The following is a 531,770-nucleotide window of genomic DNA, read 5'->3' as shown; positions in this document are numbered from 1 at the left end:
TACAACTTTCTATATCCGTATTTTTTTGCCCCTTATTTTTTCCTTCTATTCAGAAGCAACCAGCTTTAGGACAAAGTCACTGTGTTTCCATCAACAAAATATAATTTCATTTCTTATACCTTTTTTTACACATTCATCTTACTTTCTTAGTATACTGAGATGTTTTCCTTAATAGTAGAGAATATTTCAGGGTGGCACCAAATATATATTAATATTATAAAATACCTTTCGTTTCTTTGTAAGAGGAAGTCAATGTTTAAGAATTAGTGTTTTAATCTTATTTTATCTGAAAATGGCATAGCTATTTAATACATTTCCATCATTTAACTTGATTTAGCATAACTCTGGAATTTTAAGATATCAAATATTTGCAGAGATTATTTTAAGCATACATTTAAAAATATACTTATTTTAAAGCATTTATTTAAAAGTCCTTATTGTATTTGTTTAATTTATTTATAAGAATTTTATCACATCAAATTACTATTATTATTATTTTTTGACGAATTTGTGATAGATATAACAAGATTTTATTTGACCATTATTAAACCTAGGTAAAGGCATCGTACTTAATATTGACCTTTCTTAAAACATTGTAGTACGGCAGACGGTTTGTTCCCATATTTTTAAATTTATTGTTCCATGATCAGGAAACCATTAACAAAATTCACGCACGATTCGAAGCAGCTTTATCAATTGATCTTTAGACCGTGCAATGAGCTGCCTTTAGCAGCTGCTGTAATGTTCTCAAATAAAGAAGCTGTTCCGTAGTCATTTGTTAACCAGGATGTAGTTTGCTTCAGAAGCCTGGCCAGGCGATGGATGTCTGGAAGTTCTCTCCTCCTGGGACGCGTCGGTTCTTGCCGCTGCTAAAAGTCAAGTCGGTGTGAGCGGTCCTCACACAAGGCACCAGTTGTGGGTTCTGTTCATCGTGGGTTTTGTCCAGCAGAAGTCCCACCGTGGAAGAACGAAATTACTTAAGACTTTATCAGGTCAAGCGAGTGGGAGGGAGCCGGAGACTGACTCCCCGAGCTCCTCCAAAGCGCTTGTATTTATTGAGAATAGTCCAACAAAGAGTCAAAGTGAAATACATCCTAGGAATGAGTAAGGGGCATGGTGTACGTGCAGGGATGCAGGTCAGCAGTTTCAGTTTGTCAAAAACAGAAACATTGTAATCTTAATTTAAATTTAGACAGAAGGTTACAATATTGATAGTACAAACAATTATTTTCAGCCTCAGATAATCATGAACAAGTTTACACTGTTCCGATCAAGTGATACTGAAAACCCAGACCAGCACAGAGTCTCCATACAAGGATCAGAAATCGTCTAAGCACGCGAAAGCGGCCCAGCTGTCCCCGGCTAAGGGCTGAGTCACAGTCTTCTGTGAGCAGTCTTCTGTCCGCCTGCGCCTGGTAAGCGAAGCATGTCCTGCCGGTTAGGGCAGGGGATGAGCTATGGTTTTCCATGAACACAAGCAGCCCTGAATCTCCGACCTCGAACTAAGCAAAGAGAGGAAAGCACGTCTCTGCTTTTTATGTTGTGGAGACAGTTTGTAGTAGATTCCTGCTGGCAAAGCAGCCTCAAGGCAACTGAGCCAAGTTCCACAGAGAAGGCGGTGACTAGCATTGAGAGTTTACTCTTCTGTGCCTTGGACATTTTGCTTTGAAGTAGCAGTAAAATGGCAAATACAGAAAGCCTGGGTTTTGATTGTACATTTCTTGTGTGTTTACATAAAGGTGAGAATACACAAAGGTGAGAATATGATTTGGTAAAAGCAGTTATTACAATATCAAAGTGTGTTGAGCCACGCTTGGGCTCCCACCCTCCCCTGAGCTCTGAGCGCTGAGGGACAGAGCCTGAGTCTCCCAGCCTCTGGCATGGATCTCAGTGCCAGTTTGCTGAGTGAGTTTTTAAAAAAAAATCTTAAAGGGCTTCATGCTGCATGATTCCACTTATAAAATATTCCCAAAACACCAAACTTGTAGGGATGGAGACAAGCTCAGTGACTTCCAGGAGCTAGGGAGATCACAGCAAGGTATGACCCGAAAGGGTTAGCACAGGGATTCCTCTGTGGTGACAGAACAGTCTGTACGTTGATTGTCCTGATGGCCAAATGAATCTGCACAAGTGATAAAATGCCATAGGACTGTCACAAAGACATGAAAATGAGTGTATGCAGAAACTGGTGAAGAAACAGACTCCCAGACATAGGAAAAAAATGACGGTTACCAGTAGGGAAGGGAGGTGGGAAGGAATAAAGTGGGAGTTCGAGATTTGCAGATACTAACTACTAACTATAAAATAGCTAAGGAACAAACTTCTACTGTTTAGCACAGAGAACTATATACAGTATCCTGTCACTTATAAGGAGAAACAATATGAAAAGGAATATACGTATGTATGTGTAGGACTGAAACGTTATGCTGTACCCCGGAAATTGACACAAAATTATAAACTGACTGTACTTCACTTAAAAAAAATCCAAACAGGTGAAATTCGAGTAAGCTCTGTAGTTGGTTGTTGTTTGGTACCAAGGTCAGTTTCCTGGTTTTCATAATGACTGTAGTTACACAAGAAAGCATCATCGTAGGAAAACTGGGTGAAGGGGACACGGAATCTCTCTGTACTATTTTTTTTTCAACTGTGCTATTTTGCCCTAGTGAGATTATAATTATTATTTTTTAAAGTCTCTCATTCAAGAATGGTGTTGGCAAGGGTCAGTGGGTAAAAGAAGGGGAGATGTGGCCAGTGGATGACCTTGGGAAAGCAACTGAAGTCTCTAAGGCTGCTTTCTCATCCTTACAAGGGAATATTCAGGACAGAGGACAACTCCTTGGGGCTTGGAAAGATGGAAGGATACCTGACTGCCCAGAAACGCAGACACCTGAGTGGCAGAAAATAACGTTCTTGTTTGCTGAGCACCTGCTATGTGCCTACTTAGTCTCACGCATTCTCTCCGTAACATTTGCTACAAGCAGGAAAGTGAGTCACAACAAAAACCTGGGCGAGGCGAATTCAAGGAGGGCTGGTGATGCCAAGTTCTCTCCCCAGCTCATGGAAGAGAGGGAGACGTGGACACAGCAGAACGGGGCCCACAGCCCTCTGTGCAGGAAGATCTCAGGCAGTCTTCCTTGGAGGTGGGAGCAGTTTCAGGAGCAAGCTGACCCTTGGTCCCAGTTGCAGTGGGTCCCGGGGACTCGGCCAGACCTGGCTCCCGGTGGCCACTAGGGACTCACAGGCCAAGTGGAATTTGGGGAACAAATTCTAGTGGTATATGAAGCTTTGTGACTCATCTCAGGCTGACAGGGAGAACTTCGAGAAGAGAATTCCACTTTTTGAATACTTGAGGGTTTCAGGACTTTTCTCCCTCTGGGAAACGGCATAGTCCACACAACTGACGAAAGCGAGAGTCAGACACACCAGCCCAGCTTCCCTACTTCTGGGGCAGGTCTGAGTCTTTCATATCTTTTGGGTCTCAACTTAGAAGAGGAATTGCTGGATCACATGGCAGTTCTGTATTTAATTGTTTGAGGCACTGTCATGCTGTTTGCCACAGAGGCTGGATGCTGTTATTTTTAAGGCCATATTTTAGCACAACAGTGACGCCAGTCAAGGATCTCCTCGGTCTCCTAACTGCCAGGAGGGTAGACGTTGGTGGCGCCCCTGACACACGTCCCAGAGATGCCTGGAGGTGCGGCTGTCACAGCCCCCTCTCTACCCACCCCCACCCCTCGCCCTCCTGGTTTGGGATCTGCTGACCTTGAGGCTGCTGCTCTCTGGGAAAAGCTTATTTGCAGCATCCTGGTACTAAGCAGAGTACTTTTCAGCATAAAGTCACTCATCCAGATCAATTACTCAGTTACCTGTTGTAAGTTAGAATCTGAAATCTGTTGTTAACTCTGAGAATGTGCCCAGTTCTCTTCAACATTACCCTTACATGAAAATTAAACATGCATTTGTCTTGATTTCAACATAATACTATTGAAATGATGGGTTTGATTTTATCTGTCATCTTTATCCTTAGTTCTGAACCTTCCTGAGGTTGACAACTGTTAACTGAATTAGCGCCCGATTTTCCCACATGAGAAGAGACCAGTAGGACTGTCCAGTGGGTGATGCTGGCAGCCTGGCAACGAGGGGCCGAGACCAGTTCCCGTGAGGTCACCAGGTGCAGTCAGCGTGGAGGGCCGTTCCCCTGTGCTCTTCCGCCCGAGATGCCTGTCTTTGCTAGCTGCTGGGATGACCTCTAATGTCCCCACTGTCACATGCTCAGTTGGAAGCTTCCTACCTACTCCCACTGTCCCTATAAAAAGGGACAACAGGCAGGTGGAGGTGGGTCCCTGTTCTGGAACACACAACTCCTAATGTGCAGCATGTCGGAGCCACACACACCTCCCTATGTGATGGAGAGACGGGGTGGGCAGGGGTCAGTGTGACAGTGGCCCTGTGCCTCTTCCTGCTGACCCTTCCAGTCTCCATTGGGTGATGCTGGTGGCATTTGCCAGACACATTCGTGAGCAATTTTCATGTGACTTTCCCACTGAGTTGGCATTGCTTTCACCATGGCTGAAATTGCTGTGGACCAAAGAGTTTGGCCAAGACCCTGACACTGGAGCTGTTGCCATCCTGGGTGACGTCTCTTGCGATCTTAAGAGTCAGGCTGAGCCTAGTTGTATAGTTACTAGATCTTTGGGGTCTCCAAAGGGGGTGGTCTCAGCTCATGTGCCTGGAGACAAGAGTTGCTTGATTCTCACCTTCATTTGAGTCTAGGCCCCCATCGGGTTGCTCTACCACATGACCCTGTTTATCGAGTCCATGGACGTCTATAGTCCAACCTGCATGCTTATCAGAGGCCCCTTGTGATAACCAGGCCATGGCTTGTAAGGCTATTTAACTGAGTTTCGCATCGCTCAGTGGTTTTGTTTGGCTGTCAAGATAAAGTGGTGCTAGTGAAAGGGAGAAGAATCAGGAGGAATAGAGTTTACGAGAAAAAAAATAATGACAAAAAAGAATTTTAAACGAGGAGAGGTATTTGGAAGTGTCAGATATCAAATGTCACACTTGGATTGAATCTTTGCTCTTCCCCTGAGTTGCTGGCAGAAAGCCCCATCTCTCTCCTCCCCTCAGCTTCCTTATCAGCAAACTCAGGTCATAGTCCTGGTCTACGTCCTGGGATGATTGTAAGACCAGGCTGTAGTCTTCTGTCCCTCCCTCAAGTGCTAGGGGAGGTGGCCATGAGGCCCCAGGGACATGGCCTGGGATGAAGCTGCCCTGATGATGTGGCGGGTCCACATGGACTTCAGCCCCTTCTCCTTGGGCCGAGTCTGATAGCGATACAGCTTCATGACCTACAGGCTTGTCTTCTCAGTTCCTTCATCTGTAAAATGGAGCCAGCAGGTCCTAGAGCTGATGTGAAGGTTACACAGGAAATGTGTGGATGGTGCCAGCACAGCACCTGGCACCCGCTGAGCCCTCTGTCCACAGTGGCTCTTTGCTCCAGAACCAAAGAGGAATGGGTTCTGGCTTTCTGTTTTAGACTTTTCTGAGTTGTCAGCACACTGGTCTTCTGGTAAAGATCCTCCACTTGGAGAGCAAAAGATCTGTTGTTCAGTGGAGACAAGCCAGGGAAGAAAAGAGCAGCGTGCTCTCAGCACTTCCCCCTGCCGCCATCCAAATGGCAGTGACCACCAAGGACAGGCCTCCTTGGGTGGGTCACTGGGACCCAAGGGCTCTGGTGCTGTCCCTGCCAGTAGGACCAGGTCTACAGGGACCTGATCAAGAGGGACTGCAGGGCATGCACACAGTGGCTGAGGTGGACTTAGGCCCCTCTCCCAGGTACCATGGGAGCAGAGCAGGGGACCATGGTCTCTGCAGGAGAGGTCCTGGAGGGCTTCTCAGAGGAAGTGATGCCAGATTTGTGCTTTGGAGGATGAGACTGACTTTTCCGGGTGGTAGGAGCAGGTGTTCTGGCAGAAAGACCTAACTGAGCAAATGCCTAGAACCTGTATGAGTTTGAGTTCAGCAGCACCAATATGACAGATATGCAGTGAGCAGCTGGTATGTTCCAGGACTGTCCACACCTGGTGGCACAAAAGTGAGTAAGCAGATGGACTGGGGGGCGGGGGGGGCGGGGTTGAGAGGCTGATGGGGGCTGGGAGGAAGCCTGTGGTTGGGGGAGTGATTTCCCCAGGGCTTTCGAGTCTGTAGGTGGCAGGTGGTCCTTTGCAGAGACTGAGGCAGGATGGGCTGAGTCTAGAAGGTCCTGGAATGTCAGGTGCGGGATTGTTTCTCGAAGGGGTCAGCAGGAAGGGTGCTGAGGGTGCGGCCTGCTGGGCAGAGTCTGTGCTGTGAGCAACTCAGGATCCAGTGCTTTCACTTTCCCTTTTGATTTGGGGGGTGTATCTGGGCCCAGAGGACGCTGTGTCTGGTTATTATGCAGGCGCAGAGCAGGTGACTGGATCCACGCAGCTGAGAACGCCTGGGTCTGGTTCACACTCAGCCAGAGCGAGACTCCTGGGTAAGCAGACCCCCATCTCCCCATCCTCACCATGTGTCTCTGAGAAGAGGGTGCTGGTCACTACTTGATTGTCACTATTTTGGAGAAGAAGGAAATGGAAGCTCAGGGAGAGGAGGTGAGGGGCCCAGGGCCACAGGTAAAGCAGTGGCAGAGCCTGGATTTGGAGGCAGGTGGGTCTGACTGCTTCCTCCCGCCCCCTGTACCCGAAACAGAGCAGAGGGAGCGCAAAAACTCCTCAGGTGGCTGAGACATGAGTGGTGACTCTAGAAGGAAGGTAATTGATGGTGGGGTCTGGTTCTTTGAGAAATTTGGGGAATCAGAGGAGGTGGAGGAAGGGGGAGTCAGAGCCTTGTGGCCTTGAGGCCACACCCGAGGGTCTGTGCAGAGGCTGAAGAGGGCAAAGGGTTTTTTCAGATACAAGGAATTAAAATTTCACAGGCCCAACCCCCCACCCCCATCTCTGAGTGCCTGCTCAGTGCCTTGGGGGGGAAACTGAGGCCTGAGAGGGGAGGACAGGGGACCAAGCAGGCAGTCAGTGGGGCTTTGGCATCCCGGGCTCCCCGGGTGCTCCCTCAGGACTGTGTGAGGTGGGAGATGCAGGAGGTGGGCTGTGAGGGAAGGAGGCCCAGAGGGAGGCAGGGAGCCGGGCCCCCTGCACACGGTGGCAGCAGGTATCCTGTTTTGCAGTCTCAGGGGTAAATGGCTATATATAGACATGCGTCAATGACAATGATTTTTCATTACAATTTTTTTTTTCTAGTTCTGGCCTTTTCTTTTCTGCCTAGAGATGTTCCTTTAACATTTGTTGTAAAGCTGCTTTGGTGGTGCTGAATTCTTTTAGCTTTTGTCTGTGAAGCTTTGGAGTCCTGCATCGGACCTGAACAAGAGCCTTGCTAGCTTGAGTCTTCTTGCTTGTAGCTTTTCTCTTTCATCACTTTAAATAAATCGTGCCACTCCCTTCTCCTCTGCAGAGTTTCTGCTGAAAAATCAGCTGGCAGTCTTCTGGGAGCTCCCTTGGATGTTACTTGTTGCTCTTCCATTGTTGCTCTTAACAGTCTCTCTTCATCTGTAATTTTTGTCATTTTAATTACAGGGTGTCTTGGTGTGTCACTCTTAGGGCTAATGCTGTGTGCAACTCTCTGCATTTCCTGGATTTGGGTGACTCTTTCCTTTCCCAGATTAGGGAAGTCTTTGTTACTATCTCTTGAAATATTTTTCTCAGGCTCTTTCTCTCGCTCTTCTCCTTCTGGGACCAGTATACTGTGAATACTGTGCACTTGACATTGTCCCAGAGGTCTCTTAAACTGTCCTCATTTCTTTTCATCCTTTTTTCTTGTTTTCTGTTCTATGGCAGTGATTTTCACTGTTTTCCAGCTCACTGGTCCATTCTTCTGTCTCATTTAGTCTACTGTTGATTCTTTCTACTCTATTTATCATTTCAGTTATCTTCAACTCTGCATCAATGTTTTCTATATTTTTATTCTCTTTGTTAAAAAACCTCTGACTTCTCATTCTGGTCACCCATTCTCCTCCTGAGGTCTTTGATCATCTTTACGATCATTACCCTGGACTCTTTCCCAGGGAGATTGCCTGTCTCCACTTCACCTAGTTCCTCTATTGGGATTTTACCTTTTTCCTTTGTGTGGAACCCATTCCTCTGCCCCTTCATTTTGTCTACGTTTCTATTTTTATGTGATGTTGTAGGCTGGTTCCATTTCTCAACCTTGGAGAAGAGGCGCTCTTAGGAGACGTCTTGTGCCTCCCAGCAGTGCACTCTCCTGTCATCACCCAAGGGCCAGGTGACAGCTGGTCCCAGGGTGCGATGTGGCCTGCATTTCTGGACACATTCCACAGGCTGTGGGATGGTGGTTTTCTTGCTTCTGGTGTCTGCCCCCTGGTGGCTGGGGCTGGTCTGGAGGCTTGTGCAGGCTTCCTGGTGGGAGTGGCCAGTGCCTGCCCACTGGTGGGTGGAGCTGGGTCCTGGCCCTCTGGTGGGCAGGGCTGTGTCTAGCGGTGTGTCTAGAGGTGAGCGTGTGCTCAGGAAGTCATTAAGCAGCCTGTCTGCTGATGGTGCAGCTATGTTCCTGCCCAGGTAGTTGTTTGGCCTGAGGTGAGCCCCACTGGATCCTACAGGCAGTGGGTGGAGCCTGGTCTTAGTATATGACTCAAGCAAGATGTCAGCCTCCAGGAGAGTTTGAACACATGAATATGCCTCGATATGTCCGCCACTGAGTCTTTGTCCCCAGAGTGAGCCCCAGTCATTCCACAGCTTCCCAGGAGAGGTCGAAGCCCAGAAGTTAGGTCTGGCCCGGGGTCCCATGATATGGCTGCTTAATCCCTTGGTCCTGGTCTGCATGAGGTTTTGTGCCTTTTGAGAGGGACGTCTCTATTTCCCCCAGTCCTGTGGGCCTCCTGCAGTTAAGCCCCCCCCCCCTGGCCTTCAAAGCCACATACTCTGGGGGCTTCTCTTCCTAATGCCGGACTCCTAAGCCGAGAAGCCTGACTTTGGGCTCAGAACTGTGACTCTGTGGGAGAATCTCTTCAACATACTTATTCTCCAGTTTGGGGGTTGCCCACCCAGGGGTAAGGGATTTGATTATATCACAAGTCTGCTCCTCCTGAGACAGGAGGGAAAGGGGCAGGGCCCAACCATTCAAGGGATGACAGCAATTAACACCGAAATGGTGGAAAATTCAACTCCCAGTAGGCCCTGAGGATTAAGATGGCAAGAGGTTTGCCTTCCAGTAGGACGTGAGCTTCATTATACTCCCATGGTAATATATTAGCACTGAGAAATAATATGCCCCAAGTGCCGGGACAGTCCCAAGGCTAAGCATAGAAGGCCAAAGAGTGGGCTGTGGCCCAATTCCTGGCAATCCCATCCCCTTCCCCAGGGTAGCTGGAAGAGTCCTCCCACCTGAAGGCGTGTGAAGCTACTGAACCCATGAAAACTGGCAACACCACGCCTCCTAGCCGCCTCTGTCTCTCCCTTCACTTGGGAGACAGCCCACACTGTCTCTATGGAGTGTGTGCCTACTTGTACTTTAACCTGAGCACCCTACGCCCACACCTCGTGGCCTTTCTCGTGCCTTTTGTCACAGCCTACACTCTATACAGTATGTATCTCTCTAAATAAATCTATGCTTACTCAACTGTGGCTCACTGTTGAAATCTTTCCTGGGGGAAGCCAAGGACCCACACCCGGCGGGGCACGTCCCAGGGGCTCCACCGAAACCTAGGACACGGCTCTCCTTACACCCCACATCCATTTTTCCTGCATCACTCCTACCATCTTGTTGTGGTTCCTTCTTTATGTCTTTAGTTATGGAAGCCCACTTTCGGTACATTCCAGTCTTTGTCACTGATGGTTGTTCTGCAGTTGGTTGTGATTTGGGTGTGTTTGTGAAAGGAGGTGAGAGCTGGCTCCTTCTACTCTGCCAGCTTGGCTGCCAGCTCCGTGTAAATGAGTTTTAATTCAACGGATTTTATTTCAGGACAGAAATCCTAGCTCTGGGGTGAGGTGGCAGGGAAATGTCTCCATCTAGTACAGGAGTAGAAGGCCGCTGAGGTGTTTCCATTCACCAGATGCGTGGAGACAACACTATGCTTTTGCCCTTGGTGCTCAGTCTAGTTTTATTTGCTCACCGGGGCCACACGCTCACTCCCAGCACTTCAGACTTGAGTTTCTAGTGCCAAACGGCTTCTCTGACACCACAGCTCTGCTGGAAGTGTGCCTAGCTGTTTTATTTTTTTCCATAAAAGCCAGCTTTTTTAAAGATTTATTTTTTGAAAAATGCTTGTGATAAAATACACATAACATAAAATTTCCCATCGTAGCCACATTTAAGTGTCCAGTTCAGTGGCATCAAGGACATTCCCAGTGTTGGGCACCCAGCACCACCATCCAATCCCAGAACACTTTACATCTTGCAAAACTGAAACTCTGTCCCCATGAACCACTAAGTCTCCATTCCCCCTTCCCTCCCCTCCACCCCTGGGAGCACCACTGTCCTCCCTGCCTTCATGAATCTAACTGCCCTAAGCACTTCATATGAGTGGAATCTGACAGTATTTTTCCTTTTCTGATTGGCTTTTTTAAAAATTCTTTTATTGTTGAAAAATAGACATAACATAAACTTTACCAGCGTAGCCATTTTAAAGTGCAGAGCTGAGCGGTGTTAAACACCTTCAGAATGTTGTGCGACCGTCACCGCTGTCCATCTCCGTAGCTCTTTCGCTTTGTGAAACCAAAGCTTTGCCCTGTAAACGCTAACTCCGCTCTCCCCTACTCACAGCCCTGGCGCCCACCACTCTGCTTTCTGTCTCTATGAATCCGACTGCTCTACGTACCTCATATAAGCAGCATCCTATGGATTCATCTTTCTGTCACAGGCTTATTTCACTGAGTATACTGTCCTTGAGTTCCATCCTTAGTGTAGCACATGTCAGAACTGCCTTATTTTGAAAGGTAAATATTAGCCCACTGTACGTGAAGACCACATTGTTCTTATCCATTCATCCACTGATGGAAGCTTGCGTTGCTTCTCCTTTTTGGCTGCTGTGAATAATGATGTGATGAACACAAGTGTTTCAATATCTCTTTGAGTCTCTGCTTTTGCTTCATGTTGGTCTGAAGGAAGAATGGAATTACTAGATCACATGGTAATTCTATAGTTAGTTCTTTGAGGCACTGTCGTTCTGTTTGCCACAGTGGCAAGATGCTTCTTTTTTAAGATCAGAATTGAGGCATTCACCAATAAACATACATCCATGAATAAATATTTCTGTATAGAAAAGGCAACAGAGCACAGTCATCACAAATGTGGCACCTGGATCTGAAAGACTTGGGTTCAAGTCCAGGCTGCAGCACCAGGGTGAGAACCTGGGCTAAGCTAAGTGCAGGGGAGTTTCTGGAGCGCTGCACACCACACACCCTGCAGCAATGCGAGCGGCCTTCAGCTAGTGAACACAGCTGCCCCCACCCTCACGTAATTTGCAGAGTATTCCCTTCCGTTCTTTTCTTCTGTGTTTGGTTTTATTGCTTCTAGAACTTTCCAGGTGGCCACGTGTTGTCTGAATATCTTCTCCTTCTGTCCCAACAGGACAACAGGACTCTGACTTTGCTGGGAGGGAGCTACAGTGATGGGAAGGGCTTTCTCTGAATAGCCACCAGCAGAGCCCAGTAGACAGAGAAAGTCATTGTTTTGAGTCCACTGTGGCGCTGGTGGCCATCCCAGGGGAAATGGCCAGAGACCTGTCCCCTCGCTGCTCCCTGTTGCCTGGAGCTCACTCATGTTCCAGTCTACCATCTGTTTTCTCTTCCCCAGGGGTGAGGCCACAACTCCTTCCAGCCTGACGCAGACTGGTGAGCTGAAGTAAGACGCTGACATCCCTCTGCTGGCACCATGACGTCAGAAACCAGCCGGGACTACCCAGGTAGTCGCTCCTTCTCTGACTGCTTCCTACTTGTGCCCTAGAATGAGGGCAGTGTCTCCAGGCTGAGTTAACCTAGAGGAATTAAAACCCAAGAAGAGGTTGACAAACATCCCTGAGCCCCCATGAGGGGCTGAGGGGAGGCCCCCTGCTATGGGATTTGTGCCCACAGGCTCCTTCAATGCCCTCTGCTCAAGGGGCCAAGGCCAAGGTGCTCATTCCTTCCCTCCCCCACCACACAGCAGATGTTATGGGTCAGGCAGCAGAAGCCCTGGGAAGGGGGTGACCGTAGTGTGGGGCGTCCCAAAGCAGGCTGGGCGCAGAGAGGAGGTTGACCAGCAACCCTGGAGGCTTCTCTGCCCTCTCCCTTTGTCCAGGCTCCTCTTGCTCCCAGATGCTGGACTGTTACCAGTTTAACCTCTTTTCTCCACTGTCGCCCTGCTGCCAGCCCCAACACTCTGCCAGGGTCATCGGACCCCTGAACGAAACCACAGTCTGGCATTTGCCACCTGCCAACTGTGTGACCTGGAGCGCCGTCCCTGACCTCCCACGTAAAATGGGAATGATATTCCCTCATGTTGTTCTGAGGATCAAATATAACGTAGGTCTGTGGCTGGGCCAGTGCCTGCCCCGGAGCAGGTCCTCCTGGTGGTTGCTGTCACTGTGTGTCCCAAGTGGGGCCTCACTGCACCCCAGAATTCTCACCTCCCACCCCGAATTTTCCCTCAGGGCACCTGTTAACCAGGCGGGACTGCCTCCGGCAGGTAGTGATTCCTTTGCCCTCAGATCCCCCTGCAGACACCCAGGTGCTCAGGCATTTCCCCCACCCCCCTCACCCCAATCAATCAACCCACAGATTCAGTGCTGGGAGCTCCCCCTATGGAAGCCCTGGTTTCTTTTCCACCTTATTCGACGCAGGAAAGAGAAAAAACTGAGTAACTCTCCACGCACCAAAATCATCACTGTTTCCTTGACTCCTGTTTTCTAAGAACTACATTTCCCCCATCACTAAGCAGCCGATTCACACCTTGTCCAGGGCTTCCCAGGGGAGTAAAATAACCAAGTGGAAACATAAGGGAGGGGGCGCAGAGTAGAAGCCGGGAGCCCCCAGCCGGCTCTGGGGCCCGTGAGGGAGGCCGGGCTGCGGGAGCCCTGAGGATCAGCTCTCCTCAGAAACAAGACCGTCTCCTGTGTATAAAAGGGCCAGCTGGGCTCAGTGGAGCCAGTGGGAGCTGTGGCCCCTGGGAGCAGCCTGGGGGAGAGAGAGGTGACAGGGACGGACCACAGGCTCAGAGCTGAGGTCCCGCCCCTCACGCCCCTGAGGAAGCCCCTCCCCGCCCGGCCTGGCGTCTGTGACTCGAGGGAGGAGTCTCTCACCTGGTACTTTGACTCAACGCTCTGAATTCTGAGACTTTTTTTTACATTGAAGTAACATCGGTTTATAAGATTATTTAAGTTTTATGTGCACAACATATCTCTACCTCTGTATCCACTGCAGTGTGCTTACCACCGAAAACGAGTTGCAAGATGACCCCACAGATACGCTGTAGGGGAGAATGCAGACATCACAGGGGGGTTTAAAACGTAAGGAGGCTTCAAAGTAATGTCATAAGAATCCCCGTGACTTTCAACCTCTGGGCTGTCTGCGTGCTGGCCTCGGGTGCTCACTGCCCTGTCTAGTCTCACTTTCTTCTTCTGCGAAGTAGGGATAATGACTCTTTGTGGGAATGTGACTCGAAGCGCATTTTCCATCCTGTCCCAGGCCACATGTAAACACATACTAGTCCCCAGTCTGTTATCAGCAATTTCATAGCCACCAGGTTGCAGAAAACCACACATGTTTTTGGTAACTCACGTGGGCAGCAATCTTGCCCTGTGCTGACCTGAGGCAGTTTACAGTCATTACGTTCTGTGTCCCTTAATGTGAATATTCATTTGTTTCACTGTCGAAACATGAATGCATTTCTTTATAGGCTGCTGCCCAGACTCTGCTGTAAATGGTGACTAATATGTCTTATGCGCCCTGTATTTATTTTCTTTCGAAAGGATTAAATTTTTTCATTTCTGAACCACACCTAAATGCCAGGAATTCCTTAAATGGTTCTGGAGTCTGAAAGTGCAAGGCTGAGGAAGTGGCGGGTGGGTTTCTGGTGGGACCTCATTCCCGGGTGTCAGTGCCTGCGGCCGGCTGGTCCTGTTCTCACACGGTCTTTTCTCAGTGTGCAGAGAGAGACAGACAGACTGGCTTCACTTCCTCTTCTAATAAGGACACCATCTTATTGGATTAGGGCCCCACACTTATGAGCTCATTTAACCATAATTCCCTCCTTAAAGGTCCTATCTTTAAATACAATCACTTAGGGGGTCAGGGTTTGCACATATGAATTTGGGGGGACCCACTTCTGCCCATAGCGCTGGGTGATTACACCAACAGCTCCCCAGGGGAGCACTGCTCAGGAAGATGAACTGTAACCACTTTATATTCAATACCATTTATGTTCCATCACAATTTCTTCTAATCTTCTGTTGCTCTCTTCCCATCTAGATCCTGAGAGCTTCTTTGAGGCTGTTGTCGAATCTCTGCGGGACATACTGAGCAGAGAGGAACTGTCACACCTGCTGACTGAAGTCCTAAACAGATTTGTGGCTGAGGGCAACTTGTCCAGGTGACCTGCACGGGTGCCCCAGGGATGTCACCCAAACCCCCCTCCCTGGACTAGTTTCCTCCTGGCAGGCACACCTCCTCCAGGCAGTATCCGATGGTTGGGGTAAAAGATGTTCCTTCTCAAGAATGCACGAGGAATTTTTCCTCCATGTCATTTGCTGGCAGTGAACGGCCTCAGGTTGAGAAGAGATGAAAGTGCAAGGAAGGGGCAGGTTATTGACCCTGGACAACTTACTTAACTTCTGTCTGCCTTGGTTTCTTCATTGTTCAAGTTTACTGTGAGGAAACTGAGATAATACATGCCAAGTGCTTAGCATAATAGCTGTTATGTAGTAGGTGCTCAGTTCGTGTTAACTTTGCAAAAGCTTGTTGGTAAGAGACCAAGGCCAAGGGTCTTGTTCCTGGAGATGAGAACCAAGCAGGACTTCCTTTGGGATGAGTCTGCTTGTGTCCTGGGGGTTCTTTCTGACTGGAGCCCTGGCATCCCCATCTTAGGAATTGTGCAGACACTGCAGGACCCGGGGCCCCTAGGGCAGAGAGGCTGGGGTGGAATTGGACGGAGCTGGGTTGGGTCCTGGCTCTATCCTGGCCCGGCAATGGGGCTCTGGGCTTATGTCCTGGATCTCAGATTTGTCATCTGTACAAAGGGAGAAGCAGTTCAATCTGATGGACTGTGGCGATGGCCTTAGAGCGGGGTCACAGGTGGGGAACCAAGTGCAGGCATCACATGCAAAGGTTGAGGGAGCCTGGACCAGGGTCTAACTGAGTGCGGAGGATGGAGCAGAGGGGTTCCGGCTGAAGGACTAGCTGGAAGGCGCTGAAAGTGGGTCAGGACAAGACTGGGGGGAGGGACACAGAATTGAAGGGCTGTGATGCTGGCAGAGGTGCCGTGAGTGGGAGAGGGGACACTTCTTCCCTCCCAGACTTGATCCCCTGGTGCTGGGCATAGAGGACCCAGGGTGACTCTGTCCTCCATACCCTGCCTGGGGGCCAGGGGGTCTCAACTGCTATCTGGGACCCTCCTCTATTCTATATAGAGTAGCGTGACCTGTCTGAATGCAGTGTGGCTTAGTGGTGACTCCACTGCCACAATGAGTGGCTGCCAATTTTGTGTAGTTTACAGATTTCTGAGGCGACTGTCAAGTCCCCACCAAACAGGAATGTACTTCCTCCACCAGCTCATCCAAATGCATACAGAACTTTTCAGGCTTAGCAATTCATACAGTTGTTCCCTAAGGTCCCTTGAATCTTTTGGAGGGTTCATCAACAATCGAGTTGCACATGGCCTTGGTGTGCAGGTATGTGAAGCTGTCACAGCTAAGGTGTGAGTTAGGCTGGTGACACTTGAGAAGTCTGAGGTGCTGGGTGATGGGTTGGGAGTCAGTGAGGTGGGCTGTAGAGTCCAAGATGAACCAGAGTTAATAACCTCTCTCCTGCTTCCCAGTCAGTTGGGGAAGTGAATGGACCCAGCGACCTTCAACTGGGAAGGTCAAGGGCATAAGGCTTGGAAGAGAGCATAGGTCAGGGACAGTGATCATTAACATCCCTTCTAGCTGTGAGTTTAGTGTTTCTTAAACAAATTCTAAGTACTCAGAGTTAGCAAAACTACAAAGTCTCAGTGCACAGTCCCCAGATTGTTCTTACACCTGACAGCAGTGACAAATTTGGAGGATGCCCCAAACCACCCGCCAGTTGGAGAATTCGTTAGAAGGATGCACAGAGCTCCCTGACAGCTGGCACACTCCCAGGTCCAGTTTACTACAGAGAAGGATGCAGGTTTCAAGCAACCACAGGGCAGAGTCTGGGAGGGTTTCAAACATGAAGCTTCTCGTCCTCAGGACGCATTACTGTCCTGTGTTCAGTGCACACGGGTCAGTGCCAACCAGGGGTGCCCACTGTGTTTAACAAAATGCTCCTGACAGTCCTTGACACGATAAGGAAGGCTGCACTCAGGACTGTGGTGACAGGTGTGAAGCCCATTGCTGTAGAGGAGACAGACTAGGCTCAAGCCTGAATACAGCACAGACACTGGGGGTTTATAGCCAAGGAGCAGAGTGAGGGGTGGTGGAGGGAAAATTACTGAGAGGAGACACCAAGGGGAGGGGATTCCTGTTTATCGTTCCTAACAGGATTCTCACTAAAGGCAGGTCAAGGACAGGCTGCCTCAAAGGTGGGAGATGAGGAATTTGATCAGGTATCAAATGCAATCAGAACTCAGAGTGGGGGAGTCTCTCTACGTGGATTTAGCAGGGTTCTTGCTGAGACTGAGTGATAGGGGCCATCAGGGGACAGAACAGGGAAGGGGAAGGTGGAGGCCTGGTTGAGGAGAGGACTCAGAAGAGCCTGACTAATGTTTGGTCAAGGAGAGTGTCACAGGTACCCTGAGCCTCAGTGCAAAGGGTCCTCCTAAGGCTCAATCCCATGCTGCCCGCCCAGCTGACCTGTGTCTCCAGCCTCTCCCAGAGGTCAGACGAATACCCTCGTGTCCAGTTCCTCCAGAGGTCAGGACTCACACCACATGACCCAGAGGCCCATCACGCATCACCCTGGCAGACTGTCCAGTGGCCAGAAGCGCAGGCAAAGCAGGGCGTGCCTACCATCCAGAACATTCTAGGGGCTTAGGGATCACTTCCCTTAGCCAAGGGCAAAAGCAGGTTGATTCCTCACTGCACCCTAAGCTTCTCTGAATGAGGGTTTCTCTGCTCCAATCCCACCTCTGTGTGTTTACCTGCGGAGCTCCCGCTCTACAAGCACCTTGGAGGCGACGGTGCTGACCTGCCTGAGTCAGAAGGTGTCTTACCAAACACCTACCGTGAAAAGTGTCCTAAGATGGCTTGTGCTTGTTTATTCCGCGTTTGAACAAGTATACGGAGCCTCTCCAACGTACAAGATACGTGTGTAATGTCGATAGAAAATCTCTTTGCTTTATAGAAAAATCTCTGTGAAGTATCCAGGTTAAATCTTGTTGAGCCTATTTTACAGAGACCCCGAAACTGCCTTCTTAACCCCTTGACCTTCTCTGTTACAGGGAAGAGGCAGATGCACTGCGTGAATACCTGAACGAGCTGAAAGCAGACTTGGCCCTGAGCGACCGAGACATGCTGCTAAGGGAGCAGCTGAGTAAGAAGAGGTTTTTGAAGAGGTTTCCTCGGGTGAAACGGAAGCTTGAGGAAAGCATAAGAAAGCTGCACGCACTTGCAGACAAGGTGGACAAGGATCACAGGGACTGCACCATCTATAAGGTGGCGGCCACCTCTGCTGGTGCAGCGTCTGGCCTCCTGACCATTGCTGGCCTGGCTCTGGCACCCGCGACAGCAGGGGTCAGTCTGGCACTCTCGGCAACTGCGTTAGGGCTGGGGGCCACAGCTGCTGTGACCAGTGTGGCCACCAGTGTGAAGGAACACAAGAGCATGTCGTTAGCAGAAATCATGGCCCACCCTTTGATGTCATCTGCCATCCACAAATGGAAAGTGGTCAAGGAGATTCTACTGCACAACATGCCACAAATTGTTTCCACAGAAGAGAAACTCACAGAAGCCGTGCAACGCATTGAAATGAATATCTGTGCCATCAAGCTGGTCAATGCCAACCCTGGCTTCGGTGAAGATCTGTTTCGCTTCCTGACCACGGGGCAGATCTCATACCAAAGTGGCAAGCGGTTGCAGGAAGTTCTTAAAGGCACAGGTCTGGCAATGGCCAAAGGAGCCCGGGTCCTGGCTGTGGCCTCTGCAGGCTCCCTCCTTGTGATGGATGTGGGCTACCTGGTGAAAGAGGCAATGCACCTGCATGAGGGGGCAAAGGCAGAGTTTTCCGAACAGCTAAGGCAGCGGGCCCGGGAGCTGGAGAAGAGGTTGGAGGAGCTCACTGGGAGCTATGAGAGTCTGCAGCAGGGCCTGTGTTCCACCCCCGCCCCACACAGCGGACCAGGGAGCAGGGGCCCGTGCGGGGCCAAGAAGCAGAGGTAGCTTTATAGAGGGAAAAAGAGAGCCAAATAAAACGTACGGACCTGGGTGTGAAGGAATTTGGCATTTCTGGGTCTGAGCGCAGCTGGGCAGGGATTCAAGCAGGTGGCAGATGGTGAAAGACACGGGAGCTTGGAGTCTGGAATAATGGTGGAGGGGGGACGAGAGAGTGATGGGAAAAGGGGGAAAACCGTGTATCATGAACTAAAAAAGACACTGGGGGCCTGAAGAAAGAGAGAGGCTGGAGGAACAAGAAATGAGAAGACTGTGAATGCAAAAGAGTTGCAAATGGGAGAAAGTCAAAGAGTTGGGACTGTTGGATTGTGGGAGAGGCGGCAGTGGCTCCTCTGTCGCCCCTCCCCGGGGTGTGATGTCCCCGCCAGAAAAGAATCTTCCCAGGTGGGGTCTCCAGCCCTCTTTTTCCACTGTCAAGACACCTTTTCCTCCCAGCACGTTTATCTGAATTAGGCAGTGACGTATTGATTATGGTGATGATGATGGTGGTGGTGGTGGTGGTGGTGGTAATGGTTGTGATGACATCCATCTAATGGATGGAATATTTGTCAAGTTGCCTGGGGCCCTTTGGGACCAGGGTGCACTGAGAGACCAAGGCAGTTCTTGTGAAACCTCAAATGCTCTGTTGGAATAGAGGTTGATTTGGGAAAAAGAGAAAGAAAGGAAGGAAGGCAGAAGGGAATTGAGGGTTTCTCCTTGCAGCAGCAGCTGGAGAGCAGAGTCTGAATTGCGGCAGCTGGAGTCATGACAGGACAGGCATTTAGAAAGTTTCTTCCCCTCTTTGATCATGTGTTAGTTGAAAGGACTGCAGCCAAAACTGTAAGCAGAGGAGGCATTAGGCTTCCAGAAAAATCTCATGGAAAAGTATTACAGGCAGCCATAATAGCTGCTGGATCGGGCTCTAAAGGAAGGGTGGAGAGATACAACCAGTTAGCCTGGAAGTTGGAGATAAAGTTCTTCTCCCAGAATACAGAGGCAGCAATGTAGTTATAGATGAAAAGGATGATTCCTTATTTTGAGATGGTGACATTCTTGGAAAATATGTGGACTGAAATGTCACTATTGAAATGGCATCACACAAAGCTGCCCGTTCCTGAAGTGCTGACACATTTTTATCATGGAAATAATTTCCACATCTCCTTTATAATAAACTAATGACATGCAAGGAAAGAAAGGAAGAAAGGAAGAAAGGAAGGAAGGAAGAAAGGAAGGAAGGAAGGAAGGAAGGAAGGAGGGAAGGAGGAAGGAAGGAAGGAAGGAAGGAAGGAAGGAAGGAAGGAAACCAGATGCCATCAGCAGGACATGGTACTTTGTGGTGTGTGAAGGATTTCAACAAGCATGGGGCCAAGAAATGCAGCCTCTCTGAGTTTCAGTTTCTTCATCAGCTGGGGGTGGTGCGGGACAAGATATTTCAGATCCCTCTGGCTCTCCCCACCTTCTGGTCTATAGCCTTGGGTTCAATAAATATGTACTGATTCATTGTGCCATTCTTTGTTGATGTGCTCACCTGGGCTCTGGGTGCCTGACTGCCCTTCCCCAGGAACTTCCTTCCCAGGATCTAAGGGAAAATGTTTTCCATCACTCCTCCTGCTTGCTCGCTGGGCTCCTGCCCTCCCATCCAGTCATTTCCCTCAGACCCTGTTTCCCACAGGTCACATGGGGACCCCTGGGGGAAGCCCATGCATGTCTGGCTTGGGCTGAGCTCAGATATGTTCCCCGTCCAGCGTGTGGGGCCCAGGACTGAGATTTGGTACTCAGGCTGATTTAGATCAGAAGGGCTTCTTTGCAGGTTGAAGACAGTGTCAGCCCTGAACAGAGGGGTAGAGAGAGATCAGCGGGCACACAGCCAACCTCAAGGTACCTTCACATCTCACGCAGACACTTGCTGAGGTGGGAAGCGCCATGAAAAAGACCTGCAGGACCCTCAGGCAGGACCGCTACTCTCATATCAGCACCATCCGTTTCCCTGGCCCAGCAGCATTATCTCACTTTTTGCTTCTGAAACAGCTTACATCTAGGAAAGTGGAACTTACCCCTAGTATTCTATTGGTTCCCTGAGCTAACTCCTGATTGGTCCATTTCTACCACTCCTGATTGGTCCGTTACTACCACTCCTGATTGGTCCATTTCTATCACTCCTGATTGGTCCATTTCTACAAAGCTCATTCCTAATTAGTCAACTTTTGTTATACCTTATTTGCATATGATGTTGCAAAGTGTAGATTAGCAGCCTATAAAAGCCTGTGTAAACCTACAGTTGGGGTCCAGAGCAGGGAGTGTTAACTCCTCTGGGCCCACTGGGGTAAAAAACCTGAGTTCTCCGGCCCTCTGAGTGCTGCTTGGTCTCTCGCCTGGATCCAGGTTGCTGTCACAACTGAGCTGTAAAACTGAGCTGTAATACTGAGCTGTAACACACTTTGCTGCAACATTGCAAGAGCTTCCAGAAATAGTCTTGCTGTGTTTACCCAGGTGGACTTGCCCTTACCCCCATTTATTGCCCACACTGGGCTTGAACGACCTTCTAAAGATAGATCTTAGCAAGCACCTGTTTCCAACTCTTCATTCCTTTACTCTCAGCACAGAAACCAAAAGCCTGTGTGCAGCCCAGAGTCACATGCTGTAGCCTGGGGTCACATGAGGGCAGAGCTGGAGGCCAGGCTCAAGGATACCTGGGAGCAGGACGTGGAGGGTCTGGGACAGTGAAACAGGGGAGGAGGGAAAGTCAGCACAAGGCCCACTTCTTGATTTTGTCACTCATGTTGGGGATGGATTCTGCCAGGACCTTCTGAGGAGCCTGCATGGAGTGGCCTCAGATTCACCTTCTCCAGGGAGGAAAGAGGGAAGCATCTGAGCGTTGCTCTCCCCCAGCCCCCAGGCCTGCACTACTGGGCACGGACTCTCTGTGTTTCCACGGTGGAGCGTGGGAGGGCCACACAGGCTCCCACGCCTGGAGCCCAGGGCAGGGAGCCAGACACACATGAGAATGATCTGGGATATCTCCTATGTCAGCCACCTCGTGCTCCACTGCCTTCCGTGTCCTTTTGTAAAAACCACCTTGCAGAAGACTTTTCTCAGTCCCTCTGCCTCCCCATCAGCCAGTGTTTCCCTGGGGCCTCCATCAAACCTTCCATTCCTTCCTGAAGAGGTCAGCAGTCACGGCCCCCCATTTGCCTGACCACTAGAATCATGAGTTTCTTTGCTTCGTCAATTCTTCATCAGCCCTTGGAGAACTCACAGTCTCTCATGGACTTGACTTGGGCTGTGTATAAAGCACTGAGTCTTTGAGCCATTCAGGATCTATCCCTGTTCTCCCTGAAGCCTGACAGCTCAATTCCATTTTGCTCCCTGTGCATCTGATGCAGTTCTCAGGTCACAGCTCTGTCAGCTGAGAGTCCTCCAGTTACAACCAGGAGAGTCTGGCCAAGCAATCGCAGAAGAGGGTCCGCTGGAAGGGGCCTGGGGCAGGTCAGAGACCAGAAAGAAGCAAGAGGCCTTCCCAGTTCTGAGAGCGGAGGAAACGGACAAGTGGTTCTCCAGGAGCTTCTGTTCTGCCACGGGAGGCTGGGCCAGAGCTTGGCTTAGGCCCAAACCCAGGGAACTCCCAGGAGACACAACAGCCTGGTTGGGAGACTGTATTCTTAGACCAATTAGTCAGGCAAAGTGATGAGGAAGAAGAATGAGTGATAGGGATGCAAACCCTGGGGGGAAGTCTCAGATGAAGAGGCACCAGACTTGTGCTGTCTGTATACACATGTGCACTGCCTCAAACAGAATGTCTCTCCTTACTGGTCCTGGTTCCAAACATCCCTTATACAACAGTGGGTCCAACCCCTACTTCCGCAGTCGGAGAGAAATACAGATAATCTCCACCCACTGCATCTTGAAGCTCTGTGTGGAGCTGAGGGTCTCAGCACGATGCCTGAACTCCTCCTGCTCCACTGGGCTGGTTTCTCAGTCTTAACAGCCCTATGTCTCTATCTGCACGTGTATCTAGGAACCTCTGACGTACAGGTGGGGCCACGACCACCACTCACCATTGCTCCCACGGATACTAGCCTTTCCCTGCTGATTCCACTCAGTGTTCCTCTGAGCGATGGGAGCATTCAGTCCTGTGGAGCTGGGCTGGGCCCTCACCGTGTTAGGCACTGTCACCTGGGTTTCTGCAGCCGGTACTCACAGCATCTTGGCGAGCTGGGTGGTGTCACCCCTGAGAACACAAGGAGGTGGCCTCAGGTTCCAGGAACATGGCCAAAGCCGCCAGCCTGGGAAGGGCCGTCCTTGGGTAACGTGTCTAGTGCCCTGTGCTCCGAGGCAGGAGGCGGTCCTCGAGCGCCAAGCAGCTCCTGTGGGAATCAGGGCCCCTCTGCTGCAGGACAGCGGGCCAGGAACTGGCACACGTGTCCCCTGAGCCCCTCTGTGTCTGTGCTCCAGGACGCCCAATCCAGCCTGGGCTCCCAGAACCTGGGGATGGAGTGTGAGTCTGTGGAGTTCGGACAAATGGACCTTTGCTGGACATCAGCTGCTGCCATTCTCCCGCCAAACAGAAGCCCCTGAGTCACTGGCAGAAAGCCCCTGCCTCTCCCCTCCCCACCGGCTTCCTTATGTGCAAAATCTGATCAGATTCCTGGCCTGGGTTCTGGGCTGATTTAAGACCAAACTGTAGTGTGTGGTCCTCGTGGACTCATGCCCGTCACTCTTCTGCCCCTCCCTGAAGTGCTGGGGCAGGTGGCCACGAGGCCCCAGGGACATTTCCTGGGATGAAGCAGCCCTGATGGAAGGCCAGGCTCTCTGTGGGGTCCAGGCCCCCTCAGGCCCTGCTCTGCGGACCAAATTAGAAAAGTGAGACCACAGCCCAGCTGTACGACTTACAAGCTGTGGGCGCCTTTACTTCTTACTTTATTTATCAGGGAGGAGGGGCTGACAGTTCTTAAGTTAGACAGGGAATTGATGGACCTGTCAAGCCAGCAACAAGCACACCCTCAGCCCTCTGTCCATGGTGGATCTTTGCTTGGGAACCAAACAGGAAACAAAGCTTGCCTTGTGTTTTAGACTTTTCCGAGTTGCCAGCACACTGACCTTCTGGTAAGCATCTTCCATTTGGAGAGAAAAAGATCTATTGTCCAGTGGAAACAAGACAGGAAAGAAAAGAGCAGTGTGCTCTCAGCCCTTCCCACAAACTTCTACAGTCATCCAAATGGCAATGACCAACAAGGACGGGCCTCCTCAGACAGGTCAATGGGACCCAAAGACACCAGTGCTGTCCCTGCCAGCAGGACCAGGTCTACAGCAAGCTGGTCAAGAGGTGGGGGGCATGCACACAGTAGATGTGGGGTGGGCTTAGGCCCCTCTCCCATGTACCTTGGGAGCAGAGCAGGGGACTCTGCAGGGGAAGGTCCTGGAGGACATCTAAGAGGAAGTGATGCCAGATTTGTGCTGTGGAGCAGGAGCCGGACTTTTCTAGGTGTAGGAGCAGGCATTCTGGCAGAAAGACCTGAGTGAGCAAATGCTTAGAACCTGCTTGATGGAGGCATTCGGCAGCAGCAATATGACAGGTGCGCAGTGAGCCTCTGGTATGTTCAGGACTGTGCCAAGTGCTGGTGGCACAAAGGTGCATAAAGCAGGTGGACTGCAGAGTGTAGGGGCTGGAGAGGGCAGAGGGGGCTGGGAGGCAGCCCATGGGGTGGGGGATTGATTTGCCAAGGGCTTCATAGTTTGTTGGTGGCAGGTGGTCCTTTGCAGAGACTGAGGCAGGATGGACTGAGCCTAGAAGGACCTGGAATGTCAGATCTTAGGTTGTTTCTACAAGATGTCAGGAGGGAGGGAGGGAAGAGCCAAGGGTGGAGCCTGCTGGGCAGTCTGTGCTGTGAGCAACTCAGGATCCAGTGCTTTCACTTTCCCTTTTGATTTTGGGGGGTATATCTGGGCCCAGAGGAGGCTGTGTCTGGTTATTCCCCAGACCCACAGCTGCTGACTGGATCTACCCAGCTGAGAACGTCTGGGTCAGTTCACCCTCAGCCAGAGGGAGACTCCTGGGTAAGCAGACCCCCATCTCCCCATCCTCACCATGTGTCTCTGAGAAGAGGGTGCTGGTCACTACTTGATTTTCACTGTTTTGGGGAAGAAGGGAATGGAAACTCAGGGAGAGGAGGTGAGGGGCCCAGGACCACAGGTCAAGCAGTGGCAGAGCCTGGATGTGGAGGCAGGTGGGTCTGACTGCTTCCTCCCGCCCCCGTACCCCAAACAGAGCAGAGGGAGGGTGAAAACTGCTCAGGTGGCTGAGATGTGAGCAGTGACCCCAGAAGGAAGGTAACTGATGTTGGGTCCTGGTCCTTTGAGAAATTTGGAGGAAGCAGAGGAGGTGGAGGAAGGGGCAGTCACAGCCCCTTGTCCTTGTGGCCTTGAGGCCGGCCCCGAGGTGCTGTGCTGAGGGTGAGGAGGACAAAGGGTTTTTTCAGACACAAGGAATCAAAGTTTCATGGGCCTAAGCCCCTACCCTGTCACTGAGTGCCTGCTCAGTGCCCTGGGGGGAATCTGAGGCCTGAGAGCTGAGGACAGGGGACCCAAGCAGGCAGTCAGCGGGGCTTTGCCTTCCTGGGCTTCCTAAGTGCTCCCTCAGGACTGTGTGAGGTGGGAGATGCAGGAGGTGGGCTGTGAGGGAAGGAGGCCCAGAGGGAGGAAGGGAGCCGGGCCCCCTGCACATTCTCACAGCTCATATCCTGTTCTGCAGTCTTATGACAAAATGGCCTCATACAGACACATGTCAGTGAAAATAATGATCAAACGACTTTTAATAGGAACAGAAAAGAGATTTCTTTGAGCCAAACTGAGAACTGTACCACAGACGACAGCCTCTCAGGGAACTCTGAGGAAGCGCTCTGCAGAAGCGTGGTTTTGACCCGTTTTATATCAAAACAAAGATCGTTAAGCAAGTAAGGGGTACATTTCTTCAAGGTTTCAAATAAATAAAACAGAGCAGCCCGTCCACAGCGAGTCAGCATTCCCTTGGCACCTGGGAAGGGAGGCCCATCACCCAAGGAGGACCAGCATGGGCATCCTGCGAGAGGGGCATTTAATCTTTACTTTTAACGTGGACATTCATGCTTCCGGTCAGTGTGCCCTTTTCTTTAATAATTAGCTAACAGGGAGCTTTAGGGAAGATAATTATGCTTTGAATACTCAAGAGTTTCAGGGTTTCTCTCCTTCTGGAGAAATGGCAAAGTCCAGACAACAGAACAGAATAAGAATCAGAGACCAGCCCAGCTTCTCGAGGTTTGGGGCAGGTCTGAACCTTAGTTTTCTCTGGTGAAGCAGAGGACAGTAAATGTTCTCATCACAGGGCTGCTGTAGCAAATGTGATCCTGTGTGTGAAGATGCTTTCAGATGGTAAAGGGTTCAGGTGCTGTTATTTAAAAAAAATTTTTTTTGAAGTACAGTTGATTTACAATGTTATGTTAGTTTCAAGTGTACAGCACTGTGACTCACTTATATATGTGTATGTACATTTTCTTTTCCAGATGCAATTCTAATATAGGTTATTAGGAGAAATTTAATAAAGTTCACTGTGCTATACAGTAGGTTCTCATTGTTTATGTGTTTTATATCTAGAACAATGTATAAATTACTCCCAAACTCCTATTTTTTCCATCCCCACCCCCTTTCCCTTTGGTAAACATCAATTTGTTTTCTATGCCTGTGAGTCTTTCTGTCTGGTTTATAAATAAGTTCATTTGTATCATTTTTTTCAGATTCCACATATCAGTGATATCATATAACATTTGTCTTTATCTGTCTGACAGTTCACTTAATATGATAATCTCTAGGTCCATCCATGTTGTTGTAAATGGCAGTATTTCATTTTTTATAGCTAATTCATGTCCCATTTTATATGTATATGTATTTGTATACCACCTCCTTATCCATTCAGCTGGCAATGGACATCTAGGTCACTTTTCTGTCTTGGCCATTGCAGTGTAAATAGCACTGCTCTGAACACTGGGGTGTGTGTTTCCTTTTCAAATTACAGTTTTCTCTAGATTTATGTCCCAGAGTGAGATTGCTAGATCATATGATAAGTCTATTTTCAGTTTTTTAAGGAATCTCCATACTGTTTTCCATAGTGGCTGCACCAATTTACATGCCCACCAAAAGAGTTCCTTTTTTCCCACACCTTCTCGGCATTTGTTATTTGTAGAATTTTTGATGATGGCCATTCTGACCAGTGTTGGGTGCTACCGCATTACAGTGTTGATTTGCATTTCTCTAATAATTAGCGATGCTGAGCATGTTTTCCTGTGCCTGTTGGCCATCAATAGGTGTTTTTAGAGAAATATCTATTTAGGTCTTCTGCATATTTTTTGGTTGGTTTGTTTGCTGTTTTGAAATTGAGGTGTATGGGCTGTTGGTGTGTCTTGGAAATGAATCCCTTGTCGGTTGCATCATTTGCAAATATTTTATCCCATTTTGTAGCTTTTCTTTTCATTTTGTTTATGGTTTTATTCCCCCCCACCCCCCTATTTTTCTTTTTTTGTCTTCTCTTGTTTTTGGTGACTTTATTTAGTGTTATGTTTATGTTTCCTTTTCTTTTTGTCTGTACATCTGTTGTAGATTTTTGGTGTGCATTAACCATGAGGTTTTGGTATAGCAGTCTCTATATATGTGTGTGTTTGTTTTAAGTTGCTGATCTCTTCATTTCTAATCCATTTAAAATACCGTGCATTTGTATATTCCTCCTCTCATCATTTCTCTTTCTGACATCATATCTTACATCGAACTCTTTCGTGTATCCCCGTAACTGCTCATTGTGGATACAGCTGATGTTACTACCTTTGTCTCTTAACCTCCCTACTAGTCTGTGTGTGGGTGATTTCCCACCTTTACTGTATGTTCACTTTTACTGGTGTGATTTTTCATTACAATTTTTTTTTTTTTCTAGTTGTGGCCTTTTCTTGTCTGCCTAGAGACGTTCCTTTAACATTTGTTGTAAAGCTGCTTTGGTGGTGCTGAATTCTTTTAGCTTTTGTCTGTGAAGCTTTGGAGTCCTGCATCGGACCTGAACAAGAGCCTTGCTAGCTTGAGTCTTCTTGCTTGTAGCTTTTCTCTTTCATCACTTAAAATAAATCGTGCCACTCCCTTCTCCTCTGCAGAGTTTCTGCTGAAAAATCAGCTGGCAGTCTTCTGGGAGCTCCCTTGGATGTTACTTGTTGCTCTTCCATTGTTGCTCTTAACAGTCTCTCTTCATCTGTAATTTTTGTCATTTTAATTACAGGGTGTCTTGGTGTGTCACTCTTAGGGCTAATGCTGTGTGCAACTCTCTGCATTTCCTGGATTTGGGTGACTCTTTCCTTTCCCAGATTAGGGAAGTCTTCATTACTATCTCTTGAAATATCTTTCTCAGGCTCTTTCTCTCGCTCTTCTCCTTCTGGGACCAGTATACTGTGAATACTGTGCACTTGACATTGTCCCAGAGGTCTCTTAAACTGTCCTCATTTCTTTTCATCCTTTTTTCTTGTTTTCTGTTCTATGGCAGTGATTTTCACTGTTTTCCAGCTCACTGGTCCATTCTTCTGTCTCATTTAGTCTACTGTTGATTCTTTCTACTCTATTTATCATTTCAGTTATCTTCAACTCTGCATCAATGTTTTCTATATTTTTAATCTCTTTGTTAAAAAACCTCTGACTTCTCATTCTGGTCACCCATTCTCCTCCTGAGGTCTTTGATCATCTTTACGATCATTACCCTGGACTCTTTCCCAGGGAGATTGCCTGTCTCCACTTCACCTAGTTCCTCTATTGGGATTTTACCTTTTTCCTTTGTGTGGAACCCATTCCTCTGCCCCTTCATTTTGTCTACGTTTCTATTTTTATGTGATGTTGTAGGTTGGTTCCATTTCTCAACCTTGGAGAAGAGGCGCTCTTAGGAGACGTCTTGTGCCTCCCAGCAGTGCCCTCTCCTGTCATCACCCAAGGGCCAGGTGACAGCTGGTCCCAGGGTGCGGTGTGGCCTGCATTTCTGGACACATTCCACAGGCTGTGGGATGGTGGTTTTCTTGCTTCTGGTGTCTGCCCCCTGGTGGCTGGGGCTGGTCTGGAGGCTTGTGCAGGCTTCTTGGTGGGAGTGGCCAGTGCCTGCCCACTGGTGGGTGGAGCTGGGTCCTGGCCCTCTGGTGGGCAGGGCTGTGTCTAGCGGTGTGTCTAGAGGTGAGTGTGTGCTCAGGAAGTCATTAAGCAGCCTGTCTGCTGATGGTGCAGCTATGTTCCTGCCCAGGTAGTTGTTTGGCCTGAGGTGAGCCCCACTGGATCCTACAGGCAGTGGGTGGAGCCTGGTCTTAGTATATGACTCAAGCAAGATGTCAGCCTCCAGGAGAGTTTGAGCAGATGAATGTGCCCCGATATGTCCACAACTCAGTCTTTGTCCCCAGAGTGAGCCGCAGCCATTCCCACACCTCCCCAGGAGAGGCTCCAAGCCCAGCAGTTAGGTCTGGCCCGGGGTCCCATGATATGGCTGCTTAATCCCTTGGTCCTGGTTTGTGTGAGATTTTGTGTGTGTCTTTTAAGACGGAAGTCTCTATTTCCCCCAGTCCTGTGGGCCTTCTGCAGTTAAGCCCCCCCCCGGCCTTCAAAGCCACATACTCTGGGGGCTTCTCTTCCTAATGCCGGACTCCTAAGCCGAGAAGCCTGACTTTGGGCTCAGAACTGTGACTCTGTGGGAGAATCTCTTCAACACACTTATTCTCCAGTTTGGGGGTTGCCCACCCAGGGGTAAGGGATTTGATTTTATCACAAGTCTGCTCCTCCTGAGACAGGAGGGAAAGGGGCAGGGCCCAACCATTCAAGGGATGACAGCAATTAACACCGAAATGGTGGAAAATTCAACTCCCAGTAGGCCCTGAGGATTAAGATGGCAAGAGGTTTGCCTTCCAGTAGAACGTGAGCTTCATTATACTCCCGTGGTAATATATTAGCATGAGAAATAATATGCCCCAAAGTGCCGGGACAGTCCCAAGGCTAAGCATAGAAGGCCAAAGAGTGGGCTGTGGCCCAATTCCTGGCAATCCCATCCCCTTCCCCAGGGTAGCTGGAAGAGTCCTCCCACCTGAAGGCGTGTGAAGCTACTGAACCCATGAAAACTGGCAACACCACGCCTCCTAGCCGCCTCCGTCTCTCCCTTCACTTGGGAGACAGCCCACACTGTCTGTATGGAGTGTGTGCCTACTTGTACTTTAACCTGAGCACCCAACGCCCACACCTCGTGGCCTTTCTCGTGCCTTTTGTCACAGCCTACACTCTATACAGTATGTATCTCTCTAAATAAATCTATGTTTCCTCAACTGTGGCTCACTGTTGAAATCTTTCCTGGGGGAAGCCAAGGACCCACACCCGGCAGGGCACGTCCCAGGGGCTCCACCGAAACCTAGGACACGGCTCTCCTTACACCCCACATGCATTTTTCCTGCATCACTCCTACCATCTTGTTGTGGTTCCTTCTTTATGTCTTTAGTTATGGAAGCCCACTTTCGGTACATTCCAGTCTTTGTCACTGATGGTTGTTCTGCAGTTGGTTGTGATTTGGGTGTGTTTGAGAAAGGAGTTGAGAGCTGGCTCCTTCTACTCTGCCACTTGGCTGCCAGCTCCGTGTAAATGAGTTTTAATTCAAGGGATTTTATTTCAGAACACAAATCCTAGCTCTGGGGTGAGGTGGCAGGGAACTGTCTCTGTCTAGTACACGAGTAGAAGGGCACTGAGATGTTTCCATCCACTAGACCCGTGGAGGCAATGCTACATTTTTGCCCTTTGTGTTCAGTCTAGTTTTATTTGCTCACAGGGAGCCACATGCTCACTCCCAGCACTTCAGACTAGAGTTTCTAGTGCAAAACTGCTTCTCTGAGACCACAGCTCTGCTGGACGTGTGCCTAAGTGTTTTATCTTTTTCATAAAAGCTGGCTTTTTAAAAGATTTATATTTTTGCAAAATGTTTTTGATAAGATACACATAACATAAAATTTCCCATTGTAGCCATATTTAAGTGTCCAGTTCAGTGGCATAAGGATATTCCCATTATTGGGCACCCAGCACCATCATCTAATCACAGAACATTTTACATCTTGCAAAACTGAAACTCTATCCCCATGAAACCGTAACTCCCCATTCCCACTCCCCTCCCCTCCACTCCCCGAAGCACCACTCACCTACCTGCCTTCATGAATCTGACTGCCCTAAGCAGTTCATATAAGTGGAGTCAAACAGAATTTTTCCTTTTGTGACTGACGTTTACTTATTAAAATTCTTTTATTGTTGAAAAATATACATAACATAAACTTTAGCATCTTAGCCATTTTAAAGTGTAGAGCTGAGTCGTGTTAAATGCATTCAGAGTGTTGTACAATCATTGTTACAGAAATGACAGGCCAGCCAGGAAACAAGCAGCACTCGGAGGGTTGGAGTACTCAGATTTATTACACCAGTGGGCTCAGAGGGGCTTCTGCTCCGAAACTCTGAGCACCTCCAAGACGTGCGCATGAGGTTTATGGGGTTAATTACAAGCTTGGGGTATTGGGCCAATAGGCATGGAACAGCTTTAACAGCATCATTATCACATAGTAGAGGCAGGGAGGCAGCAAACAGACATTCCAAGGCCACATATGTCTCTCTGAAAGTCCAGCTGGCTAGCAAAAAATACATGAGCAGGGAATCAGCAAACCGACCCTTATTAACTTAGATTTACGACTTAGCCCAGCAGAATTCAGATCAGTAATCTGACACTTATTAAATTTAGATTTATGTCTTAGGCCCCGCCCAGCTTTTCCTTCTCATTCTACCCTCTTGATGCTTTCACAGCCCTTGTTGGAGTGGGCCTCATGACTCAGCTCTTGTAGGGGCTCATAGTTGGAGGGTAACATCTGGAGTTTCATAGCCTCTAACCACTCACTGACAAAGTGGTCAGGAAGTTTAGGATACAGGGCCCAACCAGCAGAGCTGCAAAAATCAGGAGCAAGGGACTTATGAACGGTGCCAGCCAGGAGGTCCAGCCCCAGGGGCCTGTCCATGGGCCCTTGTCTAAAATATGTTTTTTCTTTTTCACTCGGTCTTGTAATTCTTGGACCATCCTTCTGGCAATTCCTGATTGATTGGCATAAAAACAGCACTCTTCAGTAAGGAAGAGGCACAGTCTTCTCTCTCTGGCTGTGAGCAGGCCCAGACCCCTCCTGTTTGTGAGACCACCTCAGCCAGAGAGTCAGTCTGATTTTGCAGAGCTCCCAGGGTTTCTGCTATTCATTGGAGATCCTGGCCTAACTCACCTGTAAGCTGGTAATAGGAATAAGAGGATGAGGCTATGCCACCGATGCCTGTGCCCACCCCTGCTGCCACTCCGAGCCGCACTGGCAAGGGGAGTGAGGGCGTTAGTGTCAGTAACATCAGCCTTAGGATCATCTTAGGCATGATGCTGCGGTGATGGCACCAGTTATGACAAGGTATAAAATAGCTATCAGGCTCCTATGGCCTATAACCCAGTCAGGAGGGGCGGTGCTGGCCAGCCCCACTGCTAATACACAGGCTACAAGGAAAAGAGGCACACAAGGAGAGAGGCAAAGGAGCACAAGGGAAATACATTTAACTGTTTCATTGAGCTTTCCTCAAGCTTCGGCTGTGCGTTGACTAGCCAGCCTCTGGGTGTGGCTAGAGCAGGGCTCGAGGATCTTTCTCTGGTCCCTCTTGACCTTGATCTTGATCTTGAGCGGGTCTCCCGGGTCACTCTCAATTTTCCAGGGGTCCTTTGTCTTAGGTCAAGTCACTCTCTTAACCCTGGAGTGGTGGATCCAAAGGATGAGTCCTACATCTTTAAAAGCTCCCCTGAGCTTTGAGGCCGGGATGCTGTGTGCAGGTTGCAGCCGATGCTCAGTGTCTTTGCCACTTGCTGTACAATCTCTGCCATGAAGGTGGGTCTGTTGTTGGACCAGGTGGAGGTAGGCATTTCAAACCGAGCGATGACACCCCTGAGGAGAGCCTTTGCTACCTGTCTTGCTTTCTCTGTCCTGGTCGGGATAGGCTTCTACCCACCCGTGAAGGTGCAGATGAAAACCAGCAGGTACTTATGTCCCTTACTGGGCCCAAGTTCAGTAAAGTCCACTTCTAAATCTTCGAAGGGAGCCCATCTGCATCGTTGTACTCCCATTAGCCCAGTGGGCCCTTGTATTGGATTGTTTTGAGCACAGAGCAAGTAGTGTTGGGAGACCGATGCACACAGAGTAGGGAGACAAGAAATCAGGAAATATCATTTTAGGAGGGCCTCCAAAGCCATTTTTCCCACGTGTGTGGCTTCAGGTTGTTGTTGGGCTATGTGATAAGCTAGTCATTCCGGGATGAAAACCCTTCCATCCATCGTGATCCACCATCTGTCCTTTCCTTCCTTCCCTTGTTCGGCCTGTGCCCACGTGTTTTCATCGTGGCTGTATTCTGGGGCAGTGGGGAGCTCTGGTGCTGCCATAATTTTACTTACTGGGTGTTCCCAGGTGGCTGCCTCTTTTGCCTTTTGATCAGCCAGACTGTTCCCCTGGCTCACAGGGTCATTTCCTTTTTGGTGTCCCTTACGGTGAATAACGGCCACTTCCTTTGGATCCCATAATGCCTCCAGTAACTAGAATTTCTTCTTTGTTCTTGACTTTCTTTCCCCCAGCAGTTAAGAGTCCTGTCTCCTTATAGATGGCTCCATGTACATGCAACTTTGTAAATGTGTATTTGGAATCAGTGTATATATTGATTCATTTTCCTTTCCCTTCCCTTAGTGCCTGGACCAGTGCCCAGATCTCCGCTCGCTGAGCAGACCATCCTGGGGGAAGGGACTCTGCTTTTATTACCTCTCAGGTTGTTGTTACAGTGTAACCTGCTCACCGTTGTCCATCCTGCACGTAACTGCTGCCGTCTGTGAAGAATTCCAGGTCTGGGTTTTGCAGGGGCTTGTTGCTTAGATCAGGCCTGCTCGCGTGCACTTCTTCTATGATTTTCTCACAGCCGTGGTCAGGCTGCGTGTCCCCCTCAGGCAAATATGTGTCTGGATTTAAGGTTCGCACAGTCTCTAGATGGACTCTTGGATTTTTACATAGGAGCCCCTGGTAGTGGGTCATCCTTGTGTTAGTTATCCATTTGTAACCTGAGTTGTTCATCAGGGCCACCAAGGAGTGGGGCACTTTTACATTTAAAGTCTGTCCCAGTGTGAGTTTGTCTGCCTTGTTGACCAGGAGGGCTGTGGCAGCGAGGGCCCGTAGACAGGGTGGCCATCCTGATGCCACAGAGTCCAGTCTTTTAGACACATAGGCCACAGGGCACAACCATGGCCCCACATTCTGAGCCAGGACTCTGAGAGAAAGTCCCAGTCTGGTCCGGTGTCAGGGGCCCGTGTCACGGCCCACCCCTCAACATCCAGTGTGTCCCTGGGGGCTCGGCCCTGCAGCCATGTTCGTGCTTTAGTGTGAATGTGTCTCTTCTCCTCCGTATTGAAGAGTCAGAAGCAGCTGGGGAACATCTCCCCAGGTGGGCCAGTGAGAATGAGAGACAGACTACCAGGTCAGTCAGAGCCTGCGGTTTGACAGCCTGATTACAGTCATCACAGACCACCAAGCAGAAATCATCGTGGGCTGGACAGATACCAAGTATCGGCATGTCTTCGCAACAGAGTTCCATGACTGTCCCAGCATCGCTTTGGGACTGGGCAGCGGCCCGCTCTCCCCTTCAGTTGTCATGGCAGCGGTGGCGGCGGCGGCGGCGGCAGCGGCTGGCAGCAGCTGAGGTAGGGGCGGTGCCTGGGCTGCGGGGGCTGCTGCTGCTGCCGCCGGGCGGCCATGGCCCCTGCTCTGCCTGCCACCGTCACTCTGCGCGGCTCCCCCTGATGTCATCCGCGGCGCGCTCCGGCACTTTCTGCTCCTTTTCTCTGGAGGGCAGGCCAAAACTCCTGATCAGTTTACCAGTGCCTCTTCATCTGCTATTATTATGGAAGCTCTTATTCTCAATTCTCTTCAGACCATAATGTGATTGAAATGCCTGTGGCTTTTCAGAGCAGGAAGGAGTATGATGGCGCCAACTGAGGAGGTCTGTAGAGCTAAAAGGTTGGTAGCAGAGTACGGGGTGCCCAGGCTGGACAGTCCCGTCCTCCCCAGCTTGCTGTGGCCTTTGTATCTCCTGCAGCGGCATTTGGAGGGCTGGGGGTTCTGGCCTCCCGGCTTATGCTGAGCGAAGTCTCCTTCCTACCGGCTCAGGCTGGGGGCTGGGCTCTGCCTCTGGGTCCTCAGGTTGGGGAGGTGGTGACACAGGGTGGTGGTGTCTCCAGTGGGACTGGAGGTGTCAGTGCCCTGGGGGCATACAAAGTGGCAGGCACATCTCGTCTTTTGTGTCTCCCTGGAAAATAGGCTTTTCTCTGTCTGTCTTTTTGGGACCAGCTGAGCTGCTAATATCTTGCATTGTCCAGGTCCATTTGAGCAGAACCGAATCCATGCGGATGGAGTCTGGGCGATATTCCACCAGGAGTGAATGTCAGGAAATTGATCTGGGTGGCCTGGGGTTTCAGTGATTATTTGATAGACTGCTCACACTGTTGCTAGGTCCAGAGTTCCTCCTGAGGGCCACCAAACTCCAAAGGCCGGCCATTCAAGCTCACACAAAGTGCGGAGCCTGCCAGGGGTCATGTGAACTCCATAGTCTCCTGAGAACCCCTTTTTGAAAGTTTTAATCATGCAGTGCAGAACTGTCAGCTTTGATTTTGAGGCTCCCATTATTATTAGTTGATAGATTTTATCACCTATAGGTGTGGATCTGCTCCTGGCACCAAAGACTGTGACCCCAGTATCTCTGGGGTTTTTTTTTCCACTCCTCAAAACAGTGCAGTTCTCAAAAACTCTGCTGCCTTGCTGGGCCTAATATCTATCTTCTTGGCTGTAAGTGCTGCCAGCGAGTTAAGGTTCCACAATAGGCAGGTGTCCCTGAGGCTCTCCTGGGCCTGGATGAACTCTAGGGGTCCCTGCACAAAGCCTTTTCTATAGCCTAAGTTGACAAAATATGAGGCCAGGATGGCCGGCTGGTGGCAGAATAAATGGACCTAAAAGGGGACCTCAAAAGAGGGTTCCAGCCAGTCCCTTTGGCTCAGTTCTTGCTGGCTTTATTTTAGACAGAGGGGTAGTATTGAGGCTGGTTTATTAATCACAACAGGATATTCTGGGGGAATGGTGACAAAGTCGCATCTGAAAAATTTTAAAGTAGTCTCGTTTTAGTCCCCAAGTGCACAGGGGTCATTTACTTATATGCTGTTCTATGTCCCTTTCCCTCCCTGTGTAGCCACCCTGTGCCAGTGTCGCAGACAAGACAAGGGAGGGTTTTCGCTGTGTCTGCCTGGCCGCTCCCCTCATGGGGATGACGGCGCCTCTTAGCTTTGGCGGGTCAGTATAAACCATGACTCCAATCGATACCCGACTCCGTAGTGGAATGCTGTGGAGCTACAAAACTGAGCCTGATCGCATGCTTCACAGGCCACACATTCACTCACAAAAATGTACAGAGGCTATTTGCACATTCCCCTCCCTATCACTGGGGCGTCCCTAATCTAACCTGATCTCCCTGTCTGGAATACCACCAGACGGGGAGCCTATAGGAGGGGATCAGCCTCCTCTTCTGTCCACTAGGGACAGGACCTGATTTACTCCCTGGGGGTTCCTACCTTGTCCGGACGGCCACCTGGTGAGTCTGTCCATACCTCCACTGAGTCTGGCTCTGGTTGTAGCCCACAAACCTGGGGGTGCCAAGTCGCCATCACAAAAGAGAACCCAGAATACCGTCGGGCAGCGCCACCTCATTCTTTACTGGAGTTATTGTCCCCCGGTCGGCCGGAACCACCAGTCCAGCTGCTCAAGGGGCTGGCGTCATTGAATCTCCCTGGGGCCTCTGGAAATATGGAAACAACAGGCCAGCCAAGAAACAAGCACCACTCAGAGGACTGGAGCACTCAGATTTATTACACCGGCGGGCTCAACGGGACTTCTGCTCTGAAGCTCTGAGCACCTCCAAAACGTGTGCATGAGGTTTTATAGGGTTAATTACAAGCTTGGGGTATTGGGCCAATAGGCATGGAACAGCTTTAGCAGCATCATTATCACAAAGCAGAGGCAGGGAGGCAGCAAACCAACATTCCAAGGCCACATATGTCTCTCTGAAAGTCCAGCTGGCTAGCAAAAAATACATGAGCAGGGAATCAGCAAACTGACACTTATTAACTTAGATTTATGAGTTAGTCCAGCAGAACTCAGATCAGTAACCCAGCACTTGTTAAACATAGATTTACCAGTTAGGTCCAGCCCGGCTTTTCCTTCACAGCATCACCAGTGTCCATCTCCAAAGCTCTTTCGCTTTGTGAATCTTAAACACTAACTCCGCACTCCCCTACTCACAGCCCTGGCGCCCACCACTCTGCTTTCTGCCTCTAAAATCTGACTGTTCTACATACCTCATATAAGCAGAATAATTTGGTATTCATCTTTCTGTGATGGGTTTATTTCATGTAGTATAATGTCCTTGAGACCCATCCTGTGTAGCACATGTCAGAATTGCCTTATTTTTTAAGGTAAATATTAGCCCATTGTACGTGAAGACCACATTGTTCTTATCCATTCATCCACTGATGGAAGCTTGCATTTCTTCTCCTTTTTGGCAGTTGTGAATAATGATGTGATGAACACAAGTGTTCAAACATCTCTTTGAGTCTCTGCTTTTGCTTCATGTCGGTCTGAAGCCAGAGTGGAATTGCTGGATCACATGGTAATTCTATAGTTAGTTCTCTGAGGTACTGTCTGTTTGCCACAGTGGCAAGATGCCTCTTTTTTAAGGTCATATTTGAGCACAAGAGTGATGCTGGACAAGCATCTCCTTGGTCTTCCAACTGCCAGGAGGGTAGAGGTTGGTGGCACCCCTGACACAGGCCCCAGAGATGCCTGGAGGAGCTGCTCTCACAGCCCCCTCTCCACCCTCCCCCAGTCCTCCCACCTCCTCTTATAGGATCTGTTGAACTTGAGGCTGCTTCCTGTCTCTGGGAAAAGCTCATTTGCAACATCCTAGTATTTAGCAAATTGACTTTCAACTTAAAATCATTCATTCAAATCAATTACTCAATTTCTCTTTAAATTAAAATCCAATATCTGTTGTTAACTCTGAGAATGTGTCCAATTTTCTTAAACATTATACAGACATTAAAATTAAACACATATTAGTCTTGACATCAGCATAAAAATGTTTGAACTGTGGGTTGTCATTTTAATTTATCAGCTTTATACTTAGTTCTAACGCTACTGAAGTTGACAACTATTAACTCACTCAGGGCCTGGTTTTCCAACCTGAGGAGAGACCAGTAGGACTGTCCAGAGTGTGATGGTGGCAGCCTGGCAACAAGGGGCCGAGACCCATTCCCGTGAGGTCACCAGGTGTGGTCAGCGTGGAAGGCATTTCCCCTGTGCTCTGCTGCCTGAGATGTCTGTCCCTGCTGGCCACTGCGATGACTGCAAAAGACCCCATTGTCACATGCTCAGTTGGAAGCTTTCTACTCACTCCCACAGTCTCTATAAAAAGGGACAACAGGCAGGTGGAGGTGGGTCCCTGTTCTGGAACACACAACTCCTAAGGTAGCATGTCGGAGCCACACACACCTCCCCACGGGATGGAGAGATGGGGTGGGGCAGGGGTCAGTGGGAACAGTGGCCCTGTGCCTCTTTTGGCTGACAGTTCCAGTCCCAACCAGGTGATGCTGGTGGCATCTGCCAGACACCTTCCTGAGCAACTTTCATGTGATTTCCCACCAAGTTGGCATTGCCTTCAAAGTGGCCGAAATTGCTCTGGACCAAAGATTTTGGCCAAGACCCTGACACTGGGGCTGTAGTCGTCCTGGGTGACGTCTCTTGTCATCCTGGGGGTCAAGCTCAGCTGAATTGTATAGTCACTAGCTCTTCGGGGTCTCCAAAGCAGGTGGTCTCAGCTCATGTCCCTGGAGTCAAGAGATGCTTAATCCTCACCTCGATTTGAGTCTAGGCCCCCATCCGGTTGCTCTACCATATGACCCTGTTTATCGAGTCCATAGACGCCCAGCGTACAACCTACATTATTATCAGGGGACCGTGTGATAACTGGGCCACAGCTCATAAGGATATTTAATTGGGTTCCATATCTCTCAGTGGTTTGATTTGGCTGTGACGCTAAAGTCATGCTAGAGCAAGGGAGAAGAATCAGGAAGAAGGGAGTTTTCAGGAAAAAAGAACTTTAAACAAGGAGGGGTGTTTGCAAATGTCCAATGTCAAATGTTGAACTTGGTTTGAATCTTGGCTCCTCTCCTGTGTTGCTGGCATAAAGCCCTGCCTCTCCCCTCCCCTCAGCGTCCTTGTCTGCACCGTCAGATTGTACTCCTGGCCTAACTTGTGGGGTGATTGTAAGAACAAACTGTAGTGTATGGTTCTCTCGGACTAACACTCAGCAGTCTTCTGTCCCTCCTGAAAAGCTGGGGGGGAGGTGGCCATGAGGCCCCAGGGATGCTTCCTGGGATGAAGCAGGCCCAGAAGGAAGAGTCAGGTTGACTTACAGGCTATGGGACCATTTCTTCTCAGTTTCTTTATCTGTGAAGTGGAGCCAGCAGTTCCTAGAGCTGATGTGGGAGTCAAACGGGGAATGTGTGGGCAGTGCCAGCACAGCGCCTGGTAGACGCTCCGCCCTCTGTCTACACTGGCTGCTTTGTCAGGCATTCAGCTCCACTTCTGCGGTCATCTTCCCTTTAATTTTCTGGAACTTTCTTGAACTCTTTCCCACACTTTCTTCAGAGTCATTTTGGAAACACTTTTTCATTCCCAAGATGTCTTTTTTTTGTTTGTCTATTTCATTATTTCCTCTCTGTTCAGTGCCTCTTGTTCTCATTTTATGAATAAAATATTCTTTTAGCCTCCCTGAGGTCACGTGTTTGAGATTTTCAAAGTTATTTCTACTTTCAAAATTATCCATTTCTCCTGGTGTCATATTTCATCTGTTTATCTTAGTCACCCTTTTCCACATTTTCATCTTTCTCACAAATCTGATCCTGGATTGCCCATTCATATTTACGAGGTGGGGAGGTTGACTGGAAAGCTTCCCTGTAAAGTGGCTGGATGAGGGCCCCTAAGCGCCAGAATACAGAAATATTCTTTCTCTGCCATCTGTCAATCACGATTCCCCCCCGGCTGGTGTGGCCGTATGTGACCATGGGCTACGTGGGGCGGGATGTGGGCTTGGTGACCTGCTTCCCTGCTTCTCCCTCGGCCTCGCTGGCCCCTCGCTGCTCCCTATTCTGGGGTCTGCCAAGCAGACCATGCTTCTGACTTGTAGGCTCTCTCCCTGTTTCTCTTCCTCCTCTCCTCTTTATTTAGGTATCACGTCTCCATCCAGTCCGTCTTCAAATATTTGTTGAAATCTCTGGTGTCCTGTTGCTCCCATTCTTGTTTTTCAGTCACACTGGAGTGAGGACAGGCAGGGTACCTGATCTTGAGCCCAGAGAGTGGGTTGGAACCCAGGCAGCCATGGACAAGACGTCTGGCCTTGGACAGTCACATAGCATCTGTGCTTCTCCTCCCCACCGTATAAATGAGGATCCAATGGGACAAGCTGAAAGGTTATTGGAATAACATGAGTTATGTGTAAAGTCTTAGAGCAACTACTGGTCCAGAGAAAAAATCAAAAACACAAGCTGCCCTTATCATTAGCTTTTTGTATACCTCTAAGTACGTTTACTATCATTTCTGTCAGGTCTCAGGGGCGGTACTTGATGAGCGCCTTTTAAAAACAGTGCCTAAGTGTTGTAAATATTTGCTTTCTTCCCTCACCTCCCAAGGCAAGAGAGTCACAAGCAGAACCAAAAGAAATTCTCTCTATATAAAGGTCTGTTTTTGTTTTTGTTTTTGTTTTGTAAGACTGCTGAGAACTGGCAAGACTGCAAGGATGGACACTCTCCTAGATTCGAGTATGAATGTAAATTGGTATCATTGGTTTGCATAACAGTGGGGCTCTAAGTGTGAACACATTGTAGCTGTTGATAACTTCTGACCCAATCATTCTAATTCTAGAAATAGCTGAAGGAAACAATCTCAAATACAGGCAATGTTTTATACAAGAAAGATGTTCTTTGCATTATTATTTACATAAGGAATGACAAACAACTTAAGGTCCAAGAGTTACCGGAGGAGAGCAGAGAGGACTGGGCACCACCGGGGGCTCTGGCAGCCCAGGGTAGGGCTGCAGGGACTTGGCCAGGGCCTGGGGAAATGAAGCTCATGCACAGGAAAGGAGGGCATGGGCTCTGGGAAGCTGTAACACCAAGAAATTTGTCAAGGCAGAGACTCGAGCACAGGGTGCAAGACATCATATCAATATAAGAACAGCCATTTACCAATAAACATACATCCATGATTAAATACTTCTGTATGAAAAAGGCAACAGAGCACAGTCATCACAAATGTGGCACCTGGATCTGAAAGACTTGGGTTCAAGTCCAGGCTGCAGCACCAGGGTGAGAACCTGGGCTAAGCTAAGTGCAGGGGAGTTTCTGGAGCGCTGCACACCACACACCCTGCAGCAATGCGAGCGGCCTTCAGCTAGTGAACACAGCTGCCCCCACCCTCACGTAATTTGCAGAGTATTCTCTTCCGTTCTTTTCTTCTGTGTTTGGTTTTATTGCTTCTACAGCTTTCCAGGTGGCCATGTGTTGTCTGAATAGCTTCTCCTTCTGCCCCAAGAGGACAACAGGACTCTGACTTTGCTGGGAGGGAGCTGCAGTGATGGAAGGAACTTTCCCTGAATAGCCACCAGCAGAGCCCAATAGGCAGAGAAAGTCACTAGGTTGAGTCCACTGTGGTGCTGGTGGCCATCTCGGGGGAAAAAGCCAGGCACCTGTCCCCTCACTGCTCCCTGTTGCCAGAGCTCACTCATGTTCTAGTCCACAATCTGTTTTCTCTTCCCCAAGGGTGAAGCCACACCTCCTTCAGTAGCCTGACACAGACTGGTGAGCTGAAGTGACGACACTGACACCCCCAGCTGGCATCATGACGTCAGTAGGCATCCTTTACTGCCCAGGTAGTTAGCTGTCCTATCTCTAGCTGCTTCCTACTTGTGCCCTAGAATGAGGGCAGTGTCTCCAGGCTGTTTACCTAACAGAGGAATCAAGACCTAAGAAGTGGCTCACAAGTTTCCTCAAGCCCCCAATAGGGGCTGATGGGAGTCCCCACACTAGGGTGTTTGTCTCCACAGGCTCCTTCATGGCCTTCTCCTCTGGGGGCCACGGCCAAAGTGCTCACTCCCTCCCTCCCCCACCACACAGCAGATGCTCAGGAGTAGGGCAGGGGAAGCCGTGGGAAGTGGGTGATAGTAGCAAGGTGCATCCTGAGGTCAGGCAAGGCAGAGAGAGGAGGTAGGCCAGCAACCCAGGAGCCATCTCCACCCTCCCCCTTTGTCCATGCTCCTCCTGTTCCCAGACCCTGGGCTGTTACCAATCGAAACCCTTTCCTCAAGCTCTGCTGCCTCCCCCACCCCTCTGCCAGGGTCAGCAGATGCCTGAACGGAACCCCAGTCTGGCCTTTGCCACCTGCCACCTGAGCGACCTGGAGCGCCTTCCCTGACCTCCCCTGTAAAGTGAGAATGATATTCCCTCATGTTGTCCTGAGGATCAAATATAACGTAGGTCTGTGGCTGGGCCAGTGCCTGCCCCGGAGCAGGTCCTCCTGGTTGTTGCTGTCCCTGTGTGTCCCAGGTGGGGCCTCGCTGCACCCCAGAAATCTGAACCCCCACCCCCAAGGTTCCCTTAGGGCACCTGTTCACCAGGCGGGACTGCCTCAGGCAGGTAGTGATTCTATTGCCCTCAGATCCCCCTGCAGACACCCAGGTGCTCAGGCATTTCCCAACCCTCCTCACCCCAATCAATCAACACTCAGATTCAGTGCTGGGAGCTCCCCCCATGGAAGCCCTGGTTTCCTTTCACCCTTAGTGACGCAGGAGAGAGAAAAAACTGAGCAACTCTTCAAAGCATCCAAATCAACACTGTTTCCTTAACTCCTGTTTTTTAGGAACCACTTTGCCTCCATGACTGCATTGCTAAGCAACCAGTTGACATCCTCCCAGGGGCTGCAAAGGACAGCAAAATAGTCAATTGGAAACAAAATGCAGGGGGCAGAGACTAGAAGCCAGGGGCCCCCAGCCGGCTCTGGGGCCCGTGAGGGAGGCCGGGCTGCAGGAGCCCTGAGGATCAGCTCTCCTCAGAAACAAGACCGTCTCCTGTGTATAAACGGGGCAGCTGGGCTCAGTGGAGCCAGTGGGAGCTGTGGCCCCTGGGAGCAGCCTGGGGGAGAGAGAGGTGACAGGGACGGACCACAGGCTCAGAGCTGAGGTCCCGCCCCTCACGCCCCTGAGAAAGCCCCTCCCCGCCCGGCCTGGCGTCTGTGACTCGAGGGAGGAGTCTCTCACCTGGTATTTTTACTCAACGCTCTGGATTCTGAGACTTTTTAAAAACTGAAGTAACATGGATTTATAAGATTACATAAGGTTCGTGTGTACAACATATTTCTACCTCTGTATCCCCTACACTGTGCTCACCGCCACAAACGGGTTGCAAAGAGTCCCCACAGATACGCTGTAGGAGAGAATGCAGACATCACAGGGGGGTTTAAAATATAAGAAGGCTTCAAAGTAATGTCATAAAAATCCCCGAGAGTTTCAACCTCTCAGCTTTGGGCGGCTGGCCAAAGCTGGCCTTGGGCGGTCACTGCCCTGTCTAGTTTCACTTTCTTCTTCTGCGAAGTAGGGATAATGACTCTTTGTGGGAACGTGACACGAAGCGCATTTTCCATCCTGTCGCAGGCCACATGTAAATACGTACCAGTCCCCAGTCTCTTATTAGCAATTTCATAAACTCCAAATCCCTGAAACCACACATGGTTTTGGTAACTCACGTGGGCAGCAATCTTGCCCTGTGCTGACCTGAGGCAGTTTATAGTCATTACGTTCTGTGTCCCTTAATGTGAATATTCATTTGTTTCACTGTCGAAACATGAATGCATTTCTTTATAGGTTGCTGCCCAGACTCTGCTGTAAATGGTGACTAATATGTCTTATGTGTCCTGTATTTATTCTTTCTAAAGGATTAAATTTTTCGTTTCCTAAACACACCTAAATGCCAGGAATTCTATAAATAGTTCTGGAGCCTGAAAGTGCAAGGCTGAGGAAGTGGCGGGTCGGTTTCTGGTGAGACCTCATTCCCGGGTGTCAGTGCCTGCGGCCGGCTGGTCCTGTTCTCACACGGTCCTTTCTCAGTGTGCAGAGAGAGAGGGATGGGGACACGTATCCCTTCTTCATCCCATATGGACACCATCATTTTGGATTAAGACTCATACTTACAACCTCATTTAACCATAATTACCACCACTTTAAAGTTCCTATCTGTAATACAATCACTTAGGCGGGTCAGGGTTTCAACATACGAATTTGGGGGGGACCAAGATCTGCCCATATCACTGGTGACCCCATCAACAGTTTTCCAGGGGAGCACTGCTCAGGAAGATGAAGTGTAATCCCTTTATACTCAATACCATTTAAGTTCCACCACAATTTCTCCTAATCTTCTGCTCCTTTCTTCCCATCTAGATACTGAGAGCTTCTTTGAGGCTGTTGTCGAATCTCTGCGGGACATACTGAGCAGAGAGGAACTGGTACGCCTGCTGACTGAAGTCCTAAATAGATTTGTGGCTGAGGACAACTTGTCCAGGTGACCTGCATGGGGGCCCCAGGGATGTCACCCAAACACCCCTCCCTGGGCCAGGTTTCTTCTAGCAGGCACACCTCCTCCAGGAAGTATCCTGTGGTTGGGGTCGAAGTTGATCCTTCTTAAGAATTCATGAGGAATTTTTCCTCTGTGTCATTTGCTGGCAGTGAATGGCCTCGGGTTGAGAAGAGATGAAACTGCAAGGAAGGGGCAGGTTATTGACCTTGGACAAGTTACTTAACTTCTCTCTGCCTTGGTTTCTTCATTGTTCAACTCTTTTGTGAGGAAACTGAGATAATACATGCCAAGTGCTTAGCATAATGGCTGACACATAGTAGGTGCTCAGTTAATGTTAACCTTGAAAAAGCTTGTTGGGAAGAGACTGGGGTCAAAGGTCTTGTTCCTGGAAATGAGGACCAAGCAGGACTCCCTTTGGGATGAGTCAGAACATTCCTGACACAATCAGGAATGTGCCCTAGGGGTTCTGACTGGAGCCCTGGTATCCCCATCTTAGGAACTAGCCAGACACTGCAGGACCCGGGGCCCCTAGGGCATAGAGGCCGGGGTGGAATTGAATGGAGCTGAGTTGGGTCCTGGCTCTATCCTGGCCCAGCTCTAGGGCTCTGGGCTTCCATCCTGGATCTCAGATTTGTCATCTGTACAAAAGGAGACTCAGTTCAATCTGATGGACTGTGGTGATGGCCTTAGGGTGAACTTTGGGGTCTCAGGTGGGAACCAAGTGCAAACATCTTATGCAAAGGTCCAGGGAGGCCTAGATCTGGGTCAGACTAAGGGTTCAGGATGGAGCAGAGAGGTCCAGGTTGGGGGGCTAGTAGGAAAGCATGGGCAGCGGGGCCAGGAACAGAGTGAGGGGAGTGACCCTTGGACACAAAACTGAAGGGGCTGTGACCCTAGCAGAGGTGCCGTGAGTGGGAGAGGGGACATTTCTTCCCTCCCGGACTTGATACCCTGGTGCTGGGCATAGAGGGCCTGGAGGGTGACTCTGTCCTCCATACCCTGCCTGGGGGCCAGGGGGTCTTAACTGCTATCTGGGACCCTCCTCTATTCTATATACAGTAGCATGACCTGTCTGAATGCAGTGTGGCTTAGTGGTGACTCCACTGCCACAATGAGTGGCTGCCAATTTTGTGTAGTTTACAGATTTCTGAGGAGACTGTCAAGTCCCCACCAAACAGGAATGTACTTCGTCCACCAGCTCATCCAAATGCATGTAGGACTTCTCAGGCTTAGCAACTGATACAGATGTTTCCTAAGGTCCCTTGAGTCTTTTGGAGGGTCCATTGAGTTGCACATGGCCTTGGTGTGCAGGTATGTGAAGCTGTCACAGCTAAGGTGTGTTAGGCTGGTGACACCTGAGAGGTGAGGTGCTGGGTGGTGGGTTGGGAGTCAGTGAGGTGGGCTGGAGAGTCCAAGGTGACCCAGAGTTCATAGACTCTCTCCTGCTTCCCAGTCAGTTGGGGAAGTGGATGGACCTAGTGACCTTCAACTGGGAAGGCCAGAGGCATAAGTCTTGGAAAGGAGCATAGGTCAGGGACAGTGATCACTAAGGTCCCTTCTAGCTGTGAGTCCTAGGTCTTAAAACAAATACTAAGTACTCAGAATTAGCAAAAATACAAAGTCTCAGTGCACAGTCCCCCGACTGACCTAACTCTTGACAGCAATGACAAATTTGGAGGAAGCCCCAAACCACCCTCCGGTTGGAGAATTCCTGAGAAGGATGCACAGAGCTCCCTGACAGCTGGCACACTCCCAGGTCCGATTACCACAGGGAAGGATGCGGGTCCCCAGCAGCCACAGGGCATTGTCTGGGAGGGTTTCAAACATGAAGCTTCTCGTCCTCAGGAGGCATTACTGTCCTGTATTCAGTGTGTTCAGGGCACATGGGTCAGTGCCAACCAGGGGTGCCCAGTGAGTTTTTTAAAAAGTGCTCCTGACAGTCCTTGACACGATAAGGAAGACTGCATTCAGGACTGTGGTGACAGGTGTGAAGCCCATTGCTGTAGAGCAGACACACTGGGCTCAAGACCGAATACAGCACAGACACTGGGGACTTATAGCCAAGGAGCAGAGTGAGGGGTGGTGGAGGGAAAATTACTGAGATGAGACACCAATGGGAGGGGATTCCTGTTTATCTTTCCTAACAGGATTCTCGCTAAAGGCAGGTCAAGGGCGGCTGCATCAAAGGTGGGAGATGAGGAATTTGATCAGGTATCAAAGGCAATCAGACCTCAGAGTTGGGGAGTCTTACTACGTGGATTTAGCAGGGTTCTTGCTGAGACTGGGTGATAGGGGCCATCGGGGACAGGACAGGGAAGGGAAGGGTGGAGGCCTGGTTGAGAAGAGGACTCAGAAGAGCCTGACTAATGTTTGGTCAAGGAGAGAGTCTCAGGCACCCCGAGCCTCAGTGCACAGGGTCCTCCTGGGGCTCAATCACAGGCTGCCCGCCCGGCTGACCTGTGTCTCCAACCCCTCCTGGAGGTCAGACCAGCACCCTGTTGTCCAGTTCCCCCAGAAGTCAGGACTGACACAACATGATCCAGAGACCCATCACACATCACGCTGGCAGACTGTCCAATGGCTAGAGACCCAGGCAAAGCAGGGCACTCCCCTATCAGCCAGAAAATTCTAGGGGCTTAGGAATCACTTCCCTTAGAGAAGGGCAAAAGCAGGTTGATTCTCACCACACACTAATCTTCTCTGAATGAAGGTTTCTCTGCTCCAGTCCCATTTCTCTGTGTTTACCTGCAGAGCTCCCGCTCTACAAGCACCTTGGAGGTGATGGTGTTGCACTATCTGAGTCAGAACGTGTCTTACCAAACACCTACCACTTAAGAGTGTCCTAAGATGGCTTGTGCTTGTTTATTCCCTGTTTCAACAAGTATAATGGAGCCTCTATAATGTACAAAGTATGTGCATAATGGCAGTAGAATATCTCTTTGGTTACAGTACAATCTTTGTGATTTATGCAAGATGAATCTTGTTAAGCCTACTTTACAGAGAATCCCAAACTAACTTCTTAACCCCCTGGCCTTCACTGTTACAGGGAAGAGGCAGATGCACTGCGTGAATACCTGAACGAGCTGAATGCAGACTTGGCCCTGAGTGACCGAGACATGCTGCTAAGGGAGCAGCTGAGTAAGAAGAGGTTTTTGAAGAGGTTTCCTCGGGTGAAACGGAAGCTTGAGGAAAGCATAAGAAAGCTGCACGCACTTGCAGACAAGGTGGACAAGGATCACAGGGACTGCACCATCTATAAGGTGGCGGCCACCTCTGCTGGTGCAGCGTCTGGCCTCCTGAACATCCTTGGCCTGACTCTGGCACCTCCGACATCGGGGGTCAGTCTGGCACTCTTGGCAACTGGATTAGGGCTGGGGGCCACAGCTGCTGTGACCAGTGTGGCCACCAGTGTCAAGGAACACAAGAGCGTGTCATTAGCAGAAAATGTAGCCTGTCACCTGATGTCACCTTCTATCAAAAAATGGACAGTGGTCAAGGAGATTCTACAGCAGAGCAGGCCCCGAATTGTTTCCTCAAGAGAAAAACTCACAGAAGCCGTGCAACGCATTGAAATGAATATCCGTGCCATCAAGCTGGTCAGAGCCAACCCTGGCTTATTGGAAGAGGTTATGCGCTTTCTGACCACGGGGCAAATCTCATACCAATGTAGCAAACAGTTGCAGGAAGTTCTCAAAGGCACAGGTCTGGCAATGGCCAAAGGAGCCCGAATCCTGGCTGTGGCCTCTGCAAGTTCCGTCCTTGTGATGGATGTGGGCTACCTTGTGAAAGAGGCAATGCACCTGCGTGAGGGGGCAAAGGCAGAGTTTTCTGAACAGCTAAGGCAGCGGGCCCGGGAGCTGGAGAGCAGGTTGGAGGAGCTCACCCGGACCTACGAGAGTCTGCAGTAAGGCCTGTCTCCCCCCGCCACCCCCACCGCCAGAGCAGTGCAAGGAGCAGGGGCCCGCGCGGAGCCAATATGCAGAGGCAGCTTTTTAGAGGGAAAAAGAGAGCCAAATAAAACTTATGGAGCTGAGTGTGAAGGAATTTGGCATTTCTGGGTCTGAGCACAGCCAGGCAGGGATTCAAGCAGGTGGCAGATGGGGAAAGACAAGGAAGGAGCCTGGAGCCCAGAATAAGGGCAGAGGGGGGACGAGAGAGTGAGGGGAAGGAGGGAAACCATGTCTCATGAACAAAGAAGACATTGGGAGCCTGAAGAAAGAGAGAGGCTGGAGGAACAAGCAAGAAGAAGACTAGGAACGCAAAAGAGTTGCAAATAGGAGAAAGTCAAAGAGTTGGGACTGTTGGATCGTGCGAGAGGTGGCAGTGGCTCCTCCATCACCCCTCCCTGGGGTGTGATGTCCCTGCAGAAGAGAATCTTCCCTGGTGGGGTCTCCAGCCCTCCTTTTCCACTATCAAGATGCCTTTTCCTCCCAGCACGTTTATCGGAATTAGGCAGTGATGTCTTGAGGATGATGACGGTGGTGTTGGTGTTGATGGTGGTGATGACAACACAGTGGGTCAAATATTTGTCAAATTGCCAAGTGCCCTTTGGGACCAGGATGAACTGAGAGACCACATAAGTTCCTGTGAAACACCGAATGCTGTGTGGGAACAGAGGTTGATTTGGAAAAAAGAAAGAAGGAAGGAAGGAAGGAAGGAGATAAAGGAAGAAAGAAACCCAGATGCAAACAGCGGGACAAGGAAATTTGTGGTGTGTGAAGCAGTTCAACAAGCATGGGGCCAAGACATGCAGCCTCTCTGAGTTTCAGTTTCTTCATCAGATTGGGGGTGGTGCGGGACAAGATATTCCAGATCCCTCTGGCTGTCCCCACCTTCTGTTCTATAGCTCTTGGGTCAATAAATACACACTGATTCACTCAGCCTTTCTTTGTTGATTCTCAGGCTCACCTGGGCTCCAGGTGCCTGACCACCCTTCCCCAGGGGCCTGTCTTCCAGGATCTCGGGGAGTAAGTCATCAATCACTCCTCCTGCTTGCCCTCTGGGCTCCCGCCCTCCCATCCATTCATTTCACTCAGACCCTGGTGCCTGCAGGCCCCACGGGGACCACTGGGGGAAGCCCATACACCTCTGGCTTGGGCTGAGCTCAGGTACATTCCCCCTCCAGCACCTGGGGCCCAGGACTGACACGTGGCACGCAGGCTGCTTTGGATCAGAAGGGCTTCTTTGCAGGTAGGAGACAGCATCAGCCCTGAACAGAGGGGCAGAGAGAGACAGCCAGACAGCACACAGCCTCCCCCAAGCTACCTTCCCGTTTCACCCAGACTCCTGCAAGAGCTTCCAGTAAGGGTCTCGCTGTGTTTACCCAGGTGGCCCTGCCCCTGCTCCCTGTCTACTCCCCACAGTGGGCTCCAATGAACTTCTTAAGAGAGATCTTAGGAAACAGCTGCTTCCGACTTTCCAACAGCTTCCTGTTACTCTCAGCACAGAAGCCCAAAGCCTCTGTGCAGCCCAGAGTCACATGCTGTAGCCGAAGTTTCCCTGAGGGCAGAGCTGGAGGCCCGGCTCACGGGATCTCTGGGAGCAGGACGTGGAGGGTCTGGGGAAGTGAAACAGGGGAGGAGGGAAAGTAGACACAAGTCCGAGTTCATGACTTCATCATTCATGTGGGGGATGGAGTCTGCCAGGACCTTCGGAGGAGCCTGCGTGGAGTGGCCTCAGATTCACCCTGTCTAGGGAGGAAAGAAGGAAGCATCTGAATGCTGCTCTCCCCCAGCCCCTGGGCCTGCTTTACTGGGCACGGACTCTCTGTGTTTCCAAGGGTGGAGCATGTGAGGGCCACAAAGGCTCCCACACCTGGAACCCAGAGCAGGGAGCCAGAGACATATGAGAATGATCTGGGACATCTCCTCAGTCACCTACCACATGATCCACTCCCTTCTGTGTCCTTTTGTAAAAACCACCTCACAGAGAACTTTTCTAGGTCCACTTGCACCCCCCCCCCCCCCAATCAGCCAGTGTTTCCTTGGGGCCTCCATCAAACCTTCTATTCCTTCCTGAAAAGATCAGCAGTCACGGCCACCCGCTTGCCTGACCCCTGGAATCATCAGTTTCATTGCTTCATCAATTCTTCTCCAGCCCTTGGAGAATTCACAGTCTCTCCCGGACATCACTTGAGTCGTGTTTCAGGCACTGGGGCTTTGAGCCATTCAGGATCCGTCCCCTTCCCCCTGAACCCCGACAGCTCAGTCCCACTGCACTCCCTGTGCATCTGATGCAGTTCCCGGGTCACAGCTGTGTCAGCTGAGAGTCCTCGGGTTACAACCAACAGAAACGGAGTCTGGCAAAGGAAGCGCAGAAGAGGGTCCATTGGAAAGGGCCTGGGGCAGGTCACAGACCGGGAGGAAGCAGGAGACCTTTCCTGTTCTGGGAGCACAGAACTCAGGCAGGTCCGTCGCCAGGAGTTTCTGTTCTGCCCCCTGAGGCCCTGCCAGCCCTTAGCTTAGGTGCATCCTCGGCAATTCCCAGGAGGCAGCATGGCCTGGTCAGGGGACTGTATTCTTGGACCAATTTTTCAGGCAAAGCAATGAGGGGAAAAATGAGTAATAAGGATGCAAACCTTGGGGGAAGTTTCAGATGAAGAGGCACCAGATTTGGGGCTGCCTGTATACACACGTGCACAACTAGGCAAACAAGAAGACTCTCCTTACTGGTGCTGGTTCCAACCATCCCTTATACAACGGTGAGTCCAACAGCCCACTCCACAGTTGGAGGAAAATACAGATAATCTCCACCCACTGCATCTTGAAGCTCTGTGTGGAGCGGAGGGCCTCAGCACGGTGCCTGAACTCCTCCTGCTCCACTGGGCTGCTTTCTCAATCTTGACAGCCCTATGTCTCTATCTGCACGTCTATCTAGGAACCTCTGAGGTACAGGTGGGGCCACCACCACCACTCACCATGGCTCCCACAGATACTAGTATTTCCCTGCTGATTCCACTCAGTGTTCCTCTGAGCAATGGGAGCATTCAGTCCTGTGGGGCCAGGCTAGGTCCTCACCATGTTAGGCACTGTCACCTGGGTTCCTGCAGTCGGTCCTCACAGCAGCTCTGCGACTTGAGTGCTGTCACCCCCTGAGAACATGAGGAGGTGGCCCTAGGGCCAGGAAAATGGCCAAGGCCACCAGCCTGGGAAGGGCAATCCTTGGGTGGGGTCTCTAGTGCCCTGTGCTCCGGGGGAGGAGGCCATCCTCGAGCCCCGAGCAGCTCCCGTGGGAGTCAGGGGCCCCTCTGCTGCAGGACAGCGGGCCAGGTCCCGGCACATGTGTCCCCTGAGCCCCTCCGTGTCTGTGCTCTGGGACGCCTGATCCAGCCTGGGCTGTGAGCACTGGGGGATGGAGTGTGAGTCTGTGGAGTTTGGACAAATGGACCCTTGCCGAACATCAGCTACTACCATTCTCCTGCCAAACAGAAGCCCCTGAGTTGCTGGCAGACAGCCCCTGCCTTTCCCCTCCCCACCGGCTTCCTTATGTGCAAAATTCGATCAGATTCCTGGCCTGTGTTCCGGCCTGATTAAAGACCAAACTGTAGTGTGTGGTCCTCGTGGACTCAACCCATCACTCTTCTGTCCCTCCCTCAAGTGCTGGGGCGGGTGGCCGCGAGGCCCCAGGGACGTTTCCTGGGATGAAACGGCCCTGATGGAAGGCCAGGCTCTCTGTGGGGTCCAGGCCCCCTCAGGCCCTGCTCCGGGCACCAAAGCAGAAAAGTGAGACCACAGCACAGCTGTACGACTTACAAGCTGTGGGGCCTTTACTTCTCACTCTGTTTATGAGGGAGGAGGGGCTGACAGTTCCTAAGTTAGACAGGGATATGGATGTACGTGCCAGCACAGCACCCGACACAGTTTCAGGGCTCCATCGACGGTGGCTCTTTGCTTGGGAACCAAACAGGAAACAGGACTTGCTTCCTGTTTTAGACTTTTCTGAGTTGCCAGCACACTGACCCTCTGGTAAGCATCCTCCCGTTGTAGATAAAAACGTCTGTTGTCCAGTGGAAACAAGCCTGGGAAGAAAAGACCAATGTGCTCTCAGCCCTTCCCTCAAACGTCTGCAGCCATCCAAATGGCTGTGACAGCCAAGGATGGGCCTCCTCGGGCAAGTCACTGGGACCGAAAGTCACCAGTGCTGTCCCTTCCAGCAGGGCCAGGTCTACAGGGACCTGATTAAGAGGTGGGGTCATGGACACACTGGCTGAGGGGTGGGCTCAGGCCCCTCTCCCAGGTACCATGGGAGCAGACCAGGGGACTCTGCAGGGGAAGGTCCCGGAGGACATCTAAGAGGCAGTGATGCCCGATTTGTGCTCTGGAGCAAGAGCCTGACTTTTCCAGGTGTAGGAGCAGGTGTTCTGGCAGAAAGACCTGAGTGAACCAATGCCCAGAACCCGCATGAGGGAGGCATTCAGCAGCAGCAACATGACAGGTGCGCAGTGAGCCTCTGGTATGTTCGGGGACTGTGCCAAGTGCCGGTGGCAAGAAGGTGCATAAAGAAGGGGGGCTGGGGATTGTGAGGGGCAGAGTGGGCAGAAGAGGCTGGGAGGAAGGCCATGGGGATGGGGTGTAATTTGCCCAGGGCCTCGTGGTCTGTTGGTGGCAAGTGTTCCTTTCCAGAGACTGAGCAAGATGGGCTGAGCCTAGAAGGACGTGGAATGTCAGGTCTGCAGTTGTTTGTCTAAGGGGTCAGTCAGCAGAGAGGGAGGCAGTAGCCGAGGGTGGAGTCTGGTGGGCAGAGTCTGTGCTGTGAGCAACTCAGGATCCAGGCTTGCAATTTCTCTTTTGATTTGGGGGGTGGATCTGGGCCCCAAGGAGGCTGTGGCTGGTTATTACACAGAAGCACAGCTCGTGACTGGATCCGCGTAACTGAGGACATCTGGGTCTGGTTCACACTCAGCCAGAGCGAGACTCCTGGGTAAGAAGGCCCCCGTCTCCCCATCCTCAGCACGACTCTCTGAGAAGAGGGTGCTGGTCACTCGCTGATTGTCAGTGTTTTGAGAGAAGAAGGAAATGGAAGCTCAGGGAGAGGAGGTGAGGGGCCCAGGACCACCGGGTAAGCAGTGCAGAGCCTGGATGTGGAGGCAGGTGGGTCTGACGTCTTCCTCCCGCCCCCTCGTACCAAAAACAGAGCACAGTGAGGGCAAAAACTGCTCAGGTGGGTGAGACATGAGTGGTGACCCCAGAAGGAAAGTGTATGTTGAGGGCTCAGTCCTTGGAGAAATTTGGAGGAAGCAGAAAAAGTAGAGAAGGGGGAGTCAGAGCCCCTTGTCCTTGTGGCCAGGCCACCTTGAGGCCTCCCTGGGGTTCTGCGTTGAGGCTTAGGGGGCCAAAGATTAATTCTGAGATACAAGAAATTAAGGTCTTTCCCCCAATCCTGTCTCTGAGTGCCTGCTCAGTGCCCTGGGGGGAAACTGAGGCCTGAGAGGGGAGGACAGGGGACCAAGCAGGCAGTCAGCGGGGCTTTGCCTTCCTGGGCTCCCCGGGCGCTCTCTCAGGACTGTGTGAGGTGGGAGATGCAGGAGGTGGGCTGTGAGGAAGGAGGCCCGGAGGGAGGAAGGTCGAGGGCCCCCTGCACATTCCCACAGCACGTTTCCTGTTTTGCATCTTAGGACAAAACGCCCATCTGTAGACTTGTGCCAATGAAAATAATCAGTAAAGGACGTATAATAGGAATAGAAAAGCGTTTTCTTTGAGCCTAACTTAGGACTACACCACAGACGACAGCCTCTCAGGGAACTCTGAGGAAGTGCTCTGCCAGAAGCGCGGTTTTCAGCAGTTTTATATCAGAACAAAGATCGTTAAGCAAGTAAGGGGTACATTTCTTCAAGGTTTCAAAAAAAAAGAAAGCAGCCCGTCCACAGCGAGTCAGCGTGCCCTTGGCACCTGGGAAGGGAGGCCCATCACCTAAGGAGGACCAGCACGGGCGTCCCGGGGAGGGGGGGCGTTTAATCTTTATGTTTAACGTGGACATTCATGCTTCTGGCCAGTGTGCTCTCTTCTTTAATATGTAGCGAAAAGGGAGGCTTGTGGGAAGATAATTACCTTTTGAAAAACCTGAGGGTTTCAGGATTTCTCTCCCTCTGGAGAAATGGCAAAGTCCAGACAACAGAATAGAACAAGAATCAGAGCCCAGCCCAGCTTCCCAGGTCTGGGGCAGGTCTGAATCTGAGTTTCCCCTCATGAAGCAGAGGACAGTAACTGTTCCCGTCACAGGGCCGCTGCAGCAAGTGCGGTCCTGGGTGTGAAGATGGTTTCCGATGGTAAACGGTTCAGGTGCTGTTGTGGTTTTCCCCAAAGTTTGGGTTTTAAGGATTTATTTTTTATAAATGTAATTGAGATAAAATGTACATAACAAAATTCCACATTTCGTCTTTTTAAAGTATCCAGTTCAGTGGCATTAAGGGCATTCACATTGTTGGGTACCCAGCACCACCATCCAGTCACAGAACATTTTACATCTTTCAAACCTGAACTCTGTCCCCATGAAACTCTAACTCCACATCCCTCTGCCCTCCATCCCTGGGAAGCACCACTGTCCTCCCCGTCCTCAGGAATCTGTCACTGTCGGTACCTTGTGTGAGTGGAATCATACAGTATTTGTCCTTGTATGACAGGCTTCTTTTTCCACATTCACTGGTTAATGTGGTAAGATGTACACGACCTATCACTTACCACCTTGGCCGTTTCAAAGTGTGCAGCTGCGGGGTAAATACATTCAGCATGTTGTGCCACCATCACCGCCATCCACAGCTCCACGGTCCTTTCATCCTGTAAAACTGAGACTTTGTACCTATAAACACACACTCCCCCCCCACAACCCCTGGGAACCACCATTCTACTTTTTGTCCTACCTTTTATCTCTAGGAATATTTTTAATCTGGGTACCTCATATAAGGAGAAACATATGGTCTTTGTCCTTTAGTGACTGTTCTCTTTCACTGAGCATAATGTCTTCCAATTTCATCCATGTTGTAGCACATGTCCAGATTCCCACCTCCTTTTTAAAATGTGAATAATATTCCATTGTATGTATAGACCACATTTTTTTTTCTTGTTCATCCATTGATGGAAGCTTGGGTTGCTCTGACCTTTTGGCCTTTGCCAATAATGCTGCCAGGAACACGAGTTTCAAGCATCTGTTGAAGACTCTGGTTTCAGAGGGGAGGGTACAGCTCAGTGATGGAGAGCGTGCTTGGTATGGGTGAGGTCCTGGGTTCAATTCTCTGTACCTCCACTAACTAAAGAAACCTAATTACCTCCTAGCCAAAAAAGAAAATGCCTTTAAAAAAAAAAAAAAGCTCTGCTTTTATATCTCTGGGGTCTAAACCCAGAAGTGGAATTGCTGGATCACATGAGAGTTCTGTATTTAATTGTTTAAGGCACTGTCATACTGTTTGCCACAGAGACTGGATGCTGTTATTTTTAAGGCCATATTTTAACACAACTGGGCCATCAGACAAGGATCTCCTCGATCTCCTAACAACCAGGAGGATAGAGGTTGGGCACCCCTGGAACATGTCCCAGAGATGCCCGGGGGTGTGGCTGTCACAGCCCCCTCTCTACCCAGCCCCACCCCTCGCACCCGTGGTTTGGGATCTGCTGACCTTGAGGCTCTTCTTCTCTCTGGGAGAACCTTTTTTACAACATCCTAGTAACTAGCTGAGTGTGTTTCAGTTTAAAGTCACTCATCAAAGTCAATTACTCCATTACCTGTTTTAATGAGAATGTGTCCAGTTGTCTTCAACATTACCCTACATGAAAATTAAACACGTATTTATCTTGACTTCAACATAAAAATATTAAAACAATGGGCTGATTTTATTTGTCATCTTTATATGTAGTTCTGAAACTTACTGAGTTGACAGCTGATAACTCACTCAGGGCCTGATTTTCCCACCTGAGGAGACACCAGTAGGACTGTCCAGTGAGTGATGCTGGCAGCCTGGCAACAAGGGGCTGAGACCAGATCCCGTGTGGTCACCAGGTGCGGTCAGCGTGGAGGCAATTCCCCTGTGCTGTGCCGCATGAGGTGCCTGTGTCTGCTAGCCACTGGGATGACCTCTAAAGTCCCCATTGTCACATGCTTAGTTGGAACCTCCTTACCCACTCTCACTGTCCTATAAAAATGGACAACCACAGGCAGGAGGTGGGTCCCTGTTCTGGAACACACAACTACTAATGTCCAGCATGTTGGAGACACTGACAAATCCACAGGAGATGGAGAGATGGGGTGGGACAGGGGTCAGTGGGGCAGTGCTATGTGCCCCTGCCTTTTGACGCTTCCAGTCCCCACTAGGTGATGCTGGTGGCATCTGCCAGACACTTTTGTGAGCAATTTGCAGGTGACTTTCCCACCAAGCTGGCATTGCCTTCACCATGGCTGAACTTGATCTGGACCAAAGATTTTGGCCAAGACCCTGACTCTGGAGCTGTAGCCATCTTGGTGATTGGTCTTGTAATGCTGGGGGGCAGGTTGAGCCCAATTTTATAGTCACTGGACCATTGGAGTCTCTAAGGGAGTGACCTCAGCTCATGTCCCTGGAGTCAAGAGGCGCTTAATCCCCACCTCAGTTTGAGTCTAGACCCCCATCTGCTTGCTATCCCATTTGACCGTGTTTATCTAGGCCATGGACACCCCTCATCCATCTGCACACTTATCAGGGGTCCCTCATGATAACCAGGCCTCAGCTCATAAGGGTATTTAATTGAGTTCTGCGTCTCTCGTGGTTTTGTTTGGAGGTCAAGATAAAGTCGTGCTAGTGAAAGGCCATTTCCGGTAGCCGGCGCACTTCTCCATGAGACAAACATAGCCGCAATGAACAAAGTCTGTTTTCTGCAGAACAAAAACAAAACAATTTCCTCAACTTTCTCAAAGGGTCTCATTTTAAAAACCTGTTTAAAGTTTTCAGGCTTTCATGTGGATTCGTAGGCTCTCAGTGTGGTGTGGAGGTTCCCCTCCATCGACTGTAAGCATTGTGAACAGCGTCTCCTGGTCTCTCATCGTATTCTGACCTGCTTCACGGTGTCTTTTAAAATTTTTAATGTTCAATGTCAAATAGCTTGGACTTTCCTTTATGGGTTCCGGGATTTGTCTCTTGATTAGAAAGGTTTCCTCAAAAAAATATGATTTTTGACATTTCTTCCAAAATGTTGGTAGGTTTTTTTTTTTCTACTTTATTTACATTTAGATCCCTTTGGGATAGATTGTTGATTGGTTAGAAGTATTTTACTTCTTCCTCTTCCTCCTCCTGCCTCCCCCTCCCTCCGCTTCCTCCTCCACCCCCTCCCCCTCCTCCCTTTCCCAGCTTCCTCTCCTGCCTCTCCTTCAAGCAGGGTATATTTAACAGTAACCCACCACAGTCAAAATGCAACACACCCTTTTTTGTGCCTTCAATGGAGCCTCCAGTGCAGACAGGAAATGACCCCACCCTCCTCCCCACAAAGTCCCTGGCATAAGTTAGGGGACCCAGTGGCAAGGGGCTGGAGGGAGCCTGGTCGGACACCCAGACCAGGCCCGGCCACCCTGGGGGAGCAGAGCTTTGGGAATGCCCTGCTCAAGACCTGGGCATTATTCAGACTTTAGCTGGAACCCATGTTTTTTCCAGAATTCTCACTTCTTCTTTCTCCTCCTATAAAAATTTCGTGGCAGGAGTAAGGAGACATGAGGAAATACAGGTGCTTCCTGCTACCTGACATTGGACAGACTGAAATTGGAAACCATTTGTAACCCTAGTTGGCTTAGAGCTAAGGGCTGTAGGGCTTTCAGTTTAGGGATCTTTTGAAAGCGGGAGATGCCTGTAAATGGAAAGACTCAGGAGTAAGTTAGAGCTCCCAGAAGCCTATTCTGACAGGCAATTTGTGTGACATCTGTACCAGACTCATCTGTTCTCTACCAGAAAGAGATTTTCATCAAGACACACGAGGAAAACAAAGGGAATTACTTGACCACACGTGAGACAGGGCATGTGCTGTGTCATGGAGGAGCTGGTTGCTTCCTGTCTAATTACTGGGTCCCACCACCCATATTTTAGCCACGCTGCACCCCAGCAGGTGCGCCTGAGGCCCTGGAGCAGGAGGTGCAGTGGAGAAACTCAACACAAACAGAACCACAACTAGGAAAGCCCAACCTGCAAGGGGAGAAGGGAGAGTCCCTGGAGCAGCAGCCGGGGGTGGGGCCTGGGGCGGGGCCTCCAGGACAGGTAACCTGTCAGGTGGTGAGGAGGGGGAGGCCTTCCAGGGGGAGGGAGCGGAGCAGAGCAAAGACCACAAACACAGCCAGCCTTATCCTGGGCTCTTATTACACCTGTGAGGACCTTTACTCTCATTTCAGTCAGGGCTCAGGAGGGGTAGTTGAGAACTGCCCTTTTGCCATCTTAAAAATTGCCAAAATGTCACCAACATTTGCTTTCTTTCCTCACCTCCCATGGCAAGGTAGTCACAAACAGAAACAAAAACTTCTCTGTTTATAAAGCTCTGCCTTAAAAAAAAATTGAACTGGCGAGACACAGGATGGACAATATCATATACTTTGAATGTGAATAAGAATTCGCACAATTTGTTTCTGTAACAGGGTGTCAAAATGAAAAATATTTAGATGTTCATACCTTCTGGCCCAGTCATTCTATTTCCAGAAATAGCTTAAAGAAACAATCTCAAATAGAGGCAAAGTTTTACACAAGAAGACTGTCCTTTGCACTATTATTTACATAAAGAACTAGAAATCTAGGCTCCAGCAGTTAGGGGAGGACAATAGAGATGACCAGGCACCATCAGGGGCGCTGAGCAGCCCAGGGCGGGCCTGCAAGGATTGCACCTGGTCCAGTGGGACCCCAGGCCCTTGTGATATGAACGACCTTGCAAAGCAAGGAGAGCATGGGCTTTGGGAAACTGTAGCACCAGGAAACTTATCCAGGCAGAAACTGGAGCACAGTGTGCAAGATATCATTTGGGATTCATTTCAATTATGACTTCTTACAAAAAATTGAATACAGTTCCCTCTGTTGTACAGAAGCTCCTTGTTGTTTATCTATTAGGTACACAGTAATGTGTTTTTATTAATCTGAAACTCCTAAGGTATAATGGGAAACAATCTGGAAACATGGACATACATGTATGTGCGTGTGTAACAGAGTCGCTTTGCTGTACTCGGGAAGCTAACATTGTAAATCGACTACACATCAATTTAACAAAAGCAAGCTGTAAAAATAAGATTCCTAACCCCCTCTCCCCACCATGCTGTATGAATGCATTTCAATTTTTTCTTATATGTACTATAAATATTGAAGTATAGCTCTAATCTATGTATTGATCATATACGAACCTCTGCTCAAGGAGCTCCAGGGGAACTGGGATACAGACACATGAGAACTAAGACCCAGCGTAACTGTGGGAATAGCTCAGAGATGCAGAAAGCAGTAAGTACAACCGCTTTCGAAAACTGTTTACCAGTGCGAGCTCCAGTGTTGTAGGCACCTTGTGAGATAGCAAATCCACTTCGGGGAAATACCCACCAGAAACAGGGCATAAGTCCACACAAAAGATCCGTACAAGCATTTCCATGGCAGCTTTATTTATAATAGCTATGAAATTGAAGTACCTCAAATATCTATTCAGAGAATAGATCAATGCAATGTGGTACATTCATCAAATAGAATACACTGTGTGATCCTATTTCTATAAAATTTAAAAAGAGGCAACTTAATCCAGTGTGGTAGAGGTGAGCGTGGTGGTTACCTTCTGGTGGCACAATACTGACTGGGAAGAGGGAACAGGAGAATTTGGAGGAGCTGCTGGGATGTTTGATTTCTTGATGTGGCTGCTGGTTACAGAATTAACATAGATAAAAACTAAGCCTCCTATACCCTGAAGACTTGTGCCCTTGGCTGTATGTAATTTATATCTCAATATAATAATTTTATATAAAAAGACAATTTTAGAATGAGAAGACCCATTTACAAATAAACATATATCCACTAATAAAAGTGATTAGTCATTAAAGGGAGTAAAGAAGAATCATCATACACAGGGGATTTCGATCTGAAGGCCTTGGGTTCAAGTCCGGGCTGCAGCAGCAGTGGGAAAACTTGGACTAACCTAAGTTTACGTGAGTTTCTAGAGCCCTGCACATCATAGACCCTGGAAGAATATTAATGATCAGCAGTTAGTTAACACAGATACTCCCACACTCACATAATTTGCAGAGAATTATCTTCCTATCTTTTCTTCTGTTGTTTGGTTTGATTGCTTCTATAACTTTCCACAACTTCTATTGTCTGAATATCTTCTCCTTGTGCCCCAACAGGACAACAGGACTCTGACTTGGCTGGGAGGGAGGTGCAGTGAAGGGAAGAGCTTTCCCTGAATAGCCACCAGCAGAGACCAGTAGACAGACGAAGTCATTGCATTGAGTTCTCTGTGGGCTGGTGGCCATCCCAGTGGAAAACAGCCAGAGACCTGTCCCTTCGGTGCTCCCTGTTGCCAGAGCTCACTCATGTTCCAGTCCACAATCTGTTTTCTCTTGCCCAAGGGTGAAGACACACCTCCTTCCAGCCTGACACAGACTGGTGAGCTGAAGTGACGACGCTGACATCCACTGCTGGCATCATGATGGCACTATGCCACATTTACAGCCCAGGTACTCAGCTGCCCCTTCCCTGGCTGCTTCCAACTTGTGCCCTAAATGAGGGCAGTGTCTCCAGGCTGAGTTAACCTACAGAGGAATCAAGACCCAAGAAGGGGTTCACAAGCATCCTTGAGGCCCGAAGAGGGGCCAAGGGGAGTCCACCCCACCAAAGGAGTCTGTCCCCACAGACTCCTCGGCCTTCTCTTCAGGAGGCCATGGCCAAGGTGCTCACTCCTTCCCTCACCCATGGCACAACATATGCTATGAGTGGGGCAGGGAAGCCCTGGGAAGGGGGTGACACTAGCCAGGAGCATCTCAAGGCTAGGATGGGTGGAGAGGAGGTAGACCCACAACCCTGAAGGCTTCTCCGCCCTCTCCCTTTGTCCAGAATCCTCCTGCTCCCAGACCCTGGACTCTTACCAATTGAAACTCCTTCCTCCAGCTCTGCTGCCAGCCTCACCGCTCTTCCAGGGTCAGCAGAATCCTGAATGGAACCTAAGTCTGGCATTTGCCACCTGCCACCTGTGTGACCTGGAGCACCTTCCCTGACCTCCCCCATAAAATGGGAATGATATTCCCTCCTGTTGTTCTGAGGATCAAATACAACGTAGGTCTGTGGCTGGGCCAGTGCCTGCCCCCGAGCAGGTCCTCCTGGTGGTTGCTGTCACTGTGTGTCCCAGGTGGGGCCTCGCTGCACCCCAGAATTCTCACCCCCCACCCTCAAGGTTCCCTCAGGGCACCTGTTCACCAGGTGGGACTGCCTCAGGCAGCTACTGATCCCATTGCCCTCAGATACCCCTGCAGACACCCAGGTGCTCAGGCATTTCCCCACCCGCCTCACCCCAATCAATCAACACACAGATTCAGTGCTGTGAGTTCCCTCCATGAAAGCCCTGGTTTCCTTTCACCCTTAGTGACGCAGGAGAGAGAAAAAACTGAGTAACTCTCCACGCACCGAATTCAACACTGTGTTTCCTTAACTCCTATTTTCTAATGACCACTTTGCCCCCATCACTGGATTACTAAGCAACTAAATCACTCTGTCCCAGGGGCTGCCCAGGACAGCAAAGTGCCAAGTGGAAACATAAGCGGGGGGAGCAGAGTAGAAGCCAGGGGCCCCCCAGCCGGCTCTGGGGTCCTTGAGGGAGGACGGGCTGCGGGAGCCCTGAGGATCAGCTCTCTTCAGAAACAAGACGGTCCCCTGTGTATAAACGGGCCAGCTGGGCTGAATGGAGCCAGTGGGAGCTGGGCCCCTGGGAGCAGCCTGGGGGAGAGAGAGGTGACAGGGATGGACCACAGGCTCAGAGCTGAGGTCCTGCCCCTCACGCCCCTGAAGAAGCCCCTCCCCGCCTGGCCTGGAGTCTGTGACTTTTTAAAAATTAAAGTAACATTGCTTTATGTAAGTTTTGGGTGCAGATCCTTATATTTCTACTTCTGTATGCACTGCGGCACTCACTAGCAAGAGCAGGTAGGCTTGGTTCCTGGTGAGACCTCTTGTCCTGGGTGTCAGTGCCTGCTGCCTTCTGGTCCTGTTCTCACACAGTCCTTTCTCAGCGTGGAGAGAGAGCTGGACTGGCACCACTTCCTCTTCCAATAAGGACACCGCCTTACTGGCTTCGGGCCCCACACTTATGACCTCATTTAACCATAATTATTTCCTGAAATGTCCTAATTTTAAATTCAGTCACGTGCAGGGTCAGGGTTTGCACATATGAATTTGTGGAGGGCCCAGTCCTGCCCAAAGCACTGGGTGACTCCATCAACAGTACCCAGGGGAACAGTGCTCAGGAAGATGAACTGTAACCACTTTGTGCTGAAGACAAATCATGTTGCACTGCAATTTTGTCTAATTTGATTCTTTTTTCTTTCCATCTAGATAAGGAGTGGTTTTTTGAGGCTGTCATTGAGTGCCTCTGGGACATATTGAACAGAGAGGAACTCCTGCGCCTGCTGACTGCAGTCCTAGATAGAATTGAGGATGAGGAAAATTTATCAAGGTGACTTGTGTGGGTGCCCCAGGAATGTCATCTAAAGCCCCACCATGGCTAGGTTCCTCCTGGCAGGCACACCTCCTCCAGGCAGTATCCTAGGGTTGGGATCGAGGATTTCCTTCTCAATAATCCATGAGCAATTTTTCCTCCATGTCATCTGCTGGCGGTGAACGGCCTCAGGTTGAGAAGAGATGAAACTGCAAGGAAGGGGCAGGTTATTGACCTCGGACAAGCTACTTAACTACTCTCTGCCTTGGTTTCTTATTGTTCAATTTTATTGTGAGGAAACCGAGATAATACACGCCAAGTGCTTAGCATAATGGCTGACTTGTAGTAGGTGCTCCGTTCATGTTAACTTTGAAGAAGCTTTTTGGGAAGAGATCAGGGCCAAGGTTCTTGTTCCTGGACATGAGAATTGAGCAGGACTTCCTTTGGGATGAGTCAGAAAATTGCTGACACCGTCAGTTTGTGTCCTGGGGGTTCTTTCTGACTGGAGCCCTGGTATCCCCATCTTAGGAATTGTGCAGACACCGCAGGACCCGGGGCCTCTAGGGCATAGAGGCTGGGGTGGAATTGAACGGAGCTGGGTTGGGTCCTGGCTCTATCCTGGCCCAACTCTAGGACTCTGAGCTTATGTCCTGGATCTCAGATTTGTCATCTGTACAAAGGGAGAAGCAGTTCAATCTGATGGACTGTGGCGACGGCCTTAGAGTGAACCACAGGGTCACAGGTGTGGAACCAAATGCAGGCATGTCGGGCAAAGGTCCAGGGAGGCCTGGACCAGGGTCAGACCCAAGGCTCAGGATGGAGAGAGAGAGGTTCAGGTGGGGGAACTAGTAGAATGTGTTGGCAAAGGGCCAGGACCAGAGTGAGGGGAGTGACCCCTAGAACACAAAGCTGAAGGGGCTGTGAACCCAGCAGAGGTGCCGTGAGTGGGAGAGGGGACATTTCTTCCCTCCCTGGTGCTGGGCATAGAGGGCCCAGGGTGACTGTGTCCTCCACACCCTGCCTGGGGGCCCAGGAGTCTTGAATGCCATGTGGGACCCTCTTCTATTCCACATAGAGTAGCCTGACAAGTCTGAATGCAGTGTGGCTTAGTCATGACTCCATTGTCGGAATCAGGGGCTGCCAGTTTTGTGCGATTTGTGTGATTCTGAGGAGACTGTCAAGTCCCCACCAAACAGGATTATATTTCCTCTACCAGCTCATCCAAATGCAGGCCATTCAGGATTAGCAATTTATATGGATGTTTCATAAAGTCTTTTGAATCTTTTAGAGGGTCCATCGAGTTGCACATGGCCTTGGGGTACACACAAATGAAGCTGTCCCAGCTGAGGTGTGAGTTAGGCTGGTGACACCTGAGAGCTCGGGGGTACAGGGTGGTGGGTTGGGAGTCGGTGAGGTGGGCTGGAGAGTCCAGGGGGACCCAGGGTTAATAGCCTCTCTCCTGATTCCCAGTCAGTTGGGGAAGTGGTTGGACCCAGTGACCTTCACCTGGATGGATACAGGGCATCAGGCTGGGCAGAGGGCATAGGTCAGGGAAGTGATCACTAAGGACCCCTCTAGCTGTGAGTTTTGGTCTTCAAACAAATTCTATGTACGCGGTGCAGACAAACTGCAAAGCCTGAGTGCACAGTCCCCAGATTGTCCTACCTCTTGACAGCAGTGACAAATTTGGAGGATGCCACAAACCGCCCTAACGTTGGAGAATTCCTGAAAAGGATGCACAGAACTCCCTGATAGCAGGCAGACTCCCAGGTCCTGTTTACTACAGGGAATGATGCGGGTTCCCAGCAGCCACAGAACAGAGTCTGGGAGCGTTTCAAACATGAAGCTTCTCTTGTCCTCAGGACGCATTACTGTCCTGAGTTCAGTATGTCAGTGCACGTGGGGCTCTTTCAACCAGGGATGCATACTGTGCTTAAAAAATGGTCCTGATAGACTTTAATATGATGAGGCAGGCAGCATTCACGACTGTGGTGACAGGTGTGAAGCCCATTGCTGTAGAAGAGAGAGACTGGGCTCAAGCCCAAATACAGCACAGACAACTGGGGATTTACAGCCAAGGAGCAGAGTGAGGCAGGAGTGGAGGGAAAATTACTGAGAGGAGACACCAAGGGGAGGGGATTCCTGTTAAACTTTCCTAACAGGATTCTCGCTAAAGGCAGGTCAAAGACGGATGCCTCAAAGGTGGGAGATGAGGAATTGGATCAGGTATCAAAGTGATCAGACCTCAGAGTGGGGGAGTCTCACTACGTGGATTTAGCAGGGTTCTTGCTGAGACTAGGGGATAGGGGCCATCGGGGACAGGACAGGGAAGGGGAAGGTGGAGGTCTGGTTGAGAAGAGGACTCAGAAGAGCCTGAACAAAATTTGGTCAAGGAGAGAGTCTCAGGCACCCTGAGCCTCAGTGCACAGGGTCCTCCTGGGGCTCAATCACATGCTGCCCGCCCGGCTGACCTGCGTCTCAGGCCCCTTTCAGAGTTAAGACCAATGCCCTCGTGTCCAGTTCCTCCAGAGGTCAGGACTGACACCGCATGACCCAGAGGCCCATCACGCATCACCCTGGCAGACTGTCAGCGGCCAGGGGCCCAGGCAAACCAGGGCACTCCTATCAGCCAGAACATTCTAGGGGCTTAGGGATCACTTCCCTTAGCCAAGGGCAAAAGCAGGTTGATTCCTCACTGCACCCTAAGCTTCTCTGAATGAGGGCTTCTCTTCTGCAGTCCCACCTCTGTGTGTTTACCTGCGGAGCTCCCGCTCTACAAGCACCTTGGAGGTGATGGTGTTGACCTGCCTCTGAGTCAGAATGTGTCTTACCAAATATCTACCACTTAATAGTATCCTAAGATGACTTGTGCTTTTTTATGCTGTGTTTGAACAAATACCATGGAGCCACTGCAATATACAAAATATGTGCATAATGTTGATCCAAAAAAACTTATATTTGTAAAAGTCTTTTCTCTTTGGTTTATAGTAAAATGTCTGTGATTTATGCAGGATGAATCTTGTTGTGCCTATTTTACGGAGAACTCCAAAGTTCCTTTCTGAATCCCTTGACCTTCACGGTTACAGGGGAGAGTCAGCAGCACTACGCGAATACCTGGATGATGTGAAGACACTCTTGGCCCTCAAGGTCAAATACAGCCTGCTAAAGGAGCAGCTGAATAGGAAGAGGTTTTTAAAGATATTTCCTCAGGTGAAACAGGAGATTGAGGAATGCATAGGAAAGCTCCGTGCACTTGCAGACAAGGTGGACAAGGTTCACAGGGACTGCACCATCTCCAAGGTGGCAGCTGCCTCTGCTGGTGTTGTGTCTGGCATCCTGACCATCGCTGGCCTGGCTCTGGCACCTGTGACAGCGGGGGTCAGTCTGGCACTCTCGGCAACTGGGTTAGGGCTGGGGGCTGCATCTGCCGTGACCAGTGTGGCCACGAGTGTCGTGGAACGTGTTGTCATGTCATCAGCAGAAACTGAAGACAATGACCTAATGTCAACTGCCATCAACAGATGGAAAATGGTCAAGGAGGTTCTACTGCAGAGTGGGCACAAAATTGTTTCTGCAGCACAGAAACTCGTAGAAGCCGTGCAACAGATTGAAAAGAATATCCATGCCATCGAGCTGCTCAGAGCCAACACTGGCTTAGCAGGAGATGTGCAGCGCTTCCTGACCACTGGGCAAATCTCAGTCCAAAGCAGCAGGAAGGTGCAGGAAGTTTTTAAAGGCACAGCTCTGGCAATGAGCACAGGAGCCCGGGCCTTTGGTATGGCCACTGCAGGTTTCTCCCTTCTCTGGAACGTGGGCTCCGTGGTGAATGAGTCAGCGAACCTGCTTGTGGGGGCAAAGGCGGAGTCTGCTGTGCGGCTAAGGCAGAGGGCCCTGGAGCTGGAGAGGATGTTGGAGGAGCTCACCCAGACCTACGAGAATCTGCTGTAGGGTCTGACTCCCCTCCAGCCCCCCGACCCAGAGCAGTGCAGGGAGCAGAGGCATGTGAGTGGCGAAGACGCAGAGGTAGCTTTCAAGAGGGGGAAAGGGGACAAATAAAACTTATGGACTTAGGTGTGAAGGAATGTGGCATTTACCGGTCTGAGCACAGCTGGGCATCGATTCATGAAGGTGGCAGCTGGTGAAAGAGAAGGAAGGAGCCTAGAGCCTGGAATAAGGGCACAGGGGGAACGAGAGAGGGAGGGGAAAGGGGAAACCATGTATCATGGACAAAGAAGACCCTGGGGGCCTGAATAAAGAGAGAGGATGGAGGATCAAGGAACAAGAAGGCTGCAAACAGAAAAGAATAGCAAATGGAGAAATCAAAGTGTTGGGACTGTTGGATGGTGGGAGAGGGGGCAGTGGCTCCTCTATCGCCCCTCCCCGGGGTCTGATGTCCCTACCAGAAGAGAGTCTTCCTGGTGGGGGTCCCCAGCCCTCCTTTTCCAGCATCAGTTCAGCTTTGACTTCCAGCAGGTTTATCTGAATTGGGCAGTGACGTCTTCAGTATGATGATGATGGTGGTGGTGATGACACCCCAGGGGGTGGGATATTTGTCAAGTTGCCAGGTGCCCTGTGGGACCAGGGTGCACTGAGAGACCAATGAAGTTCCTGTGAAACATCAAATACTGTGTTGGAATAGAGGTTGATATGAAAAACCAAACCAAACCAAACCAAACCAAACAAAATAAAAGAAAGAAGGAAAGAAAACTGAATCCAGATGCCAGTAACAGGACAAGGAGCTTTGTGAAGTGTCCAGGAGATGAACTAGCTTGGGGCCAGGAGGCTGAAACTCCCTGAGCTGCAGTTTCTTCATCAGCTGGGGATAGTGCAGGACAAGATACGTGAGATGCTGTCCCCACCTTCTCTTCTATAGCTCTTGGGTCAATAAATACACGCTGATTCACTCAGCCTTTCTTGGTTGATTCTCAGGCTCAGCTGGTCTCTGGGTGTCTGACTGTCCTTCCTCAGGAGCCTGTCTTCCAGGACCTGAGGGAGCAAGCCCTCCATCACTCCTTATGCTGGCCCTCTGGACTCTTGCCCTCCCATCCTGTCATTTCCCTCAGACCCTGGTAGCACAGGCCCCACAAGGACCCCTGGGGGAAGCCCATACTTGTCTGGCTTGGGCTGAGCTCAGGTACATTCCCCCTCCAGCACCTGGGGCCCAGGACTGACACGTGGCACGCAGGCTGATTTGGATCCGAAGGGCTTCTTTGCAGGTAGGAGACAATGTCAGCCTGAACAGAGGGGCAGAGAGAGACATTCAGCACACAGCCTCCCCCAGGCTACCTTCCCGTTTCACCCAGACTCCTGCAAGAGCTTCTACAAAGGGTCTCGCTGTGTTTACCCAGGTGGCCCTGGCCCTGCCCTCCATCTACTCTCCACAGTGGGCTCCGATGACACTTAAGAAGAGAGATCATAGCAAGCAGCTGCTTCCAACTCTTAAGCGGCTTCCCGTTACTCTCAGCACAGAAGCCCAAAGCCTCTGAGCAGCCCACAGTCACCTCTGTAGCCTGGGGTCCCCTGAGGGCAGAGCTGGAGGCCAGGCTCAGGGATCCCTGGGAGCAGGACGTGGAGGGGCTGGGGAAGTGAAACAGGGGAGGAGGGAAAGTCAACACAAGGCCGTGTTCTAGACTTTGTCACCCATGTGGGGGATGGAGTCTGTCAGGACCTTCTGAGGAGCCTGCGTGGAGTGGCCTCAGAGTCACCCTGTCCAGGGAGGAAGGAGGGAAGCATCTGAGCGCTGCTCTCCCTCAGCCCCCGGGCCTGCTCTTGGGCACGGACTCTCTGTGTTCCCACGGGTGGAGCGTGTGAGGCCACACAGGTTCCCACGCCTTGAGCCCCGGGCAGGGGGCCAGAGACACATGAGAAAGATCCGGGACATCTCCTCAGTCACCCACCTCGTGCTCCACTGCCTTCTGTGTCCTTTTGTAAAAACCACCTCGCAGAAGACTTTTCTCAGTCCCTCTGCCTCCCCATGAGCCAGTGTTCCCCTGGGACTTCCATCAAACCTTCCATTCCTTCCTGAAGAGGTCAGCAGTCACGGCCACCCGCTTCCCTGACCACTGGAATCGTGAGTTTCATTGCTTCATCGATTCTTCACCAGCCCTTGGAGAAGTCAGTCTCTCACGGACATCACTTGGGCCGTCTTTAGGGCACTGCAGCTTTGAGCCATTCAGGATCCGTCCCCTTCCCCCTGAACCCAGACAGCTCAGTCCCACTGCACTCCCTGTGCATCTGATGCAGTTCCCGGGTCACAGCTGTGTCAGCTGAGAGTCCTCGGGTTACAACCAACAGAAACGGAGTCTGGCAAAGGAAGCGCAGAAGAGGGTCCATTGGAAGGGGCCTGGGGCAGGTCGGAGACCGGGAAGAAGCAGGAGACCTTCCCTGTTCTGGGAGCACAGGACTCAGGCCGGTCCTTCTCCAGAAGTTTCTGTTCTGCCCCCTGAGGCCCTGCCAGCACTCGGCTTAGGTCCATCCTCGGCAACTCCCGGGAGACAGAATGGCCTGGTCGGGTGGCTGTACTCTTGGACCAATTTGTCAGGCAAAGTGATGAGGGCTAAAATGAGTAATAAGGACTCAAACCCTGGGGGAAAGTTTCAGATGAAGAGGCACCAGATTTGGGGCTGCCTGTGTACACACATGCACTGCCTAGACACACAAGAAGACTCTCCTTGCTGGTCTTGGTTCCACACATCCCTTATACAACGGTGGATCCAACACCCACTTCCGCAGTCGGAGGAAAATACAGATAATCTCCACCCACTGCATCCTGAAGCTCTGTGCTGGAGCAGAGGGCCTCAGCACGGTGCCTGAACTCCTCCTGCTCCACTGGGCTGCTTTCTCAATCTTGACAGCCCTATGTCTCTATCTGCACGTGTATCTAGGAACCTCTGACGTACAGGTGGGGCCACCACCACCACTCACCATGGCTCCCACGGATACTAGCATTTCCCTGCTGATTCCACTCAGTGTTCCTCTGAGCAATGGGAGCATTCAGTCCTGTGGGGCTGGGCTGGGCCCTCACGGTGTTATGCACTGTCACCTGGGTTCCCGCAGTGGGTCCTCACAGCACCTCTGCGAGTTTAGTGCTGTCACCCGCTGAGAACACGAGGAGGTGGCCCTAGGGACAGGAAAATGGCCAAGGCCACCAGCCTGGGAAGGGCCGTCCTTGGGTGGGGTCTCTAGTGCCCTGTGCTCCAGGACAGGAGGCGGTCCTCGAGCCCCGAGCAGCTCCCATGGGAGTCAGGGGCCCCCTGCTGCAGGACAGCAGGCCAGGTCCCGGCACACGTGTCCCCTGAGCCCCTCCGTGTCTGTGCTCAGGGACGCCCGATCCAGCCTGGGCTCTGAGCACTGGGGGATGGACTGTGAGTCTGTGCAGTTTGGACAAACGGACCTTTGCCGAACATCAGCTGCTGCCGTTCTCCCACCAAACAGAAGCCCCTGACTTGCTGGCAGACAGCCCCTGCCTCTCCCCTCCCCAGCCCCCAGCTTCCTTATGTGGAAAATCTGATCAGATACCTGGCCTGGGTTCTGGGCTGATTTAAGACCAAACTGTAGTGTGGGGTCCTCGTGGGCGCAACCCATCACTCTTCTGCCCCTCCCTCAAGTGCTGGGGCAGGTGGCACGAGGCCCCATGGATGTTTCCTGGGATGAAGCGGCCCTGAGGGAAGGCCAGGCTCTCTGTGGGGTCCAGGCCCCCTCAGGCCCTGCTCCAGGGACCAAAGCAGAAAAGTGAGACCACAGCCAGCTGTACCACTTACAAGCTGTGGGGCCTTAACTTTGCACTTTGGTTATCAGGGAGGAGGGGCTGAATGTTCTTACAGTTATACAGAAAACTGTATGTACGTGCGAGGACAGCACCTGGCACACCCTTAGCCCTCCATCCCCAATGGCTCTTTGCTGGGAACCAAACAGGAAACGGCTGTATTTCTGTTTTAGACTTTTCTGAGTTGCCAGGACACTGGCCTCTCGTAAGCATCCTCCATTTGGAGAGAAAAAGGTTTGTTACCTAGTAAAAATGAGCTCAGGGTAAAAGACCAGTGTGCCCTCAGCCCTTCCCCCAACCCTCTGCAGCCATCCAAATGGCAATGACCACCAAGGATGGGGCGCCTCGGGTGGGTCAGTGGGGCCCAAGGCACCGGTGCTGTCCCTGCCAGCAGGGCCAGGTCTAGAGGGACCTGATCAAGAAGTGGGGGGCATGCAAACACTGGCTTAGGGTTAGGGTTAGGCCCTGCTCCCAGGAACGATGAGAGCAGAGCCGGGGACTCTGCAAGGGAAGGTCCTGGAGGACTTCTCAGAGGAAGTGATGCCAGATTTGTGCTTTGGAGCAGGAGCCTGACTTTTCCAGGTATAGGAGCAGGTGTTCTGGCAGAAAGACCTGAGTGAGCAAATGCTTAGAACCCACATGAGTGTGGTATTCAGCAGCAGAAGTATGACAGGTGCACAGGGAGCTTCTGGTATGTTTGGGGACTGTGACGAGTCCTCGTGGCACGAAGGTGCATAAAGCAGGTGGGCTGGGGAGTGTGGGGGCTGGAGCGGGCAGAGGGGACTGGGAGGAAGCCCGTGGGGTCAAGGAGTGATTTGCCCTGGGCTTCCCCGTCTGTTGGTGGCAGGTGGTCCTTTACAGAGACTGAGGCAGGATGGACTGAAGCGAGAAGGATCTGGAATGTCAGGTCTGGTGTGTTTTTCTAAGAAGTCAGCAGGGAGGGAGGCAGTAGCAGAGGGTGGGGCCTGGTCGGCCAAGTGTATCCTGTAAGCAAATCAGGTACCAGTGCTTTCACTTTCCCTTTTGATTTTGGGGGTATATCTGGGCCCAGAGGAGGCTGGTTATTCTGCAGACGCACAGCTGGTGACTGGATCCGCGCAGCTGAGAACATCTGGGTCTGGTTCACACTCAGCCAGAGGGAGACTCCTGGGTAAGCAGACCCCCATCTCCCCATCCTCACCATGTGTCTCTGAGAAGAGGGTGCTGCTCACTACTTAATTGTGACTGTTTTGGAGAAGAAGGAAATGGAAGCTCAGGGAGATGAGGTGAGGGGCCTGGGACCACAGGGTAAGCAGGGCAGAGCCTGAATGTGGAGGCAGGTGGGTCTGACCTCTTCCTCCTGCCCCCTCGGCCCCAAACAGAGCAGAGGGAGGGCAAAAACTGCTCAGGTGGCTGATACGTGAGTGGTGACAATAGAAGGAAGGTGGATGTTGGGGGCTCAGTACTTTGAGAAATTTGGGCAAAGCAGAGAAGGTGGAGGAGGGGGAGTCAGAGTCCCTTGTCTTTGTGGCCAGGCCACAGCGAGGCCATCCCCGGGGTTGTGCATAGAGGCTCAGGGGGCCAAGGATTATTTCTGAGATACAAGGAATCAAGGTCTTTCCCCCCACCCTGTCTCTGAGTGCCTGCTCAGTGCCCTGGAGGGAAACTGAGGCCTGAGATGGGAGGACAGGGGACCAAGCAGGCAGGCAGCAGGGAGTTTCATTCCCAGGTGCTCCGGGCGCTCCCTCAGGACTGTGTGAGGTGGGAGCTGTAGGAGGTGGGCTGTGAGGAAGGAGGCCCGGAGGGAGGAAAGGAGCCAGGCCCCCTGCACAATCCCACAGCATGATTCCTGTGGGCAATTCCCTGTGCTCTGCAGTGTTAGCACAGAATTCCCGGCTGTAGACTTGTGTCAATGAAAATAATCATTAAATGACATAAAATAGGAAGAGAAAAGAGTTTTCTTTAAGCCAAAATGAGAACTATACCACAGAAGCCAGCCTCTCAGGGAACTTTAAGGAAGCGCTCTGGAGAAGCATGATTTTCAGTGCAGTTTTATGTCTTGTCCAAACAAAGAATATCAACCAACTCAGAGAAGCATTCTTTCAAGGTTTCACAAAGCAGATCAGAGCAGCCCGTCCACAGTGAGTCAGCGTGGCCTTGGCACCTGGGAAGGGAGGCCCATCTCCCAGGGAGGACCAGCACAGGTGTCCCAGGGAGGGGAGCGTTTAATCTTTATTTTTAACATGGACATTCATGGTCTGGTCAGTGTGACTTTTTCCTTAATAACTAGCTAACAGGGAGGATTTAGGGAATACTCTTGGGTTTCAGGATTTCTCTCCCTCTGGAGAAATGGCAAAGTCCACACAACAGAGCAGAACAAGAATCAGAGCCCAGCCCAGCATCCCAGGGTTGGGGCAGGTCTGAATCTGAGTTTCCCCTCATGAAGCAGAGGACAGTAACTGTTCCCATCACAGGGCCGCTGCAGCAAATGCGGTCCTGGGTGTGAAGATGGTTTCCGATGGTAAAGGGTTGAGGTGCAGTTGTGTTTTTCCCCAAAGGCTGGGTTTTAAGGATTTATGTTTTACAAATGTACTTGTGATAAAATATACATAACAAAATTTAACATTTCACCTCTTTTAAGTGTCCGGTTCAGTGACATTTAGGGCATTCGCATTCAGCAGCACCATGCAGTCACTGAATGTTTACAGCTTGCAAACCTGAACCTCTGTCCCCATGAAACAATAACTCCACATCCCTCTGCCCTCCATCCCTGGGAAGCACCACTGTCCTCCCCAACCTCAGGAATCTGGTACTGTACGGACCGCGTTTGAGAGGAATCAGTGTTTGTCCTTGTATGGGCGGCTTCTTTTTTGTTGTTGTTGTTGAGTTATAGTGAGTTTACAAAGTTGTGTCAGTTTCCAGTGTAGAGCACAATTTTTCAGTTATACATGAACGTACATATATTCATTGTCACATTCTTTTTCCCTGTGAGCTATGACCGGCTTCTTTTTCCAAATTCATTGGTTAATGTAGTAAGATATGCGTGACCTCTCATTTACCACCTTAGCAGTTTCAAAGTGTGCAGCTGCGGGGTAAATACATCCAGAATGTTGTGCCACCGCCACCACCATCCACAGCTCCACGGCCCTTTCATCTTGTAAAACTGAGACTTTGTCCCCAAAACACTGACCCTCCCCCCTCCCACAGACCCTGGGAACTCCCATTTTACTTTTTGTTTTTTCCTACCTTTAGTCTCTAGGAATTGGTTTAACCTGGGTGCCTCATACATGGAGAATCCTATGGTCTTTGTCCCTTAGTGACTGTGTCCTTTCACGGAGCATAATGTTCTTCAGTATCCTCCACGTTGTAACACATGTGCGGATTCCCTTTATTTTTCATGTGAATTACATTTCACTGTATGTATAGACCACATAGTTTTTCTTGTTCATCCATTGACAGAAATTTGGGTTGCTTCTAACTTTTGACCTTTGTGAACAATGCTGCCAGGAACATGAGTTACAAGTGTCTGTTGAAGACTCTGGTTTCAGAGGGGAGGGTACAGCTCAGTGAGAGAGCGCGTGCGTGGCATGGGTGAGGTCCTGGGTTCAGTCCTCTCTGCCCCCATTAAGTGAATAAATAAACCTAATTACCTCCTAACCAAAACAGGAAAATGCCTCTCAAAAAGAAAAAAAGGCTCTGCTTTCATATCTCTGGAGTTTAAACCCGGAAGTGGAATTGCTGGATCATATAGAAGCTCTGTATTGAATTGTTTGAGGCACTGTCATACTGTTTGCCCCAGAGACTGGATGCTGTTATTTTTAAGGCCATATTTAGGCACAACTGGGAAATCAGACAAGGATCTCTTCGGTCTCCTAACTGCTAGGAGGATGGAGGTTGGTGCCCACCCCCCCCCTGCCCCGCATACGTCCTGGAGATGCCCCGGGGTGCGGCTGTCACCACCCCGTCTCCACCCACCCCCACCCCTCGCCTTCCTGGTTTGGGGTCTGATGACCTTGGTTCTTCTCTCTGGGAAAAGCTCATTTACAACATCCTAGTAACTAGCTGAGTGCCTTTCAGTTTAAAGTCACTCATCCAAATCAATTACTCCATTCCCTGTTGTAAGTTAGAATCCGAAATCTGTTGTTATCACTTAGGATGTGTCCAGTTCTCTTCAACATTAGCAGTACATGGAAATTGAACACATATTTGTCTTGACTTCAACATAAAAATATTAACATGATGGGCTGATTTTATTTGTCATTTTTAGCCTTACCTCTGAACCTTCCTGAGATTGCAACAGATAACTCACTCAGGGCCTGATTTTCCACCTGAGGAGAGACCAATAGGACTGTCCAGTGAGTGATGCTGGCAGCCTGGCAATGAGGGGCCGAAACCCGTTCCCGTGAGGTCACCAGTGAGGTCAGTGTGGAGGGCAATTCCCTGTGCTCTGATGCCTGAAGTCCCTGTCTCTGCTAGCCAATGGGATGATCTCTAAAGTCCCCATTGTCAGCCTGCTCAGTTGGAAGCTTCCTACCAACTCCCACTGTCCTTCTACAAAGGGACAACAGGCAGGTGGAGGTGGGTCCCTGTTCTGGAACACACAACTCTTAATGTCCAGGATGTTGGAGCCACACACACCTCCCCACGGGATGGAGAGACGGGGAGGGGCAGGGGTCAGTGGGGTCGGTGGCCCTGTGCCTCTTCCTCCTGACCCTTCCAGTCCCCACCAGGTGATGCTGGTGGCATCTGCCACACACTTTCCTGAGCAATTTTCAGGTGACTATCCCACCGGAGTTGGCATTGCCTTCACAGTGGCTGAAATTGCTGTGGACCAGATTTTGGCCTCGACCCTGACACTGGAGTTGTAGCCGTCCTGGGTGACATCTCTTGTCATCCTGGGGGTCAAGCTGAGTCTGATTGTATAGTCACTAGATCTTTGGGGTCTCCAAAGGGGGTGATCTCACCTCATGTCTCTGAGTGAAGACCTGCTTAATCCTCACATCGATTCGAGTCTATGCCCCCATCCAGTTGTGCGACTGTGAGACTGTGTTTATCCAGTCCATGCACCCTTGGGCTCCAATCTGCATGCTTATCAGGGGCCACTTATGATAACCAGGCCACGGCTCATAAGGATATTTAATTAAGTTCTGCAACCCACAGTCAACAGAAAGTCATGCCGCTGCAAGGGGATTTCTGGTAGCCGGCACACTTGTACATAAGACCGACTGCAAACATATCCTCAACGGACAAAGTCTATTTTCTGCAGGGCAAAAACAAAATGGTGAAGCCCAACAATTTCCTCCACTTTCTCAAAGGTCCCCATATTTTAAAAACTGGTTTCAGTCTTCCATGTGGATTTATTGGCTCTCCGTGCGGTGTGGAGCTTTCCCTCCATCTACTGCAAGTATTGTGAACAGTACCTCCTGGTCCCGCATCATATTGGGACCCGGTTCATGGCATCTTTTGCAATTGTTCATTTTTAATGTCAAATAGCTTGGACTTTCTTCTATGGGTTCTGGTATTTGTCTCTTGAGTAGAAAGATTTCCTCAAAGGAATGTCATTATTATTATTATTTCGTTATTTCTTAATTGTTTTAAAGGAATGTTATTTTTGATATTTCTTCCAGTATGTTGGTAGTTTTTTTCTTTCTCGTTTACATTTCGATCCCTTTAGGACGGACTGTTGATTGCTTAGAAGCATGTTGCTCCCTCTTCCTCCCCTCCTCCCTTTGTCTAGCTTCCTCTTCTTCCTCTCCTTCAAGCAGGGTTTATGTAACAGGAAACTACCACAGTCACAAAGCAACACACCCTTTTTTGTGCCTTCAGTGGAGCCTCCAGTGCAGACAGGAAATGACCCCAACCTCCTCTCCACAAAGTCCCTGGCATAAGTAGGGGACCCAGTGGCAAGGGGCTGGAGGGAGCCTGGTTGGACACCCAGACCAGGCCCCGGCCACCCTGGGGGAGCAGAGCTTTGGGAATGCCCTGCTCAAGACCTGGGCATTATTCAGACTTTAGCTGGAACCCATGTTTTTTTCCAGAATTCTCACTTCTTCTTTCTCCTCCTATAAAAATATCGTGGCAGGAGTAAGGAGACATGAGGAAATACAGGTGCTTCCTGCTACCTGACATTGGACAGACTGAAATTGGAAACCATTTGTAAACCTAGTTATCTTAGAACCCAGAGCATTAAGGTCTTACAAAGTTCAGTGATCCTTTGGAAAGTGGGAGGTGCCTGCAAATGCAAACACTCAGAAGTAGGATAGAGCTCCCAGAAGTCTATTCTGTGAGGCAGCTTGGGTGACATCTGTGCCAGACTCATCTGTTCTCTGCCAGAAACAGCTTTTCATCAAGACACACGAGGAAAACAAAGGGAATTACTTGACCACACGTGAGACAGGGCATGTGCTGTGTCATGGAGGAGCTGGTTGCTTCCTGTCTAATTACTGGGTCCCACCACCCATATTTTAGCCACGCTGCACCCCAGCAGGTGCGCCTGAGGCCCTGGAGCAGGAGGTGCAGTGGAGAAACTCAACACAAACAGAACCACAACTAGGAAAGCCCAACCTGCAAGGGGAGAAGGGAGAGTCCCTGGAGCAGCAGCCGGGGGCGGGGCCTGGGGCGGGGCCTCCAGGACAGGTAACCTGTCAGGTGGTGAGGAGGGGGAGGCCTTCCAGGGGGAGGGAGCGGAGCAGAGCAAAGACCACAAACACAGCCAGCCTTATCCTGGGCTCTTATTATACCTGTGAGGACCTTTACTCTCATTTCAGTCAGGGCTCAGGAGGGGTAGTTGAGAACTGCCCTTTTGCCATCTTAAAAATTGCCGAAATGTCACCAACATTTGCTTGCTTTCCTCACCTCCCAAGGCAAGGTAGTCACAAACAGAAACAAAGACTTCTGTCGTATGTAAAGATCTGCCTTACAAAAAAATAATGAACTGGCAAGACACAGGATGGACAATATCATATATTTTGAATGTGAATAAAAATTGGCACAATTTTTTTTTGCATAAGTGTCTTAAAATGAAAAATCGTTAGATGTCCAACCCTCTGACCCAGTCATTCTATTTCTAGAAATAGCTTAAAGAAATAATCTCAAATGCAGGCAAAGTTTTATACAAGAAGAGTGTCCTTTGCACTATTATTTACCTATAGAATAAGAAACCGAAGCTCCAACAGTTAGGAGAGGACAGCAGATAGCACCGGGCACCCTCAGCGGAGCTCAGCAGCTCAGGGCGGGACCTCAGGAATTGCACCTGGGCCCAGTGGGACCCCAGGCCCTTGCGATATGAAGGACCTTGCAAAGCAAGGAGAGCATGGGCGTTGGAAAACTGTAGCACCAGGAAATTTATCCAGGCAGAAACTTGAGCACAGTGTGCAAGACATAATTTTGGATTCTTTTCACTAATAGCTTCTTACAAAAAATTGAATACAGTTCCCTCTGCTGTAGAGAAGGTCCTTGTTGTTTATCTATTACATACTTAGTAATGTGTTTCTATTAATCCCAAACTCCTAAGGTATAACTGATGCAGAAAATCAGATGTGGGACGTGAGGAGGGCCGAGTCCCAGGTCACCGTTGAGCCCCTGGGACGTGTCCCGCCACGTGTGGGTCCTTGGCTTCGTGCAGGAAAGAATTCAAGTGCGAGCCACCGCTGAGTAAAGGTAGAGTTGTTTAGAGAGCTATGCACTGCATGGAGTGTAAGGCAAGAGAAAGGCAAGGAAAGAGGTGTGGGAATCGGGTGCTCAGGTTAAAGTAAAAGTAGGCACACACTCCCTAGACAGAGTGCGGCCCGTCTCCAAAGGGGAGAGAGAGCGCAAAGGGCCACTAGGCTGGGTGGTGTCACTTTTCGTGGTCTCAGTAGCTTCACAAGCCTACAGGTGGGATCAATCCAACTGCCCTGGGGAAGAGGCTGGGACTCCCAGGGGTTGGGCCACTGCCCATTGCTTGGCCTTTTGCAGTCAGCCTTGGGGCTGTCATGGCGCCTGCGGGCATGTTGTTTGATCATGCTGTTACAATGAGCACATAATGAAGATCAAAGTCAAGTAGAAGTGAAACCTCCTAATCCTCAAGGCCAACTAGAAGGTGAATCTTCCACCATTTTTGTTGCTGTCATTCCTTGAGTGGCTGTGCCCTGCCCTATTCTCTCCTGTCTCATAATGGAAAAGAATCTGAAAATATGGACATATATGTATGTGTATGTATAACAGAACCGCTTTGCTGTACTCCTGAAATGAATATTGTAAATCGACTACACATCAATTTAACAGAAGCAAGTTGTAAAAACGAGTTTCCTAACCCCCCTCCCCCACCATGCTGTATGAATGCATTTCATTTTTTTCTCATATGTACTATAAATATTTAATTATAACTCGAATCTATGTATTGATCATATACGAACCTCTGCTCAAGGAGCTCCAGGGGAACTGGGATACAGACACATGAAAACTAACACCCAGCATAACTGTGGGAGTAGCTCAGAGATGCAGAAAGCAGTAAGTACAACCGCTTTGGAAAACTGTCTACCAGTGCGAGCTCCAGTGTTGTAGGTACCTTGGGAGCTAGCAGGCCCACTTCCAGGGAAATATCCAGCAGAAACAGTGCACAAGTCCACACAAAAGATCGGCACCAGCATTTCCATGGCAGGTTTATTTATAATAGCCCCCAAATTGAAGCACCTCAAATATGTATTTGGAGCATAGATCAATAAAATGTGGTACATTCATCAAATAGAATACCTCGGAGAAGAGTGTACACTGTGTGACCCCATTTCTATAAAAGTTAAAAACAGGCAAGTTAATGCAGTGTGGTAGAGGGGAGCATTGCGGTTACCTTTGGGTGGCACAATATTGACTGGGAAGAAGGAACAGGAGAATTTGGAGGAGCTGCTGGGATGTTTGATTTCTTGATGTGGCTGCTGGTTACAGAATTAACATCGGTAAAAACTAATCCAGTTGTACCCTGAAGACTTGTGCCCTTTGCTGTAGGTAATTTATATCTCAGTAAAGTAAGTTTACATAAAAAAGACAATTTTGGAATGAGAAGAGTCATTTACAAATAAGCATATATCCATGAATAAATGTTATTGGTCATTAAAGGGAGTAGAGCACAGTCATCATAACTGGGGGATCTGGATCAGAAAGACTTGGGTTCAAGTTTGGGCTGCAGCACCAGTGGGAAAACTTGGGCTAAGCTAAGTTAAGGTGAGTTTCCGCAGTTCTGCGCATCATAGACCCTGGAGCAATATTAACTATTACCAAGTAGTTAACACAGCTGCTCCCACCCTCACGTAATTTGCAGAGTATTCCCTTCCTATCTTTTCTTCTGTGTTTGGTTTTATTGCTTCTACAACTTCCCAGGTGCCCATCTATTGTCTGAATAACCTCTCCTTGGGCCCCAACAGGACAACAGGGCTCTGACTTGGCTGGGAGGGAGCTGCATGATGTGAGGAACTTTCCCTGAATAGCCACCAGCAGAGCCCAGTAGACAGAGAAAGACGTTGGGTTGAGTCCACTGGCGCTGGTGGCCATCCCTGGGGAAATGGCCAGACCTGGCCCTTGGCTGCCCCATGTTACCAGGGCTCACTCATGTTCCGGTCCACAATCTGACTTCTCTTCCCCAAGGATGAAGCCACTCCTCCTTCGAGCCTGACGCAGACTGGTGAGCTGAAGTGACGACGCTGACACCCCGCTGCTGGCAGCATGACGTCAATAGGCCTCCTTTACTGCCTAGGTATTCAGCTGCCCCTTCTCTGGCTGCTTCCTCCTTGTGCCCGAGAATGAGGGTGGTGTCTCCAGGCTGAGTTAACCTACAGAGGAATCAAGACCCAAGAAGGGGTTCACAAGCATCCTTGAAGCCCCATCCCTCACACCAAAGGGATCTTTCCTCACAGCCTCTTTCTGGGCCTTCTCCTCAGGGGGCCTCAGCTAAGGTGCTCTCTCCCTCCCTCCCCCGCCACACAGCAGATACTATGGGTGGGACAGGGGAAGCCCTGGGAAGGAGGTGAGAGTAGCGTGGGGCATCCTGAAGCCAGGCAGGTGCAGAGAGAGGAGGTAGACCAGCAACCCTGGAGGCTTCTCCACCTTCCCCCTTTGTCCTGGGTCCTCCTGTTCCCAAACCCTGGGCAGTTACCAATCAAAACCCTTTCCTCCAGCTCTGCTGCCAGCCCAACCACTCTGCCAGGGTGAGCGGACCCCTGAATGGAACCCCAGTCTGGCCTTTGCCGCCTGCCACCTGTGTGACCTGGAGCACCTTCCCTGACCTCCCCTGTAAAATGAGAATGGTATTCCCACATGTTGTTCTGAGGATCAAATATAACGTAGGTCTGTGGCTGGGCCAGTGCCTGCCCCGGAGCAGGTCCTTCTGAGTGTTTTTGCTGTCCCTATGTAGTGGAATCTCGCTGCACCCCAGAGTTCTCACCCCCCACCCCCATGGTTTCCTTAGGGCACCTGTTCAACAGGTGGGACTGCCTCAGGCAGGTACTGATTCCTTTGCCCTCAGATACCCCTGCAGACACCCAGGCGCTCAGGCATTTCCCCCACCCGCCTCACCCCAATCAATCAACACTCAGATTCAGTGCTGTGAGTTCCCCCCACGGAAGCCCTGCTTTCCTTTCACCCTTAGTGACGCAGGAGAGAGAAAACACTGAGGAACTCTCCAAGCACCGAGATCATCACTGTGTTTCCTTGACTCCTGTTTTCTAAGGACCACCTTGCCCCCATCACTGCATTGCTAAGCAACTAAATCACTCTGTCCCAGAGGCTGCCAGGAGAGCAAAGTGGCCCAGTGGAAACATAAGGGGGAGGGGGCGCAGAGTTGAAGCCAGGGGCCCCTGAGGAAGCCCCTCCCCGCCCGGCCTGGCTTCTGGGACTCGCAGGAGGAGTCTCTCACCTGGTACTTTGACTCAACGCTCTGGATTCTGAGACATTTTAAAAATTAAAGTAACATTGGTTTATGTAAGTTTCGGGTGCAGATCCTTATATTTCTGCTTCTGTATACACCTCTCTGTGCTCAGTACCAAGAGCAGGTAGGCTTGGTTCCTGGTGAGACCTCTTGTCCTGGGTGTCAGTGCCTGCTGCCTTCTGGTCCTGTTCTCACACAGTCCTTTCTCAGCGTGGAGAGAGAGCTGGACTGGCACCACTTCCTCTTCTAATAAGGACACCGCCTTACTGGCTTTGGGCCCCACACTTATGACCTCATTTAACCATAATTATTTCCTGAAATGTCCTAATTTTAAATTCAGTCACGTGCAGGGTCAGGGTTTGCACATATGAATTTGTGGAGGGCCCAGTCCTGCCCAAAGCACTGGGTGACTCCATCAACAGTACCCAGGGGAACAGTGCTCAGGAAGATGAACTGTAACCACTTTGTGCTGAAGACAAATCATGTTGCACTGCAATTTTGTCTAATTTGATTCTTTTTTCTTTCCATCTAGATAAGGAGTGGTTTTTTGAGGCTGTCATTGAGTGCCTCTGGGACATATTGAACAGAGAGGAACTCCTGCGCCTGCTGACTGCAGTCCTAGATAGAATTGAGGATGAGGAAAATTTATCAAGGTGACTTGTGTGGGTGCCCCAGGAATGTCATCTAAAGCCCCACCATGGCTAGGTTCCTCCTGGCAGGCACACCTCCTCCAGGCAGTATCCTAGGGTTGGGATCGAGGATTTCCTTCTCAATAATCCATGAGCAATTTTGCCTCCATGTCATTTGCTGGCGGTGAACGACCTCAGGTTGAGAAGAGATGAAACTGCAAGGAAGGGGCAGGTTATTGACCACGGACAAGTTACTTAACTTCTCTCTGCCTTGGTTTCTTATTGTTCAATTTTATTGTGAGGAAACTGAGATAATACACGCCAAGTGCTTAGCATAATGGCTGACTTGTAGTAGGTGCTCCGTTCATGTTAACTTTGAAGAAGCTTTTTGGGAAGAGATCAGGGCCAAGGTTCTTGTTCCTGGACATGAGAATTGAGCAGGACTTCCTTTGGGATGAGTCAGAAAATTGCTGACACCGTCAGTTTGTGTCCTGGGGGTTCTTTCTGACTGGAGCCCTGGTATCCCCATCTTAGGATTTGTGCAGACACCGCAGGACCCGGGGCCTCTAGGGCATAGAGGCTGGGGTGGAATTGAACGGAGCTGGGTTGGGTCCTGGCTCTATCCTGGCCCAACTCTAGGACTCTGAGCTTATGTCCTGGATCTCAGATTTATCATCTGTACAAAGGGAGAAGCAGTTCAATCTGATGGACTGTGGCGACGGCCTTAGAGTGAACCACAGGGTCACAGGTGTGGAACCAAATGCAGGCATGTCGGGCAAAGGTCCAGGGAGGCCTGGACCAGGGTCAGACCCAAGGCTCAGGATGGAGAGAGAGAGGTTCAGGTGGGGGAACTAGTAGAATGTGTTGGCAAAGGGCCAGGACCAGAGTGAGGGGAGTGACCCCTAGAACACAAAGCTGAAGGGGCTGTGAACCCAGCAGAGGTGCTGTGAGTGGGAGAGGGGACATTTCTTCCCTCCCTGGTGCTGGGCATAGAGGGCCCAGGGTGACTGTGTCCTCCACACCCTGCCTGGGGGCCCAGGAGTCTTCAATGCCATGTGGGACCCTCTTCTATTCCACATAGAGTAGCCTGACAAGTCTGAATGCAGTGTGGCTTAGTCATGACTCCACTGTCAGAATGAGGGGCTGCCAGTTTTGTGCAATTTGTGTGATTCTGAGGAGACTGTCAAGTCCCCACCAAACAGGATTATATTTCCTCTACCAGCTCATCCAAATGCAGGCCATTCAGGATTAGCAATTTATATGGATGTTTCATAAAGTCTTTTGAATCTTTTAGAGAGTCCATCGAGTTGCACATCGCCTTGGGGTACACGCAAATGAAGCTGTCCCAGCTGAGGTGTGAGTTAGGCTGGTGACACCTGAGAGCTCGGGGGTACAGGGTGGTGGGTTGGGAGTCGGTGAGGTGGGCTGGAGAGTCCAGGGGGACCCAGGGTTAATAGCCTCTCTCCTGATTCCCAGTCAGTTAGGGAAGTGGATGGACCCAGTGACCTTCACCTGGATGGATACAGGGCATCAGGCTGGGCAGAGGGCATAGGTCAGGGAAGTGATCACTATGGACCCCTCTAGCTGTGAGTTTTGGTCTTCAAACAAATTCTATGTACGTGGTGCAGACAAACTGCAAAGCCTGAGTGCACAGTCCCCAGATTGTCCTACCTCTTGACAGCAGTGACAAATTTGGAGGATGCCACAAACCGCCCTAACGTTGGAGAATTCCTGAAAAGGCTGCACAGAACTCCCTGATAGCAGGCAGACTCCCAGGTCCTGTTTACTACAGGGAATGATGCGGGTTCCCAGCAGCCACAGAGCAGAGTCTGGGAGCGTTTCAAACATGAAGCTTCTCTTGTCCTCAGGACGCATTACTGTCCTGAGTTCAGTGTGTCAGTGCACGTGGGGCTCTTTCAACCAGGGATGCATACTGTGCTTAAAAAATGGTCCTGATAGACTTTAATATGATGAGGCAGGCAGCATTCACGACTGTGGTGACAGGTGTGAAGCCCATTGCTGTAGAAGAGAGAGACTGGGCTCAAGCCCAAATACAGCACAGACAACTGGGGATTTACAGCCAAGGAGCAGAGTGAGGCAGGAGTGGAGGGAAAATTACTGAGAGGAGACACCAAGGGGAGGGGATTCCTGTTAAACTTTCCTAACAGGATTCTTGCTAAAGGCAGGTCAAGGGCGGCTGCATCAAGGGTGGGAGATGAGGAATTGGATCAGGTATCAAAGTGATCAGACCTCAGAGTCGGGGAGTCTCACTACGTGGATTTAGCAGGGTTCTTGCTGAGACTAGGGGATAGGGGCCATCGGGGACAGGACAGGGAAGGGGAAGGTGGAGGCCTGGTTGAGAAGAGGACTCAGAAGAGCCTGACTAACGTTTGGTGAAGAAGAGAGTCTCAGGCACCCCGAGCCTCAGTGCACAGGGTCCTCCTGGGGCTCAATCACATGCTGCCCGCCCGGCTGACCTGTGTCTCCAGCCTCTCCCACAGGTCAGACCAACACCCTCGTGTCTACTTCCCCCAGAGGTCAGGACTGACATCACATGACCCAGAGGCCCATCACGCATCACCCTGGCAGACTGTCAGCGGCCAGGGGCCCAGGCAAACCAGGGCACTCCTATCAGCCAGAACATTCTGGGGGCTTAGGGATCACTTCCCTTAGCCAAGGGCAAAAGCAGGTTGATTCCTCACTGCACCCTAAGCTTCTCTGAATGAAGGTTTCTCTGCTCCAGTCCCACTTCTCTGTGTTTATCTGCGGAGCTGCCGCTCTACAAGCACCTTGGAGGTGACGGTGTTGACCTGCCTCTGAGTCAGAATGTGTCTTACCAAATATCTACCACTTAAAAGTATCCTAAAATGACTTATGCTTTTTTCTGCTGTGTTTGAACAAATACAATGGAGCCTCTACAATGTACGAAACATGTGCATAGTGTTGATCCAAAAAAACTTATATTTGTAGAAGTCTTTTCTCTTTGGTTTATAGTAAAATGTCTGTGATTTATGCAGGATGAATCTTGTTGAGGGTATTTTACGGAGAACTCCAAAGTTCCTTTCTTAATCCCTTGACCTTCACTGTTACAGGGGAGAGTCAGCTGCACTACGCGAATGCCTGGATGACCTGAAGACACTCTTGGCCCTCAAGGTCAAATACAGCCTGCTAAAGGAGCAGCTGAATAGGAAGAGGTTTTTAAAGAAGTTTCCTCATATGAAACGGGAACTTGAGGAAAGCATAGGAAAGCTCCGTGCACTTGCAGACAAGGTGGACAAGGTTCACAGGGACTGCACTATCTCCCAGGTGGCAGCCGCCTCTGCTGGTGTTGCGTCTGGCATCCTGACCATCCTTGGCCTGGCTCTGGCACCTGTGACAGCGGGGGTCAGTCTGGCACTCTCGGCAACTGGGTTAGGGCTGGGGGCTGCATCTGCCGTGACCAGTGTGGCCACAAGTGTCGTGGAACGTGTTGTCATGTCATCAGCAGAAACTGAAGCCAATGACCTAATGTTAACTGCCATCAACAGATGGAAAATGGTCAAGGAGGTTCTACTGCAGAGTGGGCACAAAATTGTTTCTGCAGCACAGAAACTCGTAGAAGCCGTGCAACAGATTGAAAAGAATATCCGTGCCATCGAGGTGCTCAGAGCCAACCCTGGCTTAGCAGGAGATGTGCAGCGCTTCCTGACCACTGGGCAAATCTCAGTCCAAAGCGGCAAGCAGGTGCAGGAAGTTCTTAAAGGCACAGCTCTGGCGATGAGCACAGGAGCCCGGGCCTTTGGTATGGCCACTGCAGGTTTCTCCCTTCTCTGGAACGTGGGCTTCCTCATGAAAGACTCACTGCACCTGCATGAGGGGGCAAAGGCGGAGTCGGCTGAGTGGCTAAGGCAGCGGGCCCGGGAGCTGGAGAGCAGGTTGGAGGAGCTCACCCGGACCTACGAGAATCTGCTGTAGGGTCCAAGTCTCCCTCAGTCCCCCGGACCCAGAGCAGTGCAGGGAGCAGAGGCATGTGAGTGGCTAAGATGCAGAGGTAGCTTTCAAGAGGGGGAAAGGGGACAAATAAAACTTATGGACTTAGGTGTGAAGGAATGTGGCATTTCTTGGTCTGAGTACAGCCGGGCAGCGGTTCATGCATGTGGTCAAAGAAAAGAAAGGGGCCTAAAGCCTGGAATAAGGGCGGAGGGGGAACGAGAGAGTAAGGGGCAGAGAGAAACCATGTATCGTGGACAAAGAAGACCCTGGGGGCCTGAATAAAGAGAGAGGATGGAGGATCAAGGAACAAGAAGGCTGCAAACAGAAAAGAATAGCAAATGGAGAAATCAAAGAGTTGGGACTGTTGGATGGTGGGAGAGGGGGCAGTGGCTCCTCTATCGCCCCTCCCCGGGGTCTGATGTCCCTACCAGAAGAGAGTCTTCCTGGTGGGGGTCCCCAGCCCTCCTTTTCCAGCATCAGTTCAGCTTTGACTTCCAGCAGGTTTATCTGAATTGGGCAGTGATGTCTTCAGTATGATGATGATGATGGTGGTGATGACACCCCAGGGGGTGGGATATTTGTCAAGTTGCCAGGTGCCCTGTGGGACCAGGGTGCACTGAGAGACCAATGAAGTTCCTGTGAAACATCAAATGCTGTGTTGGAATAGAGGTTGATATGAAAAACAAAATAAAAGAAAGAAAAATGAATCCAGATGCCAGCAACAGGACAAGGAATATTGTGATGTGTCCAGGAGATGAACTAGCTTGGGACCAAGAGATTCAGCCTCACTGAGCTTCAGCTTCTTCATCAGTTGAGGGTGGTGTGGGACCAGATATTTCAGATCCCCCTGGCTCTCCCCACCTTGTGTTCTATAACCCTTGGTTCAATACATATGCACTGATTCACTCAACCTTTCTTTGTTGATTGTCAGGCTCTCCTGGGCACTGTACGTGACTGCCCTTCCCTAGGAGCCTGTCTTCCAGGATCACAGGGAGCAAGTCCTCCGTCACTCCTCCTGCTTGCCTGCTGGGCTCCCACGCTCCCATCCAGTCAACCTTGATGATGGACAGTCCATCTTGTATGGGTAAATGTAACTTCCCTACCAGTCAATTTGTTTATAGAGCCAATTTTGAAAGTGCTAGGCTGCCTGGAAAAGGGAGGAGATTTGCAGCCACAAAGGGTATCATCATTGACTATTATTTCTCTTTGATTTGGAGATCTTCTGGTGAGCATTCTACAAGATGGTCCCTGTTGTTTTGGGGGAATACCCTTAAGAGATGTTCCCCAGCAATCCCACTCCTGGGCATATATCCAGAAGGAATTCTAATTCAAAAAGACACCTGAACCCCAATGTTCATAGCAGCACTATTTACAGTAGCCAAGACATGGAAACAACTTAAATGTCCATCAACAGATGACTGGATAAGGAAATTGTGGTATATTTATATAATGGAATGTTATTCAGCCATAAAAAAATGACAACATAGTGCCATTTACAGCAACATGGATGTCCCTGGAGAATGTCATTCTAAGTGAAATTAGCCAGAAAGAGAAAGAAAAATACCATATCATATCACTCATATGTGGTATTTAAAACAAAAAAAGAAGAAGATAAATGTACTTAAATATAACAGAAACAGACTCATAGACATAGAATACAAACTTGTGGTTGTTCGGGGAGTGGGAGGGACAGGCTGGGAGTTTGATATTTATAGATACTGACAGGTATATATAGAATAGATAAAGAAATTTATACTGTATAGCACAGGGGAGTATAGTCAAGATCTTATAGTAGCTCACGGTGAAAAAGAATATGAAAGTAAATAATGTATACTCGTGCGTGACTGAAAAATTGTTCTGTACAGCAGAAATTGACACAACATTGTAAACTGACTATAACTCAATTTAAGAAAAAAAAAAGAGGTATTCCACAGCAGTCCAGCTTTGGCTGGAGCCACTGTGCTAGGCAGAAAGCCCAGCAAAATTTGAGAGAGTCTGAGTACTGATAATTCGGTTTAAGCACCAGGACTTGGCCTTTCTGGATTTTTCAGTGATGTCGCTCATTTTTGCAATTTGGAGTTAGGTTTCTACCTCCTACAATGAAAGAGGTCAACTTTTGAGGCCCCTGGAGGTAATGGACTTGTTTCACGGGGAACAATTCTCTTCTCCCCATTCAGCATCTACTGTCTTCTTCCTAGTTGGGGGGTTTTCCGCCATATGTGGTCACAACACCCTCTCTATGTGGAAGCCAGAGAGACCAGATTCCCCTTTTCTCTCCTGCCCCCTAGCGTCCAGGGCTCATACTCAAGACCTAGGTTTGACTGACTAGCTGCTTCCTCATGGGGTCCAGAATACGGAGCAAGCGAGGCAAAGACCTAGGGCGCTTAGAGCCAATTCTCAGTGTCATCAGCAAGACTGCTCAGGAGGGAATGGGAGCAGGAACGGGAGTGCCCACCACTAGCACCGCTGGGGGTGGTACCTGAAGGCTGCAGAGGCAGAGGCAGTGCCTTGACCCTGCTGTTCTTGACAGAAGATGACTCTCTTGCTCTCTACCTTTAACGCCATCATGGTGCCTTGATTTACAGTGTTTTCCAAGTCTGGACTCCAGCCTCCTACTGATTAGGGGTAATATTCCAATAAATTTCCTTTTTTTTTTTAAATTGAGAAAGCAGAATTGGTATCTCTGTTTGCATCTAAGAAGACTGATACATCCAAGAATTGGAGCCTGTATTTATGTCCTTTATTAACATTAACAGAACATCTTAGGAATGTCCACTTCCATTAGGGTTTCCACCTAATTAGGTTTATGAACTCCCACCATTGTTTCCCAAGACACATCACTGGTTGGCACTGGACAAACTGGAGAGGTGAATGAATATGTGTGTCAGTGGAATCACTACTCTTGCTTCCTTTAAGCCTTGATGATGGCGACTATCTCTGTAATTCCTCCAAGAATTTGGTGTGGATTTTGATTTAAGTATTTTGATAGAGATGTAAAAACCCAATGGCTTGCATTGGTTTATCTCACTGTAATAGCCCTCATTCATGGGTTTGGATAAACAATCCCTAGCTTCCAAGAGTACCCATTCCAATTATATACTCAGGAGCTTAGAAAATGGTGACCAGGTGAGAAGAGGGTCCCCGTGGACCTATTGTGGGGTGAATTCATATCAGACATGCATTTATTACCAACCACTGTAAGCATCCCCTCTGTCCAAAAGACCATGGTCTGGGTCATTCTGGGTTGTTCTGGGTCCCAGAAGTTAGCGTGAAGTTGGAGCCAGTACCAACAGTCCAGGTTGGTTGTGTTTCTTTTAACCAGCACTGTTCCCTAAGGGGATGCTCCCAGGCCATGGCGAGCAGGTAGGAGGAGTGATCACACGGTGTATGACAGGCCCTTTCTGACTCCTGGCCACCCTTTCCTTCAAGGTCTCTGGTCCATCCTATGACTTGGGTCTGAGAATTCGGTGATAAGCAGAGCCCATCCAGCACACTGACCCATGTCTGCTCTTGGCTCACCAGATTTTGGGTCTTACAAAGAAAGTGGACCATCCCTCAGTTCTATTGCTGGGAAGCTCTGCATGTCTCACCTGAGCCCTGATCACCTGCCCTCCTGGCTGCCTGACACAACACCCACGCTCTCTCTTCTTCTGCTGTGAATTGTCTCCCTCAGGGTTGACCTCTTGGAATTTCTTGATCTACAGAGATCAGGGTCCCAGCTCCACCCCACCCCCATCTAGAGAGCTCCTAAATCATCCATTTCTTCCTGGGGTCAGAGGAGAGGGGGTCTCCTGGGCCCTGGCAGGAAACACAGTGCACGTGGGAAATCCACGAGAGATCAACTCTAATCCTCCAGTTCCTGCACTCTTGGATTCCTCCTTCTTCTCAATGCCAAGTGCTTCCTGACTTTCAGTATCACCAAGAGGTGCTCAGCATATGGTTAAGGTAGATCAGCCCTAGGTGTGGTTAGGATCACAGCCCTCTGCAGGGGTACCCAGGGTCAGCGGGGGACCGACATGGTAACGAAGACAGAATTCCATTCCGCCTTCCTCTGGGAACTCATTTGACTCCACCCTACACATTCTCTCCAGACCTGTAGAGCTTTCATAGTTCATTCGTTCTCTGACTTTGGTGTCTCTTTTCTTTCCTATTCTGCCTTTCACCCTTGGGGGCCAGGCTGACTTCAAGTGTTGGCTGCCCTACACCAGAGAATGGGGTCCAGGCAAATGGGTGTCAAAGTGCCCTTAGATATGGATTGTACCTGGGATCCTTGAAGTCCCTTCAGGTGTCCCTATGGCAATTTTCTGGATGCAACTAGGGGTAGGCTGAATAGTTTCCCCTCCCCCACCAAAGATGCCTGTGTCCTAATCCTTGGAACCTAGGAATATGTTCATTTACCTAATAAAAGGGACTTTGAATATGAGATTCAGGTAAGGATCTTGAGACAGGGAAATTATCTGGGATAATTGGGGTGGATCCAATATAATCACGAATGTCCTGATAAGAGGGATGTGAGAGGGTCAGAAGAAAGAAAGGGAGACGTGATGATAGAAAGAGATCGGAAGATGCTATGCTGCTGGCTTTGAAGATGGAGGAAGGGGCCGGGAGCCAAGGAATGTAAGTAGCTCTGGAAGCTGGAAGAGGTAAGGAAATGCATTCTCTCTCAGAGCTTCCAAAAGGAATGCAGCCTCCTACGCTTCGATTTTAAGACATCTGCGCTTCTTAACTGTAAGAGAATAAACCTGGGTTGTTTTAAGCCATTGAATGTGTGGTTATTTGTTACAGCAGCCACAGGAAATTAGCATGCAGCTCATCCCCATCTGTGCCTTAATTATCACTGCAAAGATCTAGTGAGGATTGAATTCATCACGTGAATCAGAAACCTCCAGAATCCATCTCTGAGTTTAGTTCTTATAGGACAGTTTTCCAGCTGAAAACATAAACAGCTAGAATTTATTTGATGCCTTGAGGAGAAGCTTCAAGATGTCATCCGAGTGTTTGAAGCATCAGAAGCGACTGTCCTCCTCCAGATCCCAGCCTTTCTGGTCCCTTCCACACTGACAGCGGCTGCCTCCCAGAATACAGACGGGAGGGGCTTCCCCATGTCCTGGTCCCCCAACCCCTCTCAGCCAGAAAACCAATTCCAAACATGCCAGCCCTCCTGAGGGTCTGTGGGCTGCCACCAACTCTTGGGTACCCATTTATGTGTCAGCCAAGATTCTTTGGTTGCAAGCAAAACAATAGCAACCAAGTAAAATAAAGACAAAGTCAAATGCAAGAACAAAAACAAAGTAACTTCTGGCTAACTCAAGAACAGAGGTATTTACTGGAATGATCCAGAATGTTCACAGAATTAAAGAAATTCACAGACACAGACATACATAGTTTCAGACACACATAGACACACATACACAACTTCAGAAGCAGGCTTTGGGAAGAGCAGGAGCCCAGAAAGCCTTAGTGATCCCAGCAGAAGAGATGTGGTTCCCTCCCGGCCTCAGCTCCGCAGCTTCTGTCTCTGAGGATTTTCGTCCAGGTTTTCTGATTTCCTGGGGAGAGATTCTGATTGGCTCAAGGGGGCCTTAGAGCCACCCTCCATGGCTACGGGACAGAGAGGTAAATGTCCAGAGAGGCAGGAGGCATTGTCCTGAGCAGGTGGGCACCCCAATTAGGCCTTTGCAGAAGCTCCCGTCTCACCCTGCGGGGCAGTAGGGGAGCAGAACCTCCACCTTCTGCCCTCCTCCCTCACAAGTAAGTATCCCCTTAAGGGAGTAGGGCAGGCCCCTGAAGTGACGGATGGCTGTGTTACTAGTGGGCAGGGGTGCTGAGCCTTAAAAGCGTCAGGCTTCCTCCTCACTCCCCACCTCATGGAGGCACCCACAGATCAAGGCTCTCCCCTTCCCCACCAGCGATTCATGTGATTCCCTCTTCCTTCTTTCTTCCCTAGACCCCACCAGATTTCCCTTCCTCCCAGTTCCTCTCTGGCTCCCATTCATCCTTCCCTGTTTCAGTTCTCTGCTGGCATCTGGCAGTGGTGGGGTGGGGATCTCGTTGGCCATCACTGTCATGCAGCTGGTGGGATAAGTGATTGTCATATGGCTCCCCTGGCCCAGCCATTAGCTCCAGGAGAAGGAGAAGAGTTCCACCTGCTTCCAGGCCTGGTTCTCACTCCAAGAATAATTACCAGAGAATTTCTGCACTGGGATTGGAAGACAAGAATTGGTTGGATATTAGTAACCATGAATAATTCCCCTTAATTTCTTTCCATGAGCCCACTGCTCTTGTGTGCTTGATGACCACAACAGGAAATCAAGGAAGGAAGGAGGGGTGCCTGGAAGAATTCAAGGAACAAGCTGTACCCAGAACCCCACCCCTACCCTGCAGATTGGAGCACACCTGAGGCTGAGAAGATGCCCACCATGGGCTGGGACCAAGGGACAATGTGGGAATTCCAGGGCTCACAGGGAAGCTGCGTGGCTGGGACTGAGGCCAAGGCAGGTATCTGATTATAGCAAAAGGAGATTTGTCCATTCTATTTAAGGATCTATTCAATACCACAAAACAAGTAGCATTGTTATTCAGGCTGTTTCTCTGTGGAAAGTGGAACAATTCTTGGCTCTATGCCTTGCTTTTCTTGTCTCCACCCTTTATCCACCCTGTTACAGACCACGACTGTGACCAGCAAAACTTCTGCTGTGTTCCCCAAGAGCTGGCGGGCACTCAGATGAGGTTTGGGGCCTTCAGGTGGTTTGTGTTGCAATAGTCCAGCCACCCCGACTCTGTTCTTTGTCTTGTTTGAAGATCCTCTTCCATTAAGGAAGGGACAGGGGTGGGGCCAGCCTTGTAGATTGAAGACCGAGGGACCCTGGAGTCTCCCCTCCCCCACCACACAGGTGGACATGGATCTGGGTAGTCCCTGCTGTTGGCCTCTGTCACAGTGGACTGCAGGGACAGGTGGGTGGTATCAGGAAACAGACCAGAGGGATGAGGGCCCTAGTCGTTCAGACTCTGTGCCAGCCCCATCATCCTTCAGGGAGAGAAAAATCTCAGTGGGATTATTAAAAAGCCAGCAGCTAAGAAGGATGTAAAACGCCCATATCTAGGAATGTGGTTGCTCAGAATATCAGGAAGGAATGGGACTGGTTTAAGAGATAGGGTTTGGATTTGCTATCAGAACAGGAAGGTTGGGAGTACATAAAAATGGCATGTGTTGATTGAACTGGAGAAACAGGAAATTCCCTCAGAAAAAAAGTCTGAGGCATGCAGATTTCAATGGATAGATGTCCTGGGCAAAACTTGAGCCATCCTCCTCCTACTGCCCTGGAGCTGGGATCTGGAAAGACAGGGGTGTTGTATTGCTGTCAGTCTTGGGAGGGGCAGGGCTCAAAGAGAATGAAGGATACACTTAACCCTCACTAAATGGTTGCAGGGCTGGAGGAAATGATCAAAGGTCATTTTCTGAAGGTCATAGATAGGCTTTGGCAGGAACCACAGAGGGAGAGCTAAGCTCTGAGCAGATTTGAGTAGGGAGAGTTGAAGGGAGTCTTTCAGAAGTTAATCCATGAATTTCCTGGTGGAAAAGATTCAAACAGGGATGTAAGACTGGCCTTTACCTTGAGATGCACATGCAGGAGGACACTAGGAGGGGACTTGGAGGGAAAAAGGTCCAAGAAGATGGGATGCACTCAAGGGGCCCGGGCATGGGAATCAGGGGTGGCATTTGGGTTAAAGTTAGATGTTAGGCTGGTGGGAGAAGGCCTCCCCGATGGAAACACCCCACTCCAGGCAGTGAGGAGGGCTGGAGGAGTTTCCACAATGGAAGCCTCTGGCAGACCCAGAACTTTGTGCCTTTCTTTCTCTCAGTATGGTGGGCCCTGCAAGATGGGCTCCAGGGCTGGATATCCGGAAGCTGATGGCTATACCAAAAAGTAGAAATAAAAGGCAAAGAAGGAAGGTGCTCTGATCCAGAAAACAGTGTTAACCCCATGCAAGCTCTAGAAGGAGCAGAAGCAGGACCTGCATGAAATGAGGTGGGGAGAGACCAAGGCAGACAGCCATCAGAGGCTAATCTCCCCGCCGCATAGATGGGCTGAGGAAGGAATGTTCCTCCTGCCACAGATGCCACACAAGTTCCCCCGAGGCCTGAATGCTCAAAGGCCTGGGTAAATATGGCTTTGGGAAAGAGCAGCCAAAGGGACGCATTGGTCTCCTGGCTGGGGGTGCAGCCTGCCCCATTTCGGTTTGTTCTAGCTAGAGTTTGAATGCGACAAGTCCATTGCTTCAGTCTTTTCTGAATTCTCTCCATGTTCGTCCAGCCTGCCAGAACCTCCACTCTAAGGAATATTTAAATGATGTCCCACTGGACTCTAGCTCTCCCACAGCCACATCTGTCCCTAAGATGTGAGTGGAAGTCTAGCAAGTGACAGAACTAGGAGAAGCATTGCCCCTAAAAGAACTTAAGGAAGGGTGAGCTTTAGAGTCAGTGTTGGCAGGAGACCACAGAATGGGGGTGGAGAAATGGATCTGGAAGGGAGCTCCTTCATCCATCCAACTATCCATCCATCCATCCATCCATCCATCCATCCATCCATCCATTACACCTTTCACTCATCAAACGCTCATTGACACCCCCTCCCCTCCTCTGTGTCTAGCACTTGTGAGATTCTGGAGACATAAAGATGAGACAGGGTTCTGTCCTGCCTGGAGTTCAGAGTTCAGATACAGAGCACACGTGGGATGAAGACTACCAGCCATGGCCTCTCCATGTTCAATGAACTCTTTTAGCTTTCCTTTTCTAGAAATGCCTGCATTTTGCTTTCATTTTTTGAAAGATATCTTTTCTGGGTATAGAATTCTAGGTTCACAGCCTTTTCTTTCAGCCCTTTAAAGGTGTGGTTCCAGCATCTCTTGATCTCCACAGTGTCTGATACAAAGTTCTCTGCTGTTTGAATCATTGTTCCTTGTACTGAAATATGTTATTTTATTTATCTACTTTCAAGATTTTCTCTTTGTCTTTGGTTTTCAGCAGTTCTACTACCTCAGGCTTAAGTAGAATTGTCTTGTAGTCTGTTTGGGGTTCACAAAACTTCTTGAACATGTAAATTTATCTTTTTTTTTTTTTTTACCAAATTTGAGAAGTTTTCAGCCATTATTTCTTCAAATATTTCTTTCCCACTCTGTTATCTCTTCTCTCTTCCTGGGATCTCAATTCTCCAACTACCCATTACCTTCAGACTTTTTGATATTTTCCCACAGGCCCTTGAGACTGTCTATTTTTACAATGTTTTTTCTCTTGTTTCCTTAGATTGGATAATTTCTAAATATCTATCTAGAACTGTGTATTTCAGTTCTAAAATTTTTGCTTTTTTTTTTTTGTATTTCCTGTTCCTCTGCTTAGATTCCTATCTTTTCACACATGTGATATTTTTCCTTATCTCATCAAGCATGGTTATAATAATTGTCTCTAAATTTTTGCCTATTAGTTCCCACATCTGGATCATTGAGGACTGACCTCTTTTGGTTGTCTTTCCTTTTGAGAATTGGATACATCTTCTTTGTTCTATGTCAAGTAAATTTTTATCATGTCCTGGACATTATGAGTGTTATGTTGAAGAGACTGTGGATTCTTTTCTATTCCTCCAAAAAGGTTGATTTTTCCCCCCTCTGGCAGGCAATTCACTTGGTTAGACTTAAATTGCAAATCTGTCTTGTCTGTGATGGGAAGCAGGTAACATCTCATTTCAGACTTCTTTTAGTCTGTTTAATGCATGTACGGTTAGGATCCATCAGACACTGCGCTAGAGATTATGCATGGAATTTGGAGCGTCCCTTCTTTGACTCTCTCCTTTAACCCTTTCTCTTCCCTCTCCCTGGCTGCCCTCAGCTCTGTCCTCTGGTTTTTTCAGGCCAGAAAGATGGCAGGGTTTCCATCAGAGTTTCAGTCACTTCAAGCTGTGCTATGACTGCGGCTGCCTTCCAGAGAAAGCTGCAAAATATGGTGAACTCATTCTCTGCCCATCACTGAATCCATATTTTGACTTCTCTCAGCATCTTCCTGCTTCTGTTCCTTCTTCTGAGCCCAGAAGTGGTTGTTTTGTACATTGTCTAGAGTGTGTGGTTGTCATCTGCAGGAGAGCCTGTTGTTAGGAGCTTAACTGAAAAAAATTGGGTGGGTATAATTAGATTTAATTAATTAATTAATTAATTAATTAATTAATTAATTATTAATGGAAGTATTCAGGATTGAACCTAGGGCCTCATGCATGCTAAACATGTACTCTACCACTAAGCTATACCTTTCCCCCATAACTGAAATTATTTTTGAGCCTTAGTTCATTTGCTGACTTGCTGTGTGATATTGAACAAGCCATTGTCCCCACCTTTGCCTCCATTTCCCTACCTACATGATGAAATAACAATTCTGTGCCTCAGAAGAACCAGCACATGAGGAAAAAGTAAATGAATTGCCAATTGGAGAGTGCCTGTCTGGTAGAATCATACCCATCCCTCCGTCTGTCCCTCCACAGGCTCTAAGAGTCCAGGATGCCCCATGACGTTTATCCCAGGGAATCAGGCCCTTAGAGGAAGGGTGAACCAGGACCTGTGTGTTCCTGCCCCACTCCCATCTGCTTCCCCTTGGAGGTAAATCAGAATGCTTAAGATCTTCAGCTTTGGAGTCAGACCTGGGCTTCTATTTTTCTTTCTATCCCTGAGATCTCAGGTAAGTTGTTTTCCTCTCTGAACCTTGACTTCTTGGTCTATAAAAGATGTACCTCCCTCCTGGAATGGATGTGAGAATTAAGTCTGTAACTGCTTGTAAAGACCTCAGCATAACAAGCCTTCAATAGTGGATCGCTGTTCTCCACAGCCACCAGGCAGGAAACAGAATTTACTTTCCTCCCTCGGTCCCGTCTGAGTTTAATACTTGCCACTCCCTCAGCTTCCTCTGTTTCCAGAGAGAGGATGTGTAGTCAAGCAGAGATAAACTGCTACAGAAAAATCCAGGTTTCCTGAAAACAGGCTCCCAGAGCCTTCTGTGTCCATCCAAGCATCTCTGTCCACCAACCCCTGCTTTTTCATGTCTACTTTTATTCAAAAAGCAATTTGCCTCTGTCCACTCAAGCCTGGGTCATGTACAAGACACTGGGGACATAGATGCACTTGGGAAAGCCACAGTCTAGTTATCAGAGTCCAGTAGAAGGAGACAGACCAAGAAAGAGGGCGTGTGGCTAGGTTTAAGCACCCTTGGGTACCATCGAAGCACGGAGCTGGTAACAGTCAACCCTGCCAGGGAGGACTCTGGAAGATTTCTTTAAGGAGGTTTGGCCTGCTTTGGGCTTTGGAGGATGCCTAAATCTTGCCAGATGATGGAATCAAGTGTTCCTGGTGGTGGGAACGGGAAGAGCAAACACCGGGAGGCGGTCAGGTAGGTAAAGGTCGTTCAACACAACAATCAGCACAGCTGTCTCTGATCTGACTCCCAGTGTGCGCTCCTGAAGCCTTCTGCTCTGCTGCTCCTGCACCACAACCAACAGGGCGTATGAGAAAGCTGGGCTGGGCAAGGCCCCTCCAAACCTGTGAAACTTTGCAACTAGAACCTTAACCAGAGCCATCATGATCCTGATAGAAATTCCTCCCCAGTTAAACCTCCACCAACCCATCAACGCTTTGCAGCCTTATGCCCCTGAGGTTCCTGATCTTAACTTCAGAATGTAAGTACTGGTGAATTTGCTTTTACTGGAGACTACTTCTGTCAAAATTAACATCAGATCCTGGGTGTAGCCTTCTCAATTAACCCATTATTTGAATATAGCGAGGAATGACTTCGCAGCTTCCTGATATGAGGTTCTGGAGCCATTCAATCAGCCGTGACTTGCCCAGAAGTGGGCAGCCGGAAGCGATCAGGTCTTCGGGGTGACAGGAGGAGAAGGTGTTTCTGTGTGTCCTGAGGGTCAGCAGCTTTTGCCAAGTCTTTCTGCTTGTCTGTGCGAACACTTGCCCCAGATTTGCTTCAAAACTTGAATGTGCTGGGAAAACCGAATTATACTGACATCATTCTACTAGAGGTATTTGCATAAAAACAAACAAACAAACAAATAAACAAAACAACCCAAACAACAAAAGTCACATTCTGTATCACTGGGCATCTCTTACATCTGTGTGATCTCAGTTTTCCTTCTGGGTGTATTTTGGATACTAGAGGGAGGGCATGGTTATAACTCGGGTCCTGGGACTGGGGATTGGCATCTACAAAGCTGAGATCAGCCGGGCCTCATTCGTCAGTGATCTGGAGGTTGGGGCGGGCGGGTAGTGAGAGGAGGAGCATGGCCTTCCTTTCACCTCATCCTCAAAATAACACTTTGAAAAGAGGATTATTGTCCCCATTTGACAAATGGGGACACTGAGGCACAGGATGTACAGGTAACTGGTCCAAGGTAGCAGAGCCTGGATTCAAACCTCGTCTGACTGCTTTTTCTGTATCCCCATGCCCATGAAGCGGGACGAGGAAGATAGAGTTCTCCAGGCTCCACATGGGTTCCTGGACCACTTGGGCCGTGGCCAGGTGACCCCAGAAGGCAGCAGCTGTGGCATATGTGCTTTTCCCCCAAACACCAGTATTTCCTGGTAAGGACAGATCCTAATTTACCTACCTATGCCTGAATGCGCGTACTGTTACTGAGTTTCTTCAATTTTTAAAACTAGGTTAAGAGCAATGCTGGATTGACAATCAACTTTGTGGGGACCATGGGCATCGGGAAAATGCCCCGGCCAGAGCATTGGGATTGCCTTCCCTGGCCTCCAGCGAGGACCAGATCCCCACTGGCAAGGAAACATCTGCTCTCCTTGACAAGGAAGATGTGAGTCACCCGGGGCAAACGGAGAGCAAAGAAGTTTCCTTTTCCAGCCACTCAAGTCAACATGTTCATTTACCTACATCAGCGTGTTGGGGCAAACTCGAAACCCACAGTAGCATCTCACCAAGGCCAAGGCATCTGACAAAACTGCATCTCTTCCCTGAAGATCACAAAGGATGTGTGAGCAGCCTGTCACCGGTGCAGTGTCAAGTCTCATAAGGAGTATGAAGAATGTATTTGCTGTTTGGAAATGCTTTTGACCAGCGATGTCTCTTCTTCTGGAACCTCTGTCATTACTGGCCAATCCAACATCAAAGGGAGAGATCTTATACAAACTACCATGTACAGAATAGATAAACAAGGACCACAGGAACTATATTCAATGGCTTGTAGTAACCTGTAATGAAAAAGAATATGAAAAGGAATATGTGTATATTTATATGTATAACTGAATCACTATGCTGACCACCAGAAACTAATACAATATTATAAATCAACTATACTGCAATGTTTTAAAAAATGGAAACAAATAAAAATTTTTTAATGAATTAAAAAAAAGGAGAGATCTTACATTGGGGGACTTCACTTAGTTTGAGGAATCAAGGAAGGCTTCCTTGAAGAAGTGGCATTTGAGCTCATCTATGAAGGATGAACAAGGGATGAGGAGGACGGAAAGGAAAGTGGTGGTAAGAGGTTTCCAGGCAGAGGCCCTGCAACTTCTAAGGTGGGAGGAAGGTCAAAAGTAGACCTGAAATCCAGAATCTGGAAGACGGCCAGCGTGGGTCAGAAAGGAAACTAATGGGTCTGCAGTGCTGGCCACTCAAGCGTCCCTGTGCCAGGTCTCACGCTGAACCTTCTGTAAGGGCTGCAGCGTGAGATGGGGCACTGTGAGCACTGGACATTGCCAGCAGTCTCCGAAGGGACAGGAGGTGGCACTGTTGGCACAGACACTGCTGCTGTTGGAGCCTCGTGTCTGCAGCCCCAGGGGACCTCGGAGGACAAAGTCGGCAGAGGCTACTTTTGCCGCGTCAGCAGTAACCGGAGAGGCACCAGGGTGGGAGCACGTCAGAAACACTGCCTGGGGGCTCCCCAAACTTTTAGAAGCATCAAATAAGTCCTGGAATCCAGCAAAGCAGGAGGGATGGAGCCAGAGAAATACTGCTTTGTGACTCTGTGTTGCCCACCAACTGGAGGGCTAGGGAGACAGGTTATATACGTGGAGCTCGAGAGCGTGGGACGCACATCTCCTGGCAGGGCTGGCTTGTTGGCTGCCAGAATAGAAGGGCCAGGTTCTGTTTGGGTCCAGTCCAGATGAGGAAGGCACCCAGAGCTCCTCTGGCCTCAGCCTTGCACATAGACCTGGGCACACACTCCATATGGGGCCCCTCTCTGTATTCCTCCTTCCCCTACCCCTCCCATCCCCTGCCTCCCTCCCACTGTCCAGCCATCCCTCTGGGCAGGGCAGGGGTTCTCAAAAGCACTGGTTATCAGTAGGGCCATTCACTACATTTTTGTGACTTTTTCCCCATGCCTTCCAGACACAGGGTAGATTTATACTTCCTGTCCTCTTTATGGTGATGCAGGAATGTGTAACCAGTTCTGATCAATGAGTTTTGAATGGAAATGATATGTGTCATTTCAAAGCCATAGCATTTAGTGCTAATTAAAAGACCCTTTTTCTCTACCATGACAACCAACCAGCAGTGTTCCAACCACCAACTGCTCCCTTCTCCTGGGTCCAGGAGGGAAGACTGCAGGAGCGGAATTCCACGTGACCCACAGTGGATATGTAGCATGAGCAAGAAGTAAACTTTGTTTTTGAAAACCACTGAGATTTGGGGGCTGTTTGTTACTGCAGCATAACCGTAACTATCCTGGCTGACACGAGCAAAACTGGAAATCACAGTACTGGACTCAGTACTGGATACATAGTACATAGTTCTGGATTCATAGTGCTGTTGAAGGTAGACACCTTTAATTTCTTACATAAACTCAAATTATTGTTAGCAATAATGAGGATCATTTACTGAGTGCTTACTGTATACCAGGCCTTATACTAGGTTCTTTGGCAACTGTTTCCTCATAAACCCCCTATGGATTCAGTACTGCTGGCCTGTTTAATATAATGAGTCTCATTGTAGAGATCGGGGGACGGAGACTCTGGGAGAATGAAGGTCAAGACCACAGCTAGTAAGTGGTAGAATTGAGTTTCAAATGCAGGGTCCTCTGACCCCCAAATCCTCACTCTTTCCACCACTGAGTTGCTATTATATATAAGGCAGGACTAGGCCTATCAAGGAAAAAAAAATCCATGCGTTTAAAAAAGAAATGATCTCTTAACTAGAAAAACATTACCATCTGCCTTTTTACTAAATTGAACGTGAAGGATGATCCTGACAGGCTGAACAAAGACGCTCGCTCTCTAGTGCGATGTTTGACAAGGGAACCTTCGTTTCCACCTGTGACTGAGGTCTCTCCAAATAAGCAGCAGCAGGCACCAAAGGTTGAAGGAAAAATTTAAGGTGATAACTTCTCCGTCCCTTAAAATGTATATGTACCAGGTGGGAAAGAGCCCGGATGATGTGTTTTTGCAATGGGATGGTTTGAGATCTTGGGGGCCCAGAGGTAACTCTGGGGAAAGAAGACCCTGGCACCCCACTTGTTCAGACTGCCCTACCTGCCTCTGACCCCCACCTCCTCTCACCTCTGACCTGCTGAGATCTGAGGACTCAGCTCCACCGTCGCTGCCTTGGAAGCCTCCCTGATCCATCACAACTGTCACCCCACCAGGATGTGCAGAAGTGACCTGGCCACCTGGGGCAGGGTCTCACTCCCTGCACAGGAGCTCCTTGCAGGCAGGAACACTCATTCTCTTTTTGAAATTAAACTCTTTATCTTGCCTCTGTGCAACATAATTGAGAGAGAGCCTGTGTACCCTTTACCCAATATCCCTCAATGGTAACATCTTACAAAATTTTTAAACGTTGGCAAGTAAACATTTAAATGCTATACATGCAAACACACACACACAGGTTTAGCTCACACACAAGCCAGTTCTCTACTTTGCGGCTCTGGGCTGCTAGCTGTATTTTACTGTAGCAAATGCTGCTTCTTTTGCCTCCTCTTCAATATCACAACCAGGATATTGACATTGATGGAGTCAGGATAACAGAGTATTTCCATCACCCCAAGGATTCCTCATGTTACCTTTTTATAACCACGCCTTCTTCCCTCGCACCTCACCCCTCTGTAGTTTTCCGTGTTACTACTCTATTCTCCCTTTCTATAATTTTATCCTTTTGAGAATGCTATATAAATGGAATCATGCAGTATGAGAATTTGGGGGGCTTGCCTTTTTACACTCAGCATAATTCTTGGAGGGTCATAAGTCTGCTGCGTGTACCAACCACCCCTTCCCTGTCATTGCTGAATAGTCCACCATGTGGATGTACCAGTCTCACTTGCTGGAGGCCTCATTCATTGTTAAATCGCCAGCGCCTCGTAGACAGATGCTTGCATGCAGAGAAAGTCCCGAAGAGCAGCAGTAGCTGTGATTAGAAGTGTGGGCTCTGGAGTTTGATTCCTGGCTCCGGAACTCACAACTCTCGTGAGTTTGAGCAAATTACTTGACCACTGTCTGCCTCAGTTTTCTCATCTATAAAATGGGAATAATTGTAGTGCCCATCTTACCCAGTCGTTATGGAAAGTAAACAAATCAATCCTTGTCTTGTGCTTAGCCCAAAGCCTGGCTGATGGTATGAACTCAAAAAAAATTAATAATGTAACATAATAATGAATAATAGACACTGAACTGAGTTGAAAAACCTTTCATAAGAAAATGCAAATTTGCAAAATGTTCAAATTCGGGGGTGGTGGCACACTGTGAAAGGATTTATTCTTTTTTCCTAGAGCTGTCATATAGTTTTTCTCTAAACACCAAGCTTTAAGGAGAGGGTATAGCTCAAATGGTAGAGCTCATGCTCAGCATGCATGAGGTCCTGGGTTCAATCCTCAGCACCACCTCTAAAAAGATAAATAAATAAATAAACACCAAGCTTCTATAGACTCTTTGAGACAGAAATATTTGAAAATAAATCAAATAGAACTCATTGGTGATACTGTGTCCTTTCAAAGGCAGTCCATCGCCTCTCCCTGGATAAAAGTGAGTTGGTTCACTCAAATGATATTTATTCTGCTCCTACTGTATGCATGCCAGGCACTGATCTAGGTGCCAGGAATGCAGCATTGAACAAAACAGGCAACCCTTGCCCTTGTGATAGGTAATAACGTAGAAGAGGAAGCCGTTCTCTACTTCACCCCGAATTAGGAGACCTGGATGTGACTCATACAGAAGGAAGGAGAAGGCACACAGTGGGGGACCTGGGAGGATGTGGACATGCTCCCTTGCTTTAGCTTGAAAGAAGTAGAACTGCTTTTCATCTTCCTGGCTTTGCCAGAGTGGGTCTGCTTGCAGGCGCGGGGATGTACCTTTGAAACCATCTGTTCCTCTCCCCACTCCCTGCATACTCCCCTCTTGTCATGTGACTGGGGGACACGCTGTGCTGCAGTCACAGAGGGTAACTGGGACCTGGGCTATGAGGCCAGCTTTGCCCTCATCACCTCCCCTGTGCCCGAGCCTGGGGACTGGCGGGAGAGCTGCAGTCCAGCTGCAGAGCCACAGGTTCCTCCAAGAGCCGCTAGCTGGCCCATGACCTTGGCCTCATTAGCTTGGCACTCTCCACCTGAGCTGCCTGGACCAGGGCCAGCCAGGGAAATTAGCTCAGGCCCACAGGCCCCTGGGAGAGGTGTCAGGCAAAAATAGACCAGAGAAAGCCAGAGAATCCTTGAGCAGGAGGGTCCGTGGAGGTCATGGGCTCCAGCATCACCCCAGCACTACAGAGGGATGCTGACGGCAGGGGGTGGGAAGGGGCCCAGCCAAGGTCATCCTGAAGTTCATGAGGAGCTGGGGTGAGAATGGGCATCACCTGACCCCCAAAGTCATGTTCTTCCCTCACCTGTGCCTCCAATCAGCCTGTAGCCAGGGAGGGATGGAAGGAACCAATGGACAATAAGAATTACAGATATTGGAACAATTCATCAGAGGCCATTTGTTGTTTCTGGTGGGGGGTTGGCAGGATGGGAAGCATATAAAGAAAAAAGTGGCCTGTAACATAGAAAACTGAATTTTTGAAATCAATAAAAAAAAAAATACTACATTGAGAGACAACGTCACCTAGGAGGTGAATGTGGGGACTCTGGAACCTCACCGCCTGAGTTGGAATCCCAGCTCCACTCCTTGCCTGCCGTATCTTTAAGCAAGTTACGGGACCTCTTTGTGCCTCGATTCCATCACCTTTAACACAAGGGTGATGGTGGAGCCTGCTGCGTGGCGGGGCGTGAGGTGGAGATTCTCCACAAGAAGCTCTGTGACCCAGGGCCGCCCCAGAACTGCGCTGAATCCGTGTTGGTAGGGAATGCCAATTGCACAGAACAAATAAGAAGAAAACCAAACACCTGCCTGCTCCACTGGGCCCTTTCCCAAAAAGGAATCTGTGTTAACACTTCCTCATGCATCCTTACAGGAGATAACACATGCATATACCAGCACACACGTGCGTGTGTACGTGTCTGGGGGGGCGTATGTGTGTGCATGTGTGTTGAGCAATATCCTTGCAAATATGGCATCAGAGCATCCTACTTTGCAAAGGTTCTGCACCTTGTCTCATCCCATTAGTAACATATCTGGACATCTTTTTTATCAGCTGGTTCCAATGTACACCCTTCTGTTTAAGGGTGACACGGTATTCCATCCTATGGATGGGCCAGAATGTATCTAACCAGACCCAAGAGTAGATGGTTGCAGCACACAGCGGTAGTGGTCCAGTGCAGCTGAAATGAAGAAAGTTACAGGAAATAAGGTCACAAAAAAAGTTATGGACAAATTGCCACAGGTTTGATTATCAGCTCTGCAGCTTCATGCAAATGATAGATTTCACTCATGTATTAAGTATCAACTGTTTGCCTCATTATCTGTAGGCCTTACAATGACATTGCTTGGGTAGGTTGCCATTAGAATCCCATTGACAGTGAAGCCCCGAGATGAAGTTGGTTCCCCCGGGTCATACCACTAGTAGGTCCAAGGAGTGTGGCCCAGGGCTCACATTCCGTGCCACTTGCAGTGGGAGGTCTGGGCTTCCTTCTGCGCCAAGTGATGAGCCCCCTCCCATCTTTTCCGATGGCCCCTTCTCAGTAATCAGATCCTTCTCTCCCAGCTGCACTGCTCCAGGACTGGGGGGCTCCAAGCAGCGTAGGTGAGCTCAGACTCAGAGCAATATGGGGGTTCTTGTTAAGACCACGGACCTGTTAGTCCAGGCAGTGCTAAACTAGGACAGGAACAGACAGGAGAGGGCTGTGGTCTTTGCTCAGACCCCAGTCACTGTCCAGCCTGACTCCTGGCCACCTTTGGAAAACAGCTCAATTCACTACCTTGAGTGTCTAAGAGGCTACTGTAGGGTCACCATGGTTACTGAAACCATACTTCTTCCTGTGTGGACCTTCCATCCTTCACCAAGGTCCTCCTTCCTCCCTGCAGCCTCACCTAAGGACCACTTCTGGCTTAGTCAAACCTACTGTTTTTGTATTGGGGTGGGGGAAAGATGCCTACATTAGCCTTTACATCAGGACCTCTTCTTATGTCTTATTCCTCTCCTTCACAGCTCGTTGCTGGAGCCCTGTGTCTCAGCCTGCTCTGGGTTGGTTTCTCCAGCGTGAGTCTATTTCCCAACAGGTCTGCAAACAAGGGGTAAGTACTCAAAGAAAAAAACACGAAAATAAATCCCTACCTCACACTGTAACAAAATCAATGCCAGATGTAATGTGAAAGGCAAAACTTTAAGACTTTTAGAAGAAAACTACAGAAAACTATCTCTATGATTTTGGGGCAGGGAAGGATTTCTTAAGACATAAAACCACAAATCATTCAAGAAGAAAGATCAATAAATTTAACTACATAAAAGATGTAAAAGATCAAAAGATGAACTTCTGTCATAAACGGAGGGGAAAAAACAAACTAATCACAGACTACATGAGTATTTTTTTCAACATGTAAGTAATACAGGATTTATGTCTGGAATATATAAAGCATTCTTCAAATCATTAAGAAAAAGACAAACAACCTGATAGAAAGACAAACAAAAGGCATGAACAGGCATTAAGAGATAATGGCCAATAAACATCATTAGAAAGTGGGAAATATTCATTAAAACCACTGTATGACTCAGTACAGCCTGGGACTTGTCTCTCACTGCTGCCCCCTGGCTACTGTCCGGGATCTAGAGATGGATTTACTGAAAAAGGTTTCCACGCTTGGCTGGCTTACGTTCTAGCTGGTCCACACCCCATGCCCTTCCTGGTCCATTAAGATGAGCAGCAGAGATGCCTGCTCTGAGCAATTGTCCAAACCCTCAGGCTTTTCTTCCTTTATTTCACTCCTGGTCTTTGCTGCCTGCACTTAGCTTTCCTGGCTTCCTAAATCAGCTCTTGCTTTCCCCTCAAGTTTTCATTTGGAAAAACTGTCAAGTTTGCAGAAAACTTCAAAGAATGTACACTGCGTTACAATCATCATTGGTTAACATTTTGTTATGAATTTTTATTAATTTTATTATTAGCTTTAATATTTTTGCTAAATCATTTGAGAGTAGATCACAAGCATTTTGACCTTTTACCCCTAAATGTTTCCATGTGTGTTTCCTAGGAAGGTGGATGTTCTCTTGGGTAATTCCTGTGCTATTATCAAATTCAGGAGGTTTTGCATAATGTAATAATATTACAGGGTAGCTTGATTTAGTAAATTACATACAAGACACCAAATTAAATGTGGATTTCATATAAACAACAAATAATTTTAAGTATAAGTATGCCCTGAAATATTACATAAAATATACTTATACTAAAAAGTTATGTGTTGATACAGATGAACTTATTTACAAAACAGAAACAGACTCACAGACAAAGAAAACAAACTTATGGTTACCAAAGGGGAAAGGGATGGGGGAGGGATAATTAGGAGTTTGGGATTAGCAGATACAAACTACTGTATATAAAATAGATAAACAATAAGGTCCTTCTGTATAGCGCAGGGAGCTATGTTCAATACCTTGTAATAACCTATAATGAGAAAGAATACAATGTATATGTATAGCTGAGTCACTATGCTACACATCAGAAACTAACACAACATTATAAATCAACTATACTTCAATAAAAATTATTTGTTATTTGTCTGAGATTTACATGTAACTAGGCATCCTGTATTTCATCTGGAAGCCTTATACTATTATCTAATGTGCAGTCCCTGTTTGAATTTTGCTATTTGTCCCAATAGCGTCATTTAGAGTAACTTTTTCTCCAATCCAGGATCACACATTGTGTCTAACTGTTGTGTTGCTCCTAAGCCAGGTTTTGATACCTGGTATTGATTCTTTTGCTTTGGCTCTCCCACCAGTCCCCTATGTCTAGGATAATGGAGACCCAACTATAGCTGTCTGCGATAATCTTGCCCAGGGACAGATAATCAGGAACCACTGCATGATGAGGTCTAAGCGTCGGGGTAGAGTAAGGGGGTGGGGAAGGGTAGGGTGGGTGGCACCATTAGCTGTTGAGGGTTTGTCTCCAGGGAAGCACTGCCCACAGTGAATGTGAGGTCCGACTTCCACACCAGGGAGGACTTCAAGCTGAGCACCTCCTCACCCAAAGTGGGCTAAACCACCAGTCTGTCCTCAACTGACAGCAGCTACAAAAAGCAGTAAGCAAACTTTTGCCCAGCCTGAGCACTGAAAGGGAAACTGACCATTAGCCAAGAGAGATGCCCTCAAAGGGCAGAGGGCCGTCATGCCAGGTGGGGTGCTGGGTGGGGTGACCGTGGTACTAGGGGCGTGGAGCAGCCCCGCTCTGAGCCATGCTGGACGGGAGAGGGAAGAGGTGCTCTGTCTGGCAGCTCACAGGCTCCCTCTAACGTTCGGCTGTAGTTCTTACCAGCAGTGATGGTGGCTGCAGGGGAGTGAGCAGGGCCATCTTCCAAGGCACTATCAGAGGGACAGCAGGGAAACAGCCCCTTCCAAGTGAGTAAACACCCCCTCTGAATCCCCAAGGCAGCCAGTTTCAGTACAGTACAGCGAACAGAACATCTTCCTGGAGTCTGTGTTTAATAAAAGCTGATGTCCCTCAAACACCACCACCAACAGCATCAAGACACACACAGGATGAAAGCAGCTCACCCAGACTGGCAAAAATCCAGCAATCTAACAACGCCTGGCATTGGCCCCAATGTGGACTGACAGGAACTCCCCTAGCTCATGGCAGGCTTGTAAGACATTACAGTCATTCTGCAAAACAATTTGGCATTACCTTGTAAAGTTAGTGGGGGCATACTCTCTGACCCATCAGTCCTAGTCCTAAACATTTGCCCTGGAAAATGCTTTCCTAGCTACGTAAGGGAACACTTATAAGTTTTGTAGTATAGTTGTTTATAAGAAAAATTAGAAACAATACAAATACTCACCAACAATTGAATGGATAAATAGACTCAAAGGCATATTCAAAAAATAGAATCGTGGACAGCTGGGTAAAAGAACAGACATCAACAGACGATGAACCTAAAAATCATGACATTGAGCCAAAACCCACGGAAAAGTGTATTCAGTGTGATTCCATTACATAAAGATGAAAATAGGTAAAACTGAACACATATTTAGGGACTCCTATGCATAAATGGCAATACAACAAAGAAAGGCAAGGAATAATCTACGTAAGATTTAGAGTAGTTGTTACCTCTGGTGGGGAGAAAGGGAGGGCATCACGGAGAGACACAGGGTGATACTTAAAGATATTGAAGTGTTTTCTTTATTAAATTAGTGGGGTGAATATAGGAGTATATTGCATTATTCTTTTAGCTATTTTATATATTATATATACATTTTTGTCTGCAATTTCTAAAAATTGTTTTAAAAAGAAAGCTTGTACTGGGGGTTAGGTATAGCTCAGTGGTAGAGCACATGCTTAGCATACATGACATCCTGGGCTCAATCCCCAGCATCTCCATTAAAAAATTTTTAAAAAAAATTTTTAAAGCTCATATGGACATAGAAAACAAACTTATGGTTACCAAAGGGGAGATGAAAGTCGGGAAGGACAAATTAGGAGTGTGGGATTAACAAACTACTATACATAAAGTAGATAAGCAACAAGGGTTTACTATATAGCACAGGGAATTATACCCAATATCTTGAAATAACCTATAATAGAATATAATCTGCAAAAAAACCCACAAAAAACCCAAGACTGAATCACTATGCCAGACACCTGAAATTAACACAATATTGTAAACCAACTATACTTCAGTAAAAAAAAAATTTAAAAAAAAAGGAAATAGGTAAAATAAAAAAAAAACAAAGCTCATATTAGTAATCCTTACTAAGAAGAAACACTTAATATCTTTGTTTCTGTAAAAAGAATCTCCCAAAGCCCCTCCCACACACACACACACACACACACACGCACACACGCACGCACAAGCACACACACACAAGCACACACTCTCCAGGGAGGAAATCATGTGAGGGATGCTTCTAGTTCCCGTGCACTCCCTCGCTCCCTGGAAATCCTTCTAGTCAGCTTTGCCCCTTAGCAGGTCAGCACAGGGTGAAGGTTATCTGTCTATCCCTGAGCCCATCACCCCAGCTGGGAGCTGAGGGTGGAGAGGGGATGAAACATGCAGATGGGCTAGACCTGGGTCTTGTGTCAAACCACGGACTGTGCCAGGGACATTTAATGCTCTGATTGGCCAGGCTTAGTTCAAGAGCCTAGGGTCAGGAATTGAACCAGATTGAGTGAGAGTAGGGGAAGGGTGATTCCCCACTGAAAATATAGGTTATTTTAGCAGAAGAAGAAATGGATGCTGGGCTGCAAAAAACAATAGCAAGTATGAATGTGTGTATATAAAAATGCCCTCCAGGAGGGGAGGGTATAGCTCAGTGGTACAGTGCATGCTTAGCACGCACAAGGTCCTGGGGTCAATCCCCAGTACCTCCATTTAAAAATAAATAAACCTAATTATCTCCTTTCCCCCTCCAACCCCCCCCCAAAAAAAACAAAACAAACCTAATTACACCCCCTCCAAATGTCTTCCAATACCAAGTGACAGGAACCTCAGTTCAACTGGTTTAATCAATTATGGGATTTATTATCTCATAAAAGGAGGTTTGAGGTAGGGCAGCTCCAGGCTGGTAAATTCAGCAGCACCAGGACATCAGCAGGGACCCAAGCCCCTTCTTTTTGCCCTGCCCACCTTGCCATCTTCCTTGTCAGCTATTCCCCTCATGGTTACAGGATGGATGCAGATATTTCACTAGTTGTCAGCCTCACAGACGGATGTCCAGGGGAAGAAAAGTGGTACTCTTCCTTGACTTTTCTCTAAAAATTAAGAAAAAAGGCAAGAAACCCATTCCAGAAGCACCTCTCATAGCAGTCTCCTGTCTCAGTATAATTTGGTCACATGTCCCTTCATTGGCATCATTGGAAAGATCATTATCGATCATCAGGAAAAGCATTATCCTAATAGTTTAATCAGTTTTCATGCCCTGGGGCTGGATTTGGGGCCAATCATCTCTGAATCACCCAGTCCCTAAAAGGAGCACGACTTTCTGAACAAAAATGGGGTTCTTCTAGGGGAAAGAGGAGTTGGCAACCAGATTAGCTCAAAATGAAGCTTTGAAATTTCTTTTCCTTTAACTTGTCTCCACCCAAATTTGTAGCAGAACAGCTATCAAGGTTAGCATAGCTGTGTGTCTCCCATAGAAAATTGTGTATCAGTTATCGACTGCTGCGTAACAAACCACCTCAAAACCTCATGGCTTAAGACAACAATGATTTATACTTTCTCATGATTTCATGGATAGGAATGGAGCAGAGCCCTGCTGGGGTCCCTTATGCAGTTGCATTCAACTGGATGTTGGGTTGGGCTGGGCTGGAAGTTTCCAGAAGGCATCTCTCAACATGTCTGGGACATTGATGCCATCATTTGCTGGAATGTCTGGCTTCTTCTCCATATGGCCTCCCTCCCCATGTGATGTCTCATCCTCCAGGGGTCTCCCTCTGTTCTTCATGTGGTTTCCCTCTCCATCAGGACAGCCGGGACTTCCTTAGTGCAGGGCAGTTTTGTTCAAGAAGACAAAAAGAAGTTTTAAGGGCTAGGACTGGAACTGTCACAGACACTTGGGCTGTATTCAATTGGCCAAATCAAGTCACATGACCAGACTCAGAAATAGACTCTGCCTTCTGGGGGAAGCATGCACATACAGGGAGGAGGCAGGTTGTTGGTGGGCGTCTTTGGAGACCCCATTACCCTTTCCTTCCCAGCCACTCCAAGAAGCAGAAGGTAAGGAGGAGCAACAAAATATAGACCCAAGGGGTTACAATGTTTCTTTCTTCCCACTACACATGAAACCCAAATGTTCACTGGGTCTCCTTCATTCAAATAACTTTGTCCTTCATCTTACAAATGAACACACAATACTTAATACTCATTGAGCACCTGTGTAAGACACTAGAAATTGATAAGGTATTGATTGTCTCTGGGAAGGGAAACTGGGGGGCTAGGGAGCAAGGCTGGGAGAGAGATTTATTTTTAATTTTATACACTTTTGAATTTTGCAACATGGACTTTTATAACTTGGTCAAGAATATATATTGCAATTGACCTAACCAAGGTCACTTAGTAGCAAGAAGCAAAGACAGGACTCAAACCCAGATCTGCAACTGTGAGCCTGAGCTCATTTCCCAGCATCACAAGAGGTTATGTAAGTCCGTGGTTTTAACCTTAATTGATCCACTGGGGCACGGCTGGGCCACAAAAGAAATCCAAGAGAAGACATAGACGCCTGCACTTGCAGCCCCGAAGGGACATCCTCAGGGGCCTGCTGGGATCTGAGCTGCTTTCAAAAAGCGGCAAAATCTCTAAGGCTGGAGCACGGTGACATTCCTCCAAGAGACTCCCTGAGCTGGACACAGTGCCTGGGGCAAAACAGTCTGGGTCTCCGTAAACCACAGCTGTAACTTGGAGAGGTCACCGGGCCTCTCTGATTCCTTCACTGGAAAAATGAGGAAGATAATATTCCCTGCCCTGAGGGCCGGCCTTGTTGTGAGTCTAGCAAACTCCCCAAAGGTTACATGTCAGATCACAGGAACCTCTCTCGGGTTCTCCAGCCAGCTTGCTAATGAGATCTGCGCTGGGTGGGGACCCTCCAGCCTGGTGGAGAGATGACCTCGTGTGATCCTTTCTCTCTTCCTCACCTGTAAAGTGAGTGGGCCAATCAGGATGCAGGTCCCAACCCTGGTCTTTTTGATTCAGGGCATTTCTGGGTGACATTCACACGTGAGCACCTCTTTTAGACCCTAGCATTTCCCTCACCTGTGTGCCCGTGAGAGGAGATGCGGTGACCTTGACCACAGAGGAGGGCCCCCGGGATTGCCCCAGAGCTGGGAAGGGGTGTCTGGCACAGCTATCTGCTCCGCCCCTCCTTGATCTCCTCCTTCCCCCACTCCCCAACCCGGCCCAACACTGTGTAATCCGTCTCCACCTCCTCTGGGTCTGTCTCAGGAATGTTGGTAACTAGAGATTTTGAACCTGTCCCGGGAGCAGAAAAATTCCACAAGGCAATTTCCCAACCTGGCAGGAAGTTGCTTGCCTGGGCAGAGGTGGGAGGGCAGTTTGGACTCCGAGCAGGGTCCACGGGTTCCCCAACACACGTGGGGCCCTGACCCTAATCCCTCCGCCCTCTGGGCCTATCCTGCTACCCTCCCTTCGGAATCTTTCTTTCCGGCTCAAGCCCCTGGGGGAGGGGCACTTCTGCTGGCTTAACCCTTCCCTCCCCAGGCTCTTGCTTTCCGCTCTGGGTAGTGAACAGCTGCACTGTCCCTCCAGGTGCCGCTTCTCCCCTCAACAACCCTGCAGGGTGAGTATTATTACGTTTCCCATTTCACAGCACGGGGAGACAAGACTAAACAAGTCATCATTTGCCGGGTCACATCGCTAGGAAGCTGGCCAGCCAGGATTCCAGCACCGGAGACAGCAGAAGTCGTCCTGCAGGGGGCACAGCCCCATCGGCCCCTGCCAGCGGAGCCGCTGCTTCACCCACGTGGCCAGATTAGAGGCATGCGATGCACACGTGCCTCCTTCATGGATAGCACCGGCCTGGAGAACAAGGACCAGGTGTTACTCATCTTTGCCTTCCCAGGACCATGCAAGGACCCACACCCAGAAAACCCTAGCTGACGGGACCTTCCCGTGTGGTCAGAAGGGACATGGGGCCGGGAGGCTGCTTGGCCCACTGAGGCCTGGCTCAGGCTGCATTGGGGCCTGGCCTCCCAGCTGCCACCCTTTATGGGATCCTGTCCCACAGCCAAGAGGAAACAAAGGGCCAAGGTGAGCTCTCGGTGCTGGCTTTCTGGCTCAGGGGCTGCAGGTTACGATTTCTTTTTCCAGCAACATGGCTGTGAAAACACAAGCCTCCTGTAGTGTGTTTAAGATGTCAAGGTGAATCCTTGCCCTGGTCTCCACCAGGGCAGCTCCTACCTCCCCTCCCAGCTACCCTAACCGCCAGGTACTTGGGAAAAGATGTAGTGTCTTTTTTTCCCCCCAATTTTAATCTTATTACTTAATCTTACATCCTTTTTTGGAGGAGGGGTGGTAATTAGCTTGATATATTTTTTATGGAGGTACTGGGGAGTGAACCTAGTACCTTGTGCATGCTGGGCACACACTCTACCACTGAGCTATACCCTCCCCCTAGAGCATCTTACAAATATCTGATGAGATGGAGTGGAAGTCACTCCTGCATCGTGGAAACAGAAGTCCTCCAAAGACTGTCTCCTGGTCTCCCGCTCCCCTTCCTTCTCCCCCTTCCTCTGCCTGGTCTCTGTTTGAAACTTGAATTGTTTGGAGATGGGTGGGCAGCTGCGTGAGCAGTAGTGATTTATCTCAAACAAGTGGAGGAGGAAATCCTTCCCTGGTGGAACCCTAACCAAAAATACTACTGGGTTTTTTTCCAGAAGACAAACAGTAGGTATATTAATAGAAACAGTATGTTTTGTAACTGCAGAAAACCAGTTAAATATTGCATAAGCTCTGACTGGCATTTTGTACCTCCACTCAGCACCTTATGCTCCAGTTATTCATGCCTGGAGTCAGGAAGCTTGAGTGTTCAAGTGCCTGCTCTGCCATTTCTTGGCTGTGTGACCTTGAACAAGTCACTTAACCTCTCTGAGCAGCAGACTTTTATCTATGAAATGTCAAGAGCAATGATTCTCTTGAATTCTCTCTCCAAGTATTGTTATCAGGATCAAGTGAAATGTGAAGTAAGCATGTGTATGTGCTTTGTAAATTCTGTAACTGTAGACACATCACATGTCACATATTCCTACTCTTGTTGTGTACCCCACCTTCCAAACTAACTTTCCCTTGTTGTCTCCCGTTAGTGCCAATCCTGATTCTCTATTTCTGCTCTGCCTGTTGTTCTGCCCTGTCCTCTGAATAGATCCTACTTTTTTTTAATTTTTACAAATTTTACTGAACTATAGTTGTTTTATAATGTGTTAGTTTCTGGTGGACAGCCAAGTGACTCAGATATATATATCTGAGTGAATATATATATATATATATATATATATATATATACTTTTCCATTATGCTTTATTGCAGGATATTGAATGTATTTCCCTGTGCTATACAGTAGGACCTTGTTGTTTATCTATTTTATATATAGCAGTTTGTATCTGCTAATCCCAAACTCCTAATTTATCCCTTCCCCCTGGCTTTGGTAACGATAAGTTTGTTTCCTATATCTGTGAGTCTATTTCTGTTTTGTAAATAAGTTCATTTGTATCATTTTTTTTTTTTTTAGATTCCACATATAAGTGATATATGTTTGTTTTTCTCTGACTTACTTCACTTAGTATGGTAATCTAGGTTCATCCATGTTGCTGCAAATGGCAGTTGTTTCATTCTTTTTATTGATTGAGTAGTATTCCATAGTATATATATATACCACACCTTCTTTATCCAGTCATCTGTCAATGGACATTTAGGTTGCTTCCACGTCATAGCTACTATAAATAGCGCTGCTGTAAACACTGGGGTGCATGTGTCTTTTCGAATTAGTTTTCTCTGTATCCTACTTGCTTTTAAATCTCTGGATCTTTACCGGTTGACAAGAGATGAAACCTAGCCATGTCTCTGAAATTCATTGTAGTTAAGAGCAAGAACAAGACTGCCTGAGTTAGAATCCCAGCTCCATCTATCAACTGCTGTGAATCCTCAAGGAAGTTGCCTTCCCTCTCTGTGCCTTGGTTTTCCCATCTGAAATATGAGATGAATAAAAGTCCTTATCCCATTGGACAGCTGGGAGAGGGGAATTCATTAATCCACATGAAGGGCTTAGAACACTGCCTGGCACATGGCGGGCTCTTGATAAACCCTTCATCTCCTTGGCATTTGGCCTTGATGACATTAATCAGGAGAACAAATACAGAAGAACGCCCAGGAGAGCACAGAGACCGTGTGCAGCGGTATGAAGTCAGGCTTGAGGGGTGGAAAAGAAAAGTGGAGCTGGAGAGAGTGCGTAAGGGGAGGAGAGGGAAAAAGTCAGCAGACTGAGTTTTGAGAAGGTGTTTAGAGCAATTTAGCTGGGAAAAAGAGGCTCGGGCAGCAGGATGCTATACTCTGAGAAATGAAAGAGAGATTGATTTGTTAAAGCTCAGTGAATATTTATTGATTATGTACAAGATACAGTCCTCGTTATTGGAAGTTTGTAATCCAAACTGGATGGCCAAGCGAACAAGTGAATAGTGAAGCAGCGATGCCGAAGGGGAAAGGTTTGCTGTAGCCCTACACACCGTCTCTCAAGGTAGCACTTGATTAAATGTCAGGTTGGTGATACAGGAAACTAAAAAGGAACACTGAGAGGAAGGCACGACTTCTGGGGCCCAGTAGGGACCACCAGCACATGCAGACATGAGTGGAGCAGAGTCCAGGGAGTGGGGAGGTCTCAGCTGCTTGCTTCTGCACCATAAACATTGCTCTCAGATTTACTTTTCATTTTGATTGAAAGTGCCTCTGGATCTAGGCTCTGGCATGCTTATAAATGTCTTTATTTTCCCCTCTCTTATAAATGGTTTTTGGCTAGGCAGAGGATTCTAAGTTTCGAACACTTTCCCGCAGAACTTTGAAGGGATGGTGCCATGGTCTTTTAGCATTCAGTAGTACTGGTGCAGTTTCTAGCCTCATCAAAACTCATTTCTTTGTCAGTAACCTGCTTTATATCTTTAAAAGATTGTAGGACTTTCTTACTCTTGGGGTTTGTAAATTTCATCAGGATGAGTTATTCTTCATTCATAGTCTGTTCAGTGTGAAGATTTGTGGGTTTTTTCAGCCTAGGGGGAAATTTTTCTTTTATTGTTTCCTGGATTATTTTTTCCTTTGATTTATTTCTGTTCTTTTAGACAGGTGTTAGAATCTCTGAATCTGTCATCCATGTCACTTAACTTTTCTTTCCTATTCTCCATATTCTGCTAATTCTTTATCCATCTATGCTCATTATGGAGATCTAGTCCATCTATCCACTTTCTTTTGCATAACTGCCTGTTTCTTGGGCTTAGTTTGGGTTCCTTTAAAAAATGATTTGAGTTTAAGTGGCTTACTTGGGAGATGATACCACGAACTACCAGTAGGGAAAGTAGGGAAATGTAATGGGGAAGGGAAGGCAGCCAACAGAGGGTGCATTATCGAGCCAGTTACCACCGTTAATCACTCTGTTGTACAGGTGTGGTACAGGTGGCCAATGTGGTACAGGAGCCCAGAGTTATTCAATCCCAAGGAGTAAGGGAGCTGGAGTATTTATACCACTCCCATTGGTCATTTGCTGAGGGCTTCTTCCAGGAGAGGGCATGTTAATTCCTCAGCACTTCAAGCATGCCACCCAGTTAGCAAAGAGGATTTTGGAGGTAAGTAGAGGGAAAAAAAAACAAAAACAAAAAGACAAAAAAAAAAGCTCAGGCAAAGAAATGCAGGTGCTGGCAGTTGGGGCAAGTTCACTGTGAACCAAAGTGGGAAAGGTGAGGGGACATGGGCAGGGCATATGTTACATCTTGTTTCATGGGTGCATTATTCACCTCATATTCCTCTGAGGACATTAAATACCTTCTATTAAACTTCCGCCTATTTCCTTAAGTGCTGCTCCATCTTCTCTAGTACGTGGTGTTTTTCTTTGTTGGTTTTTCTTTGATTGATTTCAGGGCAATGTATTGCATGACTGGAGCCAATGGTGAGGAAGAGAAAAAATGTGAGAAGCTGTCTTTTGGGAATAGGGGACCTCAGATTACTCCTGAGGTGCTTTTCCCACTCAAGTCCTGAGCACATTGCTCTGGTCTGGGGTCAAGTATCTCTGCTACCTGGTGCTTAGCAAAATGGGAAAGGGAAAAGGTCAACTTGCCTGCTGACCTAGATGCTAAATAAAATGGTTGTTTCACACTTCTACACTTCAAGGTAAAGCAACCCAAAATAGTAAATGGAACAGGAGCCATAGAGGGTTCAACTTCATAAAGACCATTCTCATACTGTTCTGCCTCCCTTTATTTCCTTCTTTACCTGGATAGTTTTTTTTCCTCTTTGTTCAAGAATTATCTCAAGCTCTATCTCCACAAAGACTTCCTTGAAAGTCCAGCTCATAGGAATCTCATCCTCCCTTGGACTCTGGCAAACATCATTCTAGTTCTTCAGAGAGAGGCAGCATGGTATAATGGAAATAGATATAAAAATCTAGTTTTGACGTCAGAAATATTTGGGGTCTACTCCCAGCTCTACCACTTACCAGCTGTATGATGTTGGGTAAGTTGCCTCATCAACAACATTATTGAAAAGGTTAAATGAGATAATGTACGTTACCCCTCTTAACAATTAATAACAGATTGTCAACAATCATAGGCAGTTGACAAATATTTACTGAATGTTGGTGTGACTATCCAGTGCTGTGTAACACTCCACCCCAAAACTCAGAGGCTTGAAATAACAATAATTACTTATTTAACTCTTGAAATTTCAAGTTGGGTAGGGCTCAGTGGGACAACCCATCTCTACTCATGCAATATCAGCTGGGGTGACTCAGCCAGGGCTGGAGGACCCACTTCCAAGATGGCTCCCTCACATAGCTGGCGAGTTGACGTAGACTGTTGTGTTGGCCGGGGCTATCCACTAGGGTCCTTAGCTCCTCTACATATGGGCCTCCCCTCAGGGCTGCATGGGCTTCCTTCTGGCCTGAAAGCTGGGTTTCAAGAGTGAGTATTCCAAGAAAGCAAAAATGGAAACTGATGGCCTCTTACAAAGCTTGGGTCCAGAAACAACCACAGTGTCACGTTGGTTGTATTCTATTGGTCAAAGCAGTTACAATTTCCATTCAATCCAAAGAGAAAGAATATAGACCCCATCTTTCAACAGAATGAGTATAAAAGAGATTGTGGCCATGCCAATATGCCACAAATATCTTTGTGACATCAAGTACTCTTCTAACGCTCTGCATGTAAGTGCAGTATAAGACAGATGGAGGGCCCACCCTCATGGAACTTACACTCCATATTGTTATTTGTTTTGTTATATGCACTTGTATTTTGTGTCTCCAACCAGCCTGAAAATACCTTCCAGAGCAAGGCTCTGTCTTAATTTATCTTTCTATCCTTGACGCTTGATACACTGACTGGCCTGTAATTAATGATCAGGAAATATTGCTGAATTAAATTACACTACATAGAATGAGATCATGAGAAAGGACTCTGTAAATTACAAACCACAATTCAAATGAAAGATTTGTAGTTATTCATTTAAAATGTTAATGACTACTTACTGTGCACCAGCCACTATTTCAGACCTTATTAATACAGAGATAATCGGATAAAGACCCTGACTTCAAGCCACTAGAGAATAGATATTAGTATTACCTATTTCCTTGATTATTACTCTTAGGAAATTAGCTTAATGACAACCAATTGGTTTCATGTATTTAAAATGCATAGCCTAAGATGCACTTCCAGAATGGCCGGAATAATGACCTCTGAAAATAAATGCAGTGAGAACACTGGCAAAAATTGTCAAATATCAACATTTTTTAGAACTCTGGAAATTAATCAAAGGCTTGTAACAATCTGATGATTTTATTTTATTCAAGAAAAACAGCTGAATTGCACTAAGAACAATGAACTTTGTACTGTTTTAACTTGTTCCATTCCTGTCTGCCTCCCTCAGTTTGATGATAGCCTTGAAACTAGCAGCTCGTAACCACAATAGTTGTGAAAACCAGCAGCCTAACAGCCACTGGAGGGGGCAGAATGTGTTTGGAACTACCCAGAAGATTGTCACTCTTCCTGTCTGACAGCTCCTGGGAAAAGCCCTATCCAGATTTTGTCTTTATTGACTTGGCTCAGCGCTCACTCAGGGACAATAGCCCTGTGCCTGGGAGATTGCTGTTGCAACAATCAATGGCAATTGTTTAACATCACAGCTGTTTGAGGTGGTGATACCAGTTGGGATAAACAAGAGGCTGGTCAAAAAACCTAAAAGGAAAATTTGGGGGCTTTGAAAAGCTCTGACATGACCCTGGGAATCTAGAAGGTCATGGGCATGTGCAGAGCTATGTATACCCAGAAAAGACCTGAGAAGGCCCTCGTGTTTCACCTCTGGCTGACCTACCAGGAAGTGATGCCAAGGCAGAGTTGTAAACCACCTGCTGGAGCACTGAAGACACACCCAGCATACACAGCAGAGACCCCTTCAACAGAGGATGAGAGGTTTGTTGGTTAAAGCATTTAAGGAAAGCTCTACCTAATCATTAGCTGATCACTTATAGCTACAAGGTTAATTACCCAGCAGAAACTTCAGTGGCCACACATAAAAAGGATTAAGGCTTCACAGAATTAGTCCAGGAAAGCCACTAAACAAATAGCAACAACTCAACAAATACAGTGACAACAGAAATAGTAACAACAACAAATCCCAGGGACAGAGAGGGTATGCTTTCCAGAGCTGCCACATTATAACATATTAAATGTACAGTTTTCAACAAAAAAAGTTATGAGACTTATAAACAAACCAATAAACAGGAAAGTAGAAGCCATATACAGGAAAAGAGGCAGTCAATAGAAAGGATCCCTGAGGAAGCCCAGATGTTAATTACTTGTCAGTTTTAAGTCAGCTGTTATTATAAATATGTTCAAAGAACTAAAGAAAACCATGTCCAAAGATAAAGTATGAGAATGTTGTCTCACCAAATAAAGACTATCAGCTAAGATCCTGGGTGTAGGTTAGGCTGCAAGGATGTATGGTACAATAGGGGGAATGTAGCCAATAGTTTGTAATAATTGTAAATGGAATGTACCTTTTAAAAATTGTATAAAATATTTTTTAATCATAAATTACAATTCTAATTAAAAATTCATTATGGCAAGTTAAAAAAGAATATAACCTAAAGAGATAGAAATTACATTTTTAAGAGAACCAAACAGAAGTTGTGGAGTTGAAAATTATAATCACTGAAATGAAAATTTCCTGAGAGGGGCTTAACAGCAGATTTGAGCAGGCAGGAGAAATTAAGAGCACCAATAAAAGTAACTGCATTAGTACATATAAAAGGCAGTATATATATATATTTTTGTTTGTAACTCTTTTCTTCTAACTGACTTAAAAGACAACTGCATAAGGCAATAATTATAAAACTATTGACAGATTGACTTATAATGCATAAAGATGTCATTTGTATGACAATAGCACAAAGGATGAGAAAGAGGACAGCTATTCTGAGTAAAGTTTTGTGTACGATTAAAATTAACTTAGTGCTGGAGGGAGGGTAATAGTTCAGTGGTAGAGTGCCTGCTTCGTACGCACAAGGTCCTGGGTTCAGTCCCTGGTACCTCCACTGAAAAATAAAAATTAAAAAAATTAAGTTAGCACTAATCTGAACTAGATTGTTTTAAATTAAGATGTTAATCTTCAGAAGAGCTCTTAAAATTTTTTGAAAACATAGCAAATCAAAAAAACCAACAAGGGAATTAAAAGGGTGTTCTAGAAAACAGCCAACAAGCACATGAAAAAATGCTCAACATCATTCGTCATTAGAGAAACGCAGATCAAAACCACAGTGAGATAACACTTCACGCCCATTAGGAAAGGACATCAACAATAACAAATGTTGGTGAGGGTGTGGAGAAGTTGGAATTCTCTTATATTGCGGTTGGGAAAGTAAAATGATGCAGCTGATAAGAGAAAGCAGTTTGGCAGTTGTTCAAAGAGATAACATCAGTTACCATACGACTTACCAATTTTACTCCTATGTATAAACCTAAGAGAAATAAAAACCTATGTCTGCACAAAACCTTATACATGAATGTACAGGACACCATTATTCATAACAGCCAAAAAGTGTAAACAACCCAAATCTCCATCAATTGATAAATGAATGCATAAAATGTGGTATATACATGCAGTGAAATATTATTTAGCTTTAAAGAGGACTGAAATCTTGATACAGCTACAGCATGGATGAACCATGAAGGCATTATGCTACGTGAAATAAGCCAGACACAAGAGGACGTGTATATAATATTTATTTTATTATTCCATTTATAGGGAACATATACAATATTTATTGTATGATTTCTCTCATACAAGGTACAAGGAATAGTCAAATACACAGATCAGAAAGTAGAATGGCGGTTACCAGGAGTTGTGGGCGGGGAGAATGGGGAGTTACTGCTTAACATGTACAGGGTTTCAGTCTGGGATGCTGGAAGAGTCCTGGAGATGGATGGTGGTGACTGCACAACAATGACAGTGCTTAATGTCACTGAACTGTACACTTAACAAACGGTTAAAATGGTCAATCTTACTGCATATTTTACCACAATTTTTTAAAGTTTTTTTAATTACACAGGGGGAAAAAAGGAATGAAGTATTGGTACATGCTACAATACAAATGAAGCTTAAAAACGTTATGCTAAGTGAAAGAAGCCAGTGACAAAAGATTATATATTGTATAAATCCATTTATATGAAACAATAATATACCATTCTATATATCTTGTTTCCCTCATCAGTACACTGAGGACATGTTGATATATGTCTGATGACTCTACTGGTTATCAGTACACACAGATGTATCTTATTTAAAAAAAAAAAAGCCTCCCTAACGCTGCCTTATTTAACTGTTTATAGTTGGCCATGTGTTGTAAGCTATTTATTATGGAATAGATAGTATGTACACTATCTTACCTTCCTAAAAACTGAAACACCCTGAATTAGGAAGCACATTTGGCCCCTAATGTGCCAGTGGTTTTAGATAAGATATTGTAGGTCCATATTATCATCCTCATTTTACAGATTAGGAAGTAGAGGTTCAGATTAGGGAGAAAAAAAGACTTAGAGTTGCTCAACATTAGTTAGTTTCTAGGACTTTAAAAGGAATGTCTCATTAACATTATTCATGTCACAGTATCTAGCATGGAATCTAATAGCCGAAGTAATAGGTTCATGAATGATTCCAGATTGACACCCAGCTGGAAAGCAGCAGAGCCAGAATTCAGATCAAGGTCTTGGACTCCAGGTCCAGTGCTCTTTCCACTGTAATGCCCTGGAGAGCCTCCAGAATCAGCTGGCTGCCTCCCTGGCTAGGCTTGTGTGTGTCCTTTGAGGAGACTCTGATTGGCTCAATTTGTATGTGCGTTGGCAGGGCAATAAGCGGTCCTCCTGGGATGCAGCCTTCAAGGCCAGAGAGGATCATCCATGTACCAGTCTCCATCAAGAGACCATCAAGATCAGCCGGAAATTAAACCCATGTAAGATAGACCCTTCTCCCCCACGTCGCAGCCTGCCTCACTCTCCACCATGATTTTTTTTTTCTTTGAGGGGGAAGGTAATTAAGTTTGTTTGTTTGTTTGTTTAATTGATTTAGAGAAGGTGCTGGGGATTGAACCCAGGACCTTGTGCATGTTAAGCATGCAGTCTACCACTTGAGCTATACCCTCCCCCTCCACCATGATTTTGCTTTAAGACTAAAGCTTTTTCCGTAAATCACACCAAATGTTTCTGGGGTGAGAGTCTACATTCTAAGAAGGGATTGATTAAAAAGGCCAGAAAACATATAATCACCTGGAAAGAGGGATTTCTGGTTTAAAAATAATAGCCCATTATACTTCAGAATACCTTTGCTTCTCAATAGGAGCAGGCTTGTGCCTCAAGGGCCCTCCGTGGAGATGCGGTCACACCATCACGTTGTACTTCCACTGTGCAAACAGGGCCTTTTGCCAGATTCATCAAAAACCAAACCAAACCAAAAGCACCAAGAACCCAGGATGCCCAGCGAAGTTTGAATTTCAGATAAACTACACATAACTTCTTAGTATTAATGTATCTTAGACAATATTTAGAATCTATTTTATTTATTATTTACTTTATTATTTAATATGTCATATTTTGCATCTATAGAGAAGTGAAGAGGGACAGAGTTCTACTGATTTTCAAGCACTGATGATCCCCTTGGCAGAAGCTCTCTTTTTCAGGGTTCTGGTTTGTTTAAGTCAAAGAAAGATCACTAGCAGGTGCCTAGCCCCTTGTGCCCAGCACAGAGAAGGCGCACAGTAAGTATTTAGAGAATGACGATCAGTCCGCAATCCTACTGGGTGCCAGGCCCTGTGCCCACCAGAGATCCGAGTCTACAGGGAGTGGAATCCGTGGCTGTGATAAAGGGAGAGCACAGGGGACAGAGGCTAAGTGCGCTACCTGGGGTCTAGGGGGAGGGGTCAGGAAAGGCTTCCAGAATGATGTCACACCTGACGAGAGAGGTACGGAAGCAGAGGAAAAGCTCAAGCAAAGGCAGGGAGGCACGACAAGCTTTTGGAACTGCACACAGTGGGGCCGGCCGGAGCCAGTCTGGCCGGGAGGATGTGGGGAAGGCTGCGTCCTCTCTGGGATGGGGAGCAGCAGAGGAACAGCACACAGGCTAGTGGAGGTTGGAGAAGAGGAGGATGAAGTAATAGCTTAATCCAAAAATACAGATTGTGGGGTTACTTTTTTTTTTCATGTGGGTTCCCCCTCCCCAAGATAATGGTTAGAGATTGCTATACACACATCCTTACTGTACCAACAAGGAGAGGTAAATACCCATCTGGTAGCAGCTGCCACCTGGTGGTGATGTTTAGAAAGACACCCTCAGGGAAAAACCATACCTTTGATGACAAGTTTTGTTATTGCCTCGGGAATGATGGTGATAATGACCACGATGATACATCAACTATTGCCCTCCTACGATGTTACAATATATAGGATACAATCCTTCATTCAATTCTTGCAATAGTCTTTTCTGCTGGAAAATGACCAGTCTCCCATCTCGGAAAGACAAGCAAGTGTCCCCACTGGACAGGGCAACTATATGTAGACCTCATGCAAAGTAGACCCAGCTTCCAGAGGAGGAGAAAGCAAGCAGCCAGGGCTTCAGTTGGCAACTCAGTGTGATCTGATTTAGGGAGATTTGGAGAAAATGCTTTGCCCTTTGTGGCCTTCCTCCACCCCATGCAGACTGTGACCCACCCCTGGGTGTCGGAGGCAAGGGTGGGGGTGGGAGGTACCAGCCTCAGTCCGATGTTTGAATCCTTCAACTTCACCATTTACCATTACCTTTTCCTCTCTGAGCTTCCATTTTCCATGTTTCATTCTATGGCCTTTAGTTTTCTCATCTGTAAGTGTAAATAACAATGTCTATTTGATAGGGTTATTTTGAGGACTAATACGTAAATAGAAATGGTTAAGTATTTTAAGTGAAAGGCAGTCAGTTACGAAATAACATGATTTCAATTTTATTAAAATAAATATACACATGCATCTCAAATGTTACTGCACGGAAAACGCCTAAACTGTGGATAATGGGTTCGGAGACAGAAAGAAGGCTGGGGATGAAAGGCAAACTCTAGAACAGACCAGGTGTGAGTCCTGGTTCCTCCTCTTCCAAGCTGTGCGGATGTGAGGAAAGCACCCAACTTTTCTGCCTTTCAGTTTCCACAGCAGGGAATTGGAGGTTATAATAAATACCTACTGAATACGATCGCTGAGGAAATACTACATGTAACACAAACAACGCCCAGTACGCAATGGGTTGTCGGTAAATGAAATGCTAGTGACTGCTGTCTCCAAGCGGTGCTTGGAAGTGGTTTTCAGGTTTTCATTAGGCTTTTGTGGAATTTCCTGAAGTTTCCACATCAATTACATGTTACTTCCACATCTCTGGGGGAGCAATGTTATATAAATGATAGCACATAGCAGGTACCTGGCACAAAGTGACCTCCTGAGAAATTGGGATGCCCTGCTCCACCCAGCACCGGGCAAGCTCCTTCCCTCCCTGACGTCCTATGAGAAGGGTACCAAGGGTCTCATCGGGGTCACTACAGCAGGACACGGACATTTGTAGGGCCAGAGAGATGGCTACCAGCAGAGAAAGGAGTCAGGGGCAAGGAGGATGCGTGAGGGGTATGAACTGTGGGCAGAAGAAAGGGTTCTGTTGGAGTCTCACCCTGTGTCCTCAGGGAGGTATGTTTTGGGTGCCTTTCAGCCCCCATGGTCACCAGGGAAACAGGCTGCAGAGAAGCAGGTGGAACCTAGCAGGAGGGTCTCTGGATGATCAGTGTAAAATGAATTCCATTGTGGTGCTCGTTTGAAAATTTTCTTAACGAGACACTGGAAAAATGATTAGCAGTGTGTTGGGAAAGGGAGAGAGAGAAGCAAGAGTGAACAGGGTCTGAGGGTGAGCAGGGAAATTGTCCAAGGACTCAGGTCTTTCACACAGTTGAGAGCAACAATGTCACTTGGGTGTCACGTAGGCCATCCCTCTTGCTTTCCAGATGCAGGACCCTCCATTGGCTGAAGGTCACCCAGTCAGGAGTAGTGGCAACGCTCCTGTCACAGTACCAAGCTGCCTCATAAAATTTTTCCCAAAGGGTCCATCTCATCCAGAAAGTTCTGAATGCCTCTGACTCACGCAGATGTGAAAAGGCCAGGGCAGGAGGGGTGGAGGGTGCTGTGGGCTGATCCCCATGGGTGGGTGGAGCAGGGGCGGGTGTTCAAAAAGCCTAAAAGGGGGGGGCTGGCCACAAGGGATGGGCCAGCCCTGTTCTGAACAAGCCTGATGTGTGGAAACCACGTGTTCCTTGCAGAGGGATTTATTAGAAAGCCTCTCCCAGAAATGCTTGAGCCCATTTTTGCTAGTCCTGTCATATTTTAGCCCATCACATTCTCAGAACGCCCCTTCACAACCAAGCAACAACTCATGATGGAAATAACCCAGCATGAAGTCACAAAGCGCCAGGCACCAGAGCCTTGGACACACCCAGCTTCCACCTCCGCTCTGCTGCCAATGAGCCAGTGACATCACACCCAGTACTTGGATTCTCAGCTTTTCAGTGTCCTCATCTGCCAAACGGCGAGTTGCTTCACCAGACTTTTGGGCCATGAACTAAGTTTATACATACAACAGGCTTACTGCTGTGTCTTGCATGTAGAAAGCACACAGCAAATGATACAGAATGTTGCTATTTTTGTTGTGGGGTGAGTTGTTTATTTTATTTATGAATTCTTTTTTTTTAAAGTTTTCTATTGATGTATAGTAGATTCACAGTGTGTTAGTTTCTGGTGTACAGCATAGTGATTCAGTTACACACATATATATTCTTTTTCATGATAGGCTATTACAAGCTATTGACTATAGTTCCCTATGCTACACAGTAGGACCTTGTTGTTTATCTATTCTATATAAAGTAGTTTGTATCTGCTAATCCCAAACTCCCAATTCATCTCTCCCCCTCCCCCCTTCCCCTTTGGTAACCATAAATTTGTTTTCAAGGTCTGTGAGTCTCTTTCTGTTTTGTAAATAAGTTCACTTAGGACATTTTTTTAGATTCCACATATGACTGATATCATATGGTATTTGTCATTCTCTGTCTGACTTACTTTACCCACTTAATAACTTTCCTAAGGGGTAGATAATATTATCTCTAAACCCTCAGTCTTCTCCTCTGGAAAGTAAGACAAGTAACTCCTACCTCCTAGTTGTTGTGATAACGTGGGGTTAATGATGTAAAGAGCCTGGCTCAGAGCCAGAAAGGGCAGAAAGCAGGCAGCTAGCCTACCAGGCCCTCTCCTGCATCCAGGACAGACATTACTAATTGAGCCTGGAGGCTGCTCTGGCATTCCTGTTGATGCAGGAGTGAAGGTGAGTGTGGAGAAGAACTTGATTTGCCATCCTTGGCATGTGATTGGTGAATGTTAATTTCCGTGATCCTCTATCCCCTTTCCCTCCCACATAACTAATCTCCAAGTGCTGGCCTGGTTTGGTGAGTGTTTGGGCTTGAAAGAGGCTGTGTTCAAATTGTAGGGTCTCATGAATTATATCAGCCTCAAAAGACAGGTTGACATTGTGTCCCCTACCATCTGGAAATTCTTGGGTTTCCCAGAAAAAGTGTCCCAGCTAGGGAAAGGCCTTGGGGAAGGGCCAGGGTTTCCCGTAAGTATAAGTATGCGGATCAAAGTTCCAGAGGCTCTGAGTCCCTCCCATTGGCAATCAGTGACTAAAATTTCTCCTTCGAAGTTTTATACCTTGGTATTTATGCATTTTGAAAATGAAGACACCCCAGGAAGAATAACTCCATAAGCTCTTTTAGTTCTTTATTATGTTATCAGGAGCTGAGACCTGACTTTGAATGGCCAGAGCATACCAAGGATTAGAGAAAACTATAAGGGATGGAATTAGTTCTGAAAGTAAAATTTGACTATAGAAATTCTTGAGCAAGTGATGAACAGGAAGGCAGGAAGAACTGAGTTCAAACTCAAGTCAGGCCACAATTAGCTGTGTGACCTTGGCCAAGTACCTTAACTTCTCTGAGCCCAAATTTTCTTCTAGTTAAATTGGGATGATAATAACAGTCATTGTTTTTTACTATTAAAGCTCCCTCCTCCTTACTTTAAAATCCACTACCAAATAAGATAATGGACAGAAAATTACTTCATAGTAAATTTCCCACTAGGGATTGGGTGGTTTAGCACAAAGGCTCAGTTATGACAGATATCCAACTCCAAGTAGCTGAAGCTGTATGAAGGAATGTACTGGCTTGAGTAATTAAAAAACAGAGATAGAATGACTTCAGGCTTAGCTGGATCCAGGAGATGAAACCATGTTTTCCTGGCTATCTCACCGTTTCTCATCTCTGCTTCATTCTAAACTGACCTAATTTTCTCCTACTGCATATAGTTTTTTTCATGTGATCAGAGAAGAAAGTCACCAGCTGCAGTAAATAAATTTCATCCCAGCTTAACAACTCCAGGGCAAAAGAGAGCTTTTCCATCCACATCCACATCATCATATCCCTTCCCGGGAAAATTCTAAATGGCACTGTTTTGGTCATGGGCCCCCTTGGGCAATCGCTATTCTCAGGAAATGGGATACAATGGTTGATCCAGTCTGAGTTACATAACCTACCTCATAATTAGGGGTTGGTAGGGTGGATGGTCTCCGTGACCAACAGCCCAACGAGACCTGCATGTCTTGGAGAGGGGGACGAGTAAAGTTTCTGGACAGTCAAAAATCAGAGCTGACCAGGCTGGGGCTCTATTAGCAGAAGTTCCAGGTTGCCTCATGAGAGGGAGGCATAATGTCAGATGAGCACGGGCCTTCAAACAGTGCAGGAGTAATAACGCTGTATCTGCTGTTTGTCATGTTTTCCATATGCCTGCCGCATTTTCAACACCTTGCCGTATTTGAGGAAGATTTCTAACCTGAGCCCCCTCTGCCCCAGGCGGAACACGGAAATGTTGGCTTCCCAGCCTTCCCTGCGGCCACGGCACCGGCACGTGACCGGGTTCCACCAATCAGACTCGCCCGGGAGTCGAGGCTAAGGACGTGAGAACTTGAGGAAGGATGCTCTGCGTGGTGAGCGGCTCCAGGCGCTCAGCTTTAGGGGGACACCTTGGTGCAGAACGCCCCAGCGGAGCCGCAGCAGTGGTGGCGTTTTGCTCATCCAGCTGTTTCTACGTCCGATTCACGGCGTGGATTCTGGAAGCTGCGACCCGACCCAGGTCCGCCAGCCCCTCAACCAATTCTGTGAGTTAATTTCCTTTTAATAAGCTCCTTTTGTGCTTAATCAGCCAGAGTGTGTTTCTGTCCCTCGCAGTGAAGAGCCCAGACTAATAAATAGGTACTTTAATCCCCCTCGACAGGCACCAGATGGGAGACCTACCCTGTAGAGGCAGTTTTCTCCACTTACCCTGCCTGGGAAGACAGGATGGGGACCAGAGAGGCAGGAGAACTTATTAAACGATCAGAGCAATGCTGCTAGACCAGCCGCAGCCCAGGATCTTGTACCAAGGATGGCTGACATGAAGACAGATGAAATTGTGATATGACTCGATGTACACAGATAACCTAACATTACTTAATTATTTCTGTTTGTATGTGTTTTTATTGAGGCAAAATTCACATAACATAAAGTGAGTCATTTTTAAAGGTACAATTAACCGGCATTGAGTACAATCACAATGTTGTGCAACCATCATCTCTATCTAGTTCCAAAACAGTTTCATTACCCCCAGAGGACACCCTGTAACCATTAAGCAGTCAATCCCCTATCCCTCTCATCCTCCTGTCTAGCAATCATTAGTCTGCTTTCTTTGCAGATTTATGTATTCTGGATATTTCATGTAAGTGGACTCATACAATATGTGACCCTTTGCGTCTGGCTTCTTTCACTGAGCATGTTTTTCAGGTTCATCCATGGTGTAGTAGATATCAGTATTTCATGTCTTTTTATGGCTGAATAATATGGACGTATCACATTTTTGTTTGTCCATTCATCAGCTGATGGACATCTGGATTTTCGTCACCTTTTGGCTATTGTGAATAGTGCTGCTAGCCAGGAAGAAGAAGGAGGGAGTGACCCTTGGGTAGGATTGTTGGAGTCCAGAGGGGCAGCAGCAGTCACCCCATCCTTAAGCAATGACACAGCCAGCATCTTCAGCCTGGAGCGGAGACACTGACAGAGTCTGGGAGCATCCTAGTGGGGATGATCAGAGGACACAGGACAGGTGCCAGGAGGGAGAAAAAGAGGTCTGTTGTAGCTGAGGAGCCCCTGTGAGTCTCTGGGAACTTTAAAGGAAAAATGGTGGGTCTGAAGTGTGAATTCCAGTCATTTTGCCAGAGATCAGTGTCATACAGGAGTTAAAGTACAAATCTGCGGGCAAACAGGTGGGATCTTGGATCCTGACTCTCACTCACCAGCCATGGAACATTGGGGCAATCATTTCATCCTTCCAGGTCTTAGTTCCTCTTTTGTAAATGGGACTGATAACCATCCCTCCTTCACAAGGGTTGCTGTGAGCATTAAGTTAGATAATGTCCGGGAAGCACAATACTGGACACTGATAATTTCTTCCTATAAGGTAGTTATTACTCTTAGTATTATGGTTTGGTTACTGTTACTGTGTGTCTGTTCTTTTGTCACACCCTGAGGTAGGTATAGGATGCTAAAATACTGTAGTAGGTATGGATCCTTTGAGCCCATAAACTCAGGAGTGCAAAAATGTCTCTTCATTTTTTGATACCTGAACGAAATTTCTTATCTCATTCAGTGTGGGATTTTCCAACTTTCCCCAGGATGGCAGCTAGCTATTGGAGGGGCTCAGAGTGAGCCAGGTCCTGGGAGGGGGGTTGTCATCCATCACCCCCCACCCTCACAGTCATCCTCCTGTTCTTTGTTCATCGTATCAGTCAGGGTTCAACTGGAAAAACATGACTGGTAGTATATATTAAAGGAATTGGTTTATGCCATTGTGGGAGCTGGTAGGCAAGTCCGAAATCTGTAGGGCAGATTGTCAGGAGGGCCAAAACTGTCAAGCATGAGATGAAACTGCTGTCCGCAAGTGGAATTTCTTCTTTAAGGAAGCTTCAGTTCTGTTCTTAAAGCCTTTCGACTGATCAAATCAGACCCACTCAGATGATCTTGGATAACCTCCCTTACTTAAACTCATTATAGGCAAATCACATCTACAAAATAGCTTCACAGCAACACCTAGTGTTTGATTGAGTAGCTGGGGACTGTAGTGTCCCCCCAGCTGACACATAAATCTGACCACCACAATCATCATTCCCAATCTCTGCTGTCCTCCCCACCAGCCTCGGGGTGTCTCAAGCCAGTCCTCACAACCCAGCACAGTGGGTGGAGAAGAGCATGCCTGAGGGCCAGCTAGCCTGGATTTGAACTCTGCTCTGCCATCAGTAGCTGTGGGACATTGGGCAAGTTACTTAATCTCCCCATGCCTGACTGTGAAGTGGGGATAATATTAGTAGCTGCCTTATACAGTTATTGTGAGGGTCAAAGGGGCAGAAACATGTAAAAAGTGCTTAGAACACTGGCTGACACAGAAGGTCCAGTAAATATTCTCGCATCCTGTTCCCTCCGCATGCTGGATGCAGGAACTCTGGGGTCTTCCAACATGGTTGAGATGGCAGCTCTTAGATTCTACAACCTTAAGAGGGGGCTGTAGATTTTCCTGCCCTGAGCGCATCACAAGTCCAGCCCAGAAGCCTGGAGAAGAGACAGTTAAGCACTTGGGCAGCCTGCTCTGAAAACCGGTCCTAGCAGCGCACGCGCGCGCCCCAGAGGAAATAGGGGGAACTGAGAGGAAACAATCGTTCGGGACCCTGGCAGCTTTGCAATGGGTCAGGAGGTAACACAAAGGGAACACGTTTTCTTCTCCCCCTCAGTTCAAAAGGTACCCTTTGGAAGGGTGCTTCCTGGGCAACCACGCTGCCCAAGCAGAGTGGAGCCCCAGCACATCTGTACTCAGCGGGAGGGAGCCGGGAGCCGCCGGCCTCTAGGGGGCGCGCCGCTCACAGGCAGCGCGCGGCCCACGACTTGGGCACGTGTCCGCGGCCCTCAGCGTTCTTGGAAAACCCAAGGAAAACACTGCATTTCCTGTAATGAAATGGGTGGGGATCTCGAGAGCTTGTGATTCAGGGTATTACTGTGGCCGTGATTTCATTTGCACGGCCGCCCGAGGGGATACCAGTCACGTGACCCTGTCTCCTTACGAGTCAGGCTGTGGAGTTCCTCGGAGCCAGGCTTTTGGACCTCTGCCCCCGCCACCCCCTAGATTTAGTCCCTGAATTAGCACGTCTGTAGATTTAATTGTGCCTGTCTCCCTTTTCCCTGATGTAGCAGAGGGAGCTTCTTTTAGCCCCTACAGACCACTCTTGAGATGCCTGATTGGAAAGCGGCCCTTGAGAGTACCCAGTGGCTGATGGTTTAAAGGATTCTGCTGTTTAATTACCTGAGGATCACCAGGCCTGGCCTCTCCGCTAATGAGGCTTAATACAGGTCGTAGTGACTGACACTGGCCAGAGCAGGCTGGAGGGACAGAAAAGAATTGGGATAAAAGGCGACGCTTCTTGGTTAAAAATTCTTCCCCCGTTGCCAACTCCCCTGCCAGGGTTCCTGTACCAAGCTGACTCCAGCCCTGCCTCGGAGGTTAACAGGCCGCCCCCAGTCTCCTGACCCTACAGGCCTTTTAATGAGTTCGCAGAACCGCATGCAAAGCGTGCCCCAAAAGCCCCTTGTGTGCCTGAAAAGAGGAAGGCTGGGGTCAGGGAAGGAGCTTGAGTTTTAGAAACAAGCCCACCTGAGACCAGGGCTGGAATCTTGTTTCTGTTTATACCCATGACCTGGTTAGTTCTGAAGTTCTGTGAGCCTCGGTTTCCTCATCTAAAAGATAAGCAGGTCTGGTTTGGGGGAAATCAAGTCTATTTTGGAACCTACTAAGCTTGATGCCCATTAGAGATCAGCCAAGGCTAACAGGAATATAGATAAAAAGTGATGCTTGCTGAGGGAGGAGCAATGGTGGGTGAGGGTGTGCAGATAATCAACGTGTCTTGACATTTCTCATTCTGGAATGCTCCTTGCAAAACTCCTTTCCTTTCCCATTCCCATTGCTACACCCATTCTCTCCTCATCTGACTGGGCCACCTGCCTACAACCTGGTTCCACTCTAGCCTGGCTTCCACCCTGCTTTTAGAAGGGTCTTTCTAGAACAAAATCCCTCCTCTTGTTCCAATCTGCCACTGACTTCTCTTTGCGTGCAGCAGTGGTTCTCCAACTCTTTGGTCTCAGGACCTCTTTGCAGTCTGAAAAGTTATTAAGAACCCCAAGAGTTCCTGTTTATATGAGTTATATGGATCAATATTAACCATATTAGAAATTAAAAGTGAGAATATTTAAAATACTTTTTTATTAATCAAAAGATAAAAGTAGCAAACCCATTACATCTGAATATTTTGTGAAAAAGAACTGAATTTCCCCAAGCAAAAATGATTAGTGAGCAATGCGGCAATGTTTTACAGTTTTGCAAATCTTTTTGTTGGCTGGTTTAAATAGAAAATAGCTTGTACTTATCTTTGCTTCCACAATCTGTTGCAGTATTGTTTTGGCTGAAGTTTATGAAGAAAATCGAACCTCACAAAAGTATATACATGGGGAAAAGAGTATTATTTTAATAGTCCTTTCAGATAACTGAATATTCTTTTTGAATACTACATGAACATTCAGCAATGTTTCTTAATAGTTTCTTAAAGATTAGTTGCAGTGTGGAATCTGAAACCCTATCAATGAACTTTTCTCACTCAGTTACATTAAAATCCATTGATCTAGCTTGCATTTTCAGTAGAATTTTTTGCATGCATGATTTTGTAACATGGTACATTGGTCCTGTGGAAAATATTGGGTTACTGACGTATGCAGATCTTTGAAACCCTAGCACATTCTATTACACTGTCATGAAAAGTCTCATTATTAATATTACTCCTGACATTATTACCATTGGTCTTACCAGAAAATTCGTTTAGTATTGGGAAGCTTTCAAATCCATGGTGTGAAATTTCCAACATTTTCATTTTTGCTCAAAAGCTTGAATTTTATCATTGGCAACTAATACTGTCAATTGTTCTCCTTGAAGTGGCAGCGTCACTGCCTTCATTTTCAAGAAAATGTCTGCCAAATACCCAAATCTGAATAACCGATATTTTTTTTCGAAGGTTGTTCTTTGAAGTCAAAATGGTGCTCTGTGAAAAACCACTAGTTTGCATGTGTGTTTTTTCTGGAGATCACCATGATACTCTGATGGAACAAAATTGCTTTGTGCATATATCCCACTCCATCATACAGAATTTAGAACGTCTCAAGGGTCAAGGCTTAATAAAAATATTAAATTTACTGTTTCATCAAGGATATTCATAAGTAGAGCAAGCTTTAAAAATTTTTTTTAATTGCAAGTACCCAGTGGTGAGGCATAGAATGACTACCTGCCCAGCTTCCAGCAGTTTTACTCAACATCGTTTCCCATCATTGCATATGTCAACAAAGTCAAAATTTTAAAAAGCAAATAATGTGTTAGCATCACTGTAAAAATGCTTTCGACCTCTTGGATGCCTTGAAAGGGTTTGGGGAGCACTTTGAGAAATGCTGTCCTACAAGGTGAGGCTTGGACTTAGTTTGGCCCAGACAGTGCTCCGTGACCTGCCCCTGCCAACCTGGGCCCCACCTTCTACCGGTCCATCCCTGCTGAAGTTCAGCTGGAAAGAGTGGACTCATCCTATAGGGGAGGAGACCTGGCTCTAGAACCCAAACCAAGCTGCCTAGCTGCCTGTTTTCTCCCAGAGCAGGAAACAAAGGAATATTCTTTCATGCTTCAAACCTCTGGGCCTTTGCTTGAGCTGCTCACTCTGCCTGGAATTCCCTTTCCTTCCTAGGGAGCTCCTATTCATTCTTCAAGGTCTAGCTCAAATGTCACCTCCACTGTGAAGCCTCCCCCTCTCGCTGCAGTCTGTACCCACAGTACTTTGTACACACTTCATTTACAGAACTTAACACATTAAAGAGTTGCCTTACCCGCAACTCGGAAATCCTCAAACCAAAAGCTGGACTTGGTTTGTTAAATCATTTGCTTTTAAAACTGGCCCTGGATGGGCAGTCTATTTATAGCCTTTTTTTAAACCCTATTTAATGTGAATATCCACACGTTTCACTATAGGAATATAAATGTGTTTGATTCCCAGGTGTTGCTGCAGGCCCCACCAGGATGCTGTGAGAATAATGATCTATGCCCTGTATTATCTGTCTAAACTCTGATAAATTCTGAAATCCAAGACCCATTTGATCCCTAAGGGTTTAGGGTGAGGGGTTGTGGGCTTTTATTATGGTCCCTTGAGTATGGTCATCTCTTCTGCTTAACTGATATCCATGAGGCTGGTACCATGTCCTAAACACATTTATAGTCACCGATTCCAGCAGAGTGCCCGGTGTGTGGTCACACACAGCAAAGTCTGCAGAATAAGTTGAATTTATGAATTGTCCATAACGCTACGGACAACCCCCACACCAAATTTTATGGAGCAGGTGGGATCTCAGAATTTTGGGGTCATGTTCAAGTTACAATGACAGATTGAATATATGCCTCTAATTTTGCTCCTTCCTGAAACCCCATGAGAATTTCCAGAAGAGGGATTTTTGACAATAAATAAATAAATAACCCACAATGTTGAGAAAACAGGGAGACCACAGCCACAAGAAAAGGACAGAGGGGATGAAGCTGGCTGGCCCGAAAACCAAAGCCAAGGCAGCCATGGGGAAGGCTGAGCACAAACCTGATTTACACAGCAGACCCAGCCCAAGACAAAGAAATGGGCAGGACCAGGGTTCCTGGTGAGTGATGGGGGCGGCAGAGAGGGCTGGAGGCTAAAACAGGAGGGCTGGGAGCTATCTAGGAAGCAGTTAGATCCTGGATCCCCTTTCTCACTCTTCATTCCCACACACTTCCTTGCAGCTGAGTCTCCCCCTTGCTGGACGAAGTCTGGAAGATGATGCTCAGGAGACTGTGAAGCACAGCATCCCCAGATTGGGGGTGCCAGGCACCACTGAGGACATTGAAACAGAGATAAAGGGACCATGTGTATTTTAACACTGAACATGGAAACAACATACTCCCTCTGCTCCAACCCTCACCCCTCAGGTTGGTTCCTAGAATTCTAGAACCAAGCCCTTTCCTTCCAGGAAGAAGGTTGGAAGACATCTAGCTTGAAGGAAAGACTTTAAAACACTGACGTACTGGGTTTCCCAACAACTAGGCCCCCCAGATTACCCTGGTGTGAAACTCCAGTCCCTCATGCACTCAGAGCTTCCAATTTTTTTTTAAAGTATTTTATTGACAACAGATCTAAGAAATACCTCATAGCTGAGGGAAACCTTTAACATGGAAGAGAAAGTCCAAAACAAACAGTATAAAAGCAACCTGGAAGAAACAGACACTGTGCCAGGAGTTTTTAAAAATATATTTTTGTCTTCAGAGAGGTAAGAAAACAATATCACATTCCTGAAGTGAAACAAAAACAGGATACCATCAGAAAACATTCAAAGATTTAGAAAGAGCTTTAAATATTAGACATGATAGTTGAAATTTAAAAAACAATAAAAGAGTTGAAAAATCAAGTTGAGGAAACATCTTAGAAATGAAAGCAAAAAAGACAGATTGAACACAGGCCAGAAAAAAAAAATGAAGTACAGACAAGGAGATCCAACATCAGAATAATAGGGTTCCAAAGAAGAGGACAGAGAAAATGGAGAGGAAGAAACCAATCATGAAAAACTCAAGAAATTCTGCAGAATGCAAATTTCCAAAGTGAAAGGGCTAAGTGCCCAGCAGGGTGGATGAAAATGCACTCACTACAAGGCACATGACTGAAATTTCAGAACACCAAAGAGAAAAAAGGAAGATTCTGTCATCTTCCAGAGAGAAAAACAAAACAAAATGGTATTAGAACAGCTTCAGACTGAGGGCTGAAGCAAAACTGAGCGCTAGCAGATGACCCAATACCTTCAAAAGTCTGGATGAAAATAACCTTCAAAGTAGAATCGTATTCTCAGGGAAGGTATCAACCAGCTGTGACAGTTTGACAAAAACATTTTCAGATATCCAAGACCCCAAAATACTTTCCTGTGCAGCCTTTCTCAGCAAGCTCCTGGAAGATCAGCTCCAATAAAATAGGATGTAAATCACTAAGTAGGAAGCTGTAGGCTTGGTAAACCAGAGATCTACTGAGTGACAGTTGTGACCCAGACTCAGAGGGGGACCAGTTCAACCAGTCCAGGGGAAGTCCTGGGACTCAGCATGTAGACAGATATGTTTGGGGCATTATCATCAAGATCCTAGCTCAAGGGAGAGAATGCCCAGCTAAGTAGCACTCTGGTTCTTTTCTAGATCTTGCCTTGACTGGATGCTGAGTCCCTGCTCTCCCAAAAGTGCGAGGCAGTTGTTTCAGGTCCGCAGGTGTTGAGTTTCGACCCACTTCTGAGATGTAGAGGTCGGTCATTGAGCTGAAAAGCAAAAGCAAAAGTAAAACAGAAAACGGAGTAGTGCTCTCCCTGTGAACGTATTTCTGCCAGACTGCAGCGCCTGGCTCACCCTACAGCCTTGCAGATGCCCTGATGTTACCCACTGACTTCCCTGGAAGCCGCTCTTAGAAACAACAGAAGCCTCTCTTGGGCCAGTTCCTTTCCTCCGGGGGGATTTCATCTATTAGCAGCTGCATTGCCCCTTCCTCACAATGGTTTGGGCTTGCTTCTCAGTTTTCCAAAACTAACCAATATATCACTTACTGAGTATATTCTGTATCTGTTATGCAGATGGTACAACTATGAAGAAACATGAAAGAATATTCAACTCAAAAATCAAGATAGGGCTGGGGGAGGGTACAGCTCAGTGGTAGAGTGTGTGCCTAGCATGCACAAGGCCCTGGGTTCAATGCCTGGTACCTCCATTAAAGATACATAACTAAAACCCTAATTACCCACCCCCAAAAAAGTTTTAAAAATAAATAAATTTTTTAAAATTTAGATAGGGCTTACTTTGGCGAGGAGAGTGATGCTATCTTTGAGGTGCTCACAATGGGATTTTAAACCAACCTGAAATATTCTTATTTCTTAACCAATCTTTTAAATGCTATGCACATGTCTTGTATGTTTATGATTCAATTCACAATAAAAATTTTAAATTTAGAATAAGTGAGAGGATTTTAAATGGCAACTCAAGAGATACCAGATACTTGATTTGTAGGTTTAGTTCATAATGAGCCCAACTTTAATCACTCTGTTTAATACTGGAAGCTGCCCCTCCCCTACCCATCACCCCGTCCCTGCTTCCATCACCTGCCCCTCATCCTCAGACTCTTCCAATTTCCCCTCCCTGCTCAACTTCTCTTTTTCATAGTACTTATTAGCATCTTACATCCTCTAGAAGAGTAGATCTCAAAATTCTTGGTTCCAAGATCTGTTTCATGCTCTTAAATATTATTGAAGACTTCAAAAAACCCCTTATGTGGGTTGTCTCTATTGATATTTACCATATTTAAAATTGAAACTGAGAAATTTTCAAAACACAAGAATCACAAGGTACACATTCTGTAAGCTGCCAGACATCATGTAGCCTCTAGAAAACTCCACTGTAAGGTTACGAGAATGAGAATGCAAGAGGTAAATAACATTTGGTTTTGTTACGAAAACATTTTTGACTTGAGGACCCCCTGAAAGGGAGTACCAGGGACTCAACTTGGAGAACCACTGTTTAGAACAATGCCCAGCACAGAGTAGGCACTACTCAAATATGCACTTTGTGTCTGCTACACAGAATACCCTCAGGTGCTACTGGGGATACAAAAGTAGGAAATACCTAATCCCTCCCTGTGAATCACATCTCCCAGATGCCTTCTGGGCCACTGGTAGTAGAATATTTGCATTTAACCTAATTCTGTTTCTTGGGAAGCCCTATCATGGCAGCAAGCCTGGTGTTGGTCCAAGAAGAGTCTACAGCCAGCCCACACTGTTGACCAGTGTGGAGGGCTTCGTGACATATGTAAGTGTTTCTCACAAAGATTGGTTACTGTGTTAGAAACGGGGAGTGATGAATACATGTGGCATCTTCGGAGCAGAAGCAAAGAAAACAGGGAGAGATGACTCAGGCCCAAGAACCACGTGGCCTTGGGTGGGTCACTTTCCAAATCAGTTTCTTCCTCTGCTCACTGGGGCTATGTAACTAGAGGCTAGCCCCGAGGTGATGCTTCCGGTGTTAACTTCCATGGTTCCACTAATGTCAGCGCAGCATTTCCGGATCCTAAGCACCTGGTTATCAGTTGTCTCTCTGGTGAGTGTGTGAACCCAGCCAGGCCACCTGTGGAACTTAGCCTGCTTTGGAGACATTTGGTCTCCTGCCCAGAAAACCCCAGGGCCACTGGAGTCACCTGGGATAGTGGAGCAATAAAAAAAAAAAACAAAAAAACTGGAATCCCATCAGCTGATGTAACACAGAAAACTAAGCCCACCCTACTTTATACCTGGAATCCAGTTTTGGCTGAGCCAAGTGATGACAATTGATGGACTCCAATGGGAATGATGATCTGATTAATTCTCATAAAGTTTCTTTTTTTTCCATGTATTCATTCATTCAACAGATACTATTGAGAAGATATTATTTTTCATCTGCCGTGTGAGATATTGAGAATACATACCATTACGAATAAAATGCATTTGTGATGCATTTTATTTTAAATGCACTTAAAAGGCACTTAAGAGCTCGTGTAACTTTTCCAAAGAATTAAATGCCAACATTTAAATATCTAGAGATTTCACGTTAAAAAATCAAAATTTCCTGAATGACACAAAGGTGAGTTTGTCATTGCCTCCCAGTTGTCTTCACTCCCTGTGGTCCTGCCCCTTCCCTGCCTGGCCCCTGTGGGCATTTGAGGTTCCACCCTTGATGTAGGGCTGGAGGAGAGGGTGGACGGTTAACGAGTACCCTTGTGTTAAAGACTCACTGGAACTGTTGCAAAGTGCTAAGGGAACATGCTTAGCACATTTTTTGTGCATCCTGCACATCCCTAAAGGCTAGAGAGGGGAAGGGGGAGGGAGGGAGAGATTCCAGCTCCTTCTGAGCCCCTAGTCTAGGAGGGCGGCAGAGAGCTTAGTGTAGGAGTCCAGCGCCCTGCCCGTGGGACTGTGCTACAGTGGAGTCTGGAAAGAGCAATTCATTTCACCAAGGTTGGGAGTGGGAGCAGATTCCAGATTCCAAACAGTGTTGAGAGAGAATAAGATAAAGCAGGTAAGGTAAGGAGGAGGGGTAAGAGGATCAAGCTGGGGGTCCACCCTGTCTGTGTTGAATCTTCAGAGCACAGGACTCAAGTGTGGCCTGCGTCTATAAACACATACCCCTGAAGGCGAGTGTTGTTATTAACACCCCCCTAGTTACTTCTCCTCAACCAGTACTCCCTTTAAGGCCTTCGCTTATGCTGCTCTCTCTGAGTGGGGTGCTTTTCCCCCATATCTTTCCACCTTCTTGTGACTCAGCTCTTGGCTTGCAAGTGACCCTCTCGGGGGTGTGAGAAAAGGGAACCCTCCTACACTGCTGGTGGGGATGTAGTTTGGTGCAGCCACCATGGAAAACAGTATGGAGATTCCTTTAAAAACTAAAAATAGACTGACCATATGATCCAGCAATCCCACTCCTGGGCATATATCCAGAGAAAACTCTAATTCAAAAAGATACATGCACCCCAATGTTTATAGCAGCACTATTTACAATAGCCATGACGTCAAAGCAGCTTAAATGTCCATTGACAGATGACTGGATAAAGAAGTTGTGGTATATTTATACAATGGAATGCTACTCAGCCATAAAAAAAAGAATGAAATAATGCCATTTGCAGCAACATGGATGAACCTGGAGATGATCATACTAAGGGAAGTCAAGTCAGACAGAGAAAGACAAGTACCACACGATATAAGTGGAATCTAAAAAAAAACCCCACAAATGAACTTATTTATTAAACAGAGACTCACAGACATAAAAACAAACTTATGGCTACCAAAGGGGAAAGGGCAGGGGAAGGATAAATTAGGAGTTTGGGATTTGCTGCTACTACCATTATACATACAATGTTCTATGTATAAATACAAACTACTATATATAAAATAGATAAACAACAAAGTTCTACTGTACAGCACAGGGAACTATATTCAATATCTTGTAATAACCTATATTGAAAAGGAATCTGAAAAAGAATGTATGTATAAACGTGTAACTGATTCATTATGCTGTACTTCAGAAACTAACACAACATTGTAAATTGACTATACTTTAATGTTAAAAAAAGTGACCCTTTCAGAGAAGCAGCCCTCTCTGGTCTCCCAATGGAAAATAGCCACCCACGCCCCCACAATCCCATCACCCTGGTCTGAGTCTGAGCGGTCCTTACCACTAGCTAACATTTATACTGCTTATTTTAACCCTCTCTCCTCACCAGAAAATAAGCCTGGTGAGAGCAGGAATCACTTTCACGGTCACTTTCCCCACGCCTTCAACAATCCCACCACCCAGGAGCCACCCAACACTTGTTGAACATGAATGAACTGTGTATGAGGCATGATGATGGCTGTGTAGGGACAGGTGAGAAATCCTAAATTACAGGCTGGAAAGAAAAAGAGGCACTGAGATGTCCAAGGCAGAGACTGCCTGACACCAGCTGGGGTGGCCACAAACATGAGGTGGTTTGACAAGAAACCAGGAGCCTCCCTACAAGTGCTGGGGGAGTTGGCACTGGAAGACCAGGGGGCATCAGTGCCTGGAGGAGACTCCTCCCTGAGCCTCAGTTTCCTCATCCACACAATGGGGATGATCATGATACCAACCTCACATGGTTATTCTGAGAATGAAATGGTGAAGATTCAACATGGAATGTGCTTAGTATATAAGTTATTTTTTTTTAATAAATAAAAATTTTAGGTGTGGGTAGGGTATAGCTCAGTGGTAGAGTGCGTGCTTAGTATACACAAGGTCCTGGGTTCAATTCCCAGCACCTCCTCTAAAAATTAATAAGTAAACATAATTATCCCCCAACCCCCTAAAAAATTTGTAGAGGTTCTTTGTTGATTTCTACTTCACTGTTATGCCATGAGTTCATAGGGAATGAATTCCAGACACTTAGGGTCCTTTCACAAAGTGGGTCTCTAGGTGGAGCAGGCTGGCACTTCAGTTGAACCCACGTCATTTTCTTGTTGGCTTTCTCCTTTTTCTGATTGTTTTCCTTCACATGTTTCAGGGAGCTACCTTGGCTTTTAGAGTGCTTAACATGCTTAATACGCACACTCATTCTCCTGGCAAGAGTCTTGCCCTTAACTTATTTGTTGACTATGGTGCCAATGGTGGGCTGGGGAACCTTCTGGTCTCTTCCTGTTTTGCCATAGGAAACTTTGGGGGACTGCGGGACTGTTTGAACAGTGCCCATCCTTTGATGTTGACAGCATCACCTTTCTTGTGGATTCGTGTGTCTGTGGCCAAGAAGCAGCTCCGTATTTTCTCAATGGCCTAGAGGACATGGCGGTGCTTCCCTCCTTTCTCTTCACGTGGGTCATTTTGGCGGATTATTGCAAATGGTGGTTCTGGCTGAAAGGAAGTTGCTAGTTACTGGATAAGATTCATTTTGCCCTCACACTGCTTTGTGCTGTGAGTCTGAGTAGGCTGGGGAATTGCTGGGGAATGATGGAAGATTAGGACACAGGTCTTTGACAGGAGAAACTTCCATCCCTGTTATAGTTGGGTTTTTTCAAAACAGACCTGGACCCAGGGATCTGGGTGCAGTGGTTTATTTAGGTCATGATCCCCAGAAGCACACCCAGGGAGGAAGACAAGGAAGGATGAAAAGAGAAGAAAAGCTATATTTATGAGCCAGTTACCATTGTGGGCAACTCAAGCTCACTCCTATTGTGGCCCTCTGAGGATAGTGTAGAAATAGCTCACAACTCTCCTGCCAAGAGGTGAAAGATGGAGAATTTGTACACCAACTTCTGTCCCTCCTTAGTTAAGTGGTGCCTCTGGGGATTCTCCTTGGAGGGGGGGAGGTTCCTTCTGGAACCCTCTGTTCCATGGACCAGCCAGAAAAAGCCCTTCTGGCAGGTGTTAGGAAGCAGGTGACATGTGGGAACTGTCTGCAGAACCCACAGGTGACTTTCACGGGAAGCCAATGGGATAGGCATGTGACAACAACAGCGTCTGATACTTCTCCTTTGGCCTTTGGGTGCAGATTGGGAGAAATGAATCCCCTGGGGAAGGAGGGTACTAGATTGTATTGTTTCAACATATTCATTGCCCTTCCCTTCAGAAGGATTGAACATCCCTACTCCACTGAGGGCAGGCTTGGCCACGTGGCTTGCTTTGGCCAATGGAATGAGAGGAGAATACGGGCGGGTCCCTTCCATCATGTGGTCCACCACCCTACCTCTTTTCCCTTTGCCATAGACCAGTAATAACCAAGATATGGACCAGTCCATCAGCCTGGGTCCAGAATGAAGACATATGTATAACCAACCCACAATGGATATGTGAACAAGAGATCCTTGTGGTTGTAAGCTACTGAGAATTTAGAGGTCTTAGTTCCTGCCGCATATCTTAGCCAAAGCTGACTAGACAGAAGGAGGGATTTATCTGATTAGTGATTTGGGAAGAAGAACTGGACAGGGCTTGGCTCAGCAACTTTATTCTTTCTTCAAATCTGCTTGACTCCAAGAAGGTGAAGCCATAGCGTTAAGGAGCCGGTCCCTGTCAGGAGTAGCATGTGGCTTTCCAGCTATGCCAGTGGCTTGGTGGTTGAGTCTAATTCAAGAATGGAGGTTCACAGCACATCCATTTGGCTGCACACTCGGACGTATTGTTGATCAGTGAGAAACGTTTTCATTTCTTCTCTCTGTGTCTGTCTCTAAATCAGTTCCTGACTTGATAGGGAAGAGATGCTATTTATTGAGCCCCTTCAAACTTCAAAAGCCTTTCTGTATGATTCCAAGTCGCAGGGAAAGAATTTTTTTTTCCCAACTTACTGGGTTCTGCCTGCCTCTCACTGTGGTACTTGCCATGCTCAGCTTCATTTTGTGCATTAACATAAAACATAAACGGGAATGTTAACTGTACTTTTTGTGTTTATGAGCAGGTAGAGTGCAAAATTACAGGGAGTTCTGGCTGATAAGCACTGTTTTAAGTCACAAAAGTGGGAATGGGGAAGGATGCATGCCTTGTGGAAGATTATTTCCACCTTGCCTTCTCAGTATTCCCAACTTTTTTTTCCTTCTTAATCTCTCTCTCTCTCTTTTTTAAATCTCTACCTCCTTTGCTCATCTCCATAAAAACTGAAACAGTAAATGTCTTGGGTTTAAACAGAATTGATAGGTTCATGGATCTTTCGTTCACTCAGTCATTACTTATTAAGCATCTCAGTATGCCAGGCTTTATGCCAGGCTGGTTGAGAGAAGAGATTTGAGATATCATTCTTGTTTTCTTTCCCACCACTCTCCTTCCAATTCCAAGCTTTGAATATTGTCCAAAGATAATACTTAATATTTTATTAGAATTGGTGTCATTTTATATACCTTCAGTTTCACAGATTTTAATCAAAACAATCAAGCTTTTGACCAAAAACATAATTAAATTATATTTTATATATCAATTATTATATATTTTATTATTTAATTGATTTAATTAATTTAAGTTTTATAATTAAATTTCATTTCCTGCTCACATAACAGTCTTTTGGGGGGGGAGTATAGTTAATTTACAATGTTAGTTTCAGCGTAGAACAAAGTGATTTAGGGTGTTAATACATACATACATATATATACAGTCTTTTTCAGATTCTTTTCCATTATATGTTATTACCAAGAAACTGAATATAGTTCTCTGTGCTAGACAGTAGGTCCTTGTTGGTTATCTATTTTCTACATAGTCATGTGTATCTGTTAATCCCCAATTCCTAATTTATCCCTCCCCCACCCTTCCCCTTTGGTAGCCATAGTTTGTTTTCTATCACATCACAGTCTGATGCATCTCTCCTCCAACTGATGACTCAGGCATCCAGGTTCCTTTTCCTCCTGTGATATTACTCTCTTTAGCTTGTGATCTCCACAGCCGCTGTGGAGGGGAAAGGGAGGGCTGGAGATTGGCAGGGATGTTTTCAGGGGCCAGGCCTGAAACTTTTACCCACATTCCATTGGCCAGAGCATTGTCCTATGTCCCCATCCTAACTATGAAGGAGGTTGAGAACTGTCTCTGTGTTCGCAGGATGAAGAAACGGGGCAGAGACTGTCTTCGCCACAGAAATATTAACTCATTCTCTCTTCCCCACCTTCCCTGGTATCTTCCACTGTTCCCACCCTCCCTTCCTTTCAGGAATAAAGCTGTTACAGGTGGAAGTACAAAGAGAAAGGAGAGTCAGGGCAGAGCTTTTGAATTTCAAAAGGCTTTTGAAACATATAGCTTGAGAGAAAAGTCTCTGTTTTAAAAACTTGGTCTTTTTAATTCCCGAAGTCTAAATCCTGCATAACTCTGGACATGAAATCTACACCCTACAAAATCTAGAGGTTTTTTTCCAGAATCAGAATCAGCTGGGACCAGTCTTTTGCCCTCACCCAGGAGAGGCACATGTGGCAAGAGTTGAGGAGAGAGAGCCAAGTCCAGAGCTGACCAGAACTGAAGCCGCATGTGGGGTCTCTGAGGATCCTTGCCTTCACCTTCTCATAGTTGGAGCCTCGGGGAGGAGACAGGGAGAAACAGAACTCCAGGTCGCTGTGGCATCTGGAAGGAGGGGAGGTCTGTGCCCCGCCTCCCTTCAGAACATTTGCAAGGTTCCCCTCCAGCAAGGGTGTGAGGAGTAGCAGTGTCTCCTCTGTGTCTACACAGCAGGGGCCCAAGACAGCCTCCTGGAGATTCCCCAGACCCCAGAGCAGCATGGGAGCAGCTGGTTTTCCCATGCCCTTGACAGAGGTGTGAAGCAGATACAACAGAGCCTTTCCTGGAGAGACCCTGGGTAAGCTGCTCTCTGGGTGGGTCAACGACTGACGACCAGACAGGACAGCTCAGCAGAGGCCAGCTGGGACAGATATCGACAGCCAGACAAGGACCCGGGGGAGATACCTGACCAGGCTCCAGAGACAGCAAAGACCCGATATCTTGATGCAACAAAGGTCTGGGAGCTTCTGCCCCACGTGAAAAACAGGATCAAGATTGTTGCGTTCTGTTTCAGAAAACAAAAAGTTACACTTTTTTTCCCCTCTTCCCTGTGAGATTTATATCTACCTAAATCAAAACATCCTAAAAAGTCTACAAAGACAAGCTGAGGCATGGAAGGGGCAGTGGACTTGGAGTAGGAAGTAGGGAGTTCCTTTGTCAGTAACCATTCAGCATGACCTTAAGCTTGTCTTTTCACGTCTCCGGATCTCAGTTTTCTCATCTGTAAAATGAGATGTAATACTACCCGCTTCGCCGACATGCTGTGAGGACTAAATGCAAAAAAAAAGCCCGTGGTTCAGGGCCTGGCACACATCAGGGGTTCAGTGAATATCCGAACCTTCCCTACCTTTCCCTTCTGAGGTCATTTTCAATTTCGAAACACCATAATTCTTTGTGGGAAAGATGCATATATGAGGTTACATACACGAGAGCCTGGAAAATAAAATAAAATAAAATGTCTTCTCTACTCTGTAAGGAAGCAATAAAACCTAGGAAGAGGCACAAAACAGACAATGAAAACCCAAGTTGGGAGCGGAGTGAGGGGTAGCGGGCTGGGTGAGGGCGGTGACAGCACTAAATGAAAAACAACAACTCAATACCCTGCTATCATCCTTCATCAAACTACAGAAATAGAAACCAGACAAACACATTATGTGAAGGGCAAAAGGGTTGGCAAGGTTCTGGCCTATAGGAAAAACCCAGGTTCAATAATGCCATGAGCAGAGGGAGGTAGGAAAGTGAGGTCAAAGTCAATGGCAGGGTTTGTGTCTGGACGGCTGGTTTTACAGTGCTAATGAGGCTGAAACATCACACGCTCCTCTTTTGCTGAACTCCATTTCTCATTAGGCTCTGTATCTGCGCCCAGATCAGCCCGCCACGTGGCAGGAGTGGCTGCCCCTTCATCCAGCTGATGAATTATCAAGAGTATTCTCCGCCTTTCTTTTTTGGGAAAAGAAAGCTTTGGAGTAGAAAATGCTGTCTTCTATTTATATCTACTCTTCTCTGATTAAAGAGATGATAAATTTGGGGGAAGGACTCAGGCCCTGAGCACTCAGTCTTTATTTAGAAGAGTGCATGGTTAAGACAGCCTTTCCAAGATCCTCTGCTCTGCTCTGGGTCTTTATCTGTTCTTCCAGGGGGAATGTGAGTGCAAGGCTGTGTTTCTGAATAATTTCAGGGTTGTTGGAATAACCATATATTTTGTGTCAAGCTCTGTACTTGGGGCCAGGGACACAGAAATCAAGGAAAGGATTAAGAGAGTGCTCATGTTCTCAAAGAGCTTATAAATGCAGAGATTTACACCACGAGCTTGTCTGATGGCTGTCAGTAACCAGAGTACAGGGTTAACAAAAACTGGTATTTAAACAGACCTTTCATGGGATCTGTTATCTCCTGTGGGCCCACAATGGCCCTGTGCCTAGGTGCTCCAGCACCCACTTATTTCTCCTTAAGTCTCAGTTTGAGGTCCACTGGCTTGAGTCCTGTGCTCCAACTCCAAGCCCAGCGCTATTACCACCTTATCTCCTGGAGAGCAGTGCTGAACTCTTCCTAAGCCCTTGCAGGCACTCAAGAATGTACTCATTTTTTATCAGAAACCATAGCCTGGGAAGCTCCTCCTCATTTTAAAAGACCCAGATCAAACATAACATTCTCGGTGAAGCTTGCCCCATCTCCCTGGGGCAGGAGTTACATCTTCCTATGTGCTTTGGACACATATACTAATCATATTAATGAGGATAACAGAAGTAATAATAGTAGTAAAAAGGTCTAAGTTACCATTTATTGAGTGTGTCTGTGGGCCAGGTGTCATGCTAAGGGCTTTGCATGCATTATGTAATGCTCAAAAGAACCCCAGGGGGAGATACTATTATTATCCTCAGTTTACAGATTGTATCACTTAGGAGTCGAGTTTGGCAGCATGTAGAAACCTGTCCACAATGGCTTAAGCAAATGGGGACTTATTTTGCTGAAATAGATAAATTAGAGGTGGACAGGCTGGGGCTGGTACGGTGGCTCCACAGGACCATTCTTAGCATGTAGCTTTTGTTACAGTGGACACAAAAGGGCTGCCGTTTTTCCAATCTGTGTTCTGGGTGGTAGGAAAGATAAAAGACAAAAATCAAAGGATGGAGGGCAAAGAGCCTTTTCTTCCTGTGGTTTTGTCTTATTAGTCAGGAACGGGTGCTAATTCCCTACTTACATCTCTCTGTCCAGAACTGTGTCATGTGGCTACTAGGGAGTCTGAGAATTCTCTTTTTCTTCTTTTTAAAGCTTTCTTTCAGATTTCTGCTCTGAACAAAACTGAGGTTCTGCTAGTAAGGACCAAGAGGGGAATGAATACTGGGTTGCTACCCATGCTTGTCCCATAAATGAAGAAAATTGGGCCCTAGAAATGCTAAGGATCTCTCTTGTCTAAGGTCAGATTTATGGTCATATCATATTTAAACCCATGTCTGTGTGACACCAGAGTCTGTGTTCTTGACGGATATGAAAGATGACCTCTTTGTCATGAAGCATTACAATTGTCTTTTTATCTGTTCATCCCTTCTTCCCTTGTCTGTGAATTCCTTATTCATTTTTTAAATATTTAATTTACATATTATTTAATTATTTTACTTTGGTGGGGACAGGGGGGAGGTAATTAGGTTTATTTATTTTTAGAGGAGGTACTGGGGATTGAACCCAGGACCTTGTGCAGACTAACCACGTGCTCTACCACTTGAGCTGTACCCTCCCTTTTCCTTATTTGTCTTGGTATCCCAGACTCTTGCCCATAGTTTGTTGAATGGATAAATGAATGAATGTTAGGACTTAGTTTCTGCAGCTAAAAATTCTTTCTAGGAAAATATTTTAATATTGTCCTCCTCCACTGTAATGTTTTATAACCACCTGTTTCCAAACAGGTAGTTGCAGATGTATGTGAAAGAAATGATCCTGATTTTTGTGCTGCCCTGGGTGCCTTTGGCCTCGTCTACTATTTATAGGTTTCTATTCTCTCTCTCCCTGAATGCTTAATGCTTGTTTACAGGGCGGGGTCCAATTTCTCTTTGTTCTGCCTGGTCATTCAAATGTTCCCATACCACATCACTCTATTTCTTCGGGACACATGTGCTACTTGAATAACAATAATTTGAGTCACAATTAGCCCTGATCCCAAATCTCATTTCTTCCTGGAGCAGTCCAGGAAGGACCTAGCATCATTTAGATACCAGTATTTTGGCAAGGTAGGTTGGGAGGGGAAAAGAATTCTTAAGATACCAGTCTAGAAAGTAACATGTCAGAAAACCAAACACTGATGCCCCTAGGTTTAAAAAAGAAAAAGCCATTGTTGTTCCACAAGCCATCAGGAAGTATCCCAATTTTTCTTCAAATCCATAGTGCTTAGATGGAGCCCCATCTGCTGTGAGGTACCGGCTGATTTAGGTTGGAACCACCTAATTCAGCTCAAGCACAAACTTGCAGGCATTTGGACTTCCAACACAATAACCCAAATAGCAGTATTAAGAGATGCCTGGGCTTCTCCTTCCAGCCATGGGCCCCTTAGCCAGTAGCTTACTGTCACTAAACAAATTAGATGATAAATATTTACCACTTATTAGCAGATACTATAGTTAGGCACTATGCTAAGTGCTTTATATTGTCTCCGTTAGTCCTTAGAACAACACTGTGATATTATTGTCATCTTACAAACAAGGAATTTAAGGCTTGGTGAAAATAATCGATTTGCTCACCAAATGGTGACTTGGGGAGCTTTGTCTGCCCATGTTAATCTCTAGCAGCCTCATGAAAGAATTACATAAATTACCTTATGTAATTAAAAAAACCCAATGGTAATGATAATGACATATTCTTATCATTTATTGAGTGCTTACGATAGGCCAATCTGTTCAAAGTTCTTAATGTGTGATAACTCATTTAAACCCTCACAGTAATCTTTTCAGGAAGGTACTAGTAATTAGCCTAGTTTTCAGATGAAGAAACTGAGGCATTGAGAAGCTAAAGTTTTCACAAGGCACCATGACTTGTAAGTAGCAGAGCTAAAACTTGACTGTTTTTATCGGTCTATAACACAGCCTAGTTAAAACAGTGTGCTCGCTATGAAAACTCAGCTTCAAGACAAGTCCTCCCTTACAACCAGTCTGCAGACCCTAATCCCTTTTGGTATAGAAATTCTTCAGTCATCACTGTCTAACATCAGTGGGCAGTAGGTGGTATATTCTAGATTCAAACCTGGGTTGGTCTGACTCCAAAGCAGGGACCTTTATCACTGTACTGTTCCAGCACTAGCCAGGTTAAACCCAAGTTCAAAGGACAAATCGTAGACCCATCTGGAAATGACCTGAGAAGTTATCTAACCCGCGGTTTCTCAACCTCAGCTACTATTGACATTTTGGGCTAGATAACTGTTATGGGGACTGCCCTGTTCATTGCAGGATGTTGAACAACATTCCTGATCATTCTTGGTCTCTATCCACCAGCAGCACACCCCAACCCAGTGTAACAACCAAAAATATCTCCAGATGTTGACAAATGTCTTGGGGGAGATGGGAAGGGGCAAAACTTCAAGCCTAGTCTCATTACTGTATTTTATTTCAGTGGTGGATGAGGAAATTAGGCTTATTTGTTTTCAGAGGAGATACTGGGGATTGAACTCAGGACCCTGTGCATACTAAGCACACTGCTCTACCACTTGAGCTATACTCCCCCACCTCAAACCTGTTTTCAAACCACTGATCTAAGCTGTCTCCTCATTTTGCAAATGATGGAGCAGGGATCCAAAGAGATGAAGCAACATGTTTAAGCTAATTAGCAGCATCTAGGTCATTCATGTAACATGATTGTATCCCTATAATGTACAGGGCACAGCATGGAACCCAGAGAAAGTAGATGTCCTCTTGGTCCTTACAGTCTGGTAGGAGAGAGAAGCTATTGCTCAAATATCTCTAATTGCACGAAGTTGATAAGCAATAAAGTGTTAGGCAGCAAAGTGCAGAGAAAGAGAATATGATCTGGTGTCCTGAGATCTAGATCTGCCACTTTTTATCTGCGGGACTTAACAAAGGTTCAGGTTCACCATCAATGAAACAGAGATCATGGTATCTACTCTGCTTATATCATCACCTCCAAAAAGGGCCTGAGAACCCATGTGCAAACTGTAAAGCTCTTAGAGACATTAGTTATAATTAATATGATCAGGAATGTGATAATAATTATGATTAAAGAAAAGGCTTTCGGAACTGAGAGTCATGCAGTGGTGGCTTCATTCCTGGACCTTCCGACTGGAGATCTTCATTCTTCTGTGGGAGAGGGAGCAGGCAAAGGTCCCCCCATCCTCAGAGCCTCTTCCCTTGTCTGAAACTGAGGCGGCCAGATGGGCGGATTCCGGGCACAACTTTACACAGCGAGTCCCACCAGAGGGTGTTGCTACGCAGAACTCTGGCCTCTCAAGCTCCGCCCTTTCTAGGCTGTGGCCCTGCCCTTAGGGAAGTAGGCTCCGCCCCCTCCGCGCTGGAACTCCAGCCGCGCGCTGCCTCCAGCACTATCCCTCGCCTGGGCCGGAGATTCCCGAACTCCCCCGATCTCTTCCCAGCCTCCCTCGAGCGCCCGGAGCGGAGGCGGCGGAGATTGCCGAGGGGTGCTAGCCCCGCCCCCACCTCGGGCTTGGCCGCCGCCGCCCCCTCTCCCCCGCCACCCAGGCCTCCCGCGCGGGCTGGAGTCCCAGATCCCGGGCCCTTCCTCCTTCTTTCTCTCTCCCCGCCTTCCCGGTGCTGCCACAGTGGCGGTCGGAGGATCCCGGCCAGTCAGCTCGTTCCGGCCTCGAGCCCCCCTCCCCCCAAATAAACACCCCTCCCCACGCCTCGGGATCCCGGACCGCCCCCTTCCTCCCTCGGCCCGGCGTGTGGTGAGGGACTGTGTGAAGGAGCGACCGCGGGCCGGCGGGCCAGCTCCGTGAGTGCGCGAGGCGGGCCGCGCGGCGGGCCGGGCCGGGGGTCGTGTGTGCGCGTGGGGGCGCGAGAGAGTGCACGTCGCGACCCGCCAGCCGCCCCGAGCCAGGGTGCCGGCCAGCGACCAGCCGCGACCGCCCGCCGCCGAAGGGGCGCCGGGCCCGCGCGCACGCACGCACGCACGCGGGGGCGGGGGCAGGCGCGCGCCCGCCTGTCGCGACAGTCGGGGCCGAGGCCCAGGGGGAGGTGGCCTGTCGCGGGTCGCCCGGCTCCCGAAGGCGAGGGGGGCGCGGGCGGATGGCGGAAGGCGCCCAGCCGCAGCAGCCGCCTCAGCTTGGGCCCGGTGCCGCTGCCCGGGGGATGAAGCGGGAGTCGGAGCTGGAGCTGCCGGTGCCCGGAGGGGGAGGAGACGGAGCCGAGCCTGGCCTGAGCAAGCGGCCGCGCACCGAGGAGGCGGCGGCCGACGGCGGCGGGATGCAGGTGAACGCGCGGGGCGGGCGCCTTGTTATCGCTGGGGGGCGGCGCGGGGCTCCCTGGCTGGGAAGGGGGAGGGCTTCCAGGGGTCCCGGCTTGGAGGTGGGAGGGGGCCGGTCGGGGCCTGGTTGGAAGGTGGGGCGACACTGGCTTCGAAGTGGAGGGTGCAGGAGAAGCCCAGTGTGCCCCAGAGGGTTTTGATCCCTGAGGGGACGAGGGGGCACGATGCGTGAATAGGTGTTAGGGGGAAATCGAGCAAGCTTGAGATGGATTCCAATCTTTCAAACCCTTCCTTAGTTCCTTGGGGTGGAGTGGAAGCCAGGAAATCCTGGGTCTGTAGCCCAGAGAGCTGCTGGACCAAGTCGATGACGAGGGTGGGGGACAGTGTTGGGAAACCTATCCAAAAGGAGTACCTTTTTGGCTGCCCTAGACACACAACGGGGATGGAGAAGGAGGAGCGATAATAAAAAGGAGAGAAGTGGAAAGCGAGAAAACTCCTCGAGAGCCCAAAGGGGATGTGGCTTAGATTGTGGGTTAAATCAGTTACACAAGGGTTGCGAGAAATACAAGGACTTGAGTAGTGTTGTGGGGACACTGGTGCTCAGGCTCTTTAACTTTGTGGAGCGTGCTGATGAGTCTGGCACTAGACACAGGACGTGCCCCTCCTGTAGTTTGCCAATTGTTGGGCAGCGACTAGCTATTTAATGTCCGGGGGATAAAAGAAAATTTATTGGGCTGTTAGAAGGCTGGATTCTGAGTTGTGAACTCAAGGATAAGCTGGTTGATTTGGTGAGGGAATGGGGATGTAGTGATGATGTCAGTTGACTTTGTAGTTTGAGGAAGAGTGTGAAACCGTCCTAGGTTTTAGAATTTGGTCTCTGTTCAGAAAATACTTGCTGTGAAATGGTGGGGCTTGCCTACCAGCAATTGTTTAGACTACTGCCTAATTCTCTTAGAATCGGAGAATGTTAGAGATACAAGGGACCAGAGACATCTTTTCCTGGGGTTCTTAGCCTGGATAGACTTGGAAGGTTCTTACGCAAAATAGTTTATGGGCATTCTTTGGTGGGAGAAATTCAGTAGTTTTCATCTTTTTTTTTTTTTTTTTTTTTTTGAGAGGGGAGTCAAGTCCCAAAATGTTTTAACTACCTCATCTTATAGATTGAGAATCAAAAGACCAGAGACTAGTGACTTGCCTAGGGCCACCTGATTAGCTGGTGGTGAAACTGGAACTAGAAGCCTAGTCTTCTAATTCCTATTCCTGTGCTCTCTCCATTACACCACTCTTGGAAATCTCTGCAGTGCTAAAAGACTTCCTGTGCTCTGCTCTCTGCTTTTCAAGGCTCTGCCTGACTTCCTGTGTTAGAGACGGAGCTGTATTTAAGCCTGGTATATTTGCTGTGTGCTTCTTGGTCTCCCTTGCAGAGGCCACTCTATTACTTGTGTTGACTTGGGTAAAGTGACCCTCTTGGTGTTTATTTTTGAATTCTTTTGTTTGCCTGCTTTTTGTTCTCCATTCGAGCTCTGTCAGGGAGAGGGATTGTGAGAAAAGCTCAGGGCCATGGAAAAAATACAGACGAATATGGGGAGACTTCAGGTGAGGTGGGTTAACTTTGGATGTTAAGGGGAGAAAACTGGCTGTGGGTGCTGGTGAGCATGTTCTGCTTGGTGTGTGCATATATCTATGTCTGTTTGTATTTGTTGTTTCTGTCAATCATGGTTAATAGTGAGACTCCCACTCCTTCCCTGTCCCTCTTCCTCCTGGGGCCCATTATTTGCTGATTTGCCTTCAAATTGACCAAGGATAGTAGTATTTGGAAATGGAGCAGTGTATGGGGACTTAGGAGTATGCAGAGGAAGGAGTGGATTAGGCCCTTTGGGTATGGATGGACAATTTGGAACTATCCCACAGAGAACCCTTTATTCACTCAGTGTACTTGTGGATCTTTATTTATTCACTTTATCCATTCTTATCGATGTAGTTTCAATACACCATGTCACACAGGTATTCAACTCATTATTGATTTAGCCCCCTGCCTTCAATTACCTGTATGGTTCTGGGAAAATCCCTTCTTTTGGGGCCCTGTTTCCTTAGTTGTAAAATACAGTGTTTGTACAGGATGATTTCTAAGTTACCTTCTTTAAATATGTCAAGTTCTCTCACCTTAAGGTATTTGGTGTTTACAGTCTAGGTGGGGAGTTAAAATGGGTGAAAAGTTTAAAAAAAAAAAAGCATGTGTGTATATTTATACACACGCACATACACACATATGTATATGGATTTTTTTGGTAAGTTCCAGAGGAACAGGAGTAGAGATACCAAAGGGTAGATGCATGACATAAGGCTTTGCAAAATGGAGAGCCAGAGTGTGCAGAGGATTTGTGCCACTGAGGCCAGGAGAAGGAGATGGTCATTCTTGCTGAAATGGTCAAGGAAGGCTTTATATGGAGGTTGAAATTTGAGGTATGATTCAGAGTAAAGGAAATATAATGTTAATGAAAAGATAAAATCTAAGCTTGGGTGACCACCATCTCTAGGACATTGCTATATCATTCTGATTATAGTGACAGAATATTGAGTATTCGTTTAGTGAATGTTTATTGAATAGCTGCTATATGCTAGGCCCTGTTTTAGAGCCTAGGAAGTATGGTAGTGAACAAAACAAAGACTCTGCTCTCATGGAACTAATATTCTAATCGAAATAGACAGACAATAAACAAATCAAGCATTATTAGGTGGTGGTAAGTGCTAAGAAAAAAAATAAAGCAGGGAAAGGGATACGGAGTGGTGAAGAAGATGGTTAGGTAAGGCCTCTCTGCTAAGTGACCTTTGAATGACATGAAGGAATGGGCCATACAGATATTTGAGGGAAGAGGGTTCAGGTAGAGCAAGTGTGGGTGCAGAGGTGATGAGAGAGAAGTGTACTTGTGTTTGAGAGCAAGGGACTGTGTGGCCGGGGAGAACGATCAGGGGCCAGGCAGTTTGAGGAAATGGTATTAGCAGTGTAGACATGCCTATAGGCCCATGTAAATTTGTATTTAAAAAATCTAGAGTAGCCTACTTTTTGGTATATGGGTTTGTCTTAAAACGCATTTTTTTTTTTTCCTTATATTGTAACACAAATGGAGCTTTTCTGAGGTCATAGCTCCTTCTCGGAAGCCTTCCCTGACAGCTTAGTCAGACCCCTCTCTTGTCTCCTGTTATATTGATGTTTAATTATGTATCATCTTGTATTGTCCCTGCATTGTTTTATTCTTGTTTCTCTAGTGATGCTGTAACCTTCTAGAAGACAGGAACTGTGTTTTCTTTGTGTTTATCTTTTGTAGTACCTCACAGTTTTGGGTACATAGTAAGTGCTTGCTTAATGCCTGTTAAGTTGACATTGAAATTTACCTTTTATGAATAATTAAGGGATAGGAAAAAAACCATGAAATTTAGGGGTGAGAGTACTTTGATGAAATTCCCCAATCTTTTGAGTGTCAAAGGATTAACCCTTCTTTACAGAAGTCATTTACTGGGGTTAATTTACCAAGACTACATACTAAATGGAGCTATAGCTCTAAGGTACAGATTCCAAAGCTGAACCCTGTTGAGTTACAGCCACTAAGCTTTTGGAGTAAATCATTACTTCCCAAAGTGGAGCACAGGGGAGGAGAGAGAGTCTGTGGTGCTTATGTTATAATCCTTAAGCTAAGAAGGAAACATAGAGGGAAGAGGAAGTTTCTCTCCTTTCAAGGCCAGCATCCAGGAGCTTTATGTGGATGGCGAAGGAGTCTGTACAGCCCTGGAAACAGTTTAGAAGCAGAGAACCCCGAACTGTAGAGTAGGAGAGAAAAAGAGACAAATTCAGCCTAAAAATTGAAAAGTGGTTTGAGAAATTAAGTTAGTTGTTAAAGAAGGTACTTGAAAATACTGTACACTAACCTGGTAGAAAGTTAAATGAATTACATATATAGATGTTAGAGGTACATTTCACTTTAAGCAAGCCTGATATATGTGAAAAACTTGGGCTTTATAAAAAGCACTGGTCAATGAAGTTTTTTGGTCAACTCTTCTAGTGAATATAAATAATTTGATGAGCAAAAATTCAATTTTTGTGCAACTTTCTAGGAACTTAGCTGCTTTATAAGGCAAGCTGCACCTTAGTTTTTATTTATAGCTTTCGGCAAAATTCTTTATGGTAGTGAAATGTTGGTATGTGATTATTACATGGCCAGCTTAACTGCTTCTGACCATAGAGTCATAAATCCAGGGTAGCTAAGTGAGTTCAGAAGTTGTTCATATTGGTTGATTCCAGTGGTGGAAAGACTTTCTTCCTGATCTTAGGGAAGGGGTACCTGGTAGCCTGTAAATTGCTATGTAGAAACTATATTTCTTGAAGTATTTTATCTTCCCATTTGCTAGTTTCTGGATTTCTTTCCTCCTAAGTAGCTGTCTCTTTGGACTCTGGTTTGGGTGTTTAATGCTGAAACTGAATGCGCTGCTGCCATTTGAATAGAATTCTAAAAATGATGTGTTGACCTTCCAAGTGATATTGTGAACAATATCTCTCTAAAATTATTGGATTTTTCAATTCTACATGTCTTAGTCTGCTCAGGCACCCTAACAAAATAACAGAGTGGGTGGCTTAACAGAAATTTGTTTCTTACAGTTCTGGAGGCTGGAAGGCTAAGATCAAGGTGCTAGCAGATTTGGTGTCTGGTAAGGGCTTTCTTCCTGGCTTGTAGACAGCTGCTGCTTTCTGTGTGTTCACAGGGCCTTTTCTTAGTGTATGCTAATGGGGAGAGAGAGAGATCTTTTCCCCTTTTTATAAGGGTACTTATCCCATCGTGAGGGTCCCACTCTCATGACCTGATCACCTCCCAAAGGCCCTATTTACAAATACCATCACATTGTGGGCTAGGACTTCAACATACTAATTTTGCGGTGGGGGAGGACAACACACATTCAGCCTGTCATGCTACCAGAGTGGTAAGTATTGTAGTTGGAGAAACTGAGGCACAGTCATGTAAAAATTACTAGGTTTTTTTTTTGTTTGTTTGTTTTTTTGAGCCTCACAAGGAAGCCTGTGGATGTAAAACTGGGAATATCTTTGAGAATGAGAAAGATCTGAGTTCAAAGTAGAATTATTCTTCAGGGTGACTCGAGATTAGCCTGAGTTGAATTTGTCTCCTAACTTCCTGTCCTATTTTCTAGACACCTTGTCATTCTTTTCTCTATCACGCTGACATGTGAACACAACAGAAGCTAACTAGAGATTTAACTTTCATTTTGATATAAAGCAGACTGGTGCAGACAGGCCCCAAGATTACAGGGCTAAGAAAGAAATTCACTGTACTACGTGGTGTAAACAAGAATGTTGCTAGTGAATCTCTGTTTTGACATCTCTCAGGCCATCAGTTTGATGTCAGGCTTCAATAATTTGTAGAAACAATAAAGATGGTCATTTTAGTGAGTGGACTTGTTTGAATTGCTTTGGATACACATTTGTAAAGCATAGTAAACATCTTTTTCTGTGACAAATGTGCACTTCCTTCAAAGACAGGAGGGAAGACCATGTGAGATGATGGAAAGGAAACGGCAGTAATTGGAGCGTGAGCAAACAGATGGAGTGAGGACAGCGAGTGCGTGTGGTGTTTTAGGTGGCCCCTAGGAGTATTGAGTTTCCTATTCTTCTCCCCTCCAGCCCCAGTGCAAGCAGGCAGTTTACATGGCTAAGGTTTCATTATCTAATCCATCATAGATCAGCTTGAATAAACCCATTGGCTGGCGCTGATCTAGTTAGGAGAGTAGCGCAAAGCTGCTTGAGCCAGGATTGGGGCAAATCGGATCAGAACTGCCATGTGAATCCTGGACATATTTCTGTAATTTGGGTGGTAAAGTAGTTTGGGAGAGAGTGCGAGAGCGAGCAGTCAGCCATGAGTGTTTTCAGATGTTGTCTTCAGGGCTCTGAGGGGAACTGTATGGAGGATTCGATAGATTTATCTGGAGGTTAGCCAGGTTGCTTTGATTGTTTGAGTCTGAATGTGTTTTGGTCACTAATGCCCAGAAGTGCATTTGGAGATTCCAGTTGTGATCACTCAGTTGTGACTTCTCTGAGTGATCCCTTAATCTGCGACTATACAATATGTGTCCCCTCTCAATTTTTATAAGGGAGATACTGTTATTATTACTATTATCATTACGAACCTTAATATACTGTTGTATATCCATACATACTTGATGTATGGTGTAGTGGAAGAAACACTATTTAGAATTTCTCATATTGGTGTTGGAATCCTGGCTCCTCCACTTACCAACCAACTGAATGACTTTTGGCAGTATATTTAACATCTGAGTTCCTGTTTACCCATCTGTGAACTGGGAGGATTACTGCCTACTCCAGTGAGCTTCTATAATGAGTAACTGAGATTCTTTAGAGTGCCCATCATGGAACCCAGCAGTAAATGGTTATTTCTTGCCTCCCTTATAACCTGCTATACTGCACTCAGTGAGTTCCTGCTTACCACGTGATCAGCATGGGGTGGTTGATGCGCTTCTGATTGACTAAGTGCTAGAGTTGGAAACTACCAGTGATGAGCAGTGTGTTAAGCCAGGAAATCTAATTTGACATCCGGGTGAAGGAGGTGAATGGACCTGGTCATGGTGGTGTCTCCAGTTAGAGGAAGAGGAGACATTCACTTTGCTAAGGACTAAAAGGACTACTGAAGTATCACAGCCCCTGCATCAGGCATGGGGACGTTACATGGAACCTGTGGGATTGGGAATGCGGTGACAGCTGTGCTGGCTGTTTTGGTGCTACATGGATGCAGGAGCTGTGAAAATGTTTGTGTTCCAAATTTTATAAGGCTTGTTGGTTAAATGTATTGCATCAAATAGATGGCACTTTTTGTTCTCATTTTAGTTTGCCAAAATTGAGCTGGGGTGCCTTTGTCTCTTGGTTTCTTTCTAGTCTCTCCAAACCTGTCTTTCTGACTGTTCTGACAAAGTCACCCATCTAAAAGAGCAAAAATCATTTAATAGCTTGTCTTTGACTTCTGGATAAAGTCCATCCTCTGGTTTGGCCTACCAGGTGCTTCTGGCCTGCCTTTCTAGCCTCATCTCTGTCTGCACTCCACCTCAAGTCCATAGTAAGGGACTTGTGGTTTCCTGAGCACTGTGCCACCTAGGCTCATTCAGAGCTCTGTGCTTTGTTTCTGCCCCTTCTACCTGAAATTCCCACCCCACATCTCTCATTTGTAAGGCTCAGTCTTCAAGAATAAGTTGGGATACTGATTCTTTCTGGATGCCTTTTGTGTCTCCTCCCATCCCTCCCATATTCCCGCTGCTTTCCAAAATACCACGTCCAGAGCTCTGTTTTCAGACTTTTTAGATTAACATTGTTCAGATGTCTGTCCCTCTACTCCCACCCAGCCTGTGAGATCAAGGGAACTTTCCTTTGGGGTCCATAGGATGGAGCACTGTGCTGGGGACTGAGTAGTCAAGAAACTCACTCTTGTTGAAGTGAACTTTGTCTTCCTCCTCCTCAGTTGGAGCCTGCAGATGGCTTTAATTGTTTTTCCAGATTTTCCCTGGGGGGGGGGGGTCTGGCCATTGGTCTGCTTTCCAGCTCCTGTGAAGACTGGATGTTGTGGGATTTGTGAATGGTACCCGATCTTTCCATTGATATCAAGGTTAAAGGTGAGAGAGAGGTCTTTGAAAACAGAAGCTGAGGTGGAATTTAGCTGCTGAATGTGTTGGGTGGGCATGGCAACCTGTTGTTTTGTTTCCTGTGCTCAGATATTAATTGAGAGCACGTGTGTGTAAAAAGCGCCTTTGTGATGGTGTGGCTGAGGAAACTAGAGGAACCACACGAGTAAGGGGCAATTAGAGCTAACCCGTTCCAGTTCACTGGAGCATTCTGTTGATCTACCTTTTACAGTGCTGCTGAGAGATTCTGGAGTGTTGCAGTTCATATATATTACCACCATTTGGGGCTAAGCCCTTTTGATAAACTGTGGACCTTAACCTTTCCCTTCTCAACCAGTGGATTTCATAAGCTATTATAGCTTGTTTTTGTGGGTGCAGGAGAAATACCTAACTGAGACACCTCGCAGAAAACATGCTATTTTTCAGATCATTGAATTGGATATGACTGAATGAGGAAGCTTGGTACAGTTTTTTTAGGTCTCAACTTTGGAGACAGATTTATGGAAGTATTTTATAGGAATCTTCTCTCTGGCCCTTGTTATCCCTGCCTCCTTTCCTTTCAGCTTTTGATTTGTGCTCCTGTATAATCCTTGTCCGTTCTCCAGCCTCCAGACCTCCTTGCCGGTTTAGTTGGGGCCTCTTTAAAGGCGAATGGGCATACTTTATAATGCCTCTGGCTTTTTGGATTCTAAATGAATAAAGTAGGTTCTAAAAAAGGGAATGGGAGAGAGAAAGCAACCCGTTATATCACTTCCTTCTGACGTGTTCTGCACATACGTGGCATCTAGAAACTTCAGCTGAGGATTCAAGGCACAGCATACATGATAAATACCACTTGTGAAATAGATGACAGTTTTGAATTGCCAAATGATAATGGTTGAGTAACTACATAAAAACCTATTTTCCCAAGGGTAGAAACAGCCTTTGAAGTTTAGACTTCCACATGGGTGTGTTCAACCATAATACTCAGGTTTTTTAAGTCCCCAGATAATACCCTGGTATGTGGGATTTTTTTCCCATGTAGAAAAATAGGTTCCTTGGTTTCACTTTTGCCGAGGAAAAGAGATTTTGCACTGAGTATTGGATATTTTGTTCCTGGCATGTGGTTACTGAGGAGGCATACTGTTTATTTTTCTTTTTGGTTGCATCGCTTTTTATTGGATTCTAATTGTAAATACCACAAACAAAGCATGATTTATTTTGAGGGGTGGGGAGGGGCAGCTGCGGGACCCTCTCGGCTCTGGGGTTTGAGGTAGGGGCAGGAGCTATGCTAGGAGAACCAGAGGAACTGCTGATGTGGTTTAGGGAAGCTGTAGGGTTTGAATGTGGACTGCTTAGTTGGAACACTTGGAACAGAGGCTCACAGGAAGTTCTTCCAATTGCTTTATTTTGAGCAGCTTTTTCCTCAGCAAATTGGCAGCTGCTTAGAGGAGGGGGGCGTTCATTACTGTCAGCCAAGATGATTTCCAGAGCAGACCTGTATGCATTTCATTTAGAGATTTATTTCAGGGGTATGTGACATGTCATGAGTCAAGAGGACTTTGGTTCCATTTTCCTGGAAGTTGGTGGGCTTCTCTGAGCCTGCTCTATTTATCTTGGACTGTTCGGCAAGCAGAAAAGCAGCTGCATAGTTAGCCGTTGTTGCGTGGAGCTTAGTTTCATAGGTCATCCTCTCTTGGGGATTTTTATACAGTCACATTTACAGTCGTAAGTTTTCTTTTCCTTCCCCCCCACCCTTTCTACAGTTCAGTGTTCCATAAAAATTCTGAGGAAGCTGGGTAATAATTTTGGGTAGAAGACAGGAATTGTTTAGCTCCCTCCCCTCCTTTCTTGCTCAGCCCTCCCCCACCCGCCATTCTTTTCAAAAGAATCTGTAAATGAGGTTGTTTATCCCCTCAGACTGGCTTGTCCTCTAATCAGTCTGAATATGGGGCTTTGACAGCTTTCACCTGGCATTTCTTAGTTTCTCAAGGATAGAGTAGTAGGATGGTGTGATTTGAGAGCAAGAACTGGCAAAATTGGAAGATGTTTTGTGGTGGCTCCCAACACCCACAAAGCTGAACTCATTGGTTTGCACCTCATACAGACTTCCAGGAACGCTGTCACTGTCAGCAGCTGGCACGATGGGCTTGAGGACTTTGTTGGAACTTCAGGAAGTCTCCACAATGGCCGCCTCTCACAGTGGGAGCTTTGGCAAAGCTTACAGAGTTGGTAGTGCTTGTTTTCAAAGTATGACTCTGGTCTTAAGCTGCACATCTCTGCGAGAGAGGCAGATTCAGCCTTGTTTAAAGAGTAATGCTCTACAGCGATCACTTACGTGGTCCATTTCCTACTTGTCTGTGTTTGCTATCCTCACATACAAATTTTACTGCGTATTTTGTATGTTGTATTCATACTTGAAGCTATAGTCTGACTGGTGACTTTTAGTAAGCTCATTTGGCTAAGCTTGGTAACATCCTGGACTTTGAAGCAATGCTGGTCATATTTAGAGTCTGTGTCGGGGCTTAGACGTTGATATTTCTGTTGGTGGCATTCTCCCCCAACCCAGCTGCTGCTCATTATGCATTAGTGACCCATCTTTTGTCCCCCTACTTTGTGCTTTAGGGTCTTTAGCTGCTTTTGTGATACTAAATAGATCTTTTTGCTGCAACATTTTGGCTTTGAGCTGCCAGTGTTTTACAGTGCTGTAGATCAATTGGTTAACTTTGGCATGTTGTGTCCACAGAGCAGAAGCCTTTCAGAGAGGTGCTTATCATGGACCAGTAGTGATTTTTGTCAGCTATATAAAAAATGCTGTGATAAATGGTACCTGTGTATCCGTGTATATGTGCAGTTTTCCTTTATGCTTACTTTGCACTTCTGTCTCCAGGAGTGGTTTGGTGTAAGTGTTCCCCTGTAGGCTTTGCTTTTTAATCCTGGGAGGCCTTCATATTTGGTTTTCTTGAGCTTGGTGTAGGGATCATTTACCCTTACTGAATTTTGGCTTCACTAGGGATTGTTTTCTACAGTGTTAATTTTAGCACATAGTAAATACTTATTTAGTTCAACAGTATCCCAAAATTTGAAGAAACCTAAAAAATTTGATTGGCCCAGCATCCTGTTTTAAGCAAGGGAATTATCTAATTCATGTTACTCCATGCTGTTTTCCATTGATTGCTCTTTGAAAAATGATAATAGGTGTCATTCTGCCACACACACACAGAAGTCAAATAACTTCAGAATAGACTTAAACAAAATTTGAACTATCCCATATTACTTTTCATGACCAGATGTTGTGACTCTAAATTTATAAAAGCATATTTAGTGAAGCGTCTTCCTCTCATCCCTGGTGCCCATCTGCCCTGTTCGTTTCTTGTGTTAGTCCTCCTCCTTTCTACACATTCTTTTGTACCTTTGCCTTTTTCATTTACTGTATCAGAGATTAATTTTTTTAATGTGACAGGATCTATTAATGTTTTCATTAATGATTTCTGTTTTGTGTGTGTGTCATACTTAGAATAATTTTTCCCACTCTAAGACTATAAAAAGCAGAATGGGCTTGCAGACAGCAGACCTGAGTTGGAGCCCTAGCTTTTCCACATCATCGCTATGTGATCTTGATTAAGTTAGTTAACTTTTCTAAGCCTCAGCTTCTTCCCTTATAAAATATGTTACACAGTTGATGTAAGAATTAAGAGAGAGAATGTATGTGATGTGTTTAGTTCAGAGCCTTACACACAGTAGGTGTTCAGTATACAATAGCTGTTGTTATTGTAATTACCAAGCCCTGTTTTCTTGTACCCCAATGCTTTTTGACTTTCTTAAAGGCAGGAACAGTCTCTTAATCTTTGTATCCATGGCTCTTCCATCAGTGCCATGGATATATTATAATAATAATTCAGTAAATGTTTACTGAAAAAATAAATCAACCTTTATACAATCTATTTTAAAAATCTCCCTAATAATTTTTGTTGCCTTTTGTGTAATCACCATGTCTGGATTGAAAGCATGGTGACTAAAACTGTATGTAATACTTAATAATTAAATATATATTATGTTTTATATCCTATGAAGTGCTTTGGTACAAGTCCTTACTTATTCCCTACAGCAAAAGATAGGTGATTCTTCTTCCCATTCTTCAGGTGGTGAAAATATACGTCTCTAAGCCTCATGATGAGGAAGTGATAAAACTGATGCTTGTACCCAGGTCTTAGGGCTTTTTATCTAGTGACTTTTTCTTTGGGCTTCATGGCCCTCGGGCCGAAGGGTATGATTGATAAGGAATAAAGTGAATATGTCCTTCCTTGTCTTCGCATGCCATGTGTTCAGTACTGAAAATATTTTACCCATTACCTGACAGTGGATTCATGTAGAACTTGAACTCAATACTGAACTCCAGTTTCTTTCTTCAATAATTTAGGTCTGGCCAGTGTTTGGAATTGAAATTTTGCTAAAATTTATTGTGTACTTGTATGTGCCAAGCATTGTATTAGAGACTTAATGTGTTTATCTCACTTTCCTTAGTTATGTTCGTGGGAAGTTAAATGGGATACTTGGTTGCTGTATGTATGCTGGTTTGTTATTGTTGTTTTTTGCCTTAAAGTTATCAGTCTCTAATTTTGTTATTGATCAAGTAATGGATCAACAACTGATAAGTTAGTGGATTGGTAATGGTGGGTGGTATGAACTCATGAGAGCTGAAGGAATCTAGAAGTTATCTGGACCAAGTTATTTCAGGCTCAGAGAGATTATGTGAGAGCAAGCAGTAAGCTCAAACTTTCAGCTTTAATACTAAGTAGGCTGTTTCATTTCTTACTCTTTTTTACGTTTTGGGTGTGATTTCTCTGAGGGTTTCTAATATGAGTTTTTTTTCACTGTTTACTTTAATTTTTTAAACATACAATATATTCACATGGTAAATGATTCAAACTATGCAAAAGTTTGAAGAGTAAAAAATCTGTGCCTTTTCCCAGCTACTTAATTTCTCTCCTCCAGGATGGTTAGTTATTTGGATATCCATCGGGAGATAGTACTTACATATTTTTTCAACCTCCTTTAAAAAACCCAAATGGCAGTATTAATATTCATACTTTTCTATACTTTGCTTTTTTCTGTAATATTTGGAAATCGTATTATATCATCTTGTAGTTTTTTTTCCCCTTTATTTGTTAGATTTCTGGAATTAATATCATTCTGGTCTACTGAGATAATTACATCTAAATGTCTCTGGTAAGGATGACTCTGATTAGTACAGAAACTTATAAGTATGAGTCTTTGTTTTTTGGAATCACAGAATTAGAGACCTGATCTGTATTTCTCTTCTTTCATGTGAATACCCATAAATCCCTGACTGATGATACCTTTTAAAGATGCTTAAGTAAAAGGTAGGCATCCTCAGCTCTCTACCTGCCCTGGTCAGCTGCTCCTGGTCCTGTCTTTTTATAGTAGTAGGACCCATATTGGGTCAGATATTCCATTTGTCATTGAGTTAGTACTCAGGATCTGCCTTAAGTCACTGCACGTAGAATCTAACTGCAGTGTGATTTTATTCAGTATAGCGTCTCCAATACCAGACATACCCAAAATGCCCAGATTTATCCTGATTAAATACTATTATTGTGAGGAGGCTGTTCAGTGAACCAACTTTGGTGTTGAATTGTGAGGAAGAAAGGTTTAGTTCCTAACAGGTGTTTGCAGATCAGCAGCCATAATTGCTGTTGGTTTTACTTCACTTCTGTATTTGTGGGAAGACTGGGATTGAGTGAATGCTCTTCAGCCCTGGAATATGGCCACTCTGTGCCTGAGACTTGATGGGAGGTAGATAGTTGTGATTCAACAAACGGGGAATGTTTTTCTTTTGTTACTGGACACAAGTGGATTCTGATTCAGACATAGAATTAAGGATTTCAAGCTTAGGCTTTGATTCTGGTTCAGTTAACCTTTACAAACTTTGTGTTTAAAGATGTGAACTAAAACAGTGTTTTTCAGAGCGGGCTTCTGTAATGGACCTTTGTCTCAACAAGAATATTCTAGAGGATGTAGCATTCCCACTGTTCAGAGAATGAGGCCAGTGGAGATGTGTCTTGCTCTCTAGATGAATGCTGACCTCTATCAGATTGGTGATGCTAATCTCACCATACAGTCCTTATGGTCCTAAGGCTTTGCAGTGAGTGAATTAGGCCTACTCGGTCTCTGTGGCCCCAAGCAGTGGGTGGAAGCTGGCAGGGCACCAGATGCTGTGTTGATTCCTTTATTGCTTCTTCCTTCATGCCTAGTGTAAGGTTTCCAGCATTTGTGCAACCTGATAGCAGAAAGCGCCTGTCTTAGCAGTCGAGAGATGGGTTGGGAGGTGGCTCAAGTTACTCCATGTTCCTGATAAGAGCCACCGATCCAGGTGACTGCTGGAGGGTGAGAGCTGTACTGCCAGTGCCCTACCCACCAGGAATGGTAATGTGGGTCTCTGTAGTGTTTCAGGACTCCAAGAATATACCCAAGGCAGTTTGAGAGGTCTGGCCAGCATCTCTAGGGAAGCAGCACAATTTGAGAAGCACCTCTTGCCTTGGAAGAGATGGGTATTAGGAAATGGAGGCACACAGGGGTGGAAGAAGCACCAGCATTGAAAATACAAAGTGCAAACCTGAGGAACAGAAGTGATATTTTATTATTCCACCTCCTTACCTTAACCCAGTTGAAGATTTATTGAGTGAGGTAGTGCTAGGCACAATGACGACTAAGACTTGAGTTTGCAGTGGGGACGTGCATGTATACACAGATAATTTTAAAACAATGTGGTAATTGCTCTGATAGGTTTACACTGAGCAAATGTCAAAGCCTTGTGCTCTGTGTACATCTCTATCAGAACAGTTGTCACACTGTTATTAAAATATTGGGGTAAGAGGAGCCATTCTGGTATCAGACTGCCTGGATTCAAATTCTCTCTGTACCTACTCAGCTATGTCCTTTGGGCAAATCACTTATATCCTCTGTGCTTCAGTTTTTCATTTGTAAAATGGGGAAAATAATAGTTTCTACCTCACAAGGTTGTTGTGAGTATTAAATGAGTTAATACTGTAAATATAATACACTTGGAATAGTGCCTGGCCTATGGTAAGCACTATGTAAGTGTTGTCTGTTTGTCAGGGTGGTTGTTACAGCACTAAGCAGGGGCACAGAGACCGCGGCAAACACATGACCAGTGGTCACGCAGGGGTATTGACCGAGAGATTTTTAGCATTACCTATGCCAGATGCTGCACAGAAGTAAATGAATGAACTGTTAACCGACTACGAGATTGTGTACAATACATAATGAGAGTCAATTATTTGGAAAATTGTGTAAAAAGAATATTGATGTGAGAGGTTTTGGCATCCCTTGGCAGTTTCAGAGAAGAGGTCTTGCTGTTAGCTTTGGATGCCCTTCAGCTTTCTTCACATTTTGAAGTTAGGCTATATACCTTTAAGGTAGGACAATACTTAACTATTTCAGACAGGAATCTTTCCTGCTTTTTAAAAACTTCTAGGAGAGACCATTTTAGATCAACATTCATCCATCCATCCTTTCTTCCCTCTCTTCCTCCCTCTCTGAAAGGGAAAAACTGCCAATATTTAAATCATTTTTGTTGTTTTATGTGTTAAAAGTACACGTCTCCTGTTGCGCAAAAGCCCTTACCCTTTTGCTCAGTCATTTATTCATTCAGCAACATTTGAATGCTTATGAGATGCTAGACCCCAGGATTATGGAGTTAAAGGAAGTTCTTATGGAACCTGTGACGCTTATTGGGGGAGGTTTCTGGAACAACTATACATAAGAATAAAAATTTGATAACAAATTTTTATATTGATAAGGGTGTAGGTAGAGAAGTAGGTGCTCATGTTGCTAGTGGGGTGAAAAGTTTCATAACCTCCATGAAGAGCTACTTAGGAATATCTACTAAAATGTGAAATGCGTATATTCTCTGACCCAGCAGTTCCATCTCAGGGAATTTATCCTACAGTTACTCTTGCATCTGTGTGTAAGAATATACATCATAGCATTATTTGAAATAGAAAAATGTTGAAAAAATCAAAATGCTCTTTGACAAGACATCTGTGAACTAATGCAAGGTATACTCATAAAATGGAATATCATGCAGCCATTAAAAAGAACTGGACAGCTCTATATGAACACACTTAGAAAATACTAAAATACATCAGGTGTAAAAAGTCAAGGTTCTGAAAAGTGTATAGTTTGTTACTATTTGTGTAATGACAGAAAGTATATATCCACGTACACATAGACTCTTTGCCAGGAAATGCAAGATTCTGGTAACATCAGTTACCTCTTGGGTAGGGATTGAGTGACAGAGGAATAGGGATATAGGTGAGGTTAATTTTCATTGTGTACCTTTTATGCCTTTTGAATTTTATATTACATGCATGTATTGTTTTAAAAATTAAACCATTAACTAAAATCATGTAGGAATATATACAGTAGCTAGTTTTACTTTTGATCCTTGAAGTTGCTCATTTTCATAGAAAAATGAGTTAAGTTATGTGTTAGAGCAAAAGTGTGCCAATTCTGCTACCATAAGCAAAGAAAAAATAGTACTGATGGTGGCACATTGTCATTTTAATTTTGTCTGTCACATTGTTTATTGGTATATAGGATGTTTCCAATGCTTATATTTATTATTAACTATGTCTTATATTTATTATTAACTGTCTTATTCAGTAATGATAAAACCTTTGATTATAACAAAAATGCTGATATGAAGCGGTGGTTAAGTGTAGAGATGAATAAAAATGGAGGTGGTGTTAGGAAATGACACATGTTGAATATGTGTGGGGGATGATTAATTCAACAACAGATGATATAAAGGGTCAAGTGAAAATCATAAAGTGAGTTGAGGAGAAACAAAACAAGCCAGAACCACCACTGTAAGCCTCTGTAGTTTTCTTAAGAAAGGTTCCCTCACTAGATGTGCACCCATGGGTTCCTTGGACTTTTTCATTTGGAATTTTATGAACTAAGGGACTTAGAAGCAGCTTTTCATTCCAGACCTAACCTGATGGTAAATAAAGAAGCTTCTGTACCCTGATGGGAGTGAGTACAGGGTTTCTATGGCAGCATAATAGAGGGATTCTTATCCGGCCGAGGTGGGGTGGGCTCAGGGAGAGCATTCTGCAGGAGCCATTAGTGAGTACTGAGTGCGTGAGCAGGGCTTAGGAGGCAGAGAAGAGGGAGGCGCAGGCCATTCCGGGCAGAAGAAGCAGAAAGTACAAGAAAGGGTAAGGTGTGAGAGGGACTGCAGTGGGTCTGTGGGGTTGGAACGGAGGGCAGGAGGGCAGGGATTGTCCCAAAGTGTCCCTGGTAGTTCGTTCATCCATAGACAGCCCTGCACCATTGTTGGTGAAGCTGCCTGGATGGTGGTGATTGAATTATCCCACCACTCTAGCAGCAGAACCCCATAGTGGTAGGGGGAGTAGTGACACTGTCTTTGTTCATCCAAAAGGAAAAAGAAAAAGAAAAAGAGTAAGAGAGAACAAAGAAAACCTGTATTTGATTATGCTGTGTATATGTAGATGTGCCTTCTAGCAGAATTACTTTTTTTTTTTCAGCTGTCTTCATCCTAGAAGAAGCTTTCTCTCAATTTGGAATCACAGTTTGAGTGCTGCAGGGAAACAACTTGAACCTTATGTTGCATTTCATTATATTTAAATTTATGTGAAGCACTTTCTACCACGCAGGCATGCATTTTGCTCTTCATAGCATGGAATGCTGTAACAAAATGTTTCGTCCATCAGAGGCTTTCAGAACATTTTATGAATGTTTAAGTGCTTAATCTCCACAATATGCAGGGTAGGTGGCAGGTAGTCAAGTGATAGTTTTTCACATATCTTGTATATTAGCACATTTTGGTTGTTCATGCCTCTTAAGGAGAAAGTTTCTCCTTTGAAGCTGAAATGTCCTATGCTTTGAATCCACTCAAAGACAAATTATTCTGGAAAGCTTGAACCAAACCTGGTCAGATGCTTCTGAGTTATGAGAGAGGGATTGAAATAAACTTTTTCAGCTAAAAATAATTTTGCTCGCAAGTTACCAAAAATGGCCGACTAGAAATTCTTTTAAGATACTTGTCTAAGCTACCATAAGCTGAAGGTCAAGAAAAAAGTTTAGAACACATCTTGAGAAATGATTGGCTCTATTTCGCCAAAGCTTTTGCCAGGCTTCTTATTCCACAGTTGCCTCAGGAGACAAAAGCTGGTGGAAAGTGTTATGCCTTAGACTTAGCGGGGACCTTGACATTCTCTGAGTGGAACATACATGCTGCCTATTTCCTCTGACAGTAAACTTGTACTTGTGGGAGACATTAGGGTTAGATGAAAATTGGACATTTAATTCTAAGATATTGTACAACTACCTATGCTGATTAATTATTTAAAGCCCTTATCTTCTGTTGCAGAGCAGTTTTTACTCTCAGAGAATTTTGTCAGTCTCCACAGAGAGCCAAGTGCTGGGTCTTTAGCACGTGGACCTGCCATTGGTGCTTTGTTGTCCTGTTAAGGTACTTCTCTGTATCTCACTGAACTGTGGAATTAAGAATCACTCACAATTATGGGCAGCACTTTTTATTTGCAATGTGAGCAGTTATCACTGGAGTTTACGTTGCTGCTTCATTCTAAAACCGCAGTGTGCTTTAATGATTACGTGGAGGATCTCTTTGCAGCAGCCGTGCAGTGCCATTGATTGGTGGTGGTAGCCTTGGTGGTAGAGAGCCACGTTGACGTTCCTAAAGGTGGCTTAGTATTGTAGAATAAAATCTTGAATTAGAATGAAATTTAGAGCTTTTTTTTTTCTCATAAAAATTGCTCTTTTTAAATAGAGCTAATATAAAGCCATGATGTTTTTCCTTCCTAAATTTCACACACATTTATTGCACACCTAATGTGTATGAGGTGATGAGAAGGAAGTTCTCATCAAGTCAGAGCTCATGTCAAAGGACCTCTGTCTTCCTTCAGTTAGAGAAGAATAGTAGCCTGCAGGCAGGGGTGGGTTGATACCTTGAAGAGGTAGAGACATTTTAAAAGTAGATGCTGTTCCAGTGTGATAAGGATTCTTCAAAAAGTAGAATAAAAGAATTGGTAAGTCTTAGCTTGGATTGAGGTGGTCTTGGTGGTTTCCTAGCTTTATCAGACAGTACTCAGAAGCCCACAGGTATAGCCAAATGCACATTACCCTGGGCTGAGCATTAGTAAACTGGGACAACCAGGCTCAGGTAGAGGAAGGGGGTGGGGAAGACAAAGGATAGGGGGCCTGTGATACAAGTTTCAGATCTTGATGTTAGAAGGGTTTAAGTAGTGGTGATTCCTAAGGAATAGTAATCAAATGGATGATTGTGGTGGAGGTAAAGTTCCCTGGAAATAATTAGGTTGAAAACTTGGAGATTGTCGACTTGAGTGTTGAAACAATTGAGGACTAAGCATTGAAATCATTGGGCAAGTTGAGAGAAAGTCATGGTGACTGAAGAAGTGGAGAGAATGATGTGTAAGCATTAACTCAGTGGTTCTCAACTAGGGGAGGTTTTGCCCCCCAGGGGGCCTTCGGTAATGTCTGGAGACATTTTTGATTTTCATCTAGTGGGTAGAAGCCAGGCATGCTGCTTTAACACCCGAAAATGAACAGGGCAACCCCCTTCAATGAAGGATGATCTGGCCCAAAATGACAGCAGTGCTGAGGTTAAGAAACTCTGCATTAACATTAAAAGAATAGTCATTGAGTAAAGGCAGTAGAATGTGATTGTTTCTCCCTCCACTCTGCTCTGTGGAACACTGCACATCCACTTATTCTTTCGTTATGGAGCTCCATTTGTGTGCCAGGTACCATGCTAGATAGGCATTAGAAATATAAAGATTGGTTGGACATTGCCTCCTTTTTAATGTCTATTTTGAATTATAAATTAATATACAAATATATTCTTGCAAATAAAAAATGAAAAACTCAAACATCTCAAGCCAGTGGCCACTTTGACCACCGACACCAATCTCTCTTCCTCCCCTAGAGGTACCCAGAGCTATCAGTTTGATATGTATAGCTGAACATTGGAAGATTGCCTCCCCTACGTCTAGTTTCTTTCCCTCTTGTATGTTGTGCCAAGAGGTTTACTTTTGAACACTTGTCCTAGGCTGCAAGTTTCTTAAAACAGGGACCAGCTGTTAGGTTTCTCTTTTTAACTGCATATTATAATTCGTGGTATATAATTGTCCCCCAGTAAGTGTTTGCTGAATAAGGAATGAAATGAATTGATAGAAAAGCAGCAATGGGGGAGCAGAAAGAATGCCAACTCCTAGCAGTGGCCTTTAGGCTTCGGAAGGCTGTGAGGTATATTTATGGGAAAACGAATTAATCTTAGAATGTAGGAGAAGTAATAGAAGACTGAAGAAAAATTCAAAGCTGTAGAAGTGTGGAAAGGGGGCTACCAAGGGGCCCAACTGATAAGCTGGTCGAAAGGCAATGAAGGGGTTGAGAAGGAACAGAGATCTTCATTGTATACAGGGTTCAAGAATCCAAGGAGAGGTAATGGGGGATGAGTCTTTTGAGGAAAGTTATTGCAGATTAGCCATCAGGAAGAACTGACTAATGTAGGAGCTTTTTAGAACTAGAAGAGCGCTAAAGTTTCTTTTGGAATGTTGGTCTGATAGAAGCCTTGGTGGTTTCTGTTCCGTCCTGGGGAGATTCTGTGCGGTGTGTGCATATAGAGGTAGACCCGTTTGTATGCCTAAAGTCTCTTCATTGTTTTTCACTGAACAGAACATCTTGGGGAACATTTTGTTTCAGTTTGTGCAGATCAGCCTCGTTCTTTTGAGTTGATCACATAGTATGCCATAGTAAGGTGTTTTTTTAAAATCATGATTTGTTTAAACATTTCCTATTGCTAGGCATTTAGGTTGTTTCCAGTCTTTTGTTACTATAAGCAGTGCTACCTGCATGTATGTTCTTGAGCACATAGGTACATACATGAGGACAGATTCTGAGAATCTGTTTCTAAGTGTATTTAAACATTTAAACTTTTGATAGGTATTGCCAGGCAGCCTCCAAAATTGTATGCTTCTGTAAACAATGAAGTTGAGTGACTTTTTCCTGTCAGCTGGGCAAACTATGTTATCATACTTTGAGTTTCACCAGTTTGATAAGTGAAAAACAGTATCTTAGTCTTTTGTATTTCTGTAATATAAGGGGGTACTTAGATGTCTAAATAAAAATCATTTGTATTTCTTTGTCAAGAACTGAAGTTTGAAAGAAATTTTTTTTCCCTTATTGGTAAGTAAGAACTTTTAAAAATTAAGGAAATTAGCCCTTTCATTCATGTTACAAAATTTTTCATTCAGTTTGTCATTTGTCTTTTGAACTTGTTTATAATAGTATGTAATTGTATGTGTATGTGTATGTGTGTGTTTTGGGGCCAGATAAAAGATTTTAATTTAATCAGATATATAAGGTATTTATTTTCAAGCTTTTGGATCTTGTTTCTTTCTGAGAAAGACCTTCTCTACTCAGATTTAAAAATAACGTTCTGTGCTTTCTTTTATTACTTTAATGGGAAAAGCTGGGTTTTAGTTTCGGTTCTGTCATTTATTAGTTTTGTGACATTAAGCAGATTATGTAATCTCTCAGCGTCTCAGTTTCCTAAACTGGAAGGGTTTGATCAGATGATTTGTAACATTGTGAAGAATTTTAAAAAATTTGTTTGCTTTTGAGTGGGATTTACTTCTGTGTTATGTGGAGATGTGGAGTTGGAGGCCGGTAAAGGGAAAGATGTAAAGAGGCAATGGGCAGACATGGTACAAGACAGGCAAAAGCACAAAGGAGGTTGGAGAGAGAAACTAGGACTGTGAACGAAAAACAAAAGAACGAACAAACCCCAGAGAGGATAAGGAAAACAGATACAAGGAAGGTAGATACTGAGACCCCAGGTGGGATGCATTTTCCCTGTTAAAGGAGGTAAAAAACATTTGGAGTACTGCTGTTCATTCCTGCTCCCTTCTGTCCTCCCTCCCTTTTTTGCCTTTCTTCCTCCTATCCCTCCCTGTTTTCCTTTCGTCCTTCTTTTTTCTGTGAATATGTTCAGTATAACACAAAGGTTACAAATTAGCACAAATCACAAAGTACAAAAGTCAGAGCCTCAAATTCTTACTCATACTGCACATATATGACATTAAAGTTAAGTGTTTTTAAAAAATTTTTCTTGCGGGGGTAATTAGGTTTATTTATTTATGTATGTATGTATTTATTAATGGAGGGACTGGGGATTGAACCCAGGACCTTTTGCATACTAAGCAGACACTCTACCACTGAGATGTACCCTCCCCACTAGTGTCAAGTGCTTTGAACTTCTTGGACACAAGGGTCTGTTGGAATAGTTACTATATTGATTTGTTGTCTAGCAGTCCCTTTCAGCTCTAAAATCCTGTGTTTAAGTATAGTACATATGTTTTAGCATTGTTATAAGAACTGTAATTTTTACATTTCCAGTTTTTAGATATTAAATGTGTAAAATTAATAGTGCATTCCCACATTTTGTATTTCATGCCTGAGACAGAAGTTCTCCCCTTAAGTTATGCCTTTGAGAAATCTGGTTTCTGTTTTTAGACACCTGTCTTCTCTGAAACCTTGAGCTGAGATGTTTAACTTTTTTCCTGTCTGCTAAGCATGGATAATTGTCCCTTCCAACAATGTATAGTTAACCAAAATTCTTATATGGCAAGTTCCTCTGAAGTATGGTGTTCAATTATTTCCATCACTTATTTTTAAAAAATCAATTTGTACTTTGCCCTTAGACCCTAATTATGATTCTTTTTTCTTGGCCTTGGTTGGGGCAAAAAAAAAAAAAAAACATTAAAAAACAAACAAACTGGTTACTACCGTGTACACATTTGAGTTGAATATGCTCTGACCCTTTAGCTGACGGTAGTCCTCTCAGAAACCTCTTTTTACCTTTTCAATCTCAAGGACTCCCAGAGCTGTCCTGGAACATGCTTATCTGTTGGCTTTTTCAGGTTGCCCTTGAAAACAGATGACCAGACTTATTAAAATAATAGCTGGCTATCGTGGCAGTGGCCATCACTGTTACTGTGATGATCAGAAATACATACTGAAAGAGAAGGGGTTGAAGTGGAGGCGGCTTTGGTTTTTTAGCTGTGTCACTGGTAGATTGACTGTCATGGGGAGATGCAGAGGCCTCAGGTGTCATCTTTCAGATTTGGTCAGAAGGTTTCTTCTTTTCCACTTATGGAGTATGGCTTCTTTTGGAAGGAGTCACCTTCATTGCTTTCTCATTTTGTACATTTTAGATGCAGTCTCTTTATCTCATCCCTGCACTCATTTTATATAAAGTAAAACCTAATCAGCAGGTGTTTTTGAGGTTCTACTCTTTGTGAGGTTGTGTGGGCAGGAAGAGTAAGATGCAGGGGATGTTCTGTAAGGGATTTCAATGTAGTTGGGTAGGTGATATATAAACTTAGCCAAAATTAAATAGCAGTTTAAGTTGATGGTGTAAATAGGGTAAAGGGTCATATACCTTGCTAATTTGTGGGTGAGAAAGTGTACTATATTTAGAAGAAAATTGTACCAGTTATTTTTCTAGATTTGTTGTTTACTTGGAAAGGTGAAACATAAAGGAGGATAAAAGTGGATCCAAAATGTAAACTGTGGCAACTGACAGAATTTTTCTGACTTTCACTTTTTCTTTTTTGATGTTGTCATTAATTATTTTAATCTTAAACCTGGGAAGGCCAAGGGAAACTTTCCCCTGACCCTGGAAACTGACTCAGACTTTCCTCTGCACTCCCCTCCATCTCACTTCCTTCACCGTTTACAGGATCTCCCATGACTGGCTTTGGAAGTTGGTTGTAACAGGTTCTATACGTGATGTAATATAGTAAATACTTAAAAAAATATTTGTAGAAGAAATAACTTAAGTTCTGTAGTGAAAGGTAACACTCAGGAGGATAAGGTACAGACACATTTTGAATCTTTGTACCTTACTTTAGGAACAGTGTTACTGATGGCAAGTGGGCAGCTGGGAGAGTTGAAGGGCCTTTTCATTGGCTTTTAAAACTCTCTAAAGACCTTTTCTGAAGGCAGCGCTTCTTCTATTCTCTTGGATGGTCTGGCTGGTGAATTGGAAGGATATGCGCTATTTCTACCGCATGAATGTCTAAAATGACTGAAGAATCCAAGACTGACCACCCTGGAGTGGTGTTGCTCAAGACCATTGGAACTGTAGGCACAGGGGCTTTGAAGGGGGCTTTGGGTGCACTGAGACCAGTTAGGAGAGGATGCTTAGTTCCCTGTGTCTCAGCCAGAGCCCGTTAATGATAGTTTACATGTGTCAGATGCCAGTGAATCCATTTTGTTTCCTTACCTGTCAGACTCTGAGAAATTCTCATTTAGGAAAGGTACCTATTGTTACACTGCTCATTTTAGGACAGTATCTGGACCAGGGGTCCTTTTCTTCAGGACCTCAGGTACTAATGTGTGAAGATCTACATCCTTTTGGCTAGTAGGAAAGCGAATTAGAAGTCTAGAAGAATCTTAAGTAAAAAGGGAGAAGAAACTTTCTGTTTGGCAGAGAAAATAAAACCCAGCTTTTCTGAGGCCAGAATTGGATCATGTATAATAAACTATGAATTTATCCTCTCTTTCCTCCCTCCCTCCCAGTTGCAGTTGATCTCACAACAGCTGTTTCCAGCTGTCCTCTGGATTTTGCCCAGGCCCCTTGGGATGGCTGCAGTGACTCACACAACTGGGCTTTTTTCCATGATGGTCTGAATCTAGCTTCTCAAGCAGTAGGAGCAGGAGGAGGAAGAGAGTGACCGTGGTGGCACTGAAGTAGATTGTCTTGTTGAGATTACTGTCTGCTGAAGGCTCTGGGTTTGATTTGACCTCCTTTAAAGCCGTGGTCCTAGACTATAACACTCTTGGTGGAGGGGAGGCAAGTGTGTTAGCTGGAGAAAGTGTTTTTAGAGAAAGCCAGATGTTCTGCTTTGCTCCCCTTCCCTCCCCCCAGCCCCTTCCAAACCTTCCACTTCAGAACAGACTGAATCTTTCTTTTTCAGATGAATATAGGGTTGTGTATATAATGGGTAGACAGACGAATGATGAGAGAAACAGTTAAAAATGGGGGTGAAATTCTCTATACTTACCCTGATTCTGGGTGTTGGTGTTTTGTAGGTAGAATTAGTTCTTTTCAGTTTTTCAAAGTGGTCCTTCCTTTTGTTAACAGTGATCAAACACTGTTCTTTCTCTCCTTCTTTCCTTCCTTGGAGGACACTCCTCAGCTTGGGGACCTATACAAATGAGATATCTCAAGAGAAAATAAAAAAGGATCCTTTAGGTATTTAAAAAATTTTTGCTTTCACATCTTTGGGCTACGCACTTATGTTTTAAAAGGGCAACGAGCTGCAGAAGAAATCCTCTAGACCTGCTCCATCTAAGACAGTAGCCATTTAGCCACATGTAACTGTCAAGGACTTGAGATATGGCTAGTCCGAATTAAGATGTTCTGGAAGCATAAAATATACACTAAATTTTAAAGACTCAGTCTAAAAAAATTTAATTGAAATTTTAAAAATATCAGGTATGTTTTTATATTGACATGTTGAAATGCTAGTATTTTAGATATGTTGTATTCAGTAAAGTATATTGTTAAAATTATTCTTACCTATTTCCTTTTATACCCTTTTAAATATGGCTACTAGAAAATTTTAAATTAGGTAAATGGCCCATATTTCTGGCTTTTAGGATATTTCTTTTAGACATTTCTGAAGCAGAAGAGGAAGTTACTGAAATACTTGGTGTGCTCCTCTCTGATGGTACCTGTTTCCAGAACCTTGGAGGAACCTTTCATGAGGGTTTGGGGTTCACAACCTAGTGTGTTACAGCATGCTCGCTATGTTAGTTATCTTTTGCTGTGTAACAAATTACATACTTACTGACTTAAAAAAACAAACGTTTATTATCGCATAGTTTCTGTGGGTCAGAAATTTAGGAGCAGCTTAGCTGTGTGGTTCTGGCTCAGAATTTCTCATGAGGTTTTAGTCAGGCTGTTGCCTGGGCTGCTGCCATCATCTGAAGGCTGGACTGGAGCTGAAGGATCCACTTCCAGGATGGCTCATTTCATGGCTTTTGGCATGTTGTCAGTTCCTCACTGGCTTTTGGCAGGAGGCCTTAGTTCCTTCTAATGTGGTCTTCTCCTTAGGCTCTTTGAGTGTCTTCATTATATGCAGAACTTCGTTAAACTGAGTAATCAAATGAGAGATCAAGTAAGAGAGAGAAGTGAAGGAGGGCAGTGCCTTTTGTGACCTGTTCCTGAGGTGTGCACTGTCATTGCTGCTTTATCTGTTAAGAGCGGGTGTCTAGTTACTCTCAAGGGGAGAATTAGGCTCCACCTCTTGAAGGCAATAGTATCACAGAATTTGTGGACATACTTTGAAACCACTGCACCTACCTGTTTCTACTGTTTTCCCTGGTTAGCATACCTGTATTTCACTTACTGCGTCTGATGATGGTCAGAGTCCAATGGCTGAAGACCATTTTACCCTCAACTGCTACTTCAGCAACATTATTTGGAACAATTCTATTCATTTTGAGGATGCACATTCTGACCTATAATCAAATTGGTCCTTCCAGGAGTGAGGGGGCAAAGATGAATTTAGCTTTGCTTGAGCTTTAAACACTGGTATGTACTTAAGTTTATGTATATTATGTCTGTGCCTTAGTTGGTTTAGTAGTAGAAGAGGGCTGTTTAGATATTACATGGTAAACGTGTTATTGTTATGCATTCGTATATCACATTTTTCTTAATTAAGAGTCAGAGCACTTCAAGTACCATTCCATATCTCATTCTGCCTCTGAGAGGTTTGAAAGTAAAGCAAGGTATCATTCTGTTTTCTGTTCCACAGTGGGGAATTGGAGGTGAGTTCATTTACATGTGGGGCTGAGGGAAGCTGCTCTGAGGGATCTAGGGCTGTATTAGGCAGAGACATAGACAGCGCTCTCAGGTAGCTTAAAGTGTCATATGGGAACTCAGCCATAAAAAACAATGAAATAATGCCATTTGCAGTGACATGGATGGACCATTGCAGTGACAGAGATGATCATATTAAGTGAAGTAAGTCAGGGAAAGACAAATATCATATGATATCACTTATATGTGGAATTATAAAAAAAAAAAATGAAACAAATGAACTGATTTACAAACCAGAAATAGACGTACAGACATAGAAAACAAAACTATGGTTACCAAAGGGGAAAAGGGTGGGAGGGAGGGATAAATTAAAAGTTTGGGATTAACATATACATATTATGATATATAAAATAGATAAATAACAAGGACCTACTGGGAACTATAGTCAATATCTTATACTAACCTATAGTGGAAAATAATCTGAAAAAGAATATGGATGTATAATTGAATCACTCTGCTGTACACCAGAAACTAACACAACGTTGTAAATCAACTATTCTTCAATTTAAAAAAAGTGGGGTGGGGAAAGAAATGCAGCCTTTCTTTGGAGTTAGGTTACAGCTGTTTGGAAATAGTTCTATTTCCTATAGCATATGAATTCTAAATTCCTAGATTAAGAGAATTTTTAAATTATCTGGTTAATCCCAGTTATTGCAGAAATTAATTCAAATTTCTGCCTGGCTTACAACTCTAAATTCATTGATAACCAATGTGTATTGTTGAATGACCAAATTTAAAATGGAAGAAGCATAGTAATAACAAGTTACAAATCTGAGTTGTGTGAGTGGTTTTCTTATTTTTAAATATGTATTATTGTAACATATAATTTAAATATATTAAATGTCAAAATATACAAAAAAAGTGGTATGGAAGCTCAGTTGCTATATGAGTAAGGGTGCTTAAAGCATGCTGCTGAGTTTCCAGAGGTGAGTACATCCGTGCCTCGCCTCCTTGTAGCTGTTTTGTTTTTGGCTCAGCCTCAAACTTGTCAAATTTAGATAAAGGCAAGATGCAAGACCTATAGGATTTAAATGGCCCATTAGACATAATCAGTGAGGGTTAATTTTTGCCTGCTCTGGGTCAAAATGGGGCTTTAGTACATGGAAACTAAGTTTACTAGGGGGAAATATTTGGATTAGGATAGAGTTCAAGATTCAGGAGAGCAGGTGTTCATTTCAGTCCACTTAACTTCATTTTTTTCTGGTGTCTTGGTGTAATTTACTCAAGTATTTCCTAAGGAATTTAACCTCATCTCTTCCGTTTGAGAAGTCTGAAAGCTTAGATGAATGGGCTGTTAGGAAGTTTATTGCCTTGGACAGAGAATTAAAAATCTATTGAATATAGCTATCTTTCAAATCCTTGTTATCATTATCATAATCTTGGTACGTAAGTATAGTTTTGAGTTGTTGCTTTCCTTTGTGTGTGTGTGTGTGTGTGTGTGTGTGTGTGTGTGTGTATCTCTTGTCTGTCTAACCAGACTTAGTTTTCTTTAGGACCATACCTTTTATTTTTTTGTATTCTCCCTACTAATAACTATATTTTGAATTGTATATTTGAGAGACATACAATTCAGAGACATATTGGCAACATCCACTGGTGTGGTGAGAGTCCGGCATAGAGCTCATGGTTAAGAGTTTGGGGTTTAGAGTCACGTTGGCTTTCTGTTTAGTAAATTTGTAACCTTGGGCAAGTTTCTTACTTTCCCTGAGGCTCAGATCCTTCATCTGTAAAATGTTAGTAATAGTTTCCACCTCATAGAGTTGTGAAAACTAATTACAAGTAAAGCACTTAGCACAGGAGCAGTTACATATGTTAGATTTGTAAAAAATTAATTGTTGAACTTACTAACTTTCTTATTAGAGGCATCAAAATTCTTGAATCTTGAGCACCTCATTGTTTATTTGACATTATTTATTGGTCGATCAATCATTGTTATTGAAGGTAGTAGAAGCCTGAATCTGGTGCCTGATCTTATCAGCCCAGATGGGTCCAAATCATAGCTGACTCTACTTAGAGAGTTTTCTTGTCTGCTGTGGCAAAGTAGATATTCTAGGCCATGGCTTCTTCCTTGCAGAGCCTGAGGGCACCCTCTCTCTCCAATCGGCAGAGGCTGCCGTTGTTTTTAATATATGGTTGGTCATGTGGGGTTGAAATAGCCCCTTCTGGGTCTGCAGCCTAGATTCTGGCTCACTTAACCTGGCTGATGCAGGCTTCTATCAAAAGGCCCAAGTCCGTCTGCACCCTCCAGTTTTCTATTAAGCAATTGTTGGGATTCTTTTTGTTTTTTATTTTTTTTTAGAAACCTTGCAGCAGCCAAAAAGATCATTCCTTTCAACTCTGCACTCCTTGGTCAGCCTCCAGAATGTAAGCAGCTATGGCCATCTGTGTAGTGCAGTGATCTCAGGACTGACTTTATGCTTTTTCCCTCGGGACCTGACCTTCCAGTGGCTTCTTCCCTCATCGGCTGTCCCATTTTCTCTGTTGCATAGTAAACAAACTTCTTCATATTTAGCTTTTTAACTGCATGTTATTTCTACCCCTTTCTCCTAACTGAATTTGGTTTCCTTCTGCAGACATTACACCCCCTCTCCTCATGGGTGTTTTTTGTTTTTCTTCATTAGGGAGGTCAGTATCCTGTCCTTTCTCTTCCCCCTCTCCAGTACTCCTATCTAATCTTCGACCTTTGGATGAAATTCCCTGCTCCTTTACACTTGATCTTAGCCAAAAGACCAAGAAGCGATCTTTAAAGCTCCCGTAAAGCTCTAGTTATCTGGCTAATAATCTACCCTCTTTCCTTACTCAGTGCTGTTGTTTATTGATTACCCTGCCTCCTTCCCTCATTTGAAAAACAAAACAACTTTGGCATTTGGATCTTGGGCTTTCTTCCTACCTTAAGTAATGTTATTATTGTAGGAGGTTCCAGTGTCTGTGCTGATGATGGACTCAGCACCTTGGCTAGTCCCATCTCTCAGTTCTTCCATCAGTCAGCTTCCCTGCCTTGAGTTGCACTCTCACCGCCTTTTCTGAGGGCACACTCTGGGTCTTGTCAGTCTGGAGCTGCTTCTGAAAATTTAGACAGGCATCTCATTTTCTCATTACGGCTCTTTGAGTTCTCACATTCATTTACTCCCACTGCATCTTTTCTCCGGTGTCATTGAGAAGTTTACTGTCTTGGCCATCTCTCTGCTCTCTCCCTTTTTGTTGACTCCACTGTCTTTGCTTCCTTCCTTGTCTTGTTTAGATTGCATGGTCCTTTGCTTAAATAGCTCTTTGGCCAGTATTCTCTCTTTATTTTCATTTTGTTTTACCTACCTAGCAAAACCCCAGGTATAGATCAATACAGATGTCTGTCTTCATGATTTCCATCCTTTCCTGGACCCTTGACTCCTGTCTGGCAATTTTTCTAAGTGACCTCTCTTGAGGACTTGCCACAGTGGCTGTTTCAGATGTTCCTCATTGTCCTACATTCACTTTTTCTTCACCTGCAGCAAGAAGTCTTGCCTCTTAATTTATAGGTAGAATAGAAGGTATCAAATTGGAACTCTTTTAACTTCCTGCCACCAAACCTACAAATTTTATCTGTTATAGTGAAAGATGTATCTTTCTGTGTGTGGTGAATCCTACTTGGATCTCTTTCTTAGATTTTAAAATCTGCCCCCTGTATCTTTTCTTATCAACTGCATACATGTTTATCTCATAAAAAATAAATAAAATCTAGCATATTTAGTCCTTTAAATATTCTCACTTCTACAGACCAGCTTCTTGAAATAATTGTCTATACCCTTTAAACCCATTTTAGTCTGGTTTCTTCCTGAACGACAGCATTGGAACTCTTTCCCCCAATCTCATCAGAAACTCCCCTATAGCTAGATCCAGTGAATATCCTTTTCTATCTTCCGTGTTCTTGAAATACCTCTTTTCCCCTGGCTTCTCTGGCACTATCTTTAAAAAATGGCCAGTCCCCTTTCTTAATCTCTTCCTCAGCCCATCACTTAAAAGTTGCTGTTCCTCAGGATTCTGTAGACCTTTTTTTCCTCTTTATTATACATGCTCTCTTTTGGCAAGCGTGCCCGTTGCTGGGGCTTTATCTACCATCTGTGTGCTGCCAACTTCCACATTGCTATCTCGAGCCTAGATCTCTTTCCTGCACTTCAGATGTTTGTATCCACTGCTTAGTGTACATCTGCACTTGGATGCCCCACAGATACTGCAAACCCAGCGTGTCTAAAACTGACCTCTCATCTGCTCTTTCTGCCAAACTCTGCCCTTGGGCAAGTGAGTGACTGGTGCCACCATTTACACAGTGGTCTTTCTGCCTTTAGTTCTGTCCCTTCCATCCCATGTCACTGCATTGCAGTGATCTTTCTTACAGTGATCCTTCTGAAACAGCGCTGATCATGTCATTGCCCTTTAGTCCCACTAAATGGCACTGGTGATCCAGCTCCTGCCTCATCTCTCAAACCCTTGACTGATGCATACATAGACCATGCACCTCTATTGGAAATTACCTCTGTAAATTTCTCTTTCTGCCTATACCGCACTAACCGTCACCTCTGAGATCTCGGTTTAGAGATCAGTTTCCTCTGGGAACCTTTTGTTGAATGTCTAAGATGGGGCTAGAAACTCTTCTGACTGGTGTCATAGAACCTTGTACTTTTCCCTTTCTAGCATTTATCTCACTGTCTATTTACTTTGATCTGCTACCAAACTGTAAGTTCCTTGAGGGTAGAGATTATGCTGTGATCTTTTTTTTTTTTTTTTAAATTCTCCTCATCTAGCACAGTATTTGATATATAGTAGGCCCAATGTTTATTGGATGGTTAATGGTTAGATTACAAGATTTTAGAACTCAAAGAACTCTATTTATATAGAATACTTATCCTGGCTTTTTAGGGTGAATGATCACTGAGTGGTACTTTGTTCTTTTGTTACAGATAATCATTTCAAACAAAAGTCGTATTCAGAGGCCAAAACTTTCTTCTAAGGTATTACCCTTGATTTCACTAGTTAAGTAGTCCTGCTAGCTCCTTTGTTTCCAGATTTAAGTAGACCATATTCCATAATCCTGGCTGCCTATTAGCACCATCTGGGAAGCTTTGAAAAAAAAATCCCATTGCCCCAACCTCACCAAATAAGAGAATAAATTTGATTCTTATTCTGGTAAGATTGTCATCCATTTCCAGCTTGTAAAATTGATCAGCAGCAGCCTTAGTATTCTTTGACAAAAGAAATGGCAAGTAAGACTTTGTAGTATCTAATTTCTAGACGTACCAGTCATTAAGCATTTGGAAATTAAAGGCCCTTTTCTGCCTGTGACCCTCGGAAACTTGCCTCCTGAACCCTTGGATGCTGATCTGTAATACAGAGTGTGAGCACGAAGTTTCTACCCGGTGTAGTTGCCTTCTGCTCTAATAGGGTCCCTGGTTTGAGTCACTGCTGTTGTATCACTCACCTCTATGATGGGCCGACAGACTAGTTCTCTGGGGACTGACCTGATGTAAATAGGAAAATTTGGTTATCATCACCAGAAGGCTGTTATTTTTTACTTTTTTTTTTTAAATGCTCTTTCATCTTTGCTTTTAGGACTGAAATATCTCCTATTAGCCATTTGAATTTTAGAGAGGTTGTTGCTTTTGGTGACTTTGAGGAATTAGTTTAATTTTTGAAATGGTTTTTTTCAAGTGTGAGCTCATGCTGGAGTGCACTTATTTGTGGTAGTGATTGCTTGATAAAATCTGCTTTTGGCTACTCAACTAGTATAATATTTAAGATCTATTTATTGCATAGAGCTTCTTTCTGTATCTTCCCAGCCTTAGAAGGATTTGAGGAGCCTCAAATTTGTTCTCTTCCTGTGATTTTTTATACCAACATGATTTTAGTACTGTTGTGTTTAGAAGTTAATACATTCTTGGTGTGTTATTTACAGTAACATTTCACAAATTCAGGGCTAAAAGAATTACTTGCATCAGTGAATATCATAGATCTGAGAGATTTAAATGCTGAATGATTACAAATATTTTATTCTTGTCATTAAAAAAAAAACAAAAATGGAAGATAAAAAACACCAAACCTGTCACAGACACGTGAAAACAAGTTGGGCTGTCTCCCTTCCTTTTTCATCCCTCAGTCATTTCCATAGCAGCTTTTTTTTTCAGTCTACAATATAAAACCCTGGTTTCCAACAAACTGAGAGTTTGTGATGACTGATTAATAGCTTGGTATAGATCTGGATCTGTTTTTAGAATTGCTTGTGTCTGAAAATAATGTGGGACTTAGGTTGAGCAACTGATGAATAGTTCATAAATCGGTCATCATTGGTAGTTTAAAGATAGTGCTTGGGAACTCTCTTCCACCTTGGAAGTAGGACACTGTGGGTAGGGAAGGTGTCTGTATACTTGCAGCTATTCTGATAATTTTTTCTTCTGCCTTCCCCATTATCTTGTTTCCTTTGGCTTTCTAGTCTAATGGAGGCTTCCTTAAAGAGGGTAGGCATGAATAAAATATGCATTTTTTTTTCCTTTGCTAACGACAGTATGAAAACATTGTCTGCTTTCAAGTTTGGTCTCTTATGATGAACTGGCTCTCAGAAAAATAACGTAACGTATTCTAGCTGCAAGTTGGTCATTTCTTCCCTCTCCCACCTTCAGAGCAGGCACAGTTAGCTTTCCATTCAGACAGCCAGCCCATGTTGCTTTCAGGTGAGGGAGCTCAGCCCACAAACCATGGGTCTCAGCTTGGGCTTGACAGAACTTTGTTAAGTGAATCAGGGAGTCTGAATTATTCATTCTCCTTCCTCATCCTGCTGTTCATATCAAATTCCTGCTGTGTCTTTGGGGCATCTTGCCAGTCTCCAGCATAATTGATTTCCTGGCTTTGTAGGGTGTGTGTGTCTGTGTGTCTGTGTACGTGCACATGAGTTGTGCCCCTGTTTAAGCTTTCCTGGTTGCTTAGGATATGAATATTAAGCACACGTGGGTAAAAGCACCACAATTCAACTCCAGATCACTAAAAATATAGCGGACTTGCTGCTTTTATAATCTGAAGGAGAGGTTGAAATTGGATTTTTTTATTGCCCAGGATACAAAATTTTCTTTCCAAGTAACAAGGATTTACTGAGTGATGAATTATGAAGAAGACTCTTCTATGATCTGAGTAGAACCCTTGGAAAGGAGACTTCTTTTCTCTTTGTTCTCTAATCCTTTTGTCTCTTCTTCAGTGTTTTTCTTTAAGATGGTGGACTGCTAGAACTAGGAAGGATCAGAGATGATCCAGTCTAGGAGTTACAGACTGTGGGCCTATGGTCTGGCCCTTACACAAAGGGTTTTCTTTGGCTAACACAGTAGTTCTAAAGACATTTGGGTTTAACATTTAAACACCGGGAGAGCTCACATGAAATCCAGATTTCTGGCTTTCTTGGCAGCACTGGGCCTGCATTCCCGTGTGGTCCACTCTGTTGGAGCTGAATAGTGGCTCTTCCCTTAGGAATGGCCCTGAGCTCCAGCACTCTGTAGTCTCTGCCCACGCATGTCTCTTTTACGTTACCTCTGGTGAACATTGCTATCCTGGTCTAATCCAGTCTGTTTATCTTATAGAAGAGAGGAAGGGATTTGCCCCAAATCATGTAGGTAGTGGGAAGAACTTAGGTGAGGGTTCATGTCTCTTAACTCTAGTTGATTATGATGATTCCTTTTTTTTTTTTTACTTCTACCCCTTTTTCTTATCCTTCTATTTTTTATTCATTCAAAATATTCATTGTGTATGTGCTAAGAGTAAATGCTGGGAGTATTAAAAAGGAATATGGTAAAGCTCCCTGTTCTTGATTTGGTCCTGAGGGACCAAATGGGTCTGCCTTTGGGGGGAAGTTACCACCCACCGTTACTGTCATGTTATATTGTTTTAGTTTCTTCATATCACTTAACTACCATCTGGAATTATTTTAATTTGTCTCCTTGTTTACTTTCTGACTTCCCAAGTAGAATGTAACACTGTGAGACCAGTGACTATGTCTTGTTCAGCGTTGTATCTCCAGTGCCTAGTACAATGCCTGACACTTAGTAGATTCTCAGTATTTGTTGACTGAATGACTAAAGGAGGTATTTGAACTGTGCTGTGAAGGACGAACAGGAGTTTTCCATGCAGACAGATATGGTATGAGCTGAGGCATGGAGGCATTTTGTGCTTCTTTGGGGTTTGCCACAGAGACTATTTTTGATATGGAAAGACCATGTGGATTTGAAGGACCTAGGATCCTTGGTAAAAAAATCAGAAACTAAATGTGTTTCTGAGTCAGAAAACTCCAGTACAGCTTTTTTACCCTCTGTAGTCTTTTAACAGGATCTGGCCATTCATCATCATTAATGATTTATTTATAGAGCTTTACTGACATATTTACCAAAGTATTATTATGTGACAGATGTGAATCAAGGGTATGGTTCTAATGTGCCTTCAGGCTAGCAACACGCATCCCCTGATGCAGGGCAGTCTAGTATTTTGCAAGTCTAGAATAACTGGCAGTAGTTATTTTTAGAGTATGTAATAGCCCAGGTGGTGCATTTCTGAGGCTATAGGACAGGGGGTTCTCAATGTTAGCTCGCTGTGCATTAGAATCATCTAGGAAGCTTTTAAAAATATCATTCATTGACATACCTAACCCAGACCAATGAAATCAGGAACTCTGGGGGTGTGACCCAGGAATGAGTAGTTTTTAAAAACACTTCCCCTGGCGATTGCAGTATGCAGTCAAAGTCGAGAACCATTGCCTTAGTGGGATAGGCAAGGGGAGGGAGACAGGTTATATAGTAAGCTGAGATATAATGAGGGATCCCAAAAAAGACAATCGTTGAAGAAGATTAAGAGAGCAATTGAAGAGAATTATTAAAAGAGTATCTGAGTGGAAGATATTTTGGGAAATCAGTTTAGAAATGTTCTATGATTTTTAGAGCAACTGGAATGGAAAGAGGTTGGAAATCTTCTAAGTGATGTCAGAGATAAAGGGATTGTACCTAGTGGTTGAGGACGAAGAGAGCCTGAATTCCATGGGGTCTGCTGTACACATAAATTATCACTCATAGATCCTAGCTCTCTAGTAACATGTGATGAAAAAATACTGTACTTGAAATAAAACAGCATGAGTCATAGTGCGAGATTTCCCGCTAGTCAGTTCGTTTGGTTCAGTTCTCCAGTCGCAGATCAAGTGCTGACGCTCTGTTCGACCCTGGAGGTGAACCAGGTGCAACTCTTGCCATTTAACATATGACATTCTAGGGGTTCCTTTATGTAGCTATAGGGAGGTAGTTCTTAACTTCTCTGGGCCTTTCTGCATCTGTGAAATGTCGGGATATGATGAGATTATTTCTGAGGTTGCTTTCAGCTCTGACATCTTATTACAGTGATTCTCAGTAAAATCTCATAAAAATCAGCACATCTCCAAGGTAATTATTGTAGTTTTTCTTCAGTAGGAAAAAAAAATCCAAAAAAAATATAGCCACAGGGTTTAAACTCAGACAATCCCAGGACCTTATCAGACCCTTTCACAGTCTTACCTTTCTCCAGTTTCTGTTTGATTTTGACAGGTAGAGTTGGTAAGGAAGATTGGAGAGCAGGTATCTCCAAGGGGGAAGGAGCTGATGGATCAGAGCACAAGAAGAGCCTGGTAAAAATCCCCTGGCAGTTGTGGCGCTGCAGGCGGATTGGGAAAGTGCCGCCAGAGTATGCTTCTGAGATCTCCCATTGTTTCCAGCACGTTGTGGAGGGCTTGCTAACTACATTCATCACCCAGATGAAGTCTGCTATAATTGGGAACAAATTGCTTATGTTGCCAGCAGCCCTTAAGAAAAGCTTAGGAGAACTGGGGAGATGTATCTTTCTGAAGATTGAGTGTTGCAATGCATTCATTGTTTTCTTTGGTAGGTTGTAGGAGGAGGGGAGAGTGGAAAAGGTAAGGGGGAGGGGTGGACACAAGGCGCCCCCCCGCCACACCTACCCCCCCCCACCAAGAAAAAGGAACCCCGAAAAGCTGTTTGTGTTGGGAACTGGAGCAGGGTGATAGGGCTGTGGTCGTGTTTGTAGGTTACACTGTCTTGTTGCTGTTCTGCTTTTGGGAACATAACACTAATAATTATGATTAGGTTTTTTGTTGTTTTTATTTTTAATAATACTGTTAGTGTCATCTTTTGTTCTAGAGCTCTCTATCATAGACTATTACAGGATGATTTTTTTAGTGTGAATTTTGCACTCAACATATTACTGTGGTGTAGAGACTGTAGCTTATTTTTGTTCAAGTATCCTGGATCCTCAAACCTCAAATTACTGTTCAACCATTTCCTTTTCTACTGCCCACTCCCCATTTCATCCTGCAATTCTTGGATGTCCCCAGTGAACTGATTCAGCCCCCATACGCCCTGCACTGTGCTGGCTGTTGCAGATGTGGAGGGAGGCAGGTTGAGAGACGGCCCCTGTCCTCGGGAGCTCTCAGTGGGATGACCAAAACCAGGCAGACCTATAATGTGCTCCGTGCAGTGAGAGGGGTGAGTAAATGTTAATGTGGGGGAGAGGGTACCCAGCCTAGCTGGGACTGGGGGCTGTAGGAGGAGCTACATGTCTGTGCGTTTTAGACAGCAGAAGAAATGGGGAAATTGTGCTTTAAGGAAATTGTGCTTTAACGGGTAGAACGCAGGGTGGGGAGTTAGGACCTTAGTATTTGGTCTTTTGTGTTCAAAGTACAGCAGCTTCCATTGCTGCCCACTCCTGGCAGCAGATTGTCTCTTCCTCTGGAATTACGTGGGATGGAGAAGAATGGAAAGGAATTGGCCCACCTGCATGGGGGAGAGCGAGGCATTAGGGGTGTGGGTGTTCAAAAGCTCTTGGCGTGACTGGCTGTAAGTACAGATGGCTATTTGCGTTACCATTATCGTAGCTGTTATGCCTGCGTTCCCTTTGCTGGGCCTCTCTACAGGGATAATTGTGGGGTCCTAACTTCTGTCTCTTCCTGCTGCCAGATAAAATTGTTGCTGATGTGTTGTGCATTACAGAGTATACAGTGAATTCTGCGTGGGCTGTCTTCTTACTGCTGCCTCAAGCTTTTGAGGCCTCTGCAGCATAAGGGAAAGAAATGTTTGGTTTTTTGTGTGTGGTTTTTTTTTTTTTTTTTTTTTGGTTTTGGAATCCACATTGGTAAAAACATAAAAATAAGTATACTAGGTTTTACTGAGAGATTGACCTCCAAATAGAGCTAAAATTAACTTTGGTGACTGTTTGGATTTTGAAAGTGTTAAATACCAAGGGTTGAGTATCCAGGGAAAAGGTGATTTGTCTGGGAATCCAAGAAACTAGTCACGGTCTGGGTAAAACTCTCAAGGGAGTAGAGCAGAAAGGATGGGTTTTATAGCCAGTCTGCCATCCATTTGTTGTGTGACCTTGTCCCATTGACTTGACTTTTCTCAAGCCTCAGTTTTCTCATTAGTAAACTGAAGCTAGTAATAACTGCCATAGAATTGTGGTAATCAAATGTTTATTATTCCACTACGAAAGATCTTTCCCAGGCTTCTCTTTGTATTTATGTCCCAGCAGGATAGTATCACTTGCTATTTCTTTTCCCTCTTTGCTTTTGTACATATTTTGTATATTGCTTTTTATCTGCTTACTCAGAAAATTCTCCATTAAATAAAATACATGAACACCCAAACTTGGCAATTTTAGGTTAATCCTCTTTTGTTCCTTAGATCCCAGCTTAGTGGTGTTCCCTTTTCAAGGAGGCCTTTCCTGACCCTGCTCCTGCTCCAATCTAGGTGTTCTTTCTAGGTGTTCCATAGTACTCTTTTTTAAAAAATTTGTTTTTCCTTGCTGAACTGTAAGTCTTCTGAGGGCAGTGACTGTCGTGTGTATTATTGTGCTATCAGTGTACAGCTCGTGCCTTCCTCCTCTCCTTGACATAAATGATAGATGATCTGAACCCACGCTATTGTAAAACTCAGGACAATGCCATACCTGGAGGCACTGTACCACCACCCCCTGCCCTGGCCCCAGTTGATTTATAACCAGAAAAGAAAACCACCTAATTTGCACATAATTGAAGGTAAAACCCACTTCCTCTGGGGGTATATTTGGCTTTCAAAGCCATTGAAGCAGGGAGCCTAGGTGAACTTGATTCTTGGTGCTTTGGTAGAGATTCAGTCTTTCACTGTCTTTCATGCACAAGAGTTGTTTTTTTTTTGGTTTTGTTTTTGTTTTTGTTTTTGTTTTTGTTTTTGTTTTTGTTTTTGTTTTTGCTGAGTGGAAAACCACTAGAAAGCAAGGGTATGACTTTGGCAGTAATCCTATTTAGTCATTGGGCCAAACAGTTCTAGTCTCACCCCAACCACTACTTTTTAGAAAAGGACACCTTTAAACAAAACATGGAATTCCTCTGGGAATGATGAAAACCTATGGGAAAGAATAGTTTGAGCCTCCATAAATATATTTGTATACCTGCTCCCCTTTCCCCTTTTTTTCCTTAGGGAAGTTCAGGCCTTGGAGGAGAGAGGAAAGGAGGAGGGGGGGAGAGAGACAGGGAGGGAGGGAGGATGTGTGTGTGTTGTGGTCAGACAGGGACCTCTCACTTACGTGACCTAAGCACATTCCATGTGACCATGGTCTGTGTGTCCTATATATCTTAAAAGTTACCTTCCACCTTCTAGTAGGTCATCCTGGATTTGTGGTAGAGTGAGGGCTAGCAGTCTCTGCAGAAGTCATGACAAATAGAGCACCTATAACTCTTTACTACTCCGTAAGTCTGTCTCTTTTCACTGAATTCTTTGAGGGCAGAGATGGTCTGATTCATTTTACATCGTCAGTGATCAGTACAGATGTTGGCACGTCCCTCAGAAAACCACAGTTACCTGCTTGTGGGATGGGGCAGCATGGTGTGGTAGAAGATCGGAGGCTTTTGAGTTTGCAGACCTCAGTGAGGATGGGTCCAGCACTTGTGAGCTGGAGGGCCTTGGACCAGGTTTTAACCTTCTGAGCTTTAGGATCAGCTTTTCTTGTGAAGATAAAAGATATTGTGCAGGGCACAGTTCCTGACAATAGATGGCTGTTATTTTTCCCCAAATAATTTATTTTGAAATAATATCACAATTAGAGAAAAGTTGCCAAAACAATTTTTAAAAACTCTTAAAAACTATATTCCCTTTACTCAGATTCCCCAATTGTTAATATTTTAATATTTTATTGCTTTTGCTTCATTGCTCACTCTCTTTGTATATGTGTATATATTTGTGTGTGTATGTGTGTGTGTACATACATACCCTTTATCGTTATTCCTTCTCTGAACTTTTTTGAACCCAACGTTCCAGTGCATGTTCCCTCAAATAGGACTTTCCTACATAACCAGTATACAACTCTCCAAATCAGGAAGTTACTATTGGTACATTACCATCCATCCATAGACCCCATTAACATTTTGCTAGGTATCCCTGTAATGTCTCTTTTTCCTTTTTGGTCTAGGATCCTCTCTAGGAATATGTGTTACATTAAGTTGCATGTCTCCTCAGACTCTTTCAATCTAGAACAGTTCTTTTGTCTTTGCCTTTCCTTCATGTTCGTGTCTGGGTCTGTCTGTTTCTTCATGACAACAATCATGTCACCTTAGGCAGGAATATCACAGAAATATGCTGTGCTCTTCCCAGTGCATCAGACCTGGAAGCAAATGATGTATACTTATCCCACTACCAGTGATATTAAGCTTGATCACCAGATTTGTTTGGTGTTTCCCGGGTTTCTCTACATTAAGTTCACTATTTTTTCTTTTACAATTGATTACTATCTTGTGGAAAGATAGATTCTGCGATTATACCACTAGCCTGTTCCTCACCAGAGCTCTCCCTGAGATCCATTGACAACTTCTTCCTGAACCAGCCACTTCTGTCGTAGTTGCTAAATGGTGATTATCTTTCTGTCTGTCTGTCTATATTTATTAGTTGCCATTCTACTGTAAGGAGGAATTTTCCTTATTTATTTCTATCAGTACGGACTCATGGATTCCTATTTTATTCTATGGGTTGTAATCCATTTCTATAATTATTCTGGTCTTCAAGCTTTTCCCAGTTTGGCCAGTAGGACCCACTTTATACTGGCTTCTTTGTTCTGTTGACTTGTCTCCATTCATGTCGTTTCTTGACGTTCTGTCACAGGAAGATTTTCCAAGCTTATCTTGTTCTTTTCCTGCCCTAGCCCTGGAATCAACTGTTTCTGAGGAGTCTTCATTCTTTTAAGTGGAGGAGAGTGATTAGAAACCAAAATCTGGGTGCTAGGTATGTACATTGCTACTGAGGTGTCATTGCCTCTAGGCTCTCTCAGCAGACAGAGCTAGAAAACATATGTAACATATACTTAAATACATACATACATACATACACACACACCATACATGTACATCTGTAACTATTTCTAGATTTCTTCATGTACATATGTGTATATATGTAGTTTGTGCAAATGTATTTGTATGTGTGGTTGTGTATATTATGTATTTTATGTTATAAAACTTGGAGTTTTATATTATAAAAACTAGAGTTCATACTGATAACTCCATCTTAAATCCAGCCAGCCTCTTTCCATTTTTGTAAGTATATTCCCAAGGAGGGAGAAACTTCAGTTCCTCTTATTTTTCAGATTCCTTGGGTCCCTTTCTAGTCAGTCCTTCTTTCCTTTCCCAGCTATTGGAAATTGTGGATCTGATTTCTGTTCACTCTGTAGTGTTTTGAATCTGGCTTCTTTCACTTTGTGTTCTTTTGAGGTTCATCCATCCATTCTATTTTATGAATTAGTAATTTATTCCTTTTTATTGTTGAATACTTACTTATTTATGCCTGTACCAATATTTATTTTTTCATTTACCAGTTGATGGACACTTGGGTTGTTCCCAGCTTTTGACAACTGTGAATAAGACTGCAATAAATATTTGTGTAGTGGTTTTTGTGTGGACATATGTCTTCATTTCGCTTGTGTAAATACCTAGGGATGGGATTGATGGATCATATCTTAATGTATGTTTAACTTTATAAGAAACTGCTAAACTGTTTTCCACAGTGACTTACCATTTTTGCATTCCCATCAGTAGTGAATGCATGAGAGAGTTCCAGTTGCTCCACATTCTTTCTACTATCTGATATTGTCAGTTTAAAATTAAAAAAAAAAAAAAAAAAAACCTGAGTCATTGCAGTACGGATGTAGCTTGTGGTTTTAATTGGTACTTCCCTAAATACTAATGGTGTTGAACAGCTTTTCATTTGTGTATTTGCCATCCATATCTCTTTGATGATGAGTCTGTTAAATCTTTTGTCAATTTTAAAATTGAGTTGGTTGTTTTCTTAATGAGTTTTGAGAATTCTTTATATATTCTTGTTACCAGTCCATTATCAAATATGTATTTGCAAATATTTTCTCCCATTCTGTTATTTTAAATTATAAACATAACTTCTTTAGTATATCAGAATGTTGGATTGACTTCTTTGGGGCTTTCCATTGAGCCTTTATGTTGTGAGTACCCAAGAGAAATAAGTGTAAGAGCATGAATCTAGGCTTCAGAGGAGGTGTTTGTCTTGGAGGATCAGGTGGAATTGCCTCTCCCCAGTGACTGAAGGGTACTTGTGAAAAGGAAGGAAGAACTGAGGGAAAAATAAGAGGAGTGACAGTGTTGGCCAGGGTCTTTGGTGGGAGAATTCAGTACAGCCAATTCAGGCGTGGGAGAACGGCTGTTAGAAATGTCTAAAATAAGAACGTAAGGAGCATGAGAGGAGCCAGGGTTGAACATGGAGTGTGTGGAAAGTGCTGAACCTAGACAAAATCAAACAGGGAGCTTCGCTGGTGGGTAAAAGAGAGAGGCTTAGAGAGGGGACGCGACTTACTGAGGATTATATGGATTGTGAAGGGAGAAACGGGGCCTTGAATGAAGATCTTTAAGAACAGTCGTGAAGAAGGGCTTCAGCAGTGTATTCAGTGTGGGGAGGGAGGGGCAAAATGAGAATTCTAAGCTAGGGTGACATGTTTTTGTTATTCTTCGTATCCTTTAAATAATTTACAAATATTCTTGTATCTACTCAATGTTTAGTAAAACATAACAACAAAGCTGGAATGACAGCAGAATTGGTGATTGAGCTGATAAGAGTTTGATGATAAGTCAAATTGAAATATGTTTTGGGTTAAACAGAAAATGTTAGAAATCAAATGGGAATGCATTTTTGGCACAACAAGGATGTTTGGTTCTTCCTGACTCCAAAGGGGAAAGAGGCTACTGAAGACAGTGAGAGATCATAGGCTTGACTTTTGTTAGTTACAATTAGGCTATGAAAATACTAACTCCCAAAGTTAGGGTTTACTAGAATTGGAACTGCCTTTGGATTAAAAGAGAATGATGAAAGGGAATACTTGGAAAAACCTGATAGTAATAGTTATGTTATTGAAGTCCTCATCTAATTCAGGCACTGTGCTAGGCTCCTTGCCATTACATTTTCCTGATCCTTCCATAGCCCTGCATAGTATTTGGTGATACTATATTTTTATTTTATAAATGCAGAAATTGAGATTCAGAAAAATTAAATGATATGTCCAAAGTCATGCAGCTAGTAGCTGGGATTCATTACTAGGACTCTGGGTGTCAACGCTTGTTCTCGTTTCACTAGACCAGTGCTAATCATAGTGTCATTTGAAGACTGGTGTTAGTCCACTGTTCAGTACCGACTCATTACAAGACAGGCACAGAACTTAATGGTAAGCACTTAGAAACTTTTATAGCAATTTGGTAGAGTAATTTTATGAGTGTTGAATCTAATAATAAAACGTTTGGGCTTGTAGGTTGTATGTCTTTGTTTTTTAAGTTCATTTTATTGCATTTTACAAAAGTACCGTTCCATGATGGAATGAAAATTAAAAAAGAAAAAGGTTGCTACGGTTAGTTTGAGAAGCCCTGCACTGTCCCATGTCATCTCTCTACATGTGAGATGCTCTCATCAGTCTGCAGTTTGCTCTGGCATTTCAGCTGACTCTGAGTTCTGAATAGCAGTGGGGACGGGGTCAGAGAAGGGGGAAGAGGCATCAGGGAAGGGTGAGGATCTAGGGGAAGACTCTTTGGGACAAAGCTCCAAACTTTGCTGTCAGGTAGCAGTAGGGTGAATCCTGATTCCCTCCTAAGATGCAGGTGGATACCTTGCCTCCTTGGATCAAGTGTGTGTTTGGATTGTAGAGTCTTAACCTGCTTATTTGTTATTCTCTGCAGCACTGCTGGTGCTGGTGGTGTTACAGAGGGGAGCAAATACAGGAAAAGAAATTTGTAGAAATAAAGCTAACCTAAGGTAGGAATTCTGAAAACCTAAACCTCCTTTTCTCTTTTCACAACTACACACACATGAACACTCACCTTGAAGTGCTTTCCCTTTAAGGAAAAGGCTGCAATTTTTTTGGCAGGGTTGAGGGTTGTGATTGGCCCCTTCTACTGCTGTTTGCCGCGAAGAATCCTGACCAGTTCAGTTTTGTTCAGAGCTGGTTGGGGAGTCAGCTGAGCTGCCAAGTTCTCTGTACCCAATTGGAAGTACATTAACGTTTAGGGAGTGGGCCAGGTCCCTTGGATGCACCTCCTGCAGTTCAGCTTTCCTTGTTCCAGGAGGAAATGTGACCCTGCTGTTTCTGGAACCCCATGTCACAGATTCTTACTTCTCTTTGAATGCCTTTGAAGTCTTGCCAGTTTCAGGAAGAGGGAAATTAACTCACTGAAGGGAGTATGTTTTTAGGGAGCTTACCCAGAATGGAATACCCTGATTAGTAGTCCAGGAAAAGGAGCTCACTCATCCTTCAGGTTACCTAGGATATGAGGTTAAGGAAAAAGGGATCAGTTTTATGGGGTTCTTTTTCTCTCCACTTCCAGAGATGAAATGACAAAAAAGGTCCTCTAACTAATTTCATAATTTTAGTTACGGTGGAAACATCAATCACTTTGACATGAGTTAAAAGCAGCTCATACTGCATGGTAGCACCTTTTGTCAGAACCCTTACGTGTGGTCTGTGGGAAGTCCTGCCATTCTGGTTGTCATTGGCTGCAGACCAATGACAGTTATAACTACAAACCTTTTACTTGTTCTACTGGTTCTTAATCCCTAGAACTCTCACTAAGGTCAAGAATTGGTTCCTGATTGCCATGAGTGTAACTGTTGAGATAGTTATCAGTACTCCTGCTCTGGTGACAGCTGTGGATTGAGGGGTGGTTTATGTAGGTCTGCCCTTCTCTCTATGGGTATAAACTACAGATTTAACCCTGTTTATTGAACCCTGTGATAAGTTCAGGCAGTTTATAATGCGAGGTTTTAAATTTCATGGTGAAATAATTTTGATAATTTTCAGGTTTATCAGAACCCTTTTAGCACTTGAACAGAAGGAATAAGATAAAAGATAAGAGAATGAGGCACGTGGAGGAAGCAGCATCCCAGGATCTCTCACAATACTTTATAAAGACCTCAGTGTCATCAAGTCTGAACTACAATTAGAGCTGAACAGCTTTGTGTCTCTTCAGTAGATTATAAATTCCCAGAGAGTAGGTCAGTTTCTGACTCTTTTTTATATTCCTCAGAGACTCTGGCCTTCTTGTTAGATTCAATAAATATTTGTTGAGATCAATTAAATAAATAAGCAGCTTCTAAACTAAGCACAAAGGACAGAGCAGTAATTCAGTAGTTTATTTGTGAATTTAATTCTCCAGGTCTTCGTGCCATACTTCTATGATCAGGTTCCTGGGCCCAGATGGCTAGCCTGGTACTTGTCCTTAAGTTTTTTACCCTCTGACTTGGTTATGCAATCACTGAGCCATGTGAAGACAGGGAACATGGTTTATAGAAGAGACGAACCAGCTGACAGACTGCTCATTCTCCCCTACTCCACACCTAACTCCTCTGTATGGTCTTTGGGGACAATAAAAAAAAAAATTACCTAAAAGGTATGATTCCTAGGTGAAGCTGGAGGTGAATTGTGTATGTACTTATATATTTGTTAGGTGTGTGGAATTTGAGGGGATAGTGGTGCTGGAAATAAACTTAGAGAATCTGCCTCACTCCCACGTTTTACCAGTGGAGAAACAGAGATCCAGAAAGATTAAGTCATTTATTCCTAGCTTCATGGCTCATTAATGGCCATCAAAACTGTTCTCTAGGTCTGCCAAGTCTTAGTTCTAGGCATTTACCACACTACCAGAGAAATCCTGTTTTTTATAGAAAGCATCAGTAAAAACTGGCTTCCTGCAAAAACGAATATTGGCAATTTAACATAAGGATGTGAGTGGAAAAACTTTTTCCCTTTTGAATGCTAGAACTATCCTAAAGTTTTTTTTTTCTGTTTTATACACGATTTAGAAGACAGAACAAAAAGAAACAAGTTTCATAAAGGATATGCTTCATTTAAATGCTTAAAGAAGAAAGTAGGCCACTTTGAATTTCTAAAAATAACATTAAAAAAAATCCCAAAATTATGTAAAAAGAGATTCTTGTTGCATGGATGCTGTAATTTTCTGGGGGTGCCTGGGCCTGGGGAGGATGCTACCTCTCTGAATGCTTTATGTTCTTACATGACTCTTACTTGTGGTGACCCCAGAATGGGAGACGGAGAAATGTGCTCTGAAGGGTGATCTGGGGGGAAGGGATGAGAAAGTTGCAGGCGGGAAATCTCAGCCTGGTGGTTTTAGAGAAGGTTTTTTTTGTTTGTTTGTTTTGTTTTTGTATAAAGGAAAGGCCTGCTAGGAGCCTGGTCCTAACTGATTCCAGATGCGCCTGCTCCAGTACAAAGGTTTTCAGTGTGTTTGGGATGGGGCAGACTGAGAGGGCCCCCTGAGCACTTCCTGCACAGTTCTGCAATTGTACGCACCTAATCAGAAACAGCCCTGACTGCTGGGGCTCAAGAGCAACCATCTCGGGCTCTCTTTGTGCCTGTTTGTAAACTGCCGGCTTCTCCTGCCCGGTTTATCTCCCCATTCTAGTCTCCTTTCCACTCTAATCTCTCTTCTATTTGTTTTCAGGGAGCATTAAAAAAAATATGTACTTGTGTGTATGTATATTCCTTATGGGGTGGAGTCAGGGAGGAGGAGGAGAGGGAAGGAGAAGGAGAAAGGAGGAGGGAGGAGGGCAGAGGATGGAATAGCCAAATTAAAGACAGATGCTGAAGGCTTTTTTCCTGGACCTGGGAGATATTTGCTGGAAGTGGGTAGTGGGAACATGAGAGTGTGAAGCAGACAAGGAAAACCAAGCCACTCCATTTTGTAATTTTTTCAACCCTGGCATCCTTTCCAAAGTGTTCAGAATATTGCATGGTTTGTTTACACTGTAAACTGAGTATCGCTGGCCCTTTCTGGCTGTGCGCCACTGGGCGAGTTTCACAGTGACTTTAAGCCCAGTAGAGATAGAAAGGTGTTTGTGCTCATGTCCCACGTAGCATTGTTGCCAGGGGAGCATACCGTCTGTGCTCTGATGTAGGCTTGAGTTTCGCCAGCTTCTCAACCACTGCAGGATATCTCAGGCACTCTGCACAGGTTCAAAGAGGATTTTGTGGTCATGCTCAGCTGCAGGGACTATGGTCATTTTTATGGGCCTTCCAGACTCCACCAGGGATATATTTTATGTATAAACTTGATTTTCTCTTTTGTCTCAGATGCCTGTTTGACTGGTTCAGATATATGCTTGGTGTTTGAATCAGTTTTCTACATCTGGCTGATAGATTGCAGAAACTCTGGGCCTAAGGGGTCATTTGGGTCTTTATAGTTTCATCCTGACCCTTTGGCTGCTGTAGTCATGTTGTTGCGTAAATGTGAATTTGTTAGGATAGAATATGTAAAAATACTATGTAGGAAAAAAGTTCTCAGCAATATTGATTTGTCTTCCTGACCTGTTCATACTTTTAGTGTCCCTTTTATCCTCTTGTAAATGTGGTGATCACATTATTCTTTTTCTTTTTTTGATGATCATATTTTTCTTGTGCTAAATGGGGACTATATTGTCTGATGAAAAAATTTTGTGCTCTTTCTAGGTAGCAAGGTTGTCTGAGAGATACAGTTTGGAAATGGAAATATTTGCATTTCTGGGATATTTCAATGTTAGTAGGAATAATGGGTCAGAATGTTTGAAACTGGGATTTCTTAAGATAGGTCACATGGTCACCTTTCTTGTGAGTAAATCTTAGCAATATAGCGTTGAAGCTAATGGAGGATTACCTGATAATTTTCAACCGTCAGCTGCTTGTATTAATGTTCTCAGTTTACCAGTGGGATCTTCTTTCTTACCTTTATTAAAATTCCCCTTTAGCTGTGAAGGAAAGGAGGCAGCTAAAGTGTGTTTGTTTGCTTGCTTGTTTTTTGGATGGCTATTGTTTGCCAAGTGTCAGACTCATATTATCTCATTTAATGTGAAGTGGCCCTAATTCCCCTTGCAGATGAGGAAGCCGCGCTTGCCCATGTCACACAGCCAACCCGTTGTGTTGTAGGTCCAAAGGTGATGCATGTTCTTCCACACTCTGAGTTACATATAAGGCCTGACCTCTTCTCAGAAAGAAATTCTTTTCTAAGGGAAATGTAGTGATTAACATTTTTTAAAGATCATTTTAAACTTAATTTTATTATCATCCTCTTCCCTTTTTAGGCATGCTAACTGCATGCCTTGTGATATATAAAAAGATGACACTGGAGAGAGGAAGGAGGTGAACCAATTTACTGTTATAGAGAGGCTTTGCAGCTTAAAAAAGTTGCTTTTTTTTAGTTGAAACTTTTATTGAGGTAATTGTAGATTCACATGCAGTTGTTCAAAAGCTGCTTTTGAAATGGCAGGAAGACAGAGGTTCTGATTTAGAGGCAAATAGACACCTTTCCTCATCTTCAAAGGCAAAGTGGAAGGAGATTGGATGAGGGGCTTTTGAGTCCTCCGATCACCTTGGCGGCTCTCTGCTGTCTTTGGTGTGTGCACTTGTCAAATGTGAGAAGTGTTCTCGCAGGAGAAGCAGCCAGTTGCAGTTCCTGGTTCAAGCAGCTGTACCACGAAATCTTGCTGATTTGCTTGAACAGAGACAATGCTCAGAATGGAGGGACAGATTGGGATTAGAGACAGTCTTCAACCTTGGAAGAAATGAATTGGAATTGATAGGGGTGAATCAACCAGACGTTTTTAGTTGGGATCACTAGGACGACTCCTTTCATTATTTTCCTGTTAGCTTATGTCATCTTCCTAAGGAGGCCTTCTCTAACCGTTAAAGTATACTTACCCCAGTTTTTTTTTTTAAATTTATTGTGATTTATAGCTAAATACTTGCTTATTTACTTATTTAAATATTTTCCCCAATTTAACTAAACTTCATGAGGGCAGGGACTCTCTTTTTTTCACACTGTATACGTGGTGCCTAGACTGGTAGGTTACATATCATGAAAGTGTGTTGAATAAATAAACATCTTGGGAAATGGTTGAACCATGCTTAATTCTTAGCTGGCGAACCCTTTGCTTATTATTTTGGGTCAGAATAGTGACTTTGAAATTTTTCTGGATAAAAGAATTTTAATCCCTTATGCTTTTTTTCTTGTAACAAATTAGTAAACTACCTTAGTTTGAGGTCATCTCTTAAGCTCTGCTAATGGAGTCTTGCATTATTTCCAAAATTATGTTTAAGGCCTAGAATCCCAGGCAATGAAGCAGTGGTCCACCTTGACCTCTAAAATGAGCAGACTTCTCTTTTCCCTTGTGCTCTACATGTTCAGAAGAGTAGCACAATTCCATTTTAATGCTTGTTACAAAACAGAATAAAGAAAACTCAGCAACTCTGTTTTAAAAACTCTCTTCTCATCTAAATCAGTTTAATAGCTATTCTTTCCTTTTACCCCTTTAACTCCTCATCCTGGAATTGAGTTTCCCTAAATTTATCTTTTATAAGGGGGGGTCATCTATACATTAGATTCCTAACTCACTGGGACCCTTTCTTACCATGCTTTTTTTTTTTTTTTTTTTTTTAATAACCTCTCTTCCCAAGACCAGGGAAAAAAAGGTAAGTAATTGTGTATACATATATATTTTCCCCTCTCTGTCACATTCTTCTCTAGCTAGAATGAGATTTTTTTTTATTCTGGGAAAGTTGCATAACTTTCGGGTTCAGCTATTTCTTTTAGGTAGTAACTATAAAATACTGAATTTGTAGCTGTTACCATTTTAAGATCTTTAATTGACTCTTGAAAATTCATAAATGATGTGGTTTTTAGATGTGTGTATTAAGGCAGTAGCAGTAATGATGTAATGCCTTTGTCCTGCTTTCCTTTACTGAAGTAGAAATTTGCTTGGAGAGCTGATGATGGTAGAGGATTATTATTTCTCTGATGTCCAAATCTTCACAGCTAATATTTTAAGTGCATGCTGTCAGCTAAAGTCAATATTCACTTAGGTCAAGGGTCACCTCATATATAGCTATTATCTCTTCCAGCACCCAACGCAGTCCTGGGATCCTAAAAGGTACTTAATGAATTTAATTAAGTGTGATCTTGCTTAATTTACAGATTGTTTGAGTTGGTTGATCTGTTTTCTTGAAGAAAACTTCACTTGTGCATTTTATATACATGATGTGCCTGGGAATTTTTTAAATACACATTTTAAATGCTACTTTATTGAAGTTTCTAGAAAAAAACACTTGATAATATCTTATGATATTCTCTATTTGAACCAGGGCATAAATAATAACTATAATAGTAGGGAGGGTGTAGCTCAAATGGTGGAGCACATGCCTAGCATGCATGAGATCCTGGGTTCAGTCGACAGTACCTCCATTAACATATATATATATATATAATAATAATAAATAAATAAATAGACCTAATGACCCCCCCAAAATAATAACTATAATAAAAGAAAAAACCCTGATAAATTGATTACATTAAAATTAGGACTATCTTTTCATTAAAAGACAATATTAAGAAAGTAAAAAGGAAAACCACAGAGTAGGAGAAGATATTTGCAATATAGTATCCAATAGTATCTGGCTGGTATCCAATATATATAAATAACTCTGACAAATCAATATATAAAAGAAGTCCTATAAATCAATCTTTGAACAACCCAGTTAAAAAATGGGCAAATGATTTAAATAGGTGATTCACAAAAGATGATATTCAAATGCCCCCAGAGTGGTCAGCATCATTTATCATCAGGATAAAGCAAACAGCCACAGTGAGATACTACTACACTAACTCCAGAATGGCTGAAATGAAAAAAGCAGACGTTACCAAGTGCTAGGGAGTTTGTTCAGCATCGGGAGCCCTCAGTGCACTGCTAGTGGGAATGTAAATTGGTACAACTTTAGAAAATTGGCAGTTGGCAGTATTTATCAAAGCTGAACCTAAGTGTACCCTGTAATGAGCAGTTCACTCCTGGTTATACCTAACAGAAATATGTACGTATTTGCACCAAAAGACTTGTACAGGAATGTACATAGCAGCATTTTAAGTAATAACCCTATGCTGGAAATAACACAAATGCCTTTCAATGGTACCAAAATGTTTTTCATTAAATCATACTATATTTGTAAAATGGAATACTTTACAGTGATGACAATGAATGACCTACTGCTATATTCAACAGATGAATCAGTTTTACAAATATAATGTGGAGTGAAGGAAGCCAGCACAAAAGTATACGGTGTGCGATTCCATTTATATGAAGTTAAAAAACAGGCAGAATGAGTCTCTGGTGTTAAAGTCATTGTGAGCTGGTAGGAGTAACTTTGCAAATACATGAGATGGGCTTCCAGGGTGCTGATAGTGTTCCTTGTTTTTTGTTTGTTTGTTTGTTTTTAAACCTAGATGCTGGTTACATGGGTGGGTTCACTTTGTGGAAATTCATTGAGTTGTATACTTAAAATTTTTGCCCATTTCTATATATATATAGTCACTTAAATAAAACATTTTTCTTAAAAATTAGATTCTACTTTTGTCCTGTGATTGCTGTGCTTATTGATAGCTTTTTCCTCTTATAAATGTACAAATCCTTTGCCTGTCAAAGCTGGTAGGATGTGTGTGTGCACATACATTTATGTGTTTATGTATTAGGGATGGTTGTATTAGGGTCGTTGTATGGGCATGAAGATGCATCTTTTATTAACCTTAATTTGCTTGTCAAATATTCAACACACTAAGAGTTTCAAACAGCCATAGGAAAAGAAAATTGGTGAGTAAACTCCACTGATCACTTTTTAAACCAGTTTTCTGAGAATAAGGAAACTTTCACAGGGCAGCAAATTTGGGTTTTGTTCTACAGACAGAAGAACCTTTTAATTAAGGGTCTTCAGCCCCTAAAGTCTTCATTTTCAGAAGAGTACACTTCATTTTGACCTTCATTCTTTTTTTAAATTGAAATGTAATTGAAATATAACCTTGTATTAGTGTTATATGCAACATGATTTAGTGTACATATATATTGTAAAATGATCATCATCATAATATGTCTAGTTAACATCCATTATCACATAGTTATAAATTTTTATTTCTTGTGATAAGAACTTTTAAGATCTACTCTTTTAGCAACTTTCAAATATACACTACAGTATTATTAACTGTAGTCACCATGCTGTCCATTGCATCCCCATGTCTTATTTATTTTATAAGTGGAAGTTTGTACCTTTTGACCCCCTTCACTCATTTCATCTACCCCCGACTCCACCCCTTACCTCTAGCAACTATCAGTCTGTTCTCTGTACCTATGAGTTAGAGTTTTCTGTTCTCTGGGTTTTTTTGGGTTTTGGGGGGGGGTTTTTTGGTTTTGGTTTTGGATTCTTCATATAAGTGAGACCTTATATTTGTGTTTCTCTGACTTATTTCACTTAGCCTAACAACCTTAAGGTCCATCTGTGTTGTTGGCAGGATTTCCTTCTTTTAATGGCTGAAAAATATTCCACTGTATATATATAAACCACATTTTCTTTATTCATTCATCCATCGGTGGATACTTAGGTTGTTTCCATGTCTTGGCTATTGTAAATAATGCTGCAGTGAACATGGGGTACAGATATCTTTTTGAATTAGTGCTTTTGTTTCTGTCAGGTAAATACCCAGAAGTGGAATTGCTGAATGATACTGTAGTTCTATTTTAAATTTTTTAAGGAACCTCCATTCTGTTTTCCATAGTGGCTGTACCAATTTACATTCCTGCCAACAGTGTACAAGGTTCCCCTTTCTCCACATCCTCACCAGCACTTGTTATTTCTTGTCTTTTTGATAATAGCCATTCTAGCAGGTGTGAGGTGATGTCTTATTGTGTTTTTGATATGCATTTCCCTGATGATTAGTGATGTTGAGAAGCTTTTCAAGTACCTGTTGGCCATCTGCATGTCTTCTTTGGAAAAATGTCTATTCAGATCCTCTGCTCATTTTATAATCAGATTGATTGTTGTTTGCTCTTGAGTTGTATGAGTTCTTTATATATTTTGGATATTAACCTCTTAGCAGGTGTATGATTTGCAAACATTTTCTCCCATTTGATAGGTTGCCTTTCCATTTTTTTGGTGGTTTGTGTGTGTGTGTGTGTGTGTGTGTTTTGTTTTGTTTTGTTTTTTTGCTATGCAGTGGCTTTTTATTGAGCTTTATTCTTATGGAAACTATGAAGAGAGGAACTCTTCACGTGGTATTAAAAATTTTTCCCCTTTTGCTCTATGGTAATCTGACTCAAAGTAAAGCATTTTAGGAAAACCTAGCCTGGATGAGGTAGAAAATCTAAAAGATGTTTCCTTGCCTTCTCTCATCTGGTCATATCTCTCAATTCTCAGTCTGGCCTCAGTAAGATACTTGAAAGTCCTCTTAAGTTCACCAACGTTGTCTTCTGACCATACCTTCTTAAATCTTTTCTCCCTCCCTGGAAGGCCCTTACCTGCCTCATTTACCTAAGTAATCTCCTGGAGCTCATTCTCCACAACACCTTCTAGAGTTAACCTCTCACTGTGCCTATATACATCTCTGCTGTGTAACATATCACACTTATCTGTGTTTATTTGTCCTTCAGTGCTATCCTTTTGAGACTTATCAACTGGGAGGTGGCAGGTGTTCAATAGATATAGAAAGAAAGGATGAATGATCGGGCATATTTTCTGAAAGACAATAGCTATTTTCTAAAGAATAAAAGCCATTTACAATATTTGACATTACTAGACAGGTTTTAATTTTCTTTTGGAAGAAATGATACTTTGCATTAATTTCTCAGTTAAACCAGGGTGTGTATGTACAACAGGGTGCATTTTGTGGTAGTAGGAGAGAGTGATGCTAACGGGTTTACATGGGTATCAGACATGTGACCTTGGCCTCTTTAACATAGTCCTCCTGACAGCTGATTTAATTTTAGTGAACCCCTAGAGAAATACTTTGAAATGCTCTGGTTCTATATGCAGAATTTAGAAACCATAAATCTAATGTATAGTCCTGACTGCATTGAGGTTTATGGATTAAGCTCAGCAGATTAGACTGTGTTGGCATTAGGACATTATGACTGGGCCAGTGTAGGCATTATGAGAGGATAATTTTGTTCATCTCAAATGTTATAAAATTAAATTCCGGAATATGTTATCTGAAATTTTGTCATTTCACTTCAGCATATAATTTCTCCAGCCAATTTTAATTTAAAAAATATCTGAGTAGAATAATTGGCATTTGTCCAGTTTAGACTAATAGGATTAGAATAATAAATTAATAAGTATTGAGTGCCTGCGTAAGGTTTAATACTGTTAGTAATATGTAAAAAGTATAACATTGACCTTGATGTCAAACAACCTGTATTTTATTGATAATGTAAGAAAACACAGATAAAAAGTGATTTCTGTTTTTTCCAACCCCAACTGTCTGTAAATGGGAGACCAGGCAGAAAAAAATAGACTTTGGAGTCTAAACAGATCTGGGTTAGGATCTTTGGCTTTCTAAAAAATTAAATAATGAGTTATATAATCTTGGTCACATTGACATCTCTAGAACTGTTGTTTCTGTTTGCAAAGAGAGGTAAGAATACATGCAACTTGCAGTTTTTTGATTTTATTTTTGAGAATTAATGACAAACCATGTAAAACCTCTGGCACATAATAAGTGCACTTAATGCATGTTTAAATGGAAAGAACAGATAAATAGAGCTTTATTTGCAACAGTCCAGTTAGTCCAGACCGTTGTTGATAGATTTCATAATGGTAACTAACGCAAGTCAAGCTCGGTAATTGATTGGATGGGCAATCTTGGAAACTGTGCTTCAGTCTTCCCACTGTGGAATGAGGTGACTGACCTTCTGTTTGTTTTTAAGAGTATTAAGGACAACTTTTAGAAGAGTGTTCATCTTATTTATCCTGTGGAACCTTCTGACCAGTGGTGTACACAGGAGAGGTTTCACACGAGGAGTGGCTTGTTACGAGTCCACTTGGGGTGAGATAAGGAAGCACAAATCTCAGAGATGGGCTAATCATGCTGTGTTCCTTCTCCCTCTCCTCCTCCCCCCACCCCACAGTGCAAGTTTCATTTGTTTATTAGCAATTACTGCATCCTTTGCTGTTTTCTGTAGCAGTTGTGAAGCTTGTTCTGGATGCCTGTGTTAATTAGTGGGGTAGTTTGACTTTGCTAAATGTTCCAAATGGTTTAAATTCTATTTGGGACAAATGACTATTTCTTATTATACAAAATCAGTTTCTTTTCTTGTCTATTTTTTCTTTGGAGAGTTGGTGCTCTGGGGCTGCGTCTCTGCCTTGCAAACTGAAAATACAGTTTTCCTGGGTGTGTCTTATTTTAATCCACTCCCTTTCATACTATAAGGCTTTGACCTGCTTGGAGCCTTTCCTCCTTGGTTACAATTGATGCTTTGTCCTTTAGAATCATATATGACTAGCCACTGGGTTGATTCAGTGTTCAGCTAACAAATATGGCTCTGAGGAGAAATTATTTCCCTAGAATGGGAAATGGGCAGCTGAGCTGGAAAATGAAGGCCTGGTCCATATTCAATCATTTAGGGAGAGTAAGTAGCAGTTTCAAAATTAGAGTTAGGACTAAGCAAAGAAAAAGTAGGGCCAATTCCAAAATTGAGTTCTAGTCAAAGATCAGCTGGATTTTACTAGAAGTAGACATATTTTGGGGAACTATCTGTGGTTCAAGAAATTATGCATATCTTGTACTGCATCTGTGATTATGAGAGGATAATTTTCTAGAAGTTTATGTTGTTCCCCTGTTGGATTGTTGATTTATGTTAATATCCACAGGAATTTCACTGCTAATGATGTCAACTTACTCTCTATTTATTCAATTCCTTTGGCCCAGGGACTTAAACTACTTTACATTAATTTTGTCAGTAATTCTTATAACATCCCTGTGTGGGAGCTACTTTTGAGATGAGGGATGTCAGAACGTGCTCCAGTTTACATAGCAGGTCAGTCTCTGGGATGGAAAATTTGACCCAGGATTTGTGCTTCTAGGCTTAGCAAGTTTGATTGCTGAAATGTGTAGTCTTTCTATTTCACCCCCCACCCCTTTTCCTTCTACTTTTCTTTCTTTGCTGGAGGAAATAATATCAAGCAAATAACAAAAGAATCTGGTCTTCTAAGTGGTTGGAGACTCTTCAGAACTCTGCCTTTAGGCATGGAATTCCCAGTCCCTGGCTAGGGATGGAGGGAAGGAGCAGAAGACTGATGCTCAGCTCACAACACGTCTTCACTGGTTTTTTGACCAGTGCGTACTTTTATTTTTGTCCTTTTATTTTTCTTTTCTTGTTGGGTGGAATGGTGAGTGTGAGACTTTTCTGTGTGCCAGCCTTAATATATGGAACAGTCCAGATGTTTTTAACGCTCAGCAGTTACTGCCACTTGCTTTGGGTTGGGGGCCAAAGAGTAGGAGGTGAAGCAGCCACTTTGGGGTGGGGTTGAGAGGAGGGTGGAATGTAGGAAGGAGGACGTTTCTCTGTTTTCTTAGTCATTGGACTCTGAATCCCAAGTAGCTAAATATAGCTCAGGTTCCTGTTGAAAGCATCATTTTTTGGGGGCGGGTGGTGAGGGGAGAACGGAAAACCTTTTTGTGTATCCTGCTCCATGAAGCCAATAGGGAAGCAGGAGGAGGTGAGGTTGCCATGGAGATGGTAGCTGTGTGCAAGGGGAGAGCAGCAGGGTTTAGAATTCCAGGAAGGAAGAGAGAGTGATGTCATCAGATTCCATGGACCAGCCCAGGAACCCCTGTGAGGTTGGTGGGGAGTTGGGTGTGCGTGGGGGGTGGTGGATGGGAGTTTGTGCAGGGGAATTGTGGCTTCAGTAAGATGTGGGGAGTCCAATGCAAGCAGAGAGGTTCGTTGTGTGGAGTCGGGCTGGTCTGCCTTTTTAAAAATCTGTAAATCATTCTGAATTTGCAGAATATTTTCTTTGTTGAAAAATGACATATTCATTTAACAAAGGAGCTAATCTAGATGTAGAAATATAATATCTTTTAATAGTTATATTCTCTGTCATATTTGTGTGTGCCCTTATCCCTTGTACGTGAGGATATTTGTGCACATATTTTGGATATGTAAGTTGCCTTTGTAGGACGCCTTTTATGGTACTGCATGCAGTTAAATGCTTTATTAATGCCTGATGTTTGTATTTTTCTAGAGATGGGTCTGTATAAATAAACCACTTTATTTTTTAAAAAATATGAAAGACAAAGCAATTGCTTTTGCAGCAGAAAGAACTGCAGACTTCAGGACAGTCGTTCTGAACATAACGCGTGTGTGTTTGTACCGCTACTGAAGGGCAAATGTGTTTCTTTTGGAATGACTGAGAGGCTCATTTTTTTTTAAACAAATATAGCAGAGTCTGTGCATCTAGATGAGTATTGCCCTTCAAAATAGTCACTTTGACTCTGATGATACAACCACTGCACAAAACATAAAGAACTCTGCTTTGGAATCAGCTTCAGAGATGAAGGTTAAGGGAAACCTTTTTAATATCTAACACTGCATTTTTTTAATTTATGAAGAATACCTAGCTTGATCAGACACTGGGCTTTTCCTGATTTGGGGTTGTCAAAAAAAATCAAATCTGTGTTCAAACAATGAGCTTTTGTCACAGTTAAAGATATTTAAAGCCATAGGTTTCGGTTCTGAAGGCGTTTTCTTTTCCAGAGCAGGAGCTCCTAGATTATTTAGTTTAGCAGTGGCTAAATGCTTGATGGCAGCATCTGAGAAATAAGAGTATGGCCTTTCCAGGCAACATTTTCTGAAGTGACCCATTTGTGTATCTGTAAAAATCAGCGACATTACTGTTGGGTAATGTGTTTCTGAGAGCACAGACTCTTTGGAACCAGACTGGCTCAAGTCTCCACCCCTGTTCTGCTACTCAGTGACTGACCTTGGACAGGTAGCAGTCTCTTGGTGCATTGGTTTCCTCACATCTGAAATGGGAATGATGGTGCTATAAGTACCAACAATACAGTGTGCTGGTGAGGGTGAGTAAACCAATATGGAGAGCACTTAGATATTTGGTATGTTCTCAATCAGTGCTTGCGTTGGCTGTTGTCATTAATGATTCTACAGTTCTTTGAATTACAGAATTATGCGGTAGAAGATTTCACATACCACTGAATGTCCAGGAGGGAGGGGCTCAGAAATCTATAATTTTAGAATGATTCCTGGATGATTCTGATGATCAGCCAGGTTTGGGAATCTCTGCCTGTAATCTGTGTTGAGTATGGGCCAAGCACTGGAAGCATCATCATTTCCTGGGATCTTATTAGAAATGCAGAATCTCGGGTGCTACCCCAAATCCACTGAATCAGAATCTGCGTTTTTAACAAGATACCCTGCAGTGACCTGCATGCGTGTTAAAACTTAAGAAACACTGCTTTTCTACCAGTGAGAGTAATTGGGTGATAACTACAGGTTAAAAGATTATCTCTCAGTTATTCCCACTTGGTAGAAGAGAAACAGGCTAACCCACTGTGTAGATGAGCATGCACGTACCTTCCCTATTGCTTTTCTGGACTAAGTCACTATGTGCCATGTAATGGAAAGAACGGAGTTACAGTTGTGCCTCTGCCTCTACCACTTCCTAGTTGTTTGGCCTTGATCTTGTCATTTAACCTCTCTGGGTATCAGTGTCCTCACCTGATAATGGAAGTAATACCTAGACCGTCAAGTAGCGTGTATAAAGTATCTAGCACGTTGCAGTGTCTGTGTACATTAGTGCCCCCCTCTTCAGTGATGATCTGTATAGTAGTTCTGTTCCCTCAGAAAGGGCCACCAGTTGAGACCCAGCACCATCCTGTCTGGGTAATTTCCTTGCCTCTTGCCCTTATCTCAGCTATTTCAAGCATCTAATTGTACTACAGAAAACTACATATAGTTTTCTTGGCCACCTTTTCCTGTTCAGTGCCTTTTACTTAATGGAGACTATTATCTAAAAGGGCTGGAAGAACTATAGGAGCTGAGTAGTGGGGCTGGTACAGGAATCAGGTTTGATGAAGTTTGATAGAGGCAGCTCTTTCTGTAATTCTTTGTAGTTGACTGTATGTTTTAGAAAGTTAAGTTTGTGTTTTAAAATTGATACTAAAAAAAATGAATTCAGATGATTTCATTTAAAGTCTTTTAGACTAGTTCCCAGCAAGAATTAACATGGCAGTAATCAGAAGATCATTGAATTGATAAGTAATGAGCATTCCCTTTTTTCTGACCAGGGAATTAATATAAGAGGAAGTTCAGGGACATGCTCTGGGAACACCAGAAGTAGATGGCAGAGAATTTAGGTCAGAGAATTGGCAGTTGTAGCCAGTAAGGCATTGGATGCAACAGCAGGGGTAGGAAATAGAAAAGTTCATTGCCACTCAGCCATATAAATCTTAGGGGACTGAGGGATATGAGAGGATTGTGAACTCAAAGCATATAGTAAAAATTGTTATAATAATAGTTTTTGTCTAAGGGATAGGTACACTCCTAGGCACTTTGTATATATTATGCCTAATCTTAACATCTCTTCAAGGTACAGGCATAATAGATCAGAAAGGTTGAGCAACTTGCCCTAAGTCACTCAGCTAATAGCGGCAGAACTGGTTTGACATGATGTTGAATAGCAATGTGAGTGAGGAGACTGTTATAAAAGCTATATTGAAATAGCTAATCTATGCCAGTTAAAATTTATTTTGTCTATATTTACCTTTCTGTCTAAACTGTTCACATGTTAACCTGTCTCAGAGGGACTTTTGGAATGTTGCAGAATTACCCTTTTGGGATGTATTTCCTTTATACTCTGAGGCTAATTAAGAGGTATCTTTTTTTTTTAAATGGCAAAGCTTGTGAAGTCTTCAGTTCAACGAAACAGCAGTTTCAAGTGACTGTGACAACACAAGGGTTGTTTGACCGTGGGTTTGTGACCATGACCCATGATAAGAGATCCGTTTTATGTGACAACATAGTATATAGTTAGATGTTTATCTGTATCTGTGTGACCAAAAGGAGTTTCATGGAATGATTTACCCTACTAAAATGAGGTACTTGATTCTTTCTGTCTGTTTAGAAGTACTATTGTAGTCCGGTATAGTGATTCTTAAAGTGTGGTCCATGGACCCCTGAAGATGCCCAAGAACCTCTGAGGGGGTCTTCATGATCAAAACTCTTTATAACACTGAGATGTTCCTTGCCTTTCCTACTATGTTGACATTTGCACTGATGCTGTATGAGCAGAGATGGGAAAACTGCTGACATCCTAGCATGAATCAAGGCATTGGTACCAAGCTGTACTGGTGGTCATTTATTTTTTTCACCACCACACATTTGCAGTTAAAGAAGGGGAAAAAAGCTAGTTTTATTGATATTATGTAATGAAATATGTCAATATTGAGAAGGTCTTTATAAGTTAGTGAACCAGTATCTTATAAATGAACAGGGCATAATGTTATATAATCATGATAGGTAAAAATTCATTCAAAATACAAGATAGGCCAATGGGTTTTAATATGACAGAGAATGAAAAATTCACTGGTATGGTTGCAGATACCACACTGCAACTAAGTTTTAAGAAACTGTTACTTTTTAAGTTTTGGTGTAATATTAAGCAAGAATATCCATAGATACGTGAAAATATTATTAAAATACTCTGCGTTTTCCAAATACATATCTGTGGAAGGGCAGATTTTCTTCATACACTTGAACCAAAATAACATATCACAACAGACTGAATGCAGAAGCATATATCTTAGCCATCTTCTATTAAGTTGGTTGTGAAAGATATTTGCAAAAATGTAAGACAGTGGCACTGTACTCACCAGATTTTTTGCTTTATAAAATATAGTTAATTTTCATAAAATATTTTTATGTTAGCATAATGATTTATTATTGGTATTTTAAAATGAATTAACAAATATTTTTAAAATTACTCAGTTTTAGTTTCTAATAGACAAATTCCAATACTTATTAACTCCCATAAACAAAAGTTCTTCAGGATCTTTAATAATTTTTAAGATTGTAAAGGGATTCTAAGGCCAAAAAGTTTGAGAGCTGCTGCTCTAATTTTTTTTTTTAAATAATGTTTGAGACCTCTTAAACTAAATAAGGCATGAATGGGTCCTGACTCATAGTTTGAAAATATACTAATCCAGAGTTACAGGAATTGCATTGTGAAGGGAGGTAGGATTTTGCTAGATTTTACTTAAGCTGAGTCAATGTGGGAGAACACCCTAAGGTGGGAAGTAAATTGAGTAAAATGTAGATCTGGAAATTAGCTATTTGCAGTCATCCTTCAAACCTCATCCAGATCTTGCCTCCCGTGAGTTCTCTTCTTTGTGACTTCTTCATGACTTTCTCACTCCATTATCAACCTTGTACACTTGTTCACTTTGGACCTTATATTTACATTTTATTGCATGATTTATGTTGTGCTTGTTTACATGCCTGTGTCTCTTACTAGGCTGAGTTCCTTAAAAGAATCAGTAACTCATTTGTCTTTCTGTTTCTATGATAGTGCCAGACTCATGAATGTCCCTCAGTAAATGTTTGTTGAAGGAATAAATGAATGGGGAGAAAAAGAAAATGACCAGGTGAGGCCAGATTTAGAGTTTTGGGAACTTGATCACGTAAACAGTGGAGGGCCATTAGCATGGGAGTGATATGAGTGGTGTCTGATGAACGTAACCATGGCCTTGGTAAGAAAATTGGGATGAGGTGGATGGAGGCTACTGGACCAGCTAAGAAGCTATTATTTAGTTTTTTAGGCTTGACAGTTATTTAGGCTTGACTCAGGTGTCCCAAGCCTGGATTAAGGTGAATGCTTTTGCCATAGGTAATGAAAGATATGTAACCTGAGGAATATTTACAAAAACATGAACATAATAATACCCCTATTACCAAACATTTAATGCGTGCTTATAATGTCCTGACTACTGTGTTAAGGGCTTTATGTGTATTGTTTACTCCTCACAGCATCCCTGAGAAGGTACTGTTATTATCTCTATTTTTTGATGGTTAATTGAAAAATAATATGTGTTCATTATCGAAAAGTTAGAAAATACAAATAAGCAAAAGAAAAAATATATGTATCACTCATAAACCCAAACTCAACACCAAGACATATAATCACTAAACACTTTGGAATACATCCTTCTAGGCTTAAGAAAAAAAAGTTACGTATATGTGCTATAAATGCCTGAGTATGAGGAAACCCTGAATATAAGACTTTAAGCTGTTTTTCCATTGAAAGTATAGGCCAACCTAAACATATAAATTTTTAGGGATGTTGATGAAATATGCAAATGTCTTTAAAATATTGATTTTATTTGTTTATGCATACATATGTAAAATCATATACAATATCATGTAATAACTTAGAAACATTTTATTTTCTGTGGTTTTTCAAAGAAAATTTATACATACTTGACTGCATCAGTATCTTTATCATTGCTTAGAACTACTTTGAGTCTTCAGATAGTTTTCCAGAGTGTATACTCAGATATAGCACTTTTTTGAATCTATTTCTATTGTAGTCCCTAATGATTTTACTTTAAGCTATAAGTACCCATTCATATAACCTCAGGAAGGTTGGTTTTCTTCATTATCACCGTATTGTATACTGCACTGCTTTTCGGAAAAGATTTCTTATTGAGAATAAAATTCACATAACATAAAATTCACTTTTAAAAGTGAATAATTTGGTAGAATTTAGCACATTCACATTGTTGCGCAGCCACCATCTCTATCTAGTTCCCAACATTTTTATCACCCTCAAAAGAGCCCCGTACCTATTAAGCAGTCGCCCTCCGTTTCTTCTTCCTTCCAGTCTCTGACAACCACCAATCTGCTTTCTGCTTCTATGGATTTACCTATTCTGGATATTTCACATAAATAGAGTTATACAATATATGACCTTTAATGTCTGGCTTCTTTCACTTATTGTCATATGTTTTCAAGGTTCATTCATGTTGTAGCATATATCAGTACTTTGTTCCTTTTTATAGCTGAGTAATATTTGTATATACCATAATTTATTCATTCATTGATGGACAGTTGTGTTGTTTCCAGCCTCTGGCTGTTTTGCATAGTGTGTACAAGAATTTGTATGAAGGCCTGTTTTTAATTCTTTGGGGAATATACCTAGGAGTGGAATTGCTAGGCTGTGTGGTAGTTCTGTATTTAACTTTTTGAGGAACTGCCAAACTATTTTCTGTAGCAGCTGCACCATTTTATATTCTTACCAGCAATGTACAAGGGTTTGTCAATTTATTTTTAATGAGGAACACAGTAAGATGGGGAATGTGGAGAGAAAATATGTGTAGCCTTTGAGTTTATTAGAGCTTTGTATCTCAGATTTTGCCTGATGGACTTATTAAATATTTAGCATCATTTCAGCACCAAGAATGAAATTTAGCTCAGGGAAATGTATCTAATCTATTTTAAGTGGTGAACAGACTACAAAGTGAAGATCAGAGAAGTGAAAGAAGGGAAATTTAAATAGACTGTAAAATTCCTTGAGGGCAAAGGCTCTGTTCATCTTTGTATCCTTTGTGCTTAATAAAATGCTTGGCGTATCATAGGTTGATTGGGGGTCCCCAGGACTACTCTGGTTCCAGTAGTTTGCTAGGATTTACAGAATTCAGTGTATAGACGTACTCATGGCTGTAATTTATAACAGAGAAAGGATACAAAGCAAAATCACCAAGGAGAAAAGTGCATGGGGTGCAGTCTGGGAGAAATCAGGCTCGATTTTACAGGACTTCTCCCCCAACAGCGGCACAGAGGCTGTGCTGATTCCCTCCAGCCAGTTGTGGCAGTGTTGTCTACCGGTGAAGCTCATTAGAGACGTAGTGCTGAAATTTTTCTTTTTTTGGCTGTGGATAGGAAGGGTTGTTCACATAGGTACCCTCTGCTTAGCACAAACCCAAATTCTAGACGCCCAGAAGGAAAGCAGGTGTCCAGCATAAATTGTATTGTTACACAATTCAGGCACAATGAGCCACTCTTACCAGCTCTGGGACTAGAACCCTCATGAAATCTAAGTTCCCAGGCACCAGTCAAGGCCAACCTCACAAGCTGCTCTTTCTGAGACTGGCAGCCAGGACTTCTTTGTTCATTCTTTTCCGATATGTAGATGTTTAGTTCTTTAAAAAGGGTTGCTAGGTTCTGTGAAGAAAAAAATAAATGCCATAGTAGGGAGTCAGCAGGGACTAGAGTTTTGGACAGACCTGGATTTGCATTATTGTTGACAGACTGCATAGTTTTCTGAGCCTCAGTTTTCTTACTGTTGAGAGGTATGTTACAGAGTTTTAGTGAGAATACCAAATAATAATGTATGGAAAACATGAAGCATTAAGTCTGTCCTGTATAAAGTAAGTGGCTATAATAAGCATTTTGTTTCAGCTCATCTGTACCAGTCTGGGTCCAATCAGGAGAAAGAGACTACAAAGTAATTTAGACAGGGAATTTAATTTAAAGAATTATTTGCTATAACAGAAGATTGAAATAATAAGGGATTGGCTTGTAAGAAGTACAGAGAACTCTAAGGAATAGCAGATGTAATATAATAGATATAGTGTAATAATATGATTGATACATGGTAAAATCATTGATATAAAATTAATTTATAATAGAACTTTCCCTAGGTCTGAGATAGTGACCCCCAAAAGAGCTGTCTCTTTAAAAAAAAAAGACAGGGTGTTTGGAGTGGAAGTGGTGAATGTAACAAAGAACTATTGTCACTTTCTTGATGGGAGGTGGGATGAATTACTCTGTGTTTTATTTTATTTTATTGTAGCATCAAGTTTAGTTGACCAGTTACAGTTGGGCCATATGTTGAAACTGTGTTGTTAGATACTGCCAGATTCATGTCCCTTATATGCCTCCATCTTATCTTTGAACCTAAAGATTTGGATGCAAAATGATGTCCTGTGGTCACTTTGCAGTGCCTTTTCTTGACCCAAAGGTACTTGTTGCTTGCGTTGGTTTTTGCATGTAATAGCATATGAAACTTAGGTACATCTTCAGTTCCTGTGGTGTTCTCTCCCATGTCCTGATTCAAAAGTAGGCTTACTACTTGAAAAACAGTAACTTGGGCTGCAAAACAAGGTAGTGAAATACCCTGGGAAACTTGATTTGCTTTTTCCCCCCCCCAGCCAGTGTGATCTAAATCAATCTTTGCCTCCATTGTTAAATGTGTATAAGATAATGTGAAATGAATTTTCAGCTGAAAGAAGGTCAGTGAAAAATCTGGGCTTGTACCATTGTCCAGGCTTTGTTTGTTAGAGGACAGCTTCATTCTTAATTTTCTTTGCTTCCTTTTACTTTCCTATCCCCAAATTGCATGGTGGCAAGAATTTATTTTGTCCCATTCTCAGTATTTTTCTTCCCTTTCCATTTTGTGAAATGGCTTTGATTTTGTTAGACACAGAAGAAAGACAATAGGATGGGTTAAAAAAATTTTTTTTCTAATTGCTTGGTGTAATTTCCTTGTGCATTTCCATTTCCTGCTCCTAGAAAATGTGCATCAGTGATAGAAGCCAGTATGAAATACTCTTGTAATAAATCTCTATGCTGAACATATGATTCAGTGGGTGAAACCAGGGGAGATTGGCACAGTGGTGTCTTCCTTAGGCTCCTCAGTTAGTGTTTTACTGATCATTGCTTAGAATTTATAGCTAGTATGTTATATCACTACTATATTTCTGTACTGAAAGCAGGGCTTTTTGGGGATCTTAATTGTTAAGTCCTCTTAGCACCTCTTTTTTTACTATATTTTTAAAATGCTTAAGGAAACCGTTCTTTTCTGTTGTACCTCCCAGGTGCAGTATTCTGGGTAATTTTAATTTGGAATGGACAAATGTATTGGCTAATCATTTGGAAATAATGCTGATGATTTTTAGAATGCATTTAGAACAGTGGCTTTAAAATCCTTTGTATCTTTTCAACATGCATCAGTCCATCACAGTACAGGATCTTGTCCGCCGATAAGAGGTTAGAGGCTATTATCTACTCAGCCCCCACCCCCACTCCCACACTTTCAAAAGATCTTCCGGAGTCCTGTAATTTTTGTAGATGTTAGTTATGTTATCAGTCACATTATCTTGTAATTATTACAACTCGGAGCTCCTCAAAGGCAGGGCTACCAGCACTGTGCTTGTTGTAAAGCAGTTGTTCAGTCCGTTTTTACTGAATGAATGAATGAAGGATTCTCCTGCTTAAATGGGTTTTTCAAACATAGGTGCAATGGGAGCATATAAGCAGCCGTGAAGAATACACAAGTAAGGTAATATTTTTCTTCACTTCTTTCCATGTGCATTGCATGTGCTCCGTCCATCAGAGCTGCTCTGTTTGACAATTACTTAAGGCTGTTACTGTTTCACATATTCACTTACCAGAAGTTTCTAAACAGGTTTAATTGTAGTAAAATTCTATGGTTAGTATTTTATTTCTTACACATTCTTTTTGTTTTTGAGCAACATCTGTGCCTAGGCAGAGTCAGTTTCTAAGTCTTTCAGTTTTACTGGGTCAGTGACTCTTGCTTATAGCAGTATAACTGCTCCAGCCTTGCTTGTTTGGAGTCTTAACAGGTCTCGTTTCTATCCCATCTGCTCCATTAGCTTGCCTTGTAATTTTGTCTTTGCTTTAAATATCAGTAATTATTTTTACACTGATTAAAAACTCACATTTTTAAGATCTGCACATTTTTAGACAATTGTAATCATCTGACCAGGACCAGTACCAGTTTGTTCTCGTTGTCATGAAGTAGCAGAAGTACTGGGTATAGAGTTAAAAGACCCAAGTCTGAAGGCAGTGCAGCTATCATTAGCTATTTGGCCTTGAGCAAATCACTTAATCTTTCTGAAATTCAGTTTTGTCATCTGTAAAATGAGGGTTATAAAACCTATTTTCTGCATTATGAAGACTAAATAAGATTATGTAAAGGTGTTTTTGTACATTATAAAACATTATGAAACACTGGCACTAGGGACTTCTTTGGTTCTTTTTAATATTCCAAGTAATACATGAATTTTACATTTTATAAAATTCAAACAGTTCACATAAAGCATAGCCTCTCAACCTTCCACAAATTTTATTCTCCCTAGAGGTAACCACTGTTAAAAGCTTGTTGTGTATTCTTCTCGATCTTCTCTATGCATTTGTTCACTTTTTAAATATGCAAGTAGAGATACCTCTTTTTGTATTGAGATTTAAAGGAATAGCGCACTGACCGTTCCACTGTCACTTAAAAGGACTTGAGATAGTTCATAGAGATTTTGCCTTTGAAAAAACGTGCAAAGAGGTTGTTGAAATAATGGAATCGTTAATAACACTATTTCCCTATTATTAATGGAGACTAAAATTGTAGTTTTTCACAGTTGCTAGCATGACTGCATTAGAAATCTTTGCACATGCTTCTTTGAGCACAAGTTTAGATGATTCTCTAGATAAACAGATCAGAGATATGAAATTATAAGAAACTATGTGTATTTTATATTTTAATAAGTATTGTCAAGTTGCTTTCCAAAAGAGTGGTCCTAATATACTTACATATTCCTACTCTTAGATGTGAAGATACGTATTTACTCTTCTTCTTGTCAATTTGTGATATTTTCATTTTCATGTTCGCCAGTTTCATGAGTGAAAAGTGATACCTCAAACCTAGAAGAATGTTCACAGGCAGCATGGTTTGTGAGTGCCAACTAAAAGCATAACTGGAAACAATTTAAATGTCTATTAACAGGAAAACAAGACAAATAACTTGTGACATATTTCTAAGATAAAATGCTAAGCAGTAGTCAAAATTAGTGAAATACAGTGATATGCATAAGTGGAGATAAATCTAGTATTGAGAGGAAAAGGAAATTGCTGTGCAATAGGATCCATTTCCATAAAATTCAAAAACATAACGATGTTAGTGCATTTTGAAGGGACAGGTATGTATAGGTGGTAGAATGAACGAGGAAAGCAAGCCTTTGTCATAAGCATAGGCCACTTTCCGAGCGGAGGCCATTTCTGAGGGCTGGAGGGTTCCAGATCGCCTCCTGTGAGAAACGGGGAAGAAGAGGGTCCTGGTCTGCTAAGGCAGACGGAGAGGTGAATGCCTTTCCTCTGGCACATCTCTGTGCAGCCTATTCTCTCTGTCTTTGCTCTTCAGGTTGTTTGAAATAGTGGCTTGTAGGAAGGTGATCTCTTTTTTTTTCTCCTTATAAGAAGTTCTCTGCATTGCTGAACTCAGTTATAGTTCTTGGGATATATATTCTTGGGATAGTCTCTGGGAGTGATGAATCTTTGTTAATTATGCTTTTGGGTGTTTTTGATTACTTTCTTAATCCTGTAATTCCTTTCTCAGACAATCTTGAAATAACTACTGTAAAGGAATAATATGGGATGGTTGTTAGAGAAGAGAATTTGATAAAATGGGAAGAACAGGGGCTTTGGAGTCCTGTAGACCTGGGTTGAAAGTTTTGACTTTCCCACATATTATCTGTGCTCTATTATCTCCTTCTCTTTATCACTTTGTCTTTCTCCTCCCTTCCATCCTGAAAGTATACCTGATTGGTGGCTCAGTATATAATGGTTATCATCTTTGTCATCATTATTCTTAAAATCTGTAGGGAATGGTGTTGAAGCAGATTTATAGACTCTAGAGCAAACAAGACACCTGAGAATTTCAGAAGGAGCCCTGTTCTTTTTGTTATGGTCTAAGCTGCATATGTCTCTCCTGTAAAAATTAGTGTGAAAATAACCATAGGTAATGTTGATTACCTATAATTATTATTTCTAAATAACACGTTTATTGACATATAAACCACAGACTGTAAATCTCACCCTTTTAAAATATCTTTAGTGGTTTTTAGTGTTTTATGGTCTTAAGCAAAATCATAGAGTTGTGCATCCATCATCACTATCTACTTCCAGATCATTTCTATCACCAAAAATAAAACCCAGTACCCACTAGTCATTCCTTTTAGTCCGTGAAGCTACTAATCTACTTTCTTTCTCTATGGATTTGCCCATTCTGAATATTTCATATAAATGGAATCGTATAATTTGTGGCCTTTTGTCTCTCATTTTCTTCACTTAGCATGATATTTTAAAAATTCATCCGTGTTGTATCAGTACTTTATACCTTTTTATTATCAAATAATATTCAGTTATGGATATACCATACCATGTTTATCCATTCATCAATTGATGGGCATTTGGATTATTTCTACTTCTTGGCTGTTATGAAAAAATTCTGCTATAAACATTCTTGTACAAGGTTTTATGTGGATGTATGTTTTCAGTTTTCTTGGTTATACCTAGTGTAGAATTGCTGGGTCACATGGTAACTGTTTTTTTGTTTTGTTTTGTTTTGTTTTAACATTTTGAGGAGGACTTCCAAACTGTTTTCAAAGTGTCTGTACCACTTTATGTTTCCAAGAGCAATGTTTGAGATTCCAGTTTCTCCACATCCTTATTAATACTTGTTATTGTCTGATTTTTTTATTATAACCATCCTAGTGAGTATGAAGTGGTATCTCATTGTGGTTTTGATTTGCATTTCCCTGATAACCAGTCGTGTTGTGTATCTTTTCATGTGCTTAATGGCCATTTGTGTACCTTGTTTGGGGGAACTTTCTGTTCAAATCGTTTGCCCATTTGAAAATTTGGGTTGTCTTTTTAAGAGTTATTTTATATTCTGAATACAAGTCCCTTATCAGACATAGGATTTGCAAATATTTTCTCCCATTTTGTAGGTTGTCTTCTCATTTAATGGTGTCTTTTATCCTCCTAGCTTTTTTGAGACATAATTGGCATATAACATTGTGTAATTTTAAGGTGTACAACTTGTTGATTTGATACACTTAACATATTGCAAAGTGATTACCACTATAGCTTTAACTAACACCTGCATCATGTCACATAATTACCATTTATTTTTTGTGGTGAAAACATTTACAATCTACTCTAAGCAACTTTCAAGTATATAGTACAGTATTATTAACTATAATCACTATGCTCTATATTAGATCCTCAAAATTTATGGTGTCCTGTGAAGCACAAAAGTTTTAAATTTTGATGAAGTCTTATTTATCTGTTTTTCCTTTGTCGCTTGTGTTTTTGTAGTCATATTGAAGAAACTATTGCGTAGCCGAAGGTCATGAAAATGTACTCATGTGTTTTCTTCTAAGCATTTTACGATTTTAGGTTTATGATCTATTTTGAGTTAATTTTATATATGGTGTGATATAGAGTTCCAGCTTCATTCTGTTGAATGGGATAGCCAATTGTCCCAGCACCTTTTACTGAAACGATTATTCTTTCTTCCGTTGATTTTTCTTGGCATCCTTTTCAAAAATCAGTTGATCATAACTGTCAGGGTTTATTTCTGGGCTCTCAGTTGTACTTCAATGATCTGTATGTCTGTTCTTATGCAGTATTACACTGTCTTGATTATTGTAGCTTTGTAGTGTGAGTCCTTCAGCTTTGTTCCTCTTTCTCATGATCATTTTGGCACATATAATATTTAAAGGCAGTTATCTTTGGTGTGCTCTCTTTTGGGAAACGTAATTTATAAATGTCCAAAATAGAGTCTTAGGAATAAAAGAGGAGAACTTGGGCTGTCTAAGATTGAATCAGCAACGGAATGCCTAATAATTTCTGGTTATTGAACTTCATTTATTTACTTACACATTCTTTTGGGTGTCCACCATGTGGTAGACACTGTGCTAGACTGTTGGGAAACCATGATGAGAAAGACGTGGGGTCTCTGCAGGGGGCTTAGTTTGACTCCTGGCTTTCATGTTGTTGAACAGAATGTGGACTTTTGGTTATCAAAGATACAGAGATAATCAAAGCAGATGTACTGTTAGGTGGAAAGTTTACTCTCTTGTCATGTGTAAAAGTCCTACCAATGAAAATTCTTCTTATCCTATTATTCGGCTAGTATGAAAATAGAAGTGCATGTGGTTAGAAGAAGAGGATGAATATCTTTCAGATAGCTGTGTTGAGCACCTTGAAAGAAATTACAAAAGCGCAATGTTCTCATTTACATCTTTGTGTGTACATGTATCTCCTCCCACTTAAAAGTTCCCTTGAAGGCAAGGGCTTTGTTTTGTTCATCTTTCTTACTCTGTCAGTCATCAAAACAGTACTTTGAAAATATTAGGTATTCAGTATATGTTGACTGAATGATTAAATGAGTCAGGTAAGCCATTAATGAGTGCTCATATTATATAACCTTATACTAAATTAGGGTTTGCATAGCTTTTATTAGCGGTCATTCTTGCCCTCAAGGATCTGATTTAATGGTTAATGTGAAGATGAAGCATTCAGTATGATGCACCTTTACAAAAATAAGATTTATTAAGTTATAAATAATATGAAAAAGTAAGTTGCACAAATAACCTAGTAAATTTTAACACGTATGCGTATTAGGAGTCACTTGAGGCCACTGGATGATAAAGGGTGGTAGAGGAAGTCTTGTGCAGAGGTGGACTGTCATCTAGGCTTAAAAGAACTGAAGGAAAGCAGGTTGGTAGAGGGGAGGTGCTAAAACTTTTTCAGGTCAAGAGACAATTCTCAGTAGGGATTTTTGGAATGTGTGGAAGTTTGTGGTTGTCCTAGTGTTCAGGAGGGCCACTGGCTTTTATGAGAGGTTAGGGGCCGGAGATCCTAGAGTCCCACAGTGTGAAGTTAGGAATTGATCTGCCCTAAATCCCAGTTGCTCCCTGTTTGAGATACACTGAGAAGGAAACAGATGTGGATGTACAAGGAGGAACATAGTATTCCTGAGCAGATACTGGGTTTTGTTTGGTTTTGTTTTTTGCCATTGTAGATGCTAAGCTGAAAGATGCATATAGCTAGAGTGGAGTAGAGCAATGGAGTACCTTAGGAACTGGAGCAGGAATTTATATTTTATCAACTTGGATAATTTTGAGGATTACTAACATTTTCTTTTGTCTTATGGTTTTCTTTTGTCTTATGGTTTTCTTTTCTTTTCTTTCTCTTAGAACGAGCCTCTGACCCCAGGTTATCATGGATTCCCAGCACGGGACAGCCAGGTTGGTATAAGCTGTTTATAACTCAGATAGTGTGTGTGTGTGTGTGTGTGTGTGTGTGTGTGTGTGTGTGTGTGTGTGTGTTTGTACACATGTATGTATGTTGTTGAACTTGTGGACGTTATAGGGGAAAGCCACTCAAGGACAGTGATAATTGCTTTTGTTTTTTCTTCTCCAGGCTATATGATAATTTTTTTAACCTGGTTTTCTTGGTGTCTCACAGTTCTCAATGCTGGTTTTGTCTCTTTATTCCCTGCCACGTAGCCCCTGCCTGCACAGAATTTTTTTTTTTTTATGAGTCCTTCCAATAATCTACAACAAGAAAATTCCATTCTTCTCCCTGGGAGGATTCAGCCTTATGGTTTTAATCAGAGAAGGCTTTCTGGAGAGAGGGAAGTTTCTGCTGCCTTTCTTTGTTTGATACGGAGGCTGGCTGGAAAAAGCCCAGGCCCTATATTGAATTAGAGCAAAACTGTTTCCTGCTGCAGCATCCTCAGTATTGTTTAGGTGAGTGTATAGAATGCCTTCCCTATCCTTTTGCTATTTGAAGATTGCAGCAGGTGAGGCTGATGCAGAGTTAGGGTAGAAGAACAGGTAAGGCTGCCTCAGAGAAATGGTGTGGCTTAAAACATCTAGCCTCTGAAATTTAACCCCTTGCTGTTTGGGGATATTGACTTCTTCAGGAGATTTAAGAGTAGCTCCTAGAAATATGTTTGAATTTCTATCCATCATTTGTATCTTTGAATGCCTATCCATCATTCCTTATAGGGTTGTCCCCAAAAAGCCACCATTATTAGGCTTGTCCAAGGGATATATGTCATCAGAGTGCTAAACCAAATGGTTGACATCATTCCTCTTTCCAGAACTTAATTAAATCTCATTAAAACCCCTGAAGCTGACTTTAAAAACTAGGATGGCCTCATAATCAATAGTCACCTATTTGGAGACCTTCCAGATTTGAGAATATTTGCTCAATTCTTGCACTTTTGGTGCTGGGTTGGCATCAGACTGTTCCCAGGTATGATATGGAGAAAAAGGCGAAGAGAAAGTGTTGTTCATCTCCGTGTTCATCCCCCAGTGGGATCGTTACTGTTAGAATTGAAGATTGTCCCTATGAAATTTTGGTGAAAGTTACGGTCATTTACCCCAAACCTAAAGAGAATATAGAGGGACTTTCTTTTTTTTCTTTCTGGTTTGGATCTTCCCTAGAACTTCTGTAAGCTGTAAAATTATGTCCTTTGGTAGTAGTTCTGTATCCTAGCATATATCAGAAAAAATACTATTGCCTGGAGATCTGGCCCCCAAAGGTTCTGACTGAGTGAGTCTAAGATTGGACTTAGCCATTCAAATATTTGGAAATTCCTACAGGTGATTTTGTTGTGCAGCCAAGATCAAGAACTACAATCCTATGGGCTGCTTTAAAAGGAGTGAGTGACATTTTCTGTTTCATCCTGTATTCTTCTCCTAGAATCCTTAAAACATAAGAGATCACGGTCAGTCTCTTAATCTAGTTTTGTATACTAATGAAAATATTTATTTATAAACTATTGCTTATCTCGGATATAGGCTTACTTTAAATATAGGAAGGTGGAAGTAATTGAAGTTAAGTGTGGGAATAGACTAAGTTTGAAAGAATCTGAAAGGGTAGTATATAATGCTGTGTTCTTCCTGTGGGAATTACAGCTCAATAAGGAACTAAGAAAAAGGAATTAAGGGGAATTTGTTAAAACTTGAAACTACTTTTTTTCCCCCTTCCTTTTGCAGCAGGGACCCATTTCTGTAGCCTGCACATTTATTACTCATCCTATCTCTGCTGTAGGCCTGGGCAGACCCTTTTGCCGTGTTTTAAAGCTGCTAATTTACTTTGAGGCACATTCTGATGGTGACAGGTTTATTTTAGTTTATTTTCTTGGGCTTTATTTTGTTTTTCTGTCTGGATCTTTGAATTAGAGACCTTAGTAGTGCAAATAGGCAAATATTGAATTGCTGCTTGTTATATTTAATGAAGGCGGAATCCAAATGAGTACCGCTAATTAATGCGGCTAACCTTGTGAACTCTAACTTTGTGCTCTGAGATTTGAGAGGCATTTATCAGTATGAAACACTGGTCACTGAGCAGCTCGAGCTGGGCAGGAACTGAACTTGTGATCTTTACATCTCCCCAGAGAGGTTTGGCTCAGCAAATGCAAGAACTGGAAAGTGGGGTGAAGGTGAATTTTAATTGCATGAATATTTGCTTTTCTTACTCATTTGCTGTTCCTTTCTAAGTAGATAGGAACCATCCCCAGACAGGATTTTTATCAGCATCTAATGGTGATTTTAAAAAGGATAAAAATGACAATCTTTTGACTATTGCAGAACACTTTCATCAATATTTTCTCATTTCATCACCACCACATTTTGAAGTGGATAAGGCAAGTATTTCCTTTGGTAAGATAAGGAAGCCTGGCCACAGAGATGAAAGTGACTTATCCAAGGTAACAGTACAAGTTAGTAGCTGAATAAGCACTGAAATTTGTCCTCTATTTGTTGAGAGCCCTTTCCTCTGTACTGGGGATTCCTCACTCACCAAGGAACAATGTGGTGTGCAGCAATGCCTGCTCACTCTATTTATTTGTCATTGGGGGACTTCGTAGACGTGCTGAAGCTCAACTATAGATCTGGGAGTCCATGACCCCTGTTTAAGAATTACGACAACTAAGTTCCTTAGCACTGAGTGGACCAGCACTTCACTGTTATGGTGACCTTTGTCATCTTGTTCTGTATGCCCCCGGGCAACACATTTGAATTAAAAACCTATGAAGGAAAGGAGGGGGAAAAAACCACCTGCCACCTAGTAGAGGTTTTGCTTTTTTATGCAAGGTCACCTCAGCCTCCTCTCCCAATTAGTTAACAGGCTTTATGAGATGGCAATCCGTTGCTTTTATAAAGCACTCCAGGCACTTCACTGTGCGTGCTAATGTGGACTCTGTGTGGAAATGGGGGAGACGAACATTGTTCCAGATTAACAAGTGAGAACCAGCTCAGAAAGGCTGAATGTTTTATCAAAGCCATGCAGGATTTTAGGTCCATGATACAGTGCAGTGGTTTAGATTCCTAGCTGACCGTTTCTTTGTGGTTTATGTGCGTGTGCACGTGCCTGTGATAGAGTTCCCAAGTGTTGATTAAGGCTGGAATCTGTTGTGGGTTTGTAATATTTTCTAAATGAGAGTATATTTGTGAGCATTAGCTCTGGAGGTTTTATTCAGGAGGGACTTGGGAGGAGCAATCTGATTAGAAGGGGCCTTAGTTCTGCATAGCAAACTGTTTTTGCTAATACTGTTTGTTTATTTGGGATGGCTTTCAGGGGGCTCCTGGAAAGTACAGTGGGAGCCCTTGTATATCACCTCTTGGTGCCACAACTTTATGTCTGCTATAATTGGGGTGACTGTATAGTGTATCATTCAAGTTGGGGCACTTTTGAGAGTGAAAAGGGATGCTAATGTTGACACAGTCTCAGGCAAACCTTGATGAAATGGGTTGTATGGCCATCCTAGCTATGACTAAAGAGTACGGTGAATGTCCCCTTAACTGGTGTGATCAAGTTTGGGATATGGCGCAGTGCCTTGCCTAACACTTGACCTGTGGGAATGAAGCATTGCCATTCACATTTGAGATGAGAGCACAGACTCTTCGTTGGGTTCAGATGTAGAGTCAGCTGTGAAACTGGGAATATTTGTAAATTATAAAAGCGGATGTTTGTGAAGAATTTTGTAGTTTACAGTGTGTGTCTCCATGTATATTCAGTTTTGATCTTCACAGTAGCTCTGCTAGGAAGGTCAGGTTTTATTATCTCTATTTTGTAGATAAGAAAACCAAAGCAGAAATTTTTTAAATGAATTGCCCATTGTCATATAATTAGTAGCAGCACTAGACTTGAAGCCTGGATTTTCAGCCTCCATGTCTTGTATTTCCCTTTAGTGTTCATCTGTCAGTGTTCTCTCCTCTTTGAATGGGGATGTTCTCTTCCTAGTGTGGCAAAATAAGATATTACGGAATCTTTGGAGAATGTAACAGCACGTAAAGTCTTACATGACTTGGAGGTCCCTTAAATAACTACTTCTATCAAGTTTTCTTCCTGTTTTGTTTGTTAAAGTAGCTTATGGTCCACAACTCATTTTTTTTGTGAACTGTGAACTAGAATTATGATTATGATTATTTTTTGCTATTTATTTATTTATTTATTTTTTTAATTGAAGTATAATCAGTTTACAATGTTATGTCGATTTCTGGTGTACAGCACATTGCTTCAGTCATACATGAATATACATATATTCTTTTTTTTTAGCTGTTTAGATTAGAGAGCACTGCCTTCCTGGGAGTGTCGAGAAGAACATGCCCATGAGAAGTGGAATAAGCTTTCCTATTATAATTTTGTATTTTTAAAATAAAGAAAAAATTAATGTCATGGTGTCAGACTCTGATTTTTTAAATGCTAGTCAGTGGCTTCTTAAAAAGTTTTTTCCTTAAATTTTCTAAAATTCTGTTGAAAAGCTATTATATGGACATGTTCAAGTGATTCCCATAAAATGGGAGTATCAGAGGAGATGTTTAAGTTGACAGATGTGACACAGACAATTAGAGATTTAAATTTGGAGTCGCAGCCTTACTTTTAATTTAGAGGATAGATTTTAAATGACCTAAGAGATTTTTTTTCCGTACAAGTTTCTTTTTTTTTTTTCCTTCCTGAGAATTTAAAAAATTTCTCTTTTTCTAACCAGTTATCTTTTTTTTAAATCCCTGGAATGGACTTTCTTTTTGTCCTTTCCTTTTGCAAAGAACTTTCAGGGCTTTTAATTACTTTGATTGGGAGCTGTGGACATTAGCAAATGCATTTTCTGTCATACTCATTTGGTTGGTGGCAAAGACATGATGGCATCATAATCATAGTCCACAGTGCTGACTGGCATAATGTTGTCAAGGTTCATCCATGTTGGAGCATGTGTCAGTATTTCTTTTTTTGGTGGAATAATGTCCCATTGTGTGGATATAGGAGTATTTTTACATGAGCCTACTGCCTACCTCTGAAATTCCGTCTCCTACCCTTGTCTTACCATTAGCTTCAGTCTCGTTGGGCATCTTTTTCCATTTTTGAGCTCATCAAGCTTGATCTTAGCTTCAGGCCTGTGGAATCACTGTCTTGTCCACCTTCAAATCTGCAGTGCTCTTGACCCAGATAGTCACTTTCTCATTCAGCTCACAGGGACAAAGTTTGCCCCTCAGAGAAGCCTTCCCTGACCACACCAATCTAAAGTTGTGCAGATACACAACCTGACCATTCAGTCTTATCATCTAATCTCCAATTATTATATGAAATTATCTAGTGTGTGTACTTTAATGTCTGTCTCTCCCACGAAAATAAAAGTTCAGTGCAAGCTGTGACTTTGCTTAGAGCAAAGCCTGACATGTAGGAGGAGATCAATAAGTATTTGTTGAGTGAATAAATGAAAGCGATCCCCAGTTTAATGTGAAGCTTTTAAAGGTTTTAAGCAGGGAAGTGACATGATCCGTTTTACATTTTTAAAACAACATTGTGGCTGCTGTAAAGAATGCATTTTCAGAGGGCCAGAAAAAAAAAAGTGCAACCTTAAAACTGTCTAGGCAGCAACCTTATCATTTGCTGTGTTTAACGTCAGTTCCAGCTAGTACTTAATGAGAAATTTTATCCCACCGCCCTCTCCCTGTTGGAGACTGGATTAAAATGACAGGTTCAGAAATAAAATGTTTCATATCTCTTTTTATTTCTCAAAACTGATAATTTTTTTACTGGCCCTTTTTCAACTGAAAATACTTATGCTTTACTTTTAAATTACAGAAAGTATGCAGTTGCTTTCTTCTTCCTACTGAGTTATCTAGAACCCCACTTTCAGCCTTCATGCAAGATTTATTCAGATGGTTGCTTCTCTTCAATATCTGACACCAGGTCACCCATTGGTGGTTTGGGTCCTTCTGTGGTGTTGCCTTACACCCTCTAGTGGATGAAGGGCTGGTAAATGCTGCAGCATCTAGGCTTCTCATAGCACTTTTCTCAAACTATGAATCAGCTTCAGACTTACTACTGCATTTTAGACTATTCCATTCTGCAGATAGTTCGTAAGCTTTTTCCTTCTAGAAAAGACAATGTTATTTCTTTTGCTGCTTACTGCCATGCACCTAAATAACATGCTTATTCTGATATTTCTTGATTTATCAATATTAGACTTTATCCTTTGGCTTCCTACTGTTGGAAATGAGAAGTTAACAATTTTTTTTCTAACTTTTCTGCATTCTTTTTAATTGAAGTATAGTCAGTTTACAGTGTTGTGTCAGTTTCTGGTGTACAGCATAATGTTTCAGTCATACAAGATATTAATTTTATGAACAGTTTCTTCTAATAAAGCCTTTTTCTGGTTAAATTAGTGTTTTTTATTATTGATTTATGTTAATATAATATATACATTGTTATGACTGAGTATAGCTGAACCATAAAATATGATTACGTTCCTGTTCTTATATACTTTTTTGTTTCCCCTGGAGTCATTAAATATATATATTATACATATATATTCAGTAAGTACTTTTCAAAAAGTACTATTGAGATATAATATCAATACCATAAAATTCACTCAGCATAAGTGTACTATTCAATAATTTTATTGAATTTATTGAGTTGTGTCACCATTACCACAGTCTAGTTTTAGAACATTTTCATCATCCCCCTAAATCCTCTTGAATTCTATTACAGTCAGTCTTCACTCCCACCCCAGCTCTAGACAACTGCTGATCTTCTTTCTGACTCTATAAAATTCTCTTTTCTGGACATTTCATATGAATGGAATCATATAGTATGTGTGTAGTATTTTGTGTATGATTTCTTTCATTTAGCATAATGTTTTTGAGGTTCATTCATATTGTGGTATGAATCACCATATCTTTACTTTTTATTGTTGAATAGTATTCTGTTGTGTGGATGTACCACATTTTGTTGATCCATTTACCAGTTGATAGATATTTGATTATTTCCAGTTTGGCTATTACAAGTAATGCTGTTATGAACATTCACATACAAGTCTTTGTATGGACATATGTCTTCATTTGTCTTGGGTAGATTTCAAAGAGTAGAATTGCTGGATTTTATGGTAGATTTATACTTAACTTTTTAAGAAACTGCCAGACTATTTTCCAAAGTGGCTTGGTTTTATTCACCTTTTTAATTATACTGAGTATATATTGGTATTTCATTGTGATTTTAATTTGCATTTCTCCAATGATTAACAATGTGGAATACCTTTTCCTTGTGCTTGTTAGCTATTCATATGTCTTCTTTGCTGAGATGTCTGTTCAAGTCTTTTGCCCATTTTTTATTTGGTTTTATTTTGGTTGTTTTGGCTATACAAATATTTGCTTTGTCCTCTTACTGAATTGTAAGAGTTCTTTATATATTATGAATACAAGTTCTTTGTCACATTTAAGGTTTGTAAATATTTTTCCTCAGTTATGTGATTTCACAAGACAAATCTTTCCCCCAATAAAAGAAAACAAAACTATGTTTTCATCCTTGTTTGCTAAGTTTGGATAAACTCTGCATAACCATCATATGAAGAGACTATGAAAACAGGCATTTGATTATCTCTTTTCAAGCCTGATGATTGCTCCAAGGAAGATTGGCAGGTTTATAGTGGCTTTGTGTTTGGCTGACACAGCCTTTTCCAGATCCTTAGTGGTAGGCATGTTTGGGCAAGAAAGCCCTTTGTCTAGTGAAGAGAAATCATGCTGCTTTCTGCATGTCCTGAGAGATGTGATATGGTAAGGGATCAGCCAGGTTCATTATTTTTTGAAACTAAGACACTGTAGCTTCTCTGTAAGGCTGTTTCATGGAAATTCCTCTGTAGACACACACACACACACAGTCAGATACACACATATACACAAACCACATCCCAGCTTTTGGTTTTTAAAGCTCTGCCTTTCCAGGCTATATGATTTGGGGCAAGTTTTTTCCTTCTCTGAGCCTCAATTTCTATAAAATAGTAATAGTATCTACTCTGAAAGGTTGTTGTAGGATTAGAGAAAACATATGCCAATTTCCTGGCATGTAATAGGGTCAGTAACTCATTTTTCTCATTTATTTTATAGAAAAGAGGCCTTAGGGAAGCTTTATAAGGAAATGATTGGTTCTCACATTCTGATTTAAGTCTGTTTTCTCATTTTCTTTTTGATTCTTAGTTATTCACCATGTGAAATGAATTATATGTATAGATTTGAAATTTCTAGCACAGGAACATAGCTTTGCCATATTTTCCAAGAAAAATATGGTTGTGTGAAGGAAATGAAATCTGTGTAAGTTTATTTACCTAACTCACTACGGGTCTTGGCAGCATAAATAGAAAGAGGGAGTCATTTTTGAGACTTACGACTTGAACAGAATCTGATCCAAACTGAGCCAGACACTCAAGGTTCTCTAAAACCATCTTGCTCATTGTTACCCTACCCACATAATTCTTCTGCTACGTGTCCTAACAGTCCTTCAAATACCTATCTTGGATATTTATTTCTTCCTACTGCCTTTTGCTTGAAATGTTCCTCCTTTTCCCAGCAGAGTCCTAAGTATCCTTTACAATCTCCATTCACAACTTAACCTACTTTATGAAATCTTTCCTAATTGCTTCTAATCATTTGAACTCATTTAACAGATCTACATGAACACTTCCATAAGGTTCAGATCAAGGGAGTTTGGGAAATATTGTGAAGATCGTCAGCAAATTATTTAACTTCTCTAAGGCTCAGTTTTCTCATCTGTGAAAGTGAGGATAATAGTGCCTACTACTAAGGATTGAATGCTTTAAAATTTCCTAGGTCAAGAATGACTTATTGGTTGATGTTGTGATGTTTACTAACCTCTACCTTTAGCTTTCCATGTAATTTAGAAAGGCTTCTCTCATCTCTGGGCCCAACTTTCTTCTTTTTCCTTTTTTAAGGGCTATTTTGGCTGTAATGGGTTTGATTTTGTAGTTCTTGAGAGTGTCATGCTTCATTGTGGAAACAAAACTTTTATCAGTTAACTTCTCACCTCTGAATCTATGGGGTTACTGTGGATCTGTGGATAGACAAGTGACTTGAGCCAGAAAAATGGGAAGTGTGGCTGTCTTTCCTCCTCATCCCTCTTCTATACCTGGTTTCTTGGTATATCCTGTCTTTTACATCAGGGTTTGACTTCTTCCCCCAGCTTTGCCTCTTTTTGCTTAGTTTGGAGTTGCTATGATTTTAGCCTGCTGGAACAGTTTGTAGTCCACTCTTGCCCCAGTTGCTTACTAAGTATTTTGTTAATGGATGGATCATAACTTCACTGCTTGACTTTCTAGTAGATTGACCTAATACTTTGTATACAGGAAATTTATTTGTATTGTAACAAGAGATTTAATGTGGCCATCAAAAAGAATTATATGACTAAAGATTGTTAATCACTGGGACTATTTACAAAAGGACAAATAGAATTTCCTTTATTAGCAATTTTCAAAATTAGGAAATTCGCCTGTATAGAATTATTCAGGGTGGCCAAGTAGTTAGCAAGCATATTCTTGCTGTAGTGGTTCATACCACCAAGCAACAGGCAGTCTTCCTACAACCAGCCTTAGCTACCATTTTGTGAGTTCCTTTTATGAAGCTCGATAAATTTCCTCAGCATGCTGTTCTTCAACAGACAACCGTAGCAAATGATTTAGAATGAAGCCAACTAGTTAAGTATAAGATAAGGCAAAAGAGCCTTGTAGTTGGTGGACAGTATAGTTATATGTTTCAGTTATAGATTAAATATTTTTATTTTCTTAGTGGCATTATCTGTATACCATTACACTGAGCTGATCTAGGGTTGACTTAGAGAGGCAGGGTAACATAACAGATGACTTAAGTTCTCGTGTTAGAAAATTTAGTGCCACCAGAACATAATTTCAGCAAGTTCTATATAATCATGTGTTTAAACAAAGGCACAAACTCTGATCTCACTGAGTCTCAGTACTCTGTTTACCTTCTGTCTGCTGAAAACACTTTAGTGGTTATTTAAGGCTTCCATGATCTGGCCTCAGTCTTTTTCCTTTTTTTGTTGTGTAAGGCAGTCTGTGTTTTAGCCACACTATGGGGTGGGGTAATGTAGCTTTGAAATCAAATATGGGTTTTAATTCTAAGTTTTTTAATGTGGTATTTTCCCTGTTTAAATGCAGTGCATCCTTCAAGTCCTGCTTCAGACATTACCTTCTCCAGAAAGTCTGGCCTTATGCACTTATTTGGGTGCAGACTCTTAGTTAATGTCCACTAAATTTTGTAACAGTGCTTTTACCACTGCTTCTTATGTTATGGTGAACAGGTTTGATAACCCATACAGTCCTGTGAGAACAAGGACCCATCCTGCTTCTTGATATTCTTGAGTATTTTGTGCAGTTAGTACCCAGTAAGAATTTGGTAAAGTGATACATTAAAAAGTAAACTCATCTTCAGCCTTCTTGAAATAGAGAGACAAATCTGTTGGGATTTTTTCCTATGGACAAGGAAAAAAAACTTTGTTCTGACTTTATGCTGGATTTTATTGCCTTTGCCTTGCCAAGCAATATGAAAAATTAATACTTAAGAAGCTAGGTATCTGATCTTCAGCAAGAGAGTGCCTCTTACAAGTTTAATGGGTTTGGTCAAGCGGATATTAAATGTAAATCTGTCATTTTATGGAGGCATAGAAGGCTCTTAAAACACTCAATAAACACCCTTATTGAATTAGAACATTTCAACAGGGACTGCCTGTGCATCTCCTGTTATTAGTATCTTTCATTGTTCCTTTAGAGTGCCTTCAGCCTATGCTTTCACAAGCTTTCTGCTGTCATGTGGCTCACAGAATCATCGAAGCTAAAGATGCTTCTAGCTCCTTAATTATTTTGTTATGTTACAGGGAACCTGTACGTTAATTCTAACAGGTGTGTCTCAATTTCTTAGTACCAAGTGAGGGGTTCGCCATGAAAACAGAGCTAACGTGTTTTGAACACTTGACAGGCTGCCCTGTATAAAGCATTTAGCAAGTATTATTTTACTTCATCCTGTTTGCAGGTGAGGAAACTCAGCCTCAAAAACATTAAAGTCACTGCCTAAGGCTATGTAGCTATTAATTAGGGAAGCTGGGTTTTAAATGTGTTAGATTTCAAAGTTTATGATATTTCTGCTGTGCACATGTCTTTTACTCATTTAGTTTTAGTTGAATTTTTTTTTTTTTTTTTTACATTTTACTTGCATGTTGGATTTTTCTTTGGTCCATGGCAAATGTTAACTTCTCTGCTTGCTCCCTTCCCTTCCCTTTACTGAGGGGACTATAATTCTGTATTACATTTCTGTAGTCCTCTCTAGTTTAGGCATGTTTCATGTCCATTCTCATTTGCTCTTGGTAAGACCCCAGTGAGGTCTGCATGCAGAGGGGGCAGGGTTTTAACCACCATTGGCAGATGAGGAAATTAAGATTTCCAGTTTTGTAAGAGATGTGCCAAAGTTGTAATAGTAAGTGACTCAGTATTTAGCTTTGGTTTTGAGGAGGAACGCTGATCTTCAGACTTGTTTTTTTTAGCAGAAAATTCTCTTTTTCAAACCAATTGTATGAGCACAATATATAAAAATGTAAGCGGGGTGGTCCTAGTAGAAAAGACATGGAAGGCCTGGTGCCCCACCCTCTTGGCTTCCTTTGCCCCTTGAGGCCCCTCAGCTGACTGGATCACAGTTTGAAAACCATGGGGAATGGTCAGAAAACTTTGGTGCCAGACAGATCTGGATTCAAATTGTAGTTTGGGACAGAAATTTAACCTCTCTTAGGTTTGGGTTCCTCATTTGTAAACTAGGGTGCTTTTTATAGGATTGCCAATAAATATAAACTAAAAAACATGCCAAAGCCTAGACAGTGCCCTTGGCTTCTCGGGAGGAGAGGTCAGGTTGACAGACTGTGCAGGTCGGCCGCTCACCCTGTGTGAGACCCCTGCCGAACTGTGGGGAGCTCACTGCCGGGGCTGGGCCTCCGTGGGACTTAGAACCCAGTACTTTGTACTTGACCGAAGATTCACACGTCACCTTTATCAATAGTTTAGAACAGAGACAGGCAAACATTTTCTGTAAAGGATTATAGAGTAAGTATTCTAGGCTTTTGGGGCCGCACGGCCTCTGTTCCAGCTATTTAGCTCTTCCGCTGCAGCACTAAGCAGCCGCAAGCAGCACGGACACGACTGAGCGTGGCTGTGTTCTAGTAAAACTTGATCGTGGGCACTGAAGTTTGAATTTGTATAATTATCATGTATCACGAAATGTTATGCTCTTGACTTTTTTCAACCATTAAAGTGTAGAAGCCATCTTAGCTCATGGACGGTAGACTATACAGAGGTTGTACATAAACAACAGGCTGGATCTGGCCTGTGGACCATGATTTGCCAACTCCCGTTTTAGACATTGCTTGTTGATAATCAGTGCAGTTTCTGATCCTGTGAAGAATAATTTAAAGTGATGGCCATTAAAGAAGTATTGATATTAGGAAAGGCTTAATTTTCACAATAAGAAAAGGCAGGATTGTTTTCCTCCCATATCTCTCAGGAATTGTTACGTGCTCATTAGTTTCTTTACCCTCTGTGAAGTGGTTGAGATAGTTATACTTGCCTTGGTAATGACTAAATGAATAAGATTTCTAAATAAAGGCTGTCTAATACAGTGAAAAGATCATGAGTCATCAGGGAGTCAGGAAACTTGACTTTGTCATTAATTTTGTGACTTGATATATGTCAATTTACTTTTTTGGGCCCTTCAGTTTCATGTAAGTGAGGAAGTTGGAGATGATAATATTAGAGATCTTTGCCAGCTCTAAAATTCTCTCATTCTATTTTCGGTTGTCTGAATGGTGCTCTTCAACAATTTTCATCTAAAGAAACTCTTAAGTACATCACCAGCTAGTGTATTTTCAAAAATACCAGCAGGGTTTCACAGCGTATTGGAAACTATTTACAAGAGCAGTTTACTCCCACTGCTAATGCTAGCCATTTCTAGCAACACTATTTAAATTGCACATACTGTTAGGATAAATGCTGTTCCCTCTTGTTCTGCCATGCTGCAAGCCACTAACCTGTTTGAAGGCAAGCTGCAGATACAATGAGAAGGGGACTAGGAACACTGGAAAAAGAAAAGGCCTATCCTGACTATGTATGGGCTTAGGAAAATTTCGTAAGTGGAAACGGTTCCTCAAGTCTGAGTCATACTAGGACTCTTTTCTTGGCTCGCTTGGGGTGGGAGGAGAAAAGGGAGGGAGCAACGGAGCAAGTGGCTATGTCGGTTTTTGTCAACAGAGGGCACCCAGAGCAAAGCAAGTGCTCTGTGTCACACTGTAGATGGCTCTTCTCCCCAGAAGGGCACAGGGCAGCATGCAGTGGATTGATGGCGTGTCTGCCTCTTGCATTTTGTTTGATCCGTGTCTGCATTCTCAAATGTTTTCTCCTGTGCTGAAGTCAGGTATTCTAAATGCAGTCATAATAATTGTTATTTGCTTCCAGCTTTAGTGGAAACTCAGTTCCCTCACTGTCTTGGAGTGAATGATCCCGTGTTATAGTCTGGGCTTTTGGATGAATGTGCAGCATTAGGCTTCTATATGATTCGGTATCCAGTAAGCAGATGTTCTGGAGCACTTAATATCTGTGTAGCATATTGTAAGAAGACTGCTCTTATTACCTAGAGCGGTGGTCCTCGAAGTGTGGTTCCTGGACCATCAGCATCAGCATCACTTGGGAGTTTGTACAAATTCATGGTCTCCCTCTCCCTCCAGACCTCTTAAATCAGAAACTCTGGGGCTGGAGCCCAGCCATGTGGCTCAGCATGCTCTCCAGGTGATTCTGATGCACATTCAAGCTAAGGACCAACATCAAAGAGTAAGGACACTGAGACGTACTGAAGACCAGGCAACAAGCACTTTGCTAGGATCTTCATCTTCATTTTCCAGATGAGAACTGCAAGCCTAAAAGGTTTCAGTGACTGCTAGTCAGAATTATATAATAGTGGTAGAGGAGGGATTTGAGTCCTGGTCTTTCTGACTCCAGAGCCATGCTATAGTGTCTGCTAAGAAAATGTTTAAGAGGCTCTGTATTATTTAAATTCATATTTTTAAGTCTGTATTTTTCTTAAAGTACTATACGTTTATCAAAGAAAAGTTAGAAAATATAGCAGGCCAATAGAATAAAATAAAAATTGCCTTAATATATTTATCTTAACTTTTTATCATTCATTGCTCTAAACTTGTTTCTATGCAGCTGTTTTTACATATATACACATTATGAAGTTCCTTAGAGAATCTCATATTGTACAGACTTTTGTAATATGCTTCTAGCTCCTTCCTACTCTATTGTAAACATCTTTTCATGTCATTAAGTATTATTGTAGTATCATTTTCATGGCTGCCTAGTATTCCATTTTAAGATTCCATCAAAATTCTTTCTAAAGTCTCTTACGTTGTTTTGATTCTGTTGTAGGCTTTTAGAAGGAGTAAGGTACTGAGCTGCTGTGCTGCTCTGGGTAAACAATTTACCCTGAGTGGCTTAAAATACTATAATTAAGGTGAAAAATACATATTAAGGTTGAGGAGGGCAAATGGAACTGGTGAGGCAATAATAAGCCTGAAATGCCTGAGGTTAAATTGAGCTCAGAAACAGGAAAACAAAAAATGAAGTAAAAATACACAAGTATTAGGAATGGACTAGGGATCTGTGAGTGAGAAGGTTTAGAACAAATAGTCAGAAAAATGATAAACAATTTGATGGTACCAATGGCCTGCTTTTATTACTGCCTCTGACATAGATGCTGATCTGCTGGATGATAGCATGAAAAAATGGGCATATGCTTTTATAATAATGCTTATTATTTATTGAGTACTTGCTGTGTACCAGGCATTGTATTAATCATTTACATAGGCTTTCCCATTTAATTTCTGTAACAAACTACATGCATTGGACGCATTAGGTAGTGTTTTCTCCATTTTACAGAAGTGGAAACTTGAGAGTGAGACCTCAAGTAACTTGTTCAAGTGCTTCAACTGGAACCCAGATTTGTTCAAACTCCCAAACCTATGCTTGTATAGCATCATTTATCTTCATTCCTTTTACATGCTGTGGCAAGTCATTAGCTACCGCTAAGAGTTAGGGGTGGTTTTACTGTCTTTCTGGGGACAGAGGGAAACTAAATTTGGAAGGGAGGACATTAAAGTCATAGTATAGCAGGAGTAGACTTACTGATCCAACAAAGCTTGCATCCAGCCCACTTATCTTGGGAAGGGTGTAAGCCTGCTCTAGATCCTGCGGGGGGAGGGGGTACTAGCAAGATGAGTTGTGGATAGGAAGAAGCTAGGGCAGGCGTTTGGAGACAAGGGATGATCAGGAGAGTCAGGTCTCCCTCATTAAATTTCCCTTCCTCAAGGTGGTTGTAATTCCTTTGAGGCATTTTTTAACAGCTTTATTAAGAGATAATTTGATACTCTGCAATTCACTCACTTAAAGTATACAATTCAGTGCTTTTTTAATTTTTTTAGTACGTTCACAGAGTCATCATCACTCTAGAAGGAAACCATGTACCTCTTAGTTGTCATTTCCTGGTTCCTCTGTCTCCCATGCCCCCAAAACTTTAGGCAACCACTAGTTTCCTTCCTGTCTCTACATATTTTCTTGTTCTAGATATTTTATGTAAATAGGCTCAATATAATATGTGGTCCTTTGTTTCCAGCTACTTAGCATAATGTTTTCTAGGTTCCTCCACGTCTTGCATGTCCAGCATGCATCAGTACTTCATTCTTTTTTGTTGCTAAGTAATATTCCATTGTATGGACACACCTCATCTCATTTATGTTTTTATGTTAGAAAGAGAAAGGTAAAGGAAATGAGACAACTAAGAATTCTTCTTTCTAATTTAAAATGGATGGAACCTTACAATACTGTGAATTGGTAAATAGGACACTTGGCACCTGCTGCTTCATGTGCTGTTTGTAGCACAGCAGCAGCTCTTCTGACCTGAGCACGTGCAGCATTCATGGAGCTCACTGTGTAAATCTGGTGTGTTGGCCGGTGTCATTGCCCCTACAATACCTCTTGTGGAAGCAGAGAGGCCTTTGCTGATCTAATCTGGATACATTTCCCTTGGTTACTGCAGCTCTGGGTCCCCAGAGAGTCGTCTCTAAAGAGCTGCCAGTTTGTTGAGTGCTGGCAGTTGCAAGATTATTTCTGACCGTATGATTTGTTCGGTGGAGATTACACCCATCTTTCAGGTCCCAGTCCATTGGCCAGAAATAGCAACTGTCATTCCCATATATTTGGAATGAATGCTTAACCTGAGGCTCCCTGTATCCTTTTCAGCATAGTGTCTAGAGGGCTCTTTTAGCCAGCAAATGATGAGCCTTCTAGGTGCCAGGTAAATTACTGTTGGCCCATTGCTTTCTTTCCTGATTTACTATCCAAGGAACAGAGAGTCCTGACCTTCATGAAATGAATGGTCTGGGCCAGGACTGTAAGTTCTAAAACTTTTCAGTTTGTATTCCAGAAAAGTTGTAGCTGGCTTTCCACTGTGTCTCAACTTTCAGGATACTTTAGAGAATGAATTGTAATCACTTGTCTTAATACTCTGACTCTTCTCTGGCACATCTACCCTAACATGGAAACAAGAACCCACCGTAGGGACCATCCACTTGGCCCTCAGGTCCCAAATCATTGAATGTCAGAGCTGGATTTCATCACGTTGCCCTTGTTCTGCAGAAAGGGAAACTGAGTCAGTGTCAGAGAGGTTAGATGACTTACCCAAGGCTTATATTCTTAGAGCTCTTGCTAGAAGCAGAGCTGCGTCTGTGATACTGAGCCTTCACCCTCAATTCAGTGCTTTTCTGCAGTGTAATGCTGGTCCCTGACAGACGATGCTCACGTGACCAGGGAGTGACCCAGCCCTGCTCCATTCCATCAACAGTGCAGGCCTGAAGGTGTGTGTGAGAGTTTGATGGACGGGGATTGTGATTGTGAACATTTGTAAGAGAGAAAGAGAGCAAGAGCCCTGGTTTATAAGTTCAGGCTCCACCGACTGAAGGAACCTGGGCCCTCCTGGCCTTCCCCAGTGCAAGGTTTCCAGCGAGTGTCCGTGTCTTTTTGATTACATGGTTGTAATTCCTGAAAGCCCTGTGTCTATTTGCCAAAAAATACACATCCTGCTGCAGTAACCCAGGAAGCAGTCATCTTGAATACCTGCCTGAAAATGTTTGCTCATGGTTGCCAACTCCATGCTTGGGACACATTTTGCCTGGTATTATGTGAAAAGACCAAAACCCCTCTTCTGCTTCCATAGCCCTGCTCTCCCCTCATCTCCCTCTGGGCGTGGAGCTTCAGAATGGGCCTCACTTCCCAGCACCCCTGCCCTGGGACCCTAATAGAGCCATTCAGCATAGCCCTCACTGCTAGGACTAAGGAGCAGCCCTTTCAGGGTGGATCACAGAGCTGAGCAGAAGTTCCCCACGGAGACCCCTCAGAGCTTCCCCTTCCTCCTCACACTTCCTCTTCGCAGTGTCCTCCCTCAGCACATCGGCTGCTTTACAGGGAGAGCTTGTGTCCTTCACTCTCTTCCCCGTCACCTGGCACAGTGCTCAGCAGATAGTCAGAAAATAGTCTTTGGCATTGTCATGCTGTTCGCCACCCTCTGATGGGATGGGCAGGGTGCGGGAATGCTAATACAGTTGACAGGTGGCAGATTTTATTTCTCTGTAGAAGTTGTTCTGTGGTCCTCAGTAATAATTTATAGTGACAGCTACTGTTTATTGAATGCTACTGTGCATCGAGTATTGTGCTGTGTATTCATGTACACACACCCTCAATTCCTCGTTATTATTAACAACTCTCCCCATAAGGTAGATGGTAGAAGCCGTATTTGACAGATGAAGAAACTGAGCTTTGGGGAGGTCTAGGTCACAGAGCTGGCTAGAAAGTGGTGGAACAGGTATTTAAGCGGAGGCCTGTCTTAACACCGAAGCCTGTGTTTTTAATAACCATGCAGAACCTCCTTGAGTAGTTAGTTTACTGAACATTCCTGTGAAAGAGAGCTGAGTCACTTAGGCTCCCTGGGATTTATAAATGAGACATCTGTGTTAGCAAAGGGCATTCGTAGCACAGTTTAGATTAGATTTGGCCCTGGGATTATAGAGGAGGAACAAAGGGGAGACTTCAGGAGCCTCTGCCACTTCCTGAAGCTGGTTTGCTTTGGCCTGGTGTTGAGGACTCTTCGCTCTTTGAGTCCACAGTGGTTTCAGGTCATTCCTGGCCTGCACGGTTCCTGAGAGATGGGTCTGCCTGGCAGTTCCAGGTTGTTTCAGGTGGGCCTAGTCCTGCTTCCTGGGGCCACACTGAAGTGGGCTTAACTTGGTCCCTGGACTTACTTGGTTTCTTAAAGGCCCTCCTGTTTTAGCCCTTCAGAGTAGGAGGCCTTCTCTTCAGTTTTACTTTAGTTCTGTGACACCCCCCCCCCCCCACTTCAGTTACTGGGACTTTAGGATTTAGCTGTGGTCGTACCTAAGAACAAAGGGAATGCAGTTTTCAGTCTCCAGGGATCAGTCCTGTGAAGTCCCTGTGGTGTCCTGGGGATGAGGAGCTGCCTCTCTTACTCTCTGCTCAGAACTTAAATATATTGTGTCTGTCTTTGAAATGGGAGAGAGAAACTTCTGAGGAATAAAGAGTTGTCGGGGATAATAAGATTTTGAGGAGCCAGCCCTTCCTGCATTCTCCCTTGGAGAGAAAGAATGCAGCCAGAATTGAAGGGCATTGCCTCGACCAATTCAGTTAAGTGGCCCCGGCCTGGCTTAATAACTTGGGCAGACTTCCCAATGGATTTGGCAAGGTATTGGGTTTCTTTCTCCCCAGACCCTCCCTTCTCTCTGCTCTGCACATGTGTGCTAACACAATTACAGAGAGGTTGCATCTTGCAATAAGATATCCCTTCTACAAAGGAGGAGGCTCCTCTTAAAGAGGAAGGAGAGAAATTCAGAGAAGGGAATGTGATTGTCGGAGACTGAGAAAAATGGTAGAGTAGCAACGAACAGGCTGGGTTCCTCTCTGTAACGGCAAGCCCAAGCCGGCAGGAGGGATGGTGGCGGGGTTGAGAGAGCAGGAGTTATATGCTAGAGAAATAGTCAACTGTCTTTTCGCATTCATTTGTCCAGATTGTATCACTAAGAATCTTGTCACTAAAGAACAAGAACTCTCTTGTTCATCAAGGTCAGAGGTTACAGTCTTCTGAGTTTGGTGGTTCAGAAATATTTTACAGATTTAGTTGAAAACCTGAGCAGATGTTCCTGCTGTTGTTTACCCATGGGGATCGGGTGACATTCTTCTCCCTTTCCCTCTTCCCCACCCCCTCGGGCACCAACCAATCACACCCAGGAATGGATTTCAGTGCCTCTCTGGCCTCCCCCCAGAAGGAGTCTGCCCAACCGCAGCTCCAGCTCCAGAGCCTTCGCCGAGGCAGAGTGTTTTAACTCCTGGGTGTCTGAATCACTGAGAGCCGCTGACCTTTCTGTTAGCTTGTGTTGTTCGTGCTGACTCTCTGAGCCCATGTAATGTTAAGTCAGCTTGCCCTGTCCCCAAGGAAAGGTTCCTAATGAGGCAGGGTGCAATGCACTGAGCTTGAAGAGGCTGAATTTTTAAGCTCTAATTCTGCCAGTATCCAGCAGCATGACCTTGGGAAAGTTACTTTCCCTACTTGGACTTGGTGCCCTTTCTGCTAAGTTAGAGGGAAAGGGAAAGGAGAGAAGGAGCATTATGATACAGCTATATGTACCAGCCACCAGCCAGATTCTTAGTTCTATGTATGGTTGGCCTGAAGTTTGAGGAAAAACATTTAACCTGTATGGAGTGCCTATTCTGAGACAGTTCGCTTTTTACAGTTTGCCCTCTGCAGGGCAAATGCTGTTCACCCAGTTTTATAGATGAGAAGAGTGAAGGCTGGAGAGACTGTCCAGCTTGCCTGAGGTCAAACAGCTAGGAAGACCCATCTGGCTCTAATGCCCAGACTTTTCTTCCATTCCACTGGGCTGGCTTAAAAGGCCCTTAAAGTCATTCTGACATTTTCATTCTCATACTCTGAAGGCTTTAACTCCTTAATAGCTTTTGTTCCGCCCTGTAGAGGGACGAAACACCACTGTCTCCCCTTCTACCTGTAGAGCAGGTGAATGACTTAGACATTGGTGCCATCTCCTGAAAGCAGCAAAACAAGATGATGCAGCCGTCAGTCTTCTTTTTGCATTGTAGGAAAGTTCTCATCCTTTATAGCCATCATCTCCCTCAGCAGCTCCCTTCCTCATGCAGGTATTTCCTTTTCTCTTTGCCTTGTGTTTCTGATTGTCAGGTAAGTATTTCCAGTTTAAGGGAAGGGTAGAATTTTGAGGATATTAGAAAAAAAAATCTCCTTTCCTCAAAGCTTTTCTGTGAGACAGAGACCACAATGTGGGTTTAACCCTGTCCGAACTGCTGTGATACCTGTACCCGCTGTCAGAGCTCCCCTTTTCTGAGAACTTGGTTTTTCATTGCCATCCTTCATAAATGATCCTAGCCGTCTGGTTTAGTGGCATCTTGCCCCGTGGAGCACTTTGTTTCTCTTGCTGCAGATTTTACTTTTAAATTCACAGAGCAAGTAGCTTTCTTTAGGTGCATTTCTATTGATACTTTATTGCTACCAATTTAAAATAAATTATAGTAGTAGCCCTAAAATGTCAGATTTGTTAAGGAGTCATTTTTTGTCTTTTTGTTGTGGGCTAGGAAAAATTACTTTAGCAAATCTCTTAACGATTGTAAATTATTAAGCCAGGCACTGACCTAGGTGTTTTATGTACATTATTTCTAATTTTCATAATAACCTTGCATTTATAGATGAAGAAACAGGGTTAAGAGAGGTTAAAGTGCTTATTCACGGTCACAGCTAGTAAGTGGTGATTTGGCACTTTGATTCCATGTCTGTTTTACTTCCAAACCTAAGTTCTTTCTTCAGTACCATGTGCCTCTGGAAGATGATCTTGATGGTTCATTTAATCATGTATGCCCATGCCTCAGCTCTGATCACCCCAGAAAATCCATATACCTTCTTTTAGAAAGGAAAGTACCATTTTATATGATAAACCTCACAGATGGAAAAAAAATTAAGGGAGGTATTTTCTGGTCTTTGCCATCTTTTATAACCAGGTAACTTTACTGATGTTTAGTTTGAATTATTTTTAGATATAAGTCCATCCCTTCTTGTTATAAGTGAAAATGCTATAAAAAAAAGTGGCTACTTATCAGATACTGGAGAGTTAGGGATTTCACTGTGAATTGGGGTGGGCAGGAAGAGGTATGCTTTAGAGGATGAGTTACATATAAGTAGATTTAGGGAAGCAGGTCGAATTTTCTTGAGATAAAGAACTGTTATCATTTGCTCCATCATTTGGTACATCCTGTGTCTACCATCTCTTTAAGCACCTGAGAACCCAGTGGAAGGTGGGTTGGTATTACTTCATGGCTGTATGCTTCTCCCTTCCTCTATTCAAGAATTGCTTGTGATTCAGTTCCACTGCAGTGATATTGGGCTTTCCTGGTTGTGTGCAATGAGAGATTCATAGAAGAGAAGTGTACTCATTCCAAGATCACCACCATCCAGATCAGCCTTACAAATATTTCAACAGTGTTTACTTGTGTGCCTGTTAGATGCCAGTCACTTGGCATGAAACTGCTGATTCCAAGATGAATAAGGCATGGCCATTGCCCTTTAGGCGCTCAGAATTGAATGGAATTTGCAATCTCATTTAGGATACAAGACTTATAAACACAGAATTAATAACAAAAAGCAGCATATACTGAAGAACACTTAAAAAAAACAGTGAAGTAGGGACAGTAAATTTTACTAGGTTTCTGAGTGAGATGAAAGGGGTTAAGATTTGCCAGAGCAGTAAAGACAAGTGTTCATTTACAGTTTCATCCAGGGGACATGGCGGGGCAGGGCCGAGTGAGATGAAGTATGGGTCTGCCACTGCTAGTGACAGGAAACGATGAAAATGTTTCACTGAATTAGGGTAAGGTAAGTAGTCTTGTAGAATTGTTGATGGAGTTGTAGCCAGAGACTGCGGGAGGAAGATTCTACAGTTAGCAGTTTAAGTGTGGAGCGTAAAGGTGCCAGCAGCTAATATAAAACAATAGCAACAGTTTAATCCCTGAGGAAATCACAGTCCAGGGGAAAAAAAAATGTAAAATCTCTTATATTTATTCTTTGGTTCCCTGATTAGCATTCCCTCCCCTCGCCTGTTAGCTTTTGAGTAGTACCCTCTATATTAGAAATCCTTTGACATTTATCCTTGTTGGGTTTTTAAAAGATAGAAGCTTTTAAGCTAAGTCACACACAGATAAAGACGTGGCTCACTTGTGGCAGTATCCTTGCTGATTGCTGAGTATTTTTGCAGTTCCCTTCCCAAAAGCCCACCCAGTGAAGAGCTCCTTTTTTCCTCTTTTTTGGGTTCCTAAAACTTACCTAAAACTCTCAGGTGGGAGAAGGTTGAGGGAAGGAAGATTCTTTCCTTCTCCTTTCGCCTACTCCATGGTAGCTTAATTTAAGTGCTCTGTGAAGATAAAGATAAATGTGAGAAACTTAAGGATGAAAAGAACATTAGAGACCAGAGAAGTCAGGGGAGGTCATATCAGGCTTAAAGTGGAAACTATGTTACAACCTAAGCAAGGAGCAACTGATAGGTCTATAAATAGGATTTTATCTCCTCATAGAACATTTTTGGCATGGTTGTAGCTTCCCATGTGGGGGACTATTATATTTACTAAAAATAAACTGTGTTTCAGAAACGATTAAAGTAAGTCCCACTGAACTCATTTATGTTATTAAAAGTATAGTCATGGCCTGACAATAAGTTTATCAAGTTTGGTACTTACTAACTTTGGGGAGAACTTTAATATTGAAACCATCAGTTAGATCTAGAATAGAATGGTCTGGTCCAGTCTAGTGTAATTTAGGTAGATTGCCTTCTCAGAAGATAGTGTTACTTCATTTTTTTTCTGCTGGTTCAGAAGACCCTCAACCTCCAGTTATACATTAGACTCATAAATAGGCATAAATAGAGATAAGTGAATCACCTAGGAAAGATAGAGTAGTTCTAATTCTTCAGCACTCTTACTGCTTAATTTAAGCTGCTTTTGGATATGGCCATTCAGAGCAGAAAGGTATATAAATCGGCAATACCTTTGGTATCCCTTCTGGGAACAAAAACCTTCAAGCTGTCTGAGTTTGTTTCTCACACTCTCTTTATCCTGATTGTAGCCCTTTAAATTGTGCAGCAAATTCTTGGCATCTGTCTGCCTGTCAGCTAATCTCTGACACCCCTGGATAGCTTGTTTTTTTCCTTTAGAGTATATCTGAAATTAGTAAAAAGCATCTGTTAATTTTAGTATCCTGTTAGAAGACTAGGAAAAGCTGAAATTCAACACATAATAAAATTGCTTAAAGCATACTTCTCAGTTATTTGACCATGGAATGCTTTTCAGAATCTAATGAATTGGACAGCACAGTGCAGTGTGACTCATGTACAATGTGTGTGTGGATTAAAGTAGTCACCAGAAATGATTTCAAAGATGAGTTAATGGCTTCAAAAAGTGAATTCATTTGCTTTTTCTCAGACTTCAAAACCTGTTTTGGAGAAGTCAAATCATTTTTAAGTGCAAAAATGACAGTGATTAAGCTAATTTTGTTTTAAATATACTGCCAATGTTCTTCCTGCATTGAGGACCTCACATATTATCTTCATTTCTCAAAGATAGCATCTCACTCTTAAATGATAGGTTGTTTCATACTCAGTAAAAACTGCATATATATGTTTAATATTTTTCTTTTGAATGAATAAATTGTGGAAGAAAAATATTGCTAGCATCAATTTAAAAATTCTTGGACTCCACCTACTGACAATTCGTGAAATGCCAGCAACGGGGTTATATATTTCAGATGCATCGTATTCACTAATTGCTTTAAACTCTTTGCTACTGTTGTTCTTTTTCTCCCCTTACAACCACTCAGCTCCTTTCTTTTCCCCAGTGCTTTAAAGAAGGAAACTGAAGTTCCTGATGTATTTTGTGGAAGATAAAGAGCTAAGAAAGTTGGTGAAAGAGGTTTTAGAAGTTCATGGAATTCCTTGAGCCCCAAACCCAAGTTTCTTTCTGTTTAATTGCTTTTATCTAATTTTTGTTTTGTGCCTAACACTTACCAATCAGATGTTTTGGTGGTAGTTGTAACGGTAATGTAGTACATACTTCTCTGTTTACAGAATAGCTAACGTACCCTTATTGTATTTGGACCTGACAACATCCCTGTGTCATTGCTTCCATCTTACAGATGATGAAAATGAGAGTATATATATTTGACTTTTTTCATTACTAAAATTCAAAAATTGTTACATTAAAGTTCTATTTCTGTTATATTGGTGTAGAATGATCAGGGACAGTAGATTAGGGGGATGGTTGACTTTGGCCTAGACTTCCAGCCCAGACACTTCAAGATTCTTTGACAGTCTCTGTCTTAGTCATCAGGCCTGTATACTATTAATATGTATAGAGTTTCCTGTGGTGTCAGATGACATTGAATTTTGATTTGTAAAGTTACAGTAAGATAATTTACTGTTGAAAGTATCACTTAGGATTAAGTTCAGCTATGTATAACAGAATCCCCACCCCTCTCCCTGCCCAAAAGTGGCTTAAACAAGACTTTATCTTTCATGAAAAAGGCTGGAAGTAGGCAGTCCAGGGCTGATGCAGTGCCCACGGTTCTCAAGGACCCAGGACGCTTACTGCTCTTTGCTTCTCTGTAGGATGTAGCCCAGATGGTTGCTAAAGCTCCAGCCATCATTCCCTCATTTCCATGGAGGAGGAACAGAGGTCCCCTCTCCTACTTAAGAAGACTTCTAGGAAGTCCCACATAACATTTCTACTAATACTTCATTGGCCAGAGCTTAGCCCGTGGCCATACCTAGGTGCAACAGAGGTTGGGAGATATAGTCCTTTTTTTGGAAGGTGTGTATATTAATGTCCTAGAATGAAAACTGGAGTTTTGATACTAAGGAAGAAGAAAGGATATTGGGAAACCACTAGCATTCTCAACCTCAGGGACCTTTAGAATGACCTGACCTTGCCTCCCACATGGGGCAGAAGACCATTCTGTAGCTTTCTTGGGAGCTCTTGAGCCAAACTTTGCTGTATTATCCAATAAAATGATTTTTTTTCTTGAGATGTATACACCTTTATGCAAACACTTTTTTAAAATTTAATACAGCATAATAATAAGGAATCATTGCAGTTTCCAGTTAAGTTCAAGTTCGAGTTTTTCAAAACTAGTTAATTGGGATTTCAAATAGTGTAGAGTGAGGATTTTTTTTTCAGCTTTTTAATAAGAATAAAATATGTGTTTAATATTTAAATGTCTAGTCATTGGTGAAGTAAAAAGTGTTAATTTTTACTTCCCATTTTTTTGGAGCCTGGATAAGGTATTAGATTGTACATTTCTTCGGGATAGAGAACTTGCTTTTTTTTTTTTTTTTTTTTTGATTTAAGGTTTTCATCTTTTTTTAAAAAATAAATAATACATTTGCATGACTCAATATTCAAAAGGTACAAAATGGTCATATGGTGAACAGTTGCTCTCTTGAGTCCCCCAGTGTCTTTTCCCTAGGAAGCAATGAGTATGTTCCTTTTTGTGTATAATTCCTCATTTAAAAAAAAAAATCAGTGGCAGTGTGCTATACATTGTTCTGAACCTTTCTTTTATCACTTGAAGAGCTTCCTCATCCCCTCTGCACCCTGCAAGGCTATATAGTGTTCCATTGTCTGAATGAACCATAATTCATTAACAGAAGAATCTTGTCTTAGTCTTACATCTGTACCTGCTCTGTAAGCAACATTTGTTCATACTGCCTAAACTGAACTCTTGGATTGAATTTGACTATGCAGAATATTTTAGGAATGACTTATTTTTGGTGGTCGAGTATTCCAGCTAACTGAGAGGATTTCCCCTTGTTTAAGCACCAAGAGGTTTAAGATTTATTTTGGAAGTAAATCTTTCTAAAATTTGTTATTTAACTATGCAATTTATGTCTTCTTAACCATATAATAGTAGATACTTTTCTTAATGGTTTTAACACAGTTGTCAACATCAGTTATTGTTTAGGGCTAAAAAAGAGTGATATTTCAAAAGCTTTTCCTGGTTTTGCGTTACTAAATGACCCCATTATGATATCTGTCTGCTTGTTGATATCTTAGCTGCTTTTTGGATTTTTTTCTCTTGGTCTCTCTTGCTCCTGGTGTGGCTGCCTCTGACATAATATTCCTCTTTTCTCTGGTACTTATTCCCTACTGCTTCCTAGCTCCCTTTCCTAATTTGCTTTCTAAATTTTGGGTGGGTAAAGAGCCAGATAACCAGGACAGAAATATTTCTAAAATAAAAATAAATAGATTCAAAGAAAAGGCCTGGTGGAGCTTTCTTGTTATGAAAGTGTTTGGACATTTTGATATTCTGGGTATTTAGAGGACCTTTTGCTTCCTGGTTTTTAAGTTATAGAACAGCTCTGTCCAATAGATCTTTCTGTGATGACGGAAATGTTTTCTATTTGCCCTGTTGATTGTAACAGCCACTAGGCTCATGTGGCTCTTGTGCACTTGAAATGTGGCAAGTGTGACCGAGAAACAAATTTTAATATTAATTAATTAAAATTAAATTTAAATAGCCACACGTGACTAGTGGCTACCGCATTGGATGCATGGTTCTAGACTGTAAATAATTAACAACAAGCTTGATTGTAGTAAAGCTTGGGTTGGGATGCTGTCATTTTATTGTGCTGAGCAGAATACATTTATAGTATTGGAAAGTACGCAGTTTGGAATGCAGTACTCAAATGAGCTTAAAGTAAATTATTAAGTTGGAACAGCTTTTTCATATTAATATTATGGTTATTTCGAACTGTAAAGCCATTCTAAAACCACTGGTTCTGGCATGTGTTTAGGGTGATATTAGTTGCACTCTAACTTTATTTATAGGACTTGGTTAGACAGTTGCCAGAGTGCCAGAAACTCCTACAAACAACTTTGACCTTCCCTAGGAAAAAGTCAAGGGATAAAATGTTCCATAGTAGATCTCAGATGTATGTGAAATACTCAAAATATTACTTTCTAATGGAGAAATCTATATGACAAATAAGAAAACAAATGAATACATTAATTAATTATAGGTTTTGATAACTGCTAGGAAGAAAATAAACAGAGCATAGTAATACAGAGAAATGGGCTTATGGAGAAGGACTTCCAACTAGACAGAGTGACCTAGAGAGCTTTAGTTGAGGAGGGGTTATTTAAACTGAGGTCTGAAGATAAGGAGCCAGTCTTATAAGAATGAAGGCAGGATGAGGAAGGATTTCAAAAACAGGGAATAAAGGGGTATGATATGAAATGAGATTGGTGCAGTGAACACTTAGCAGATCATATAGCACCTTAAAGGCCATTATAAAGACTTCAAATAGAAACAAAAATTAAGTGCATTGTGAAGCTATAGAATCAAAGGAGTGATATGATCTGATTAGAAAGTCCCTCTGGCTACTATGTGATGAATGTTTGGAAGGGGAGCAACAGTGGAAGTGGAGGAACTGTTGCAATGTTCAGGAAGGAGAGCTTGGATTAGGTGTTTGCAATGGAGATCAAGACAAGTCTGACACACAGAACTAATGGGTTTGATGTGAGGGGGTTGGGGGATAAGGGAAGGGGCTCTGGCTTTCATAATTGCCAGGTAGTACCACTTATTGAGGTAGGGAGCGCCAAGGGTATACCAGATCTCAGGGTGATGGTGGTAGAAAATTAAGAGCCCAGTCTGGGGCTGTTATGTTTGACATGCTTTGAGACAGCTAAGTCGTCGTGTTGCAGCATGAGAAGAGGCCTAGGATAGGGATATCATTTGGTAATTATTAGCATGTTGGTGGTATTTGAAGCAGTGAGAATGGTAGAGACAACTCAGAGAGAGAAGAGGATGACTCTAGATTGAACCCCAAGTAACACATCCATTTTAGAAGTTTGTTGAGGGAGAAGCCAGAAAAAGGCATTGAGAAGAAGTAACCAGTGATGCAGGAAAAGAATCAGGATTGTCATATCTCAGAAGCTAGAAGAAGAGAATGTTTTAAGAAGGTTGTCAGCTTTGTTGAATGCTGCTAAGAGGTCAGGTTAACTGAGGACATCAAAATGTCCATTGGATTAAGTAACATGGTTATGGTTGACATTGACCAGTTGGTTTAATGGAGTGAAGGGCTTGGAAACTGTATCTTGAGTAGATTGAAGAAAAAGTGAGAGGTGAACAAGTGGAAACAGATATGGATACTTTTTTTTTAGAAGATTTACTGCTTCTGAGGAGATTTCCTGGTTTTGAGGAGATTTACAGTGAAGTGAGCAGAGAGATGGAGAGAGTAGCTGGAGGGAGGTGAGGGGTCAAAGGAGGATTTTTTAAACCATAGTTCGTTTAGTCACTTACCTATTATTGGACATTTATGTTTTCAAGTTTTTGCTTTTACAGATTACTACAGTGTAAAACTTCCTTTTACACCTGTGGGGATTTTCTAAGATAGGTTTCTTGGAGGTGAAATTGCTGAGCCAGAGGCCATGCACGTTTCAGAATTTGATAGATATTGCCAAACTGACTCCCAGAGTGGTGATACCAGTGTACACTTTCTCCATCAGTGTACGGGAGCAGAGGGGAGATTTTTCTGAGGATGGACACAGGTTTATTGCTGGCATGACAGTGATGAGTGGAGAGATCGGTGATGCAGGAGAGAGTGGGTGATTAACAGAGCAGCACAGTGCTTACATAGGCACGGGGAGATGGGGTGTGAGCACAGGTGGTGAAACAGGCCTTTGATGCGAGGCATACTTCCTTCATGGTAACAGAATGCGTTCTAGGTAGGATTGTAGATTTGGTGGACAGAAGAGACTATTTGAATGCTTCTCTTTTAAAGTGAAATACTTGGATAGAGCAACAGCTGATAATTGGGCGGTGGGGGGAGAATGAAGTAGGTTTGAGGAGAAAGTAGGAATAGTCATTTTGGAGAGCAGTAAAGCTTACAAGGGCAGCTTTGGTAGGATTGCTTGGCGTTGCCAAGGGCCCAGTTGAGCTTTGTGATCATGAATATATAGTGAAATCAGTCAGCTTGGTGATGTGATTTTTCTCCAGCAACATCTGCTGGTTGGGAACAGGCACAGAGAAGGCAGATAATTGTATTTAACACCAGGATTGGAGTTTTGCTAAGTGACAGTGATGGAGAGGACAAATGACTGATGATATTTACAAGGAGGGGATAATAATCATGGACTGTGGAGTCAAAGTTGGACATAGGAGGGAATGGAAGACAGGGCTGGAGTGAGTAGGCCATGAACAAGTGGTTGGGTCAGGGGACTTCATGAGGTCAAAACTTGTAGTGGAGGGGATGCCAGAGCAAGTTAGTTAGACGTATGGGAGGTTATTTGAGAATATGATTGAAACATAATAAGGAAAAACACAGCTCTTAAGATAATACATTTTCCTCTTTTAAGGATGTCACTCTGGGTTCCCTGAAAACTAGGGGTGAGGCTCCAACTTACCTCTTTGCTGTAGCTTTTCCAGGAGGTGAGCTTTGAGATGTGCCTTTTATTGTGTGTGCATCTAGAGCTCACTGCAGATGTCGTAGAAGGTGACCAGAACCTTTCTCTGAGTGATGTCTGTCATAGCAGGAGTGCTTGACCAGAGCCACGGCCTTTGGAAACTGATGTACAGTGTGTGTACACTGGGTTCCAAACCTCATCTCTGTTATTTACTCTTTGAAGTCTTAGTAATGGGCAGAGGTAGAGCACAGGGTAATATCCAGGGTAAAATTGCTGATGATTTCGGCAGTCTTGATTTGATATCATCAGTGTGATGTAGTCGAACTGATCTTGGAGTCTTACAAATTTGTGTTTAACTCGTGGCTCCTTTACTCACTAGCTGTGAGACCGTGGGCAAGGTGTTTAACCACTTTGAGCCCCAGTTTTCTTCTATGTGTGAAAAAGATGAAGTAGGGCCTACCTTCCAGAGATATGAAGATGCAGTGAGATAATGCACGCAGTGTTCTGGCACATACTGTGTTCCGAGTAAATAGTTGCAGCTGCTGGTGTTTTATTGAAGTCAGCAGGCAGCGTTGGGGCACTCACTTGCTAGTTAGTCTTCCAGACTGGTTTAGATCCCCTAACTGGACAGCGGCAACCACATTTACCCCTTTCTTCTGTGAGTGTGTCCTGCTGCATAAGGACAGCGCTCTATCTAGACTAGCGCCTCAGACGTCAGCGTGCTTGTGAGTCATCTGTGCCTTTTGTCATAGTGTTGGTTTTAACTCTGTCATCTAGGATGGGGCCTGAGAGTCTTCATAGCTGGGGAGCTCCCAGTTGAGGCTATTGCTGCTGATACTGGTCCATGGGTCACATTTTGAGTAGCAAATTCTATTAGAGAACTGCCCTGTGGGAATCCTTGCTATTTTAAGTTGAGAAGAAATGAGGTTAAAAGAGCCCCATTCTTTCAAGGTTTGTGTGGGGTTTTTTGTTTTTTTGTTTTTTTTTTTTTTTGAGTCAAATTCAGTTGGACCTCATATGGCCCATTTCTGTAGCTCACTGTTGTGGTCAGTCTGTGTTGTCCCTACCAGTCCTGAAAGGGGAAAGTGTATAAATTATGTAGAGAGGGTTGCCTAACATTTCTTTTGAAAATTTTCCAGAGCCTGATTTCTCAGATATATTTTTGTGAAATTGTGTTGGCTCCCTAGATGTACACACTCCCCCACCAGACTTTTACACCCACAGAGAAACTTGCATGAAACTTGCAGTGTCTTCCATTGTTAGACTTCAAGCCAAAGAATCTAAAATGGGGCTCCAAACCTTTTCTGCCAACCAGACTCTTCACATTACAAAATCCAGTGCTTTCAGAAGCAGGAATCAGGGTGCATTATAAGGTTAGAATTGCTGGCAGTACCCATGTTGCTGTCCTAGATAATCCGATTTTTCTTTTTCAGAAGCAGGCATGCCAGACTTCCTCTGTGGGCCCTCTTGAGAAGAGTTCCTTCTCTGATGCTCAAATTCATACATTCCCTCTTCTGAACTAATATAGAGGCTGATAAGCTTCAGAGAACATTTATGCAGTCTGATAAAATGTTCTCCTGGTGGAATGAATTATGTGTGCATCCTAATCCTATGTATAAAACTGTGATCCTTTTCAGAGTGTATTCGTCGTGTTGTTACACTTTTGTGCCTCTTAATCTGAATCCTGCGTAGTTATAAAGCAGAAGTTTCCTTATTTGACTTGATTTGAAAGAATTTTGTTTTCTTTTTTTTTTTTTTAAGGTAGGGAAATGTGGACATGCAGGAGCATGAATTAAAAAGAGTTACTTAGCTTGCCTGTGGGTTTTTGAAGTTTGTGTGTGTGTGTGTGTGTGTGTTTTAAAAAAACACACATAGAATAGACTAACCAACAAGTTCTTAAAATTATGATCAGAAAAGGAAGAGATGCATTGAGAGCAGAAATTTATGAACTTTTCTGTGGTTCTAAGGAAGTTTATAATGATTCCACTCATAGGAGTTCTGGAGGTAGTTTTTAGAGTTTTTGTGACTTATTTAAACTTCTGTTATTTCATTTCAGGGATCTCTTTTCTCTATGTATTTTTCTACTGCTTTGCTGCAAAAGAACATAGGTATCATTATTCCATCCCAAATTTGACTGAAAGATTAACACATAGCAGGATGGGAATAGTTCAGTGGTAAAGCACGTCCTTAGCATTCACAAGGTTCTGGGTTCAAAACCCAGTACCTCCATTAAAAAAGAAAAAAAGAAATAATAGCACAAAGTACATTATATGAAATTTTATTGCCTTTGTTTTTTGATGCCTGGTTAAAAATGAATGAGTATTATCAATTTTGGTCTTCGGAGAGTCTGAAAGGACTATAATCTCTTAACAGTGTGATTTTAATACAGTTTTTTAGAATGGAATATAGGGAAGTCTGGTGACTTAAGATTTAAGGCACAGTGTATGAGACTGGAGATGAAAGTTGTGTTTAAAAATTGATTATGGGCATATAAAAGACTCTAAATAACAGTCTATAGGAAGCCTAAGATTTGTTTTCCAATTTTTTTTTTAAGGCTGTTTCAGTTTTAGACTTGAAGTTCTTACTCCTCTTTTGTACTGGAAATGAAGTAATCCTGACTTTAGAGGAAGCAAAGAGGTTCTGCATAAAGAAAAAGAAAAGGCTTGGGTGAGGCTGAGAAAAATACTTGCCCCACCTCTTCAAGTTTAAGTGAGTGAGAGTTTAAGGTGGGAGGAGGGAGGAGGTATTGGAAGCAGAAGGCACATACTTATTGTGAAAGAAGAGGAAAAGTGACTTGACTTCTACTAAAAGAGAAAAGGAACTCCCCCGTAGCAGGTAACTAAGACGGAGCCCTGCGTTGGGAAGCGTTAAGTAGGGGAGTGAACGTACCTAGTACCTGCTCCGGGCCTGCTTTAAATGTGAGACATGCAGGCCTTACTTGGAGGTTTTAGGAGCAGGAGAGAGTTGTTCCAACATGTCTGAGGGGAACAGAACCCTGAGGCAGCTGGAAGGTGGTAGGCCTCTTGTTTGTTTTTGTTTTATTTTGTTTTTCCTTTAATGAGTTAAAGGAGTAAAATATTCCTCAAAACACACAACCCTTTGAGAGCATATTGTGCACCTACTGTGTGCTAGGTCCTAAGCAAAAGACTCCGTGGCCCAAAATAGATGAACTCTGCCCTGAAAGATGCGAATAAATGGGATAAAATTGGTAGGTACAGGTGGGTACCTGTAGTGGTAACTGGTAGGAATGGTGAATACCATGTCACAAACACCAGGCTTAGTTAGGAGAGAAGAGATCACTTACAGCTGGGTAGGTTTGGGGTTTGAACATGGAAACATGGGTAGGAAGTAAGGAAAGAGCGTGGGCATTGGCGTATGGGGGAGAAGTAAGCTGTCTTCTGAATAAAAACCATCTGGACAGATGATTTGATAGTACTCGTTCACCATTGAACATGATGGATAAAACTATGCCTGGCATACAGGAGAAACTTAGTAAGTGTGTGAACTGAACTAAATTAGAAATCATGGTCACCAGGGACATGGCAGATAGTTTGCATAGTTATATCATTCTATTTAATCACAATTCCAAAAGGAGTATTATACCCTGTTTTTGACTGAGGAAACAGAGGCTTAGACAGGTTAAGTAACTTTCCCCAGGCCACGATGATAGTGATTGTAGACCCAGATCTCAAACGCAGGCCACGTACCCTGCCCTGTCCCCATGCCTAAAGAATCTGCAACATGGGGAGGGCTCAAAATCCACTTGAGTCTGAAACCCTGTTTTTTTCTCTCTTTAGAGGAGAGGCTCTATTGATCTGAACTGGGGTGGTACTAATAAAAAAGATGAAAACCTAGTTGAGTTTATATGTAGTTTTTCCTATGCTTTAAATTCTAAGATTCAGAATCATTCCTGGTAGAATAATAGTGAACTATTACAGAAGAGTGGTGTAAGGCTGCCATCGCAGGGAGGGAATGGAGGCTCTGAGGAGGCTCCCTGTTCACGCTAGGCTCTTGCAAGGGGCTCCAGAAGAATTGGGGCAGAGGGGACGCTTGGCCCCCTTCCCTTGATCTTGGAGGGCAGAGTTTTTTTGATCGCTTCATTCATGTTTAAAGAACCCATCTTAAGCTGGTTTATGTCTAGCTGCTAGAAACTGGTGCTGGTGGTTTATTACTAACCCCACCCATCCCTGCCTTTTGCAATAATCTCAGTGATGATTGTGTTTCTAGAAGTAGAATGACAGAGAGAGATTCCCTGAAGGCAAATACAGAGAGCGTGTGCTGTACACTCCAGTTCCGACACACGGGGCTGGGAACTCCCAGAGAGAGAGAGGGAGAGAGAGAGGGAGGGTGAGAGGGAGGAGAGAACAACAGAACAGTCAGCTGGAGAGGAGGGAGGAGGGGGGAGGAGACCGGCCGTTTTTTTAGATTTTTAAACTCAAGTGATTTTGTTGAGGGGGGGGAGTTTCTCCCCACCCCGAACTTCTGCCCCCCATTCTGGCACCTCCTTTCCTACAGTTCACTGAAGTGCCTTTTTGCAGTCCAGGATCAACTGACCGCTGAGTGTGAGCAGCCCCGTCTGACATGATGTACCTCTGGGTGAGTACAGAGTGCTGTGGGCGAGGGTTCGCACTTGCACATATAAGGAGTGGAAAGCTGCGAGGCTCTGCTCTTGCACAAACGGCCTTCCCCACGGAGCACAGACTGCCACGGCCCCTTCTCCCTCCAGGTGTTAGGCTTTTAAAGCCTAGCAGTGATCATGACATTGGGTGATTTTTTTTTTTCCCCTAATGTTGTTTACCTTGCTAGACTTAGGCACAAGGGCTGAGCTCCCAGTGCAGTGGCATCCCCTGGGCTTGGGAGGTTTGGAGAAGACACTGGGGGCCAAGGAAGTGAGCTGGTTGCTCCAGGAGCTTCAGTCTTCCTGGTGGGTCAGGATCCACCTGTGTTTTGTCTCGGGGGCACTAACCTTGATAACTAAACTGTCTCTTTAGAGATTGAGAGCAAGTAGGTGGTATGATTCTTAATTAGGAATAAGATTTGGTAAGTTTTTATGTAGTAATTTTTGTTATCCTTCACAACAATCTTGTGAAGCAGGTCACTATTGTTATTAAAATTTTATGAGGCAAATAATTAAGTCACAAAGAGTGGCTTGCCCATAGTTAGAAACCAGGTCTATAGCAGCTGGAATAGTAATTAATAACCAAACGTTATAATACATTTTATGCTTGCCAAGAACTTTAATACCTTACATTATTTTAATTTATTGTTAACTATGGTGTTATAATTTGGGATAGAGGGAAACATACTAGGATTAGAGAGGTTTTAAAATTATGAAATGTGGTGACTTTTAGGAGAATGACAGGGGAAATAATACAGGAAAAAAACTCTGCTTTTAGCTGTGAGAACAAGAACATCTATATAGTCCCTTGCAAAGATGGCGGTGTCCTCTCGAGCAGACAGCTGTTGTGCGTTGCTAAGGGAGCCTCCTAGATGTGATGCCCTTGGCTACTAGCCAGCTTTTAAAAGTTTCACTTTGCCCTTTGCCCTTCAGCCTAGATGTCTGGAATTGCAGAAACCTACTTGGCTCAGGCAGGCTAAATTTATAAATATCAGACTAGAATTTTAACTAGGTTTACGGAGATGGAGCTTGATCACAGAGGGGTGTGTGTGTGTGTATGAGTGTGCGTAGGGGCTGCCTTCCTGCTTCTCCCTTCATACTTGAATATGACCTTGAAATCTGACTTCCTCCCCTCTGTTGACTTATTTTTGTAGTATTTGTAAGAAGTCAAAAAACTTTTCTGACACATTTATGTCCTCTAAGTCGTTTTCATCTCTGTGAACTAGGCATCTATGTCTAGGGTCTTTGCAGCCTTGTCAGTGGGACTGATCAGCTGTCTGTTAACCAGAGGATTGGTTGTTCTGGCTTTTGATTTGTTTGGAAGAGGAGTTATAAAAGGAAACAAGTTGAATTGGTCTCATCTCCACTCATTTATGTTTAACGAAAGCAGTGACAGTCTCCTCGGTTATTTCCCATGTGCTTATATTACAGCTATTTGTAAATTTGTCTCAATCCCCTTTACTTGTTAGCCCCGGAACAGAGCTTTCAAACCAAAGGCCCACATTTTGGGTTGAGAAGCATGTATGCCAAGATAACTATTCCCCTCAACCCTGGGAGCAGCCACAAGGGGCCTAGATTCCCCTGGGCACTTGGACCACGTGCACTCTAGTTTGCCACTTTGTGCCATAAAAATACTACCATTTTCTGTGTCTGCCATGACACCTGACAGTTTGGGTAGCACTGTCTAGAAGGCAAAAAGTGCTCCAGCTCTGTCTTCACGATCTGCATCATTTGTTGGATTTACTGAAAATGTCCAGAAGGAGCTGTAGTTGCATGATGTCCAGATACAGAGAAGACTATCTCAGTGGTCAGGCATGAAGGGGGAGGCACTGGAGGGGCTGCCTGGATGAGGAATAGGAGATCAGCATTTTGTGGCGGTCAGTACCCAGCCAGGTGACGTTGGACTATCAAGTGTTCTGACCTCAGTTTCCACGTCTATAAGATAGCTCTTCTAATTTTAAAATTCTGGGAAGTGAATTTTGAGTAGCAGTATGTGTGCCAGCAAGATGCCCAGTTGTGCAGGAATGTTTAGTTCCTAGAAAACATGAGAATATGAAATGTATGTCACTTCATGGCCTGCTTGGTGTGGTACCAGCAGTGAGTTAAAGGCACTGTTCTAAGCATTCTAGAAAAATTACTGAACTATGTTTAGTTGTCAGTACTACTGAGTGGTGTGGACATTCTTGGAAACTGCAGAGCTGAAGAGTAAAAGTTAAAGCTTATCCCAGCATTTTGGTTTGTGTAGTTGAGCTAGACATGGCCCAGAATTTGCTCCTGTTTGTCTAGAACTCTGAGATAGAATGCCGTCTGTGCTCTGTACTTGCCTTTTTGCCAGATCTCCTCCCTCCCCACTTTCCTGTTGGCCACTCTCCTTTATAGTGAAATTAGTAGCGTCAGGGGGCAGCATGAGCTGGTGCAAAGAATGTGGGTTTTAGAGACTTAAGAAGGTTTAAATCCCACCTCTGTCATTTCTAATTGTGTGGTATGAACAAGTCACTTAACCTCTCTGAACCTCAGTTTCTTCTTTTGTTACATGGAGAACATTAATGTCTATCACACGGAATTATTGTAAAGATTTGAGATAATCTATGAAAGATGCTTAACATGGTGTGTAGCACATAGTAGATGCTCAGTAAATAACCAATGTGAGTCAACTTTTTGCTTTGAACGTTTGCATAGCAGACCACTCGCTCCCCCCAGAGCATTTCCTCTAGCATGCCTTTGAATTCGTGCAGGGAGAACTTTGATAAACACAAACTAGTTTAACATGAAGTGTCTCCCCTTAATCAGTATTTTGAGCACTTGCGACTAGAGAACCCTCACTAAACTTGCCTGCTGATGGAGAACATCCCCATTATTTTCTCTAAGCTTTTTGGGGGAGGGGTGCAGTACTACTCTTAAGCACTTGCTATGTCATTTATTCTCCCTTTCTCCTCTTCAACAAGTAGGTGGCAGAGAGGGCCAGCCTAGGGACAGAGACAAGGGAGAGGGAGGGAGGCATGTCATTCCTGTAGTGAGGGAATTTACATGTTTGATGATTACAGAATTTATGTCCAGTAAACAAAATTATAGACCACTGACTTAAATTCCCAGAAGTCAGGATGTGTTCTCACTGTCGGAGCTGATCTTAGCTAGACGGTTCTCAGGTTCTCTCTTACTCTTATTCTATATGGACGAACTTCTGGATTTCATTTTGAACTATTTTGTCATAGTTCAGTCCTCTGTCTTCTTAGTAAATCAGTTCAGTCAACATTTAGTGAGTGTGTGTAATGGGTACAATGGGTAGAGGACTGTGCTGCTAGCTGGTATAAACACAAAGATGATTAAAGACTCCCATGCCCTGACATAATTTATAACACAGTGGTAGAGTGTGTGTACACAGATAAGAATGATTTTTGTATGATGCTTTTCAATTAAGAAAGTGCTTTTATATGCTATCTTATTTCACCCTCACAGCAGTGCTAAGGACTTGGTATCATTACTGCTATTGTACAAATGAGGAAAGAGACCCAGAGACCAAGACCATTTATTGTACGTGACGGTTAATTAATGACAGAGCTGGAAACTCAATTCCATATATTTTTTAACTCTATGGCTCTTTTTTTTTTTTAAACACTACCTTCTTTTAAGAGAGGCTGTTTTTGTTTTGTTTACTTTAAACTGTTTATGAGTGATAACATATATGTTAGCCATATACCTCAGTCTTCAACACATGTGGGAGTTAGCTGTCATCCTCATTTTACAGCAGAGAAAGAAACTTCAGCAACTTGCTAAGGTCACACAATTGAGAATAGACAGAGGTAGGATTTGAACCCTGGTCTGTCTGGTCTCAGAGCTTACTACAACACACTTAAAATCTTCTTTTATTTGTCTGGTTTATCACTGCTACCATTCAGCCTGATACAGGATAGAGTAGAGAAATGAAAATAAGGTAACCTGAATTCTGTTTCATTATCCATTAATTGAGATAAGTTACTTAATTGCATGTACCTTGATTTTGCAGAGTGTCAGAAGATTGGATAGCTCTTGAGAGCGTTACTGGAGTAATCTTAGAAAAATGTGTATCAGCCATTTTAGAAACAAGGTAGTCAGTAAGTGATGGCTTTATCATAAAACATGGAAATCATGGCCTGGGAGTCAAAAGACACAGGTTTTGGTCTCGGTAGTGCCATTTGTCAGTGTATAGCCTTTCTGACGTGGTTTTCCAGTCTTTAAAATGGGACTACTAATACCTAACAGTTTGTTGAGATAATTTATGTTAAAGTTTTTTGGAAGCTATTTTGTACCAAGCAAATATAAGATAACAATAATAATAACAGCAGCTTATTATTCGGTTGTAGTTAGGCTGATTTTTAATGCTCACTTTTTATCACTGTTTTGCCATTTGAATTGGTTTACACATTTAGAGAATTAGACTTAATAGTAAATTGAGTTATCACAAAATGTAACCACAGGTCAGTTCAGATAACACTGGAGGCCAGATACTGTGAATAGATACTTGGCAGTGAAAAGCCATTTAAAAGATTTTAAATAGGATTGGGAGTAGGCTGAAGTGGAGTTTATAATTAGATTTGTTTTTTTAAAAAGATATCTATACAGATGAGAGAGGAGTAAGAGAGCAGAGAGAAGTTGGTTGTTGTTGTGGAGTAGCCTCAAGGGCAGAGAATGGTGAGGATAGCGTGTCCTAGAGAGGAGAACTGCCTGAGAGAGAGGCAGAAGATACGATTGACAGGATAATGTCACGATTCGGAAGAGGTCCAAGTTTTTTTGGAGGCAGGAAGGTAAAGGGTATCATGAGTCTGATTTCAGATTTGGTACTTCTGGGTAACATTGAGATATTGAAGGGGAAATTCCGCTTAGATAGTTGGCTACCCAGGTCTGGAAATACAAGGAAAGTTAGAGGCTTAAACTATAAGTTTGTGTGAAATCTGCATGCAAGAGTAATCGAAGCTATGGGCAGGTTTGATGATGACTTAAGATGAGCCTGGCCCAGGGAGAAAAGGTAGAGCAAGAGAAGGTGATGCCTGGTAGACGAGATGAACCCTCAGAGGTGGCAGGGAACAAGATTCCAGAGAGCTTGTTCTTCAGAAGGAAAACCAGGACACTAGGAAGCTAAAAGAGTGGCAGGAAGAGAGAACTGAAAAATGTCCGTCGTTTTAGTAACATGGAGGTCATTGATGACATTTGCAAGGGTTGTTTCAGAGAACTGCTGAGAACAGAAGCCTGAGAATGGAGTCAGTTCAGGAGTTCATGGCAGGGAGGGGAGTGGGGGAAGGAATTCAAGGTAGACATAGTATAGGCAGTTGTTGGAAAAGTTTGACTGACTTTGAAGGAATGTAGAGGGTACTTATAAGAGTATGTAAGATAGAGAAGGGTTTGTTTTATTTTAAATAAAAGACATGGTCATGTTTAAAATCTAGCTGAATAAATTCATTTGAGAAGGAGAAGTGGAGTATACAAGAGAAGAGAAGGGATAATTGCTCTTATGCTTTGAGAAGATAGGCTTGGCTTTAGGAGTAGGAAGAACTCTCCTATTTAACAGGAGGGAGAACAGATAGAGGACAGAGAGATCACAGCATCTAGGAGTTTGAAAAAGTCTTTACAGAGTAGGAAGTAGACAAGCAGAGTGGTTGAAGAGTAGAAAGGGTCATTGCTTTCCCCAAAAGAGATAGATTGGTGAAATAGTGTATTTGTTTGGGAACCATATATAATTCCATGTGGCTTGTATGTGTGGGATGAGTGGAATAGTGATGGATGAAAATTAAAAATTTTAGAGGCCAGATTATCTGAATAGTTTAAGGTGTTTTTTTTTTTTACTCTGATGAGGAGCCATTACTTATCAGATTCTAAGCAGGATCAAGTGTGATCAGATTTGTATATTATTTAACAAGATGCTTCCATTATTATTGCAGAATTTATATTGATACTTTGGATGACATTGGTTTGATGCATATTTTTAAATCTCAGAAAACTGTAGGGAGCTAAACAAATGATTGTATTGGTAATATGAGACTCAAGCAGTTAACACATTTATTGATGATAGTTGTGTGCTGATCCCTTTCTAAGGGGTAGGGAAAGAGCATGAACAAGACAAAATTCTTTCCTGTAGAGCTTGTATTTTTTAACTGGAGAAAGAAAATTGTAAACACGTAAGCAAACAAGATAAATTCAGGAACTAATAAGTGCCATAGAGAAAAAGTTATATGACCCTGAAGGTTTAGCTAAAGTGAAAAAGGCCTGAGTGAAAAGGAGTACCATCTCGTCAAGCTATGGGAGGAAAGCATTATAAGCAGAAGGAGCAGCAAATACAAGTCCTCAGATGGTCTGGGGCATTCAAAGGACAGAGAGAGGGGTGGTGTGGGTGGAGTGTAGAGAATGTAGGAAGAAAAGAATGTTGGAAGATAAGACTGGAGAAGTAGACGAGGGCCAGATCTTTCCCCCGGTAGAGATTTGAATTTTGTTCTGGTTAAAATGGGAAGGTATTGGGAGATTTTAAGCAGGAAAGTTGACTTTCTTTAGGAAAAGTGATAAGGAAGGCCAAGAAGCAAAAGGTGATGGCTTAGACTCTGGAAGGCAGTTTGATAAGATTAAAGATGGTTTGTGTGTGGTGAAAAGAAAGAGGAATCAGCTTTTGGTTTGAGAAATTAGGATGGAGGGGACATTTCCTTGCAACAGAATAGAGAGTACACAAAAAGACAATATTTATGGTTTGGACTTGTCAAGTCTGAAATATCTAGTAGATATCCAAGTAGAGAAGTTCAGTGGCAATTTGACATGAGTCTGGAGCTCAGAAGAGAGATGTGAGTTGGAGGTATAAGGTTGAGATTCATCAGTGCATATTTTTAAAGCGTTGGGAGAAAATGTAACTAGAGAACAAGGCTGAGGTAGAAGCCCTGAGGCCTTTCACTAGAGGTGTGAAGGATACTGAGACTTGGGTAGGGCGGGCGGGAAACAAGAGGGGAAGAAAGTGTTGGATTTGGATTACTTAAGACCAAATAATTGGTCATTGGCCTTGGTAGGATGTTGGTCATTGGTGAACTTGGTAAGAGCTGTTTGAATTGGAATGATGGCAGTAAAAAAGCCAGTTGGAATGGGCTGAGTTTTTAATTGGTAGGTGAAGATGTTGAGACAGTGAAATATTGTTTAGTTGTGTAGTGGAGCAAAGAATTTGGGCAGTACTAGATGGGCATGTGGGTTCAAGGGAGGATTTTTAAAACACAGGTGATGTTAAGTTCAGGCATGTTTTATGTCACTGGGATAGATCCAGTAGAGGGGAGGAATTGAGGGTACTGAAAAGGAGGCTAATTGCAGGCACACAGTCCGTTAGATCCAGCACACAGAAGAGGGATTGCCCAGAGGCAGTTTTTTTTTTTTTCCCTTTTTAATAGGAAGGAGGGCAGTGTGTGTGGGTTTAGAGCCAGCGAGACTGGTGGCATTGGTTTTAGGCAGAAGAGGGAGTCCTCTGATTGTGTCTGCTTTCTTTATAACATATAAGATGAACATAGCTGAAAGTGGAAGTGTAGGGAGTGGAGAAGTATCTCAGATTTGCAGAGAGAGGACAAGGTTCTCATCTCAAAAAATGGGAAGTGAACTTACTAGAGCAGTATAGTATGCCTAAAATCTGTAGTCATTAACTTGACGTGAGTGGTGGCAAGTCGTGATTTTTATCCAGCAATTTTATGTTGTTAAGTTGGAAGAGAGGGTTAAGTAAACAGTTGGATTTAACCAGGAGTTGAGATTTTACTAGGTAAATTAAACTAAGAGAAAAAAGGACAGGGGAATTAGGACTTCTTAAAAAGGATTAATTATGTATAGTGTTGGACCCTAGAATCTAAACTGGCTTAGGAAGGAATTAAGAACATTAGGAAGAGAGGACTTGGGGATAATGAAAAAGTGGTAGGACCAACTTGTAGATTAGAGCCCTCAAGGAGGCTGGAGAAATGCTGGAGTGGGAATCTACTGGAGTAAGCAAACTTGATGGTGTAAGAGCAGAGTGCTTGAAATGCTTGAGATTTTGGGAGATGGTGCAGTTACTGGTGATGATGATGCTATGATTTGTTGCTAAATGGGTGGCTTAGGTGAAGTCGTGAAAAAAATATAGCTGATGCTCAAACACATTAAAACAACAATAGCTAGGTGGCCAAAGTAGTTAATGAATGATCCATGTGTATGTTGAAGTCGTCAAGAATGATAAAACTAATAACGAACATGAAAACAGGGAGTCCTGTGCTAAGACTTGAGGCAGTGAACAGATGATACCTGTTTCAAAGGATCTGCAGTTTGGGTGGAGGGTAGAGAAGTGGTTTAGAAGTAGTCTTGCAAAGTGAGCAGGATACCTGCAGGGTTCAACACTGCATGGTGATGGGGAATGGGGAGGCTGCTTGCCCCTGCCGAGCTATGGAATGGAAGGAGGAAAGCTGCTACTGAAGAAGCAGCAGTATTCTCAGGAGCAGTCAGGCTTTCTTTAAAGAGAGCCAAAAGGTGAAGGGAACATCACAGAGAAGAGAGCAAGTATATAGGAGTTTACTGAGGCTCACTTATGACTGCTAGAGCTTTAGAGGGCAAGAGAGAGCAAGACAGAGGATGAGAGGAGTGGATGTGCAGAGCTGTTAGGGTGAGCCACCTGGAAGGCGTGGACTTCTGATGATGGTTGAGGTGAATGAGGATACGAGCCAGGATGGAACTGTTCCAGAGATCTCTTGGAAAAACAGGGTAATTAGTTAAACCTTTAAGCCAGAGCAATAATTTTTAAACTTAATAGTGCTCAAAATGTACAGATTGCTGAGCCACCTCCAGTTTTAGATTCATGAGATCTGGGTGGACCTGGAAGTGTATGTATATTGCCAGGTGATGCTAATGCTGCTGGTCCAGTGGTTTGGAAACCATTGGTCCAGGGAAACTAGTTGTGGACTGAAGTAAGCAGCTATTTTGAAGTGTAGTTCAAGATGGTGAGCTGCCAGGGGGAGGCAGAGGTTTCCTCAGGACAGCTGTGTCAGGCCTCTCTGACTTTGACAGTTTAAGGAGAAAGTGAATATATAATAATTTCTTTTGAGAGTTATTTCTAGGTGATGCAGTTTGATTATTAGCAGACACTTAATTGAATATCTGTTTTATGCAGCAAAGTGAAGACACCAAGAGTTATAAAATATTTTCTTTCTCAAGGATAATGAGATAAACTAGGGACACAAGTTACATAGCAATTCGTTGTGGCAAAGACTACATGCCAGTCGGTAGGTGGTATGAACAGTTGTCAATAGGAGATCAGAAAAGTGGGTAATCACTGAAGATAGAGTTGGTTGGAGATTGTTTCTTGAAGGAGATGTAATTTAAGCTAGATTCTGGGAGAACTGAATAGATGGAAGCAAGATGGAGAACTGATACAAGCAAAGATACGGTGTCAAGTGTGACCATGACACCTGACGGCTACTCGTGAGTCCCACTGCTTTCATTCTGGCCATGCCACCATTAGCTCTTGCCTATATTATCGTAATAATAATTTTCTAACTAGCCTCCCTGCTTTAATTCTTCCCCAACCCCTCCTCCGAAGTCTGTGCTCAACAGAGCAGCCAGAGTGATCCTTTTAAATGTCACATTGTATCGCTCCTCTGGCCAAAAATCTCCCATGGTCTCATATCTCACTCAGGATAAAAGTCAAACGCCCTGCACTGGCCTAGAAGGCCCAATATGCCTTGCCCCCCTGGCTGTCTTTGACCTCAGTTTCTTCTGTACTACTGGCCAGTCTTTGAACATTTCAAACACACCCTTGCCTCAGGGCCTTAGGTTTTGCCCACCGCCTTGCTTCTTCTGCAGATAACAGCTTGACTTCCTTGCTTAGAGATGAGATCTCTACTCAGTTGTCACATTATGGTGAGCACCCTATATAAATGGTAATTCCTTACCCCTTTGTCCATCATTTCCCATTCCTTTTCCCCCATTTTAATTTTTTTTCCCTACCACCATCTCACTCGCTGTATATTTGCTTGTTGCCTTTTCCCTCCAACCAGAATGTAAGCTCCACGAAGGCACTGGCGTATTATCTGTGCCTTGGAAGGTGCCTGGCACATGAAACGGACTGATTGGACATTTGTGGAATGAAAAGAAGGGAGGAAATAAAGTTTGGGGAGTAGTGAAGGGAGCAGTATTACTGGAAGAGACAGGAGTACTGTTTTCTGCCAGCTACTGCTGAATTTCTTTTACCTTATAGCAAAACTCAATAGAGTTGTCTCTGTTTGCTCACATCAGTTCTTCTCCTCTCGTTCGCTTTTAAATCTGCTCAGTTGGGTACGTGTTGCTGCCACATCACTGAAAGTTGCTCTTGTCAGTGTATTACCAGGTCTCAGGCTTCATCTTACCTGACCTGTCTGTAGAACAGAACATGGCTGATCATCGCTCCCGTGTGATGCATTTTCTTGGGTACTTGACTTCCAGAGCATCACACTCTCCTGCTTTTCTTCTTACCTCATTGGTGATTTCTTCTCAGTTTTAAAATTGTAATACTTTGGGCCAAGTCTTTTCTTGATTCTTTCATTTAGTGATTTCATCTAGTCTTGTGGATTTAACTCTGAGTTAATCAGGAGAGATAGCCAAAACCATTTATCATCTGAGTCAAGTGGGCCCTCTAATCTTTTCATCTTTATCTTATGACTAATTTAAGAAATAAGAAATGATAGTGAAAAGCAATTTTATTAAAAATAAGAAAAAAATGCATTCATGCAACTAATTACATATCTCTCCTGTAATGACTACAGGTCACATTTAAATACTATTCATGGTTTTAAAAAAATTTTTTTTGCAATATTTCATGTTTTTCTATCCTTTTGTATCTTCTTTCTTTCTGTTCTCCGAGACTCATGTTTATGGTTGAGAGGGTAGATATTCTCTTCCTAATTCTGTGTTTATTCCTGCAAGTTCCTTTCCTAGCAGTGTGAGGAATTGTCTTATTAATTTGCAATCTTGTAACTGAAGCTTTTCCTGTAAAATGAAATTATTCATTGTACTAATATCAATCATATTGAAGAAAATAGATATAGGCTATCCTTCATCCATTCTTTTGCAAGTATAGATTTTAACTCTCTTATCATTATGTCTGTCCCTTCTTTGACATTGTTAATAGTACAAGATCACTTTGGGTATTTTTTAAACAGGAGTTTTTGAATCTATTAATAGTTGAGAATACATTGAGCTGAGAACATTAACAGTTTTTCTAAGGACAAAAAAAAAGTCATTGAATCTCTTTGAAATCCAAATAATGTGCTCTTGATTTCTCTTCCTTTTCCATCTGTGAAAATACACTGAAATTCAACCCTTTTCTTCCTAATAGCACAAACTATAAAGCAAGTGTTTTGCTGAGTAGTACTCAAGCCAATCCCAAACTTGTTCTAAAATTGTCACAAGTTATATTTATGCCGTGAATTTTAGGCTCTGTGTCAGTGCTTGTACTTTTTCTGACCCTTTGTTCTGCTCCTGTTCCTTTTGTAGGTCTCCACCTGTGTAGATCTGAGTCTTCCAAATATATGATGTTTCACTGACACATACTGTCCCAATTTTTATTCCCCATTTTCCTAGTTTTGAAAGCATATAGCTCAAAAGGCAACTTCCTTTGAAATGTAATTTAATTGCTTATGAACAGTTGTCATTTGCTAACCTGGAATATATCCATCTTGTAAATTCTTTTTTTTTTTTTTTTTTTTTTGAGGTGGGGAGAGGTAATTAGGTTTGATTTTTTATTTATTTTTAGAGGAGTTACCGGGGATTGAACCCAGGGCCTCATACATGCTAAGTATGTGCTCTACCACTTGAGCTATACCCTCCCATCCTCATCTTGTAAATTCTGATTCCAGATTCCAAATATATCTCTAATAGGGTCTAGCTTATTATTACTTCTGGTTCTTCTCGCATGTACATAGTTCAAACACAATATTAAAAGATTTTTTAAAAAACTTTTAGCAGTACATAATTGTGTTGAAAAGATGATCTTTACTCCATAATTACAAATAATTTTTATCTATAAACAGTATTTAGAATGATCAGTCCAAAGAATATGTTTTATTTCTACATGTTTCCTTCCAGTAACCTTTATATATACATATTTATATATATATATATATACACACACACACACACGTATTTTATATATTTATATAATCTACCTCCACATTTGGCCACTTATGAATTGTACCAAGTAAATTTTGTCATGTTATATAAGAGAAGAAGGGATACTATTATATGCCCTTTTAGTGAAACAGGATAATCCCAGTTCTTGTTGGAAAATACTGCATGTAAACATTCTTTGAGTTGAACTGGATGAGAAACCATAGTTCCTTTTTTTTTTTTAATTGAAGTATAGTCAATTTACAATGTTGTGTTAATTTCTGGTATATAGCATAGTGATTCAGTTATATATATGTGTGTGTGTGTGTGTGTGTATTCCTTTTCATATTCTTTCTTCATTATAGGCCATTACAAGGTATTAAATACAGTTCCTTGTATTATGGTAGGATCTTGTTTCATAGTTCCTTTTTGTCCTTAGAAATACATTATTCACTTATTGATTCTTGACTTTGGTCATGATTATATTCTAGGTTAGAATATAATCATCTAAAGAATCATAGTCTCAAGATTTCACTTATATGCAAACTTCACCATCATCATTAGAGTTTAGAGTACTTCTGCCCATGTTTGCATTCATCTTCTAATTCATCTAATAATTGTGAAACATTTCCTCTGTTAGTTTTTCTTTTCTTTGTCATTATGGGTAGGAAGTGAAAAACTAATTCTTAACTGTATTTGATGAAAACTGAGCAAACTGAAGGGAGGGTAGAGCTCAGTGGTAGAGTGCCTGCTTAGCATGCAAGAGGTCCTGGGTTCAATCCCCAGTACCTCCATTAAAAAGAAATACAATTAAATTTTAAAAAATAAAAAGTAAAAAATAAGTAAGTCTAATTACCACTCCCCCCAAACAAACAAATATAAAAAGCCAAAAAGGGGGGGGGGGAGGGGGAAGAAAAGAAAACTGAGCAAACTATAAAAACAATGTTTGCAATCTTTTTTTTTTTAACTGCGTACTGGGATTGAACCCAGGACCGTGTATATGTTAAGCATGTGCTCTACTGCTGAGCTATACCCACTGCAATGCAATAAGAAAACTGAAGGATAATGTATTAGTGATGATTTATTTCACTCTTGCCACATTCTTTGAGTGAGTATGCCATTGGTCTGTTATTTTATTAGTCATTTTTTTAACGTGGTTAAGGATAATTAATGAGTAAAGGTTGGTAAAAAACTTAGAATGTTTCAAGGTATAAGAAAAATAAGATCCTTAAAATCTCATAACAAACCTTAGATTTATAAAAAGGATTTGGGGAACCCATATGCAAGATAGAATGTGTTTGTTATTTTTAACGTAACATTTTCTTTTTTTTTCAGGGGAGGAGTAGGGGGAATACCTCTAAGAAAGAATAAGTTGTAAAATATAAATTAGTATAGAACAGTTTAAAAAAAGAAAAGTTGGGCCCAATGGACTCTGATGGTATACCGAGGGTTAAATACCATCTGTATGCTGATGATTCTTAAGTGTATCCTTTTAAGCCAGACCTCTCTCAGGAAGTTTATACCCAACTGCCTACTTGACTTTCCATACCTAACAGATACCTCAGACTTAACTTGTCCAAGCTGAACTCTCGTCTTCACTTGCCTTCTCCCAGTCTCAAGCCTGTGGTAACACCTACAGTTTTCCCCTTTTCAGATGACATCTTTCTGTTGCTTGGGCCAGAAGAAACCTGGGAGTCTTCCTGGACTCTTCTTTCTCCCTCATGCCTGTCTTATTAATCAGCAAATCCTTTAGGCTCTGCCTTTCGAAAATCACCTAAATCCGATCCCTTTTCACTAGCCCACTACAGCTCTCCTGGCTCAGTACCACATCCTCTCTCACCTGTGTTATTGTGGAAGTCTCCCGCCTGGTCTCCCTGCTTCCACCATAGACTCCAAAAATAATTTATTCTGAACACAGCATCTAACTTAAACACTTGAAAAATGTAAATCTGATCATGCTCAGAAATACACTAATGTGTTTCACTTAGAGGAAAAGCCCGAGTCCCTCCAAAGCTCTGGTTGAGCTGACCCCTAGGTACCTCTTTGACGTCTGTTTCCTCCTGTTCTTCCCATTTCTCACTCTCCTTCAGCCACACTGACCTTTTTGCTGTTCCTCAAACTTGCCGGGCACTTTGTAGTACTCATTTTCTCTGCTTGTAATGCTCTTTCTTCTCCAGAGTCCCTCATGCTGTACTTTTTCATCTCCTTCACATTTTCACTAACATTACCTTTTCATTTAGCTCTTTCTTAGTCACTGTTTTAAATTCTCCATAGCCCTTACAATCTTCTAGTCTTACGAAAATATCTTTTTTACTACTTTCCTCTCCTGTAGAGACTTTTGTCTGGTTTGTTTATTGCTGTATCCCTACTGTCTAGAATAGTGAATGATGCTCAATAAATATTTGTCAAATGGGTGCTAAATTCCAGAGGTTTTCTACTTGTTACTTTTTCATTGACAAGGGTATACTTAGTAACTAAAGGGTTCACAGTGCAGAACTCTTTGTATTTGTCATCATCATTTCCTCTCATTTACTAGGACCGCTTGTCTTTGTGTGTCTGATGGCTGTACTGTAGACGCAGTAATGCTTCATGGTGCAGGCTTTGGAACCAAATTGACTAGGTTTCAAACCTGGTTCTGTAGCATTCTGTCTTAATGACGTTGGGCGTATTACTGTTCTTTGTCATCTCTAAAATTAGAACAAAAATAGTATCTATCTCAGAAGGTTGTTTTGAGCCTGGAAAAGCTCTCAGAACAGTTCCTAGTACATAGTACATGTTCAACTATGATTGTTACATTGCTAGACCCATCCTAGCTGTTCTGAGTCAGCTACACTCGCAAGTGGCAGTACTGAGAACTCTCTGATTCAGGGTCTCCTTACTACCTAGCTTCTTCTCCCTCCCAAAATAATACGAGTATGTTGGGTCCTTCTTTCTCCTTTTTACTTCCACCTTTCTCTTTAATTATGTAAACCTTAGTTAACTTCCACTTTCAGAACTCTTAGATGTTCACATTCTTCCTTCCCTTCCCTTCCCCTCCCTTACTCCCTCTTCTTTCAGACTTACTTTCCCTTCCCCATTCTGTTCTAAATCCTGCTATGTTTCCTTTTTCTTGTCTCCATCTCTTTCTTCCATTTATGAAATTAAAAATATTACCTTCCTTATGATTGACTAGAATTACATTTGTATCAGGGAAAATGGAAATGTTGTTGATGTTGAAATGAAATTACATTTTTAGAAGTTGTATACCCCCCCTCAATATAATTGTACCTGTCACTAAAACCCTTGAAAGTACTCCTACTCTTTCTTCTAAATCTCCACAGAAGTCTCCACTTTCTTAGTGGATTAAATTTGTCTTTTACTAACCAATATGCATGAAAATTTGAAAAAAAGAATTTTTCTTTAATTACTTTGGCATTATTTGTAATTTGCTACGATTTTAACTGTCTTACTCTCTGTTTATTTTTATTTCAGATGTATGGTAGTTCAGGTACATTATTGGCTCCATGGACTCGTGTTCTCCCCACTTCCCGATTACATTACTGAGCTCTTGTGATGTGATCTGGTCTGGAAACCCGGCCACCATTTGTAAATATGTACTTGTGTTTGTATTTCTTTTAACAGGGAAATATGATCAGAATTCCAGATAATGCTGAAAAAGAAATGAATTTTTAGAATATAACCCATTTTATAAATTTTAGACAGATTGTCTGTTGGCTATATACTATTCTTTCCAGACAAGACGGTCCCATTTAAGCATCCATTTAAAGAGGTTTTATTTTGAGGCTCTGAGGGGCTTTCATCTGTAAGATATGCTGTGGTATTATCTAAGCGTCCTGTTATCTAAGGTATAATCTTTTCCTGGGCACGTTTCATAAACAGATTCAAGACAATTGAAATGCTAATTGAAAGTATCCTCCCTCTATATTTGTAAACTCTGGGTTCTTCTTATTCTTTTTTTCTATTATATATTTAGCCCCATTCATTCATCCATGCTAATTGGCAGTGACTGTTTTGGGAAAGGACAGTGCTATAAGGCCTAATTAAAACTACTAGATTTCTACTTTTGTATATTGGTGGTTTGCATTTTTTTACAGTAACTTTTATTTTCCTTTGAACCCTTAAGATTTACCTCTTTTCACCAAGAAGTAAACTAATTTAAAAGTAAATTTAAATAATTTAAAGAAATAAATTTTTAAAATTTATGTCGAAGTTGGGCGGTAAAGCTCTTTACTTTTACTTTTACTCTTGCGCCAAAGAAAAATATATTAGGCAGATTTCTTAAAATTTGATAATGAAAAATTCTATTTTGTTTTACCAATAAAATGTAAAAATTTCAATGTCATAGCATAAACTCCCAAAGGATAAGAAGGTGCTAGGAGAGCAGGCAAGTTGAAAAGGGGTGTTTGGGGCTTGGCCAGATTCTTAAAATGGCAGTCTACTTCTTTAGGGTGTGGGCTGCAAAACACAAATACACACACACACATACACAAAAACCTTTGAACATTTGTTGTTTGCAGTTGGTGGTGCATAGTTTGGGGACGAGGTAAAGGATATGTTATTTTCCTCAGTACAAAATCAAGTTTTGACCACTCATTATTTGACTGTAATTTATTGAGTTTCTACTATGTGTGGGTATCTTGTAGTTCGCGTTTCGAAGCATTACCTGGATTTTTGCTTAAAACTAAAGTTAGCCAGTGGCCCCATTCTCACTCTTTAACAGAAAGTAAGAAGAAAGAAAAGGGAGTAAGATGTGTTTATATCTTATGTTTGATACATAAGTTAAAACTTTCCTTTTGAATACCTCACCAAAGAACTTCAGTACTTGTGGTCTTAGTGAGCTGGGGCTGCTGTAACAAATGACCAAAGACAGGTGGCTTCAACAACAGAAGTTTCTCTCTCACAGTTCCAGGGGCTGGGAAGGTCAAGGTCAAGGTGCCTGCAAGGTAGGTTTTGTGCTGAGGCCTCTTCTCTTGGCTTGTAGGCTGCTGCTGTCTTCCTGTGTGCTCACCTGACCTCTTCTCTGTGCATGATTGGTGGGAAAGCAAGAGCAAGAGCGCTTGGGGCATGTGTGGGCGAGCTGTCTGCTATCTCTTGTTAGATCAGATCAGGGACCTCAGGCCCTGTCTTCCACTACAGCCACACTGGGGGACTTCACCACGTGAATTTTGCAGGGGGGACCCACAGACATTCATACCATAACACTTGTCTTTTTAATTCATCTCAAAATGTGAGTATTTACTGAGCACTAACCACCTTTCCAGCCTTGCCACTGTCTAGCTTTGTAAACTCAAAGAAATTCCTCAACCTCACTAGACCAGTTTCTTTATCAGTAAAACAAAAGTGTTAAACCTTTCAGTAGCCATGATTCATTCTAACTCCATCCATATTAGTTCCATTTTCATTTCCCTCCTATTTTCCGCTTTCCCTGGTATATTTAGGATTTTGTGTCAGGTTTCCTCTTTGTTTTTACCCTTCTTTTTCTCTCGTTTTGTTTCTTTGTATTTTTTGTCTCATGTTCTGCCCTCTGTCTCCGTCCACCATTCCCTGAATATAAGTTTACTATATTTATTAGCTCCTTAAAAGTTTAGCAAATAGATGTAATATTTTTTATTTCTTTCTGTTACATATACAGCAAACCTTTAAACTAGATTATTCTAAATTAAATTGCTTTTTAGTCACTTCAGAACATATTTGGGTTGTTTTCCTATAGTTCCTCACAACATTTTTCTTAGAATTTAGCCGGGGGGAGGCTAAGGATATTATTTTCCACGTCTGCTTGTACTGAGGCATAGTGGGAGATCAGTGAGTATAAACTGATGATGACAGTGATAGAATTTTCACTCTTGAGGGAAGGAAAGACCTTGTGCTATCCCTCCTAATTTCTCCCTTTTCCTCTGTGACAAAAGGAAGTAGTTGTTCTGCAGTCTCAATGGCTTTTCTCCCTTTGTGAATATCAACAGTATAAACTATGAAGTCGGCTTCACAGGGTATAAAAAACTGTGGGTAACATGGGTGCAAGACTGTGATGGTGATGACAGTTTCATGACTGAGAAAGTTTGCCGAAAACAGCGTCACTTGGACTAGTATAGGAACTAGATCATGATGGGGGAGAGGTCTTATCTCAGTTTTAATATAAATCCTTACTCTGATGGCAGAGTCTTAAGAAGCAAATGATTTAGAAACAAATTCTACACATTTAAAGCTGTTTCTCCTAGAATTAAAATATCTTAACTCTACAACACGGTGATAGTTATTGTGGTAATGATGGTAATGATTATAATGATACTGATTGGCAGCTACTGATTTTTGAATGCCTTACTTGCTAGGTTTTCTACTGAATGTTTCATGGTCATGAACACATTGAATCTTAACAGCAGCCCTATGGTAAGTGGTCATGGACAGGCCACTCTTCTTCCTCCTGTGAACTCTTTTAAAGTCAGGGGTGAATTCTCTGTGTTCTCCAGCACATAGCTCAGTGTTGAACATGTATCAGGTACTCAGTGGTAGATGCTGAACTGACTTGATCTCTGGTGTACCATCTTACTTAGAATTGTCTGTCTCCCCCTGTCCTTGCCTTGCCTGGCTATGGCTACAGAAAGCTTGCAAGTTCAAGTCTCTACTCTGAGTTTAGAGTTTAGTCTGGCCTTATACTAAGGAGCTACTTTCCCACTACTCAGCACAGTCTTTAAATAATCTGCTGCCTCATTACTTGTGTGCCAGGGGTTAAACATTACCCTTTTTAGAGTGGCTCATCTCCTCGCCTGATCTTTTTGTTCTGGTACATAGTAATGCTCTAGTTTTTCTTGGGGCCTGAGTCTGACACTGAATGCCAATTCATTTAACAAAGGACACCCTCAATTTTAAAATTTTTTAAATTTTCTGGATCCTGATTGCCTTTTTCTTGCTTTGAGTTTGATGGTATTCCTTTCTGTGTGACTAGGAAAAGTGAAGCTTGGCCTGTCCTCTCACACTGAACCACTTGAATAAGAACAACTCAGATTAGGCTGGTTTGATATAGCCTTAAGACTCGATCATTTGGATCTTGATCTCTTTCTGTAGAATACCAGTCTTTCCCCATTTTCACCGTGACCAGGCTTTATTTCAGTTTGATGATTCGTTGCCCCCAGGACTTGACTCTTTTTCTGTATTTCCGTTGTTGCTTACTGATACTGCACTCAATCTGAAGCCCTCTTACCTATTGTTCAGAAGTCCTTTCCTTCTGCACTGGGCCTTCACAACTTCCTACACTTTTTTCTTCCTTTCTCTTACCTTCGTGTTTCTTTTGTTCCCCTTTCCACCAACCATGCAACACACATTACTCAGGGAAACCCAGGTACATTTCAGAGCATGGGTCTTTGAAACATGTTTACGCAGTGCCAAAGTTCAGTTTCCCTTCATCTTCTCTCCCCAGGCAATTAACACAAATGAAAATAGTGACCTTTTAGAATAGCTTTCAAGGGAGGGAACAACATACCAACTCCCCCAGGACACTGCTGAGTGGAAGCCAACTGGCATGAAGAAGTAAGAGCAAGAGGAGCAAACCTTTAAAATGCCCAGTTTCAAAACTGTGAAACCAAATAGAAACAAGAAAATCAAGGGGAGAGGGGAAGTGGTGCTGACTCTAATGCGGACAAGATTTATTTAAAAGATAATCAAGGCAATCCAGAGTACATGGAGAGCCCCAGTTAGTTGTTTCCATTAATTTTCATATTCTCTGTAGCCATGTTCCTCATTGCATTGGTAAGTAGAACTGAGTCATGTGTCTTTACACATCTCTGAATAAAAGGTCAAGAGAATATAGTTCATTAAACTCTTGTTGCTTCCAAACAAACCCTGAAAGCTGAAATAACTGGAAGTCAGTGCCTAAAAACATAACATACTATACTATTTCGAGAGGAAGTTGAGACCTGCTTTTATCAGCCATTTATCCAGAAAAGCATATGTTCTGTATAAATCCAGGCGAGTTTCCGACACTGTGTATACTCTGTAATACAGCTGATGTTCATAATGTGATCCAGATATTCTCAGTGTAGTTCTGTGTTATTTTATTGATTCTCGTGTATGACAGTCCTCAGTTAGCTAGAAACTCCTGTGGTTTTTTTATTCTGCTTTACTGTTTCTCTTATGAAACAGAATTCGTTGAAAAGCCCTTTCTGTTATTCTTATCCTTTTGCATTTAGGTTACTATTTTGAACCTTTTGAAGGGATCTTGCCACAAAAGTCTATATTTACATTCTATATGTTTAGAGCCATGATCTCAGTCAGAAATGAGAAGAAGGTATAAATCAGAATTTCAGGGCTAGGGTGAGAGACTGTACAGTTCAAAAAATTATATTTAAATATCTAAGTCATAATGAGCATTTCATTAAAGTGAGACTGGATGTGCTATTCTGGGCTGATGGAAGATTCAGAAGATAAAAGTGAATAAATATTGTAAAACAAGGATTTTTTAAATTAGTAAGAAACACTGGTTTAGAGTCTCTAATTTTCCCAGAGTAACTAAAACAAATTTCCACTTCGGTAAGCCTGCAGTAAAGTATGTCATTAGAGCTTGTTCAAACCAAAAGATGTGGGATGGTGTGAGGAAAATTCAGGCATGACCAAAAAGGGGCAACAGATTCTTGACCCCAGATTTTCCCTTGAGGATTTGAATCTAGATTGGCTTAAACAACTGTTTAATAAAAAAACAAAATACACATACACACAACAAAGATCTCTCTTACTGTTTTAGCCCCTTAGTAAGACAGTTGGAATGTTAAAGCTGGAATGTTTTTTGTCAGTTGGTTCCTGACTTGAAAGAATTACAGTGGGGCTAGGATTTGGGTCTCTGTCCTAGCCCTTATAAGAGAAGGGTATTGGGGCTTTTGTGAAAGAAGATGAGGGTTAGAAACAAAAGTTAAAGCCCCTTTAATCAAAGGCAACCATCAGAGAGGTAGGATTAGGAAGTGAGCTTGGGGAAAATACCTAAATTAGAAATACTAGTTGTTCACCAAGGAAAAATCGGAGTGTTTGAATGGAACAGCTTCTTAAAGAAGGAATTATCAGTTAACCCTGTTAACTTTCTGGCTTATTGGTTCTTAATCTTTATTTTGTTTTTTTGTTGTTCATTTGTTTTTTTCAATATATTTTTATTGAAGTATAGTCAGTTTACAGTGTGTCGATTTCTGGTGTACAGCCAGTTCTTCAGTCGTATAGAAACATACATATATTCATTTTCATACTTTTTCACCGTAAGTTACTACCAGATATTGAATATAGTTCCCTGTGCTATACAGTATAAGCTTCTTGTTTATCTATTTTATATATATTGGTTGTTATCTGCAAATCTCGAACTCCCAATTTATCCCTTCCCACCTCCTCCCCCACCCCGTAACCTAAGTTTGGGGTTTTTGGGGGTTTTTTTTGTTTCAGTTAATCTTTATTTGAGGTCTTCAACCTCTGAGAATTGAATGAAAGCTCTGGACCAGGTCCCCAGAACAATAGAACTGTGTACATTTTTACAACATTTTGCACACAGTTTTCAGATGATCATGGGCTCAACCGTATTAAGAACACGTTAACTCTTCCGTCATCTGCTACTGCCCAGACTTAACTAAAATATAGTGAATTAGGTGCCAGAGGAAGTATTTGATTAATGTTGCTTGGCATGTGGATAAAAAAAATGGCTTAGATTCAAGGTAAAAATGTATGTGTGCATTAGACCTGTACTCTTGTGCCAGACAGTAATAGAATCTAAATTTTAAAGAACTTAATTTCTTTTCATGTCTATTTAGTACTTTTTTTTAAAACTGAAGGTAATTAATACAGCTGAAATATGAGATATATATATATTTTTTTAATGAGCTGGACAGAAGATCCTGGAAAACTGCAATCCAGGCTTTGTCATTCACTGTGTCTCTGAACAAATCATTTATCCTGTTGTATAAAAGGATACATCATAAAAGGATAACTGCTAGCAAACTAAATTGTAGGATACCAAAAAGCAACAAATACAGAATTGCTCCAAGTCACATAACTTTCACTTTAAAACCACAGGTATCATAGAGCTACAAGCCAGGGATTCAAGATCACAGAGGTAAATGTGAAATTGAGTATTTCCGTATATAGCAGCTTGGATCCAAGTGATATACTTAGACTGAGGTCCTGTGTATGTAAGAAAACTAGAGCTGTAGTGGGCTTACTCACTGGGGCTAAGAACTGAAAGGCCAGGTGATATTGAAGACTCATGGGCCAAAATCTAGAAACCAAGGATACTGGTCTTGGCAGGTGAATTTTGATACTGAGGCAAATAGCCCAGGCAGTATTTTAGGTATTCAGTTCTTGTGTAAGGTGCCTGAGCAGTAGGTATTCAAGGCCTCTTTAGTAAATAGGTTTTGGACATCATTTATTCCTTTATTATTATTTTTTTTATTCAGCAAATACATTATGCAAACCTACTGTGGGCCAAGCACTGCTGTCAGTGTTGGGAATACAAAGCAGGCTTGATTTGGATGCTAAATCAATCAAACCATTACCTCATCAAAGAACAACTTTTATATATTCTTGGTGAAGGTAGGAATGAATCCCTAAACTTGTTGACCTAAAGTCTGGCAGAGTATGAGACAGCCTAGCTGGAATGAAAGGAAGGAGATAGCAAATAAAACAGTTATTCCTTCCTGGCCTCACAAATACTTTAGAACTTAGGGGTTGATTTTCCTAGATTCTTTTGATTTGGATGGTAAATAATATCATACTGTTTAATATTATTTTAAGGGAATCTTATGCATGCTATCTTAGTTTTAAAAGATGATTCCAAAGTATCTGTAATAGATCCTTTCCCATGGTTGTTGGCTTAAGTGGGAAGTAATGAGTACTGTAGTATTAACCCAGACTTTCTAGAAAGATTCTACATATTGGTCCTTAATTGATTTGAACCAGAACTTTTATCTTAATCCTTCTCCCTTCCTTCCTTCCTTCCTTTCAGTTTTAATAGTTTACATAGGTAATATAAAAATAAATTTTTATAAGTGGCGTGATATACAGTGTTGGATATTACATTGATACAATAATCATACCTAAAAGTATGTTTTTTGTTTGATATTCATTTTGTTTTGGCTAAGGTGATTGAAGGGAACTTAGTCTGGAAGTAATAAAGAACAAAAAAATTTAACTCTGATATTGATGATCAAATGGAAGGTGTGAATCCTTTTTTTTTCTTTCACAAAATAATTTTTAAAGAGTGCTAATGGGGGAGAGAAGCTAATCAAACATATTAATTGAGGAAACATCTCTTAAGTTCTAATAGTGCTTACCAAGGCAAAAACCTTTAGTTTAATATATTTAAGAAACACAGGTAATAAATAAAAGGCTGTAATGAGGCAGTGTCTGCACACTGATTTTGTCCTGTGATGTGTCCTATGTGTTCGGTGAACACAAAGAATATATTGTAAAGTCCATAAAATGTTTTGGTAACTCTTTGGGAAGAATCATATGATGTAATAATTATAAACAGCAGGCATAATCATGTTGTGGTGTTCTGAGTGACATCAAAATATAAAACTGATGCCAGATATATTCAGATTCCTCTGGATTTCAGGGCTGTTTTTAAATTAAACTTTTTATTTTGAAAAATTGTAGATTCACTGCACATATTTAAAATGGTATTTGATGGTGTTTTGACATAGGTAAACACCTGTGACACAGTCAAGATAATGAATATATCCATAACCCCCAGTTTCTTTTCTTGTCATTTTGCCACATTTTCTTTACTGTTATCTCTTCTTTCTATAATTTTTCTGAATATTTTGAAAAGGAATTTTAAAAATATATATTTGTATGTATACATGTGTATGTGTGTACATATGTATATATCATGTCCCTTTAGTCTCAGATACTTCCATATTTATTTTCTAAAAACAAGGGCAGTCTCTTACATAACCATAGTACATTATCAAAACCAGGACATTTAATATGGATATTACCATCTTATCTGCAGCCCACATTCCAGTTTGACAGTTGTCCCAAGAATGTCCTTTATAGCAATAGATAGATTGTTCTTTCCATTAAACTTTTTATGTTCAGGTAATTGTAGATTTGCATTCAGTTGTAAGAAATAGTACAGAGAGAGCCCATGTACCTCCCTTCCCCCTAACCCAGTTTCCTCCAATGGTAACATCTTGCAAAACTCTAGTACAGTATCACAACCAAGAAGTTGACAATGATACTCTCAAGATACAGAACGTTTCCATCACCACAAGGATCCCTTCTAGTTGTTCATTTATAGCCACACAGGCACTTCCCACATGCCCCTACATCTCCTTTATTCATAGCAACCATTATTCTCCTCTGTTTCTGTATTCTTGTCATTTTAAGAATGTTATATAAATGGAATTGTACGGCATATGATTTTCTGGGATTGCATATTAAAACTAAGCATAATTCTCTGGAGATTCATCCTGGTTGTTGCATATAACAATCAGCTGTTCCTTTTTATTGCTTAGTAGTATTCTATGGATGTACCATAGTTTGTTTAAAAATTCACACATTGAAAGATATCTGGGTTATTTCCAGTTTTTTACCCATTATGGATAAAGTTGCTGTAAACATTTGTGTGTAGATTTTTGTGTGAACATTTTTTTGGACAAAATGCCCAGGAGTGCCATTGCTGGGTCCTGTGGCAATTGCATCTTTAATTTCTTAGGTAACAGCTAAACTGTTTTTGCAGAGTGACTGTACTGTTTTACATCCCCACCAGCAATGTATGAGTTGCTCAGTTTTCCTACATCCTCACCAGTATTTGATGTTATCTTTTTTAAAAAGCTTTTCTGATAGATACGTAGTGGCATCTCATTATAGTTTTAATATGCATTTCCCTAATGTCTAGTGATGAACATCCTTCCATGTGCTTATTCACTGTTTGTATATCCTCTTTGGTGGTGTAAGTATCTTTTGCCTATGATCTGATTGGATTGTTTGTTTCTTTACTGTTGAGTTTGAGAGTTCCTTCTGTATTCTCAGTTCTAGTCCTTTGTCATATAGGTGGCTTGCAAATATTTTCTCCTACCTGTGGCTTGTCTTTTCCTTACCTTTCAGTGTCTTTTATGCAACAAAAGCTTTAAATTTTTATGAAGTTTAATTTATCAATTTTTGATATCCTTTTGTTAATCATGTTTTTGGTATTAAGTCTAAGTACTCTATGCCTAGGCCTAAGTCCTGAAGATTTTCTTCTGTTTTTCCCTAAAAGTTTTATAGTTTTCTGGAGATGACTACATAGGCTCCCTAATTCTCCTTCTCTAACAGTTAGATTACTTGGACAGGGGTGTTGGGATGCCTGGTTATAGCCTGATGAGGGTAAAAGTCCAGGCTTGCCACTTGGCCTTTGCTGCCGTGCATGGGAATGGGGTAGGGGTATGGCTGGACTAGTGCAGTCTAAAATTTTCTAGCTTCCTACAATAGCCTTTTCCATGTCCTTTGGTTGCAGAGAGCAAGCTTTCATTGACAGCTTTTTAATCTGAACCCATTGGCCTTTCCAGGTTCTTTAGCTCCAAGTTTGTGCTGTATAAGGCATAAAAAAAACTCCAGGAAACTCCACCATGTTCTGAGGTCCTGACCCAGTTTGCTTTCTTCTCTTCACCTTTTAAGAGTCTTCTTATGTTTGTTTAATATATAAAATGTCTAGTATCTTAAATTGTGCTTAGTGGGAGGAATAGAGAAGTGTGTGTACTCCTTCCTGGAAGCAGAAGTTTGCTAGTTTTATATTAATTGATAGTATTTCTGTCAAAGAGAAACATGCATATAAGTTAATGTATAAATGTAAATGTTCCAAAAGAAATAACTGGTGTTTTTAAAAGTTAATTTATAAATGTAAATGTGAGTTTAAAAATTAATTTATTAATACAGATGTCCCAACAGAAATAAATGGTACATGTGCTGTCTTCCAAATTGTCTTTCTGAATTATTTAAATTTTTTTAGGAATTAAAATTGTAAGAATTAGCAATTTTTACGAAATAGACATTTATCTAATTATGCTATTTGAATAGAACCTTCGTGGTGTCTTTTCTGGTATATAATTCCCCCACTCCCAGTTTCTTTTTTGCTGTTGTTTACCTTTGATTTATAGCAAGTGTTAAAAACCCCTAAACTAGACTTTTGAGAAAATTTCCTCAAAATGTACAATTTTTCTGGCCGTTATTAAAATGTAATTATCAGCCTGTAACATATATGGTTCCAGGTGGGTCTCTATCTCTTCTAATTTATCCCCAGCGCATGTCTGTCTTAGACACCCTGGCTGCAGTTTGATAGCCATTATTTGGCATGTTGGTTACTTATTGTGTCAGCAGTTTAATTTGTTTTCCTAAATTTGCCATTATTCATGTCATGGTACCCTTTTTAAATTAAACTACACATTTGGAAAGTTATTACAGTTCCACGGGCCTTTATCTGAAACACTTGGGGCCAGATATCTATTGTAATTTGGAATCTTTTAGACTTTAGAAAGGAAAAGTAGTATCTATACTCTGTGTTAGGGTAACACCCTTGTTGGGCATGGGCAACACATGGTCATCACATTCACTGATATATTTACAGAGAAATGTATTATAATATTCACACCAGTTATGGTGTTTGGGTCCCATTTTATCACCAAATGAGTCCCCTTTCCACTACCATAAAAGAAAGTTGTGGTGAGGGAGGGGAGAAGAAAGAAGGAAACAGTTTTCAAAATCTTTTGAGCTTTGGATCTACACATAAGGGATTTGGACCTATGGAGACAGGCACTCAGCAAACCAAGTTAGAGTAAAGGCCGCAATTTTTAGGCCTGAACTTCCCGCTGTTTACCTGCTGAGGTGGTGCCCGAGGCCTACATTTGCCAACATGTGATTATTTCCAATATGAAAACAAAAGCAGCTATTGGTTTAATCCTGTTATATGGTGTTGATCTTAAAAATTAGATTCGTATTAGGATTTTGAGTTTAATCCTGTAAGGATCAGACTAACTTTCATCTTATTTATCCTAAATCCTTCTTTAATCTTGTTAATTATGCCAGGCCATTTCCCTAAGGGCTGGGTTATATTTCTGTATTGTATATACTCATATAGTTGTTTTTCCAAAGATACCTCTCTCCACCAGCCCTCTCTCTCTCTCTCAAAAAGAAGGTCACTTTTCTCACATGGAACTACAGAGGCAAACAGACTTCTCCAGAATAGCGTTAGTATTGCAAGGATGACATCAGTTCTGTGTTCATACACCTAAGATTAAAATGGGTCTTGGCAAGGCCTCCTGAGAGGGAATCTAGTCTTCATCTTGGATTTCCTGAGCAGGCATATGGCACTCTTCTGAGAGGGGGATGTTATTTGAGTTTAGAGGCTCATAGTCAAAATATATTAGTTGAATTGATTGTAACAGAGACTCCGCTCTCCTGCAGCAGAATACAAAATCAGTTCTTAACTTCTGACCTTCACATTAAAATCACACTGTGTGCCATTGGAAAGGAAAGTATGCGTTTGGTCTGAGATCTCCTTGCTTCCACTTTGTAGAAAACAACTGATGTAGACCTTGTGCTCTCTGTTTCTTTTTTTTTGAAAAAGGTAATTGTCAATGACTATCCTCTCCAAGGCAATCAAAATAATAGATCCTAGCTAAGCTAACCGTAGAGTAGTATTTTTTTTTCTGATTTCTTTTTTTAGGGGTGGGAAGTTTTGAAATTGGAGCATCAGTTTTACTGATTGATTCAGGAGCTAGCAAACCAATTCCAGATGATCTTTCTCGAGGCCCCATGTAATTACTTTCTCCCTCTAGTTGTTGAGTGGTTCTTGCTCTTGTTGGTTAACCAACAATTGGAGTATCTAATGTAGATTCCATCTTTTAGAACATGATGGCTTTATGTCGTGGGCAAAACAGCCCTGGTGGATTCTATTAATCTTTCTATGCTTATTTCACTTATGACAGTTATTCAAGGATTCCTAGATATAAAATATATAACAAACCATTGCATTATGAATTAAAATAAAACCAGACTTATGTTATGTTATATTATATTATATTATATTATATTATATTATATTATATTATATTCAGCTATCTTTTATTTTTAAAGGAAATGGGTACAGAGTCTTCATATGCATGTATGTTTATGAATGTTTACCTTGCATATTTATTTAAAAGGAAATTAAGGGATCTTCTTTACAGAAATGAGAGATGAGTCTTCATTATTGGGAATACTATAATGCTGACATTGTGGTTGTGAGAAGTGGAAAGAAATTAATACCAGGATCTAATTATAATAATGAGAAAAATTTAGGGTTAAGGAACTCATTTTAGGTGATGGAGTAATATTGTGTATCTGTATGCTTTGCCAAAAGTAAGGAGGGGCAACTTTGATTTCTAATCCGCTTTGGGGGAAGCTCCATATCGGGGCTGCACAGAACCATTCAGTGAAGCAGCTTCTTTATCATAAAGAGAATTTTAATTAAAGAATGTTCTTGCATCATAAGCAGAGTAAGTGACAGCCGACTACCCTGGGCATTTATCTCCTTCAAACCACATTACCAGTAATTGCTGTATTAAATCAAAGTCAGAAGAGATTATAGGTCTGAATCAAGGAAGAGGCTGGTGCCAACCCGAAGATTCCCATACTGCTGCACTGCTGCTATCAGAGCCCTGTCCCCATCCCCAATAGGGATGAACGTCAGGTGATGCCTAACAGTTCATCTGTAAGGCATGAGCATGATGAGCACATTCCAAGAAGAGAGGCAGTACACGGCCTCGCCTTTTGGTTAGCTTTCCGTCTTTAACACAAGGGTATGATTTCTCATTGTGTTTTGGTACTATTAGTTAGAAAGGGAGAACATGTTACCTGCCTTGCACTTTGAGATTTGCTTTGGGATAAAAAACATGGTACTTTCTCTGCTGCTTTATTTACTAATCTCCCCTTCTTGGTCAAGCATGTTCTTCTCACCTTGAGTAAATCATTCAATAGAAATGTATTGCCATATGCGTAGGAGGTCCCCGCCTTCCTCCTTCTGACACAATTATATGATTCTTTACATACTCTCTGCTTCCTGTTGAGACCACTTACTCCTCAGAAACAGATCTGGCTTCATAAATCAGGTAATTCTGAATCTCCTTTAAGTGCTTTTCTTAAATTATTGGAGGAGATGATGACGACAGTGACGAAAACAGCAACTATGATTTAATATTCGCTGTATGCCAAGCCTATTCCTATGTTAGATGATTTAATCATTGTGCCTACCCTATGAGGTAGGTATTATTACTATCTCCTTTTTCCAGATGAAGGACCTGAGGCAGAGATATTAAATAACTTCTCCGAAGTTACACAGCTAAAAGTGATGGAGCTGCAATTTGAATCCCAGTGGTTTGGCTTCAGAACCCTGGACTCTTAACCACACAGTGTGTTGCTTATGGACACCGATCAGGCACTCTGCTGACTATTAGGGGTATTTTAAGGAATAAGGCAGACTGTATAGCCCCTGCCCTCCTGGAGTGGGAGAGGCAGAAATTACGTGTGTGACAAGTTGAAAAGCTTATGAACAAATGCTAAGGGGGCGTGTGGCAGGGGTCTAACCTAGACTAATCAGAAGTCATTTTCAGAAGAACTTGCCTTTTTCTTCTGCTTAAATCTCATATTTAATTTGCCACCATACCCATAATCTTCCTTTTTATAAGACTTTTTCTGTAATGTTTTAGGGCATACTGGTGACTTTCCCCTACATCCCCTTACCAGTCCACACTCCCCCACAAAAGAAAATAACTAGCCCTCTGAAAATTCATTGCAGTAAGTCAGGCAGGAATTCACTGTTTTAACTTTTAAATAGCTCGATTGAAGTATAATTGATATAGAATAAACCATACATATGTAAAGCTTATAATTTAAGTTTTGACATATGTATACACCCATGAAATCATCACCACAACCCAGATAATAAATATATTAATCATCTCCAAAGGTTTCTTTGTACCCCTTTGTAATCCTTCCAGTCCCCACCCACTTCCTGCACATTTCCAAGCAACCACTGATCTGCTTTCTGACGCTATAGATTAGTATTCTTTTTCTTATATTTTTATGGGAACATACAATATTATTTTTTCCTGGCTTCTTTCACCCAGTATAGTTATTGTGAGATTCATCCATGTTATTTCATTTACTGATGGTTCATTTATTTTTAATGCTAAGTAATAGTCCATTGTGGATATACCACAAGTTGTTCATCATGTATTTATCTGTTCATGGACATTTGGGTTGTTTTCAGTTTTAGACAATGACACATAAAGCTGTTATGAGTATTCATGTACACGTCTTTATATGGATATGTGTTTTCATTTCTCTTGGGTAAATACTTGGAAGTGGACTGCATGGATCATATGTTTGGTGTATAATTAACTTTTTAAGAAATTGCTATACTGTTTCCACACTGGTTATACCATTTAACATTCCTACCAACAGTATTTGAGACTTTCTGTTCCTACGTAGCCTTGCCAACCCTTGGTATTGTCAGTCTTTTTAATTTTAGTCATTCTAATAGGCATGTAGTGGTATTGTTGTGGTTTTAATTTCCTATTAAATAGTGATGTTGAGCATCTTTTCAAGTATTGTTTAGCATCCCTGTATCTTCTTTGGTCAAGTGTCCAAATCTTTTGCCCATTTTTTTAAAAAAATGAGTTACTTGTTTTCTTATGGTTGAGCTTGGAGAGTTCTTATATATTCTGGATATCCTTTATCAGATATATGCAATATTTTCCCTCAATTATCACTTGTTTTTTTTTATTTTCCTCACAGTGTCTTTTGAAGAGCGAAAGTTTTTAATGAAGTCCAATTTATTAATTTGTCCTTTTATGAATTGTGTTTTTGGTGTCATATCTTAGAAATCTTTGCCTAATCCAAGGTTGCAGAGATTTTCTATTTGAAGTCTTATAGTTTCATATTTTACATTTTTAGATCTGTGGTTCATTTTTAGTTAAATTTTGTACATGGCATAAACTGCAGCTCTAGGTTCATTTTTATTACATATGGATATCCTGTTGTTCTGGTACCACTTGTTGAAAAGACTATTCTTTCTCCACTGAGTTGCCTTTGCACCTGTTTTTGGACTTTCTATTCTGTTCCATTGATCTATTTTTCTGTTTGACACCAATACCACACTGTCTTATATGGATGTGAATATTATGGAATTTAGTGGACTTTGGAAAACTGGTAATGAGGTGCTATACCCCCAGGTATAGCATTTGATTTTAGCACATACATTGAAAAAGGTCATAACCTTTAAAAATCTATTTTTGAATAGTGAAATGAAGAGATATACTATGTCCATAGGCTAAAAGAATTGATATTCTTAAGATAGTAATTCTTCCCAAACTGATCTATGGTTCAATGTAATCCCAATCAAAATCCAAGCAAGATTTTTATAGAAATTAATAAGCTGATTCTAAAGTTTATATGGAAATGCCAAGCACCTAGAAGAGCCAAAACACTCATGAAAAAGAAAAACACAGCCTGATTTCAAGCTACAGTAATTAAGACAGTGTGGCACCAGTGCCAATATTTAGATATACCTTTTAATGCTATGCAGTGAATGAGATTTTAGGTTTTGCTGCATAACAAACCTCCCCAAAACTTAATGGCTTAAAACAACATTAATCATTTATTTATTCACAATTCTGTGGGTCAGGAATTTGAGTGATTCTTCTAGTCTGGGTTGGATGGGCCCGGGTGGTCTAGGATGACCTCACTTTCACGTCTGGCAGTCGGCTAGCTCCTTCATTGGTTGGGGCAAGGGGTGCTCAACAGGAACAGTTCATCCCTATTCCACTTGGTTTCTCATCCGTCACAGCTCTTCACATGGTAAGCCCAGGGTTCCAGAGAGGAGCAAGAGAGGGCAGCCCCAGTGAACAAACAAGCACCTGTCAAGCCTCTGCTCTCAGTGTCCCAATGGCCAATGCAAGTCACAAAGCTAGGACCAAATTCAAGCAGTGGAGAGAAAATTCCACCTCTTGATAGGGAGGCTATGAAATAGTGTGACCATTTTTGTGATCTACCACAGAGATATTATGAGTTAGTTGAGATGAAAATTTCTGCAGAGGGTAAAAAGCACTATTATATAAGGTAACTGTGGAATCATTTGTAGACGTATTTCCCTAACAGTATTAGAATATTTACGATATTTTTCTGTTTTAAAGGTTGCACATTTACCCTTATCTTTTATGTACTTTTTGCCTTTTGGATTTAAAGTGAATGTCTATTGTCCTATGATTTATGGATATGTTTTACCTCTTGGTAGTACTGATTTAGAATGAAAGAGTGAGGAAAGACACTTCTAACAAAAATGCTAATTCCTGGCCTCACAGTTTGCATGCCACGTCTGTCACTCTAAACAGAATAACATATTTCAGCCATACTTGGCATACCTTGTTATTACTGCACCTCCTTTTGTACCACGTGTCATACAAAGGAGTGTTTCTGGACTTCACTGTGATTTGCTCTTCTTGGCAGAAACAATTTAAAACATTTCCATTGGTGTAGAAAATTCAACAATTTTTACCAGACCTTGCAACCAAGAGAACTCTTATATGAATGTTTTTTAAAAGGCTTTTTTACTTTTTTGCATATATTTACCTGCTTGCCTTTCTGTAAGTACCCTAAGTGTGGCTTTGCTTATGCTCACTACTGACCTCAGTCCTCCTGGAAAGCTCTTACTAGCTTTTCACAATTCATTGCAAGCATTAACTGCTTGTGAAGTATCCCTGGTTTCCTCCACCCTGGGAAATTAGATGGTGGCAGTGGTGGCTGCAGTAACAATTGTTTCTTTATTTTTCTCCCAAGCCACATTGTAGTAGGTGTGGCCTTTATCAAATAGTGTTTTGGTACTTATTATTTTCTACTTTCTCTCCCCTATTGTCAGCTCTTTGAGAGCTTTTTCTATTCCTAGGGCTTCATACAGCGTTGGGGATATCTTGGTTGAATGAATGTTGACTGAATGAACAAATAAAAGATGGTCTATGTACGGTGATTAGTTTATTTACCTCTGATTTGTATTTTCAAGTAATTGCAGACTCTCCCTTTTTGTATAGTGATGAGCATATCTGATATTGGTATTGGTAAAGGTATTGGCTTAATTCTTTGAAAAAATACAAAGTTGAAGAGACAAGTCCCATCCTTAAAGAAATCATTTAGTAAAACAAGTATGCCTAAGAATGTATAGAAAGTGGTAAGTGCTGTAAGTCAGCTAGAGATAAAGCATCATGATGTTCAGACAAAAGAGAAATTACTTCCAGCTGGAAATAATCAGGAGGAGCTTCGTGGGGCATATAGTATGTAAGGTAGGCCTTGATGGGGTCCATTTTTCAGCTTTGGACATTTTGAAATGGGTACAAAAACGGTATGATCGAAGACAGAGAGGCAAAAAACAAAAACAAGATAAAAATCCACCTTGATAGAGGCAACAGTGGGTAGTTGAATGTATCAATAATTATTTTTGTGTTTAATTACCACTTGGAAGACAAAGAAGTAACCAAAGGTAGGAAGTTCTGTTAAAGTTTATATGCAGGCATCCTGTCTATTCTTCATTCTGATCATGAATTTATCAATGTTGCTGCAACCTTTTTACTGACATTACTAAAACAATTCTCTCAAAACTTCTATTGATCTCCTCTTTGCTAAATTCAATCATTTTTTCTAAATTCTCATTCTCTTTAACCTTTCTGTATTTCTGCTTGACATTGTTGTATGCTCATCTCTGGTATTAATTTATGAAATACTTTCCCTAGTGTAAGGGACACAGGATAGAGGAAAAGTAACAGATGTCCTCTGTGTCCTGGCTTTTGTGAATAGGACACAATCCAGCTTAATCTTTTTATCCTTTGTTGCTATTTCTGCCTTCTAGAAGTGAGTATTCCTTAAGGTTCTATTTTCAGCCCTTTGCCTTATATCAACTGTTCTCTCTTTTCCTCTTTCCTTCTTTCCTCCCTCCCTCCTTTCTTTTCTTTTCCTTTCTCTTTTACTTTTCTTTTCTTTTTTCTCTTTTCTCCCTCTCTCCTTTTTTGAAACACATGGTTGCTGTTCAGTACATGTGGACTAAATCATTGTGGCCTTGACTGTTCCTCCCATACTCCTCTTGGATCTTCATTTCTAACCCTGACCTCTCTTCTGGGGCTGCCACCTAGACATTTTCTGTTGGATGTCTTGCTCCAACTTCAAACTGGTTCATGCTCTGACTTCCCTTTTTTAGCAGAGTTATACTTATTTGACCAGTTACTAGACTTAGAACCTTGGCGTTACATTTAATTACTTTCTGTCTTATGCTGTGTTATCTGAACAGTCTCCAGTTCCTGTGGATGCTGTCTTTGTAATGTCTTCTATATCTGTTCCTTCTTTATTCCTACTGCTAACATGTGATTTTTGCTTCAGTAATCTGTAGGCTGTTGTGATAGTAGCCCCTATTTGGCCTCCCCACCTTTTGGTTGTTTCCCTTTCCATTCTTCCTGCAGCCACCAAGGGCCATTTTCACAAAATGTTATTTTTGTAGCCCTCTTTCCCTCTCAAACAGTCTTTAAAGATAAGGTCTGAAATACATAGCTTGATGTCCTAGGCCCTCCACAAGGATACCAACCTGCTTTTCTTGTCATTTGCCACTATTCACCCACAGTCAAGTAGACTAGTCACATGGGTCCCTATGTAATTCTTACATATTTCTAAGTACATTATTTTGCCTACATATAGGTTTTTCTTTCTCCCATTCCCTCCGTCCTCATCTGTCTATCTCAAGTGCTGCCTCTTTTTGAACTTCTATATTATCCCAGTACACAGCAATCTTTGAGAACCTTCTGAGATTGCTCCTAAAACCAGTTTTAACCTTAGAGAAGAGGTCTTTGCAATCTTTGCCAAAGCATTCTACCCTGAGGCCTAACTAGTATCTTTAAACACTCTTGGTAGGATTGTGGTGTAGGCAGAAGGGAAGGAAAAGGAGAGAAGAAAACAAGAATGAGAGAGTAGAAAAGAGAAGAATGTCAAATATTTTCTGATTATCCAGTACTTGGTAAGTCTTGAGATCCCTAGGGCTGTAGATGGGACAGATTACACGACCCTGTCACCAACTGTGTCCTCTGGCATGGGACTGATATGATAGATTGTCTACTTTATTGTTAGCAAAACTTAAATTTCATAAATCTCAAGATAATTTCTAGGTATCTCACTCCTAAATATCACTAGATTTATTTCTTTCTGATATCATTACATTCTGTTTAACAGACATGTTGTAGGTGTGCCCAAATGTTGAAACATACAATCTAAATACCTCTGCTAATGAGATATATAGAAATATATATATGGAAGGCTATTTTCTATATTCATGTTTCTAATTGATCAGTATATAAAAACTTTAATACTATAAAAGCATTAATAATACTGCATAGCTTGTACTTTTTCAAATGATTTGAATTAAAATTGTCAGCAAATAACTCTGACCTTATTGTGAAGAATCAGTCTTTTTATTTCTGAAATTTTTATTTGAATGAATATGATAGTATTTAAAATTTAAAGGAAATACCTAGTATATTCTGGGGTGGGTGGGAATCACTTAGTAGTAACTTCTGAGTTGAAAATGGTTACATTTTTTGTTTCCATTTTTTAAATCAATTTGAAAATTAGAAAAATTATTGAAACAATGATATTGAACTTCCGATGTATGCATAGAATCTCTGTTAAGGCTACATTAGTCTGCAGAAAGACTGTATGTTAGGAAAGGAGAGCAACCCTTTCACCCTGTTGTAATTTAATCTTTTATAGTATGCTGTCTTCCTGGTGAAAGGTTTGCCTTTCTCTCTATATTTTAGAATTTAAGTTCGACTAAGTTATTGGTCTTTAATTAAAAGAATTTTAAAAATTTTACAGAAAGAGGTAAGTAAAAAGGCAAGAAGTACAGGGAGTTATAATTCACATATTGAATTATTTTGCCATTTTTCTGAAGGGCTCATTATTTAAACTAGACTGGGCACAGATTATTTAGTGTCTAAATCCTCCAGGATTAAATGAGAGTTTATATTTACGCCATCATGTCAGGTAAAGCAAATGTGATAATATAAATGAGAGACTGAGAGAGTATTATTAATTTTTAAAGTATTTGTACTCAAAGTAAAATCTGTTGTGATTCCCTTAAACTTATGAAAAGATAAATTACAGGAGCAATAAATGCCAATTTAAATATATTTGAACAAATTAGAAGTTTGTCTCTAAAGTAATAAATGAAAACCAACTCACTTTCCCGCTATCCCACCCCCCTATAGGTGTCGGTTTTGTCTTACGCCTGTCATAATGTATGTGTGAATTGTGTGTCCGTGGGTGTGTATGTGAATGTAATACATACTATATATGGCATATATTGGTGTGTGTGTCAACAAATAAGTTATATGTGTGTATATAAAAATATAACATGTAACTTACATGTAAGACATAAAGCTTATAAATTACACATGTAACTTATTGATTAATATACACAGATACATATGTGCATTTACAAATATGGAATTACACTCTAACCATTATTGAGCAATATAATTTTTTTTGTTTAATTTATCAGTCACATCTTTTCATCTTATATGTGTAAATCTATCCTCAATAAGAATTTAAAGCTCCAGAAATTGATGAGGCCCTCAATAACATATTTGGGGAGCACTTTTAGGCTGAAATTGTGTCAGTTGTTTTAGAATTTGAGTTATAATCTGTCATCTTTAGGAAAATTCCATCTTCTGTGATTAATCCATCAGATATTGAACTGAGTTAACTCATGAAAGTTAAGTTTGTCAGCCATGGTTTATTATCACAGCCCTTGGTGGTTTGTAAGTATCATCATTTCCCAGTTTTCCTATCAAGAGAATCTTGATACCAATCATGTCAAGAAGATGTAATAGTGGTTTAAGATGTTAGTTTACAAGTATGTGTGTGGCCAGTACTGCTGTGTATGAAATGAAGTACAGTGAAGGTGGGACGGCTGTGTGTACAGGAGGAAGGAGGACTGGAGAATTACTTGATTTGATTAGAAGGGGAAATTTAGTATAACGTTTTATTACAGAAATATTCCTTTTGTTATTTCTTAATTACCATTTTAGTTACTATATAGAGGACAATTAGAATGTATAATTACAAGCCTTAAGTTGTGACGAATCAGATCAAAAATGTTCTAAGGCTCAGGTAATCTCTGTTAAGAACTGACACAGAAGGGCCTCATAGTTTTAGTGGTGAGAAAGTGACACTTTATGGAAGTGTTCATAAAGAGCAGCTTTTTGAAAATATTATTCCCTGTGTAAGAAATTGCTTACAATGTTTAATTTTGTGCTGTAGCGTTGTTTTGCCTTTCGGTTTTACCTGGGTACTCATCTATTCTCCCATAAACTGCAAATTCCTTTACAATAGAACTGTATCTGTTCATTTCTCCAGTGCTTGTTAGCACAATACCTTGTGTATAATAGATATTCAGTAAACTTTTAAAAATTACACTGAGTTGATTATTGTCCCTCATGTGTAATACACATAGAATCGGTATTAGCAATCTGAAGATAATTTAGTACATTGTAATGGTCCTCCTAATCTCTTAGAACCGATTTAAGATAAATGCTTAACCAAGAGATCTATTGTAAATGTACTAAGGCCATTTTGACTCTTAAAAAACAATTTCTCCTGAACAATAATAAAATAAATTGCAGTGACCATAAAAGGAGAAAAATTGCACTGGGGGTGAAGGGGGCATGGTAAGACTTAAACTCTTACAAATGCCTCACAGTTGCAAATAATCCTCACGGGCTAATCTTACTAAAACATGTTCTAATATTACTGGCTCTCCAAGATTAGGGAGATCAGAGCTCCTAAAACTAATTTAGAATTATTTATCATTTTGAACTTTTGAATGTTTGCCCCAAGTAGGAGATTTCTTAGGAGAGATAGTTATAAATGGTATGTCTCTCTTACGGAGCATTTCTCTTTACTTTCTGCTCACTCTTATCCTATTTCCTAAGAATTACTTAGCAGTTCTCTGATTTTTAGATGGGCTATTTAGGCTCTGAAAGCCACCTCTTTAACTTACCATGCATTGTCAGACTGACTTAACACCTGTCCATGGTTGTTACTGCTTTTAATATCTGTTATAGAAATATGTGTGCACATGTGTGTTTGTATATAATGGCAGGGTGGGTATAGCAGCTTCCTAAAAGGGGAAGAGCAACTGGCTTTTCTGAAAAGACCTTTCCACCCCCAACCTTTTTGCAGGCAGCCGGAGTTAATCCTTCCATGTTTGATTGGAACAGCTGAGAGAGTATCTTGCATATCTGAAGGTCTCCAGTGGACTCATGTTGCCTCAGAGTTGGGGCCACCTTCCTCTTTTCTAGTGCTGATCCTGCCAGCTGTCCTAGCTTCTGTTAAAGCACAGTGGAGGAGGTGTTAAATGATACAGAAACATACAATGTCATGAAAGAGATCCTTTTACTGCATGTAGCAGTGTGACTTCATTTTTCTCCCATTCCTTTCCATGGCAGAAGGATTTTATACTGTTAATCCTAACACCTGTCTCTGCCGGAGACAGTGAGAAGGGTGTGTGTGTGTGTGTGTGTATGTGTGTGTGTGTGTACGTGCATGCGCGGGCGTGCAGTCCCGCCCAAGAAGAAATAGAGAAATAAAACCAGTCCCATCTGCCTTTCCATGTTCTGGATTGGGAGTGTTCCCTCTGACGTACTTAAAGCCTAGAATATATATATCATGTTGGATCCCGGATACCTTGTGCTTCCTACCGTTTTTGTGTGCCACTTTAAGGAGCCCGTGTTCCCTTCCTTGGCTGTCATTCTCTGCCCCTTGAGTTTCTGGAGGAGTTGTCAATTTAAAACCAACAGTAACAGCAAATCTCTAGTGTCGTTTTCAGTCTATAACTCAGTGGGAACTTTTTGCTTTTCCCTGAATGTTCTTCTGTGTAGTGTTGAATCTTACTGGGGTGGAAGCGTGGGCTGAACCAAGCTCTTCATCATCTGAGCCAACATACCTATCTGCGTAGACTGGAAGTCAGCCAAGGATTTTTTGGTGCTCCCTAGTTCCTTTGGACAGGACAGCCAGATCAAACAAGGCAAAAGCTTAGACACTTTTTGTACTGTCTTATCTGAAGATTTTTTTCCCCTTTGCTATGTATGGTGTGTATTGTATGGATTATCAATATCCTGTTGTCCAGGTAAGCTAAAGGTTATGACTTACTTTCTAGATAGTATTTGATTGATGTGAGGGTCTTATGGGGGGATGAAATGCTTATAAACTTCCTGTCTTCTGACCTGGTACCACTCAGAGCAGATTTCCCAAAGTTATTTGCTAATTTGCTGTAACAGGAGGTTTGAATTTTGTAGCATTGAGGGCTGGGCAGGAGTGGTTGCTTTCAATCCTAAAAGTAGAGATGTGTGTGTGTTTGTGTGTGTGTGTGTGTGTGTGTGTGTTTTAAATAGTGTGCTTGGCATTATAAATGTAACATAACTAAGCCCCCATATATATGTTGTAGTAAACTTCAGGCTTCCTTTTGAGTAGATGAGAAGCACAGATAGCGTTTCCAATTGTTGCTGTATTTTTCAGAAAGGTAATATACAGTAGAGGGCGCTCTCTCCACACTTAATGTAACATTTTAGACTGTTCTGTGATGGGATAATTGCCGTCTTAGTTACTAACTTGTTGAAATCTAGAATCATAAAAATTTAGGTCTTTATCAAGAATATTCCTGAATAACTTTATCTTTAAGTTAGTAGCAGTATAGTGAGTGAAGCTGAAGTTAAAGATTCTGGAATCTGATTCAAGCTGTAGTATTAACCACCTCCATATTCGTGCTCAGATAGCTTCATTTTTCTTGACTTCACTTTCCTTGTATATAAAATGAATGGGTTGGACTAGATGATCTTTCATGTGTCATGATTTTTGAAGTATTCATTGATTGTGCTGAAAACCTAGAAGTGGAAAATAAAAATGGTTATCAATACAGTTAACTGAATTATAGATACTACTTGGTTTCTCAGTTTGATTTAGTTTGTTTTCGTGGCATTGGTTATTTTTTCTTTCAAATAGCCATTTTTCTAATAATTAGCTCCAAAGTTGTGGTTTGGACAGAAATACATAGGGTTAAAGGAAGTTACAGACACACGAGTATATCTTATTAGGTATTTCGGGCCTAAAGGCAAGCTATTTTTAATTGGGCCTGTTGTGTAAGCCTTCCAGAGTAAACTTACTTGGACAGGTCTTAAGCTACCAGTGTGGAAGTCATGTGGGTGGGGGGGATATGGTTGTGTTTCTTTAACTCTGTTCTATTCACATTGGTCTATACTATATGTTTTATATTAACTGGATAATTTTTCATTATTTTGAGTTGCTCTGATGGAGTATGTATTTTCCATAATGAGGTTTTGATATATTTGACAAGTTGGGTCTCATTTATCTGTGAACTCTCTCTCTCCTGGCATGAAACAATAGATTGGTCTGTGCAACAGCTTCAGGCTGAAAGTGTCATGAGACTAGATTTGAAGCAAAGCTTCTTACAAGTAAATATTGATGTGCACAGATGTGAAGAGAAACATCTGTGAAAAGCAAATTTCTGAGACCCAACTAGTAAAGGAAGGGACTTGTAGTAACTATAATAGAAGTAAAATCATCTCAGAAAAAAACACTGAAAAAGTGTTTCCAGAGAAGATTGAGGTGTTGGAGATTTATGAAAAAAAAATTATGTAAATAAAATTTTTGATGTAGAAAATTGGCCATTTCTTGCAATAATAAAAATTGTGGGGTGGGTTAAAGGATTCCTATTTAGAAATTATGACATGTTTGATAAAGTCTTTTGCAGTAAAATTTTATTCATTTATGATAAAATGAATTTGCCACCCCAAATCTTTTCAGTCATTAAGATTTAGTACTGATAAATTTGGTGCTCAGTATTTGAAACAGCACTTTCTTGACTTTGCTCCATTTAGTAGGTTTATTCTCTCTGAAATTAAGGTAGCTTAGAAATGCAGATAATAGGATATTAAAATTTAAGAGTACATTCTCTACTACATCAGGAAAATCAATGTGATTGAAAAAGCCATTTTAAGTTGAAGGATCTCAAACTATCTTACAGTCTTATTTGTTAATTCTGTTAGAGTAACAGTTTTTTTCCGGTGCATTTATAGATGTTGTTTGCTACCCAAACTCTTATCTCAACTATAGTTACAAAATTTTCTTTTTAGCTTGTTATATTCTTGTACTTAGTTAAAACAAACCTCCTCATTGCATACTACTTGTGGTTCTGTACCAGTGCATTGTGCAATTTGAAAATATTGAAACCATGATTGAATAGTATTTTTTTAATTAAAGGTTTTGCACCTATTATTTAAATAAAGTATTTCTAGAATTGCTAGTGTTGAGATACTGAAATAAAGTGAATTCTCAACACAGGGCACTGAAGTATTTTAGGTACTTGACCTTTTATTGCCCTTGAGGTTAATAAAATTATGCCTGTCTTAAAAGTGTTCAATTGAAATTAGTTATTTTATTAGTTACAATTTTTGCAGAACCAAATCTGGGCCAAAGCAGTTTAAAATACAGGCAGAGTAAGTAGATAGGGGCTTGTTGGATATGAATAAAGGACAATGAGTGTAGTCTCCTCTTCCCATAAAAAGTCTATTTGAGAAACTGTTCTTGAAATTACTCTTTTAGATTAGACATTTATCACTTCTGACTGGATGGTTAAACTGTAACTTGTTAGGATAGCTACTGTCAAAAAAACAGAAAATAACAAGTGTTGGCAAGGATGTAGAGAAATTGGAACCCTTGTGCACTGTTGATAGGAATGTAAAATGGTACAGCTGCTGTGGAAAACAATATGGCAGTTGCTGAAAAATTAAAAATAGAGTTGCCATATGACCCAGCACTTCTACTTCTGGGTATATACCCAAAAGAATTGAAAGCAGGGTCTTGGAAAGATATTTGTATACCCATGTTCATAGAAGCATTATTCACAATAGCCAAAGGTAGAAGCAGCAACACAATTATGCATCAGTGGATGAGTGGATAACCAAAATATGATACATACATGCAGTGGAATAAAATTTAGCCTTAAAAAGGAAGAAAATTCTGACAGAAGGAGCAACATGGGTGAACCTTGGGGATATTATGCTAATTGAACTAAGCCAGTCATAAAAAGACAAATACTGTATGATTCCACTCATGAGAGGTACTTAGAGTAGTCAAATTCATAGAGACAGAAAGTAGGATTGTGGTTGCCAGGGGCTCTGGGACAGGGGGGATGGGGGGTTGGGGAATTATTGTTTAATGGATATAGAGTCTCATTTTAAAAAATGAAGAGGTGGGTGGTGTGGTGATGGTAGCAAATTATGAATATACAGTTGACCCTTGAACAACATGGGGATTAGGGACACCAGCCCTATGCACAGTCGAAAATTCCCGTATAACCTTACAGTCAGCCCTCATATCCGTGGTTCTGCGCCCTCAGATTCAACCAGTCACCGATCGTGTAGTGCTATAGTACATATTCAGTGAAAAAAATACACGTGTAAGTGGACCTGCTCTGTTCAAAACCATATTGTTCAAGGGGCCACTGTATTTAATACCACTGAATTGTATACTTAAAAATGGATAAGACGGTAAATTTTATGTTATGTGATAACTAATAGGTTGCAAGTTAGGGGTTCATCTATTATCACAGTTTTCCCTGAGGCCATTTTACTTAGCCTGTCACCCCTTGAACACATTGGCACTGATTATCATTTTGAGGTGAATGGGGCAGTTGGAGGAAGTAGACACGGGGTATTACATTATTGGGGGCATAGTAGCTCAGTGTCCTGATTTGAGGGTTTAGGACAGCTAAGTACAGCTCTTAAGGACATTAGGCATCTGGAAAACTGAGAGAACGTGACCTATGTAAAAGATAACCTTTGTCTAGAGCATGCTCAGGTCTGCAGAATGATGTAGTCGGTTAGCCCATAGGCTGTCCACTTCATTGTGGGAAGATGGATGAAGAGGGATATCCCTTTAGTTCTCATTTTGAATTAGTTTATTGCTCATCAGATGTTTTTTGAGTCTATACTGTGTGCCAGGCACAGGGATGTAGTGGTGAAGAAAACAGGCAGAATCTCCAGTAATTTAGTAATAGAGACATGGCACATTTTATTACTGGAGAAGCAGTACACTTCAGTTTTCACAGATTAATCACATGTTATTTTCTTGATAATTTGGTTAGTCGTAAATTTGTGTCTCATCCTTTAATATTTGTCTGAGAACCTTTTCCTTAATCTGTCAGAGAATACAGAGATTGTACACGTAATTTCAATTGTATACATGACTCTAGTTGTCTAGAGTTTGGGATACTTTAAAGATACTTTAAAGAATATGTTATGCAAATCTAATTAAAAATTTATAAAGTGATGTTTTCTAATTTCTCTGGCCTCACCTGTATCTTAATGGATGCTATTTGTAGTCTTTTTCTAAAGATTTGATTTTGGGGACAAGAAATAAATACGAGGGTTATTTGATTTTTATAAGCATAAGGTCTAAAGAAGTTGATTCAAATTGTATTCTCACCTTTTTTTTTCTAGAATGGGTTCTATATAACTGAACCCTTCCCAAACCATAGAAAAGGAGCTAAGACATAACAGAATTATCTATAAATTATCTCTCTATATATAAATTACCTATGAATAGAATTATCTATAATAGAATGATCTATAAATATTAAAAGGGATGCTGGGGCAAAGGATATTAAAGTAGTATTGTCTTGGAGACGCTTCTGGGAAGGTATTTAATATCTATTAGGTGTAAATTGTTATTTACACTTAGGGTTATTGTGTTGGGGGGAGCATGCTGTGAAGCACATTTATACTAACAAGTTTTTATTACTGCAGGAAATGCTGTCCCTTTAATGTTGCTTTTCACTTGGGCATCAGTGGCAGCCTGGGAAAGTATGAGCAAAAGCTGCCTACTGGCCAGGGACTCTTGGATCTGCTTTTGTAGCATTGCTGGTATGTGGGTGGCAGGTGGGGAAGTTCAGCCCCATCTGTGTAAAGTTGTGAAGAGTAGGACTACCTAAAGTTGTGAGCCCTTTTTTTGTTTTTAATCAGTGAGTATTGTTTTGTCTAGAATCTGAACTATTCTAACTAATAATGTTGAAAATAAGGCCTTTTTCCTCTCTCATTTTATACATCTTCCTTTCGCCTTCAAATTTCTAAGATACTGAAGTAAATTTATGAATTTGAAGGTATTTCCAAGTACTCTTTGGGAAGAAAATAATGCTTTGATAGTATTTTGGTAACCACATAGATGCTCTTCATCGTTTTGTACCCATATATGGATAAATAAATGGCTAGAGATAGAAATCAAAGCATTCAGAAAGAGAAAGAAAAATACCATATGATACAACTTACATATGGAATCTAAAAAAAAACGAGACAAATGAACTTATTTACAAAATAGAAACAGACTCACAGACATGGAAAACAAACTTATGATTACCTGGGGGAAAGGAGGTAGGAAGGGATAATTTCCCCAGGGGAAACACGGTGGGGTGGGATAAAGTGCGAGTTTGGTGTTTGTAAATACTAACTACTATACCTAAAATGGATAAACAACAAGGACCTACTGTAGAGCACAGGGAACTATATTCAATGCCTTGTAATAACCTATAATGAAAAATATGGAAAGAAATATATATACACACATATATATACATATATATGTATGTATGTATATGACTGAATCACCATGCTGTATACCAGAAATTAACACAACATTGTAAACAGGCTATACTTCAATTTTTAAAAAAAAAAAAAGAAGAAGAAAACAAGGCATTATTGTTTTATTTCATCAAACATTTATTCATCTACTAGGTATTCAAGCATTAGGTTAGGTACTGGGTTAGGATTGTGAAACACAGTTCCTACCCTCAGATTGCTCACAGTCTAGTCAAAGTTATGCAGAAACAATATGAATCATGGCTTAGGCACTAAGGCACAGGAGTTCGGAGTTCCTAACCCAGATATGGGATCAGATAGATCAAGAAAGTCTTTCTGCTGCAGGGGATCCCTAAACTGAGCCTTGAAGGATGAATTAGCCTTAAAGGCCATACTCAAAGGAGTAAGAACAGAAAACAGGAAAAAAAAAAAAAAAAAAAAACCAGAAGCATGGAGGAACTAACTGTAAGTCATAAAGTATGGAGCAGAGAAGAGCGGTGGATGGGGAGAGGGACTCTGGACAGGTATGCTGAAGCCACATTATGTCTCTTACATGCCTACTTAAGAGTTAGTATTTTTTCCCTTTGTAGACTCTGGGAAATAGTTGAGGATTTTAATCAGGGAAGTGGCATGATGAGATTTTCACTTAGAAAGATCAAGCTCTGGCAGTAGTGAGAAGCTTGCTTGAGAAGAGACTGAAGGCAGAGACAAGTAGGGAGCTAAATGCCAGTTAATAAGGTCAGAACTGATTTTGTGGTGCTAGGGATGAAAAGAAAAGTCAGATTTCTGAGAAATCAATAGGACTTGCATCTGGTTTGGTGTGGTATTGAGTGAGGAGGAGGAGTCTGGGTTTAAATCTGGGCTCTTCAGCTTGCTGGCTTGGGTGACTTTGAACAAGATACTTAGCCTCAACTAGTCTTTGTTCCTTCATCTCTACAGAGGAGATTAAAATATCTTGTCTTGAGGAGGAAATGAGCTAAGAATGGATATATTTGCCTGGTAAGCTACCACAAAGTAGGTTTCTCAAGCAGTGGTACCTATTTTACCAGTTATGAAGTTTAACCACGTTTCACAAAACAAACGTGGTGGAGTGAGTACTAGAATCCAAGCTTCACACATGCAGGGATTTTTATTTCCTTTGTTGATTACTGTTTTCCCCCAGCACTTGGAATGGTGCCTGGCACGTAATAGGCACTCACATTTGCTAAATGAATTAGTGGTTCAGTTTTGAGAATTTAATTTAGTTTTGGACTTTTAAAATAGAGAAATTTGTAGGATATCTAAATGGAGATGACCATTATTTGGCAGTTGGATATTTTGATCTGGAGTTCAGGAATGACAACTGGACACAGGAATGTGGGGGTTATCAAAGTATCTGGGCGGTAATTGAGGCAGTGGGATGGATGACATCACCCAGAGCAAGCAAGTTTGTCAGCCCGAAGCCGCAGGAACTGAAGACCAACATTTAACTTTTTTGAGATTTGTACCCTTTTGAAAATCTGATGAATATTGTAGACCCTCTCTGCACAGAAATGCACGTAAGAAAACAAATTTCCACCAGGATGCCTGTGTGAACTTTGGGTTAAGAACCTGTGGTATGCAGTATAATGAGGTCTGAAGATGGCACCTCAAGCAATACCAACATAGAGGGTGGGCAGAGGCAGAAGAGTAAGATGGGGAAGCGAGTGAACAGGAAAATAGGAAAATCGGGAAAGACTGGTGTCATTTGAAGGTGAGAATGAGTTTCCTAGAGAAGGGAGTGCCAAATGCCACCGAGAAGTCAAAAAAGATATAAAATGTCCATTGACTTTGGCCTTCACTGGCCTTGATGACTTTAATAAATTTCCTTTGAGTCATATGGGGGAAAGGAAGCTGGAATTCTGGGGATTACATGAAACAGGGAGGAAACAATGAAGATGTTGAGACAACTAGGATAAGCTCCTTCATTTGTCTGTTGAACAAATATTTATCCAGTACTAACTGCCATACACCAGGCACTGTGCTGGGAGCTGGAGACTGTTCCATAAGGTAGGCATGGTGTCCTCCCTTAACTGACATTCTTATTATATGCTTGCCTGTCGACCTCCCCAACCCCCTCATTCCCACCCCAAGCCCCTACCCAGAAAATGCTCTCAGGTGAGTTTTTCCTGGTACACTGCTGAGCACATTCAGCCACCAGGGAACTCTAGTTGTTTTGCTGGTTCAGATCCAGGCCATTCAGTTGTTCTTCTCTCACTAGGGCACGAGAGAGCACATTGTCCTCTATAATGCCAGACTTTAAAATCAGCGACACACAGCAGAATATCCTTGAGTTTGTCCAGTACTCACTGTGAGTGAGTTTATGAAAATTATGTTAGTATTTATTTTTACTCTTAGCTCATACTCTTTCTTGTGGTAATGACTTTTATAAGTGTATTATTTGCAGTATAAAATGTTGGTCCTAAATGTAGAAAAGAGGCACGAATACCAGGCCTAAGGAAACCTTTATCCTAGTCTTAGACTTTTTACTGTGGGTATCCCTCATTTTTTGTTTAAAAGAAGTATCTTTTGGGGGCTTTGCTGTCCGTTCGTAGGGAGGCTTGCAGGCTTCAAGACGCCACAGCTTTCATAAGGGTAGTGTGTGCATGTATGGTGGGAAGTCGGGGAGTCTGTCTCTTGGTACTCCAGGGATTTTGCCCTAGCACTGTCGTGGACCAGTGGGTTCAGAGACTGGTATATACTGATTCTCAGTGTATTTCTTATGTTAGAACTGAAAAATAATTATTCCATAAATATGATTTAAATTTTTCCAAAAGTACACTGCATTGGTCTTGCTTCCAGTGAAACTTACCTCTTTTTTGCTTCTTCACTTTGTCTTTAAAATTTTTGACTGCTAATTGTCTTCTCAGTTGCAAATTCAGAGAATATGGGATGTTCTATCTTCTAGATCATTTCTAAAAATGTTAAATAAGAACAAGCCTAGTACTGATCTATTTCTTTTAATTTTTTTCTGTTTTAAGATCCCATTCTTTTGTACATATTTCTTTACATATTATGGATTCTACCAGAAGTATGCAGATATTTGTTAAATGCCCAGAAGAGTGTCTGACATATTGTAGGTACTCGGTAAATAGCTGTGACTTGGCCAGTTTCTCCAGGTTCTACAGATTGTCTGGTAGCTCCTGTGTGTTCTTTTCAGAATTGCTAAAGTGATTATTACTTTGGATGGCAGTATGATAATGTTTTGTTGACAGTGTGCCAACCAACATTATTAGACGGTACACTTTTTAAAAGCTTGGTTATACATTTTGCCAAACAGTCCTCATAGAGTCAGCAAAAAATCATGTATTCTCAGTGTGGTTTGCTGTTTTTAATTTTGATGTCTTTATGTGTTTATTTTAAAAATTGGAAGCTTAATTTTGGAATCTCTTTGCCCTTTGGGTAACCTATTAGAGATAACATGATAAGTATAGCATAACTAAAATACATAATAAAAGCCTTTAGAATGGCGTCTTATTTATTAGAATGCTAAAAAATTAGAAATTCTTTGTTTTATGAGATAAACATACACTCATCAAACATTCCCATTGATTACTTTATTTGAATATTTAATAATAGTAGAGAGATTATGACATTTATATTCAGAGATTAAAGACTTTTCCAAGATCACTTGTAAAGGGCAGAATTAGGACTTTGACCAGGACTTCTAGACCAAATCACACCTTTGATGCTGTTTTTCATTATGACTTTTCAAGAGAACTTCAAAGAAACTCTTCTGTTCAGTAAACATCCTACCAAACCTTCTGTATCTATAGCACCCTACAGCAACCAATACTCGTTACAGTAATGACACAGATGTCCAGTGTATATATAAGAAAGGGTTTATGTTTTTCAGTAGAGGCTGAATACAGAAGGCTGGGGAACACACAGGGGGAATTCTCAGTTAACCAGAATTTTTAATAAAGCTGGGAGCCTTGAGCAGTCAGATTTGTATCCACCTGATGTTTCTTAAGCAGTCATGTTTGTAGACACCTTTTTCAGAATCCCCAGGTTTTTTACAGTAGAAAAAACAAGCACTTAAATAACCTCCCTCCTCTCCTTTTGTCCTTTGCAGTCATTAGACTGGTTTAGGACAAGTAGATTCTTGCATGGTCCCATTCCTTGAAAACCTTCCAGCCAACTGTCATTAAGCAGCTCTGCTCATCTTTTATCAAATCGACTATATATAAACTGCACATCAGTGGATATGTTTTGTAAAAAATAATTCTTGTTTCATTTCTTAGTAATTACCAGATATTCTTGGATGGAATATTTAAAAATCTGTATTAACTGTGGTAAGCTGCTGTGAATACTTCCTGTGCTACATAATTAATGCCACCATCGAAGATACTCATTCCTTAAAATATGCCTGCACATGGCGCCTGCCCTTCCCTGTCTCTCCCCCTCCTCCCTCCTACACACACACACACACACACACACACACACACACACGCACACACGCACGCTTGCGCAAAGCACACACCAAACTGCCATTCTGCAGCAGGCCTGTTTCTGGAGTTGGGAGATGTCAGCCTGCGGGGGGGGGGGGGGGGAGGAGGAAGAGGTGGGGCTCTACTCTGATTAATTACCTTAGGCATTCAGGGGTGGGGCTTCCTTCAGCCATCTGCCTGAGATATGGGAGGGAGCTGGAGAAAGAAGGAGGGGGAGAGACTGCCTGAGAGGAAGAGAAAAGAAAGGAAGAAACACTAGAAAGAAAAAGGAAGGAAAACGGGATAAAGGGAGAACAGTCACCCACCCTTAAATATCTAGATTGGGGGGGGGGGAGGGGGGCGGAAGGAAAGCTGTGGAAGGTGTGCCCCAGCACGACTGCTTTGAAGTGTTCACCAGCTGTTCCCTTCGGTTTATGGAGAAAAAGAAAATGGTAACTCAGGTAAGATTTGTGTTTCTCCGTGCGTTTCTTTTCTCGTTTCTCTTCTCGTTTCTGAGATCTAAATAAAGTACGGGGGTGGGGCATAATCACCAGAGTTTTAATTATTGTCTTTTTAGAAAAGGCCAGAATTACTCTTACCAGCTGAAAAGTGCCTGTTGTGAGTCTGTGTGTGTGAGTGTAAGTGTGTGTGTGGGGGGGGGTATCCGTATCCTTTTTTCGCCCCCCCCCCCAGCTCCATAGCAGATTCCTGTTTCCTGTACTGTGCAGCTGTAGCTCAGGAAAGACCCTGTGGGGATTTGTCTACCTCTTTGTCTTGGTTCTGAGAAGAGAGAGGGAGAGAGAGACTGCAGAGGTAGGAAGAGATTCTTGTAGACTGCCTAAAAGAGGGGCGAGGGATTGACTTCCTTTAAAGAATTGCAGAAGAATTTGTGTTATAGGGAAATCTGATTCCTAATTCACTTTGCTTTCTCAGGATTGGCTATGGAATTGCAGTTTTGCTGCCTTCGCTCCAAAAATGGCTTATTAAAAATGAAGGCTAGAAAAAATATGTTTCATTTTCATGTCTTTGTTACTGGCAAAGAATGTTTTCAGTAGAGACCATAGAAGCATCCAGGTGCAGTAGAGGCAGGTAGAGACCTCTCTGGCAGGAGAACAAATCTGAGTGTATAAATGACAGTCACACATGGGCATTAAAAGACATCTGAAGGAGAAGGAGTAGGAAATGGAAGATTGATTTCTCTCTCCCTCCCTCCCTCCCTCCCTCTCTCTCTCTCTCTCTCTCTGGTGATGCCAGGCTGTATCAAATCTGCATTTTAGCAAGTCATTCCTGACAAATGGAAAGGTGAATACTCTTCCCTGATTTCCCTGGTAGTGCTATTTTTCTTCTTGGCACCCTTCTGTATGTTCCTTTACCCTTTTTCCTTTATATATAGGTTGGGAGGAAACGATGAGACTGGATTTTATCAATGAGGATCGTTTGCATTGTGGAACATTCGTGTCCTTTCATCTCAGACTTAGGATCAGTTTCACTCCAGGGTTTTATGCTCTGTAGGGAAATTTCATCACTGGACAGTGCTTTCCTTTTAAGGAGGTTGCCCTTTTTTTGTATTCTCTCTCCTCTTTTCCTCTCTAAGTCACCACCGGAGGGCGAGAGAGTCAGCTGGCTATCTGGATGGAGGCATCATTTTAGGAGCTGGAACCCTGTTCCGTTAAATGTTATATAATGCCCTGCAGTGCTGTTTGGAAGGAGGTGAAGCGTTAGGGAGATTTTCCCAGTGTGACCCAGAGGAAAGGGAAGTTGCAAAGAATATATCTTTCCAAAGTAGTTTTTCACCAGATCTGAGTTTGGAGATTATTAAGGAACCACTCCCTCTTCTGGAAAGTAGAGAAACCCTTGAAATATTTTCTCATCCCTTTATCATCAGCCTCATTAACCCTTTTGAAATATTGCTTTACTTTTTTAAAAAAGAGAAAACCTGTTTCTGGCTTCTTTTTGCTTCTTGGGAGATGAGACTTCTTAACCTTGGAGCCCTCATTCAATTTTTATTAACTGGCCATGTTAGAGGGTACCGGCTCTCTTCTTTGTCAGCTGTTACTGAAGCCTTTTCAACTACTTGACTTTTCATTATATGTATTTTTAAATCAGTGAAAGAGGTATCTAAACTAGGACTCTGTAATCAGAGGTTTTCCGTGGCCTCTTGGAGCACTTCCCCTTAGTTTCTAGAGGAGCTGAGTAAGCGTGTGCAAGCAGAAGTAGGAACGAATGCACAAGCATTTGCACACTTAGTATCATGGTCTTGATAATCAGTAATTAGGGAAACTATAATTTTAGGAGTGAAGCAGAAGAGATAAATAGAAACTGGGAAGAGGGGTCTTTTGGGTGCTTAAAAATTCTAATAGATTAATTTAAACCATTATGATTTTCTCCATGTGTGTGAATGCTGAAGGAAAGAATAAGTCATTTTTGCCCATCCTGAATTTATACAAATGGAACGTATAGAATGTCAAACTTGTGAATCTTCAGTATTCCAGTGTGTTATTTTATACACTTTCTATGTTAATGTAATATACATAGTTGTTAGTAATCTAGAAAAAAAAATCAAAGGAAGTAGCCAGCTAGGCCAAATCTTTATTTGTCCAATTTTTTTTTTTCTCCTTGGGATTGGGGGGTAGTTTTTGGTTTTTCAAGCAGACATAAAATCCCAAATTTGATAATCATCTGTCACATAAGCTTTCTGAATAGAAAATGTCTACATGGTGTGGGGTTCAATTTATCAAAGTTAAACGGTATTTAGTGTCTTAACTAGTGTATTAAGAGAAGTATTTAGATGTGTTTTCACCATTTTGTCACTTAGATTCTTTGCATCTTTGATCTTTACATTTCTGTGTCCCATAATTTCCATCGCTCACTTGGAAGAAGGGGAAGGGCTTTCGGTGGATAACATTTTCATCACATGCTTGGATCCATATCAGTAGTTGCACAGTGTGCATGCTTTATTACATATGCTCTACTTTTAGAAGGTCTGTTCTTAGTTTAATAAGATTCTGTTATTTACAATAAGTTATTAGAGCTTTGCTTTAAAAAAAAAAAAGCAAATGGCAATTTAATCACCAAATTATAGTATAGTAGACAGGCATGCTCATGTGACTTTGAAAAATGACTTGAGGTATATCTTATTCATGTATGTGTTGTAAGAGTATTTCACTGAGATACTCTCTTATTTCAGAGCATGTGAACCAAATTATTGCACTTCCTCACATTTGTGAAAATAACTGTGGAATAAAAGGAAGGAAGAGAGAAATCTTTCTCGTAATATGTGTAAACTTAGAAAAACAAAATTGTAAATAAATAAGAAAATACTATACTATTTGTTGTTGAAAGGGAAAGTATACTAGGCAGAGGAAAAGATTTTACAGTATGGATGTGAAAGAAAATTTTTGTACTCTACTATAGCATAAGACTGCCAGTTTCTGTGGAACACAAAGCCCTCCCTTTCTTGGACAGCTCAGTGCTTTGCTGGCATTTTCTTCAAAATCTGTTTTCCATCAGGACCAAGAGGAGGGAAGGTGTTAAGAATAAGGGAGGTTGGAAAGGGGGTTGCTGTTCCTTTAAATAGTGCAGTGAGCCCATGTGGCCACAGGCCGCTCTGGAGTGTATTCTTTTGTAATGAATCACCAGTTCCATTGTCTGCTATCTCCCCTCTTTGTAGCTGGAGGCCGAAATCTTTCACCTGAGCTGCTGCCAGTTCCCTATTCTGTTCCAGGGTGGCTGGGAGGAGAGAAGAGGGAGGGTATTTTATGCTTTAAGTAAAGACAGATAAGAGATCCAGGTATGTTTTGCTTTGTTTCATTTTCCCTTATCCTTTCTGGTTTTGTTTTTGCTTTTGTTTTGTTTTGTTTTATGAAATGAGTTGGAGTAGGGAATTGAGTCTGTGATTTTGCTAAGCATATCCCCTTTTCTGTGAATTTTGAAAATCCTCAGTGATTATTTTGTCTCCATTTTGTGGCATTGCTCTAAAGTGATTCCATTCGGTTGCCTGCCAGTTCCACCCGAACCTCATCCCACCCTTCATCCACAGAGCTTTGGCCCACACTGTTGATTTTGGCACACTTCCACTTTCTATGGGCTGCGCAGGACTCTGGGAAGTTGGGGGGTAGGCGGAGATTGTGGGTTTGAGACTAATTTATGTTCCTTTACAATGAACCAAAAAAAGCCTCACTTTTTCCAGAGATTTGGTTTCTTTCTGAATTCTTCTACATTGCTCCATATCTTCAGTTATAACCATTTCCTTGCCAAAGCCAAGACTGACTCTTGAAAAATATTACTATTCCAAAAATCACTTAGTTCCCCTGAAAAGATACGCAGAATTCCGTAAATGTGATTAAATGTGAGCAATTTTGACTTATCAAATGGTTTTTCTACCCAGTCACCTCCCACACATCAAAACACACACCTTTTTTGCCCCTTCCCTTTATTTTTTCCTCTATCTTTCTTCTTAGTTTTGCAGACTAGGAAAGCTTAGTGTCTGATAATCTGCTATTCAAGTTTGTATTGCTGCAGAGGACACCTCCGTGTTGAAGGTAAATGACAGTCCTCATCCTTGTCAGTGGCTTAGCTGAGAGTTTTGGTTTTGTTTCTCCAGTTTTCCATTCTTCCCAGAGAATTTTCAAACTCACATCTAAACCGATTGCCAAATGGGAACACTTTTCATTTCTTTGTTGACTTTTGGTTCATGGAGTACTCACATTTTAACTTCTCTAAATATAATTCCAATCCTTGGTTTGTTTCTTGGGCATCTGTAAGTGGTATGTCATGGTGGTAATACAGTCATGGTGGTGATACAGCCTGCTAGCCCCCCAGCATCCTTTTGATGTACTAGTTCCTCTCTGGAATCTGACATTTTTGGTGTCTCAAGCGTTCCCTTCTGGAATCATAATTCCTCACTCTTTTTGTCCCCAACATTCCAAAACTACCATCAAATCTTTCTTAAACATTTCTTCACACTTCATATGTGAAATCCAACAAACACAAATGGAATGTGCCCTTGTAGTAAACGCTTTGTTGTTTTGAATGTAGCAATTTTGTTACTGGGTTTGAATGCTCAACTTCTAGGCAGTCAGAAATGCTGCAGTCTGTTATCATGATGTATTCTTTCCATTTTCTAGATATGTAAATGTCCTGTATTACTAGTAGGATGATTGAATTCAGGGAACCTTGGAGTCAAATAATTCATTAGAGGTCATTGCCAGAGTGAATCATTTAAAATGCAAGTCTGATTTTGTCACTCCTGTGCTTGAAACCTTCCAGTTGTTTCCCTTCAGACTCAGAATAAAATCCAGTGTCCTTACTCTGGTCTCTAAAGCCGTGCCTGATCTGGAACCTGGTTGTCTCGCCAATCTTATCTTCTGCTACCCTTCTCTGCCCTATTTTGCTCCAGTGACATTGGCCTCTTTGCTATTCCTTTTAACATGCTTTGCATCCTCCTGCTCAGTTTCCTTCTGTTTTTCTTTCAGTCCAAAATGTTCTTCCCCCAGATATCCACATGGCTTCTCAAGAGCTCTCCTTTGACCTTCCTGTCTCTTCTTGAATTCCCCAGTTGCTCCCTATCCTCTTGACCTGCTTTTTCTTAACTTTTGAAAAGAAGTTTTGGGGGAGGTGAAGTAATTAGATTTCTTTATTTCTTTATTTATTTCTAGAGGAGGTACTGGGGATTGAACCCAGGACTTTGTGTATGCTAAGCGTGCGCTCTACCACTTGAACTATACCCTCCCCCCTTGCTTTTTCTTCACTTATCACTGATTTTAGTGCTTGTCATTACTTATTTGTTTGTTTATTATTGGTGCTACCCCACCCCTCCAGAGAATATAAGCTCTATGAAGTCAGGGACCTTGTCGGCAGTGTGTTGTATTCCCAGTGTCTAAAACTGTGCCTGGTATGTAGTCAAAATAATAGCTAATCAGCTAATCCTTATATACGATGTATCACTATTAAGTACTGTGCTAAGCACTTTACCTGTGTTAGCTCATTGAATCCTCTCAACAACCCTATAATTATCCCCATAGAACAAAAGAAGAAACTGAGGCATCTCATGGTTAGGTAACTTGCCCACATTTACAAACTGCTAAGAGATGCTATGGGAATTCATATCCACAGACTGGCTTGGGAATCTATACTCTTAACCACTACTCTCCTGCCCCTTGTAGGTATTATATATTTGGTTAATATTTGTTGAATATGTGAGTGAATGGATTTACTTAAGACTGTGATTCACTTCTGGAATTTCCATTGCTGACTTGTTCAAGTCTTTGATGGAATACTTGCAGTAACAGAGAATTCACTATTGAACAAAATGAATTCATTTTTATAATATTACATAATAATAATAGATGACATTATAGAGTGCGTATTATGGATTAGGCTCTATTGTCAATGCCTTATATAATTCCTTTCAGCAGCCATATAAGAACGATTAATGTCCATATTGTAGAAATTAGGAAACAGGAATGCCAAGAGGTTAAGTAACTTGGCCAAGTCAGCAACATGAGGATTTAAACACGAGGAGTTTGGCTCCAGCTTCCCTGTTCCTAACCACCACTAATGATTACTGATTGGTAAAATAACTTCTTGTTTTTGCATTACCTGCTTTGCACCAATTTTATATACAGATCATACTTATGTACATAGCAGTTGTTATATTCACACCATATATCACTTGTCCTTTTGAGGTAGGTGGTATTTTTCCCGTTTTTTTCCCCATACGTTAGACTTGGAGATTTTAGAGGTCAAACAACCTTGTAGTTCTGGGAACGGACAGAGGTAGTTTTCAAATTTGAGATCCAATTTAATTCCAAGTTTGTATACTCTTCCATTATACTACCAGCTTCATAAGATAAATAGTTCCATTGTTGGCCATTAAAAATTAGAAGTTTTCCTTTTGGTAAGCTGAAGTCTTTCATTGTTGTCTTATTCTTTCTAGATCTGTCATCCAGAGTTACATAGAATGGTTTAATCTCTCTTCTTCATAAAACCCAAGTATTTGAAGATAACTGCTAACTGTTCCCTTTAATCTTCTGTTCTCTTTACTCATCTTCCCTACCTCCTTGATTTATTCCTCATAGACATGAAAACATATGGTTTCAAGAGTCTTTACTGTCCTGGACTAATTACATCAATTTATATGAATGATTTATCATTTAGATCTAATTACTAAGTAGTTATGGGTATTATTATCATATTTTTGTTTTTTGACGACATGTTTGACTTTACTCAGTTTTCATAGCTTATTGGCCATGTAGTGTTGCCAGCAATTTGTAACTTCAAAAATGAAAATATATTACCCTCAACTCTTAAGTAGAATATTGTTTTTCTTCTCCATTTTAAAGCATGCTCTCTGACTGGCAAGAGTTTACCTGTCTTCTAACCTCTAGGTCTTGCCCAGATCCCTCCAAAGGTTACTAACACTGAAATTTTCATTTTTTAAACTTATTTTTTAGAAATACTGTTCTGAAGATGCCAGTTGGACCAATAATTGACATTCAAAATCAGCAAAAGTAAATTTGATCACTTCCCTTGAAATGTTGAAATTATATCAAAAAAGAGTGTTGAAAAGCCAAAATTGGGAATTAAAGAGTCTTTTAAATTAGTAGCAGCAGTAAATCATGATCTTATTTTTCTGTTGACACTAGAAGTAAAACACAATCAAAAAATAAACTAAACCCTTAAAAAATAATCTGATTTAATAATACTTATTATAAATCAAATGCCATAGAAATATTCTTAGATTGGCTTACTTTGGCATGTTATTTTTTTCATCATGCCTCTTGAATTTTTTCAAAGGGCTGTCAGTTTCAGAATACTAGAGTAACATTTCTTAATTAATGGCTCAGGAAATAGGTATAACTAGGCTGCTATTAACAAAAGGAAATATAGTTTTAAAAACTGTAACTTGAAATCATGTAACTGGAGATATTTAATTTATTTAGAATTGCAGGATAAAGTTCTACAGCCAAAATTTGATATTTCATATATATAAGACTATTTAAGAATAAAATATGGAATTGGAAATCAATAATTATTATATGAAATTTTTAAAATAATACTTTTATACCCATAAATAATGTAACTATAGTCTTTTATCTAATATTATGAGATTTCTTGTAAGAAGTTTTGAACAGACAAGCTGAGACTTAATTGAAGGAGATGAGATTTTTGAAAGATTCCTAACTTTAAAGCAGAAATCCATAAACTTTTTCTATTAATGGCTAGATAGTAAATATTTTTGGCTTTGTAAGCCATGCTATCTCTTTTACAACTATTCAGCTCTGCTGTTGTAATGTGGAGGTAGTCATCAGTGATATGGATGTGGCTATGGTCTAGTAAAAGTTTATTTATGAACACTGAAATTTTAATTTCATATTATTTTCATATGTCACAAAATATACATCTTTTGAATTTTTTTAACTATTTAAAAATGTAAAACCATGCTTAGCTTTCGGGCTTTACAAAAATAGGTGGTGGGCCAGCCTCGGGCCAAGGCCATAGTTTGCCAACCCCTGACTTAGAGGGATGCAGTCCTTCCTGTTTTTCAGAAGCGGAAAAGTTTTCCCATATAGCTTGATGACAGGGACACAGCTTCTAGCAGTTTTCACAGGTCATCTTGGATCCCTGTTAGGGTGAAACCCCTGACTTGCTTTCTCATTTTTCCTTCCAGAAAATTTGAAGATTCTCTTCATTTCCGCACTTGCTTTCTCCCTCCCCTCTACCCCCAAATCTGAGCCATTTGCAACTCCCCAAATATGCCATATTTTATACCTTCCTGCTTTTCATATATTTCTTCATGTACTGTTTTTCATGTATTACTGCTTTGGGCCAGAATACCTTTTTCACCCACATGATTAATTTATTGCCTTAAAGATTCAGCTTAGACTTCACCTACTTCAGAAAGCTTGCCTGTCTCACAGAGTTGTTTCTTTTTTTGTGACATTTGCATTGTATATGTATTGCTCTCTTAGCGCATATTATGTGGTACTGTAATTGTTAATATTTTTGTCTGTTTTTCCATCAAACTATAGTTTATTTCAGGACTGGGACTGTATTGCCTGTGTTTATTATTATATTGGTTCAATTTAGTATCTAATAATACTTCTTGATTGAATCAATGTGTTTAACTAGTTAACTCATTTGTGGAAATGGATGCTTTATTTGGTTAGAAGAATGGAGGATTTGGGAATAAATGGCTATTTGGGGAACACACAAATCTCTTATAAATGTTCAGTAGAAGGCTGTGTATATCCAGAAGATAGAATGGGAGTGAGTGGCACAGGAGCGCTGGCCTCCTGAGAGGTCAGGAAAGAAGGAAGAAGAGTATGACCCCAACAAGTGTGGAAAGGGCAAAGAAAGTAAAAAGATAACAATGAAATTTTAGGGACTGGCAGCCCATAATAAATATACCAAATGTGTTAGATTGACTACAGACCATCTCCCTCTCTCCTTTTCCTTCCATTCAAGATGACCAGGAGTTAGATTCTTCAAAAACTGTCAATACAGGTATATATTAGACCGTAACCATTCCATGTCATTTTCAAGGCTCACTGTTCATTGCTTTTAGTCTTTTTTCTTCTCTGTATATTTCCTTTGGATAGTTTCTGTTGTGTTATTAAGTATACTAATCTTTTCTTCTGAAATGTCTGATCTGCCATTAATCCAATTCAGTTTTTTTTAAATCTCAGGCAATAGTTTTCATCTCTAGAATTTTGATGTGGATCTTTTTTATATATCCCATGTCTTTTAACATGCTCAATTTTTCTTTTACACACAGTTTTTGGGTTTTTTTGGGGTTTTTTTGGTTTTTTTGAACATATGGAATACAGATGTTTGAAGTCCTTGTCTGTGAATTCTAACATCTATATTTGTTCTGGATCAGTTGCAATTGATTGTTTTTTTTCATCATTATGGGTTGTATTTTCCTGCCTCTTTGAATGCCTGGTAATTTTTTAATGAATGCCAGACATTGTGAATTTTACCTTGTTGGATGCTACATGATTTTATATATATATTTTTATATATGTATATATTTAATTCTTGAGCTTTGTGTAAAGCACAGCTGAGTTTCTTAGAAATAGTTTAATTCTTTCAGGATTTGTTCTTAAGTCTTGTTAGATAGGACTAGAGCTGTGTTTAGTCTCTGGTTAATTTTTCCTCACTATTGAGGCAAGACTCTTCTTAGTACTGTAACTGATGCTCCTTAAATTATCAAGTTTTCTACTCTTGTTTTGGGGGAACAGGCTGTATTCCTGACACTGTGTGAGCTCTTAGAACTATTCCCTTTAACTCTTTCAGGTGGTCCTTTCTCCAACCTGAGGTAGTTTCTCACATGTTCTTATTATTTAACTAAGTACTTCAGGGGAACTCTCTGTAGGTCTTCAGAGTTCTCTCTGTGCAGCTCTCTCTTCTGCAGGCTCTCCCCTGTGAACTCTAGCTGTCTTGGCTTCCCTGGACTTCAAGTTTTGTCTCCTCGACGCATGGAGACCACAAGGCTCTGCCTGGCTTTCTCTTCTCTGTGCCGCAGCCTGGGAGCTTTCTCCAGGCAGTGAGCTGGGGCACTTAGGAAGCTCACCTTGGTTTTTCCTATCTCAGGAATCACTGTCCTTCCTTGCCTGCTGTACTGTCTTGAGTGTTGTTGTTTCACATCTTTTGTTCTGTTTTTTAGTTGTTTAAGGTGGCAAGATAAGTCTGGTCCTTGTTACTCCATTCTGGTTGGAAGCAGAAATGAGCCCACTTATTTTTAAACGAAAATTACGTAGTACTTCATTTAATATATTCCTAATTTATGAATGAAAAATAGCTGAACAGTAATTTCAAGTAATGGAGAAGAATGCATACGATGCATAAATAATCAAAATACAAGGTAGGATATGGTAAATTACATGAATATGATGTCAGTAAAGTACCATTAGAATTTCAGATGAGGAAAGAATTAGTTTGGGGAGTTTGGCAGGAAGGGGAAGAGTGAGAGGAAAGGCTGTGGCATACGTTCTGTGTGTGTGTGTGTGTGTGTGTGTGCGCGCGCGCGTGTGTAATGCAAGATGTTATCTGAATCTAGAACCAAATTCTTGAGTGTAAAATGAGATTCAGTGGTGGAATAATTTCAGAGAGTCTAGGACTGATCTAATCAAAGGCAAAAATGGTTCTTTAATAAAAATACATGGATAAGATCACAGGAAAAATGGGCGTCTCTGTTTTTGTAGTTGAACGTGATCTGTGGTCTGTTGTAGAAAAGGAGAACGATCCTTTTCTCCTATAGATTACCAGTCATTGCAATTCTAATAGAATAGGGAGGGAAAAAAGTCAAAGTACCATTTGTTCACTTCAACAGTGTAGAAGGTAGGGGCACTTTGGACTGTGAAAATGATGATCATCAGTCTAAAATTTATGGAACTTTAGAAAGCCTCAGTAAGCAATATTTAGAATTTCAGCCATCGCTGTTTAAATGGTTTTCAGGTTATGTAGACTTTGCAGTGGGGTGAGGGCACTATGGAACTAAACATGGACGTACTAGAGAATATAGATGGCACTGTTTAGAGCTTTCTTAAGTCAAAATGGTTGCCTGTCATTTGCTAGCATAGCAAAATATATGCTTTAAAAGTGTTCTCTCTTGAGGAACCAGGAGACATTTTTGAGAAACTGGGAATGTAGTGTTCTGTTTGGGTTAATTTCACTTAGCCTGCGTTTTATATAAAGCCTTTAGTAAAAAGAATGTAAACTCCCCCACCCAGTTTTTATTGATGTTACTGTTTATGTGAAAAGGAACTTGAAAAACTTTAAAGATATAACTCAACTATTTGGTTTATATTGTGGACCATATTTATACTCTTACCCTTTTCCCTTCTTCCTTCACAGTAGGTAGTTATTATCTCTACTACTTTTTTTATTTTATTTTTTTTTAGTCAGAAGCAAAAAAAATTGTATACATGATCTCAGTTAATTCTTATGGATACTCCATTAGGTAACTGTCCTCATTTTACAAATAAAATATTGAGGCATTGAGAGGGTAAGTGACTTATCTACAGTCATACAACTATACATGGCAAAGCCTAGGTTTGAACCCATGTTTAGCTTATTTCTACCCTTTTTTATGATAACCATTACATTAAGTATAATAAGGATATAGGTCTTAATATTTATTTACTTTTCTTTGCATAAGAAAAATTTTATAACCAAACCTTGAGAAGTGTCTGCTAATTTCCTTGGAGCCTTACATTCCTTTGGGATAAACGCAGAATTGATCAATTTGACTATTCTATGCATAACTTTCATTTCCTAAAATTTTATCTTGGCACAAAGGTTTTATAGTCTGGTGGTTTAGTATTTCATATGGGAGTATTTGTGCAAGATAAGAGAAACCAAAGCATTAGCTTTTAGAGCAGCTCTTAGCCACTTTGGTCAAGGAAACAGAAAAGCTGTTTAATGGTACTTTGTTGACTGTTACAAAAGAAAATACAGTTTCACATGGTAATACACCTAATGTTTCTTCTCCTCCTTCTCCTCTTTCTCCTCCTTCTTCTTACTCCTCCTCCTCCTCCTCCTCCTCCTCTAGTTCTGTCCCTTGGATAAGGCCTCTTTATCACAGAATCAGATTCTTAGAGCTAGAGTAAACTTTATTTTACAAATCAGAATGCAGAACCAGAGTAAGTGAGTTGTCCAAGGTCATCTGGCAGCATAATGGCAGAATTGGAGCCAGTTCTCCATCTGGTATTCTTTCTACTGTCAGTACATCCTTCTAGGAAGTTCAGACCTTTAACAAAAGATGTTTAGTCTGCAGAGGCTAAAATATCAAATCCATATGCTCCTCATTCCTAAAGGGGGAAATATTAAAATGAGTAAAAAGTTAAACTCATGTATCTTGCACATTCTTTGCTGGAAATTATTCTTGAGTGAAGCTGGATAGTCTAGTTGATGTGCTAATGATAAGGAAGTTCTAAGTGAGAAAGATAATAAGTAAGAAGAGAAAATAAAAATGCTCTGGTTTTTTTTTTTTAAGAATGCTTGAAGATTTTCTGTTTTTGTTTGGTTTTTGAGCATTTGACTTCATTTGAAAAGATAGGAAATCTGGAGTGAAATCTGGGAACGTTACCAAGCAACCGTTGAAGTATAGAGGAACTCTGATTTTAGATCTCCATTCTTGGTTTTCTGCATGCCATCTTTCTTAAGTTGAGTATCCTCCCTTAGTCTGAGACAGGTTTTCCTGGTTAGTAATAACTGCTTATTAATGATAGCTTTTTTCATGAATTCTCCAAGCATAGGACTCTTTTGTAGGTTTATTTGTCTCATTGTGATAAAAGATTAAATATTGCAGTGGCTAGTTTATATTTCATTGCCGTTCCTGAGGGGTTGGAAAATGTGGCCTGTCTTACTGATCCATGTTAGAGGTCAATAGGGTAACGGGAAATGTCTTCCCTCCCTTAGCATTCTGACCTTGGCCACTATTCCACTTGGGAGGAAAGAGGGAGATGAAGAGTTAGGCATTCTGATCGGTAAATACTTGACTTTTGTTTTGTTTTATTTTATCTTCTGCTAGTGGTTAGACCTTTGAAAAGTCTTTTGTTTTGTCAGGAGTTAGAATAACGTTTAGCACATAGTGCTGGATGTACTTGTCGATGGCACTTGGACTATGACTCGAAGTGCACATTTAGTTCTGCTACTTCTTCGGGTTTCTTTACTTCCTGTGATCTAAATGTATCTAATTTACTGAATCCTAAGTACAAGAGCTGTTTCAAGAATTGTAGTAACACTTTTCATTTTCCTTTAAGCTTCTCAAGTTTGTTTTTAGTAAATTTTAGTGTTGTTAATGGATTATTTTAAAGAAATGTAGTAGTTCATTAACCCATGTTCTTTCTCAAAATTAAAAAGGAACCAGGAATTCTAGAGCTCCCTTATGATTGAAATCTTTTTCAGAAAATAAGTCATTTCTAGGTCAGGATGATAGATACTTTTACTCGCTTCCCAGCTCTTGTAAGACTCCACTGAAATAACAGCATAGAAGTGCAAAAAAGAAATAAACCAGGAACAGCAAATAGAAAAGGGTGAAGAGTGAGGTTATCAATAAACAAGAGAGTTAAACAAATTTCTAGAAAAGATAAAGTAAATGGGAACCAGTTGATGGATGAATGGAGGAGAAGCTAAAGCCTGAAAATCAGTACCAAGAGGCTGTGAGTAGTATGGAAGCTGGTCCGCCCAGCAGGAACCCCAAAGGGGCTCCAGGCTTAGAGCAGGATTGAAGAAGGGATGGAAAACAGGGATTCTGGGTGCATTATATAGGGATAACTCAACTACTTGGCATTGCTGTAGCCTTTACAACTCAACCCCTTCCCAGTGGAAGTAGCCAGCATTTACTGTGCTGCCTGCCCTCTTCCTCCAGCATTAAAAAAAAAAGGAAAAACAAAAACTCTAGACTCTTTGACTCCAAATAAGTTGATCTCAATATTTGGGGAAATTTAATTATTTTTGTATTAGATATTGGCAGCCCTTCCTGATGTTTCAGGGACAGGAGGCAGGCCTTCCACACTTTCCTAGCATTGAACACTAAAATGAAGCCTGCCAGTTGCCCGTGCTCTTCCTTGTCTCATACTGAGTTCCCAGTTAGAATTTTAATTCCAGGGAGAGACCTAATAAGAAAATAGATTTCCTTACATGACAGCAGAGGAAACCCATAGCAGCTAGCCAAGTCCTTACACTTGGGTCACCAGTGCATGATGATCGTTAGTCATAGGAGAGGAACTTTCAGCATGAAAGAGAAAAGAAACAAAAGGAAAACCTGACCCTAGGGGAAACAGATAATCTGGGGAACAGAGGAGAATTTAAAGAAGCATTCTAACTAATATAGTCAGATCCAAGAAGATAATACATTCACAAAACCAGTACTGGGTGTGATGAGAAGGGAACAATTTGAGAATGCGAAAGAGCGCTGGAGATTAGGAGCATGATAGTCAAAAGAATACATGCCATAGAAGGATAGAAAGTAGAGTTAAAGATACTGCCCCAAAATGCAGAGCTTTAAGACACGAAGATGGAAGATACACAAGATAAGACTTGGGTGATTTCCTTATAGCCCACGTTCCCTAGAAAACTGAGCCTGAGACAGAACCATACCTGCCAATACTTTATTAGGGAGTACAATCTCAGGAAAGCAGGATGAGGAAAGGGGACTGAGAACGAGGAAGAAAGGCTGGCTGAGGTTTGTGAAAGAACTTGCTGAGGACTGGGTTTCAGAAGTCCTCTGGGAGGTTGTATAGAACTACTCCTCTGTCCAGTCCATCCGAAGGGAGTGTTGTATACAGTCAAAAGATATGTAAACAAATAATTGTAATAGGATAGAAGTACTATAATAGTTCAGTATGAGGTTGTCAGGGTGGGGGGATAGTAAGAGGAGGGAGATGATTTTTTCCTTTTTGGGTGAATCAGAGAAACCTCAGAGAGCAGTAAATCAAATTATATATTAAAGATTGTATATAAGTTAGCCAGATGGTAGAAAAGAGAACAGCTATCTAAGCAGAAAGAATAACAGGTACAGAGAAATGAGAGGGTAAAACAGCACAAGGTGTATTCCAGGACTGGTACACATAAGAGTCTCCCCCAACCCCCTACCCCACCCCCGGCCGAGCCACTGTTATCTCCCAGTTTGATTACTTTGATAGCCTCCTGACTGGTCTGCCTGCTTCTACCTTTATGGAGTCATCTATTTAAAACCGAAATCTCTGCCTCTTCTCTGCTCAGAACACTCATTAGAGAGTAAAAGCTAAGATCCCTTCAGAGGCCTTAAGTGTTAGAAAATTTCCACCTGACACGGCTCTTTCCCCCATGCCACTTTTCTCATGTCATCTCCTGCCACTCTGTTCCTTGTTTATTCCAATTCAGTCACATGGACCTTCTTGATCCTAGTTCCTAGAATAAACTGAGCATGTTTTCACCTCTGAGCCTTTGCATTTGTGTTCCCTTCGTCTGGAGTGCTTTTCCCCCCAGGCAGACACATGGCCCGCTCCCTGAATTTCTTCAGGTGTCTGCTCAAGTGTTACCTCCTTGACCACCCTGTGTATCAAAAAGTGGTCCTCTATCCCTCCAACACCGATACTCCCCTACACCTTTGTTGCTGAGTTTTGTTCCATACCACACCACCTGTTTCTTGTGTTGCTTCCCTGTGTGTTATCTATTATCCATCTCGCCCTACTAGAATGTAAACTCTGTAAAGGCAGGAACCTTGTCATTTTAATCACTGTTGTTTCCCCAATATCTAGTACAAAGTGTCTAATAATGCATGATAAGTACTCAACAAATATTTGATGGCAAGAATTGAAGCTGAATAGATGAACTGTGCGAGGGGCATGACTTCCATACAAAGGGCTTGAGACTGGGGGCACTGAAGAATCTAGGATTTTGAGAAGAGAATTAATTAGCAATATCTGACTTAGGTTTAATTTTGAAAGATCATTCTGACAGCTGCTTGCTAATTCATTAGGTTGAGTTTAACTTTGAAGAAGGGAGAACTATTAAAAGAAAGTTTCTTGGGTTAGCCTGGGTGAGAGTCGATGAGAACAAAGACTCATTTTTCTTTTCATTTCCCATAGTACAGAACATGGACTCGCACACGTAGCCTTTCTATACACACACACACACACACACACATACATATATATTATAATATATATTATATATATAACTAATATAATATTTAATATTATATGTAAAAACATGTAATACAACTATAACTCATTTTCTGTGGTAAATATTTATCAATGATTATATTGTAGTATGCTTTCTGCAGAGTTCCTAAAGCTACTGAAAGGTCCCTATCTTTTATGACAATGAATATATATATGTTCATGTATAACTGAAAAATTGTGCTCTACACTGGAATTTGACACAATATTGTAAAATGATTATAAATCAATAAAAAATGTTAAAAAAAAGCAGATATTCAACTACCTGGTTAATTCAATTTAGCATACATTTTCTAAAGATCAATTACCTTGTGCTTATCATTTGGTGAGGAAGCTATGATAAAGAAGTATATGATTCAGTCCCTGAGCTACTTAGGGGCTTTACTTGTGAAATGAATAGAGGAAATATAATAGTATATTATAGATATAACATGAATTACTCATTTTAAAGAAGTGGACTATAGCCATTTGCAATAGCCAAATGCAAAAATCTTCAAAGTGATTAAATATTTTATTATTCAGAAGACATTGCAAAATGTTGCTAATGTTTTATTCTGAACCTGAGTTATGGCTATTTTCAAGGATATTGCAGTTTAACTTAGAGAAGATGCAAACTTAATTGTCCATGAGGCAAAATAAAGGGTAAATTAATTTAAATTGTAGCGAAAACTTTGGTTAAGAAAAAGAATAATCATCCATGCATTGTATAAATCATCAATTACACTGAATAGAATAGACAACCAACCATTAATTGTGTGTAAGGACCTTCCGTTTCCAAGAAAGCAGGTAGTTGACCCAGAGTATCTCTTGTGGTTGCTTGTTGCCGGCGGAAGACATGATTCATGGATGTTTGAGGTTCTAAATACTGCTTTAAGTAGATCTGGAAGAAAGAGCTATTAAGAGTTTGGAGACACTAAGACTGTTAAAGGGTTTGTCATTTTTAACCTAATAATAGACTACTGGTTTGAATGACTTTGTTCTGAAATATTTATTTTTCTGTTTAAATATTCATTGCTTTGAGATGGCAGAACTCAGCCTCAGGGGAAAGGTCAGGCTGGCTATTCTCTCTGAGTAATTTCAAAGAGGGTTGTGTGTATGTGTGTGTGTTGAAGACAAATGATTTGGTGGCAGGTTTACAGTATTCTTGTTGGTCAAGCTTATACCTTTCTTAGACTTGTATATATCAAATCTTGTGATTTATTTTTATTCTGAGCATGAAAGTAAAGTATATTGCATTTCCTGTTTTATTTCTATTTATCATCTGTTTGCAAGAGCTCGAAATTGCACTTAGTCCCTTCCTGCACTCCATCTCCCCTTCATGTGGCTGTAGCACAGTCAGACTTTGGGTCCTGGTCCCTCAGTTATACCCACTCGGAAAGAAGGACCCATTGTCAGGCTTGCATTTCAGTAGCTTTGCATTTTTTTAACTGGTGTTTATTCTCTTTTCTTTAGGTTCCTTATAAGGTAATTCTGTACTTTTCAGTAATTTACATTTATGGCCACTGTGACCTTCTCATCACCTACTCCCTCCTTAATCTCTGCCCTTCTTCTAGACGTGTAGATGCTTCAGGTTATTTTCTGGAGGCACCAGCTACCACCATAATTCTCTCCTGTTCTGCCCAGCCAAAGCCTCTAAAGCAGTGTTTCTCAGTGTGGAACTTAAACCACCTATACCCGGAGTATCAGGCCCCTACTTGAATGCACTGAATCATAATCTGTGGGGAAAGGAACTTGATTCTTTGAAAATATGTTCCCAGATTGTTATGCACAGTGAAATATGGGAATCTCTGCTTTCAAGGAACCAGGTAAAAGATGAGTTTGTGGGTGTGAAAGGTTGGGTCCCTACCGCATGGGGTTAGTCATCTTACTGTTGAGACTCTAACAGGAATAGATGTGTCCCTGGACTCCTTTCTTGGAATCACATAATACTTTCCCTTAAAATTATTATTTCAGTTGATGATTGGCCTTTTATTACTGTGGTCATTATCATGCAGTCATTAAATCTGTTTTTGTGAGTTTCTTTGAGCTCCCAGCCATTTACTCAGCTGCAACCAACCAAATGAAAACTGAACTGTTGGAATTCAGCCTGAACATAAAAATTGGAGGCTACATAGAAACTTCGTGTATAGGTTTTCCCTCCCAATTTCTAATTTAACAACAGATTGTCTGTCATCTTATGGCTCTAGGTATAATTTATATTCACTGTAAAAGAGAAAATACCTTTATCTACCTTCCTTTTGCCATGGTTAAATTTAAGCATGTAGGTAAGTTGAGACTCTAGAATGAATTTCACTTTATGCCTAGCAAATTGGCATCGTTTTGTCCTTGTACACGTTTATTCACCCATTTTATTTCTTCGGGTTTTCTTCTTGGTTTATCATTCTTCTACAGTGTTGTTAAAAATTATTTTAATTGATCCTAGATGATCTTAAGTCCAATGTTCTGTCCTTATCTTTCTGCAAAAATAGTTATATAGCTCTTTTTACCCTTTGGTCACAGGCATCTGGGCCGAGGTCACAGCTTTTAGTACAAGAGCTGAGAATGACAGGCCTTTGCTTAAGTATTCTCAACTGAGAGCTTTCTGTAAACTTTTTTACAAAGGCAGGTAGAGTTTGAAATCTGATCCTATCTGAGCAAATCCCAGACAATAAAAATGATATAATTTGTAAAATACTTAAAGGCAAAAACATTTTCTTCCTATTACAAACCTAGAGAATTAATGTCTATTTTTACAGCATTAACAAAATGATAAGTGACATTGGCAATGATAAACTGGTAAGAAGATGCTCTGTCTAAGAAATGAAGTGATTCTTTTTATGGTGGTTTGAATAAAGTTAATATTGATCTGTTTCTATTGGTCATCCATTCTGAACATATATGTAATGTGGGAATTGGCAAACGTTTCTCTTAAGATAGGATTTGTAGCCTGTGATTTGTAGCACAATAGCAGATTAAGCATATAAACGGGACTCAGGATTACCAAACTGAAAAAATTAGAATGAAGTTGAAAAATAAATGGGAAGATACAAGGAAACAAAAATACCCTTCTCTCTCTGAGTTTACATAGACTTTAGTTATCCTAGCAAAATGAAGACAGTTATATTTTGGGCTATTCTTACAGTACTCTATGCTTAGATTTATTTGTAACTCAAGTGACATTGATGTAATTATTAGTTTACGTGCCTTTCTCATCTTTTAAATTTGGTCCTACAAAAGCAAAATCTTATTTTTGCACTTTTGCCTCCCCTCCCTGCCATGTTAAAACTAATATGTTGTAAATGCTTAAATGTCAATAAATAATTGATTCAAATAATACTCAGAATAATTCAATAAGAACAGAGAATATGCTTAAGAAACAATAACCATACAGACTCATTGACCCCAAGCAGTGTGACTTGTAAATAACAGGAAAAAAAAACTTTTCTTTAAAATATTGATAAAGGTGAGTAGGTTAATAGGTCCTGAATAGTGAGTATGCAGCTATAAATCTTTTAAAAAATCATACTGTTTCACTTTGTTCACTATAACTGGTTGGTTGCCAAATTCTTAAAATTCCACCACACAACATCTCGTGATTCCATTATCTTTGCCCACTACATTTGCTTAGGCCCACTTGTATTCTCCAATATATTACAAAAGCCTCCTGTTTCTGCCTTTTGATTGTTGCCCCTCTAGTACATTCTACATACTATTAACAGTATATAAGCTGTGGTTCTGTTATTCCTCTGTTTTGACAGTTCTTCATTACTGAGAAATGGTAGTTAAAATCATCAATATCTAACTGATTTGGATATTGGGATACTCAATACACAGGGCAAAATATAAAGGATAAGGGAGAGGTTCCAAGTAAGTCCAGTTGACTGGAAAGATGGTTAAGTCAGCAGAACTAAGGAAAAGAAGGTAACAAATGCATTTTTCAGACAGTACAGGGTTTGTAATGTCAGTGGGACCCTGAGAGTGGGAGGATCCGAGATGGGTGAGCAGTGTGCACTGGAAGACCTAGACGCCATGAAAGAGTGGTAATCGGATGGGAAGCCTGGCCCTACTTAAGAGTTTCACTTGTTCTCGTGTAATCCTCACAACTGTCTGAATAAATAACCCATTTTGCAGCTGAGGAAACAGACTAGAAAGAGTAAAAGTAATTCATCCATATCTGGGATTTGAACCAAGGTCTGCCTTTCAGGTTCATGCTCTTTCTTCTTTTTACTCAACCTCCCATGCAAGCTTAGGAGAAAGGGCATTATTCAACCTAAAAAAATACTTGGAAGTCACTCATAAGTAGGTGATTGTTGAAATTCTGGGATTGCTGTGGGAGAATGGACTGACTGATAAAAGGGTTGAGTCTTGGTCCTTGGGTTACACATTTTTCCTGTTTGGTGGGAACTATTTACTATGATGGTATATTTGAATTTAAAATTAAAACATTTAGCATATTTCACATTGTATACCAGGAGACCACAGATAATGTATTGCCTCTGTTACTCCATGTGATTTAAAGGAAAGACATCATTCTTAACTCCTGTGTTTGCAAAATCACGTATGTAAAGCACAGGCACATGAATGTTGATTCTTTTCTTTATACTAATGGCATTCTACCAGTTCTGTCTCACTAGCCCAACACTCTTCTCCAATTTGGTATCAACCCAAGATGACATTTGTTTCATTATATATTATGCTTCATTATACTCTCTACTCCAGCCAGTTTGCTGTAATGTGCATATATGTGACTTTCCATCTTAATCTTTCTTTATTTAAAAAAAAATTTAACACTTAATATTTATTAGGCATCATGTGTAATTATACATTATACAAAACAGACTGCACTCATTATAATGAAGCTTTTAATCTAATGGGAAAGATGAGACATATATCTAGATATATTAAATATAAGGCTTTGAATTTAAATGTCTTGCAAACACTAGTAATGCAAGCCAAATGCTATGAAAATACAGGAGAGGAAGGAATTATTTCCAACTGGAAAGGAGGAATGCAAACACTCACTGAAGGTCTGCTGTATTAGACACTGTACTAGATACTTTGATTTTTTTATTTCATTTAACCTCACAATAAATGCTGTTATGTCCATTTTACAGCTGACAAAACTAAGGCTTAGTTTCTTGTCCAGAGTCACGTAACTATCAGGTCACAGAGTCGGGATTCCATCCAGGTTTATTAGGTTCTAAAGCTTAATCTCTTTCTTTTATACCTGGGGTGAACAAACTATAGCCTGCAAACCAAATCTGGTCCACTGCCTGCTTTTCTAAGGCTCATGAAATTTTCAGTGGTTTATTTAAACTTTTTTTTTTATTATTTTTAAATGGTTAGGAAAAAATCAAAAGAAGAAAATATTTCATTGTCTGTGAATTAAGTTTCCCTGGAAGACAGTCATACTCATTCATTTACATATATCTATGGCTGCTTCTGAGTTGTAACAGGCAGAGTAGTTTGATCAAAGACCATAGGGCCTGGAAGACCTAAAATGTTACTGTCTGCTACTTTACAGAAAATGTGTGCTGACTCCTGCTTTCCACCATACTTCTTTTCTAGACTTCATGAAGACGGGATTACTTGAGTTGCTAAGTTTTTCTATATAATGAACATTCATGATAGAGGATACAGCATGAGGGAAAGACTGATCCCTACTATAGCAGTCTGGCTCTGACTTGGGAAAGCACCATATTTAGGGAATATTAAAGTCTAGATTCATTGCAACACAATTATAATTAGGAGTTGTGTCTGGTATGACGTGGGAAAAGTGGTTGAGGACCCCACTGGAGATGCCACAAGGAATAGTGACTAGCAACACCAGCTTTAGAATTGGCTTAGATTTGGATTTGAATCTGCTTATGCTGGTGATTAGCTGAGTGGTTTTTGAAAAGATACTTAACCTTTTAAAATGTCAGTTTCCTTACCTGTCAAAGGAGAATAATGGAAATACCTACCTTTTAGGGTTGTGAGAATTAAATGAGTTAATATGTATAAAGTGCTTAGAATATTGCCAGACACATAATAAACATTCATTAAATATAAGCCGCCAATACAGGTGAGGGAGGGTCTGGAGGAGTTTAGAATGTATTTAGTAGGCAGCTTGTGTACCTCTGTGTCACCAGCTGTACTAATTCATATTGCTCTTTGAAATTTTGTGTGTGTTTACAGTAGCCTCCCTAATTTGATTGTAAACTCCTAAGAGGCAGATTTCTAACTTTTGTTATAAGGTCTTCAGTGCCTACAACAGTTGTGGATGTGGACCCATAGTAGATATTTAGTTCATGTCTTAGAATTGAGATAGAATTTCAAGTATCTCTCCCCATTTCCTTTTCAGCTAGTTGATCATTCTCAAAAACTTCTTTAGTGGATTTTTTTTTCTTTGCTAGCTGATTTCCATACTTCTATAATTAGTTGTTTATGTATGTACTTTGTTTTCTTAAATACTGTTCCCATAAATATATGGTCATTAAGGTTTGGTTTTTTTCACATGACATTCATTATAGTGGCATCCAGTAGGGTTTTACTATTTTGCTAAGTTGTGAAAGTCTGGTCCCATGATCTACCTGGTGCTTGTAGTGGTTGAGAACTAATTTTATTGAGGGTATAGGGTTTTAGTCACTTCACATTTTATCTTACCAATTCTTCACAGCAATATAATATTATTAACATTACTTATTTTACAGATTAAAAAACTGGAGCACAGAGAAAGTAGGTAGTAACATATTTAAGTTTTTACAGCTGTATTAAGTGGCAGAGCTGAGATTCAAATTATGTTCTAACCATACATTCCAGCATTGCTTTTTGTAAAATATGAAATGTTGGGTCTCAGATGGATTTGATAATATTTTAGGTAGTGTCTAAGTAGTGGAATAAACAAGAGAATAGGGTGGAATTATGAGGGAATAGGGAGAAATGGGTTGAAATTTTAAATGGAGTAGTCAGGGTAGTTGACCTTTGAGCAAAGATGTGAGGGAGGTGCACAAGTCACAAACACTGGAATACCTACAGCGCAGTGTTGCGCTGGACACTGAGGGGTGCAAGGCAGAATAAACAGTGGTCCTGCTTTCAGAGAACTTTCATCTTAATGGGATACACTGATGAGAACTGAAAGGTAACTGTAGTTTATTTTTCCTCTCGTGTTCACATAAAACCTTAATTTATATTCTAGGGAAGAAAAGAGTTATAGATAAATCTGTATTAGATTCTTGTTAGGTGAGGTAGAAACTTTATTTGCATAGTATTCTTTATTGTTTATTTTTCAATCTTGTGGAAGATAAAGTTTATAGACTGCTAAATTAGGAGAAAGGGAAATTGTATCTAGTTTTGTGGACTACGAGAAAAAGTTAATTCATTTTCTCAGATGAGATATACTTAAGCTACTTAGCCTATGATATTAAAAACAACATTTTCATATAAACATAGAGGTAAATTTCACCTAGAAATAATCATCTGTGGACTGTTGTCTCATATTTTGTCTGGGAGCTATATAATACTTCTTTTCTGAATTTATAACTTTAGAATACAGCTTGGAAATTTAATAGAATCTGAAACCATTTAACATCTTTTAATTATAGTAATATATACCTGGGGAAGTGTTTAGACATTGCAGAGTATATGAGCTAAAATGCAAAATCACTCCCAGTTTCATTCCTTTAGTATATAAACAATGTTTTTTGATAACAAAAAAAGCTAATTCCTGAAAGTAACAAAATAACTACCAAGAATTTCTTCTTGAACTCCTAACGGAGGTTTGCATTTCCCTTTTTAGGGGAAAGTATTACAGCCTCTGCTTGTCTGCATTTCTTTGAAACATATAGTGCCAGGGCCACAGTGAATCCTGTAAAATGTTTCTACCTTTCTTCTCCCATCTGTCACTGCTAATTGACAGGTTTATCCAGTTGACTGAGCCAGCCTTCTCGAGACTGCCTCTGGGAGAATGAATATTGTGCCTTGTGTGCCGGAGCAACATCCCCAGCAGGGTTGAGTTGGAGGATGGAGGCTGGAGAGAAAGAGCAGTGTCTGAGAGAAGCAAAGTGGGAGCATCGGAAGTCCCCTTGGCCGTGTTGATCATAACTGGGAAACAGTGTCTTTCAGCCTTTACCGATTATTTAGTAGACCCTATCTGTGTCTCTGAGAGTGTATCTGTGCCTGGAGTTGGAGTGAAGATCTCTGGAGACCTTCAGTGCTCTTATTCTCTTTCATTCACCAATCCACCTGAAATTGAATTTTCTCTGTCATGTCTGTCTTCAAGCCAGTAAGTCCTGTGACGGCTTCTGAAGCAGTATGCTTCGTGTGGGTGGGTGGGTAGGTAGATAGATACATAGATAGCACTGAATAATTTGAAAGAGAAAGGAGAGAATTATTGTATTTCCTTCTTAGGACAGCCAGAATAGCTAAGGAGAAATCATCTAGAATACCCTGAGCTTGAGGTCATGAAAAGAACTTATATAGCGATGAGTGACAAGGGTATTTTTTCCCTGAAAAATTATGAGTAAAAATTAAAGGTCTTCCCAGCATAATTTTTTTTAATTGAAGTACAGTCTGTTGCAGTGTGTTGATCTCTGGTGTATAGCACAATGTCCCAGTCATGTGTATACATACATATATTTATTTTTATATTTTTTTCCATTAAAGATTATTATAAGATATTGAACATAGTTCCCTGTACTATACAAAAGAAACTTTTTAAAAATCTATTTTTATATATGGTGGCTAACATTTGTAAATCTCAAACTCCCAAATTTATCCCCTCCCACCCCCTTTCCCTGGTAAACATAAGATTGTTTACCAAGTCTGTCTGTTTCTGTTTTGTAGATGAGTTCATAGTGGCCTTTTTTTTTTTTTTTTTAAAGATTCCACATATGGTATTTTTCTTTCTCCTGGCTTGCTTCACTTAGAATGACAATCTCTAGGTCCATACATTTTGCTGCACATGGCATTATTTTATTCTTTTTTATGGTAGAGTAGTATTCCATTGTGTAAATATACTACAACTTCTTTATCTAGTCATCTGTTGGTGGACATTTAGGTTGGTTCCATATCTTGGCTATTGTATATAGTGCTGCTATGAACATTTGAGGTGCATGTATCTTTTCACATTAGAGTTCCCTCCAGATATATACCCATAAGTAGGATTTCTGGATCATATAAGAACTAAATAAAGGGAAGATTTTTATGTAAAGCAATCCTTAGTATCATGTAAGTATGATTCTTAGACATTGGAAACAGCTGAATTTAGATGCTGTATAACTTTAAAATTAAAGGCTTACGAATTTTTATCTCCAGATAATGTCACTACCATTTTCTTAAGAATAGCACAGTAATTCAGTGTTTTAGCATATTGGCTTATTCTTACTGGTTACATTTTTTTCATCATTCTCTTTTATATTAAAAAAGTACTTTGTAGGCTTTATTATAAAAGTGTTATATGCTAATCAGCATGAGGAAACTTTAGGGAATTTTGAATAGATATGTTCACTATTTTGATTGTGGTGGTGATTTCATGAGTATACATATATATGTCAAAACTTACCAAATTGTACACTGTGAATAAATAGGTGCAGTTTACTGTACAGTTATCCCTTGGTATCCACAGAGGATTGGTTCCAGGACCCCCTGCAGATACCAAAATCCACGGATGCTCAAGTCCCTTAAATATAGAGCTGTAGTATTTGCATATAACCATACACATCCTTCCATACACTTTAAATCATTTCTAGATTACTTATAATACCTAATACAATGTAAATGCTGTGTAAATAGTTGCTGGACTATGGCAAATTCAAGTTTTACTTTCTGGAATTTTTTTCCCTAATATTTTTCCTTCTGTGGTTATTTGAATCCATAATGCAGAACCCATGGATAGGAAGGACCAACTGTATATGTCAATTATATATCAGTAAAACTTTGTTGACTTGGTGACTGAAAAATTGGATTTATTTTGCTGTTAATATGTATTTTGATTTGTTAGTGAGATTAAACATGTTTATCATACAGCCATTTGTATTTCATCTTCTGTGAATTTCATTATATTCTTTGCTTCTTTTTCTGTTGTGTGTGTTTCTTATCAACTTGTATAACTTACTCCTACTCCTGCCTTGGTGTTGATAACCAGTATGTCTATCTTACCTGTTGCAGGTGTTTCCCTCAGTTGGCTTTTCTTTTGAATTTGAAGCCCATTTCTCCCCCTCTCTTTTCACCTCTTCCCTTCCTCCCTCACTTCTTTCCTTCCTAACTTTATACCCAAATCTTTTTTTTTTTCCCTTTTTGATTTTTTGATTTCCTGTCTTACTTAAGAATCCCCCCCACACTGGTTATACTCCCAAGATTTCTTATGTTTTCATAGTTTTAGTTTTTAGATTTTACTCCCTTTTTTTGGAATGGAGCATGAGTATTTTCTTTCTGGTGGGTAGCCAGCTTTTACAAATACCATATGATAAATAAGCCATCCCTCCCACACACACTGAACTGAAATGCCACCTTTATCTTCTGTTAAGTTTCCATATAAATTTGAATCTGTTCTAGGATTATCAGTGTTCCATTAATGACTTTGTATATTCTTACTGTTTAATTACAGTAGTTTTATGGCAAGTTGTGATATATGATAGAGCGTGCTCCCTTCATAGTCTTTCCTCTTCCAAACTTTCTTAGTAATTTTTCATATGAAAATTTAAAAAGTATTTGCTCCTTTTTCCTTAGACATAGTTTGCTTCTGCTTGGAAATTATATTAGGTATACGTTTCACTTTGCGAAGAATTAATCTTTTTACATTTAATATTCCTCCAGAAACAAAATACATCTTTCTGTTTATTCAGGTCTTATTTTATATTATATATTGTATGTTTTATATTATAAATTCTGTTATTCTTTTGAATGACTGGTTATTGCCGGTTTTAAAATAGTTATGTATAAATCTGACATATATTTATTATTAGATCTACTTGTTTGTAATTAATTATTTTGGCTTTTCTAAGTATATAGCCATATTTGTAAGGATAACTTGTCTGTTTTTATTATTTTTAACTCCATTCCATTTTATTGTCTTATATTCTGATTTTTAATAATAGTGACAATTATTTCACAGTTTAAAATGATGTTGGCTGATGGTTTTTAATGTTTTATTTTTCTTTTGTTATAATTAACATGTAATAACATACTTACCAAGTGTTCAACTGAATGAATTTTAACAGTATGATACCATCATCTGTAATAACAAATTATATCAAACATTTCCATCATCTTAGAATGTTTCATACTACGAAATATCCGTCAACACTATCCTCCCCCAACCCCAACAAAAAAAGAGACAACTTTCTTACTTCTGATACCATAGATTAGTTTTTTCCTGTTCTTATACTTAATATGAATGGAATTATATAGTATGTGTCTGGCTTCTTTCCTTCAACACAATGTTAAGATTCATCCACGTTGTAAGTTAGTTTGTTCTTTTTTCTGCTCTGTAGCATTCCATTTTATGAAAAGAGCACAATTTGTTTTTCCATTCTCCTATTGATTTCAGCACAATTATTTTCAGTTTGGAGCTATTATGAATAAGGCTCCCATGAACATTCTTGTACAAGTGTTTTTGTACAATATATACACACATGCTTTTATTTCTTTTAGGTAAATATAAGGAATATTTTAACTTTATAAAAAAGGGAAACTTCAGAACAGTTCTACAAACTGGATATACCGTTTTACACTTTGATAATTGGTATATGAAAGTTCTTGTTCCACATCCTTATCAACACTTGATTTTTTCAGTCTTTTAGCCATTCTAGTGGGTATGAAATGGTTATCTCATTTGGTTTTAATTCCATGTCCCTGATGACTAATTTTGTTGAACCACTACTTCATGTATTTCCTGACCATTAGTATCTTTTTGTGAGAAGTTATTGTAAAGTCATTAGCCATTTTTAAAATATGCTTTGTTCTTTTTATTATGCTTTGTGACAGATCTTTATAGATTCTGGATATATGTCCTTTATCATATATGTGTACTGTGAATACTGTCTCCCAGTCTCTGTCTTAACCTTTTTATTATCTTAATGGTACCTTTTAAGGAATAGCTTTTTAAAAATTTTTGATGAAACCTAGTTTATCAGTTTTTTCTTTAATAGATTATTTTTTATGTCCCCAAAAATTTTTGCTTTATTGCAAAGTTGTGAAGATTTTCCTATTTTTTTTCCTAGGAGTTTTATAGTTTTAGCTCTTACATTTAGGTCTATTATCTCTTTCAAGTTAACTTTCACACATGCAGGTTAAGAGTTGAGGTTTATTTTTTTCCATTGGATATTCAGTTTTTCACTTATTATAAAGACTTTCCTTTCCCCCATTGAATTGACTTAATGCCTTAGTATTCACTATAAGTATATATGTCTCTCTCTGGATTCTTTTCTGTCTCATTTATCTACTTGTCTGTCTTTAAGGCAGTATTTCACTGTTTTGATTACCATTGCTTTATAAGAAATCTTGAAATCAGGTAGTGTAAGTCCTCCAATTTTTGTTCTTTTAAAAAATTGTTTTGGTCCTTTTCATTTCTACAAAAATTTTAATAACAGCTTGTCAATTTATGCAGAAACACCTGCTGAGATTTTGATTGGGTTTGCAGGGTTTAGGGTGCATGTCATCTTAAGAATATCCAGTTTTCCAATCCATGATCACATATTTTTCTATTTATAACAGCCTTTATAGATTTGTTCCATTTTATTTAATGCAGATTGTGGTAATGATGGTTGAACCTTCCTTTGAAAATATTGTGAGATCTTTTTCAGCTTTGGATTCATTTTGTTTGAGATAGTATGAGTTTAATGACCATCAAGTTAATCTTGAAAACCTGGGGTAATGTTTAGAAAATGCTGCTGAAAGTTCAGTTTCCTGAGCTCTCAGTGGTTAGAGAATCCCTTCTTAAACTGAGGGAAAAGAAGGATAACTGGGACTGAGAGAGAAAGAGGAATAATTACTTCCTTGTTTGAAGGAAGTGATGCTCATGACTAAGAGTAAACCAGTGACGTAAACCCAGATTCTCTTTGATCCCTAATGATTTGTTGTCTAAAATATGAGGGAGAAAGCTTATCAAAGTGCTAACACTTGAAGCACTTCTAAAAGGACAGTGGCCTAAGATGTTGTAGACACGTGTATCTGAACTTAGAACAGAAGTAAGAGAGGGGATATGGAACCAAAATGGCTTCTAATTCCCTCCAGTTACTGCATCTACTTTATTGGTATTTCAAATATCACACTGGATCCCAAGTAAGCAGCTGGGAATGGATGTCATATGGAGAGGTATCCTGCTGTGTTGCTGGCCTTGTAAAACCAGCAGTAATTATGGAAAACTCAAGTTTTTTTGTCCAAGGAATTTTTTTTTGTCTATTTCTAATATTTCTAATTTAAGGAAAGGGTTTTTTGTTTGTTTTTTATTAACCTAGTAGCCAAGACTTAAATAAATCTCTTCCTTGAAATCCAAAGACCAAGTTTTTTAATAATACACTTTTTCCTGAACTCTATGTTCTTAAAATCTAGTAGTCTGTATTGTCAGGTTTTGAGAATTTAATTTATAATATTCTCTCTATTGCTATGAATTGTGATTTAATGAAATTGATTTGGTTCCCCCTAAGAATCACTAAAGGAACAGAGAGTGTTCTAAAGAACACTAATGTCCCAAACTAATTTCAGCTCTTGTAACTTAACTTCTGTGAGAAATGTCCTGGCATTTAAAAAAATTTTGGTTTAAATGAAAAGTTTTGGCCCTTTGGTAACTAGTCAACTTTAATATGGTCACAGACGTGTCTAGAAACCACAGATTGACTGAAGTGGGGTGTGTGTTTGTGTCTCCATACGTACATGTATATGTTGTACACCTATAGCAATACTTCCCCTAATCCTGAGGCAGTAAGTGTTCCATTTTTCCTGGGCAGTGAGAGAATTTTGTTTGCTCACCTTTTAAAAAAAATTATATAACGAGAATTTAAAGTCACTTTTTCTCCTATTTTCTCTTTCTCTATTTGCTCTAGGGTAACCAGGAGCCAACAACAACTCCTGACGCAATGGTTCAGCCTTTTACTACCATCCCGTTTCCACCACCTCCACAGAATGGAATTCCCACAGAATATGGAGTGCCACACACTCAGGACTACGCCGGCCAGACCAGTGAGCATAACCTGACACTCTATGGGAGCACACAAGCCCATGGAGAGCAGAGTAGCAACTCACCCAGCACACAGAACGGATCTCTTACGGTATGTGAGTGTTGGGGTGGCAGATGGAAGGAGGCATGCCATCGTGTTGAAATCTTCTTAATCATCCCACCAGAAAACCCTTTGAGTTAGTTTAGCATATACATTACATTACGTAGCACTTACGTAATTTCAGTTCTACTCCAAGCATTGTAATTAGAAGATAAGGATTTAGAATAAAACTCAGTCATTGCCCAGGAGCTCACAGTATAGAGATGGGGCAGACAGTGTAACAAGGTCGTAAGTTCAGTGATGAGAGTTAACCTAGCAGTATGCTGTTCTTTTCAATTTCAAGGTAACCTTCATTTTGCAAAACCTCATGGTCCCTTGAGACCTGTCTTCATCGTACACAGTCTCAGCAGCATCCTGTACATCGTCTCCTCCCTCCTCCTTGAAATACTTAGCTGTTGGCTTTCACGACACTCCATTTTCCTCCTAAGCACTGGAAGTTCCTTCTTAGTCTCCTTTGCTGGTTGCTTTTTCTCTGTTCAGCTTTTAATTGTTGCGGTACTCCAGGGCTGGGTCCTAGAACCCCTTTCCCTCTTATTTTATATCCTTTCTCTGTCGTATAATTATACTACTAAACTTACTAGCTGCTCAAACAAAACATACAAGTCATTGTTTATTTCTTCATCTCTACATCCAGTCCATTAGCAAGTCTTGGTCACCATAACTCTAGAACATTTTCTCTCCTCAACAATAGGTGTATATCACATCATACAGGAAATCATATTGTTTGTGGGATTGTGTGGTATATTTCCTAAGAAAAAAACGTTCTGTACTCGACTTAGAAAGATCTTTCTCTAGTTTTTAGTAGTTTTTTTGCCTTTCCTATATCAGATTATCAGAAGGAGAGCTGTACTCAGCTTTTAAGCCTCTTGATAAGATTTACTTCCCATTAAAGAGCCTTATAATGAAAGCTTTTGCTGCATGAGGATGGATTTTAACCTGCAAATACTTTCCATTTTCTTTTATTAGATGTTGGATCAGAAAGAAAGAAAATCCATTCTTTCCTTGAAAATGTTATCTTCTCAGTGTCAGTTATATATAAGCACATAATTTTATACTCCATAAATAATAGACTATAATAGACAATTTATTTGGAAAGTCTAGGCATGATGGGTAACAAATGAGGCTTTCCATAGCATTTGTTCTAGAATCATGAATATACTGGCTGCTGTATTGGCTGCATTTCCAAATAACTTTCAAATGATTATGAACTCACAGACTTACCAGAACCACTGGTAAAGAAGGGAAAAGAAGGAATAAAATATAAATCTGAGGCTTTATCAAGGTATTTTAATTACTGAATCTATTTCCTTACTAGTTATCAGTCTTTTCTTTTTTCCTTCTTTTATTTGTTTTCTGTTTCTTGCTAAATCAGTTCTGGTAATTGATATTTTTCTAGGAATTTTTCTGTTTCATCTCAATTAGCTGTTTTGTTGGTATAAAGTTATTCATAATAATAATCCCACCAATCCTTTTAATTTCCATAGCATCAGTAGTGATACCGTTCTTTCATTCTTGATTTTGGAAATTATGTCTTCTCTTTTTTTCTTGATCAACCTAGCTAAGGTTTATTGATTTTGCAGCTTTTTCCTGAAAACCAGCTTTTGATTTCATGGATTTTTAAAAACCTATTTTTTTTCTGTTTTGTATTTCATTGATTTCCATTCTCATCTTTATTATTTCCTTCCTTCTGCTAGCTTTGGGTTTGGTTTGTTCTATTTTCTTGACTTGCAATCTTAGATCATTGATTTTAGAATTCTTTCCTTTCTAATATGTGTTTAAAGCTATACCTTTCCACTTAAGTTTCCCTTTAGCTACATCCCATAAAATGTGATATATTGTGTTTTCATTTTCATTTAGTTCAGGGTATTTAAAAACTTTTCCTTGTGAGTTCTTCTTTGATCCTGGTTTACATGGAAGTGTGTTGTTTAATTTACAAATGTTTGAAGCTGTCCCAAGTTTCTTTCTTTTGTTGGTTTTTAATTTAATTCCATTGTGGTCAGAGAACATACTTTGTATAATTTGAGTCTTTTTGAGTTTAGTGAGATTTGTTTTATGGAGTAGTAGATGATCTGTCCTACAGAATGCTCCTAACCAATTGGCCCTTTATCAATTTAAAAGGACCCTCTTTGTCTCTATTAACATTTCTTGTCTTAAGTCTATTTTGTCTGATATTAATACAACCACTTCAACTCTTATGATTACTGTTTGCACGACATCTTTTTCCTTCATTTTGTTTCAAACTCTTTGAATCTAAGGTGTGTCTCTTGTAAAAAAGAGAAGCATACATCTCAATCTTACTTTTTCCAGTCTGAAAATTACTGCCTTTTTATCAGAACATTTGGTCTATTTACATTTAATGTAATTGTTAATATGAGTGGATTTATGTCTACCATTGTATTATTTGTTTTTATATGTCTCGTATCTTCTATTGTTCCTTCTTTGCTGATTTCTGTTAAATCTTTCTGTATCTTTTAAATCCCTTAGTGATTTCTAAAATTAGTTATTTATTTGTGTTATTTTTGTTTCTACTTATTGCTTGTTTTCTGGAGTCAGGGCCACACTTTCCTGTTTCTCTGCATGTCTTGTAATGTTTTAATAAATTAGACATTTTGTAATACATTTGAGAAACTCTGAAGTGTTGTTGGGTTTTTTTTTTCCCAATAGAGGTGCTGGGGATTGAACCCAGGACCTCATGCTTGCTCAGCATGTGCTCTACCACTGAGCTGTTACCCTCCCCCAGCAATTCTCAAGGTTTTTATTTGTTTTTTGTTTTTTGAGAGGTGTAGGTAAGTGTATATGTGTGTGTTTTAAGTAATTTGCCTGAACTTAAACTGTGGAATGTGATTCTTCTGTGGTGTGCAGCCACTGATGTGTCTGCTTAGTGATTTTCATTGTCATTTTTATTTTTTAGCCTGTCTAGGAGTCAAGCTGTGTCTTCGTAGCTTAGTGGTCAGCCAGTGATTTGGGCAGAGGTTGTGCTTAAGCACCTTGAGCTTGTAAAGCTTCCACTCTCTGTTATCCATCTGTTTGTGGGCTGGGAATTGCATTCAGAGCTCAGCCAGTTCTCAAGTATGCCTTGGCTTTTTCTTTCTTTCGAGTCTTCTCGTCTCCCCTTCCTCATCCGTGTATTTTCACAGTCAGCCAGGGGTGTGAGGAGAGCATATCTAGTTCCACAATTCTCTCATTTCCAGGCTCTTCCCTTCAGATTTCTAGCTGATCCACCACTCACCCAATCAGACCGTAACCTCAAGCTACAAGAACTGTACTTCCCCTGTTAGGTTCCTACCAAGTTGGCCACTTTTAGCTGACAAAGCTATGGTTTTCTGCTGTGCCCCAACCCCAGCGCCCCAAGTTGAGTCTGCCCCCTCTGGCAGCAAAGCCCTGTTCAGTGAAAACTAAGCTCTCCCAGCAGGGCTGAGGATTAGAGGGTGGGGTTGATGGGTTGGCAGAGCCCCAGGCAATGAGTTTGTAGATTTCTGCTGGTTTTGCCCTAAGGCTCTAGCAATTTTTCAAGAAATTTCTCCATTTATCATCTGCCTTTGATGGATTTCCAGAACCCTGAAATGACTGTTGGACAGTTTCATATAGTTTTCTTTTTTTAAGGAGTGGATTCACTGACCTGTTCATGTCATCACAGCCAGAAGTCCCTTCCTTGAATCACTTCCTGGCAGTTTACAGTTACCCTACACTGCCCATTCCTTCCTTCCTTCCTCCCTCCCTTCCTCCTTCCTCCCTCCCTTCCTTCCTTCCTTGCTTCCTTTTTGCATTCCCAGACTTACATGGTACCTGGCACTTAGTAGTTAGTAAATATTTCTTGAGAAAAAAGTGAAAGAACATACAGGTGTGCCCTGGGAGGTCTGCAGAGAGAGAAGCTGAGGCTCCTTGGTGGAGAAGGCCTTGCATTATGAGGGCTGGAATTTGGACTTGCTTAGGTGGTGGGAAGAATTAGGAAAGTCATTTCTCAAAGCAAAGTTGGAGAGATGAGAAAGACCAAAATGTCTTTTTTTTTTTTTTGCTGAATTTTTATTTTATTTTATTTTATTTTATTTTATTTTATTTATTTTATTTTATTTATTTTATTTTGGTGAGGGGAGTAATTAGGTATATATATAATTTTTTTTTTAATGGAGATACTGGGGATTGAACCCAGGACCTTGTGCATGCAAAGGACACACTCTACCACTGAGCTATACCCTCCCCCTGACCAAAATGTCTTTGAATAAAGGCATGGGTTTTTATTTGGCTGAAGCTTTGGGTGCTCAGTAGAAACTAGTGAGAAATAAGGTGGGAGAAGGGTTGCTTGAGTACCAGTTGGGAAGAACATTTGACTGCCTGGCTGTGAAATGACTTTATTAAGGGTATTTGAGCAAAGAAATGAAAGTGAGCAGAATTGTACTTCAGTAGATTAATCTGTCACACATACAAGGTGAATAGAAAAGCAGGGAGACTGGTTGGGAAAAGGTCTTATGCTTTTAGCTGGTAATGAGGTAAGAGGTTCTGGACTAGGGATTTGCGCTGATTTTGTACAGGAGGAAATGAAGAGAAATTATGAAGGTAAAATACACTGAATTTGACAGCTGATTGGATGAGTAAAGTAAGGAGATCAGAGTCAAAGATTTTTCATCCTTGCTGTAATAGCTATATCTTGAATAAGTCATTTTTCCTCCTGAGTTTCAGTTTCCTCATCTATCAGATGAAACTAATAATGCCTACCTGACAGGATTTTAGTGAAGATTACTTTTTTTAAGTAGTTCTTAAAAATAATCCTCATCTATCAGATGAAACTAATAATGCCTACCTGACAGGATTTTAGTGAAGATTACTTTTTTTAAGTAGTTCTTAAAAATAAATGCTTTTACCATCTTTTTAAATCACTTGTCCCAATTGATGTCATTTATTTGTGCTTTTTATTATTGTGAACTACAGCCATATTTAAATCTAGATCTTGCTTATGTAGGGTGGTCCCCTGTTGTTGATGGGGAGAACAAAAAGAAAGGACTTCTCATATAACAAGAAGCATTGAAATCTAGAATTTTGACTTCTAGAAATTGATTTTAACATTGGGCTAGAAGCTTCTTGTGCTCTTAAGATGAGAGCTTGTTTTGACCATCAGTTGGTCCCATACTGTGCATTAGCAAGAGCGGTAACAGTTAGGGGTCTCCCACCTGGGTCTGCAGAGGCTTGATTATCACTGAGCCTGCCTGCAGAGAAGAAAGAACCTCAGTTCCTACGTGTTTAGATATTTTTCCAAATGCCAGCAGGCAAAAATAACTGAAGTATTTGAAGTAGATAAGCTTTGGTGAATCATCTTCGGATATGAGGTTTATGTTTGTATACATGTTCTGCCTACCTATTGGACCATACTGTCCTTGAGGGCAGGAACTATTAATTGCTCTCTTCTTAGTACTCCCATTGGTCTATAATAGATATTTAGTGTTTTCTGAATGGAAAAAAGCTTATAAAGGCAGAGTAAGGTGCTAGTGAGTAACATCATTTGAAGTATTTGACAGAGTTATTGGTACATCTAAAGCAGAGATTTGAGGGAGTAGCTGCGTGGCCCCCCTTGCTCCATTATAGCCCAACTGTAGATTTTACAACCCTCCTCATTGGTGGGCTTTCAAGCGCACCTCTAAATCAGACCCCACATTGTTTATCATCCTCAGTTTCTTCTGTTTTTTTCGTATCCTTTCTCTGATGTTGAAGCCAGATTTTCTTGCATTTCTCTACTTATCAGAAAGGTCGGTCTAACCATCCTCCTTTGGAATTGCCGGCTGACCCTTACTTGAAGATATCTTGTGGATTGGCAACCCACTAAAACATAGCCAAGAAGTTACAGGCCTTAACAGTGGCTGCATTTGTCCAAATGAGGACTTCTGGAATATAATGGTAAAAATGGGGCCCAAATCCTTCTCTTCTGTCACATTTGTGTTGTTGGGCCGTGATACCTTCAGCCTACAGTGTAGGTATTATCATTAGCATCTTCCATTTCCAAGCTAGAATTAGAGGCCTGAGACAACGAAGGACTTATCCACTTTTCCAAGAGAGGCCCTCATTTTCCCCCAAAGTAACAAAAAGTAGAGAATGATGAGCTTATACAAATTACCTCCACTCATTATCAATTTACTTTTAAAAAGTTAATTACTTGTACCCTCCAGCTCTGGAGTTTTGATGCCTGTGAACAGCTTAGCAGTTTCACACTTGAGTTGATGAGGAAATTATAGCTTGGTCTGTAAAGACAGAACCACTCTCAGCCAGGCATGCATTTTGTTTGTTTGTTTGTTTGTTTGTTGTAGAGGTAATTAGATCTGTTGATTTAATTTTTTTAAATGGAGATACTGGGAATTGAACCCAAGACCTCATGCATGCTGATCATGTGCTCTACCACTTGAGCTATTCCCTCCCCTCAAGGCATGCATATTTTTGAATAGAGAAAATTGCCTTTTGGTTTATGTGAAACTCAAGACACCCTTTCACCACATTGTTAACGTTGTTAACTTATGATTATTGCTTCTTCTCCTTTGCATGCCTTCATTTATTTATTTATTTATTTATTTTTACTTATTATTATTACCCCCTCTCCCCAAAAAAGAGACTAGAGTTTTAAAAGTGCTGAAAACAGTAATACTCCACTCCCCTGGCCCTTACTGCTCTGCCATGTGTTAAGACAAGAATAAAAGGACTAATTAATTTGATGGTGGTTTTTCTTAACCTGTCTACAAGAGTTGTACATTTTCCATAAATATTTTGTGCTGTCCTTTGAAGTTGGTAAATTCTGATTAGAATCATTCAATTTTAAAGCTAAAAATGGATTTTAGAAATCATCCCATGCCTTCTTTTCATAGCAGAAGTCTGCAGTTTTAAGTGACTTCAACAAGGTTGCAGCTAGCTGGTAACAGAGCTGGGACTCAGGAAATCTGCTTTAAGTCAAGTGCTTTTTTTCTGCTTCCCCATGTAAATTATAAAAAATAAAAGGCATATGTGGAGATAATCTTATCTTCTTAGCTTCCACTTACTCTTCAGTGTTAAACCTAAGAACTCCAACTAGAACATGCTTACAGATTTCTTTCATTCTGAAATGTACATTAAAATTGTTAAAGAATCATTCAGTTAAGTTAAATTTTGTAAAAGTTGAGATTATCTTCTCTGGTGTTTCACTGTTACATATAATTTTTACATAATTCTGATTGCTGGTTCAGAAAAATAAGTGACTTGCTGTGGTTTTTGTTAACAGTATGATACTGGCTTTTATTTCATGGGGTGGGTGATATATGGTAATACTACATATACAAATGATGCCTTTTGTAATTCCTTTTTATAACACTTTAACCCACTGAGAAAATAGAACCAGATATTTTCTGAAGAAAACTAAATTACTAGTTTATTGGGGAATTGTTAGCTTACATTTAATGTCCAAACAGTTCTAGATTCTCAGAATTTGACTTGTAGCAATATTCAAATACACAGAAGAAATACTTAAGCATTTCTCTTTAAATAACTAAAGCTAAAGGTACTTTTCCTCAAGTAAAGAATTGCTCCACATAGATATAAGTTCAATTTTTTTATGCCCTCAAAATTGTGTTTGCTGGTAGCTCTGGATAAAATGATTTAAATGGACAGGTATTCTTAGTATGTTATTTTAGCACTATGAAAAAATACTTTAGTATGTTATTTAGCACTTACTCTGATTTTTGGTAGATAAGTACTAAAGCCAAGATTTCACTCTTTAGAAAGATACTCTATCATGTTAGATTTTTTACTCTTTAAGAAGGAATTCATAAGATCCAATTTCACCAGTTTTAACTCTTTGTATACTTCATTATAAACATTTTTTAATGCTTTAAATTTTAAATGCTAACAAATCTAGTTGATGGATCAACATGGATCGTCATACCTAATTTTTTTAAGGCACTGTAAAATGACTAAAGTATCCCAACCTACTTTCTAAACTATTACCAGGAGAAACTGAGTTAAAGAAAAAGAAAAGCTGCTTTAAAGAAAAAAAACTGTATTTATTATAAACTATTGAGGTTAGGGAGCTTGAGCTGTGGAAACCAGATTGAGTTAGGTTTAGCTCCCAACTATTTCCATTTGTTAAATGTGTAACCATGAGAGAATTATAACTAATGCTCATTTTCCTCACCTGTAAAAATGATGATACCAGTTCCTACCGCATAGGGTTGTTTTTAGGATTAAAGGAGAGAATGAATAGCAAGTACTTAGTGTAATGTCTGGCACATAGTAAATGTCCAATAAATATTAGCTATAATTCTATTAGTATATAATTATTTCATTTCAAAGAAAGTGTTATAGGCAGTTCTTCACTTAAAATAATACAAATTAACAGGCCATCTAGTTATATCTCTTTTCTCTTTTTTTTTCTCATATAGTTTTGCTCTTTTGCCATTTTTTTCCCCCTTACACCCTTGGGAGCTAGTGCTCTAAGAGCCATTCTGATAAAAGCAGTATTTTTCAAAGTGAATTTTAGAGCCTGCTGTACGAAATGAATGAATGAATGATATGTATAATATACGTTTAGGGAGATAGGTGAGTTTTCCCTTACTGGAATTCACAAGAAACCTGTTAACTTTGTTTAGTCCAGTATTTCCCAAATTTATTTGACTGTGAAACTCATTTTCTACAAAATACCAGTTAACATCTGCAAAGCTATCATTTCTACCCCTTGGGAAGTATTGCTGTATGGATTTTTGAAGCATGTACATACACACATATCCTTTAGATATGCTTAAAGCTATTTTGGGCAATGACCTTTCCATTAGATTTTCTTGGGTATTAAATACATCACAGTTTTATTTTATACAAATTTGAATCATTCAGAATTGAAATAGTATGGTATAGAAAAATTAATGACCTTTCACTTTCACGTAAATTTTAAACTGTTAACAGAATTCAACTGAGTAGATTACAAAGATTTTATGGGTTTTATTCAGTGATTCATGAATCAGGTAGCATCCAGTCTAGCAGATAGAACTCTGAAGAACTGTACAAGGCAAGAGATTTTATAGGAGAGGGAGTGGGAACAAGGAAGTTATCCTGGGCATTTGCTGATTGGCTAAAGCATTCCCTTATATGGAGCAAAGGGAAGTCTTGGAGCCTGGGCAGGTAACCTCTGCTGAGCAGGCAAGTGCTGCTTGGTTGACTTAGACTTTTCTTTTCTGGGAGAGCCGAACACAGAGACTTAACTTTTGGTTTGCTGACGTGGAGCTTAACATGAGCAACTCCATCTTGAGCCCAATCTGGTTCCTTTAACAGAACCAATGTGAATCTTCCCAAATAAACTGTTAGTAATTGCGTAATTTCAAGGCTAAATGAATTACATGTCAATTCACATGGCACTCTACTTTTAGCAACTAATAGAAATACCTACTAGCTTTGGTAAGTTTGGTCTTGCACTTTGCAGTTTTCAGATTCATGCCTTTTGTACTATATGTGATTGACATTGTGACATTATGAAAACATCTACTTCACCCTAAAAAGAGGATTCACTTAAACCGTGACTGAAGACCGATCCCCATCCAAAAGAAATTGAACCCAACAAGCAATCATTTATACTTCTGTTCATAAAACAATAAGCTCATCAGGGAAAATGCTACAGGAGATGAAGCTTTGTGTGACTGACCTTTTGTAAGTAGAAGAGATTTACAAGTTAAACTGTTTCTAATTTGGGACTAGGTAATAGTAATATTAGATTAAGTGGAGGTTTTTCCTTCACTATGCCAATAATTTAAATGATTGGACTTTTCAGCCCATTTCTGACTTTCATAAGTGGTCCAACCCACATTTTGAATACAAACATAAGTATTTGTCTATAGTTGTGACTGTATTTAGTCATTAAACTACCTCCACATTGTGTTTTAATATTCTATAGGGTTTAGAATCTGACATCCCAAAATACTTTTTTTCTTTTTTAAAAACTTTATTTCGAACTAATTTTAGACTTACAGTAAAGTTGCAAAACTAGTGCAGAAAGTTTCTACATACCCTTCGCCTAACTTTTAGTGTAAACATCTTACGTATAGTACAGTTTTCAAAACCAGGCAGAAAGAAGTGTTGGTGCTGTATGTTATGTAAAATACAGACCTTGTCCAGTCACCAGTTTTCTGTTCTGAATCTAATCCAGGATCTCACATTGCAGTTAGTTGTTACGTCTCCTTATCACAAAATATTTTAATCACCCTCAAACTTGTGTCTGAAGTAATTCTAGGCTTTAAAGAATAGAGAAGGGGGAAAAAAAAACTTGTATTTATAGATTTGCTGTTAGCAGAAACCATGTCTCATTATCGAGGTCTCTGCTTGTTCTACCTCAGCCTTTCATATGTACATCGAAGAAGGGCTGTAATTCAGGCATGTCCTTCTTAAGATACTAAGGTTGTTTTTGACAGCAAGCCATATTTCCCAAAATATTTTATACAAGTCAGCTCAAACCAAATATAGGCTGCATTGTCCTATTTTGCTGTCTTCTTTAAAATATGTATATATAGTATTATAAGGTCTTATTAAACCCTTAATTATTAATTTCAGGTTACTTTTGAATACACCCATCTAATTTTGCTTCCTCCAAAACTGTTGTGTCTGTGTGTTTTTAGGAATATAAAGCAATAAGAACAAGAGAATGTTTTGGAAACTAGAAAGCAGATGGCTGATTAGTAACTAACTTAGCAGACCCAGATGAGCTTATCCCTAAGCCAGTGATGGGATAAAGTTGAGAAATAATTCAGTTTACACCACAAAAATTGAGTTTCAGAAACTGATGTCTCCAGTTAAAAGATTTGGAAAACTTTTCTGGAGAACCTAACTCAAGAGGAAAGACACAGATGTACAAGTCAGGGGTTTCCCCAAGAAGTTGCTTACTTAACTGAACTTAGAACGAATCACAAAGTCATCAAGCCCCTCCACCCCATCCACTCAGAGCTTCCAATCAGTTTTTTAGTGACCCTTCCCTCCTCAATACTTAATTCTGAAAAAAGGCAACCAAGGATTACTAGATACCCAGGGGAAACCTACAACGTGGAAGATTGTCAAAGGGATGGTGACTAGCGTGGGGCCCAAAGTTGCCCCTGGAGGTCTGCTGTTTGATCTAATTTGATGGTTACATGAGTGTATTTTCTTTGTGAAAATTCATCCCACTGTATGCCTATATGATTTATGCTTTTGTATCTGTGTATGTTAAACTTCAATTTAAAAAATTATTTAAAATCAGAAGGCTTAAAAATTTTGGAAATAATGGTTCACTTTTTCCACTTGCTTGGTCTCCCTAAAATTAAAGATTTCATACTTTTAAAAAATGTAGGTTTCATCACAAGGCTGGAAAATTAGCCAATCTAGCTTCTAAATTGTAACTGTAGGGCTGTAAAAAAAAAATCTCAGGAGCAGCAAATAAGTATCTTAGGCAACATACCTTGAAGTAATCATTAGTTTTCACTGATCCTGCCACCTCACATACCCTTTTACAGATTACATGGACTACATATATAAGTTACATACAGGTTTGAAGCCAGAATTGGTCTTTAAAACTTTTCTTATTGTGATACACTGTCATCCTGCAGATCAGAGCTGGTGGTTTCAGAGTCTGATTAAAGAAAGGGTTTTGTGTGATCCAGCTGTGAGATGGAAGGAGCAAGTTGGAAGATGCTTGAATGAGCATTAGTTGTAATTGATGCTTATGCTGTTACTTTGGTGTCCATGATGCTGTTTCAGTAACTTAGTGAGTTTCATCTTTGAGTGGAATTTGTTTTGTTTAGTCTGCATTTGCATTGTGTCCAGATTGATGATTGAAAACCTTGCACTTTCACAGAACATTGCTTCGTAGCTCTTCCCTTTTCTGCTGTTTTTGTTTCATATGAATCATTGTACATTTAAGCCATCTGCAAGACCTGAATGGAGTGAGAGAAGAGCTGCCATCAGTTAGATTGACACTTGAAAAGCCTTGTATTTAGAGTTTATTCCTGATTATCCTGCATATTTTAAAAGTCTCGAACTTCATTTCAAGATGGTTGCAAACCTCTCTGAGCCAAAAGTACCTCTTTTTAGCTGAACATTGGGTCAAAGTGGGAGGATCCATTCTGTGTCACGCAGAAGAACCTGTTAGAGGGACTTGGTTCTAACTCAGTTGCAAGAATAAGAACAGCAAGCTCCAGTTCAAAAGTATGTTGGTTTAATCATCTCAGCAGACCATCGGGTTTGGCATGTGCTTCATAGAGAATAGTGAAAAACATAAGGTTCTTAAATTGTCTGATACTTAAAAGTAAATGTTTTTTGAATGCCTACAATGTATCATACCGGTTAGATATTTGTCAAAAGTATTGCTCAACACAGCAATTTTTTGAAGATTTATTGAAAAACAGTTAGATTAACACATGCCTGGCATGTTGCAAGAGAGATTCATGATTTAAAATGTACACCCACATCCCCTAACACTCTGTCACTATGGATATATACAAATCTAGGATATATGTGTGTGTAGTAATTTAGTCTCCTCAAGCCTTTCCCAGTTGATTTTCTAAATGCAGCTTTGCTCTGGGCTATAGAAGGATGGGTTCCCTCTACTAAAGTAGCAGGAATTGCATAAATTAGGGAAGAGAGTACAGATTGGTTTCAGAGTAAGAAGCTTCTTCCATTTTTTAAGCAAAATGCCCATTGTCACTAGGTATCCCCTTTTCATAAATAATATTATAGTATTTTGGTAATGCAGTAGTCATAAACTCTGGAACTAATAGAATGAACTATAAAAAATTCCCTTATTTCCTGAAATGATGGACCAGAAATGCTATTATCTCCACAACTAAAAACAACTGATTTTATTTTCAAAATAGGAAGATCTCAAAAATAGAAAGCATCTATAAGAATCTAAGAATAATGTACTATTTTTACATCTTCAGTTATCATAATATCTCTGTGTGATCTTGAGCAAGTTACTTAGTGTTTCTAGGATCTTTCATTTTACTAATGTAGTATAAATATTCAAAAAACCTTAGTTTTTTTGTAAGCTATAGCATTTTGAACATAGATAACAGTTTTGGTTTTTTTCTCTTTGAAGGGACAACTGTAATTTTTGCTTAAAGACACACTGAGAACGACTGGGGAGAGGGAGGACTATAATTATTTTACTTAATTCTTGTGAAATAGCTATTTCTTTTTCGCTTAATGTTGTTCCTCTCTTTGCTTAGCAGACAGAAGGGGGCGCACAGACAGACGGCCAGCAGTCACAGACACAAAGTAGTGAAAATTCCGAGAGTAAATCCACCCCTAAACGACTGCATGTCTCTAATATTCCTTTCCGCTTCCGGGACCCTGACCTCCGGCAGATGTTTGGGGTAAGTTTCTGAAGTCCTTTTATGGTTTTTACAATTAAAATGTGATTTAATCCACCAGATGTATCATTAGTCATTAGTACTTTAGGACATAACCACAGATACACTGAGAAAGATCCTGAGGTAAATCAACATTTTCATCAGCCTTTAGAAACTTTCTCATCACCTGGTCTATTCTAGACATTAGCCTTGCAAGTTTTCACATACATAATAAAGTGATTGTGCACCCCAGCTTGCCTGGGACTGTGGGGTTTCTTAGGACATGTGACTTTCCATGCTAAAATCAGGAAAAGATAGTAATCCCTGCCCTTCAGAGGGTTATGAATTAAATGAAGTAGTATCTGTGACCTAAAATCAGGTATAGGGGGTTAGTTTGCTACCTGATGTGTTCTTCTAGCTGTTTACTTCCTCCCAAAATCACTGTCATGAAAACAAAGTACAATAGCAAAGATTTAAGAAGTAAATTACTTCTTAAAGTAAGGAAGTAAATGACTGCTGAGAATCTTAATTTTTTTCTGAGTTAATGTGTTGTTGCCTGTTTTAATTTGATCAAATGCTTATCTTCAACTAGGAGTAAGAGATCTTTTTTTTTTTTTAATGTATTTTTGTATAGCTGCCTAGTACTTGTCAGGAAAACAATGCCCTTCTTTAAGTCTTGGTCGTGGCTACTTCATGGTGACAAGACCCTGAAGCAAAGTTCTGTCACTTACAGCTGACTTCCTGGGTATGTTTTCTATACTGAAGGCAAGGCCAGGGTTGAGACTTAATGATGTTCTGATGAACTAGAGGAGCTTTTCAATAGGAAATGGTAGCCAGCTATTCTCCATCTCTGCAGAAACAAGAGCAACAGAAAATATGAAGGGCAGCATAAAAAATTTAGGTTATGTTTAGGAAGAAACTTCCCAGGAGTATGAGTTATTAGGTTCTCTACTGAATTGTCAGAGATAATATGGAACCTTAATCTCTGGAGGTCTGTGAAACTGGAGTACATTCTCATCGGTCGGAAGTGTGTTTTCTCTTGAGTCAGAAAAATTGTGTCCACCGAAGTTCTACCCAGGCCGGTTGACAGTGATTTCTTGAAATGTACTATGCCCTTCTCATAAGACACCAAGTGTGGTGGTGGTGGTGGTGGTGGTGGTGGTAGTAGTAGTAGTAGTAGTAGTAGTAACTAAGTGTAGTAGTAGTGGTGGTGGTGGTGGTGGTAGTAGTGGTAGTAGTGGTAGTAGTAGCAGTAGTAGCAATATTAATAATTTCCTTGTAAGGGATACCTGGTTGCTGTCTTCTTCCATGGGGTTTGTACCTACGAGTACTTAGAAGGACAGTAGCGTTGTTAAAGAGCAGATTCCATGCTGCATTTTATTTCTGTTTTATTAGTTCTGCAAACTTGATGAGTACCTTCTTTTGGACTCATTTTCCTCAACTGTTAAAGGAGGGCACTTCTTAACTCTGGAAGGATGTTATAAGGATGAATTAGAAAATATAAAAGAAAACAAACTCTGAAACACCATACAAATCTCAGTTTTTTTGAGTAGACAAAGAAATAAAACAAAATGCACTCCTTCCTAAAATAAGACATTTTCCTCTTCCCTTGATTTTTCTAATTTTCTACTAAATGATGAAACTAGAATCAAGCCCAGAAGTCTTAACTCTAGGAAACCTGGCCTCTTAATACATGTTATTTTGTTAAAGATAGCAATCATTCAACCCAATAAGAGAGCATATTTCTGTTTTGCTCTTTTCATTTTTTAGTTTTTTAATTTCCCGAAATCCAAGTGAAATAGATAATTAGGTCTATGAGTTCAGTACTCAAAGGGAGTGTCACGTGTCTGTAGTTACACACCACACACACACACACACACACACACACACACACACACACACACACACACACACACACACACACACACACACACACACACACACACACACACACACACACACACACACACACACACACACACACACACACACACACACACACACACACACACACACACACACACACACACACACACACACCCCTCGAAGGAAAACCCAGGAAGTCTGTACCAAAATCTTAACACGGCAGCATTACAGACGATCTTCATTTTCTGTTTCCTCTTTTCCTTTTCATTTATGTATATTTTCTATTTTTTTTCCAATGAACATACTTTACTTTTATAAGTTAAAAAAAAGGGGGAAGAAAAACAGCCTTCAATAGTATATCTTTCTACTTAGGATTTATTTCTTAAAACAGACATTTCAAAAGTTAGAGATGTAGTTAGGAAAATCCCCAGTTGCCCATGTGAAGAAGCAAGTAATAGGGTAATACCATATCTTCTGAACACAGCTTACACTATTTAGAGATGGATAATGCATGAGTGAGTGAATTTAAAAAGGAGAAATTATCAACTTAATGATGAGGAAAAATCAGCAACTGGTACTGTGACCTATCAGCCAATAGAAACATGGAAGTTAAATAAATAGTTTAAAGAAAAAAAAAACCCCGCCTGTTCCTTTTTCAAAAGAAAGTAAAATATGTGGATAAAAAGCTGACCGTGAATATGTTTTTATTTTTGTCTCTGCAGCAGTTCGGCAAAATCCTAGATGTAGAAATAATCTTTAATGAACGTGGCTCTAAGGTAAGCTCCATTTCAGTATTAAGTGTGCTTGGTTTCTTTTCAGTTTTGTTTTATTTTAAAGAGTAAGAAGTCAGCAAATAAGCTGATTTTGAAGCCTGCAAAAAATATCCGATCTAACTTGATTAGGTTTTCTCTAAAAAATAAGCTACCACATGGCTACACTTTTTCCTAAATCTTAAATTGGGAGAGTGATGGGGTAGAAACAAGAGAGGTTTGAGGGGAGAGCATGGCAGTAAAAAAGAGAGAATGTAGGAGACACCAGTCCTTCCTCAGATTTAAATTTGTCCTAAGCTTATTTTAAAGGAAGGAAAGAGAAGACTGAAAATCAGTGAATTTCTATGAGAATTCTAGTCTGAATTCTGTCAGAACAATTCAACTTTTAAAAATCGAACTTCAGAATGACATACTTAGAACAAATTTAATATTTCAGTTATTCAGTTGACTTGCTCTAATTTTGACAAGGCTTCAATACAGGAAGTAGTGACTTAGATGTTCGCTATGGGGTTCCTCCTTTAGATTAAACCCAGATGCGTGAGCTTCAGGACTGAGTCACTTCGATTACAAATAGTGAGTTGGGGTTTTTTGTGTAAGAATGAACATAGTAATGGTGTACAATTTGACATATATTTTCTTCTATCTTCTTAATTGAGTTCTGTGTAAGAACTGAAGTTTTAATTAAAACTTATTTTCCCCTGAAAATTTGCTATTTAAAATTCCTGATCTATATGATTTAGATTTTTTATGCACTAAAATAAGCAGCAGTGTCTTTAGGAATAAGGGAATGGTAAAGTCTTAACAGTGGTGTTGTGAAAAAATATTTGATGAACTGAATTTCAGAAAGTTTTATTGGAGAGTTTTCTTCCTCTTCAACAAATAAAATATACTCACTCCACAGACACAGCTACTGTGGCCAAGCCTGTAAAATATTTGACTTCTTATGTTTGGTTCTACCTGCTTTTTTAGGTTAGACCAATTTTTTTTTTTTTTTTTTTTTTTTTTTTTTTTTTTTGAGGAGGAGGGTAATTAAGTTGGTTTGGTTGTCTGTTTATTTTAATGGAGATACTGGGGATTGAACCCAGGACCTTGTGCATGCTGGGCTTGCGCTCTACCAGTGAGCTCTACCCTCTCCTTGAATTAAATTTAAATTGAATTTTTGGTCATCTCTACTGAACTTTGAAAATAGCCCTTGGCTATGATGAAATCTCTAAGGATGTAATTTGAGAAAAGCTAAATAAAGCAAATAAATGAGTTAATATGTACCTCTCTTCAGTTTCCTACTCCAAATTCACCATAGTTGGGAGCTACTAATACATCTACAGAGTTATATAGATCTCCTGCCCCCAACTCTCCTAATGAAAATGTATGTACTTTTCTGATGCTCCTGATTATTATTCCCTTCCTTTATAGAATGTATCAACACTAAAAGTGTTTAATTCTGACTATAATAATTATTTATTAATTGTTAAAGAGGTGATTATACTGTAAGTTTCCAGTTTTCAGTTAAAACAACAACAAAAAGATTAATATGCCTATACAGAACTTTCTCCAGCACTTAACTTGGTAAGTATTTTTAAAGTGAGGTCTCTTCAAACTATAACCAGTAAAACTATTTATACTTGTAATTTCCTTACAGTGGATTTCTATTCCTTTTTGTGTAGTTTGCTTTTATTTTTTGTGATACAAGGTGGAAAAATGACGATGGTTTAGAGATGAGAAGCACATGGATGTGAAATAAATATATGAAGATTATTGACCACACTGTTTATCTGAACTAGTAGTTTAAATGGTTTTGGTTTTAAGCGTATGCACTTAAAATATTCTTATCTAGACTCTAACAACCAGAAGCCCAAGAGAGTTCTATCAGGCATTGAGGACTTGCTCCTTACCAAGAAAATAATTTGAATTCTTGCGAAGCAAAGGAAATTGATCTTTCTAAGGCTTCTTTCACTGACTTCAAGAGTTTGCCCACTACTGAAATTTTTTAATTTACCTGATTCAATTGCTTGTAATTGTAATTGTAATTCAATTCCCTGTAATTTTCATTTTAAATTGACACAAGTCTTCCCTTTCCCTTTGGGGAATCTAAATGTACACGCTACTTCTCTCAGTTTGATGCTGTGTCCTCACTGCCCCTTTTTCTTTGGGCTGCTTAAGGGTAGACAGACTATGTACTAATTGGGAAATGTTTTTAAAACAAAGCACAGAATTCAGAATTGCCTTGGATCTGCTTTCCAGAACTGATAAAAAACCTGTCTTTGTCCTTTGCCCTTCTTAACTGTTACCTAAAGTTCTTTGCCAGAATGGGCTTATTAATAGAGACTTATTTTGGAGTCAAAACCTAGATGCCTCTTCTGGGATCCACCTAAGAAAAATTAATGAGTACTTTTCTTTTTGTAAATTAAGTTTAGTTTCTCATTTCTTTTGTGTTTGGGATTCACTATAAAATTACATGTCTTGATAGTAACCAGAGAAAAGGAGACTTATGTGGTCCTGTTGTCTAGTTAAGAATTGCTCAGTCTTTTAACAGAGTGCTTTTCTGTACAGAAATTAACTTTATTGAATTTTTTTAAGCAGTAATGGAAAAACTGACAACTTTTTAGAGATAAGTAATACTTACATGTAAAATAGTATTTATCCAAATGACTGGAAAACAAAAAGCAACTGTTTATTACTCTGTCTTATGTTGTATGAGACTGTTGGCTGGGTTTGAGAATATACAATATACCCACTTAAAAAATACATGAACACTGTTTTGCTGCCCTGCCTACTCCCTCCCTGCCTGCCAGCGCTCTACCTGTTCACCTACCTGAGAGTGGAATTTCTGTGCTCCAGGAAGTAGTTATTTCTTTGTTGTTGACTGTTTTCCTTTTTTCTTCTTTGACCTTCATATTTTGAATTTGGGTTTTATAGAATGAATTTATATCATTTATATGCATATACGTACATGCACATATACTTAAATTAGTTCCTATGAGTTTTGAAAATCTTTTTAATGCTTACTCCTTTGTAAAAACATAAAGTCGGTTGTATTTAATTTTCTGTGATTAACTGAAGCAAAGATAGACTATCCTTTTGAAAATGTTCAATTAAGATATATGATGAGACAACAAGGTCCTACTGTATAGCACAGGGAGCTGTATTCAATAGCTTGTAATAACCTATATGAAAAAGAATTATATATATAGTTGTAGCTTTTGAAGGAACATGTGTTGCAAATACTGAAGGAGGAGGAGCTCTTTCACCTCTTCAGACAGTGTTAATCGTTAAGTCCACGAATGGACCACAAAATAGAGCACAGCAACAATTACTGAGATTTCTAGCTGGCTTTTAGTCAATGTCTTCTCATTACTTTTCTCAGGTGGACTTCCAGAATGATAGGAATCTGGGTTTGGGTTAGGCTTGAGTTTAGGTTGGAGTTAGGGAAGATAAAACCTCTACTCTCATTCCTCAGGCACAAACGATATGCTGTAATTTCTCTATTTCCCTGGATTTTGATTTTATGCAATGGGAAATTGTTTATGTCTTTCCAAATATGGTCCAAACACTGTCTCTGAAATTGTACAAAGTAAGCCTTTGTGATTTTCAGTAAAATTTGATGGGGCTAATGCTAAAATAAAATGTTTTTTATTATGCTTAAAACTGAATTAACAGTACTTGTATTTCCAAAGGGTTTAGTTTATTTTCTTTTGTTACCATTTTATGGGTTTTGGTTTTATTTTTCTTTTATTTATTTTTTAATTTCTGTGTTCTGGCCATACCCAGGAGAACCGTCTGCTTTTGATTTCTCCCTTAAAAGTTACATGGTAAATTTTCTTTCTCATTCTTCTGAGATGGAAAAACTCAAAGATTATACAAATTTAAAAATATTTTTACAGTGCTCATCCTATTGCTTGTTATTTATTGCAGTCTGAGGCCAGACTAAAAAGGTGACAGTTATTCGGCTTCTGTGTCCTTGATGACAAATGGATGTCAAGGCAGATGATAAGATTTTGTCACACTGTAGAAGTTTTAACCACAACCAATACACCTGATAAACACACCATCTCTCAATTTTCAAAAGACAGCTGGTAAATCATGACTGTAACACTGGTGTATTTAAATTATTAACATAGCAGAACTTAGGGCACTGAGAACCTTAGGTAAGAGTATAAAGGGTATAGACCTGCGATGTCCAGTACAGTGGCCGTATTGAACATTTGAAATGTGGCAAGTCTAAACTGAGATGTGCTTTAAGTATAAATTAGACACCAATTCCAGAAACTTAGCACAAAAAAAAGGAATGTTAAGCATCTCACTAATTATGGTTTTATATTGATGCTATGTTGAAATTATATGTTGTATATATTGGGTTAAATAAAATACATTATTGAAATTAATTTTACCTGTTTTTGCTCTCTCAGTGTGGCTAGTAGAAATTTTGAAATTATGTATATATCTCATGTTATATTTCTGTCAGATAGTGCCGGTGTAGACAAATTTGTCAACATCATTTTTTTTAATTAAAAATAAAGTTTACTTCTTGTTTATCTGTTCTTTCTCTTCTTACATACCTGGAATATTTACTCTTATTAAGAGTTTGACTTTGTAGCTATTTAGACTGCTTCTGTGTTTTCCTGTTTGATACATTATGTAATCATTTTGAAGCTCTTTTAAGGAAAATGTGTTAAGTTTAGAGATAATTGTATTAAACTTTTTTAAAGCAAGAGATCCAAGTGACCAAACCTAATGTGAATTAGATTTCTAAGAATGAAAGGACATTAAAACATAATTTCATATAAGCATATTTTCCTATTAGTAACTTTTTAAGTGGATAGTCTGGGAATATCCTTAACTCAATTCTTGGCACATTTTTTAAAATGGTAAATTTTATTGAAGAAACAGTACATTAAAATTTTTTTCAAGCTTTTTTTGAGTTAGTAGTCTTAAATCCAAATTGTGAATGTGACAGATAAAGCAAGCAGGAAGTTGAGTTGATGGAAAATCACCTGTTGGGAGTTTCAACTGGAGAAAAGTAAGGCCAGTGCTCCAGAAATGCTGGTTATGCTTCTCACCTTCCTAATCACACTTTAATTTTGAGATATATATATCTCAAAATTAAATAGATATGTATATATTAATTTCCTAGTGCTTCTGGACAAATTAGCACAAACCTGGTGGCTTAAAACCACACAGATTTATTATCTTACAGTTCTGGAGGTCATAAGTCCAAAGTGGGTCTCACTGGGCTAAAATCAAAGTGTCGGGGGCTGTGTTCCTTCAGGTGGCTATAAGGGGTGATGCACTGGCCTGCCTGCTCCAGCTTCTGGAGGCAGCCCACATTCCTTGGCCTATAGCCCCCTTTCATCTTCAAAGCCAGCAATGCCAGCCCAGCCTCTCTCAGGCTGCCACTCTGATTCTGACTCCTTTTTCCCTCTTTCACTTGTAACCACCCTTGTGATTACACTGGGCTCACCTGGATAATCCAGGATAATCTCCCTATCTCAGGATCATTAGTTTAATCACTCCTGCAAAATCCCCTTTGCCATGTAAGGTAACATGTTCATAGATTCACGGGATTAGGACATGGGCAACTTTGGGGGGCTGTTATTCTGCCTGACATAAGGTCGATTTATCTTCGAAGGAAAGAAAGAAATCCTCTTACTTCTGTGTTTCTTATCAGGAAGTCCCCAGGTGTCAACAAGGCTTTCTTCCTCTTCTTACCCTTGGTAAATAGGCTTTTAAAGCATTTAAAAGTGAAATTTTGTTCCAGAATATTAAAGTCATTTTGAGAAAATCTTACACAAGCAGACTTTAATGTTAGACTTTGTCATTTGCTGGCTGTGAGATGCCAGTGCCTGTGACATGACCCTGCATTCTCTTGGATGCAGTCCTTGTGTCACAGATGTTCCATCAACATATTTCAGAAAGGAAGTCATAGAATACATTTAGCAATTAGATTTGAAAAAGAAAATAAGGAGAATTTTAGGACTAATGTAGTTTAGTAAATAGAATACTGAACTTAGGTTTCAAAGCTGAATTTCTAGTTTTCTCACCATTCGCTGTTGGAAGAAGCTACATGGAAGAAGGCCTTGTTGATGCCTGGGTACTTAACCTTAGTTTGACTCAGTTTCTTTACCTTCAAAAGGAAACTGACAGATTTATTCTTCCTACTCCATGAGTGTATTTAAAAGGCAAACAAGTATGTATGTATGTGGGTGTATAGAGATAGATGTTCATGATGCTAAAGTTAAAAACCTAAGTATTAGTCTTCACAGAATCTGTTATCCAACTACTAATTTATAATACATTAGTTTGACTCATAAAATGTATGAGGCTGTGACAGTCAGTTGGAGTACAATTTATAGTACTTCTAAAATGTGACTTAAATACTCATCACTATCTGTAACCTTTTTTAAAGGGCTTACCGTTCCTATTGGAGGATTCTCCAGGACTGGAGAACTGGCTTCCCGTCTTCATCAGATGCTAGTGTAGATGACAAATGGAATAATTAAATAGTAACTTGCCCTTGTATACCTTGAGTTGTCAAAGTGGCTATAACATGTTGATACCAAAATGTGTTTCTGAAAATGTCTTCCCATTGATATTTTCAACACATTTACATTTTTAAGGAACATATTAATTAAAATTATCACTAGTATTCCATCTCAAGCAATATATGTTTTTAAAGTTTTCTATCAGCTTAGCATTTCAGATTCTGGAGTCTTTGTGGTGGTATCCGAATTGAAGGTAGAGAATCCATTGGAATCGTCCATGGATTGCCACCCAGCCATATAATCATTTAGAATTCTGTGTAATCAGATCCTTCAAATGGATAGAGTTGCTTTTATAAAATCTTATTGAGCAATGCACATTGTTTATCATCTCAGTTAAGAAATATGTTTCATATATAGGAGTACTCATGGTGTTAAGCATCAAAGCAGAACTTCAGGAAAAATAAAGGGTTCAGGTTATCCTACAGTGGCATATTCAAAGAATGCTATAGAGACAATAAAGCTACTGAGAAATGAGGACTTTCTCAGGAAATTCTAAGAAGTTACCACTCTACCGATGTAAATAGCTTGAGAAAAATGTATAGTTGCAGAGTGGAAAGATAAGGACAAAGCACGTAGAATGAAAATGATATAATGCTTTGTGAAGTAGTCATATAGTATATATACAACATCCTGCTGGTGTTGAAATTGGTAGTATGATTATGACCCAGACTGTCTCTTCAGATTTAACATGAACAAAAAAATAAAGTGGGTTAACTCCATGATCTCCTGCCTTTTCTACTTAATAAATTAAAGCTCCATGATTTGTTGGTTGTTCTTTGGTTTTGTTTTTGTTTTTCCAGCATCTGCAGTGGACAGATAAATTAATCCTAACTGAGAGCAGCAGCTGTATTGCTGTTTTATGGTATTCCTTTCCTGTTGAATAGTGTGCAACTGATGTCACTAATGTAAATCCCATTCCCATTGCCTTCTGATTATTCCTTTTCTCTCTATATTTAGAAAGTTGCTAATACATTTAGTAGCAGATGTGGGCTTCAACAAATGTATAATTTAGGCGAATGTGGATAAGCAATTTTCTGAAATTCAGCTGAACATAACTTTTACTCTAAGTGCCAGTCTGGTCATTTAAGATTAGCATTGAAGAAAAGTCCAAACTGGCCACTGCTTAGTGATATTTTCATTGGCTTAGACGAACATGAGCGCTCTCCTCTTCTATACCCAATACCCATGGAATCAAAGATCAAGAGTATGCCTTAAGTTATCCTGTTACCAAAGCAACTAATGGTGATATATGCAACAGGCAGAGTGGGGCTGAAATGATTAGACCTCCTTAAAAAAAAATTGATTATACAATGCTTGCGCCTAAATGTGAAGTTTCATGTAGAAGGTACTTGGAAATAATAGATTTAATTAAGTATTTTTTAGTATTACATAACCGGATGTGTATGTTAACAGCGTAAATTAAGAAAGAAAGGTAGGATTTTTTTTTTAGATGTTCATTTTCTTGACTGAATAGTTTGACCCGAGTAACTCTATACCTTAATTTTGGTCTGGCCTCACATGCTTTATGTTTTATTTTATTATTGTTATTATTGTTGTTAATTACATTATTATTATTATTACTATTACTACTACAGTTCTTAATTCTTTTATTGAATTTAATTTCCCTTTACAAAATATGCATGGACCAAAATCGTGACTTTGGGAAAGTATTGCTGAGTTGTTGCTGATACCAGTTTCATACTGTGATATTTTTTTCTATTTACCAAGAGATCAGTATTTCAATATAACGATGTGCATGTTTTCCCCCCTTCTCCCGCTGCATGCAGGGATTCGGGTTCGTAACTTTCGAGAATAGTGCTGATGCAGACAGGGCCAGGGAGAAATTACACGGCACCGTGGTAGAGGGCCGTAAAATCGAGGTGCATGTCTTCAATAATTCAATTTCTGGTTTATATTTTTATTTCTCTTTTTATGTATTGCCTCACTTATTTCACATTTGGAACCCTGTCTTGTTTGTGTCTATGTTTGTATCTCTGTGTACTTTACCTTCTTGCACTAAAATGTGTAAAAGTAACACTTCTATCCTCCCCCCCCCCATTTTTTTGTTGTTTGGGGGTTTTAATTTTGATTTACTTGTGTGCGTATGTATGTGTATTTGTTTTTCATTTACTTTTTTCCTCCAAAATGTTCATCCTTCTACTCTCTAAATTTTTTTTCCTTTGCTTCAGTTTGCGAGACTCCGAATTCCTGTAATCAGGACAATAAAACTAACTTTTAAAGTGTCTAAAATCTGTTCAGTTTATAAATGTGTCCTATAATGAATCAAGGGGCCAGCCAATATCCTCTCTTTTGGGAGGCCAGTTTGCCTCCACATGCGTGTGATAAGTGAGGAATAGAAGATTGTAGGGATTGTGGGGAGGGAGGAAAAAATCCAAAACTCATGTGGTTTTTAAATCTATTTAATATCAAGAATTTCAACAGTTAATGTATAAAGTCCTCCAACAGAGGATTTGATGGCCGCCCGTCCAATGTACCATTAATGGGATCAAGTCGGCCACCTGATGTTCACTAGCCCTTTTTTAATAACGCGGTGAAGGTTAACTGGCTCCTTTCCCCTTTCCCAATTTTTAAAAGTATGAAATATAAAAGCCACCATTTTGAGTAAGATGTCTGCATATTTTGCTTTTTTTTCCCCTCCCTTTCCAATGGTTTAGCATTTAGGGCCCTTCACTTGACTCACTCTTTCCATGGTAACTATACACAATGCTGGCGATGGTACCCGTTGGCGGTAAGTGAACCAAAGCACTAGAGAAGAAGCTTTTTAAAATGTAATTACGAACAAATAAGAAAGAAAAAGTCCATCTGCCATCTCACATTAACACTACAAAATGTGATTTGACTTGTTCCTCTTCCTTTTCCTTTCCCCCTTTTATTTTCAATGCTGTTGAGTAATGCCGCCTGGACTTTGGATGTACATATTGTTTTGTAGCAGTCTGAGCTGTTTGAGTACTGACGTCATGGTGATTTTTCCCCCTTGCACATCTTACTCAGAGTTACTGAACTCCAGTTTGGCTGGTTTTATTAATGCACTTCCTGCCCCTTCTTCCTCTCCTCCTTTTCCTCTTTCCCAAACCTCTGTTTGTAGCTGTGACTGTCCTTTCTTTGCCCTTGACAGCTCTCTCTCCTGCCCGTGACAGCCTTCCTGACTTTCTTTTCTTTCCCCTGCTTTTTTGTTCTCTTTACCCAAGCTCTCTTCCTTTACCTTTCCCTCATCCTTTCCCACCCCCTTCTCTGTTCTGTGCAGCTATTGGTCTCTTTTGCTGACTGGTGGTTTCTGATTGGTTCTGGCCATTTTTCCTTTAAGTGCTTGGGTGCATTCTGCTCTAGCAGCTAGTGGAAGCTCTTGCCCCATTCTAATCCTTGTCTGTGAGAGCCTCGCTCTTCACTTTCTCCCTTCTTTCCAAAATAGACTTTTTTTTTTCTTTCTTTTATTTGTGTGTGTGTGTTTTTTAACTGCATGCTCTCAGTCTCATCATTGTTGTATCCCATTCTTTCTTTTTAAATGTGAAATGTTTTATATGATTTAGTGGGTCAAACTAGAGTAAATGGAGTTTCAAGTTCTTTTCCTCACATAGGAAGATTATCACTATACAAATCCTAAAAGATGTATTAAAACATTTTTGCTTCCAGTTCTACCTAAAATTGTTTTCATTTTTGGTTAAAAATTTATTACTGTACAAATTTAACATAATATAAATCTCCAGAGGCAAAATAAGACATTTATATTTTGCATATTTTGTAATTCTTTAAGACTGGCCCATTTTATGACCTGACAACACAGTATATTACCAAGTTCTATGGTGAGGCTTTACCCTCCTTGCAAGAGCTCTGAGGCTGGTTCTTACGCTGGGCTGCGGTATCCTGGCTCCTGGGCTCCATTCATCTTTTCTTCATCAGCACCATCTTTGTAACACCTACTCACCCTAGCACTGAGAATGCTTCAAATTATGCAGTTCTGTAATGAGGGTGGAGCGTACCATAAAACAAAAGAAACATAAGCTTTATCTTTTCAGTGCCTAATTTAAAGGCCTTCTGAAAACTTTTCTTAAATAAATAGACCACATAATCTAGCAAACTGAAAGTGGTCCTGAAGACTGTCAACATAGGAATCTAAGTTCCTGTATTTGTTTACCGACCTCAAACAGTAAAGTCTTATACAAGCATATAAAAAGTGCTAAACATTAGAACAGGTTGAAATCCATGGATTTTTTTCCTATCTTCCTGTAAATCTATTTCCTGACCAATGTGGCCAAGCTCTGTTTTATTAATGAACTTGACAATTCACGGGCAAACAGTTATTTCCAGTTTGCTTTTTTCCATATTTTCCTCAATACAGAGATTTTTCTGTTTATGAGATCTCCAAAGAAGTTGCAAATGTACTTTTTCTTTGGAGTTCTGGATGGTAAAGTAGCCCTAGTTTTCCATTTGGAGACCAAGAAACTACATTTTACTCTTGTTTGCCTCATTTAATAAACACTTTAATTAAAATGCTATATATTAATATTTTGTATTGCTATGTTAATTATTTAAATCAGTGCTCTCTGAAATTTACATTTTAAACTGAATACTTTGTTATTGAATGAGCAACTCCATGTTCCCTAATACAGTCTACTTCCTCCTTGCCCCTTCTTTCTACTTTCTATCTTTAGGTGAATAATGCTACAGCACGTGTAATGACCAATAAGAAGATGGTCACACCATATGCAAATGGTAAGAGATTACAAATCATCCTCAGAAAGACATCATTTATTCTTGTGTAAATGTATGGACTTTCCACAAACATCACAGACTCTTGATTTCAGTCTTTAGTTTATTTCATTTACATTGAAGCACTCCCTTTACTTTTACTTTTTACTTTTCTTTTTCTTCAGATAATTTTTAAAAATTACTTTTTTGTTGTTGTTGTTTTCGTTATTGAGGTATTATAGTCTAAGTAAAGGTCATTTTATACAGTGTGAACATGTCATTTGAAGTTACCTAATAACCCAAGTTAGGTCCCATTTGGGCACCCTCTTTTTTAGCTGCTGCAAGTTCTTTCTAGTGTGTTAGGCTTGTCCATGATACCCTGGATGCCCACCAAGTCCTGATTTTACTCCTGATTCCTCCTTATCTGAGCATGAGTGGAATAATTCAGGAGACCCCTTGTTCTCCTTTTAAAGTAATTCGCTAGAGGTAACAGCCACGGTGTGTGTGTGCATGAATATTTTCTGCTTTCATGGCTCTACATGTTATTTAGTGAGTTCATTATAGCTGTTTCTGGTAAGAAGGAATTTTTTATGAATATTTTGTCTAACAAAACAGAACTTTTGCTTTAGTTGTCAAATTTAATCTAGACTCATATTCTCTAAATGAGATAGGATACAATTTTAATCCGCAGTACAACAGTGGTTTTGCAATCTGTGTTCTATAAGACTGTCTTCGGCGGTTGAGGGGGCAGGGCGGAGAGAAAATTAAATGGATTGGGTTCTGAGGTCTACAGCTCCACTTTGGTGGACCTCAGTCTCTGCTGAATATTTTAAAGTTCTGCATAAGATTTTATCTAGAATAAAAAGGGGGAGTTTCTCCCTTTTTATTGCTTTGTAAAAGTTTGAGCCTAGTGCTAGAGTATGGCGTTATGTACTGGTAATGCCTTAAATCTAGTAGAATAGTATTGGTACTGATAATATCCCAGGAGGTCTTCAGTAAATATGGGTAGGCCAGCTTTTCAAGTAGGTGATAAAAATCAGCATAATTTGCATTTTCCTTACTCATTTTATCAGTTGTCTATCTTAGGATGCCACCATCTTCCACTTTGTCTTTTGTTTTCTTCTTTTCACTGCTGTCACAAAAACAGAAGTTTCTACAATTCTGATAAAAATGCAATTTAAACAAAAGAAGGAGAAGTATGTCAAATTTCCTTTAGATCCAAGGAGAGCAGTGTGACAGAAAGAGCTGCTGACTGGAATTGAGAAGACAGAAATTCTACTTCTAGATTTGACGCTTCATTTTGCTCTGTGACAGTGAACCAGTTTCCTAACCTATCTGGTTCTGTTTTCCTCTCTAGCAAGTGGCAGTCAGAATTTTAGCACCAAAGGCTCTTTAGAAGTCATCAAAATCCAACCCTCCTAGCTTATTATTTAGGAAACGAAGTCCAGGGAGGTGTATTACTTACTCGTTGTCCCAGAGATAGTACCTGTCTTATCGCTCTCTTTGGGTTTTGTGAAAGACGAATGACATAAACACCTGTAAAAATACAATACAAAGAAATATACAAAAATGTATTCAAAATATTGCTGACAGTGTCCAATTATATACCATTATTATAATGTGCATTTAAAGGGAGTGCTTAAGTAATAGTGCCACTGATAGAAAAGGAAAAGTTCATTTTTTAGTATTATTCTAAATCAGTATTCAAGCCAACTAGAGCCAAACTTTAGAAACCTGCAGCTACTGTTTTAGAGACTCTGAAAAGAGTGTGCTAGGTGCCTTCTGATAAATTCTCAACATTTTAGTTCATGTTGGTTTTGAGTCACTTGATTTGTCTGACATTGCAGAACATATGTGCTTTACAACTCCAGTAGGATTTGAACCCAGATTTTGACATTTTTATGCAGAATAATGAAGAGACATGTCTATGGGCGCATAAAATAATGGAGGGTTGGATTGATTCTGAATGAATGGGTTTTCTCTTGAATAATGTCTTTGCTTATAGCATTTAAATCTGGTAATTGGCCTTTTCTTCTTTCCACTCACATATAGCATGGCAGTGACACAATGTTAGACCTGTAAGCTAATGTAAAAGAAGTAAACCAAAGAGCCAGTCTTTCAGAAAAATAATACAGTGTGTTTGCTTATTTATGCGTAAAGTTCAATAAATATTTATTGATTAAAATTTTCATATGAAATTCTACTCTTGAACTATCAGTGGGCAGTAGTACATTTTTCTTTTTTCTTTCTTTTTTTTTTTTACCAGTTACCATATTCCTATAAATATAAAAAAGGAGATATAGAGATAAAATTGACGTCAAACATAATGCTGTTTGGGAATACTTAAAATTTACAAATGTTTAAGCTGATATTCAACAGCAGTCTTGTATCCTATAGCTAAAAAGTCTGATTAACATAAATTAGTTCACTATAAATTAAAATCTCAGAAGACATGCGCCCAAGTTGGAAATGTACCTTGAATTTTATTATTGCATGTCTCTCCTTTTTGACTTGGTTAACTCCAGTGAAATCCCACTGGGAAATCCCAATGAAAGAAGATGTCAGTTTACCCAGAATACAATTAGCGTAAGTGAGCATGGAGTTCAGAGGTCCAGGTCAGTTTCAATTCAGTCAGAAGATACCATTATAAAACAACTAGAGTAGTAAACAGTATTAAATAACATAAAAGAAAGTGCATCTTAAATGCTCACTGTCCTCTCTTCCATTTCAGGTTGGAAATTAAGCCCAGTAGTTGGAGCTGTATATGGCCCCGAGTTGTATGCAGGTAGTACTTAAGTTAATTTTTCCATTTGTGCTATTTATATATCTATAACATCTATTGTTTTTCAATTTCCTATTCTTTTGTAATCTTTTTGCCTTTTTAAAATTTTTTAATGCAATCAGCATCCAGCTTTCAAGCAGACGTGTCCCTAGGCAATGATGCGGCCGTGCCCCTGTCCGGAAGAGGGGGCATTAACACTTACATTCCTTTAATCAGTAAGTAGCCTATGTTGACCTGGCATGGGTTTTGACTGTTGTGAGTAAACAGTGATGTGTTAGTCTTTTTTTTCCCCCCAAATATAATAAATAACTAAAAAGGAAGCGTTCTCTAGAAAGATAAGTCCTACCACAATGCCCTGTCCTACTTAGCTGTGCCAGAATCTTTCTGACTAAATGTTAAGATTGCCACAAAGCATAAGTAGTTGGAAAAGGTAGAAGGGGATGAGACCATGTAAAGAAAATTTTAGTCTGCACTTGATAATAGAGAAAACAGAAGTAATTATTTGTGGAATATGTTATACGTATTCTCTGCAAGTCAGCTTTGGGCCCTCTGGTAGAAGATCATTTAAAAGCCCCCAGTATTATTGCTTATTCTCAGCTCTGTTAACATCTCTAAAGTAAATTTGACCTGAGCTGTTTTGCTCCAGCAGGAGGTATAATTAAACAGAGTTCAGTGGACATGGAATCAATGTCTTTACATGCTTCCCAGAGGACAGCACACTTAAAACAGACCCTTACGAAACGCCTACCTCTTTAAAGGACACAGGGCTGCAGGGGAGAGCTAGTTTCCCTCCCACCTCACATTTCTGGATTAAAACATTTTAGATAAAGAACAAAGTTGACTAATGAAATGTCTAAAGACTGCTGTGTGCCCTGGAGTGTGGCAGCATGTCAAAACACAAAAGAATACTTATAAAGGATAATTATTATATGCCCGTAATAATGTTTGGAAACAAGATTAATAATTGGCCAGTGAAAGACTTTATATCAATCAACTTAAACTTCCGGTGGAAATTCAGAGTCTCTTCTCTTACGACGGCAATAGTTCTCAGAGCTTCTTGACCTGTTTCCCACTGCTTACGTTGTAATGCCAGAATTGGGGAGGAACAAAGAAAATTCACGCAAGATTTGTAAAGAATGAGGCATAAAATCAGTTAGTTTTTGCATGTTGCACATTTCCATTTCTTTTTGAGAAAAGATGTGTTATAGAGGTATCTTTTAATCTCTCCTGTAATTGGGATCAAAGCAGGTTGTGATTGTACCCCTGCTATTGAATGCAAGTTGACATTTCTGTCATATTTTGGGTCTCCCTTTAGTTCCTGGCTTCCCTTACCCAACTGCAGCCACCACGGCGGCCGCTTTCAGAGGAGCCCATCTGAGGGGCAGAGGGCGGACGGTATACGGTGCGGTCCGAGCGGTACCTCCAACAGCCATTCCCGCCTATCCAGGGTAAGCAGGAGCTTCCAAAATAAGCAACCAAACAAAAAGAGAGTACCATGGCCCTCTTACAACTCTTGGGATGTTGCCGTGCCACGTAGTAGAGATTCGTGAATATTTGCAAATTAATGGATTAGATGGCAAGAACCATACCATCATCAGACTGGAACAAAATATCAGTTCATTCTATAAATCTTCATTTTGGCCACCTTAAGCCCTCACGGTAGTGGCTTAAGACAGTAGCCAGAACTGTCTTGTGTTCACTAGCAGTGTGTTGGCATGGAGTTCACTCCGCATCGCACGAATATGGATTAACACTCCTGCAGAGAACCAAAATAGGAGCAAAAGATTGTAGTGCGAGCCTGCGTCTGCTGGACTCACCCCCTCATCACCACCCTTGATGGGGCTGAGGCTATCACCTGTGCCCTCCCTTTTGGTTTCACTGCCTGGGTGGTGAGCAGCAGAGCTAGTTACCCACAATGGATTTGCTTTCTTTGTAGGAAACGGATTAAAAGAGGTTAATTCAAAGATGAACCAAGTCCAATTGAATCAAGGGAGAAAGGGAGAAGTAGGAAGAATTAAACCACAGTTGGCTTCTGAATGATGGTAAAACAACTAATGTAGCTGAGCATCATTCACCCTTTGATTTTTGTATGGAGGGTGTCTCATGCAGTGGAATGATTCCATAGCAACAAATAAATCCTTTGTTATTGAATGGGGGAGAAGGAGTGAAGATGGCAGGTTTTGTTTTTAGTTGTTTCTCAGTGTCAGCCTAAAATGTATATTTTTATAAAGAATGGACTTTATAAGTTAGTTATATCAAGGACTTTCTCTCTTCAAAGATGTGACATTTGTGTTCTTCATCTTTTCTCTACCTCCGACAGGTTATTTTCCCTTATTCTTACTGAGGAATAAACACAGTGGCAGAGGAGCCCATTCATTGCTACTTAGTTACAATGTGAAGGGAAAGAGCCTCCTTTGCAGGTCCTTTGCTGACAGCACAATTGGCTGTGAGATGTACTAAGGTAGCATTCATTCCTAGACCAGAGGGACATGCCATTCGGGGTCCTCACTTGCACAGAATTAAAGCATTTTTGTTAGACAGGACAGCTATGCATGCTGAAATGGGCAGGCTCCAGAAGCCACTGGAAAGGAACTACTTGAGAAATAAACTTCTGTTTGTAGGTTATAGATGTTTAAATCCCATGCATTCCATCACCTCCATCTTCTGCCATTACTTACTTTTAATTTTATCCTTTTTTCTCTCAACTTGACCTTTGACCTTCAACCTCTGACATCTCTTTTTAAAGAAGTGAATAAAGATGCAGTATCGTTTCATCAAGAAATATTCAAGTAAAATGTAAAACTGATCCTTGGAAGTTCTACACACTAGGAAAATTGCTCATGAAGTGTCTTCCATTTCAATAAAAGAGACTTTACCGTCATGTTTGCCAAAGAAATACTGCTCACCAGAAACATAGGATTTCTTTATTTTGTAATATTTCTGAGTTACTTTATAAAGTGGTTGCATTCATTCCTATTCAATATAGGTCATTTCAGTATATTGGCCAAACTTGAGAACCCATTCTCTACCAAGTCTGTCAGGTATATATTTACTCAAAGATATTTTATCTCTATGTCTAATCACATCAATTTCTGTGCATTACATTGAACACTAATCTCCCATGTTTTCTTTTTTATTAACTAAACCACCTGTTTACATGGAAGATGGCAAGGAATAAGTCCAGTATTTTATGGGGAATGGCCTAAAATTGCTTTTCAGCTTAGTAAACTAATTTCATCATTAATCATTGTGTCCTAGCCTCCTTGTGGCATTTGATATAGGGAATATTGGAATTCTTCTAGAATTTAGGTGAATATTCCCAGTGAGTGATGCACCTTAGTGTAAAATTTATTCATGGTTTTAATGCCACCACTCTTCTCTGTAGAAGAAATATTTTTTTAATCTTTGCCTATATCCCCTACTGAAATAGTTGAAGGTTAATTAATCACCACTTGGCATCAATGCTTTGCATTTTATCAGCCTTCTTATTATGAATAAGTCTCTTTTTTACTAAATTGCAATTGAGAGGCAGGTTACTTTCTAATATCAGACTTTAACTGCAATTGGAGACTATGAAAATGGATAGAACTTAGCTAAAAACCTCACAGACGAGTTTAATTTGCCTACTGTGTAATACAAAGGCTCAGCATATTTGAGGCATTGCAAAGTGTGATCCTACTATTCTGTAAACACAGCAGAATGTCATTGGAAGTAGAATTCAGAAACTTTCCAGCTATCTATAAGAAATGTTATTTTCATATTCAAGTTAAAATATATAACTTGATGACCTCACTTGCTAGCTTGTTTATTGTAATAGAGAAGGTAGTAGTGAAAATTTCCAGCTCATTTAGTTGAATAAATGATCTAATTTTAAATAGCCAAATCTTGATTTAATACATATGAAGAAGGAAGTCTTATCTTTTTCCTCTACTGCTATTCCATGTGTTTTGGTCCCAAAATGTTATGGGGAAATTTTGTGCACAAAATATCTCAACAGGTTTGAAATCTGTATTTTAATTATAATAGTTTAGTGTTGCTCAGGATTAAGAAGAGTCATGTATTTTGTTTGTTTGATACAAATTCATTTTCTAAACAGGAAAGTAAACCCTTCTATTCCTAATCAGCTACCTTCTCGGTTTTATTCGTTTAAATCAGGTCATGCCCAAACTTCAGTTATCAGTTGTATTTTTCAGAATTCCATGAATATTCTAATGGTCAAAAAAGAACCCTTAAAGTCTTCCAGTTACTCCTCCCCACTCTGGATTATATTGTTACTATCTGGGATCCCCACTGCACCTTTCAATTCTTGGACCTTGGACCAATCACCTTAACCTTTAGCTCATTATCTCTGCTTGTGAAAGCAATGCATTGTGGGTATTTTTGGTTGTGTTTTTTTTTTTAATTACATTTCTCTGTTTACTTTGGTCAGAATTGATTGACTTGTTTTTCTGAGGTGTTGCATTGGTTCTTAAAATGCTGAATAATAATACTTTGCATGCTTGTGTGATCAGCCAAATCTTATCGCATGTCTAATGTGCAGGGTAAAAAGCAGGTGATGTATGGATATTAGAAAAAAAATTCACATATTACTATGAAACTGGTAACAAAATACTAAACATAATTTTGAAACATACTTTGCATACAGGTCCTGCCCTAATGGAGTTCTTTGGGTCTTTTTTTTTTTTTCTTCATATTAAACCCCTCTCTATACATCCCCTGCCCTCCAACCCACATACACACACCCCTTTTGAAGTTCTTTAAAGAAAAACTTCATCCTAGAACAAGCTTATTTTTAAAAAATACTCCAGATATGAAAAGTTGATGTTTCTTTCCAATCCAGCAGATTTTCCAAAGCTCTATTAGGCCCTTTGGGAGTGCTCTTTATTGTTTTAATCTTACTTTAATTACCAGACATGCAGGTGGCTCACTGCAGTTTTGCGTTCCTTCCCCGCCTTGCGTGTCCTGGAGCTGCATCACTTGCGTGTGCAGTGCACACTCCTCACTGCCTCCCCCGGCCCCCGGCCCCCGGCCCCGGTTCCGTATTCATACATCACCTGCCCGTGTAGAGCGCATGTGCATGCTGCCGTCCTCAATAACCGGAATGTGTTTCTGTTCTTTTGTTTTTTTTGTTTTTGTTTTTGTGTGGATTTTCTGCAGTGTGGTTTACCAGGACGGATTTTACGGTGCTGACCTCTATGTAAGTACACACACCGGGGCCTTCTCGACCCCATCCCCTGACAAGCCAGCCTTTTTTTTCTGTTTCTTTGGTTTGGTTTGGTTTTTTTTTTTTTTTTAATATAATTTATTTAATTTTTTATTTTCTTTTTCCTTGTGGATATATACATATATATATTTATATATTTAAGAATGCAAGCATGCTTCTCTGCCACTGCGCTTGCCCTGGGTGCCAAAACTAAGCCTTTGGGTTTCCTGATCATTGCTAGAGTCAGTCTACTGGACATATTCTTTTCCCTTCCCTTTACCCACAGATGCTCTGTGTATCACTAATACATTTGCGAGATGATCAGCAGGTTTAAAGTCTGTTATTACTGTCGTCTCACGTGCACACATAAATAACAGGACTAGCTTAGCCTTAAACCAACTCTTTCCCTGTTCTGCTTTTCTTCCCATTTCATATCCCTCTTTAGATCGTTAGAGCTTGGATTTACGTAGATGGCAGTGAGCTTTCTGAAATGTGTGTTTTCCTAGTTAACATACTTTGAGGGAGCATTATGTTGTGAAAGTGAAATAAGGAACTGATGCCAGTGAAGAGTGGGTAGGAATGAGAGGAAACCAGGGAGTCAGTGAGTGAGGCTCTTCTGTATCAGAAAGTCCGCAACCAGTGGGACTCTTTTCTTCAGAGCCACCGACAGGGAAATGAGTGCATAATTAGCAACCTCGCCTCTTTTACAAGCATTTGACCGTCATACAAGATTTGTTGATTCAGCCAGCCATGTCAACATCCTTATTATCATCCATTATTTAAACTGTCTAGCTACAGTTTCATGATTGGTTGTCATATATTATTTAAAATATGGACAAAGTTATCTAACTAACAGGGAGTCAAGTTGTTGAGTTTTGAAGTCTTTTAATTAGGACCTTTCCAAGTGGTCTTTTTCTGATTGCAAACTTGGTCTAGCCACCCTATCGTTAAGAAACAATTTCATAAGAAAAACTTGTCAGCATGAAATTATTCCTTGGGCATAGGTTAGAATTATCTAGAAATGCTTTCCCCACCCTCACCTCCCGAAAGTCGATAAGGGTACCTTTTTAATGAACTATTTCCACAGTCTGCCAAAGACTCTCTGGCAATCTAAGAACATTAATGCACTTTCAGAATGCACTTACAGCCTCTGTGTATTGCAGGAGGTAGAGACAGGATAAAGCGGTCCTCTGGGATGCTGTGGGCGGTAGTACTTACCTGTCCTATTCAGAGCAGACCTTCAGAGTATGCTCGATTTAACACATACTTAAAGGAACCTTAGTCATGATTTGGTCCAACCCTCTCCATTTGTAGATACGTTTCTTAGACTGTGACTTACCCAGATCACATAAATTATTTGTATAGCCAAGCATAAAACCCAAATAATCCATATTTCACTGCCTCTGTTAGTACTTTAAGTAAAATCTGCATCTTTCCTCAGATGGTTTTCAAGAAATAGTGAAAGATCTCTTTTTCTTGTGCTCACAGTGAAGCTCAAGGGTTGGGAAACGATATACTACTTTACAGCAAATTGCACTTTTCTAAGTACCTACTTACATACAATCTCAGCATGTACATTCTCCATATACATTAGTATCCATATTTTCATGAACTCATCTTTATGTTATTTAAGTTGTTTTCTTGAAATCTGGTCTATTATAGTACACTTCCATTTGAATTATTTCTTAAGGTGGGGTTTCTTTTTCCTCTCTAATATCCTCCTTATTTGGGGATTTCTTAAGAATGTGGCCTCCTTGTGCCTTATTAAGATTTGCCTACTTCCACCTTGTCAAGTCAACCAACCAAATACTTGCTTACAGTTCTCTCACTTCCTTAGTTTATAATATATGATTTTATTAAAAGAGAGATGCTTTTTCTGTACTTGTTGAGAAAATGCTCTTGAAATTTTTTTTTTAAGTCTACTAACTGGATTACCTTATCAAGCTGAACAGAAGTAATTCAGTGACCTTGCTGAAACATTTTTTTAACCAGTGGCCCCTTGTTGATGAAAAGAGTACTAGTAATGGTATTTTCATTTCTTAGTTCTTATCTTAAAGCACTTAATCGGACGAAAAAGTTGGTCACTAGTGCTGAAATAATATCCAAACCCACGAATGAAAAACAAGAATATGTGAGGAGGTAACTGTTGAGCGAGGCCTAATGTAAACTCTTCCTACAGCTTTTAAAACTTGAGACCCCCTGTTCCATGTGTGATGTGGCAAAGGAGGCTTCTTTAAAAACATGCAGACAAACAGCAACAACCAGAAAGCCCTATCATTTTACCTTGAGTTTGTTCTGCTTCTCTCTGTGCATTTTCCCTTCTGTGGGAAGCTATCCATAGATGTTTAGTTGTTGTTTCCTCAGAAAAGGAGATTAGACATAGAAAGAGAGGGGGGTTTATCTAGTATAAAGAGTTACCCTGAACCCAAGCTTGAAGAGACTACATGAGGGAAAAGAGTGTAAGTTACTGATTTTGTTTAAGTTATAGTAATTTAGGCTGTCAGCTGTGGAGGATTTTTGCTTTTTTGGTGTTTTGTTGTTTTGTTTTGTTTTGTTTTTTGTCTTTTTAATCTCTTTCCCTGTTCTGTTCTTAGGCCGTAATCCCTGCTAGCCATTTTCTTCCTTGCTGTTTCTTTTGTGGCACGTTCCTCTCTGGAGAACTGATCTAGCAATTGTGCCCATAATTTGTGAAAAGACTCACGGCGATAAGACCTGGGAGTGTAGCAGATGGATTACGTGTCTGCCCGCCCCCTCTTTTCTTGACGAGTAGAAAAGACATAATTCACCCTAATTCACTTTTTTAATGGGATAACAAACTGCTCCTAATTCTCATCCTGTGAAAAGCATGCTTGCATCCAAAGGAAAGAAAAGGCTGGTGGGCCCCTTAGCGGGCTTTTTTGTATGATTGTTTTCCTTCCACAGCTGTGTTTTTTGAACTGCTCTTCCTGTGTTCTGTTATAGAATAGTCTTACAGGAACCAATCATTAGCGCTAAAATACCTCAGGTAGGAGTGCCAGTGTGACCTGCCAATCAATCAGATTGTGGATTGCAGTGAAAAAATTGAAATATACTAACCATTCCAGCTCCACGTTAGAGATGGGAACAGAGGCTTTTTTGGACAATCAAGACTTGTGAGCGTGTGATCTAAGCCCTGCTACCTCAGCAGTGCACACAGTCAAGTTCATTACACGATGGCACTTCCTCCAAAATTAAGTCCATTGCCACATATCCACACCAGGTGTGTTATATGCACTGTCCCATCACTGCCACCTCTTTTAGTTTGTCAATCAACATTTATCCATGGTGTTTAAACTGATCTTTTAGATTTGGAGATCTCAGCAATTTGGGACATTTTCTTACTCTTGTGAAAGAAATGAGAAAAGGGAGAAAATAGGATATGTGTTAAACAGGACTCCTGAATCCCAAATTGGGTCCTGTGGTGAAGTCATGGTAGTAATTGGACGGTGCTGCTATGTAATTTTGAAGTTGTCTTAAAAATTTAGACATACTGGGACTCTAACATTGAAACACATTTCCCTCGCCCCCCTTTCACCTTAAAACAAGGTCAGTGAGTTCATTTGGATAATGATGGACTGTCAGGTTTGCTGATAGCTGGATGCTAAGAAAAAGAAAACAGTAGGTAGCTTTTCACAACTCAGTTAGTCTCTTGATGTGGCTACCCAGTGAGATTTTGGAAATGAACTAATTTGGGGAGATGTGGAATAGTAGTGTTTGAAAGGTTTAATTAATTATAAGATCATCTCTCATCTATCTTAAAAGTAATAAATGGAAGATACCAAGTTGGTCATAAAAATTTCTTTCCTTAACCCCAATTATAATAATAAGATAAATTTAAAATAGTTTCCTTAAAAATTTTTCATATCCACTTTTCAAAGTAGTTGGGTCTCTCAGTCAAAGGCAGTGAAAATATTATTAGAAGTTCTGCATTCACATCGGTGTTACTCACATTTAATCAAAGGTGCCATATTGCCACCTAAGAACTCTTCTCCTTAAGAGCGCCTCCTCATCTGAGCTCAGCCCAGCTCAGTGGATCTCAGCTGCAGAAGGAGGTGAGGGAAGGAGGGAGTTAGAATCGTGTAGAAACAAACAAAGTGACTCCCAGAGGCACAGCATTAGACCCAAGCTAATTGGACAAGATCTCTGCTTTGCTGTAGTGATTTTAAGCATCACATCTTCCATTCTCCCCACCCACATACACCCCCACTCCCCTTGCTCTGTAAATCCATACACCACATGTAGGGAACAAGCTTTCATTTTGTCTGCTGGTCTTGAAACACACATTCTTCTCCTCAGTGTCACATAATGTCATTTTGTCTTCCAGGTAGAAAGAAGGTGTCTTGACATCACATGCTCACCAAAGTCCTGTTTTTATGTAAATCCTGAAACAAAAATATAATGATGAAATTAATGGCCAGGTTAACATCAAGACAAGGAGAAGGCCTACCAGTGTGAGATTAAACTTAGATAGGCAGACAGAGGTCAGGTATAAGGGGGACAACATGTGGAACCCTTCCATCGTGTTCTAGTTAAAGCACAGCCACAGAACTGTGCGGAAGAATCACGTGGTCAGTGTGGCAACGTCGTAACGTTAATTAGGCAACAAAATTGATGCAGAGTGGAGGAGAAAATCCCCAGGAGATGACTTTGAGCAATGGGAAAGTGAGACTTAAACAACAGCAACCAAGGGATGGTAAAGGTAACAGCATTTTCCCTTGAGAAAGCAAGACGTTGAAGGCAGGATGTGTTATGGCTATGTGAAAAGATACAATGCTTGATAAACACAGGAAATATTGTAGAACACTGGGTCAGAATGTCTGGGTGTCGACAGGGCAAGCACACTACCGAGTGCCGTGGGCCAGCACAGGATCTTGGTGTCAGGGTCAGGGAGGTTGAACAGGGGATTGATGTGGCGCTGGGCTGCCCAAGTTGGGAACACTAGAAGTCATTCAGAATGAGTAACAAACGGATAAGAAAGTAATTATTTTTAAAGGGGCGTGTGTGTATTTGGACCAGGCTTAGCCATGCCAAATTTATCCAGATCTCAGGTTCCAAAAAGCTGTCCGTGTGTGCCCTCCTACATTAGGGTGTGCTGTGGCCATGCTAATCCCCATTTTTTGTTTTATTTCAAATCACACACAGATAGAGTCTGCAAACTGCTTCAGATCAAACAGGTCTGATTGTGTGTAAATACATATGTCCTTTTTACTTTTTATTATTAATGGTTGCTTCAGTTTTGCATCAGTGCATGGTTAAAAGCAATACACATCAGCTATTTCATGACTTCATATCTCCAAATGAATTATTTCTCCTCTTTTTTTTTTTTTTTGTTTGTTTGTTTGTGCAGTCAGCTGAAGAAATGTTAACATCTCACTCTAAATCTCTCAGTGGAGTCTCTGTTCCCTTCTCTGATATAACAGATGGGTTACTGCTTGTTATAATTATTAACATTGTGGTGTGGGCCAGGGCTAGGGTGGGCAAGATTGACTATTCCTTTGGGCTGGGGAGGGGCCAGTCGTTAGGGTATGGAATGTTAACTCAAGTGGTGACTGACTGTCTCCGTAATACCAGGTCGTTGTGGCTGCACGCTCTAGTAATTGAGGCTGTGTACTTCACCGAGCTTGTGGTAGAGCCTAGGGCAAACCGCTGTCCCAAGAGAATGCTGGGATAGATAGAGTTAGCCAATCCGAGTCTGAACGTGGTGATTTTGCTGGTTGTTTTAGCTCCAGATGTTGGCATGCTTAGTTTTTAATGTGATTAATAAATGTGGCGCCATATCCCTTCCCCACGCCTGAACCCTGTCTCTCCTGCCCCCTTCCCCACCCTTGTTTTTTTTTTTTTGAAAACCTTAAGAAACGGCAACAAAACCCTTGGTGTTTCAAACTGCACTTTGTTCTCATGTTCTAGAAACGACTTCAGATTTGCAAGTAGAAGAGCCAGCTGAGAAAACAGTTTTTCCACCTGGATTCTTTACGCGATCCAAAATCCAGAATAGAAATAAATATATCTGAATTTTCCTTGTCTTATATTATGTGAGATATTTTGTCCAATAACCAATCTTAAAGCACCAGCAGAAATACTTAGGAGTAAGAATACATCTAAGACGAGTAAATCGATGATATATAATTTAGTTTTTCTAATTTGGGGGTAGTCATCGATGAATTACCAGATTCATTTATTAGGATATTACCTGCCCATCCTAAGCATAGACAGCCACCTCCCTTTAAAGGGCCTCTCGACAGCACCATTATAAAGTAGTTAGGAGAGAGGCCATGTTGAAAGATAATCTGCTTTTTAAAAAATTTACTGTAGTTTTTCTTAATGCTGATCTTCTTGAGCCTTTTGTTGTCAGTAAGATACTTGCATCCCTGTCCTGTTTTCCTGAATTCGAACAGCAGAGAAAGAGCCTCATCAAATTCAGACTCCAAAGTCAGAGTTCACTTAAGTAGAAGGAAACTACTGCAGATAGATTATCTCCATTTCCTTCTGGCTTAGAAGGACCCTTTCTTCCCACAGTCTGATCCTTTTAGAGTTGTTTTGATTAACGATAACATTACCCCCAAACCACTGAGATTCTGACGGCTTCTTGCAGGCCAAGGAAACTGAGGGGTTCTATCAGTAACCTCATTGAGAACCTCTCTTTTTTTTTCCCCAAAATTAGTGCAGTACACCTCAAATTTAATGATTTAATATAATCCCCAGTATCTCTGACTTACTGAGGGTCTAATTAGTACTTTTAAACCTCAGAACCCCTTAATGAGAACAGTATGCCTCCGCCTATGGCACAGAACTTCAGTTCTGAAGTGTTTCACTCAGGTGGATATGAACTGGGCTTTAATTGCATTTATTACCTTGACTTTCTAAATTTTTAAAGATTTTGGGGTTTTTACGGAATGCTAAGGGGACAAACCTCATGATGCTTGTTTACCACATTATCCTTGTTTACAAAGACGTTTTACTAAAGAAAGTCCTGCTGTAGACTTCACACTAGCTAACTTTAATGCTAAACTCATGGAACCGTCTCTAGTTATACTGAAAAAGTGAGCCTTCAAGGTTCATTTAAAGCCTAAGCTTTCAGCTATGATTAGCATGTTGCTTCATTTAACAAATATTTTTACTGTTTCATGTCTTCTTTAGAAGTTTTTAAAAAAGGAAATAAGGTAAAGAGACACGTTAGTTTATGTATACTGTATAGATTGGTGTATATGTATGACAGCGTATATATCACAGCCTGGATGTATAGCTTTGCCCAAATCAGTCTGGCCTGCCCATTCCCATAGACCTGGCTGGAATTCAGAGGAGACATGTGGGTCACAGATACCCCTGAGGGTGCTTCCTGCCGCATCCCTGTTCGTTACCATTTCATTGCCAGTGTTTGATAAATATTAGAGTTTTCTTATTTATATGAAGATCTGTGGAAGAATTTGTAATTGAGAAAGCAATGTGTGCTTTTCTAAGTCATTCACTTGAAGAACAAAGAAGGAATAATACATAACCACTGAAAGCCAGTCAGGGATTTTTTTTTTTTTAATGTACCTTTGAAGCTAATTCCGATGACTTTACGTGGCATAAATTTAAAGAGCGAGAGTAAATTTTCCCCGACAGTGCAATTTCTCCCGTTAGAGAAAGCATAAGTTATGTAAGAAAGAAGCAAAAAGCTATAGACACCCATAAGAGGAAATTGCGGGTGTTTCCAGAATAAGATTTGAAAAGAAATAAAAGCAGCAAGCTAGAAACTGCCCTATCAGATGAACAGCGGTCCCCCTAGAAAATACTTGTTTTCAATCCTAAAAAAATGATATAGAAATAAATTTGAAATTTCTGTTGTAGGCTTAGCAAAAATTGAACATCGGACATTCAAATTGAAAACTGAAAAGTGGAAGCTTCTGATGTCCATGAGAAATGAAGTGTGCTGTTGCTCACTGCTGAAATGCTGTCCCAATGGACCAGTTCAACATACAGAGCTATGTTTGATAGGGAGAAGACAGTAGTAACAATACACACCTGAACTTGGCTTAGGTACAATAGATGAATTCTAGAAAGGTAAAGAGAAAGAAGGAAAAGTGGGGCTTGCCGCTTTTTAAAATCGCCTGTCCCATGTGGCACTTGTTGGGATTATCTGTGAAATACTTCATGAAGGAGCACATATGCTTCACCCCGACAGTGAAAACCTTTTGAGTATTTGGTTCATCTAAACTGAGTTAAAATAACCAGACAGGGGGATTTGAGGCTCTTTCGCCCTGAGAGAGGGTATCTGCACCCTTAGAAGAAAAGCCCCAGAGCCTGCTGTGAGGTTAGGATGTAGGAGTCCCAAAACCTCTTAAGGAAGGAAAATAAATGCAGTTAAATGCTTGGGGCAGGCAGGGAGGGCCTCCTGGTCTGTCTGAGTCTAGCCCAGGGATCCTCAGCCCTTTGTAACCTGATTTGCCTGAGTCTGAAATACGGATTGGAGTTGGCAGACTTTTTCTGTAGGGAGCCAAGTGATAAATATCTTCCGCTTCGTAGGCCATGCGGTCCCTGCCACAGCTACTTTCAGAAACAGGTGGCAGACCACTGGCTCACAGGTGGAGATTTGCCAACCCCTGATCTACTCTGGTTTTTCCTTCTAAATATTGCTTGCTTATCTTAACCTCTTTGCAGACATGCCAGGCCACACGGGGCATAGCACTGTGTGGGGCCTTTACGCACCGCAGTCTCCTAGCAGTAGGTCAACCTGAGTGCGCACAGGGAATCTGAAGTTAATGCAGGCAAATATATGTCTTAATTCTATAATGTACGTTTCCTGTCCATCAGGTCAAGTTCTCCCAACTTTCTGTACACATTTTCTCTGTTCGAAGTTCCAACAAAGACCAAAAGTAAGACAGATCCAAAATCATTTCTTCATTTCTTAAATTTGAGAACAGGTGCTACAAGGTAGTTTATTTTTATTACTATTACAAATTGGAAAGCAAACCCCTGCCTTAAGTGGAGCTTCATTTTGCACTAAGGGATAACATGCAGACTGATGCAGTTTGAAACATTCTCTCCCCACATGTGTCCGTGTTTGCGTCTGTCTGTCTCCGTGTCCGTGTCCGGGTCTGGGTCCGTCTGCGTGTGGGTGGGTGCGTGTCCGGCCGGCCGGCCCGGGGGAGAGGTATCTGTAAAGTCAGTTCTCTTCTCTCCTGTAGGGTGGATATGCAGCCTACAGATACGCACAGCCTGCTACTGCGACCGCAGCCACAGCTGCTGCCGCCGCCGCCGCCGCCTACAGCGATGGGTACGTCAGGGGGCCGGGAGCCCTGCACCCTCCCCACACGTCACCCCTCCCCCGGCACCATTGCCAGGATGGCACTTAGCGCCCGGGGCTGCTGCTGACCTGGGCCTTCCACCAGCCTTCTCCTGTAGCCTCCATCCTGCCCAAAACCCGACGGCATGGACTCCTCTGCTCCTCGCTCTTGTTCTTGTGTCTTTCTGGCTTGGACCCCAGTTTCCCTCTTCCTGATCTCCAACTCCCTTCTCTCCCATTTCCTAGAAGTTCTTCAGATATTTTCAGTTACTGCATTTAGGAGCAGACTAGAGAGATTTTTTTTTCCATTCTACTAGTTTCCTAATAACATTCCAAGACCAAGTTACTCACAAGTCCTTAGCACCGTTAACCCCTTAAATTTTTTGGATCACTGGCTTTCCTTTATCTCCCTGACTGTATCTCTCCTTCCAGTTATGGCAGGGTGTACACAGCCGACCCCTACCATGCCCTTGCCCCTGCCGCTAGCTATGGAGTTGGCGCTGTGGTAAGTGAATGTATCTTTTTTTTTTTAATGTTTTACTTCTGACTTTTACCTACAGTCTAATAAAGATCTAGGAAGGTAATAAATTCAGCCCTTCTTCCATTGCCAAAGTATTAACACCAATAGGACTATCTGGAAATTTCATATCACCTTCTCCATCTGCGTGTGATAGTGTGAAACCCACTGCCTGATTAAGGACAGGAGAGAAGAATGAGTAGTGACAGTCTGTCCAGAATAACCGCATTGTTTGGGAGAGAAAGAAGGGAACGGATTGTTTTGTATCGGCTCAGATGTTGGACAGATGCCTGTGGCGTAGTTTTATTGATGGGTCTTAGCAAAGATGTCAGGACATAAGATTCTCCAGTTTTCACAGTAAATTCTTCAAAAAGACTTAAGCCTGTTTCACATGCAGATGCCAAAGGAATGTCCCTGCTATTCCTGTCTTCTGGTAGACAGTACTAGAAATTACCAAGTGAATGCCTTACAAAGATAATTTATTAGTAACATTTGTGGCAAAGTATGGTGTTTTCATAGAGGTATACAAAAAAGTCTGTGAGCCTATCTAGAGTAATCCCGCTGACCAAACTCAAATCCCTGCTACAGTATTTTTGTGTTGGCCTGGACACCTCCAGGTCCAGTGGCTGGGACTCACTGGCTACAGCGAAGACTGGCCAGTCCCCAGTGAACCCTCCTCATGCCAGATGTCCTCTGCCATCCACAGTGCTGTTGGGGGATCTGGGAACGTGGATACGGTGTTTGAGAGGGAGGCAGAACGATGGGTCACAGTCGGGACGCAAAGGATGAGAGAACCACCATTTCTCACACTAAATCTCTCCCGATGAAGATTTGTGGGAGGGTGTAACCGGGTCCAGGGGGTGGGTGATTAGAATTGAGGTAGATACATACAATATGAAGAAAGTGATGGGAATTCCTGAGGTTTTATTTGGTACCAAAATAATATAAGTCCTGTACTAAAAGAATGACTCAAGGAGAGATACGATCCTAGGGAACTTTTGATTGAAAAAGATAAGCCATTAGATAATGATTAAAACAAAGGAATAAAGCCCAGTTAAAACCCCAGTTTTATGTACATGTGTGTATATATGTCGGATACGTCAAGAACAACCTAAAGCTGATGTACTTTATAAATGAGAGAGGACCATGTAATGTGTAAGGTAAAATTTAAGTCACGAGTGTAATGAGGTAATCAAGGAGGTAAACAAGACACGTGCTTTTAAAAATCAAACTATTTGCAGACCTGGTTTTAAACTGTATTGAGTTTCTCTTCTGTACTAATTCATGTAAATAATGAAATGAACAATTGTCATACTCTCCCCTTGAGAATATCAGATCAGCAGTAAATGTGTGGGCTCTGGTTTGAGAATCTCAGGGGCAGAAGTTGGTTTCCTGACCTCATGCGCTAGGCAGCATCTAACCAGTTGCTTTGAAGCTTCTAAGGCAGCTGTTTTCCCAAATCCCTTCTCAGGATGTATGTCGTCTTCTTTTAATGCTTCTCTCATCAACCTTTTAATTATTTTTGTCTTTAATCACTGCAGGCGAGTTTATACCGAGGTGGCTACAGCCGATTTGCCCCCTACTGAAGTGACGTGAGACCCCTGCAAATGGGACAGCCCCCCAGTTCATGAGGCCTGGCTATTGCAATATTTACTAGTAGAGGAACTCTATAGCAAGATGAAGAGGAAAAACAAACAAACAAACAAAAAAAAAAAAACACAAAAAAAGAGAGAATACTTTTTTATACCTCACTATGTTCTTTGAATATGTATTTTTCCTTTAAATTTCTGCCTTTAATTCTTTTGTTCCAAAGATTGTGCATTTTTTTTCTTTTTTCTTTTTTTTTTTAAACTGTGGTAAAAAAAAAAAAATAATGCATTTCCATGTCTGTATGTCCGTGCTTAGCTCTTCTATCAATCACAGAAGAGGCAGTTAATGAGAAAGGAGAGACATTAGGAGCTGATAAATGCATTTGATCAGAAATCAGCAGACAGAATTACCAAAGTGTATCTGGTACTGACTGTCTGGGGGACAGGCGGACGTGGAAGGGGTCTCTGCGGCAGGATATTCTTCTAGACTTGAGCTTCTGGTCTTTGGCAGGCAGTTCTGACTGGCTGTGGCTGGAATCCACAGACAGTAGGGATTGTGCTTGCAAAGCAGGAGCATCAAAAAGACACTATCCTCTCCTCTTCCCTCCTGACTTCTCCATTCTTTTTACAATCATCTTACACGCACAGCCTGAGACAGTTGGCATAGTTTTTGGAATTATAGTATTAATATTTCCAAACATGCGCTCAGACTGTGGATAATAAACACCTCATTAGGAAACCGGTCTCAGAATGAACCCTGGAGTATGAAAAAGATCATTCTTTTCTTTCCTATAACCCTAGCATTCCTGCTGGGCTTCTTCCCCTTTAATGGAACCACAGCTTAGCTCATCTGTCCTTTTACTAACCCCTTGCTCTTTTGTCCTCAAGATTCAGGAATTTAGGACCCAGGGACAGAAGAATAAATAGCCAGTGGCCAGATTTCTCCCAGGTGTCTGGGGCACGGCTTGAGGACAGGGAAGTACAAATTGTCCAGAGCCAATAAAACAGGCAAGGATGAGAAAAGGGGTGTCAGACGTCTGACAAGGCACCCTGGTACTCCTGACCTTTCTCTTGCATCAAAAAGTCAATACAAAGTATAAAACATGTAGTAAAGCCTCTGCTAGCCGAGGATAAAGCACCGAATCCTAGATCAGCTGTCCCTGGAGGTTTCGGTGAGTAGGGCATGTGAGGGCAGGCAAAGGCACTTTGTCCGAGCTCCAAAGCCATAGGAATTTTCATCTTCCAGAGCCGTAACAAGTCACTTCTCTGTCCACAGTCTGGAGCCCTCGTGGCCATTCCACCCAGCTTCTCGTGATCCTCCAAAGGCACCCAGCTGAGTGAGCACCTGGACCACATGGTCCACATGAACACTACGGAACATAAAATAGAACCCCTGTGGTTGCTCCCCTCCCGGACAGGAAGCAGGGTCTGAAATGGCAAGGGTCTCATACGTTGCCAGAAAGAGTCAGGTGGTGGCCTCGGCGGTGAGTCACCGCCCCTGCTGCTGGCTTCGATTTTAGATGTACATTATCAAGGTAGGGGAGGAAGTGTCTCTCCTCTAGCTGTTAGCTGTTAATGATCAAGGCAAAGGTCCTGCAGCATTTCCAAAATGAAGGCATTAGAAAACAGAAGAGCACGGTCTGTTTGGCTCCCTGGTCTATTCACATTGGTACTAGGGTGAACTTTCACCCGAGGGACAGCTGCTAAAGGGAGTAATTCAGAGACATGGAGCTTCTGGTCTGTTATGGGTTTGTTTGGGTTTTTTGCTGGTTTTTTGATTTTTTTTTAAATTTACTCCTGCCTCCACATATGTTCTTGACTGGTATCAATTCACGTCCCTGAATTAAAATGACTGACGTTGGACAGCATCAAGCATTCGTTGTAAGCAGAGGGATATATCGGTGGAGACTGGCCTGTTGTGTATAATACATATCTTCTCCCCCTTCAGAATTCTCTCTCTTCCTAATAACTGGGAGAGAGGCTGCCCTGAGACTCGGGTAGACATCAAGGAAGCTAGAGGCCTCGATGCAATTCTTACTGATTCCGGGGAGGACCGCCCAGAGTAGGGACGCGAGACTGCCCAGTCCATTAGCCATTGTTAGGCGCGCCCTCCCCAAGCCAAAGTGTGGTTTGTTGCTGTTCAGACAATTTTTGTTGCGTGTATATAAATATTTTAGTTGGGGGGCGGGGCGAAGGGATGTGGGGCTTTCACGGTTCTAGGGAATGGGGGCAGGGAGGATTTTTTCTTTCTTTTGCTTTTGTTTTGAGGGAGAGCTTGTACTGACTAAAGAAACTAAGAAATTCTGTGTCATGTTCACATTGGGGCCATTCTCACAAATGGCAAGCCGCTCCTCAGTGGAGACAAGGCCAGTTCTAACTGGCTGTATCCAGAGCAGGGGAGGAGAATAGGACAGTAAGTTCAAGCCTTGTCTCCTTTTTTCCGGGAAGAGGTAAGGATGGTGGGAAAGGCAGAGAAGGCAGCTTCCACAGCCCTCGTAAAAGAGGCAGAAGCCCGAGCTTTTGTGCATTTCAGTTCAGCTGGTTCTGGCTGAGGACTCCGCAGGCAAGCTCTGTTTTCCAGGGGGCCTCTGCTGCGTTGCCAGGGGGGGCTTTCATACTGCTTCCTTCAGCTCCCTTCACTAAGAAAGACTAAGTCGAGTTCTGGTTCTTATGAAAGGGCCTTTGGTTTTCGGTGTCAGCACTGAGAATTGGGGCTCCTGGAGCACCTCAGCTGATGGTATCCACGTCCCCATCAGCTTTTGAACTTTGAGACTCGGTTTCATCAGAGGCAGCTTCCTCAAAGCATCAGTGCTTGTGTGTTCCTGACTCTAGTGCCCTTTGGACTAAGGAACAGAGTCAGAAGACAGTTTGGCATCTCATGAGTGTGTTAGAGGATGCTGGCTGATAATTCCAAAAACCTTACCGATGCCGAATCGCAGTGTGTGAATGATTCCGACGGCTTTACTGTGGGTCATGATGCGGGCTTCTGTACTAAGCTTCTTGCTCTTAGAGGCTGGGCTCCTTTCAGGAGATCTCTAGTGAAAACCTTTATCTGGATATCCCTGTTTCAGCCCAGAGAGCTGTCCTTAGATCTTTTCCAGAATTCTTATTACATAGTTCAGCTCCCACTCACCAAGATCAGCTGTTGTGATTCATCATTTTTAAGGCTCTCAGGTTTTACCAAACCTCCCATCACCATCACCCTCCAACAGCCACAGTTGGAATTGAGCCAATCTTATTTTTCCTTGAAAAAGAAAGGGCCTGGGGCTCAACTCTTAGTTTAAGGGGAGCTGGTGGAGAGCTATTCAATAGAAATCAATGAGAGCAGCCTTTCCTCAAAAGTGTGACTCCTCAGGGGCTGAACTGCTCTTAGTTTAGGTTCCGCCTTCCTAGAGACATAGCAGACAAGCCGGTGAACCACCACCACCACCAACCCCCTGTAACCAGTCACATAGCTTCCAGGTGCGAGGGAGGTGTAAACTCAAACTCGGGGTGGAAGCAACCCCAGGGGTCTGCAGGAAGGGCGTGATAACCCCCCCACCCCATCCCTCTGGCAGGAGAACAAGGCCAAGTGAGGGACAGCCGGGAGGGCACTGCCAGGAGGGATGAGGGGACCGTCGGGACCGTCCCCTTGCGTCACGTCCGGCCGCTTCTCTGCTGCTTGCGATCCTCCAGCACAGTGACAGTTGCAGAACTGCAGATTTGTTTCCCCCAGATGATAGGAGGAAAGGGACTTGGGGGGTGGGGAAGGGGTAGTGGTGTTTTAAAAGCATAAGTTACCTGTTTGCACTGTTTTAAGGTAGGAAACAATAGTGGGCAAGGTGAACATCAAACGTAAATTTGTGTGTTTTGATTTTGTCATGCTCTTGAAAATGTTTGACCGTTTGTAGTACCCACCAGTGAAACTTGATTCTCTGTTGCATAAAACACTATTTTTTTTGGAAATGTTACTGTCCAAAAGCCTCTTCCCTCCCTTTCCCTCTTCCTGTGTACTTCCTTCATACTTGCTTTCTGATCAACCAGGCAATAGCCATCCAAGAGCTGGAGTGCGAAGCAGGGCCCTTTCCAAGTAGACTCTGGGTGTCCTGAGCCCGCGTGTGCCCTCTGGTTTAGTGAGTGCGGTCGAGTCCCCGGCACCTGTCTGAAATAAGGCTTACAGATGAGGCTAAAGTGAGTTCTCCAGTTCCCGAGTCAGATGCACTAGGAAGGAGGAGCGAGGGGTGGAGGGGTCCCTCGAGCATTGCCGCCGGCTGTAGTAGCTGTGTTCTTCTCCACGTTACCGGAACTGTAGCCAGTTACAGTTTACTCAGGAAAACGGTAGATCAATTCAGCCATGGTAGTGCTGGTTGGCAGGGATTGGTAACGGAGAGAACTGCTCATCAGCCACGACTCAAACTTGCCTTTAAGGAGACGGCCGGCGGGGCTCAGCCCTCAGTCCGGTGGTCACACACCCGCCGGTGTGGTGAGGGCTCAGCTCACCCCGGCAAGCAAAAAGGGAATGTCGATTCTCTTTTCTCTGCCCACCCCCGCCCTTGTTACCAACACCAGATGCCCAGGGGGTACATAAGTTTTTGAATTTTTTAAAAAAATTTTTTTGGTTTGTTTTTTCCGGGGACTGATAAGTGCTTTAAGCAATGTCTATACCCCATCCAGACTCCCAGCTTAGTCGTTTTCTGGTTTATTTCTGTTCACAGTATTTTTGTGTGTGTGTGTGCTTGTTTTGGCAGCTCATTTTGGCTGTATTATATATCGAGTGATGAATTGATCCTTTTTTTTTTTCCCCTAAGGGATATGATTTTTTTTTTTCCCCTTGTGTTATAATTCTGCTTGTGAATAGCTGGAGCAAACCTGGGGCTGACACGTAAGCTAGGGCTGCAAAGTGCTGAGAGCCGGTTGAGTTTCCTTGTCCCTGACAGGCTGACCTACCTGAGTCTCTGAGCTTTTCAGTCCAAATCTTTGCAAGGCTAAAAATGCCACAGAACCTCTCCTCTTCTCCCCACTCCCCATGGCGGGGACGGAACCATCCCTCCTTGCAACATGCCGATTCTCCAGCCCCCTCCCGTCGCCATGGCAAAACAGGTACCTTTGGGGCATGGGGGCATCACCTGGGATGCTTGTATAACTTGACCACCTGCCTTTTCCCCCTCCCCTCCCCGCCCCCCAGAATCACTTCCTAGGACACCCGAGCTGCTTGCCCAGGGTCCTGTTTCCCTGCAGACTCCAGAGAAGCACCCAGGGCTTTGTGACAGTCTCTGATTCCCTTCCCCTCTCGCTAAGACTCATATTGTATAGTAGCTTTCAGACCATACAGTATTCATTGGGTTACTCTTATTATCAAGTAGCTGGAATTGTGAAGGTCGGAGTAGTTAGATCTTTAGCTTTTATTCCTTATTTTTTTGTATTACTATCCATGTGTATAAATTATTGATCATGTTGCTGGCTTTTATAAACTCTAAGCGAAGGAGGAGCACTGCCCCTGCCTTTGCGAATGGTAATGAAGCACTGTTTTTAAATAAAAGAGAGAAACACCATTCTGGCCTGCGCGTCTTGATCCTCGGTGATCGCTGTCGCTTCCCTCTGAAGCTCAAGGGATAGAACTTGGATTGGACTTTGGAAGATGGGAAAAAGAAAGAGGGAAAAAGTAGGGAGTGGCCCCAGTGCTGCTTCCTGGCTCTCCGTGCTCCCGCCTCTGCAGTCTCCTTCCACTTCCCCCCTCCCTCTCAGCCTCTCCTGAGTCCTGGCTGCCACCCTTCTCCTACCTTGGAAATGCCCTCGGGGGGGGGGGGGGCGCTTCCCTGCCTGGTGGCCTCTGTCTGGCTCCCGCACCCCAGGCTCCTGGGCCTCTTCCTTCTTCCCTGTGCTTCTCAACCATCCCTCCTGCACTGGCTTCTCCGCCAGTAATTGCCAAATCTCTGAAATTCCCCCTAGATCTCCACCCCACCTAACGTCACTCTCTCTGATCATGGCCCTTCCCTGTTTCCTGGAGGGAATGGAGGCAGGCACAGGGCATCTGCCCGAATGAATTCTCTGTTCCCAAATCTAGGCTCTCCTCAAACTCGCCCTTCTTTCCTGTTCTCCCGGGAGAGGCAGTCCTCAGTCAGGAGCTGACCCTACACCTGTGCTCAATCTGGCCTTTCCCACCTTCTCAGGGCCTTTGCTTTGTTGTCCCTCCCACAGGGAGCTAAGCTTTTCCTTCTACTCGTCCGTCCCACGTTTAAACGTGCAAATGATTTTGCAAGACCCCAGCCCTCTCCCTCATGACAGACTTCTGGAATAAGCTGCTGCCCCTATTCTGACTGCCTCCTCTTCGCGCTGCTGCGACCTGGCCTCTCCCCGCCATGAACCTGAAGCAGCCCCCGTGTGATGACAGCAGATGGCACCTCCCGGTGCACTGACCTGACCTCCGGCACTGCCAGGCACTCCCAAGACCTCCCACTTGCCTGTGGACTGTGACAGGCCGGGGGTAGGGGGCCTCCACTGCTGCCCGCAACACTAGCTCCAGGGTCTGGCCTGGTCCCCCTGCCTGGCCTCCCTCTTCCGTCTCTTTCCCAGCAGCACCCACCGCCTAGTCTGCTCTCCGCAGCCACCGTCATGACATCAGTTGGACCATAATGTGCTTCTGTACAAGACAGCCCTAGTCAGTGCCAGCCCTTCCCGGGGCCCCTGAGGCCCTGGACACCGAGCTCCCTACTGGTTCATCCGTGGCCTGCCTCCCTGTACTAGAACCTGAGAACCCGGAGATCAGCAGCTTTGTTCTGTTCGCTCCTTTGTCTCCGGTATCTGCAACGTACAAGTGTTCAATAAATCCTTGTTGAATGACTTTTCTTCAGTCTTGTATGTACAGTGATACACAGCTCCTACCTGCCCCTGCCCTCCCTGTATCGCCACCCCGAGTGATGAGAGCAGATGCTGAGAGCCCTTCCCGCGTGTGTGCTCACGTCATCTTTGTCATCTTCCCGGTGGCCTGGGCAGGTGATGGGTGGCCGCCTCCTTGTCCTGCCGCCTGCGCTTCTTGCTGGGTGTGTGGGCAAGCGAAGCCCTGACCGTGCTTTCCCCAGGACATTTCTGGACTGGCGACTGTAGCGAGTAACCTTGAGGAATGAGGGGTGATGTACCCCTCGGACAAAGAACGAGCTTGCTCCCTACCCGTTCTGGAAAAGGTGGCTGCCCCTCGCTCAGGGTTCCTCAGCCGCAGCGCACACCTCCCGGTGCACAGCATCCATCTGGCCCATATCCCCCTCCCCTGTCCCACATGCTGACGCCCGTGCTGCCCACATGACAAGTCCTTTGTCTCTGACCCAGTCTCATGTCTTCTGCCAGAATCCATGCAGCAGCGACAGGCTGACAGCTTCTGCAGAGGGAGACACCACACTCCAGACCCACCAGCATTGTTACCCCACATTAAAGATGAGGCAGCCGAGGCCCGGAGAGAAGAGAGAACCTGCCCGTGGTCAGTCCCATAAGTAGGAAGTGGCCGAACTGGGGTCCAAGCCAACACAGGCCATGCCCTTCGCTTCTGACCACTGGTGCTTCTCCAGCGGAAACTGCAGACACCCGAGAGCTGGCACTACACCCTGTCCCTGGCTGCCCCTGTCCCACCCTCTCGCTTAAATCATCGTGTTTCCCAGGTGTTAGGCGTCCCTCTGCTCTGCTCCCCTGAAAACTCGATGTTTTCTGCCTAATGACTCAGAGCCATAACCAGAGTCCATAAAGCTCTAGTTTCAAGTCCAGCTGCAGTCCCACAGCCCCTAAAGTTCAATATGTTGACATCTTGCTATCCAAACCTCTTCATTTCCCTCGGTCAATAAATTGGACAGCAGTTGGCAATAACCATGTTAAAATCCTAAAGAGAAAAAAAAAAAAAAGAGTGGGAAAAAATCTTGCTCAAAAGAAGATGTGTTCCCACTTTTGTCTTGGGTCGTGCAGAATGTTGGTCACTTTTCGATGTTCTGTTGCCCCATTCTCCCTGAGCCCAGCGCTGCCACCCCAGACCTGCTCCCTGCTGGCGCCGCAGGATTGCTCATTGGTGTGGGGCATCCTACACACGGACGCACACGCACACATGTTGGAATTGGGTCTAGGAACGCAAAAGACTAGGCTTCTTGTTTTCAGCTGTTGATGACATCCTAGGAGTGGCCTTCCATGAAGACACATTCATGCTCCCAAAAAGGTGGAAAGGAAAAGGGAAAAAGAACCAAAATTACCTCTAAATAACCAGAGCTGCAACGTGACCTTGATCTGCTTCCTTGCAGTGTTTTTTTTTTTGTTTTTTTTTTTGTCTTTCCTACACCCAGGGTTGAGAGATGTGTTTCTCCCGGTTTGGTTTTAAGTGAGAAAGTGTATATACAATTTTCATCCTGCTTTTCTTCACCTAACTTGATAAAATAAACATTTTCCCTGTTAATCCAATTACCATCTCTTGTAAACATCAGTTTGACCGTTGCACAGTGTTCTCTCAAGTGGATGAACAGTTTGTATTTAACGGGTCTCCTGGTGTTGGAACATTTTAACGGTGTCCCGTTTTTCCACAATTATAAATTCTGCTGCAATAAAAGGATACTTCCTCTCAGGAATGGCTTTTCTCAAATCACCAACTTTTCCTTGCAAGGCACTGGGACTGTAGCTCAGACCTCAGTCGGAGCCGTAGACTCCGTGACTGAGATTCCACACATGTGTGACTGTGATGAGTGATGGGGGGGTGGGGCGGGCAAGGAGGGGGTGGAGGAGTCTCAGAGTGTAGTTGACTTTGAAATAAAAGGCTCTTTTTGTTTGAATTATAAATGTACTGTGCAGTTATATACAGTTTGGAAAATGCATGTGTTCTGAATGTGTCCCGACATCCGTTTGAATTCATGTGAATATTTCCATCCTCTTGGTCCCCAACTCCACCTGTACACACAGAAAATCTGGCCTCTGCCAAACTTCCCTTCCATCCCAGCTATTTCTGGCATCACGGGGGGGGGGGGGGGGGTGATTGGGAACCACTGCAGGTCTCCCTCTGTCACTGCTGGGAGCAGAAGTTTCCCGAGCCTGAGTGTCCTTGGTTAAAGACTAGTACTGTGCATCTGACAGACCAAGGTCCCACGGAGACAGCTGACCAACTATGGCAAAAAGGAGAAGGAAGTCGTGTCCTCACTTCTGCAGTGTAATTGGAATCTTCCGGAAGTGTCCCGTGAGCTCCCGGGTATCACAGGGCTGGCGAGGTGGTGCTCTCTTCACATACCAGGTCCTTACCTGTCTAGTTCCTGCCGGGCCAGCATGATGCCCGGCACAGAGGTGCTCATCACACGTGTGCATCAGATAACTTAATGAATGGCCCCTCTGGTTGGAAATGCACACAGGCAATGGGCAGAGAGGGCTAAGTGAGGAGACTGGCAGATGCCAAGGCCCAGGAATGCACAGGGTGGGGAACAGAATTGCAAGGCACCAGCTCACCACCAGGGGCTCCCTCCCCTCTCCTCACAGCCCGCCCACCCCCATGAGGGGCTCGCACAGCACCCCTTCCTCCCCATCCTCATGTCATACCATTGACCGCTCCTTTTGCTAATGGCTTATCTGGGGTCCATCCCCCAGCTGTGCCCCCACGATGTATTAGAGCAGAGACCGTATCTTTTCCCACGATATCCTGGTGACAGCCAAGGGAAGAGGTGGGCAAGACCCTTTGGAAGATGAGTCCTCTGTCTCAGTTTGCCCCTTAAATCCACCCCTGGTTAAAATGAAGCTAGAACATACACCCAAGAGCACAGTGATGCGGTAGAGCGAGAGGAAAGCGCCTCCCGCCTTCATGCAGTGGCTCCCAAGCTCAGCAGAACTACTTGCAGAGCCTTGCAAACTTCCCAAGTCCGCGTCATGTCCCAGATCAATTAACTCCTTGTCACTAGGACCCACACTCTCGTCAGTATTTTCTGAAGCTTGCCAGGTGATTGCAACATACAGACAACTTTGGTAACGTGTCCTGAAGTCCTTGGCCCCTTGTCTCAAGACTTAATTAAAATCTGTTGATGAACAAATGAATGAATGAGGGGAGGCAGAAGGGGCAAGGGGCAAGATAGAGGTAGGGGGGTAAGAAGTACAACCTACTATGTATAAAATAAATAACCTACAAGGATGCATTGTAGGTTTCCCTAGATTACAAGCCATTTGGTGATGGAATTCGCATAAAAACTCAGGACTCCAGCTTCCTGGAAGGACTCCAGTCTGTTTGCCTCTTCTGCTGGTTGAGGACAATACTCCCCTGAGAAAGGAAGAAATCCCTCTGCCTTCACCCAAGGAGGGAAGAGAAGCATGAAGTACACGCACAGGACATCGGAAGTGACCCAAGTACCTGTGGTCCAAGCTGGGCTCATCAGCCAGCAGCAAAAGGAAAGGACTTAGTTTTGAGCCATCTCAGGACTAACAGGAGCTGCAGGAGTCCTTCAAAGAGTGGAAGAGGGACCGGGAACAGTGATGGAAGGCCCAGCCAAGGCCATGGATGCATAGAATAGATCATTCCTGTCCTGAAAGGGCAGGCAAAATGCAGTCTGCATGAATTATGAAGATGTGATCATTTCAGAGCCTGGGGTAGCGCTGCAATTAATTTTACAGAACATCATGGACACCTCAGCAATCGACGTACAGCCTCTGTGAGGCAGCGTTGTCTATTTTGAGTATTTCACACTTCAGCCCGGGAGTCTGAATGCCCAGGCAAAGGCCATGGAAAGGTAAGTCCCAGCAGTTTGAATCTTAAGGTAAGACCCAGACATTCCCAATTCTTGGGCAAGGATGTAGGAAGGCTGGGGAAGGAGTGTCCTGGATTGGGGGAAAATGGAGCAAATTCTGCTTCTAGGACTCCATCATCCAATAGACCAGGTGTTTGGACACCTGTTAATGTGCTTACCAAAGGTTTTAAATTTACTTTGCTAAGGAATTTTTTTTAGGAAGATGTGTAGATATTTTTTTGTTGTTTATAATTGACACATCTCCAAATGCAAATGGAGGCAAGTGAGATGGCATGACCAGCTCGTCAGCCAACTCTGTTGGGACACATTCAGATGCTTCGTAGCAACAAAATCTGAATATTAACCATCAGATTTCCTTCCCTCCTTTCCTCCTTCATGCCGAGTGCCAGGTCTATACCAGACACTGTCTAGATGCTGGAATTTGGGGAGTGGGATAGCAGCCCAGTCCGTGCCCTCACAGAACTCATGTCTGGTGATCAACCCCACCGCCAGCCATCACTTTCCTAGGATTACCTTCCCAAGCCAGTTCTATCCATCATCTTCTCCCAGGCCTGTGACTTAAAAGAGCAGCCAGTGTGTTTCTTCTCTAGTCATCTCCTTCCAAAAAGGTTTAACGATGCCCTGGGAAAGTAGATTATCTAATTATTAAATTTGGGAATAATAAAAGCAAGCTCAGACTACATCAAAAATCTTAATGTTTCAAAATTTTCACATTCTTTTTGCCTAAGGATTTTATCCAAACGATTAAACTATGATAATACTCAGTGCTAACTAGGATGTAGTAAAACTGGTCATCGCTTAGGTTACTGGCGGCAAAGTAGATTGGAGAAGGACTTTTGCAATTTTTATGTTACATATTAAGGCACAAAAGCCTTCTGATGGGCATCCAATCACCCAACAACAGGCATGAAGGGGACCAGGGCCGTGCTGTTTAGAATACTGTAAACTCAAATGCAAGTGAGTAATCGTTCTGTCCCGCCCTCTACCATCTTCGATCCTGGCAGGAGTGTCCAGTCTCTAGAAAGCCTTTCTAGAGATGAAGAGTTCATTGGTTGGTTAGCTGTTTGTTTTAACCAGGTAGGTGGGGGGGGGGAGCAGAACACGACACCCCAAAAAATGCTGCTTTGGTTATTTGATTATTGATGAGTTTGAGCTGCTGGCTCATGAATCAGCACGGGCAGAGAGGCTTTCTCTGAACATCCCTCATCTGCCCAAAGACAGACCCTCCAAAGGGAACACAACGGGCACAGACTCCCCTCCCCAGGAGTTTCATCAACCAGGAAAGATCGACTCATCACAGGAGGGGAGAGAAGTTGACCCCACACCCAGACAAACTTCGTCACAAACCATTCACTCCCCGCCAAGAGGTCCACCTCCCCCACCCCCTTTCCCTATTAAAGTGGTATTGAAGACTGAACTCTAAGCCACCTTGGGGAGTCACAGATTCTCCCCTGGGCATCTCCCACGTGCACATGAGGTAGATGTGTTGATACACTTCTGTCTGTTTTCCTCTTGTGAATTTGTCTTTTATTGCAGGGGTCTTGGCCGGCTGAGAACTCAGGAGCGTAGAGAGCAAACCCCCATCACAGACAATGCTGCACAGTTACCCTCGTTTAAAGACTCTTTCCAATATTGCAGCTTCTTTTGTTGTTCAAAAAACACTTTAAATATATTTTCAATATGATTATACAAAGATCACCCCCAGAACCACCACAGCATAAATCAAGGCTTTATTCGTTTTATTCAGTTGTTTTTCCAATGCCCTTTCTTTTTCACGTCTTCAATTACCACCTTATAATTGTGTCTTATTTTTTAAAACGTAGTATTGCAGGGAGGGTATAGCTCAGTGGTAGAGCGCATGCTTAGCATGCACGGCGTCCTGGGTTCAATCCCCGGCACCTCCGTTAAAAAGGAAAGAATGAAATGCAGTATTAAAAGGCAAATATTTTTCATATTGCTACATGGTTGTCGTAAGGATTTTTTGAGGACTCTGTGCTTTTTCAGCAAGAGGGGATGTGCCTCGTGTTTATAGAAACAATCCCTTATTGTGACCCGTTGGGGTCTTGATGTTTTTGTCACCCGTGTGAGTCCTTCATAGAGCGGCACCGGCTCTCCTGGGTGCAGCCTCCGCTCTGACCAATGGCCCGGCCAGTGGTCGGCCCCGTGGCCCCCTCTGCTCTCTGGCTTCGTGCAGGAACTCCCTGCAGGGGCTGGGGGGCTACCTGTCTTTCTACTTACACTTGCTGAAGGAAGTCACCTGCTGCCAATGTGGGCCATTGAGAAAGTCCCAGGATCCATCCTGATTAAATCCAGGGTCTGCTGTCTGCCTACCCAGCGACACGTACGGCTTCCCAGGACTTCTGGTTTTCATGTTTCTTTTAAGAACAATTCGTTGTTGCTTCACATTTCATGCTAACATTATTTCCTTGGTAATTCAAATTGTTTTGAGGCCATTGTGAATAACATCTGATAATGCTGTGTTCTCTAACTTGTTTTATTACTCGACAGAAATATTATTCATTTTTAATGCATCCCTTGTGCTTTGCTGAACTTTTACTGATTGTAATAGTGGTGGGATGAATATTTCATGTGTACCGAAGGCTGGTTTTCTTTCCTACTTTTTCAATACTTATTTTTCTGGTTTCATACTTTATTGGGTTAGCTTGAATTCTTAAATTATTTAATTTTATGAAATTGACTCTAGTGATGGCAGCTGGTTCACAAAAACCACTCCTCTTCATAATGAGGCAGTCTGTTTCCTTCCTGGATTTAAGTATTTTCTTAGGAGTAGGTGCTGAATTTTCAGACTCTAATGAGATGGTCATAATTTTCCTTTTTTATTTATCCCATGAATATGGTATATTATGTACATAAATTTCCATACATTGAATTATCCTTATATGTCACAAAAACCCCAACTTTGTCACTGCAGATTTTTGCATATGTCATAGATTTATATTATATTTTCAGGGTGTTCATCTTAGAGACGTAAATGATAATGAACTATAGTTGTCTTTCCTTGAAATCAAGGTGTGTTTTTTATTAGTGTTATATTTGCTTCATGGAATATACTCACTAGCATATTGCGTTTTCTATTTCTGGGACAATTTATGAGGCCTGAGAATGGCTTAGTTTCTGAAAGCTTAAAAGAACTTATAGTGGGGAGGGTATAGCTCAGTGGTGGAGCCTGTGCTTAGCAAGCACAAGATCCTGGGTTCAATCCCCAGTACCGCCATTAAATACATAAATAAATAAACTTAATTACCTCCCCACCCCCGTCTGCTGCCAAAAAAAAAAAAAAAAAAGACAAAAGAACTTACAGATTTCCTTATGTTTGCCCCATCTTCATGGGATGCTGTTTTGATTTTTTTTTTTTTAAGTCTTTAATGTGCTTAATAAATGTGACCCAGCTTCTCTTCCCCTCCTTGGAACATGGCTCTCCCATGCCACCTCCACGCCTATTCTTTTTTGAAGACTTGAGAAGTAATTTTTAAACCAAAAAAAAAAAAAAAAACCCTTAACATTTCAAGCAGCACTCGGTTCTCATTTTCTGTAAACAGGTATTTCTCACGAAAAGGTGCTTCACGGAAGAAGAAATACAATGGCCAATAAATACATGAAAAGATGCTTCACATCGTTAATAGCTAAAAAAATGCAAATGTAGATCTCATAAGACACCCTTTCATTGATCACATTGGCAAAAGCAAACAGAACGAAAGCATCCTCTGCTGCTGAGAAAGCAAGACGGGCGGGTGCAGCCTCAGACACTGGGTGGGAGCATAAAAGGATCTAATCTAGGGGAGGCTGACGTGGAGTCTCTCCCAGCATAAAAAGTACACATGCCCAAGACAGCATCCTCCCTCCAGAAATTCACTCCACGCAGACACAATGGCACGTCCCCAGGGAAACAGACACAAGTTCCTTGAAGTGGTAGATAGAAACAGAAGCAATCTGAAATGCCCACGAAGGGAGACTGGTTACCTTAAAATATACCAGTATAAAATAAAGGCTGACGGACCTGAAAAAGAACAAGGCTTTTCTATAGGAACTGACCTGGAAAGAGATCCAGGATGTATTAAGTAAAAGAAAAAAAGCTGAAGGATATGATCTTGATTCTCTTTAGAGTATTAAATATGTGGTACAGGACGAGGGGGAAATTCTGGAAGGAGGTACAACAAGCGGTGAGCAGGCTTAGCTTGGGGGCGGGGTGTTGAGTTTGGGGGCAGGGGACCCACACGAGCCCCTTTTTCTGCCTGTCTTATTACACTTTGTTACAAGAATCACATGCTGCTTTCATAGCAAAAACAATAAGGTGAAAGCAATAAAGAGACATCTTTATCACGTTTCTTTTATCATTATAAAGTCTCCAACTTGTCTAGAAGGGCATTCAGTGAAGAGAACACTGGAGCACCTAGGAAGACAAACGTTGGATAATTTGTTATTAAATATTAATAGTGTCATCTTCTTTAAAATTTACATGTGGCAAGCTCTTCTCACCTGTTAGTGTGGCCTTTTGCGGCGCTGTATTTCAGGATCGCTCCTTAGGCAGAAAATGATTCTAATCTGATTTTTCACTCAGCTTGATACCCTTTACTTATTTATGCTATTCATATTATTATTATTTATTGTCATACTTGTTCCACTCGGATTCGAGTCACCTTACTTTAGGAATTCTGCCTTTTATTTCTTTGCTCGCTTTTTACATTCTTCACAGACAGGCCCAGTGACTAGGTTTCAGCTGATGTCGCAGGCGGTTTAGTGTGGTGGCCCAGAACAGCTTCTCGAGGGGAGAAAAGCCTCTGCTTACTTATCAGCACATACCTGGTAAATGACAAAAGCTGGGGACAGATTAGAATAAGGGCTCGTAGTTCAGAATGCTACGTTTCTGACGTCTAGAATGATGTTTGAGTGGGGAAAGGTATAGCTTAGTGGTAGAGTTTTTGCTTAGCATGCACGAGGTCCTGGGTTCAATCCCCAGTACCTCCATCAAAAGATTATATATATATATATATATACACACACACACACACACACAAATAAACCTAATTACTTCTCCCCCCCAAAAAATTAAAAATAGAACCGTGGTTGACCAGCTCCCCTGTCCTGGCCTAGAACAGATCTTGGGGGCGAGAACTCTACTTGCCTTCATCGGGAAGGGGTGCGGGGGAGTGAACAGGTCTAAGGCAGGGAATGCAGAATGAAGTCTTCAAACGCTGGGGGCGGGAGACCCCTTGGACTGAGGCAGGAGTGCCGATCCCCAGACATGGGCCTGGTTCCTTCCTGGAAATACTTTTCAGACTTTTGTGATGTATACACAGGATTCGAGTGAAATCGACCCCCGACTGTGTTTCATCACTTTCCGAGCTAGTTTCTCAAGTCCTCCTACTTTGTCTTCCATCACATTTCTGCAGTTAAAACGTATCTTCTGCTGGGAAAGTTCAGAGTAAATCTCGCTGCCTGGGAAGCAGCTTGCTTTGCCTCACTTCTCCTAAAGAGGGCGTCCTACTCCTCTGGTTTAGCTGCCCTGACACCGAGGAGCCACTCTGTTCCAGGCCAGCCCGGGAATGCGTGGGACCCTCGTCCCTCTCTGCTCCTTCCTCCATCCCCGAGGAGTGGCCCAGCTCCTCTGCCTCCCGCCCGCCCGCATCTCTCCTCCCTCCTCTGCCAGAGCCCCCGCGAAGAAAAGGCTCTCTTGGACCAAAACCACATCATTCAATCCACTTTGCCAGAGACTCTGCTCTGGAGATTCAGGCCTGAGCCAGGAGATGCGCTTCCTGATTTTCCCATCGCCCTTGTCTCCTGTGCACATACCTCGGTCAAGGGCCGCTGAGTCAGGCGGCGTGGCTGGACCCAGGCCACATTCAGGCACTGCTGGGGGTCCTGACTGCACAACCAGATGATGACCTCCTAACTGACCACAAAAGCCTGCTAGTTGAGAGTCCCTGCGTGTTCTGCGTGGGGAACACAAACGTTGAATCCAGGTCTGACTATATATTCTGATTTTGGTTCACAAAATTCGGTGCCTGTAGCTAAGGGACCCGGCTGAGATGTCTGTAATCGTAGGAGGAGCGTAAGCAGGGTCTCATGGGAAAAGGGCACGGGTGGGGACGTCGGACCCTCACCTTCACTTCAGGAACTGGGATCACCCACAGTCAGGGCCCCGTCACTCCCCCGTCTCCAGAGTCGCCCTCTGCTGGCCGAGACCGTGCACTGCGGTCAAGAGAATTTCCCAAGGAAAGGGGAGGGTTTCCCGGGTGGACTCCCGCCAGTGCTGTAGTCTCGGTGTCTCTGAGGGCTGCTTGGCGCTTCTCCCTCTAAGGGGACAAGGGGTCCTGGGCCAGAAGAGACGCAGCTTCATTTCTTAAGGAAGAAAACAGACCCCACAGTCATTCCGAGAGGCAGTGGCTTCATACGGAGCTGAGACCTAATGACTCAGACCTGGGAGTTTGTAAACGTGAAGTCCAAGGAAGACGGTGGCTGCGAAGAGGGAAGAGAGCTGAGGAGGAAGCCCTAGGAGGGCCTCCCTCATACAGGGACCTGAGGATGAAAGGAACCCTTTAAAGGCCCTCTGAGGAAGTTGCCCAAGAGGCAGGAGAAGCAGAGGGGAAACCAAAGTCTTTTTCCTCTGATGGCAAGTCTCTTTCCTATCTCCATTATAATCTGACGATGCTCAGAAACTCAGGCAAGAATTTCTGGTGAAGAAGAGTGGATCACATCATTAGGGTCTCTTCTCTTGGCAATTATCCAGAGCAACAAAGGAAATGGTACACCTATCATCTATCAGAAAGTAGGAAAAATAGTAAAATTGATGAAAAGGATGCCAAAAGCAAAGGGAAGGAACAGGGCTTTCGGAGAAAAGGAGGGAGAGGACGCCAATAATTACAGATTTTAAGAAAAAGTGCCTTTTCAAGGGGAGGGCATTCCCCAAGTGCCAAACTAAAGCCTCTTTTTTAAAATAGTAAGAATAAATTTTTCACTCACCCTGGATTGGTTCCAAGAAGCAGTGACTATAAAGCTAAATGAGGAAACACAGTGAGACAGGGCATGTTTGTAGGAAGCAGTTTGTCTTCGAGACAGAAAAGGAGAAAAGGATATGCATTGTGAATAGTCTGAAAACTGACCCACTCTGTTGCCTGCAGAGAAATAAAGGCCGAAAACTCACGCAGAAAGCCCTAGACCAGAAAGAACACTTCTGTGAGCCTAGAACACAGCCCAGGCTTCTCCCCTATTTGAATCTCCCACAGAAAGCTGGCCCATGAGAAAAAGCAACAAACACAAGGTCTCCACACACAAAAAAATATTAACCCAAGAACAACAAAAAACAACAAACCCAACCAGAAAATGGCCAAATGACTTGAACAGGCATTTCTCCAAAGAAGACATACAAATGGCCAATAAGCAGATGAAAAGATGCTCAACATCACTAATCACTTAGGATAATGCAAATCAAAACCACAGTGAGACACCACCTCACACCTGTAAGGATGACTATTATAAAAAACAAAAACCAAAAAAACCACAGAAAATAACAAGTGTTGACAAGACTGTGGAGAAATTGGAACACTTGAGCATTGCTGGTGGGAATATAAAATGGTGCAGCCACTGCCAAGGGTACAGAAGTTACAAAAAAAATTAAAATTATAATTACCAGGTGATCCAGGAGTTCCACTGCTGGGTATATAACCAAAAGAATTGAAAGTAGGGTCTAGAACAGACATTTGGACATCCGTGTTCGTATCAGCATTATTCACGATACCTGAAAGGTAGAAACAACTCAAACGTCCATTAACGGAGGAATGGCTAAATAAAAAGTGGTGTATCCATACAGTGGAATGTTATCCAGCCTTAAGAAGAGATGAGATTCTGACAAGGCAACTACAAGGATGACCCTTGAAGACATTACACTAACTGCTAAAAAATGATTAAAGAAGAAAATTTAGGTGATACAAATGAACTTTATTTAACACTTCATGAAGCAGACAGTGACCATTGGGATAACTGCAAAATGGGGTGGAAGGCCAGAAGCTTCTATATGATAAAGAACAAGGAAGAGAAAAACAGAAAACATCTGATTGGTTGGGGCCCCACCATCAACCTTATTTAGGGTAAGAAGAGCCAGAGTTGGCTTGGTGTCTGGAGTTCGGATGACTTTCTGGTCAAGTGGACCATTTACAGGACAAGGAAAGTTGTCAAAGTTTCGGCTTGCCAACATGGCACCTGAGGCAGGAGTAGTTCCACCTTGAGCTTAGAAATTTATTTTGATATAACTAAGTGAAATAAGGCAGTCACAAAAGTCAAATATTGTATGATTCCATTGATCTGAGGCACCTAGAAGAGTCAAATTCATAGAGATAGAAAGTGGAAGGGTGGTTATCGGGGCTGAGGGGTGGGGGGATGGGGAGTTAGTGTTTAATGAGGACAGAGTTTCAGTTGGAGAAGATGAAAAAGTTCTGAAGATGGATGGTGGTGATGGTTGCCTAACAATGTGAGTGTGCTTAATGCCATGGCTAACAAGTCAACTTAATGTTATATAGATTTTACCACAATAAAAAAAATAGTGGGGAGGGTGTAGCTCAGTGGTAGAGCACATGCTTGGCATGTATGAGGTCCTGGGTTCAATCCCCAGTACCTCCATTTAAAAAAAAATTTTTTTAATATATATATTACAAGTCAAAAAAGAAAGCTAGTAATAACAACAACAAATACAAACGGCAGATAAAGAACACTCACCAGAAAAGTGAAGCCAAAAAGCTGATGAAAATTGTGAACAGGTATCTTGCAATTAATTTTTTTAAAGTTAGTGAAGCAATTTCCCCTACAACACAGGATGGTAAAATGGAGATCTGAGAAGGGAAGGTACAGAAAGACAAACTAGGAAATTAACTGGAAACTGGTGGAAGCTGAGGAAAGAGAGAAAAGTAAAATCCATCACAAAAGTAAATGCTTCTTAGAATTCATACATGGGAAAAGAGATACGACTTAAAAAAAAAAAAAAAACAAACAAAAAAAACAAGTAAGCAACACCAAAGACAGAGATGAGGAAAATGAGCAAAATGAAGTGAAAATGAAATGCTAAAAAGGATCAGCAAAAAATGTATGAAATAAAGGCAAAACTCCAACACTATGCTAATTGGAATCTCCAAAGAAGAAAACTCAGAAATGTGAACAGAACAAATATTTTTAAATAAAGTGCAAAAAAATCTTTCTAGAAATAAAAGAGGAAATGGTTACAGAATGGTACCACCAGGCCACACCTAGCAAATTTACCAGACCTGGGCCCCCGTGCTCACTGGCTTCAGACTCTTCATAACAACCCTCAGCAGGACAGCAGAGCTACAGAAACCAAGGATGGAAGTCTTCAGAGAGTCTCCAATGGATGTTCGTTTTGTAATCTTCACGTCCCAGGATGAATTCTGGCATGCTATTAGTTCTCAGGAAAAGCTCTTTTGATCCAGGAGAGCTGAGACTGACTTTTTAGAATTCATCTAGAAACTGATGAAGGTTGTATCTTTTCAGCTTTGTGTTCAAAATCTGTTTACTTTTTATGTGTTCATTATAAGAAACTCAGATACTTCAGACAAGCAGTTTGATTTTAGACTAATTCCTTTAAACTTTAATTTGCAAGATCAAATTTCAGTATTTCTCCCTGGGCAATTTGTAATGGAAGCGGGTACATACGCAATATGGAGTTTCTTACTGTTGGTCATTTACTCTTGGAATATTTTTGTGCTAAATCTTGATCTCTTTGCAAAATCTCTGAAGAGCTATATTGAACACGGCTTGGTAGCTTTGGGGACGGGGGATGGGAGAAGAGAGTGTACTTTCATCTCTGGTTAGAGCAAGACGTTGGGGTTAATTCATGTTTTGATCTGACAAATTTCAAATCTTCTCAGCAGCAAACTTTCTGCTGCCCAGCAGTAGACCCAGGGTGATTCAGAGAGCAGAAGTGATTGCTACCCAGGGAGCAGCCCGCTGAAGACAGCAGGTTTGTTCTGCTAGACGGTTGATTGCCACCTGCTGACCATGAGCTTATGGTTAAGTCCAATGCTTAATTAAAAGAAGGTTAGGAAGTAATGGAAGAATCACTAATTCCCTGTTTCCTATGGAGGGATTCCACCCAAGTACATGCCAAGCCTCTCGGCATCCTCTTGCTTACCAACTCCATGGAAGAATGAGTGAGCAACATGGTAGGCAGGTTGGCCAGAAGAAGCCCTGGCTGGGGACCTGCCGACCCTCTGAGAGCATCCAGGATGCTGTGCTCCTAGCACAGGGTGGCGGGAGGTTACTGAGTACTGCACGTGGCAGAGGTGGGGGGCGGGGGGTATGACCATCTAATTCAGGAAGGGAGTAATAGCAAGCCAACTTGACCGGCCAACCCAAAGCCACTTCCTCCAACAACTTTAATCAAGCTGATGTCATCCCACCTCTCCGACCCCTCGTCTACTCCTTCCCTGGTTCTGAACTCAGGTGAGAGAAAAAAGGCGCTATTATTAGGCCCCCACAAACCCAGCTCATCATTCAAATTATCTTCATCTTTCTTATTTTATTGTCTACATCAATGCTGTCCAATAGAGCCACAATGCAAGCCACATATGTAATTATAAATCCTCTCTCATCACATTAAAAAAAAAGTGAAATGGATTTTAAATTATTTATTATTTTATTTATTATTTTAAATAAGATAATATATTTTATTTCACGCAATATCTAAAATGTTATCATTTCAACATGTGATCAATTAAAATTATTAATCCGATAGTTTATGTATTTGTTCACACTAAGTCTTTGAAATCAATGTGCATTTTACACGTACAGCATATCTCATTGTGGACTTGCCACGTTTCAAGTGCTCAGTAGCCACATGGCTAGTGGCTCCCATACTGAACAGGACTAGTCTGCATGGTCTTGAACTTGCCCATCAGAGAGAGGAAGTCTAGTTTTCCACTGTGATTTTGTCTAAGTCAATTATAAGTATGCATTAAGAATATCTTTTGAAATGAACATAACATTGTAAATCAGCTATACTTCAATTAAAAAAAAAAATCTCTCCCTTCATCCCGGTTCCCCCCAACACACACCTTTTCATCTTCTTGAGAGACGAAGAAAGGGTTCAGATTGCTTTGGAATATACTTCCCCCCAGACTGCTATTTCTTTGAAGGTAACATTACACGTTGCCTAGAACACAATGGCCTTTCTGTCTTCTTTTGGTTGAAAGTTAGATTTTAGACCTGAGGTTGTGTGATTTCTAGCTGATAATAGCTTGCATGTTTCATCACAAATTCAAGAACCAGCTGAAGCGTATGGTTGGTAAGAGTGGGCCTGGACCGGCTGAAATGACACACAGAGGCCCCTGGAGGCCACCCCCAGCTTGTCAGGCGCTGAGGGATCTGGAGCTGGGTCCGAGAGGTTCCCAAAGCTCCCCCCTCCCCAGCGATCCTGGGGTTCAGCGAAGTGACTGAGATCCCCGATTTTCCTGCGGTGTGGGCGGACGGGTCAAGAGCTGGACTGTTGACCCCTGTCTGCTGCAGTCACAGATCTGAGCACGGGCGGGACAAATTCTCTGGCCACTCTGGAAGGCCCAACACTTTGGAAGAGCTCTGCACTGTGTCAGTTGTGGCACTGAGGGGCATCTGCTGGCAAAGGCTCCCCTCTCACCTGGGCATGTGAATGTGTGTATCTTCCTCCTCTTAAGAAACACAGATCACACCTCAGAACTGATAGGTTTCCCAGGATGCCCGACCGACCGTGGTGGAGGGGCCTGGAACGCCTCAGGGGCGCCCCTGCAGAACCCCACTCAACCCAGAAGGGCGAGGGGGACAGTGGTGGGGGCGGGGTTGCCCTGAGTACCACGGGGAGTTGATGCCTTCTCTTGGAGGAGGACAAAGACTTAACTAGTGGGGAGAGAAAACGAGGAAAAGCCATTTGTTCACCAGCAGAACATGATCCGGAGAGGGAAGCAGCTGGGGGCTGAAGGCATTTCAGGGAGGGAAAGAGAAGGGCTGCTTGGGCGGTGAGTCGGGAAGTAAGGGCCGGAGACACAGGGGAAGAGGAAAGTCTCTTCTGAGCTTCTGCCCCTCCTGGAAGAGTCTAAAAATGAGAGAAGCAGAAGCCGAGTGAACCTAAGGTTCTCCCGCCCCCTCTGATGCTGGCTCAGAGCAATAGTAAAGATTCGAGTTTCCCTCAAGGGTATTTTCTCCTGGACTGCGGTGAGCCAGGCGCTGCAAATCTGCGCCCAGATGCGGTCCTGGATTTTATTCAGGCTACACTTACTTCGTGGCTTGAAGAAACCAAAACTCAGAAAGGAGACCAAGCAAATCAGTATCAGAGGTGAGTCTCTAATCTCCTCTGATTCATTCTTTTCTTTTTTTTCTTCCGAACTTCTCACAGAACAAGCAGACTCCCCCCTCCCAAGTTTAGCGACTGCATATTTCATGCAGGTATTATTATTGATCGTGTTTATTTGGAACTTCGAGGATGCGCACACACACTAAGAGAAAATATTAAAAGGGGCGAAAGCTGTTTACTTACGGTTTCGCTCATAACAAGGGAATGAGAGCAACCAAAACAGGAAGCACATGGCTGCGGTGTGGGATCGCAAGGATTTAAAACCCTTAGATCCGAAGGCAGTTCCTGTAGCCCATCCTAGCAAGCAGCGCAGGCAAAGTCACATGACCCAGTCCTGACCAATCAGAGTGGGTCCCTGGACTCTTGCCCCGCCCCTTTCTACTTGGGCGCCCCCAGCTGGGAGTGGGCGCACCTGGGGATGCTGAGGCCAAAGTGCCTGAACCTGGTGGAAGCGTGTCTGAGAAACGGAAAGACAGACGCCTGATGACATCATTTTTATCCTCAGGATCCAGACACACCTGATGCCCACTGTTCCCCTAAGCGCTTTTTTTTGCATGTGTATGTATATATGTATACACACACACACACACACACACACATACATACATATTTTTTTAAATTGATGTATAGTCAGTATACAATGTTATGTCAATTCCTGGTGTACAGCATAATGCTTCAGTCATACATATACATACATATTCATTTTTAAGTATGGAAGCCAATAAATTCCTCTTTTGCGTAAGCCAGTTTGAATAGGTTTGGGCCACTTAAAGAAGTGATGACTAATATATGTCTAATTAAAAGCATGTATGTCGGCTCAAGAGAATATTTTGCAGCGTAAAAAATATCTGTAAAAAATGAAGTGGAACATGGAATGGTAGAAAACATTGCTAAGTAAACACAGCAAAATGAAAGTTATAGATCTGTAGTCAAATGAAGGGATTGAGAATGAAAGAGAAAGAAAACCCAGTGGGTTACAGAAAAGAAATCTATGTTTTACAGTGCCTCCTTGAGGGGGGGTCCCCAGCAAGCAGTGACGCCCAAAGCAGGACAAGCACAGGAAGAAAACCTCTACATCAAAATACCAGCAGTTGTCACCCTGGACTGGCGCATTATTTTTCCACCTATTTTTCACTTTCCTGAATTTTAAGAAGTTGTATTTAATGTTCATGCCCTCCTTTTAAAATAGCAGCTGAAACATAAAAACAAACAAACAAACAAAAAATGTGTAAGAGGGGTGAACTGGGCATTCAGGAGCGGTCCTACAGCCTCCAGGGTCCTGAGAGGCTCCAAGAACTTGTGTTGTGGGGTGGACAGAGGGGCCTCTTCCTGTGACATCCTTTTATGTGCAAACCCAGGATCTTCTCCAGTAATTACTGCCCAGGTTGGGGAGGAGGAGCACCCAGAGGAAACACAAGGTGAGTTGATATAAGAGAGAACACAATGTGCCCTTCACCCCAGGAACCCTCCCGTCTTAGGTCAGTGCTTACTGCAGAGCTCAGCGTCGAACCATGTGTGTTTAGCCAACTGACTGCATGCAACTGAATGAGTGGGGGGCGGAAGTCAAGGGAATGAGTTACACGTGTGAAGGAAGGAGGGCGGGGAGGGACCGAACTCCACTGGCGACTGTGTGACACTCACTAACTGGTAGTGCCCTCAGACCCCTCATGGACCTCCCAGCTGGTAAGCCTCCAGGCATCTCCTCTGCCAACCGTGCCCACCCCCACCCTGATCCCCTGTTATTCCACTCAGAGGCCCTTGGGCTCAACTGCCTTTGTGTCCTCTCCTGTCACCGGGCATCCTGCTTCCTCAAGCCTGGCCTCGGGCAGAGGCACAGTTCCCATGGTTCCCTCTGAAGATGAGCTCATAGGCTTTTTTTCTTGCAAGAGTTTCTGGAAAGAAACACAAACACCAATCAGAGGAAAGCTCCAGAAGTCTTCCGGGTGCACAGCGTGGAGATCCAGGCCCAGGCTCGGAAGTCAGGCTCCCCAGCTGTCATCCTGACTCTCCCTGCCGGCACCTGGCAAGGTACAGACACTCCCTGTCATAACAGAACACTGCAGGCTGGGGGTTTAAACAACAGAAATGTACTTTCTCTTCGTTCTGGAGGCTGCAAGCCCCAGATCGAGGCGCCAGCCAATTCAGTTCCTGGTGAGGACTTTTCCTGGCTTGTAGGCGGCCGCCTTCTTGCTTTGTCCTAACATGGCCTTTCTGTTGTGCAGCCAGAGGAAGAGAGAGCGAGAGCCCTCTGTGTTTCCTCCTCCTCTTTTTTTTTTTTTTTTTTTAGTTAATAGACTTCACTTTTTAGAGGAGTTTCAGGTTCAGAGAACTGAGCAGAAAATACAGAGTTGGCACATAGCCCTCCTCACCCACGCATATATACTCCCCTACCCTCAACATCCCTCATCAGCGTGGCATATTTGGTACAATCGATGAACCAACATGGACACAATTCCTCCTCCTCTTATAAGGGCACTAGTCCCATAGGATTATGGCCTTGCCACTACCACCTCATTCAACCTCAGTCACCTCCCAAAGGCCCCATCTCCAAAAAGTCACCTTGGGGCCTAGAGCTGCCACGTATAAATATTAGGGGAACACATTTCATTCCATGACATCCCCTGTGGCTCAGTGGCCTCTTCTGTACGACTGGGAAGACCCTCTTCCGGGCACATGGACCTCAAGGAACATGGAGGGAGAAACAGAAGGCATGACCAGATCTGCCCAGGACCGGCACTGTTATCTTCAAGATGTAATTGATACTGTTTGGACCTTCAGGGCCACTGTATGCCCCACATCCGCGGGAACATCTGTGAAAATTCCATGCTCAGCACCCTTCCCGTCAACCCTGGCGCCCATAAGCCCCAGGCAAGGCTTCCTCTTCCCTCCAGCACCACCCCTGGGGAGCCACAGCCTCACCTTCTGCTGCAGGTTCTCGTAGCACTGGGTGAGTTCTGTCAGCTTCCTTTCCAGCTCCCAAGCCTGGGCCCTGAGCTCTTCTGCAAGCTCTGTTTTTGCTCCGTCCTTCAGCCTCTGCCAGTCCTTCAGGAGGGAAGCCAAGTCCATGACAAGGGAGAAGCCAGCCTTCACACTACCCAGCAAGCGAGCATTTGTTTTCATCACCAGCATGGTACCTTCAAAGGCCCTTTGCACCTGCCTGCTCTTTTGGGCCGAGACCTGGCCAGTGGTCAGGAGATGCTTGGCGGCAGCAGCCAGGCGCGGGTGGGCTCTGGCTGTCTGAAAGGCACGGATGTCCTTCTGGATATCCTTGATGGCGCTTGCACAAATCTGGACCACTTTTCCGGCATCCGTGACGTAGTCTGTCCCAGTTTTCCTGACGTCTTGGCCACAGGTGGGCATCAGGCCACTGACCTTCCCTTGGGCTTCTCGATTGCGGAAGCTCTCCAAAGCATCGTTCAAGATGTTGGTGACCTCCCCTGCTGTCCCCAAAGCTTTCCCAGCTGCAGAGAGCAGCAGGCTTCCTCCTGCTGTTGCTGGAGCGAGGGCCAAGCCTAGGATGCTCACGGCTCCTGAGACCACGGTGATGGAGTTGGCCACCATTCTGATCTTGGCAGATGTTCTGTGGGTGGTGTCAGCGTTGTCTGCCAGGGCACAGAGCTTGCCGATGTCCACTTCTAGCTCCTCTTTCAAGATGGGAAACTCTTCCAGAAACATTCTTTCTTCAGCTGACAGATCTTGTTCCCCATCTTCACATGGAGGAATGTCAGCCCTACTCCTGTGGATGTGTGAAATAAAGATGGTGCTTCAGTCTCCCAGATGTGAAAGCCAGATGCCTAGTCAGACCCACGTGGTTTCTCGATGTTGCTGCTGCCACAGAATTTAGAGTCTCCCCGCATCTCCCTGATGCCTCCGTTACCTCTGGCCTGACTATGAAAAGCCCCAGAGCATTGCTGAGAGCTGCTGGCTTCATGAAGAAAAGAAACACATAAGAGAGGCTTCTGGAGGGACAAATGGGGGAAACACCTTGGCCAGAGATGGAGGAGGTGGGTTTGTGCTGAGGGACTTTTTCTTTTTTTCCCTTCTTTAAAAAAAATTTTTTATTGACGTATAGTTGATTTGTAATGTTGTGTTGGTTTCTGGTGGACAGCATAGTGATTCAGTTATACATATATATATTCTTTTTCATTATAGGTTATTATAAGCTATTAAATATAGCTCCCTGAGCTGTACAGTAGGGCCTTGTTGTTTATCTATTCTGTATATAGTAGTTTGTATCTGCTAATCCCAAACTCCTACTTTATTCCTTCCCCCTGCCCTTTCCCCTTTGGTGACCATAAGTTTGTTTTCTATGTCTGTGAGTCTCTTTGTGTTTTGTAAATAAGTTCATTTGTGTCATTTTTTTAGATTCCACATGTAAGTGATGTCATATGGTATTTGTCTTTCTCTCTCTGACTTACTTCACTTAGTATGATAATCTCTAGGTCCATCCGTGTTGCTGCAAATGGCATTAGTTCATTCTTTTTTATGACTGAGTTGTATTCCACTATGTGTAGATACATACATACATACATACACACACACATACATATATTTTTTCACCACATCTTCTTTATCCATTAATCTGTTGATGGACATTTAGGTCACTTCCATGTCTTGGCTACTGTAAATAGTGCTGCCATGAACACCAGGGTGCACGTCTCTTTTCAAATTGGAGTTTTCTCCAGATATATGCCCGGTAGTAGGATTGCTGGATTCTAGAGTAAGTCTATTTTTAGTTTTTTAAGGAATCTCCAAACTGTTTTCCATGGTGACTGCACCGAATTTCATTCCTGAGGGACTTTTTCAACCTTGTTCAAAGTGGCTATGGAACTGTCACCAAGGAGGGCCAGTGAGAAAGTGCTAAGATCCTAATCAAGATAAGGAAGCTGGGCACTCATCGCTGGGAGGAAAGATCTGGGAAAATCAGGAGGAAAGAGAAGCCCAGGTGTTGGTGGGGGGTTGGAGTTGTACCTGCACAGTCGGAGGAGGCGCCCTACTGTGTAATGCATCCTCCACTTCGAAGATCTTGAATTCAGCTGCTGGGCTGTGCCTTTGCGCAGCATGCTGAGGGCTGAGATAATGAGCACGAGAGTTCCGAACTTTCTCTTTGACACTTGGCCAGCCTTACCCGATCTCTGGAGCAGATGGACCTGGTTCTTCATGGAAGAAGTCAGGGACAAGGGGACCCTGGGCCCTCGTGCCCCAGCTTCTCAAAGAGGGCAATATTGAGGGACCTTTGCCAGCCCAGCCGAGTGTGGCCTCCCTGGGAGACCAGTATCAGGGGGAGAACAGAGCCTGTTTCTTCAGGCACTTTTCTCAGGCCAAGGGCCCTTGGTGCGTGTCCTTCAGGGCAAGTGAGGAGGCCTGGTGATAACACAGAGTCCCTGGCCTGAAGGAGGCAATCAGAGCCGGAGGGGCCCTGGGGAAGACCTGAGCTTCCTCCTTTACTTCTCAGTGGAGGAAACAGAAGCCCAGAGAGGGCAGGGCCCTCACCCAGGGGAAGGTGTGCGGTAGACGTGGAGCTTTGAAGAGGGATTCAGAGCTCCAGACCCTCAGTATTTTCTGCTCTTTCTCTCATCTGACCTTTGAGATGAGGTCACTGAGGTCAAAATACACGTGCCTTTTAATAACTCTTTCTACACACACAACACACATACACACACGTGCACGGGCACACATACGTATGCAAAGTCTTCAATGGAAAACGTTAGAAACCAAATATACTACCAAAGAAACACTTTAGTGTTAATGAATTAATGAATAGCCACAGTTCAGGGCCCCCGCCCCATCTCTGTGCTTCCTCAGATTCCTAGGCACCAAGAGAAACCACAGAGGGATGTGTAGCTGCAAAGACTGACAACACCGCTGTACATTAACCAGGTTTTGTCATTAACATGGCATCGGTTAATGAAAGCTTGGCTTCCTGTGTTTTTCAATTAAACCAAATGCATCCTACGTTAGGCAGCGATGCCTCCCTACGCAGTGAAAACCACAGTCTGGTTTTGGGAGGCCCGATACGTGTAGTTCGCCTAATTCACCCAGGAAATATGTACCAATTGCCCGCACTGAGCCCGAGGCTGGTGATGCTGCATCTGCTGATGAACTGAGAGATTGGCTTAAATTCATGCATGCGGTCACAGCAAAGGGCTTTTTGATGATATGTGAACTTCACAAAGCGGAGGCCCTGAGGGGGAAATTTCTGCCCTTGGAGTCCTGTCGCCCAAGGTCATGTACTCGACTAGAACTTGACTTGAGCTCCAAAATACTTAGTGTAGCCCATGGAATATTTTTTTTTCCCCTAGGAGAACATATCCTCATCTATTGACTTATTTATTTGGTGGGGGGAGATAATTAGGTTTTTATTTGTTTATTTACCTTTAATGGAGGTACTGGGGATTGAACCTAAGAACTTGTGCGTGCTGGGCACACGCTCTGTCACTGAGCCATGCTGTCCTTCATATTCTCTTATGTGTAATGGAGACCAGTGGGAAGACAGGGCGCACTTTCCAGCTGATACCCCTGGAACGTTTGTCGCATGTCGTGAGGATCCTAGAGTACTTCTGCGGAAGTGGCCCTTTCCCCAGGGAAAAAGCTCTCTGGGTTACTTTTGCGAACCAACACCAACTTTGAGTTCTTACCCTGCCTGGCTGTCCGGCAGACTCTGCAGCACCAAATCCATGATCGTTTTGTCCGTGGGAGAATCAGCGGTGTCACCGGGAGTCAAAGGATTTTCTGGTTGGAAACATGGGAAGCAAGTTTACCGCAGGTGCTGCGGAACCTAAACCACTCCTGTAGAGAACAGCTGGGGAAACCCCTTGCCTGGTGACGTCTCCTGTCTTCTGGGGGCCAGGCCCTCCCTGTCTAGGGCCCTGGGGTCCCCAGCCAAGGGAGGGGAAGCTGCAACTGGGTTGGTCAAATCGTACTCTTAATCAGGTTTTTATTTAAACTTCAAACGACCCCTGAGGGAGAGATTCCTATCCTGATATATCAAGAAGCTGAGCTTCAGACCCAAGCTGACGTTAGTAATTGGGGATTTGAACCCCTGGCGGTGGGTCCTGAAACAACAGCTCTTTTTCCCAAACCAAGTACCAGTGGCCAACCCCGTGGGCACATTGTCCTTCAGAAGCAGAGGCTCCTAGGCAGCCCTCCCTCCTGGGTCTCCTCAGTGGAGCTCTCACTGAGGCCTCAGGTCCAGAGGGCCCTCTGTGCTCACCTCTCCGGGGGCTTTTGGTCCAGCGGGGGCTCGTGAGCGTCTGGGCTGCAGGAGGCCCAACACGAAGTGCAGAGTCTCCAGCTGGTTCTGCTCACCCGGGAAAGGCCCTGATTGCAAAGCTAGGTCCAGGTTAAATGAGGCAGGCAGAGAAGTGCCAACGGCCAAGGCAGTGCTTGCAGGAAGCCCGCAGGGCTTATTGGGAAATGGCTGTACTTTCACTTTCCTTTTTTGGTCTCTTGCTTACAGATGTGCAGTGAAGCAGACGGCTGACTCCAAGCCAGGCCTGGGTCACCTCTTCCTGTCCCAGCTGTGCAAAGGGCATATGAACGAGAAATACTGCAAACCGTATCAGTAAACAAAGAATGCTGAAACCGTCAAGGCATCAGCGGCTGCCGCCACCCCCCAGTGAAGACAAGCCTGCAGCCCGGCCTCGGCAGTCACTCACAGTGGTGCACTCTGAGCGGACTCAGAATAAGAAAGGACAAGATACTGGCCCTAGATAGCTAGGTGCTTGTCAAAGGAATGAATTCAATGAGCCCAAATGTTTGCTTCCTGCCATACATAGAAAAGCACTAAATTCTTTAACTTGAGATGCCTGGTTTTCTTTAGATAACAAGCAATCTTTTATTGTTCCAACCACCTGGTGTTTGTTGTAAAGCTCCTATATATCCTAGCTCCTCCCCTACTTGCTGGGAACAGTCCCTCAGAGCGATCTGAGAGGCTGTCATCCCTGCTCGAGTCCTCCCGCCAAATAAAACATAACTCTCAAATTTTAGGCTGCGCATTTATTTCAGTCGACGGGCAGAACCAGTGTGGTTACATCATGCAAGGACTCTGAAGTTGAGTGGTATCGCCGTGACTGCCCTTGGCCTCCACCCTCTATCTGTGAAATGAGTATTAAACTAGCCCTTGTGGCGAAGAACTATCGTGAAGAGCCCAGGAGTGAGGGAGGCAACACCTGGCGTGGAATGGGCATCCAACAAGTTCATCACCGGTCCTGCCACAAGCACTGGCATCCCGCCCTGCAAGGTGCGTGACGTTGAAGTCAAATAGCCCTTTTCTGTAACTGCAAAATGCGAAAGTCTCTGAAAACAGAAACGTTTTTTCATAATTCACTGGCTGGTAGAACCTGACCCGAAGTGGTGCAAGTGTATAGTTTTGATGTATTCCCCTTCATTTGCATATTCATAGTTTCTCTGCAGAAACATGAATAGTGTTTGACCAAGGACGGTGTTTAGGGTAGGTCTCAGCCTATCGACCGCCAGTGTTGTGGTTGGACCAGCCCCTGTGGTTCTCATTGGGATTAATAATCGTCAGCAATAACCATCAGAAAACTTAAAAATAAATAAAGATTTGGGGGGAGGGATACATTGGGAATTAGGTTTAACAGATACACACGATTATATTTAAAAATAAGGACCTACTGTACAGTACAGGGAACTATATTCAATATTCTGTAATAACCAATAATGGAAAAGAGTCTGAACAATTATTTTTATACATATATAATATATATAACTGAATCACTTTACTGTACACCTGAAACATTGTAAATCGACTATACTTCAATAAAATTTTTTTAATTAAAAAATGAATCTGCTGCCAAATATTTGAGTCTGCAATTGCAGCTTTAACATTTTTGATGCCAAAAAAGTGTATCTTTCTTCAATAAATGTACCTTTTCAAAGTAAAAAAAGAAAAAGGTTTATTACTTACAGAACTTGGAAATTATATAAAAGAAAATGACAATTCTAAATTAGTTAATTAATTAAATAAAAGTTTATTACAGGACCTGGAAGTGATATGGCACATCTGGGCCACACATGGGGGCGGGGCGAAGGGAGGGAAAGAGACAGAGGAAACCAGCAAGAGGGCCTGGGGTTCTGCTTTTATTGGGGTTGAGGGTGGGGGCCTAGGGTTTTGAGGGCTCACACTTTACTGGTGAATTTAAAACCTGACAGCGGGAATTTAAAGTGCAGGAAGCCAGAAAACAAGTGACCCAAATGGTCCGTGATTGAAGTCAACCAAGATCTCTAAAACCAAGGCGCCTCAGTTGGGGAGGGGCCTGGTTCTTTGGCCCTGTGGCTGAGGGTGTGCTCGTTGGAGATCACCATCTTTGAACTGCATGCCTTGGCAATCAAAGCTCAAGTCCGACAACTGCATTACAGACAACAACAACCCCCCACCCCAACTTTAGGGTTTATATCACAAGAGGGCTTCTGGCAGTGCTACGTGGTGTATAATGTCTGCACCTTTCTAAAAAGCCACAAAACTGGAAAATCTGAAAACCAATCTGGCCCCAGTGAGTTGAGACACAGGATTGTGGTCCTGTCTCTCCCATTTTACAGATGAAGAAACTGAGCTCTTGAAAGGATGAGTGGCTGGCTCATGGTCACACAGCTGAGAAATGGCAGCCCCAGTCCTAGCCTCCCATGGCTGTGGGCATGAGCCTCTAATGAAGTCCTGGGATGAGATGTGTGCCTCCGTGTGTGTGCAAACTGGGATTAGGGGCTGTGTGGTTTACACGCCCAGAGGGCCCAGGCCCTCTCCCCAGACCTCCCTGAGGCCACGCTGGGGGCTGTTGCTTGGTGGGAGGCATGCCCACCCAGCCAGGCATGGTCTGCAGGGTGGGAGCTGATTGCTGTTCCCTGGGCCCTGTGGGCAGGAGGGAGGCTGGACGGCCCTGAGCTGGGACTCGAGGGGGACTTTACAGCTCTGGTGCCCTAGCCTCCCGCGCCCTGGGTTGCTCTGAGCAGAGGCTTTCCTAGGGGTTGAGGTGGCTGGCTGGGGCAGCTGCGCCCTCTGGGGCCCCTGCTGTGTTTTCTGACAATACACCAGATGTTGTGGCCTCTCCTCAGTGCTGGTAGCTCAGGAAGGGGCCGGCCGTTGGGCTGGGGGCTGTTTACTGCAGCAGCTCTTACAAATAGCCCCAAGAGATGCTGCACGAGCAAGTCATCTGTCACCTGCGGGAAACCAGCATGAGTGGTCAGACAGAAAAGCCCAAGCCCTGCAACCCAGGTGAGCACGAAGGTGGAGATGCTTCATTTCCTAAAACACATCCAACCTTCCTCCCCCAGGGCCCCGACCTGCTGAAAAGAAACAAACAAACAAACAAAAAATACCTTGCCTTAAGGCACCTCAATCTCTCGGCAGGTAAAACAGTCTTTCGGGTAAAGTCGTTACCAAATCAAATTCTTTTGCCCCATGTCGAGATTTGTGGCAAAGAGTTTATGCACAAAGCAGTCAAGTGAGGAGATGGAACAAATCTCAGCTCTGCCTCCCTGAAGGCGAGGGGCTTGAGATATTTATGGGCTAAAGAAGCAGGGTGGTCTTAGGCGTGGGGAAAGGTGAGGGCATCAGGGTTCTGCGCAGGCGCACCGAATCACGTGCTTCTTGATGGGCTGCGCGTTCAAAGGCGGAGGCTCCGAGGGTGCAGTTTTCGGCCATCTGATGTCAAACGGTCATTCACTGGACACTTGCGCAGGCCCAGTGTTCGGGTCGGTGGTTCCAACCAACCTTAGCGGCTTGAACTGGACGGGAGCCAACTCCGCGTTCCTGGAAAACAGCTTAAACCCATCCTCCCCCTGTTACTATAGTGACCATACGTCAGAGTTATCTAAAGGGGTAGGTAGGTAAGGAGCCAAGAAATAATTAAGGCGAGCCTGGTCAGTGAAGGCAGGTGCCAAGCGGAGGAGTTTTTAACAAGTTGTTCCCTTACCTGCTGTTCCGTATCTCCAGCTAAAGAATTTCTGTTAGTCACCAGTTTCTGTTAACCCTATGGGGCACGGTTTCAGGATGGGTTTATATATATATATATTCTTTTTCAGATTCTTTTCATTATATGTTATTACAAGGTATTGAATACAGTTCCCTGCGCTGTACAATAGGTCCTTGTTTATCTGTTTTATATATAGTCATGTGTATGTGTTAATGTCAAATTCCCAATTTATCAGGATGTGTTTTTCAACTTTATGGGGCATGGTTTCGAGGTCAGTCATTTGCAAGTGAGTGTCAGGCAAACTCAGGCCCACATTTTCTATCAGGGTGTTAAAAACCAAAAATTCAGCTGAGTAAGTGTAAAAGGCCAAGCTGGCTTTATTCAGACAGTTCGTGAATTGGGCAGCCTCCCATCCAGCAAGTAGAAAGGGGCTCGTTGAGCTGCAGGAAAGGAAAGGCTCATAAAGGTGGAAAGGGGAAGGAAAAGGAAATAATTAGCAAAGAGAGCCTTGTTTCAGGCAAGGTCACCTCCTCAGAGGAACGGAATCACCCCACCAGTGCTGACCACCAGTCTGACTGATTCCAGGTTGCATTCCTGGGCGGTTGGAGCCCCAGTTAGGTTAAATTCTAAGTCTTTGCTGTTGTGGGTTTAGCACAAGTGACTCCATTTACCCAGAGCTTCTTCTCTCCCCTTGAAAGTTTGCCGTGCCCTGCTGAGGTGGCATCTGGCTTGGAGTCCCTGTGTTGCCCTCTGGTGTGTGGCTGGCCTCCTTTGCCCCACCCTCCTGCTGGCTGCCCAATGCCTCCTCCTGGTGAAACGTCCCCTGGTGTCTCTCTGCTGGCTTGGTGGTGCCACCTTGGCTGCAAGGGTCCGCCTTTCCAGCACCAGCACCTAGTCTGCCCTGGGAACATACCCATGTCTCTGTGAAGCCCCCTGACCCTCAGCCCTCAGTCTATCTCCTGACTCAGGCCCTGGGGGACTGCAGAGACCAGAGGGAGGGCTGGACTCAGGCAGGGGAGGGAGGCGTGTCTCAGCCCCTCTCTCCACCTAAACAACCACATGTCTTCTCCTCTCTCAGGACGCCTCTCCTGCCCCTGCCCACAACCATGCTGCTCTGGTTTTTATCCCATCTCCACCATAGAGTTGGCCCATGATGGGGAGAAGCTGCAGCTGACTTCTTTCTCTGCCTGTTTCTCTCCCAATCCTGGAAGGATGCTTCCTCTCCCACCTCCACCCTCCCATACCCTGAAGACGTCCTCTGTTCTTATTCCTGGGGAGAGTGAGCACCAAGGTGTAGTTACTGGTGAATGGGGTCAGGGTTGGGGGAACAACTTACCAATAAAGGGAACTATACAGTGGGAGGGATTTCAAAAGTATCCTGGTTATACTTGTCAAAGGCTTAGAGCATTTCTACTGTTAACAAACAAGCAAGGAAACAAAAAAACAAACAAACAAACAAACAACATTTTCACTTCTGTAATCTAAATACGAAGGGTAGTGCCAATCCTTCTAATCAGCCTGACTGCAGGAAGTTAGAAGCTCCTGGTCACCCTGCCCTGTCCCAGGCCTGGCCACAATCATTGTTGCGGAAGAATTAGGAAGTAGATGATCACACACCTTGGGCTGCCCGGAGGTGTGATTTTATTAAGTCCTTCGAACTGCAAGTGATAGAAATTGATTCTTGGGCTCATTTAAACTTGAGGATTGTTTGGCAGGCCTCTGGGGCTACTCCAGCTTGAAAGGCACGGCTGAACAAGCAGGGCTGGGAAAGGACAGGAAGCAGCAGCCTGGCTGTTGTCAGGAGCTCAGGGCCGACTCCCGAGGCTGCTCCATCAGGTGACTCGGCCATCTGTCCCTCTCGTCTACTTCTGATTCCCGCCAAGGAATCTGATTGGCCCAGCTGAGGACACATGACCACCCCTGTGTTTTGGAGTGTATTGTAGTCCGTTTGGGCTGCTAGAACTAAATGCCACAGACTGAGTGGCTTGTAAACAACATTTGCTCACAGTTCTGGAGGCTAGAAGTCTGAGGTCAGGCGGCCAGCATGGTCAGCTTCTGGTAAGGGCTGACTTCTCACTGTGTCCTCGCCTGGTGGAAGGGACCAGGGAGCTCTGTGGGATCTCCTTTATAAGGGCACTAATCCCATTCCTGAGGGCTCCATCCTCGTGACCTAATAACCTAAGGCCCCACCCCCTAATGACCTCACACTGGGAGCAAGATTCCAACATGCAAATTTGGGGCAGGGTACAAACATTCAGATCATAACAGGGTGGTGGGTTTAAAGGGGTTTGTTGCTTAGCATGCCCACGAGAACCACATAGGGTGGAGGAGAAGCAGTTACTCAAACAAAAGGGTGCTGATCCCAGAAAAGGCAGAGAGAGGATTTGGGGCAGGGAAAAGCAACAGGTGTCCACTGCATCTCATCCTTGGCCCGCATCGGTGTGTGACTCCATCTGTATGAAATGTTTAGAAGAGGCAAATGAGCAGACACAGAAAGTGGATCGGTGGCTGCTGGGGGCTGGGGGAAGGAGGAATGGGGAGTGGCTGCTCACGGGTGTGGGGTTTCTTTTGGTGGGTGATGACAGTGTTCTGGAATTAGTGTGATGATCGCTCACCTCTGTGACTATACTAAACACCACTGACTTGTTCATTTTAATTGTATGGTATGTGAATTTATCTCAATGGAGCTGTGTTGTTTTTTTAAAGGCCAGTGGACATTTTCAGCTCCCAATTTTGTAATTACTAGGTGAACTGGGTGAGCTGGTGGAAGGTTTATTTTTCTTCATGGTGGTGGGGAATCCTAAGCTAACCATTCTAGAACCTCAAGTCATGGAATGGGAAAACAAAATTGGAGGGCATGTGGTATAATTTTAAGAAGTGGCATTCCTACCCCACCCATTGGTTTCTGGGCTCATGTGTTCTGGTTATCGGAAGAAATGACACCCGGACAAGCTTGTGCAAAATAGCGTCCTTCCCCAGCCTAAGGCAGTCTCTAGGGTCTCAGTTCCTGGGGATGAGCAGGGGGAGGGCTTGGCCCCCAACACTGCACACCCATGAGAACAGCAATTATTTTTAAAATAGAGAAAATAAGTGTTGGCAAGGATTTGGAGAAATCAGAACACTTGTGCATTGCTGGTGGGAATGTAAAATGGTCCAGCTGCTGTGGAGAACAATATGGAGGCTCCACAAAAAACTAAAAAGAGAATTAGCATTCGATCCAGCAATTCCTCTTCTGGGAATATACCCAGAAGAATTGAAAGCCGGGGCTCAGAGGTATTTGTACAGCCATGTTCACAGCAGCATGATTCACAACAGCCAAAAGGTGCAAAGCAACCCAAGTGTCCACGTGAAACCGAGTTCCCCCACAAACAGATCCTCTGCTGAGTTTCTGAATAACCGTTCTTGCCAGAACTCTATTCCCTTTCTTGCCGGCACCTGTTAATCCTCAAGATTGAGCAGTATCAAAGAAAAGGGGGGACTGAAACAGAGCAGGACCCTGTGGGGCCCTCCCTGGTACAAAAGCCTTTCCGTGTCCTCAGTTTTTTGTAGGAAAAAGGCTTCAGCCTCCTAGACCTTCCCTGAGTTCCAAAGGCAGATTCAAACAGTCACTAACTAGGGAATGCAGGCACGCGGAACAAAGGGAAAAGCAGTCAGGAAACAACCGTGCGGCAATAAAGCAGGGTCCCAGCTCCTCCTCCTGTCCCTGTACCACAGTCTGACACAGCTCTCCGAGTTCTTCTGCAGGAGCTGGGCCCCCACCCAGGTGGAGGATGGTGACTTCAGGCTGAGCACAAGCACGTGGAGCCCAGACTGGCTGGGACCAGAAGGCTGATGACTGAGATTCCTGGAACATCACCCTGTTACCGCCCCACCAGCCAATCAGAGGAAGATCACAAATCCCACGACCCTCCCACCAAACTGCGCCTATAAAACTCTTCCCCCAAAACCATCAGGGAGTTTGGGGGTTTTGAACACGAGCCCCTGTCCTCCTTCTCAGCCCTGCAATAAGTCTTCTTCTGCTCCAGCGTTTCAGTTTGTTTGGCCTCAATGTACGTCAGGCACACGAACTTGGAGAAACAAACTGCAGTATATACATACATTAGAATAGTATTCAACTTTTAAAACGGAAGGGAATTCTGACACAAGCTACCACACGGACGAACCTTGGAAACATTACACTCAGTGAACTAAGCAAGTCGCAAAAGGATGAATACTGTGCAATTCCACTTAACATGAGGTCCCTCGGGTGACAAGTAGAAATGCTGGTTACCAGGGGCTGCTGGGGAGAAGGGGAGGGGAAGCTGTTGTTTACTGGGGACGGTTTCAGTTTTGCAAGATGAAGAGAGTTCTGTGGATGAACGCACAATGTGAGTGTATTTAATGCCACTGAACCGTATGCTTAGAAATGGGGAAAGTGGAAGATGTGATGTGTGGGGCCAACTGACTTCCTTCAAAGTCCAACAAAGGCCTATTCCTGGGCTCTCAGATGTCTGCCCGGGATTCCTCAAAAGATAAAGTACATTCTTTACAGGGCGTGTTTGGCCTAACAAACTAGTAGCCTTAGGGAATGCCTAACCTCACAGCAGCTCAGGCTGGCTTGTTTCAGCCCACCTCATCAGTCATAAACCCCACCGCCCTTCACGGACCCTAATCTTCTTCCCTCACCAGCAACCAATCAGAGACTTGTGCACAAGCCAGTCTGGCACCTTGTGACCCGACTTTATAAAAGCCCCGATAACCAGCCCTTGGTGCTCACACAGGCACCTCTAGTCTGTGTGGCCCCCTGTTGCCCGTGGCAGCGTACCGTAATAAACTCCTTTTCTATCTTCATTCTTTATCTTTGGTAAGTTCTTTTACCGCCCATGACACCGGCCCACTGTGCCCCCGGACATTATGTGGCTATCCCATAGGACACAGGGCTCTTTGCTCTCCGAGGTCCCCTGTTAGACGGGGGCCCAAGCTGCACACTAGGGCGCCCTCCCTCCCCGAGCTGCTGGGGCTGGCGGCCCAGCCGAGCTACTCACCCGCTCCTCCGATCCGGGGCAGGGAAGGCAGTGCACTTGAATCCGGCTGGCTGGCTCAGAGCAGGCCGCTTAGGCCTGTGGTTGTAATAATCCCAAACCATGACTCCGACGTTCATGGGCCCGAAAGGTGTCCTGTGATCCTTTGGCAGCAACACTGCAGAAACCTAGCTGAGGTGGTGACCATCGTGATGGATAGAGAACACCCAGGGGACACTCTGACCCTGAAACCCTTGGATTCCAGGAATCGCTGCCCTTCTCCCTGGCTACAGCACTGAGGATAGTTTGAGTAAACGCTGCCCGAGAGCACAGTTTGCCAAATGTAGCCAAAGTTCCATCCCTGCCCCCAGCGCTTTGCCTGGAAACAGAGTCCAGCCCTCAGCAGGGCAGGGAAGCAGCAGTCACAGGGGAGGGAGGGGCCCTGGACTTGGCCCCGGGACCCCTGGGTTACTGACCCTTGCTGCCTGTCCGAATAATCCTCCAGCATCATCTCACCCACTTACCAGGGCTTTCGTAAGGACCACAGGCTTTTACCTTAACAGTGGGAAAGAATGTCAGCAAGGACTCTCCCCACCGTCACCATTTTCAACAGGACTCAACTTTGGTGGAAGATTTGCGAGCCTGTTGAAGAGTGGTCCCTCTCCTCTAAATTCAAATTAAAACCGAAGATGCTTGAGATCGTGGGGGTAGAGGATGGGAACTGCCACGTGCAGAACATCTGTCACCCACAGAACCCTGTCTTGGAGCGTTTCACACAGGGTCTCATTGGATCCCCACGGTCCTTCTAAGAGGCAGGGGTCATAGGCTAATTTATAGTTGCTAAAACTGAGGCACGTGGGCTGGAGTACCTTACCTGAGGTCTGGCGCCACTCGGGCTAGAGATGGGGTGAGAACCCAAGGAGGATTCTTTCCATGGACGAATGAATAAGTGAGTTGGAAAACTGAGCTCCTGGTGGAAGCCTGGGCAGGGGTGGGGTTGGGAGCAAAATCATGCCAGGGGTGAATTTGGTTAACATTTTCTTGGGTTGCAAGTGACAAACCCAACTTGAACTAGCTTTGGCCAAAACAGATTCATGGAGGGCTTCTGACCCAGCTCGGTTGTTTTTATACAGCAGGTCCTAACAATTTGGTGTGTCACGAACTCAGTGTTGTGGGTCTCAGCTAGCGGGAAGAGACAACGACGTGGCCCAGAGTGGAAAGTACCTGAATGTATCATATACAATATGAGCTTCCAAATCGTTTCCATGAAAACGATACAATTATAACAAGCACATGTATGCGTGTTTGTTCTGGATTGCAGGGAAATGGGTTGGTTGCAGAGAGAGTGTTCTAGAGCTGCTGGCTAGCTCACAGCATCAGAGGAAAATCTATAGGGTGCAGGCAGCTCTGGGAACCAGAGGTCCTGAGACCAGGACCCCATTACAATGCCCACGTGCTCTCTCTCCTTTCCCCCAAACTCTGAGTTTCTCCTGGGGTGCCAACCTCATTCTGTCCCATTATAGGTGGGCTTTTTCCATGATAGAGAGAGCACAGCCTATTACCATTCTTTCTTTCTGGTTCCTGGATTATAGATGTAAGAGCGTTTTCGCCACCCGATCCAGGAAGAAGGTGCCTTGGGAAGACCTCTCTGGGTTAACCTGTGTCTCCTGTCCCACTGTCCCTGTGGTCAGAGGAATATGATTCTCTGATTCCCCAGCCCAGGTCATATTCTCCCTACCATAGCAAAAGCAACACGCTGTTTCTGAAAATCCTCACAGGAGCCACGAGGTTGGAGAGAGAAAGAAACGATCCCCATAGCGGGTGGGGGGCCCTTTCAGACAAGTCAACTGATTATTGTCTTCTGCGAGAGGGTCAGGGGTCTAAGAGCTGGCTGCTGCTGATTTGGCCCATAGACCATCTGGATAACATTTTGCAAAGTAACCTGTTCCCCAAGCAGCAGATCCTCCGAGGTGGGGGTGGGGAGTGGGATTTGGGTGCCCCGTGAGTCTGCAGGACCCAGGCTGAGCCGCCCACTCTTCTCCAAAAGAAGAATCCATTTCAGGATGTCTGCTAACCTCTCCAGACTTGGGACTTGGGAAAGATGCCCACCGAACATCTTTTCATAACCCCAGCAGAGTCAATCCCTCCGGCATCAGAACTTGCCCTCTTGTTCGGCTGGGGTGGTGTTTTTTCAGCTGGAGGTTTTGTTGATGTATCCAAGGAACTGCTGGGGGTGGCTCCAGGAAGCATTGCTGTGGCCAAGGATGAAAGTCGAGAGGCCACGTGGGTCTGCCTGGGGACCAGCAGACCCAGTGCTGCTCCCTTCGTGCAGTGGTTGTAGACACGCCACTTCCTCCCCCCATTACTGGGCTGTTGGGCTCTAGCTGGCAGGGGGTCCCCGTAACCTCATCACCACAGGAAGTGTCTTCCATGGGGTGGACCCCCAGCTTTATGGAATGTAGTGGGTGCCCCTGAAACTGCCAGATTCCCCCCACCTTCCATCTATAAAAAGAGGGAATCCCACTGCATGAGCCAGGGTCCTTTTCTTGGCTGTGATTCTATGATCCTCGGAATCTAACAGATTCTGTGATTCTGAGAGCCTAGAAATTGAAGAGTCTCACTTATTTTGTGTCCTTGACTGTCGCTTTGGATCCAAGCCTTATTCTCTCCCCAGCCCTGTGGATCTGCTTTTTTTCAGATTGCCCTTGACCTCAGAAAAGCCATCCACAGAAAATAGATTTGGTCTCTCCCTCGCTCTCCCTTGAGGGCCCAGCCTCGCCAAAGGGGAGGACGTGCTTTTAGACGGGATTATGCTTCAGAGGCGATGAGACTGAATTCTCCCATTTTTATACCCATTGCTTGGTGACACCCAGCCAGGATCTGCCTCTGTGTCATCCTCTCTCCTTGGCAATTAGCTCCTAGCTCAGTGAACCTTTGTTGGCCCAAAGTGACCTAATTTCCACAGCTCACAGTCCATATGGCTCCAATCTGGTGAGACGGAGGAAGTTACCCACCAGAATAACTGTTCATGCCTGTTCTCCGTGAGCAAAGCAGGTGGGGCTGAGTGCTAGACTCTGTCCTTTTGAGGAAGCATATTTTGAGGCAGGAGGGCAAGCTCATGGGACCTGGCAAGGGAGGAAGATGGAGCCAAGGAGAGAGAGGACAGAGAGTAAGAGCTGGCTGGTGTGGGACTGTGGACAAACGCACACAGCAGACGGGGCTTTATCAGTCAAGACAGTCTCCTCCAGTTCCCTGGGACCGCACCGGTAGGGATGTCGCCTCCAGCCTTTTCTGTCCGTGGATCTGGATTCTGTAACGTGGCCGTGCTGGCAAGGTCAGGTTCAAAGCCAGGCTGCCAAGGTGCCCCATGCTCCTTATGCCTAAGATTCTGGATTCTTTTTTTTAAATTCATGGTCTTTTTTATTTTTAATCAAGCTTGTTTAAAAGTCTTTAAAGCATGAGGAACAGACTGGCTCTTCTCTTGCCAAGACACTGAGATGGCTCTGTAGTTGAAACATTCTCCTTTGAACTCTCCCTTCTAACCCTCTTCAGCACGCAATAACTGCCATTAATGATCAGTTAGAAGGTTCTAGATTTTCATTCCAGATTCTCAGATTCCATGGGAAAGAAGGCACGTGTTCGGCTTGACACAGAACAACCCAGGCTCACATCTGGTCTTGTGCTATGCAGAGCACTGGGGTTGTGGGCTAGAGGTTGAGCGGATTCGCGGATAGACCAAGAAGTCTCCTGGGAGAGAGGGAGCGGGCCCCTTGCTCCTCCCTGCCATGATCAGCACTGTGACATGTTGCTCATGGGGACACAAGACCCCCGGGCCCCCCAGATCTGACCTGCTGACCCGTGTTCAGGCTGCCACGGGGCAGCGAGCACACAGTAGAAGGAGGGTTCTAACAACAAGTTTGTGTCTCCACGACAGACATCAGGGCCTGATCTTAGGTTATTTTATGAAGGCAAGAAATTAAGGTCACAATCCTGCCAGCACTGAATGCAAACGGCATAGACTTTCCACCTTTCTCTCTTAGAATTTCTTAAAGCCAGGATTGGCTCACATGGCCTGCGGCCATTCCCTACTGGTGTGGACTCGTCTTGTGACTTGCACCGAGAAACAAAGCCCTGGGAAGAAGAGAGAGCCTTCCAGCAAGGAAGAGCTGAGAGCTAGACATCATATTAATTAGATCACAGTTGACATTTGACTTTATTTGCAGCCCGAGCTCTGATGGCACCCCCGGATCACACACAGTGACCATCTCTCTCTCTCCCGATCTTACTATGGGCTCGGTGATAATGGCCCTATGTGGGGAGGTCAATCCTGTTAATAACTCCCTGAGGTCAGTCTGCCGTTGCCCCTGTCTTCCCAGTGAGAGAACTGAGGCTTGGAGGAATAAATAATGTGCCCAAGGCCACACATTCAACAAACAGGTTCTGAGGTCAGTATCCCAATCACGATGCTCCACAGACTCTAAGAACCAGGGATTTAAAGTCAGTCATGAGAAAAGGGCATAGCTCAGTGGTAGAGTGTGTACTTAGCATGCATGAGGTCCTGGGTTCAATCCCCAGTATCTCCATCAAAAAAAAACTAATTACCCCCACCCCAAAAGAATGCAAATAAGTAAATAAATACATATTTTAAAATAAATACATAAAGTTAATCATTAGTTTAAATCCTATGCAATGTTCTCGTCTCTCTCCAAAGAGAATGGGAAACCTTTCTTGGAAAGAAGGAGATCTTTCTTGGAAGGAAGGTGACCCCAAGTTCAGGAGGACTGCACCCCTCTCCCCTCCCCACAGTGTCCAGGGCTGCTGGTGGCCTGTGAGGGAAGGGGATGGGAGCAGTGACTCGGGCAAGGACGCCACCAGAGCGGGGCCTGCACACCAGCCAAGGTCCTAGGCATGGAGCCAACCACGGGGAAAGGAAACTCACTCCCCTGATCACATTCTCAGCCACTCTACGCAGGGGACAGGGCAGGCTTCCCCGAAGGCCAGACAGTCAGTCTCCAGATGGTTTTTCACTGAACACTTTCCCAGAAAGTCTTGGGAACCCAGGCCAGCACAGGACGGCGACAGAGCTCTGGCCTGGCATCGGGAGAGCAGGCAGGCCCTTGGCTGCCCTTGGTTCCCCGAGAAAAATCCCTTCACCCCTGGGCCTGTGTTTCTCAACTAGTGACCCCACAGAGACATGTCCAGGTCCTCACCCCCAGCACCTGTGAATGTGACCATACTTGGACATAGCCCTTGCCAGTGTAATTAAGGATCTTGAGATGAGATCAAGTGGATTTAGAGCGAGCCCTAAATCCAATGACGGTATCCTTAAGAGAGACCAAAGAGAAGACACAGAGACACATGGAGGAAGAGGAGAGCCGTGTGAAGACGGAGGCAGAGGCTGGAGTGATGTGGCCACAAACCAAGGACTGCCGGCAACCAGTGGGAGCGAGGCTTTGTCAGAACAGATTCTCTGTCAGAAACTCCAGGAGGAACCAACCCTGCCAACACCTTGATTTTCGGACTTGTGACTTCCAGCACTGTGAGAAAATTAATTTTTGGTGTTCTAGGCCACCACGTTGTAGTGATTTGTTGGGGCAGCCCTAACAAATGCACCGTCTCCACGAGTGCTGACTGAGCTGGGAGGTCCCCAGGGGATTAAGAATGAATAAGAGACCTGAACTTGGCCCCTACCCTGAGAAGCTGACAGTTGAGTTGAGAAGCCAAAAAACCTGTGCCAAATTCCTGCATTTCAAATTCCATCTTGATGCACCCTCTGTACAGAGAATCCAGACTGACCAGGCTGGTGGGGGCTCCCAACCAAGCGGAGTAGAGGGTGGACCTTGAAACCATGGAGAAGGATTGGCCCCCCAGGAGGCACGGGGTGCAGAGCGGGGTGGGTGGTATGTCAGCCCCTGTAGGGCCACCTCCAGGGAGCTCAAAGGTCCCAGTTGGGGTGGGGAGTCAGGATGAAGTCCCACCGGGCCAGCATCTTTTCTAGGGGCTGCAGTGGCTCTGTGGAGGGGCTTCAGGACTGCAGGGGTCTCAGCTCAGGAGGTGGCAGTCTGCCCAGGTCAGAGAAGTGGTGCTGATGGCAGAGCCCAGCCCAGGACGAAGGGCTTTGCAGACCTCAGAGTTGGGGATTAGCAACCATGGGAACCAGAAAACATGCCAAAGACCAACCAGGCTGATCTGTGAGTTTCAGCAGGATGGTTGGAGCCTCACTTTCTCCACCTGAAAATGGACACAGAGCAATCCCTGCCTTGCAGGGGGTTGATGAAATGAAGTGGGCTGATAGACATAGAATGATTGATGGACCATCTGGCCGAAGCTTTATTATTCAAGGCATTGCTGTCCTCAGAGGCAGTTGCTTGAATTACAGATGAGTTTCATAGAAGTTAACGGTCTTCTCAAGTATGTACCCAATGTCTTCAACCACCAACCACGGGAGGCAGGGCTACAAACTCGGGTTTTGGAGTTGGACCAACTTGGGTTTGAATCCCAGCGCCGCCTTTTCCTGGGATTGTAGCCTGGAAAAAATTTCTTATCCTCTCTGAACTTTCCCCATCCACGATGGGAGATCATATTGACATCAAGGTGGGAGAGTGTTCACTATTTGGCAAAAAGCAGGTTTTGAGGATATATCTGAATAACACATGAATTAAGATAAAGGCAGCTGTGTGAGGTGGCCAAGCACTGACAGCAAATGTGAGGGGAGGTACAGACGACAGGCAGTGGGAGCCTGGAGAGGGAATATTTGTTCCTTGTAAGGTGATCGGGGAAGCTATATTAGTAGGAATCTTTTTATTGCAAGGGACAGAAATCCAAGTCAAATTGCTTTGTGCACAAATGAGAAGGTTTTGGCTAATGAAACTTGCCGTGTCTTGAAAAAGCAAAACATGCTCCTACCTCGGGGCCTTTGCACTTGATGTTCCCTCTGTTGGAATTTTTTTTTTCCTCAAGCTATTTCTCTGGTTCTCTCCAGTACCTTTCAGATTTTTATCAAAGAAGTTTAAATTACATTTTAAATTAAATTTTGAAACTAAACTTTAAAATGTATCCCCTAATCCCCACCAACACCCTTAAGACCTTTCTCTGCTTTATTGTTTTATTTTTCTCCATAGCATTTATTATCATTTAACATGCTATTTTAATTATTTATTTTATTTAGTGTCTTTCTATCCGCACCCTCCCCCACTACCATGTAAGCTCAACTACGTGGGATCTCTGTCTTGTTCTTCTTCTTTTTTTTTTTTTGGCAGGGGCAGAGGGAGGTAATTAGGTTTATTTATTTATTTTTAGAGGAGATGCTGGGAATTGAACCCAGGACCTCATGAATGCTAAGCATGCGCTCTACCGCTTGAGCTATACCCTCCCCCTGTCTTCTTTTTAACTGCTATACTTCTACTACCTAGAATTGTGCCTTGCACATAGCAGGTGTGATGCTAATTTTATGGATCAACTTGACAAGCTCACAGGGTGCCCAGATATTTGGTTAAATATTATTTCTGAGTGTGTCTGTGGGGGTGTCTCCTGATGAGATTAGCATTAGGATTCACAGCCTTGAGTAAATCAGATGTTCCTCCCCAGTGTGGGTGGGCCTCACCCAATATGTTGAGGATCTGAAAATAGTGGGAAAGTGGAGGAAGGGAGGATTTGCTCTCAGCATGAATGCTTGAGCTGAGACTTTGGTCTCCTCCTGCCATTGGAGACTTACACCACCGGTTCTCCTGGTCTTTGGTCTCCAAATGGAATCTCACTGTTGGTTCTCCTGGGTCTTCAGCTCACCAAGTGCAGATTGTGGGACTTCACAGCCCATAATTGCTTGAGCTAATTCCTTATAACAAATTTCTTCATATACATATATATATATAATATCCTATTGGTTCTATCTCTTTGAAGAATGCTAACATGGTAGGCATTTAGTAACTATTTGTTGAATGAACAAATAATTGAATACATGTAACTGGGAGATCCAGAGTACAACTGGCTTCAGGCATGGTTGGATCCAGTAGCTCAGAAAAATTCATCAGGGCTCCATCTCACTATATCTCTTGGTTCTCTTGTCTCTGATTTTGTTCTTCAGGCCAGAGGCCACCAGCTGCCCCAGGTTCACATCCTCCTTATTTGGCAATGTCCCTGCAAGAGGTCCGGCAGAAAAGTTCCAGAGAAGAATCTGATTTGTCTAGCCAGGATATCATGCCCATCTCTGAACCATGACTGTACTCAGCCAAATGCAATGAGTTCTCAGTAGGAAGGAAAGGGGAGGGCACTTGGGGAACAAAAACAATAAAAGTCTACAACAGAGGGCTTCCTGGAGGGGGTGGCCTTTGAGTCAGGCCTTGGAGGATGGTGAGGACTTGGCCATGATATCAGAGCTTTCTACAGCTGGATCCTGCCCACTGTCCAGCCTCACCTCCCATTCCTCACCACCCTGCACCCTATGATCCAGCCACTCCCTGCTCCCTAAGCCCAGTCCAAGTTTCTGCACAGCTATGCCTTTGTTCATCTTCTTCCCTGTAGCTAATACTCTCCTCCTCTTCTTCAGAAACCAGGGTAATTCTCTCCACCCTTGAAGTGCTACAGTACCTGATAAGGAAGAGGTACTCTACAAATGTTGTTAAGCAAATTAATGAATGAGTAACTCAGTCAATCAATCAATCAATCAATGGATAAAATCTTTCTTCCCCTGAAGCTATAATCAGGGCCATATTTAGTATTCAGCTGGAAAGAACAGGAGGGGGGCCTGGAGGGAGGTGTCTACACAGTGCTGGGGCTCAGCAAGGAGGTCTTCCTGGAGGAAATACCATGTGAGAAGGGCGGGCTTTGCACAGCTGGGGATGGGTGGGGACAGATGCATCCACAAGACACAACACAGGAATGTCACAGAGTCCAGTCCAGGGTAGACTGGGAGTAGGGAGTCTTTCTTTGGGGTTCGATATCAAGCCTGTGTTGGCCTTTGTTGAAACAAAATCTCTCAGCAGGGAGGTGGAAGGGGTTGAATTCCACCAGTGACCATTAAGACAGATCATAAAGGAAAATGATACCCAAGACAACTACATTTTGCTAGAGGGGCAAGTGGAGGGAAAGTTCTAGAGCACAGGATATATTCCCAAGGCACTCCAGCTAAGCCAAAAGTAGGATGGGATCCTAGGCCCTTGGGGAAGAGGTCCTAAGTGTTGACAGCCTCACAAGTTGTGTACTTTACAGTTTACAAAGCATTGCTCCATCCATTATCTACCTGACCCTGGTAGATAGACCCTACCTGACACCTGCTTACAGTGGTCCCGAGAATTAAGTGAGCCTCTGCATATAGAGGACTGTGAGCTGTGCTGGGCCCAGCAGGCTAGCCGTGCCTGTGTGTGGTGTGGTGTGGTGCTCGGAGTGGGGCTGGCGTAGCTGTTACTATGAGCAGGAACTTGGCCTTGACCCGACCACAGAAATACAAGACTCACTCTCATGGGCTTCCCAGTCCATCAGAGAGGGACCTTCTTCACTAATTATATAACATGGTCAACAGTCTATTTCAATTCAGATGTTTGAAAAAAAGTGGGCTGTTTTTTTTTTTTAACTGAGAATAACAGCCCATATGTGTATGGAGTGTTTACTCAATTTTGTGCCAGGCATATTTTAAGGGTTTTCATCTAGTTTAAATTTCATCCTACGAGGCAGGATCTGTTAAGATTGCCAATCAGCAGATGAAGAAACCGAGGCACAGAGACGTTAAGGAACTTCCCTGAAGTCACACAGCAAGCAAGCAGTGAAGCCAGAATTCAGACCTACTAGTCTGGTTCCAGAATTCATACCCTTAACCCCTGTACTTACACTGCCTCTTGTTTATAAGCACCCTTGCTCTGTGTGTGTGTGTTGGGGGGGTGCAAATTAGATGAGCCGATTATTCGGGATCTCTGTCTTTCCTCGTGTTTGTATCTCTGGTTACACACACACACACACACACACACACACACTCACTCCTAACCACCACTGCACTTTCTCCTCTTCAAGATGGTACCCAGGTATATGGGAGGAGAAGGTAGATGGGAGATGGGCCCTTGGATACGACCAACTGAATAATACATTATTTTAAAATCTTACAACCATCATGCAGTTTACAATCACAATGGTGGGTACTGCTACCTAGGCCAAGTATGAGAGTCTAGAATCTGGTCTTATTTGTGAGGAAGACCTCCGAGAAGGAGGGATGGGCAAGGTGCAAGGGGAGACCACTCCAGGCCAAGGTGGTCCAAGAGGTGCGGATCAGGGAGTTGGGCCAAACTGTCCCCACGCCCTCCTGCTGCTGCCGAGGTCAGAACCATGAAGGTGTCGCCCCAACAGCCCGAACACAGTTCCAGGCCAGGCCAGAGCACCTGCTCCGTCTCTGAGCTCCCCCAGTCCAAAGCCTCCCCAGAGAAGAAACCCCCCGTGGCCACCCAAGCTAGCATGACTGTTTGCCTTGGCTTCTCTCTGCTGGGCCATCGTGACTCATTTTAACTGTCCGGCTGATTCACCCCAGAGGGCTGGGAGCTCCCCTCCCCCACCCCACCCCACCCCAAGCCACAACCACTGCTGAAGAGCCGCCAAGATTCTTAAAGCTCAAAGTCATTCCTGATCCGCTCCCAGCCCACATTCCAGCGTCATCCATGACCAATCCCCTTCACAAAACTTCTGACCCAGCTAAACTGGTCTTCTCAGGGTTTCCAGAATATTCCGTATGCACTCCTGCTCCCCTCACCACCTCTGAGCATCTTTCAGCTCCCTATTCCGATATGTCCCCTGTCCTTTGGAGAATGACTGTCTCATCATCACAGAGAGTGCAGACCCTCTCCCCCGCCCTTCACCTGCCCCTCTCCGTGCAAGCATTTCATCAGTGGTGATAGAACTCATCCAAACGGCCCTAACAAACACTGAGCTTCCACTCCAAGCTCGACAAGGTATTAAAACGTGGTTCATAGGAATGCTCATTCCCAACTCCTCGTCCTTGTCTTTCCACTAGATTATGAAACATTTTATTATCTCAGGCTGTGACTGTGGCAGACATGATGCTGTGTGTCCTCTGAGCCCGATTCACTTTCTCCCGGGCACACAGACGTTTCATTGCCACCACATGGCTGTGATCGGGCTGATGGCATAGGGCCGGAAATGGTGTGCCTCACTCTCAGGTGTGGCCTCTAAAACCTCTCCCACTCATTTCTCCCTTCTGATGTTTGCCTGCTGGGTCCGGAGGGATCAGAGGTCTCTGAAGTCCTTGGAGACAGAGCCTGGGTCCCTGAGTGGCTGTGTGGAGCAGAGTCCTCTCCCCAGCTTGCACTGGCTGGTGAGGTGAGTGAGAACCAAGCCCATGCAGCCACTACTAGGAACTAATAAGCCACTGAGATCTGGGGGCTGTTTGTTACAGCAGCTAATGCTCTGACACACGAATGCATCTATATTTGTGGTTCAGCCCTCGCCCAGGTCTAATGCATAAGAAGTCTTCAATATTCATCCTCACTTCTCCACCCACTCTTCCCTGTCCAAATTTTTAAATGTTGGAGTGTTCCCTGGGGTCCTTCTCTTCTTCCTTCACACACTCTCCTGGGATGGTATCTGGGGTAATCTCTGCACCTTCCTCTACACCAGCAGCTCACGTTCTGACCCTGTGTCTAATGGAGCAAACTGAGCCCTTGGGGCGATTCTCTAAATGGCCAGATAAATTCAGGATATTCTGGGCTGCAACTCCAGGAGGGGGTGGGTGTAGGGGCAAGGCCTCTCTTAGTAGAATCAGGCAGGGCATTAATCCCCAGGGAAGAAGTCCAAGTTGTGCGGATGGGAAGGCTAGGAATATCTCCTGTCAACCAAATGGGGTTTTAAGAAAGAAAGCAGTCTTTCCTGGGGTGAATTGTGCCTGATTTTAGACTAGGGGGGCCCAGCTGCAGTCTGGGACTGTGGGCCCAGGTTTCACCTTGTTTCTGTGTTTTCACTGCCCTCTCGGGGGAAGCAGACCTGACGGCCCCCTCCCTGTAGGAAATTTCAGTAACTAAGACATGGGCTTTGGTTCATTTTAAAGGGGAGGGGTGGTGGAGGTTACAGCTCAACTGGTAGAGTGCTTGCCTAGCATGCATGAGGTCCTGGGTTCAATCCCCAGTACCTCCATGAAAAAAATAAATAAGTAAATCTAATTACCTACCCTTGCAAAAAAAAAAAAAAAAAAAAAAAGGAGGGAAGAAGAATTTTGGAAAGCCACAGGATGCTGGGGAGAGAGGAAGGAAGGAGGGATAAGTGTGGACTCACCCCTCGCTGACTCCACCCCCTCTGCAGTGAGGGTCCTGCCAATCGGAATTAACCACCTCTGTGTCTTCTCCACCACCCTTAGCTGCCTTTGGCTGCCTTGGGGAAAGCAAGGGACCAGCGGAGGAGGGGCCCCTCTGCCTTTCCTAGAGTGTCGTGAGTGAGCATCCTGAATCCTGTGAAGATGCTGGAGAAACACCACTTCCCCGATGCCACCTCGGGGATTCATGTGTATCCCTACGCCTGCTAGACAGATGTCCCACCGACGCTCCAGATGCTACGGTCCCAAGGGAGACTCATCCAGCCCTTCCTCCCGGGTACCAGGCCCGCCTTAGTAAATAGCGCCACCATCTGCCCAGTCGCTCAGCCAGAAGAAACTCACCTCCCGCTGGGGGCGCTGCGCTGGGCTCACAGCTCACCCCCTCTCCCCAGCCTCCCCTGCAGAGCCTGTCCCCTCTTCTCGTTACCACTCTGTCCAGCCTCTTTCTCAGCGCAGACATGGGCTCCACAGCAGGCTTTGAAAGGTCTCCCTTCCCCAAACCAATCTGTGATTTACGAAAACGAAATCATCAGGACAGCGGTTGCCTCTTGGAGGTGGTGGGGGAGGGGACTGAGCTGGGAAGGGGAATGTGGGGACTTTGGAGGTGATGATAATGTCCTGTATCTTGATAGGGATTCGCGTTACACAGGTGTACGCATTTATCAAAACTCAGCAAGGGTACCCTTCAGACGCATGCATTTCGTTCCACGTAAATTTAATGTCAAAAGAAAAAATGCAAATATGTAACTCTCGTTAATGACACTCATACATGTATTTAGGAAGAAGTGGATGGACAGGTGTCTATAGTTTACTTTGAAATGGCACACAAATAAGAAAGATTGGAGGCATGGAGGGATGGAGAGATCCGTGGTAAAACTGGTTTAGTAAAATAGCAGTGGTAGAGTTTCAGTGGTGGGTATACGTATGAGGTTCACCCTAACATTCTTTCAACTTTACTGCATGTATGAGAACTTCCAGAATAAAATGTTGGGGAGAAATGTTTCCTGCCTCCACGTTGCACACACACCCCCCCCCCCATTACATCATTCCCATTGCAACTAGTGTGGTGTTTCTAGGACAGCGAATCAGACTATGGCCCTCCCGTTCTTGAAATCCATCCACAGCTCTCTCCTAGGGAGAAATCTTAAATCTCATGGCTCCCAAGGCCATCCTGGGTTGGCCTCCAGGTGTTTCTCTGACCCATGTTCCATCACTCTCTCCCTCTCTTTTCCCACCACAGAAATACCAAAATTATTTGTACTTTCCTGCATCTTTATATGCTCTTTAAAATTCCTGTGGCAGAAATTTCTAGTTTTTAATCCCACCTTTCTATGTTATAGAACTCCCAATTTTCATCTGGAAATACAGCCATATGGAAATAGACACTGTTTCCCAGCCTTCCCTGCAGAGAGTTGTGGCCATACAGTGACAGGAAGCACTGATTACAACTTCCTGAAAGTGACCTTAAAGGTAGGGGGCACAACCTTCTTCAACTCTTTGCCTTTCTGCTGGTTAGAATGATGATACGATGGCTGGACTAAAGCAGCCATCTTGCCTCAGCAGGTCGAGGCCATCTGTGTATGTAATATGGCAGCGCACTAAAGTAGACTGAAGCTGACATGTTGTGTGCCCTACCAGCCCTGGACCACTACCTCTGGATTTCTATATGAAAGAGAAATTAATATTCTCTTGTTAAAGCCATGTTATTTTGGATTTTCTGTCACCCACAACCAAACTTAGTCCTAACACACCAACTTCCATGTCCTTGAATGTTTTGGTCCCCGTGCCTGGCATATCCTTTCCTTACTCTGCTCCTACCAAACCCCTACTGACCCTTCAAAGTCGTGCTCAGACATCACCTCTTCTGCTGCATGTTCCTTGGTGGAGGTAACTATTTCCTCCTTTATGACTCCTTTGTCACCTTATATCACAGAGAACACTTCTTGAGCACTGCTATAAACCAGGCACCACACTGAGTCCTGTACATGCACTCCCTCTTTTAATTCTCATGATGACATTTGAGATAGGTCATCCTTTTCACAGTTCCCATTTTATGGACACAAAACCAAAAGACCTGGAAAGTTATACCTTCCTTGGCTCAAAAAGTAATACATGGTGGGGCCAAGCACCGAATCCCGATGTCTGATTCTAAAGGCATTAAGTCTATGCTGAACTGTCTCTGTTACTGTCCTTATCACAAAGTGCTGTCATCATGTGTTTACTCAACCCTCCCTCCCATCACCCCTAAAGCTCAGGAATCACTGGTCTCCCTGGGGGCACAGAACAGAGCCTGGCACCAAGTGAGCATGAGTGTTTGTCCAGCAGAACTGCCAGCTCTAAGTCCCCCGTCCTGATTCTGGTGAGAAGGACCCTCAGGTGACCTCACCCTGCCCCCAGAGCATGCCTTTCCCCATGCATCCTCTGTATCACTTGGGCCTTTGCACATATAGTTTGTTACTTCTCCTTGAGAGACCCTGCAGGAGCCTGCTCATGCGTTAAGATCCAGCCCAGTTGCCACCTCTGCCAGCAAATCTCCGTGTAGACCTCAGGCTGCCTCCTCATCCGCCCATAGCTCTTTGCTCAAATCTCTGTTGCGTTCCAAATCCCCCCTGGGATGTTTCCTCCACTCAACTTTGAGTCCCTTGAGAGCAAGGACCATGTCTTATTCATCTTTTAATAACTTGGACAGCTGTCCCTGGTCGGTGCCATGAATAGAAAGATAGATAAAAGATCCCTGTCCTGGCTGCTGGCTGGCTGGTGGAGGGAACAAAGGAACGCGGTGGGAGGCGGGGAGCCAGGGTGGAGGCGTTCCTCCTCGTCGCCACTAGATGGCAGCAGGGCCTCCCGATTGTCATCCAACAACTGTCTTTGCCTTCACCTCTAGGAAGCCCGGAGCCAGGATGGACTCAGGTCAATAAAATAAACAATTCAGAGAGCTTATTAACCCAGCCCTCTGCTAGGTGCTGTCAGAAAGGTGAGAGGGGGAAGAGGAAAGATCCAAAGCTAGCCCAGTTCCTAACTGGGAAGCTCACACCCTGAAACCAGACTCCCTGGTTTCCAATTTCATGTTTGGAGGTTCCTAGCTGTGTGACCTTTGGCAACCTAACTTCTCTGCCTCAGTCTCCCCATGTGGGAAAAATGGGGCTTATAAAAATGTGTATAGAAAAGAGCTGCTGGGAGAGGCGGTGCCGCTGGAGTGCATTGTGTCTGTGGTTTTGTATTCCCACCTCTGAGGAAGCTCACAGGGTAGAAATAGGGAGATGCACCCCAAAAGCAGAGAGAGATGAGAAGGCTGCACCCATTTGGAGCCCAAGGGGCGAGGGGGGAGAGGGCACATCTTCTGAGAAAGGGGGGCAGGAGTGGGAGGGAGTTTCCTGGAGGGGGAGCTGTTTCTGGGAGATGGGCCAGTTGGAGAGAGGAAGGACTTGGGGATGTGGAGGTGGGTTTAGGCTCATCCAGGTGACAGGTGGAAGGTGGGGCTGGAGGAGTGACTCCAAGCCTTAGAGGCGGGGGAGGTGGGCTGGTGTCCCTGGCCACACCTGTTGCCTGGGATATTGGGATCCTGATGTCCCTGCCAGCCCCCCTCCAGCAAGCCCCTCTGGGCCTCCAGGCAGAGGAGGAGCCATGCCATATAAACTGTATTTTTAGTTCTCTTTCCATCTCCCCAGCTGCTATAAGACACCTCTCCCTGCCCCCAGCCCCCTGCTTGGCTGGAGGCTCCAGGAAGACAACTGGGCAGTAGGGGAGACGTGGTCAGTATGAAGGCCCTGAGGGGCTGCGAGGAGCGGGTGGTGGGCCCAAGATGGGTCTGGGGCCAGCCCGGGGGTCCTGCCACCTGGTAGATGGCCTCGGCAGGTCCTGCAGGCTCCAGGCCTCAGCCCTGCTCGGAGTCTGGCCTGGCGCTGGTCCAGGAGGCAGACTCTGCCAGGAAGGAGCAAGCCGAGCTGGGGGGACCTGGCAGGGAGAGGGGAGGGAGGCATTGCCCGGGCTGGCCTCCAAAGGGCCAGCTCCCAGGAGGAGCAGGAGGAGGAAGGGAGGTGGTCAGGGTTGAGGGGACCCGAAGCTCTGAAGATCCAAAGTGCTCTTTCTTCCCGGCTTTGGTCCCCCATGGGTGGAGTCTTAAAGTGTAACCCCCCAGATTCACTGAGGGGAGTTGCTGGCTACACAAGGGTGTCAAATGCCCAGGTCACCTAGACTGGACTTGCAGCCTTTGAAAGAGAGGGCCTGGTGCACAGTCACCTGGGAACTCGAACCCATGCAGGGAGGTGCCGGGAGCCCCTTGCTAGAGAGTTCTCTCTGTGTATATGTGTGACAAGAGGTGAGAGTCACCAGACACTGAAGATGGAGAACAGATCTTTTTCCACCAGGCAGGCCCCTAGCTTACATTGCCAGGAGACGGTGTTCTGTTGACCTTGGGGTGTGTAGTCTGGACAAGAAAAGTCTTAGGTGAGCCTGCATCTTCCCTGGTGAGAGAGACTCGGCGGGTCCTCTCCATCCCCAAGGAGCCCGCAGAGCCAGAAAAAGGAAGTGAGGACCACAAGAAGGCATATTTTGGTTTGATTAGAAGACTCTTTAAAGTTGTAGGTAGTGAGGTCACTGCTCCTAGGAGTATTCAAGCAGGTGCTAGAAGATGATCTGTAGGGAGAATTCCTGCACTTAGTGGGAACTTGGACAAGATACCATGGAAGGCCTCTGTTAGCTTCAAGAATCCATGGCTAGAATTCTCTTTCATTTTAATTCTGAGATCTCAAATCTCCAGAATTTGAAGGCTGGAGGGATGATTCTACAAGTCTCAGAATTTCACATTCAAAGGATTCTGTGATATGAAAGGGAGAAAGAGGAGGGGGCAGGTCTCACTTGGCGGGATTCAGCTGTGTTCCTTTGGGTGTCAAAGTAACCCACCCGTGTTTGTGTGTGGGTACCTGTGTGCATGTACATGACATGCGAGTGTTAAGGCTGCAGAAAGTTTTGCACGTGGTGGGGGAAGGTATAGCTCAGTGGCAGAGTGTGTGCTTAGCATGCCCAAGGTCCTGGGTTCAATCGCCAGTACCTCCATTAAAATAGATAAATAAACCTAATTACCTAACCCCCCTCCAAAAAAAAAAAAAAAAGAATAAAATTAAGGGGCCAAATCTTAAAAAAAAAAAAAAAAGTTTTGCATGTAAAGGCAGCCTGGCTTTCCTGTTCTGTGCATCTTCAGCCTCCCTGCCCCGGCTATTTGAAGGCTGTCACAGGAATAATTACAGCCCCCAAACAAAGTTGGCGACTCCAGGTTGCCATAGCAACCGCTAGGTACCGTCTGTTCTGTTGTAGAGATGTGTAAGTTCGAGCGGATGTTGGTTCCCTTCTATTAGCTTAAAAGGTAAAACTTAAAAGGTTCATCAACCTCAAAGCCTCGGGTTTCCATGAACTTGCCAGTTAATGGGAGTGCCTGCCAAGGGGGTGACAGCTTCATATTAAACACTTTTGCACTGGTGACGAATTGATGAGATTTTAAGTACCCAGGCCGTCCCTAGACAGCTCGGGAGGCTGGAGATAGGAAAAGAGCCTTGGATTCAGGTTTCAGTCCCAGCTCTGCAGCTCACCAGCCTCAGGCAGGTGCTGAACCTCTCCAAGTCTTTGTGTCCATCCAGCCGGGTGGGGCGATGACAGTCCTGCCCCGCCAGCCCCTCAGGATTGCTCCGAGGGTCTCAAGAGGACACAGGCTGGGGGGTGTTTAAAAACAGCATTGCCAGAGCTGATGGTTTAAATCAGAACCCAGTGATGCCGATCCTTTCAGTGATGTCACTGTTGTGCCCCAGTGGACGGCCCCGGGCTGGGGTCAGCTGGCTGCCGCGTCCTCCCTTCTGTCCTCTCCCCCCATGCTGCTGGGCTCACCCTCCAGCAAGGGACCAGGAGTAGGGGCCGGGCCCTGGGCAGACTGCCCCAGAGTCGCCTTGCCCTTGCATCCTGGGCCTGACACAGTGTAGGTCCTCAGAAAGTTGGAGCGGACTTCACAGAGATCAGAATGGAGACCCACAGTTGCACGGGGGTTTACCCAGTGCTGCAATTCTTACCCATGAAACCCTCTTTGACTCTGTATTCCCTCTCACCTAGCCAATTGTTGCCAGACATCCCTGTCACATTTTGAAGAGGAGAATCTGGTTGGTGTAGCTAATAAACATTGGCTGTTTGACAGAGCCTTGCCATTGGCTGCCTCAGGTTAGATTCTAGCCCCAGTCCAATCGCTGTGACTAGCCACAGGTTTGGGGGAGGGACGTGACTGCGGGGGGTCGGGCAGGGCAGTTGTCTTTAGAATGAGCTATGTATGTGGGGCAGACACAACTGGCATGTCCAGTACAGACCCAGGATAGCCAGGACGCTTGCTTATCCTTTCTGAGTCTCATGGTTCCCAGCTGTAAAATGGGGTGATGCTTGCTACCTTGCATCGTTGTGAAGATTAGATATAATCCTGCCCAAGGAGGCACTGTGTAAGCTGTAAAGTTCTATGCAGATGGAAGCAGGAGCTTGTTGATCTGTGAATTATAAATGTTCACTTTAAAAAAGTAACTTAAAGATGTGAACAAATGACTACTATTGAAGTTGATCTAGTAGCAAAAGAAACCGAAAAACCATGTGACCCATTCTGTATTTTGGTTATTGCATTGCTTTGATAAAGGATTTTCACAGGAAAAAAAGTATATATATATATATATACCTTGATCATAGCACTAAGTGGACTGTACTGTCATTTTATTCCTCTTACTTATCTCCCCTAGGGGACTGTTTCATAAATACCAGGTTGTGTTTGATCTGGTTCTGTGTCCTCGGCAAGTAGCACAATTTCTGACACAGAGTAGGTACTCTGTAACCGTGTGTTGGATGGATGAAGGGATGATGGACAAGTGGATGGACAGATGATGGATGAGTGGGTGGATGGATGAGTGATGGATGATGGATGGTTGGGTGGGTAGGTGATGGGTGGGTGGATAGATGATGGACAGATGGATGGATGATGGATGGTAGATGGATGATACAAGGATGTGACATAAAGGCCAGTCATCCTCCACTTGCCTTCCTTGCAAGGCCATCCATCCTCTTATTCAGTGAACATTTATTCAGTTCAAACTTGGTACCAGGCACTGTGCAAGGTACAAGAGATACACAAATGAATAAAACAAAGCCTGTGCCCACAGACAATCGGAGTAAGGTGTTCAGGAGCGTGGACTTCTTGGGCTCAAGTCTGAGCTCTTCCATCAGTCTGTGGCAGACTTCCCTAAGGTCCCTTCCATTAGATGGAGGTGATGTCAGTATTTATCATGGAGGGTGGTAGGGGGATTAAATGAGTTACACACGTAGAGGATTTGGAATAGGGCCTGGCACCCGGTGGTCTCTGTCAGTGTCGGCTCCTATGGTCCTAACGGAAGACCCGGCGTGGAGACAAAGAACATGATGCAGTGAGGTAAGCAGTGCAACAGGAACACATACAAATAAATGGAAAGAGCAAGCAGTTAATTGCGCCTTGAGGGGGTACAAGCAAAACTTTTCAGAGGGAAATATTTGAGCAAAGCCATGAAGCTAGGAGTTTTCTAGGTGGAATGGGAAAATTCAGGCTCCGAGAGTTATGGATCTGCCTGGGTTCACCCAGCTATAAAGCAAGAAATCATCTAGACCCCTTCCCACTGCTCTGACGGGTGAGGGGCATCCTGGCAAAGTGGGCAGAAGGTGGGTGAAGGGACTGCTAAGGGCCAAGACCGTCCCAGGGACAGTCAGGAAGCCTGCTGCCCAGGCTTAGAAACATGACAGGTTCTCTTGGGATGGCTGACAGCAGGAGCGTTGGGTTTCAGGCCATTGGCATTGGCCTTGGTCATGCCCTTTCTGTTGGCCTCTGAGAGTCCAGACAGTGGCCCAAACTCCTCCCAACTCTTTCCATACGCACAGCCACCCCCACCCCGTGGCCTGAGTTGTCCTGCCTCCCCACAATGGCACCCACCCCAAAATAGCTTCCATGTGAGGGCTAGAGAAGGGAAAAGATTAGACCCCTGCTTGAAAGAGGGGGGGAGCAGGGGAGGGGGAAAGAGAGAGCGAGCCAGCTGTCAAGTGATCCCTGTGAAGCATCTGGGAAGGTATAAAACCCCTTTGGAGCCAGGCGGCCTCAAACCCCAGCTAGTCGGAGCCGGGACACCCAGTCAGTAGTCAGTCCGCACTTGCCCTTTTTGTCTCCTCCAGGCAGCGCCATGGGGCTCAGCGACGGGGAATGGCAGCTGGTGCTGAACGTCTGGGGGAAGGTGGAGGCTGATGTCGCAGGCCATGGGCAGGAGGTCCTCATCAGGTAAAAGGAAGAGATCCCATTGCGCCCATCACCCGCTTCCCAAAGATCAGGGTTGTTTGCCTGCGAGGTGGAGTGTGTGCCTTGGGGTTGACCAGTTGGCTGCATTAGTTATGTTTGTTGAAACCCCCACTTGGCTCTTTGCTTTTACAAGTCAGGAACTGGAGTCAGGAGAGGAAAGGGGATCCATCTCACACCTGTGTCAGCAGCTAGGAGAAGCTTGACGAGCAAACTCCTGGATGCTTAGAGCCCACCAAGAGGAATCCTAGAATTATAGGCAGAATTAACCAGAGAGATCCGAGTGATCTTGTCTGGACATGTCACTTAATGGATGAGGACATAAAGGACCTGAGACGGGAAGGATGACCTCAGAGTCACAAGTCCATCATAGTCTGTAAAATGCAAGGCCAAGACATGACCTTCAAGATGAGATGTGTGGTTGTAGACCTGGCTCTGCCACTGAGCAGCTGTGTGACCTTTGGGAAGGTACACAACCTCTCTGATCCTCAATTTCTTCTCCTGTGCAATGGGGGGAAATCCTAATAATATCTACATTATAGAGTGGAAATAAGAATTAAATAAGATGATGCATGTAAGGGACCCAGAATAATTCCTGGTATATAGTGAGTTCTAGAAGATATTGGTAACTATTATATATGAAGCTTAGACTTGGGGCCTTTAAAGTATTATAATTAGAAAACAGTAGACAGAGGGACCTTTAGTGACTTGATGTTGAGTGCTTCTTGAATTTGAGGGCTCAGAAAGGTGTCCAAGCACATCTTGCCTTCTACAGCAAGAGGTTCCTAAACAAACAAACAAACAACAAAGAATCCCGTAAAATTCTGAGTTTTGTAAATAGAGGATGGCTTGTGGCTTATAAATAGAATCTCATGTCTCTGTTGCCTTCCTTCCCAAAGGGCGATGGACTCTCCTCCGCTCCTAGCCCCTTCTCATGCTCTGAGAAGTGCAGGTCAACAACCTAATGGGGTATATGCACGCCTGGGAGAAAGCGGGCCCCGGTTGCCACAAGTGATTGTCCTTCATGCTTGAATTTACAGATGAATTTCTCCCTCTTTAGGAGCCAGAGCAGATCTTCCTCTCCCACTTAGATGCCCTTTCAGTCTCCCTTGGGCTTCCCCTATTTCCAGGTCCCATGTCTGGGGAGAATGCCCGGTTCTACCAGCTCTGTTATCTGGAGTTCGAGCCCTCAGTGAATCTCACCAGAAACGCTTGAGAAAGGACAGTCGAGTTCTCTGTTGAATCTAACTGGCATCTTGAGGTGTTTCTTTGTGTCTTTCTCCTCTGTCTCTGTCGGTTGGCTCTGGGGGCTGCAACAGGTCCTGTCTAATTGGATAGAAGGACAGAAGGCTCCCACAAAGTTGAATCAACTCCCAGGCCCCCATTTGCTGTGTGACCTTGGACGTGTCACTGCTCCTCACTGGGCCTATTTCCCTATTTGTTGAGTAAAGGGATTGCCTGCCACAGTTTCTGAGATCCCTGCCCACTCTTACGCCTGGCATTCTCTGAGTCCAGGATCCTGCCTTGCTTTTGGAGAGGAGGCAGGGTCTCAGGTGGGAGAGCAGTCTCTAGAGCAGGAGTCTTTCCAAGGTGATCTGGTGGCGACCAGCCCTAAGTCAGTGACTTGGACATCTTGAAGGAGACTTGGGGTATTGTGTCACAGGGGAAACATCTCCTCCCTTCCCGGGGTGGGTCGGAGGGAACCGCCAGGGGCTGGGTGCCAGGGGTGAGACATGATGCTGGAGACTGCTGGCCCCTGGAAGGCCCCAGAGAGCCCGATGCCCTGTCATGTCTTAAGCTGCAGGACATGCAGAAACCATGCCAGCTGGTTCTGTCCTCTTAGTTTGGGTTCTAGGGGCAGGGACGGGAGGGGATGCTAGCTCCCTGGGCTCAAAGAGCTCCTGTTAGAGCTGACCTTTTGGTTCTGCTCCCGATGCTGAACCCAGGCTTTCTGACTGAGCTTGAAAAGGTTATTTCTCCCACTCCTCTGATAATAAAAGAGGGCAAATTCTGTTCAGCTGAGTCTGTTAATGAAGCACCGAGGGCTTCACTGCAAGTAACTGATCATTACGTTCTAGAACTTAATAGCTGGAAGGTCAGCTGGAGATTCTGACTCCAGGAGTCAGGGGCTTAGGAGGGAGGAGGCTGCTGAGAGGGCTCCAGACCCCTGCCTTTCCTGCTTTCCCCCAGATCTTTCCTGCTTTATTTCTTTTTGCATTTGAACAAAGGATTTTGAGGCCATGAAAAATTTGAAAGCCTCTGCTGGTGGCCAACACTTCTTACGTCACAGGGAGGAAACACGGCTCAAGAGTCTCAGCCAGCCGATGGCAGCTACAGACAAAATAAAAAATTCCTAGTCCTAACGATTATGATGATGACGATAATGGATAGGATGATGATGGAGATGATGGAGATGGTGATAATGACAACGAAGATGGAGATGGTGATGATGATGATGATGGCGATGATGATGGTGATAATGACAATGATGATGATGATGGAGATGGTGATGATGATGGAGATGGTGATGATGATGGAGATGGTGATGATGATAGAGATGATAGTGATGGTGGTGGTGGTGACCATGCTGATGATGACAATGGCAATGATGATGGAGATGATGATGGTGATGGTGATAATGATAATGGTGGTAGAGATGATGTGGAGGACAGCAAATATTTATATAGTACACACTGATTGCTAAGCCCTGTGTTAAGTGTTTCACATATATTAACTCATTTAAGCCTCACAACAACCTTGTGAGCTAGATATTATTATGACCACCACACTTAATAGAGAGGTTAAGTGACTCGTCCAAAGTCCCACAGCTGGAATTCAAACCCAGACGGCATGGATCAGCATTCCTGCCCTGGACCCCTGTGCTGTATCGTCCCACAGTCTTGGCGCACTAGAGATGAGTTCCCATCCTCATCTGATTCTTTGGTTCTGGAGCAGAGAAGGGTTTGTGCAGGTCTGTGAGAGTCCTCCATCTTCTGTGTAGCTGCCTGGTTGGGCCTCAGCTCAGAGGACAGCTGGCAAATGGCCTCCTTTCCCTCTGACTTGCCTGCAGACCTGGGATAAACTAGGCAGGCTGACGATAGGATTTCGATGATAACACCGAACGAGTGAGCACTTCTGAAACACTGGAGAAAAAGCCCTCCGCCCATCTCCACAGGGAGAGGGCCTCCCATCTGCACGTTTTCTGGGTTGCCACTGTCGGGGACATCCAGGGACAGCCTTCTGTGACTGCTCTGGGGGCTCCCAGCTGCAGGGCTTGGGGCCATGGGAGGGAGACAGCCATGTGATGCCAGGATGATATGGTGGACACTCGTTAGCCCAATTTTTCTGCACTGTTTAAAGTAAATCTGGGCTCCCTCTCTGGTTGACAGGTGCTAGGAGTGGAGGGTGAAGTGGGGGCTTAGAATTTGGAGGCTGAGAAATCAGTTACACCAACTCTCTTGGTTTGATAGTTGAGCCATGACTCAGAGAAGCTGAGTGACTTCTTCAATGTCACACAGCACACTGGAGGCAGAGCAGGGGACAGAACTCAGCTTCCATAATTCTCAGTGCCCTGTTCTTTCTCCCAGACATCTGAGGGACTCCCAAAATGTCTGAGATCCCTAGCTACCTTGGGTCCCAAGTCCTTGGCCTTCTTCTGCTCTCCAGTGTTCCAACCTTAGGCCTTCACATGTGAGTGCTGGTCTCCCATCTGTCAGGCAGGAGTTCAAGGATCATTGTCACCAGATAATAATTGTCAGGAGCTCTGGGACCCTTGGGTGAAAGGTGTCAGGGGTGAGGTGTCAGTGATGTGCAAGGTTTGGCTGGGGCCCCAGATGAGGTGGTGACATTGGCATGGCTGTGGACAGCCCTGGGCATTCTGGGGAAGTAGGAGGGATGTGCTCCTGGTGGGGAAGGGAGTGCTCCCTGTCCATGCTACGTGGCACATGCATGTGTGTGTGTGTGTCTATGTGTGTGAGTACAGGTATGTGCTGTGAGATACTTGTGCACACTGGAGCATGTCCACAGTCAGGTTTAAGGGTGTCGCAGAGCCAGGAAACTATAAAAGAGGAAACTTTCAAGACACGAAGACATTAGACAGGAGGAGGGGAAGCTAGGCAGGCAGCATCAGTCCTGCAAAGGTTTCTGGGCGCAACACAAGGGAACAAGTGTGAGTTGCAGAACCACTCAGTCTTGGGTTTGGGTCTGGACTCTGCCACGCCAGACAGGTACCCTGGGCAAGTCACCTATCTCCATGGTCTTCCATTTGCCCACAAGTGAAATGGGGAGAATCACCCCCACTCCAAGTGGCAGGTATGAATTCCACTAACTGACACCTACTTTCCCGCAGCAGGAAAGACTGAGGTCCAAGGCTATGCGTGGTGGCTCAGGATAACGGGCAGAGTCCCTCTGCGGCTAGCTCACTGGGTCCCTGGCAGGAGCAGGGACCTGGTCTTTGGACAGGTGGCTCCCACCAGGGACCCTCACCATCGGTCCTGGGAGGTACTGGGAGGTGCAGGAAGTCAGAGCAAAATGAGTAAGAGCTTTCTGAACCTGAGAGCTGCTCAGGGTGGAATGGCTCTCACAGGTAGTAGGGAGCCTCCTGAAGCTGGAAATATTAAAGTGACTGAAGGATGATCCCCAGGCAGGAAGCTGCAGACATGGCCCCCTGCATGGACTACTTTCCGAGTCATTCAGACCTGATGTCAGTCTGGCTCTTGGGCACCCTGACCCTGCAATATGGAGCTAGGACCTCACATCTCTTAGCCTCTGTTCCCTCATCTGTAAAATGGGAATAATAAGACCCTAAAGGGAAGTGTAGATGCAGAGCCCAGCAAGGCCCTGGCATGTAACGAGTGCTCAACAAATCCGGGTCCTTCGGCCCCTTGCTCCCAACCCTTTCTGCTCCACGAGGATGGCATTTAGTCATCCATGTGCCAAACAACACCGTGAAAATGGGGGTGAGGGCAGGGCAACACAGAGAGGTCTTTCCTTCTTATCTTTCACGGTAACGATGAAGAAGAGGAAGACGATGATGATAGAAATAAAAATAGCAAGTGTTTATCTGACACTTCCTGTGCGGCCCTCAGCACCTGTGATCTCATTTAATCCCAAGGGCGCATCTACAGGGAGGGCCTCGTGTGCCCCATGAAGAGGCTGAGGCACAGAGAGGTGAAGTGAATGGCCCAAGGTCACACAGCTGGGAAGTGGGGGCAGGGAGGAGTGTGAACTTGAACTCCAGTCTGGCCACCTCCAGACCTCTGTGCCTAACTCCAGCCCACCTTGTGCCCACAGGCTCTTTACAGGGCACCCCGAGACCCTGGAGAAATTTGACAAGTTCAAGCACCTGAAGACCGCCGATGAGATGAAGGCCTCTGAGGACCTGAAGAAGCATGGCAACACCGTGCTCACTGCCCTGGGGGGCATCCTCAAGAAGAAGGGGCATCATGAGGCTGAGCTGAAGCCCCTGGCCCAGTCACACGCCACCAAGCACAAAATCCCCGTCAAGTACCTGGAGGTGGGCGGCGGGGCCTGGGATGGGTGAGAGGATGGGAGTTAAAGAGAAGCCCCAAAGGCATGAGATGTGGGTTCGAGTCCCAGCCCAACTACTAACTTGCCCAGTGAACCTATGTCTTTCCTCTTTGTCTCTCAGTTTCCTCATCTGTAAAATGGGCTGTCACCCACTCTCCTTCCTCCTGGGTCACTGAGAGTAAACATATTTCTCCACTGAATTAGTATCTTGTCTCCAAGGAAGAAGTGGACATTGGGTGCACAACTTGCATTCTTTCCACGGGTGGGTACCATTATCACACCCACTTGGCAGATGAGGAAACTGAGGCACAGAGAGGTTAAGTAGCTTGTCTGTGGTCACAGAGGCAGCACATGGCAGAGCTGGTGTTCAAACTGGGTCTTTATTCCTCCAGAACCCCAGCTTCTAACCCCTATGCCACTGGGAGTTGGAGACACACAAAACTTATATGACAGGAGTTCAGCAATTGGGGCTCAATTACAGGGGTGGGTGGCCAGCAGGCTAGTTCTATTAGTTTGAGCATCTTTACAGAGAGGGAGCCTCGGGTGTCCTAGGCATAAGTAATTGGTTTGAACCTCCTGTGATGCTCTGAGAAGTAGAGGTTGGGGAGAACCCGAGCTTTGAGTCCTGTGTCTAGACCCAGTGGGAGGAGGGGACATAGCAGGAAGGAGCACTAGGGACCTGAGGGATAAAGGGCCTTGTGGATATCACCCCTGGGGACGGGAGCAGCAGGCAGGTTGGTGCAGCAGTGCTGGTAAGGATAACGGTGATAGTTCCCGGTTAGGATGGACCATGATAAACATTTGCCTGGGTCCACTGCGTAGAATTCTCATGATTACCCCACGAGTTTAGAAACTGCATTCAATGCTGTCTTTTCCTTTCACACAAAAGGTCAGCAGTAGGGAATCCAGAGCTGGTGTAGAAGCCCTAGGGATGCAGGCTCTTTCTGTGCTGCCATCCTTGGCATGTAGTGTCCACTCTCAAAGTTGACTCGTGGTCCAAGATGGCTGCTGTAGCTCCAGTCATTCGGTCCATGTTCCAAACAGCAAGCAGGAGGAAAAGAGGAAGGCTCTCTTTTAAGGAGATCTCATCAAACAATTTCGTTTACATCTCATTGGCCAGAAGTTAGTTAGAGACCTCACGTATCTGCGTGGAAAGCTGGGAAATGAAGTCTATTGCCACTCTAAACCCAATCAGTGTTCCGTTACAAGGAAGAAAGAAAAAGTGGACATTAGGCAGGCAATTAAAAGTCTCTGCCCTAGGCCGGTAGACTTCTCATCCCCATTTTTCTGATTTAGAAACTCAGGGCTCAGAGAGGTTAAGTAGCTTGCCCAAGGTCACACAGCTAATACACCAGGAAGTACAATCTGATCTGTGGTACTCTAGAACCCAAGCTTTTAGTCCCTTGTGACATAATATCTCCCATGAACAACCACCACCATCCTCTTCAGCCTCTTCACCCTGCAGCCCTATGTAGCAGCCCCCAAATCACACACAAACAGTCCTGCCTGCCTGTCCCACTCAGCAACACAGACAGGAGGAGCCGGTCCTGCCTCTGAGATTCTGCATGAGTGGTGGTCCCTGGCTTCCCTTTTTCTCTTGGCAAATCCCTGTTCCTCCTCCAAGGCCCAGCTCAGAAGCCACCTCCTCTGTTCTGGCCCACAAGGCAGTCAGCTGCTCCATCTGCCCACCCTCCCCTGCAAAGGCATTAGTCCTCATCCTGGCCATGGCGCCTGCCCGGCTGTATTGTAATGTAACCCTTTACCCAGCTGTCTCCTGGCCGGGACACATGCTTCTCAAGGGCAGAGCCTGGCTCTCTCCTATCTGTGAACCTCAGTGAGGGGCTTACAGCACAACTTGAATGACTGATCCCCTCCCTCTGGCTCAGAGAGAAAATTATGCCTTCAAGGTAGCGTTACCGACTAGCAGACTAGAACCCAGGGCTACTTAAAATAATTTCACTTACTGCACAATCCCTGCAAAATAATTAAGATGGATCCCCAGTCTGCTCTTTCCCACGCTGTGGAAGCTTCATTCATGCCCTTCATAAGAAATTGCTCCTTCTCACCTGTAAGTGAGGGGACCACAGAGCATGCTGTGTGCTAAGGGCAACCATCTTTTCCCATCTTCCAGCAGCCCCAGCCCACAATTTGCTAAGTCTTAGCGGCTCTGCCATTGACTTAGGAAAGGCTGAGTGGGGGGACCCAATGGGTTCAGGGGCCCCCCATTTTACATGGAGGTCAGGGTGGAGCTGGGCCTGGAACTTGGGTCTCCAAGTTCTCCCTGAGCAAAGCTTCCTGAAGTCAGCCCATCCCCCAACAAAAGCCCATAAAGGTTTTGTTGCCTTTATGACATTAAAGGGGAACATAAACATATGTCCAAATCAATGCCCAGCGGTGGGTATTTGTGGAGCTGTCTCTGTTTCTGAGCCAAGCAGGGTTTACTGGGTGTTGAAATTTGTGCGTCTGAGGCCGCCCTCAGCATGTGTTCCCCCTGCCGCCCTGCTTTTGGCCACTTGCATCCCAGGTGCCCGAGAAAATGGGCAAATTCAGCTGCGGTGCCGTCTCTGCTTCTGGCTCTGGCTCTGGCTCTGGCCATTATTTGTCCACGATCCCCTGGGTGCAGATTCCAGCTCTGCCATCCACTTGCTACGTGACCTCAGTCTGGCTCCTTCCCCGTCTGGGCCTCAGTAAAATGACACCCTTTGGTCCATGGACCGGTGTTGTGCTTGGCATCAAAACTTGACAAACCACTGAAAAAGTGCAGTGGCTTCTTACACACACACACACACACACACACACACACACACACACACACACACACACACACACTCACACACTCACAGCCCTATGCTGTAGAGATGCCTGTCTCCATTTCCTGGTAATGACCTTGTGGATGGCAGAGCAAATGGTGACGGTGTTGGTCCCGGGGCCGAGCCGTCAGCCTGCTCCCTTTCCTCTTCCTCTCTCTCCTTCCCTCCCACCAATACTTCTGAGCAAAGGCTCTCTGCTTGGCACAGAAAATACGATGTTCTGCCCCCTACTCACCCCCAAACAGGCTGTTTAAAGCAATCGCCATATTCAGCCATTACATGCAAAAATTAAATGCACGCAAATGGAAATAGGTTCTTTCTAGATTCTCTGATTGCAAAATCCTGGATAAAACCAAGGGATAGGAGCATTTCGCTCCCTTGTGGCTGCCCCTGTGGTGGCGGGCCATGCCTGGCTGTCGTCGGGTCCTCATCCAGAGCACAGCTGAGGAGGATCGCAGATGAGCCAGCCCATCCGGCCACATGGCCGTGGGCACACGGCCTAACCTTTCCTCGTCTGTCCCAAGACGGGCCTCACTTTCCCCATCTGTCTCACAGGGTTGTGGGGGTTACAGGAGTTAATCCATGGAGACTGCACAGAAGTGCACCAGGCAGTTAGTAAGTGCTCAGTAAACAGCCGTGGGATGTAGAGGAGCTGGGTTTGATCTGATTCCCATCTGGCCCCTGGCTTGTCTGCCCCACTGACCAGCATCCTCCTGTCCCTGTCCCTGCAGTTCATCTCGGACGCCATCATCCACGTTCTGCAGAGCAAGCATCCCGGGGACTTCGGTGCCGATGCCCAGGCAGCCATGAACAAGGCCCTGGAACTCTTCCGGAACGACATGGCCGCCAAGTACAAGGAGCTGGGATTCCAGGGCTAAGCCCCCAAGCGCCCCTCACCCCACCCACCCAGGCCAGGGCTCTGGGGATGGTGGGGACTGGAACTCCTGTAGCCATAGCGTTTGCTTCTGAGTGTGTGCTTTGTGTATGAGAGGTGGAGGGGGGGAGAGGAAGGGAAGCTTGGGTGGGGGGCGGTGTTCAGGTGATTTCACATGCCTGGGGACCCAGCTTCCTGTGAAGAGTCATCCCCTTGGGAGCCAGGAGAAGCAGGGCTCTGCTCACTGCGGCCGGCAGAGTTGGGTCAGACTTAACTCTCCTCTCACCTAAACCCCAACCCAATTCCTTCCAACCTCCAAACCGACCCACAGCCTCACCCTCACCTTGAACCCCCAACCCAAGCTGTAAATCCAAACTCGGGCCATAGTTGTTTTGGGCTCCATCACCTCGCCCTTAAAGACAGCAGAAGTTCCCTGTGCACTGAGAAGGAGGTCTGGGTGGGGCTGGGGCGGCACAGCCACACCCAGCCCCAGGGAACATAAGTGTGCCTTCTCAGGGGATGGAGTGATCCACCTGGTTTAAATAAAAGACTGAGCACCTCACAATCTCTGCCTGGTGTTTTTCATTTCCTAGAGCAAGGGGAGGGGGCTCCGAGGGAGAAATGGCACTGATGGGACTGTGTGTCCAGAAAGCCTTGTGGGGAGGAGGAGGGGAGGGAGGAGAGGGAGCAGGAGGAAGGCAGGGCAGGAGGGAAAGCCACCACTCAGTGGCAGGGGCAGTGCTGGGTGCGGGGAGATGGAGGGGAGAGCCTCGTCCAGTGGGGGATGTGGGCCGGCGGTCAGTGCCTGGAGCCTGGGGCTGTGGGAGCCCAGAGAGGATGTAGAGTCAGGGGACGATTCTCAGTGTGGTCACCACAACTTAGGCAATACACTCAAGGACACTCGCTAGTCAGTGGCAGAGCTGGGTTTAAACAGTGACAACCTGGAAGCCAGTGGGGACTCCAGCGAGGGAGACAGCTAGGCGGCCAGCCGGTGGCCGGCGCTGACCTTCTGGCCAGAGAGATGGGACAGACGTGTGGGGAATAACTTACAAACACAGGCCAAGAGACACAATCCCTACCTACAAAGGCCAGGCACATGGGTGGAATGTGTTAGGTCTTACTGCAGGGACCCAGAATAAAACATTGGCATGTGACCGCGGCAGCCAGGCAGCAGGCTGGAGCAGAGGCTGCAGGAAGGGGTCTGGCGGTCTGGGTCAGGGCGGGTGCCCAAGCTGACAGGGGCTTGAAGAGCACCCAAGACACCACCTGTGAGAAGCCCCAAGTCCTTGGCCCCATCCATTTCCAGGGGCTCCCAGGACCGGCAACCTAGTGCCCTCTGCCCTCGAGTGGCCAGAATCCTGTAATGAGTTGACCTCCCTGCTCCAAACCTCAGACTATGCCAAGGTTCATGGCCACTGAACAGGACCGAGCCCATCTTCAGAAATAGACATATCTCAAATCCTAACAGGCTCATTTATTGGGCTGAGCGGCAGCATCAGAGAACAACATTAAAGTCTACCTCCTCCCCTTCTGCTCCAGGCTTTGGGAATTCTTCCGCTATCTGAGAAGTTGGGGGGGGGGGGGGACAAGGGGAGTGGAGTTTTTTGATCTTGGAGCCTGGAGAAAAATTCCATGCATTTACATAGTAACTCAACTGAACACCCAGGCAAAGGGCACTTGTGTACAGGATATGTGCACAGGATTTAAAATGGAATAATCTGGTCCCTGCCCTCAAGCAATTGACAATCTAGTCAGAGGGACAATGTGCTCTGAAAATTAAGTCAGGGCAGGATAAAATCAGGGTAGCAGAGAAGAGCTGTGCATTTGCTACACATTCGATCTTCATTCAAAAATATTTGTTGAGCTCAGCAGGTAAGGAAAAGAAAAACTCGGTTTATATCTTTGATGTGCACAAAAGGCAACTGCTTTTTTTCTATAATTCAACTGAGTTTTTGTTTAGAATCCTCATTGTGGCTGGGTGGCAGATACCTAGTCTTCTTGAGATTTCTTCCCCGATCCAAATGTCCCTGGGGTTTTGACTAATTCATTCCAAGAAGCTCAGATGTGCCAGGTTGTGAGGTGTATGGGCAGAGAGGTGGCAATCTGGTCATTGCTGTCCCCAGTAGTGTCCTCAGGGACGTTGCCACCCACTTGGTCTTCAGTTATTGTCCCCATCAGGCACTTAAGGAAACTCTGAGGCTGCCCAAGGCTCCTTCTGCCTGGCCTCACATTTTTTCCAAGGACCAACCCCTACCCCCTGCCCCATGCAGGCTCCACCTGGGACATGAGACACAGATTTTCTCTGTATGCAGACCCCATGGGCCTGTCTGAGCTTTCACCACCTCCTGCAGGATTAGCAGGGCCTGTGCTTGGCCGCCCTGTGCGGTTGTGTGGGGTGTACACTGCACATGGGTGCCTGGTGGGGGGAGAGGCGAGGCTAATAAGGCTGGAGCCAGTCTCTGCTCCAGTTGCCAAGCTGTACGCCCAGAAAGGGATGCCTTTTCCTCATTCACACAAAGGTGCTCTGTGAGCTAACAGTGGCCTCCAGCCGAGACAGAACCACTTTCTCTGGAAACCGCCAACAACTGCTGTCTTCTTACTGTTTCCTGTTCAACTCCTTTCCTTCCGATGGTTCATAAAATGGTTTTCCAGCCTGAGAAGCAGGGATGCCTGATGATTCCCTCTAAATCTTGTGCCCTTTCTGTGTGTTCTTTCTGGTCCTCCCAGGGCCTGAGCTTTTGAGTCGGCAAACCCAGGCAGCTGTCGCCTCCTCTCCTGAGGGCTGGGCACAGAAATGCCTGGCTGTCTGAAAAAAAAACAAAAAGAGCTCAGGAAGAAAGGACATCCTAGGAGAAAATATAGACTAATATTTTAAATATGTGACCCTTCATAGGCATTTATTCTGCATGGACCTAACAAATATTTATTGAGCAAATATTATGGGCCGAGGCCCTAGGTTGGGACGAGGGTCCCAGCCATGAATAAGGCAAAAGTGGTCTCTGCATAGAGAGTGAGGAGGAAAGTCTGTGCTGGAGGCCTTGAGGACAGCAGGCGTTTTGATAAACAGAGAAAGGGGAAGAGTTTCAGGTGCAGGCACTGCCATAGGAGAAGTTCTCCAAATTAACTCACTTGAAAATGCATCCGTGCATTTGTCAGACACATATTTACTGAGGGCTGCCACGTGCCAGGCCCTGGGCTCGCTTGGGGGTGCCCTGGTGAAGCACGAAAGCCTGGCCCCGTCTTCGGGGAGCTTATGGCTGGCTTAGGGCCCTGGGAGGATGGAGATGGGGCTGACCGAGCTCTGAGGAGTCTGGGGAGCTGGGAGGTCCGTCACGGGGACCAGTCACAGAGATGGGGGTGTGTTAGTGTTCTCCAGAGAAGCACAACCAATAAGATTGGGTCTATAGCTCTTCAAATGTCGCTTTTCCTGCACGTCCTCCTGGAATCCGTGTGAGGTGTTTTTCAGACGGCCTCATGCTGTCCTCCACGACCCTTTCCTATTATCCACCTGGTGGCTGTTTTGCATTCTGAGAAGAATTTTCCTGGTTTTCTGGCTTGAACAGTTACACATTTTTCCAGTTTGCAAAATTTTTTCCCCCCAGAATCATTATGGTATGAGGAGTGGAGTGGATTTCCCAATATTTGTTCTGCCGTGCTTCCGGAAATGGACACATTTACCACAACGTATAATTATGATTTTTTTTAACCTGTTTTGTTTATTTTCTTTGGCTTTTTGTTTCTCCCTTATTGGGCAGGAAGGGTAGGGGTCCCCTCAGTTTTGTTCATCTTTGCGTACCTAGCCCCCCACCCGACACCCCCTTCATCATGACAGCTCAGTCAGTGTGAGCCGGAGACAGGAGTTATGCCGCCCTATTCTCTCATGGATGTTACAAACAGCATGTGGTAAACCGGGGAACGTTTTAAACATTAGGTGAGTCAGGAGGCACCAGTGGAGCCTGGTCCTGAATATCTGGTTCCTGAAGCTGAGTTCTGTGTGTGTGTGTGTGTGTACATGCGTGCGTGCACACGCACAGTGTCTCCAGCAGGATGCCAGGTGTGTGTGCAGCTGTGTGCGTGTGAGCCTGAGTGTGTGAACGTGTCTAACTCCTCCTCTGCTACATCTGGTCTCGGCTTTCAGTCCATTTTACCTGCTGCCCTGAGATCCACAGGAGTCATGCTCCCAGGATAGCCAAGGTGACCACTTCGGACTCTCAAAGCCCATGCTAATGACTCTGCCCAGGACTGTGGCTTTCAGGCTGGAGCCAGGCTGAGAAGTTGGAGAGGACATAAAAGAAACCAGAGCCTGGGTAATATCTGGGAGAGCCTGAGCGATAAATTATGCAAGGCTGTGTGTGATGACTCATTTGAGCTCTTGTCTTGGCTAACCTTTAACTGAGCCGAGCTGGAGGTATCAGATGACATCAAAAACAAAAAACAACAACAACAAAAAAAACCACAGGACAGGCTTCCCAAAACATACCACACATCACACGCACATTTGCCATTTTATCGATAATTTAAATTATATCTTACATTTTATATTTCATTGTGTGGTCACAAACACACACTATTCATATTTTTCTCTCAAGCAAGTGGAAGGTACATCTTTAAAAAAAAATAACCACAAAAACTTGACCTTCTACTGACTGGCATCAATTCTGTTTCCTTGGTCCAACCACCTATGTGTGTGTATATATATATATATATATACATTACCGAAAGATATAAACATTCTTTCCATGCTGTCATTTCCAACAGAAATAGAAACAAAATATTGACCCAGTGTTAACACATTTAGAAGAACAGTATTTTTGCTGAAAATATTTCCGCTCACCAAAGGCTGATATCTTCTCAAGGAAGATGAGCATCTTGTCTGAAGTACAGACCACCTCATCTTCTGACTGGCAGCCTTTTGCCCCCATTGTGGCCAATGTAGATTTTTTAACCACCTCATCAAAAGTTTTCACCTGACTTACCAGATTCAAAACTCCTCGAGGGCAGGATGGCCCCCATTCATCACATGCCTGCTTTAGAGAGCAGACGTGAGTTTGTGGGTCTAGTGAATTATGAAACTGGGCTATTTGGAGCCCCAAGTTTTGAGCACTGGGAACTCGGGGTTTTCTGACAGGTGCGGGAGGGGGTGGATACGGTGCGATAGGGGTTGGGCAGAGTGGACATCTCTGCTTCACTGCTAGAGCAGCAGTACTTTCCGCCAAGGTGTACACTTAGGTTCTGATGCTATTTCATTAGAGATAAGCCAAATTAAAAAAAAGAAAGAAAGAAGCCAAATGGGGCTATTCCGCCGGAAAAGGTCTGCTGCAACCACTAACCTAGGTTGGTGGCTTTCAGTGGGACTCATATTGCCCCCTCGGGCATTTTGGGTGTTTGTGGGAGTGTTTTGCTGCAGTGGGGAGGATACTGACATTTGGTGGGGGAGGGGAGAAGGAGGGGATGCTGGGTGTTCTAGAATGCGCAGGAAAAAACATAACGAAGATGGATCCCACATTCTAGACCTGAACTCTAGAATTTATAAGTTGTACTTATACATACATTGTCTTTGAACTGTTTAAAAATAAATTGAGTTTTCCAGGAATACAAACACTGCATAAATTGAAAATTGTTTTTTTCTTTAATTGGGAACTTCACAGGTGGTGTTCACCGTTTCAGAAAATGGCACCTCTCATGGCAGTGTCACCATGGGATTCCGGTGGCGGTGGCAGTCACTGTGGATTCTGTAAGTACTCTGGGGGCCTCTCCTCCAGGCGCATGGTAGGATGGCATGTCCCCAGACCCTTTCAGTTAGGTAGGGCCATAAAACTTGTGCAGCCACTGAAATGCAAGAGGATGTGCATCACTTGTGGCAGAGTCTTTTTAGAGCCAATGAGTATTTTCCACATCACTTCACCGTCATAGCTACTGGGAACGGGCAGGTCTAGACGGACTCGCTGTGGTCCGGCTGGGTCTCTGGGAAGAGCAGAGCCCCGCCGACTATGCTGGACATGAAACCTGAGTGAGAAGTCAGCTTGAAGAGTTGGGAGATGCTTGGAGTGTCTGTCATCGCAGCATAACCCAGCCTGTCCTGACCATGCGGTCACCCACCCAACGCACCTGCCTGGTAGGTGTTGCAGAGGTGACAATTCTATGTCCTCTGGTGCCATCATGTTGGAGCATTTAAATATTGAAAGATATTGAATTTGATCATAAAATTTTTCATTTTATTTTTATACATATTACACTTAGGACATGATATGGAATTTTTAAAATTATGGATGTGGTAGATTATATTATCTTTTTTTTGTATTTGTAGTTTTTAAATTTTTTTATTTTTTATTTTTATTTTTTTTAGTGGAGGTACTGGGGATTGAACCCAGGACCTCGTGCATACTGAGCATGTGCTCTACCACTGAGCTATCCCCTCCCCTCAGATTATATTATCAATGAGCTTCATTTTAGGAGAGTGAAGGGGATGTCACCAAATATTTGTTATAAAGAGAGGGGTATCATCTGATGGTGTTGACCGTCACTGATCAGGGGCCGCTCTCTGGGGCTGTTATTCAAGCAGCATAGAGGCCTGGGGCGGGAGGTGTAGGGGAGAATTTTCATAAAGTCACATCATAGTTAGATAATAATTAAACTTCAGGAAGTGCATGGACTGGCTCCAAGCTAGATGCTCATCAAGATGATCCTGCACCCGCACAAGTAAAAGTCACAAGGTCGGAGAGAAACCTATGTCTGAGCACAAATGAATCTCCCACTGACTAGCCATGACCCTCCTGCACCCAGAGATTCACGTGGTTCAGTCCCAGAGCAATGCCGTGTTAAAATGATACCATTCAACAACTAAAAGTGATTAAGGAGAAATTCGTTTTTGAGTTTCTTGAAGGACTTTAAAAGAGCCCCCAGTACATAGGCCACATCAATATTTATTATCTACTTCCTTCATACCTCAAGTCTGCTGTAAAACCTCTCTTTTTTTAGGCTTTTTTTAAAAAAAATTGAAGTATAGTTGATTTACAATGTTGTGTGAGTTTCAGATGTACAGCAAATGGATTCAGTTATATATGTGTATTCTTTTTCAGATTCTTTTCCTTTATTGGTTTTTCACAAAATATTAAATATAGTTCCCTGTGCTATATGGTAGGTCCTTGTTGTTTATCTATTTTATATACAGTAGTGTTAGACCCTCTCTTCTTAAAACTCCTTGCCAACACAACTTTTTCCCTTCTTCCTCCCTCTGCCACGATTTTATTATATACATAAAATTAGCTTCCTTCAAGTCATTAAAAAATGGTCTTCCTCTTTATGAAGAAGAGAAGGATGTAGCTGAGCAGGACCCTGTGGGGTCTTCCCAGGACAGACACCCCATCCCCACCCCCATGTCCTCCACCCGCCTCTTAGTCTCCTAGGCTTCCCTGAGTTCCGAAGAGTACATTTCATTAGAGAAGTGAAAAAAGGCAGAAACAAAGGAAAACAATCAAGCAAGACAAAATAATAATAGTTCAGCCATTAAGCAAAGTCAAGGGCCTTCGGTTCCTCCTTGAGGGCTGTAGGCAATATTCTGAGTCACATCCTTTGAGCTGTTTTGCAGAGACTGAAACCCCCACCAGGTGGAAGAGTTAACTGTATGCTGCCCACAAGCATGCAGACCCCAGACCAGTTGGAATCGAAAGGTTGAGGATGTTGACTCCCGACGACCTCACCGCCCATCAGTCAGTCAGAGCTGATCAATCCATGAGCTGATCACACACCCCACAGCCCCCTCCCTCAACCTGTCTTTAAAGACCTTTCCCTGAGAGCCTTCAGGGAGTTTGGGTCTTCTAAGAACTAGCTGCCTGGACTCCTTGCTTGGAGGAAACATTGCACTTTCCTTCCCCACAATGGGGTGTCAGGAGATTGGCTTTACTGCGCATGGGCAAGCAGACCCAAGTTTGGTTCGGTAACAAAGAGGGTGGAAAACAGACAAACAATTAAAAGATAGTCTCCAGCCAGGTTGGGGGACAGCGATTCTGTAGAAGTCCCACATTCCTATTTTTAATACCATCACAACAGGTTGGAGTTTCTGAAAATAGAACAGGCTGCTTGGAGAGAAGTGAGTTCCCCGTCATCAGACACAGACAAGAATGGATTGCATGACCACTGGCTGAGACCGTGCAACTCATTCAGCAGCATTTATCAGATGTCTCTGTGCTGGGCACAGGTGGACAAGGAGAAACCAAATGATGAGTAAGACAAAATCTCCAGCCTCAGAAATTTTGCAATCTGAAAGTGGAGAGGAGAGAGAGAGGAGTCTACAGAATGCAGTGACAAGCAGAGACGGGAGACATGGTCCATATTGCCCAGAAGGGACCAGGGCACACTGGGTCTTAAAGGATGGGCAGGAGTTTGTCATCCTATGGCAGGACTCGGGCGGGAGGGAGGAACAGGAGTGACGGTGCAGACCTGGGATGGAACAGGTCCCGTTTGGAGATAGCTCAGTGGGGCTGCCGCCCGCAGTATGAAGGAGAAAGGAGTGGTGGTTTTAGATAATTCTGGGGGGTCGGGTGTCCTCTGTGCCAGGCTAAGATGTCTGGGTGTTGAGAAAAGGTTTAAGTACTAGAGGGTGGAAGAGGGCAGACGGTGGAGTGGGATTGGGACGGGGTTGTTCAAGCTCCCAGTCTATCCTGTAGATCTTAGACTAGCCAGCCCCCATAACCGTGTAAGAGCCAAGTCCTTAAAATAAATCTCTCTCTAAATACATCCTCTTGGTTCTGTTTTCCTGGAGGTCCCTGACTAATAGTGACTAACAGTGTCATCGTCCCTGTTTCACTGATGGGGAAACTAAGACAGAGAGCTTAAGCAGCTTGCCTAAGATCACCCAACTGAGAAGCAGTCGAGCTGGGAGTGCACCCAGGGCATCCACTCTGAACCACTCCCTGCCTCGGGGGATGCACACGTAGACATAAGCAGTGTGGTGTGCCTCTTCCACTTGGGGAGAGAAAGTCCCCAACTTGTGCATTTTTCCAAGTAAAACCAGCTTTAGCCTCCACTTCCAAATTAGCAGGAAATCCAACTTCTCCTTTGGGGTCCTCCTTCCTTCTCCCTGAATTGACCAAGTCCAGGGGGCTAACTCAGTCTGGGGGGCCAGTCCAGTTGCAAATGTGGGTGGAAAGAGGCCTGGAGGCCCTGATTTGTCCCCCTGTGGCAGACTCCAGTGCTGCGCTTGTCACTAGCCACGTGGTTGTGACCTTGATACACCTTCTGGACAGGCTGACTCTTGCCTTCCCAGTGACCTGCGTCCTGCAGTCTCGCCCTCCATGCTGTGGGCACCCTGAGGCACAGCCAATGACATTGGATGACATTCTCCAGGCAAGACTCACTGACCTGCCAGTTGAAGCCAAATGACCAAATCCCCCTCTAAGTGTCTGCAGGCTGGGCTGGCGAGCATCCTAAGCCATGTGTGCTGTTCCAAAGGCTAGGGGCTGGCTAGATCCGGGTCACTCGTATCTCACCTCTCACCTTACGGGGAAGTGTCTATGAGAGGCCATTGAGAAACTCTCTGGAGCAAAGATGAATTATTCCAGGGGACCTGAGGTCACTGCCACTCAATGGAAATTCTTGGATTCTTTTACATGGCAGCTTCCCTTAGGAAAAAAAATTCCATCTAATTATGTACCCAATACATTTAATTCACCAAAGGTCTATGAAACACTTACTGCTCTGATTTCCACTGCTACATAATATATCACTCCAAAATGTAATGGCTTAAAACACAACAGCTCAACGTTTCATTATTGCCTCTCACGGCTCTTGGGATTGATGAGGCTCAACAAGGGGCTCTGGCTCAGGACCACCCAGCAGCTTTGGGTCTGTTTCTCTACAATCCATCTTCCCCTCAAGGTCACAAGATGGCTGCCACAGCTCCAGGCATTACACCCTCACTGAACATCCAAAAGCAGGAAAAACCAAGTTCCTGCTTCATATACTCTTTTAAAAACAAGGGAGAACTTCCTGGAAGCCCCCTCCCTCCATTCTGACAGATTCCCTCTCAGCCTCCATTTCCCAGGACACAATCTCATGCGCATGCCTAAGCCAATCACAGGCAAGACCACCATGATGGGCTGAGAGCACATGTAACTCACCCCTGAGCACCACTGGGACCAAAGTGAGACTCTTAAGGAAAGGAAGATGGGATGGAGTTGTCATGCAGGGAGCCAACCATGCTGGCCATGAGGGTGAAACGAGGTGATACACACTAAGCCCCTAGCCCAGGGCTGGGGCGTGGGAACACACAGTGGGGGTGAGCTAACACGCTTGAACACGTGTGAATGTAAACACAGTGGGGCTGTCATCATCGACTCGGGCTCTCGCCACCTGCCTCTTTGCAGGAAGTTATTCCACCACTCTGAGCCTCAGTTTCCTCCTCTGTGAAATAAAAATAATACTTTCCTTATTACTTACCCCGAAAGCCTTTGTGAGCATCAGGTGAATTAACATACATCCAGCACCCGGAACAGCGCCTGGAACAGCGCCCGGTATTTCTGCTTGTGCGTCACCATCAGTCACAACAGGTGACTTAGGGAGAGCAGCCTCACTGGCTGATGGAAGCAGGAACAGGGCCCCGGCTTTATTTCTGCTCCTTAAATTTCTTTCTTTCCTTAGTGAAGGAGTCTGCAGCTGCAGTGTCTCACTGAGGAATGGGGAGAAGGGAGCCTGGGTGACAAACACATGTCCCTCCTTGCCCTTTGTTCAGAGAGGGTCCATGGCCAGCATGGGAAGAGTGTGTGTGTGGTCCTCTGCCCCGGCCCACTGAACACTGAGGGCCAGAGAGGGGATAAAGCAGGGAGGTGATGGGACAGCCTCGGGGGAGACTCGGATCTGGGCCCACAGACACAAGGAGGCAGAAGGTGGGTGAGAAGTCCTGCCGATCACGTTCAGCAGCCCAGGCCCATCCCATCACAGTCAGCTGTGTGGCCTCAGAAAAATGTCAGTGCCTCTCTGAGCCCCAGCTTCCCACAGGCTAAATGGGGTTAGTCATACTGAACTGACAGTGGGGACTGAATATTAAAGCATTACCCAACTCTGAAGAGTTCAGAGGCTGGTCCCAACCCTCTCTCCATACCCCTCACACCACAGTGACAGTCCAGGGAAACCTTAGGGGGGGCCACTGAGCTCAGATGTGGTTTTACAGATGGGAACACTGAGCCCCAGAGAAGAGGAAGCTTGCTCAGGCCCTGCTCTGGGCCCCTCCTCGTCCCTGAGTCTCCTCCACTGTGATCTCTCTCTTCCCACCATTTTTCCTTCCCCCCCGGATCTCTCCTCTCGCTGTCTTTAAATCCTTTTCTATTTTTCTTTCTCTGTCTCCTTGTGTTTGAAGGTACACTTCTCTTTTCATTTCTGTCTGTCTCTGTCTCTATCTCTGTCTGCCTGTCCTTTTCCATCTCTGTCCCTCTGTTCTCTCTCCCCATCTGTGTCTCTGTATCCATCACTTGTAATGAGTCTCTACTCCACCCTCTCTCCCCATCTCCAGTCCTGTAACTTTTCTGTGACTTTCTAAACAGCTGAAAATAAAGATAACAATGTGTACAAGCCTGGAGGGGACAAGAGGATAGGATGTAATACCTGGGGTGTGGTGACTTGGGGGGCCCGAGAGAGGAGGGTCCACTGGTGCCCCACCTTGGGTTTTACAGGTAGGACAAGACTGGGCCCAAAGAGGCTGGTGAGGGGGCCGGTCCAGCCTCAGACAGCAGGGGTCAGGCTGCATGACCTTGGGGCTCCCTCGCACCCCCCAGGTTCTGATTCCAAGATGAGTGTGTGACTGCCCACAGTCCCAGTAAAAATAGCCCAGTGAGCTGTGGCTGGCCTCTCGGACATCCGGCTGTGCAGGTCTCTGGAGAGATGGTCCAGCACCTCCGCCCCGCAAAGTAACAGCCTGCAGCCCAGAGCAGGCCAGCAACCTGCCCAAACTCACAGAGCAGGTGGGTGCCAGAGCTGGAGCTAGAATTGTGGCCTTTGACTCCCGGCTGGCACCCTCCACAGCATGTGGAGCTCCCTAGGGACCCCCGGGGAACCCCCCCCCACCACCACATCCCCTTTCTGGGTCCTTCACCCTAGCCCTCATCTCTCTGGACCTACTTTTCCGACAGTCTCCGGCACTGCCCTGTGAGTTCCTTGGGGTGGGGGGCAAGGGGCAGGGGAGGGGGACATTGGGCTTTGCTCACATAATGCACTCACCAGGACTAATAACCACAGCTCACGTTTATCAAGCACTCAGCATGCACTGGGCACTTTCTAAGCGCTGTACACGTATCCACTCATTTAATCTTCACTCCAGCCCTGTGAGCAGGGGGCCATTATTATCATACCCATTTCATAGATGAGAAGACCGAGACTCCGAGAGGTTAACTGACTTGCTCAAAGTCACAGAGCACTACGTTTGGTGGAGCTGGTGTTCCAACTCAGGCTATCTGGCTCTAAATGAATCAGTGGATGAAGAAGTGGCTAAAAGTGTGGTACCCGAGCATGACAGTTACTGCCTCATTTGACTCTTAAGCCGCCAAGGGTCACAGAGGCCCCCTCTTCACACTGGCAGGCTGGGACTCCAGCCAGACCCTCGAGATTCCATTGCCAGGGGCTGGGATACACATTCACGCACCAAGCCTGCGCCTTCCCAGTCAAGTGGCCTCGGGGAAGCGCCTTGCCCTTTCTGAGCCTCAGTTTCCCCATCCACGAAAGGGGAAGATTTTCATTAGGTTGGTAATTCCCAAGGGGGCTGGTAGGGTGGACTGGATTGGGGCGGTCCAGAGCTGAGAACCATCTATCTGAAAGAGCTTCTTCTAAAATTTGATTTCTTTAGGTCAAAATATGGCAATCTCTTAAAAAGAACAGAGCATTGCAAGAGGACCTGAGGTCCTTACACGTACCCCGCGGGGGTTTCCAGTAAAGGCGAGCAGTGGCGCCTCACCAGAAGGACATGAGGGCAGAGCCTGGCCCAGCAGACGTGCGGGCCGAGGCGGTCCTGGCACGGCCGCCCTGGGGTGGGTGATAATTACCTCCTGGGAGCTCCAGCCAGAAAGGGACAGGTGGGGGGAGGAGGCGGTGGTGGAAGGTCAGCCAGCTCCAGGGCTCAGGCTGAGTCATCGTCCTGGGCCAGGGTCTGGGAGCAGGAGGGCTGAGAGCAGTTTCCCGGAGGGGAGGAGGCAGCTGGTTAAAAGAGAGGATTTCTGCTGGGTGGCTGGCACCCACGATGCCCCAGGCTTCCAGGCTGCTCTGCCACCTGTCCCATGTCTTGGGCGAGGGCGGCAGTTCCTTGGCCAGATCACAAGGCGGATGCTGAGGCTGAGATATTCTCAACCTGAAGGTCAGGTGAGATGACCTTGGGGGGAAAGGGTGGGGGCTTCCATTATGCTTGGAAGGAGGCCACCAGAGCCAGGGTGATGTGAGCCCGAGACCCAGGACTCAGTACCCACTGCCAGAACTTAACTCCTAGCTCAGCCTCTCGCCGGCTCTGTGACTTTGGGCAAGTTACTTCACCTCTCTGGGTGCAGTTTCCTCTTCTGAAGAAAAGGAAGTGATAATATTCCTAGCCCTTACCTCCCAGGGCTGTTAGGATAAAGGTGGAACATAATGAACAGGGCTTTGCGCGTCCCAAACACTTGGAAAATAATAGCCATTTTTATCGTTGGTGGGAGGGAGGTGAGGGAAGGGGACCTGAGTGAGGCCAGAAGACTCCCGCCCGCCCGGCGTGAATTACCCTCCGCCTTTGCTAGAGCACCAGGCTTTGCCAAGCCCCTCCCCATCTAACTCCCCCTCCTCCTACTTTCTCAGCAGCCCTGATGTTACAGGCCCGGGGCAAGAGAATCTCCTCTCTGGTCCTCATTTGTTCATCTGTCCAATGAGGGAATTGGACTAAAAGGAGTCCGAGTCTCTATTTCTGGTGGCCTTCCCCTGCTCCCTGGCCCCCGCATATCCCTGAGCGCCTGCCTTTGGCTCCAGGATTTGCCCTGCCTCCCTCCAGGTCTCAAGTCCTCCTTTTCACCCACCTGTCTCTTCTCTAGTCTCCCAGAGGCACAGCCCACCTTTTTGCTCTGTCTCCCATGTGCCTGGTGGTGTGTAAGGTGGGCTCAGCCGACCATCTGCCTTGACTGAGGCCTCAGCCCAGATTCACCTTGGACTGGATGAGTGACCTTGGGCAAATCTTGGCTCTGGTCCTGGGTTTCCCCCTTGTAAAACCAGTTTAATAATCCCTATGCAATAGAAAGAAATTCATAGACATAGAAAACAATCTTAAGGTTATCAAATTGGGGGGTGGGGGAGGGATAAATTAGGAATTTGGAATTAGTAGATACAAACTACTATATATAAAACAGACAAACAACAAGATCCTAATGCATAGCACAGGGAACTCTTCAATATCTTGTAATAACCTATAATGAAAAAAATGTGAAAAATAATATGTATATAGACATATGTATGACTGAGTCACTATGCTGTGCACCAGAATCTAACACAGCATTGTAAATCAACTATACTTCAAATAAAAAAAAAATCCCTGTGTCCTTTGTCTTCTGGCGGAGGACCATGATGAACCTTAGGATCTAGGGACAGGGAAGGGCCTTAAATGGCACTGAGTTCAATCCCAAATCCAATGCTTGAGGACACCTACCATGCCCAGACTGCTTGCATACCTCTGGAGCGACAAGGAGCTTACTACCTCTCCCTGACCCGTTCTATTCATTTGCTTGTCAACAGTAACTGCACCTAACAGGTGTCACACTCAGTGGCAGGCACTGAAGACCCAAAAATAAATAGGGGCACAGGACACAGAGAGGCAAGGACATTGTTCAGGTCTAAGTCCTGACTGTTTCTGCCTCTGCGTGGCCCCTGAGAGAGTCTTAACCTCAATTCCTGCATCTGTAAACAGCAGGCACAGTGCCCACCTTGTGAGGTCATTGGCAAGACCTCTGGGGTAATCTGAAGGTCTGGTGCCCACAGGCCTTATTCTCACGCCATGTCCATTCATCTTTGGGGAGCAAGTGCTCTCCTTATCGTAATTTTTTCAGATGAACTTTTCAGAGGCACAGAGAAGTTAAGCAACTTGCCTTGGGTCACGCAGTGAGTGTGATGGGTAGAACTTGATCTGGACCCAGATTGCCCAAGCCCCTTGTACCTCACTCCTCTCACAAAGGGCCAGCTCTGCACAGCCCAGTTCCCTTCTTATGAACTGTGGGCATGAGCACTCTGTGGTCCCCTTTTAGCCCCCTTTCCTTAGAGGGCAAGAGGGGCTGGTGGTTTCCCATTGTTATTTTTCACTCTGGCCTTGCCACATTGTTTAGTATCCAGAGAATGGAGCCTCCGAGGTCCCTGTGTGCCCAGCCAGCACCCTGGGAGGTGTAACCCTCGCGGATTTGCTAAGGAGCAGGATGATGACAAGTTGGCCGGAACCTGAGCTCTCTGACCCCCACACCACCCCAACAGTGACTTGGTTCCACTAGGGATGACTCATCAGAAGTTGTCCTCCTCGTCCTGTCCCGTCCAACTGTTATCCCTGCGTAGGGGCCAGGGCAGTGCTCCCAGCAGCCGGACAGGAGGAGCCGGCTCTGGGCCAGGAGTCCTGCTGCCCTTGTCCACTCAGCTCCAGGGTCAGCCTCTGCAGGACCACACACGGCCTGCAGGAGGGACCCAGTGAGCTGGCAAGGGAAACTGGGATGGGACAGGAGCCACCCAGGCAGCCCTGGTGCAGCAGCAAATCCTGTGGCCCCCACCCCTCACCTCCTCCCAGCTACCAGGGAGCAAGTCTGAGCTCAGCTGGTGTGATGTTGGGTGAATGACCTAACCTCGCTGGACCTGGTTCTTCATCATAAAATGGTCGTCTCATCAGGTTGCTGTGACGATTTCCTATGAATACAGGTAGAGTACTTGGCACACAGCCTGGCACAGAGAAAGGGCTCGGTGAGGGGGAGCCGTTATCATCCGCAATCCACTCTTCACCTATTTATACAACTGGTATCGCATAAGGGTTGGATTTGTCTGTTGCTTCATGACAAAGCACTTCAAAACTCAGTGACTTAAAATAGTCAGCATCAATCGGGGGGTAGGCATAGTGTAAGCAGTAGAGTGCACACTTAGCATGCATGAGGTCCTGGGTTCAATCCCCAGTACATCCTCTAGAAATAAAATTAATAAATAGACCTAATTACCTTCCCCCCAGAAAAATGTGAATTTAGTAACATATTTTTTTAATGGAAAAAAAAAGCATTTGTTATCTCGTACAGTTTCTGTGGGTCAGAAATGTGGGAGCAGCTCGGCTGGGTTGTCCCGGCTCTGGTCTCTCAGGAGACAGTGGTCAAGATATTGGTCGGGGCACTGTCACCTGAGGGCTGGCCTGGGGCCAGAGGATCCATTTCCAAGGTGACTCCCCCAGGTGGTGGGCGAGTTCATGCTGGCTGTTGGGCGGGAGGCTTCAGTCCCCCACCACATGGGTCTCTCCAAAGGGCCACTTAAGTGTCCATCCTCACAACACAGCAGCTGGCCTCCCCTGGGGTGAGTGATCCAAGAGAGAGCAAGGCGGAAGCTGCGATGTGTTTTATGACCTGGCCTCGGCAGTCGTCCTCTGTCACTTACACCGTACGGTATTGGTGACACAGGTCTGCCCTGCTCAGCGTGGGAGGGGATGGACCAAAGGCGTGAATACTGGCAGGCGATGGTCTCTGGGGAACCATCTCAGAGGCTTAAGGGATGAAACCGTGAGCAAAGTCACATCTCTTGCTCTCACAGTTGGGACTGTGTGTGTGTGTGTGTGTGTGTGTGTGTGTGTGTGTGTGTGTGGTGAGTGCAGAAAACAATGCAACAAATCCAAAAAGAAACACCCCGAGACACATTCTATGATGAAAACAAACAGGGTGGCCTGGCGGCATGTAACAGAGCAGAGGGCAGGCCTCTCCAGGAGGATGTATTGAGGCCTGAGGGTGAGCCAGCACGCTGGGAAGGAGAGGGGAGAGTGTCCCAGGCAGAGGGAACAGCGCCTGTGTGCCACGAGACAGGGCAGTGTGGCAGCTCAGCCCTGACGCTCATTCGCTTCCCTCCTTGGCCTCAGTGTCCTTATCTGTAAAGAGGACAGTAACAGTTCCTACCTCCAGTGAGGCATTACTGGGAGTGAAGCCCTTAACCCAGAGGGCCTGGCACTGAGTAAGAGCTCAGGAACCTGAGTGTCGTGACCGTGGTTCCACAGCGGTGTGCTGGGTGACGGAGGACTGGCCACGGTTGAAACCGTGGTGCCCGGTGTTGATGGAGGCACTTCTAAGCTGATCATTTCAGGGTCATTTAATGGATTGTCTAGCAAGGGAGATGGACCAATATGCTAAGCCAGGAACCCCCTGTGGCCTGGGGGGAAGCAGCAAAGCTGGTGGGGAAGGGAGGATTGATGTCTCTGAAATTAGGAGAGGGGGTGCATGGAAGGGCTCCCCCTGGAGAGGCAGGTGACTCTGAAAGATCAGGTGGGGACAGAGAGCAGAGGGGAGCACAATGTAGGCAGAGGACATGGCCCGGAGGGAGCCCGCAGGATCTGTTAGGGAGCGCTGGGAACTCCGTGTAGTTTGGGGAAGCTGAAACTCTGGGTCACTGTGGACTCCAAAAAGGAGATGTGGGAAACAGGCCAGTGTTGAGAGGGAGGACGGGCTTTGAACCTCACATGTAAATTGAGGGGTAGCAATCAACTAGCAGGAGAGAGACAGGGGCAGACAGATTTGTGTTCCAGAAGCTCCCTCTGGCTGCAGGGAGGAGGGGTGAGCAGTGAGATCGGTGGAAATGCGGGTCCAGGCAGGAGATGGTGAGGCCTGGCCTGGAGAGTGGGTGTGGGAATGACGGGGAGCGAGGGAGCTCCAGAGGGGATGGGGAAGTCAAGGAGGAGAAGTAGGAGGAGGAGAAGGCAGGGCCCCCCTCAGTGACACCATGAGGTTGTGAGGCCTCTTCAGCATCCCTGCATTATGGCATTTATTTTGATGATGGCTACCACTGATGGGATACCTGTTGTATTCCGGGCACCACACAAACACACACACTCACTCACTCACCATCTCATTTAAACCCCACAAGAATCTAGCAAGGTCAATATGATGGCTCCTATTCTGTGGATGAGCCTCTGATCAGAGAGGTTAAGTAATTTGCCCAAAGTCACCCAGCCAGTAAGAGATAAACTAATGAAATTAACTAATAAAGGGGAGGGCTTACCTCAGGGCCTGGCACAGAGTAGGTACTCAATAAATGCTAGCCACTCTTTTCGTTAGGATCATCGGCTAGATCTGTCTGGCTGCAGAAGCCATGCCCCACCCCCACCCCCTGATTCATCCTACCCGATTCTCATGTTCTATTATCTATTTGTCTTCCCAACTGGGCTCTGGGGCCCTGCAGGGCAAGAGCCCGGTCTGCTTAATCTGTGGGTCCCCAGCACCCCTCGTGGGGCAGACACAGAGTAGGTGGTCAGTGGTTGTGGAAGGAATGGAGGAGAGATAAGCTCCTCGAGGGCAAGGACGACATTTCTTTAAGAATCATGTGATTTCTCCAGCCATGTGTGTCCCTAAGAATCATGAGACGTCTCCATGGGAGGAGCCTCGGTTATCACTTCAGCCAAGACAGTCTATTTGTCTTTCCAGACCACCATCTCCCAACCTCGGGAATCAGCCCACAATCAGCTCTTACCAGCAACATCCTCCTCCTGACCCTGGGCTGCCCGCCCTGCGATGCCAAATCCAGAGAAGCACATACATCCTCCCTTCTACCCACAAGTAATAGGCCTGGATCCCCTGGGTCTGCATGGAGAAGGGCAGGGGGACAGGTTGCCTGGAGTCCCAACCTGGCCTCTGGCTTTTGGTGGGAGCCCCACTCTGGGCCTCTGCATGGAGGCACCACAGAGAGTTAGTTCACTCTGGTCTCCCAGAGGCTGGACAGGTGCAGGGCAAGCCCTGCCTCCAGGCACCTGGTTCTGCCTGTGGCTGGTTTCCTTGTCAGAGACTCCAGTTTTCTCAGCTGCAAGATGAGCCGGTCATTCTGATCACTTTTAACTCAGCTTGTCAATTTGCTAAAGGATCCAGCTGGATGGAGGATGAGGAAGTTCTGTTAACATCTCTTCCCAGCCTCTGCAGGTCCCTGAGGCTCCCAAGGGAATGTGGCTTATCTTCTTAGGGCCACTAGGTGGCGCCAGAAGGTCACTTGTCTCCTTGAAGACTGTTCAAGAATTCCACCCTGGGTCTGAGACCACAGGACCAAATCCTCCCACTGCAGACTGGCCAGCTGGAGAAGGCAGGGTGTGCCGGGGTTAGTGACTTGTTTTAGGGTCAGGCAAACATGAACTTGGAGGTTCCACGCCAGGCCCTCCTGCTAGTGAGTGTTGTGGGGTCTGCTTGGCAACTAGCTTGCAAGGTGACCCTGGGTGTGTCATCTAATCTGAGACTTCAGGTCCTTCATCTGGAAAGCAGAATAGCAGGTCTCCTCTCCTGGGACATCATGGAGACTGAATGAGATCCGGCACGTAAACCTTCCATCCTGCCTCCTGGCCCAGCCCTCTGTCTGTCACTAGTTGTTAGTACTTTAAGTCTTAGAATCTCCCCCGGGGGAGAACCTTGGGCAAGATGCCCAGAGATCTGAGTCTGCATTTGATAAGTCCCTTCCCGTCTCTGGTCCTCTGTTGGTCTCAAGCAGCCTTGAGAGACTGGGAATGTCATGGAAAAATAAGGGCTTGGGAATCTGACAGACTTGGGTGTGAATCCCATCCACTTTTCCTCTCCCCAGCTGTGTGACCTGGGGCCTCTCCGGGCCTCTCTGGTAACTACCTAATTATTTGTGATTATTTTTCCTAAGTCTGTCTTCTTGGCTCTATTGTAAGTTCCACGAAGACCAGGATCATGTCTATTCAGTTCACCTACAGTCCTTAACAAATGAGAGCTGCAATTAATATTATCATCATTATCATTATTATTGTGGTTACTATGTACATTCACTCAACACCGCTAGTAAGGCTGTGTTCTGAGCTTTCCTTGCATTATTTCTAACAATCCTCTGCCATTATCTTCATTTTACAAGTGAGAAAATAGGGCTGGAGAAGTTGGGTTCTTGCCCAAGGTCACACAGCTACAAAGTGGCAGAAGCTGGGATTTGATACAGAGCCCCACGATGAGGTATGGTGACAGGTGTAGGAAGCTGAATAATGGCCCTCCAAAGATACCTACATCTTAATCCCCAAAAGACCTGTGACTGTCACCTTACTTGGCAAAGGGAACTTCGCAGATGTCATTAAATTAAGGATCTTGAGATGGGATGTTATCCTCCTGGACTATCCAGGGGGCCCGATGTGATCGCAAGAATCTTTCTGAGAGGGAGGCAGGAGTGTCAGAGTGGGAGGAAGGAGACGGGACAGCAGAAGCAGAGAGGGGAATGGCCACGTGATGCAGGAATGAAGACAGCATCCATTCTAGAAAAGGCAAGGAAGAAGATTCTCCCCTAGAGACTCCAGGAGGAACCAGCCCTGTTGACACCTTCTGCCCAGTGAGACTGATTTTGGACTTCCGACCTCCAGAACCGTAAGGGAATTGATGTGTCTTGTTTTAAAGTGTGTGGTTCCAGGTTTGTGGTAACTTGTTACAGCAGCAAGAGGAAACTGATACACAGACAGATGAGATAAAGGCCCAAAAGCACCTGGCATGCAGCTGGAGCTCACTGTGCTCTTTCCTTCCCAGCCCTAACCCTCTTCCCTTTTCCAGCTGTAACAGAGTAGCAGAGGGGGAAATGGCTTCCAAGGTGGTCCTGCTCGGCTGGCACATTTACACATGTGGAGCCTGTGGCCAGACTGGCCCTCTTCTCACAGAGGTGAGCGGGGAGGGAGGAGGGTCTCCTGGGCAGGTCCTGGGGCTGCTTGCTCCGTTCTGGACTTGAGCACTGGGAAGCCTGGCCAAAACTGTCTGATCCAAACCCACTTTTCCAGGTGGGGAAACTGAGGCCCAGAATTGCCCCAGACAGTGGCAACCAGAGCCCCAAGTTGACAGAGTGTGTGCAGGCCCCGAACCTCCAGGGAGTCTCCTCTTTATAGGGTCTCCCTCCCCCTCTGGAGTGTGGTGGGGGGTGAGGGTGGGGGCCTGTTTATCCTGGCCGACAGGGGCCAGCGGGGTCTGGGAAAGCCACGTCCGGCGCGGCCCAGCTGTGGCAGAGGAATTCGAGAGCAGCTCCTTGGTGGCCTTCAGCCTGGGAAAGCTCTGAGGTCTTCCTGTCCCCTCCCGCCTCGCCCCGCCCGGCCAGCCCTGTCCCCACAGCTGGGAGAAGTCGCTGGAGGCAGTGTCTGGTGGAGCTGGAGCAGCGAGCAGCCTAGAAAGGAGGAACTTGATCCCTGATTCTGAGCCAGTATCACCCTGGATCATCCTAAACCGAGCCTTGTCTGGGGACCACTGGGTCCCCCTGCCCGGGCACACGGGGACATCATAACACCCAGCAACACAGGCACAGTTCTGCACACAAAGCATTCACACCCACTAGCCCTCTCAGTCTTAATAACAGCCCTACAAAAAACAAGGCTGCTACTGCCCTGCTTTACAGATGGAGAAACTGAGGCTCAGAAAGGAAAGGACTTGCCCAAGGTCAAGGTCCCCATGAAGGCCATACTGGGTCTCCACTACTCCATGAGCTCCATGAGGTCATCACAGGATGACCCTGGGCTGGACTCTGACATGTTCTTGTCCCAGCCTAGCTGTGGGACCTGGTGCCAACTCTGTCCTCTCTGAGCCTCCGTGCTCCTCTGTAAACTAGGAGATAATGACCGAGTCTATCTCAGGCAGGCGCCGGGCAGGGTAATTGGTGTGTCCTGTTCCTGGCGCTATCGTCTGCCCTCAGCGTGATCACACTCCAGTTCCTGGATAACCGCAAATAATATCACCAAATGCAGTATGCCGGGAACCCAACACACAGCCCCTGCCCTGGAGTGACAGTCTGGTCCCAGGGAAGATAGCCAAGAAGCAGAATGAGTACCTGGGAGAGCATGTGAGAAAATAACGTATTCCCTGGGGAGAGGGGCTGCCAGGATGGGGGCAAGGGTGTGGTGCAAATGGCCCCACGAGACATGAGGGGGTGACTACGCGGCTCCAGGCAGAGCAAGTGGGGCCACCTGGCAGGTTCAAGCAACACCAGAAAAGCTAGCAGGGCGAGTGGTGTGCAGAAACTGCAGGAAAAACTGGGGGTGGTCGGGGTGGGACGGAGCCACGGACCGCAGTGGCATTGGTGGACTTGGACCTTCGCTCAAGTGAAATGGGAGCCCTCGCAGGGTGTCTTGGTTGTCATGTCAACTGAACCCCCATGGACTGAAACAGGCCCCTAGACCCTGGGTCACTCTCCGAAGGGTGCAACGGCCACTAACTAACCACCCCTCCACCTAGGACCCTGCCCATGGCCCCGCCACCTCCCTGTGATGCTCTTGGAAACCCAAGAATCAGATCCTCAGTTGTCAGCTCTCAGCCCTAAAAGGGACCTGGGAGGTGATTTGGCTCCAATTACAGGTGAGGAAAGGAGGCTGGAGCTGGGAGGAGGCTTGTCTGAAGCCACTATGTGGATCGGTGGCTGTTAACAATAAAACCCAAGTTTCCTCCCTTGCTGGGCAGATCCCCACCCCCACCCCCCGCGGCACAGCCCTCAGTGAACGGGACATTTTGTTCCTCTGGCCCAGATCCAAGGAGTCTCCAGGGGCACACTCTGGGTTGGCCTTTGCCAAAGACCTCTCCAGCTAAGTGTCCCTTCTAGGCTGTGGTGCTGCCCCCGTGGCTGGCAGAGGCTGTGCCCTCCTAGGGTAGCCCTCCCACCTGCCTGTATCCAGGAATGTGTGTGCGGGAGGGTCCAGCCCCTGGGCCTGCCCTCCTCCTTGTCATCTTGCTCTGCAGGGCTTCTATTCCAAGTACAGACATAGGGACACAGTAAGCAATGGCTGGCTGCCCTCTTCCAGAGTCCTCCTTTGGAGCAGGAAGCTCCTGACTGCTCTCTCTTCCCCATCCTGAGGATATCTGTGGTGGTTCTGTAGCTGCCACTACCAGCCCCTCAACTTCAGTTCAAGGGGAAGGAAATCTACCATCTACCCCTTGTCTGGTCTTCCATCCATCCAGCTCTCTATCTTCCTGCCCATTGGTCCATGCATTCATCTTTGCACTCATCTAACCAATTACCCTACCCACATATCCACTCATCCATCCATCCACTGGTCTGAACAGCCACCAGTCTCTGCCCGATTGCTATTGGTCCATCATCTCTTGCATCTAACCCATTCATCCATCCATCCATTCTTACCAGCTTCCCCACCAGTCCACCCATTCACCCACCTTCCCATCCATCCATCTCCCCACCCCATTTCCCACTGCTCTACTTGTCAGCCTGTCAATTGGTCCCTCCGCCCATTCATGCAAGATTCACAGAGGCATGTCCTGTGTGCTCAGGGTTGTAACGATGGCATCTATATGAATAGTTCTCACTTTCTGAGCACTGTTTCATGCCAGGCACTCTACTTACGTTCTCACTTAATCCTTACAACTTACCCTCATTTGACAAATGAGGGGGACATGCGGGACAACTTCAGGTAGACACCTGTCAAGTTGCTTAATTCTAATAGCAGCTTCACACGGTGGATACTACCATGATTTTGCCGCTGTGACCATGCTGTTTGCCTCAGGTCACAGCACTAGTGGAAGACAGGATTTGGACCCAAGTGTTCTGACTCCAAGTTCAGTGCTCCTTTCTTCCAACCACCGCTGCCTGAACCCTGGCCTGGGTGTCGAGAGCCTGATGTCCAGTCTCGGCTGCTCCACCCCGGCGTGTGACTGTATAAGTCAGGCTTGGCTCAGGGCTTCAGTTTTCTTGCCTGTACTCAAGGGGGTTGTGGGAGTGGCTTGTGACATTCCAAGATTCCTCTGGCTCTGCTTTCATTTCTTCCTTTGTTTCCTTCTCCTCATGACATGCCCCCAAAGGCTCAGGAAAAGAGCTGGATCCGGGGATCTCTGAGTCCCTGGCCTTGGACATGGTTTGGCCCTATGTGACCCACTTGTGTCCCCATTTCACTCATTCACCAAATAGCCTTCACTGAATGTGCACCACATCAGGACTTGCCCTGGGGACCCCAGCTTTCACTTTGGCTTCAGCCTCAGGCAACACACAGCCAGAGAGAAGGGGACAGCCTCTCGAGAAGAGGAGAGTCTTGTCTGTCACCAGCTTGCTCTGAGACCTCGGCATTTCCCTCAGTTTTCTCATCCACCCAGTGGACTAGTAATATCCACCTCGAATGATCGCGTGACCCTGCACTGTTGGTGGGGATGTAAATTGGTGCAGCCACTATAAAGAACAGTATGGTGGTTCCTTAAAAGACTGAAAATAGAGTTATCATATGATCCAGCAATCCAAATAGCCTTCACTGATATGCCCAGGAGAGCATATCAGGAGAAAACTCTAACTTTAAGACACATGCACCCCAATGTTCATAGCAGCACTGTTTGCTATAACCAAGACATGGAAGCGACCTAAATGTCCACTGACAGATGATTAGATTAAAGAAGATGTGTGTATACAATGGAATACTACTCAGCCATAAAAAAGAATAAAATAATGCCATTTGCAGCAACATGGATAGACCTGGAGAGTATCACACTAAGAGAAGTAAACCAGACAGAGAAAAACAAGTATCATATGATATCACTTGTATGTGGAATCTAAAAAAGTGATATAATTGAACTTATTTATAAAGCAGAAACAGACTCACAGACATAGAAAACAAACATGGTTACAAAAGGGGAAAGGGAAGGGGGGATAAAGTAGGAGTTTGGGATTAGCAGATACAAACTACTATATATAAAATAGATAAACAAGAAGGGCCTACTGTTTAGCACAGGGAACTATATTCAATATCTAGTAATAACCTATAATGGAAAAGAACCTGAAAAAGAATATATATATATATATATATATATATATATATATATATATATATATATATATATTACATATATATAACTGAATCACTATACTGTACACCTGAAAATAACACAACATTGTAAGTCAACCATACTTCAATAAAAATGTTGTTTGTTTTGAAAAAAATAATCAAATGAAATTATATGATGTGAACATATTCAACACCCAATTAGAGTTGAACTTGAGCACGGGTTCCCAAGGAGGGCTTGTGGGAAGACTTCAGAAGCAGGAGCCCCCTAAAACTGTAGGCAATGTTTTGTATGTACGTGTGCAATCTTCTACCAAGAAGGTCCATGTCTTTCATCAGACTCTCAAGAGGTCCATGGCATTGTTGTAAATGATAATAATAACCATGTGTTCTTTGCTGATCTGAGCCAGTACCATGCTGGGCACTTAATACATATGATCTCTAATCCTCAGGAGACAGTTGATCAAACAGTGATCAAACTCAAGGACTTTGGAGCCTTCCTGTCTGGGATCAAATCCTGGCTCCATTTCCTTCCCAGCTGTGTGAACTTGGGCAAGTTACCTAACCCCTCTGTGCCCCCGTTTCCTCAAATCTAAATCAGATGACAAAAAGATTTGCTCCATAGGGCTGCTTGGAGGAGTAAATACAGGTATGGAGCTCAAAACCATGCCTGTCACTAAGCAAGAGCTCAGTAAACACTCTCTCAAAATAGATAAGGAAATGGAGGCTCAGAGAGGTCAAGGGACTTGTCTGTGATCAACCAGCTGGGAAAGAGCCCAGATTCTAATCCATGTGGTCTGACAATGCAAGGAGCCCTTGCATTTAACGGATATCTTCAGTGTAAGTTCTCGGAAGGACTCAATCTCATACCACGCCTGCCCCAGTTCTAACATATGAGGCTCTAGATTTGATTGACAAGGGAGGGGGGCAGACCTGGCTGGTCTCCAAGGTGGCCTGCCATTTCTGACACTAGAGGGTTCTCCCTGTGAGCCCCCAGTCTGCAGCGTGCTGACCCAGCAGGCTGAACTGCCTTCAGAGAAACTTCAGAGAAAGAGCAGGAGAGCAAGAGAGCACGTGTGTGCACCTGAGCAAGTGCACATCCCCTCCCCCCGCCCCCAGCCACCCACAAGGTGCAGCTCCTTGCACGGCCTCCCCGGGGAGGCGCCCCCGTGCATGTGACACTGGCAGGTGGAGGGGGCGGGAGGAGGGGACGAGCTCCCTGCTGACTGGCAGCTTTCCCTCTGGGGCAGGGAACCCGGGGGCTGCCGCCCTAGCCCCAGATGGCTTCTAACAGACTCTGACTTCTTTTTTTCCCCCATTCTTTTTGTTGGCGTATAGTCAGTTTACAATACTGTATCAATTTCCTAATAGACTCTAACTTCTTACAGACAGAGATGTGCTTTGCCAGGCCACATCCTGCCTTGCTGTGACCCAGGCATGCTTTTTCACTCTTTCTGGCCTCACTTTGTTCAGTCCTACAATGGGGACAGCTGCCCCTGCCCCACTGCATTGTGGAGCTGGTGACCGGAGAAGGAACATGTATGGAAAACACCCCACCCCCAGCAGACTCTCAACGCTATCAGTCCCTCCCCAGCCCTGTTCCCCTCTGGAGGTGGAGGGGTCTCCTGGTCTGAGACAGGACGCTCCATTCTTTGGCATCGTGTCATAGCTTAGTGGAGGCAGTGGTGGGAAGTCCAGGCGCCTTGGGCTGGGGTGACCTGTGCAAGTGAAGATGCTCCAGGTTCATGACATCAGGAAAACTGCTCAGGACCACTTGCCCTGTGATGTCATGGGGCTGAGGGAGGAGACCCCTTCTCCAGTCCAGGCCTCAGTCTCCCCTTAGTTCAATGGGGGCGCCAAGAACCCCACCAGCTTTACCACCCAGTGGGCAAAGGGGATGGTATCTCAAAGCCTGAAGGCCAGGGGTCTGCTGGGCAAGACTGGGGGCTGGGAGGGTAGAGGTGCAGGAGCCTTCCCTCCTTCTGCTCTGCATGTTCATCCCGTCACTTACGCCTCCAACAAATATCTTTCAAGCACCTACTATGTGCTGGGTTCTAGGTGCTGGGAGTACAGCCATGGATGAGACCACACGTGAAGAAGCTGATGTTCTGAGGAGGACGGACTGCATTTGGCAGGTAGTGATGAGTGTTGTGAAAAGAAACGAGGCAGAGGAAGGAGATGTGGGGTGTCTGGGGTGCTCGACAGATAGAGGGTCAGAGAAGGCCTCTTCTGGGGGGAGACGTTTGAGCAGGACCCTGAAGGGAGTCAGGTGGGGGCCACAGGGACATCTAGGACATTCCAGGAAGAGAGCACGGCAAGTGCAAAGCCCCGAGGCTGTAACCTGCTTGTCATGTTTGAGAAGAAGGCGCAGGGGACCAACTTCAGTGAGCCTAGTGTGTGGGAGGCCATTGATGGGGTCAGAGAGGGAAAGGCAGAGGTAGAGGAGGTGATTTAGAAGCTGGTTAGGGATCCTGGGCTTGAGGGGCTGGGGAGAAGGGCCATTCTTTGGGATGACTGCTCTGAGTCCCCTGTCCCCAAGGACAGGAAGCCACTTGGACTTAGCACACAGACACACTCTTGAAATTCTAGGTTCAGCCTAAATGCCTTAAAGCAGTAAGAGGTCATCTGCACGGAAGCAACCTAAATGTCCATCGACAGATGACTTGATAAAGAAGATGTGGTGTCTATACATGATGGAATACTACTCTGCCATAAAAAAGAATGAAACAGTCCCATTTGCAGCAGCAACATGGATGGACCTAGAAATTATCATACTAAGTGAAGCTAAATCAGACAGAGAAAGACAAGTATCATACGATTTCACTTATGTGTGGAATCTAAAAAAATGATACAAATGAACTTATTTACAAAGCAGAAACAGACTTACAGGCATAGAAAAATTTATGGTTACCTAAGGGGAAAGGGCAGGGAGATGGGATAAGTTAGGAGTTTGGGGTTAGCAGATATAAACTACTACATACAGAATAAACAACAAGGACCTACTGTATAGCACAGGGAACTATATTCAATATCTTGTAATAACCCATAATGGGAAAGCATATGAAAAAGAATATGTATGAATAACTAAATCACTGTGCTGCACACCAGAAATTAACACAACATTGTAAGTAGACAATATGTCAATTAAAAAAAAAGAGGTCCTCAGGTCCAGCCCCCTTTGTTCAAACAAGCCCACGTTGCAGATAAAGAAACTGAGGCTCGGAGAGGAGAAATGAGTTTCCCCAGGACCCCAGCCACATGGTGTGTCTGAACCCTGAGGCACGCTCTTCCCATTTTGGCCTTCTTTCAAAATGATGTTTGTGAAAATTAGCCTCAGTAAAGACAGCTAAAAAGCCTGGGTTGAGGATGCTTTTAGCTGCCTATAAGCCAGATAAAAGGTTCTGTTGTTGCAAAGATGCTCTTCTTGTGTATGCTATAAGCATCCATCAACTTCACAAATTATCCAGCCTCGCTAACTAGAAATGATGGGTGCTTTTCGAATGTGAGATGAAGAGGGCTTTTTTGTGTTGTTGATGATGGTTTACTCATGTCAGACTCTCTTTCTACCCTGAGTGTAATATCCTAAATTTCAAGGAGGCAGATGCTGTTTCTTTATTTTTCTTTTTTTTCCCCTATCTCTGCAGCCCTGGCAGAATACCCATACCAACTAGCATTTACTGAAGAGGAGGCTTTTCCTAAGTGGTCACTCAGAAACCTTCAATGATGTGATCCTCTATATCCACCTGTAGGGGGATAGGCATGTAGTATCTTTGTTGAATGAATGAGTGAATGAATGAATTTGGGTCAAATGTCTTGAAGTTACGTGTTGCTGGGAACTACCAGTTGGAGACCTCTGCTTTGGGGTTAGGAGGAGAAGTAATATTTTTAGGGGAGGATCATGAATTAGAAAAGAGCCAAAAGGTTGACAAGAATTTCCAGATCCCAGTTCCTCTCTCTAGAGCTAAGATCCAGTCACATCAATGCTAGAAGAAACCTGCATTAGTCAGTTTTCACCAGGTTATGCTGCATAACAAGCAACCCTAAATCTCAGTTTCTCACAGCAACCAGTCTTTCTTTCTCTCTTATGTTTCATGTCAGTAGCAGGGGCCCAGCTACTGGGGCTGGGGTCCAGGCAGTGGTCTGGAGATGGTCTGCTTTATGCGTCTCTCATTTCAGGGCCCAGGCTGAAGAGGCGGCTCTTCTCTGGATGTCATGTCCTCATGGTTGAGGGCAGGAGTGCAAGAGGGATGGGGGAAGTGCAATACCTCTTCAAACCTCTGCTGGAAACTATCACATGGTCACCGAGGCCCACATTCTGGGGGGTAAATCAAGTCACAAGGCCAAGACCAACATCAATGGGCAGGCCGGGTGACAAATATTTGCTAAACAACAATATAATTCATTACTGGGATTTAGGGAACCCTGAGTCCAGTGGATTTTAAACTGTTCTCAGAAGCACCCTCCAACATTTTTGGGCCCTGCTGAATGAGAGGAAGGGGTACAGGTGACAGGGCTCCAAGACCACCACCTTCAGCAAGAACACCTCCACTTCATCTGCCATGTTGCCACCTACATTTTCCTTTGAAAGCTGCTTTTAAAAAATGATACATTTAAAAAAAATCATGGTTTTATACAAATCTCCCATGTTGCAGAGAGGGAAACTGAGACCTCAAAAGGAGTTATGTATGAAGCTGAGCAGTGAGAGCCCAGACATATATGTAGCAAGAGAACTCTCCAAATGGCAGCCCTGGTCAATATATATTCATATATTCATTCAATAAACATTTGCTACCCAGCAACTCTGGGCCAAATTTTGGCAATAAGAGCATTCTCTTTCATTCAGTCTGTATTTTGATCACCTACTTTTGTGCCTCATTCATTCACTCATTCATTCATTCAACAAATAGTCTCTGAGGGCCTACTCTAGGCCAAGGCATTCTATAGGCACTGGGGATATAGCAGGGAACAAAACCAATTTTCTGATCCTGTGGAATTTGCATTCTAGACGAGACACAGATAATAAATAAAATATACTATATATACAAAGTGTAGTAAGCACCATGAAGAAAAAAAAGCAGAGAGAAGGGTTCAAGAGTACCAGAGGGGTCATTTTGGACAGAGTAGCCATGGAAGGCCTCTGGGAATAGATGAGATTTAAACAGAGACCTGGGTGGAGTGAGAGATGAAACCACATGTGTCTGGAACATGAGTCAGTGGACAAAGCGGGTGCAAAGGCACTGTGGCAGGTGCATAGATGGTGGCTGGAGGGGCAGTAGAAGATCCGAGTGGCAGGGGATGAGGCTGCAGATGTAACTCAAACCTCAGAAGCCCCAGGAAGGAGTCTGGGATTTTGCCAAGTGAGGTGGAGAGGCTTTGACTGGTTTGCATCACGGGAGAGGTCTGATATGCTGTGTTGTCCAAACACATTCGTATGGAGAACCAAGGCAGGGAGACCTAAGAAGGGGAGTCGTCACTGTCTGCAGAGATGCTGGTGGCTCAGAGGGCTGGGAGCTGGTTTTAGCATGTGGCCAGCACAGTCCCAGCCATGACCCCACTTCCCAGAGGGCTGGCCCTGGGAGACAGCCAGGACAGAGGACACTCATCCTCGGGGCAGCAGGCTGAGGGCCTGGAGCCCAGCGAGCAGGGCAGGGCCAGCCTCCATGAGTGATGGATAGTGGAACAGACAGGAGGGGCCAAGGCTCTGAGATGTCTCATTGGCTGGAACTCCGCCCTGGGCTGCTGGCTGGGCTGTGAGTGCCTCCCAGGTGCCGGTCCTCTCAGGAAAACTGCCCAGGATGGAGGAACCAGTCATCTGTGATTCTGACCACGCTCAGGGCCAGCTGTATCTGCCACCTAATTCTTTTCTGACCTTGCCTCTTTCCATCAATTTCCCTGCCTCATTCCTCTGAAAAAGTAAATGAGGTCCTTGAAGGGGTAGGTATTCTCCTCATTTTATTCTTACCAGGTTCCCCCCTTGTAACCTCAGTTGAACTGCTCCCTCCCCTAGAAGCCTTCTGGGATACCCGGCACTTGGTGCCCCACCTGCATTATATCCTCCAGTAGCCCCTCTTAGAGTTGCAATATTCCCTTTTCCTCCGTGATTATTTGATTGATGTCCATTTCACCCACTTGATTATGAGCTCTGTGAGGGTTGCCTCTTATTTTAGGGGTTTTCTGGGGGTGGGGGTCACCACTATCTTCCCTACTCCAGCAAGTCCCAATGCATAATTACACAGTAAACACGAGTTTCCTGCCTCCGGTTGTTTTTAAGTCCTGACTCCCCAAGGATCAGGACCTGATGGCCAGAAGCTGTCTTGAGATTGGAGTCCCAGGGAGCAAAAGACTCATTCTTTTCTTTTTTGATGGGGAAGATTTATTTTTCTCAATTTTTTTATTGTGGTAAAATACACATAATGTAAAATTAATCATTTTAACTATCTTTAAGTGCATGGTTCAGTGGCACGAGGTACATTCATATGGTGCAACCATCACCACCATCCATCTCCAGAATGCTTCTCATCCTGCAAAACTGACACTCCGTGCTCAGGTCACAATAGGACCCCATTTTCCATCCCCTTAGTCTTTGGCAACCACCATTCTACTTTCTGTCTTTATTAATTTGATTGTTTTAGATCACTCATATATGTGGAATCACATAGCACTTGTTTTTTTGTGTCTGGTTTATTTCATGTAGCTTGTCTTCAAGGGCCATCCATGCTGTAGCATGTGGCAGAATTCCCTTCCCTTTTCAGGCTGAATAATATTCCACTGTATGGATATACCACATTTTTCTTATCCACTCATCCATCAGTGAACACTTGGGTTGTTTCCACCTTTTGGCTATTGTAAATAATGCTTCCATTATATCTGCTCAGGACCCTACTTTCAATTCTTTTGGATATATTCCCAGAAATAGAATTGCTGGATCATCCAGTAATTCTAATTTAACTTGTTGAGGAACCCCCATATCATTTTTCAAAGGGGCTACAACATTTTACATTCCCACCAATAGTGTGCAGGGGTTCTGATTTCCCCACATCCTGGCCAATCCTTGTAATTTTCTGGGTTTTTTGACAATGTCCATCCATATGGATGAGTTAGCTTCTCACTGTGGTTTTGATTTACGTTTTCCTGATGATCAGTGGTGTTGAGCATCTTCTCATGTGCTTCCAGGACATCTGTAGGGTGAAGACCCCATTCTTGAGTGTCCCTGGCCAGGATGGGTCACAGTGGAGCAGAGTGAGGGGCCGACAGTAACCCATCCCTTGCTGACTCGTTCTGTATGCAAGTTCTTTGTTAGATGTTTCAAAGCATGTGAAGCAAAGAGCCAATTTGCAACAGAATCGCAATAACTCTGTAACCCACTGACACCATTTACAGGCGGTGGTCTTAGGGGCTGTTGTTTTAGGTTTTGTTCTGAACTTACTTCGGGTTTGGGGTCTCATCTCGGTCACTTTCCAGTAGGTAAGTATACTGGGCCCAGCCATAAGCCCCCAGGCCACAGCTCCTGAGTCTGTCCCCTGCTACAATGACAGGATGATGACAACTCCCTCTGATTCTGGGAACTGGTCCCTCCTGGCCCCTCCAGTCCTGGGGGTGAGAACAGCTCCCCCTGTTGCCAGGCCCTTGGTGCTTCACCATCTCTCATCAATTTCCCTTAACCCATCTGTACTTCACAAGAGTCTCAATTAAATGCTCACCAGGAGCCCACCTGTGTGCCTTCTGCCTCCTTTAGGACCCCGGCTGTTGCGCCCACCACACTGTGCTGGGGTCTCTGCCCAGCATCTGCAGGGGTACCACCCAGTCCCAGGTTTAAGCGGAAAGACAGCAGCAGGCTACCCCTGCTTCCTTCCCCAAAGCCCAGGGGTCTCCTTCTCTCTGCTTTCTGAGTGTGGGTTCCCAGCCTTGGTGGTCCTGGCCACTGTGCTCCTGAGGAAGGCACCCAGTCCCTGACCAGTTTCCCCACTGGGCCTCAGATTCGTCATTTATAAATTAGGGGAAACCAAAATGCCTGCTGCAAGCAGGGTCATGAGAGTGAGATGAGGCAATGAATGTGGGTGGGCACACAGTAGGTGCCTAATAAATGCTGGCAGACCTGGATTAAATGAAAGGTGACTGCTCACGTTTTCTGCACGACTTCCCAAATCCTTCTCCTCAAGAAAGAGGTGAAATAGTTTCTGCCGATGCCCAAGAAAGCCAATCCTGCCTCCGTAGTGTTAGAACCCAAACCACATCCTGAAAAGGGTCCCCCTGGTACAGCCTCCAGGAGGCCCTCCTGGTATTCACACTGTTGTGTAGTTTCCTCCCACACTGAGTAGCCGACAGTACCTTGCAGAAATGATGTGTGTGACTTCTGAGGCTGTCACAAAATATCACAGCTTCTTCCTTGCTCTCCCTTGGAGAGCTTGCCACCGTGTTGTTCGGGGAGAAGCCAGCTGCCATGGTGTGAGGACACTCAGCAGCCACGAGGAGGCCCACGTGGAGAGGCGTGAGGTCTCCAGCCAACGGCCAGGCTCAGCTGTCAATCATGTGAGGGCGCCACCTTGGAAGTGAATCCTCCAGTCCCAGTCCAGCCCTCAGATGACCACAGCCCCACCGGTTGCCTTGACTCCAGCTTCACGAGAGACACTGAACCAGCACCTCTCGTCTGAGCTGCTCCCAGATTCCTGACCCACAGAAACTGTGTGACGTAATACATGTTTATTGCTGTTTTGAGCCACTGTGCTTTAGGGTAGTTTGTTACACAGCGATAAAGGACTGATACAATCACCCATGTTATCCTGCCAAGTTGGGCTGCCACTGGTCTTTGGCTGCTTCTCAAAATCAGATCGATCCCCCAAGAATGAAGATTCACTCTCATGGTGGCTTTGGGAAAGGAAGTCATCCAATGTGGATTAACAGGCTGGTCTCATAGGGAGCCTGGAATTCATAATGAGATGTGGGGACAAGAGGGCTGTGCAGGGCAGGAGGGGGAGCAGTGAGGGAGGGGGAGTGGAAAGAACCCGGCCTGAGGTGTGAAGACCTGGGCTTCAGTCCAGTCTCTGCTGCTCACTAGCTGCGTGACCCTGACAAGTGACTCAGACTCCTGGGCCTCAGGTTCACTGCTCGCCTAATAGACTTAGCTGACAGCATCAATGTGAGGTTGACAGTCTGTTCTCTCCCAAGGAGCCAGAAGGATCTTTTAAATTGCAAATCCGATCATGTCATCCCTTGCTTAAAACCTATTAGTGGCCGCATTGCCTGGATAAAGGCTCACAGCCCAGCTGGCCGGCACTCCCACCCCCACCCCCACCCCCACCCCCGCAGGGCCCACCCTACCCAGCTGCGGGGCCTCCCTCCCCTCGCTCGCCCTCCCTCTCCCCGCTCTAACCAGGCCGCTGCCCGTCTTTTGTTTTCTTGAAGTGTCACGTTCCATCGGCCACGGGATCTGTGGCCGGTGTGGGAGTTTTCCACCTGGAATAAGCTCCCTTCCACTTACTAACTTCTCTGGATTCTTCAGATTTCAAGTCATATGGGAAGCCTCCCCTGACCACTTAGGCCACTCTTCCCAGCCCTCGTGGCCACTTGTGATCACAGGTGTGATGACAGGATACACGTCTGCCTCTCCGGGGCCCCCGCCTCACTCCTGGCTGTGTGTGAGGCACGAGCAGGTGGTAGGAGATTAAGTGACTGTGGATGAATGAACGAGCAGAGGGAGTCTAGGACGGTGCAAATATTAGTCTCCATCCACTCCCCCCCAGCATCCCAGATTCTCCTCTGATTTCCAGAGCTTCCCGGGGACCCACACTGGGGAAACTTACAAGGGCAAATACTTCCATATTTCTGCCAGTTCTTAACTTTGAGCATTGGCACTACCTATGGAGTTTTCCAAAGGGCTGATGCCTGAGTCCCACCCTTAGAGATTCTGGTATAGACCTGAGGTGCACTGGACGTCAGAGTGATTAAAGTCTCCCAGTCTAATCATCTAGGATGGTGGGGCTCTAAATGATGAGAGAAAACCCAGAGGCTACAATGTGCCAGGCACTGTTGTAAGGACTTCCCTTAACTAACTCTCGATGCTCAGAAGAGTCTCAGAAGATGGTATCATCCCCATTTCACAGATGGGGAAACTGAGGCACAGAGCTGTCCAGTAATTTGCACACAGTTACTCAGCCACTAGATGACAGAGGCAGTCTGGCTCCAGCACCCAGTGCTGGGCCACCACCCTACACTGCCAGTGACCTGGAGAGGTACCCACTGACTATCTTCAGCCTAATGATTGCTTTCCTACCCTCTGAGGGGCCAGTGGGGATGGGGCTGCTGCCCATCTGGCATCTCTGTCTCTTGCCACGAGGATGTGCCCCAAGCCACCAGCAGGCATCATGGAGCTGATATTAGAGGGGCCCAGCTGACCCATTCTGAGCTGGGCTTCAACACCAAAATCGTCCCCCTGGCGATAGAGCCCATTGTCAGTCTTAGAAAGAGACAGGTTGCTATGGAAACCACAGGTCTCTAGAGCTGTACCACCAGCTGACTTCAAGAAAACCTTTTCGTGGCTCCATTTGGGGCTTGCTTTGAGGCAGCCAAGGGGGCTTTAGCTAATTGGGCCCCCTGTTTGGCCAGGACATCAGGTTAACTCCTGTCGCTCAGCAGCAGCCGTGGACCAGCTCTCCCCTCCACCTTGCACACACAGACGTGCTGTTTCCAGCTCTCCCGTGGGAAGGTGCGTTGGTGGGGGAGGTCTGCAGGTGATTGACGTGTGGGGTTGAGTCTTTAATTAAAATACGCATCATGTGCCCGTCAGAAGAAAAGAAAGTTCAACTTGCTGGCAGGGTCGTCACCCTGAGCATCCTTTCAAGAGCTCTTTCCCGTGGGGGAAGTGATTTTGCCTAAAGCTGGACCGAAATCCTTCCAAGGCTTCACCGTGCTTTTCCCAAGCCCTGTATCTGACAGTGTGAGGTTGGTGTGCAGACCTGGCCGTTGGACCACATGCTGACAGTCAGCACTGGGCTGACCCTTAATGAGCACCAGACCTGTGGTTCTCAACCCCGGTGACCTTTGCAATCACCTGGCCAGAAACACCCCCATCTGGGCCTCACCCCCATCCAATTAAATAAAATCTCAGAGAGTGGCACCTGGGCCAGGGTACTTGGGAAAGTTCTGCCAGAGCCAAATCGTGGTCAAGGCTGAGAACGAGTCCAACCCTGTCTTCACCAGGTGGGAAGACTGAGGCTCCCAGAGAAGGGACTTGCCTCCAAGGGGGTAAGGAGCTCTGAGACTGGCGGAATGCAGAGGTTCTCCATCTCTCTGACATCCCACAGCTCCAAAGGTGGGGTGGGGTAAGGACCTGGCTTGGAAAAGAGAGGTGGGTGGCACTGGGGGACACAGAGCCAAAGATGGGGGGTGGGGGACAAGGAAGAGAGAAGATGGCGTCATCCCTGTCCTAGCCAGGGGCTTGGGGTGCAGTGAGATGGACAAGAAACTCAGCTTCATTCCACCTTTTTTTTAAAAAAAAGTGGACGTATGTAAGGCCTTTCTAGTAAAGGTGTAGTCACAGGCCAGCCGCGTAGGTGTCACCTGGGAGCTTGTTAGAAATACTCTCTGACTGCCCCAGACCTACTGACTCAGAGTCTGCATTTTAACAAGATCCCCGGGCAGTTCGTATTCAAATGTGAGAAGCCTGGTAGGAATGGCCCTGGGGTGAAAGCTACAACCCTTGCGTTCTAGGTATGTGACCCTAGGAATGGCCTTCTACCTGTTATATGGAGATTCTCGATTCTTCAAATGTCAAAGCTGGAAGGATCAGAGATGGGAAGCCGACTGCCCAAGTGTTCACAGCAAAAGAGTGGTGGAGGTTCTAGAAGCAAGAGCAAGGCTTCTAGTCCTGGGTACTTCCCTCTGCTGCGTAGCCTCCTTGCAGGGGGCAGGGGCCTTGGGGTGCTGCAGGTGTAACAGACACCCCAAGATGCCTCCACGTTCTTTTGATGTCATTTTGTCCTAACAATTTCGTTGCTAGAAATTGCATCTCCTATCAGTAAAACTTAGGGATTTGGTTCTAGTCCCATGTCTTTGTGATCTAAAAAAAATAACAAAAGATATCAAAACAAAAGTTGGTGCCAAGGAAAAGAAGTCATCTGAACTAGAAGAAGAACGATGTGTCTATCCACCTCCTCCTCCTCCTCACTTGTTCTTGGCAGAGGGTTGTGCATGCCTGTGCCTGTGGTATCTGTGTGTGTGCGTGTGTGTGCGTGTGTTATGTGTGTGCAAGGGAGTGCCTTGCAATCACGCATGCTGTGTGCAAATGTGCACGTGCGTGCGTGAGAGGGTCCATCCATGCATGCAAGTTGTGTGTGCACATGCATGGAAGCATTTGGATGTCTGTGTGTGTGAGTGTGCATAGCTGTGAATGCATCGTGTGCCTGGGTGTGTACACTGTGCATCTGTGTGTGCACGTGCACGAAGGTATGTTCACGTGTGAGTGTGAGGACAAGTGCCTGGGTGTGCAGGCATACGTGTGAGCATGTGTGAGTGTGTATACATGTGAGGGTCTGTGCCTGTATGTGAATGGTGGCACGTGCTGATGTGTGCACTGTGTGTTCACGTGTGTGTGCGTGTGTCAGGCAGTGTGGAACATCAGAGGATTTAAAGGCTGAATTTGGGAGGAGGAGGGTATAGGAAAGCCCGAGATGTCCTTGACGTTCAAGAGTTTTGCATACAATTTGGTCTCATTTAGAGTGACTCAAAATTCTATGGCTTGCACTAATTGACATTTTTGATGGAGCAAAAATATCAGCAGGGAACTGAGTTAGTGAGTGAGCCTCGCTGGCCATCCAGTGATTAAACACTGTGCCTTTCAGGAAAATGGCCTCAAAAGAATTCCAATTGCGAGTGCTAATCATGGAAAGAAAGATGCAGACATCTGAAACATCACTGGCTTTTTGTCTGAGAAAACGGAGGCAGGGAGTGGATTAAAGAGTGGAGAGTCGAACTTGGTCCTGACTTAGATCTGCAGCTCCAAATGAGCCCACACCATGTGCTGCTCTCAGTGGAAACCAGGAGACGTGATTCCCCACCTGGTACCAGCCAGCCTCTGAGCCAGCGCGGGGAGCAGCCCAAGTGAGGGAGGACTCAAGGCAAGGCTGATGAGTGACGGAACGCACGTTAATAACTGCAGAAACGACTCCAGTCCTGATTTTACAGTCACTAAACGTCCAAGATAGCAGCTTCACATTTCAACGACACTTTGCTGCTTTTTAGAAGAACAGATTATTCTGGAGACAGTATTTCCCTGTGTGGGATTCATAAAGATCTCTTGTCTTATTTCTTGTGACTGTCCAGGGCTCACGGTAATTGTAAGCATCCAAAAAATGCAGGGAAGGGGGTGGTATCAAAATTATAAACACATGAATATGATTAGTAATCATATTTTAATGGCTTGTCTGTATTGAAAGCTGATGATAGGGCAGGTATTGAGCTAAGAGCTTTTCTATTAAACGTAATTACACTTATATTAGGTAGAATAATATGATTCCCCACCTCCAGAAAGTTCTTCCTGGTAAAATTCTATAAATCCTTAAGAGGCAGCTATAATTGTCAGCTCCTTTGAGAAACATGTTCCTTCCATGGCAGCAATTATTTCCCTGAATTGGGGTACCTGTGTGTCCCCCTACCCCTGAGAGTCCCTGAGAGCCTTATTCATCTGTCTCCGGTGCTCCGAGCACCAGGTCTGGCATAGAGAGAGCTCCGTGTTTGTGGAGTGAATATTAAATGTCAAATGGGCTTTTTCATTTCAGTTGTCACTGAATTCCACGCCCCATGCTCCTGGACTGCGGCCATCTATCTTCTCTGCTCATTACTCATTTTGGCTAAAATTGATTCGGGCTTTTCTCCTCGAGGTTTAATTTCTTATAAAAACATTAGAGAGCTGAGAATGTTCTCTCCTGGGGACCGTCCTCCGTCCCCAGCAGGCAGCACACCAGGACGCCAATTGCTCTGGAAGGCAAGGAAAGGCTTTCAGGCAGTTCACACTCTGGTCCACTGCAGGTTCTGCTCCCTTTCCTGCCCCCTCCTCTGAAGTCATCCTCTCTTGATTGAAGCCATTGCCTTTGCCTGCGCCCTGATCTCCTGCCCTCCCCACATCTTCAGAGGCCCCTCTCCCGCAGTCAACACTTCCTCTTCTTCTGATGGACCTTTCTCAGGAGCATTTCAGCAAGTCAAGCCTCTCCATCTTCAAAAATGGTAAAAGCACAGGAGGGGCGGGGAGGGAGGGTAATAGCTCAGTGGCAGAGCACTTAGCATGCACGAGGTCCTGGGTTCTATTCCCAGTACCTCCACTAAAAGGAAAAAAAATGGTAATAACACCAACAACAGTCCCTCTGGAACCCCTCCTCTCCCTCTGGCTTCTCTTCCATTTTCCTGCCATGCTTATTAAATATTAAAAAGAAAGAGAAAACAGTACCCTTGCTATTAGCTCGTCACCCCCTCCCTTCACACGCGGTCTGTGCTTTTGTTGTTTTTTTTCCCACCAACACCCTTCAGCCCCTTCTTGGCAGCTTTGACGCTGGCACCCACCTATTCCTTCTCAAACCTCCCTGTTCCCCGGCTTCCATGGCCCCATTCTCTGGTTTTTCACCCACCTCTTCTCTCTTCCTCTGCCGTCCTTCACTCTCTTTCCCTAAACTCTGGTGTTCCTCTGGGTCCCCTTCTTACTGCCTGTTCTGTCCAGCCGACATTCCCTGGTGGCTGGCATGAGCCTCAGATCCATCGTCCAAGGCTGGACTTCCCTCCTAAGCTTCAGACCCTCACCTCCGGGTTCCTGCTGGTCCACTGCACTTGAAGTTCCCAAGGGTGCCTCAAATTCCACCTGACTCAAACCCAGCTCACCCTCCCCGTCCTGTTCCCCAGGCTCATGCCTTCCAACCTGCACCTGTCCTGATGGAGCTCTATTTTGGAGACTGGCACCACCAACCACCCAGCTGCCCAAATGTCAGTTCTGGGCCCCACCTTTGACTCTCCACCCAATGCAGCACCCCACAGCTGGCTCGTGATTCCAGGTCTTCACTTCTACGACATCAAATCCCCAGTATCTTCGTCATCCCCACACCGCATCCCAGAAGAGGCCCTTCATGCCATTGGTTCCCACCTGGCTGACTGTAGCCCCCTCTTACCTGGTCTCCTTGCCTCCTCTCATGACACTCCAACCCCTTCCCTGCAGCCAGAGTGCACTTCCACATGTGTGCTGATCATGTCTCTCTTGTCGTTCCGCCATCCACTCCTGATATATTAGCAAAGACCTACTGGGTGCCAGGCAATACACTATGCTGGGAGGACCTGTGTTTTAGTGTTGGGTAATTTCCATTCTAGTGGAAGAGACATGCAATAAACATACATGTTATAAACAGTCCATTGACGATCAATGTTAACAGGAAAGATAAAGCAGGGGAAAAGGGTAGAGAGTGATGGATTAGGAGGGGATCTTAGGTCAAGAAGTCAGGAGAAGCTTCTTGGAGCAGAGATATGAATGAAAGGACCAAGTGAGCCAGTGGGGAATGGAGAGGAAGCACATTCCTGGCAGAGATAACAGCAAATGCAAAGGTCCTGTGGCAGCTGAGCATTTAGAGTGTTTTGAGGAATAGTGGGCTTTTGCCCCTTGTGCCCCTAGCTGCACTGAGCTCTAGTTCCTTACACACTCCATTTAGAAGCCTGCTCCCTTCGTCCTCCTGTTTAGCTTCTACTAATCTGTTAGATTCAACTCCAGCATTATCTCCCACAGAGGGGTCAGTCCAGGACCTCACCCAGGTGGGGTTAGGGGTCCCTCCTCTGTGCATCCACAGCCCCTGTCATAACATGTGACCGACTACATTGCAATCACTGCTATGGCTGCTTGCTGGAACTTTGTGGAGCCGGGACTGCATCTGATTTCTTTCTGTGTCCTGAGACCCAGACAATGAGGACTTTGGTGAATGTTTTAAATATGTATTGTTACCTAACAAACCGCTCCAACTTTAGGGGCATAAAACTGTAACTACTTTCTTCTGTTCTCAGGTCCTGTGGTCAGGAATTTGGACAGAGCGTGGCAGGCATGGCTTCTTCCTGCTCTGCTATGTCCAGAAGACTGGGAGAGGCTGGGCTGGAGCCTGAAGGCTCCTGTATGCATATGTTTGGCCTTCAGGCTGGGCTCAGCTACAAGCTGTGTCCAGAGCACCTCCACATGGCCTCTCCACGTGGAACGGGCTGCACACTGTACAGCAGCCTGGGTTCTGAAAGGGAGCGTCCTGAGAGCAAGACAATGTTCCAAGAGAATCAGGCAGGCCTGTGTGGTCTTTTCTGAGCTGACCTTAGAAGTCACATAGCATCACTCCAGCTATTGGTGGAAGCAGTCAGGAGCTCATCCATACTAAGTGGAGGGGACATAGACCCTACCTCTAGGAAAGAGGTGTGTCAAAGGGTTTGGGGGCCATGTCGTAAAACCCTACAGTGAACACATGGCAAATGATTGAAGTTTGCACCCTTCATACAAATTTCCAAGTGCTTTCGTTTACACCTCATGTGGTCCTCGCTGAGATTCTGGGATGAAGGAACAGAGGTGCAGAGAAGTGATGGGCCCAAGGTTGGCCAGAGCTGTTGCTGCAGGGCAAGGAGTGCATCTCAGAGAAGACTGGTGTGGTGGACTGTCCTTCACATTTCCCTGTGTTAGGACCTACATGCAAGCCCTTTGCCCTGTGATTCCCTGAGTGGACAGAGTAATTCCCCACCCCATGCGGTGTGGTCTGGCTGAATGACTAGCTTTGGCCAATGAAGTCTGGCAGAAGTGACAGTGCATCAGCTCCAGGCCAACGTGTCAGGACGCATCTCCCGTCTCCGTCCTTTTGTGTTTCAGTAAGTCATCATAGAAGTGCATACCCTGGGTAGCTGCCAGCCCTTCAACCTGTGGGGGAGAGGGAGGTGGTCCCAAAACAAATATGTGGGACAGACTGGAAACCACCCTGTGGCCTGGAGCCAGGGCCAAGATTAGGGTGAGGTGAGGGTGGCAATGGCCTCACGTACAAAAATGTAAGGAGATGCCAATACACTCAGAGAATCAAACAAAATAATATTTCATGTAATACTTTTGAAATAAAAAGTAATGCAAAAAATCCACTGCTATAGGCTGAATGTTTGTGTTCACTCCAAATTCATATGTTGAAACCTAACTTCCAATATGACGGTAATTAGACATGCAGTTTTGGGGAGGTGGTTAGGTAATGAGGGTGGAGCCCTGATGAATGGGATCCGTGCCCTTACAAAACACACTCCAGAGAGCTCCCTTGCCTCTTCCACAATGTGAAGACACAGTGAGAAGGGCCATCTATGAACTAAGAAGAAGATTCTCAAATCTGCCACTGCCTTGATCCTGGACTTCCTAGCCTCCAGAACTGTGAAAAATATGCTTGTTGTTCATGTTATCAATATGTAATTTATTCATAAACCAGGTTGTGTTGTAATATGGGCATGTTGTTAAAACTCAGTTTATGGTACTTTTGTCATAGCAGCCTAAATGAAATAAGACATCATGATGAAAAAAATATCAAAATTTAAAATAAAAACAGAATCAGTATTGGAGTCAAGCCCAGCAACATTCATCCTAAACCAATCAAAATGTAATCAACCTGGAGTCCAGTAAGCATAAGAAGAAATGTTTTGTTCATGAACCACTTAATTTGGGGGTGTCTGTTACGCAGCATTACTGCAGTGAGAGCTAACCAATACAAAAGTAACTTACCTAAGGACACTCAGCTTGAAAGTAGCAGAGCTGAGATTTGGACCCAGAAAGTCTCAGACTAGAGTCTACGTTATTAACTCTACAAATGCTGTGCCTCTCTTATTGAGATAAACATTAAGGTGCGTGCCCAGGGTACCTGGGCTGGTTCAGTCCTTACACTGGGCTCTGGCTCACTTTCCTGTCCAGCGTTCCATTTCCTGGGTGAGGCTATAGTCCCCCCACCAATGAATGCCATTCCCTGATCCCCTTTATCCTGGAGGATGACCCTGGTCCTTGCCCCTTCATTTTCATCTAACAATATTGATCTTAGATTCTAAAGCAAGACGCCAAACCAAAGCAACATTTTCAATGTAGGTGGCCAAGAACAAGCTACTTAAAGCTCATACTTTGCACCTACATCAAAGATATAAAAGAGTCAGTAGTAAGAGGATTTCTTGGGAGAGAGAATTTTTGGAGAGTGCGATTTTATTCTGTGGGAGTGTCTGGCCTCATCTCAAGCCTTGGGTGCCTGACACTTGTCCCTGTAGCCGAGGTCTCTGTGGACCACTGTCCTCGCCTGATAAATCTAGTGGGTGATAGACTGTCTGGGCTAGATGCTAAAGATCCTTACTGAACTCAGATCAACTTATACCCAAGCTAATTGAGGCAGATGGTGTGAGTTTCCTGCAAAGCAGATGCAGGAGAACCACGAGAGAATACCAGTGTGGGGACGCCTTAGGCTCTGTCCAAGAGAGCATCCTGGAAGGGCCAGAGGCCTCAGCACAGGGAATCCGGGACTGTCGGAACATTCCTAGGGGTTGTGAAGGACTGTGCAGGCAATGCAAACAGGTGCACAGAACTGCATCAAGATGCTCACAGATGAGGGGTTCCCAGTGGTGGCAGGATGGTCTCTGAAAAATCTATAAAATTACCCTTGAGATTTAGTCTCCCATTGTTAAACACCTCCCAAGCTCTGGGCATGACACAGTCTTGCCACAGCACCATAGTGCCTGGCAAGTAGCTACGTCCCTGCTCCACCCCCACCCTCAATCCCCAATAGACTCACTTCCCAAGAACAGAGGAGAGAGAAACTGGAATTAGTTAAAAGGGAAGATGGAGAATGAAAAAAAAAAAAAAAAGAGAGAGAGAAAGAGAGAGAACCTTCCCATCCTTCTCCTCCCTGAATTCTAGCTTTCTAGCTTTTTGTGCACAACAGAACTCGGCTGGGGAAGAGGGGAATGTCTTTCCTTTGAATGAAGACTGAAATTTTAATCATCACATGGGCCAAGGATATGTAATTGAGGCTGTATTGCCACCTGAAGGGCCTTTGCTGTCAATGAGAAAAATCATGGGATAGTCCAAGTTCTCATGGAGGGATCAGGGAAATAAAGCCCAGAGCCACTTTAGAGACGCAGTGAGCAGGTCAGAGCTGCTTTCTGATCGTGTTGACAGAGTGCAGCTTGTTGGAAACCAGGTTCGGACCCACAGCTTGAGGGTTGCTGGGTAGACTGTTAGCCGACTGACCGATCGCTCCTCCTCTTCTTCCACAGTAATGAGTCACCACTGGGCATGGGGCCACCTAGCAAGGAACCGTGTTTCCCAGCCTTCTCACAAGTAGGTGCGGGCACATGGCTGAGTCTTGCCAGGGGAAAGGATGTGTCCAGGACCCTGAAAACCACAAATGTGCATCCACTGGACTCTCCTCTCTTGCCCCTCCTGCTGAACCTGAATGTGGCAATGGCTTTGACCTGGCAAATGGTGACATGGTCTGAGAGAGGGAGGAGCTTGAAACCTGGATGCCCGAATGACCAAGTGGAGCAGAGCCACACTCTGGCAGCACACTCACCTTGGGCTTTTCCCTGAGCGAGAAAACAAGTTCTCCTCCAGCTACAGTGGCTACGTCCTTGGCTAGTCACTCGCCATGAATGACACCTGCCCAAGTTCTCTGAACCACATTCAGACATCGCACCCCAACCTGCTGGCCTCTCCCTCCAGAGAGCAGCCCCACAGCTTATGAAAGCTCAGAGAGAAAATACACTTTGCAATCAGACTTGGATTCTAGCCCAGTTCTGCCACTTACCAGCTGTGCAGCCTCAGGCATGTGGCTTTCTCTCTCTGAGCCTCAGTTCCCTCATATGGGGATTCATAATCCCTTCCTCTGAGCTTTGCCATGAGGATGCAATGAGAAGATGCAGGAATAGGTCGAGCACGGTGCTTGGTGCACAGTGGGTCTCCAACAAAGGTCAACTCCCTTTCCCTTCCCGGTGCCCAGCAGCCTCTGCCACCAAGTCCCAGCTGGCCTCCCATCAGCCCCCACCAAACGAGACGCAGACTGAAGTTTTGCTTTGGAGTAAGTGACAGGTTCGGGGAGGCGGAACAGAACAAGTGCTTAGAGTTCGCAGTACAGAATTCTCTGAGATCAGATCCCCAGCGCTCCCTTCCTAGGTCAGGAATTAAGCTGGCTGTCCTGGGCTTGTCTCTGAGTGGTCTCTTCGTGAGGGGAATTTTCCTGCAGTCTTATTCCACCCTCCGTCCCAGGGCAAGGAAGAGATTTGTTAGGCACATCTTCTTCCTCTGCCACAGCTTTTTCTTGTTAACCCCGTTCCAGGGCGAATCTGTGGGCTGCACGGAGTGGGGCTGGGGCCGGGGCTGGAGCAAACGTGTTCTGTTTAGTAACGATCGGAATGCTGTGGGTTATGTAGTAGGAATATTAATTTCTTCTTGCCAAGGCTGTAGGGGGCTGTTCGTGCATCGTCTGGTCCAGCTCTCCTCCTCCCCATCTCTCATTTAGATATGAAGAAACTGAAGCCCGGAAGAAGACGTGACTTACTCACAGCCCCAAGTGGAGGAAGGGTAACTCTTTTTGCTGGGGGTTGTCCTGGGCGCTAGAGGGTGTTCACACCATCTCTGGCCTCGACTCGCCAGATGCTAGTAGCATGTGCCCCTCCCAGTTTTGACAATCTTACAAAATGTATTTTTTAAGAGCTGATGACAAGAGCCTTTGGTCCACAGGTTCAAATCCCATGCCTGGTACCCAGCACATGCCAGCCCCAACAACTATTTCCAGATATTGCCAAGTGTTCCCTGGGAGCAACATTCATGCTCTACAGGAACCACCCAGAATTCGGACATATGGTGACCCCAAAGGGCTGATGGTCCACAGGGGAGGGCCTCTCGTCTGACCTGGCCATTCCTCCAGAGGCACACGGACAACTCAGCACACATCCCTCAGAGGCCCAGAAGGGTCAGGGCTGGGAGAGGGGCACAAAGTCTATCTTTGGGTTTTATTCCCTCCCCCTCCCCCACTTAGTTGACCTTGAAGGCTGACTCAGTCTGTGCGTACACGCAGGCGAGGGCACCAGGCAGGTGCAATCTGGGGAGGGAAAGGCCAGCTTTGGTTGGGGTAAGAACCACACCTTTTCTTGGAAATACAGAAAACACACATGGTCAACGACACGGCTTAGAAACAAACCCACTTTAATTGAGAGTATTCACAGAGATATGGGGCAGCAGGGGTGTGACCAGGTGAGACCAGGCCACACATCCGTCCTGGCCAAGGTACAAGGTTCAGGCTGGGGCCAGGTGGGGCCACAGAAGCAGGGTCAGAGCAGCTGCCCTGAGCATTAGGGGCCAGGGTGGGAGTGTGGGGTGTGCAGAGCCTGAGGCCAGGGCATGTGTATATCTGTGTTCACGTGTGTGTGTACATGTATATACTTGAGCACAATGTACACAGAATCCAGAGGAGCCCTCAGAGGCCGATCCAGGGAGAAGGTTAGGGAGAGGACACCTCAAATCCCTGAAGTCCTCAGGGGCTGAGGCAGCATCAGGAGAGGGGCACATCAGAGTGTGTGCTGAATGCCCAGACCTAGCCCTGCTTCTGCCACTCACTGACTTGCTGTGTGACCTGGAGCAAGTTACTTACCCTCTCTGGGCCTTGGAAAGATTCCCTAGCCAATTACTAAGGTTTCTTGGGGCCCAAAACTTCAATATTTTTAAGGAGATTAAAAATATAAAATATATTTGCTAAAAGCTGATGACAAGAGCCTTTGGTCCATGGGTTCAAATCCCACCATGCCTGGTACCCAGGACAGCCCAATCTTTGACCTACCCGGAACGTTTCTCATCTACCTCTCCTGGGCTCAGCTCTGGCTCCCAGCTGCTCATCCATGCCTCCCAACAGCTGCGTGTGTAGAAGGCAGTGGGACAGCAGGGGTGGGCAGAGGCCAGGCAGGGGAAGGGAAAGAGGCCAGAGCCGGGGAGGCTTGGCTTTGAGGGGTAAAGTGCATTGCTCACCCTCTTTGTTTCCTAGCACCCAGTGGACCCAGCACCCAGTAGGTGCTCAATAAATGCTTCAGGAACAAGCCCAATGGAGGACAGCCTGGTTCCAGGTGGAACTCCGGCCCGAACTAGCAGCGAAGTGGGGCTGGGGCATGTCGCTTTCCCCTCTGAGTCTCAGCCACCTCCTCTGTGACACACGGGCCAGAGGAGAAGCAGCCCCGGCCTGCCCACCCGGCCTGTGTGAGTATAAACGGTGAAGCCTGGGAGGAGGGCAGTGTCCAGCTGCAGACAGGTCGTAGGAACCCCTCCGGGAGCAGGGGAGGAGTGTCCTCAGTTGAGGCAGTGACTCTGAACTGCGTGGGGGCCTGGCCAACGAGGGGGTCACTAGGCTTTTTACAGTACAATGATTTCCATTTCTACTGGGAACACGACGTAACAGCCTCAACAGCAAAGCACAGTCAGCAGACAAGAGGAACCTGGGAGAGGAGGCTGAGGAAGGCAGTCCAGGAGATGGATGTGGTCCAGGTGACGTGGCCATGCCCCCCTTCAAACACAGAGGCACCCTGACTCAATGTCTGGGACAGCTGGGGGCCAACTCAGGGGGCAGAGGCTAGAAACAGCTGAGTCAGAGGGTAAGAGCTGCAGGATTTTGGGGGGGTGCTCCCAGCTGCCACCTAAACTAAGCTGGGTCTTACACCAGGAGAGCAGAGCCCTCTCCCAGCTGGCCCGGGGTATTATTCTCATCCTGTGATGCTCTAGGAGTCTCCGTCAGATGCAGGAGTCTCGGCCCCTCTGGCATCAGCATCTGTTGCAAGGATACGCAAGCTCTGACTTGGGTCCTGGTGTGAATCTGGATGTCTCCCAACCTTGCCTCCCGCCCTGCAGAGATCCACCTGCCGTGGAGAAGCTGAAACCAAGGGGGAACAGCAGAAAGAAGGAATCAGAAGGAAGTGGTTGAAGGCAGGAGAGCGTACGGAGATTAGAGGCTGGGGTCCTCCAGTCTTGTGCCAAAGGTCTTGGAACTCGACTGCTTTTGGGATCACATGGCGGTGGGGATGCGGGCAGCGGGCATCTGGGGCCACCTCCCATAAGGCACGGCCCAAGTCCCACCGCAGCATCCCTCCCGCTCACTGGACGGTGCATTTGTCCCGCTCGCGGGCCTGGCCCTCCCGGAGGACCTTGGCCTTGATGTATTTGAGGTCACTGTTGACACTGGGGCGGCGGGCGAAGGGCGAGACCATGCCATAGGCGTCCATGTCCTTGACGCGGCGCATGCAGAAGGGCCTGGGGTGGAAGGCATCCCCGTACTGCACAGAGATCTTGCGGTGCAGGGCGGGGCTCATCTCGTGCGGCAGCTTGGCCATGCTGAAGAGCACGTAGAACATCTCGTCCACGTTGGTGTTCTTCTTGGCCGACACCTCGAAGTAGGCGCAGTTCTCATCGCCGGACACCAGCAGCTCGGCCTCGGTGGTGGGCACCTGGCGGCACAGCTCGCCATGGTCATTCTTGTTGCCGCAGATGACCATGGGCAGCTCCGCCGCCTCCTTGGTCTTGTTCTTCAGGCAGGACTTGACCTCCAGGATCTGCTTCTGGAGGCGCTTGACCTCGTCGAAGGACTCCCGGTTATCCAGGCTGAACACCAGGATGAAGACATCCCCTGCGGGGAGAGGAACCCCAGGCGGTGAGTTCACGGGTGGCCCCTGCCCGCCCCTCTCCCTGCTCTCTAACTTGACCCTCACGGGCACCCTATGGGGGAGCCATTCTGAGTCTCCCCATTTTCCAGAGCGGTAAACTGAGGCCCAGAGGGTTCAATTCCTTGCCACGGAGCCAATACGTGGCACAGCCTGGTTCAAACACAGGTAATTCATCCCACATTTCCCTGCCAGGCTGGAGATGGGGAGAGGGACTCGTGAATGTATGTGGACTGTGTTGGAATAATAATAAATAGAATTTCCACGAGAGCAGGGACTTGCCGTCTTGTTCAGTGCACATCCCCAGGCCCAGAAATAGCCCCAGAGGCACAGCAGGGACTCAGAGAGTTGGTATCAGGCAGGCCTAGGTTTACCTCTTGCCTCCTCCACTCACTAGCCACGTGGCCTTCTCTAAACCTGTTTTCCTGTCAGCCCCGTGTGGGATGATTTTGAGGCTTTAACAAGCTAATGGAGAGTGACACGTGCTCAGTGATTTTGGGTCTCAAGAGGATAATGGGAACAAGCACCTCTGAGGGCCGTGGGGGTTCTCCTGAATCCACACAAAACCTCTGTGAGGGAGATTTCATGGCCTTCAGGTTGCAGGGGAGCAAACAGGCTCAGAAAGGGTGAGCAACCAGCCCAAGATCACACAGCTCAGGTGTGGCTAGGCCTCGTGGACCCGATTCTGTCCTCACCTGGCTGGTGCCTGGCACACACAGCTGCCCTCTGTTTCTCGAATAAATCATGGCTGAACGAGTAAAGACTAGCCTTTGAGGCCCACACTACCCCTGCTACGATGCCCTGCATCCCTCAGGGCAGGTCTCTGAAACAGGGACGATGCAGAGGTGGCAGGGGTGGCAGGGGTGGCAAGGAGGGTGAGAGACAGCCAATTTTCTGATCTTACTACAGTGATCACAATCTCACGCTCAGAGTACCTTCTGCAGTTTGGCTTAAACCCTTAAGAACCCGTGGGGAGATGTCAAGATCCCTGTTTTACAGACAAGGAAACCGAGATTCAGAGGCGCCGGGGACTGGCCCCAATTCTCAGGAGGAGAATCAAGCGATTCCAGCTTCTGGCAGCACGGCTGCCTCCTTCCTCTGCACCCCCAGGGCATGCCATTTGTCCCCCCAAAATAGCACAGGCCACATTCAGAACCGTGTTCCAGCCAATGCATGCTCTGGAGCAGAGGGAGACTCGGTCCCGATGCACAGTGGGTTTTCATGAAGCTGGTCGAATGGGCGGGATGTGAAGGGATGGAAGATGGTGTGGGCTGTTTAGAAAGGCACTTGGAAGGCAGCGCCGGCCTGGCAACCAGTTCCGCTTGGGCTGCCAAACCCGTCCTGTTAGGCTAATCCCGGGCCCCTGAGGACTCGGCAGCCTTGACATATTCAGATGCAAGGCTGTAGTGCCAAGCTCCAGAGGCGCCCAGCTGGCAGCTGGAAGGAGAGCTGAAGGCAGAATTAATGACTTTCCGAATTTGCTGTGCACCAGCACCGGGCTGGAAAATAAGGCACGAGGTGGTGAGTGAAAAAGACAAGCGGCAGACAGATGTGCCCGGGATGATACGTGCACGTGAAAAAGAGACAGAAATACTCTCTGTTATGGGGACTTACGTGTGAATGTCAATGTGTTCATGGGGGGGTGTCTTGAAGAGTGATGGGGTGGCCACCTCTGGGGAGGGGGCAGGAGCCTGGGGTTGGGGGCATGGGTCAGGGGTGCCTTGTAGCCTTACCTATATATTTAAAGGAGGGTGAGTTTGTGTGTTATTTGAGTGATTAAAAGTTAATTTTGGAAATAATCACATGATTCCTCTCTGCTCCTCCCTCCCTCTGTTAGCCTTATCTCCATCGGGGAGCACCCAGTCCCCTCCCCCAGGCAGGGAATGCTCACATCCCTGCAACACCCACCATGTGCTGGAAATGCCCCCAACGTGCTTTCTGTCAGTCTTCACAGCCGCCCTAGGGGGAAGCAAGGTGATGCCCATTGTGCAGCTGGAGAGACTGAGACCTTCGGTCACACATCTAAGCCACCAAGTGGTGAAGCCAGGACTGGAACCCAGGTCAGCCCTGGGTGCCTTCTATGCACACACTCCCTCTCCAAACCGTGGGGTGTGATCGGGGTCAGCAAGGACAGCCTGGAAGAAGAAGCCATCTGCCCAGGGAACTTCAGGAGGGGTCTTGGTGGGGCTGTGGAGGGAGGGGCAGACAAGGCAGGGGTTTCTTGGTGCGGAAGTATCTTGATCTGCAGAGTTGTGTTAATGATGGCTAGGGGGTTAATTGCTCATTCCTTCCTTTCACCAGCACCCAGCAGTGGGAGGGGCGTGGCTTAGGAAAGAGCTCTGTGTGCTGTGGCAGGCACAGCACGAATGCTGGTTTAACCAAAGGCCAGTATTCATTGAGCACTTTACCTTCTGCTCATCAAGCATTTTTCGTATCTTCACTCATTTAATGCTCACAAAGACCTTTGGGATGGGTGCTAATATGATGCCAATTCACAGATGAGAAAAGCGAGGCACAAAGAGATCAAGTCACTCGCTCAGAGGTACAAAATCTGGAAGCAGCAGAACCAGGATTCGGGCCCAGGCAGACCGGTTTCTGAGCCTGCCCTCTGAGCCACCACACAAACCTGCCCAGCCCCACATCTCCCCCTGCCCCCTTAACCTCCCACAACCTCGCTCTCCCTCCCCACCACTCCCAGCAGGGCCCAGAGGCTACAGAGAGCTCAGCGGTAAAGCATGAGCCAGACTGCCATTTACTTGCTGTGTTACCACCTGGAGCACCTCAACCTCTCTGGGCTTCAGTTTCCGCACTTGTAAAATGGAGACAAACACCTATCTCTTAGGTTAGTTGTGGGGATTAAATAGACACAGGCCAAGCCTGAAGAATGGGCCCAGGTACGCAGTTCTGGATAAGTGCTTGCTATCACCACAGTTGTTACTGCGATTATGACTGAGTCCCTGGCATGCGCAGCGGCCCCATTGGCCCCTTTGGCTGACCACTGCCTCTGCCTCTCTGAGAGGTGGCAAAGGCCTGCAGTGTCAATAGATCTGAGCTCAGTAGACCGACCACGGGCCCCAGAGCTCTGCTGGGTCACCTCCCTCAGGAGGAAGGCGGCAGCCCCTCTGTTCCCTGGGGAGGTAGAGCCCCAGTGCAGGTCGTATCAGTTCCCTGATCTGGAAGGCAGCTCGGGCAGCCATGAGTAATCGATCCAGAGTCAGTCGGAGTGGAGTTTGGGCCTTGGCTCCACCCTTTGTTTGGTAAGCAGCAACACCTCCCTGACCCTCACAGTGCAAGGAGCCCTGTGACCTTCATCTCAGACAGACAAGAGTTCTGGCGACTGTAAAGTGCCGAGCACACACGCTCACATCCTCAGCACCCGCGCCCACCCCAGGCACCCACCTGTGAGGATGGACAGCCTGCGCATGGCGGGGAAGGGGTGGTTGCCAGACGTGTCCAGGATGTCCAGCTGGTACATGTCGCCGCGGATGTTGTAGACTTTCCGGTGGAAGTCCTCGATGGTGGGTGTGTACTGGTCCTCAAAGCGGCCGTTGAGGAAGCGAGACACGATGGAGCTCTTGCCCACCCGCGAGGCGCCCAGCACCACCATGCGGTACGAGTTCTTGGCGGGCACGCTGATCGTGCAGTTCCCACTGGACAAGGTCTTCATCATGGCTCGGGGCTGTGGCAGGGAGCAGGGAGCAGGCGTCAGGAGGCCCAGGGCTGGGCCTGCCACTCTGGCTGGAGGCCTTGGCCTGCCCTGTGGCCTCCTGTCTGGTCTTAGTTTTCTGTGTGTACAATGAGAATGCTGGACTGGGGTCTCTCTAAGGGTCTTGGAGTTCTGCCTGCTCATCCCTCTCTTGTTTCTTTCTTCCTTCATTCATCCACCCACTCACTCACTCACTCACCCGTGGGTTCATCCACCCCCTTATTTATTCGAGCACAGGACTGCTGGGGCTTGAATCCTCACTTTACCACTAACTCACTACTGCTCTTGGGTAAGGAACTTCTCTGGGAAACACTTTTCTCATCTAGAAAATGGACTCAGTTCATGGGGCTGTTGTAAAGGGCTGAGCATGTGGCAAGACCTCAAAGATGTGAACTCTTGTAAGAATCTGTTCTCTGCCTGGACCATCTGTCCTGTGCAATTCTGACTTCCCTGGAGCCTGTGGTTTCAGGACACGGCATGGGGAAGGCTCTAGAGAGCATTTTTTTTAAGCACGCAGGTACCATGGCCTCTCAGCCTTCCCAGGAAGAAGGAAAAGGCAGGTCCAGACCACATCCTCCATCCCCAGGGGCTGGGCTGCCCAGCAATTTTTGCCCCCCAGCCCCTGGGAGGTTGCCCACCTCCAGGAGACCCAGAGGCCTAGACTAGGGCATGTGGGTCAGAGAAATGACCCATGAATGACTCGGGTCCCTCACAGCTCCAAGAGTTTATGCGGCATAGTCAGAACTTTCTATGGGAGCCTCTTGGCCTTGTGGGAGAGGCTGAAATAAATCCAAGCTCTGAAACCTAATTAGAGATAAGTAACCTCCAGGGGGTCCATCACGCTCACCCACAGGCCATTCACAGCCCAGCCAGCCCCCTCCTTTCCTAACTCAGCACCCGCCAGAATCTCCCCAGAACCCCAAGTGAGTTTGAGCTCTGCTGAGTCCTGCCTTCACCCCTCAGCTCAGGCTAGTCCCTCCCCCAGAACACCCTCTTTCCTTTGTCAGGATCTGGCTCAAATGCCACCTCGTCTCTGCAGGCTTCTCTACCTTCCATCCCACCCAGCAGGAATCCCTCCCATCCCTAGAGAAGAGGCACTACAGTGGGTACAGGCCTGCTGAAATGCCCATCTCCTCTGCCCTCAGCAGGCTGCCATGCACAGTGGCGCAGGGTGGGCACTGCACAAGCCCCCAGCTGGGTGGGAAAGTGGAGGCTGTCTTTTTGGAGTTCATTTGCTCAGAGAAGGCATCTATTCTCAATTTGCACTGAGGGTTGTGCACGGTCACTCTGACTGGTCCTCACCCCTGAATATCCCAGGTCAGTACAGTAGCCCAGAGCGCCTCATTCATTTACCCCAAGGTACTCTCCAGCATTATAAATGTGTACATCCACCATGGCTAGGAGACTTGAGGTGGAGACTTCTGGCACCTGACCTGTTCATGGCACCTGTGTCTGCTTGCCTTGCCCGACTGAGAGCCACCAAGTAGTAAACCGGTTCTCAAAAACCCCTTTTTAAAAACCTCTGATTGGTAGCACTTGTCAATTTCCATGGCGTAAGAATCCTACCACGGCCGACGCCAACCTACCAGGATGCTCTCAATGAACGAACTGCAAAGGGACGTACACAATAAGCCTGCTCAGCCACTGCCGACCCAGGCCTGGAGCCATGACAGCGATCACCATTCACCGAGCTCCGCAGTGTGCCAAGCACTGTGCTAAGCTTAGAACAATAATAATAGCTGACATTTATTCTGCGGTTAATGTATGCTGAGTGCTCCAAGTGCTGAACATGCATTCACCGGCTTCATCCCTCAGTAACCCCAGAAGATAGGTGGTTACCCCAATTTATAGATGAGGAAATTGAAGCACAGAGAAGTTTCGTAACTTGCTCCTAGTTATACAGCCAGGAACCAGCAAAGAAGGGATTCTGCCCTGCCCTATGGAGTCTCCTCATCGCCTCCCTGTGAAGGACCAGTTCCCTTCCCTGTTTCACAAAAAAGGACCCTGATGCTTAAAAGTCTACATGACTGGCCCACTTAGTTGATAAGGGAGCCAGGTTGATGACCTTAATCCCACCACCCCTACATCTCCTACTCAATTCATGCCTGAAACTGTCTTTGAATTTCTCCCACAGGATATCAGTGCCATGCACACAGCAGGTGCTCAGTAAGTGATCTGTGAATGAATGAATCAAACAGCTCTGTCTTGGGAGCACATCCAAAGCCTCTTTCTGAGGCTTTCTCCATCCACCCCTACTCTGCCTAGCTGGCCCAGGGGCTGCGCTAAGGAAGGTCTCGGTGCCCTGAGCACACCCTGGAGTGGGCAGGAGGGAGAGGAGGCTGCCAGCCAACTGCAGTGAACCCATCTCAGTCTCCTTCTGGGGCAGGGTGAGCCAGCCTGGGCCTTCAATGGAGATGGAAGGAAAGAGGCCCCACACCAGGACAGCCCCCTCCCCAAGTCACTCTGCAGGGAGCTTGACTCTGCCAGTGGTCACCTCTGGCTACACACAGAGTGAAAAGGGTCAGCAGCCCCCAGGGACAGTGTGTGTCCATCACCACCTGCCCCAGCCTCTAGCCCAGGGCTCCTGGTACAGATGTGCTAATATCAGCGATGGAGTGGGCCTGAGGAAGTCAGAGAGAGGAGGCAGGGAATCAGAGAGAGGAGGCTGGGAGTCAGAAAGGAGCAAAGAAGGATTTAAAAAACAAAACAAAACAAAACAAAACAAAACAAAACAAAACAAAACCTGTGGCTTTCCTCTCTGAGAGAAGACTGAAGAGCCTTCACATGGCGCCAGCCACGTGGGGCTGTGTGAAGCACCCACACACCTGGACATCAGGTGACAGCACCTCTGTGGCTCCACCTCCCACCCACACATCCTTCTTCCTTCTCTTCCCCGGGAGGAGGCACCTGGGCAGCGCTGTGGGCACAGCTTCTTTCCTCCTCCCCCATCCGCTCCCCTCTCTCCTTCCTTGGCCAGGCTGACCCTACACACTGAGGAACAGGCAAGAGTCAGAGTTCAATGTTCCCTCTGAAAATACAGAGTCTCCCCTGGAGGCCCAGAGAGTGGTTAGTAGGGACCACTAGCAGCACAGGTACCCAAATGCAAGTTCTGTGACTCTCTGTTGACCTCACCCCAGTGTCATTCTAAGGGCACCTGGGAGGCAGAACGGCCTCGAGCAGATGGGTTGGAGCCATGCTGGGGGAATGGTAGCCACAGCCAGCAGGCTTCCATCCTGCTGGGCACCTAGTGGCGACCACCATTGACCCACTGGACTGATGGAGACACTGAGGTGGGAGAGGCTGAGTCACTTGCCCCAGTTCACACAGATGACTGGCCGGGCTAGAATTAGAATCAGGCCGTTGGCTCCAAAGTCTGGGCTCTTACCTTTATAAAAAACCCACCCTCTGGCCAAAATCAGTCCTTTTCAAAAGAGTGTCTGACTCAGTGAAGCCTCAGCTGGCGTCAGGCAGGGAAATGACCCCAGAGGCCTTTTCTAATTCCCTTTTTCTCTTGCTACAGACAGCTGGGGGCAGGCACCCTGCCCAGGACTCCCCTAAACCCTGCCCAGCCAGCTCCCAGCAAATGCATCTGTGGGTTCATCCCCTTCTTCTCCGTGGAACCCCTCTCCCAGGGCCTGCCTAGAAGATGGGGCAAGGACAGCAGGATGAGAGTCTGGACACATTCCCTTCCTAGTGGGTACCTCCAAACCCTCCCGCCCTACTCCCTCCCTCCCACACACCCCAAGCCTCCTCCATCAGCGCATATCCCAGCCTCTCTGGACAAACATGGATTCACTGGCCTCCATGCCCACACTGAGGGCGTCCTGGGGGATTTGCAAAGCCCATCTCACCACCCTTGACACCTCAGGCTGGTAGAAAGCAGGTGTGCACCAGCTCCCAGCAGACCAGGTCTGCCTCTCACCAGCCCAGAAATCCTGGGCAAATGACTGGGCCTAGTGGGTCTGGTCATCCAGCAAATGGTGGAAACACACCCACAGCATGGCCCTGAGAGTTCAGTGAGAAGCCAAGAGGCCAACACAGTTCCTGGTACACAGCAAGCAGGTTCCTTTCTTTGTGGCACTTCCTCTGGCCAGTCAAGGGGCCGCTTGGAGCAGTCAAGTGGGGAGGGAGTGCAGGCAGAGGTCTTTGGGGGAACCCCATCTTGTCTCTCTGATGCCATGGGAAGCCTGGCTCAGGAGCCCCTCAGGAAGGCTGCCCCTTCCCAGCCCAGCCTCCTACCTCCCACGACGTCCTGGACAATACTGTCATCCTCCCAGGGCTGGGGGTAAGGGTAAGAGCAGTTAGAGAGAGCCTTGCAGAGGCGCTTGGGGGCCTCTGACCAGCTGAGTACAGGAGACCCTTCTTGGGAAAGGAATCGCCCAGGAAACTCACTCCTTGCACCAACCCAGAAAAAAAGGAACTCTGGACAAGGAAGGCACTCCTTAATCTTCTCTCCACAAAGGAGGTTCTCACCAAGGCTGGGGGCCACCAACTGGCCCCAGCCCAGCCCTCCCCCTATCCCCTTCCAAGTTTGAAGGCTGCAGCTGGCTCAGGAAGGCAAGTGAAAGTGTTTGGGGAAGGGAAGCACCCCTTCCTCTCTGAGCCTCAGTTTCCTTATATTCAAACAGGCTGTTACTCCAGATCTCTTCTAGCATCAAATCGAGCACATAGTAGAAACTCAGTCAGTCTTTCTTTCCTGGGATAAGCACCCAGCCTGACACATAGTAGGTGCTCAACTAATTCCATTTTCTCTAGATATGGGAAGTGGCTGGATGATCCTGGCACACAGTAGGCGTTCAATGAGTTTAACTTTCCCTACTCATGTAAAGCTTCACCCAGCCTTCCTCTGACAAGGCTCAAACCTTTCTTCCCGACTTCCCCACTTCACTCAGCTCCCCAGTTCTGTTGGGGTGTCTCTCTCCTACCTGGGAATGGCGGCCCGGACCTCTGGCGCGACTGGGAGGGATGCCTGGAAGAGCCTGGAGATGCGGGGAACCGCCGGCCTCTCCGGCTGCCGCCGAGCCTTCCAGAGTCTGCGGCGGCTCCTGGGTCACTGCGCCGGGCTCCTCCTCTGCGCAGTTCGGGGCGCCGGGCTGGGCGCGGCCGGGCGAGGGGACACGGGGAGCTGGTGCCCCATGGGTGGGTTCCGAGGGCTTGGAGGGGCCCGGGCGCCGGGCGGGCTCCGGCTCGCCGCCGCCGGCCCTGCCCTGCCCCGACCCGGGGGCCTCCTGCTGAGCCAGGTGCCCGGAGGCGTGGGGACGTCCGATCCCGGGGTCCCTGACTGGGGCTCCGGGGCTGGGGGGAAAGGGCAGAAGGGGCGACCCCCGGTCTTTAGAGAATCCTGGCGAGTCCTTTGGAAGTGATTGCGGGTGCGTGCGTATGTGCGTGTCCCGGGTGAGCGAACCTATCTTGGCCGCCTATGCCACCTGCTCCGCCCGCCCCAAAGGGGATCGCTCGGGTGGGGGATGCCTGCCCGGCTCGGCCACGGCCTCCTCCTCTGCCCGCAGCTATGCAGCTCTCCCCGCCCGGAGGGACGGCTCCTTTCTCCCTTCGAGGCGACGCCAACAGCTGAAGGAGGAGCTCAGCTGCTGGGAGGGGGCCTTGAACGCCGTCTCAAGATTTCCCAACTCCGAGTTAGTCTTAAACTGGCTCCTCCTCCCACTTCACCCCCTCTGGCCCCCAAAGGAGGCGAACTTTCCTCGGGGCCTTGGCTCCTCTCTCCTTCCCTCTCCTGAAGGCGGACGCCCCTCTTCCTCCCGCAGGGCGAGGTCAGTAGTCCCTCCGAAAAGTGATCGGAGCCTAGGCTCCTGGTGGCGGTCCGCGCGACAGAAACCCAGCTCAGGCCTGGGAGCCCTATGCCGCCCCTGCCAGCGGCCCTCCGTGGACCTGTCGCACGGCGCCCACCCGCCCGCTCCGCACCCAGCGAGCAGCGCGTCCCGCCGCCCGGCGCCCGCCTCTGCCTGAGAGAGCCCGCTCACCCGCCTTCGCCCGGCGCCCCGCCCCCAGCGCTGCTCTCCGCCAATGGCGGCGGACTCCTCGGACTGGCCCCGCCCCCGTCCTCCCCGCCCGTGGCTGCCGGGGCGCCGCAGTCTGGCGCTCCGCGTGCCTGGGCGCGTGGGGCCCAGGCGCTGGTTGGGGGGGGCGGCCGGGGCGCGGGACGCGCGCGCCGTGAGCGGAAGACGGCACGGGCTCTGGAGGCTGACGTCTGCGCACACACTCACACGCACACCGCCCCGGCCGCAGGTGACCCGCGGGGGTCCCGATGCCAGTCCGCCGGGAACCCCAGGCGCTCGCTCCCAGTCTGGCCGCAGCCCGCGCGCCACGACTCTCGCGCCCTTCTCCTTCGCCAAAGTCCCCAGGGACCCTGTGGGCTCCTGGCCTCCCCGGCCCAGCCCCCGCCTCCCTCCCGAGGTCTTGGGGCCCGCGGGGCCCCGCCAGATGACACATGGGCCGCTCACGTGCGGCCAGGAGGGGCGGTGGAGTCACCTTGGCCTAAGCGCGCCTGAATGGAGGTCTGTGTGGCATGAAGGTCTGGGGGAGCACTGTAGAGAGAGCCCTGCTGGGCACATACCAGCTGCCCTTGGGAATCGCCTCTTAGCTCCATTCTCCTCGCCTTGAACGGGGGCAGACATCAGTCATTCTTTCTGTGCCGTAGCTAGACACCGCTTAGTATTTTCTTTAACTCCATGACCCACTCCTCCCCACCCCCAACAGGTTTTTTTTTGGAGAATTGTTGTATCACTGCCTTTAATGGGAAACCAGTATCACTTGCCTTAAATAGAAGGTAAGAGCAAAAATAAGCACAATGAAAACAAACCAAGGTTATTAAATTCTAGAAGGAAACTGGCCTGCCAATGTTGACATGTGCCCTCCGTGGAAAAGTGAGATGGACATGTCTGGAGAGGTGTTAAAGACCTGTTAGCCTCCAACAGAGACTTTCTCCAGTGTTACCAGGAGGCCGAAAAGAGAATGTTCTCACTGTGCGATGCCCTGCAGGGGCAGAGAAGGGATGTAATACTGTATCTATCAAACCACATTTTGTATCAGCCAGGGAACTGGCCCTCACTTCCAGAACCCTGGGCCTGGGGCATGTCTGTCAGTCCAGCTCCTGCCACCAGACCTATCCTCCCACCTCATGATAGGCAGAGGGGGTCTGGGGGCCACTAACCTGAGGGTCCAGCCCCACTGGGTGAGAGATTGGTGTTCAAGTCCTGCCTCTGAAATGGCTCATATATTTGACCCCAGGCCAGTCATGGAAGTTCTCCAGGCCCTGACTGTGTCATCTAGAAAATGGGTATGATATTCTAGGTCTAACGGGTGATGAAAGTGTTAAGATGGTCTTGGACTTTGATTGTAGGAAGTGGTTTGCTCTGCTGGTCCCTGTGTGCTCTTGAGATTCTCCAGGGAAGTTAACTAGTAAAGATGGAGCAGGTGGAGGTGGAGGTTGGAGGACTCAACACTTGCACTACTGGATGGTGATTAATCCCCTAATGGGAAGATGTGGAATCTAGGCTTTGGAAAGTCTTTAAGGGACGTGCTCAAGGTCACCCAGCCAGCAGGCGAGTGGCAGCATCCCAGCCCAGGGCTCTTTCTTCATCCAGACTTTGCTTCTAGGAACTGGCTTCAGCCCAGGAGGGTTTGTGTTCAGCTTGATGTACAGAGGCTGTGAGCCTTGAGCTGGCTGTGAACTTGGCAGTGGGAGACAGGCAGGGTGGTACGCTTCACCTGGAAAGCTGGGGTCAGGAGGACTTAGGCCACTGGGCCATTTCCTCCTCCCCTATCCTGGAAACATGGCAGGTGGCCAGCTCTGAGCTGGCCCAGGGACCCATTACCTGCCGCTTCAGCTGCGTTCTGTACCCTGAATGGGTCATGCTCCACTGGCCATATCCCCATCTTGAGGGGAGCTGTGTGGGGAGCTGCGGGGCCCCAGGAGAACCACCTGCCACCCCCTCCCCTGCGCAGAGTGGCTCAGTCAATAAGCAGGTGCGCATCAGGGACTGACTGATGCCCGAAGAAGCTTCACGTGGTGACAGCGCACCTCCCACGAGTGCTCATTTCCCTGGCCTCCCCCCCCCCATTTACTCCACCATCTCATGTGAACCATTTCTTGTAGCCATCTCCTTCCTTACTGGGCTCTCTGTCACCCTCCTCTCCCATAACCCATAACAACTTTCATCTTTTTTTTTAAAATGCCACCTCCTGCTCAAAAATTTTCAATAGCTCCCCATTGCTTCAGTTATAAAATCTAAACTGCTTAGCCCAAGTATATTCAGCAAGGCCAACCAGGTTCTGAGTCCCACCAAGCCCCACCATCAGCCTGCATTTCAGCAAAATTAAACCACTTCTGGGTTCCTAAAGAAACTGGGGTTTCCCTCCTTTGTGTATGCCGATTCCTCTATCTGGGAAACCTTCTCCTCTAAACTACCCTTTGTACTTCTAGACACCTTCAAAACATAATATCCACACCTCTCCCCACAAAGCCTCCTCAACTTTCTAATGGTGAGAATCTCATCCTCCTCTGGGACTCCTGTAGTGGAAAAAAAAAAAAAAAAAAAAAAAAGCCGGCTGGCTCTTGCACTGTGGGTAACTGACCAGCCTTTTAAGCCTTTTCATCTGTAAAGTGGATGTTGCAAAAGTAGCTACTTCATGGCTTGTTGGGAACATGATAAGATGTATAAAGGGTCTCACGCTGGGGGGCCTTGCATACAGTGGCTTCATCATGAGGACTTCCGCTGTGGCCTCTGGGAAATCCTGCCTCACGTTTTGGACACATGCCTCATCACCCCCCCTTGCACGTGAGCTCCTCAGAGAGAGGACCGAGCCTCATTCATCTTTGTATTCCCTCATCATTAAGGACAGCATCTTGCACATTGTGAGTTTTTAATAAATGCTTATTGAATTGTGCTCAGCTGAACAGCCTCAGAGCAGAAGAAATGTACAAGCTCTCCTTGGAGACGAGAGGGAGGTGGGGGGCAGGCACAGCGAGGCAGTTTCATTTTAGTCCTAATAGCACCACTTACAGGAGGGGAAACTGAGGCTCATGGGGGGCTGACTTGGGATCCGAGAGACATTTCTCCAGAGGGAAATCAGGCGTTGGCCCAATCAATGTGCACTTGCATCCCTGGCCACTTTTCTAGAACAGTGGCTCCTATCTCTGGTAATCACCCTGAGGAGATTTTAAACAATAACAAAGCCCAGACTCCCACTAAGAGACGTTGATTTAATTGCTCTGGGTTTGGGCCTGATATCCGCACTGCGTAAAGCTCTCCCAAGTGATTCTTATGTGCAGCCAGGGTTGCTAGAGCAGGGGTCGTCTGAGTAGAGTCCCTGGACCGAGCATCAGCACCATCCAGGACTTGTGAGAAATACAAGTCCCATCCCAGACGCACTGAGCCTGAAGCTCTAGGGCAGGTTTGAACCAGCCCTCCTGGTAATTCCCCTGCCAAACTTTGGGAACCACTGACCAGAAGGTCAGAGTTGGCAAAACCTTAGATGTCATATGGCTCACACTTCCGATTTTGCAAACAAGGAGATGGTTTGTGGCTTGTCCAAGTTCAACACATGTTAATGGCAGGCTAGATCCAGAGCCCAGGTCTGACTCCTAGCACAGTGCTCTTTCCTGCTTGAACACACCAGCCAGGTCCCCACAGCCCCTAACTGGGTCTCGGGTCCCAATTTGAATCGACCTTGAGGGCAGAAGGTACAGCTCAGTGGTAGAGCACATGCTTAGCACGCACAAGGGCCTAGGTTCAATCCCCAGTATCTCCATTTAAAAAAAAAAGTAGACCATGAATCAGCCTTGAACTTTCAGCAGAAGTCAGTGGGTCACTAGCTGCGTAAGCCCAGCTGGTTCAGGGGCATGGAGTCAGGCGCCAGTTAGTGCAGAGAACAGCTGGTGGGTGCAAACTGGCACCACACCTGGCATTACAGGACCTTGCTGAACATCCCTGGAGGCGGAGTTATAAGGACATAAGGGTGTCCTCCAGGCCAAAGTTCTGCAAGAACACAGTTGCATCAGCCACACCCTCTGCCCTCGCCCTCATCTGACCACTTCTGCCTCTTGCCAAGCATAGAGATGGTATTTGTCACATAGGTGTCCAGTAAAATTTCAATAAATGAGTGACTGAATTAATAGTGACCAGTTTTCTCTTCTTGGCAGCAAGGATATTGGGTCAGAGCCTCTCTGAGGCCCTATCTGATTCCACACTTCTAAGCCGGATGACTCCCTCTACAAAGTAACTTGAGGCTTTCTAGTGTATGTAGTTTTTATGCAGATTTGAAAAAGGGACCTCCTCCAGGCAAAGGCAGCCCCTCTCTGAGGCTCACAGATTTGCGAGGGGAAAAGCACAAGCTAAATTTCCTTAGCTGAGTGCCCTTGAGCAGTGAGCAACCTGTACAACCCTACAGGGCAGCCCTTGGTGACTTTTTTTTCAGGGAGCAGTGATGACCAGGAGGACGTGATCATTCTACTAGATTGGGCCAAACTGAGGGTGTAGCCAGAAAAGAAACAACCAGGGTGGACCAGAGACTTTAATCATAATAAGGACTATTTAGGCAGCCCCCTACTCCTTACAGGCACTGGGCTGGTCCCTGAAACTACAGGAACCCATTTTAACCAGGCCACAACCCTATGTGGAGGTGGCAATAGGAGCTTCATTTGTAAATGGGAAAACTGAGGCTGGGAGGGACCCAAATGGCTTAAAGACACCTGGGCAAGGAAGTGACAGAATTTGCACTGGAATTAAGTCTGTTTGATGGCAGTGGCTGCCTGTGGGTAGAATTTGCTCTCAGCAACAGCAAGAGCAACAACCACAGCTGCCTGTGTGTATGAAGAAGATCATGGCCATGATCTCCATGTAGGGTCCCTGTGAAGTAAGCAGGGAAGGGTTTTTGTCCCATTTTACAAATGACAGAACTGAAGCTCAGAAACGTACGGTGCCTTACCCAAAGTCACTTGATTAGTAAGAGGCAGAACTTGAACTGTAAAATATCTAGGTCTTTGAACAACTAGTCTTTTGATCCTTTTAGGATACCCTGTTGGCTTCTTAAGGCTTGGCTTGAATGTGCTATCACAGGCCCTCTCATCTATGCACCCACCCTTCATCATCATCATCATCATCGTCATCATTGTCTTCACTGTCTCCTCCATCATCATCATCATCTCCCTCTCCATCATCATCTCCCTCTCCATCATCATCTCCATCATCATCACTTCCATCATTTCCTCCATCATCGTCTCTGTCGTCATATCTGTCATCATCGTCATTGTCATCATCATCATCTCCCAAGCTCACAGAACTTCTGCTCATCTCTAGATGTTTATTGGGCCCCTTGACCTTGGCTTGGTGTGGTCCAGATGGAGACACTTCAGATGGCAGCCCAACTTCCTTTAGCTTTGTCCTTTGGACAGGACTCCGCAGGTGTCTTCTCCATCCTCTATCACATCTGATCCTCCCACAGCCCCAGGAAACATGTGAAGGAGAAACTGAGGCTGGATAGGACTTCCGGTCTGATATTTATCAACTGCTTCCCTTAGGCCAGGCTCAAGTTGGGGGCACAGGTCCTGTTCTAAGTGTGCTGCACAATGAACTCATTTCACTTTCTCAGCAAGACTTAGTATCCCCATTTTCTAGACGAGGAAACTGAGGCTCAGAAAGGTGAACTAACTGGGCCAAGGTCACTCAGCTCTCACTGGGAGCCTGAGCCTGTCTGGGACTCTGAAGCCAGTGCTCACTCTGTCGTAGGAAGTTCCCTTCAGTACAGCCTTCTGACTGCCCTTCTGAGGGTAACACCTTCTGATTCTGAGTGGGAATCTGCCCTGGGCCCCTTTAACCAGAGGGGGCCAAAGCCCCTGGGAGTTAGCACAGCCCTCGGGATTCTGACAGCCAGCTTGGCCACTGGCCTAGGACCTCTTGTCTACAGAGGAGTGCCTGTAAACCCTCCATTCAAGAGAAACTGAGGAGGCCAGATTCACAGAGGCTCAGCCGAACTCTGTGCAACTTGGTGGCCTGGTCCCAGGTTCCACCTCCATCTCCAGCATTACTCCCTGAGCAATGGGGCAGAGAGGTGCCTTGGCTCTCACTTCTTCCATCAGCACCCTGTCCCCCCACCCCCCATCACCATGGTCCACCCCTTTATTCACCCTTATGAGCCAGATGTGGTAGGAAGGACACAGACTTAGCCACCAAACAATCTTGCACTCAAATCCTGTCTCTGCCTCTCACCTTATCTTGACCTTGGACAAGCTAGTTCTCTGCTTGATGGCAACTACCTCAGTTGCCTCATCTGTCAAATGGGCTATTGGGAGGGCTCATTCATTCCATCATCCAGTCATTCAACAAACACAAAACACTGAGCTAGAGCCTACAGTCTAGCAGAGAAGGGAGAGAGCCTGAGATTTGAGGAATGCATTGGAGTTTATCAGAGGAAGAGTGTTTCAAGCAGATGGAACAGGACATGCAAAGGCCTGGAGGAGAAAGAGTGGCTCATTCACAGAACAGAAATATACCAGATTGGCTGCAAAATAGCACAAGAGGAGGCTCAAAATGAAAGCAGGGACCAGACACACTGAGCAGCACTTGGCACACAGTAGGCACTCAATCAGTGTGAGTTGCCTTCCCCTGAGCCAGAGCCCAACCCCAAGCCCCAGGTGCAGAGATTGCAGGGAGTCTATTTCCGCTCCTGGTCGGCACCCGGCACTTCTGCTAATGCCACATAATACAGTGCGCTCATTACCTCCGAGTGCTGAGCGGGGAAGCAGGGGGTAGAGGTTTGCCAGCTACCTCGGATCTGCCAGAAATAGAATCTGATGTTCCAGGATGCTAATGACAGTGGCTTTGGTATATTTCTCTTTCCTTTTTGCGACCTCCAGCCACTGGGGTTGTTTGAAAAAGAGGAAAGCAGAGTAGTGGAAGACAGGCCGAGCCAGCTGTGCAGAATCCCAGCTCCAGCCCCACGCAGAGGGACAGTGAGCCTCGCTCTACACTCTAAACAAGCTTCCCTAAAGTTGTGCATAAGCCAGATTTGTGTGAATCATATCTTTTTCATCTGAGTGCCATGATCCCTATCAAGTTCTTGAGGAAGTTTGTCTGCAAATAGGGCCACCTACGATCCCTCCCAGCAAGAGTTGTTGATTTCCACCCTACTGGAGTCGGGGGGACTGCGTGCCAGTGTGACCTGCTTTGAACGTCAGAATGTGGCACAAGTGACTCTGTGCCACGTCCAGGGCTTGGCCTTGAGAGGCCTGGAAGTTTCTGCTTTCACTCTCTCAGAATCCAGCCACCATGTCGTAAGGAAACCCAGGCTGTCCTAGGGGAATGGGAGACCAGATAGTGACAAAGGCCATGTGGAGGATGAGCGTCCAGGTGACCAGCCCTTCTAGAACCTTCCAGCCCCAAGCAGAATGCAGCTGCACGTGTGTCCAGTCTATCTCGTCCCTTGGCTGGCCCCTGGCACTCCTCTGGTCTAGTCCACGTGAAGTAGGAGCCCCGTCCGGCCTACCAGAGAGCATGAGGAATTGTAAAACCATTTTTATCTTAAGCCACCAAGTTTTGGGATGGTTTGTTATATAACAAAAGACAACAGAAATAGATCCGTTTGCTTTTTGTCTTATAACCCTCAGTTTTGACCACAGTGTCTGCAAGGATGCACAGGCTCATCCAATACCAGAAAGAAAACCCAGGTTCTTCTGAGCCAAACATGAACATCCAATGAGTACTAATTTTTCTCACCAAGTCGCTTTTTGTTCCAGATCAAGGACGCCATAGAAGACAGTTTGAGTGTCCCTTCTGCTTCTCAATTCCTTCTTCCTGCTCACCCCACCCCACCAAGTCCTGTGATCTTTTTAACCCCACCCTCCCCTGGGATCCTGGCGCAATTTTGGAAAAGATGTACAAGAACTATGAGTTCCTGAGTGTCTTCTAGAATATTCTTAGCCTTGTGTTCTAAGCACAGGCTTTACGTCTTACAGATTCTTCAGAGGCTACGAGACACGTGAAACCCTTGTCTTGCTAATACCAGCCAACTTTCATGACATAATGAGTGTGTTGGCGTGCTTAAAAAATCTTTCTCCTTGCTCTCTTTTAGGGGAGGGAGTGAGAGAACACCCTGCCTGGCCACAGGAAGAATAAGGGGGAAAAGGAGGGCCCTGTGCCCTTCCCCCAGGAACCACATGCTCCTGCAGTCTCAAATGTGACCGGGGGAGGGTATAGCTCAGTTGTAGAGCATATGCTTAGTGTGCACGAGGTCCTGGGTTCAACCCCCAGTACCTCCATTAAAAATACCAAAAAAAACAGAATGTGACCACTTCTCAGAGATGCCACAATGAATGCCAAGCCCTGGAGCTCAGAGGCGGGTCTGCTCCTCATCCACAGGAGAAGTTTCAGTTACAAAGTGCTTCTCTGCCTGGCTCAAACTCACACCCCAGCCTCGGGGTATCTGCCTCGTGGAGGTTCTATTGGGTGAATAGATGAGTGACTGCACCTCCCGAGAGAATGGTGGGATATGGAGTAAATGAATGAAAAGGTAAATGTGTGGAGACCCAGTGACTGCTACCATAGTCAATTTACCTGCGAGGCCAGCACGTCCTGTCCCATTCCACAGCCTTGATCCACATACCTTACAGCTACAACTTCTGCCTCTTTGCTGGGCCATGGGGCCATCTCACTCCATGTGGGAAAATGTCTTCTAGCCACTTTCTCCTACTTTCTCCCCCTTTCATCCAAGGCTGCATTAGGATTATTCAACTATAAGCCATAGAAAACCCAAAAGAAAAGTGGATTAAACCAGAGAGTTTGTTTCTTGTTCGAGTCAATGAATTCTGGAGGTGAGAGGGCTGATGTTTTACAGGGCCAGAGATCCAGGCTGCTTCTAGCTTTCTCTTCCACCATCCCTGGGCTCCATCTCATCCTCATGGTCTAAAATGGCTGCTCAAGGCTAGCCATCACTTCACAATCTAATAAGCAGAAGACGGGGTGAAGAAGGGCATGCTCCTTTTCTCTAAGGATATCTCCTAAAAATTGGCCAGAATTGAGTCACATGGCTATGCCAGGCTACAAGGAAGACTAGAAAAGATGTCCTTTATTCTGAGTGATCTTGTATCCTGCTAAATTTGGGATTCTGTAAGGAAAAAGAAGAGAACTGACATTGGAGGGTCATCCAGTAGGCTCCGCCACAAAGGCTAAGAGAGCCATTACATGGAAGCCCACTTGGGCCTGCCATTATCCAGAGCAGGGTATGGCACATAATAGGTGCTCATCTAGTCAGTAAATACAAATATATTCAAGCATCTGCTACATGCCAGGCACTGATCTACCTGCTGGAGACAGAATGGAGAACCAAACAGGCAAAATTCTGGTCCCAACGAGCTGATGTTGTAGAACGAAGAGGGGATAGTCAATCGCTATAACATAGGATAAACATAGTAACTGTAATATAGTAAATATATAATACAATAAAAAAAAGTCAGTGAGTAATTAGTACTTTGAAGACAGAGGACATGGGGCAGGCATGTGAGAGAGAGTGATGAGGCTCTACTGTGGACAGGAGTTCAGGAAGGTGCGTTTCTGCAGAATGAGGCAAGGGGGCCAGCCAGATGACCCTCTGCAGGAAGAGCATTCTAGGCAGAAGGAACAGCAAGTACAGATGCTCTGAGGCAGGCATGTGCATGGTGCATCCACAGGGAAGCAAGCAAGCTCCTGAGAGTGGGAATGGGTAAGTTAAGAAGTGAAGGCAAGAATAAATGAATGAATGGTGAATAGGATATGTCCAGGCAGAAGCAACTTTGGGCTGCACACCAGGAGGTGTAAGTTCAAGCTGCTCTCAGTCACACTCTGTCTCTGGCTGATAGTGGGGCCTTGTTGAATGTCAGTTTCCTCCTCTACAAAATTGGGATAATATGATTCCTTGCCTACCTGTTCATGCGGATCAAATGCAACAAGCACTTGGGATCAAATAAAGCAGATTTTATCTGTGGGCTCTGAGTATTGCCATGATTATCACAAAGCCACATTCAGACAACTTCCTGCTCAAAGATGGCCAGGAAAGAGTCCCTTTTGACTCTACCCTGATGACAGGGTGTCTCAGGAGACTCCTCAAGGTGGTGGCCCCATACCTTCCCCTGAGGATCCCCCTCCCTGCTCCCTCCCCCACGTCCCCTCCCCCCAGCCTTTCTCCAGCATCTCCTGGTGCCCTCTCTGGGCCAGACCCCTTGCAGGCAGCCCCTGCTCTCCAAATGCCTGAGTTCACTGTGAAAACAGACCCCAAAACGGGTAGTGATACTAGAGCTTGTGTGGAGGTCCGTGCACATTGCGTGGGAGCACTGAGGAGGGAGCATCTAAATCTGCCCAGCGGAGCAAGATCCGAGGCTAGACCACGGAAGGGGGCTGCTGGGCTAGGAATCGGGCCTGAGTCTAGTTCCAGCTCAGTTCCCAACTCACTGTGTGACCTTGGGCACACCGCCTACATTCCAGACCTCAGTTTCATCTGCAAAAAGAGATGGTGACTGTACACCCTTGCGATCTCCCATGCGGTGCTCCTGCCAACTCTGAAGCTGTGCTCGCCCCGAAGTGTGCAGACAAGAAAAGAGAAGCCTTGGTGCTATCCGTTAGGAGATTATATAACGGAGAAGAGCCCAGCCTCCCACTCTGCCCAGCCGTGCAACGGGCTCACTCCCTGTTCGGCAAGTGTTCAGCAGAGGTGGGGATGCCTTAGAGAGAATCTCAAAGCCTCTTGCAACAGATTCCGGGAGCCTAGGAATAGTTCTAGGGCAACAGAAGTTCAGACGCAGTAAGATACCCAATTCCAAAGCCGCGATGCCAAGAAGTTCCTGGAGGCTGGGCTGTCTGCAGGAGGTTTCTGCAGGAGGCGGGACTGAATGGGTGAAGGCGGTCCAGGTGGGGAAAACTTCCAACAGTCTTGCTGTCAGACAGTCTGACCTTGGCCGAGTCCCTGAGCCACCCCAAGCCTCAGTTTCCCCATCTGTAAAACCAGCAAGTTGAGAATTAGAGAGAGTTCATAAAGGCTAGCTCAGGGCTGAGCACACAGCAGGCCCTCAGTCATCAGCAGTTTCTTGTTCTGTTGTGTTCACCAGAAGGATGCGCACGCTCCTCCCGGCTCGTGACCATGGAGTCCTGGATCTCTCCGCCCAAGCCCAGGGAAGCCACCTGCTCTCTGTCATCTTGAAACCGGTCCCAGACCTGGTTTCTCTCTCCCTCTTGCCTGACAAGCCCCCAGAATCACTCCTGGCTTTTTCCTTCCTCATTTTCCCCTGGGGGCCTTTTAATTTCTTCCTCTGTATCATAAACACAAAACAAGTGTTTAAACGTCTGCCTCAAAGGCAATCTGGGAAGCGGAGCAACTCTTACATAAAGACCAGATGAAGCCCACGCTCGCCAGAAGGGCCATCTGGAAGCTCACTCTGCCACCCATCCCTCCCTCCCTCCCTCCACTTGGGAACCACTGTTAGTTCATAATTAAGGACTGTGACGAGGAGCTGGAGGGAGCAGCCATGATGGGGAGCCTAATGTAGGTCAATCGCCCAGTTGCCCCAGACTTAGGGTGGCCACTGCTGCGAGCCAGAGCTCACCATCCCTGCCCGGCCACTTCCCACGTCCGTGATCCTCCCACCTGGGGTCCTGGCAGTAGAGTAGGAGCCCTGCTGGGGCAGCGATGCTAGAGTAAAGGGCGTAAAGCTTAGTGGATACTCTCCCGGGTGCTGGGGACAGACAGCCTGGGTGTGGCTCTCAGCACCACCACTCTAGGTATGTCACTGGGCCTCTCTGAACTTGTTTCCTCATCTGCAAATTGGGAATAACACCCATACCCACTTTATAGGTTTGTCATCACGATTCATTGAGATCATGCCTGCAAAGTGCTTAGTTTAGGGTCTGTTTTATAAAAAAAAAAAAAGATTATTGTCATTAGGGAAACTGAGTGGCCCAGCTGGGCTGGGGAGGGGCCCACATCCCAGGAGTGTGGCACACAGTCGGGAAACAGCGTTAGGTTGTGTTGTACAGGATGAAAATTCAAAGTTGGGCTAATAGCAACATTGAGTGGACAGTCTTAACCTTGACCAGCTACTGAGTTCCCACCTTACTAGTAAACCATTAGCTGAATACAAACAATTTTTTAAAGAAAATGATCACTAAATTAGCAGTGTTAAAAACGGCTCAGATGGCCTGCAGAAGTATAAGCCATGTCTCTGAGGACAGATAATGGAAGACCTTCATCTCTTCAAACTCTAACATGAACATGGGGTCAAACAGATCTGGCCTCTCCTTGTTCAGTCATTAACTAGCTGGCTGACCTTTCTCTGGGCCACCTACCACCTGCCCTCTCTGCTGCTCAGGATTCTGATGAGACCAACAGGGACAATATAGATACAAGCAGCTTCTAGAAAAGTACTGTGTGGTGTGCAAATGCTGGCTGGTTTTTACTAGTGACGGCTTGCCATTACTCAGTCAACGTTATCATGATGCTAGTTTGGATTTGTGAAAACCCAGCTCACCTGTAGTTTGCAAGCACACAGCGTGCACATGTATGCACACATGTGTGGGCTCGGGCACACTCATACGACGTGAGCAGGGTCTGCAGAGTGTCGACGGCGGTGAGTTCCGTTTGGGATTACTAGGAATGGTGAATCTCGTGGAGAGCCTAGAAGAGCTCCTGGGGACCATACCAGAAGCAGGACCCTGGCAGCGGCACCCCCTAGCAGCAGGCAGTGCTCACCACCGGGGGAGCTGGACACATCCTCTTCCCCCCACCTCCCCGATCCCCACCTACCAGCTGGAAGCGGGAGGAGGCTGCTCCCTCTGGGCTGGCCTCTGTCTCCCACCCCCCATGCCCTGGTTATCCAAAGAGACAGATACGTGCATCCAGAGCCAGTCCTGCAGAACGACCAAGGCCAGCGCTGGCCCCAGGCTGCAGGTGTCTGTTGCTACTGAATAAATCATGATGGGGCCCAATCAAGCATCTTCCCCCAGAGGAGCGCTCTCTGCCTCCCAGATGCTGTCTCCCCGGGGAAGCCAGGTGGCACCGATGTGACTGTTCTTCAACAGATGGCGAGCAGGGGCAAGCCTTCCACCTGGTCAGGTTTACGTTTCCCAAGCTGGAACCAGCCTTTGCACTGATCTGCGAGAAGCCAGGCAGACTGCCCCTCTGCCCATGCTGCTTTCTGGCTCAGAAGCCCCCCGAGGCTCCCCACCACCCTCAGGAGGCCCCCCACACCCTTACCAACCCCTTCTCCTGCTAGTCTCCTAAATGAACTTCTGCTACAGTTCCCCCAGCATTCTTACAGCCTCTTAAAACGCTCTGCGTGTGGCCATCTCCTTGGCTTGGCTGGTGCCATCCACTCCGCCAGTGGTCTCCTTTCCCATCTCTAAAGCCCACCCGGGGTGCGGAACATAGCTCAGTGGTAGAGCTCATGCTCAGCATGCACAAAGTCCTGGGTTCAATCCCCAGTCCTTCCATTTAAAAATAAATAAACAGATAAATAAATAAAAAATAAAACCCATCCTGTTCCCAGGCCATTCCAAGGGTCACACCCACAAGGCTGGGTTTTATCAGCTGAGCTCCACGTGCCATCAGTCACTCTTGACTCTAAGCCTGTCTGGGGCAGTGCCTCACCCAGGGCCAGCTCACGGGCCCCTCCACCAGCCCCCATGGTCCCCACATGTCCTCGTCATAGTATTCTGTACACTTCATCTTAACTTCCAGTTTACTCAGCCTATCCTCCCCAGGACCAGAGTTCCACAAGGGCAGGGACATGTCCCTGTTCTCCAACAGCGTCTCTGTCCATCTCCTTTGTATGCCCAGGGCCTAGAATAAACCCGCGATCCTGAATGAATGAAAGGAAGAGAGAAAGAAAGAATAGATGTATTATGCGTCTCGATGAAAGCCGCATATCTCCAGACTCCTCCAGTTCATCGAATCTCTATTGAAGAAACCCTGAAGCCAGCACGACTTCCTATTATTATCTTTTATTCCATCCTTTATATCAGGATCCTTGTCTGAAATCCTTGTCTGAAATTGCTTCCAGGATCCTTGGGAGCAGTTTTAACTCAATTCCAGAAAAGATAAATAGCTTATGCCTGACCACGATGAGTAAATAACTCTTAGATTATCTATTTTTGCCCCAGTTTCTTACGTTGACAAGGCAATCATGCTGATGTGGCGTTGCACGGATCCAGTCATTCCTTTTCTAAGATGACCTTTAGAATGTTACACATTTTCATGCAGAGAAACTCAGTTAAACTCTGGAGCTTACTCTAGGTATCACATGTCTTTGAATATGCTTTGGCCAAAAGTAACAAAATCTGAGAGAACCAGATAAGAAAGATGGAGGATTAATTACTCATCTTGGCTGAGCGCTGCTGGCGAGTGGGGCATGATTCATTTTCTCAAGAAGGAGGGGAGGAGGATGGGAGACAGACGGACAGGGGGAGGGGAGGACAAAAACACGGACAGACACAGAGGGAGACAAGGGGAGGGGAGAGGAGAAATGATCCGGACTGTCTATGGGACATCCTGCTCTCCCATCGATGGGAATCTGGGCTCTTCCGGCCCGGCTGGCAGTAACAGCTAGAGCAATGTTTATAGGCTTTCTCACCTCTGTCACATGTGTCCCACTGTCACCTCCTGGAGAGCTTCGACGTCCATCCTCTCATGCGATCATCCAACCTTAGGGCTGTGAGGGAGCAGATCTACCATCTTGAATCTCAGCATACTCCCCAACGGCCTGTCCCTCCTGTGCTGGCCTGGACCCGGCAACAGGCAGCCACTGGCTCCCCTCTAAGCAGCCCATTCTGACCTCAACCAGCTCCGTGGTTAGAAAGTGTGCACGGTGGAAAGCAAGCCTAGGGGCTTTGGAGCCAAACCTGAGCTCCGCCTCTGGATGACTTTGAGCCATGACCTTGTTCTTTCTGGGCTTCTGTCTCCTGGGCTGGGAAATGGGGGCTTGGCGGGGTCCCCCTCAGGTAGGGCAGGGGATGAGAGAAGCATTGCAGATTTTAGGAGTGCAGGCTTCTGGGTGGGCAGAGCTGGGCTCAAGTTCTGGTGCTGCCACTTTCGAGATAGGTGACCTCAGACACAGTGCTGAACCTTCATGAGCCTCAGTTTGCCCATCTGGAAAAGGGGGATGATAACAGCACCTCTCATAGGATCATTGTGAAGAATAAACAAAACCAAGTAGGGGGTTGGGGGGATAGGTTAGTGGTAGAGTGTGTGCTTGGTGTGCGCAAAGTCCTGGGTTCAATCCCCAGTACCTCCATTAAGGGGAAAAGTTAAAAATAAATGAATAATGAAAAATTCAAAACTATATTAAAAAAATAAATAAATGAAACCAAGTAGCTCAGGACTAAGGGAAAGTAGTGATACTGGCCAACACTCACACAGCACTTACTAAACACTATTTGCAAGGCTCTCTTCTGGGATCGATACATGTGTGTATGTGTATGCACGTGCCGTAATCCTCACAGCTACTCGTCAGTTAGATAATGTTATCATCTCTAGTTTACAGATGAGGAAACTGAGACCCAGAGACGGGAAGGAACTCACACAGCTGGTTAGTGGCAGAGCCAAGATTCAAACCCAGGCTGTCTGGCTCCAGACACTGGGTCCTCACTCTTAACCTTCACAGCCTCTCAGCAAGGACTTCATAAAACTTAGCTGTTTCTCGGCCGTACCCAGACACACTGCTTCATGCAAGCTCACTTCCCCAAGGCCCTCGTATGGAATTGTAATCTTTCCTCTTATAGTGTCTGCTCGCTTGTCCCCAGGACCTGTCTCTAAGCATCTCTTCTCCATGGCTCATCACACCCGTTCTGCTGCCTGGAAGTTGATTAGCCAATTTCCCATGAACCCCTTCTCCAGGCTAACCTTTGTCACTGTTCCCAATGGGAACTCTCATTGATTCGTCATTCATAAATGTGTATTAAAGACCCTCTGTGTGCCAGGCACTGGGCTGAGTACAACACAGTGCCGGATCTCTCTGTCCTCCAGCAGATGAACTAGGGGGCCCCAGTCCCATGCTGATAACTCCTGTGGGACCCTCCCCAGTTTCGCTACATTCCTCTAAATGCTGGGGTGAAGAAATCAGCCCAGCACTGCTTTGAGCCTTCACAGCCACCCTGGGAAGTGGGCGAGACAGCAATTATCATTCCCTTGTGAACAATGAGGTCACAGAGGCACAGAGAGGGGAAGTAACTTGCCCAAGGCCACACAGCAAGTCCAGGTTTCACGGATCCACACATCTGACATCAGCCTTCTAACTCTCAGTGTGACACTTACCCTGGATTTGGGGGAGGGAGGAGCAGGAGCTTTTCTGAGGAAGGGGAGCGTCAGCAGGACCTTGGAATTCTGGGTATCCCCACCTACTGGGATTTGTCGGACCTGGCCAGTGGAAGCAAAATAACTGCTTGCTTCAATTTTTCCCCCAACTCAGTGGACTTAGGGGAAACGTGATGCTCTACCCCTCGTCTGAAAAACATAAAAGCTAAAAAAAAAAAACAAACCCTGAGAAGTTAAAATTAGTTTTCCACCTTCTTCTGCCCCAGAAAGAGCTAACAAATCACCTGGAAGGAACAATTTCTTTTCTGGGAGTGGAGAGGTGTGCTGGCAGGGGGTGTCAAGGTTGGGGCCTGGAGGGTTTTCTCCCCACCCCCATTTTTCGTTTCCCACAGAGAAGGCACAGCACTTTATTCTATTTTAATATTAAAAGTCAAGAGAGAGGTGTTTCTGCTGCAGGCCTGGTCTCCCTCCCCTGCCCCCCTGACAGTTTCAAGCACTGGGGGCTCAGCACATGGCTGGTGGGGAGTCCTGCGGGTCATGTGTCTGGAAATTAAAGCAGCAGCGCCAAGAGCGAGAGGGGCTGCCAGGAAGTGGGGAGAGCTCAAGCCTCCAGGTTCAGTCCCCAGCCCTGCCCTGACTCTGTGGACTGTGAGCCCTCCTTTCCCCTGGCTGGGCCTCAGTCTCCTCATCTGTAAAGTGGGGCTCCTACTGCTTACTTGAGGGAGATTGGGTGAGATGGGGAAGGGAGGAGAAGGGACCCCCTCCCCCTTAAATGGATGCTGTCTCTGAAGTAGTCAGCCGCCAGGCAGGGGGCAAGGGCAGAGTCATGGTCCATGGACCACTTATGAGGTTGCACATCTTCCAGATGTGGAGAAACGGAAGCTGGAGTAGCCAGCAATGCTGGTATTCAAGCTCAAGTCTCAGTCACTGCAGGGCCCAAGGTCTTTCCAAACAGCCCATCCGACTGCACTTTGCAAACTCTTTGCCTTTAGAATGTGAAGAATGTGAATGACCGTTACCAGGATCGCTCTAGAGAAGCAGCCCGAGCTCCACGGCTGCCCTTTGTGCTGCCTCTTAAAGGAGCCAGGCCAAGGGGGGCCCCCTTCCCAGCTCCCATCCACCCCTGTGTCCCCACGCACAGAGATGCTCCTCCTGCATTTCAGCGCCCTGTGCAGCAGGGGTGCTCCTGCACATCCACCTTACACACAGAAACTGCCCACAGACAATGACAGAGGGAGCAGGGGATGGCAGTTTCCATAGCAACACTGGGTTTCTCATTCCCGGTACAGAAAATGCCAAAGCAGGGTTGGGGAGGTGCAGTCCCCTCTCTTGTTGGAAAAGAGCCTCTCCTCCCTCGCCTGCCCCCACCATCTCCACCTTGCTTGGTCTTGTCCAGACAAGGAAAGCTGGGGGGAGGGCTCTGGGACACGTGGACCCACAAAGACTATCAAACTTGACTCTGAATGACAGACCCAACGAGGGGCTGAGGACAGCCTGAGGGAGACTTCAGTTGGTTTTGACCTTGTGCAGAGGGAGTTGGGGAGAGAAAAAGGCAGGGAGGGAGAAAGGACAAAACTGTCCTTCACACCCCCCATCCAGGGAGAGGACTGTCCATAAAAAGAGACCCCTGTCAATGCACAGAGGCTGCCGGGTACCCCGGGGGAATGCTGGCTCTCATTACAGCCAAGGGTCTGGATTGAGATCAGCTGGACCTGAGGATCAGTCCAGACCTTGGCACTGATTTGAAGTGTGGTCTTTGCTCTCTTTGAGCCTGAGTGTATTCATCTGGAAAATGGGAGAAGTCAGAGAATCCAGCCCCCGTGCTGCAATGCTGGGTGCCTCGGAGTGCATCAGATGATGTTCATTCTTACTGCTTTGTTATTATTATTAATAATAACATTGACATCTGAACACCTCAGCCTGTCAGGGAACCTTCCACATTCCTCCATTCTACTCTGATCACTCACCCGCCTCTATGAAAACCCTCTGGCCCAGCCAGGCCAGCTGCTCTGCCCCCTGCCTGTGGCCTCAGCTGCATCAGAAGGGTGGTTTGGGAGAGCAGCCTCACACCAAAGTGCAGCGCCACCTCCCAGCCTTTGCTCACGTGGCCCCTCTTGTCTGAAGTTTCTTCCCCATGTTCCCCTGTTTCAAATCCTCCCTAATTACATCTCCCTCCCCCAGGAAGTCTTCTCAGCCCACAGGGATCTTGTCCTCGCCCGAGCCCACCTTGTTCCTTGATCTCAACTCTAACCATATGTTACCTGGGAGCACCTGTCCTTCAGAAAGAACCACATTCCCCAGTGCTTTGGGGCGAGCTGCAATAGCATTTGTCAGCCACGTCCTGAGTGTT

General features: G+C 44.3%; 8 protein-coding genes, 3 long non-coding RNA genes, 2 other non-coding genes and 2 pseudogenes across 45 annotated transcripts; 11 read left to right on the top strand and 4 right to left on the bottom strand.

Moving 5' to 3' along the window:
• Positions 1 to 6,365: 6,365 nt before the first annotated feature.
• LOC116667509 (apolipoprotein L2-like) lies at positions 6,366 to 19,343 on the top strand. The gene is made up of 4 exons (XM_032492136.1): positions 6,366 to 6,520; positions 11,848 to 11,956; positions 14,499 to 14,619; positions 17,647 to 19,343. Exons 2-4 carry the CDS (start codon positions 11,926 to 11,928, stop codon positions 18,581 to 18,583), a joined length of 1,089 nt encoding a protein of 362 aa, XP_032348027.1. The 5' UTR covers positions 6,366 to 6,520; positions 11,848 to 11,925; the 3' UTR covers positions 18,584 to 19,343.
• On the top strand, positions 19,306 to 20,082 carry LOC102508825 (annotated as a pseudogene).
• A 4,411-nt stretch (positions 20,083 to 24,493) lies between these two features.
• On the top strand, positions 24,494 to 49,276 carry LOC102505799 (apolipoprotein L3). 5 transcript variants are annotated; one of them, XM_032492140.1, is made up of 5 exons: positions 24,494 to 24,628; positions 33,376 to 33,528; positions 41,595 to 41,704; positions 44,264 to 44,384; positions 47,446 to 49,276. In XM_032492140.1, the coding sequence occupies exons 3-5, from the start codon at positions 41,674 to 41,676 to the stop codon at positions 48,305 to 48,307; spliced, it is 1,014 nt and encodes a 337-aa protein (XP_032348031.1). In that variant the 5' UTR covers positions 24,494 to 24,628; positions 33,376 to 33,528; positions 41,595 to 41,673; the 3' UTR covers positions 48,308 to 49,276. The 5 variants fall into 5 exon arrangements, with proteins under 5 accessions (XP_032348031.1, XP_032348029.1, XP_032348032.1 ...); XM_032492138.1 differs by lacking the exon at positions 33,376 to 33,528 and having other exon boundaries at positions 24,499 to 24,628; XM_032492141.1 differs by lacking the exons at positions 24,494 to 24,628; positions 33,376 to 33,528 and adding an exon at positions 33,613 to 34,376.
• Positions 49,277 to 53,194: 3,918 nt separating this feature from the next.
• On the top strand, positions 53,195 to 67,711 carry LOC102505533 (apolipoprotein L3). Of its 3 annotated transcripts, none has more exons than XM_014558517.2 (4): positions 53,195 to 53,318; positions 60,930 to 61,037; positions 62,902 to 63,022; positions 66,091 to 67,711. In XM_014558517.2, the coding sequence occupies exons 2-4, from the start codon at positions 61,007 to 61,009 to the stop codon at positions 66,950 to 66,952; spliced, it is 1,014 nt and encodes a 337-aa protein (XP_014414003.2). In that variant the 5' UTR covers positions 53,195 to 53,318; positions 60,930 to 61,006; the 3' UTR covers positions 66,953 to 67,711. The 3 variants fall into 3 exon arrangements, with proteins under 3 accessions (XP_014414003.2, XP_014414000.2, XP_006183943.3); XM_014558514.2 differs by having other exon boundaries at positions 66,016 to 67,711; XM_006183881.3 differs by lacking the exon at positions 62,902 to 63,022 and having other exon boundaries at positions 53,306 to 53,318; positions 66,016 to 67,711.
• A 4,088-nt stretch (positions 67,712 to 71,799) lies between these two features.
• Positions 71,800 to 87,156, top strand: LOC106730957 (apolipoprotein L3-like). Of its 3 annotated transcripts, none has more exons than XM_032492134.1 (5): positions 71,800 to 71,919; positions 80,367 to 80,475; positions 82,178 to 82,298; positions 84,776 to 84,886; positions 85,367 to 87,156. In XM_032492134.1, exons 2-5 carry the CDS (start codon positions 80,445 to 80,447, stop codon positions 86,226 to 86,228), a joined length of 1,125 nt encoding a protein of 374 aa, XP_032348025.1. In that variant the 5' UTR covers positions 71,800 to 71,919; positions 80,367 to 80,444; the 3' UTR covers positions 86,229 to 87,156. The 3 variants fall into 3 exon arrangements, with proteins under 3 accessions (XP_032348025.1, XP_032348024.1, XP_032348026.1); XM_032492133.1 differs by having other exon boundaries at positions 84,764 to 84,886; XM_032492135.1 differs by lacking the exon at positions 84,776 to 84,886.
• A 10,364-nt stretch (positions 87,157 to 97,520) lies between these two features.
• LOC116667798 lies at positions 97,521 to 99,430 on the top strand. The gene is made up of 4 exons (XR_004324878.1): positions 97,521 to 97,957; positions 98,059 to 98,311; positions 98,743 to 98,870; positions 98,949 to 99,430. It is a non-coding gene; the product is annotated as an uncharacterized LOC116667798 (long non-coding RNA).
• Positions 99,431 to 142,260: 42,830 nt separating this feature from the next.
• On the bottom strand, positions 142,261 to 142,728 carry LOC102524184 (annotated as a pseudogene).
• A 9,215-nt stretch (positions 142,729 to 151,943) lies between these two features.
• RBFOX2 (RNA binding fox-1 homolog 2) lies at positions 151,944 to 391,513 on the top strand. Of its 21 annotated transcripts, none has more exons than XM_032492115.1 (15): positions 151,948 to 152,793; positions 224,896 to 224,946; positions 339,186 to 339,410; positions 352,604 to 352,750; positions 355,315 to 355,368; positions 363,689 to 363,781; positions 366,572 to 366,632; positions 369,340 to 369,393; positions 369,513 to 369,605; positions 370,694 to 370,838; positions 374,548 to 374,587; positions 379,754 to 379,785; positions 383,779 to 383,867; positions 384,309 to 384,381; positions 385,935 to 391,513. In XM_032492115.1, exons 1-15 carry the CDS (start codon positions 152,611 to 152,613, stop codon positions 385,987 to 385,989), a joined length of 1,395 nt encoding a protein of 464 aa, XP_032348006.1. In that variant the 5' UTR covers positions 151,948 to 152,610; the 3' UTR covers positions 385,990 to 391,513. The 21 variants fall into 21 exon arrangements, 19 of the variants coding, with proteins under 19 accessions (XP_032348022.1, XP_032348006.1, XP_032348011.1 ...); XM_032492117.1 differs by having other exon boundaries at positions 151,950 to 152,793; positions 370,706 to 370,838; XM_032492116.1 differs by having other exon boundaries at positions 151,951 to 152,793; positions 352,607 to 352,750.
• TRNAA-UGC lies at positions 343,545 to 343,616 on the bottom strand. The gene has a single exon. It is a non-coding gene; the product is annotated as a tRNA-Ala (tRNA).
• Positions 391,514 to 405,262: 13,749 nt separating the features above from the next.
• On the top strand, positions 405,263 to 405,334 carry TRNAA-GGC. Its single transcript has one exon. It is a non-coding gene; the product is annotated as a tRNA-Ala (tRNA).
• A 3,631-nt stretch (positions 405,335 to 408,965) lies between these two features.
• LOC102505286 (apolipoprotein L6) lies at positions 408,966 to 425,272 on the bottom strand. Of its 5 annotated transcripts, none has more exons than XM_032492112.1 (6): positions 425,002 to 425,272; positions 419,382 to 422,430; positions 416,260 to 416,566; positions 415,685 to 415,778; positions 411,966 to 412,782; positions 408,966 to 410,938 (listed from the first exon to the last, which is right to left on the bottom strand). In XM_032492112.1, exons 4-6 carry the CDS (start codon positions 415,723 to 415,725, stop codon positions 410,795 to 410,797), a joined length of 1,002 nt encoding a protein of 333 aa, XP_032348003.1. In that variant the 5' UTR covers positions 415,726 to 415,778; positions 416,260 to 416,566; positions 419,382 to 422,430; positions 425,002 to 425,272; the 3' UTR covers positions 408,966 to 410,794. The 5 variants fall into 5 exon arrangements, with proteins under 5 accessions (XP_032348003.1, XP_032348002.1, XP_032348004.1 ...); XM_032492111.1 differs by having other exon boundaries at positions 419,382 to 419,825; XM_032492113.1 differs by lacking the exon at positions 419,382 to 422,430.
• Positions 425,273 to 440,990: 15,718 nt separating this feature from the next.
• Positions 440,991 to 444,713, top strand: LOC116667797. Its single transcript, XR_004324877.1, has 3 exons — positions 440,991 to 441,030; positions 443,375 to 443,479; positions 444,631 to 444,713. It is a non-coding gene; the product is annotated as an uncharacterized LOC116667797 (long non-coding RNA).
• Positions 444,714 to 445,404: 691 nt separating this feature from the next.
• MB (myoglobin) lies at positions 445,405 to 455,382 on the top strand. The gene is made up of 3 exons (XM_006183869.3): positions 445,405 to 445,589; positions 450,897 to 451,119; positions 454,675 to 455,382. Exons 1-3 carry the CDS (start codon positions 445,495 to 445,497, stop codon positions 454,819 to 454,821), a joined length of 465 nt encoding a protein of 154 aa, XP_006183931.1. The 5' UTR covers positions 445,405 to 445,494; the 3' UTR covers positions 454,822 to 455,382.
• Positions 455,383 to 467,955: 12,573 nt separating this feature from the next.
• LOC106729480 lies at positions 467,956 to 488,505 on the top strand. The gene is made up of 4 exons (XR_001365895.2): positions 467,956 to 468,158; positions 475,547 to 475,652; positions 481,801 to 481,877; positions 486,916 to 488,505. It is a non-coding gene; the product is annotated as an uncharacterized LOC106729480 (long non-coding RNA).
• A 12,416-nt stretch (positions 488,506 to 500,921) lies between these two features.
• Positions 500,922 to 512,547, bottom strand: RASD2 (RASD family member 2). The gene is made up of 3 exons (XM_006183868.3): positions 512,062 to 512,547; positions 506,830 to 507,109; positions 500,922 to 503,396 (listed from the first exon to the last, which is right to left on the bottom strand). Exons 2-3 carry the CDS (start codon positions 507,098 to 507,100, stop codon positions 502,867 to 502,869), a joined length of 801 nt encoding a protein of 266 aa, XP_006183930.1. The 5' UTR covers positions 507,101 to 507,109; positions 512,062 to 512,547; the 3' UTR covers positions 500,922 to 502,866.
• Positions 512,548 to 531,770: the final 19,223 nt, after the last annotated feature.

The sequence above is a fragment of the Camelus ferus genome, chromosome 12 (assembly GCF_009834535.1).
Source record: "Camelus ferus isolate YT-003-E chromosome 12, BCGSAC_Cfer_1.0, whole genome shotgun sequence".
NCBI lineage: Eukaryota > Metazoa > Chordata > Mammalia > Artiodactyla > Camelidae > Camelus > Camelus ferus.
This window is presented reverse-complemented; position numbering and strand designations above follow the sequence as displayed.

What these genes read in the sequence shown, in the direction of transcription:
- LOC116667509 (XM_032492136.1), top strand. Translation starts at nt 11,926, where the DNA reads ATGACGTCAGAAACCAGCCGGGACTACCCAG. An exon ending in AACCAGCCGGGACTACCCAG is followed by an intron (nt 11,957 to 14,498) that starts GTAGTCGCTCCT and finishes CTTCCCATCTAG; the next exon opens with ATCCTGAGAGCTTCTTTGAG. An exon ending in GCTGAGGGCAACTTGTCCAG is followed by an intron (nt 14,620 to 17,646) that starts GTGACCTGCACG and finishes TCTCTGTTACAG; the next exon opens with GGAAGAGGCAGATGCACTGC.
- LOC102505799 (XM_032492140.1), top strand. Translation starts at nt 41,674, where the DNA reads ATGACGTCAGTAGGCATCCTTTACTGCCCAG. An exon ending in AGGCATCCTTTACTGCCCAG is followed by an intron (nt 41,705 to 44,263) that starts GTAGTTAGCTGT and finishes CTTCCCATCTAG; the next exon opens with ATACTGAGAGCTTCTTTGAG. An exon ending in GCTGAGGACAACTTGTCCAG is followed by an intron (nt 44,385 to 47,445) that starts GTGACCTGCATG and finishes TCACTGTTACAG; the next exon opens with GGAAGAGGCAGATGCACTGC.
- LOC102505533 (XM_014558514.2), top strand. Translation starts at nt 61,007, where the DNA reads ATGATGGCACTATGCCACATTTACAGCCCAG. An exon ending in ATGCCACATTTACAGCCCAG is followed by an intron (nt 61,038 to 62,901) that starts GTACTCAGCTGC and finishes CTTTCCATCTAG; the next exon opens with ATAAGGAGTGGTTTTTTGAG. An exon ending in GATGAGGAAAATTTATCAAG is followed by an intron (nt 63,023 to 66,015) that starts GTGACTTGTGTG and finishes TGATTTATGCAG; the next exon opens with GATGAATCTTGTTGTGCCTA.
- LOC106730957 (XM_032492133.1), top strand. Translation starts at nt 80,445, where the DNA reads ATGACGTCAATAGGCCTCCTTTACTGCCTAG. An exon ending in AGGCCTCCTTTACTGCCTAG is followed by an intron (nt 80,476 to 82,177) that starts GTATTCAGCTGC and finishes CTTTCCATCTAG; the next exon opens with ATAAGGAGTGGTTTTTTGAG. An exon ending in GATGAGGAAAATTTATCAAG is followed by an intron (nt 82,299 to 84,763) that starts GTGACTTGTGTG and finishes CTGTGTCTCCAG; the next exon opens with CCTCTCCCACAGGTCAGACC.
- RBFOX2 (XM_032492115.1), top strand. Translation starts at nt 152,611, where the DNA reads ATGGCGGAAGGCGCCCAGCCGCAGCAGCCGCCTCAGCTTGGGCCCGGT. An exon ending in CACAGAACGGATCTCTTACG is followed by an intron (nt 339,411 to 352,603) that starts GTATGTGAGTGT and finishes CTCTTTGCTTAG; the next exon opens with CAGACAGAAGGGGGCGCACA. An exon ending in GCCATTCCCGCCTATCCAGG is followed by an intron (nt 370,839 to 374,547) that starts GTAAGCAGGAGC and finishes GATTTTCTGCAG; the next exon opens with TGTGGTTTACCAGGACGGAT.
- LOC102505286 (XM_032492112.1), bottom strand. Translation starts at nt 415,725, where the DNA reads ATGGATTTGGTGCTGCAGAGTCTGCCGGACAGCCAGGCAGG. An exon ending in CTGCCGGACAGCCAGGCAGG is followed by an intron (nt 412,783 to 415,684) that starts GTAAGAACTCAA and finishes ACACATCCACAG; the next exon opens with GAGTAGGGCTGACATTCCTC. An exon ending in ACGAGAACCTGCAGCAGAAG is followed by an intron (nt 410,939 to 411,965) that starts GTGAGGCTGTGG and finishes GTTTCTTTCCAG; the next exon opens with AAACTCTTGCAAGAAAAAAA.
- MB (XM_006183869.3), top strand. Translation starts at nt 445,495, where the DNA reads ATGGGGCTCAGCGACGGGGAATGGCAGCTGGTGCTGAACGTCTGGGGG. An exon ending in GGGCAGGAGGTCCTCATCAG is followed by an intron (nt 445,590 to 450,896) that starts GTAAAAGGAAGA and finishes TTGTGCCCACAG; the next exon opens with GCTCTTTACAGGGCACCCCG. An exon ending in TCCCCGTCAAGTACCTGGAG is followed by an intron (nt 451,120 to 454,674) that starts GTGGGCGGCGGG and finishes CTGTCCCTGCAG; the next exon opens with TTCATCTCGGACGCCATCAT.
- RASD2 (XM_006183868.3), bottom strand. Translation starts at nt 507,100, where the DNA reads ATGATGAAGACCTTGTCCAGTGGGAACTGCACGATCAGCGTGCCCGCC. An exon ending in CAGGCTGTCCATCCTCACAG is followed by an intron (nt 503,397 to 506,829) that starts GTGGGTGCCTGG and finishes CTCTCCCCGCAG; the next exon opens with GGGATGTCTTCATCCTGGTG.